Raw genomic sequence first — 576,716 nt, 5'->3', positions numbered from 1 at the left:
ATTTCATTACTTTATATTAATTATTTGAGAGTTCGCAGCCATTCCTCTCACGATTTGGACCCTTTCAGCCTGTCTTGCTTTGTCGAACACATTCTCCACGAGTACTGAAAAAACTCATTCAGTAATGTTTCCACTGATTTCTTAAGCACCTTTTTACAATTCATATGTCTGTAACATTTTCGATGCCGCTGGAGTTCACGCACAAACAAACGAAAAAGGAGAATACGACATGACGCGGATCTCTTCTGTTGCACGGAAGTAGGGTATGTCTAATCTTGTAATCACTTTCACGTCTACAGGAATAGACGCAGGGAACTACACGATCGGCCGCGACGCCATTCACCTGTCAGGCACACCTGAAGCCGTTCCCAGGCACACGAGCGTTGCGTAGCAGCAAAGCTGATGTCGATCCCTGTCCGATCTGTGCCACACTTTTGAATGGAGTGCGATCCGCAGGACGCTTGTCATAATGTGTTTGTCGTTTCTCGCCTCCCAGTTTTTGTTTCACACCTGCTTTACCTTGTTTTCAGTTGCAGTATTAGTGGCAGACATGATGGATTAGTAGTGATGCTGCTAACAACTTATAAAACCATCTTCGTCGTTACTTAAAGAATCATTAAAAGTATGTAGAAAAATTGTAAAGCAGAGATTAGTTTCCGTGTTATAAGATGATGTTTGCAGGTGTTTGTACACTGCTGGCCATTAAAATTGCTACACCAAGAAGAAATGCAGATGATTAACGGGTATTCATTGGACAAATATATTATACTAGAACTGACATGTGATTACATTAGCACGCAATTTGAGTGCACAGATCCTGAGAAATCAGTACCCAGGACAATCATCTCTGGCCGTAATAACGGACTTGATATGCCTGGGCGTTGAGTCAAACAGAGCTTGGATGGCGTGTACAGGTACAGCTGCCCATGCAGCTTCAACACGATACCACAGTTCATCAAGAGTAATGAATGGCGTATTGTGACGAGCCAGTTGCTCGGTCACCACTGACCAGACGTTTTCAATTGGTGAGAGATCTGGAGAATGTGCTGGCCAGGGCTGCAGTCGATACGAGTTTTCCCATATGTTACAGTGGCGGAAGAGATCGTAATTACCTCACTGGGATGCAAGTTATTAATTTTAAGGGCTACACACACCCAGTCTTTTATGAATGTTGCATGTCACAGTAATTAGTATTATTTATTCTGGTTGGATATTAATTAATGCGTGCGAGGACTGTAGTACATTGGTATGGATGTGGAGAGATGTGAGTTTGTGACTGCAGGGGCGGCCAGGCATTCGGCTTGTGAGCTGTGCCCTGGCACGAGTGCTATAGCGCTCAGCCTCACTGCTCATTTCCCCCACCACCACGGCACGCTGTCTGAGCAAGAGGAGGGAGAAGAGGGGCAAATTGCGTACGCACCACAATTAAATGGCAGTGCAGTCGTAGTGCATATGATCTGGTTTTATATCCATACTACTCAGCAACATACATCACAAAACAAATTTTCAGCATCATTTAATTACTTTTGGCACACTGAAGCTGTTATATAATGTTTATCTGATACAAACTGTCGGCATAAGAACAGTCGAAAAGAATTTAACATTTTTGTACTCAGTTTGCCACATCCTTGATTTATTTAGTTTCATAATCGAAAAAGGGTCTTTCACAAACATATGTTGATGGAAATATGATAGCCCTTTTCCAGTCTCATTATGGATACAAGGAAACTCTACCTGAGGAGAGCAACTTAGATGTCTTGGACAGTTTAAACTTAGAAGGATTTGCTTTTAAACTGGGAATTACCTTGCAGATGAATCAATTGCATTGTAACATGCACAGGGGCGCTTTCTACTGAAACGGTAAATGGTCTCGTAAACAGCTCGTTAACAGATGTAGGATTGTCAGTGTCCTCAAATAGGTTAGAAAACTATCTTTGTAAATCTTTCAGGGCCACAATGAACTATTCTGGCCTGACATTTTATTTAACACCAGTGAAGTTAGAGAACTGGACTGCGTTTGTCAGAATGTGTCCCTTCTACAGCGATTTTCTTTTTCAGTGTGTCTCTATGAGGTCAGAAAGACGTTGTTTCTCACCCTGCAATGTCTTACTTTGGGCAGTGGGCAGTCAAGTCCACTCAAAATGCGGTGTCTGCAATCCATTTTGGATGTTCTCATTTTCGTTCCTGCACTCCTTCGTCTTACATAAATTCAAAAATAGCGAGTTTTATATCGAAAAATCGTTCCAGGCATGCTCCTTGACTCAACTAACGTACTTTGCAGTCTGCATACTCGTCATTCAGTACTATCAGTAAGTGTTGCAACTGCCAGTGAAGCACTGTGTAAGACTTCAGAAATTTTGCTATTCATACCACCAATTTCTTCATGTGGCGCAGGTTTGCAAATTTAGCACAAAGTGCTTCTCAATGTACAGAACAATGTATCCGGTCTGTTGAGCATAGTATTTTTTTGCTCTTTCATTGTCAACTTTAGTTGACAGCTCAGGCAGCCCTGGTTGTAATATTTTTCTCTTTCATTGTGGACTTAAGTTTAGTCTTTAGTTTCCTTTTGCGTGGTACTGTAATGTCGTTTGATAGCAAATTTAGAGAGCCTATTACTGATGCGACTGTATAATATAGACTGAGAATTCTCATCCCTCTCCTCTGCTCTTCTCGTTAATTTTATAAAGCGTGCGACAATTGATCGCTAGACTGTCTCTTTTCGTGCAACCAGCTACTGGACCTTTGAATGTAATTCATACCACGAACAAATACCGAAGGATAAAGAGCGCTGACACGACGATTCTGGCAAACTGAAGAGAAATGAGATAGTTGAAAAATGCCGCACCACAATACTAAATGGAATGTCGCACTGTGCCGCGTATTTCCGAGAAGGACCGAGCAAAGCCGAGGCTGGCCGAGCGTTGGCCCGCACGCCTTCCCACGCGGCCCGCACACTCGGCCCGCTTGAAATTTGGTACGCTGTGGCCGGCCCTAGTGTAAGGTCTGGGTGGTGACGCGCCACGCAATTCCTTGTTGAGAGAAGCCGTCGGCGTCATCGAGTCTAAAAGATCCCGCTGAGCGAGACTGAAAGGCACACCACGCTAATCCATTATCATTTAGTTTACCTTATTTCTCTATTTACGCACAATTCTTCGACTTGTTATTTTACTACCATGTCATGTGTAGAGTTGGATGATAAAAGCATGAAAGATGAATACCATCCACGAATAATACTCTACTGGCTATTAAAATTGCTACACCAAGAAGAAATGCAAATGATAAACGGGTATTCATTGGACGAATATATTACACTAGAACTGACATGTGATTACGTTTTCACGCAGTTTGGGTTCATAGATCCTGAGAAATCAGTGTCCAGAACAACCACCTATGGCCGTAATAACGGCCTTGATACGCCTGCGCATTGAGTCAAACAGAACTTGGATGGCGTGTACAGGTACAGCTGCCCATTCAGCTTCAACACGATACCACAGTTCATCGAGAGTAGTGACTGGCGTATTGCGACGAGCCAGATACTGGGCCACCATTGACCAGACGGTTTCAATTGGTGAGAGATCTGGCGAATGTGCTGGCCAGGGCAGCAGTCGAACATTTTTGTATCCAGAAAGGCCCGTACAGGACCTGCAACATGGGATCGTGCATTATCCTGCTGAAATGTAGGGTTTCGCAGTGATCGAATGAAGGGTAGAGCCACGGGTCGTAACACATCGGAAATGTAACGTCCGCTGTTCAGAGTGCCGTCAATGCGAACAAGAGGTGACCGAGATGTGTAACCAATGGCACCCCATACCATCACGCCGGGTGATACGCCAGTATGGCGAAGACGAATACACGCTTCCAATGTGCGTTCACCGCGATGTCGCCAAACACGGATGCGACCATCATGATGCTGTAAACAGAACCTGGATTAATTCGGAAAAAAGACGTTTTGCCATTCGTGCACCCAGATTCGTCGTTGAGTACACCATCGCAAGCGCTCCTGTCTGTGATGCAGTGTCAAGGGTATCCGCAGCCACGGTCTCCGAGCTGATAGTCCATGCTGCTGCAAACGTCGTCGAACGTTTCGTGCAGATGGTTGTTGTCTTGCTAACGTCCCCATCTGTTGACTCAGGGATCGAGACGTGGCTGCACGATCCGTTACAGCCATCCGGATAAGATGCCTGTCATCTCGATTGCTAGTGATACGAGGCCGTTGGGACACGAGGCCGTTGGGATCCAGCACGGCGTTCCGTATTACCCTCCTGAACCCACCAATTGCATATTCTGTTAACAATCATTGGATCTCGACCATCGCGAGCAGCAATGTCGCGATACGATAAACCGCAATCGCGCTCGGCTACGATCCGATCTTTATCAAAGTCGGAAACGTAATGATACGCATTTCTCCTCCTTACACGAGGCATCACAACAACGTTTCACCAGGCAACGCCGGTCAACTGCTGTTTGTGTATGAGAAATCGGTTGGAAACTTTCCTCATGTCAGCACGTTGTAGCCACCGGCGCCAACCTTGTGTGAATGCTCTGATAAGCTAATCATTTGCATATCACAGCATCTTCTTCCTGTCGATTAAATTTCGCGTCTGTAGCACGTCATCTTCGTGGTGTAGCAATTTTAATGGCCAGTAGTGTAAGACAGCAAGCTTCATGTTGCAGTTTACTAGGACGCGCCAGTGCGCCACGCATTAGGCGAAGAAGCAATTTTCTTGTAAAGTAGTGCATGAAAGTAAAATACGCATCTTAAGATTAGTTCGCATCTTAGAAGTTAAACTTAGGTTACAATCGCTAATATACACTGAAGAGCCAAAGAAACTAGTACACCTACCTAGTACCGTGTAGGGGTGGAGATCTCTTCTGAACAACACCTTGCGATGCATCCCAAATATGCTCAACAATGTTCATGTCTGGGGAGTTTGGTGGCCAGCGGAAGTGTTTAAACCCAGAAGAGTATTCCTGGAGCCACTCTGTAGCAATTCTGGACGTGTGGGGTACCGCATGGTTCTGCTGGAATTGCTCAAGTCCGTCGGAATGCACAATGTATATTAATGGATGCAGGTGATCAGACAGGATGCTTACATACGTGTCACCTGTCAAATTCGTATCTAGACGTATCAGGGGTCCCATATCATTCCAACTGCACACTTCCCACACCATTACAGAGCCTCCACCTGCTTGAACTGTTCCCTGCTGATATGACGGAGGGTCCATGGATTCATGAGGTTGTCTCCGTACCCGTACACGTCCATCCGCTCGATACAATTTGATGCTACGGTCGCAGGTTCGAATCCTGCCTCGGGCATGGATGTGTGTGGTGTCCTTAGGTTAGTTAGGTTTAAGTAGTTCTAAGTTCTAGGGGACTGATGACCACAGATGTTACGTCCCACAGTGCTCAGAGCCATTTGAACCATTTTTTATACAATTTGAAACGAGACTCGTCCGACCAGGCAACATGTTTCCAGTCATCAGTAGTCCAATGTCAGTGTTGACGAGGTCAGGTGCGGCGTAGAGCTTTGTGTCGTGCAGTCATCAAGGGTACACGAGTGGGGCTTCGACTCCGAAAGCCCATATCGATGATGTTTCGTAGAATGGTTCGCATGCTGACACATGTTGATGCTCAGCATTGAAATCTGTAACAATTTGCAGAAGGGTTGCACTTCTGTCACGTAGAACGATTCTCTTTAGTCGCAGTTAGTACCGTTCGTGCAGGATCTTCTTCCGGCCGCAGCGACGTCTGAGATCTGATGTTTTACCGGATTCCTGATATTCACTGAACACCGTGAAATGGCCGTACGGGAAGATTCCCACTTCAACGCTGCCTCGGAGATGCTGTGCCCCATCGCTCGTGCGCCGACTGTAACACCACGTTCAAGCTCACTTAAATCTTGATAATCTGCCATTGTAGCAGCAGTAACTGATCTAACAACTGCGCCAGACGTTTGTTATCTTATATAGGCGCTGCCGACCGCAGCGCCGTATTCTGCCTGTATTTGAACACGCATATTTATACGTGTTTCTTTGGCTCTCGTACATTTTTTTGCTTATTGAGGTTACGAGTCGTTTCGTGTGGCTCACGCAGCAAACACAGTGTCACTTGGTGGAGGGAAAGGAGGCCTACAAATATGAGACATGCCCATATTCCGTCTGATGATCACTGGTGGCGATGTACAACAGAAAGCACTGACTTTTCCAGTATTTATTGCTATTGTGGAAATCAAATCAACTGACGAAGAATTTTGAACACATTGTTTATGATATCGAGTTATTACCCATCCCATCCAATCCGACGTCGCATATATGTAATGATCTGTATCATGAATATTCGCCGATTTTCATTGCCAGTTGTTTGGATTGGTACTTAACTCATGTCTTTACATTTCTTCGATGAATATTTTCGCTACAGGCCTACGATGTCACATCCCCACGAAATCCACCAAACTTGTCTGAGAAGTGTAATACATTTTTTTCGTGAAGCGAATATTTTTTTATGAATAGAAATTGTCCGCGATGGGCCTTGTGAGCATAGAAAAGCATATTAGCATGACCCTCAGCCTTCTGTACCAAAACCTTGAGAGTCACGCCAAAGAGCAATGTAATACTATGCTGCCAGTTCCTCTGCACAAAAGAGATTTACTTCAGCCGCAATTGAAGAAATAAGACTTTCCCGAAAACCAGGTATGATTTAAATGAAGAGCTTCTTCTACTCTGAAAGGGTTATTTCCCTGGAAGACTGGAGCACAGCAGAGAGCCCCCGTCGAGCCCCACACGCCTGGGAACACCTGAGTGAAAGCGTCCCGGCATACCCATTAGACACAAGCAGATTTGTTGTTAGCTAGCAGCCTTCCTGGAATGCAGATCAACGCTTGAAGTTATTCCTTGGGGCATTCACGAGAAAATGTGACACGGAGGACGGCAGGGAACCCGCAGCCTACAGTGTGAAGTGCCGTGACGTGAAACAGCATTATAACAACTTGTGAGTTTTTCGTGTCGCTCACCAGGCACCGCTAACAGACTTTTCGACTCACGAGGACAGGACAGAAATTTCGTCTTCTGTGTGAAAGCTCGGAGGGCTGGTTGCGCAGTGTGGATCACTGATTGAGTGAGATTGAGCCCACTAGTATCAAAGGCGATACGATGGAGAATTCATTGCGTGGAGGACAGACTGTGGGACAGTTAAAAATTCTACTGAGCAAGGGCAGCCTCGGAAAGAGAATTCAGATACACAGGGAGTGGTCTGTCAGTGGCAGGAGGCCCCAGAGGTGCCTGAGAAGAAGTGAATGTCGTGTTACTCCGCTCAAAGCGTTCTAACTTTGCTTCTGGAAGCATATCACCCTATTGTCAGCAGTCACATGTCACGGGAGGAAATCGGTATGTAGTGCTGACTTGTCCACAGCAGCCACCCTTTCACGTAACGCCGCCTACACCGAGAGCTTAGGTGAAGAACTTCATCCCCGCCTCTTTTACTTGCACAGTTGCCTGAGTCGTATCGATACCCAGTCCGCAGTTCGCGGTCTAGTGGCAAGCGTTGTTACTCTAGATCACGAGTCCTGGGTTGGATTCCCGGCCGAGTTGGGGATTTTCTCTGCCCGGGGACTGGGTGTTTGTGTTGTCATCGTCATATCGTCCTCATCATTCCTGACAGTGACTAGATTGGAGGGTGAAAAAAAATGGACTGTGAAATAATTGGGACTTTGTACGGGCGCTGATGACTGCGCAGTTGAGCGGCCATAAACCAAACATCATCATCAACAGCATCATGCCCAAACTGACTCTAATATTATATTTGTATTGTTGATCTGTGAATAATAATAAGTGTAAATGTTTCCATGTGTTTATTAATGGTTCAAATGGCTCTGAGCACTATGGAACTTAACATCTGAGGTCATCAGTCCCCTAGAACTTAGAACTACTTAAACCTAACTAACCTTAGGACACACATCCATGCCCGAGGCAGGATTCGAACCTGCGACCGTAGCAGTCGCGCGGTTCCGGACTGAAGCGCCTAGAACCACTCGGCCACCCCGGCCGGCTGTGTTTATTATTTTTTAATTATTTTACTACATTTTTTCTCTTGGCCTGGGGCACTCACACACGCAATTTCAATTTATGAATCAATTTACCATAGGCTGAAGCAGTATGAAATAATGTGTCCATCATTCAAGTCCAGTTCGATAATATTCACCTGGGTTAGAACCCATGTTGCTGCCAGAGCTGGGAGCTCTGTGTACAAAATTTCGCTCCATGTATACCTAAATAACGTTCCATATGGATTCGAACCCGATGCCTACAAACCACCCAAAAATTTAATTGTATATTTTTCCTATTGTACTATTTGCTATCAATCCTGGTGTTGCATTGTCAATGATCAGAAGTGTGCTTGTTCCTCTCTGATTTGTTCTCTGAATCATCCTTTTTTCCCCGAATTTTCCTAGTACTTTCGAAAATGCATCTCTTTATTGCTCGCTGACAAACCTTCAGTTTTAGAATAGTTTTGCACCAAAAATCGATGTATCTTTGCCGTAAGTGAAATCTGGTAATAAACATCGATTGTATACTCTCCTTTCCAGACACTTATGACACTTAGTTTTTAAAACATAGAGTAAATAAACAAAAATACTTCGGGGTATTTTTAATCTTCTATTTATTCCTTTCCCTGTACAGCCAGTCATTTTCTTCAATTGCTCAAATTAAAAATGAAAACTCTGTTATGTTCCTACGGCTTAATCCTTAATTTGTACTCTTTCTTTTCCACTATGTTGGTTACAACTGCTTTTCATCTTTTTGAAATTGATTCTCCAGCCAACTTTGAAATTCTTCTCTTAAGCACTTTGAAATTTACCTAATCTTTTAGTTCTGAACTTCGCACTACCCCTACAGAAAGGAAGTAGTAGCACTGACTTTTATATCCTTCAATACGACAGCAAAGATTGAATCAGAACATTGTTCCTCAAGCGCCGATAGCACTGATTACGCTGAAGTTAAGTTAAACGTTTTCTCAAAAGCTATGAGTTAAGCTGATGCGGCAACTGAGGCTCATTGCTTCGTTCTATAATTTCGGTCATAACGTGGCAAATGGTCCACTGTAAATGTACGAACCTCAAAAACCAACTTGTTCGTTTGAATGATTGTAATCTGATTTTCTTCTGTAAGATTGGTGACACTATTAGTGATTATACAGTGCGTTATAGAGAGAAGGAAGACAGTATATAGTTTATTACGTCTAGCATAATGAAAGCATTGTTTCAGTTTCAGGAAAGTGTTTTATTTTCCCAGGCAGAAGCTTAGAGATAAACCGCCGCATAAGGAATAGTTGTTGTTGTTGTGGTCTTCAGTCCTGAGACTGGTTTGATGCAGCTCTCCATGCTACTCTATCCTGTGCAAGCTTCTTCATCTCCAAGTACTTACTGCAACCTACATCCTTCTGAATCTGCTTAGTGTATTCATCTCTTGGTCTCCCTCTACGATTTTTACCCTCCACGCTGCCCTCCAATGCTAAATTTGTGATCCCTTGATGCCTCAGAACATGTCCTACCAACCGGTCCCTTCTTCTCGTCAAGTTGGGCCACAAACTCCTCTTCTCCCCAATTCTGTTCAATACCTCCTCATTAGTTATGTGATCTACCCATCTAATCTTCAGCATTCTTCTGTAGCACCACATTTCGAAAGCTTCTATTCTCTTCTTGTCCAAACTACTTATCGTCCATGTTTCACTTCCATACATGGCTACACTCCATACAAATACTTTCAAAAACGACTTCCTGACACTTAAACCTATACTTGATGTTAACAAATTTCTCTTCTTCAGAAACGCTTTCCTTGCCATTGCCTGTCTACATTTTATACCCTCTCTACTGCGACCATCATCAGTTATTTTGCTCCCCAAATAGTAAAACTCATTTACTACTTTAAGTGTCTTATTTCCGAATCTAATTCCCGCAGCATCACCCGACTTAATTCGACTACATTCCACTATCCTCGTTTTGCTTTTGTTGATGTTCATCTTATACCCTCCTTTCAAGACACTGTCAATTCCGTTCAGCTGCTCTTGCAAGTCCTTTGCTGTCTCTGACAGAATTACAATGTCATCGGCGAACCTCAAAGTTTTTATTTTTTCTCCATGGATTTTAATACCTACTCCGAACTTTTCTTTCGTTTCCTTTTCTGCTTGCTCAATATACAGATTGAATAGCATCGGCGAGAGGCTACAACCCTGTCTCACTTCCTTCCCTGAAGTTTATTATTGGGTCACTATTTGTTAATTTCAGAAAAGGCCACAAACGCCGTTTTTATCTGCAGCACCCAACAACGCAGACAGAAAACAAGTGGCAGACACAGGGCAATGATGAGAACTCGCATTACTGAGTTTCGTCGAACTTTATGAAAGTCACCTCTCTCACAATCAGCTTATAACGACAAAAAATAAAAGCGCCTAGAGCTAATAAGCCGAGTGCACTGGTCCGCTGCAGGGGTGTCAAGCAGGCAGCACGCGTGTGGCTCAGCTCCGAGAAATTATTGATCACCATAATCCGAGCCGCGGGAAAGGCCAAGTTCGTGGAGGTGCGGCCAGGCGGAACGCTTCCACGTACTGCAGACGAGTGTTCCAGTATGTGAGCCAATTTCGAGGAATCGCCTAATCCTTCTGACCTGGAAAATACGAGGCGGTCCCAGAATTGTGAAACGTCTGTGCGAGACGAATTCTGTCAAAAATGGCTCTGAGCACTATGGCACTTAACGTCTGAGGTCATCAGTCCCCTAGAACTTAGAACTAATTAAACCTAACTAACCTAAGGACATCACACACATCCATGCCCGAGGCAGGATTCGAACCTGCGACCGTAGCGGTCGCGCGGTTCCAGACTGTAGAGCCTAGAACCGCTCGGCCACGAATTCTGTCGTTTCACTATTTTTTCCAACGTAACTTACGCCCTTAGGTGTTTAATAACTGCTTATTTATTTATTCAGTTAACTATTAACTTTAAAATTGCATAAACCAGAAACAAGTGAAATATTTATAAACATGCAACTGCCAGTCACTTTGCTAGAAGCACTCCACACAGCAGAGACATTGCCATTAACCATGAATGTCTACCCCGTAGAGAAAACGTTTGGGCCAAAGATCCAAGACGATATCCGCACAGGTAGAAGTTCAGAAAAATTATCTTTCTGATGGAACGGCTTAATTTCTTTGCACGCAAAAGACTTCTGAAATTTTGTGGACATTTAACCCAAACGGACGACTCGAGATTAACGAGTAAAATTTTCTACAGCATGAACGGCAGCTGGAAAACGGAAGTACGATGTTTACTATTAAAAGCAGTATTAATCATGATTTATTTATTAAGGTGGCCGGTTTCGACCACTACTGTGGTCATCTTCAGACCATTGAGTAGGAACCTCTTTTTGCTGGAGAATCACTACTTTGAGTAGTAGTGATTCTCCAGCAGAAAGAGGTTCCTACTCAATGGTCAGATGATGACCACAGTTGTGGTCGAAACCGGTCACCTTAATAAATAAATCGTGATCAAGACTGCTTTTAATAGAAAATATTTGTAACACATTGATCACTGTCACTCCCATGCTGTATTCAAATGGAAGTACGATGGATTATTGACATCCTAAAGGGAATAAAGGAACTCGCCGTTGCGCCAGTGGCAACTACACAGACGACATACACACGTGAGATCGACTCTCAAACGTTCACGTCCGAACAACGAAAGAAAGAAGTCTTAAACCGACACTGGACTGGCGACAGACCTATAGAGACAGGCTGGAGAAACTTCCTGATAGACTAAAACTGTTTGCCGGACGGCGACTCGAACTCGGAACCTTGCCTTGAGCGGGCAAGTGCTCTGCCAACTGAGATAGCCAACCACGACCCTTCCTCAGAATTTTACTTCCACGAGTACCTAACCTCCTACCTTCCAGACTTCACAGAAACACTCCTGCGAAACTTGCGGGATCAGCATTCGTGTAAGAAAGCTTATTGCAGAGACATGGCTTAGCCACGGCCTGGAGGATGTTTCCCGTATTAAATTTTCACTCTCTAGTGGAGTGAGCGCAGACATGAAACTTCCTGGGAGATTATAACTGTGTGCCGGACCGAGAGTCGAACTCGGGATCTTTGTCTTTCCTGGGCATGTTATCTAACAACCGAGCTACCCAAGCTCGACTTACGATCCGCCCTCACGGGGCTCGAGTTCGAGTCTCGGTCCGACACACAGTTTTAATCTGTGCACACTCCGCTGCACAGTGAAAATTTCACTGTGGAAAAGGGTGGAGAATTTTTTGGCAAAATAAGAAAAACTAGAAGACTAAAGGCAACTAGCGGTTCTACGTGCTTTTTAAAGGGCCAAACGGAATAGTTACAACGTTTATATTTGTACTTTTCTATCTTGTTGACGCGGCCTTTTCCTCTCAGAGGAACACTGCATCAAACGCAAATGTAACCCCGTCCACAGGACCCAGCAGCTCAACGGTACCGACCGACAGCCGTGTCATCCTCTACCAATGGCGTCATTGTATGCGGTATAAAGATGCGCGGCCCCAGCACACCGCTCTCCCGGCCGTTGGCAGTTTCCGTAACCTGGAGCCGCTACTGTTCGGTCAAGTAGCTCCTCATCTGGTATCACGAGGCTGAGTGCACGCGTTCTACTCTCCCCGCCAAAGAAACATCCCTAGCAGTACCGGGAATCGAAACCAGTTCTCCTTCGCATGTCAGTCAGCTGTAATGACCATTAAGCTACGGAGACCGACACATAACGCAACGTCGTACAATGTTTGTTGTATAAATTCCAGTCTCTGTTTTCCCCTAGAATTTTACCCCTTCACAACTCCCTCTAGTACCATTGAAGTTATTTCCTGATATACTAGCATCTTTTCCGTACTCTTAGTCACTATTTGCTATATACTGTACTTCTGTCCTCGCCGATTCGACAGTCATGTCTTCTGTTATCATTCTGCTTAATTTTCACTATCCCTATACAGGGCGTCTACAAAGTCTGGGTACATAGCGAATTGTAATAGATATTTTATATTCTATAAGTATTAATAAATAAATAAATATAATAAAATAGATTCTACTAATTCTAACAAATTTTCTTTTTTTTCGAAATTGAATGATGGCTCTGTCTGAAGAAGAACGAGTGGAGTTGATATTCTTAAGTGGACGCGAAGGGTGGTCGTACCGCAGAATTGCAGAAGAATTTAACCTTCGACACCCTCACCGTCAAACTACTTGTTTTACTGTCACCAGGAAATTAATTACCAAGTTTAAAGAAACAGGCAGTGTGTTGGACAAACCCCTTTCCGGACGGTCAAAGACTTCAAACGAAACGAAAGAGGCCGTGTTAGTCAATGTTTATACTAGCCCAAATATCGCTTTGTTGGACATCCAGGGAGTTCGGTGTTCCAAGGTCAACCATCCACCAAATCCTGGCACAGGAGAGATTTCATCCGTTCATGTTACAGATATTGCATCAATTAAATGAAAATGCCCCCTATAGAGGAATGCAGATGTGTGAATAGTTTGCAGGTAAATTGGATGAAAATGTTAATTTTACTAAAGAGTGTGTTGTTTAGTGATGAAGCTGTGCTTTCGTCAATGGTGAAGTGAACAGACAAAATCTTCGATACTGGTGTCAGGGCAGTCCACATTGGATGAGTCTATCTAAACTGCAGGGCTGCCAAAAGGAGACGGTGAGGTATGGTTTGTAGAACGCTCATGTGCCAAGAAGAACATGTAGCAGGTGAGACTTATCCGAACATGCTGAGAGACAAATTGATGCCTCAAATTGAGCGTTTGGATGAGGGACTTCCAGACAGGTTGCTGCAGCTGTTAGAGATTGGTTGAATAACAATTTTCATCATTGGTTTGGGAGAAGAGGACATGTGGAGTAGCACCCTCATTCGCCTGACCTTTCTCATCTTGATTTCTGTTTCTGGGGCGTGCAGAAACAGAAGGTTTACTCGATGATGATTACAAATGTAAGTCGCCTGGCAGAACGCATTGGCAGTCAGTGTGCTAAAATTGATGGCAATTCAGATCTATTCCATCGAGTTCATATTAATCTTGCAAAGCGCATCAAATTATGCTCAAAAAATGGTTCAAATGGCTCTGAACACTATGGGACTTAACATCTGGTTTTTACACCTTTCTTCGTCCATCATGCGTCAATGTGCTTCGTAATAAACGAATTTAAGGAAGTCTGCTACCTTAGCATAATTCCTTCATCTCTGCTATTACGTGGTCCCCCATTTTGATGTTTACTTTATCGCTATTCGCATATCCGCTACTCCTCATTACTTTCATCTTTCTTTGTTTTGCTCTCAGTTCATATTCAGTGCTGAGTAGACTATTCATTCCATTCAGCACTTCCTGTAAGAAGTCCTCATATTCACAGAGGACAGTAATGTCATCATCAAAACTGATCATTGATTACGTACAGCCCCATATAGCACCACCCACTCTGTACAAACAGGAAGCGCTCCTGAATATATGCAAGAAAATCATGAACAATTCTGAGTTGCCCATCCACCAGGCCATGCCACAGCTGGCAACAAATCGGCTACGATCCCGAAACCCACTCAGACGAGTTGTTCAGGATCTCGCAAGTGACAGCTTCAATCTCAATGGCCAATGGTTGGAGCTGTGGAATGAAAAAGTTCCGTACCATCTAAGTGACATAATAAATCTATCGAAAATGACCCGTGGTTTTGGACGTCTCATCAAACGTGAAAAGTTGAAACAGATTTCTCACGGGACACGATACTGGAGCAGAAAATCTATACAACTGGGGAAATCTCTCGACACCAATCTGCCAGTATCGAGCTCCAAGACAGTTCATCCGTCACGTTGTCGAAGAATGTGAGCTGAGAGCATACTCTCGTGATCAAACGGAGTTCTTTGTTCTGAAATCCATTTGCCCATAGCAGCAATTAATCTTAGTAAATAAAATTAAAAATAAAGTGTTTTTCTTCCTTGAAATATCTTGTGGTACGAAGTGCGCCATATGCTAAATAAATAAATCATTGATAGCCCTTCAGTTTTAAATTTAATGATGCTTGTCGACCTTCTACATCTACATGGTTACTTTGCAATTCACACTTAAGTGCCTGGCAGAGGGTTCATCGAACCATTTTCATACTACTTCTCTATAATTCCACTCTCGAATGGCGCGTGGGAAAAAGGAACACCTAAATCTTTCCGTTCGAGCTCTGATTTCTCTTATGTTATTATGATGATCATTTCTCGCTACGTAGATGGGTGTCAACAAAATATTTTCGCATTCGGAAGAGAAAGTTGGTGATTGAAATTTCGTAAATAGATCTCGCAGTAAAGAAAACCGCCTTTGTTTCAGTGTCTGCAACTCCAACTTGCGTATCATATCAGAGACACTCTCACCCCTATTGCTCGAAAACACGAAACGAGCTGCGCTTCTTTGCACTTTTTCGATGTCCTCCGTCAATCCTACCTGGTAAGGATCCCACACCGCGCAGCAGTATTCCAGCAGAGGACGGACAAGTGTAATGTAGGCTGTCTCTTTAGTGGTTTTGTCGCATCTTCTAAGTGTTCTGCTAACAAAGCGAAGTCTTTGTTGCGCCTTCCGCACAATATTATCTATGTGGTCTTTCCAATTTAAGTTGCTCGTAATTCTAATTCCTAGGTGTTTAGTCGAACTGACAGCCCTTAGATTTGTGCGATTTATCGTATACCCAAAATTTATCGGATTTCTTTTAGTACCCATGTGGATGACCTCCAACTTTTCTTTGTTTAGTGCTAATTGCCACTTTTCGCACCATTCAGAAATTCTCTCTAGATCATTTTGTAATTGGAATTGATCGTCTGATGATTTTATTGGACGGTAAATTACGGCATCATCTGCGAACAATCTATGGGGGCTCCTCAGATTATCACCTAGATCATTTATATAAATCAGGAACAGCAGAAGGCCTATGACACTACCTTGCAGAACGCCAGATATCACTTCTGTTCTACTCGATGATTTACTATCTATCACTACGAACTGTAACCTCTCTGAGAGGAAATCACGAATCCAGTCACACAACTGAGACGATACTACATATGCACCAAATTTGATTAATAGTCGCTTGTGAGGAACGGTATCAAAAGCCTTCTGGAAATCTAGGAATATGGAATCGATGTGAGATCCCTTGTCGACAGCACTCATTACTTCCTTTCTTTTACATTCTTCGTTGCTTCTTAAATGCATTATGTACACTTATGTGCAAGACTTAAGGACGAAAGTAACCCTCACATGAAGTGTTACTGACAAGTATCATAGCACGATGAAACTCTGATCTTGGACTATACACAGAAAGAGCTGCTACAGTACAGTATAGTGGGAAGAAAACTGGAAGAAAGACGCAATGAGACGAACAGAATTGACAGTTACATTCAAAGACAATAATCACACTCAAGTCACCCGATTCATGATGATCCCCTGGACATTACAAACGGCGGACTATAGTTCTTAACAAGGTCTGAGACCACTATGGAAGGCAACCGTGCTCCCGCCCTGGCCGCAAGGTTAGAAAGAAGTTCCTGTTGTAGGGTGTTGCATTACTCCAACAGTGCGGTTGACAACTGGTGCATGCTCGTTGGTGCATGCGGACGTGCAGAAGTACGTCTTCCCAACACTCCCCACATGTGCTCGATGGGGTTTAGGTATGGGGAACAGGCAGGTCAGTCGGTTCGCCTAATGGTGGTGAAATGGAGGGTGGAGCTTTGATAACGCCAGCTACGCACTGGCGAAACGTAGGAAAAATAGTCAAACAAACACCGGCCAAAGAACCCGAGACAGTAGCCAACAGGTAATTTGTCAGCAAGTGGCCACGGAAACCTTAACAATTTTCTATTAAATACTAACTCAAACTTTGAAAAATGTGTTTTTCTTTGTAGCTATCATGTTTCTCCAAGTATCAATAGAAATGACGTGCCCTTAGCGCCAGGATTTCACCCGGAACAAGTCCCGCCCATTCACCCCCCTCCACGCCTATCCATAGTGTGAGGCCCTCCCCTAAACAGCCGCCAGTTCCACAAACTGGAAGCTACATCAAGGTTGTTATCGTCACAGTCCAACACATGTTACACTGTGATGAGATACAGTGATGATAAGAAATTTAAGTTTTCCTGTATAGTAATATAATATGAATGTGCGTTATTAAAGAAATAAAAATATTTATAGAGAATTGAAAGCATCGCCAGCAATAGAAAACAAAAAACAACGTGGTGTTATTTAAGGGCAATAATGACAAATTTTCATTAACTAATTCACTTATTATAATACGTTTATTTGAGGGAAACAGCAGAGCAAACATACAGTGCGAAAACAGTGGTCTTGAATCTGTCATGTCGGTAATAAAGCCACGGATGCAGTCGACTAACTCAGTTGTCTAAAATCAACATTATATAGAAATAAGTGGAAATCGTTTTGTTTACGGTATGTAGGCCCTCATAGTAGCTCACGAAAATTAAAGAATATAAGAATGCCATAAAGTAGAAATGCCTAATGAAAGCAGTAAGATATTTGCTTATATGCCATATTTCGTTAGTATTTGCATGGGTAATGGGTGAATTTTAACTTGTAAATTATTCCAATGCCATACCTGCTCATTATAAACGAGGTTACAAAGAATTGTGGGTGTTTCTGTGTGATTAGTGACCTATATGCTGTTGCAAACGTCTCAGGAAAATAATGTGTCGTTATTCATTGTCCTGTCTGTTTTTAACCAAGAGATTTATTAATTTCGTAAATATCATTCAAACACATTTTAAAAAAATAATAATGTGATGTGTATGTTTGTCACAGAGTAGTTATGGAGGAAATAAATGATGCGGTATTTTACGGCTAAAACTTTTCAGCAAAACTATTCAGTGAATAGCACGCAAAAATAGCTTGGATCGATTTAGCAAGAACAAAGTAATTTCGATGCCCTCTGGAAGTGTAGTGAACATTGGTGCTTGTTTCACATATACTGTCTAAGTTCTGAAACTTAAGTGTCAAGTATACTGTGGTTCCTCTTTCTCCAAGCAAATTATTCTTTGAGGGTAAGTTTATCCTGTTTTAGATTTGGGTGCTTTTTCTCACATATAAGTATGTTTCCTCATAGGCTGTTCATCTGAATACTGTGTTCCCGTGTTTAAAGAATTCAGCGCTAAATTGTTTTCTCTTATGTTTGCTGTGGAAGTACCTGGCACAGCTGAGGCCAATTGTGCACGTTTTTTTGTAACGTAACCTGGCAAAATTTAAGACCTAGCAAGATATTAATTTGACATTCACTCCAAGTGCAGCCGAACGCAGCAAACCACGTGGGTCAACTGAAACGATGCCCAGGCGCCGAACAAAGACCGCGGAAACCGGGAGTGAGTGGGGCAGGACTTGTTCCGGGTGAAATCCTAGCGCTAACGATTCCTATAGAAATGTAGGGCGCTTAACAGTAAACCACTCTCCGTAATTTGTGGACTATGGAAAGTTCTTCCAGTCTTTTGGTGTCTTGTGTCTTCAGTGAGAAGATGTACAATGTGAGGTAGCGGGCGAGTTGTGGCGCCCTGGAAATATTCTAAGTTCGGAGTTGGCGTGGCCGCGCGTTGGCCTCTCAGCGGGATGGGGCCCGGCAGCAACCACGTGGCGCCGAACCTTAGCTGAGCACGAGGGGCAGGCCCCAGCGCGTGGACCAGCCGCGTGGCTGGGAATTCCATGGTGACGCTGTGTCGATGAAGGAGACACGCTGGGAGTGCCAAAGATGGCGGACTTTGTGAAACATTAATGGCACACATTTCACAGTTTGTAAAGAAATTAATAGTAGCCACATGAATCATGATACATCAAAGAGAAACGTGTACATTACAATTATTTGCACGACGATTCGGATGGCGTAATCCGATTTTCAATATCTTCATTAGTTTTAGAGTTTAGTATCTGACTGTAAATTATACAAGTAACACCCAGCAACGAATTTCCAAAATCGAAACATTTCATCCGATTGCGTCGATCGACGTGTCTTTAGAAAGCTGTTAGTGCAAACCTAAATTGGTATAAATTACAGGCATGTAACTTGAATAGCACATGAGTCATTGGAGGTCAAAGTGGCCGATTACTATCGATCGTGTCAGGCTATAAGTACAGTGGCAGCATGCTTATAAATATATTTATTCGTCTATGTCTTTGTTTATATCCGATATATCCTATTCATGAAGAAATTGGTTAAATATTTACTGTGTTTTAGAAAGCACAGAGGCATTAGGCTTCAGTCATACCTTTTGTTTCTATTCTTTTGATATATGTTTATTTGATTTGTTTATGTATTTAATAATGTGTGTTAGAGCGTGTTTATGGTCCAGCCGTAGGAATATTTATTTAATTTCAAGTTACTTAAATGTATATCCAGTTTTTCGAAGGTGTTGCAATATATTGGTGAGTGTGCGTTGGCTTGGAGACAGGGGGCGAGCGCTCTAGCCAATCACAGCGCTCGTGAATGGGGAGTTCGGAGCAGTGCGGCGCGAGGGAGAGTCGCACAGGACACGGGGAGTGCTGGACAGGACGCGACGGACGCACAGTCGCGGGAGACACTTTGAGAGTGAGGAGCGATTTGCATGTGGTCGCAGTAGATAGAAATATTTCGGAGTGCCGACTTGTGCTCTTGTGTGATTTCCGTGGCTTCTGCAGTGAAGATGTAGTATGCGTTTAGAAGTGAATATCTCGTGAGCTATGTTGTTGCTCATAACTAATTACGTGAAGTAGCAATCTGTTGTTTCCCTGTTATTCAACTTATATTTTATTTAATTGTTGGACCATCAACACCAGTAAGTGTTTTGCGGAAATATACCACATTCTCAAAAGTACTTCTACTATCGAACTCATCATTTAAAGTCGTTAAAAATAGTACCTGCAGATTTTATTTAATTGCAATATTTTATTTATAAATTTCTACGTTACACTCACAATTGCTGTGTATGTGTATATTCATATTGTATACTGTAGACTCAACAGTATTTGGCTTTTAATGCGGCAACTACGTATCCCAGCCCCTAGACAACGAAACCAGCCTAAACTTTTAATATTTCAACTCTGAGTCTGTGGGTGCGTAGTTGAGGGCCACCAACACCACCACATCATTCTATTTTCTGGAAAGCCCACAACAAGTAATTATCGCTGTAACGTTTTCGTTTATCATTAGCGTACAATGCAGAGTGATAATAAACCAGGAATTTGCTCAAACGAGTGACAAAACTATCCTAAGACCACATAAAGGATAGATACAAAAGCTATTTATTTATCAATTTTTTTTTTTTTTTTTTTTTTTTTTTTTTTTTTTTATGTCCGATCTGACGCGAAAAGGAATCCAAATGGCTCTGAGCACTATGCGACTTAACTTCTGAGGTCATCAGTCGCCTAGAACTTAGAACTAATTAAACCCAACTAACTTAAGGACATCACACACATCCATGCCCGAGGCAGGATTCGAACCTGCGACCGTAGCGGTCGCTCGGTTCCAGACTGCAGCGCGTAGAACCGCACGGCCACTCCGGCCGGACGAAAAGGAATCCACAGCGAAAATAAAGATATTTTATTTGCAACATTCCAGTTATTTCTGTACATAGTCACCACTCCGACTTAGAAATTTCTCTAGCGTGCCACCAACTTTCCGATGCCCTCGTCACAGCTTTCCGCTAATTCTCTACACTGGCCTGCAGCTCGTTATCTGTGTCAAAATTCTGCCCTCATAACCAGCGGTTCATCTGAACAAAGAGATGAAAATCAGAGGTAGCCAAGTCCGGGCTGTATATTGGCTGACAAAACACTCCCCATCGCCGGCCGCGGTGGTCTAGCGGTTCTAGGCGCTCAGTCCGGAGCCGCGCGACTGCTACGGTCGCAGGTTCGAATCCTGCCTCGGGCATGGATGTGTGTGATGTCCTTAGGTTAGTTAGGTTTAAGTAGTTCTAAGTTCTAGGGGACTGATGACCATAGATGTTAAGTCCCAGAGTGCTCAGAGCCATTTGAACCATTTTGAACTCCCCATCGAAAACTCTGCAGGAGCCTCTTTGTTTCAGCTGGAGTGTGCTGCCGAGCATTGGTTAGATAGTTAGTTACTTAGTTACATGTTCCATGGGTTATTTCGCACGATAGACGGTAATTATATGGAATGAGTCATTTTACATTCACAACGCAAATTAATTTGTACATAGGGTTACATTCTGAACATTTCTAGGGGTTTTTTTTAACTGGAAAAAGAAAAAAGTTATACAGATGTGAATTAGTAATTCCTACCAACCATCTTTTACACATTACAGTAATAGAAATTATCTACGATAGAGAAGGAGTTGTCAAGGAGAAACTTTCTCAGTTGGTTTTCAAATTTTACTTTACTATCTGTCAGACATTTTATATCACTGAGTAAGCGATCAGAAATTTTTGTTGCAGCATTGTGCACCGCTTTTTGTGCTAAAGGCAACCTTAACGTGGAGAAACGAATGTCATTTTCCCCTCTGGTATTGTAATTATGTACGTCATTGTTCCTTTTGAATCGCAGTGGATTATCTACAACAAATTGCATGAGGAAATAAACGTACAGTGAAGTAGCAGTCATAATGCCCAACTCTTTAAACAGAGGCCTACAATGAAGCCTTTCTTTCTTAAAGATGAATTACGCCGGAACATTATTGAATGAAAATATGCAAAATATGTCAACTAACTGATTTGTCTCTCCCCAAGATTTTCAATGATTTTAATCGCAAATGTGGCTAAACTAAATTGTTTTAGGAGTTCCAAAATGCGTTTTTCCCGAATTTTAATTTTCATCAATATGGACCCCTAAGAATTTTGAAGTTCCTACTCTGTTTATTATTTCCTCCCCATGTGTTACATTTATCATTCGTACAGAATCCCTAGATGTGCAGGACTGAATATTTTGTGGCTTTTTAAAACTGAGGGTGAGACCATTCGTAGAAAATCGGTCAATGGCACTTTTAAGAACTTCCTTTACCATTTCTTCTGTTACTGTATGTGTGCTTCGACTGATGACAATACTAGTGCTATCTGCAAAAAGAACAAATTCTATTTATTGTATATTAGACGGAAAATCGTTTACATATAAGAGGAACTGTTGTGGACTTAAGATTGAACATTGAGGAACCCCTATATGATTTCTCTCCAGCCAGAATTATGTCCCCGCACTACATTACTAGAAATACTAAGTACAACTTTCTGCATTGTTTTGTTTATGATATGACATTATCCAATGTAAACTAAAGAAGGAGGAGGGGGGGGGGGGAGGAGGAAGGAAAGGAATTATTGATATCAGCTGCATCAGGACTTTGTTCGGCATCAGCGGCGACGAGCGAAAAGTATTTGGCGGACCGGGATTGTAACCCGGGATATACTGCTTACTAGATAGCTACGTTAACCACTCCGCCACCAGTCATATAAATTAGGTGCGTCGGTAAGAGATTCCTATCACATGACACATGTATTGTGACTAATGCGTCGTATGACACATCAGATATGTTTTCCGGTGGAGGGTTCGGCTGACTTGCCGGTTTACCAACAAATTTTTGCGGTTCCCATTCTGAAGTCACTTCCTTTCAGTTACTAATAGAGTAGTTGTGCAGAATCAGCTGTGATTATGTAAGGGGTCCATGACTAAGGAATTTATTGTTAGTGCAGTCGAGCAGATGTAAATTCGATGGATAGCTCACGCGCTGCCTGCGATATGTGTGCTACAATAGAATCGCAGACCAGAGAGCAGTGTCGGGAACAGTAGGAGTAGTAGCTCGCAGTCGGGCGGTTGAGTCAGGTCGCTCTTAGAGAGCAGTTGTCTACTTGTATAGCTCACAGAGAGCACTTGTTTCCTGTATGGAGTTCCCGGGGCCGGTCGTAGAGAGCGATGGCGGTGCCTGAGCGACGTATTATAAGGCAAAACAAAAACAAAAAATATTTATTGCCGCGTGAATATGTAATTTGCAACAAGTCATTTTGAACTGTTGTTATATCAAAGTCACATGTAAATAATTTTTCGATAATAATCTTTCTTATAAAGATAACTTTTGACAGTCATTCATCTGAATTTAAAGTTTTTACTAATTTCTCCTATCCATAGTCATGCCAATTATCGTAAATAAAATCAATGGTTTTTCATAATAACAAAATCTAGTGGTCAGCATTGCACTGGGGTGTGCCAGAAAAATTTCTTATAGCAGCAGATATATACGCGTTATCCGGCGACTAAACTGAGATAAGAATTTTCAGTTTATTCAGAATGACTTTTCAGGGTAATGACGCAGCATTGTTGACGTACAGATTTACCAGTTTAGATTCACAGTCACTTAATTATTGAAAGGTTATATATGAGTCACAATTTATTTATTTATTTTTTTTTTTTGAGAGGTTAGTCACATTGTTATTGCGAGGTTACGGAGATAATTTAACTGTTGGGAGGTTACAATTATAGGTCCCTTCCCTTACACCTCGCGGTTGCAAACGGACGTTACACCACGACACAGACACAAATCTGAATGCAGCGAACAGTGAAAGGAAAGAAAGAAAGAAAGCTGTGGGCACGAGGGAGGTTTGAACATTGCTCTTCAGAGCTCCTGTATAGTGGACTTTCTATCCTTGTTACGTTCACTGTTTCTACGAGGGCAGTTCAATAAGTAATGCAACACATTTTTTTCCTCGGCCAATTTTGGTTGAAAAAACTGGAAATTTCTTGTGGAATACTTTCAAACATTCCCGCTTCGTCTCGTATAGTTTCATTGACTTCCGACAGGTGGCAGCGCTGTACGGAGCTGTTAAAATGGTGTCTGTAACGGATGTGCGTTGCAAACAACGGGCAGTGATCGAGTTTCTTTTGGCGGAAAACCAGGGCATCTCAGATATTCATAGGCGCTTGCAGAATGTCTACGGTGATCTGGCAGTGGACAAAAGCACGGTGAGTCGTTGGGCAAAGCGTGTGTCATCATCGCCGCAAGGTCAAGCAAGACTGTCTGATCTCCCGCGTGCGGGCCGGCCGTGCACAGCTGTGACTCCTGCAATGGCGGAGCGTGCGAACACACTCGTTCAAGATGATCGACGGATCACCATCAAACAACTCAGTGCTCAACTTGACATCTCTGTTGGTAGTGCTGTCACAATTGTTCACCAGTTGGGATATTCAAAGGTTTGTTCCCACTGGGTCCCTCGTTGTCTAACCGAACACCATAAAGAGCAAAGGAGAACCATCTGTGCGGAATTGCTTGCTCGTCATGTGGCTGAGTGTGACAATTTCTTGTCAAAGATTGTTACAGGCGATGAAACATGGGTTCATCACTTTGAACCTGAAACAAAACGGCAATCAATGGAGTGGCGCCACACCCACTCCCCTACCCAGAAAAAGTTTAAAGCCATACCCTCAGCCGGTAAAGTCATGGTTACAGTCTTCTGGGACGCTGAAGGGGTTATTCTGTTCGATGTCCTTCCCCATGGTCAAACGATCAACCCTGAAGTGTATTTTGCTACTCTTCAGAAATTGAAGAAACGACTTCAGCGTGTTCGTAGGCACAAAAATCTGAACGAACTTCTCCTTCTTCATGACAACGCAAGACCTCACACAAGTCTTCGCACCCGAGAGGAGCTCACAAAACTTCAGTGGACTGTTCTTCCTCATGCACCCTACAGTCCCGATCTCGCACCGTCGGATTTCCATATGTTTGGCCCAATGAAGGACGCAATCCGTGGGAGGCACTACGCGGATGATGAAGAAGTTATTGATGCAGTACGACGTTGGCTCCGACATCGACCAGTGGAATGGTACCGTGCAGGCATACAGGTCCTCATTCCATGGTGGCGTAAGGCCCTAGCATTGAATGGAGATTACGTTGAAAAATAGTGTTGTGTAGCTAAAAGATTGGAGAATAACCTGGTGTATTTCAATGCTGAATAAAACAACCCCTGTTTCAGAAAAAAATGTGTTGCATTACTTATTGAACTGCCCTCGTATATTCTTTGAAAGAAAAAAAGAACTTCACAGTTCAGTACACCTTCTTCCTGTTTTCACGCTTGATCTGTGTTAAGTTTTTGACGGTGTGTCCACTGGACCTTCTTACCACTAAATCTCGGTGCGATGGGGAGTTTCTGTCGTTAGAGATTCCCGCAGGAGGTCGGACGTAAGTGTGTACCCGCACTGATTGTGTGATTATGGTGGATCCATTGCCCAACTAGGCGAATGATTTAAATAAATGCACGGTATCTGTTGTTTCTGACATATCCGAAAGAATAGACACCACACAAAATCCGCAGCTGTGAAACATATTATGTAAACGGAAGCAGGGGGAGGGGGCGAGAAGGAAAGGAAAGGGAGGGGATGACTGATATTGCTGGATCAGGACTTACTGCAGCATCAAAGGCGTAGAGTGGAAAAGTGTGACGTGGACCAGGATTCGAACCTGGCATCTCCTGCTTAATATAATTGATTCACATGGATGGGAAATGGTTCCACCACATTAAGTGCGGATACAAACTTACGCCAAACCTCGTACGGGAATTTAGAAGTAGCGAGCGTGGAGGACATGGGCAGCGACTGCGGATCGGTGGCTCTAGGAGGAAATGTGGGTCGGCCAAGAGTGACGCTGAACATTTGTGTCTGGGTCGTGCAGCGGTTAACGCAACCGCCTAGTAAGCAAGAGATCCCGGGTTCGAACCCATTTTCACTCTTCGCCGCTGGTGCGGCACGAAGTCCTGATGCAGCTGATATCAATAATCCCTTCCCTTTCCTTTACTTTCTCCCCCCCCCCCTCTCCATCAATATACATAACATGTTTCACAGCTGCATATTCCGCGTGGTGTCTGTTCAAAAAAAAATGGTTCAAATAGCTCTGAGCACTATGGGACTTAACATCGGAGGTCATCACTCCCCCAGAACTTAGAACTACTTAAATCTAACTAACCTAAGGACATCACACACATCCATACCCGAGGCAGGATTCTAACCTGCGACCTTAGCAGTGGCGCGGTTCCAGACTGAAGCGCCTAGAACCGCTCGGCTACTCCGGCCGGCGGTGTCTATTCTTTCGGACGTGTTCGAAAAATCTGATACCACGCAGTCATATAAGTGACATTATCCATTGATTGGCTATACCATCAGTCCCATAAAACGTCAATTTATCTAGGAGATTACTTTGATTCACACAGTCGCAGAAAATTCCTTGTATATGTAAGCAAAAGTTTCGGCTAATGATCGCGCTGCTTAGAGACTGCTAAAAGAACTAAAAAAAAGTCAATAACGCTCATGTTTGCTAACAATGATAGTCGCAGAGATGGACACTGGTACTGTTTCCGCAACTCGTTTGATTATAATTTTCGGGCCACTGATCTTTTGAAAAATGCGCCAGTTTCACCTGTTATTGTTTTGGCTGGTAGTGGTGCATTATGAGACGACATATTACATACTGCATACACGTAAGAAATTGAGGTTTCATATGTGCTTTATGGCTGTCTTTTGAAAATACAGCTTTCAGCGTATTCATGACACGCAGCATATTTTACAGGATCTAGAACTACATGCATCTTCTGCAAACCACATTGAATTGCGTCGCGGAGGGTTGTTTATTTCTTGGAAAATTCGCGTATGGACCCCGAGAAGAGTAATTTTTAAAACGTGTCTGCGTGTGGTGTCGTTAGTCTAACATAGTGTTCGAGTTCTCTATTGGAGGAATAGTCAGATGCTGTTCAGAAGGCTCTGAGCACTATGGGACTTGACATCTGAGGTCATCAGTCCCCTAGAACTTAGAACTACTTAATCCTAAATAACCTAAGGACATCACACACATCCATGCTCGAGGCAGGATTCGAACCTGCTACCGTAGCAGTCGCGCGGTTCCGGACTGAAGTGCCTAGAACCGCTCGGCCACCGAGGCCGGCTCAGATGCTGTTGTACATTCGTATATTCCTCACTTATTAATGATTCCTGATACCTTGTAGGTAAGCTTTCGCAGATTAGTAGCCTTCTATCTGCAACTATCTGTCGTCCACAATTTTCAGCATTTCAACGACTCACTCCCGTGAGTTTAGCCAACCTGTGGCTATTCGTGCTGCCCTTCTTGTATCCGGTCAGTATCCCCTGAGTATGGTAAGAGTCCCCCCGGCCTGTGTCACTCGACTGTTTTGTAAGCAATGTCTTCTGTAAAGTGACTGCATGTCAGCAGTATACTACCAACTGAGAGGCATCTGTCTCAGCTACATTTCATTTCATTTCCTCAGTCGAGAAATCTAGCGCAGCTGACCACTGCAATGGAGTCGGCTTGGCTCCACATCCCTGTCGGTACTTTCCAGAACTACATTTACTCTCTTCCTACATCTCTCCCTTTTCAAAAAGGTGGTTTATTCAGGCTTGTAACAGGTCGTCACATTAATGTGACAGGACCGTATAATAGATTTCTTGTCTGAGAGCATAAGGAAGTCGCCTTATTTATGTAACAGCTGAGGTTATACGGAAGAGCAATGTGTAAATGTCTGCTTCAGGATGGATAAAAGTGTTCATATGGTTAAACGAATACAGCAAAAACCTAACAACTTGATGTCTACCGACTATTAGATAGTTATCGCAAGTGCTGCGACGGTCATTTGGATAGCAGCTTCCCGCGGTTAGAAATAACCTCTAGAACTAATGCCAGGATGATTTGCCGATCTCTGTTGAATTCGAGCTGCCTCTCCATCTCTAACGATCTCTTTTTTCTTTTCATTTCACAAGGACACGCCTCGGGTTAAATGGAATACTTGAAGAAGGTGGCACACCGCTGAATCTACAAAACTGCAGGAGCCGAGTAGTGATCCAACAACAGCATTCAGTGATTAAGGTAGACGATTAAAAGAAAAGTTTATCCGAATTTTTTCCAAAGTAGGAAAAAAATCAATGGCACAAATGAACCATCGTGTACCATTTTTGCGTGGTCTAGTTAGAATCCATAAACACACACTACTGGCCATTAAAATTGCTACACCAAGAAGAAATGCATATGATACACGGGTATTCATTGGACAAATATATTATACTAGAACTGACATGTGATTACATTTTCACGCAGTTTGGGTGCATACATCCTGAGAAATAGGTACCCAGAACAACCACCTCTGGTCGCAATAACGGCCTTGACACGCCTGGGCATTGAGTCAAACAGAGCTTGGATGGCGTGTACCGGTACAGCTGCCCATGCAGCTTCAACACGATACCACAGTCCATCAAGATTAGTGACTGGCGTATTGTGACGAGCCAGTTGCTCGGGCACCATTGACCAGACGTTTTCAATTGGTGAGAGATCTGGAGAACGTGCTGACCAGGACAGCAGTCGAACATTTTCTGTATCCAGAAAGGCCCGTACAGGACCTGCAACATGCGGTCGTGCATTATCCTGCTGAATTGTAGGGTTTCGAAGGGATCGAATGAAGGGTAGAGCCATTGGTCGTAACACATCTGAAATGTAACGTCCACTGTTCAAAGTGCCGTCAATGTGAACAAGAGGTGACCGAGACCGCCAAACCTGGATTCATCCGAAAAAATGACATTTTGCCATTCGTGCACCCAGGTTCGTCATTGAGTACACCATCGCAGGCGCTCCTGTCTGTGATGCAGCGTCAAGGGTAACCGCAGCCATGGTCTCCGAGCTGATAGTCCATGTTGCTGCAAACGTCGCCGAACTGTTCGTGAGGATGGTTGTTGTCTTGCAAACGTCCCCATCTGTTGACTCAGGGATCGAGACGTGGCTGCACGATCCGTTACAGCCATGCGGATAAGATGCCTGTCATCGCGACTGCTAGTGATACGAGGCCGTTGGGATCCAGCACGGCGTTCCGTGTTACCCTCCTGAACGCACCGATTCGATATTCTGCTAACAGTCATTGGATCTCGACCAACGCGAGCAGCAATGTCGCGATACGGTTAACCGCAATAGCGATAGGCTACAATTCGACCTTTATCAAAATCGGACGTGATGGTACGCATTTCTCCTCCTTACACGAGGCATCATAGCAACGTTTCACCAGGCAACGCCGGTCAACTGCTGTTTGTGTATGAGAAATCGGTTAAAAACTTTCCTCATGTCAGCACGTTGTAGGCGTCGCCACCGGCGCCAACCTTGTGTGAATGCTCTGAAAAGCAATCATTTGCATATCACAGCATCTTCTTCCTGTCGGTTAAATGTCGCGTCTGTAGCACGTCATCTTCGTGGTGTAGCAATTCTAATGGCCAGTAGTGTAGATAAGTTATTATAACTACTTATCTGTTTCAGATAACATAGAGCATTTTTGTATTTATATTACACTGAACGTCACATTGATGTGACCACCTGTTAAAAACCTGAATAACCACCTATTGTAGCGCGGACCGTTGCGGAGTTTGATGGACAGGGGAGTACAGTAAACTCACCCTGTTACTCTTCGAACCACGCTCGTATACTGCGAGCTGTGTGACGTGTTGCATTTTCCTGCTGTCAGATGCCATCGTGCCGAGGAAAAACAAACTGCATGCAGAGGTTGATATAGTTCCCGAAAGTAGATGAATACTTGTGTTGATCCATTGTGCCTTCCAGAACGACGAGATCAGACAGAGAGTACCACGAAAACATTCCCCAGACCATAACGCTCTCTGCTCCGGCCAGGATCCAGTCGACAATTGTTGCAGGGTGTTTGCTTTCAGACGTTTCACGTCGAACGCGCCAAAGTTCGATGGTACATGAAACGTGATTCGTCTGGAAGGTCACCGGTAGCCACTCAGTGTGCGTCCAGTTGGGGTACTGGCGTGCAAATTCCAGCCTTCGACGACAATGAGCTGCAGTTAGCGTGGGTGGTGTTCCAGGCGCCTGCTGTGGAGGCCCATACGCAGGAACGTTCGCTGACCGATCGTTGAGGAGACACTGTTGGTAGCCCCTTGGTTCATCTGAAGCGTCAATCGCTCCATTGTCGCACGTCTATTCGCCTGTACGTATCTCCGTAGCTGTCGGTCACCTCAGTCGTCTATGGCCCTCGGTGCACCACAGTTACCTCAGCGCTGGCTTTGGATATCCGCATTTTTCTATTTTGTGTTGTGTATTTAACCGGGGACGTAGAAACGACGGAGAGGCTTCTTCCCGCCCTAGCCCCCTCATTGGTTCACAAATCGACAACAGGCCACAGCAGTCCACCCACCTCACCGCCGCCCCGCACCGAACCCAGGGTTATTATGCGGTTCGGCTCAGTGTCCCCCCCTCCCCCGGGAACGTCTCATGCCAGACAAGTGTAACCCCAATGTTTGCGTGATGGAGTAATTATGGTGTACGCGTACGTGGAGACAGTGTTTGCGTAGCAATCGCCGACATAGTGTAACTGAGGGGGAATAAGGGGAACCAGTCCGCATTCGCCGAGGCAGATGGAAAACCCTCCACAGGCTGGCCGGCACACCGGACCACGACACTAATCCGCCGGGCGGATTCGTGCCGGGGCCCGGCACACCTTCCCGCTCGGGAAGCAGCGCGTAAAGCCCGCCTCACACGGAGCAAGATTCGCCGTAAGTTTCCTTGCTGGCTCGCGCGACGGCTACCTTGCGGGCTCCGTCGTCTGCTAGCGGGCTACCTTGCTGGGGAACCTTGTAAGATTTCCAGGATAGGTCCGGTGCTATTTTTCTTGAAGGTTCCCTGCGTGCTACCTGCGTTGGCCAATCACGAGACGTTTCGTCTGTGACGTCAGACGCGGAAAGCTTGGGCGGGAAGCCTTTGTTGATAGTCGGTTTCCTGCTGTTGTGAGGTGCGGTAGGAAGTTCTTATAACTATTAAATAATGGCGCCACAGTGGTCCAAGGAAGCGATTGAAGCATTGATATGTACTTACAGGGAAGAACAGTGTCTGTACGTCGTGGAAAGCGCAAACTATTATAATAAACACTTGCGTGCAGAAGCACTCGAAAGAGTTGCCAAGTGCCGTGCGTCTTGTTCGACCATATACGACGAGCAAGGAGTGCTATAGCAAAATGCACAATTTACGTACTCAATTTAAAGTGGAGTACGCCGTAATTGCCTGACGCATCACCGTGTCTTTCTTCTGAATCAGAGGCGCAATCATACAAAGCAGTTCTTCAAATACCAATACATCCATTCCTATAAAATTTGCAAAAGATGTACGATCTTCTATCCTATAAAATAAAGTCGTATATAACAGTCATTATTGGTATATTTATAAAGTCAAACAGTAATGAAATAGTGATACTTTTCAAACAAAAGTAGGTGTTATGCGAACTAAACTCAACTCTTTATGAAGCATGGAGAGCACACCTTTTCCAGCGTTTCTCCTCTTAATCCAATTTTTCATCCATTCTTTCTTTCTTCCTCTCTCATTAGCATGCATTTCTGCATCGTTTAGCACCAAAACAGCTAATAACACCAGTTTGCTCTGAACATTTGTACCTGAAGCAGCCATCTCCGTTCGATACAACATGCAGCCCATCACAACACAACTAGCTGCCGATCTTGCACCGTGGGAGCGAACAGTTTACAAATGTAGGCGTTTCAGAAATACTTCCACCCTTGGCCTGGAAGCCAATGATCTCATCTTTTAGGACGTTACCGCTTTACGACAACGACTGCTCTGTTTTCCGCGTGCCCCAACACGCTTTATGAAGTATTACTCTTCACTGCCAGTGCTATCTCCTGCCGCCTGTGAGTGATTATTGCGCTGACGCCGATCACGGGCGGCCGTCACATTAATGTGACGGGACGGTGTAAATCTCTACCCTGCACACCCCAAATCAGCTACGAATTTAGTCATGTAATCTATCTAATACGCTGTATGTGCATGATAAAGTTTTGTTATTTGCTATTTTTACTGGTGTTGCAATTTAAAAGGTTAGCAGTGTAAAACTTAGTTGTATTTGCTTCTTTTCCCGCGTCGAGGTACAGTGTCCGTGCATATTGGTAATTTGCACGTCGTGGATTTGTCACTGATATCTGACAAGGGGACTAGCTGACGTGTTAATCACGGATTTTGATGAGTGTTGAGTTAAGTACGTTGCAGGGGGACCTGTCCTGAGTATCTGGCTACCGGCTTTCCATGTGACGGCCCCCAGTTTCCGAGAAAATCGATACTGAAGGTTTGCACGTGCGACCTATAACCGTACTGTTAGTCACCTTCCGACAGAACCAATTCTGTGACGTGGATATTACGAAACTAAGTAAACTGTAATTTAACGTACTGATGTAATATTTATTGATCTATTGTGTATTGTACACGTAATGTATGAAAAAAGCGAGCTTTTTTTCAGTTTCATCGTATAGAATTTCATTAATAGAACATGTCATGCAAAATTATTCAAAAATAGTCTTTTACGCCGTAGTAATTTCATTACTAAATCAATCATCACAGCAAGTTTTCTTCAAATGTGTATTCAGTTCGTGGTTCGTAGTTAAAATTCCAAACATTTGGACACCTGCAAAGAGTTCCCACAAATGGGCGATGAATGATTCCAGATACAGATGAAAGTACTCATTCCTAGTTTTCACCACGATTGTGTAATTAATGCCGATCAATCGGCTGCCGATACGAATCGACGTACAACAGATCCCTTGCGGAAATTAGAGGGGAAACCGATTTGAACAAGACCAATCATTCCTTCACACCACAGTACACTATAACTGCGACACGGGAGATATTCCCGTACGATTTCGCAAGTGTGCAAGAATCATCCGGAAAATTTTGTCGATTTGTTCAAAAAAGCGTTGACGACTTGCTTCATAAATTTAAAACTGTGATTGTGACCTGTACGAAATAAAGAAACTTCACAAAAGTTCTGCAGGAAGACTTTTTAAAATCTGTCAGTTTTCCTTACAAGGGACAAGAAAGATTTCGTTGCATATTACGAGGGCGTGCTGAAAAGTATTGCTGCTAGAATTGTAGCGTCTGACATGGCAGTGTGTAACATTAACTATGTCGGTGCGTGAGTAACACCGGGCTGAATAGAGTTTCGAATTTGAAGACTTCGTCCACACACCTAGCATCCTCTCCTTCAGCTTCACAATACACACACGAACGCTGCGACATCAGCAGCAAACCGACGCCTTGGGTTGACTGCCATCGATTCAGTCCCGACTTCGCCCCATCCGATTTTCATCTGATGGGAAACTCGAGGACTTCATCTTGACAGTGATGAAGCGTTGCAAGTAGAGGTGACGTTGTGGCTTCGTCATGAAAGTCAAGCATTCTACAGTCACGATATCAACGAACTGGTCTCTCGTTGGAAGAAATGTGTTCGTAGCCAGCGTGAGTTATTAAGAAATAAATACACTACTGGCCATTAAAATTGCTACACCAAGAAGAAATGTAGATGATAAACGGGTATTCATTGGACACATATATTATACTAGAACTGACATGTGATTACATTTTCACGCAATTTGGGTGTATAGATTCTGAGAAATCAGTACCCAGAACAACCACTTCTGGCCGTAATATCGGCTTTGATACGCCTAGGCATTGAGTCAAACAGAGCTTGGATGGCGTGTACAGCTACAGCTGCCCAAGCAGCTTCAACACGATACCACAGTTCATCACGAGTAGTGACTGGCGTATTGTGACGAGCCAGTTGATCGGCCACCATTGACCAGACGTTGTGAATTGGTGAGAGATCTGGAGAATGTGCTGACCAGGGCAGCAGTCGAACGTTTTCTGTATCTAGAAAGGCCCGTACAGGACCTGCAACATGCGGTCGTGCATTATCCTGCTGAAATGTAGGGTTTCGCAGGGATCAAATGAAGGGTAGAGCCACGGGTCGTAAGACATCTGAAATGTAACGTCCACTGTTCAAAGTGCCGTCAATGCGAACAAGAGGTGACCGAGACGTGTAACCAATGGCACCCCATACCATCACACCGGGTGATACGCCAGAATGGCGATGACGAACACACGCTTCCAATGTGCGTTCACCGCGGTGTAGCCAAACACTGATGCGACCATCATGATGCTGTAAACAGAACCTGGATTCATCCGAAAAAATGACGTTTTGCCATTCGTGCACCCAGGTTCGTCGTTGAGTACACCATCGCAGGCGCTCCTGTCTGTGATGCAGCGTCAAGGGTAACCGCAGCCATGGTCTCCGAGCTGATAGTCCACGCTGATGCAAACGCCGTCGAAATGTTCGTGGAGATGGTTGTTGTCTTGCAAACGTCCCCATATGTTGACTCAGGGATCGAGACGTGGCTGCACGATTCGTTAGAGCCATGCGGATAAGATACCTGTCATCGCGACTGCTAGTGATACGAGACCGTTGGGATCCAGCACGGCATTCCGTATTACCCTCCTGAACCCACCGATTCCATATTCTTGTAACAGTCATTGGAGTTCGATCAACGCGAGCAGCCATGTCGCGATACGATGAACAGCAATCGCGATGGGCTAAAATCCGACCTTTATCAAAGTCGAAAACGTGATGGTACGCATTTCTCCTCCTTACACGAAGCATCACAACAACATTTCACCAGGGAACGCTGGTAACTGCTGTTTGTGTATGAGAAATCGGTTGGAAACTTTCCTGATGTCAGCACGTTGTAGGTGTCGCCACCGGCGCCAACCTCGTGTGAATGGTCTGAAAAGCTAATCACTTGCATATCACAGCATCTTCTTCCTGTCGGTTAAATTCGCGTCTGTAGCACGTCATCTTCGTGGTGTAGCAATTTTAATGGCCAGTAGTGTACATAGACATGAAGAATAAAGATATAAAATGTTAATATTTTTTAAAAAGCTTAGAGTTTTCACACAAAAAATTCAGGGGTATTACTTTTCAGCTCGCAGACTGAATAGACACTACGATCAAATAAACTACATTGTATCCCAGTGCCTATAGGACTGTGAATATGAAAAACAGAATTTATGGATTATATTCACAGAATCACTGTATTTATTCAAAATAATCTCGCCATGATTCAAAAAAGTGTTTTTAAACAGAACTATAGACCTTTTTGGGAGTTGCATTTAGTACTGCAGTATATTATTTTAGATGCCCTTAACTGAATCATAACGGCGTCCTTTCATTGCCAACTTCAATTTGAGGAACTATCAGAAGTCGGCTGAGGTCAATCCGGCGAATACAGTGCGTGATCCAGGACTGTGAGCCATTTACTGGCCGCAGCCCCGTGCACAGTCTTCGGTTTGTGGGCTTAGGTGTCGTCATTGAGAAGCTTTCAGAACCCGCCTCTCGGTATTCGGGTCGAATTCGACGAACTGCCGCCCAAAAACCCTGGTAACTCAAAAAACTTGATGTTGCCTCCCTTCTCTACTGCCGTTTTCCAACGAGTGTCAGACAAGGGCTGCTACATTCGCGACCAAGATGTCTGCAGCTTTGACTGTCTACAGAGCTGTTTTTGCAACTTCAAGAATCGCAATGCCGCAACTCGCACAAGAGATAGCATTGTAGTTTGGAATTTCACACAAGAAGTTTACACGGAACTGGGATGAACTGTGTATGAAAGAAAAGCACGCAACGAAAAAATTATCCCACACGGAATTCTGTTCAAGAGCAGCAAAAGATGCAAGTGATATTGAGTAAGACGAGTCTTAAATCTATTCTGCAACAAACGGAATATGCATTTGAAGGAAGTGTACTGTATTAATTGGTTCAAATGGCTCTGAGCACTATGGGACTTAACTGCTGAGGGCCGGCCGAATTGGCCGTGCGGTTAAAGGCGCTGCAGTCTGGAACCGAAAGACCGCTACGGTCGCAGGTTCGAATCCTGCCTCGGGCATGGATGTTTGTGATGTCCTTAGGTTAGTTAGGTTTAACTAGTTCTAAGTTCTAGGGGACTAATGACCTCAGCAGTTGAGTCCCATAGTGCTCAGAGCCATTTGAACCATTTGAACTGCTGAGGTCATCAGTTCCCTAGAACTTAGAACTACTTAAACCTAACTAACCTAACAAGGGAACCTCCCCATCGCACCCCCCTCAGATTTAGTTACAAGTTGGCACAGTGGATAGACCTTGAAAAACTGAACACAGATCAATCGAGAAAGCAGGAAGAAGTTGTGTGGAACTATGAAAAAAATAAGCAAAATATACAAACTGAGTAGTCCATGTGCAACATATGCAACATCAAGGACAGTGAGAAGGCAGGAGCGCCGTGGTCCCGTGGTTAGCGTGAGCTGCTGCGGTACGCGAGGTCTTTGGTTCAAGTCTTCCCTCGAGTGAAAAGTTAATTTTTTTATTTTCAGGACATGTTCAGATTTGCTTGGACATATGCTGGATTTGACGGTCTACACATGGAAAAATTTGAAAACGTTAAAAACATATGTTTTGACAGAGCACAGGGAAAACTATGCGACTGTGAAACTTGCATTCATTTGTTACCGTTTATGTGACAAACTCTTATGTTTTCATCACTTTTTTGGGAGTGATTTTCACATCCACAAGAAAATCTAAATCGGCAAGGTAGAAGAATCTTTTTACCCATTCGCCAAGTGTACAAGTTAGGTGGGTCGACAACATACTCCTGTCATGTGACGCACATGCCGTCACCAGTGTCGTGTAGAAAATATCAGACGTGTTTTCCTGTGGAGGAATCAGTTGACCTATGACCTTACGATCAAATGTTTTCGGTTCCGATTGGAGAGCCACGTCCTTACGTCTACTAATCGCACGGTTTTGCGGTGCGGTCGCAAAACACAGACACTAAGCTTAATACAGTGAACAGAGACGTCAATGAACGAACGGACAAATCATAACTTTGCGAAAATAAAGAATGTAAACTTCTCACTCGAGGGAAGACTTGAACGAAGGACCTCTCGTTCCGCAGCTGCTCACGCTAACCACAGGACCACGGCACTCCTGAGCTCACATTATCTTTCATGTTGCCTATCTACTACACTCGCTTTTTTATATACTGAGAATAACTTTATTGACAAAAACTTGTATCGTTACAATCCATGAAGATTTACAGTTATTGTTTCACATACATTATGTGTACAATACACAGCACGTCAATCAATATAACGTCAGTACGTTACATTATCGTTTATTTAGTTCCGAGCATCCACATCACAGTTTTGGGTCGGTCGGAAGACAACTAACGTTCAGGTATAGGAGGTACGCATAAAACTTCGTCATAGATTTTCTAGGGAAACTAAGGGTCGTCACACGAAAAGGTACTTAGGACAGGTCTCTCTATGACATACCAAAGACTCATAAAAATCCGTGATCAAGAGGTCTAATCGTCCCCTTCTGAGAGGAGGTCCATAGACAGAGAGAGCTGCCTGTGATGATATCGTCCCTCATTGGCTCAGGGCGAGAGGTTTTTATGTCTTATGTTTGCAAGGCCCCGGAATAGACAACATTCCATTAGAACTACTGACAGCCTTGGGAGAGCCAGCCATGACAAAAAAACTACCATCTGGTGAGCAAGATGTATGAGACTGATGAAATACCCTCAGACTTCAAGAAGAAAAAATTCCAATCCCAAAGAAAGCAGGTGTTTACAGATGTGAAAAATACCGAACTATCAGTTTAATAAGTCACGGCTGCGACATACTAACGCGGATTCCTTACAGGCGAATGGAAAAACTGGTATAAGCCGACCTCGGGGAAGATCAGTTTGGATTCCGTAGAAATGTTGGAACACGTGAGGCAATACTGACCCTACGACTCATCTTAGATTAAGGAAAGGCAAACCTACGTTTCTAGCATTTTTAGACTTAGAGAAAGCTTTTTACAATGTTGACTGGAATACTCTCTTTCAAATTCTGAAGGTGGCAGGGGTAAAATACAGCGAGCGAAAGGCTATTTACAATATATACAGAAACCATAAGGCAGTTATAAGAGTGGAGGGGCACGAAAGGGAAGCAGTGGTTGGGAAGGGAGTGAGACAGCTTTGTAGCCTATCCCCGACGTTATTCAGTCTGTACGTTGAGCAAGCAGTAAAGGAAACAAAAGAAAGAATTAAAATCCATGGAGAAAAAAATAAAAACTTTGAGGTTCGTCGATGGCATTTTAATTCTGTCAGAGACAGCAAAGGACCTGGAAGAGCAGTTGAACTGAATGGACAGTGTCCTGAAAGGAGGATATAAGATGAACATCAACAAAAGCAAAACGAGAACAATGGAATGTAGTCGAATTAAGTCGGGTGATGCTGAAGGAATTCGATTAGGAAATGAGACATTTAAAGTAGTAGATGAGGTTTGCTATTTGGGGAGCAAAATAACTGATGATGGTCGAAATAGAGAGGATGTAAAATATTCCCTGGCAATGGCAAGAAAGCGTTTCTGAAGAAGAAAAATTTGTTAATATCAAGTATAGAGTGTCAAGAAGTCGTTTCTGAAAGTATTTGTATGAAGTGTAGCCATGTATGGAAGTGAAACATGGACGATAAATAGTTTGGACAAGAGGAGACTAGAAGCTTTCGGAATGTGGTGCTACAGAAGAATGCTGAAGATTAGATTGGTAGATCACTTAACTAATGAGGAGGTATTGAACAGAATTGGGGATAAGAGAAATTTGTGATACAGCTTGACTAGAAGAAGGGATCACCAATTTACTACTGGAGGGCATCGTGGAGGGTAAAAATCGCAGAGGGAAACCAAGAGATGAATACACTAAGAAGATTCAGAAGGATGTGGATTGCAGTAGGTACTGGGAGATGAAGAAGCTTGCACAGGATAAAGTAGCATGGAGAGCTGCATCAAGCCAGTCTCTGGGCTGAAGACCACAACAACATGTTTACTTTGGCTTGGTTGGTGTGAGCAGTACTACTATGCGCGTTCCCAGTACGGCTTCCGGTTATAATTACAGTACCTGCAAGAAGGAAATACGATAAGCGATCTTCTCTGTAGCCACATTTTACTCAATTTACCTCCGATAAAAAATCACGCCATAATTCAGATCTGTGGGGTAATTTCCAAACTGGATTTTCACAGCAATTATTCCTGTTCCCTACTTACAACTGCAGGTGATTTACTGAATGTAACTAATATGTCTCAAGTAACCATGAAAGACAATCATGAGGAATGTCAGGCTTTTTTTTCCGCTGTTGATTGTAAAAACTAAAGTGGAGATAATTCATAACGCCAATGTCTCCAAGAAACAGAAAGGGAAACTGTGGACAGCAAAATTTTGTGTGGAAGACTCGAGTCGTAAAGGCGAACTGTGGAAACCGGCAAATTATTACTTTCTGTTTTGAGTACGTATTTTATGCTCCTATAGCCTAAAGTCACTAACTTCATTTGTGAGTACTCCAGCATGAAAGTCTGAAATCGCTTCAGTTGTGCTAACGTAAAAGAAACGAAATTTACTTTTCTGGTCCATACCTATTATTTCCAGAACATTAAGAACGTCATAAAAGAGAGCTACTCTTGCACTGCTTTTGATATTCACTAGGTAATCTTCCACAATTCTTGAATTTCGTCTGACATATACTCTAGTTAATAATACACTTCCATTTACTGCCATAGAAAGAGTAGACAGTGGAAATTCGTATATGGCTACATATCTAGCCACACACGAATTAGCTTTAACAACTTACCAAATAGTAAGCTTTGATTCCATGTCCAGTTGTAGTTGGTAAGTGGTTGCAGTTCACAACTGGGCACTACCTAACTGCACGTCACGAGCACAGTCTCGTAAAAGTACACCACAGTCTGTCCCGTTACTAACCAACATTAGAAAATGGCCCTATCTACAAAATTTTCTACATGTGGCGTCCTTGGGATACATACGCTGTGTAGGTACGAGGGTGAGTCAAATGAAAACCTTAAATTGTAATAACAAATCGAAACTTCGTGCCGTTATCCTGTAAGTTGGTAAGCGTGCTACAAACAGCGTGCAGAATGGCCTATAGTTGGCAGGATAGTGCAGATGCACACATGCCGTCGCAGTATCAGAACAAAGATGCCCCCCCCCCCCCCCCCCACTTGCGACTTGCATCAGGGAATAACAGCGTTCTGTTATTCGGTTTTTGCGCAGTGAAGGTGTGAAACCTATTGAAATTCATCGACGAAAGATGGTTTAGTACGGTGATGCATGTTTGCCACAGAAGCAAGTCTACGAATGGAGTGACGTCAGTGGAAGATGCTCCCCGTCCAGGTCAGGCACAACGAGTTGTGACTCCACAGAACATTGCAACTGTTGAAGCCATAGTGAAGGAAAACCGCCGAGTGACACTGAATGACATTGCAGTATGTTTACAGTTTAGTCATGGGGCAGCACACCACTCTGTGCATGATGTGCTCCAGTTTCACAAAGTGTCTGCAAAATGGCTGCCACGGCAGCTGACTCCTGAAATGAGAGAACGACGTGTTGATGCCTGTGAAGAACTTCTTCGGCGCTTTGAACGAGAAGGTGATGGCTTCCTTGCAAGAATCGTTACTGGGGACGAAACGTGGGTTCACTTCCGCCAACCGGAAACGAAGAGAGCGAGCAAGGAATGGTGCCATTCCTCATCACCAAAACCAAAGAAGTTTCGAACAGAACCATCAGCAGAGAAGGTTATGCTGACTCTCTTTTGGGACGAAAAAGGAATCATTTTGGAGCATTACATGCCTAGAGGGACCACTGTTACCAGTGCATTACACACAGATCCCTTAAAAAATCATCTGCGGCCTACAATCAAAGCAAAGCGACGTGGATTGCTGTCAGCAGCGGTCCTTTTGCAACATGACAATGCAAGGCCCCACACTGCCCGTAAAACAGTTGCAACAATCACAGACCTGCATTTTGAGTGTCTTCCTCATCCACCATACTCACCAGACCTTTCCCCAAGTGATTTCCATGTGTCTGGACCACTCAAAGACTCAATGGGAGGAAAGAAGTTCCGTTCTGATGAAGAGGTGCGCCACGCGGTGCATGGATGGTTGCGCGGACTACCAAAAGAATTTTTTTCTAAAGGAATTTATGCACTTTGTAAGCTCTGAAGGACATGCATTGAGCGTGGGGGAGATTATGTTGAAAAGTGATACAGCTTTGTACCACTTCTGCACAATAAATAATATTTAAAAAATATTTAAGGTTTTCATTTGACTCACCCTCGTATAAGACCGAAGAAATCATCATTTTCTTCTTGCACAATACCGGCGACAGATTGTTAAACTCGCGAGAACCTGGCCGCGAAATGAAATACACATATGGCAAACGTACACTGCGCAAAACATGATTAAAATACAATCAACATTTCACGATTTAAAGCGAGTAGCAGTCGGTTCGCTCACTGCAGTGCACGAGTTAAAAAGTTTACAGTGAAACACACGAGAATACCGACTTCAGGTTGTGAGCTCTCCCGTTACCCAGTCCTCTCCTTGGCGATTGCTGACTGTTTCTTGATTACCGTGACACTGTCTCATCAAGGGTATCCTACACATCCTTACCTGTATGTAGTGCGGAGCTGGGCACTAGATGACCTGAGAGGCGGACCCAGCAGTATAAAAGGAGACGGGGAATGCTGTGCTGACGGAGGAGAAGCCGAAACAGCAGAGTAAGGCGGTCAGCAGAGATCAGTGACTTTGAACGTCGACCGGTAGTTTGATGTGACCTGAGTAACAAATCCGTCAGATATTTCAATGCTTCTAAAGCCACCCACGTCGTCTGTTGGTCATGCGATTGTGAAGCGGTAACGCGAAGGATAACCACACTTAAACCAAGACCAGCCACACTTCATATATTGACCTCATAGAGCCCGCCAAATATGCGATTTTAAAACGAATTATATCTAGGATTCTACCGGACAGAGATATAACGGGCCAAGTGTTTTGGACAGCCCTTAGCCAGCAACCCCTTACACACCTATCTGAAAAACGGACATGCTATAGCTATCCTGCAATGCAGCGTCAAAATTTAAACACTATACACTTCCTCCAGCCCAGATAAACTGAGCAAATAGGTTGGTTCTTTTGCATTAGACGTGAGCTAGGGTCGACCTTACGCAGTTTATAAAAGCCTCATTTGTTCACGAGCGATTCTTGAGAAAATCTGGAAAAATCATGATTTTTAGGTAAGAACAGTAGCAATTTTGGGGGTGGTCAGTTCTGTAATTTCTATCATGGCACATCGCCGAAATTTTTATCACATGTTCTTAAGATGATATTCTCCCAGGAATGCGAAACTTTTTTTAGGTGATATAACCTGTTACCGAGATCCAGACGTTCAGAATTACCGTATTAGTGCAGAAAACTGTAAAAAACTGTTTTTAGCCGCGTTTGCATCGTGGGCCGCAATTATCTAAATAACCAACTTCAGCCAGTGACTCAAATTTTAACTGTATATTCTTTATACATTCATCCAGAAACGCCATTTTCACATTTTCCAAAAATTTGTATTCGTTATCAAGCACTCCGTCTTCAGGCCCCAAGTGGCCCATCGGGACCATCCGACCGCCGTGTCATACTCAGTTGAGCATGCGGATAGGAGGGGCGTGTGGTCAGCACATCGCTCTCCCGTCGTTATGATGGTTTTCTTTGACCGGAGCCGCTACTATTCGGTCGAGTAGCTCCTCAATTGGCATCACGAGGCTGAGTGCACCCCGAAAAATGGCAACAGCACCTGGCGGCTGGATGGTCACCCATCCAAGTGCCGGCCACGTCCGACAGCGCTTAACTTCGGTGATCTCACGGGAACCGGTGTATCCACTGCGGCAAGGCCGTTGCCATTCGTTATCAAGGTACACCCGAATAACCATGATTTTTGTCTATCAAGAGTATCAGCTGTGTTGATGGCCACATCTATAATTTCTGTTCGCGTCCTCCCTTGGGCATGGGTGTGATGTTCTTAGCATAGGTTAGTTTAAGTAGTGTGTAAGTCTAGGGACCGATGACCTAAGCAGTTTGGTCCCTTAGGAATTCACACACACATAATTTCTATTCATGGCAAATTGTCGAAATTTTTACTTTACTTTCTTAAGAGGATGTTCTCGGGGAACCTTGAAACTTTGTTCGATGTCATAATCCGTTAAGGAGATACAAAGGTTCAAAGTTACCATACGTATGCATGTAAAATATGCAAGTAATATCAGGTCTGAGGCGTAAATGTTGTTTTGATTGAAGTACCGAACATGTGCCAAGGGCTCGACAGTCACCGCAAGGATTCTGAGGACAACAAATTATGTTTTTAATGAGCATGTTTTCAGCAATAAAACTATATGAAGCGATGTCTCTGTTTAACTTCACGTCTACATAAAATGCCCAAATATATACTGCAGCGACAAAAGAAGGGCTAAAAAGAGTCTTACTATGCCTGAAAATAACTTAAAAAGACTGCCCAAAATTATGTAAAACTGGAAAGACTGTGAGTTCACTAAAATATTTCTAATAAAATGGTTCAAATGGCTCTGAGCACTATGGGACTTAACATCTATGGTCATCAGTCCCCTAGAACTTAGAACTACTTAAACCTAACTAACCTAAGGACATCACACAACACCCAGTCATCACGAGGCAGAGAAAATCCCTGACCCCGCCGGGAATCGAACCCGGGAACCCGGGCGTGGGAAGCGAGAACGCTACCGCACGACCCGGGAACCCGGGTATTTCTAATACAATTTTTACTCTTTTAGGATACAATTCATAGCCCGGGAGTTTTGAATGAATTGTGATCGACGAGCAAAGTACCCAGAAAAAATGTAAAGCAAACGATTTTGTGTTAATCTTATATTATGCGTACTTATTTGTTGTTCATATGTATGAAAGTGCCTAAATATGCCAAAGTATACAAATACACTGTCAAAACGTTACATACCTATAGAATTCATTTTATTTAAGCATCACACCCTGTTGTAGCAGTAAAGTAACAGAACTGTAAGGGAAAATACTCGTGTGAGAGCACAAAAAAGCGAATGTGCTCCTCTTTATTAGAATCTGATAGAAAATCTGTATTTACACAATGTCAGGTATCGGGGGTAGTAAATCAACTGATCCGGACAGTACGTATGATGTATTTATGCTCAGTTGCATTGTTTAAATTATGTTGCTTGATGTTCGATGAAAGAAATAATAGTACATATACGTTACCCCCGAACGTTTGATGTTTTCCGAGCTGATATGCTATGAACACGCATGTGGATAGGAGGAAATGTAGTTACATTATGGGAGATACGCTGTGCAATTTGGTATGGAATTTTTAATCCAGGAAGAAAGTTTTCGTTTGTGTTTCCAGCCTGCCAATTGCTCTTCACAGTTCATCTCAGCTGAGCAAGCTTCAAATGTTACGTCTAAACCATGCCCTCCATATCCATCATCTGATCCCGTAGCAGGATCAGGTGTTTGTTTCATGCCTGCAGCAAAACCATATGATCACCAGAATGATATTCCATCAACTTTTGTTCATTCAGATGAACAACCTATTGTTCAAGAAACTTCAAGTTATGAAGGAACAGAAAATTTCGATTTTTCAGATAAAACAATACGTCATGGATTCGTCAGGAAGGTGTACTCCATACTAATTTGCCAGCTTATGGTCACAGCTAGTTTTATTGCTACATTTGTGTATGTGGAAGAAATCAAGGGATTTTTCCAACAAAATCCTGTCTTTTTCCCAGTGACATTCGTCATAATGTTCGAAATGCTGATACTTACGAGCTGCTGTACTGAACTAAGGCGTAGAACACCAGTGAACTACATTTTACTGGCTCTATTCACTGTAGATTTAGATGTAGAAAAGTGGGGAACCAGCTGCCTCAATCCTCATTCTGCATTGCTCATTAAATAGCTTGGCATGCTAACATATTGGCGCTTTTTTTGTGCTGAAAGAGACGAGCAGGTAGACGGTGACCATGGGAGAGAGAGAAGGCATTGACGATGGGAGAGAAAGAGAGAGGGGACAAGGAAGGTGGGAGACTGAAAGTGTCAGTGAAAGAGAAGTAGAGATGAATGAATCGAATAGAGCTACCTTTAAATATTTACTAGTGTAATATACCAGTATTGCTAATTCCCATCAAATTATGATTTTATCGCATTAGAAATAAATGTGGAAGTATTCAGGTGGGCATTGTCACATTACACCTCCCGCAGCTGTGACCCAAACTGATCCGTTTCGATTCGTGATCCACAGTAACGATTTTTTATTTCTCATTTTTCTACCGACTAGGAGCTCGCTTAAGCAGTTACACCTCTGCTGTCCCCCCATAGAATATGAATACCTGCGGTGTGACCATAGCGTAATGCGTATGTTGCCAACATGAAACCGGAATAGTCAGGTGACAGTGGCCCGACGCTGGCACACGTATTTAGCATGATTTCACATATTTATACGAGGGCTGTCCAGAAAGTAAGTTACGATCGGTCGCGAAATGGAAACGACTATGAAAATCCGATAAAGCTTTGCAAAAATGTGTCGGGCAGTGTCTCTAATATGACTCTAGGTAGAATTATGTCGCTCTTTTCATTCCTGAGCTCTTAGTGAGCGCGTAAAGATGTTATAGAAAATAGTGTCTCCCGCCAAGTACGAGGGCCTGGTGAGAATTTTCCCCTGAAGCTATGCAACCAACATTACGTAACTGTCGTGCGGTTTCTTCTTCAAGACAATTCTCAGCCTCATTCTGCAGGGGCAATGAAGATGTTCCTGCATCGTTTCAATTGGAGATGTTTGGTTACCCACGATACAGCCCGTAATTGTCTCCCACTAAGTTTCATCTCTGCTCAAACGAACCACTGTCTATAAGGACAACATTTTGGCACAGACAACGAGCTTTAGGCCAGCGTAGAGAATTGGCGGAAAGCACTGGCGGCTGCCTTCTAAGATGAGGGCATTGGAAAGTTGGTACAAAGCTACGACGAATGTCTGAGTCAGAACGGCGACTACGTAGAGAAGTAGCTGAAAGGTGTAGCTAACTGTTACAAATGAAACATTTCTGATTTTCACTGTGATTTTCATTTCGCGATCAATCGTAACTTACTTTCTGGACAGCCCTCGTATATTAGTATTAGCAGTGGCGCGAAGCTGTTGCTGCTACGTATGTAAACCGAAACTGGTCAAAGGGGGAAAGTTACTTTTCATTAGAAAATACCACAAGAGTCTAATTACAATTATCGCACTAGTAAGAGGCGCTTTGTGTGTCGATTAATGTCCAGACACAGTACAGTGAATGCATAAACTGGTAGACTAATTCATATGGTTGTACGGCCATATATTTACGACAGAGATACTGACCAAATTGGGGAGCATAGGCGGTGTGGTGCTACTCAGTACGTTGAATCTATAAACACTTCGAGCAGCGCTGAACTCCAGATAAGATTTATACGTAATAATCTGAATCACTGGCGTTAGCCAGCCAGTCAGGTAGCAGCGACTGGCAGAGAGAGAAGCAGCAACAGGGAAGTAACCGATTTTGTGACTTTTACGAGTTCCCAACCGGGAGAGAAATGTATAATTGCATCTGTGTGCTTTGATAGTTTAGTTTCTTGATTTTCTCTGTGTTAATTTAATATCTAATAGACACAGTTCTCGTGTTTTCGTTTGCGTCGGAAAGCGAACCGATTTTGTGACATATTACAAGTTTCAAATCAGGAGCGAATTATTTAGTCTCACCTAAATGCTTCGGTAGTTCGGTTCTTGAATCTCTACATATTACCCTAATTTGTTAGACATAGTTCTTGCGTTTTCGTCAGCGTCTACAGTAGAGTTCCGCAGCAAGGGAGAACCGATAGAGGTACTCAAGGTACCATCCGCCACACACCGTCAGGTGGCTTGCGGAGTATGGATGTAGATGTAGATGTAGATGCCGATAGTCCGCTTATTTGGGTAGTTTAGTTTTCCATGGTTTTTAGTGTGGATAGGGACTGTGATTGTTGTGTGCAGATTTGAGCCAAATTGGTGACACGTCGCTCTCAGCTCCAGGTTGTGATGGCTTCAGTTACACAGCTTGAGGCTGCAGTGGATGGGCACCACTGTAGTGGGCCGGCGGTGGGGATCCAACGGACGTCCAGCACATCTGAGTCCTCCAATTGGTCTTTACCGGTGATCAGCCCAGTTAATGCTCGCACTGAGGTTGATCCCTCACCCATGGTCCAGTGGGAGGTCGCCTCGGGCCGTGGCAGGTAGCGAAAAACTTCCCAGGGACCACATGTGAGGCCTCCCTGTTTAGTCTGACAGATAGGTTCCAGGCGCCGTCTGTGGCTGACGTTGTCGCCCATCCAGATGCAGTCGCCTTTGCTGTTTCAGGAGAAACCTCTGACTGCAAGATCCAGGCTATCACAGAGGGTGTGATTACTGGTAGTTGGGAGCTTCACTGTTAGGCACATTATGGGACCCTTAGGGACATGACTGCCAAGGAGGGGAAGAAAGCCAATGTGCACTTCGTGTGCATACTGGGTGGAGTCATTCCAGACGTGGAGCGGGTGCTTTCGGATGCCATGAAGAGCACAGGGTGCAGCCAACTGCACATGGTGGCTCACGTCGGTACCAATGATGTGTGTCACTTTAGACCAGAAGAGATTCTCTCTGGTTTCGAGCGGCTAACAGAAGTGGTAAAGGCGGCCGTCTTGCATACCAGATGAAAGCAGAGCTGGCTATTTGCAGCACAGTCGACAGGACAGATAGCGGACCTTTGGTACAGAGCCGAGTGGAGGGTCTGAATCAGAGGCTCAGACTGTTTTGCGACCGTGTAGGCTGCAGATTTCTCGACTTGCGCCGTAGGGTGGTTGGGTATCGGGTTCCGATGAATAGGTCAGAAGTCTCCTACACGCAGGAGGCGGCTACATGGGTAACAGGGGCTCTGTGGCGTGGACTGGGTTTTTTTTTCGGTTAGAGGGTCTCAGGAAAACCTGAAAAGGGCTTCAGTCACAAAGGGTGCAGGTCAACACAGGAAGAACGTACATACAGGAACCATCGGTATAACAGTTGTAAATTGTCATAGCTATGTTGGGGAAAGTACCTGAGCTCCAAGCGCTAATACAGAACACTGATGCTCAAATCGTTATAGGCGCTGAAAGCTGGCTAAAACCGGAGATAAGGTCAGCTGAAATTTTGGCGAAGAACCTAATGGTGTTCCGAAAGGATAGGCTACAAATAGTTGGCGGTGGCGTGTTTTTTGGTGTTATAATTAGATTTTCTTGTCGCGAAATGCAAATAGATAGCTCCTGTGCGTTAGTATGGGCGGAGCTCATTCTTGGCAACCGGAATAAATTAATAATTGGATCCTTTTACCGACCACCCAGTTCAGACGATACAATTGCTGAAAGGCTCAAAGAAAACTTCAGTTTGGATTCAAACAAATACTCGACTCATACAATTATAGTTGATGGTGACTTGAATTTACCCTCGATATGTTGGCGTAAATACATGTTTAATTCCGGAGGTACACATAAAACATCATCCGAAATTGTGCTAAACGCATTCTCTGAAAATTATTTCGAGGAATTACTTCATGAGTCCACGTGAATAGTAAACGGTTGTGAAAACACATTTGACCTCTTAGCGACAATTAATCCTGACCTAATAATGAGCATCAGAACGGATACATGGATTAGTGAGCACAGGATCGTCGTAGCGAGACTGAATATTGTAACTCCCAAATCCTTCAAAAGTAAACGAAAAGTATACCTATTCAAAATAGTAGATAAAAATTTACTTGACGCCTTCCGGAGAGACAATCTGCACTCCTTCCAAATTAACAATGAAAGTGTACACCAGATATGGCTTAAATTCAAAGAAATAATATAGGTAGCAATTGAGAGATTTATACCAAATAAACTAATAAATGACGGAGTTGATCCTTCTTGGTACACAAAAGTGGTGAGAAAACTGTTGCAAAAACAACAAAAAAACATGACCAATTTGAAAAGGACGCAAAATCTCCATCTTTGGCGATCTTTTACAGAAGCTCAAAATTTAGCGCGCACTTCAATGCGAGATGCTTATACGTAATAGGTTCCACAGTGAAACGTTGTCTCGAAACCTGGCAGAAAATCCAAAGATATTCTGGTCGTATGTGAAGTATAGGCAAGACACAATCAATGCCTTCTCTACGCGATAGTAATGAAAATACTATCGAAGACAGTGCTGCCACAGCGGAGTAACTAAACACAGCCTACCGAAATTCTTTCACCAAACAAGACGAAGTAAATGTTCCAGAATTCCAATCAAGAACATCAGCCAACATGAGTAACTTAGAAGCAGATCTCTTCCGATCAGTAAAGCAACTTCAATCACTTAACAAATGCTAGTCTTCCCACCCAGATTGTATACCAGTTAGGTTCGGGCCAGCCGGTATGACCGAGCAGTTCTAGGCGCTTCAGTCTGGAACCGCGCGACCGCTACGGTCGCGGGTTCGAATCCTGCCTCGGCCATGGATGTGTGTGATGTCCTTAGGTTAGTTAGGTTTAAGTCGTTCTAAGTTCTAGGGGACTGATGACCTCAAATGTTAAGTCCCATAGTGCTCAGAGCCATTTGAGCCAGTTAGGTTCCTTTCAGAGTATGCTAATACAATGGCTCCATACTTAAGAATCAAATACAACCGTCCGCTCGACGAAAGATCCGTACCCAAAGACTGGAAAGTTGCGAAGGTCACACCAATATTCGAGAAGGGTAGTAGGAGTAATCCACTAAATTACAGCCCACTAGCATTAACATTGATACGCAGCAGGATTTTTGAGCATATATTGTGTTCGAACATTACGAATTACATCGAAGAAAGCGGTCTAGTGACATACAGCCAACACGGTTTTAGAAAACATCGTTCTTGTAAAACACAACTAGCTTTTTACTCACACGAAGTGTTGAGTGCCACTGACAAGGGATTTCAAATTTATTCCGTATTTCTGGCTTTCCGGAAGGCTCGTGACACTGTACCACAGCGGCTTGTAGTGAAATCGTGTGCTTATGGAATTTCGTTTGAGTTATGTGATTGGATTCGTGAGTTCCCGTCAGAGAGGTCACAGTTCGTAGTAATTGACGGGAAGTCATCGAGTAAAACAGAAGTGATTTCTGACGTTCCCCAAGGTGGTGTTATACGGCCTTTGCTGTTACGTATCTACGAGGGTTGACTGAAAAGTAATGCCTCCACCTTCGTAACTCATCAACAGTTGGCAACATTGGTATGCGGCAGGTACTGGCTTGTTCCGTAGCCTCTTCTCTACAGCTCCAGTTGGCGGGAAGCCTTAGCATTGAACGGTTGTGTTGTTACGGTCGGTCAATGCTATTTAAGCAACGTGCATTCGTTGAATTCTTGACAGCAGAAGGTGTCACCCCAAACGAGATTCATCACAGAATGAAAGCAGTTTATGGTGATTGTGTTGATGTGAGTACTGTGCGTCGTTGGGTGAGTAAGTTTAAGCCGACCGCTGTCACCGAGTGACTCTAGGCGCTTCAGTCCGGAACCGCCCTGCTGCTACGGTCGCAGGTTCGAATCCTGCCTCGGGCATGGATGTGTGTGATGTCCTTAGGTTAGTTAGGTTTAAGTAGTTCTAAGTCTAGCGGACTGATGACCTCAGATGTTAAGTCCCATAGCGCTTAGAGCCATTTGAACCATTTGAGTAAGTTTAAAGATGTTGAGACGGAAAAATCTGACCTGCGTGACAAACAAAGAGTTGGGCATCCTGTGACAGCACCACCGAATTTCACAAGCAAAATGTTGACTTCCTTGATCGTGGAACAACAGTAAATTCAGAGTGTTACATCACAACGCTGCGAACTCTGAAACGACGGCTAATAAGGGTCCGAAAGGAAAAGAGAAATGTTTTCCTGCAGCATGACAATGCTAAACCACCCACTTCACGTGCCAGCACATCAGAACTTCAGAGACTGAATCTCACCACCGTACGGCATCCTCCATACAGTCCAGATTTAGCACCGCCTGACTTCCATCTGTTCGCGATAATGAAAGACGATCTGCGGGGACATCATTATGCTTCTGATGAAGACGTTGAGAGAACTGTGAGACTGTGATTGCAGAAACAAGAGTGTTGACTTCTTCCGTGACGGCTTCAGAAAATGTGTTCATCGTTGGCAGAAATGTATCCAATTGGCTGGTGATTATGAGGCAAAGTGAATATTGGTATTTATTAAAATATTCCCATCCAAACCCAATTAAAGAAGGCGGAGGCATTACTTTTCATTCAACCCTCATATATAAACGATTTGGGAGACAATCTGAGCAGCCATCTTAGGTTTTTTGCTGGTGACGCTGTCGTTTATCGACTATAAAGTCATCAGAAGGCCAAAAAACAAATTGCAAAACTATTTAGAAAAGATATCTGTATGGGGCCAAAATTGGCAATTGACCCTAAATAACTAAAAGTGTGAGGTCATCCACATGAGTGCTAAACGCAATCCGTTAAACTTCGGTTACACGATAAATCAGTCAAATTTAAAGGCTGTAAATTCAACTAAATACCTAGGAATTACAATTATGAACAACCTAAATTGCAAGGAACTCATAGAAAATGTTGTGGGGAAGGCTAACCAAAGACTGCGTTTTATTGGCAGGACAAATGGTTCAAATGGCTCTGAGCACTATGGGACTTAACATCTGAGGACCCCGAGACAGGATTCTAACCTGCGACCGTAGCGGTCGCGCGGTTTCAGACTGAAGCGCCTAGAACCGCCCTGCCACATGGCCGGACATTAGCAGGACATTTAGAAAATGTAACGTATCTACTAAAGACACTGCCTACACTACGCTTGTCCGTCCTCTTTTAGAATGCTGCGCGATGTGGTATCCTTACCAGATAGGACTGACGGAGTATATCGAAAAAGTTCAAAGAAGGGCAGCAAGTTTTGTATTATCGCGAAGTAAGGGAGAGGAAACAAAAGAAAAATTCCTAGTAGGTATTAAAATACATGGAGAAGAAATAAAAACTTTGAAGTTCACCGATGACATTGTAATTCTGTCAGATACAGCAAAGAACTTGGAAGAGCAATTGAACTGAATGGACAGTGTCTTGAAAGGAGGGTATAAGATGAATATCAACAAAAGTAAAACGAGGATAATGGAATGTAGTCGAATTAAGTCGGGTGATGCTGAGGGAATTAGATTAGGAAATGAGACACTTAAAGTAGTAAAGGAGTTCTGCTATTTGGGGAGCAAAATAACTAATGATGGTCGAAGTAGAGAGGATATAAATTGCAATAGCAAGGAAAGCGTTTCTGAAGAAGAAAAATTTGTTAACATCGAGTATAGATTTAAGTGCAAGGAAGTCGTTTCTGAAAGTATTTGTATGGAGTGTAGCTGTGCATGGAAGTGAAACATGGACGATAAATAGTTTAGACAAGAAGAGAATAGAAGCTTTCGAAATGTGGTGCTACAGAAGAATGCTGAAGATTAGATGGGTAGATCACATAACTAATGAGGAGGTAGAGAATAGAATTGGGGAGAAGAGGAGTTTGTGGCACAACTTGACTAGAAGAAGGGATCGGTTGGTAGGACCAAGAGATAAATACACTAAGCAGATTCAGAAGGATGTAGGCTGCAGCAGGTACTGGGAGATGAAGAAGCTTGCACAGGATAGATTAGCATGGAGCGCTGCATCAAACCAGTCTCAGGACTGAAGACCACAACAACAACAAGGGAGAGAGTGCCACTGAAATGATTCAGGGTTTGGGGTGGACATCATTAAGACAAAGGCGTTTTACGTTGAGCCGGACTCGTCTCACGAAATTTCAATCACCAACTTTCTTCTCCGAAAATATTTTGTTGACGCCGACCCACACAGGGAGAAACGATCACCATAATGAAATAAGGGAAATCAGAGCTCGCACGGAAATATATAGGTGTTCGTTTCTTCCGCGCGGTGTACGAGATTGGAATAATAGAAAAATATTGTGAAGGTGGTTCGATGAACCCTCTGCCACGCACCTAAATTTTAGAGTATCCATGTAGATGTTGACGTAGATTTCCTTCGCATTATTCAGTTTTCGAAGCTACTATGCCTATTTTCCAGAATTCACAAAGCTCTTATGACGTGTTGAATGATTATGTGCCATTAATATTTCCGTTTCTCTAAAGACGAAAAAACATTAAGAATATTGTCCTAGAAAGCATTAGGTAGTCATTTCGCAATGCCACCGCAGCGTAATTTATCGAAACAGATATCAGAAATACGATAAAGTTCAGCGCAAAACCTAAAATACAATCGGTCTTCACGGGAGGTTCCTTACAAAAAACACTGCTGCGACCTATCCTAGAATATTTTTCATGTGTGGGGATCCGTACAAAATAGGAATAACAGAAGAGGACTGCACAAGTGTTCCGAGGCTTGTTTGACTGATGAGAGTGTCACGGAGATGCTACAAACTGAAATGGCAGTCTCTTTGAAACAGACGAGAACTTTCGCGAGAAAGCCTACGAATAAAGCCTCAAAAATCAGCTTTAAATGTATCTAGGAATATATGAGAACCCCCTTTTTATTGCTCCTGTAGGGGCCGCAAGGATAATATCAGATTAACTGCAGCACGCACCATCATTTCTACCGCTCGCCATACGTCAGTGGAACGGGAAGAAGCCGCAATAACTGGAACAGTGGCAACTACTCCCTACCATATACTTCGACGGTTTCCAGGGTATTCGTGAAGATGTAGTAAAATAGCGGCGCCTATCTTTTGTTTTCTACGGCAAAACAAAAAACTAGTGGCGTGTGAACTGTGACACTTGTCGAAACAAGTCAATTGCCATTGCATCGATCTCTTCAAAGCTTTAATTTAAGGTCATTACAGATATCGAATACAAATTATTAGGAGGCCTACGAAAATCGTGTACAAAACACATGCTACTTTTTAACAGGATCTCTCTATGCTAGCAATATAATGACGTCCAAAATCAACAGAGCACTTGAGACAACCTTTCGCGGCATCATAATCAAGCGAAGGAGTTGATTATGCTGACGAAAAATACTGTTCTGCGCATCTTTATGTTCATTCTATGGATATTCCTACTCTGTGCTGTCGCCTCAGTTTTATTTTTTATCAGAAGAGGAATAAAAAGACATCTAAAGGCGACGTAAAAATCTGAAACATTTTCTCTATGGTTAGAAATGAGACAGCAAGACTGACGCTACAGTAGCAGTCAAGATTTTCTGCACAACATTGAAATGAAAAATTGACAATAAGCAAATAAAAAGATGAGTTAACTAATGCTTTCGAGTTTGATTCCGTTATTTCGTGATAATATTCAATATTTCATGACAGTTTAACTAGATACAGAGTCGCAGTGTAACAGCGCAGGTTTATTATGCCTTCCTAACGAAACTAAGAATCCATAAAAAAAGACAAACGTCATTTATGTTAATAAGGGCTATGGTGTGCAAGAGAAGAACACTGGTCCGAAGTATATACAATATATAATACAGTTGGAAAAGTGAATGTCGTTTATGTCGAATGTCGCCGTACTGTTGGAGCAGCAGTGCGCTTGTACGCTAAAGGGTATCCAGATCGTGCACGGACTCACTACCTGTCTTTTCAAACATCATAAAAGTTCTACAAACTGAAATTGTGGATAGTAAAACACCCCAAGGAAAAGGAAGAACAGCTGATGAAAGAAGTGAAACTAATATTTTAGCAGCAGTAACAACACACAATGCAAATTTCACTAAGAGGTATCTCGGGAGTACGAGAAGGATCAAGCAAACGGAGTATTCTGTGAACAGTACCTTCCATCGCACTTCATCCTGTTCTCATTTAGCTGTATATATATCTTTATGGTAATGACTTTCAAAACTGGTTACATTTTTCTGAATATTATCTCGAAAAGTACAAAGTGATGCGGCATATTCCATGGAAAATTTTGTTTAAAGAAGAAACATCGTCTGCAAATCATGAGTAAGTCCATCTTCGCAGTTGGAAAACCACGCTGACTCAAAGAAATGGACAAAAACAACCCTCTTGGCCTACCAACGTTTGGCGGAGTTTTTCAAGTTCCTGAGGTACACTGTTGCCGCCTCCCACTGAACATAAGGTAGTCAATGTGGTAGCAACATGATGGATGCCCTCTCATTCCACACGTGCGACGACAGACCTTCTTTAAGAGAACATTTGGAGAGCATCGGGCAGGCGCTTGTGGAACCTCTTTTCCTAACAGCGAACAGCGGATTCGGCGCTGTTATCTCGACACTATTCGGTCAAGTCCTACACATATCGTGTCGTTGAACTTCTCTTAGAAGCTTGTTTCAGATTCTACAGAAAAAATGTGTAGTACCTTAGAAACAAAAGAAAGTCGGTGTCTAATTCGGCGACTATAAACGATACAAATTACTTGCGAACATCAGGGAATAGGAAATTCTCCATATTGTCCGCTAAAGCTTGACGAAAACCACACCTCGACATATTTATTCCTGGATGTATTTAAGGCGGCCTGCCTTACCTGCCACACACACACACACACACATATATATATATATATATATATATATATATATATATATATATATATATATATATATATATATATGAAGGGCTTATTTCATAGTGGTACAAGTCCATTTTTGTTCATTCTGAGAATACAGAGTCCTAAAGATAATAGAACGCTGAAAAATATGCAGTTTAGGTACCAGAAATATTCAAGTATATATACCTGAATATTTCTGGTATCTCAACTGCAGATTTTTCAGCGCTCTTTTAACTTCAGTATATATACTTGAATATTTCTGGTATGTTAACTGCAGATTTTTCAGCACTCTTTTAACTTTAGGACTCTGTATCTCAAAATGAACAAAAATTGACTTATATGGAATGGACTTGTACCACTATTGAAATAAGCCCTTCATACATACATGTATTTGAAATCCCCTAGTGCGTCTCTACTGAGTAATTTCCAGAACTATGAGCAGTAGAAATTTGTTAACATCGAGTAGAGATTTAAGTGTGAGGAAGTCGTTTCTGAAAGTATTTGTATGGAGTGTAGCTGTGTATGGAAGTGAAACATGGACGATAAATAGTTTAGAGAAGAAGAAAATAGAAGCTTTCGAAATGTGGTCCTACAGAAGAATGCTGAAGATTAGGTGGGTAGATCTGATAACTAATGAGGAGGTATTGAATAGAATTGGGGAGAAGAGAAATTTGTGACACAACTTGACTAGAAGAAGGTATCGGTTGGTAGGGCATATTCTGAGGCATCAAGGGATCACCAGTTTAGTATTGGAGTGCAGCGTGGAGGGTAAAAATCGCAGAGGGAGACTAGCATGGAGAGCTGCATCATACCAGTCTCTGGACTGAAGACCACAACAACAACACTGAGCAGTGACAACCCGCCTCCGTAGCCTTGACTATGTATGCAGACTTACTTGACGAAGCAATACTTACTAGCTGAATACGTTTCCTAACTGCAAAAGATTTATACTGGTTAATTATTTCGTAACTGATTCGTTTCACTGGTGTAGTCTCCTAGCTTTCATGCCAACAATTACTAAAACTAGTTTCCCTGTGTAATTTATTCCTTTAACACCGTGGTGATTTATGCCTGTACATTAATGAGTGCAGAAACATACCGAGGCTGTCCGTACAAGAGCATCCAGTGTTAACTACGAGCAGACCTTTCCGATACTGTTGTGCAGCGCTAGTGTGTACCTGTCCGTGTCCCGGCCCCCTGCGACCTTGACCGTGGAGTGTCCCGGCGCCGTGTGGAGCTGCGCCGCCCGAGACTGCTGCGGCGCCGCTGGACGAGAGCCGACTGCCGCTGCCGGCCGCCGGTCAGCGGACGCCGTGTTTGGCCGCCCGTCGCCTGGCAACGCGCGGCGTCGCACGCCGTGCCATTGTTGCTGCCCTGGCCACGCGCGGCCTGTTTCTTTCTTCTTCACCCCCTCTTCCCCACCTCTCTCACGCTTCTAACAACTCCAACAGCGGGCTTCTACCCCCGTTCGGCAGACAATCAACTTGTTTTTGGTTGTCTAGCTATATCCATCAGCTCGCAGTGTCACACGCCGACAGAAACAGTAAGTGCTGGCCTTAACCTCTATTTTATTGACCTACATCCGCTCGTCGATCGCTTAGAAAGAGCGCTTAAACGTAGGAACTTCAGAAAGTACACTACTGGCCATTAAAATTGCTACACCACGAAGATGACGTGCTACAGACGCGAAATTTAACCAACAGGAAGAAGATGCTGTGATATGTAAATGATTAGCTTTTCAGAGCATTCACACGAGGTTGGCGCCGGTGGCGACACCTACAACGTGCTGACATGAGGAAAGTTTCCAACCGATTTCTCATACACAAACAGCAGTTGACCGGCGTTGCCTGGTGAAACGTTGTCGTGATGCCTCGCGTAAGGTGGAGAAATGCGTACCATCACGTTTCCGACTTTGATAAAGGTCGGATTGTAGCCTATCGCGATTGCGGTTTATCCTATCGCAACATTGCTCCTCGCGTTGGTCGAGATCCAATGACTGTTCGCAGAATGTGGAATCGGTGGGTTCAGGAGGGTAATACGGAACGCCGTGCTGGATCCCAACGGCCTCGTATCATTAGCAGTCGAGATGACAGGCATCTCATCCGCATGGCTGTAACGGATCGTGCATCCACGTATCGATCCCTGAGTCAACAGATGGGGACGTTTGCAAGACAACAACCGTCTGCACGAACAGTTCGACGACGTTTGCAGCAGCATGGACTATCAGCTCGGAGACCATGGCTGCGGTTACCCTTGACGCTGCATCACAGACAGGAGCGCCTGCGATGGTGTACTCAACGGCGAACCTGGCAGCACGAATGGCAAAACGTCATTTTTCGGATGAATCCAGGTTCTGTTCACAGCATCATGATGGTCGCATCCGTGTTTGGCGACTTCGTGGTGAACGCACGATGGAAGTGTATATTCGTCATCGCCATACTGGCGTATCACCCGGCGTGATAGTATGGGGTGCCATTGGTTACACGTCTCGGTCACCTCTTGTTCGCATTGACGGCACTTTGAACAGCGGACGTTACATTTCAGATGTCTTACGACCCGTGGCTCTACCCTTATTCGATCCCTGCGAAACCCTACATTTCAGTAGGATAATGCACGACCGCATGTTGCAGGTCCTGTATGGGCCTTTCTGGATACAGAAAATGTTCGACTGCTGCCCTGACCAGCACATTCTCCAGATGTCTCACCGATTGAAAACGTCTGGTCAATGGTGGCCGAGCAACTGGCTCGTCACAATACGCCAGTCACTACTCTTGATGAACTGTGGTATTATGTTGAAGCTGCATGGGCAGCTGTATCTGTACACGCCATTCAAGCTCTGTTTGACTCAATGCCCAGGCGTGTCAAGGCCGTTATTGCGACCAGAGGTGGTTGTTCTGGGTACCTATTTCTCAGGATGTATGCACCCAAACTGCGTGAAAATGTAATCACATGTCAGTTCTAGTATAATATATTTGTCCAATGTATACCCGTTTATCATCTGCATTTCTTCTTGGTGTAGCAACTTTAATGGCCAGTAGTGTAAGTTATATGCGTCGCTCCCGCTAAGACCATTGCGCAGTAAGAGTGGCGTGTTGTCAGGAGAGTGAACATTTTTCAGGGTTTCTCGCTGACATAGCGCATCACAGTATGGGACTGAAATGGTGCTGTAACTGGAAACCTGTATGGTACCTGCCGACAACCGGAGATAAGGTAGGAGCAGATGTTCATGTTCATATTCCAGGCTTACACACACGTACGCAGTTGGCGTTAGTTCAGTGCGAGTCTTGTGCGCAAAACGGCCAAATGGCACACAGATTCGGCATGATACTCTGGCGGTAAACCGTCTAAATGAAATGTCGCGTCCAGCAGTGACGACATGGTTCTAACAATTCGGTCAAGGCCACACGAGCGTCGGGCGTGGGTGATAGTGATCGGGAAGTCCAGATCTTTTACCAAGCGATTCATACATTTTCTGCAAGCTGAATGGACATTTGAGGGGATTGGTGGTGGGGGGGGCTGAGGTTTTCCAACGAAGAGAGCGTCCACACAGTAGTTTTTGAATTTATCCGTGAGCAAGGAACGGGTTCCTATCGTCGAGGAACTGGACGATAGGTTGAGCGTTTCGACCGTTCTCTACAGAGACTTGGTGACTATATTGAAAAATAGTCATACAGCAGTGACACTTCAAATTGATGCAGGCTGCAGTAGTTATTCAGAGATGAAGGGGCTTGCAGAAGATAAGGTGGCGTGGAGAGCTGCATCAAACCAGTCTGAAGACCACAAGTATCATATCTGTGTCACTTTGGCGTGTAGTGCAGCATTCAGTAAGTTTCTTGGTACGCCATAACAGTGTGTAAGTCATTTTTTGAAATCCCATCTCGCGTCTGTACTGAGCAATTTCCGGAACTATGAGCAGTGACAACCAGCCTCCGTAGCCTTGGCTGTGTAGCTAGACACGATAAAAATGTAGCAGTACTGTGTGATGCTACATCTACACCTACATCACTCCGCAGGACACCATACGGTGTGTGGGAGAAAGTACTTCTGGTATTGCCGTCATTTCTGCCTTCTCCTGCTCCTCTCGCGAATGGTGCGAGGGAGAAACGACTGAGACAGAACTTCCCTATCAGTTGTAATATCTCAAGTTTTCTCGTCGCGGTCACTTCACGAAACTGCAGTGGGAGGATGTAATATGTTGCTCGGCTCTTCCCGGAAAGTGCTCTCGCGGAATTTCAACTGAAAACCTCTTCGTGTTGTACACCGCTTCTCTTTAGCGTCTGTCACTGGATTTTGTCGCGCGTCTCCGAAACTGTCTCATGCATAATCCAATACCGGTGAATTTCTTTGTCTATCTATGCACAGAAGGTTTAGAGTCAACTGCCAGTTCCTACACCTGTCATCGATAACTAGCAAGCCTTACTGCATTTGTCTTTAAACAGAAAACAAGAAAGTATTTAGATGACGTAGAACTGAAACTAAGTTCGCACGAATGTTAAAGGCAAGATGTTATGTGTTAGTGGTACCTGTTTCACAACTGAAAGTCGTATCCGTACAGAATCCACTATGAACCTCTCAGACGTTCGTACGAGAACAAATATCTTGGATCGGCCACGTAATGGACGACAGGGTGAAGTTAATCGTAGCTGTTATGCTTTCTCATTCTTAGAAATATCTAGTAACTGAGTGTACTCCGTTCCAGACAAAATTGACGAAATGGGATTGGGTGTTCTATCACACTATTTGATGTTGTTTGTCCTTCAAATAAAATGCAGACATGCACGAAAAATATTAAATATTCTTTTATTCGTCAGATTAACTCTTGCAGTCATCTCTGAATAAGAAGCGGATACACTGGAGCATGTTCATGGTGATGAGAGAATACACTAGATCACTGAGAATGAATCACTTGTCAATAATTTCCCATCTGTTCCAAAGGACAAAGGACGTGTAGACTACAGAGTCTTTGTTTCGAGTATCGTTGAAGATATTGTTAATGGATGTGGACTTTCAAATGAGTGGACATTGACATAACGTCACAATATACGTGGTTAAGTTCGGAGATTACGCCAATGCCAGGAACAAACGATTAGAAGAGAAATAATTTTCTTTGAGCTCCTGAATTTACAGAGAAAGTTTTTTTTAAAAAATTGTTGGAACAAACATCGATCTGGTTAGATAACTTGAAATAATAATCAGTCTTGATCGCAAATTTTTAGTAAAAATTAAAAATTACTTGTCAACAGTTGTCGAAGGCGTCTTCCGTCTCTTGTCAGTGCTCCACTCGTCGTCTCTGCTCGCCACTTGATGAGACATGGTCTGATCATGATCTACATATGGTCGATTCCAGTAACCATTGATATGTGACTTTCAATTTTAGTAAAAATTTGCGATAAAAAGCGATTATTATTTCAAATTATCGAAAGATTCTTTTTTAAAAAAAATAATTTAAGCAGGAATTCTTTAGTGATTACACTTTTAGTAAGTTTTGATGTGATCTCCCTGTCCTCACTCACGTTTCTCTGTCCGATTCGTTATAGTTAACAGAGATCACATTTGTTGTTGAGTAACGAACATAATTTGACATGTCTTTACTTTGATTTGCTATTTATTCAATGACTATTCCTATCAATGGATAGATGGATTTGCAGTGAGCAGCCCTTTGTCACCTATTATTGATAATCTATTTATGGAGAATTTCAAGAAACGTGCCCAAGAGTCGGCGGCATTGACACTTCCGCGTTTTTTTTTTTTTTTTAGATATGCTATGTGATCAAAAGTATCTGGACACCACCAAAAGCATATGTTTTTCATATTACGTGAATTGTGCTGCCGCTTACTGTCAGGTATTCCATATCAGCGACCTCAGTAGTCATTAGACATCGTGAGAGAGCAGAATGAGGTGCTCCGTGGAACTCATGGACTTTCAACGTGGTCAGGTGCTTGGGTGCCAATTGTGTCATACGTCTGTATATGAAATTTCCACACTCCCAAACATCCCTAAGTCCACTGTTTCCGATGTGATAGTGAAGTGGAAAGATGAAGGGACACGTACAGCACAAAAGCGTACAGGCCGACCTCGTCTATTGACTGACAGAGACCACCGACAGTTGTAGGGGGTCGTATGTTAATAGGCAGATATCTGCCCAGACCATCACACAGGAATTCCAAACTGCATCAGGATGCACTGTAAGTACTATGACAGTTAGGCGGGAGGTGAGAAAACTTGGATTTCATGGTCGCGCCGCTGCTCATAAGCCAAACAACACGCCTCTAAATGCCAAACGACGCCTCGCTTGGTGTAAGGAACGTAAACATTGGACGACTGGACAATGGAAAAACGTTGTGTGGAGTGACGAATCACGGTACATAATGTGGCGATCCGATGGCAGGGTGTGGGTACGGCGAATGCCCAGTGAACGTCACCTGCCAGCTTGTGTAGTGCCAACAGTAAAACTCGGAGGCGGTATGGTGTGGTCGTGTTTTTCATGGAGGGGGCTTGCACCCCTTGTTGTTTTGGAGAGCACTATCACAGCACAGGCCTACATTGATGTTTTAAGCACCTTCTTGCTTCCCACTGTTGAAGAGCATTTCGGGGATGGCGATTGCATCTTTCAACACGATCGAGCATCTATTCTTAATGCACGGCCTGTGGCGGAGTGCTTACACGACAATAACATCCCTGTAACGCCCGCAGCTCGTGGTCGTGCGGTAGCGTTCTCGCTTCCCACGCCCGGGTTTCCGGGTTCGATTCCCGGCGGGGTCAGGGATTTTCTCTGCCTCGTGATGGCTGGGTGTTGTGTGATGTCCTTAGGTTAGTTAGGTTTAAGTAGTTCTAAGTTCTAGGGGACTGATGACCATAGATGTTAAGTCCCATAGTGCTCAGAGCCAGCCCTGTAATGGACTAACCTGTACAGAGTCCTGACCTGAATCTTATAGAACACCATTGGGATGTTTTCGGACGCCGACTTCTTGCCATGACTCACCGACCGACATCGATACCTCTCCTCAGTGCAGCACTCCGTGAACAATGGGCTCCAGTTCCCCAAGGAACCTTCCAGCATCTGATTGAACGTATGCCTGCGAGAATGGAAGCTGTCATCAGCGCTAAGGGTAGTCCAACACCATATTGAATTCCAGCGGTACCGATGGAGGGCGCCGCGAACTTGTAAGTGATTTTCAGCCAGGTGTCCGGATACTTTTGATCACATAGTGTATGCAGTTGCGGCATGGCATACGTTGATCAGGCTACCAGGACCGTGAAGGACTGGTTTACTAAGCACAAGAATCACACGCACTTACAACAGACGAGCAAACACGTTACTGCGAACATAACAAAACGAGGGTTCTGGTACACACTTTCAGCTATAGTTATAGTGTTATTCAGGAATCCGGTGAAATTAACCTGACAAGAGGTCTTGTAGATAGAAACTGAGTTTTTTTGTTTAAATTCTGCTTGGAGTCCAGCTCTCTCCTTGGTCAAATAACAAGGGGACAGAGTTCATGCTACCTTACTCGCTGGTAATTAATATTTACTATCGATAACATTTGACATCTGTTATGTTTAGTTGTGCGCTGGGCCATAGTTCCTCGTGTGTGTGTTTTGTCTTTCGACATATGCATCGCGCAGTGAGGTTTTAAATTTCCCTCCACATCGCTGTCTGCCTTGAACATTACCAGGTGTGCGCCTGTCGAAACTTTGGAGGTTGTCGAAGACGTCACCTAGCTGTCTACCCTAAGTTGTTTGGCAGGAGGTAGGGCAGCTACGTCTGAGACAAAACTACTTTTCTGCGTTTCCCAATAGCAGAAGCACGCCACACACGAAAATAAAAATACCCGCTGCATCACGGTGACCACACTCCTACTGCAAGGCGATAACGGCGCCCCTTATAGCTTTAGCGTAGGCCGCCTGCCCAACGTACTGCCGTCGCGTGCAGCCTATCTTGCCGCAGCAGGGCGCTATGCAGCCAAGGGCGATCTCAGGGTTAAAGACCTACTCCACTACCCTCACACAGCTCAGACAGCAGATATGATTTTAAGGGGATGTCCGCTCATTAAGGCGTAGAAACCGTTCCATCCCGTGTAAATTTTCTTTTCTAGGAAAAGGGGACATGCGAAGAAATCAACATGCATGGAGAACACTAAACAACAGTCTCCAGCATTAGTCTCAGCTACTTTAAACAACATTTTCGATGTCACATTTGACGTAGTTCACAGGTGCAGGACAAAGCATGCTTGCATATTCCGACCATCAATTGCTTTGTCTACTAAATGTTTGAAAGAACGTAAAAATGTCCTTAGTGGTATATGCAACTGCTTCACTGGCACAGGGATTTTTTTCAGATAGGTTAAAACATGCAATTATTAAACCACTTCATAAGAAAGGTGACAAGGCAGGCTAAAACAATGTCCAGTTTCTTTACCGACATCTTTTTCCAAAATATTTGCAAAAGTATTGGACCCATGTGTAGTCGCACACTTACGTGGAAACATATTTATTTAGCATATCACAGCTTAGATTCCAGAAGGTTGCCCGACTTTAAATCCTATTTGTACAGTTACTCATCAAATAGTACAGGCCATAAATAATAATATATCGCCAGTTGGTATTTTTGTGAATTCTCCAAGGTCTTCGATTGAGTAGATCATGATACTCAGAAAAACTCGAGTTCTATGGAACTGATGGTTTTTCACACAGCTGGTCTGAATCACAATTGACAAACAGAATGCAAAAGATTGTGCTGAATAATTCAGACAATATCGAAAACATAGAAAAGTTTACTGACTGGAGTAAAAATGATAAATGGAGTCCCGCAGGTTTCAATTTTGCATCTGTTCCTATTCCTCATATATGTGAATGACCTTCCACTTAGTATTCAACAAACGAAATTGTTACTTTTCGCAAACGATACTAGTGTTATAATAAATCTCATTAGACAGAAAGCCACAGAAGAGTTAGTAAATGATATTTTGCAAAGAATTATTAAGTGGTTCTCTGAAAAATTTGAAAGAACACACTACATTCTCTTCTGTAGAACAAATAGACGCATACCAACAATTGATGTAGGATATGAACAATTCAGTAGAAAGGGTAGAATGTTTCAAATATTTGGGAGTACATTCAGATGAAAACTTCAGCAGGAAGAAGCATATTGCTGAGCTCCTCAAACAATTAATTTCAGCTACTTTTGTTCTTCGTATAATTGGGAATCTTGGATACAGATGTACTAAACTCCTGACGTATTGTGCGTATTTCCATACAGTAATGTCATGTGGAGTAATTTTCTGGTGTAACGTGTCACTTAGAAAGAATGTATTGATAGCACAAAAGCGGGCAGCAGGAATAAGACTTGGTGTTCATCCACGCACATCACATATGTAACTTTTCAAGAAGCTATGCATTGTCACGGCGCCGTCACAGTACATATTTTCGGTAGTGAAATTTGTCGTAAATAATCCACCACAGTTTGAAAAGAACAGTGATGTATATACCTACAACACTAAAGGTAAAAATGCCCTTTGTTACCCATTGTTAAAGTTGTCTGTGGCTCAGATAAGAGTTAAATACGCAGAAATAAAAAAATTTTTATTATTTGTCCAATGACATAAAATGTCTGACCGGTAGTGAAACGACTTCTAAATCTGATTTAAACTTATGAATAGGATTAGGAATAAAATGAGAGGGTGCTCATTGACATTGACACTACTCATGTCTACATAGCTTGTAAACTGCACACAGAACACAGGCCTTCTTTTATACTGGCGGGTCTTGCTACTGTGACATTTCACATTACGTAGGGGTGGCTGGATACTTCTGATCAGGTAGTGTATTCTTGCCTCCACAATTCCAATTTCTTCCCCAGTGCAGGTCCTTCAACTTTCAATGAAAGTGCAGTCCTCCTTCACAAAAGAACGGTGCGATTTCTGCAACGTGTTTTAAATACATATTTTACTTTTGATCTTTATCTTTTAGTCCTTCGATTTTAATTTAGATACCAAAGAAAATTATCATGTTTATTGTCATGTAAACGCCAACAATTCTCAGCTATTAATGAGTTTTATAAAAGTATGTAGAATTTTCACCTTTTAGTAATATTTGTACCGTCGTTATTTATATCTTATAATCGTTTGGCTGAAGAGTGGCATATTATACCGCTGCCAGTCCCTTCGCCCGTGTGGGGTGAGGGGGATGAAATAATAAGGGGAAAGAAGGATCAGATCTGGGGGACAACTTCTGCTGGATAGCGCTGCGATCGCAAATTACGTTGAGGAGCACGTTTCGTGTGGAGTAGCAGCTTGTTTCTGAACGTATACCAACTACTTGGACAATATATTTGAGATTTATTGCTTTAAGAAGCACGTCTCGTGAGAGAACGACTTTACTCAACATGTTGTTTGGCCTTTGTACAAGCATCCACTCCGTCTTCAGGCCACGAGTAGCCTACCGGGACCATCCGACCGCCGTGTCATCCTCAGAGGAGGATGCGGATAAGAGGGGCGTGGGGTCAGCACACCGCTCTCCCGGTCATGATGATGGTATTCTTGACTGACCGAAGCCGCTACTATTCGGTCGAGTAGCTCCTCAATTGGCATCACGAGGCTGAGTGCTCCCCGAAAAATGGCAACAGCGCATGGTGGCTGGATGGTCACCCATCCAAGTGCCGGCCACGCCCAACAGCGCTTAACTTCGGTGATCTCACGTGAGCCGGTGTATCCACTGCGCCAATGCCGTTGCCCTTTGTACAAGCATCCGCACAACTTTTTCCTACATTATTACAATAGCACAAAATTTACAATGACATAATATTTCAACAAAGTCTCCCTACTCTTGAGTGCACTTGGTCAGTCGTTGCACAAAATTTCAAATACCATCACTGCTTCTTTCATCTATTCATTGGAGGTGAATCGACGTCCTTTAAACCAACTTTAAGTGGAGCAAACAAATGGAAAACCGACGGGGCGATATCGGAACTGATTCAGAGAGCAAATGCGTGATGATCTTATCTCCAGTGATTATTCGTTTGAGAAACATTTCAATTTCATTATCGTGACCGCTGAGTAGCTGCTGGCAGATTCTCACACTACTGCGCTCGTTCTCTCGAGTCGCTTTGGGACCCTTCTTTTACAAACTTTACAAGAGCGAGTCGGTTATGTATAGTGTCATTTGAAGGATGAAGCCTGAAGTGCATTTTGCTCGCCGTAGTGAATGAGGCTGAATGTCCTGCTCTTTCCTCGTCCTTCGCAATTGTCCAGTCCAAACACATCGCAGGAGTAAAACATAGCCCCCTATAGCGCTAAAGTTTCTCGTCTTCACAAAAAGGGTAACAGTCTGGATTACAGAATTACAGACCAATACCGTTGCAGTCCGTCTGTTTGAAAATCCTAAAGCATATTCTAAGCTATTTTCCTGTAGGAAAACAAGCTTTTTGTCACAGGAACAGAAAACACAACACGCTAGAGGAATATTTGAGTAATGGAAACGAAAGTAATATCTGCTGTGTCACAAGGAAGCCTAATAGGACCTCTGAAGGGACAACCATATAAATTAGTATTAGGAAAGGCGAGAGGAATACGTAGATTTGTTGGAAGGACCCTGGGAAAGTTGGGTGCATCTGTAAAGGAAATCGCATATATGACGCTAGCGTGACAAATTCTTGAATGATGTTCCATTGTTCGGTGTCCTCTACATAACGGGCGTCGAACGAATTCATAGACGAGCTGCTAGGATTACTTACAGAGGTTGAAGAAAAAGATGGAAACACCAGATAACTGCATTGTTGAACAGATGCTAGTCAAACCTGCAGGTGTGCTGTTGTTCCTGACACCTGTCCTATATCCCCAATAGGTTGCAAGTGTCAGTTGTGGTCACAAGAGTTTTCTGTGTAGATGTGAGAGCATTATGTAGGAATTAAGTGAATTCGAGCGTGGGAAAACTGTTGTAAGACGTCGTGGTCTCCTGACATTCATTACTTATATATTCCGCCCTCACAATCATATTCCGCTCATCAAGACGCTTCATTCGAACCCGAACTCTATAAGATAAAGTCAATGTTGTATGAATTCATGTAAACGATATGCAAATAACAAGTGCACTCCGGGGTTGAAATACTCGAGACTGGCGTACACACATACATTCCAGACACGACGGTCACAGGAGCTTTTTGTTCGAGAGAGGCAGACCACACACTGGGAGGCCGGTCCCTTCAGAGAACGAGTCAGCCTCGGCCGCCCGTGGAGCAGACAGCGTGTGCCCGAGTGAAAGGGGGAATGACCCCGTGTTCGGCTTAAAAGCAAATTCCGCTACATTGCGTGGGAGCGTCCAAAATCCGCATTCTTTACACATAGCACTCAGTTTAAGAGATTTTCACAGGGAGACAGCAAACGCCATATGCTGATACTACAGATTTCCGGATTGGTCGCCTTAAACGAAACGCCATCCGCCCGTTTTAGAAGAGCAATGCTGATTGGCAAACGATATTTCTGATGCCTTGGGCTGAAGGAGTAATGGAAGAGACCCTTCACGTCTGGCGTGGAGAGGCGCCGTTCCGTTGTCGCTCTTGGAGCGAGGAACAAGTCTCTCCTCAGTAATTCACTGGGAGAGCACCTCTGTCGAGAGCGAATCGAAGTGCGACTCTATATTGAGTCCTTGTGATTAAGCATTGTTCACTGTGTTGGCCGACACACTTATTGTGAGGTGTGAACGGACAGCGTTATAGTTAAACGCCTGTGAGCGAATTTTTGAGTGGCATCCCAGTGGACTGATTGTCTGACCGGTGTACCACGCCAATAGTTAGACTAGGGGCGAATAGGAATCCTTGACTTCATCAAGGCGTAGAGAGAGTTTGATTGGCGAAGGTCACTCTAGATAGAACCAGAGTTATTAGGCAAGGAAGGGGAAGGAAGTCGGCCATGCCCTTAAAAGTTATTGTTGTCTTAAAAATTGTAAATTTATGAAAGTTCGAAAGCTAATATCTCGGCAATGCTTTGGCCGATTAATATGAACAAAGTGTTTACGGATGCGGCTGGTAGAGCTGTATCGAGCAATCGTAGCCGATTTAGCATAGTATGTACCATTTTTGAATGAGAGGCCGGAATATGGGCTTAGACTAAGAGAAACTGTGTTTCTGGTAACAAATAAATTTAAAGAAACGAAACTAGCGACAGCATGCTAAAGTTTAAAAAGGTAGATGAGTAATTAAGTATGTATATTTATTTGTTTATTTATGTTTGGTATCAAAAATCAGGAAAAGCAAAATCACGCCACAAGAACACTATTTGTGAAGAAAAAATACAGAAAATTGGACCTTAAATTCTTATTACCCAGAAATTTTCCATATTTTTCAATGTATCATATGTGTTTAGTTTCAGAATATACGTAATTCTTTTTGTCAAACATTGTTTTGAGTTAGGCAGTCTTTATGAGGGTGCATAGGGCGGCCATCTTTGATGACAGGGGGTTGGTTTTGAGCGACGCTAAGAGATGGACATGCTGCGCATCTAGGGGTAGTAGTGAGTTGGTAGCCACATTCGGGAACAAGTACGTATGTAGCACAATACAGTGGTTTATGACACTGTAATTCTGTCAGAGACAGCAAAGGACTTGGAAGAGCAGTTGAACGGAATGGACTGTCTCTTGAAAGGAGGGTATAAGATGAACATCAAAAAAAGCAAAACGAGGATAATGGATTGTAGTCGAATTAACTCGGGTGATGCTGAGGGAATTAGATTTGGAAATGAGACACTTAAAGTAGTAAAGGAGTTTTGCTATTTGGGGAGCAAAATAACTGATGATGGTTGAATTATAGAGGATATAAAAATGTAGACTGGCAACGGCAAGGAAAGCGTTTCTGAAGGAGAAAAATTTAACATCGAGTATAGATTTAAATGTCAGGAAGTCGTTTCTGAAAGTATTTGTATGGCGTGTAGCCATGTATGGAAGTGAAACATGCACGATAAATACACTCGTGGAAATTGAAATAAGAACACCGTGAATTCATTGTCCCAGGAAGGGGAAACTTTATTGACACATTCCCGGGGTCAGATACATCACATGATCACACTGACAGAACCACAGGCACATAGACACAGGCAACAGAGCATGCACAATGTCGGCACTAGTACAGTGTATATCCACCTTTCGCAGCAATGCAGGCTGCTATTCTCCCATGGAGACGATCGTAGAGATGCTGGATGTAGTCCTGTGGAACGGCTTGCCATGCCATTTCCACCTGGCGCCTCAGTTGGACCAGCGTTCGTGCTGGACGTGCAGACCGCGTGAGACGACGCTTCATCCAGTCCCAAACATGCTCAATGGGGGACAGATCCGGAGATCATGCTGGCCAGGGTAGTTGACTTACACCTTCTAGAGCACGTTGGGTGGCACGGGATACATGCGGACGTGCATTGTCCTGTTGGAACAGCAAGTTCCCTTGCCGGTCTAGGAATGGTAGAACGATGGGTTCGATGACGGTTTGGATGTACCGTGCTCTATTCAGTGTCCCCTCGACGATCACCAGTGGTGTACGGCCAGTGTAGGAGATCGCTCCCCACACCATGATGCCGGGCGTTGGCCCTGTGTGCCTCGGTCGTATGCAGTCCTGATTGTGGCGCTCACCTGCACGGCGCCAAACACGCATACGACCATCATTGGCACCAAGGCAGAAGCGACTCTCATCGCTGAAGACGACACGTCTCCATTCGTCCCTCCATTCACGCCTGTCGCGACACCACTGGAGGCGGGCTGCACGATGTTGGGGCGTGAGCGGAAGACGGCCTAACGGTGTGCGGGACCGTAGCCCAGCTTCATGGAGACGGTTGCGAATGGTCCTCGCCGATACCCCAGGAGCAACAGTGTCCCTAATTTGCTGGGAAGTGGCGGTGCGGTCCCCTACGGCACTGCGTAGGATCCTACGGTCTTGGCGTGCATCCGTGCGTCGCTGCGGTCCGGTCCCAGGTCGACGGGCACGTGCACCTTCCGCCGACCACTGGCGACAACATCGATGTGCTGTGGAGACCTCACGCCCCACGTGTTGAGCAATGCGGCGGTACGTCCACCCGGCCTCCCGCATGCCCACTATACGCCCTCGCTCAAAGTCCGTCAACTGCACATACGGTTCACGTCCACGCTGTCGCGGCATGCTACCAGTGTTAAAGACTGCGATGGAGCTCCGTATGCCACGGCAAACTGGCTGACACTGACGGCGGCGGTGCACAAATGCTGCGCAGCTAGCGCCATTCGACGGCCAACACCGCGGTTCCTGTTGTGTCCGCTGTGTCGTGCGTGTGATCATTGCTTGTACAGCCCTCTCGCAGTGTCCGGAGCAAGTATGGTGGGTCTGACACACCGGTGTCAATGTGTTCTTTTTTCCATTTCCAGGAGTGTAGTTTAGACAAGAAGAGAATAGCTTTCGAAACGTGGTGTTACAGAAGAATGTTGAAGATTAGATGGGTAGATCACATAACTAATGAGGAGGTATTGAATAAAATTGGGGAGAAGAGGAGTTTGTGGCACAACTTGACTTGAAGAAGGGGTCGGTTGGTAAGACATGTTCTGAGGCATCAAGGGATCACAAAGTTAGTATTGGAGGGCAGCGTGGAGGGTAAACATCGCAGAGGGAGACCAAGAGATGAATACACTAAGCAGATTCAGAAGGATGTAGGCTGCAGTGGGTACTGGGAGATGAAGAGGCTTGCACAGGATAGAGTAGCATTGAGAGCTGCATCAAACCAGTCTCAGGACTGAAGACCACAACAACAACATAGTGGTTTAGGACACCAGACAATAGTGTATTTTGTGATTTGTGAACAGACTGTCGAGTGCCGTGATCGCGACATATGAATTTCATAGTGAAGTGTTGTAGCATCAGTTATTAACGCCCGCCTTTACGTAGGAGCCCCTCAGACTGCATTATAAGTGTTTAGTGAATATACTGAAGAAAAATAAACTATTTGTTCAAATTATAAATCAACGTGACTGACTGAATATTTTAAATTTCACTGCAATACCTGCCTGAATTGTTTTTTATATTTTATTTCAGCTTAAAAATTGAGTTTACGATAAGTGTGAGCTGGCACCCTATGACGAAAAACGTATCCAAACATTGAGACCAGCCACATCTCTGGGCCCCCCAATTAAGCTGAGTGTAACAAATATATATTTTTTTCGTGCCATAGCACATGGGGGCTCGAGCTAAACTATTCAAACTTCGATGTGTAGTCCCCAGTACCGTCGTAATTGTGACCAACAATAAGAGGACGGCAATTGCAAAAGTCGCTGCAAGACTAAATGTAGAATTCCCGAACCCTGTCACCACAAAACAACACGTAGGGAGCTCCAAAGGTGGGAACTGCAGGGCGAGCTGAGATTCCAAAACCACTCATCATTGATGAAAATGCCCGTAATGGGAAAACGTCGTGCCAAAGCCATGAGACCTGCACAATGGAGCACTGTAAAAAAGTCATTTGGTGTGATTGGTCTTGTTTCACACTGTTTACAGTTTCTGGCCGAGGCTGCATCCCAAGAATGAAAAATAGCGGGAGTTTGGTGATGCCCATGGTCCCCATGAAGTCTGCAAGGTAACATTACTGCCAAGAATCATGGGACCATTTTGGCTGAACAGGTCCATCCCATGGTACAATGTTTGTTTTCCAAAGGTGATGCTGTGTTCCAATACGATAGGGCACCTGTTCACACACCTCGCATCGTTCAGGACTGGTTTTGTGAGCACAAAGATGAATTTTCGCATCTCCCCAACCTCCACAGTCACCAGATCTCAGTATTATCCAGACTTTGTGATCTACTTCCGAGAGAAGGATATGTGATCACCGTACACCTCCATGTTCGACACCTGAACTTGCCAAAATTTTGCAGGAAGACTGGTATCGCCTTGCAAACCATAAACGACCTGCACTTATTCATTCCGAGACGACTGGAAGCTGTCTGGGATGACAACAGCTTTCCTACACCGTACTGGGTATGGCAACGTGCTGTTTTTGTAGTGTTTCAAAAAATTTTGTCCAAGCCCTGCATGACAGTGTGAGTGGATTTCAGCTTCTAATACATGTCACAAAAAACGGGTTACACGCAACTGTTCTTCATCGGTGCAAACGGAAAGTGGCGCAGACATGTTTATTTCTGCAAGAGCGTAAACGCAATGACATGAGAACGCTGTAATCTGGCACAAGCGAAGAAAAGGGAGCCATCTAGAGGTTGGTGAGCTAACTTACCTAACCTAAAGACGATTAGAACGAGAGTGCAGATGCTTATTGGCTTACCCTCGTATACGCTAGGGGTAAGGCCCGCTCGTTATTTTCTCGACAGTGGGAAAATATTTGGACGGGGCAGTCTGACGGGTGTTGCGTGACGCCACGGCAGCAGCGGCAGCGTCCACGCGACGTCCGCAGGCCGTCCTATCAGCTGCCCAGTTCACATCACATGACATGATTTTCATGTCCATGCGTGACGCGCTAATCGCTCCGCAGCTAGTAAATATTTCATTCTCCGTACCCTCCTCCGCATACCCATAAACCCAAAACGTCTTTTTGTATCAGTTTGTTGTTGTTGCGTTTTTCAGTCCAAAGACTGGTTTGATACAGCTCTCTGCAGTACATCATTTCTTCATAGTAATCCAGTTGAACCTGCTTACTATATAGAGGCCTTTGCCTCTCTTTACAATTTTAATCTCCCCCCCCCCCCCCCCCACATTTACCTCAGTTACCAAATTACGTAATGCTTGATACTGGAGGATGTGTCTTACAAATCTAGCCCTTCTTTTCGTCAAGTTGTACCATAAAGCTCTTATCTCTCCAATTAAATTCAGTATCTCCTCATTACCGTCGATAGCTTCTTCTCTCTTCTTGTCTGCACTGCGTATCTTCCAGGTTTCATTTTCAATCTAAGACTATACCCCAAACAAACACTGTCAGAAAAGACATCCGAGCACGTAAATTTATACTGATTTTTAAGAAATTTCTTTTCTCACTTTTACCCGACTGCATTTTATCTGACGAGGTGAACACGGCAAGTGCCATAAGCAGATTACCCAGAAACTTCGCTCAATGGAAGAGGAGGCAAAAGAAGCGAACACGTGTATTGGCTTGTCCACAGATACCTGACCCTTTCTGAGAAAACGACTGTAAAAGTTCTCGACGTAATTTAGATGCCTTTTAGAGCGCGATAAGCTCAGACAACTCGTGGTAAAGTGGCTACCGCCGTGGCCTCCAACTTTTGCATCACGTGTTCGAAACTCGATTATTGTATTTACTTTATTTTCATTTATCTGCTCATGTACGAACAAGGCTACTACACGAATGTTTCCTATCAAGTTAGGGGATGCAAGGGCGTTACATTAGCAGTAAAATCACAACTGGGCTTCGCAATAAGTCGTACGTTTATTATATAATAAAAAATGTAAATGTCGTGTGACTAGGACCTCCCGTCTGGTATACCGTTCGCCGGGTACAAGTCTTTCGATTAGACGCCACTTCGGCGACTTGCGCATTGGTGGGGATGATATGATGATGATTAGAACAGCACAAAACCCAGCCCCTGAGCGGAGAAAATCTCCGACCCAGCCGGGAATCGAACCCGGGCCCATAGGATTATATAGTAGAAGTGTGTAATGTATTTTCATTCTTATATCAATTCTTAATTCTTGTATTTTATTCTTAATGTTTATTCTTCGGGAAGGCCTGGTGCTCCCTGCCGCCGTTGGATAAGCAGCTGCAGCAGCAAGTCGTATACTCCTAGCTCACTCATTTGTTACATAGTTTAATTCTTAATTTCTTTGCGTGTTTTTGGTACTTGCATTGTTTAATTCATAAATTTCGGGCGTATTATGGTATTTGAGAGTTGTAGCATCGCGTTTTAGTACCTGAATAGTGTAAATTCGCGTAGTCTCCTTCCGCCGCCTAGCAGTGTCAGCAGTGCGCAAGTAGCAGCATTACTGCATTTATTAGGCAATCTTGTATTTTAATAACCGTTTAAATTTTGTCGATTTGTTTGCGCTCTCTGTAGATTACTTCAGACGTTCTTTGCAAAACAGTTTTTAGCATGGATAGGGACCGCAACTGCTGTGTTCGGATGCAGGCTGAGTTGACATCCCTTCGCTCCCAGCTTCAGGCAGTGTTGGCTTCGGTCACACAGCTTGAGGCTGTTGCCAATGGGCATCACTGTGGGGGTCCGGATGGGAGTTTGTCGGGGACGGCCAGCTCGTCCCACGCATCCCCTGATCGGACTACGACTGTGGTTGCCCGGGTTACTGCCCGCATTGAGGCTGATCCCTCACCTGTGGTAGAGTGGGAGGTCGTCTCAAGTTGTGGCAGGGGGCGAAAGACATTCCGGAGGGCTGAACGGAAAGCCTCTCCAGTTTGTCTGACGAACCGGTTTCAGGCGCTGTCTCAGGCTGATACTGATCTTCGGCCTGACATGGCTGCTTGTCCTGTTCCAGATGTTGCCCCCCAGTCTGCAAGATCCGGGCAGTCGCAGAGGGTGGGCTTGCTGGTAGTTGGGAGCTCCAACGTCAGGCGCGTAATGGGGCCCCTTAGGGAAATGGCAGCAAGAGAGGGGAAGAAAACCAATGTGCACTCCGTGTGCATACCGGGGGGAGTCATTCCAGATGTGGAAAGGGTCCTTCCGGATGCCATGAAGGGTACAGGGTGCACCCATCTGCAGGTGGTCGCTCATGTCGGCACCAATGATGTGTGTCGCTATGGATCGGAGGAAATCCTCTCTGGCTTCCGGCGGCTATCTGATTTGGTGAAGACTGCCAGTCTCGCTAGCGGGATGAAAGCAGAGCTCACCATCTACAGCATCGTCGACAGGACTGACTGCGGACCTTTGGTACAGAGCCGAGTGGAGGGTCTCAATCAGAGGCTGAGATGGTTCTGCGACCGTGTGGGCTGCAGATTCCTCGACTTGCGCCATAGGGTGGTGGGGTTTCGGGTTCCGCTGGATAGGTCAGGAGTCCACTACACGCAACAAGCGGCTACACGGGTAGCAGGGGTTGTGTGGCGTGGACTGGGCGGTTTTTTAGGTTAGATGGCCTTGGGCAAGTACAGAAAGGGCAACAGCCTCAACGGGTGCGGGGCAAAGTCAGGACATGCGGGGACCAAGCAGCAATCGGTATTGTAATTGTCAACTGTCGAAGCTGCGTTGGTAAAGTACCAGAACTTCAAGCGCTGATAGAAAGCACCGAAGCTGAAATCGTTATAGGTACAGAAAGCTGGCTTAAGCCAGAGATAAATTCTGCCGAAATTTTTACAAAGGTACAGACGGTGTTTAGAAAGGATAGATTGCATGCAACCGGTGGTGGGGTATTCGTCGCTGTTAGTAGTAGTTTATACTGTAGTGAAGTAGAAGTGGATAGTTCCTGTGAATTATTATGGGTGGAGGTTACACTCAACAACCGAACTAGGTTAATAATTGGCTCCTTTTACCGACCTCCCGACTCAGCAGCATTAGTGGCAGAACAACTGAGAGAAAATTTGGAATACATTTCACATAAATTTTCTCAGCATGTTATAGTCTTAGGTGGAGATTTCAATTTACCAGATATAGACTGGGACACTCAGATGTTTAGGACAGGTGGTAGGGACAGAGCATCGAGTGACATTATACTGAGTGCACTATCCGAAAATTACCTCGAGCAATTAAACAGAGAACCGACTCGTGGAGATAACATCTTGGACCTACTGATAACAAACAGACCCGAACTTTTCGACTCTGTATGTACAGAACAGGGAATCAGTGACCATAAGGCCGTTGCAGCATCCCTGAATATGGAAGTTAATAGGAATATAAAAAAGGAGGGAAGGTTTATATGTTTAGCAAGAGTAATAGAAGGCAGATTTCAGACTACCTAACAGATCAAAACGAAAATTTCTGTTCCGACACTGACAATGTTGAGTGTTTATGGAAAAAGTTCAAGGCAATTGTAAAATGCGTTGTAGACAGGTACGTGCCGAGTAAAACTGTGAGGGACGGGAAAAACCCACCGTGGTACAACAACAAAGTTAGGAAACTACTGCGAAAGCAAAGAGAGCTGCACTCCAAGTTTAAACGCAGCCAAAACCTCTCAGACAAACAGAAGCTAAACGATGTCAAAGTTAGCGTAAGGAGGGCTATGCGTGAAGCGTTCAGTGAACTCGAAAGTAAAATTCTATGTACCGACTTGACAGAAAATCCTAGGAAGTTCTGGTCTTACGTTAAATCAGTAAGTGGCTCGAAACAGCATATCCAGACACTACGGGATGATGATGGAATTGAAACAGAGGATGGCACGCGTAAAGCTGAAATACTAAACACCTTTTTCCAAAGCTGTTTCACAGAGGAAGACCGCACTGCAGTTCCTTCTCTAAATCCTCGCACAAACGAAAAAATGGCTGACATCGAAATAAGTGTCCAAGGACTAGAAAAGCAACTGGAATCACTCAATAGAGGAAAGTCCACTGGACCTGACGGGATACCAATTCGCTTCTACACAGAGTACGCGAAAGAACTTGCCCCCCTTCTAACAGCCGTGTACCGCAAGTCTCTAGAGGAACGGAGGGTTCAAAAGAGCACAGATAGTCCCAGTCTTCAAGAAGGGTCGTCGAGCAGATGCGCAAAACTGTAGACCTATATCTCTGACGTCGCTCTGTTGTAGAATTTTAGAACATGGTTTTTGCTCGAGTATCATGTCGTTTTTGAAAACCCAGAATCTACTATGTAGGAATCAACATGGATTCCGGAAACAGCGATCGTGTGAGACACAACTCGCTTTATTTGTTCATGAGACCCAGAAAATATTAGATACAAGCTCCCAGGTAGATGCTATTTTTCTTGACTTCCGGAAGGCGTTCGATACAGTTCCGCACTGTCGCCTGATAAACAAAGTAAGAGCCGACGGAATATCAGACCAGCTGTGTGGCTGGATTGAAGAGTTTTTAGCAAACAGAACACAGCATGTTGTTATCAATGGAGAGACGTCTACAGACGTTAAAGTAACCTCTGGCGTGCCACAGGGGAGTGTTATGGGACCATTGCTTTTCACAATATATATAAATGACCTAGTAGATAGTGTCGGAAGTTCCATGCGGCTTTTCGCGGATGATGCTGTAGTATACAGAGAAGTTGCAGCATTAGAAAATTGTAGCGAAATGCAGGAAGAACTGCAGCGGATAGGCACTTGGTGCAGGGAGTGGCAACTGACCCTTAACATAGACAAATGTAATGTATTGCGAATACATAGAAAGAAGGATCCTTTATTGTATGATTATATGATAGCAGAACAAACACTGGTAGCAGTTACTTCTGTAAAATATCTGGGAGTATGATTGCGGAACGATTTGAAGTGGAATGATCATATAAAATTAATTGTTGGTAAGTCGGGTACCAGGTTGAGATACATTGGGAGAGTCCTTAGAAAATGTAGTCCATCAACAAAGGAGGTGGCTTCAAAACACTCGTTCGACCTATACTTGAGTATTGCTCATCAGTGTGGGATCCGTACCAGATCGGTCTGACGGAGGAGATAGAGAAGATCCAAAGAAGAGCGGCGCGTTTCGTCACAGGGTTATTTGGTAACCGTGATAGCGTTACGGAGATGTTTAATAAACTCAAGTGGCAGACTCTGCAAGAGAGGCACTCTGCATCGCGGTGTAGCTTGCTCGCCAGGTTTCGAGAGGGTGCGTTTCTGGATGAGGTATCGAATATATTGCTTCCCCCTACTTATACCTCCCGAGGAGATCGTGAATGTAAAATTAGAGAGATTAGAGCGCGCACGGAGGCTTTCAGACAGTCGTTCTTCCCGCGAACCATACGCGACTGGAACAGGAAAGGGAGGTAATGACAGTGGCACGTAAAGTGCCCTCCGCCACACACCGTTGGGTGGCTTGCGGAGTATAAATGTAGATGTAGAATGTAGATGTAGATGTAGATTCCCTTGGATGATACCGGTCGTAGAAACATTCTAAACATAGAAACTTCGAACACCACGAACATCATACGAAGGCACTTTTCGTATTAATCTCACTCAGGAAGGAAACATTGTTAACATTGCTGAAGATTTCAGGCGTTGGCAATAATTTCGCTGCAAATTACGCATTACGGTTCACTTTTCCGGAAACTGGCGCCTGCAGTGGACTGTGAATCAAGATACACTACAGGAATTTCAGCGAAAAAAAATGAAATAACTTTTCCATTTTTTTAATTCAGTCATCAGACATACAATTAGTAGACGTATAAAGACAACGTTATTGCAATATACAATGAAAGACATTCGTGTAGTAATCTTCTACGGACGTAGATTAGATAAATGAAAAACAAAAAAATAACAGTGTTTGAACACGGGGCGCGAAAGTGTGAATCTGCTCATGTACGAACAAGGCTACTACGCGAATGTTTCACCGCTTCGGTTGAACCCACTCGCTAAAAGGTATACAAAGTATCTCGAAACCTTTGACTTTACTCAGAAACGTTCGAATATCTACGGATAATCCGAAACACTCTTATTTTGACCCCTCTTCCACTGAGTGAAGTTTCTGGGAAATCGGGATATGGCACTTGGCACGTTCGGATCATCGGCATGACAAGCAGTAAACTGCCAATATACGCGCAGTTGCTAGTGTGACTTTTTACGTTTCACAAAGTGCACAAATATGCATTTCGTGTTTCTCATAGTCCTCCCACAAGACAACTGCTACTTTTATCTGATAACCCGTACTCATTAACGCCCTCTCTTTTTGTAAACGACCCTCTGAGTGCCTTGATGGGAAAGTTTCAGAAAACAAATCAGACTTTCCGTGGTGCAATTCTCAGTTGGCACTGGCATCTTTTTCCTGTCACCTATTGCCTCTTTCGCCTATATCAATGATTTTGATGTGAAAAATTCCCAGTTTTACCAAGGTCCAGAGTTCACGTTGAAATGTAGATCTCCCATAAATGTCTAGGTAAGTCGTTTCACAAGTTGGAAGAAGGCAAGGGGATATCATCTACAGCAGGATCATGCCAATTAAATCGTTACAGTGTTCAGACAATACTGGTTATGCGTACGTGGCACCAACACAAAACAATGTACATGACGACGTCCATTAGCTGACACAGATAGAAAGCTGCCATGTCATAGTATAGGCACCACTATTATGATATTAACAAAGATGATAAGAATGCTATCTGTGGATGGTCGACACGTACTTAACGTTATCGATAATCCACTGATAAGATTCCAAATATCTTTGGTCATACCATAACAGCTGTGCCTATATTTTGCATGGCAGTTCTATGACTGTGTCGGCTAATGATCGTAATCATACATACTATTTCACCGTTTCTGTACCACATAGGCACAGAAATACAATGTATACCAGTCCATATGTACCAGCGATGCATTAGAGTGTGAAATAAAGCGTGAAGAGTAAAATGTAATTAATTTGGGTTACGAAGTATATGTATATGCGAGAGGTTGTAGACATTTGATATATAAGCCAATGTCACTATTTTTGAAGGTATTACAGCTTAAAAATGGCAGACTGCGCGGGTAATAAATAGATTACAGCGTACTTCATTCTCAAAACGTCTTCTCACGTAGCTTTAACATAGTGATTATTGGTGTTTAGTAGAGCAATAACGTACCATGTAACTATTAAATACAGTGTTGATACGATTTGCTCGAGTGCAAGTTTATAACACTTTTAAATGTGAATAGAATGTTTGTCCCCAACTACATGACCATGTTGTACCATGGCACAGCTTTATGCATTTGCAAAAATCTTAATTTTCCAGAGTAATTTTTGTAATTTCAAAACAAGACTTCAGCACAGATAAAGTTAATGCTATCATTTGAAAAGGGAATAAGAAAAATATATTAAACTTCTGTTACAGGCCTGGCTGGAGGAGAAGGTGTTTCAAGGTACAACATTGTCCTCTAGATATGAGACAACCGGATTAAATTAATAACTGGTTCCTTTTACGTATCCCAGACACAAATGAATCAGCTGCTCAACAGTTAAAAAAGAAACTTCAATATCATCTAACGTGGGTACTCCGCTCGTAGAGTTATAATGGGGGTGACTTCAATCTACACCCAATATGTTGGCGGAAATGCCTACCTTTAAAATGCAAATGTTCATAGCTGGCGGTTGGTATAAAACATCATCAGAAATGGTACTAAATACTTTCTTCGAAAATAATTTTGAGAAACTAGTTCAGGAGCCGACCGGAAGTGTAAATGGATGCGGAAATATACTTGACCTCTTAACGACAAATAATCCTGAGCAAACAGTGAGCACAATGACAGATACATGGCTTTCTGAACACAAGATCGTTGCAGCGAGACCGACCAGCGCAACATCCAAATCCGCCCAAAATAAACGCAAAATATGTTCATTTAAAAAAAGTAGGTAAAAATTCGCTTGACACCTTCCTAAGAGGCAGTCTCCAGTCCTTCCCAACTAACAATGCAAGTATAAACCAGATGTGACTTAAACTGAGAGAAATAATGTCTGAGGCAATTGAGAGAGTTACACCGATTAAATTAGTAAAAGATGGTACCGACCCCCACGGTACACAAAACAGGTAAGAACAGAACACTGGCGATGTTTTAGTGAAGCTCGAAACATAACACTGGCTTCAATGCGAGAAGTTTTTAATAGGTTCCACAACGAAACTCTGTCTCGAAATCTGACAGAAAATAGGAAGAGTTTGTGGTCGTATGTAATTTACACCAGTGGCAAGACACAATCAATACATTCACTGCGCAGTACCAATGGAAATATTACCGATGACAGTCATTAAAGCCGAGCTATTAAACTTAGTTTTCCGAAATTCAATTATCAAAAAAGAGGAAGTAAATATTCCAGAATTCGAGTCAAGAACAGCTGTCAAAATGAGTAACTTAGAAGTAGATATCCTCGATTTTGCGAAGCAGTTTAAATTACTGCAGATGACGCTGTCATTTAACGTCTGTCATCAGAAGATCAAAACCAATTGCAAAATGACTTACACAGGATATCTGTATAATGTGAAAAGTGGAAATGTCTCTGAATAAGGAAAAGTGTGAGGTAATTTACATGAGCACGAAGAGAAGTCCATTAAATTTCGGTTACAAGATAAATCACTCAAATTCAAGAAAACACCTAGGAATTACAGCTACGAACAACTTAAGTTGGAACGATCACATGGATTACGTTGGGGGGAAGGCAAACCATAGCCTGCGTTTTATTGGCAGAACACTTAGAAGATGCAACAGGTCTGCTGAAGAGACTGCCGAAACTACGCTTGTCCGTCCTCTGCTACACGACCGCTGTGCAATATGAGATCCTTACTAGATAGGTTTGACGCAGGACATCAAAAGTTCAAAGAAAGGCAGCTCGATCTGTATTACCGCGAAAAAGGGGACAGAGTATCACGGATATGATAAGCGAGTTGGTGTGGCAATCACAAAGGCTTTTTCTGTTGCGGCGAAGTTCTTTTCACGAAATTTGAGTCACCAACTTTCTTCTCTGAAAGTAAGAATATTTTACTGTCGTAAACCTACACAGGGTGAAACGATCATCGTAATAAAATGAGAAATTAGAGATCGTACAGAAAGATTTAAGCGTTCATTTTTCCCCACACGCTCTTAGTAAGTGGAATGGTAGGTGTAGTAACCAAAACCAACCGCGGGGAACGCCTTGGGCTGCGGATCGGAGCCGCCAGGCGGGGAAGCTGCCAGCGGTGGAGCACGCACCACCGGGTAAACACAGGACGAGTCGGACGACAACGACCGACAACGACCGACAACGACCGAAACGACCGACAACGACCGACAACGACCGACAACGACCGACAAAACAAGGAAGAGATAAACAACGGAGGCTTGTAGAAACCACAACACCAAACACCAACAGTAAGTCCACTCAGAACCAGGGCCAGGCAAATGTCAACAACGCAACGACCAGAACGCAGTACCGCCGAGATAGAGACGCAATCCAGACCGAGTACCAGACTGGCTGGACTAGGTTTTTTTTCTTTATTGTTATTTTAATCACCTTACACTAAGGTGGGCTGCTCTTCAGCCGCGAGTGGTACAATAAATATGACATATAGGTGGTACAGATAATACAATAAAAACGGCGGGCAAAAACTGTAGACACGAAAAACAATAAACATGAAGCCGTTCACGCTGGACGAGAAAAAACACTAACACCTGTTGACACGGCGCACAAAACACGGACGACTGCGACGGCACAGGTGAACAGTGGTGGAGTGACGGCGAAAGAACACTAAACACAAAACTAAGGCACACACACGAGACACTGATGGCGATGATCTCCAGCGCGCGAATGTCCACTGAGTGTGTACGAGTCCAGGGACCTGCCAAGAGAGGTGGAGAGGGGGTGGGAGAGGGAGAGGGGAGAGCAGAGATGCCACGGGAAGGTGAGATAGGGGGAAGGGAGGAAGGGGGAGGGGAAGCTGGGGGAACAGGGGTGGAGGAATGGGGATGGGGGGAAAAGGAGAGATAGCGGAGGGAGGGTGCCCAAAGGAAAAGACACAGGAAGTGGGAGGGGAGGATCAAAGTTCATAGGAGGGGTAGATGGAGGGGGAGCTGGTGGAAGCCACCTTGGGAGAGGGTAAGGAGGGTGGAGAGATGGAGACCGGGTGGGACGTGGGAATACAGGTGCGGCAGCGGGCGGGAGTGGGAGAGGATGGGTGAGACAAGCGGGTGAGGAGGATCGAGTTTATGGGAGGTGTACAGGATCCGTATCCTCTCAAGGAAAAGGAGGAGGTGGGGGAACATAATGAGGTCGTACAGGATCCACATGGGGGAGGGGAGACGGATGCGATAGGCGAGGCGGAGAGTATGGCATTCACAAAGTACATTACGTTTTGGAATTAAAAATAAATGAAGTATTGGAAATTTTTTTATTATATACAGATGAAAGCCACACATAAATACTACTTTTCTCCATAGTTGCCACTTAAATTAAGGCACTTATCGTAGCGATGGACGAGCTTGGAAATTCCTTCGTCGTAAAATTCGGCCGCCTGCGCCTTCAACCACGTGGTTACCTCTTCTTGAAACTGTGCATCGTCATCAAAACGCTGCATAGCCAACCACTTCTTCATTGCTGGGAGTAAGTGGAAGTCACTCGGTACCAGGTCAGAACTGTACGGCGGATGAGGAAACAACTCCCACTTAAGATTCAAGAACTTCACGAGTGGCATTTGCCGTGTGGGGCCGGGCATTGTCGAGAATCAGCAAGATCTTTGAGCCCAACTTTCCCCTGTGCTTGGTTTGTATTGCTCTTCTGAGGTTGTGCAGACTCGGGCCTTACATTTCTGGGAGTAAGTAGGATGAGGGAGGTTACAGGTATTACAGGAGGGGGGGAACTGGAGATTGGGGCACTGCCGTAAGAAGTGGGCTTGCTTACAGTGCGGGTAGGTGGGGGCCTCTCGGCACTCAGATGTCGGGTTTGCATTATACCGCAAGCACCTCTGGCAGTGGAGGGATTGAGGAGGGGAACCGGAAGGGTTAACTTGGCAGTGTTGGTGAAAGAGAAGGGCACCCTCCTTCCGGAGATGGTCTATGGAGGGGGCGTGTTCAGAAAAGACCCACTTAAGGCGCGTGGAGCTGGCTGAGTTGTGGATGCGGCGAACTGCATGCACCTCCAGATGGGGATGCGCCTTGAGCTCCGCCAACACCTCCTCCACCGTGATCGTCGGACTAAGCCGAGTGATCACGGCGGTGAGGGTTAGTGGGCGACGCAGGGGTTGGGGTTGGCGGGAGGGAGGTGGGGAGGGGGCAGGGGGGAGGGAGGCATTAGGGCCAAAGCGGGTGACAGGGATGCGGGAAAGGAGATCTGTGTGAAGGGTAGGGCTGGTGGAGGAGATGAGGACCGAATCACAGCGAGGAGTGAGGAGGGAGATGGGGGCACCGGGAAAATGCTGGCGAAGGAAGAGGGTAAGGTTCCTGGCCTTAAGAAGGGAGGGATCAAGACGGGAGAGGAGGTAGCGGTAGGAGGCGGGGGAGGAGGAGGAGGAGGAGGAGGAGGAGGAGGAGGAGGAGGAGGAGGAGGAGAAGGGGGCAGGGACAGGCGGCGAGACATCCATGGCATCCTGGGCAGGGGAAGGGGGACGAGGTGGAGCCTTTTTAGATGCAGAGGAGGCAGGGGTGGCACTGGGGCGTTTGACGGCGGCGGAGGAGGTGTGGGGGATGGAAGCAACTGGAAGGTGGCTTGGAGTGGCAGGTCCCAGTGCTGGAGTCGGCGCCGGCGCCGGAGATGGTGTGGGCGAAGGCGATGGCGATGGCGATGATGAAGACGACGAAGAGGGCGAAGGGGAAAGTTGAGCGTGGGCCGTGGCCCTCCGGGTCACCACCCTAGCGAGGGCCGCGGAAACGGAAGAAGCGGAGGTAGGGAGTGGAGGGAAGGGATCAGAGGAGGAGCCAGGGATGGGGCAACAAAAAGTGAGGGAGATGGGAGAGTGAGGAGGGGGGGGATGGACTGAGGGGGGGGGGTGATTGGGCACACCACGTGTTAGTGGTGGCGGCGGCAGAGGGAGATGTGTATATGATGGCAGTGGTGGTGGCTGTAGTAGTAGTGGTGGTGGGGGTTGACATGGTGATAATGGGAAAAACACAGGACAGGACAAAGAAGCAAACAAGGGACGGGCAAGGCGACGAGAAACACAGAGTAAAAGGGACAGAGAACGATGAAGGAGACTGGGGCCGAAGCCCCACTCTGCTGCTGCTGGCGGGCGGCGGGGGGGGGGGGGGGGTGACCCAACTGGCTGGCCAGTGGGGACGCCGCTGCTGCTGCTGCTGCTGCTGTTGTTGTTGGTGGTGGCTGGCTGGCTGGGACCGCTGCAGGGTGGCTGGCACCTGCAAATACCTATAGCTTCGATTAGAGCCGGAAAGGCACAATCGAAGGGCGGTATCCTTTCGGATTACCGCCGGAGATCCTGGACTAGGGCAGAGCGGGTCCCTATATACGAAACCGGAGGGAGCGGCTATTGTCCGCAGACTGCACGTGGTGTAGCGGTGGCGCCCTCGCTGTGTGAGAGCCGCTCTGCGGAAGAGCCGCCGCGGACGCAGAGCCCTCTATGGGCTGACCACGTCCATTTGTTCTGGAGCGTGTTCGACTTCTGCGGCGGGAGGTACTAGAGTAGGGAATTATTCTCAAGGTGATTCGAAGAACCCTCCGCCAGGCACTTACGTGTGAACTGCAGAGTAGTCATATAGATATAGCTGTGAATGTAGATTTGAAATTTATCTGTAAAAAAACTCGAATGGTGGTCATTTTGCAGGTAGTTATCTCAAGCAGAGTAATGGTCAGGTGACCACGTGTATGAAGAAGCTTGCAGAATTGAGTTCATGATCTTTTGTTTGATGTGCGGCAGTGTGATAAGGTCTTTTGTCGGTGAGCATTCAAGATAAGAGGGTGGTTAGTGTACTTGGACAGCTAGGACATTTCTGAGATATAGAACAATTTTATTGGCGCGACATTGAGCATTTGGAAGTATTTCTAAGTGAGTTGTGGAATTTGAATTTTGTCAGAATTAAGAAATTCTAGTGTGGCTTTCGGCGACTGTTTACAGTTTACTTTGCGACCACACTAACTTTATCGTTATTTAACTCTTCAAGCAGCTGTGAACGTAAATAATTTTCTGCACTTTGATTTCAGATTCGGTGACGAATTTGTTCTGTCATTAGTTAAAACTTCTGGGTCGAGAGGCCATTGTCGATCTGTAAAACTTCTTCCTGGCGTTTCGTTGCTTACGGCGGGCGAAATCTTCCGAGGTGAGTCAACGACTGGCTGCCAGGCCTTTTTTTTTTCTTTATTGTGATTTTAAACACCTTATACAAAGGCGGGCTGTCAGCAGCACAATACGCCGCACTTCAGCCTCGAGTTTGACAACAAGTAGTACATAAAGGTGGCACAGAGAAGACAGTCAAAACGGTGGGCAAAAAATGTAGACACTAAAAATCGAAAAAACATGGAGCCGTTCACGCTGGACGAGAAACAGCACTAACACTAGGCGACACGGTGCACAGAGCATGGATGATGGCGACGGCATGTGAACGGTGGTGGCGTGATGGCGAACAACACTACACACAAACGAAGGCACACACACGAAACACTGACGGCGACGATCTCCGGCGCGCGTTTGGTCACTGAGCGTGTACGAGTCCGGGGACCTGCCAAGAGTGGTGGTGGAGGAGGAGGAGGAGGGGAATGGGAGAGGGGAGAGCAGAGATGCCATGGGCAGAGGAGAGAGGGGGAGGGAGGAAGGGGGAGGGGAAGCCCGGGGAAAGAGTGGAGGAGGAAGGGGGGAAAGGAAAGAGAAGGGAAGGGAAGGGAAGGGAGGGAGGGAGGGAGGGAGGGTGCCTAAAGGAAAGGACACAGGAAGGGGGGGGAAGATCAAAGTTGATAGGAGGGGTAGATGGAGGGAAGGAGGACATCATCAGGGAGGGGGAGCTGGCGGAAGCCACCTTGGGAGAGGGTAAGGAGGGTGGAGAGATGTAGACCGGGTGGGATATGGGAATACAGGCGCGGCAGTGGGCGGGGGTGGGAGAGGATCGGGGAGACTAGCGGGTGAGGAGGATCGAGTTTACGGGAGGTTTACAGAATCCGTATCCTTTCAAGGAAAAGGAGGAGGAGGTGGGGGAGGGGGATGAGATCGTACAGGATCCGCGTGGGGGGAGGGGAGATGGATGCGATAGGCGAGGTGGAGAGCATAGCGTTCAAGGATTTGGAGGGATTTGTAAAAGGTAGGGGGGCGGAGATCCAACCTGGATGGGCATAACAAAGGATAGGGCGGATGAGGGATTTATAGGTGAGGAGGATGGTGGAGGGGTCCAAACCCCACATATGGCCGGAGAGGAGCTTGAGGAGACTGAGTCGGGAGCGTGCCTTGGCTTGGATTGACCGGAGGTGGGGAGTCCAGGAGAGGCGATGGTCGAGGGTGACGCCAAGGTACTTAAGGGTGGGAGTGAGGGCGGTAGGACGGCCATAGATGGTGAGATAGAAATCAAGGAGGCGGAAGGAAGGGGTTGGTTTTGCCTACAATGATCGCCTGGGTTTTGGAGGGATTGACCATGAGCAACCACTGGTTGCACCAAGCGGTGAACCGGTCAAGATGGGATTGGAGAAGGTGTTGGGAGCGCTGCAGGGTGGGGGCAAGGGCAAGGAAGGCGGTGTCATCGGCAAACTGGAGAAAGTGGACGGGGGGTGAGGGCGGCGGCATGTCCGCCGTGTACAAAAGGTACAGAAGGGGGGAGAGGACGGAGCCTTGGGGCACACCGGCGGGAGGAAAATGTAGGAATCTGTGTTATGGATGGTGACATAGGAAGGACGGCGGGAGAGAAAGGAGCCGATCAGACGGACATAGTTAATGGGAAGGGCGAAGGTTTGGAGCTTGAAGAGGAGACCAGAATGCCATATGCGGTCATAAGCACGTTCGAGGTCCAGGGAGAGGAAGATTGCGGAGCGACGGGAATTAAGCTGGTCGGAAAGGAGATGAGTGAGGTGAAGGAGGAGGTCGTCGGAAGAGAAGGACAGTCGAAAGCCACACTGGGTAACGGGAAGGAGGCGGTGCTGGCGGAGATGCTGGTGGATGCGTCGGGTGAGGATAGCTGCCAGGCTGTGGAGGTCACGTTTATATAGAGCACATAGAGGGTACCACCATACGTCACCTGGGGTCGAATGTAAGTCTATCTCTGACTAACGTCATTATTCTCGAATGAAGGTAATCGATTGTCACATCGTTGGTGCAAAGACGATCGCCATATCTTGTCTAACTTTAAGCCTTCCTCTTTTCTACTAAAATTATTGTGGTGTTTCTTAATCTCTACAGCTTCCCTATACATATGTGCATAATAATGCGAAATCCTCGCTAGCATGCTCGTCTCACTAAATTTTATTTCATGATCGCCACCTTTAAAACCATGTTCCGCTACAGCTGATTTGTCGGTATGTCCTAGTCGACAGTTCCTTTTGTGTTCGTTTAGGCAATAGAGATTCAAAAACACCACAATAATTTTAATAGAAAAGAGGAAAGCTTAAAGTTAGACAAGATATGGCTGTCGACTTTGCACCAACGATGTGACAATCGATTACCTTGAATCGAGAATAATGACGTTAGCCAGAGATAGACTTAGTTAGCCCCACGTGATGTATGGTGGTGCCCTGCATGCGCTCTATATAAACGGGACTCCACAGCCTGGCAGCCAGTCGTTGACTCATCTCGGAAGATATTGCCCGCAGTTGGCAACGAAACGTCAGGAAGGAGAAGTTTTACAGATCGACCACGGCCTCACAGCCCGGAAGTTTTAACTTATGAAGACGCTGGCCGTGAAAGGCTACACGTTATGAATTTGTTCTGTGTTAGTCGTGATAGCATTGGTGATTAATGAGCTTCAAATGGTTCAAATGGCTCTGAGCACTATGGGACTTAACTTCTGAGGTCATCAGTCCCCTAGAACTTAGAACTACTTAAACCTAAGTAACCTAAGGACATCACAAACATCCATGTCCGAAGCAGGATTCGAACCTGCGACCGTAGCTGTCGAGCGGTTCCAGACTGTAGCGCCTAGAACCGCTCGGCCACACCGCCCGGCAATGACCTTCACATTTCGCTGTAAAAGATAGTGAAGTTTCGCGCTAACAGACTTTAAAATTTGCTATTCGTTTCGCAAACTTACATGCAGCTTTATGCAGTCAGTTTGCATAAGTTACGGTCTGTAAATGCTCTGCTTGTACTCGTAACTACATCCGCACTGGTGATTTAGCTATTGTTCAGCTGATAAATTAAATTGTATCTATGCAAAGCAACCATTCACATACGTATTTGAAATAAACATTTGGTTTGAATTCCAAGCAACCTGGTTTAGGCAACATTATTATCCTACGGGATCTCGTTCAGATATTTCAAACTTATTTCAGTTCATTATTTATTTATTATACGATTAATTTAAATTGCGCTAATTTTACCATTCTGCTAATAAGAGATTTCAAGATTAATTTTGTGTTAGGATTTCGGTTAGAAAGCATTGGTGCACGGCCACCAACTATTGGGTCTTAGCGGTAGTGGGCAGGAGAAAAGAAGGCTAAAAGTAGTTGACTGAGTTGAGCTACCAATTACAAATCTTGAACATTTATTCAAATACCAACACAACTTCACGAATATAATTTTAATTCCAGTAACTATCATAAAACGCATCAGTAAAAACAGAGAATTCTCAAAAGACAGCTTTATTGTAGTAGAATATATAAGATAAGACAAGTATCTTCACCTTTCTAGTGCACTTCAGTGGTTCTCGGTTTGGACTGCAGTCAATACTGTTCAGAATGAGGGTGCTCTTAAAAATCCACCTGGTTTCATCATAATTTTGGCAGGACAAGCAATTATCCTGGTTTACTTCAAAACTACCTGTAACAGTTCAGTATTATACACAGCACATGCTGTAACTACATGTTACCAACATTAATTTAACGTTCACCTCTCTTTCGCTCTTCCAAAGTTACCAGTAGCAAATTCAAAGTGGTAGCCATCGGCCACCAGGAAGACTTTCATGAATAATATAAAACAGTTTAAAGACTCTAACAGAAACGTTACCAAAGCTCCAGCGAAGCAAACAGATTGATATAGGACAGAATTAGCAAAGGCCAGCTTTGAGAGCCTGGTCGAAAGTCTATCCTCCTAGGCACATGAGAATCACTTTACTTGCTGGCCATATCGTCTCCCAAAACGACTGTCCTCAAGTGCCTTTCTCCACGCTCTGACACGCGAACCAGGAGCTCCAACACGCAATCGGTGTAGTCTGCCCGTCGGGACACGGAACTGTCTGTGCTGCTACGACCGTCGCCTACAGCACTCCACTCTCAGCAGCCCACTCCTCCCAACACCTCTTCGGTGCCGTGATACCCACATGTTTCGCAACAGAGCGCAAACACCATCTGCGGCAGTGACTCATCGACCCGTTAGTAGTCCCAAACTTCTTATATAAAGGAAAAATAGTGCCACCCTGTAACAACAACAACGCTGTTCTATTATACAAATAATATTTTTTTCTGATTTTTCGATAAATTAGTGTAATCGATGTTCTGATTTCATTTCTTTTTTTTCATGTCGTTGTGTTAAGAAAACTGTAAACAAATTTCGATGTGAATATTAATGTTTATGTCAAATTTCAAGCAATATTATAATAGAATTGAAGTGTAACAAATGTTGAAACCGTTGTAACATGTTTGAAATTGTAACTGTGCGTCTGGTCCATACGTAGGCAATGTGTTAGGATATGTAGAATGCAAAACCTCTGGTGAATACCCTGTCTGTAGGGGAGCGGTAAAAGGTGGATGGCAGGCGAGCGCGGGAAAATGCACGCGGGCACTGTACGGCATAACGGGCGCAGCAGTAGTAGTCGGAGTTGAGCATTGGTCTGAGCAACACGTTCTGGATCGAGGAGGCTCCCCTGGAAGACGTAGTGTCATTGAGCCCGGATATGCCGTTCCGACGCCTATACAGCATGGCAAAATTCCATAGGCACTAAATGGAAAAGTATTGCAACGCTAAGAAGAAGTAAAGTGCCGATACATCAAGAGCCATTGCTGTGATTGTATGCGTGCTCTGTGCCTCGCCATCTCGCCGCCCGCCAACCGCCACATCGATACAAACAGGTTGAAACTTTTAGTACTGTATTCGTGTGGACCAGTGTTACTTTTGTTCCATACTGTTCAACAAACAACTTAAATTTTACCAGAACTGTCCTATCATTTAATTATCCTCACAACTAACCTAGCCAGGGTCCTTTCCAAATGTTGTGCAATCCGAGTGTCCCGAAATGAAGAATTAAAGTTTATGTTAATAATAATTACCTGCAGACCTAGCTATGTTAGAATGATGTTTAAAGAACTTTGTTGTTAATGAATTAATAGACGAATAACAAAGGTCTGACAAAGTTGGAAGATAATTTTGAAATTGTGATTTTTGAGTTTCTCCCGGCGTATTTGATAATCAAAATAACCACGGGTGTGCTGCCGGTCTATAGTGTGTCCGTTGGACACTATAGACCGGCAGCACACCCGTGGATATTTTGATAATTTTGAAATGGGTTTAGTAATGAAGTTTGATTACTTCGAGACAGGTACAATGGTATTTGAATGAGTAGGAAATAAGATAAAAAGAGTAGTAACTCATATAGTGGAAATTTTGAGCACGCAATGATTTCAGTAATTAAATTTTTTTTTACAGTCATCATAACAGTTTCAGGGTCCCCCCCCCCCTTTTTTATTCATTTGAATTCTGAAGTGTTCTAAACTGATTAGACCAGCAAAGTTAAAGCCAATATAAGAACCAAAATTTATCAGTGTTTTACCTTTATCAAAATTGACATTGTGTGTGTGTTTCGAAAGTACTATTTCTAGGACAACCTATGCCCGATTTTAATCAGATCAATAGACAGTACGAAGTTTTGTAGTAAACATTGTAGTGTAATGTTATGTATTTATGGTTTATCCATATTAGTACAGAAAGTGAAATTATCAGTTCAGTAGATTTTCCGGTTCTAAAATTTACCATATTATGCAGTGTTATTATGTGTTGTTTTGCATGCACGTACATCAACTTGTACAGGGAAGAAACTCAGTTAATGCCTAATTAGGCTGGCGACCGTATTATTAACAAATTGGTAGCATCTTCTGTGTTGTTTCTTGTCCGTCCTGAAGTGTAGTTGCATTTCGGACTTGCTTGTCGTACCATTGTTATTACAGAGTGGGTGTAAGTCTGATTTGCCTCCATTCAGGTACACGCGGTCAATATCTATACAAAAATCCTTTCTCACAAGGTGAAGCCCGTCAACTTACCATAGTACAGGCTTTATAGAGTATCGTGTGTGCACAAAGCGCAGCGTTACAACCCGAAGCACAGAAGTTAGTGAGCCATTCTAAAATATTGGATCGTGGATCGTAATCGAGTTGTGATACGCATCCGCAAATGTTGTAACTATTCCATATCCCACATACACTATCAAATCTAATGTCCACTTGCGAAGATGAGCATATTGAGCATATTCAAACAAAGTATGCTCAGGTATGCCTACGAGTTCACAGTTGCATGTCTGTGTCCTAATCTTGTTGACTGTTAAGAGTCAATTCTGTTGTAAAGGTCCACTTTCCTGCTTTCAGGCTGCGGCTCGTGTGTTCCACACCTTTGTGGTGCTTGGTGACGTCACTGTACCACTGTCAACGAAGAACTGTTGATCAGCGGGCCCAGATCATCTTCCTACTCTGCTATACAACTGAAATGGTTTCTGATAAGGGTGCATAGCTTCGCTTTGGCCCACGAGACCATATTAAAATGTCACATTTTTACCACGTTCTTATTAAGTTGCTTTCTTTCTGACTGATTGTTCGGTGCAAGTTTTGCAAGTGATTTTAAACAAATTTCACGATGAGCTAGAGACTTGGCATTTCAAACAATGCTCAGAACTGGCTGGCATGCAATATTGCTCCACTTCCATGACGGTCTGTTCGGCAGGTGTGGAGTTTAGCGTGAAAATGGTTGGCAATACCTGACGTCTAGGCTGCTCTGCACAACTGTTGCATTCTGCAGGTGATGTCGGGATGCGTCTCAGAAGGCTTCTGTATGGATGTGCAGAGCTGAGTGGAGAGACAGTAGAGGAGGAGATCGCCAGCGAAAGGGGAGATGATAAAATGGACAGATATAGGAGGGCGAAAAAGTTAGACAGATGGAGGCTAGAGGAGAAGATGGACAGAGAGAGGGGGGAGAGGAGGAAAGTTGACAGGGACAAGCGGAGGAGATGGCAGAGATGGTGGAGAAGGAGACAGGCAGAGAGAGGGGTAGAAAGAAAGGGAAAGGGAGGCGGAGCAGATAGCCAGAGAGAGGGGCGAGGAGTAGGTAGATAGAGAGTCAAGCAGCAGATGGACACAGAGGGGGGAAAAGGAGGATGTGGAGAGAGAGAGAGAGAGAGAGAGAGAGAGAGAGAGAGAGAGAGAGAGGAAGGAGGAGATAGACAGAGAAAGGGGGAAAGAAGAAATATGTTCAGTATATGTTACTTACTGGTAAAAGGCTAAAGTCATGGAATAAAGTTACTATTGAAATAAAAATCTTATAAAAAATTACCTAAAATTAATTTTTCTTGCTTTTTTATTTTATTTTTTGCTAATATAACAATTAAATATATTTTGTTTTTAGTAGTTATGCATAACACTATTCTGTTCAAGAATAAATCAGACATTCAACACGTCTTTCTTATAATGTCATGAAGATGTTTAAAATCTGTTGAAAAGCACAGGACTAGAAAGCAGAAAATAATTCTTTACATAAAAATGAAATTTTAATGTGTCACTTTTTAAATTGGATTAAATGTTTTTTTTCCTCGTCCCATGTAGATGCTTAAACCCATACAGACAGTTCTAAAAAAATTGTGATTATTAATTTTTAATAGCTATAAAATTACTTGTATGGATTTAAAACGAAAAACGTGAGGCGCATGTCATTAGTGACTGATGTATGCATACTTCACGTCCTTATTGTTTTTTATTGTATGCGTCCACGTTTTTCATTTTAAATCTTACAAATATATTCATAGCCATTACAAATTCGCAGTCACAAATTTTAAGGGCTACTTGAATGAGGGTGAGAACCTGTGTGGGGCTAGGTAAATTTATTTTATACTTTTTAGTTCGATTTAAAAACGTGGTATAATAAAATTTATTTTTATTTAAGTATATTCCTTACACTACTGCCTTTTAGCAGTCCGAGTGCTTCCAGAAAAAAATCCAAATTCCGATCTTAGACTAGAAACATTGTACCAGTAACCTCTCTTCAACAACTCAGTGACTCGCTGCAGTGTCCTCGGCCATCTCAGCAAACTAAAAGTCACAAACTCATACTTTGTACCCGGCGGAGGTTCGAGTCCTCCCTCGGGCATGGGTGTGTGTGTGTTTGTTCTTAGGTTAATTTAGGTTGAGTAGTGTGTAAGCTTAGGGACTGATTACCTTCGCAGTTAAGTCCCATAAGATTTCACACACATTTGAACATACACTCCTCGCCATTAAAATTGCTACACCAAGAAGAAAGACAGATGATAAACGGGTATTCATTGGACAAATATATTATACTAGAACTGACATGTTCAGGGCATTGAGTCAAACAGAGCTCGGACGGCGTGTACAAGTACAGCTGCCCATACAGCTTCAACACCATACCACAGTTCATCAAGAGTAGTGACTGGCGTATTGTGACGTGCCAGTTGCTCGGCCAATATCAACCAGACGTTTTCAATTGGTAAAGGGATCTGGAGGATGTGCTGGCCAGGGCAACAGTCGAACATTTTCTGTATCCGGAAAGGCCCGTACAGGATCTGCAACATGCGGTCGTACATTATCCTGCTGAAATGTAGGGATTCGCAGGGATCGAATGAAGGGTAGAGCCACGGGTCGTAACACATCTGAAATGTAACGTCCACTGTTCAAAGTGCAGTCAATGCGAACAAGAAGTGACCGAGACGTGTAACCAATGGCACCCCATACCATCATGCCGGGTGATATGCCAGTATGGCGATGACGAATACACGATTCCAATATGCGTTCACCGCGATGTCGCCAAACACGGATGCGACCATCATGATGCTGTAAGCAGAACCTGGATTCATCCGAAAAAATGACGTTTTGCCATTCGTGCACCCAGGTTCGTCGTTGAGTACGCCATCGCAGGCGCTCCTATCTGTGATGCAGCGTCAAGGGTAAACTCAGCCGTGGTCTCCGAGCTGATAGTCAATGCTGCTGCAAACGTCGTCCAACTGTTCGTGCATATGGTTGTCGTCTTGCAAACGTCTCCATCTGTTGACTCAGGGATCGAGACGTGGCTGCACGACCCGTTACAGCCGTGCGGATAAGATGCCTGTCATCTCGACTGCTAGTGATACGAGGCCGTTGGGATCCAGCACGGCGTTCCGTATTACCCTCCTGAACCCACCGATTCCATATTCTGCTAACAGTCATTGGATCTCGAATAACGCGAGCAGCAATGTCGCGATACGATAAACCGCAATCGCGATAGGCTACAATCCGACCTTTATCAATGTCGGAAATGTGATGGTACGCATTTCTCCTCCTTACACGAGGCATCACAACAACGTTTCACCAGGCAACGCCGGTCAACTGCTGTTTGTGTATGAGAAATCGGTTGGAAACTTTCCTCATTTCAGCACGTTGTAGGTGTCGCCACCGGCGCCAGCCTTGTGTGAATGCTCTGAAAAGCTAATCATTTACATATCATAGTATCTTCTTCCTGTCGGTTGAATTTCGCATCTGTAGCACGTCATCTTCGTGGTGTAGCAATTTTAATGGCCAGTAGCGTAGTTTGTAGAACATGAGAGTCGGAGAGCAGCGTTAAAATCAAATGCTTCAGTTAGCACGGAAACAACACTATTAATATCGCTATTACAAATTTTAGCAAGTCGTCTCTTCCAGCGGCACTTACTCCAGCTTGTCCAGTACAATGCTGTTACCTGCCTGTATTCAGAAGACGAGCATATGACTTTGAAAATCGAAACTGCCGATTAGCAATAAAACCGCATCTCCTTGTGCTAAAAAGTCTGCAATTATCTACGAAAGTCGAAGTGCCATATACCTCCCGTGGTCAGGTCGAAACGAACCTGGCCTTTTCCCTTCATGAGGATCCACGACCGACTCAACAGTTTGGAACTTCCCCTTTGTATGTAAAGAATGACAGTGCTGGAAAAACTCTTACGTTATTTGATTTTCAAACAGCTGAGCAAAACTGAACGTACTCAGACAGTTCTCTCTTTACCTGTTCTGAAGCCGGCCGGGGTGGCCGAGCGGTTCCAGGCGCTACAGGCTGGATCGCGCGACCGCTACGGCCGCAGGTTCGAATCCTGCCTCGGGCATGGATGTGTGTAATGTCCTTAGGTTAGTTAGGTTTAATTAGTTCTAAGTTCTAGGCGACTGACGACCTCAGAAGTTAAGTCGCATAGTGCTCAGAGCCATTTGAACCATTTTTGAACTGCCTCCTACTCAGAAAGACGGCGGTTCAAATCCCGTCCTCCTGTCAAGATTTACGAGACTGCAGTGCCTGTGTAGTGACGAAGTACGATGCAATGCTCCTTCGGACACGCAAGCGTGCACTGCAGTTTCGTATTTATCAGGCCATAACGGGCCTCCTACTAACAAATAAAATTTTTCCCTTGTACGCGAACAACATTAATAGAACGTTCGAGTACAGGTGTGCTACATGGACGACGGCGTGTCGTAATTTAGGTCTGGTCTCGAGTCGTGCAGCCAAAGCGGTCATTTTTTGAGATACACTGCGAGGAAAAAAAAACCACTGTTAAGAAGACCTCTCGCGTAAAGTGGGAAATCCGGGTCCGGCACATATTTTCATTCCGTTATACAGCTGGAGGTGGTTCATATTCGCAACAGCGAATACGTTTCATGTCTATCAAGATTTAGGTTATCAACGCTTTCCCTAAATCACTTACGGCATATGCTGGGGTGGTTCCTTGCAGAAGGACAGGCGACTGGTGTAACTATAAGGACTGCTATTTTACTTTCTTTCTTTGTCTGAGCCTTGTCTCGCAGGGTCGGCCATGGTTAATCGGATGTGGCATGGTAAGTTTAACAGGTGACCAGATGCCCTTCCTGCCACCACCCCGTACCCCCAGTAAGGAATTAGTGTACCCCAGCTGTTTGTGTCTAATGTAATCCATGGAATAGTGTGAATGTGTTGCAAATGTCTGCGAGTCGTGTAACTGAAGCGGATCATGGGGACCAGCCCGGTATTCACCTAGGGGGATGTGGAAAACCGCCTAGAAACCACATCCAGGCTGGCCGGCACATCGGCCCTTTGTCGTTAATCCGCCGGGTGGATTCGATCCGAAAGCCGGCGCGCCTACTCGAGTCCAGGAAGCAGCGCGTTAGCGCTCTCGGCTACCCTGGCGGGTCGGTGTAAACAGAGCTTATAGTTTGCAATATCATAACCAGAGTCGATCGGGGTTGTTTGGTTCGGAATGGAGTGGAGGGCTTTGCCCAGAGGCTCCGACGATTCTGTGACAGTCTTTGCTGCAGGTTCGGGACCTCCATTATGAAGTGGAAAATTATAGGATTCCGCTAGATATGACATAATGCGATAGGCAGTGGAAGGAGCTACTCGGGTAGCAGAGTACTTTTGGAGTGCACATTTTGTGTTTTCTTTTAGGTTAGGCCATAGTTTAAGCTCATCTGATGAACACTCGCCATTCATTACGCAGAGACAGAAACCTTATCGCGTACAAAGCAGATACACTTTCAATGTAAGCTTGGTAACATCCATCCTGGATAGCTCACATTATGCTCAAAACCGAGAGCTCGAAGAAATCCGAAGCAGAAAGCTCCGGAATATTTAACGAGGTGTGGAACGTACGAGTATATCGAAAATACAGGTTACACATCACACGAGGGGGAGTGTCCACTGCGATCTATAAATATCGCGTCTAGTGGGGGCGAAACTGGGTCTGCTTGCTACGTTATCTGGACTTGAATAACCACAATTTTGAGTCAGCAATCCTATGATTGGTTCGATCCAACCCTTACGAATCCCTCTCGTGTGTCAACGTCATTATCTCAGAGAAGCAACTACACCTCAATTATTAGATGGATGTATTCCAAGCTTCTGTCTTTACCTACAGTTTTCACACCCTACAACTCCCTCTAGTACCGTGAAAGATATTCCCTAATACCTGAACAGCTCTCCTATCATCCTGTGCCTTCTTCTTGTCAGTGCTTTCAGTGCTTTTCATATGTTCCTTTCCCGGCCGTTTCTGCGGAGAACCTCTTCGTGCCTTATTTTATCAATCCATCTACTTTTCAACTCTCAAACGTTCTGATTCTCTTCTTTTCCTTTTTTCCCCATGGTCCACGATTCACTACCATACAACGCTTGTGCCCCAGACGTGGAATCTCCGATATTTCTTCCAAGAATTGAGGCCCATCTTTGATGCTAGGAGACTTCTCTCGCCCAAGAGCGTCCTCTTTGCCTGTGCTTTTTATGTGCTCCTTGTTTCGTCTGTCGCGTATTATTTTTCTTTCGAGGTTGCAGAACTCCTTACCTTCGCATACTTTGTGGTCCCAAATTTTGATATTAAGTTTATCGCTAATCCTACTTCTGCTAGTCCTCAATACTTTTATCTTTCTTCGCTTTACTCTCAATCCTTGTTTTGTTCTTTACAGACTATTTAATCCATTCAGCAGGTACTGTAATTCTATTTTACTTTCACAGAGGATAGCTCTGTCATCCGATAATCTTATCATTGATATCCTTCCACCCTGAATTTTAATACCACTCATAAGCGTTTCTTTTGTTTCCGTCAGTGTTTCTACAAGGTAGAGACTGTACTGTGGGGGCGAAAGACTGCATCTTGTCTTACACTGCTTCGAAACAGAGCGCTTAGCTATTGGTCTTCCACTCTTTTTCCTTCTTGATTCCTGTATATACTAGGCACTGCCCGTGTTTCCTTATAGTTTAAATTTATTTGCCTGAGAATATCGAACATCTTGCACCATTTACGTTGTCGAATGCTTTATCCGGATCGACAAATTTGATGGAGGTGTCTTGATTTTCCATAAGTCTTGACTTCACTGTAAAACGCAATATCAGAACTGCCTCTCTGGTTTCTTTACCTTTCCTAAAGCCAACGTGATCTCATCTAATAGATTCTCAATGTTCTTTTCAAATCTTCTGTGTGTTACATCAGTCGATAACATGAATGTATGAACAGTTAAGCTGATTGTGTGTTATTTCTTACACTTATGTGTCCTTGCTATCTTCAGGATTGTGTGGGTGATATTTTCTCAAAAGGGTGAAGTCACGTCTCCAACTTGAATAGTCGCACGGTTGTCACTTCGCCCTATGACTTCAGGAATTCCGAAGCGATATTTTCTATCCCCTCTGCCTTATTTGAGTGCAAGTCCTCCAAACCTCTGTTAAACTCTGACTCTAAAACTGGATCCCCTATGTCTTCCATATCAGCTGTCATTTCCTCCTCTATCGCGTCATCAGACAGCTCTTCCCAGATATTGCCACAGACTGGTATTAAAGCTAAGACACTGTCTTGTGACTGTTAACATCACACTTGTTTCGAAACCAGGAATAAATTTTTGATCGCAAAAATAACCTTCAGTTTTATTTTTATTTTGTCGTTCTCCATTTTAGGATGACCAGTCCCAACCTCAGGTACGTCTTTTATAAGTGCTTATAATCGAGATAAGGCATTTTCCGCAGGACGGCAGCTCGCAGTCATTGCCTTTGAGCAGCAGTGTACACTGTAAAATCTGAGTCCACAGCACCATCGGGAACTGAACCCCCCGTCTTCACCAGAGATCGGCAGCATCTGCAGCTCCGAAATCGATCAAGACACATTCAAAAGAAAATGGGGATCATTTTTGCAATCACAGGCCGATTTATTCTCTTGTTCCATCAGCGATGGAAAGCTTAAACTTACGTCTTTTACTTGGAAACCACTATCACTATCTTGTACTTCTGCGTTTTCATTACTCTGATTTTCGCTCCAACATTCCTTTCCAAAAAAACACTGAGTTCAAGAAAAAATTCTTCGCAAATACGAGAGCTTCTGTTGTCAACTGAAGGAAATATTCTTGAACCAAGGTAATGAAAAATCATTTCTGCAGCTCCGTATAATAGCAACAATGACGATGGGGAAGAAGCAGCAAGATAGCACGAAACGAGCAGAATGCCTGGTGCCAATTTAGCCCGAGTTCTGCTTTGACGGATGAGGCCAGTGCACCGTAGTCGACTACAAAAGACCATCGATTTATATGTATCGACAGCAGCGAGTCCATTGCCCTACTGTTGTCAACACGACCTATTTCAAACGTGAAGAACTCTAATGCAGGCAAGCAGATTACTGCGCCAGGCCATGGCGAAATTCTAGCTAGATCTTACACTGACGGAATTAGCTCGTGATTATCGAGAGTCGCATCGGAAGCGAACAGTTCCGCGTGACTGGAAAAGAGCGCATTGCTGTTTACACTAAGAGTAATGATATCGGATGCACAGAATTAAAGACCGTTATCATACGTCCGCACGTTGCGGCATACTAGAGCGAATTCAAAGCTACAAAATTATGATCTCCAGGGAAAAAAACTAGTTTCTCTCGAATAATCATCACAGATTTAAAAAAAATATATTTTGCAAACGATTTTTGTAAGTGAAATGTATATTTCGTCATCCCAGAGTTACGCAAAGCTACACTCTGTGCCACATCCTCGTCGACAAACCGAGGAACGATCATGCGGAGCTGTTGTTGTTGTGGTCTTCAGTTCGAAGATTGGTTCGATGCAGCACCCCATGCTAGTCTATCCTCTGCAGATCTCTTCAGTTCTGCGTAACTGCTGCAACATGCACTCAACTGAACCTGCTTACTGCAGTCAAGTAATGGTCCTCCTCTACAAATTTTACTGTTCATACTTCCCTCCATTACCAAATTCACTGTTCCTTGACACATCAGGATGTGTCCTATCAACTGATCTCTTCTTCCACTCATGTTTTTAGAACCACATGTCAAAAGATATTCCCTTGTTGTTTGAACTGTGTACCATCCACGTTCCACTTCCGTAAAAGGCTACAGTCCAAATACCACCAGAAATATATGTCTTAACGCTTACATTTATATTAGTTGTTAACTAAATCCTCTTGTTTTGTTTCTGATGCCAGTCTACATTTTTATATCGTCTCTACTTCAGCTATCATCCGCTATTTTGCTGCCCAAATGCAACGCTGATCTACCACTTTTAATGCTTCTTTTCCTAACGTAATTTCCTCAGTATCACCAAACTTATTTCTGCTACATTCTATTACATTCATATTCGTTTTATTGGTGTTCATTTTATAATTACCTTTTCATGACATTATACAGCCCACTCAACTGCTCTTCCAATTCCTTTGCCGTCTTTGACAGAATTGCAATGACTTCAGCAAACCTCAAAGTTTTTAATTTTTTTCCCTGAAGCTCAATTGCCTTTGCTACTTAACAAAGACAATACAGAAAATTCTGCGGATGAATTCAAACAATGTTGAATGGAGAGAAAATTTTAGTGACGCGAGAAATCACGAAGAGAGTCCCAAAAGGTTCAATTTTGGGCCCACATCTGTTTCTTGTATATGTACATTTCCTTCAACTTAACATATAACAAACACAATTGCTGCTTTTTGCAGACAATACTAGTGTTATAATACACATTAGAGAGAAAGCAACAGAACAGACTGTTAAATATATTTTCCCTTCTGTACAACAATATCATATCAGCGTACACTCCGCTTCAGAGTGAAAATCTCATTCTGTTCAACAGTCTTACCAACAACTGATGTACCATAGGGACAGGAGTCAGTTAACAAGGTACAACGCTGCAAATTTTTGGATGTACATGTTGATGAAAACTTCAAGTGGAACTACTCATACAGTTAGGTTCAGCTACTGTCGCTCTTCATATAATTGCTAGTCTTGGAAACAAACAAATCAACCTCCTGGCATATTTTGTATACTGATTTTCTAAGCTAATTCATCATTAGTTAGTAAGAAGGTACTGACTGTACGAAAGCGAGCATTAAGAATAACACTTGCTGTTCGTCCGCGGTCGCTGTGTAGGCATCTCTTCAAGTAGTTAGGCATTTTAACTGCACCATCACAATACATATATTCGCTGATGAAATTCCTCATAAATTATCCATCACAATTTGAGAAGAATAATGATGTCACACCTACAACACTAGAGGAAGAAAAGACCTTTATTACCCATGATTAAGGCTATCAGTCGCTCAGAAGGGATATCCAACAACAAAAATTTTTGATCATTGGCCCTATATCATAAAATGTCTGACAGTTAGCAAAGCAACTTTTAAATCCAACCTCAAGTCTTTTCTCCTGGACAACTCCTTCTATCCCCTGTATTCCATGGATCAATTTTTATTTAAAACATTGTAGCCTGTTTAAAAGCAAAAACAAACTAGTTTTTAGTGTAATTGCATGTTTAGGACTAAAACATAATAAATATGTTAGTATTAATACCAATGACATATACACATACTGTAACTGACTTGTTCCACGTCACTTCGGTAAAAGAATCGTTCATGTTATCTATGGAACATGTAAGTAACTGACTAACTTTCCAGACTTGTCCATGGTTTCCTTTGCTGCTTACTCGATGTACAGACACTCCCTTCTCTACATCTACATACATACTCCGAAAGCCACCATACGGTGCGTGGCGGAAGATACTCTGTATCACAACTAGTCGTTTCCTTTCCTGTACCACTCGTAGATAGAACGAGGGAAAGAAAACTGTCTATATGCCTCCGATAAGCCCTGATTTCTCGTATCTCATCTTCGTGGTCTCTACGCGAAATTTATGTTGGTGGCAGTAGTACTGTTCTCTAAACATTCTCAGTAGTGTTCTTAGAAATGAATGTCTTCTTCCCGCCATGGCTTCCGACTCTAGCTCCCGAAGCATATCCGTAACACTTGCATGCTGATCGAACCTACCGGAAACAAATCTAGGAGCTCGCCTCTGAATTGCTTCGATGTCTTCTTTCAATCCGACCTGGTACGGATCCCAAACACTCGAGCAGTACTCAACAATAGGTATCACCAGCGTCCTATATGTGGTCTCCTTTACAGATGAACCACACTTTCCTAAAATTCTCCCAATAAACCGAAGTCGACCATTCGCCTTCCCTACCACAATCCTCACACGCTCGTTCCATTTCACATAGCTTCGCAACGTTACGACCAGACATTCAAACGACGTGATTGTGTGAAGCAGCACACCGCTAATGCTATATCCGAAATTACGAGTTTGTTTTTCCTACTCATCCGCATTAACCTGTATTTTTCTACATTAAGAGGCAGCTGCCATTCATCACACAAACCAGAAGTTTTGTCCAGTTCATCTTGTATCAACCTACAGTCACCTTCCTGTACACCACAGCATCATGAACGAACAACCGCAAATTGCTGCCCACTCTAACTACCAGATCATTTATGTATACAGAAAATAGCAAAGGTCCTATCACACTTCCCTGGGACACTCCTAATAATACCCCTGCCTCCGATGAACACTCTCAGTGGAGGACAATATACTGGGTTCCATTACTTAAGAAGTCTTCGAGCCGGTCACATATCTGGAAGCCTATTCCGTAGGCAGGTTCCTTCGTTAACAGTTTGCAGTGGGGTACCGTGTCGCATGCTTTACGGAAATCTAGAAATATGGAATCTGCCTGTTGTCCTTCATCCATAGTTCGCAGTATATCATGTGAGAAGAGAGCAAGCTGGGTTTCGCTCGAGCGGTGTTTTCTAAAGCCGTGCTGATGCGTGGACATGAGCTTCTCGGTCTCTAGGGAATTTATTATATTCGTACAAAAAATATGATCTGGAATTCTGCAGCAAACTGATGTTAAGGATATTGGTCTCTAATCTTGTGGGTCCGTTCCTTTATCCTTCTTGTATACAGGCATCACCTGCGGTTTTTTCCAGTCGATTGGCACTTTGCGCTAATCGGGAGATTCGCGATAAATGGAAATTAAGCAAGGGGCCCATTATAAAACCGAATTAGGATTCCAAACGGACCTGGCGACTTATTTGTTTTCGACTCTTTCAGTTAGTTCTCTGCGTGAGGGATGCTTATTACTATGTCATCCATACGGGACTGCGCGATGGTCAAACAACGGTAGGTTTGTTTGGTTCTCCTACGTGAACGATTTCTTAAACGTGGAATTTAAAACTCCGACCTTCCTTTTGCTATCTTTTACTGGCAAACCAGACAGATCAACGAGTGACTGGATGGAATTCGCTTAGAGATTTTACACAGGACCAGAATTTTCTCGGGTTTCAGCCATATCTTTAGCCAAGATATGACGGTCGTAGCTGTTGTATGCTTCGCGCATCTATCTTTTCACAGACGCACGAATCTCTATTAATCTTTGCCTGTCATCATTTCGTCATTTGCGCATCCCCTTTTGAACCGAGAGAGCAATAGCCTTTGCTTCCTCGGCATTTTCCGAATTACGTTGTTAAACCACGGTGAGACATTCCGTCCTTCACCACTTTCTGAACACATACTTGTCAAGAGCACGATTAACAATCTGTTTAAACTTTGTCCATAATTTCTCTACGGCCTTCATTCTGGAACTAAATGATTGCACTTCACTGTCTAAGTGAGATGCTAACAACTGCTTATCTACTCTTTCTAGCAGAAACACTCTCCTAGCCCTCTTGACTGATTTATTAACATTCGTAACATAATCGCTATGATGACGTCATGATCACTAATCCCCGTCTCTACACTGACACCATCGATAAGGTCCGGCGATCCGGCCTGTTTCTAGCTACAAGGTCTAAGATACTTCCACTGCATGTGGGCTGCCGAACTAGCTGCCCAAGACAGTTTTCGGAAAACGTGTTCGAAAGTACTTCACAAGATTGTTTGCCTGTACGTCCGCAGCTCGTGGTCTCGCGGTCGCGTTCTCGCTTCCCGAGCACGGGGTCCCGGGTTCGATTCCTGGCGGGGTCAGGGATTTTCACCTGCCTCGAGATGACTGGGTGTTTGTGTTGTCCTCATCATTCATGAAAGTGGCAGATTGGACTGAGCAACGGTTGGAAATTTGTACGGGCGCTGATAACCGCGCAGTTGAGCGCCCTACAAACTACACATCATTATCATCATCATCATTTCTTCCTGTACCTACTGCATCGAACCCATACACGTCCCAGTACATACTCCGTAGATTAAAGTTACCACAACTCACTATAGCCCTTCTTTGAATGACTCTAGAACTGTCGCAGCGGAGACTGGTGGTCGGTAAAGACATCCAACAATTAATTTGGTTTCACCTAGACCTATTATGCGCGACCAGATAAAGTCACTATCGCACTCAATTTCAACAGCAGAGACAATATTTTTGTCGACTTCAATGAACACTTCCCCTCCTACGGCGTCTAATCTGGCTTTCCATGAATACCAAGATTCGCTAAGTATCTCAGAGGTTTTGAAACTGCAATTTACCACATCCCTGCCGCCAACAGTGGTTCATATAAATTATGATTCCCTAAAATGCGAAAATAATTTTTCCACTCTATTTGCCCGTGTTAGACATACACACTAACTCACTAATTTTACCTTTACGGTGATTCTAAAAATCGTGAACAATAGTTCTGTAGCATAAGACGTACATACATTTCTTAAATGTAACATTCCCTATTTTTAGCTGGAAACTCGTAGTGCAGAAGAGATAACGGCATTACACACTAGAAGCGTTATCCATGTTACTAACAGGGTCTCTGTGCCTAACTCAGGCGTATGTGTATCCAACATGATGATCTCAAACAAGTACTTGAGCAGTAAAATAGGAAATACGGGAATAACGATAGTTTATTGTAAAATATCAGACGATTTACCTCAGACCACCACAGGGAATATTTCTCCTGACCCATCTGTAGCGCACCTTGCACAGCACAGACAGGCCCAAATTTCTCACTCTTAGTCAGTTTGTTGCTTAGTCAACTCACCGTAATCTGCCTCTTCCAGTGATACCAACATCAGAATGGAGAGTAACGTAACGCATGAAAGATTTAACTCGCCGAAAAATTCGTCCACCCTCTTTGGCTGTATTAATCTCAAGCTGCCATTCACAATGAAACCATTCGTCTTACTACAACCGTAAAGAAAATGGCCAGTAAATAATGCACCCAAAAGATCCCATATGAATTGTGAAACTAACTAAAATTGCAACAAACTGAGCGCGTGAAAGTAGCCAAAATTCCGAAATTAATTGATCCCTATGAATGTCTTTTCTGCCCCATTGTAACCATTGCTAACCTTGCATATAGCTCCGTTCCTCACAAATATTGTAAATCGTTGAAGTGCTCTACAGACACAAACTGCAATTTTACGTCCACACACATCTACACTCTCTACCATTCTTGCAACATCTCTGAATCTGCTGTACAGAGGACAAACTCCTTTTCCATTCCTCTATGTCTTTTTAATTCATTCAGATGGTAAATTCAGTCGTCGCACACTTCCAAACAATGAAATGTATGTTGATATACAGGGTGTTACGAAACGACATGGACAAATTTCGAGGGGTTGTAGAGGGTGTCACGAGAAACTAATTGACGATGGGGCCCATGTCTGGAAACATGACCTAATGACGTTCCAGATCGTCCAAGTCGTAAGCGCTGGCTCCTGCGTCTAGGCCACCCCTTAGGCAGCAGATGTGTCTGCATGCTGACGGAGCACAGGTGGAACGTCTTGCAATGTTGTTTCTTGTTCAGTGATAGCGACTGATTACAATGGTCAGAAGTGGAGAAGATGCAGCTAGCTGCTGCGTAGACTTGCCTGGCCTCCTGTCTTTGTGATGCTCTGTCGCCTCGCTGGATGATTGTTTTGAACACTAGTTTCCATCTGCAGTTTTTTTTGCTCCTGGAAGCCTCTAAAATATCCAGTGTTTTTTGATTTTTTGGGTAAAAATTAACAGTGGATGGAAATCCATATCAGAAACCGTCACCCACCAAAGCAAAAGGAAATCACAGGAGGAAAGGCCTGTCTAAATAGCAGCTATCTCCATCTTCTCCCACTGCCGATCGTGGCAATCAGTCCGGATCAATGAAAAACAAACTACGAGGGTGAGTAAAATGAAAAATTTAAATATATTTTATATCTTATTTATTGTTCAGAAGTAGTACAAAGCCATGTCACTTTTCAACATAATCTCCCCCACGCTCAATGCAAGTCCTCCAGCGCTTACAAAGTGCATAAACTCCTTTAGAAAAAAAATCTTTTGGTAGTCCGCGCAACCACTCATACACTGCGTGGCTTACCTCTTCATCAGAACGGGACTTCTATCCTCCCATTGCGTCTTTGAGTGGTCCAGACATATGGAAATCACTTGGGGCAAGATCTGGTGAGTATAGTGGATGAGGAAGACACTCAAACTGCAGGTCTGTGATTGTTGCAACTGTTGTACGGGCAGTGTGGGGCCTTGCATTGTCATGTTGGAAAAGGACACCTGCTGACAGCAATCCACGTCGCTTTGATTTGATTGCAGGCCGCAGATGATTTTTTAGGAGATCTGTGTATGATGCACTGGTGACAGTGGTCCCTCTAGGCATGTAATGCTCCAAAATGACGCCTTTTTCGTCCCAAAAGAGTGTCAGCATAACCTTCCCTGCTGATGGTTCTGATCGAAACTTCTTTGGTTTTGGCGATGAGGAATGGCGCCATTCCTTGCTCGCTCTCTTCGTTTCCGGTTGGCGGAAGTGAACCCACGTTTCGTCCCCAGTAACGACTCTTGCAAGGAAGCCATCACCTTCTCGTTCAAAGCGCTGAAGAAGTTCTTCACAAGCATCAACACGTCGTTCTCTCATTTCAGGGGTCAGCTGCCGTGGCACCCATCTTGCAGACACTTTGTGAAACTGAAGCACATCATGCACAGTGTGGTGTGCTGACCCATGACTAATCTGTAAACATGCTGCAATGTCATTCAGTGTCACTCGGTGGCTTTCTTTCACTACGGCTTCACCTGCTACAATGTTCTGTGGAGTCAAAACTCGTTGTGCCTGACCAGAACGAGGAGCACCTTCCACCGAAGTCACACCATTTGCGAACTTCCTACTCCATTCGTAGACTTGCTACTGTGACAAACATGCATCATCGTACTGAACCTTCATTCGTCAATTAATTTCAATAGGTTTCACACCTTCACTACGCAAAAATCGAATAACAGAACGCTGTTCTTCCATGTTGCAAGTCGCAAGTAGGGCGGCCATCTTTATACTGATACTGCGACGGTATGTGTGCATCTGCACTATGCTGCCAACTACAGGCCATTCTGCAGGCTGTTTGTAGCACGCTTACTAAGTTACAGGATAACGGCGCGAAATTTCGATTTGTTGTTACAAATTTAAGGTTTTCATTTGACTCACCCTCGTATGTTGCGTGATGTTCCACCTGTGGTCCGTCAGCTTAGAAAGTCATATTTGTTGCCAAAAGGTGGCCTAGCTTCAGGCGCCGGCTCCAGTGACTTCGACGCTCTGTAGCGTCGTTGAATGACCATCGCGGGCACGAGTTCCTATCCTCAATTTGTTCCTCACGAGACCCTCTGCTGCCCCTCAGACTTTCTCGGTATCGTTTTGTAACACCCTGTAGAGTAATCGTAGAACTGACAGCCTCACTTGAGCCTTCCACCAGTTCCCATTTCCATATCTCAGTGCTGAACTACACGATACGCCGGAATTTTTCAGTTATCTTCATTCTGACAGTCCCTTTCTCAGCATCGTTAACAGACATGACTCATTGTCTGCTATAGTGCTTGGTCCCCAACTATATTGATGCTCACAGAACTTTAACCGTGAGATTTACCTACGTTTAGGTTTTGGCATATACTTCGAACCCCCAATCAGTATCTCCTTCATCCATAACTCCCATTGATACACTTATCTTTTTATAGTCGTTTTGTGCAGGGTCTGATGTGATTAAATGGTTTCGATGACAGGTAAACTTTGCGTAGCTTTTGATTATTTTTGTTATTCTCCACTACACAATAAAAACGTGTGTGTTGCAGTTCAGTGCAGCCGTCAGCAGTCTCGTCCCCACACTGTGGGGCCACTGGAAGGTTTCAGATTAATTATATAACGGTAATTTATTGGCTATGAACTGCAGACTAAAACTGAATGAATCGCAGAAAGGTAGGAAACTAAGGACATGGGACCTGGCTAAGTTGAAAGAGCCAGCAGTTGTGGATAGTTTCTAAGGGATTATTATGCAGCGATTGACTGATACAGGGGAAAGTAATACAGTGAAGACGAATGGATAGCTTTGAGAGATGAAATAGATCAAATAGTTAAAAAGACGATGCCTGTAAGAAACCCTTGGATATCACATTAGATACTGAATTTCATTGATGACAGGAGAGAATATAAAAGTATAAAATGCAGCAAAGGACAGAGTCAAAAGGGTATACAAACTTCTAAAAAAATAGGTTGACAGTAAGAGCAAAATGACCAACCAGGAATAGCTAGAGGACAAATATAAAGATGCAGAAGCATATATACTGTAACTAGGGAAGAGATAGATACTGCCTACAGGAAAATTAAAGAGACTTTTGGGGAAAAGAGAAGCAGCCGTATGAATATCAAGAGATCAGACGAAAAACCAATACTAAGCAAAGAAAGGAGAGCTGGAAGATGGAAAGAGTATATAGACGGTCCACACAAGGGAGATGAGGTTCAATGTAATTTTATAGAAATGGAAGAGGACGCAGGTGAAGATGAGATGGAAGATAAAATACTGTGAGAAGAATTTGACAGAGCACTGAAAGATCTAGTCGAAACAAGACCCCGGGAGCAGATCACATTCTGTCAGACCTACTGATACCCTTGGGAATGTCAGCCATGACAAAATTATTCCACCTGGTGCACAAGATGCGTGAGTCAGGTGAAATATCCTCATACGTCAAGAACAACGTAACAATTCCACTTCTAAAGAAAGCAGGTGCTGACGGATGTGAATATACCGAACTATCAGTTTAATAAGCTACGCTTGCAAATTACTAACACAGAACTTACTGAAGAATGAGTAGTTGGTAGAGGCAGACCTTCGGAAGATCAGTTTGCATTCTGAAGAAATGTAGGAACACGCGAGGCAATACTGAGCATACAGCTTCTCTTAGAAGATAGATTAAGGAAAGCAAACCTCCGTTTATTGTATTCGTGGACTTGGAGAAAGCTTTTGACAATGTTGACTGGAATACTCTGAAAGTCTGAAGGCAGCAGGAGTAAAATACACAGAGCGAATGGATATTTACAACTCGTACAGAAATCAGACAGCAGTTATAAGAGTCGACGACATGAAAGGGAAGCAGTGATTGACAATGGAGTGGGACAGGGTTGTAGTCGAACATCGATGTCGTTCAATCAATACACTGAGCAAGCAGTAAAGAAACCAAGGAAAAATTTCGAGAAGTAATTAAAGTTCACGGAAAAGAAAAAAATACTGAGATTTGCCGATTACACTGTAATTCTGTTAAGAGACAGCAAAGGACTTGGAATAGAGTCTGAAGGGAATGGACAGTCTCTTGAAAGGAGCAATAAGCTGAAAATCAACAGAAGCAAAAAAAGGGTAATGGAATGTAGTCGAATTACATAAGGCGATGCTGAGGGAATTATATTAGGAAATGAAATACTAAAAATAGTGGATGAGCTTTGCTGTTTGGGCAGTAAAATGTTTGACGATGGCCGAAGCAGAGAGGGTATAAAGCGTATAATGGCAATGGCAATGGCAATAAAAGCGTTTCTAAAGAAGAGAAATTTGTTAACATGAATTATAGATTTAAGTGTTAGGAAATCTTTTCTGAAGGTATTTGTCTGGAAACATGTACGATAAGGAATTAAGACTAAAAGAGAATAGAAGCTTTTGAAATGTGATGCTACAGAAGAATCCTCAAGATTAGATAAGTAGAACATGTAAATAATGAGGAGAAACAGACTTGGGGAGAAAAGAAACCTGTAACACAACTTGACTAAAAGAAGGGATCGGTTGATAGGGAACATTATGAGACATCAACGAATCACCAGTTTAATGTTGGAGGGGAGTGCTGGGGACACAAATCGTAGAGGGGGACCAAGAGATGAATGCAGGAAGCAGATTCAGAAGTATGTAAGCTTGCACAGGTTAGACTAGTGTAGAGACCTCCATCAAACCAAGCTTTGGACCGAAGACTACAACAACAACACGTTCCTTGAAGAGTCAATAAATATATTACTTCCTTCTACGTTTATCTCGTGAAAGAAGATGAAGACAAAGTCGAGCTCACACGGGCCTATCAAAAGTCTTGCCGCCAGCGTAGCACATGCGCCTGGAACTGTCAAGGGCGGAAGTAATAAGGATACACGAAGTACCCTCCGCTACAAAATTCAACGTGTCATGCTGAGTGTAAATATACAGAGTGCTTAAAAAAAGTGTCACATACTCCTACACGAGACAGTATTGGTCAAAATTAGATCAAAAGAAATTATATTTCCGAAAACCAACACCTGCTGAGATACAGAGTGACGAGTAGTATACCGGATGAGTCACTAACCACTGCTACCAAGAAAAACTCCGAAAATATGATAGGAGCTGAAAAGTTCGTGGGAAAAATGTCGCGTCGGACAACGGGGGCCATAATATGACATTGATTTTTTGTTGCTAGGCGCGGTCGCTTCAGAGATATGAAGGTCAACTTTGTTTTTTAGATGGGAGTCTATAGTTTGGTACTTATTTTCTGATAGCGGCTATCGAGACGAATCGAATGATGTGTAACAGTAAGGTCTTTGAAGGTCAACCAAGGTCAAAAAGTTGGTATGAACGTCCATTTACAAAAGGTGTTCGAAGTGATGACCATTGGTATCAATGCAGTGCTGCAATCTTCTTATCTTGGACTGAGTGGTATTCCTTATCACATCGGCACTTATCAAAGCACATGCTTTACAATTCTCTCTCGCATACCTTCAAGTGTAGTTGGAACGTCTTTATAAACAATGTCTTTTACGAATCCCAACAAGAAAAAATCCAGAGGCGTCAAGTCTGGCGAACGAGCCGCCACGAGACATCTCCTCCGTGTCCAATCGAACGATTTGGGAATTGTCTCTGCAACTCATTACTATCCATCAGCAAAAAATGTGCCGGACATCCATCGTCTTGATAGCACATTCTGTTCCTTGTTCCTAAAGGTATTTCTTCCAATAACAGACCTAATGTTTCTTGCAGGAATGTGGTGTACTTCAGTAAGATTTCCTTTGATGGAATAGGAGCCTATAATTCTGTCCTCCAGAATCCCATCACATACATTCACCGACCAAGGTTTTTGGCGTGCAACCATCCGCAGCCAACATGGATTTTCAGTTGCCCAATAATGCATGTTATGCAAATTAACATTTCCAAGGTTCGTGAATGTGGCCTCGTCAGTAAATAAAATCAAATTAATAAATGTGTCACCGCTCTGAATCTGAAGTTGAGTCGGTCGGCAGAATTCAGTGCGACACATACAATCCGTACCAGATAATTCTTGGTGGAGACTGAGATGGTAAAGATGATATTTATGGAGATGCCGATCACGAACAACACTACTCTGGCTCATGCCAGATTCCCTTGCGATCTGACGCGAACTAACACAAGGATCTCGAACCACAGTGGCAAGATTACCAATTTCCGTTTCCTTTGTCGGATATGTTTCCGATGCGTTACAGACCCAGTTGTTCTCAATTTATCACACACATATTTAAATGTACGACGTGTAGGGTGACTACGTTGAGGACATCTTTCAGCGTGTAAGTCTCTAGCTCACAATGAATGTCGTTGGCATTCTCCGTAAATGAGAAGCATACCGACTTGTTCTTCGAAGGAATACATCATTCATATTCGCTTGATTCGACGGTACTAGTCTTAGTGTTCCTATTAGTGTTGCAATGCGAAACCGTCGGATGGTGTTTACATGTCAATGGCACGTCAGATGGATACGCCGTATTCGGCGAATATTTACTATTTGCACGATATACGAGAGAGAATCGTCAGAGCATATGCTTCGATAAGTGCCGAAGTGATAAGGAATGCCACTCAATCCATGATAAGAAGATCGCAGCACTGCATTGATACCAATGGTCATCACTTCGAACACCTTTTGTAAAAGTACGTTCATGCCACCATTTTGACCTCCGTTGACCTTCAAAGACCTTACTGTTACACAGCATTGTATTCGTCTCGGGCGGCCGCGGTAGTCGTGCGGTTCTAGGTGCTGCAATCCGGAACGGCGGGACTGCTACGGTCGCAGGTTCGAATACTGCCTCGGGTATGGATGTGTGTGATGTCCTTAGGTTAGTTAGGTTTAAGTAGTTCTAAGTTCTAGCAGACTGATGACCTAAGATGTTACGTCCCATAGTGCTCAGAGCCATTTGAACCATTTGATTGTCTCGTTAGCCGCTATAAGAAAATAAGTGCAAACTATAGCATCCCATTTAAAAAAAAAAAAAAAAAAAAGTTGACCTTCATGTCTCTGAGGCGACCCCACCTAGCAACAAACAAACAACGTCATATTATGGCTCCCGCTGTCCCATGGAACTTTTGTCCCACAACATTTTCAGCTACAATCATACTTTCGGAGTTATTATAGATGGCAATAGTGACTCACACTGTATAGTAGTCGCTGGTGTAGGCTGTCTTACTGTTGCAATTCATTGCGCGTGTCTGAATGGTTGTAGTTTAAAGGACACCGACGATGGCACAGAAAGACCACTGCCGTTTGTGCACGACAGGCTACCACTCCACTGTCTACGGATCATGCGACAGACAGTACCTCATCGCAATATTTCGAATACGATGGACTGGTCAAGGAGGTCCGGTAACATGGCCTCCCCGTTACCGTATCTAATCCGTTGGATTTCTGGCTGTGGGGACGTCTAAACGTGTCGGTATACGCCCAACCCGTCGACAATGTGCTGACATTACAGAATCGTGTGACCGATACACGTGACACAATACAAACAGAGCTATGTTAATCTACAAAAGTGCGTGATTCACCGCGAAGGAAGGCCTAAGGTTGGGTCAGGAATGCGTAGTGACCCCATGCAGCACTGCCTGTAGTGTCTACTTCTTCGTAACAGAGAGATAGGAATGAGAGGTCACTTAGTGGTTTACGGACATGTTACAGGAACTTTGCTTCTAGTTTTGAACAGTACTAGGTCTGTAGAAATATATGACTCTTCTTATTTAACGGCCTACATATGAAGCTGAAAGCAAAGAGTTATCCCCTGAGTGTTTGTTATTGATCTTTGGATGTTAGTAACGGTGGAATCGTGAGAATATATCACAAGAGGGAGACCAGAGAAATGAGGAGCGTGAGTGAGCTGGTGAACAAACGTGCAGGACGCGCCGCGGCGGCGGCGGCAGCAGCGGCCGGCCCTGCGCCTGCCCGCTTTGCGGCGGTCCTCCCACGCGCCACCATCGACCGAGACCAAGTCGAGGGGTCGACACTCCCCCCAAGGTCGCCACTGCACCTCGTTCAGTCGTCAATTTTAACCGTCGGCTCAAAACGGGGCTACTGGTCTCGTCCTCAGCACATACAGCTGATACACAGCTGCTGATCACTGTCCGGCCGACTGCACCACTGATCGAAGTGAAATATACACACCTAACTCTTGTTTCCACATTTCTAGGTACAGGCGTAACCTGGTTCAGCCTACTGAAATTGCTACTCTGTGGCTCTCAGCTTGTAATGTTATTATGAAGTTTGTGTAGTATCCTCTCCCCATGTGCACTACTGGCCATTAAAATTGCAACACCAAGAAGAAATGCAGATGATAAACGGGTATTCATTGGAAAAATATATTATCCTAGAACTGACATGTGATTACATTTTCACGGAGTTTGAGTGCATAGATCCTGAGAAATCAGTACCCAGAACAACCACCTCTGGTCGTAATAACGGTGTTGATACGCCTGAGCATTGAGTCAAACAGAGCTTGGATGGCGTGTACAGGTACAGCTGCCCATGCAGCTTCAACACGATACCACAGTTCATCAAGAGTAGTGACTAGCGTATTGTGACGAGCCAGTTGCTCGACCACCATTGATCAGATGTTTTCAATTGGTGAGAGATCTGGAGAATGTGCTGGCCAGGGCAGCAGTCGAACATTTTCTGTATCCAGAAAGGCCCGTACAGGACCTGCAACATGCGGTCGTGCATTCTCCTGCTGAAATGTAGGGTTTCGCAGGGATCGAATGAAGGGTAGAGCCACGGGTCGTAACACATCTGAAATGTAACGTCCACTGTTCAAAGTGCCGTCAATGCGAACAAGAGGTGACCGAAACGTGTAACCAATGGCACCCATACCATCACGCAGGGTGATACGCAAGTATGGCGATGACGAATACACGCTTCCAATGTGCATTCACCGCGATGTCGCCAAACGACGGATGCGACCATAATGATGCTGTAAATAGAACCTGGATTCATCCGAAAAAATGACGTTTTGCCATTCGTGCACCCAGGTTCGTCGCTGAGTACACCATCGTAGGCGCTCCTGTCTGTGATGCAGCGTCAAGGGTAACCGCAGCCATGGTCTCCGAGCTGATAGTCCATGCTGCTCCAAACGTCGTCGAACTGTTCGTGCAGATGGTTGTTGTCTTGCAAACGTCCCCATCTGTTGACTCAGGGATCGAGACGTGGCTGCACGATCCGTTACAGCCATGCGGATAAGCTGCCTGTCATCTCGACTGCTAGTGATACGAGGCCACGGGGATCCAGCACGGCGTTCCGTATTACCCTCCTGAACCCAACGATTCCATATTCTGCTAGCAGTCATTGGATCTCGACCAACTTAGCAATGTCGCGATACGATAAACCGCAATCGCGATAGGCTACAATCCGACCTTCATCAAAGTCGGAAACGTGATGGTACGCATTTCTCCTCCTTACACGAGGCATCACAACAATGTTTCACCAGGCAACGCCGGTCAACTGCTGTTTGTGTATGAGAAATCGATTGGAAACTTTCCTCATTTCAGCACGTTGTAGGTGTCGTCACCGCCGCCAACCTTGTATGAATGCTCTGAAAAGCTAATCATTTGCATATCACAGCATCTTTTTCCTGTCGGTTAAATTTCGCGTCTGTTGCTCGTCATCTTCGTGGTGTAACAATTTTAATGGCCAATAGTGTATGTCTCAATGATTTTTCTACTGGAGCAGAGATTAATCTTTTTATACGCAGTGATCTCAACTTTTCTATCTATGATTGTAATCGCTGCCTCCCTCTCACTCTTCATTTTTGATGGAGTGTCGCCGCTTATCATTTATTTCCGCTGCGTTCCGCGAATCTCTCTGTTGGCAGTTAGCTCTTGTATAAATTAGACGAGTTAGTCCAGCGCTCCTTTTGTTGAATGTTAAAGAATATAAGGAGAGTGATATTATACCAGACAGTGGACGGTAATGTACACTGAGGTGAGAAAAATCATGGGATAGCGGTATGCTAATATACAGATGTCATTAGTATCGCGTACACGAGGTTTAACAGGCTAGTGCTTTGGCAGAGAAGTCATCTGTACTCAGGTGATTCATGTGGAAAGGTTTCCGAAGTGATTATGGTCGCAGACTTTGAACGCGGAATGGTAGTTGGAACTAGACGCATGGGACATTCCATTTCTGAAATCGTTAGAGAATTCAATATTCCAACACCTACAGTGTCAAGAGTGTGCGGAGAATACCAAATTTCAGCTCATTATGTCTCGCAACGGACAACGGGCTTCACTTAACGACCGAGAGCAGCAGCGTCTGCGTAGAGCTGGCAGTGCTAACAGAGAAGTAGCAATGCATGAAATAAGAGCAGAAATTAATGTGGGACGTACAACAAACTTATCCGTTAGGACAGTGCGGCGAAATGTGGCGTTGATGGGCTATGGCAGTAGATGACCGACGCGAGTGCCTTAGCTAGCAGGAAGACGTCGCGTGCAGCGCCTCTCCTGGACTTGTCACCATGGCGGCTGGACGACTGGAAAACCGTGTCCTGATCAGTTAGTAAGAGCTGATGGTAGGTTTCGAGTATGGTGGAGAGCCCACGAATCTCTGGACCCACGGACCCAAGTTATCAATAAAGCATGTACAAGCTGGTGGTGCCTCCATAATGGTGCAGGCTCTGTTTACATCGAGTGTACTGGGACCTGTGGTCCAACTGAACCGATCACTGACTGGAAATGGTTATGTTCGGCTCCTAGGAGACCAACTGGAGCCATTCATGGACTTCACATTCCCAAACAAGGATGGAATTGTTCCATTAAGTTTCGGGTGTGCAGCCGCAAGAAATCTCCTTCTTCTTCTAATATTTCGGCTGTAAAACGTTCAGCCATCTTCAGAGTGAGCCGCAAGACTGCCGCTCCAGTGCTTGCTTCGTGCCTTTATACTGTTGTACCGCGCGACTGCGCATGCGGCCACAGATGCAAATGCGCCAGAGACGTTGGTCGGCGGCAGAGACGTGCATAATGCGCGAGTTGTATCTATGACTCCGCAGTTGATCTTTGTTGGCATATCGATATAGCATTGTGAGCTGCACTGTGACGACGTCTTTGCGAGTTTATTACAGCAAGTGCCGGATTCAAGGATTTATCAAGATTGAAACCACTATCTCTATTAATTAAGTTCGTCGTCAAGCGAATTTCAATTGCCTCCTTTACTATCGAGTCCCAAAATAACGATGTAGTTGCCAAAATTTCGACGTTGTCATACAACATACTGTGACCATTATCAATACAGTGCTCTGCCACGGCCGACTTGTTAGGTTGTAAAAGTCGTATGTACCTCTGGTGTTCTGTACATCTTTCTTGGACAGTACGAGTTGTTTGTCCGATGTAAGAGAGGCCACATTCGCATGGAATTTTGTAAACTCCAGATTTTCGGAGCAGCAAATCATCTTTGACGGAGCACACGAGTGCAGCTGTCTTTATACAACTGTCTTTATACAACAGTATAAAGGGACGAAGCAAGCACTGGAGCGGCAGTCTTGCGGCTCACTTCGAAGATAGCTGAACGTTTTACAGCCGAAATATTAGAAGAAGAAGGAGATTTCTTGCGGCCGCACACCCGAAACTTAATGGAGCAGTCTTTGCGCCGCCAAAACCTGAAGATTCACATCAAGGATGGAATTTTTTGTAGATGACAATGCGCCATTGGTTTGACGTACATTCTGGACAATCTACATTTACATCTACATGATAACTCTGCAATTCACATTTAAGTGCTTGGCAGAGGGTTCATCGAACCACAATCATACTATCTCTCTACCATTCCACTCCCGAACAGCGCGCGGGAAAAACGAACACCTAAACCTTTCTGTTCGAGCTCTGATTTCTCTTAGTTTATTTTGATGATCATTCCTACCTATGTAGGTTGGGCTCAACAAAATATTTTCGCATTCGGAAGAGAAAGTTGGTGACTGAAATTTCGTAAATAGATCTCGCCGCGACGAAAAACGTCTTTGCTTTATGACTTCCATCCCAACTCGCGTATCATATCTGCCACACTCTCTCCCCTATTACGTGATAATACAAAACGAGCTTTCCTTTTTTGCACCCTTTCGATGTCTTCCGTCAATCCCACCTGGTAAGGATCCCACACCGCGCAGCAATATTCTAACAGAGGACGAACGAGTGTAGTGTAAGCTGTCTCTTTAGTGGGCTTGTTGCATCTTCTAAGTGTCCTGCCATGAAACGCAACGTTTGGCTCGCCTTCCCCACAATATTATCTATGTGGTCTTTCCAACTGAAGTTGTTCGTAATTTTAACACCTAGGTACTTAGTTGAATTGACAGCCTCGAGAATTGTACTATTTATTGAGTAATCGAATTCCAATGGATTTCTTTTGGAACTCATGTGGATCACCTCACACTTTTCGTTATTTAGCGTCAACTGCCACCTGCGACACCATACAGCAATCTTTTCTAAATCGCTTTGCAACTGATACTGGTCTTCGGATGACCTTAATAGACGGTAAATTACAGCATCATCTGCGAACAACCAAATGTTTTGGCTACCTAGATTGCCCACATGTATCCCATCGAACATTTATGAGACACAATCGAGAGGTCAGTTTGTGTTCAAAATCCTGCATAGGCAGCACTTTCGCTATAATGGACGCCTATAGGGGCAGCATGGCTCAATACTCCTGCAGGGAACTTTCATTGACTTGTTCAGTCCCTGCCATGTTGAGTTTCTGCACTGCGCCAGGAAAAAAGAGTCCGACACGATATTATGAGATAAGCCAACGGCCTCTTGTCACATCAGTGTATATTAAAATAATTTTTAAGCGTACTAGCACGATATTTTATTGTACATTGGAAAAGCTAAATCACAGTCTTCACTCAGGTATTTGTAACATGACAAACTGCTATTATTATTACTAAATTTTAGTTTTGTTTTAGAGAATTTTTGCCAAGTATCTCTCAGGAGCCCAACGAACAGACCGAGAGTCCGAAACGTAGTGACACCACAGTCCATTTAATGTAACTGTGTTCCTTGTGAGTAGGAAAACTGTAAAAAGTCTGATGACCTCTCCTACTATCTTCTTCCACTCACCACCAAATACTTTTTTCGTCGACTTATCTTTCACGGATTCATAAAGAAACATTTCAGCTTCTAAATCTACACACCGCACAAAGAAATTGTCATTATCGGTATCAAATTTCTAAAATCGGGGTGAGACAACCAAATCGGTATTCATGTTTGTGGCATCAGACTTTTATAAAATAGGTTTTTTGTGGTACTGCTTGTATTCCATGGAAGCCCTTAACTGAATATAGGTATACAACATTGGGTCAGCGTCTGTTATGGTACTTCTTCAATCTTCTGCGGAACCGTACCTGTATACAGGCAGCCAATGCTTGGTCGGACTTGTTATGACATTTCTCGAATTTCATGGAGACCCTTACCTGTATGTAAGCACCCAAACTGGGGCAGCCCAGTTATAGTACTTCTCATATTCTGCAAAGAACCATACCGGTATATAGGCGGACAAAACTATTTTGGTCCTGTTACGGTACTTACTGAAAACTGTGGAGACCCTAGCCTGTATATAGGCAGCCAATCTGGTGTTGGGCCTGTAATGGCACTTTCCCAATTTCGCAGAGCTTCATAGCTGTATACAGGTATCCAACGTTGGGTTGGGTTTGTTCCGGTTCTTCACCAATTTCGTGGAGACCCTTACCTGTATATAGGCAGCCATCACTTGGTCGGGCATGCTATGCTGCATCTCCAATTATGTGAAGAACCATACCTGTGTACAGCAGCCAAAGCTGCATTCAGCCTGTTCTGCTACTTCTCCAGTCTCCTGGAGACACTTGCCTTTACATAGGCAGCCAATGCTAGGTCAGATTGTTATGGTACTTATTCAGTTTCGTGGAGAACTATGCCTGTATATAGGCACCCAACACTTTATCAGGCCAGTTATGGTAAATCTCGAATTGAATTAGAAGCCATTTTGACTATTTTTCGACCGCGACTGTCTCAAAAGTATGTAAAGGTTTTTAACTACCGCTACCAGTCACAAAATTTGTTAACCAGTGTATTATTTATTTATAGTGAGACATGTTTCGAGGGTATACCTCATCATCAGGCTATATGGCATTACAAAAACAATTTCACAATAGGATTATACAGATGTTAAACAGTCTTTTCATAAATGATGTGGTTATGCTGTGGAAGAAGAGGAGGGCTAATAAGAGGCGCTGTCACTTTGTAAACTGGACTGATGTTTGCTTGAAAATGTTTTGTAAGAGTCACTCACGTTGATCTTATGGCGTGGCAGTCTCGTAGTGATGAGCTGAAGTGTTTACATTTGAGTGGCTCTCTTGGCTTTCTTGATCACTGTTCACAAATTTTCACAAACATGCCAATAACTTGGAAATACGATCACAAAAACAAATCTGTAGTGTAGCGGACAAGACAGCGATCAAAATACTGCTGGTTTCGATTTGACTATCGATCTGTCGATCTATGGGGTGTCAGATGTTTACAATGTCTTCTGCGCGTCTGCACATAATTTACGTCCATACAACGTTAACAGGGCCCTGCAGTCATTAAATTTATTTTTTAAATTTGCGTCCTTAGTAATAAAATAAATATACACTACTGGCCATTAAAATTGCTTCACCAAGAAGAAATGCAGATGATAATCGGGTATTCATTAGACAAATATATTATACTAGAACTGACATGTGACTACGTTTTCACGCAATTTGGGTGCATAGATCCTGAGAAATCAGTACCTAGAAAACCACCTCTGGCCGTAATAACGGCCTTGATACGCCTGGGCATTGAGTGAAACAGAGCTTACATGGAGTGTACAGGTACAGCTCCCCATGCACCACAGTTCATCAAGAGTAGTGACTGGCGTGTTGTGACGAGCCAGTTGCTCGGCCACCATTGATCAAACGTTTTCCATTGGTGAGAGATCTGGAGAATTTGCTGGCCAGGGCAGCAGTCGAACATTTTCTCTATCCAGAAAGGCACGTACAGGACCTGCAACATGCGGTCGTGCATTATCCTGCTGAAATGTAGGGTTTTGCAGAGATCGAATGAAGGGTAGAGCCACATCTGAAATGTAACGTTCACCGTTCAAAGTGCCGTCAATGCGAACAAGAGGTGACCGAGACGTTTAACCAATGGCACCCCATACCATCACGCCAGGTGATACGCCAGTATGGCGACGACGAATATACGCTTCCAACGTGCGTTCACCGCGATGTCGTCAAACACGGATGCGACCAGCATGATGCTGTAAACAGAACCTCGATTCATCCGAAAAAATGACGTTTTGCCATTCGTGCACCCAGGTTCGTCTTTGAGTACACCATCGCAGGCGCTCTTGTCTGTGATGCAGCGTCAAGGGTAACAGCAACCATGGTCTCCGAGCTGATAGTCCACGCTGCTGCAAACGTCGTCGAACTGTTCGTGTATATGGTTGTTGTCTTGCAAACGTCCCCATCTGTTGACTCAGGAATCGAGACGTGGCTGCACGATCCGTCACAGGCATGCGGATAAGATGCCTGTCATCTCGACTGCTAGTGATGAGAGGCCGTTGGGATCCAGCACGGCATTCCGTATTACCCTCCAGAACCCACCGATTCCATATCCTGCTAACAGGCATTGGATCTCGACCAATGCGAGCAGCAATGTAGCGATACGATAAACCGCAATCGCGAAAGGCTACACTCCGACCTTTATCAAAGTCGAAAACGTGATGGTACGCATTTCTCCTCCTTACACGAGGCATCCCAACAACGTTTCACCAGGCAATGCGGTCAACTGCTGTTTGTGTATGAGAAATAAGTTGGAAACTTTCCTCGTGTCAGTACGTTGTAGGTGTCTACACCGGCGCCAACCTTGTGTGAATGCTCTGAAAAGCTAATCATTTCCATATCAAAGCATCTTCTTCCTGTTGGTTAAATTTCGCGTCTGTAGCACGTCATCTTCGTGGTGTAGCAATTTTAATGGCCAGTAGTGTATTAAGTAAAGATAACAATTTCGGATTCATCAGTATTTTTTCTGTAAATTTATTATATCGATGTAATGACATTTGTGAGAGAATATGGCACTTAACCAGTCTTGTTGAGGATCGTGCTGAATCCGGATCCAAGGGAACCAACATGGCAGACTGGACTTCACGGCCCAAGCCAGCCAGTGAGGGCAAACGGAGTGAGCAACCGTAATGACTCTGAGCTATGGCAGCCCATGTGTGCCCCCCCCCCCGACCCCCACCCCCACCCCCTCTGTGACAGAACCGGGCCGCTGCCTGCTGACGCGTCTACGTCACGCAGCCCGGCCATCTACCTGTGCAGACAGTGGGACGTCACAAGCCAGCGCAGGCAGCGGGACGCCACCATGAGCAGGCAGCCACCCCCTAGCGCCAAAGACTCGCCAGACCACTATTCGAGGGACAAGCAAGTCGCATGGCACCACAGTCGACACGCGCGCCGCGCCTAGCCGACTCAGTGGGGCACCAAGAGGGATGTGTCCCGTCGACAAAAGGTGGGCTAATCCAACGTCCCGCATTGGCAGGTGCGTTCCGATGTAGAGGTGAATGGGAAGAGCTGGGCTGCCCCACATCGTGCTAATGCTGAATGGATTTCTACGTCAGGGGGCGGGTTGCACGTCAAACGCAACACTGTCATGCCAGTCACTGACGGCTAACTGCTGCCCTGCCCAAAGATGCCAGTTGCTGCCCACACACCAGATGCTGTGAGATGACAGGAAACACCAGAGAAGTCTGTTGCCACTTCTGCCACGTCATGTGCTGAGTGAGAGGCCATTCCACTCTGGCACAAATTGCTGTTCTTCAGTCCTACCAGTCACAGTTTGTGTGAGTGCGTAAGTGCCATGTTTTCATTTCGTGAGACATTTTCAATTGCAAATTTTGTCTCCCCAGGGACTCTTCTGGAGGGAGCAATAAGATACCTTTCTAGAATGAGGATTTCACTCTGCAGCGGAGTGTGCGCTGATATGAAACTTCCTGGCAGATTAAAACTGTGTGCCGGACCAAGACTCGAACTCGGGACCTTTGCCTTTCGCGGGCAAGTGCTCTACCAACTGAGCTACCCAAGCACGACTCACGCCCCGTCCTCACAGCTTTATTATTATTAAGATATCTTTCTCTAATATCATTCTGTAATACCATTTTGTGTTTTTGTATGTCTTGATTGTGATGTATATGTTGTTCTGCACACTTATTAATGCTCTTATTATGTGCCTGTATTTGTTTTCATGTCGTAGAAAGTAAAACACAAATTGCACAACTTAGGTAATAAGACAAACAGATTACACATGTGATTTCCTTGTTCACTGAGAATTTGAGAATGTATGTGTTTGATGAATGTGACCAAATGAGTGATAGAGCAGGGGTAAATCAATGAGCAGAGAACAGTTCATACTCAAGGACTTTGTAAATGATTAGGGACGTTAGTCATCTCTGACCTCAGGATATAGTGTGAATGGGTATGTTTCTTTGCTGCAAGGCCTTTTAACTGCCTATCAAATGTTTATCGGAAGTCTGTGATCTAAAAATGGTTCAAATGGCTCTGAGCACTATGGGACTCAACTGCTGAGGTCATTAGTCCCCTAGAACTTAGAACTAGTTAAACCTAACTAACCTAAGGACATCACAAACATCCATGCCCGCGGCAGGATTCGAACCTGCGACCGTAGCGGTCTTGCGGTTCCAGACTGCAGCGCCTTTAACCGCACGGCCACTTCGGCCGGCTCTGTGATGTAGCAATGACCCCTGTGTCTAACATAATTCATACTACTCACAGCAAAGTTTGTATGTAGTCTTGCTGGCTTGCTGCTTCATGTGAGTAAATGACCCCTGGAATGAATGAAGTCGAGTTAGAATGTCTTAGCCACGGGCAGTCCTGATTGATAAAGTTACCATTTTCCACTCATATAGCTATTTCTTTTTTAATATGTGTGAAATCTTATGGGACTTAACTGCTGCGGTCATCAGTCCCAAAGTTTACACACTACTTAACCTAAATTATCCTAAGGACAAACACACACACCCATGCCCGAGGGAGGACTCGAACCTCCGCCGGGACCAGCCGCGCAGTCTGACTGCAGCGCCGTAGACCGCTTGGCTAATCCCGCGCGGCCACTCATATATCTGTTATCAGGATGAGATCCTCCTCCTATTTTCAATGATTTCCTCTGGTTCGTGTCACATAAAATTCTGTTGCATGCTACATAATTAGCAATCTGCGGAGAGATTGGACTATCTATGTGTGTGCTCACGGCAAAACTATTGGAAACAATAAATTGACCAGTCTGGAATTTGACGTCTTGATTGGATGCGGTGCTGTATAAAATGATAGTTGGAATTTCAAATTTCAGTGTGAATTTATACCGTCAAGGTAGTGGAATTCCCGACTACTACAGGTCTGCTAAGTGCATTTTATAAAGCACTGTGGACCTCCTAAGTTTGTTCTCTCAACTGCACGAGGACGAAGAGGAAGGAGGAAAGGGTCTACCACCCGATAGGATAGTAACAACGACAACCACCACTGCAAGACAGTGCTCTGCAATGTGCTGAGTAGCACTAAACCACGATCCCAGTAGTTACCACAGCCAGATGCCTGAGATCGCTGAAAACTCTCGTACATACAGTCCACTCACCTCCCAGATGTCCAAGCAGACCGCCCCTATCCCCTAGTACACCGCGAGCGCCAACGCTTAGAGACGGCAGAAAACTGTCGCCATGACCGCAGCCATAGTCATGGACACGCTTGTCCGCCAGAGTGCACCATCCCGGCCCTGGAGGGCATCTGGGGATGACTTGATTGGTAGGAATTCGAATGCTGTAATACCTCCAACACCAACTCTTGTCAGTGGTCGATACCGAATCGCTCAATTTTCCATAGAGAACACAGACAACACTTGCGATCACGAAGCGCGCACCGTCCGCCGACCACCGGGAAGCCACGCCGGTACCGGCCGGGAGAGCTCCGCCCCGCAATGGCCATGCCGACAGCTGCACGTGCATCTACATCTAAATCTACATCTACATCCATACTACGCAAGCCACCTGACGGTGTGTGGCGGAGGGTACCTTGAGTACCTCTACCGGTTCTCCCTTCTATTCCAGTCTCGTATGGGCGGGGACTACTCAAGAGGATGTCGTTATCAGGAGAAAGAAAACTGGCGTTCTACGGATCGGAGCGTGGAATGTCAGATCCCTTAATCGGGCAGGTAGGTTAGAAAATTTAAAAAGGGAAATGGATAGGTTGAAGTTAGATATAGTGGGAATTAGTGAAGTTCGGTGGCAGGAGGAACAAGACTTCTGGTCAGGTGACTACAGGGTTATAAACACAAAATCAAATAGGGGTAATGCAGGAGTAGGTTTAATAATGAATAGGAAAATAGGAATGCGGGTAAGCTACTACAAACAGCATAGTGAACGCATTATTGTGGCCAAGATAGATACGAAGCCCACACCTACTACAGTAGTACAAGTTTATATGCCAACTAGCTCTGCAGATGACGAAGAAATTGAAGAAATGTATGATGAAATAAAAGAAATTATTCAGATTGTGAAGGGAGACGAAAATTTAATAGTCATGGGTGACTGGAATTCGAGTGTAGGAAAAGGGAGAGAAGGAAACATAGTAGGTGAATATGGATTGGGGGACAGAAATGAAAGAGGAAGCCGCCTGGTAGAATTTTGCACAGAGCACAACATAATCATAACTAACACTTGGTTTAAGAATCATGAAAGAAGGTTGTATACATGGAAGAACCCTGGAGATACTAAAAGGTATCAGATAGATTATATAATGGTAAGACAGAGATTTAGGAACCAGGTTTTAAATTGTAAGACATTTCCAGGGGCAGATGTGGACTCTGACCACAATCTATTGGTTATGACCTGTAGATTAAAATTGAAGAAACTGCAAAAAGGTGGGAATTTAAGGAGATGGGACCTGGATAAACTGAAAGAACCAGAGGTTGTACAGAGTTTCAGGGAGAGCATAAGGGAACAATTGACAGGAATGGGGGAAAGAAATACAGTAGAAGAAGAATGGGTAGCTTTGAGGGATGAAGTAGCGAAGGCAGCAGAGGATCAAGTAGGTAAAAAGACGAGGGCTAGTAGAAATCCTTGGGTAACAGAACAAATATTGAATTTGATTGATGAAAGGAGAAAATATAAAAATGCAGTAAATGAAGCAGGCAAAAAGGAATACAAACGTCTCAAAAATGAGATCGACAGGAAGTGCAAACTGGCTAAGCAGGGATGGCTAGAGGACAAATGTAAGGATGTAGAGGCCTATCTCACTAGGGGTAAGATGGATACTGCCTACAGCAAAATTAAAGAGACCTTTGGAGATAAGAGAACGACTTGTATGAATATCAAGAGCTCAGATGGAAACCCAGTTCTAAGCAAAGAAGGGAAAGCGGAAAGGTGGAAGGAGTATATAGAGGGTCTATACAAGGGCGATGTACTTGAGGACAATATTATGGAAATGGAAGAGGATGTAGATGAAGATGAAATGGGAGATACGATACTGCGTGAAGAGTTTGACAGAGCACTGAAAGACCTGAGTCGAAACAAGGCCCCCGGAGTAGACAACATTCCATTGGAACTACTGACGGCCTTGGGAGAGCCAGTCCTGACAAAACTCTACCATATGGTGAGCAAGATGTATGAAACAGGCGAAATACCCTCAGACTTCAAGAAGAATATAATAATTCCAATCCCAAAGAAAGCAGGTGTTGACAGATGTGAAAATTACCGAACTATCAGTTTAATAAGTCACAGCTGCAAAATACTAACACGAATTCTTTACAGGCGAATGGAAAAACTAGTAGAAGCCAACCTCGGGGAAAATCAGTTTTGATTCCGTAGAAACACTGGAACACGTGAGGCAATACTGACCTTACGACTTATCTTAGAAGAAAGATTAAGGAAAGGCAAACCTACGTTTCTAGCATTTGTAGACTTAGAGAAAGCTTTTGACAATGTTGACTGGAATACTCTCTTTCAAATTCTAAAGGTGGCAGGGGTAAAATACAGGGAGCGAAAGGCTATTTACAATTTGTACAGAAACCAGATGGCAGTTATAAGAGTCGAGGGACATGAAAGGGAAGCGGTGGTTGGGAAGGGAGTAAGACAGGGTTGTAGCCTCTCCCCGATGTTGTTCAATCTGTATATTGAGCAAGCAGTAAAGGAAACAGAAGAAAAATTCGGCGTAGGTATTAAAATTCATGGAGAAGAAATAAAAACTTTGAGGTTCGCCGATGACATTGTAATTCTGTCAGAGACAGCAAAGGACTTGAAACAGCAGTTGAATGGAATGGACAGTGTCTTGAAAGGAGGATATAAGATGAACATCAACAAAAGCAAAACAAGGATAATGGAATGTAGTCTAATTAAGTCGGGTGATGCTGAGGGAATTAGATTAGGAAATGAGACACTTAAAGTAGTAAAGGAGTTTTGCTATTTGGGGAGCAAAATAACTGATGATGGTCGAAGTAGAGAGGATATAAAATGTAGGCTGGCAATGGCAAGGAAAGCATTTCTGAAGAAGAGAAATTTGTTAACATCCAGTATTGATTTAAGTGTCAGGAAGTCATTTCTGAAAGTATTCGTATGGAGTGTAGCCATGTATGGAAGTGAAACATGGACGATAAATAGTTTGGACAAGAAGAGAATAGAAGCTTTCGAAATGTGGTGCTACAGAAGAATGCTGAAGATTAGATGGGTAGATCACATAACTAATGAGGAAGTATTGAATAGGATTGGGGAGAAGAGAAGTTTGTGGCACAACTTGACCAGAAGAAGGGATCGGTTGGTAGGACATGTTCTGAGGCATCAAGGGATCACAAATTTAGTATTGGAGGGCAGCGTGGAGGGTAAAAATCGTAGAGGGAGACCAAGAGATGAATACACTAAGCAAATTCAGAAGGATGTAGGTTGCAGTAGGTACTGGGAGATGAAAAAGCTTGCACAGGATAGAGTAGCATGGAGAGCTGCATCAAACCAGTCTCAGGACTGAAGACCACAACAACAACAACAATTAAATATTACAACTGTAGCCCAAATGTGGTGACATGCTACAATAAGCGAATTATCGGGAATACCTACCCCTGACAACTGTGGTTCAAGAAATATCAATTGTCCACGTAAATCTGTATCCTTCTCGTGACTGAAAAAAAATTTTCCCCGTCCGGCGGCACGTCATTGATATCAAATTGATAGGCTAATTAATTAAACTGATCATAAGAGTCACTTTTCATGGTGAGTAATTTTTTAGACTCGCCAGATAGCGCAAATGGAAATCCCTGGAGGGAAGACAATGTTCTTTTTGAGGAACACTATTGAGAACCGACATTTGAAGCAGGCTGCAGGATTCTACCACTGCCAACATACAGTTCACACAAGGACCACGAAATAAGATACGAGAAACTAGCACTCCTAAAGAGACGTATAGGCAGTATTTTTCCCTCGCTATGTTTGCGAGCTGAATAGAAAAGGGAATGACTAATATCGGTACTTCTTCTGCTGATTGTCTCTCGGTCAAAATCTTCGTATGAGCTCCTAATTTTCTCACTGCAGTCACTTTACGAGACGTATGTGAGAGGTTATACAACGTTCACCCAAAACACTTAGAAGAAGCGATACAGAGCTCACCTCTCTATACCTCTTTCGTCAGAACATCGCCTGCCTACCGCATTCTCACGAATCTTCCAGTCTTCGATATATGGCATTTGAATCCACATGATTTCCATGCTGTAGAGATGTCCCCCACCAAGTCACAGACCGCTCCTAACTCTCCCGAGATCCGATCACCTTCCGACAGCACTGTTCCCTTAGTTAGAAGGCTGACCGGTAGAGAGCAATCACAATGAGAAAAATAGTACACTAATATACAGGAGCAAATTCACAACCATGCTGAGTACACGCTTACTTTACAAAGAAATTCAGAAGCAAAACACCTACAGTTCATCTGTACCGAGTTACGACCTGTAAATATCACGCTGTACATGTTGTGACCTCCTTAATCATATCCCTATGATTACTACTGTAACCTCCCCCTGCCTAATCGGCCTACTAGACTGCAATATAACAGACCGTGATCGCATATGCCTAATGAAATTTTACAGTGAGTACGGCTATCGTTACCGAAGGAAAATAACACCGGTTTGTTGGAGGAAAGTGTACAACAGACTCTTCTGAAGGAAGAATCTACTCTAAACTTAAGCTAAATACTGATGACAATTTTTAAATGGGTGGAATATACTGCAATCGGTCACGAACCACACACGGGGGGAAAAACTTCACCACATAATATTTACTATAAAAATCACTGATAATACAAAGAATACACTGATTAGCCGAAAAAGGGGATAATTAAACGGTTGCCAGCCCGCTAAGGCAATGAATTTCCAGAATCTTAAGAAAGGTAATGGCGAAGAAATTCGAGCAAATAGTGACTGGCGTGTCAACAGAAAGTTGTCACGCTTTTCCACAACACAACAGTTCACGAGAAAATAAATGAATCAGAAAGCACTGAGTTTTCAGTTACTTGTTCTGAAATATTAAATTTTGAAATTAAAGTTAAATGGAGTTACTGGTTAAATAAATAACTGGCTTAACTTAAACTTCGTTATGTAAAAAAGTGGCTTTCAGTAACCTCAGAGTAACGTAATGCAAAATTTAAGAAAAGGCAACCAATTTACTTTTGATTCTTGAAAGATTGAAGTGAATTTACTTTGAGCAAATGAGCAACTGATTTTACTTTTAATATAACAATAAGATGCATACCAAGCCAGCAGAAGTCTCTCGCTAAGATAATACAAGTAAATGAAGTTGCGCACACTTAATTTGTGCTGTATCTGTAGTTATTAGTTTTTCCATTGAAATTTTACGTGCCATTGAAATTTTACGTTACTTTAAGTAAGTGAAGTTAATACTAAAATCTGCAAATTAGTTTAGCCTCCGTTATGCAATACAAGAACGCACAGGTACTGAGCCAGAAAATTTAGACTCAACTGGTCATTAGCAAACGCACCAAACTGGAAGTAAATAGTTAATCAATTTCCATATTCTGACGACACTCGGTGATTGCATGGAAAAGAAAAGGGACCCTGCCTGGTAATAATGTCTGAGGACAATAACAACACACGTGCCCTACAAGTTTTAACTACTGTGAGCTATTATTCAAGTTAGTCATACGTTGTGAAAGAAATGTAACTGGGTAAAGCATCTACATTCCTCTGTTTATCAGTTAACAGTCTTACGATGTTGTAGCTCTTCGGACGACGAAGAATACAGCCGGCGACAATGCTGAGCTGCCGTTGTTGCTGCTGCTGCTGTTTGATGAGGACCCTGAGTCGTCTCCAGAGCCACGGATAATTATGGAACAGGCAATAGTTGGGACTGCAGCTTCCTCCGCCTGTCCACTCCTACCGTGCTCTCAATACTTGTGGCTTAACGAATCAGGCGCGCCTACATTGGCGCGGGCATAGCTGCACACCGCGGCGGGAGCGCCCAGCAAACACTTCCGCACTCTCAGCACTCAAGCTCCTCTGCTTCCTCGCTGCTCGTAACGCGACAGAAAGTCTCCATGCGCAAAGACAGACAACGGCTACTGCCATATTGTCGTTGCTACCGATACATTAAAGTTCCCTTGGCTATCACCCAACAATTTTCAGTGTTTTCATTACAATTACAATCAATTATATACAGTCAGAAATAAATACACTATTACATCAATTACTTACTAAATATAGTTTCCGTAGTACAACTTACAGCTTCAGAATCAGAAGTACAGTACAAGTTATCAACGGATACCAAACGCCGAAAATTTTTGATGGTGCAGAAAGTGTTTTATCTGCATTTTCGGTGTTACACTACGTTAGAAATACAACAGAGTAATAGTTCAAATGGCTCTGAGCACTATGGGACTTAACAGCTGTGGTCATCAGTCCCCTAGAACTTAGAACTACTTAAACCTAACTAACCTAAGGACAGCACACAACACCCAGTCATCACGAGGCAGAGAAAATCCCTGACCGCGCCGGGAATCGAAGAGTAATGGTGTTAGAGACTTCGTTGACAGCACACTCACTCTCTCTCTCTCACTACGAACTACAAAAAGTTCGCTAACGCCACCCGGAAGGGAACTCGATAAGATATTACCGCATCCCTTTCTTACGATATATCGAAATCATATACCCTCTGCATGTTGATATCGAGCATATGTAATGATCCTATTAAATACGAGTATACACGTATTGGACCATTGAACAATACTTGTACTGATCTGCGCTAGTGATACAGACCGGTATTCTCACTCCCATACTGTAAGTGTCATTCTTCGATGAGTGTTCCAGTATTTACTCACGTCACCCGTCCAATTAGACACGATCTCTCGTGTGCTTGCATGCTGTGGAGCTTAGCACCCCTTAGATACGAGTCTGATACATCTGAGTGTGTTGTGAATTGTTGTAGCTGTATAGGGAAAATACCAGAGCTGGAAGCGCTAATAGCACTTAAGCTCAAATCTCTATAGGCACTGAAAACTGCCGAAAACAAGCGATAAGTTCGGCTGAAATTTTTGCGAAGGACCTAGCGGTGTTGAGAAACGATATGCTAAATACAATTGGCGCTGGCGCGTTTTATACTGTCAAAAATAGTTTATCTTGTAGTGAAATTGAAGTAGATAGTTCCTGTGAATTAGTATGGGGAGAGGTCATTTTTGGCAACCAGAATAAAATAATAATTGGATCCTTTTACCGATCTCCCAACTCAGATGACAGCATTGCTAAAAGATGGAAAGAAAACTTGAATATAATGTCGAATACCTACCTGACTCATACAACTGTAGTTGGTGGTGACTTTAACTGACCCCCGATATGTTGGCGAAAATACATGTTTAAATTCGGAGGTGCTCATAAAACATCATCCGAAATTGTGCTAAACGCATTCTCTGGAAATGATTTTGAACAATTACTTCATGAGCCCACGCGAATAGTAAACGGTTGTGAAAGCACACCTGACCTCTTAGCAACAATTAATCCTGAGATAATAACGAGCATCAAAACGGATACAGGGATTAGTGTACACAGGATTGTTGTAGTGATAATGACACTGCAACCCCCAAATCCTTCAAAAATAAACGAAAAATATACCTATCAAAAAAAAAAAACAGATAAAAATTCACTTGATGCGTTCCTGAGAGACAATCTCCTCTCATTCCAAATTAATGATACAGGTGCAGACCAGATGTGGCTTGGATTCAGAGAAATAATATCGGCGGCAATTGAGAGATTTATATCAAATAAATAAACAAACGATGGATCTGATCCTCCTTGGTACACAAAACAGGTCAGAACACTGTTGCAGAAACAACGAAACAAACATGCCAAATTTAAACAGACGCAAAATCCTCAAGATCGGCGGTCTTTTACAGAAGCTCGAAATTTAGGGCGGGCTACAATGCGAAATGCTTATAACAGTTTCCACAACGAAACTTTGTCTCGAAGCCTGGCAGAAAATCCAAAGAGATTCTGGTCGTATGGGAAATATGCTAGCGGCAAGACACAATCGACGCTTTCTTTGCGCGGTAGTAATTCAAATCCTATCGACGACAGTGCTGCTAAGGCAGAGTTACTAAACACAGCCTTCCGAAATTCCTTGACCAAAGAATGTAAAGTACATATTCCAGAATTCGAATCAAGAACAGCTTCCACCATGAGTAACTTAGAAGTAGATATCCTCAGAGTAGTGAAGCAACGTAAATCACTTAACAAAAGCAAGTCTTCCGGTACAGACTGTATACCAATTAGGTTCCTTCTGAGTATGCTGATGCAATAGCTCCATAGTTAACAATCATAAGCAGCCGCTCGCTAGACGAAAGATCCGTACCCAAAGATTGGAAATTTGCGCAGGTCACACCAATATTCAAGAAAGGTAGTAGGAGTAATCCACTAACTTACAGGCCCGTATCATTAACGTCGATATACAGTCGGTTTTGGAACATATATTGCGTTCGAACATTATGAATTGCCTAGAAGAGAACAGTCTGTTGACACGTAGTCAACACGGATTTAGAAAACATCGTTCTTGTGAAACACAACTATGCCTTTACACAAACGAAGTGTTGAGTACTATGGACAAGGGATTTCAAATTGATCCAGTATTTCTACATTTCCAGAACGCTTTTGACACTGTACAACACAAACGGCTTGTAGTTAAATTGCGTGCTTATGGAGTATCGCCTCAGTTATGTGACTGGATTCGTCATTTCCTGTCAGAGAGGTCACAGTTCGTAGTAACTGACGGAAAGTGTTGAAGTAAAACAGAAGTGATTTCTGACGTTCCCCAGGTAGTGTTATAGGCCCTCTGCTGTTCCTTATCCATATAAACGATTTAGAAGACGGTCTGACCAGCTGTCTTAGGCTGTCTGCAGATGATGCTGTCGTTTATCGTCTAGTAAAATCATCAGAAGATCAAAGAAAATTGCAAAATCATTTAGAAAATATATTTGTATGGTGCGAAAATCGGCAATTGACATCCACTTGAGTGCTAAAAGGAATCCATTAAACTTTGGTTACACGATAAATCAGTCAAAACTACAGGCCATAAAAACATTTTAAAAGCTAGGAATTACAATTACAAACGATTTAAATTAGAAATAACACATAGAAAATGTGGTGGGGAAGGCTAATCAAAGACTGAGCTTTTTTGGCACAACACTTATAAAATATAACAGATCTACTAAAGAGACTGCCTACACTACACTTGTCCGTCAACTTTTGGAGTACTGCTGCGCGGCCTGGGATCCTTACCAGATAGGATTAACAGAGTTCATCGAGAAAACTCAAAGAAGAGCAGCACGTTTTGTATTATTGCGAAATAGGGGAGGGAGTGCCACTGACATGATACAGGATTTAAGGTGGACATCGTTAAAATAAAGGCTTTCGCGTTGCGGCGGGATGTTCTCAAGAAGTTTTAATCACCAACTTTCTCCTCCGAATACGAAAATATTTTGTTGACGCCGACCTACACAGGGAAAAACGATCACCATAATGAAATAAGGGAAATCTGAGCTTGCACTGGAGGACATAGGTGTTTGTTTTTTTCCGCGCACTGTTCGAGATCGGATAGAGAATTATTGTGAAGGTGGTTCGATGAACCCTCTGCCAAGCACTTAAGTGTGATTTGCAGAATATCCATGTAGATGTAGACGTAGATGTAGATATAGTAGACGATTAAGAAGAAAAGAGACGTTTCACTTATGCACGTTGGAGCTCAGACAAAACGACTGTAAAATTGTTGTAGTATTTGGATTGCATACCAAGAAGGTACTGGGAAGAGAAAAATGATCGTAGAACATAAACACAAACGCAAAGCAACGGTATTTGGCATGTGAAGTTACACGCCACACTGCACTAACTCCGTGAACAAAACACTATCTCTCTCTCTCGCTTTCTCTCTCTCTCTCTCTCTCTCTCTCTCTCTCTCACACACACACACACACACACACACACACACTACATCACTACATCTGTCAGGCAAATGTATACACAGGGATTACAGCATGTCACAAACCGCTGTCACTAATTTAATAATCATTGCAGTTATGAATCTGAAGGCTTGATTTATGTCCACGATGTGACACAGAAATGGAGTACCTCGGATACATATTCATTCATCTAGAGGTGAAATAGATTTTCCATCGTTGGACATGATTCATTACACATATTTTGGAAGTCCTCGGCTTACTGTGGTAAGGAGAGGTTTGCTGTTAAAGATTGCAGGTAGACAGCGCTCTAAGTCACACACAGGACACGCAGTTGTATACAAGTCGGTCGAAAGTCATACCACACAACTGATGCACCCAACGAGAACGATGGAAAAATTGTTAAATACAATCTAGAATACATCAGCCTACCACTAAATCATACCTCGTTGCTATCAATCCGTGTCAACCGATCAGTTCATCTACTTTCTATCATCCATATCAATTTAGAGGCAGATGATTCTCTTTTCCAGGAAAACATCAAATACAGCAGTCAACTTGTATGTATCCCTATTACTCCAACAGACATACAGCAGAATGTTGTTAAAAACCATGCAGTAACTATTCTGTAAGATATTTGTTAGCTGACTCCTCATGGTTATGATTGGTAGAGAGCACAGAGAAGCATACTGTAAATACTGATTGTTAGGATTTAAAACACCTACACGGTCTTGCACAGGGTCAAACACGTGATCCATTCTGTAGTTGTACATCGCAGTTCCCCAGCTGGTAATACAACGCTCGTTAGCTAAGGACAGTTTATAAAAATCTATAAGGTGGTTGCCATTAACTTTGGGATCACATTTGGGCTTGTGATCCGACATATATATAAATTTATTACTCAACTTTTGGTGGTCACCCACGTTGTATCTACATACCTCGGCAAGATGACGGATTTACTGCAGGAGTGAGCTTACCCTAGTCACCGGAAGGATCCAACTGGTGCAGTACAATGGGAGATATCCAGGCTCATCAGATCCAGCCAGTTTCCTGAACATCTTAAAAAGAGCTTAAAAGTACAAGCACCAGTTCCACCACGACTTTCTGGGGTGCCTAAGATCCATAAGGAAGGGGCTCTGCTTCGCCCGATCGTGAGGAATATAGGAGCCCCAACATATTACCTAGCAAAACATCTAGCTTGTCTTGCGAGCCCTTTGGTAGGAAAATGTAAACATCACATTCGAAACTCAGAAGTTTTTGTGCCACTACTGAAGACTTTGCGTTTCGAACTAGCTGGTGTATTAGTGAGTTTCGATGTGGTCTCTTTGTTGGCCCGAGTACCTCTGGTGGATTCATTACAACTTATAGGAATTAAGTTTGAAGAGAACATCTTACATTTATCCAAACACGTGCTTACCTCGGCTTATTTTTTATTTAATGAGCAATATTTTGAGCAAATTGACGATGTTGTTATGGGTAACCCTTCGTCTCTCACAGTAGCTAACCATTTTATGGAAGACTTCGAGGAAAAAGCACTTCAGTTAGCGATGTTGATACCTAACTGTTTCTTGAGGTATGTGTGACGACACCTTTGCAGTTTAGCCACATGGAGCAGCAACGCTTCCTGCATTTCTGGAACAGCTTACCTCCCTCCATCCGAGCATTTGCTTCACTATGGAAGTGGAGAAAAATGGAGACCTCCCGTTCTTAGATGTCTTGGTCTGCAGAAAAGAGGACGGTTCCTTGGATCACAGTTTGTTTTGTAAACCAACTCGCACTGACCTACATCTACAAGCTACGAGCTGACATCATCCATCTCAACGCAGTGGCGTTATGGACTCTCGTTCACAGGGCTAGAGTTGTCTCAGAGTTTAGCCATCTGCGGTCTGTGATTGTACAAATCGGATACTCTGACAAACAGATCCACGATGCATTTCAACCTGCACGCACTAAAGCTTAAGAACATCCAGAAGAAAAGGAGGACTCCATAAGGATGGTTTTTCTACCCTACGTTGGTGGTGTGTCCTTTACGATTGGCAGGCTGTTCAAGAATTATCAAATAAAATGTGTCTTCCACCCACCAGCGCGATTGCAAACTGTGCTGGGTTCCGTTAAAGACAACCTGGGTCTAAGGAGACCAGGGATAAATAAAATCCCGTGACAGTGTGGGAAATCATACACTGGCCAGGCGTGTCACACTGTTGGGGATAGATGTGGTGAACATAAACGTCACACCAGATTGGGTCAGCCAGAAAAGTCTGCTGTGGCTGAACACTGTCACGACACGGGACACAACATGTATTACAGAAAGACAAAAATCCTTTTGTCCGCTTCCACGTACTGGGACTTGTATTGAATCATATTGTTTTCCTTTCTTTTCTTATATATCAGCTATAAGTAAACTGAATGAGCTATAAACCAAAGACACCGTCAAAGGCAAATTAACGAGTTGTTTTGTGGCAAGGATAATGTTTTGATACATTGTTAACTATCTATATGCAACAAAGTAAGAAATACCTCTTCAATTTATTAATTCATTTCTCTTCATGCTCTTCGTTTCTAGTAGTGATAGCATATGGACGTATGCTTGGATTCGTCGTACAAGCATTGTTAAAAATGTGTATTTTAACCGTTCATTAAAAGTATTATAAAAATTTATTCGAAAAGGAATATTTATTCGCACGGCTATAAGTTCAACTCCTATGTGTTCATCACTTCACTCACTGCCGAGATCCTGGCATCAAGAGGTTCGGTGCAGACAAGAATAATTAACGTCTTACCTGGAGGAGCGTTACTGCATCGACATTGTCACACTCAAGACTAAACTCAATGGAATTAATGTAAAGGTAATAACTCAACATGATAGGCACGTATTGAACTTGGTTTACTCACACTAAAAATGTTGTGCTTCGTGTGTTTGAGAACTTAGAGACAGATTGACAATTTCAATGGCGGCGGTGATTATTTGGTACTGCTCACTACTGGAAGCAGCAGTACGTAATGCAAATTATGTTTTTGACCTTGAATGTAATAATATACAAGGTCTGTTGATATTAGTATCAGGTAAAGTTCACCCAAAATTCTGCACAGATTCGTAAATTACCATCAACATATTCTCAACTATTCTTTCCAATTAATTTTTCCAATTATTCTGGTAATTATTAATCCATTTCCATTTACACATACCTATTAAATGGCGATCGTTTAAAGGACGGCGCCGAGCGATATATGAACAGACCTTTCAATTGTTGAGAGCAAAATTTTTGAGATGAATGATTCATATTATTGTTACATGGAGCTAATGAAACTTTCATTGTATTTGTTGCATGTCCACGAGATTGGAAATGATAAAACTATTGAAGGACAAATTAAAATTAAATTCAGCCTTCAAACGAGACAAGCCGGGAACGTTGGTTTCAGCCGTAAAGGTAGGAAGATGCTACGCTGTATGTACGAGTATATACAGTACATATAGCTGCGCTTGACGCTGTCTCTCCAGCAGTAGGTAATCTCTCTTCCTTCCAATTAATATCCTTTACGGAAAGTACGTTTCTACAGAAAAGACGAAAATTTGTACAAAGGCATCCTTAAATTGTAATGTAAGTCATTTAAATTCTATAAGACTGTCAGATAATAACCAGGTTCATTAGTGAATACGCAGCTGAGCCTACTTTAACTGAAAAGTACCGATACCGACAAAATTTCATTTTTGAAAAATTTTATTCATAATTTTGTTAAAAACTATTTACAATGGAGTCAAAGGAAATGGGCATTGATGAAAATTTATTGCAAAATGCAATTTGAAATGAAATGTCGTGTGGCTAGGGTCTCCCGTCGAGTAGACCGGTCGCCTGGTGTCGATGGGGACGATATGATGACGAAGACAACACAACACCCAGTCCCTGAGCGGAGAAAATCTCCAACCTAGCCGGAAATCGAACCCGGGCCCCTTTGGCTGACATTATGTCGCGCTGGCCACTCAGCTAACGAGGCGGACACAAAATGCAACATGCCAAGGTGTCGGAAATCGAAGACCATACACCGGAGATGCTGAATCGCGATAGGCACAATAAAAAGATTCACACCCTCATAGCTTTCGGCCATTAAGCCTTTGTCAACAGTAGACACACATACACACACGCACACAAACGAGTTTCCTTTTTATTGTGCCTATTGCGACACAGCATGTCCGCTATGTGGTCAGTGGCAACTTTCCTTCTCTGGTATTGTCACATTCCATCCTGGATTTTCCATTGCTTGAAGCTTGGCAACAGTTGGAGATAACGCGCCAACTCGTGAACTGGCTGATGGCAACCTAAACAACGAGGCTGGCGTCCCCTTATCAATAAATGATGACACTGGTAGTATAACTAATCATGATGTCACTTTTATGACGCTCGATGAGACAATGTCTCAGGTCTCAAAAACATTTTTTCAAACAGTGAAACTGAAGGGCGCGACAGAAAATTCCTTTGATTACCTGCTCACGACTTCGTGAACGCTAGGACTGGTAAAAAGTTCGTAAAAAATGTAAATCTAGTGATATACACAATTTGACACAACTCGTGCAGCGAATAACACAACAGTTTACAAAATAACAGGAATTTCAGGAAACTGAAACACAACAACTGAAGGGTATGGCACAGCAGTTCACAAAACATCAGCAAAATATAGGACAACAGATTACACATCAAAACAGGTATTTAACGATTTCAAAAATAGTATTAGTCGACAGTTCAGTGAGGTGAGCAAAACTATACGCGCTGTATTATCTGACGAACTATCCAGGAAGATGACAGAGCTAGGTAAACAACTAAAACAAGAAATAATTACCGACATATCCCGCAATATAAATACGTTAACGGAAAGAGTATGGTCCGTAGACACTGAACAGGTGAGTTACAAAACCTTAGTGAAGCATATTCTCAAATTCAGGAGACGTAATCCCAAGTGGATGCGTCGGTAAAAAATGTGACGGACGCAGTAAGCGAGCTGCAAGACGTGTGCAAAAACTTACCTACAGCAGTACAAACGTTAAGTCTAAGAGAGGACCTGTTAAGTTTAGAGTCAAAATTTGCCAAAAAAAAAAAAAAAAACAGAGAGATAAGATGTAAAGGAAATAACTGAAAAAGCTGAAGCCGGGATGCTGGATAAGGGCAAAACCCTTGCTGGAAAGGTAATATAAGAGTGCAAGATTTACGTAGATACAGTAGAAGAAGCTCTAAAAGAGAAAGAAAGTCAATTTCTAACTAAAATAGATTCAGTTTTAAAGAAAGCAGAAGAAAGGTTACGAGGTAGTATTGCTGCTAAAACTACTGACATTCCAAAACAACATTTGGCAGAAAACAAACCCATGCTTTTAGAGAAGTTAGATCCTTTCACTGGTTACCCACAATACGTGGCTAGACCGTCGAAGGAAAATAGCGAAGGCTGAAGAATGCAGCAACACTTGCCGGCAGCTGTACCTGTCGAGCAAGCGCAGTTGCCATGCGCTACGCCACAAACGAACATAAACACGCCTCTCATTGACAGCGAGGCGTGTTTGTCAACATTACTTGCAGATGAAGGAGCACTACTATGAACAGTCTGAGAGAGCCTTTCTGGATAAAGAAGAGATAAGAGATTCAGACGTGAAGTATTCAACCCAGCTCCATTCAATAGCAAACATGGAAGCTTAAGGGGCTATTCTGAAAAATATTTGAATAAAACCAGATACTGTACGAACCCGGTATCTCAAGTAGACGTCCTGAAAATTTTAAAGACTTCATGCTCACATTAGGGAAAAACTCATTACCATTCCGGAACACGACACCTAATATTTTTTATCTGTAGTGGACTCAATAGATTTGATATACGAAGAGAGACTGGTCCCAAGCCTGTCAATACGCAGTTAGTGCCACAGAGATTTACGGACCAACAAGTGAACAACGTATTCGTAGTACAACACGGATGGCAACATTACTCCACGCAGACCTATGGTAACGGCAACGGTAAACACAACGGCAATGGCAAAAGCCGTAAATTCAAGGGCGGACATAAAAGAAATGGACAAAAATTTAACAAAAGCAACTACAACGGGCAACTAGCGTATGGCTAGCCTGTACAACTGATACAGACACAAGCTACCAGCAATAGTAATACGATCGCTTGGCAAACACAAAACAATACCAGACAGGCAAATAATCCACAGACTGTGGAATTCGGCCACCAAAGTAATGCACATATTCCAAATAACACGCAAAGGCAAAGAGAATTTGAGTCGAGAGCCTCACGGGGTATTAACTGGCGTAATCAAATGTTCAAATATGTGTGAGATCTTATGGGACTTAACTGCTAAGCTCATCAGTCCCTAAGCTTACACACTACTTAACCTAAATTATCCTAAGGACAAGCACACACACCCATGCCCGAGGGAGGACTCGAACCTCCGCCGGGACCAGCCACACAGTCCATGACTGCAGCGCCTGAGACCGCTCGGCTAATCCCGCGCGGCTGGCGTAATCAAACACCAACAGTCCTAACCTAGAGACTGAAGCCACCGTGACGCCGGAAAACTTGAACCGGTCACGGTATGCCCCGTTCTGTGACGTGGGAGGAGAGTATGGGCACGAGATTGATCTACACTTGCTTCATCTGATACTGTCAAGGGAGCGATGTGAAAGACGATCTGTATCAAAGTAATGCGGATACACAAGAAAACTTGACAAGGTTGAGGTACAAGCTACTATTACAGCGAAAATATTTGACCTTGATGTAACCATTGTGCTTGACACAGGTGCTACGACTAATTTGACGTCACAGGGATTCGTTCAAGAACTGAAGAAGCGTGGGAGTATACCTACACTCCCAGTGCGAAATTGCAAGGTACAAACTGCGACTGGTCAGAAATCGAAAGGAGTCAAAATACAGGCTTTAATTCCCGTCCAATTAGAACAGTTTTCTGTATGATGCAATTTTTTGATGGTAGAGAAATTAATAGTTGACTGTTTAATCTGTATGGTTACATTTAGGACATACCAAATACAAAATTGATATAGGCAAGGGCCAATGTCATTTCACAGTAAATAGCCAATTATTTGCAATAGACTTAATCAGGGGAAGTACTGATAGACGTAAAACTGAAGCTACTCACGAGTTTGAGGTTCATTTGGTAAATCCCACAGTCATGTTTTTCAACACATATAACAACGGTTGGCAGCAGAAGAGGTAAACGTAGACACATTAAACATGAAGGAAAGTGAATAGTAGAAGTTACATCTAACTCAGAGACTGTCTCAAGAACAGCAAGTGGAATTTAGGGAAGTGATACTTGCGTAAATACATGTATTTGAAAAAATACCAGGTATCATTAAGGTTTTTGTGTACAAAACGGAAATTGATCCTCACGAAACTTTTTGCTCTACTCCATACCCTATATCATGGACAAAGAGGGAAGCAGTAAGAAAAGAGATTAACAGGATACTTGAATGGGGCATAATACAACCACCATCTTCCCCTTATTGTAGTCCTATTTTGGCCATGAGTAACATTAATAAGATCATTGTACCAGTACGAACCGTCCAGACAATTGAGAGGAACAGCTTATGAAATTCCATGATGCTAAATTTCTTACTATAATCGATTTCCGGTCCTCTTATTGGCAAATAAAACTACATGAAGAAAGTCGAAAGTATACAGCCTTCGTATGTGGGGCAGGAGCTTTGAATTTCAAGTATTACCGTTTGGATTGAACATAAGTACAGGTGTATTTATCTCTGCTCTAGACAAAGTGCTTGGTCCCAAACTTTTGAGTAAGGTATTCACAGTATTCACAGTCGCCACGCCCACTTTGGTAGAACACTTAAGATTAATTGAACAAGTATTGAACCACTTTTCTGAACATAGAGTAACAGCACATCTCAAGAAATCTACTTTCGGACAAGAAAAGGTAAAATTTCTAGGACACATAATCTCTTCGGAAGGCATGCTGCCAGACCCTAAAAAAGATTGGTGCCATTAGGAACTGTCCTGATGAAGGTTTCTCCAGTCTCCAGCCGTGTGGTAACGTTGATGTATCCCGACGTTTTGGGAAGTGTCATACTACCCATCTTCTGGCGAAGTGTCGAAATGCTGCTGCTCTCCTTTTGAGACTTCCTCGCTGTGAGGATGTTCGATTGGAAGTTTGTGGCCGTTTGGCCTTTACTCCCCTGGGAATCTTGTCGAAACTTCTTTCTGTACTGGTAGGTATTTCTGGACTGGCAAGGAGTGCCGATGACCTATTTCCTGTAGTTGTCGGTGTGACGATTTTTCTTCTTCTTCTTGGCTGTTGCTGAGGGCTCTTCCTCGGTTGGGAAACTGGGCATAGAGTATCCTGCTTTTTCGTATTCTCCGTTGACCAGAGCGAAGATGATGTATCGCATTTGCCACTCTGTAAAAATAGGGTAGGAATTAATCAGAATGTAATCCTCCCTAGAAAGACCGACAAGGCCTTCTGGATACTCAATTGGTTGATGTGGGGGTGGAGGTTTAGGATGGTTAAAAAAATGGTTCAAATGGCTCTGAGCACTATGGGACTTAACTACTGTGGTCATCAGTCCCCTAGAACTTAGAACTACTTAAACCTAACTAACCTAAGGACATCACACACACCCATGCCCGAGGCAGGATTCGAACCTGCGACCGTAGCAGTCGCGCGGTTCCGGACTGCGCGCCTAGAACCGCTAGACCACCGCGGCCGGCGTAGGATGGTTAGGTGGAACGAAAGTATAAGGGTTGTCGTGGTGGGGGTAAGTACCATCGCGAAGCGAGTCAGCGATCTTCTTCGTTACAGCGCTTGCGCTGTACACGTCTGGAAGCAGGAGGAATGGGACTTCTTCCCACTCTTCTTCTTGCGCTGCTGCCTCGGTGTCCGTCTTGTGCTGTGTTGCCTCCCCTTCGGCAGACACGTCGGTCTGCGTGGCCACCGTCGCGAACTCCTGACGTGGAGGAGTCGTCTGGGTGGCGGTGTCGTCTGTTGTGGCGGTAGCTGCTTTGGCTGAGCGAAGCTCCCGCGTCAGCACAGCAATCAGACGCCGAGCCTCGCCCAGTTCCGCCAGCATGGCCGCCCTCTCTTCCGCCATGGCGGATTTGAAGGCGGACATGGCTTCTTGGACGGCGTCGTTAAGGCGCCTGGTGACGACGTCTTCGGTGCAAGTGACCACCTCTTCGTGTGTGGTGGTCACTTGCTTCTGCGTCTTCTTCTCCGGTCCGCGCCAATTTCTTCTGTAGGCGCAGGAACGGGCGTTGGCCGCGTGTGCGCCGCCGCAGTTGGCGCAGGTACAGGGGGCGTCCTTCTGCTTCTTGCAGTCACGTGCGTCGTGTGCTTGCGCACACTTCAAGCACGCAACTGCTCCGCTGCAGTGCTTGGCGACGTGGCCAAGCTTTTGGCAGCGAAAGCACTGCGATGTAGTCTTCCTCTTCTTCTTGCCGGATGTTCCTGCTAGCGTGAGCAGCAACTCCGCCAAGGCAGCAGCTTTGCGTCCCCTTCCGCGTCCCGACATCTCAAGTAGCAACAGCGACAATCTGCTTATGCGTAACTCTCCGCGGCGTGAGCGTGTCGAAATTGTTGGAGAGCACAGTACTTATACGCGCGGTCTGCCCGCTCCACTGCTCCTTGGGAGGCTGCGTTGGATTGGCCGCGGGCGCGTGGTGGTGGGGGTAACGACCGACCCCGGCGGCCGGCTCGGCTCTCGGTGTGGACATTCCGTCTGCGTCTGCAGCGGAGGATGTTGGCGGGCGCGCTCCCCACGGATTGCCGCTATCGTAGGGTTCCATGCTGCGCTTAGTTCGTATCCTTCATACCAATTGACAAGCTTGCCGTGAATCCTTATTTCTAGGTATTCTTTGATAATACCTTCCCAGAAGCCAGATGCTCAGCACAGCACCTTAGCGTTTTCGAAGTTGAACGTGTGTTCTTCTTTTATGCTGTTTTCTGCCATGGCTGATTTTTCTGTGCATCCTAGTCGCACACATCTGATAACGTTCTTCACAGCTTTTAGATATATAGAACTGTGTTTTTCCAATGCCTCGTTTTCCGCATTTACATGCGATGCTGTATATTCCTTGCGTGTTAAGCTTCAGCGGGCCTTTGGCGGAACCTAGGAACTCCCTGGTCTTCGGCGGCGGGCGGAAAACGGTTTTGATATTGTGTTTTCCCAGAAGTTGTGCAATTTTGGCCGAGAGCGAACCCACGTACGGAAGGAACGCGAGTCATTTGCCTTTTTCTTCTTCTTCTTCTTCTTCTTCTTCTTCTTCTGGGGTGGTCACTACTTCCTTCTTCCTTTTTAGCGCCTTGTTGATCACTGTAGCCATTTTGGCGGAAGATCTCCCTCAGGTGTTGCAGCTCGGATGGTAGGATGTCTTTGTCGCAGACGGCGCGCGCTCTATGTACCAGGGTGGTCAGCACTGTCTGTCTTTGTGCTGGACCGTGGCAGCTTGTTGCATGAAGGTATAGGTCCGTGTGTGTCTTCTTCCTACGCACAGTATGGCCTAGTGAACCATCTACCTTCCTCTTAATTAGTATGTCAACGAAGGGGAGGCATCGGTTTTCCTCCATTTCCATCGAAAATTTGATATTCGAATGGATGCTTTTGAGGTGCTCCAGAAACTCATCTAGAGTCTGTCTGCCATGCCCCCACACGACAAAAGTGTCATCAACATAGAGGAAGAAGTACTTTGGTTTCTGTCTAGCGGTTTGAAGAGCCACCTCCTCGAAATGTTCCATATAGAGGTTTTCAATCGCTGGAGCCAGTGGGGAACCCATGGCCACACCGTCGATCTGCTCGAAGAATTCCCCGTTGCTCTGAAAGTAGGTGGTTGTCATTGCGTGTTCGAAAAGGCTGACTATTCGTGGTTCAAAGTGCTGAGCTAAAGGTGCCAAGGAGTCTTGAAGGTGTACTTTCGTGAAGAGCGACGTCACGTCGAGGCTCACGAGTAGATCTTCCCTTTGTAGTCGCATGTCCCTGAGTACCTTAACGAATTCGGTTGAGTTTCTCACATGGTGGCTGCAGTGTCCCACAAAGGGGTTTGAGTAGCGTTGTTAGGTATTTTGCTAGTCCGTACCTGTGAGAGTTGATGGTGTCCAAAATCCTTATGGATCTTGGGGAGTCCATAAAGGCATGGGATCGCTGCCGCTCTGGGGTGCAGCCGCTTCGTCATTGGCTCAGGCAAGTCAAATTTCTTCAGCAGGGCTATCGCCCTTCTAGTCATTATCAGGGTTGCGTCCTTCTTCGGCCTCTTGTAAGCCTCGTCTTGGAGCAGCAGCTTTATATTCTGCCGGTACTCGTCGGTGCTTCATAGCACTTTTGCGTTCCCTTTGTCCGCTGGTAGAATCGTTAACTTAGGGTCGCCTCTAAGGGACTGGAGAGCTGCTCGTTCTTCCGCAGTTATGTTATTTTTAGGTAATCGAGATCGGTCGATTATTCTACAGGTTTCCCGTCTGACTTCCTCTGTTTCCTCCTTTGGAAGCCCTCTTATTGCTTCTCCCACGTCGCTGATAATGTCGCGTCTCGGGATCGTTTTGGGGATGAAGGCGGTCCTTTTTTTAGGACCGCGATTGTGGCAGCGTCCAGTCCTTTTTCCGTCCAATTAACCGTGACTCTGGTGTCATTCATCTCCTTGTCCGTCATCTGAGTACCGGCTAGTCTGCCGAATTTGCCGAGCTGTTTAGTTTCACAGCCCCGTTTCTCCACCTCGCTGTTGGAATACGTGCTGCAGTCGGCCCGTTTCGGTAGATAGGCTGGTAATGTCCTTGCCAGTTGTAGGAGGCATGTGAGGAAGGTGCGCGCATTCCTGTCAGGCTCCTTCCGAGTGAAATGATTGCGCTCCCTTACCGAGACCATGCCTTCTCCTCGTAATATCCAGTCGGTCTTCTTCGATTTTACTGGGTGTCGGATCACTGCAAACTTTGGTGAGATGTTCTCGTCTCGAGAGCGTTGTAGGAAAGCCAGAGTCCTGAGAAGTTTCGCTTTCCTGGTGTGTTCCTTCTGCAGCCGCTTGAAGCTGCAGACTTCTTCTCCTCGTAGAGGTGTCGTATATGTGACTGTAGGCTTAATCAGCAGTATATGCCGGGAAAGCTTACAGTCATACACAGGAACTGTCCTGCTCCTCAAAACAAGAGGCAATTCAAGACATCCCTAACCAACTTATGTACAGTGATGCTTTACTCAATCCTCTCCGGAAAAACAGACCTTGATTATGGGACAAGGAGAACATTCATATTCAGTTATAGAGTTGGAGGGTTTGGCTGTAATTTGGTCCTTTAAAAAGTTTGAATATTTCCTTTGTGGTAAACACACAAAAGTATACTGTGACCATCAGTCCCTATCGTTTTGTTAACTTGCAAATTGCTACACCAACCTATAGCCAGGTTCTTCAAGAATCAGATTTTGAAATAGCTTATATAAAAGGAAACCAGAACATAATAGCCGATGCTCTTTATCGATTACACAAGGCTTATAGGAATTTAACGATCTTTTAGAGCAGGAGGGTGAAATAGGAGATATGTTGATGAAAGACAAAACACTCTGACCATACTGTGTCCACATGTGTAAACACATGGAGCAATTACAGCAGAAAGACACAAGCTGTAGTAAGGTAAGAACGAAACTTGTGCAAAACGGTGACGAAAAGTTAAAAAGGTTTTTCACTATTCACAAAGGTGTTCTGTTCCATAGGAACCATCCTGAACAAGAAGAATGGCGTGTGTTTGCCAGAGGAATATGTGGATGATTTTATCTTGTACACACACAATACTTAGGGCCACTACGGCACTACAAAGTGCACTGACAAAATAGGTAAATTTTATTATTTCCCCAACCTTAGACGTAGAGTAGTACAGGTGGTAAGAAAGTGTAATGACTGCCAGAAAACCAAACATTTTAACATCTCCAAACAAATTCAACTACATCCCACTGTGGCTAAAAAACCTCTAGAAAAGTTATCTTCAGATGTGGCTGGACCCATCCCATAGATAAGGATGGCGTAAAGCATATTGTAGGTCTGTATGATATTTTCACCACCCGTAAAATTGTATGCTGCACAGAACATTACAGTCAGTTCAACTACAAGACAAATCGAAGAGGATTATTTTGTAAGAGTAGGAAAACCAGAAGTCATATTAACAGATAACGCCTCCCATTTTCCTGGATGTAAATGGAAAGAGTTTGTAGATTCTAACCAAATCAAACACATTTTAGTATCCAAATTTTATCCCAAAGTATCCCCCATAGAAAGGGTGTTTAAGAAAATCAACAGGTTTGTAAGAACCTATATACTTCATAAACATACCAAGAGGATTTCTAACATTCAGCGTGGTGTCTGATTGTTCTAAGTCGTGTCTCCCTACCACTTTCGCGCAACGACGCTCTGAGCGTGTTAGGGAATTGACTAGTTTGAACCTGGGACCTGTTGCTGGTAAGGAGACGCCAGAAAACACATGACATGTAGAATTCAGAAGAGTTCAGTGAGACTAGCGATGATATAATCAAATACTTAATGATTTCAGCGTCAGATTCACTGCACTCCCTGTAAAAGAATCTTAATACTAACTAAATTTAGTGGAAGGGGTTCAAGGATTTCCTATTTTTAGTTAGCTGGTAAAATAACGTCGAAAAATCAGTTAAGTTTACCACTGGAATTTTTATTCTACTCACAAAACATTGTTTATAAATTGCGCTATTAAAAGAAAAGGAAATATTTTAATACAGGATGATAAAAACCAACTGCATTCAACAAAAATGTGAACGAATATTCCCTGAATGGGTTTCCAAGTTCTATAATGGATCGAAGGATGACCTATGCCATATCACATCTATAATCTAGGTTTAAGTAAAGTTTCATAAAAGAGAAAACTATCAAAATGGTCTACAGTGACCCACAATTATCTTTAATTACTTATTTAACTTGTCGTAAATTACAGTGGCTGATGTGGCTTCTCAATAATTATATAACAGAAAAATCATCGCGTTTCAGATTTTAACTTCAAGTAGCAAATGTGAATACCACGAAGTTTAATTGACGATCGACACTAGTATTACGTAAAAAGGGGATGTAACAGATGAGACTTCTGCAGTTCTGAGTGAAGTCTTATGCGCTCTTATGCGGCATCGCGTGCGTTCATTACCTTGTCGGTGGTTAGACAGCGTCAGGGTCGGCGGGCGGCGCAGCTCCACACACCTCGCTGTCTCGGTAGCCACACTGTCAAACTTCTCTTTACGAGGTGCATTCAAGTTCTAAGGCCTCCGATTTTTTTTCTCCGGACTGGAAAGAGATAGAAACATGCGCATTGTTTTAAAATGAGGCCGCGTTAATTGTCAATACGTCCCAGAGATGGCAGCACCGTACGGCAGATGGAATTTTACCGCCAGCGGCGAGAATGAAAACTGTTTTAAATACCTAAAATGGCGACGTTTTCCTTACTTGAACAGCGTGCAATCATTCGTTTTCTGAATTTGCGTGGTGTGAAACCAACTGAAATTCATCGACAGTTGAAGGAGACATGTGGTGATGGAGTTATGGATGTGTCAAAAGTGCGTTCGTGGGTGCGACAGTTTAATGAAGGCAGAACATCGTGTGACAACAAACCGAAACAACCTTGGGCTCGCACAAGCCGGTCTGACGACATGATCGAGAAAGTGGAGAGAATTGTTTTGGGGGATCGCCGAATGACTGTTGAACAGAGTTGGCATTTCTGTGGGTTCTGTGCACACAATCCTGCATGGCGACCTGAAAATGCGAAAAGTGTCATCCAGTCGGGTGCCACGAATGCTGACGGACGACCACATGGCTGCCCGTGTGGCGTGTTGCCAAGCAATGTTGACGCGCAACAACAGCATGAATGGGACTTTCTTTTCGTCGGTTGTGACAATGGATGAGACGTGGATGCCATTTTTCAATCCAGAAACAAATCGCCAGTCAGCTCAATGGAAGCACACAGATTCACCGCCACCAAAAAAATTTCGGGTAACCGCCGGTGCTGAAAAAATGATGGTGTCCATGTTCTGGGACAGCGAGGGTGTAATCCTTACTCATTGCGTTCCAAAGAGCACTACGGTAACAGGTGCATCCTACGAAAATGTTTTGAAGAACAAATTCCTTCCTGCACTGCAACAAAAGCGTCCGGGGAGGGCTGCGCGTGTGCTGTTTCACCAAGACAACCACCCGCACATCGAGCTAACGTTACGCAACAGTTTCTTCATGATAACAACTTTGAAGTGATTCCTCATGCTCCCTACTAATCTGACCTGGCTCCTAGTGACATTTGGTTTTTTCCAACAATGAAAGACACTCTCCGTGGCCGCACATTCACCAGCAGTGCTGCTATTGCCTCAGCGATTTTCCAGTGGTCAAAACAGACTCCTAAAGAAGCCTTCGCCGCTGCCATGGAATCATGGCGTCAGCGTTGTGAAAAATGTGTACGTCTGCAGGGCGATTACGTCGAGAAGTAACGCCAGTTTCATCGATTTCGGGTGAGTAGTTAATTAGAAAAAAAATCGAAGGCCTTAGAACTTGAATGCACCTCGTACTACAATTTATCGAAGTTGGTTTAAGAAAAAGGTATCTAGCTGTGTTTTCAACTGACCAATCAGGGTCTCGATGTTAACTGCCTACAAAAATTCTGTCTATCCAATGAGAAACGTTATACTATTCGTGGTGGGGCAATGTTTTTAATGTTTGCTACATAACAGCGATGCGTATAGTCTCACGCTAAAACTTGCAGCTGGTGTGCCCCTTTTAGTGTTATCATAAGATCTATACTGTTCTTCTGGAGGGCTCTATCTTTTGACTGTGGGCTGGGGGCTCCTCTTGGCGATCGGCTGGCGATGTAGGTGTCCGTCCCTTATCGTAGGGCCTCCTAGCCTACATGGCTCTGCTCTCGGCTTCTGTTCTCGTTTCTCCCCTAGGAACTGCATCTGTTTCACTGTGGGAGGGTATAACATGCATTTAGGCGTTCTTGTGTTAGTCCGTGGTATTCCATTTGCTCACTCGTTGATCGTATTACTTTGGTTAATTTAATGTCAGGATTTATTTGGAGCTACGTGACATACTGCCGGATTTGCTATCATGTCAAGGTTTTCATGGAAGGTGTTGGATTTGCCTGACACCTTACAGATTAAATATGTCACTCCCTTTTTACAAGTTGTTAACAACCTTCCCCATTCACCAGCGGATTTACACCAAATGAGCAGATGTTCAGTTGCAAACAGGTAGACGAGTGGGAGAAACCTTTGCCCAAGATACCGAAACCGGAATTATCATTAGATGATAAAGTACAACAAGCAGTAATCAACCTTGAAGCCTGGGCTAAATACAGGAAAGGAATTTATGACAGAAAGCCGATACATACAATACAGTTTTATATAGGACAAAAAGTGTTACTTAGAACACATCGTAAATCCACAAAAATGGGAAAAGTGAATCGTAAGTGTGTAAGAGGTATGCGTTGCCTCCAACAGGCAAGACTTAGGAGAGTCTCTGACCAGAGAGCAGTATGTAGTTAGTTGTTGCTTGTCGCTAGTCGGCAGTAGTCTGCAGTAGTCTGCGTGAGTCGGCAGTAGTCGGTGGTAGTCTGCGCGTGTCTGCGCGTGTCGGCAGTCTGTTCTGGTCGGGACTCTGGAGGATGAGTATTATTGTAGAAGGTAAAGAAGCAGCCTTGCGCATATCTAGTAATGTATGTTAACTGTCATCAATTTCCTTTAAAAAATGCCCCAATAGTAATTTTTATAATATAAAGTAATTTTTTTTAAAAAAAAGCATTCATTTCAATTTAAAGATTTTATCCAATGCATAATTATTCCTTTCACGAGTCACAAAGCATAGGCCAGCATTGCACGAAGCTGTGCCGAAAATTTTTATGTAAGAGCAGATATATTCGCAGGTTTTATTGAGGTAAGAATTTTTGCTTTTTTTATTCAGAGCACAGGGCCGTGGCGCAGCGCTGCTGTCGCCATAAAATTTACCAGGTTACTGAATTTTTTATTATTTTTGGGTTTAGGAATTTTTCTGTTTCGAACTTAACATTAAAAGAGATAAGAATTTTGTGGGTACATTAAATGTGAATTCATTTCTGCACAGAGATTATAAATGGGAGCCAATTTTATTCAGAGGTTACAATATTTAAAATTCATTTAATTCTTATTATTGTGCGGAGGTTACACTTGGTTCATGGTTCATTTTAATTAATATTTTTGTGGGGAGGTTACACTTGGCGAACCTGCCAGTATCGTATTTCTTTGTGAATCTTCTGATAAGTAGTCATATATCTGCTCTTATTTACATAAATGTAGTTTGCATCTGGCGCAACGCATTTACTAATTTGTCACCCTTTTTTCACAGATCATCGGCAATTTATTGCTCTTTGTTGTAATTGTGTTTGTTGCATTTTTGCATTGTCCTTGTTTCATTTTGATTTGTGAAACATGCCGCGAGAAACTGTTAACAGTACATCGCGATGTGCAATGAGTGAAATAGCCGACTCGAATAGTTTGACCGATAATACTTGCGACACTCAGTGTCTTAATGATAGTCCTCCATTTACAGACAATCAGTGTGTACCGACCACTAGTAATGATTTTGATCCTAATGATGAACAAATAAATTCAATTGTGTCCTCTTTCAATTTAACGACAATTGATGACGCGGCACGTTCTGTTACAATGAACGCTGCCCAGTTTAACACACCCGATTTGCAAAATTTGAATTGTGAACAGATAAATTTTTCTAACGAAAATGAACAGTGTACCCAAAGTACGACAGATTTATTTGATTCCGATTTAGTGACCAACAGTGCACATTCGATTGGCAAACCTTTTCAAGAATTACATAAAAAGAATTACAGAAAAAGCGACAAAAGCAGATAGACCATCAAACAGCACAGAGAATAGCGTAGGTGATATTGGGTTGGATCAAGTTATGGCATTATTACTACAATTCAAGAAAGAACAAAATGACCATTTCAGACAACTTAATGAAAATCTCAGACAGTGGAATGAAAAACTAAACAACAATTTCAAACAGTTGAATGAAAGTTTCAAACAGTCGAATGAAAAACACGACAACCTTAACGAACAGAACAAACAACTTAGTGAACAGATTACAGCCGTTACCGTGCAACGTCATGATACTAAATAACAATTACGTGACGAAATTAAGGCTTGTGCTAGTAACAGTAGTGAAGAAATTAGATCTATTGCACAAGAATTAGGTAATAGACATGCAGGCACAACAGAATCACTTAGAGATGAAATTAATGCAGTCACTGAACAATGTTCAGAAAACGCAACACAGATACGCGACGAGTTTAATTTAAAGTCACCAGAACTTTCACACACTCTGGATACGGAAGTCGATAAGAAATTTGAACAACAGATCAGCCAAATTGACGAACGTATTAAAGCGACAGAAATGAAAAATGTTTCAGTCAATAACACGTCACAGCATACGGCACATTCCGAACATTTCTCACAGTCACACAGCCAATATAACTTAGGCAATTTACAGAGACTACGTGACTTAGAATACGAAGTGTCACAGACAAACAGATTCTCACACAAACCTAAACCTATTCACAAATTCAGTGACGATAACGTTGATTATAAGCAATTTTTATCCGTAAGAAAATCTAAGGTCTTTCAAAATGACAGAGCACAGGTACACGTTTTGAACTGGATTCGTCAATTTATTTTTGTACTTTCACCGCCATTGCCTGTAATGCAGAAACTAGAATTGGCATGGATACAGCAATTTGCTTTTGAATTTTCACCGGCATTGCCTGTAATGCAGAAACTAAAATTTATTTGCAGCGCGTAATTGACCTCAGGGGATTCATTACGCTTCGATGAATATGTGCCGTAGCGTGCACAGGGCCCCGAGCTGTAGTAGTGCTATTTCATCTTTAGTTTTCTGCACTGCTGCCTTCTCTTCTACTATCCTTTATATCTATCAAAACAGCTCTTCAACTATCGATCTATCTAGGATTAAGAATGAGTGAGGAAAACCCGATAAGACAAGTTTTACCGAAAGTGACAGTTTTCATTAGACGCTCCAGAAATGACAACCACGAGAACTTTAATACCAGACAAAAAAAAATTTAATCATCAGCATGTGTAAAATAATCAACAACAGGTACCACATTTTGGTAACAATAGAGGTTTTTCACAACAACAGCAACAAAACCAACCGGTTAGCATACCTAACCAACAATGTAGTCTACAAGGTAAACCAAGCTTTAATGTTTCGCCGCCTACACGTATAGCGTCAGCTCCAACAAATAGTAACGCACAGCAACAAGGGAATCAGTACGTACAGAAAACACACTATTTCAGCTCATATCGCAATGCACCGTATAGAAATGACTATCATGACAGACATAAAAGTAATGAGCACAATTTTCAGCGTACGTTTAATAACAGTCGGTCTTATCAGCAGCAGACTCATCCACAACAACATATTATCATGAATGAACCAGACAGTAGATATCATCCCGAACGTAATACGTCAGGAAGAAATAACAGAACAGTACAAATAGTTGAAATGCCACAGCATCCTCCCGAAAATAATAGCACATCAGATAGAATTTGACTAGATACAGTACAGGTTGCATCTTCCAGCAACGTAAGCAATACTTCAGATACACAGAATCTTGTTCACGAAAATGTTATTTGAAACATGCCTTGTTGAATGCACCTCATTTATCACATCCAGATCTTACTAGTAATTTTTCCATTGCCACCGACAGTTCTAACACCGCTTTAGGCGTACATATTTTTCAGGAAATTGAAGAAGATGGCACTACAGTAATTAAAAACATAGCCTTTGCGAGTCGCATTCTGTCACCTGCTGAACGCATTTATTCTGTTACAGAACTTGAAACACTATGTGTTGTATGGGCATTTACGAGATTTCGGCATTTTCTTTATGGAAGACATACGACCGTTTACACAGATCATAGAGCTATACAGTTTTTACTTTCCGCTAAATTTACACACAACAGATTAAGCAGATGGAATCTTTATTTACAGGAATTTAATTTTACAATTGTCCACATTCCCGGTACACAAAATATTGTAGCAGACGCACTATCCTGTTCTCTCAGCAACAATCAGCAAGACATCGCAACCAACTTCTGCAAAGCAAATTTCAGCGTCATGTACATTCAACAAGTTGCATTTGAAAATTTCATTTCGTCGTCATTACAAGACATAACACAAGAGCAGAGTAAAGACAACGTATGGAAAGAAATTAAACACCTTTGGCAAGATAGGAATAATGTTACCATTAGAAACCATTACACTGTACGCAATAATATTCTGTTTCGCCGCTCTCACCCTGACAGCAACAACTGGTTACTATGCATTCCTGACGAACTTGTTAACAAATTAATCTGGTATACTCATTTAAGTTACGCACATTACGGAGCCAGAAAATGTTTTCTTATACTGAGACAGAACTGTTATTTTACCAACATGGAGAAACGTATTCGACGAGTTTTAGCGTCATGTAAAATCTGCCAGAAAGCTAAGTCAGATACGACTTCACATATTCCTCCATTACATCCCATTGTACATGTTAAATTGAGACACAAGGCCGCTGTAGACATTTTTGGTCCGATTCCCGGAACTAATAGAGGTTTTTGCTACATCTTTGTCGCTGTTGAACTGACTTCAAAATTTTTTACCTTCACTCCGTTACGCAAAGCTACTGCTAAAACTGTTTCGAAAGCATTTGTAAAACATTTTCTATTTCATGTAGGGCATGTGTTGAAAGTAATTTCCGACAATGGACCACAGTTTCGATCTGCTATATGGACACGTATGTTACGAGCTAGAAACATTTCTCCGATCTATATATCCAGGTACCATGCTTCTTCGAACCCTTGTGAACGATTAATGAAAGAAATTGGTAAACTGTGTAGAATATACTGCCATAAAAAACATATTGATTGGGATACACACATACTCGCATTCCAGGATGTAATTAATTCCATACCAAATGAATCTACTATGCTATCTCCAACTGTTATACTGAAAAATGTTGAACCACCTAACAAAATTAAAGAATTAGTAACCTTTCCTACATCTCGTCGACTACGACACCATGAAATGATTGACATTGCGCTGAACAACATCAAACGTGCCGCAGAGCGCCGGAGAAGACAGCAAAAACAGGTTTTTACACGCCGTGACTTTCACATGGGACAGAAGATATTAGTACGCACACATTATTTATCTAATAGAGGAAAAAGTAGATGTAGTAAATTTGAGCTTCTATACGCAGGTCCATATCGAATTCGCAGCATTCCTCACCCCAATGTAGTATGTATGATTGTTTTACTGTTTTGTTTGTATGCACTATGAAATATTTAAGATGTAACAAACACCAGTTGATTTTGACATTTTGCCTTATGATATCTCAACATCGTAACTATTTTACATTTTTTTTGCTGCTACATTGTGATACTCTGCGTACATTTATTGCATCTGAACACTATCTATGTTTTTGACATATTGCGTTTTCTGTCATGCTATGCTGTATGCTCAATTATATTACTATAAACCAGTTTTATTTAATGGGTATATGATTTAAATGCAAGACATTAATCATTGTTTATCATTTTCAGAAAGAAATAAAGTGTAAAAAGAAATAAATTATGGGAATTTCACCTTCGCAATGAATGAAAGAAGATACAATACCTCGTCACGAAGAGTAAATGGATCAGAATTAACAAGCATTAACAAGAATATACTATACACATCGTATGATAGCAGTCTTCACTAATTTTTTTCTTTCAGAATAAGAGGCGATTGATGCAGGCTGTCAGACAGAACTGCACATCTTAGTTTTAGTGATGAAATATGCTAGAAATAAGGAACTCTATACTATGAATAGTTGTATAATGAATAATGAAGTGACTTTTTTGCAGATGATAATGAATGATGATGAATAGTGATGAAGAATATGCTACTATGGATAATGAAGTTTTTCTTTACAGGTGATGATAATAATGGAGTTATGGTGATATGAATAATGAAGTTTTTCTTTTCAGATGATGATAGTAATGATAATTAAGTTTTTCTTTACAGATGAAGTTTATATATTTACTGTTAGTCAAGAAATGATATGTAGTTACTTAAGTATTTGTTGCAGTTCGTTTTGACAGTATGTCTTATGTTGCATGGTATGATGACTGAAGGTTTTGGAAAGGACAGCTAGAGAACATATATATTTAATACACATTTCATTACCTGTTAATTCGAAGTTCACTACTTTTCAGCATAATATGCGTTTCTTCTTTCAGCTTAATAATCCATTTTGTATTTTTTGCAGGAGAAATTATTCATGAAATTAATGTGCTATAGGTAGTTGGTCATTAAATCTGTGTCATTCATGAATGTGATCACATATACTCTATTTGTTTCATAACCTTGCTACAGCTGACTCATGACGAATAGCGTTACCCATCTTCCTTTGCAGCAATAAGTCAAAAGCAAATATTGTTATGCCCCAGCAATGCCCAACGCAATGCATTGTTAGCACAAAAAAAAGTATTACCAGTCCCAAATAATGCTACCAATTTAAGAGAGTTATGAGTAATACTGAATGATGTTTTCTAATCACAGACTTTGAGTAATAGTTACAGAGTGTTACATTTTTTTAAATATGTCATATGTAACTTGAATGATGAGTTCTGAGTAATAGTGAATGATATTTTGTAATAATGCATGCATGCTACACTCATTAGCTCCTGTTTTGACTAATGACTTATGATGATTTGTAACTGATCACTGAGTGCCAATAATTATTTTTAAGTATGTCATATGTCACTTGAATGATGAAAAATGTTTTGTAATATTCAATATTGGCTGGCCAATGAATGCCACTGTTTCTTATACTTTAAATTTGTATTATGTCACTTTCATGCTATATATATGAATACCAGTAGCTTGATGCTACACTCATTAACTCCTGTTTTGACTGATGACTTCTGGCCAATGAGTGCCAATAATTGTTTTTAAATATGTCATATGCCACTTGAATTATGAAAAATGTGTTGTAATATTCAATACTTGCTAGCCAATGAATGCCACTATTTCTTATATTTTAAATTTATATTATGTCACTTACATGCTATATATATGAATACCAGTAGCTTGATGCTACATTCATTAGCTCCTGTTTTGAATGATGACTTCTGATGGTTTGTAACTGGTCAATGAGTGCCAATGTTCTCTGTAAACAGATTACTTATGAACATTATTCTGTAATACTTCATACATGGGACAGAAATGTTCAGTAACTGGGCGATGAGTGTCACGAATTACTCAAACCAGTTGTTAGACTAGTGTAATTCTGAATGAAGACTAGCATGTGACTTAATGTCCTTCACCTTCTGACCTAATTACCAGAAATTACTGCAATATCCGTTTGTCCTGTCTATCCTCATGCTCATGGAGCACTATATTTGGTTTTTGCACCAATTCTACGTTGGTGTACCTTACAAGAACGTGGTGTTGACACGACATGCTGTCCACCACCTTTAGCGATGGAGATGTTGTTATGGTCCCACTGTTTGGTGTTCCTAATGTATTACCAAAATGATAACATGGAATATTACTACGACATTTTAGTGTCTTGGCTATACTGATTAATACCTCAGGGAAAAGAACTTCAGATTGTCTCACTTGGTGTTGTGCTTCTGTAGAAAGATATGGACTTTCAGTGCAGCTGCGTGCAACCTAATGTGCTACAACCATGATGCAGTCCTTCCCTTTCCTATCCCAATTCTTGTAAAACAGTAAAAAAAAACTACAGTGCGTGTGCGCTTTATGTCATTAGTTCTTATGATTTGTATTCATTGCGTATACATTTTGTGATTTCCTGATATGTTCTGTACTACAGTGCGTGTGCACTTTTGTCATTTGTTAATATGTTTTGTACTCATTGCGTATACATTTTGTGATTTCCTGATATATTCTGTACTACAGTGCGTGTGCACTTTTGTCATCATTTGTTAATATGTTTTGTACTCATTGCATATACATTTTGTCATTGCTTGATATGTTCTGTACTCAGTGCATGTGCACTATATTTTATTCATGTTCTGCACTTATATATATGTATATATTCTGTGATTGTAAACTTAGTTAACTAAGAAAAATTTGTTGCTCATGGCAAGTCCAATTGACTCACCATCGCTGCCAAATTTTAGCCCCCCCCCCCAGTGGAGGGTTATGTAAGAGGTATGCGCTGCCTGCAACAGGCAAGACTTAGAAGAGTCTCTGACCAGAGAGCAGTATGTAGTTAGTTGTTGCTTGTCGCTAGTCGGCAGTAGTCTTCAGTAGTCTGCGTGAGTCGGCAGTAGTCGGTGGTAGTCTGCGCGTGTCTGCGCGTGTCGGCAGTCTGCTCTGGTCGGGACTCTGGAGGATGAGTATTATTGTAGAAGGTAAAGAAGCAGCCTTGCGCATATCTAGTAATGTATGTTAACTGTCATCAATTTCTTTTAAAAAATGCCCCAATAATAATTTTTATAATATAAAGTAATTTTTTTTAAAAAAAAGCATTCATTTCAATTTAAAGATTTTATCCAATGCATAATTATTCCTTTCACGAATCACAAAGCATAGGCCAGCATTGCACGAAGCTGTGCCGAAAATTTTTATGTAAGAGCAGATATATTCGCAGTTTTTATTGAGGTAAGAATTTTTGCTTTTTTTATTCAGAGCACAGGGCCGTGCCGCAGCGCTGCTGTCGTCATAAAATTTACCAGGTTACTGAATATTTTTATTATTTTTGGGTTTAGGAATTTTTCTGTTTCGAACTTAACATTAAAAGAGAAAAGAATTTTGGTGGGGCCATTAAATGTGAATGCATTTCTGCACAGACATTATAAATGGGACCCAATTTTATTCAGAGGTTACAATATTTAAAATTCATTTAATTATTATTAATGTGCGGAGGTTACACTTGGTTCATGGTTCATTTTAATATTTCCGTGGGGAGGTTACACTTGGTTCATTTTTAATATTTTTGTGGGGAGGTTACAAGTGGCAACTACTATACAGCGGACCATACATAATTACTATAATCCCCTACCCGGGAGCATATAGATTGGTACACAGGAACACAGGTAAAGACAAGGACCTATACCCACACAAAGACTTGAGAATATTTGTATATTGAAGAAGAGCTGTATACCCCCTAAGTTGTATATACGTATAATAATATTAGATTTAGGTTGCTGGAAAGTCGCACTCCAGAATTTATGTTGTTAGTTGTTAAGGAAACTTTATGTTTGTATTTTTTCTTATATGTCAAATGTGTGCACGATAAGATGAGCTGTTGTAACAAGGAAAAATTTTACTTTTATGTGTATCGAGACAACGATACTCTAAATACAGCGCTTCGCCTTGCGCGTAGCTCAATTGTAAACAAATACATGAACTTGTGAAACGCACGGTAGCGTGCATTGCAGTACACGACTCGCCGTGACGCAAATGGTATCAGTAAGGCTCCTATAATTTATAGGAGCTCTAGGTATCAGAGCGATGCAGCGTATGCGCATTGGGGAGCAAGCTAGTCAACGAACCACAAGAGCGTGCTCGCCAGAAAGGCACAGCTGGAAGTGTTGGAGCGCCCAAAACAAACAAACCTGATGAGCTACAGCCCGCACTACCATTTGTAGAGCCTATCGAATAAATAGAAACATAGAAAATTAAGAGAGAGTCTATCCTACAACTACGACTATCTACGGTACACACACACACACACACACAAAGGTCAGCTAAGGGATTATACACACAGGAAAGGGACGCTAAACTACGAGATATTTACTTAAGCTACACAAATATATATATATATATACACTCAAGTATTGAAAGTACACGCGCTAATGATAATTGATAGACGAGAAAAGTCTTGCTGAAGGTAAAAAAGCATGTACATGTAAATGGCAAACTGTATAAGAGGTCGCATCAAGCCTCTAATACGCCTTATCTTTCAGATTTATAAGGTAAATAGAGATGCACAAGGTAAATAGAGATGCACACATGACATGAAATAAGTTTTGTGGTAACACGACTGCACACTGAAGTGAATGAATACATGATTGAATATATGAAGAAAGTATTAGTAGCCATAGAGCCACTACATACTTATCTATGAAGCTTTAGTTTTAAGTTAGTATTAAGTTTTTTTCTTCCAGGAGACGATGCATCGACACGTCCTAAAGTAAGGAAAGATAAGCGCTATAAATGCTTTTAGAGTGTTAGGTACCATATAAACATAAGAGAGGACCGCACCATAAGTAAATGTAGTTATAAGTCTATGACGCGTATGAATGAGATACTGTGAAAGTATGTGAAGAAGAAAACAGTTGCAGTACGTCACATATCACGATGCTGAACTAAGGTTGAGTACTACCAAATAATGAAGGGGTCGAAACCTAACTACTATAAGCATCGAATTCTCATGAAAGCATCAAGCAACTGAATTATAGTGAAATTTTTATGCACGTTAGCTACTTATATAAACATTGTTTTACACTCATTATAAATAACACATAGTATTGATGATACAACTCTGTAAACCTCAACACATCAAATTTGGTTATCCTTTATACAATGAACATAACAAGTAAATACTGAGCTGCACTTTTAAACACTGAATAAGTATTTGATACGATTGGTATCGTCAGATTTTAGTTGTGCTTAGAAACAATAAACTATTTTGTTCTTGGGATCACAGTTAAGTCTATTAACGAGACGTAACTGAGCTCATAAACGCCTTTCCGTGGAATTTCCAAAACCTTGTAGTGTGTAGGTCCTTCCTAGAGAATGCTAGAGGGGCGGGGCCATGCGTAGATATCTGAGTGGTGCGTAGTATCTGTTGTAGTAACTATTGTTTACTTCTTTGATTCTTTTTGAATTGATAAATATGCTCCGACAACAAGTCACTGTAAATAGATATGTCAATATAAGCCATAAATCAAAACAGAATCTATTACCGAATCAATGTTATATGAACCTTGTGTAACCAAACGAGAGTAAAATGTGTACTCATATAATTCGAATCGAATAATGTAACGAACACGAAATCTGACAAAATGTGCTAAAACCAAATGACAGGTAATGACCCTGTATATAAAAAGGAGAGAGAATATGTTACAGACTTTATGTATATGAGCGACGATAATGGAATGGCAGCAAATGAATAGGATAAGTGTATTTTGTAATTGTATTTGTATTTTATTATGTTATGTGTGCAGTATGTGGAAAGGACACTACAGAAAGTTTGTGTACTGTTACTGTATGAGAGATGCTCAAAAAAAAAGCGCAAAAACATACGAAACCTAGCTGCAAGTAGAAAATACCAGAGCTCCAAGCACTAATAGAAAGCACTGATGCTCAAATGGTTACAGGCACTGAAAGTTGGCTAAAGCCAGGGATAAACTCAGCCGACATTTTTGGGAAGAATGTAACTGTGTTCCGAAAGGATAGGCTAAACACGGTTGACGATGGCGTGTTTGTTGCTGTTAGAAGTAGTATATTCTTGTCACGAAATTGAAGTAGATAGTTCCTGTGAGTTAGTATGGGCAGAGGTCATTGTTGGCAACCGGAATAAAATAATAATTGGATCCTTTTACCGACCTCCCAATTAAGACAATACAGTTGCTGATAGGTTCAAAGAAATCTTGAGTTTCATTCCAAACATGTACCCGACTCTTACGATTATAGTTGGTGGTGACTTTAATTTACCCTCGATATGCTGGCGGAAATACATGTTTAATTCCGGAGGTACGCATAAAACATCATCCGAAATTGTGCTAAACGCATTCTCCGAAAATTATTTCGAGCAGTTAGTTCATGAGCCCACGAGAATAGTAAACGGTTTTGAATACACACTAGACCTCTTAGAAACAAATAATCCTGAGTTAATAACGAGCATCAAAACGGATACAGGGATTAGTAAACACAGGGTTGTCCTAGCGAGATTGAATATTATAGCCCCCAAATCCTCCAAAAAAAAACCGAAAAATATACCTATTCAAAAAAGCAGATAAAAATTCACTTGGAGCCTTCCTGGAGACAATCTCCACTCCTTCCAAATTAATAAGTGTAGACCAGACGTGGCTTGAATTCAGAGAAATGGTATCGGTAGCAATTGAGAGATTTATATAAAATAAATTAACAAACGACGGAGGTACACAAAACGGGTCAGAACACTAACAAGCCAAATTTAAACAGACACAAAATCCCCAAGACTGGAGATCTTTTACAGAAGCTCAAAATTTGGGGCGGACTTCAATGCGAGATGCTTATAACAGCTTCCACAACGAAACTTTGTCTCGAAACCTGGCAGAAAATCCAAAGAGATTCTGGTCGTTTGTGAAGTATGTTAGCGACAAGAAACAATCAAAGCCTTCTCTGCGCGATAGCAATGGAGATACTACCGAAGACAGTGCTGCCAAAGCAAAGTTAACCAAACACAACCTTCCGAAATGCCTTCACAAAAGAGCACGAAGTAAATATTCCATAATTCGAGTGAAGAACAGCTGCCAACATGAGTAACGGAGAAGTAAATATCCTCGGAATAGTGAAGCAACTTAAATCACTTAATAAAAGCGAGTCTTCTGGCCCACACTGTATACCAATTAGGATCCTTCCAGAGTATGCTGATGAATTAGCTCCATACTTAACAATCATATACAACCGTTCGCTCGACGAAAGAACCGTACCCAAAGACTAGAAAGTTGCACAGGTCACACCAATATTTAAAAAAAAAAAACGTAGTGGGAACAATCCACTTAATGACAGGCCCATGTCCTTAACGTCGATATGCAGCAGGATTCTGGAACATATATTGTGTTCGAACATTATGAATTACCTCGAAGAAAACGGTCTATTGACACACAGTCAACACGTTCTTGTGAAACACAAGTAGCTCATTATTCGCATGATGTGTTGTATATACGATTCCGTATATACAAATTTCCAGAAGGCTTTTGACACTATACCGCACAAGCGGCTTATAGTGAAACTGCGTGCTTATGGAATATCGTCTCAGTTATGTGACTGGATTTATGACGTCCTGTCAGAGAGGTCACAGTTCGTAGTAATTGACGGAAAGCCATCATGTAAAACAGAAGTGATTTCTGGCGTGCCCCAGGATAGTATTATAGGCCCTTTGCTGCTCCTTATCTACATAAACGATTTGGGGGACAATCTGAGCAGCCGTCTAAGGTTGTTTGCAGATGACGCTGTCGTTTATCGACTAATAAAGTCATCAGAAGATCAAAATAAACTGCAAATCGATTTAGAAAAGATAGCTGAATGGTGCGAAAATTGGCAGTTGACCCTAAATAACGAAAAGTGTGAGATCTTCCACATGAGTGCTAAAAGGAATCCTTTAAACTTCGGTTACACGATAAATCAGTCAAATATAAAGGCCGTAAATTCAGGAAGGAACACACAGAAAATGTTGTGGGGAAGGCTAACCAAAGATTGCGTTTTATTGGCAAGTTACTTAGGAAATGTAACAGATCTACTAAGGAGACTCCCTATACTACGCTTGTCCGTCCTCTTTTAGAATATTGCTTCGCGGTGTGGGATCCTTACCAGATAGGACTGACGGAGTACATTAAAAAAGTTCAAAGAAGGGCAGCACGTTTTGTATTATCGCGAAATATAGGAGAGAGTGTCGCTGAAATGATACAGGATTTGGGCTCGACATCATTAAAAGAAAGGCGCTTTTCGTTTCGACGGAATCTTCTCACGAAATTCCAATCACCGACTTTCTCATGCGAATACGAAAATATTTTGTTGACACGATCTCCACGACAAAATAAGGGAAGTCAGAGCACGTACGGAAATATATAGACGTTCGCTCCTTCCGCGTGCTATATGAAATTGGAATAATACACTCCTGGAAATGGAAAAAAGAACACATTGACACCGGTGTGTCAGACCCACCATACTTGCTCCGGACACTGCGAGAGGGCTGTACAAGCAATGATCACACGCACTGCACAGCGGACACACCAGGAACCGCGGTGTTGGCCGTGGAATGGCGCTAGCTGCGCAGCATTTGTGCACCGCCGCCGTCAGTGTCAGCCAGTTTGCCGTGGCATACGGAGCTCCATCGCAGTCTTTAACACTGGTAGCATGCCGCGACAGCGTGGACGTGAACCGTATGTGCAGTTGACGGACTTTGAGCGAGGGCGTGTAGTGGGCATGCGGGAGGCCGGGTGGACGTACCGCCGAATTGCTCAACACGTGGGGCGTGAGGTCTCCACAGTACATCGATGTTGTCGCCAGTGGTCGGCGGAAGGTGCACGTGCCCGTCGACCTGGGACCGGACCGCAGCGATGCACGGATGCACGCCAAGACCGTAGGATCCTACGCAGTGCCGTAGGGGACCGCACCGCCACTTCCCAGCAAATTAGGGACACTGTTGCTCCTGGGGTATCGGCGAGGACCATTCGCAACCGTCTCCATGAAGCTGGGCTACGGTCCCGCACACCGTTAGGCCGTCTTCCGCTCACGCCCCAACATCGTGCAGCCCGCCTCCAGTGGTGTCGCGACAGGCGTGAATGGAGGGACGAATGGAGACGTGTCGTCTTCAGCGATGAGAGTCGCTTCTGCCTTGGTGCCAATGATGGTCGTATGCGTGTTTGGCGCCGTGCAGGTGAGCGCCACAATCAGGACTGCATACGACCGAGGCACACAGGGCCAACACCCGGCATCATGGTGTGGGGAGCGATCTCCTACACTGGCCGTACACCACTGGTGATCGTCGAGGGGACACTGAATAGTGCACGGTACATCCAAACCGTCATCGAACCCATCGTTCTACCATTCCTAGACCGGCAAGGGAACTTGCTGTTCCAACAGGACAATGCACGTCCGCATGTATCCCGTGCCACCCAACGTGCTCTAGAAGGTGTAAGTCAACTACCCTGGCCAGCAAGATCTCCGGATCTGTCCCCCATTGAGCATGTTTGGGACTGGATGAAGCGTCGTCTCACGCGGTCTGCACGTCCAGCACGAACGCTGGTCCAACTGAGGCGCCAGGTGGAAATGGCATGGCAAGCCGTTCCACAGGACTACATCCAGCATCTCTACGATCGTCTCCATGGGAGAATAGCAGCCTGCATTGCTGCGAAAGGTGGATATACACTGTACTAGTGCCGACATTGTGCATGCTCTGTTGCCTGTGTCTATGTGCCTGTGGTTCTGTCAGTGTGATCATGTGATGTATCTGACTCCAGGAATGTGTCAATAAAGTTTCCCCTTCCTGGGACAATGAATTCACGGTGTTCTTATTTCAATTTCCAGGAGTGTAGATAATTGTGAAGGTGGTTCGATGAACCCTCTGCCAGGCACTTAAATGTGATTTGCAGAGTATCTATGTAGATGTAGATGTAAATTCAAAGTGTTAAGAGTACGAATGTTAAAATAATACGTGGGTGTGCATGAGGTAAACTAAAAATGGCAATACTTCATGTAACGTGAATTTTCTGTACTCGACAACGGCGTGAAAGCAGCAAAGAACTTACCTTGTCAACGGAAGTGTGTCTAAGGCGTTCAGCCTGACCGACGTTTGCCTAGTTGAAAGCATATGCGACACTCTTCGGTGAAGAGAACGTGATGCCATTCCTGAGGGGTCCATTCGGCTTGTTGTTGGGCTCATGTGTACCGCGCTGCATGGTGTCGTGGTTGCAAAGATGGACCTCGCCATGGGCGTCGGGAGTAAAGCTGCGCATCATGCAGCCTATTGCGCACAGTTTGAGTCGTAACACGACGTCCTGGCCGGACGGAGTGGCCGTGAGGTTCTAGGCGCTACAGTCTGGAACCGAGCGACCGCTACGGTCGCAGGTTAGAATCCTGCCTCGGGCATGGATGTGTGTGATGTCCTTAGGTTAGTGAGGTTTAATTAGTTCTAAGTTCTAGGCGACTGATGACCTCAGAAGTTAAGTCCCATAGTGCTCAGAGCCATTTGAACCACAACGTCCTATGGCTGCACGAAAAGCATTATTCAATATGGTGACGTTGCTGTCGGAGTTCCTCCGAGCCATAATCCGTAGGTAGTGGTCATCCACTGCAATAGTAGCCCTTGGGCGGCCTGAGAGAGGCATGTCATCAACAGTTCTGTCTCTCTGTATCTCCTCCATGTCCGAACAACATCGCTTTTGTTCACTCGGAGATGCCTGGACACTGCCCTTGTTGAGAGCCCTTCCTGGCACAAAGTAACCGCGGTACGAATCGTCTAGGCATGTTTGCACTGCAGACAACACGGACCTGTTTCCTGGTGGAATGACTGGAACTGATCGTAGGCGCTGCTCATGCTTGTTTGTTTAGATCTTTGGGCGTGTTTAGTGATATCTCTGAACTGTCAAAGAGATTGTGTCTGTAATATAATATCCACAGTCAATGTCTATTTTCAGGAGTTCTGGGAACCGAGGTGATGCCAAACTTTTTTTGATGTGTGTATTTTCCTTTTCTTTTCTTATGTATAACCTATATGTAAAGTGAATGAACTACAAACCGAAGATACCGCCGAAAGTAAATTAACGAGTTGTTTTGAGGCAAGGATAATGTTTTAATACGTCGTTAAATATCTTTGTTGTTGTGGTCTTCAGTCCTGAGACTGGTTTGATGCAGCTCTCCATGCTACTTTATCCTGTGCAAGCTTCTTCATCTTCCAGTACTTACTGCAACCTACATCCTTCTGAATCTGCTTAGTGTATTCATCTCTTGGTCTCCCTCTATGATTTTTACCCTCCACGCTGCCCTCTCCAGTGCTAAATTTGTGATCCCTTGATGCCTCAGAACATGTCCTACCAACCGGTCCCTTCTTCTTGTCAAGTTGTGCCGCAAACTCCTCTTCTCCCCAATTATATTCAGTATCTTCTCATTAGTTATGTGATCTACCCATCTAATCTTCAGCATTCTTCTGTAGCACCACATTTCGAAAGCTTCTATTCTCTTCTTGTCCAAACTATTTATCGTCCATGTTTCACTTCCATACATGGCTACACTCCATACAGATACTTCCTGAAACGACTTCCTGACACCAGTAAAGCTGCATGCCCTCGGGAAAAATTATGGCTGTAGTTTCCCCTTGCTTTCAGCCGTTCGCAGTACCAGCACAGCAAGGCCGTTTTGGTTAGTGTTACAAGGCCAGATCAGTCAATCATCCAGACTGTTGCCCCTGCAACTACCGAAAAGGCTGCTGCCCCCTTCAGGAACCACACGTTTGTCTGGCCTCTCAACAGATACCCCTCCGTTGTGGTTGCACCTACGGTACGGCTACAAAATATCTTTATGAAACAAAATAAGAAATACGCTCTTCAATTATTCACACTTTTTGTTTCGGCAAGTGGTAGCGTACGGATGAATGCTTATATCTGTCGTACCAGCATTGTTGAAATGTGTATTTTAACCGTTCATTAAAAGTATTATAAAATTTATTAGAAAAGGAATATTTATTCGCACGCCTATAAGTTTAGCCCCTATCTGTTCATCATTTCACTCTCTGCCGAGATCCTGGCATCAAGAGGTTCGGCGCAGACAAGAATAATTAACGTCTTACCTGGAGGAGCGTTACTGAATCTACATTTTCACACTCAGACTGAAGACGATGGAATTAATGTGAAGGTAATAAGTCAGACATGATAGACACCTACTGAACTTGGTTTACTTATACTAAAAATATTATGCTTCATGTGTTTAAGAACTTATAGACAGATCGATAGTTTTAATGGTTGCGGTGATTATTTGGTACCGCACACTACTGAAAGCAGCAGTACATAATGCAAATTATGTTTATTGACCTTGAGTGTAATGATATACAAGGTCTGTTGATATTGGTGTCAGTTAAAATTCACCTAAGACTGTGCACAGATTCATAAATTAGCTTCACAAATTTCTCAACTATTCTTTCCAATCAATTTTTCTAATTATTCAAGCGATTATTAATCCATTTCTACATCCATATTCAGACTCCACCATTAAAGAAGCAATTAGAATTGTAGTAATACCTTCAGCTGCTAACAGGCGTTAATATATATCAACGGAGATAGGGTTAAAATGTGTGCCCCGACCGGGACTCGAAACTGGGATCTCCTGCTTACATGGCAGACGCTCTATCCATCTCAGCCACCAAGCGCACAGACGATAGCGCGACTGCAAGCACTATCTCGCCCACGCCTCCCGCGCACCCACATTCTCACCTTGTATATATCAACGCCCGTTAGCAGCTGAAGGTATTAATACAATTCTAATTTCGTTCTAAACTGCTGCAGGTCATGTCCGAAAGAACAGACACCATATCCATAGAAGTATATTAAGGAAGCAGTCCAGATATGTGTTAGGAACGATCTGATCAATAGAGACATGGGATTTCGACTCAGCAAAGCATGGGAACCGGCATTGTCGGTACTAAGGCATCATCGGCCGCAGATGAATGAAACCGAGTCAACACAGATGGAGAATCGGAGCCCGCCCTCTTAAACTGGGCGCCAATACACTGCCCGCGTGCGCGCTGGGCCGCGATTTGCCACCACGCTTTTGCCGCGTCGCATGTGGGAAGACTAGCTCGTTTCTCTGGCAGGAGACACAGGTTGTCGCCATGCTCATAAATTAAGGATAATTGCAGAATGTGGTGCCACACAACGTGGCACTACACAAAACTGGCGTTAATAGCATAGGCACATAGGGAATACACAGCACACAGATCTGTAAGTCCACGGTATTGCTGAAAAGTTGAGAAAATCGTCCCGAAACACACGTGCTACAAAACGCCACTGTTTCCCGTGCATGTACCCCGACATAAATATGGGATATGATCACCATGCACACGTACACAGGCTGCACAATTGGTTGGCATGCTCTGGATCAGGTGGTCGAACCGCTGCTGGGGTATAGCCTCCCATTCTTGCACCAGTGCCTGTTGGAGTACCTGAAGTGTCCTAGGGGTTTGAAGACGTGCAGCGATACGTCGACCGAGAGCATCCCAGACGTGCTCAATGGGCAGACCACTCCATTCGCCTGATATCTTCTGTTTCATGGCAGCTCGGTGGGGCCGTGCGTTATCATTCATCAGGAGAAAGGTGGGGCCAACTGCACCCCTGAAAAGGCGGACATACTGTTGCAAAATGACATCCCGATACACATGACCTGTTACTGCTCCTTTGTCAAAGACATGCACGGGAATACGTGCACCAATCGTAATCCCACACCACACCATCAAACCACGACCTCCATACAGGTCCCTATCAAGGACATTAAGGGGTTGGTATCTGGTTTCTGGTTCACGCCAGACGAAAACCCGGCGAGAATCACTGTTCAGACTATACCTGGACTCGTCCATGAACATAACCTGGGACCACTGTTCCAATGACCATGTACTGTGTTCTTGACACCAGGCTTTACGGGCTCTCCTGTGACCAGGAGTCAGTGGAATGCACCTTGCAGGTCACTGGGCGAATAATAAACCATGTCTGTTCAGTCGTCTGTAGACTGTGTGTCTGGAGACAAATGTCCCATTGGCTGCGGTAAGTTCCCGAGCAAAGCTACCTGCAGTACTCCGTGGCCGTCTGTGGGCACTGATGGTGAGATATCGGTCTTCTTGTGATTTTGCACACTGTGGACGTCCCGTACTGTAGCCTAGACACAATCGTGAGAGCGCACTTAGTGGCGCACGGAGGGCCCGTGCTACTACTTGCTGTGTTTGACCAGCCTCCAGTCGCCCTAGTATTCTACCCCTCATAACGTCATCAATATGCTTTCTTTGAACCATTTTCAACACACTGTCACCATTAGCACGTCTCAAAACGTCTGCACACTTACTCGCTGCACTGTACTCTGACATGTACCAGCACACCTCTGCGTATGTGGACTGCTGCCAGTGCCACCGTGCGACGACTGCAGGTCAAATGCACTGCATGGTCATACACCCAGGTGATTTAAACCCGCAAACAGCCCTCCAGAGCGTTGTTTCACCATGTATCAGTATTATTTTCACAACTAGATATGGCCCTTGATATTGCATAATCTTTGTTTTATCAATCGATGTAGAAGGGTTAGTTAACAATTCCTATTGGTTTACTCTATATTCTGCCAATTTGACAGTACGCCATATCATTTTCTCTTGCCGTTCCAGTGCGTTGGTATTTACTTTTTGCACCTGCCTCCGTATTTCTTTTGATATTTTAACAAAATTTTGTATCGGCTCTCTGTTTTCCCTTATCTTAGGTTTAATAACCTCAAAAGGGGATGACATCATTCTTCCATACTCCATCCCATATGTTCTAGAGCCCAACGCTATCATGCATCTTTGAATTCAAAATGGTTCAAATGGCTCTGAGCACTATGGGACTTAACATCTGTGGTCATCAGTCCCCTAGAACTTAGAACTACTTAAACCTAACTAGCCTAAGGACATCACACACATCCATGCCCGAGGCAGTATCCGAACCTGCGACCGTAGCGGTCGCGCGGTTCCAGACTGAAGCGCCTAGAACCGCTCGGCCACCAGCGGCCGGCGCATCTTTGAATTATATGCGCCAACAACATCAGGTACTGACGGCCTTGGGAGAGCCAGTCCTGACAAAACTCTACCATCTGGTGAACAAGATGTATGAGACAGGGGAAATACCCTCAGACTTCAAGAAGAATATAATAATTCCAATCCCAAAGAAATCAGGTGTTGACAAATGTGAAAATTACCGAACTATCAGTTTAATAAGTCACAGCTGCAAAATACTAACGCGAATTCTTTACAGACGAATGGAAAAACTGATAGAAGCCGACCTCGGGGAAGATCAGTTTGGATTCCGTAGAAATGTTGGAACACGTGAGGCAATACTGACCCTATGACTTATCTTAGAAGAAAGATTAAGGAAAGGCAAACCTACGTTTCTAGCATTTGTAGACTTAGAGAAAGCTTTTGACAATGTTGATTGGAATACTCTCTTTCAAATTCTGAAGGTGGCAGGGGTAAAATACAGGGAACGAAAGGCTATTTACAGTTTGTACAGAAAGCAGATGGCAGTTATAATAGTCGAGGGGCATGAAAGGGAAGCGGTGGTTGGGAAGGGAGTGAGACAGGGTTGTAGCCTATCCCCGATGTTATTCAATCTGTATATTGAGCAAGCAATAAAGGAAACAAAAGAAAAGTTCGGAGTAGGAATTAAAATCCATGGAGAAGAAATAAAAACTTTGAGGTTCGCCGATGACATTGTAATTGTGTCAGAGACAGCAAAGGACTTGGAAGAGCAATTGAACGGAATGGACAGTGTCTTGAAAGGAGGGTATAAGATGAACATCAACAAAAGCAAAACGAGGATAATGGAATGTAATCGAATTAAGTCGGGTGATGCTGAGGGAATTAGATTAGGAAATGAGACACTTAAAGTAGTGAAGGAGTTTTGCTATTTGGGGAGCAAAATAACTGATTATGGTCGAAGTACAGAGGATATAAAATGTAGACTGGCAATGGCAAGGAAAGCGTTTCTGAAGAAGAAAAATTTGTTAACATCGAGTGTAGATTAAAATGTCAGGAAGTCGTTTCTGAAAGTATTTGTATGGAGTGTCGCCATGTATGGAAGTGAAATATGGACGATAAATAGTTTAGACAAGAAGAGAATAGAAGCTTTCGAAATGTGGTGCTACAGAAGAATGCTGAAGATTAGATGGGTAGATCACATAACTAATGAGGAGGTATTGAATAGAATTGGGGAGAAGAGGAGTCTGTGGCACAACGTGACTAGAAGAAGGGATCGGTTGGTAGGACATGTTCTGAGGCATCAAGGGATCACCAATTTAGTACTGGAGGGCAGCGTGGAGGGTAAAAATCGTAGAGGGAGACCAAGAGATTAATACACTAAGCAGAATCAGAAGGATGTAGGCTGCAGTAGGTACTGAGAGATGAAGAAGCTTGCACAGGATAGAGTAGCATGGAGAGCTGCATCAAACCAGTCTCAGGACTGAAGACCACAACAACAGCATCAGGTAGGTACATATCCTAGTTGTTATAATGACTATTGACATAATAGCTCAGCATCTTACCTAAAGTTTGGTGAATGCATTCAGTCCTCTCATTAGCTTATGATTGCAATTGACTGGTTGTTAGTTTCTGGATTCATAACAGGCGACACGGCTATTTCTGTAATTGTTGTGTCAATGACACCAAACTTCAACAAACAGTTATTCATCATAGCTTATTCTACTACAAGCACTTTCTGACTTGAAATAGCACTCCTCATAAAATAATGTGGAGTGGTTTATGATAGTCAAAGGTGGTACATAGATACCAGCTCGGTATTCAACTAATGAAATGTGGGAAACTGCCTAAAAGCCAGAAATCCAAATCCAGGCAGGCCAGCACATGAGCCTTCATCGTTAATCCACTGGGTGGATGTGAACTAGGACTGTCCCATCTCTGCATCCCAGAAGTGGGTGCATTACCACGTTAAATGAACCCAAGATGTCCATACCATTCATCTCAAGTGGCTTGTATGCTTCCAGTAATTTTTGAATCTGTACTTGCTGATGAATTAAGTCCACACATTCTGCATGTGGCACACAATTTCTCACATGCTGGTCGACTTCCTGTCTTCGCATTCTCAGCCAATTCCGTTCAGTTACCCCACAATCTCTTGTTCTTCATCTTCTGTGTCCAGACAGGAAATGGTCATGAGTTTCTTTCAGCATTTCTTCTGATAGCATAGCAGGTACCATGCTATGTGGCCTACACTTTGTTTCCTACAATGCAGAACTACAGCTGTGTTTTGAATAGTTCACAATCTGCGTCTGTGGTTTGTGCCTCCTGCCATTTTGTAAGGCTATTTCCAAGCACTTAGTAAGACACCCATCTTTTTGCTTAGCCCATCCTCATTTCCATACTTTCTGATCAGCTTGTGAATAGCCTCAAAGTTGAATTTGCTGAATTTCAATACCCACCAAGTCTGCCCACCCTCTTGAGGGATCTTTTAACCACAATAACCATTTTAAAGCTGCATGGTCAGTTAACACTTTGAGTTCCCTGCCATATAGATAACTCCTGAAGTATGTGACACTGTGTATCAAATTCAACATTTCCTTTTTCATAGTTGAGTATTTTTTTCAGCTTTATTTGACTGTATTGACTCATAAGCCACAGAGTGCTCTTTCCCATTCACTTCCTAGCTTAGAACACACCCTACTGCCTGGTTTGCTTGCAACACAGCATGGAATAAATTCCTTGTTCTAATATGGAAATATTTACACAGGGTTAATTGCTAGTGCCTCCTTTAACTACTCAAATGCAGCTTGACATTCAGTCATCCACTGAAATTTTACTCTGTTACTTAATAACTTTGTGAATAGTCTGGCAACATCAGCAAATCCCATGACAAACTTCCTAAATAATAGGCTAATGCTAAAAATGAATGTAGCGTTCAGTCGTTTGTGATGGCAGGAAATACACACTGCACATATAACCCTTGAGTTGGTTTTTACTCTATCTTGGTTAATCACATGGCCTAGGTGATGTGCGCCGGCCTTAGTGGCCGTGCGGTTCTAGGCGCTGCAGTCTGGAACCGCGAGACCGCTACGGTCGCAGGTTCGAATCCTGCCTCGGGCATGGATGTGTGTGATGTCCTTAGGTTACTTAGGTTTAACTAGTTCTAATTTCTAGGGGATTAACGACGTTAGAAATTGAGTCCCATAGTGCTTAGAGCCATTTCAACAGCCTAGGTGATGTGACATGGCACTTCTCAACATTTAGTGTTAAGCACATAGAATGCAAACTTTTAAAAACTACTTCTAGCCATCGTGTATGTTCCATTCGATAATGTCATCTAAGTAAACCATGCACTGACATGGCTTTAAACTTCATAATGCTCCTTCTAGCAATTAATGCCCAGGGGACAATTAACGTAGCATTTGGCCAGTCCCAGCCCACCCCTTCCAATTGAAGGCAACCACTCGTCAGGTCTATTGCGGGAAAGTATTTGTATTGACCCAAGTTATCAAGTGCCTCTGTATTATTTGGTATCCGACATGCATCGTCCACCATTCTAGCATTTGAATAGTGATAACTAAAATAAAGCTGCACTTTTCGTATCATCTGGTGACTTTTTGGGCACAATAACAGCCACATTCCCCAGGGATTATTACACCCTTCCAACTTCTCCATAGCCATCCTGTGTTCTCTCTTCAAATGCCACAATATTTGCAAGTAACGCTGCTACATTGATGGTTTGCTGATTACTGTTGTTCATACTTGATCTGTTTATATCAACCTCATTCAGAACTACTATATTGGCCATTAATAATACTTCTCTTTAGTAATGTCCCTACGTAATGTAATACGATTGTAATATTTCGGCTACGAGTACCAGCGATGATGCTCTACCGTAATTTGATACAACGCTCTTTGCTGGGAAAAAAGAAAATCGATGTCTTCTGGTAATTTTTGGAGAGAAGTTTGCATATACACTCCTGGAAATGGAAAAAAGAACACATTGACACCGGTGTGTCAGACCCACCATACTTGCTCCGGACACTGCGAGAGGGCTGTACAAGCAATGATCACACGCACGGCAAAGCGGACACACCAGGAACCGCGGTGTTGGCCGTCGAATGGCGCTAGCTGCGCAGCATTTGTGCACCGCCGCCGTCAGTGTCAGCCAGTTTGCCGTGGCATACGGAGCTCCATCGCAGTCTTTAACACTGGTAGCATGCCGCGACAGCGTGGACGTGAACCGTATGTGCAGTTGACGGACTTTGAGCGAGGGCGTATAGTGGGCATGCGAGAGGCCGGGTGGACGTACCGCCGAATTGCTCAACACGTGGGGCGTGAGGTCTCCACAGTACATCGATGTTGTCGCCAGTGGTCGGCGGAAGGTGCACGTGCCCGTCGACCTGGGACCGGACCGCAGCGACGCACGGATGCACGCCAAGACCGTAGGATCCTACGCAGTGCCGTAGGGGACCGCACCGCCACTTCCCAGCTAATTAGGGACACTGTTGCTCCTGGGGTATCGGCGAGGACCATTCGCAACCGTCTCCATGAAGCTAGGCTACGGTCCCGCACACCGTTAGGCCGTCTTCCGCTCACGCCCCAACATCGTGCAGCCCGCCTCCAGTGGTGTCGCGACAGGCGTGAATGGAGGGACGAATGGAGACGTGTCGTCTTCAGCGATGAGAGTCGCTTCTGCCTTGGTGCCAATGATGGTCGTATGCGTGTTTGGCGCCGTGCAGGTGAGCGCCACAATCAGGACTGCATACGACCGAGGCACACAGGGCCATCACCCGGCATCATGGTGTGGGGAGCGATCTCCTACACTGGCCGTACACCACTGGTGATCGTCGACGGGACACTGAATAGTGCACGGTACATCCAAACCGTCATCGAACCCATCGTTCTACCATTCCTAGACCGGCAAGGGAACTTGCTGTTCCAACAGGACAATGCACGTCCGCATGTATCCCGTGCCACCCAACGTGCTCTAGAACGTGTAAGTCAACTACCCTGGCCAGCAAGATCTCCGGATCTGTCCCCCATTGAGCATGTTTGGGACTGGATGAAGCGTCGTCTCACGCGGTCTGCACGTCCAGCACGAACGCTGGTCCAACTGAGGCGCCAGGTGGAAATGGCATGGCAAGCCGTTCCACAGGACTACATCCAGCATCTCTACGATGGTCTCCATGGGAGAATAGTAGCCTGCATTGCTGCGAAAGGTGGATATACACTGTACTAGTGCCGACATTGTGCATGCTCTGTTGCCTGTGTCTATGTGCCTGTGGTTCTGTCAGTGTGATCATGTGATGTATCTGACCCCAGGAATGTGTCAATAAAGTTTCCCCTTCCTGGGACAATGAATTCACGGTGTTCTTATTTCAATTTCCAGGAGTGTAGAAGTAATTGGAAGTGCATTTAATCGCTATTATCAAGAATAAAAGTTGAATTTGTGGAAGAAACAAGGGAAATATCGTTTACGAGCCTTTATTCGATGTTGGATCCTTGGGCCTTCATAAAAACTATTAGTTTGTTTAGCAATACAGTGCATAGTGATTTCTTCGCGAATTAACAATACTGGGCGAATCTGCTACTATCGCGGTCCGAACGACGCGCAGTATTTCCCCGTTAGCTTGTATGTTCAAGACGTTCCCTAAGTGACCAATTTGTTAGTCAGAAGATATCATACTGCCACTGTCGTTCAACTGAAAGTGTTTCCAGAAAAGAAAATCTTAAGGCGTCTGTGAATATTGTAGTTGCTAAGGGAGATGATATCTTCATCGCGAGTTGTAGCAGTTTCTCTGAGAACCGGAGACGCAAAAACCTCCGACCGCCAACTCATCGTGTGCCTAACTCGTTCTCTCCTTGCAGCAGCCACGAAGAAAACACATTCATCTATAGTCAAGTTTTTTCACAGATTATTTGTATTAGACAGGTAAAAATTTTATAGTGTATGCATCTAGGCAAAAAATTTAAAAGAGAGTTTTTTTAATGCAGTACCTGTTGTATCTTTGTCAAAGACAAAATTCAAAGAGCAAGTTCATTAATTAATAATTTTTGTTTCTTTTTCGTAGCAGTTTCATTTTAGAGTGACGACCAACTGACAGGACTGCTTGCAAAGTTAGGGAACTTGTTAGTATGTATGTTAGTATGATTGTATGCTATTGGTAAGAAATGTACTGTAACGTGTGTTTATGTGTTCCATACCCTGTACTTGTTCAAGACCACAACGTGGACAGAGGAGCCGGCAGACTGATGCTGTTTGGTTCATCTCAACAGATCAACTGAATGTCCCGGCTACAGGCAAACAACAGCAAGTTTACCCGTCTGGAATCTAAGACTGTCCTTTTCTCTAGAGTCTTCCTATTTCTATTAATTTTAGATGTATGTTTTAATAAATCATGTATAGATTTCTACTCATTTTATGTGTGTATTTTGAAACTTCTTGGGTCATGTGAAGATTTTTTGTTTAGTGCTTTATGGTTAGGACACGCACCCAGTCGAGAATGGAACAGGAACAGAACACAACGGACAATATTCAATCAGTTGAGGATGTCCCTTCCACTGATAGTTCAGTACCTGTATTGACCACAGCTAGAAGTGAGGAGTTTAACATTCAAGATCTGTTACTTAGTATATCCCAAGCTGTACAGTTGTTAACTGCAAATCAGTAATCGATGTCTGCTAAAGTGCGATCTATAGGAACTGAACAGTCTAGGACAGCTTCCGTACAAGAATCAATGGCAGCAGAACAAGACAAAAGTTCTACTATAGTTCATACTGTAGCAGTAGAACAGGCAAGTCTCTCTGCTAAATAAGACGGCCTCGTTAAGAAGCAGGAGGCACTAGTAACTGAACAAGCAAATATCAGTCTAACTATGGAGGATATTATTGCTAGGGTTGAGTCATTGCCAAACAAACAGGATTTTGAGAGTTTGAAATGCGAAGCGGATCATTTAAGCACTCAGCAAAGTGATCTTGCCACGGAAGTGGCACATCTTAAGCTGTCCCAGAAGAAAGTTCCTGAGGAAATCTCCAAAATTCAAACCGAAGTAAAAGATGTTACCACAACCGTAGATTCTCTTGTGTCCAAATTGGAACTTGTTAAATCAGATTGTGTCGCAGTTATAGAATAGAGGGTGACATAATGTGTTAATGAACAACTGCAGCAAGCTGTGCAGAACGTACAACTGGCTAATGTATCAGATTCCACAACGAACCAGATAGATAGTGATGTGATAAGCCAACAATTTGGTCAAGAGTTCTCGAAGCAGAAAGACAATATAACCAAATCGGTTGAAGAATATTCCAAGTCGCTAAAGGAAATAAGAGCGAGTGGTTCTGACACACATGTTACATTTTCCGACGAACCGAAGCAAAATCTAATAAATTCGGCGTCAGTGACGAGTTGCCTGACTCGTACGACAAAATGTGACATGTGATGTCTGACTCTATTCATGGCAGTATACCACCCAACAATGTATTGGTCTAAGGGAATCAAGAACGACTGGAAAAAGAGGTTTATAATCCAGAATCATTTACAATCAAGAGTGGGAACTTGCGTCGGTACTTTGAGAAGTACCTGAATAAAAGTAGCTTTTGTGATACTCCAGTCACACAGGTAGATATTTTGAAGATTATTAAGGAAAAGCTACCGGTCAAGATACGTGAAAAACTCATGTATGCTCCCGAAGACAATGTCGAAGACTTTCTCTCTTCGTCGACACCATAGACCGGTTAAACGAAGACTTAAGAGCTACAAATCATGGGATTATGTCGTCGACTAGTGTAAACAAGAACTTTGCATACCACCCAAGACCGAGCGGCAATAATAATAGTACAGATCAGCAGAACTCAGGCTTCCAAGTTCAGCATAACAAACAACAGCTGAACGGTGGCCAAAGATTGAATGCCAATGCAGAGCATATCCAACCTCGCTGGGCGAAAAATAAAGCTAAAGAGCGAAGATTCAACCCGATACAAACTACGAATCAAAATAACCACAACCTACATAGTCAGAATAATCTGCAATTACACATGAATAATACGAAATGGCAACCACAAAATATTAACCAGCAATCTTCAAATATAAATGACTGGAGAGAACAACCGCCAATGATTACGGGTGTCACTGACGAACCCAGAACCGATTCGTCAAACTAAAGATGACCGGGTCGTGCCCTGGAGAATCGATCGGGTGTGATGTATAGGGCCCTGGCAAGAGAGTTGTTATGTTCCAGGGCAATGACTGACAGAGACTAGTAGATGAACAGGCACGACGTTCAGCATTGTACACCCAAGTGTATGACCGTTCCTATACCGGCGATATATGCAGAAGTCCATGGCCACACCATTAAAGTACAGGTGCAAATGTGAATGCAATCTTCGTAGCATTATTTGAGAGGCTGACACGACGCCGGAAACTACCAGTCTCTCCTGTGAATAATTGTGAAGTTATAGGTGCAATCGGTACCAGGGCACAGAAGGTAAAGATACAGACTCTTATTGAATTAAAAATAGGAAATGTAGCGACTTTATGCACGTTCCTAGTAATAAATAAATTAATAGAGGACTGTATTTTGGGTACTGAGAGTATTCGGGAGAAGGACGTAAAATTCGACTTCTCTGCGGGTTGTCCTCTTTTAAGACTGATGAAGAGAATGTCTGTGTGGAGCTGATCAGAGAAGACTGTAGCCACGGAAGATATTGTCGGGGCTCAACAATTAAGTTTGTAACGTGTTTCAAGAAGAATCGGAGATCAAATACAAAAGAGGTAATAATAATAATGTCGTGTGACTAGGGCCTCCCGTCGGGTAGACCGCTCGCCTGGTGCAAGTCTTCCGACTTGACGCCACTTCGGCGACTTGCGCGTCGATGGGGATGAAATGATGATGATTAGGACAACACAACACCCAGTCCCTGAGCGGAGGAGATCTCCGACCCAGCCGGGAATCGAACCCGGGCCCTTAGGATTGACAGTCTGCCGCGCTGACCACTCAGCTACCGGGGGCGGACTACAAAAGAGGTTTATCAACTATACACAATAACTGATGTTATATCTCAAAAGACATCTGAATCTGTTTGGATGATCGGCAGCGAAAACAATTGGCAGACTTATTCCACAATATCGATGTCTTCAGTGAAAAAACGGGTGTAGTGAAAGGCAATGTGCGTAATTTAGAAGCGTACCCACATTGTACATATTGCCAAAGTTTCTATCCTGTACCTTGGAGACTTCGACGATCTGTCGATGAATAATTGCAACGAATGTTGGAGTGGGAGCTGAAGGTGGTTCGATGAACCCTCTGCCAGGCACTTGAATGTGATTTGCAGAGTATCCATGTAGATGCAGATGATAGAGCCATCCACAAGACCACACTGTAGTCCTTTGTTGGTTGTCCCTAAACCAGAGGGCAAAGTTCGACTAGTTTTGGACGCAAGACTGATTGGCCATTAAAATTGCTACACCAAGAAGAAATGCAGATGATAAACGGGTATTCTTTGGACAGATATATTATACTAGAACTGACATGTCATTACATTTTCACGCAGTTTGGGTGCATAGATCCTGAGAAATCAGTACCCAGAACAACCACCTCTGTCCGTAATAAAGACCCTGATACGCCTGGGCATTGAGTCAAACAGAGCTTGGATGGCGCGTACAGGTACAGCTGCCCATGCAGCTTAAACACGATACCACAGGTCATCAAGAGTAGTGACTGGCGTATTGTGACGAGCCAGTTGCTCGGCCACCATCGACCAGACGTTTTCAGTTGGTGAGAGATCTGGAGAATGTGCTGGCCGAGGCAGCAGTCGAACATTTTCTGTATCCAGAAAGGCCGTACAGGACCTGCAACATGCGGTCGTTCATTATCCTGCTGAAACGTAGGGTTTCGCAGGGATCGAATGAAGGGTGGAGCCACGGGTCGTAACACATCTGAAATGTAACGTGCACTGTTCAAAGTGCCGTCAATGCGAACAAGAGGTAACCGAGACGTGTAACCAATGGCACCCCCTACCATCACGCCGGTATGGCGATGACGAATACACGCTTCCAATGTGCGTTCACCGCGATGTCGCCAAACACGGATGCGACCAACAGGATGCTGTAAACAGAACCTGGGTTCATCCGAAAAAATGGCTTTTGCCATTCGTGCACCCAGGTTCGTCGTTGAGTGCACCATCGCAGGCGCCCCTGTCTGTGATGCAGCGTCAAGGGTAACCGCAGCCATGGTCTCCGAGCTGATAGTCCATGCTGCTGCAAACGTCGTCTAACTGTTCGTGCAGATGGTTATTGTCTTACAAACGTCCCCATCTGTTGACTTAGGGATCGAGACGTGGCTACACGATCCGTCACAGCCATGCGGATAAGATACCTGTCATCTCGACTGTTAGTGATACGAGGCCATTGGGATCCAGCACGGCGTTCCGTATTACCCTCCTAAACCCACCGATTCCATTTTCTGCTAACAGTCACTAGATCTCGACCATCGCGAGCAGCAATGTCGCGAAACGACAAACCGCAATCGCGATAGGCTACAATCCGACCGTTACCAAGGCGGAACGGTGATGGTACGCATTTCTCCTCCTTACACGAGGCATCACAACAACGTTTCACCAGGCAACTCCGGTCAACTGCTGTTTGTGTATGAGAAATCGGTTGGAAACTTTTCTCATGTCAGCATGTTGTAGGTGTCGCCACCGGCGCCAACGATGTGTGAATGCTCTGAAAAACTAATCATTTGCATATCACAGCATCTTCTTCCTGTCGGTTACACTTCGCGTCTGTAGCACGTCATCTTCGTGGTGTAGCAGTTTTAATGGCCAGCAGTGTAGTTCCTGTCCGCACTTAACCAGAAAATAACGATGAGCTTATACAGAAGTTTCATGGCAAGAAATTCTTTTCAACTTGTAACCTCAGAAGTTCTTACTGGCAGATAACGCTAAGCCCTGAATCGAGGAAGTACACAGCATTTGTTTATGCACGGAAAAGCTATCAAATGGCACTGAGCACTATGGGATTTAACATATGAGGTCATCAGTCCCCTAGACTTAGAACTAACCTAATTACATCACACACATCCATGCCCGAGGGAGGATTCGAACCTGCGATCGTAGCACCAGCGCGATTCCACACTGAAGAGCCCAGAACCGCTCGGCCACAGCGGGGAGAAGCTATCATTTTGAGGTTCTTCCATTTTGCCTAAATGTTAGCTCTGGTGTGTTTATGCAAGCATTGGATGCTGTTTTAGGACCTGAACTGCGTAGTCAACTTACGCTTTTTGTCGACGATATTCACAATGCTACATCTTCTTGGGAAGAACACATTAACCTCTTAGCCAGAGTCATAAATGCATGTAGTAAAGCAGGCGGACAGCTAACGTGCAAAATTCTCATTTTTCACTCGAATGGATCCGTTTGATCGGGCATTAATAGACAATAAGGGAATAATGCCGGATTCAGCAAAGGTGAGCGCAAGCAAGAATTTTCCCACACCATCGAACAAGAAGCAGTTAAAATCTTTCATAGGAATTACGTCCTTCTATAGGCGATTTTTAAACCAATAGGTGATGAATGCAGAGACCTTACACCAGCTTCTACGAAAAAACGTACCGTGGAGGTGGACAAATGACTGTGAAGTTGCATTCCAGCTTATCAAAGATACTCTTGCGGATGCAAATTGTCACACCACCCAGATATGACTTTGGAGTTTGGTTTGATGACTGATTCGTCGAGCGTTGGTTTAGGTTGCTGTTTGTTTCAAATCAAGTAAATCAACAATCAGTCAAGATTCTGTCCCATAGCTTACTCAAGTCGCGTGTTATCATCTTGCGAGCGCTCCTACACAACCATTGAATTGGGAGCTTTGGCGGTTGTGTGGACGTTTCGAAAATTCCACTATTACTTGTTTGGAGCACGCACTACCGTGCACTGCGATCATCAAACTCTCGCAATCTTGCAACAACGCAAACTACTTCACGCTCGTCTAGGGACAACATAACCAGATCGCAGATGCTTTATCTAGACTACCCGAAAGTTTGGAGAATATTAGCACTGTGGAAGATGAGAAGAAGCAACATAGGGTCTTGCTGATGAAAGATTTGGAATCCAGGGGATATTATTTATATATGTGCAGTAACCTACCTGTCCTCCAGCAACGAGATGGTCATTGGTCTATAGTACTGATAAACTGGGTCAGCCAGACCAAGGACAGCTCTGAAGATTTTTAAAAGTAGTTGATAATGTTTTGTTCTACAGAAGATCTGACACTTCAGATAAGTGGTGTGTATGCATACCAGAAGATTACGTGGAAAAGCTCATACTGCACACTCACTATGTTTTGAGATATTTTGGCGTACTTCAATGTGCAAGCAAAATACATAGTTACTGTTACTTCCCGAATATCAGGAGAACACTTCAGCAGGTTTTGTAGAAATGCAAAGTTTGTCAGCTAACTAAGCCTTGTAAGAAAGGAACCCGAGCGGTCTAAGGTGCTGCAGTCATTGACTGTGCGGCTGGTCCCGGCGGAGGTTCGAGTCCTCCCTCGGGCATGGGTGTGTGTGTTTGTCCTTAGGATAATTTAGGTTAAGTAGTGTGTAAGCTTAGGGACTGATGACGCAGTTAAGTCCCATAAGATTCCACACACATTTGAACATTTTTGAAGAAAGGTACACAAGATGAGGTGTACTCAATCATTCCACATAAGCCATTAGAACTGATCGCTGTGGACATCTGTGGGCCGGTTCCGAGGGTAAGAGGAGGTGGTAAATACATAGTTGGATTTTTGGATACTTTTCTAAGTATGTAATGTTGTACCCAATTCGATCAGCCACCAGCAAATCCGTTATCAAGGAATTGTTTTCGGATTTTATTCCATCTGTTGGGAAGACAAGAACGACTCTGACAGACAATGCAACGATTTTCACGTGTTATGCTTGGAAGAAGGCGTTACGGGAAGCAAATATGTCAAAACGTCATGTTACAATCCCGGAGCAAGTCCCATCGAACGAGTATTTAGAGAATTAAATCGTTTTATGAGAACCTACTGCTCAACTAAGCAAAGCAAGTGGATTTATGTGTCGCAAGACTTCACTACAATCGTAGATAACCTACGGCATACAACTACTGGTTGTACTCCGGAAGAATTACTCCTAAATACCGAAGAAAATAATGACTGGGTGCAAACATTACCAAAGATACCCCGAAATAGGATCTTGTGGGAAGAAACAATTCGTGATGCTTACGTCAACATGAAAGAGAAAGCTCTTATGGGAAAGAACAGACACAACGAGGGATTAAAGTGAAGGCAATATTATAATGTTGGAGATTTGGTACTATTGAGATCTCATTAAAGATCTTCACTTCTGGAGAAGAGGACCAAGAAGTGGCAAATAATGTATCATAGACCATATGTTATAAAACTGACACATCGAGGTGCATATCTGTTGGCATATCCAAAGACATTGAATATAAAGGGTGTGTACCCTCATGTTGTTGTTGTGGTCTTCAGTCCTGAGACTGGTTTGATGCAGCTCTCCATGCTACTCTATCCTGTGCAAGCTTTTTCATCTCCCAGTACCTACTGCAACCTACATCCTTCTGAATCTGCTTAGTGTATTCATCTCTTGGTCTCCCTCTACGATTTTTACCCTCCACGCTGCCCTCCAATACTAAATTGGTGATCCCTTGATGCCTCAGAACATGTCCTACCAACCGATCCCTTCTTCTGGTCAAGTTGTGCCACAAACTTCTCTTCTCCCCAATCCTATTCAATACTTCCTCATTAGTTATGTGATCTACCCATCTAATCTTCAGCATTCTTCTGTAGCACCACATTTCGAAAGCTTCTATTCTCTTCTTGTCCAAACTATTTATCGTCCATGTTTCACTTCCATACATGGCTACACTCCATACAAATACTTTCAGAAATGACTTCCTGACACTTAAATCAATACTGGATGTTAACAAATTTCTCTTCTTCAGAAACGCTTTCCTTGCCATTGCCAGCCTACATTTTACATCCTCTCTACTTCGGCCATCATCAGTTATTTTGCTCCCCAAATAGCAGAACTCCTTTACTACTTTAAGTGCCTCATTTCCTAATCTAATTCCCTCAGCATCACCCGACTTAATTAGACTACATTCCATTATCCTTGTTTTGCTTTTGTTGATGTTCATCTTATATCCTCCTTTCAAGACACTGTCCATTCCATTCAACTGCTCTTCCAAGTCCTTTGCTGTCTCTGACAGAATTACAATGTCATCGGCGAACCTCAAAGTTTTTATTTCTTCTCCATGAATTTTAATACCTACCCCGAATTTTTCTTTTGTTTCCTTTACTGCTTGCTCAATATACAGATTGAACAACATCGGGGAGAGGCTACAACCCTGTCTTACTCCCTTCCCAACCACTGCTTCCCTTTCATGTCCCTCGACTCTTATAACTGCCATCTGGTTTCTGTACAAATTGTAAATAGCCTTTCGCTCCCTGTATTTTACCCCTGCCACCTTCAGAATTTGAAAGAGAGTATTCCAGTCAACATTGTCAAAAGCTTTCTCTAAGTCTACAAATGCTAGAAACGTAGGTTTGCCTTTCCTTAATCTTTCTTCTAAGATAAGTCGTAAGGTCAGTATTGCCTCACGTGTTCCAGTGTTTCTACGGAATCCAAACTGATCTTCCCCGAGGTTGGCTTCTACTAGTTTTTCCATTCGTCTGTAAAGAATTCGCGTTAGTATTTTGCAGCTGTGACTTATTAAGCTGATAGTTCGGTAATTTTCACATCTGTCAACACCTGCTTTCTTCGGGATTGGAATTATTATATTCTTCTTGAAGTCTGAGGGTATTTCGCCTGTTTCATACATCTTGCTCACCAGATGGTAGAGTTTTGTCAGGACTGGCTCTCCCACGGCCGTCAGTAGTTCCAATGGAATATTGTCTACTCCGGGGGCCTTGTTTCGACTCAGGTCTTTCAGTGCTCTGTCAAACTCTTCACGCAGTATCGTATCTCCCATTTCATCTTCATCTACATCCTCTTCCATTTCCATAATATTGTCCTCAAGTACATCGCCCTTGTATAGACCCTCTATATACTCCTTCCACCTTTCTGCTTTCCCTTCTTTGCTTAGAACTGGGTTTCCATCTGAGCTCTTGATATTCATGCAAGTCGTTCTCTTATCTCCAAAGGTCTCTTTAATTTTCCTGTAGGCGGTATCTATCTTACCCCTAGTGAGATAGGCCTCTACATCCTTACATTTGTCCTCTAGCCATCCCTGTTTAGCCATTTTGCACTTCCTGTACCCTCATAAGGATTTAAAAATGTTCTGTAAATGATTCTGTGTATTTTTTTATACGTATGTCATGATTTGTGTAACTATTTGAGCTGTAAATAGTAGCTATTTAAGTTATGTAATTTGTTTCTTATGATATGTGTTGATAACATGCCACCATTGTGTGCCATGAACTGGTGTTCTAAAATGACTGAACTTTCAGTCCAGACGTAGGGATATAACTATGTGGTTTGGTTATGGTTTCTTTCACCATGCTTGATTTTCTTGTCGGTTGTTAGTACTTGTAGGGTAATCTGCATATTGTTATTTTGATTCTGTACGTTATGTCATTTTCTGCAAGTTTCTGATTTGTGTCTTAGCGTTAAGTGAGTTTCGTGGCCTCTTTCGTCTGAATAGGGTATCCTATCCCTTTTCCTGTTCTTTTGTTCTTTATTAGTCTATTGTTTTTTGAACCTTCAAATCGTTAGACAATTTTCGGCCACCATTCCATCCCGATGTCTTGCAGCTTCTCACCATCCTGCTGTACCATCGGCATCGCACCTCGACATCGTACCTTTAGCACAGCATCGTCGACGTAATGTCAATAATCTTGTGTCGTATGAGTGACTCCGTTTTCAAAGACTTTAAACAACTCTGCAATCATTTAAACGATTTTCTGTATTTTTTTTTTTTTTGGTTCCTTAATAACCATGTAACATTTTTCATTCGTGCTGAAAACCGACATGTTTGATTCAGTATTCCACCATTTTGCTAAATATGATAAATACAGCCGGTCAGGCGAGGCCCATTGGGGAGTTTGGATCTCGGGGATAGTGTGATTATAGACGACAACCGGTAATGAGATTTGCCAGGAGACTCATTGATTTAATCTCTATGTGAACACATAAAATATATTTGAAAATTAAAAAAACCTTATGTGACCAGGAAGAGCCATCTGATGTCCCTTCTAAATGTGAAGTGCTTATTTCTAAAATAGTTTAAATCCATTACCTCTACTTTTCTTCCTACAATGCTTCTGAAATTAATGATGCAAACTTACAGTATTAAAGATTTATCTTTAACAGGAAGCCATATGCCCATATGCTTGAGTATTTCTGGTATTACCACTGCAGACTTATCATCGTTTATTAAACTTGGGAACCCTATATTTCACAATAAGCCCTTCATGTAATACAGTTGTAATATTTCGGCTGCGAGTACCAGCGATGATTCGCTACCGTAACTTGATACGACAACGCTCTTTGCTGTGACGGCAACGCTCTTTGCTGTGAAAAAAAAGCATCGATGTTTTCTGGTAATTGTTGGAGAGAACTTTACATATAGAAGTAACTGGTAATGCATGTAATCGTGATTATCAAGAATAAAAGTTGAATTTGTGAAAAAAAGAAGGGAAATATCGTTTACGAACCTTTATTCGATGTTGGATCCGGGACCTTCATAAAAACTATTAGTGTCTTTAGCAACACAGTGCATAGTGATTTCTTCGTGAATTAACAATACTGGGCGAATCTGTTACTATCACGGTCCGAACGACGCACAATATTTCCCCTACAGTTTGTACGTTCAAGACGTTCCCTAAGTGACTAATTCGTAAGTCAGAAGATATACTGCCATTGTTGTTCAACCTTATCATTCTGAAAGTGTTTCCACAAATGAAAATGTTACGCCGACTCTGAACATTATAATTGCTAAGGGTGATGGTGTCTTCATCGCGAGTTGTAGCAGCTTCTCTGAGAACCGGATAAGCAGAAACCTCCGACCGCCAACTCATCCTGTGCGTAACCCGTTCTCTCCTTGCAGCAGCCACGAAGAAAACACATTCATCTATAGTTAGATTTTTTCACAGATTGTTTGTATTAGACAGGTAGAAATTTTATAATGTATGCATCTAGGCCAAATATTCAAAAGAGACCTTTTTTACTGCAGCACTTGTCTTATCTTTGTCAAAGACAAAAGTCAAAGAGCAAGTTAATTAATTAATAATTTTTGTTTTCTGCGTAGCAGTTTCATTTTACTCAAAACCACTTCATCAGTGCCAAACTCATCCACACTGATACGAACCATATGCTCCCCATCTTCTTCCTGCACATGTACAGTCACACTCAAAAGTATCCGAACGACCTGAATTGCATTTCTCCTGATTCGCTTGCAACCGGCATAACGCGGCTGTCTAGCAGGTACTATAATAGCTCCTTAGTACAGTCGTTTGACTATTGAAAATGGTTCCAACAAGTCACCACTAGAAAAAAAATGGTTCAAATGGCTCTGAGCACTATGGGACTTAACAGCTGTGGTCATCAGTCCCCTAGAACTTAGAACTACTTAACCTAACTAACCTAAGGACATCACACACATCCATGCCCGAGGCAGGATTCGAACCTGCGACCGTAGCAGTCGCGCGGTTCCGGACTGCGCGCCTAGAACCGCGAGACCACCGCGGCCAGCTCACCACTAGAAAACACTGCTCTGTATCGCAGTAACTCAAGATGTAAAGTAATACCACGATGCCACAAATATCAGGGAACACCTTATCACAGATAAGACTATCCTTAAGACTTGTAAACTCACATTTATTACAATGAATGACATACTTGAAATGTTACCACTCTCATTATTACGTCAGAGAGGTAATGCACATAGGTGCTACAGAAGAATATACTGAAGATTAGATGGGTAGATCACGTAACTAATGAGGAAGTATTGAACAGGATTGGGGAGAAGAGAAGTTTGTGGCACAACTTGACCAGAAGACGGGATCGGTTGGTAGGACATGTTCTGAGGCATCAAGGGATCACCAATTTAGTATTGGAGGGCAGCGTGGAGGGTAAAAATCGTAGAGGGAGACCAAGAGATGAATACACTAAGCAGATTCAGAAGGATGTAGATTGCAGTAGGTACTGGGAGATGAAGAAGCTTGCACAGGATAGAGTAGCATGGAGAGCTGCATCAAACCAGTCTCAGGACTGAAGACCACAACAACAACAACAGGTAATGCACGTAGTAAGTTCGTCGTATTCATGATTTCCTCTTCAAAGTAACATACAGTACTTATTATTTAACACAAAATGACATTAAAAATTTAAGTTATCCACGAGCAGCTAGTTGAGAATATGTATGAACTTCAAATGACACGACGAACCGTCTCTTCTGCATATGGATTCAAACCCAGGTCAGGCAGACTAAGCAAAGATTTCGTGACTGACGCAAACTAACAGTCATTCCTGATTAGGCATAGAGAGTGATATGCTTCGATTTTAGACAGTATCAGTTAGCAAATATCAACTTTAAATTACATAATGTAATCATTTTTAAGGGACGCGAATTACTACCCAGCATCTATTGTCCCTGTTAACGAACTACGAGATATGTTAAATATTGCTTCTTCACAAGTAACTTACTTGAAAGGCCGTGAGGCAAAGCTTTGTGTTGGACAGGGATTCGAACCCAGAACCTAATCGGATTGATATCGAAGCACAACCAACTGTGACATATCGGATTTTCTCGGCAGTAGCTAGATGTTTTAACTGAAATGACGAGACGAGACATTAATTTTTTCCTTCTCAGGACTCCAACCCGGCACCTATCGCTGTTATATTCTAGAGAAAACGAACGTTAAATATGGGTTTGTTGCACCAGCAGTGACATGTGAGCATGTTTGAACTAGAAATAATATGACGAAGAGTTCAGTGCTCACTGGGAATAGAGCCCCACACATATCGTTGTTCACTACACACAGAGACGTCAGATACCGAATTTTTCTCCACCAGCAGCTCGGAATAACATCTTGAACTTACAGTGGTCTCACAAATAGTTCTGTGTCCAACTGAGAATCAAAAACGTCAGATATCGTTAGTGTTGACAACGAATGAAAAAACATTAAAAATCAAAATTGTTATCCGCCAGCAGATAGGTGTTCTCATGCTAGAGCTTGATAACACATAATGAAATCTTTAGTGCCGGGCCAGGATTCGAATCCATTCACGCGTAATATGTGGAGACGTTGAGGAATCTGCAGTTTTGAGCAAACAACAAATTGTAGCCGAGCTATATTGTCACGAAGGGATCAAATTCCGTGTTAAGGGCGGTCTGAGTTGCATTCTCAGTTCAGAACCAATTTTATCGACATACAGAAGCTCAGATAAAAGATGGAATAAGTGTCCTGTGACCCTACATAGCGTTTGTTTCGTCACTAGAAATAACTAGTATAAGAAAGGTTACTGGTGATAGAGTTTCTACATGTCGCCACTCCAGACTTTATTGTGGTTCAATCTGACGTCTACTTGGCAGAGAAGGAATATCATCTTTAACCTGAATTTCCGATCACACTTCCATTATATCTTCTTCACTTGGTGTAGCCAGAAGAGAATGGAATCTTTCTTTCTCTATCTAAAATTATTAACAGGAGTGGGAATCGAACCCAGACCATAGGTACAAGAACCTATCTTCAGTCCAACAGATCACCAAATCCTCTTTTCTGTGACTCATTTTTCTATCGTAACACCGTTGCACCACACTGAATGAGAATTCTGACACACAGGCTCCCTGTAGTAAATTGCAGCATGTTCAGTAAATTCATTTACTTGGTTGACCGAATCACTATGAACTAGCTGCTTCGGCTACCCAGTGCATACATTCGACTCTATTTTGTAATCACCGAAACAAAATCACGTAACTGCCACCTACACAGAACTGCCAACAGTGTAGGATGCAGAAATTTAAATATGAAGTGTTTCTTTCCACTTGAGCTATTCTATCTGTTTGTAAAAAACGTCGTGCAGCGCAAAAGAAAAGCTGTAACTGTTTCTCTCAGAAGTCTACACCCGGCCATTTGCATTATCTCGCAGCGCAGTGGTATGCAGGAGTTCTGGAGGATTTGTTGTTACGCTCTGGAGCTATTGTATCTATGTATCAGCTAGTAGCGTAACGGTAAGTGTCGTGTACTATTGATGAGAGGTCGCGAGCTCGAATGCGTTTACTGCTAAATTTTTTGAAAACTCAATTCTGCTGGCTGCTTAAGTTACCAATCTACTGGAACTTTGAACATAATTGTCTTCATGTCTCAACCCAAAATAATCGCATATGGAAAAAGGGCTAACTTCTGCGATATTTTGCTCTTTTCAGGTTTAATAGACAGCCAGGCAGCAGATGCATCTCAAAGTTTTTGTATTATGTATGGGGAGAGCGCATCGTGCCCAAATACGTCAGAAAAGTGTTTTCTACATTAGCTGTCGTGTGGTAGTAGCTTTTTATTCTTCTTCAAACATTGTTTGACAGCTTTAACTCAGAACAAATTTTCTGCATGCATGTAATCAATAAACTGCATGTGCAAAGTCAGACTGTTATAGATAACATCAGAGAATTTGCATACATCGTTGATGATTAATTTCGCTCTCATGTTTACTATTGTTTCAACAACACTAAAGGAAACCTTACGAAAATTGTGTACTGTATTATAAGAACTGAAATAAAACTACCCACGATAACCTTACGACGAAAGCTTGTTTTAATAAAACTGAGTATCTGTACACAAGCATGCCTCTATCGACACGAATTAGTAAAATACTACTCACTTAGAATTTGATTGGGTCTGTGTTCCATTGGTATGCTGTGTCATACTCGAGAGGTATGCAAATGTGGCATTTCATAAACATAGCTATGTATTTCTAGAAACCCAAAATTTGCTTGTCAGCAGCATTGTGCAGCATTGTAAGTTTTTCACCATTGCACTATGAGCCGAAAGTATTTTCTTGCGATTTCCATATTGATGTTTGATCTGACTGCTTGTAGCTCTTTCACAGAAGGGGTAAAAACATTGAAGCCAGTGAGACTGGAACTGCGAACCAGAACAGACCCTTTCCCACAGGTCAGCACATTACCACAGAGCTGGCGAAGAGGTATGTGTCTTAGTTTCCTCTTACGAGGCCAATAGTCGCTGGAACTCATAAACCGCTATTTAAAGGACGAGATTAGTTGCAATTTCCACCCGCAATGACTTTCCTGGGCTGAAAACCGTAAGTTTACAATCTTTTGTTACACCTCAAGCGATAATAACTGAGATTACTCAATGGAAATGACAGGTAAAATCAAGTGAACCTTGAGGCTTAATTCCGTGCACACAAGGAAGTAACTCGTCGATCACAGAGTTGCCAAACATACGTTGCCTTGTTGCCAAATCTCAGTTACAGTTCCAGTAGGAAGAAGACGAACCGATGTGATCCGAAAGCGGGCTGGGAAGTGACCATAGCTGGTGTCTCCAAGTCGCAGCTGCTACGGCCTGGAATACGTAATGCGTATGATTCACATTCCTGTAACTAGGTTTAGGGACTGGAGCGTAGTTACTAATATTACTCAGAATTGACTGCAAACAAAGCATCATAAATCAGTAACTGTCATACTTGTTTTTATATTTCTTTCGTAAATGTACTCTAAACTAAGAAACTCATTCACAGGCGTTTTCGTGCCTCGCCGATAGTCGAATACAACAAAAAAATAAAAATAAAAAAAGAATGCGTGTGTGTGTGTGTGTGTGTGTGTGTGTGTGTGTGTGTGTGTGTGTGACACACACACACACACAGAGAGAGAGGGGGGGGGGTGAGGGAGAGAGAGGGAGAGAGAGAGAAATAAAAAAGAATGAGAGAGAGTGTGTAAAACATTGTCGCAAAGAAATTGAATCATGGTATGTAAAAAAATCTTTCATTTAAAATGACACGTTCCACATCATTACGAAATGTCGTATTCATCATCTATGGAACAAGAATTAATCTAATCTACTAACATCATATTGATGACTAGCCATGAAGAGTCATGAATTACCGAAATTTTTGCCAATACCAATAACCAAATCTACTCTTGAAAATAAACGACGATAATTTTTGTAATAAACCGGGACTCCTATCAAGATCCTTTCGTCCCTGTTAGCTAACCAAGAAAGACGTCTGATATACTTCCATTCTGAAGTAACAAAGTGTGCATGCATTTAAAGATGAAGTGCATGATGTGAAGTTCTGTGACAGAGATACGAACCCAACACGTAATCGGATTGTTAACTAAGAAAAATCAAATGTTACGTATCGATTTTTCTTACGAGCTGCTAGGTGTTAGAATCTAAAATAAGGATACAAACTTTTGTGCCTAAGCGACAATCGAACTGCTCACCTACCGTGCATCCACGACTATAGCTTAAGTATCAGTTGCTTACTCACCAACAGTAAGATGTGTGCGTGTTCGACCAGAAATAACGACACCTATAGCGATTGTTGGCAACACATGAACAGACATTAAAAATGCACGTTAATTTTTACTAGGTGGGTGTGCACTTGATAGGGCTTGAAATGAAATTACGAATATTTTTGTACTGGATCCTTTGGAGGAGACCTAGAGAAGATTGCAGTCTTGGAAAGGAACGAAATGATTGAACTATACTGTTCCGAGAGATTCAGATCCTCGAAAGAAGAGATACGAATTCGAATCTCATTCCAGCACCAAATATTTCAACGTCTCTAGTTCAATCAAGTACAAGTAAAATAAGAGACCTGTTCCTTTAAATGGCTATCGGTTCATCAAATAAAATAAAATTTTCTAATGTAAGTAAGTTTACTGGCGACTGTATTTCTGTTTGCCATGACTTCCGCTATGTCATTTCCCAAAGTAAACCGGCTCTGCCCAGTTGGTAATGAAGGAACGTGATGTTTAATGCGGATTATGGATTATAACGTCTTTCTCTTGAGGTTACCAGAGGTATAATAAATCTGTTTCTGCCTCTTAAAAGTAAATTCCTGAACCCACGCAGTGCACCTGTGATAATTCGTTCCGCCAGACCATTGTGGCCACATTTCCCAGCCTCAAAAGTGTGCTGAAACCGATGATGTGCTTAGTTTACAAAATCAGTCACGGTGGAAAAAATGCAAGTCTATTAAATGCTTAAGTAGAAGCAAGCTCATGACGCGGAGATCATGCTCTTCTCGTGTCAGCAGGATGTAAAGACTCTTCTAGGCATCATAGGCTCGAAGTAGAGCCATTTTGAATTTTCACAAATTGAGCAAATTTATTAGTTCTAGAAAATCCACTGTGAAGTGTGAAGTTACCGGATAATTCGATTATTACCGTCATTATTACTATCATTTTATTCATACCGCTGCTGGAACACACGTGCTTGAAGATCATTTAATGCCATTTGGTCACTACAGAAGTAGTTTCCCAAGAACAGGTTCTTTACCTGTCTACGGAATCCTTTTCATGTTAATATCAAACATCAGCAGTTACTCGTAAATTACATTAAAACTAAAGTAATTGATGAAGACGTTGCTTGATAACAAAAACGCGCTGCCTTTCTGCATTTACTTGCGCCTAGAAATGGCTATCGAGTACTGCCAAACCAAACGGTAAGAGATTTTACTGCTTTCCGATATACGTCGCTGTCAGTTCTTCCATATGATTTGGTCGACATGACCTGTTTCAAGTTGTGTATGACAGACAATGTTTCAGAAAATCAATTGTTTTCCTTTGAAATAAACAGAAAGATTTTCATTCTAAGCTATCCAAGTAAAAAATTTTCGCAGTATTAGTTCAAATTTAATATTCGCTTCTATAATTTAGGAAAGTATTTCACAGTCGCAAAATTCGCATCCGACTCATTGACCTTACACTTAGTCGCTGACCATAAGTTCTAGCTTTACTGAATATATAACTGCTGAGGAGTCGTATGCGTTGGAGAATGTTAACGGACCGCCAATTGTTATCATAGATGGTACCTTGCATTTCATTGGTGACCTGATTCCAATTTTTTGCATTCATTTTTAGCGGGCATTTGTCGATAATCATCCCCAGAGTGGTGTGGGTTTCGACACGCTTCGCCCAAGGTATAATAACTGCGCCGAATCCTCGAATGTTGACAAAGGTGCATTTACCGGCGTTGATTTTAGCACCGGAAGCACGACAGTACTCGTCTACCGCGGTCTTGAGGGTTGATACGTCTCCGTCGTTGCGCAATAACACTCCGACGTCGTCGGCTTAAACACGAACCACGAAGGACGTCCCGGCGATCGAAAGGCCTGCAAGTTTGTCATGAATTGAACGTAAGAGCGGCTCGAGCGATAAAGCAAATAACATCATGGAGAGAGGGCTCCCCTGCGGCACTCCTCTTTGGACCTCGATGGGTTGAGTAAGCTGTCCATTTACGCTGATTCTGGTTGTAATGCCCGTGACGAAATGTTGCACGACATTTATAACCCGTTGCTCAAAACCACAACGCTGCAGTAGCTGTAGGAGGTACTGGTGGCACACGCGATCAAAAGCCTTGCAAAAGTCGATAAACAGCAATGCGAGATTCACGTTAGTGACTGACGCTATGGCTATTACATCTCTATATTCCGAAAGGGGCGTCATAATAGTGCGACCAGGGATGCATGATTGATGGTTGTGAATCACCTGCTTCATTAACGGAGACAATCTGCTGTTGAGTGCTCTGGCGAAGGTTTTGTAATCAAAATTGAGTAAAGTAATAGGTCGGAAGTTATCTACGGTTTTTCGGTGTTTGCTTTTTGTTATCAATACAATTCGGCCTTCCTTCATTTCGGCCGGCACGTCACTCCCCCGCATCACTTCATTGAAAACATCTGTAAATGCGTGTCCGATTATGGGCCAGAAGCGCACATAAAATTCCCGTGGCAAACCATCAGGGCCAGGGGATTTATTTGATGGCGAGCCAGAAATCAGTTCAAGGACTTCGTCTGGAGCAAAATCGTGTACGACCGCCGAGTTGTCCGCAGGCGTGACTACGGTGGGCAGAGCACTTACGATATCGCCGCCGTCATCACCATATGTATCGCATTGCGAGTACAGATCCGTGAAGTACCGGTAAAGTGCAGTAAGAATATCATCACTCTGTCCAGTCAAACGGAGTCCATCATCTGCGTCCAGCTCCCCGATAAAAGCTCGCTTGCGATGGGCACGATGTTTTATGAGGTGACACAGCGACGCAAGTTCGTCCTCTTGAAGCGATTTTGCTTTAGATCTGATCTTCAGTCCTTCAAGCTGCGTTCGCTTTATGCCTATAAACTTCGCCTTTATTTGTTTGATGGTCGTCAGCTGTGTGTTGGTTGGTGTCGTAGTCGCATACAACTCTCGCAGAACTGTTTGGTAAAAATCAATCGTGCGTTTGACATCTTGCGCCCGTTGCCAACTGTAGTTTCTTAAAGATAATCGCATTTTCCGTTTGACCACAGCATTCCACCAGGCTATCTTGCTCGGATATCTGCAGCATTGCTTGAGACAATCCGCCCATGTCGTGGAGATGACATCTTGTAGCAAGGCATCGGCGAGAATAGAAACATTTAGGCTCCACGGAATCCTATGCCATTTAGTATGCTGTTTGGACAGATTTATCGTGACACAGAGGGCGCAGTGGTCGGAGAAGCTAACCGGAATGACATCGGCGTCCAGAACATGTTGGCAAATGTTCTCAGAGATGTACAAACGGTCTAGACGGCGACTTGCGGTGGTGGTCAGGTACTTGTACTTTACCAGGGTAGGAAATTTTAGTTCCCACGCATCCTTCAGCTGCAGGTGACGCACCAGATCATGTAGTTCCCTACAGTAATTAAAGTTTGGCGATTAGTCTTTCCTGTGGATCATACAGTTGAAATCACCACTAATTATCAACTGGGTTGGGTTGCGGCGTAGCAAGTATATGACGTCTTGTTTAAAGAAGTTAGCTCTTTCTGATTTTAAGGTCGTTCCAGATGGAGCATAGATATTGAGGAGGGTGACGTCAAAAATTTGGCAAGCTATGCCTCTACCGGAGTCCAACATTTCGATATTGCTCACTGGGATTCGATCTCCTGATAGAATGGCCGTACCTGTACCCCCGTCCGCCACGGTGTTTACGATTGTTGCAAATCCTGATACATGACAACTTAAGATAGACACTTCCTGTAACAGAACTATATCAGCTTCGGACTCATAGATAAACTGCCGTAGCATTGCTAATTTTAAATCTGTCCTAACTCTGTTAATGTTCAGGGACAAAAACTTATAAGCTTGACTCATGATCGTCCGAGACTTGTGGGTGATGGGAAGCGTAGGAAGCCCAGTCCATCTCACCGTCTGACTTCGAACCTACATCCACAGGTTTTGTACCAGTTTGTGTGTAGTCAACAACGATACGTGTGGGGCTCTATTCCCAGTGAGCACTGAACTCTTCGTCATATTATTTCTAGTTTAAACATGATCATATGTCGCTGCTGGTGCGACAAACCCATATTTAACGTTCGTTTTCTCTAGAATATAACAGCGATAGGTGCCGGGTTGGAGTCCTGGGAAGGAAATAATTAATGTCTCGTCTTGTCATTTCAGTTAAAACATCTAGCCACTGCCGCGAAAATCAGATATGTCACAGTTGGTAGTGCTTCGATATCAATCCGATTAGGTCCTTCCAGTAAGTTACTTGTGAAGAAGCAATATTTAACATCTCTCGTAGTTCGTTAACAGGGACAATATATGCTTGGTAGTAATTCGCGTCTGTTGAAAATGTTTGTGTTATGTAATTTAAAGTTGATATTTGCTAACTGATACTGTCTAAAATCGAGGTATATCACTCTCTGTATGCCTTATCAGGAATGACTGTTAGTTTGTGTCAGTCACGAAATCCTTGCTTAGTCTGCCTGACCTGGGTTTGAATCCACATGCAGAAGAGACGGTGCGTCGTGTCATTTGAAGTTCATACATATTCTCAACTAGCTGCTCGTGGATAACTTAAATTATTAATGCAGTTTTGTGTTAAATGATAAATACTGTATGTTACTTTGAAGAGGAAATCATGAATACGACGAACTTACTACGTGCATTACCTATCTGACGTAATAATGAGAGTGGTAACATTTCAGGTATGTCATTTATTGTAATAAATGTGAGCTTACAAGCCTTAAGGACAGTCTTATCTGTGATAAAGTGTTCCCTGATATTTGTAGCATCGTGGTATTACTTTACATCTTGAGTTACTGCGATACAGAGCAGTGTTTTCTAGTGGTGACATGTTGGAACCATTTTCAATAGTCAAACGACTGTACCAAGGAGCGATTAGAGGACCAGCTAGACAGCCGCGTCATGCCGGTTGCATGCGAATCAGGCGAAATGCAGTTCAGGTCGTTCGGATACTTTTGAGCACGACTGTACAATGCTGCTACCTATAAAATATTGCTAAGTATCCAGTTCATCGTTATCTACCAACAGCCCTACCACACAAAAAATATTAATCAGTATGGCTATACCTACACTTACCCAGAGTAATTTTCGTGTGTCTTGCAGCACTTTTATCACTTGAGCTGAGTCTTAATGGTTGTGTATGCAATTTACCTGACCCTACACTTTTGACAGGAGAACCTTGTAACAGTGTATCATTGGCAGCAGTCTCCTCCAGACAGAATAACATTCCACTGGGTTCAACCTTGCACTGTAAATATCAATTTTTGTATGTTTATTTAAGAAATCCAACCTCAAGATTGCACAGTACCTCTCACATGCATGGGGCAAAACTTCTGTAATTTCTCGTAAATTCTTTGCTCCAATTTGAAAACTGAACGTCGTCAAACCAGTGGTGCTACATCATTGTTTCCTATTCCAAATAATCTATAGCAGCGAGACACCAGTCTCTTCCTACCTAAGAGGTCCAGACTCACCACAGACATGCAAGCTCCCGTGTTTAATAAAAACTTATGTTCTTTATTATCTGTCACTCCAGTTAAGTTGGACTCCACCTCTGCATATGTCTTCACATCACTGAGATTTATTGTAAACGCTGTCCAGCAGATATGGTGTTTCTGTAGGTTTTTAACAACCACCTACACTAATCAGCCAGAACATTTTGGCCACCTACCTAATAGCTGATATGTCCACCTTTTGCATAGATAACAGCGGCGACGTCTCATGGCATGGAAGCACTGAGGCCTTGGTAGGTCGCTGGAGGGAGCTGACACCACATCTGCACACACAAGTCACCTTATTCCTGTAAATTCCGGAGAGGGGGGCGGTGAGCTCTGATGGCACATCCTAGATGTGTTCAGCTGGATTCAGATCTGGAGAGTTGGAGGAAGGGGGGGGGGGGGGCAACACATCAGTTGGAACTCGCCACTGCGTCCTCCATCATACTTGTGGCCTTGTGACATGACATATTATCTTGCTGAAAAATGCCACTGCCATTGGGAAACATGATTGTCGTGAAGAGGTGTACATGATCTGTAAGCGTGTATGATACTCCTTGGCCGCCATGGTCTGTGCACAAGCTCACATGGATGCCCATGTGAATGTTCCCTAGAGCATAATAGAGCCATCGCTATCTTGTCTCCATACTGCAATACAGATGTCAAGCAGATAGATTATGCACCTTCCCCATTCTACACACAGATAGCATGCTCACTGATACGACATGCACTGTGTATGTGTCTGACTAGCAGTCATTCCTCGCCAGGTGACACTTCTATCACCTGGATGGATTTATATCTATAGCAGGTCGGTGGTCATAATGTCCTTGCTGATTGGAGTAATATGTCTTTGTCCATTTTGTTTCTCATTCCTACGGTCTTGCACTGTGCCAAACCACTTTGCATCTGCTTCTTCTAGCTGCATAGCTACCCTGATGGTGGCCACCACATTCTTTGGATTTTCCATATGCACTCTCCTGGACATGTTGGGTGGATGCACCCTCAAAAAAGCATCCAGTGTTCTATGCTCAGCCTCCTACAGAATAAACTTGTTTGTCTTCTCGTTTTCTGATAGGTTTGAACATTTATTTTTACAATCCTGTCAACAAAACTTTCCTTCGGTTCATTTTGCATTTGGGATACTCCGCTTGTCTTTCCTAGAAAAGGGGGAATCAGACTGGCAGCAGTTGAATCTAATAAATGCGTGACTATACTGGATGAATCTTCTCTTTCTTCACTTCGGCTGCCTCCTTGAAAACTCATTCATTGTCTTATCCCAAAATCTTTACTTGCTGTCTCAAAGTTTGAAAGGCCTCCTGAGGGGAAACACACTGTACGCACGACTCTGCTATTGCGAAACCTTCACCCACAAAAAAATAAATCAGAACATAACACATACAATAAGAAAACAAACGGAGCCACTAGCCACTACAGGCATTCCAAAATAGCAATAAAATGTTCCTAATCTTTGCATCGAATCATCATCTACCTGGACCCGAACACTCCTCAGTATAAAGATCATAGCACCAACAAGTTATACATGTAACAGGTGCTGCCTGTGCACAAGGCACTTTGTGGCCTATAGACTGCATTCCATGTGCATCTCACTGGCTGCGTGCCAGTGTAATCTCCCCTTGTATTACCCCTGAACTGAGAAAGATTGGCATGTCCCTCAAGCTTCACAAACTTCATCTTTAAATTTCTGTGGCAATTCGTTTTCCCAGCCAGCCATCTCCTTGTGCATGAACAGTGAGGGGGGGGGGGGAGGGGGGCAACAAAACAATAAGTACACTCTCGACTGTCCAATTGAAGTTGCAAACTGAAGCAGGAAATGAAGCCCTTGAACCAATTGTCCATAGCAGTTGAACTGTCTTCTCTACATAGCCACTGACATCATAGTGGCCAATGTTGTCACCACAATATCCTGACACCAAAATGTAGGGATTGAGTGCACTTACCCTACAATGAAAAAAATTTCTCCCGAGGGCATGCAGCTTTACTGTATGGCTAAATGATGATGGCGTCCTCTTGGGTAAAATATTCCAGAGGTAAAATAGTCCCCCATTCGGATCTCCGGGCGGGGACTACTCAAGAGGACGTCATTATCAGGAGAAAGAAAACTGGCGTTCTATGGATCGGAGAGTGGAATGTCAGATCCCTTAATCGGGCAGGTAGGCTAGAAAATTTAAAAAGTGAAATGGATAGGTTAAAGTTAGATATAGTGAGAATTAGTGAAGTTCGGTGGCAGGAGGAACAGGACTTTTGGTCAGGCGAATACAGCATTATAAATACAAAATCAAATATGGGTAATGCAGGAGTAGGTTTAATAATAAATAAAAAAATAGGAGTTCAGGTAAGCTACTAGAAACAGCATAGTGAACGCATTATTGTGACCGAGATAGACACGAAGCCCATGCCTACTACAGTAGTACAAGTTTATATGCCAACTGGCTCTGCAGATGACGAAGAAATTGAAGAAATGTGTGATGAAATAAAAGAAATTATTCAGATTGTGAAGGGAGACGAAAATTTAATAGTCATGGGTGACTGGAATTCGAGTGTAGGAAAAGGGAGAGAAGGAAACATAGTAGGTGAATATGGATTGGGGCTAAGAAATGAAAGAGGAAGCCGCCTGGTAGAATTTTGCACAGAGCACAACATAATCATAACTAACACTTGGTTTAATAATCATGAAAGAAGGTTGTATGCATGGAGATACTAAAAGGTATCAGATAGATTATATAATGTTAAGACAGAGATTTAGGAACCAGGTTTTAAATTGTAAGACATTTCCAGGGACAGATGTGGACTCTGACCACAATCTATTGGTTATGAACTGTAGATTAAAACTGAAGAAAATGCAAATAGGTGGGAATTTAAGGAAATGGGACCTGGATAAAATGAATAAACCAGAGATTGTACAGAGTTTCAAGGAGAGCATAAGGGAACAATTGACAGGAATTGGGGAAAGAAATACAGTAGAAGGAGAATGGATAGCTTAGAGGGATGAAATAGTGAAGGCAGCAGAGGATCAAGTAGGTAAAAAGGAGAGGGCTAGTATAAATCCTTGGGTAACAGAAGATATATTGATTTAATTGATGAACGGTGAAAATATAAAAATGCACTAAATGAAGCAGGCAAAAAGGAATACAAACGTCTCAAAAATGAGATCGACAGGAAGTGCAAAATGGCTAAGCAGGAATGGCTAGAGGACAAATGTAAGGATGTAGAGGCTTATGTCACTAGGGGAAAGATAGATACTGCTTACAGGAAAATTAAAGAGACCTTTGGAGATAAGAGAACCACTTGTATGAATATCAAGACCTCAGATGGAATCTCAGTTCTAAGCAAAGAAGGGAAAGCACAAAGGTGGAAGGAGTATATAGAGGGTCTATACAAGGGCGATGTACTTGAGGACAATATTATGGAAATGGAAGAGGAGGTAGATGAAGATGAAATGGGACGTATGATACTGCGTGAAGAGTCTGACAGAGCACTGAAAGGCTTGAGTCGAACCAAGGCCCCGGGAGTAGACAACATTTCATTAGAACTACTGATGGCGTTGGGGGAGCCAGTCCTGACAAAACTCTACCATCTGGTGGGCAAGATGTTTGAGACAGGCGAAATACCCTCAGACTTCAAGAAGAATATAATAGTTCCAATCCCAAAGAAAGCAGGTGTTGACAGATGTGAAAATTACCGAACTATCAGTTTAATAAGTCAAGGCTGCAAAATACTAACGTGAATTCTTTACAGACGAATGGAAAAACAAGTAGAAGCCGACCTGGGGGAAGATCAGTTTGGATTCCGTAGAAATATTGGAACACGTGAGGCAATACTGACCCTATGACTTATCTTAGAAGGTAGATTAAGTAAAGGCAAACCTACGTTTCTAGCATTTGTAGACTTAGAGAAAGCTTTTGACAATGGTGACTGGAATAATCTCTTTCAAATTTTGAAGGTGGCAGGGGTAAAATACAGGGAGCGAAACGCTATTTACAATTTGTGCAGAAAGCAGATGGCAGTTATAATTGTCGAGGGACATGAAAGGGAAGCAGTGGTTGGGAAGGGAGTGAGACAGGGTTGTAGCCTCTCCCCAATGTTATTCAATCTGTATATTAATCAAGCAGTGAAGGAAACAAATCAAAAAAATCGGAGTAGGAATTAAAATCCATGGAGAAGAAATAAAAACTTTGAGGTTCGCCGATGACTTTGTAATTCTGTCAGAGACAGCAAAGGACTTGGAAGAGCAGTTGAACGGAATGTATAATGTCTTGAAAGGAGGATATAAGACGAACATCGACAAAAGCAAAACGAGGATAATGGAATGTAGTTAATTAAATTGGGTGATGCTGAGGGAATTAGATTAGAAAATGAGACACTTAAAGTAGTGAAGGAGTTTTGCTATTTGGGGAGCAAAATAACTGATGATGGTCGAGGTAGAGAAGATATAAAATGTAGAGTGGCAATGGCAAGGAAAGCATTTCTGAAGAAGAGAAATTTGTTAACATCGAGTATAGACATAAGTGTCAGGAAGTCCTTTCTGAAAGTGTTTGTATGGAATGTAGTCATGTGTGGAAGTGAAACATGGACGATAAATAGTTTAGACAAGAAGAGAATAGAAGCTTTCGAAATGTGGTGCTACAGAAGAATGCTGAAGATTAGATGGGTAGATCACATAACTAATGAGGAGGTTTTGAATAGGATTGGGGAGAAGAGAAGTTTGTGGCACAACTTGACTAGAAGAAGGGATCGGTTGGTAAGACAAATTCTGAGGCATCAAGGGATCACCAATTTAGTATTGGAGGGCAGTGTGGAGGTTAAAAATCGCAGAGGGAGACCAAGAGATGAATACACTAAACAGATTCAGAAGGATGTAGATTGCAGTAGGTACTGGGAGATGAAGAAGTTTGCACAGGATAGAGTAGCATGGAGAGCTGCATCAAACCAGTCTCAGGACTGAAGACCACAACAACAACAACAACAACCCTACAATGGTAGGTGAATTGGGCTGCTGGTATGTCAGTTTGTCGTGCAGTTAATCCAATGGGGTGTGTCTGCAGTAGTAGTGGTGGTGGCAGTGGTGGTGGCAGGTGTTGAGGTAGTCTTGTAGCGTCACAAGTTGTTCCGAGTGAACGTCTCTTTTAGGGCAGCTTCTTGTATGTAATTTCGGGGGCTGACATCTAGCGGCCTACCCGGGAGACACACGTGCACCTGGCGCTGCCTGCCGTGGGAAAGTTATTCAAGGTCTCTTACTGAATGCGTACATTCGCCACCTATAAGAATCTAAATAAACGATATTAAATGTTATTCAATCATTTTCAAAATTGGTACACTACCTTTTGTTATTCAGGAGAAGATTGTACAGAAATTTCAACATTGTAACTATCATAGTTTCGGAGAATTCGGAGAGTTAAATTCAGTTAGGAACTATAATAGTTTATCTTTTGGTATCAATTAAAAAACATAAACAGAACTCTCAGTGTGCAGAATTAATTAATTGAGATTTTCATATTAAAACTTTATTTTTCGTTTTCGTCATATAAAAATCAGACAAAATTATTGTGTCTAAAATTGTAATGTGAGCCTGTGAGTAAATGAGAGTGTGTATGTGGGACATTCGTGAAATTTTAATGTTGCATTATATACCGTCTTAAGTGACCTGCAAGAGTTACACAAGCGTAATATTTTCATAATTATTGTCTTTTCGTTTCCATTTATTAAACATGATTTTTGTATTTGCATGTTGGAATGACGAAAATGCGTCTGTGGGTAAGGATTGGTGCACGCCAGTTTTGGCGCGAGTATGATCTTGAGCGAGCATTCTGGCTGGCAGTGAGTATGGTCAGCCAATCAGAATTGAGACGGTTCCCGCTCGTTGCCTGATAGTTATACTGGGAATAAGGCTGGAATAAAGGAGTCGCACGTTAGCTTTGGATGCAGACGGTCATTTTACTAGTGCCAGTCAAAATAATGTGTAAGGTGAAGAATTACTTAGTGTTTGAGTTATTGGTGAGCTAAGTCGATAGCAGTTGTTGTTGAGGACTGGTTGGCAAAATTTCAAAGGTGTTGACTAAATCTGTTGGACAGATATTCGCGTTTGAAAATTTGGCCTTCATAGTATTTGCGTTGCATGTTTCAGTATTCAACCACTGAGTATTTTTGGTGAGCAGTTTCTGTTTTAGAAAGGACCGAATGTATTAACTCATATTAGTGGTTAGAATTAATGACTGTGAAAACGTTGTTTAATTCGGGTCGGGTTAGGACGGATTTCTGGCTGCTGTGTGTGTGAAATGTGTGTATGAATCATGAACTGGAAGGTAATAGCCAATAGTTTAAATGTGGACTCAATAGTACCTTTTCTTTGGTTATCAAGGACAAAATAAACATTTTTGCGTAGCATTTTCTTACCGACCAGTAAAATTTTTAATACTGTACTTCTACAGAAATTTCATAACTAGAGTTGCGCGGCCTCAGTGCTGTTTTTCATCAACACTGTTTCACATCATCTTGTAAGTATCTACACTACTGGCCATTAAAATTGCTACACCACGAAGATGACGTGCTACAGACGCGAAATTTAACCGACAGGAAGAAGATGCTGTGATATGCAAATGATTAGCTTTTCAGAACATTCACACAAGGTTGGTGCCGGGGCGACACCTACAACGTGCTGACATGAGGAAAGTTTCCAACCGATTTCTCTTACACAAACAGCAGTTGACCGGCGTTGCCTGGTGAAACGTTGTTGTGATGCCTCGTGTAAGGAGGAGAAATGCGTACCATCACGTTTCCGTCTTTGATAGAGGTCGGATTGTAAAAAAAATGGTTCAAATGGCTCTGAGCACTATGGGACTTAACTACTGTGGTCATCAGTCCCCTAGAACTTAGAACTAATTAAACCTAACTAACCTAAGGACATCACACACATCCATGCCCGAGGCAGGATTCGAACCTGCGACCGTAGCAGTCGCGCGGTTCCGGACTGCGCGCCTAGAACCGCTAGACCACCGCGGCCGGCGGTCGGATTGTAGCCTACCGCGATTGCGGTTTAATGTATCGCGACACTGCTGCTCGCGTTGGTCTAGATCCAATGACTGTTAGCAGAATATGGAATCGGTGGGTTCAGGAGGGTAATACGGAACGCCGTGTTGGATCCCAACGGCCTCGTATCACTAGCAGTCGAGATGACAGGTATCTTATCCGCATGGCTGTAACGGATCGTGCAGCCACGTCTCGATCCCTATGTCAACAGATGGGGGCGTTTGCGAGACAACAACCATCTGCACGAACAGTTCGACGACGTTTGCAGCAGCATGGACTATCAGCTCGGAGACCATGGCTGCGGTTACCCTTGGCGCTGCATCACAGACAGGGGCACCTGCGATGGTGTACTCAACGACGAACCTGGGTGTACGAATGGCAAAACGTCATTTTTTTCGGATGAATCCAGGTTCTGTTTACAGCATCATCATGGTCGCATCCGTGTTTGGCGACATCGCGGTGAAAGCTCATTGGAAGCGTGTATTCATCATCGCCATACTGGCGTATCACCTGGTGTGATGGTATGGGGTGCCATTGGTTACACGTCTCAGTCACCTCTTGTTCGCTTTGACGGCACTTTGAACAGTGGACGTTGCATTTGAGATGTGTTACGACCTGTGGCTCTACCTTTCATTCGATCCCTGCGAAAGCCTACATTTCAGCAGGATAATGCACGACCACGTGTTGCAGGGCCTGTACGGGCCTTTCTGGATACAGAAAATGTTCGACTGCTGCCCTGGCCAGCACATTCTCCAGATCTCTCACCAACTGAAAACGTGCGGTTAATGGTGGCCAAGCAACTGGCTCGTCACAATACGCCAGTCGCTACTCTTGATGAACTGTGGCATCGAGTAGAATCTGCATGGGCAGCTGTACCTGTATACGCCATCCAAGCTCTGTTTGACTCAATGCCCAGGCGTATCAAGGCTGTTATTATGGCCAGAGGTGGTTGTTCTGGGTACTGATTTCTCAGGATCTATGCACCCAAATTGCGTGAAAATGTAATCACATCTCAGTTCTAGTATAATATATTTGTCCAATGAATACCCGTTTATCATCTGCATTTCTTCTTGGTGTAGCAATTTTAATGGTCATTAGTGTATGTTGCCGAGTAAAGGGACATTGAGCAGATGCCGTACGGATGTAGGTGGACTTTAGATTTGAACAGTACGACGAACAGTTGCAATCTAAACCCCGACACACTGCAGTCTGTCAGATTCCTGGTTGAGAAAATCTTTTAATCATAATGGTCACACCGATGGAATCAGACTAGGAGAGGTGGCCATTGGCCTGTGTGATGTAGATGGCCACAGCTGTTGAAGCATGCCAGCATCAGCAGTTTCCATGAGGAAGATGACACGCAGCACAGTGGTAGCTAATGGTATCACACTGCAATCAGAACAGCAGCATATCGCTGATGCAAGGTGGGGTGGCTGCCAGAGATGGACAGCAGGAATCAGTCTCGATTGCTGGCATGCTTCTGTAACTCAGCTGAAAATGCAGTGCAACAGGTAGGGTTAAATAGTGGCCATCAGCTGCTGATGGTGGTGTTCGCTCATTTTGGGCGATGAACAGCAATGACACATGTCCACGTAAGGTAGTGGTGGCTGGGCAGTTGGATGGTTAGTCACACAGTGGGTGACACAGTAGTGCAAAGACGCCAACTATTCTGCATACAGACTCAGCTCAGGCAATGGTCTGCAACTATTGGCAGCAAAGTGTTACAGCAGCAGCTGACTACTTCGTCTCAGACTGCAAACAGGCTTTTTCTCATGACTAGCAGCCGGCTGGCCATGCTCGAACAGCTTTATTAATGATGTAAAGTAAATGGTCTCTGTCTACAATATTGTGATGCAATTTCGTAGTAACACATAGCAGAGTGTAATAGACCACAGAAAAACAGTGTAACAGAACAAGTAAAAAAAATCAAGCAAATTTACGCTAATATTTGTAAAAAGTGAAACACTCAGAAGCAGTTATCTGCAACAAGCCACGGTAAGAGGGCTGAACCATCATAAGTGATTTAAATGGCAGAGATGTGGCGTGTACTTATGGCCAACAGCATTCTCTTTTGTCTGACTGGACAAGTCAGTGGCATGCAATACTCATTCAGTGTGGAGCTCTCACACGAAGTGGAAATGTGGAATCAAGTGCCACTATGACTCGCTGACATCAGGGGGTGGAATACCGGCATGTGAGTGCATTCGAACAGCGCAGAATGACTGGTCTCTGAGAGGCAGGTGTCTTGCTCCTTGGCACTGTGGACTATACAGGGCACGCTGCTTCAACAGTGAGGTGTATGTAGAACCAGTGGAGAGAACAGGGCCATACACAGCGCCTACAGGGTGCTGTGCGAGATAACCACCATCTTGTCCACTTGGCCATAATGAACAGAACAGCTTCATCCACAGTGATGGTGCACTGGAAGACTGCTGCAGTTGAGCACATGTCTGCGTTGATAGTTCGATGCCATCTGTTGCAGGCTAGACTGGTGGCGTGGATGCCACTGTGTCAACTTTCGTTGACCAGAACTCACCAACGCTTGAGACTGCAAGGGCACGTGAAGCACCAACCACTTCAACTTTTCCTACAGTGATGGCCACATACACGTTCAATACTGCCATGGTGAATGCAGTCGTGCAGACTGTATTGTTGTGTGGCACAGTGGAAAAATGCCAAGTGTGTCAGTCTGCGCATAACACACTATCTCACATCCTATGTCTTGAGGGCAGTCTGAACAGTTGAATCATGGAGTTTGTACAGCCCTAGGCACTGACCCTCCCAAATTTCACATACGACATTTCAACAGGCCAACACCCAGTCTAATGTAGTAAGAAATGTGCAAGGCTTCTTCGAAGAACGACACGTACCACTGCTTCCCTGGCCTGCCTGTTCGCCTGACATTTCCCCCATCGAACATGTCTGGTATATAGTCAGCAACTTGTTCATTCCAGTCCTCCTGCAGCCACAGTTGATGTCTTGTTGGAATGATTATCAACCACGTGTCAGAGTATTTCTCAACAGCATATGCAGGGGCTCTTTTGGTTCTGTGCCATGACGTCTAGTGGTTATGATTCCAGGATGTGTGGTGCCACTCCAAACTGAATTTCCACTTGGCATGTACAGCTCTATAATGCTTATTATTTGTGTAGTGTCAAGTACCTAAGTGGTGGATTAAATTTCATTGTGATCGCATATCTCAGTCCTGGTGTTTCACTTTTTCCAAATCGTAGTGCATAAAACGTAAAGTATGGTTTAATAAGTAGAATTAGACAAGTTTATTCATTTGACAATCAAAAATACTTGCAATTTCACATCAAAGATTTATTATTTCCAGTTGTTTAAAAATACTGCACAATCATGCATACTGAATCATAATTAGCGTTATTATTTTAAGTTAAAACCTGCTAATGCTTAATTCATCCTGAAAAATTGGGCAGTGCAGTTGGTGGTGGCTCTGCAAAGCCCATGGTATTTTATGTACAGGTGGTGTATGGACAAACCTCCTCTGTATGTGACTGTAGGTTTTGCCGGCGTAAACTATTGATGAAGGTTTCTCGGGTCTCCAGCCGCGTGATAGCGTTGATATCTCGCGACGCTTCGGGAAGTGTCATACTACCCATCTTCTGGCGAAGTGTCGAGATTCGTGGAGAGCGGGCTATTTATATGCGCGGTCGCCCCCCTCCACTGGACCTCCATAAATAGTGCGCTCTCCACGAATCTCCACACTTTGCCAGAAGATGGGTAGTATGACACTCCCCGAAACGTCGCGAGATATCAACGCTATCACCCGGCTGGAGACCCGAGAAACCTTCATCAAAACCTCCTCTGGTTTCATCTGGCCACTGATATGTTTTGAAGATCATCATTTAGAAAGGAGTTAATCATGATATTGTCATGTTGCAATCACAGTTGAATCCAAATCTGGAAGCAGGATTGTCAATGACGTATAACACTTTGTTGTCAAGGCATGTTTGTTATGAAGACCAGTGTACAGTCAAGGCAGGACGGGAAGTACTGCTATTTATACAAACACCGAATAGTCCAGAATATACAAATATAACAAATACAAAACATTTCGAGCACTTTCTAAAAAACTGAATACTAAGTAACAAACAATTGCCGGTGGTTGGGTTTGAACTGCCAACCTACAGCATGCCAGCGGATGTGGACTGCAGGGAGAACACCTAGAGCTGCACCAGACCAAAAACGGAACGCTAGCGCGCCGGAAGGCGAACCAGAAAAGATACAACTCCTAAGAACGCGTCCAGCAGGTGCAGACTGCAGAGGGACTGCCAGGAGCCGACCACGGAGGAGTTAGGTCGTACATATAAATACTGGACCCAGTCCACTCAAAGAGCAGTGCAGCACGAGCAGCAAAAGCGAACGCATCGCTGTTGTTGCATTCTCTGGTAATTGGGCTGACAAAGAGCTGAGTAGGTGTGCTTGTGCTGTGGCGAGGACAGAAAGCAAGTTGTCATGCATGTAGTTCTTATGATAAAATGCAAATTGTCGTGTTTCTCGTGCCACAGAATGGGCGAACAAAGCAGACAGAAGAATGCAAACACTTTGAAGAGGTCTTCAGTCATGCATCTCAGACGACCGATGACAACCATACACCTGTCCCCCTCTGTACGTCAAATGCAGAGGTGCAGAATGGACAGAGATGTACGAGAAGATAACCAGCTGCTGCAAGCACGAAGTCGGCATTGAGTCTGTTGACTCTGATGCCACAGTTGAGCTGTAAGCGCTCGCTTGGCCGACCACTGGGCACTCAATGGCGCTGTGGTCGCCCACATCGTTGAGACGCCGGGGAATATGACGCCACTAAAATAGCGTGACAAGGCTACCGAGGCGCTCCTCCGAGGGCTGCCTTGGATTTGTGATGAAGCAACAGCAAGGGAAGGGCTGTTGCATGCTGTATTCCGAGACACGGCAGTCAAGTTGTACAGCCGGACAAACTGGAAGAAGCTGCCACTGTTTGTTGTAGCCGAGTTAACAGCCTTCATGTAGAGGAAGCTCCTAGGCTTCCCAGTTCAAGCAGAAGCTCTCCCTCCAGGCTTGGATGCTAAGCCACAGTTGTTCTGATGCCAGGAAGAGGGCATGTGGCTTATTTTTGCGACAGTGCCCTGAGATGAGTCAAATTCTCAGAAGAGCATGACTGCCACGCATGTGACAGAAGAAGAGATGAGGCGTCAACATAGTCAACCATGGGGGGCCTCTTGTTGTAAACTGGCGCTACTTCCCAGACTTCAATGGACACAGTCAGGCTGCAGTGATCACAGCCAAGAAGAAACGCAGCTGAAGAGGATGGCGCCATAAGACACCAGCACCCAAGACAGCTTAACCTAGTGGCGAGCAGATGACAGGAGCTTCTGCTGACTGCAAACAAACAGAATATTCCGCCAGCGGTAGTGCCGGGGGGAGGGGTGGGGTGGGGGGGGGGGGCACCGGTTGCCAGCCATGGAGAGGAGGGAGCCACCAGTCACTGACGTGCACGCCCTGCTGGCTGTTGCAGCCGAGGAGGCGACTGTCGCCTTCAAAACTGCCGCAGAGCCAGAGAGGACTGCTTTCACAGCTGCCCTGAAAGTGGAGTCGGAGGAAACATGTCACCAGCTACTGTAACCATGTGAGGCACCCGCACATGACTTCCACACTACAAGAAAAGAAGAGGAGCCTAACCTCACCACCGTCCCATGCTGAGGGCGAAAAGCTGGACCAACCACATTGAGCACCCAACCACCCCGCTAGCAGCCACAGAGATGTGACAAGCCATTAGGGATGCTATAGAGAAGAATACTCCTGCCGCTATTGCCTATGCCAGGGGTTCCCAACGAAATTTTCTCGAGGACCCTCTCATCGAACATGATTGGTACCTTGTCACATCACAGTATCAAGTACCTAAAAAAGCCAAATTAAGAGTCTTTTTATACGTTTTCTATTTTTGGTACTTAGAAAAAACATTGACATACTCATTACTGAAAAAATATTGAGCTTAAAACTTTTTCGATTTAGCCATCATTGTTATTGTCAAATTTTTGATTATTGCTCAAAATCTTTGTCTTCAAATCTGGGTGTTTTAATATAACGAACTCCTCAAAAAAATTAAAAATTGATTATAAACTGAAAATGACAGGAAAAAATTAAAACTGAGTGTATTGGTCTACTACACTTGAGATTGCATTGAGTAGACATGTGTGAAAAATAAGAAAACACTAATTTCGTACAAGGTATTATATACTTGAAAAAATACAGTTACCACAGAGTACTCCATCAGTATACAGTTAGTTTTAATTTTCAGTTCATAATGAGATGAGTTCAATCTGACCTTTGAGTCCATTATTTCTGAAATATTAGGTTCCAAAATTGAAACTTTCACTCTGAAATCCGACCGCATGTCGAGCCGATTCCTATATTTGTTTTTCATGAGACACTTGGAAGAAAATGCTTGCTCACACCGATATGTGGCTGCAAATGGAAGGATCTTCTTCATTGCCTTATCTCCAAGTTTCTTGTAGTCCTTGCGTGCTGATGCCCAGAAGTCTGTAATTTTATCAGCGATGAAAATGTTTACCATCGTACCACAGCTGGACAGATCCACAAGTTGATCTTGCTCCTCTTCAGTAAGGCCTTGGATTTTGTCTATTTCTTCACAGATGAAGGAATTTCGAATCCATCTGTCGTCAGGGTCAAGTTCAGGGAAATACTCTCTAAACGTGGTGGCTAGGCTGCGTAGATGCTCGGCTACATTGATCTTGTTTTGGTCAGGCGTACTCTCCTCTGGTGACTCCAAGAATTGTTTTAAAGTAGAAAAGTTAGTTAGTGACTCGTTTTCTATCCTTGACGCCCACATCTGACACTTTTTGACCACAGCACTAATCTTATCCTCAACTTTGAACATGTCTACATTTTTTCCTTGTAAACTCAGGTTTAACACATTCAAGTGTTCAAACGCATCAGCTAAGTACGCAACTGAACAAAGCAAAGACAAGTTAGTAAGAAAATCCGCGTACTTTGTGTCAAGAAGGAAGACACGAACCTCGTCTCTAAGTTCAAAAAATCTTGACAAGATCCTACCTCGAGAAAGCTATCTTACTTCCGTATGAATAAGAAGTTGCTCATGCTCACTGCCGATCTCTTTACACTCTGCTGATGCAGGAAGCGGCCAAAACAAAAAATCTGTTATCATACGAAATACATTGAATACATTTTTTATTCTAATACCATCTTACGGACCCCTCTGGCATAGCTTGCGGACCCCTGGGGGTCCGCGGACCACCCTTAGGGGAACCATTGGTCTATGCAGTAAAGTATGGGTTATTACTGCAGCGGGCTACTGTCATAGATCTCAAAGAGATGGTGAGGGTAACAGGAGTACTTTCCAGGATCACAGGACAACCCACACTTCGCACCTTCCAACAGTCTGCACGGACACCTGCAGCACCTTAACAGCTGCCTCCTGTGCCTGATCGACAGCTACAGCAAATTCGTTCCAGAAAGAAGTGATGCAACAAATGAAGCTGCAGCAAAACCGGGCCTGCCGCTCAACCAGTCACCACTGGCTGAGCATAGCAGAGGGCCACCCACAGCAACGCCTGGCGCTGCAGCAATGATTCTCACTGACTACTTCATGACGATCATATGGTTATGACACTGGTATCGAGCTGCATGATATCCATTTCTAACGTAACCCACCCTCACATGATCTGTCACAGACAGCAAGACATCCGCTGCTGCTGTTATTACCCATCCACACTATCGTGGAGGCTTTTTCTTATGGCGCTTGGCATTGCACTCTTTTATCTCTACCCTTAAACCTGTTACTCTTCGATTACTTTAATCCACTTTCTATCTCTCAATGGAACCATATTAATGGATGATCATGCCCAGGAATAGGGGAAACATCACAGTCCTGCATTCTGTGCACCTGCATTAAATAACTAATGAACACAGAGGTGTCAGTAGCACTTTTATGATGGTTCCCATGCTGGTGGCAATGTGTAGGGGCTCCACTCTCTGTAACTCGAAGAGCAGTCTCAGGTAACACCTAATGAAGATAATGAGTTACTTCATCGAAATAGCATGCGACTGATGCTGATATCTGGCAGAGCACGTGAAACCTCGAAGAAGTCAACAGATCACTGGGAAAGTCTGAAGAACTACATCAAGAGACTCTGCAGGGAGGAGATGTACCAAAATATCAAGAGGCCATATAAACTTCAACAGAAGAAAGGGAGGATGTTAAGTTCACTCAGTTTTCTGCAGAGATGTCAAGATGGTGATGTAGTACCAGATATCTCCAGCATTAAACACCACAAGAACTCCAGAGTTGCAAGCAAGATAAAACGACAGGCAAGCATGGAATCTGTGAAGAGACGATCCAACACATCCACCACAGCATAGATATGGTAGCTATGAGCTTTTACACTTCACCTGCACATGGCAGCCTCCTTAGAAGATGAAGATTGGGACTGGGTAGGCAGTGCCTCTTGGTCTCTGTCGGAGTGTGACACAAAGAACGCCTGAACGAGCAAGACTGAAATTTGGTGCATGAGTGACAAAGCACAGCAGATGGAGGACATTTAAGTAGGAGAACAAAGCGGTTATGGCCCCACATTCCATTGTTGCCAGATGTATCCAAGATGGCGGCGATGACGTCATTCAAGATGGTGGATTTTGGTGGGAAGATAGGTCAATTGGGCTACCTCCACTAACCTAACCCTCCAGAAAAAATGGCAGGAAGTTCAAATTCCAACAGGACAATGCGTCACTCCTAAGAAAATCACTAGAAGATAAGTCACTTCAGGTTTCGCTGCTAATCTAAGGAAATCACAGGAAGAAGGTCAATTGGCCTACCTCCACTAACCTAGCCCCCTCCCCAAGAAAAATGGTGGGAAGTTCAAATTCCAACAGGATAATGCACCAGTTTAGGAGCAGTTTGCAGGACTGTACTGAAATTATTTGGGAAAATTGAGAGTTGTTTGCGTGTCTGCAGACTGTGTATCGTGGCGCCAAGCACAATAGCCTGAATGTTTTGTATCAGTGTGGTAGATATACTCTATCATTAAATAAGTTGTTTGAAAATAAATAGAGTGCACTCCAACCTTACTCTCCCCAGCAACCCAGAGCAGGCTGAGTCGTTTTCCCACCATTTTCCCTCACCATCTTGGATTACGTCATGAAAAGGACGACAGCATTCTCTGCTGGTGGTACTGACTACTAGACGTCGTGGAGAACACACTGTTTGCCGCCATCAGTGATAACTGTACTTGCGTCATCAGCTGGTGTCATGGAGGTGTCCTCAGTCCGGAACCGCACGACTGCTACGGTCGCAGCTTCAAATCCTGCCTCGGGCATGGATGTATGTGATGTCCTTACGTTAGTTAGGTTTAAGTAGTTATAAGTTCTAGGGGACTGATGACCTCAGATGTTAAGTCCCATAGTGCTCAGAGCCATTTGAACCATTTTTTTTTTACCCACTAGCTGGCGCCATCTTAGATTATGGTACTTGCATCATCACCTGACGTCACTACAGCGTCCTCTAGTGGCATCAATATGAACTAAGTCAGTTGGGCTATGGACGCAGTGGTCAATACAGGTGGTGGTGGTGCTGCCTCTAATTATTTAAATAAAGAATGGTGTATGATTTCGAAAGTTGACGGTTAGTAAGCATGTTTGCAGGGTCTTTTAGATGGATTATTATTTTTATTATTATTTAAGAGTTGTTTGGCTCTCTCGACGTAAATGTATTGCATTATTTACAATTGGGTCGCATGTCTGTAGACTGTGCAATGGGTTATTTTTGACGGTTTACAATTAGCAAGCCTGTGTGTAGAGCCTTATACATGAGTTATGTAGGAGCATTTGCAGGTCTGTATGCTGTGGGACATGTCAGAGCGTGTGTTCTGTGATAAATATATTCCATCGCTAAATAAACTGCCCCAAAATAAATAAAGTACAATGCTTCCTCTCTCCATCAGCCTCGTGCAGGCTGAGTCCTTTTACCACCTGCCCCTAGGCAGAGGTGGCAGCCTGGTGACTTAGGTTAGTGGTGGTGGTGAGCTTGGTATGCAACAATTCTCTTACATTGGTAGCGAAAGCACAAGTGACCTTTCTTTACTGCCAGAATTCAAACTTGGCACCAGTTCCTAGGAGGAGTTGACAGCCGGGTAGCTGAGGTTTAGTACAAGTGTCCTTTCTTTCCCACAATTTTCTCACTTAGTCACGTGGGTATTGGTGCAGCATTCTAGGGGTGGGGGGTGCTAGGTCATGAATGAACACCGCACTGATAGTGGGAAAATGTGGAACTTCTCATTTGATCATTGAATATTGAAATTGTAAATTGAATTATTGAATATGATTAAAATTGAAGTGGAATTAAGTACTTGGGTAATTGATAGGTTAGATGGGCAATGTAGCTGTTACTTTAGTTAGCATATTTACAGAAGACTATGTCCGGCGCATGTATGGATGTGGCAGCCGAGGGTGTGTGACGTAAGCAGTTGGACGCCCGCGGGCCGGTGGCGCAACACATGTCCGGTTATAACGCGTACACGTGAGAGAGAGAGAGCAGACAATCTTGCACCATCACCCGACATTGCGGTTGTGTCCTCTGGTGTTGACGATATGAACTAAACCACTTGAGCTCTGGAGCTCATGGTGGATACATCAGGTGCAGCCACCTTGAATAACGGTGCTTGCATCATGATCTGACAACAGGAGAGTGCCCTCTGGTGGTATCGATATGAACTAAGCCATTTGGAGTCCAGACCCAGTGGAGAACACACCTGCTTGAAATTGGTTAAATAATAAAGACAAAACCGCTTTTCCCGCCATTATCGTAGGTGTGCCGCATTATCATGTTGGAATTTGAACTTCGCCCGATTTTTATTGGGGAGGGGGTCAGATTAGTGGAGGTAGGCCAAGTGTAAAATCTTACACCACGTGGTGGATACATTGGGTGCAGCCATCTTGAATAACAGTACATGCGTCATGATCTGACGTCACAGTGGCGCTCTCTAGTGGTAGCAATATGAAGTACACTCTAGACCTTGTGGTGGACACACTGTTTGCCGCCATGTTGGATAACGGTACTTTCGTCATCATCTGACGTAGCTGTAGCGTCATCTGGTGGTGGCACTGTGTACTAAGTCAGCTGGAGTCCAGACCTCGTGGTGAATACACTGGGTGTCACACATCTTGGATTACGTCACAGATGAGAGTGCCTCCTGTTGGTGGCGCTGTGTACTAAGTCAGTTGGAGTCCGGACCTCGTGGCGATCACACTTGCATGAAATTGTTTAAATAAAGACTTATGCCCAAGTCCCTTTCCCATGAATCCTTAGGAGGAGGTGGCAGTCGGGTGACTTAGGTTAGTGGGGGTAAGTCAAGTGAGCTATCTTCCCGTGATTTTCTTTGCTTAGTAGAGATAAATGGGTTGTGGTGTATTATCCTGTTGGAATTTGAACTTCCCGCCATTTTTCTTGGGGAGGGGGTTAGGTTAGTGGAGGTAGCCCAACTGACCTTCTTCCCGTGATTTTCTTAGATTAGCAGCGAAACCTCAAGTGACTTATCTTCTAGCGATTTTCTTAGGAGTGACACATAGTCCTGTTGGGATTTGAACTTCCCGCAATATTTTCTGGAGGGTTAGGTTAGTGGGTAGCCCAATTGACCTATCTTCCCACCAAAATCCGCCATCTTGAATGACGTCATGCACTGTTGCTAAGTCTACATGACGCCATCTTGGATGACGTCATCGCCGCTATCTTGGATACATCTGGCAACAATGGAATGTGAGGCCATAACCACTTTTTCCCCCTACTCATTTACACTATGATTAACCAAAGCGGCAAGTCGTTTGACAACATCACTTTCAAAATTCTTAGCAGGGGTCTCAACTTCGCAGTGACTCCTATAAATGTGCCTATTTCATGTTTTGTAAGTGCAGTGGAGCAAGTAGCCAACACACTTGCGCCAAATGTGACAGAAGAAATTCGCTGGGAGATCTGTAGGGCGCTCACCAAGATGAAGTCTCCAAAACTGAACATCTCAAGCAATGAGAGGCTTGCAATCAAGAATATCTGGGAAGAGAGCAGCATTGTGGCATTGTCAGCAGACAAAGAGAACTCGACAGTCATTTTGCAGCAGGCTGATATGATGAGGAAGTTCGTCAACTTCTGGAGGATGCTGCATACAGACTTTTGGAGTGTGACCCTATGGACAAGAAGACCAGGGTTCTCTTGAAGGAAACCGGTACGCCTGACAAACCCCTCAAACAACTATGACTGACAATTCCAGTTACATCTAGACTGTATGGGCTGCCAAAAATACACAAAGAGGGCATGTCAGCATTAACATATACAACAGCAAAGTATTTTAAGAAACTGCTGTTCTTATATGTGGGGAAATGTACTCGCTACATCCACAACTTGGAAGACTTCTTTCAATGTCTCGAGCAACTAAATATCACAGAATCTGTTATTATGGTCAGTTTTGATGCGGTATCCCTGTTCACCAGGGTTCCACTGAAAGACTCAGTGGAACTGATTTCTGAGAAATTTGACGATGCTCTGTTGGATCCGTTTAGGCATATACTGACCTCTACTTATTTTCTGTGTGGGAGCCAATATTACGAGCAAATAGAAGGTGTAGCCATGGGAAGCTGTCTGTCTCCAGTGGTTGACAATATGTTAATCGAGAGACTTGAGGAGGAAGCATTAGAGGCAGCTACATACTTCTTCGGGTATGTGGATGATGTATTTGTGTTCTGGCCACTTGGTAGGGAGGGGATTAACGAGTTTCTTGAACATCTCAAGTCATGCCACCCAAGTATTAATTTCACCACGGAACTGGAAACTGATGGCCAGCTGCGGTTTCTGGATATACTCAACAAAATGAGAGTTTGGCAATAGTGTGTACCACAAACCCACATACACTGGTATATACCTGCAAGCCAGCAGCCATCACCACTCAGCACAGGAGACGGAGTTTTGAAGACACTGGCCCATGAGACTCAGGCCTTGTCAGAACTGGATAGTTTAGCAGCAGAAATAGAACATCTACAGTCAGAGTTCTGCAAGAATGGATAAACAGTTTCAGGAGGTACTTCATGCAGCCACATGATACAAAAGAAGACCAAGATGAAGCAAAGACTGTGGTACATCTGCTCTATTTGGGATCTATTTCTACCAAAACCACCAGGATTCTGAGGAAGCACATCATCAAATATGTGCTCTGTCCATCTAGCAAGATCAAGGGACTGTTGGGAAATATGAATGATGGCGTATGACTACGAAAATCAGAAATTTGAAATACACCTTGCCAATATGGCATGTCATACACTCGCCAAACAACCAAGACAGTGGGAATCATATGCAAATAATGCGAGAGCCACACACGCCCATGGCAGCCAAATAAATCAGTCATTGCTGAGCGCTGTCTGGTACTCAATCATTCCTTGAACTATGATCAAACCAGGGTTCTGGCACAGATCCCTAGATACAGGCACAGTGTTAGAAGAGAATCGACAGAGATACAGATGACAGAAAACCTCATGAAGCGTAACATTGGGTACCAACTCAGTAGAGCCAAGGATCCAGCATTGGAATCGCTGAAAACGCATCAGTGGCAGAACAACTCCACAAAAACAAGAACTGAGAATGTGGACAGGGCAAATGAACATGGGACACAGAACCACGTGCACTGGACCTAAGATGGAACCCCTAAGTTCACGTCCAGTGGATGCAAACTTCAGGGGGAACACCCGGAACTGCACCAGACCAAAAACAGAACTCCAGTGCAACAGATTTGCAATGAAAGCATCTAATGGGTACAGACGACAGAGGGAACGCATGGAACCAACCATGAAGGTGGGGGGGGGGGGGGGCTGCAGATATAAATACTAGACATGGTCCATTCGAAGAGCACTCTCTGGTAGCACCTGGTGAAGATAATGATCTATGTTATCAGAATATTGTGCAAGAATGCTGCTGATATCTGACAGAATACCAAACACCTCAACGATTTCAACAGATCACCGGGTAAACCTGACGAATTAGTGCCTCATTACTTTTCTGACAGTCCCACTTCCAGCAGTCATAGAAATCCCTATTAAGTCTTGTGGGCCATATCTCATTAGCCAGTACTTGTAGTTGTAGTGCTTACAGTCTTTCTCCTGTGAGTGTGGGATCTGTTCGTGAGATAGCTATCTTGCTTCTTTGGTTCCGGTGGCACGGTGTTTCACATAGTCATCTTGCATACTGTCCAGTTGAAATATGAATGGTGTTTCCACTGTCATTTTGGCCTCATAACCATGGAGCAGAAAGAGTGGTGTGAAGCCTGTAGCGACCTCCTTTCCTAGGTTGTATGCAACTGTCATGATGGGCAGTTTGTATCATATCACTCTGTTTGATATCAATGTACATGGAGAGCATATTTGCCAAAGTCCTATTGAAACATTTTGTGAGGATATTCATCTATGGATGATAGGTAGTTGTCATTCTGTGAGTGATGTCACAATGTGAAATTACCTCTTACACTAGTGTAGAATGGAAAGGTTTTCCATGATGAGGGGTCGTCACATGGGGTGCTCTGTGCTTCAATATGATGTCTACTACAAGGTCCCTTGCAGTTTCCTGAGCTTGGCAGTCGGCATAGCTTCGGTGACAGTGGACTGGTTCAGATAGTTAGTACAGACTATTATCTATCAATTCCTCCTTGTTGACTTAGGGGTAATTTCATTTCAATGGAATAACACTGCTGAAGGCAGAATTGATAACAGATACCTGGAGGTGATTGCAGAACTCAATTCCATCACTGCCATTCTGTACAGAGGCCCACATAATGTCTAACAGATGAATACAAAGCTGGCCAGTGATATATGCATTTGATTCGTTCTAGAGCGTTCATGAATCCCAGGTGACTAAATCTTGAAGCAACATGGAAAAATTTCAAGGCCATAGATGGGCTGGAATGACAAGCAACATTTACACCTCATTGGATCATAGTTCCACTGTTCCATTTATTAATTGAAATTCTCCTTTGGTTGGTTACTCATTCTCCATGGCTTATATTGTTTTCAGCAATGCTGCATCTTCGCTCTTTTTTTCAGCAACAATGTAATAAAAATGCATTGGCAACTGAAATTTCATCCATGCTGCTGTGTTCCATTAAAGGATTTTTTGAAAGGCAGTCAGCATGCTTATGTTTGTGTATGTTTTTGTACACCATTGTGATGTCATACTCCTAAAGCATGAGCACCCACATCACTAGTCAACCCAGTGGGTCCCTTGGGCTAGTCAGCCAGGGAATAGCAGTCCATCACAATAGTGAATGGATTACTATATATACAAAGTTGAAACTTTTTGATGGCCTAAGCAACTGCAAGACACCCATTCTCAGTTGTAGAGTAGTGCCTGTCAGGCTTGGAGAGAACTTTCCAGCATCTTCCTGGATTTATATTACAACTGCACCTATCTTATAACCACTACCACGGGTGTGAAGTTCTGTCTTTGCATTCTCATAGTGCAATGCTAGGACATGAGAGGATGTATGTGCCTCCTTCAGGACAAGAAAAGACTTTTCTTGCACATTGTTCTCGGACAATTTGGCATATCCCTGCAGTTGTTCTTGGCAAGGGACATGGCTTGACACTGAAGTCCTTCATTTATCACCAATTATATAAGCACATTCTGAGAAAACTTCTCACTTCACAAATATACATTGAGCTGTTGGAAAATCTGAGACTGTTCTAATTTTTTCTGTACTGGGACAGACTGTATCGCCATTCACAGGTACCCTTAGATTTTTAATTCTTGGGCAGCAAAATCTTTCAGTTTCAGGCAGAGGCCTGCAGCCTGAACAGACTTCCGCATGGTTGCCAGACAGCTTAGATGTTCTTAAATGTCTTCGAATAAAAGGCAGTGTCATACAGAAAGCAGAGAGACTTTGTCCAATAACAGTGTCAAAACAGGTTGTCCCTCATGAGTTTGAAGGTAGCTCTAGCACAGCATAGTCTAAATGACATAACTTTGAACTCATAGAGGCCATCAGGAGTTATAAAGGCAGTCTTTTCCTGGTCAGCCACAATTTGCCAAACCCCAGTTTGCCAGCTGCCAGTCTTTATGTCCATCGTTGAGAAATACTTTGCTCCTTTCAAGCAGTCTTGGTTGTCATCAATGGATAGTAATTTTGTTCAGTCATTGGAAGCCAATGCAGAAAAGCCATTTGCCACACTTCTTCTATGTAAGGACCACAGGAGAGATACAAGAACTTTCCGAGTCTTGCAGCATCTTTTACACTTCTCTGAGATCATCCACCTTTCACCCAGTGACACACTACAAAAGTGCTGGCTAAGTCCCAGTTTTGACGTAGTGTTTTACCATGGGCCATTTTGACTGTGAAACATTTATTTTATTGTGTGTAGAGAGGAAGAGATGGCTTTCTTCAGAGTGAAGGTTAATATTTCCCATGTAGCATAGCCAGTATTAAACTGCTGTCCATAAATATTACCTTTTCAAAGTTTTCGTTTTCCCTGGATTTGGTAGATTTTGTCATTCTTCTAATAGTGATTTTATGCTGTGTCCAATTCTAATGGAAGGAGATCAGACTTCTTAACTGTACTTTCATTTCCTCTGTTTCTGATTAATATTTGCATACTGGTTTTTAAATAACTCAGAGAAAATAATTCATACTTTCTTGAAGTGTATTTCAATAAAATATACAAATTCTTTTATGAATTAATCAGACAGGCACTACTTAAGGTGCATCTCTTGCAAGAATACGAAACAGCTAATGTTGAAAATTGTCATCTCATTTTTCTCAGACATATGTTACATCACACATGCCTTTTTTCCACTCCGCATTTGAAAGCATCCTAAAATTGGCACAGAACGGCTAACAATCACTGATGATGTTCCTCAGTGAGGCAAGATCCTATTGGCAGTTTGATAGTAGCTTCCTCCTCCGCATTGTCTGTAGTGGTAATGGAACACTATTCTTCTTTGATGATACTAAGCAATTTCTGGACGGCATTGGCTGCTGCTATGTCCATAACTTTTTGGGAACTCGTCTCATTCATGACGGTAGAATGACAGCATCTTCAACGGCAAACAATCACCCAGAGCAATCTTTATTATGTGTGCTTGTTGGAAGAGTTTCATGTGTCTGGGTCTCTGATCTTCTGATCTACGGCTGCTTGTGACGTCTGTAACTAGTCCCAACTGTCAAGAACATTATGGCTAAATCTTGATAAATGACAAATTCGAAGGGCTGTGTTCCCTCATTGCCAGTTATTCTTGCAATAAATGTTACTGCCAGCTGGACATATTGCCCTTTCACAACCTTCAGCACAATCACTTTCACATAACAGAACGTAGTCTCCTTTATATGGTGACAGTAAGCATTTGGCATTATGGAAAAAGAAGCCCTGAATTGACTAGCACCTGGACGGATTGGCCATCAATCATAAGTTAGACAACTTGGTAACTGCCGACCATGGAAGTCTTTCACCTGTGTTGGCCACATCTCCCTAGTTTTCCTGAAGACGATGGCTAGGCAAGTACCTGGTACCTCTGTACGAAATTGGAAAACTGCTATGGCATGTTGGGCAATGACCTCATCCAGGGTAGCCAATGAGCTTTGTCCCACAGTTTGACTATCATCATCTGTAGTTGACTGGCATGAGTGAACTGTTGTTATGATTAACATCTGGCAGTTATCAAACACTTATCTTATTGTCTGGTTAGTACAATTTATAAAATCAACTTCCATGAATAAAATTTTTTGAATGGCTGGTTCTGCTGTTGTCTTCTCTTCTTTCTATGCAGTAGCATACAATGAGCCCATGGTAACCATAGTGGAAACATAGTGATGTATTGACTATGCTCCAAATATCTGTTCTTCTGTGGGGCAATCTACTTAGTGGAGGAGTTGCTGGTACCTGCATTGGTCAGACGCTAGGTTGTTGTTTGATAGCTGTGGCATAAGTCCAAGTTGGCCAACTCCTTTCTTCCTACTATGTTCAACTGATGACAGAGATTTGTGCTAAAGATTGATACAACTCTTCTTCAACATTCTCTATTAACTCTTGACATATGGGGGTCAACAGGGAGCATGGCTGCTATCTCTTCCTTACTCAGTCTGACAGTTGTGGCTGCAATAAACTGTTGTATCTCTTCTCCTAAAACTTGGTGCATGAGAAGGTATGGTCATGGTGGTCTTCCACAACTACCACAGGGGCTATATTCGGGAGACTGTTATACTTCTTTCAACCAACTCTTTTTCTGTTGCATTCAAGTGGTGTTGCGCCAACACCACTTGATGAATTCCTCTGTCATTATAACATCCTCTATGAGACAAGCTTAGGAATATCTTTTGTGACTCCTTTCATCAAGCATGAGATTTTATGGTCTTCTGTGATATTCAGATTAATAACATGGCATTGTATGTATGACTGTATCATTTCACCATGATGTTTGGCTTTGTTCTTCAATTGTTCGATCAGCATCTCCAGGGGACACTGATGAATGCCTGATGTGTAGCAGGCTTATTATTGTTTTGGAACCCATTGGTCTTTTAAATATACAGTCCTTTGGAATGATATATTGTTTGTACTCTGCCCTGTCTGTGTAGGTGGTGGCATTTATATGTTGTCTACTTGAAGCCATGGTGAGAGAGATTTTGAAGTATCTGACATCACCACCAAACAATGTCACACTGTAATGACAATCAAGTGCCAAACCCAAGAGCATGGTCGTCAATGAAATACATCACTTGGCACTGAAAGCACATTATTACTAGCAACAGTGTACAGTAAGGACAGAAATGAATTCCTGAATGGAGAGTGTTACTGATTATACATCAAATATTCCAGAACGTACCATTACAAACATAAAAAATTTTGAGAACCTTCCACGCATGATAAATACCAAATAATAAATAACTGTTGGTGGTGAGGTTTGAACCAGCACAGTTCAAGACAATATACACACATCTTTATTAATTACTCCAAGTGAGAGTGTAAGCTTTTTCTACTAATTCATTGTTGGAAGTTACACTGGCATCTCGAAGTAAAATTTTGATAAGCTTCCTACTTGTAATCTTCAGATGGAGAGCAGATCCTAAGCATCTTTAAAATTATGAAGGTACAAGGACAAAACTTGTAATATTGCTGCAATCTTAGGCTGTAGCTCTACTGATGAATTTAGAAAATCAAACAATGGAAAATCCGGGATGGAATGTAACAATATTATGAGAAGGAAAGTTGCTACTCACCATAAAGCGGGGATGCTGAGCTGCACATAGGCACAACAAAAAGACTCTCAGAATTCTAGCTTTCAGCAACTGGCCTTCGCCAACACATCCTCCCTCCCCCCCCCCCCCCCCCCCCCCCAATTTAATTTCAATTTACTTGCTCTGTTATGTTTATGGGTATTACTGGTAATGATGACCCTGATTATCTTACTTTTCCCCTACTAATTTGTATCTCATTTTTTGTCTGTGTTTGTTTATTCCATGATTCCCAGGTGAGGTGGCAAAATTGTTAACACATCTGTAATTACCATTACAACAAACAAATATTAAATTCTATCTTTCGTTTGTTCTTCATTTGCAATCCTTCAGTTTCTTGACGGAGATATGATTTCTCTGCAGGAGGAGACTGACTCAATAAAAACTCATGACTACAATTTTCATAACGAGATACCACGGGTTTAGTGCATGTACACAATTGGCTAATTCAATCTAATAGACCATACTCAAGTGTGATTGGCATCAGCATGAGTACATTTAAGCCAAAATTGGCCAGCTTTAAATATCCCATGAATAACATTTTTCAAATAAAGTAATAAACATCCATGGTGGAAAGAACAGTTTTAACACGTAACTAAAGAAACCAGCCAAAAAATCAGTCATCCCAGGAGACATCACACTTATATCGCATAGCACTGCCTCTAGCCTTGACAATAGCCTCAATTCAGCAAGGAAAAGAGTCCACAAGTTTCTTCAGGTATGCTGTGTATAGCTGAAGCTACTCATTGATGATATGAGTTATCAGATCTTGGACTGGTTTGTAAATCTCATCCGGTATTCCAGTTAGTTCCACACATTTTTATGGGATTAGATCTCATGATTTTTGAGGTCAGTCAAGGTGCAATTTCTTGTTAGCCAAACAAGGAATGTATGTGTGCTGCCCTTTTGGTCACAGCTGTTGTCATTTGGAAGACAAGAGTACGGTACCCTGAGCATATTCATCATGACGATGTACAAGGAAGTGCTGCATTTGATTATGAACAATGTTGAAATAAATATTCTGGTTCATGTTCATGGCACTGTAGATATGTGGTGCCATGTCATGGTACAAAAAATACCCCCCAAAAATTACAGAACCGCCTCCAGCCAGCACTATGTCATCCACACACTCCTGCTTAAATGCTCATTGGGGTGATCCATGCACCTGATACCTTTCATACTTTAAAGAAACAAAATCACAACTCAATGGACTGTGTTACATGCCTGGTGTTTGTGTTGTTTGGCACACTGCAGATGAGCTGCTTCAGGTGCTGCAGTGAGCAATGATCCTTCGTGACGTTCTCAACTTTGAATGTCCAATTGCATGTGGCTGCCTTGGCAATGTTCTCTCAGAAACTGATTGAGATGGACCTGCATTCACTGACAATTCCTGTTTGATTTGAAACCAGTTGTCAATCAGGATCTTTATTCAACCACTGTTCTTACACCATGTCATGTGGTTGCCAGTAGTGAATCACTCCTTGTGTGCACACTGATAATGACAAATCGGGCAACTTCACTCATAGTGTTCTTAAATTTACAGCCAAAATATCAGTTGAAGAACTAGAGTTTCTGTGTCTACTCGCCCAAAATCCAATGGATTAGTCAAGGTGCTGTTAAAACTTGAAGACATATATCAAGTACCCCCTAGGGAGCCATAGATTAGATAATTTAGGATGCTTGAGAGTGTAATTACTTAATTCTTCATGCTTTTTATTAAGGTCCCAGGATCACAGCATTATTCCAAAATTGGCAGGTTAATACATTTTATAAAATCAACTTCCATGTTATGAAAGGTTGGTTCTGTTGATGTTTGAGAGGATCTAGGTTATCCAATGAAAATTGGGCTTGGTTTCTGAACAATAATATCAACTGCATCTCAAAATGTCTATGGATAGCTGTTAAATGTGCCAGATCTTACTGGGTGTGAGAGGTGACCACAGCCAGACATACTGCAACATTTTACCAACTTGAGATGTCTTTGCAGCAAGAAACTATTATTCCTTGCACTGTCATTAACACGGTGAGTGCGCACCTGAACAATGCTATGATGATTCTTTCAGGTAAAGGATTGAACTTCGCAACTGCACCAAAAATCTTGCCAGTACAATAACTGTTAAAGAAGCTGTTTGGCCACTTTCCTCAGACTCAGCAAATTAAATAAGACATGAAAACTACTGGGTTGTTTTGAAAGCTCATCTGCAGGTGAGTAATATATCACCAGGATACTCAAACAGTGATTCTTCCCACTGACAAAGGCAATGCCAAGCCACAGTGGTGGCAGAGTGGTAAAGAACAAGACTACGAATACAAAGGTCTCAGGTTCGATCACTGGTCACTGCCACGCTCAGCGTGTTCGGTCAGAGAGCTGGTTGGCCTCTGTAATAAAAAAACTGAGATATAGGATCAACAATGAACTTGAATGGATGTCATGTGATGTCCGCAAAAACCAAACACAAAAAAAAAGTGTCAACTGAAATAAGACTTGCACTCGGTGGCCGAACTTCCCCAGATGGGGCCTCCCAGCCAACAATGCCACATGATCATTTCATCTTATCATCATTTGTCACCAATGGAAGAACAAAAATAAGAAAACAGTATTTTTCTTCTTGTTCTACCGTATTTACTCGAATCTAAGCCACACTCGAATCTAAGCCACACTCAAATCTAAGCCACACTCAAATCTAAGCCACACCTGAAAAATGAGACTTGAAATCAAGGAAAAAAAATTTTCCCAAATCTAAGCCGCACCTGAAATTTGAGACTCGAAATTCAAGGGGAGAGAAAAGTTTTAGACTGCACCTCCAAATCGAAAAAAGTTGGTCCATTGTAACATGAGACACAATTTAGGTTGAATGGATGAAGATACAGCTACAGTAGTTTGGTTTGAGTCATAAGCTTAACAGTTACGCTATACCAAGTAGCCATTGCTATGTGTCAGATGCTCTGTCCTTATTTGTACAGTTACCCTTCCTTTTTCACGTGCTTTGTCTGGTTTGAATCAATTGCTTATTTTGCTTTGATCTGATAAGTGCCGTTCTCTTTGTTATAGGTGTTTACGTCACTAAGCTGAAACTGCATTATTTTTATGTGTCGTGCATTGGTTGTCGCTTTCTGATAATGAGTGTTTACGACCTGTCACCGCTCGCAGCATGGCTTGTTTTTGTGCACGCTACTGCGGCTTACAATAAAAAAAAAGAGAGAGGAATTGTCGCATAAGAGAAACAATGGCAATAGAATGCTATTTGTTGTTACTTACACTGCTGCTTTCTTTGTCAATGATCAACAAGAACCAAATAATAGACTGCGTATGATAGATTATGTTCTGAACAAGAGTTAAGCAAAAATTTTTCTCCGTTTGAAAATCTTTGCTGACGCCTCTTTAGTACATTACATTCTGCACAGAAATTAGAGTCATCTTAGATTTAAAAATCTAGTCAGTTGCCATGCTTCATTTCTGACTGTATCACTATTCAATATAGGAATAATACAAATATAAACATGACACGATATGTATATTCTTCTGCATTTACTGTTGTCTCACTCTAGTTTCATAGTTTATTAGGCAGACAGGATTTAAATGAGATAGCAGCAAACATGAAAAAATACATGGCATAATGTTTACATTCTTCTACCTTTTCTTTAATTTATTTACTGACGCCAGCATTTATCTTTGCACCTGCAAAGCATGCCTGTGTAGCGCTACATATATTCGATGGCAGAAGTCATTGTGGCGGCACCTACCAACATTTTTCAGAACTGCCATTTACTTTGTACTCGATTCTAAGCCGCAAGCGGTTTTTTGGATTACAGAAACCGGGAAAAAAGTGCGGCTTGGATTAGAGTAAATACAGTAGTAGCAATCATATCAACTGGAAACAAGCTAGAAGCGCATTCACATTTTATATAAAATTTTTCTTGATATAGTGGTTGATTGACAAAAACTGATGTTACCTAGAGTATTTCAAATATTACCTAAAACTTTATACTGTTGTAAGTTCAAGAGGATTAACGGCAACCAGAAAGCGCAAAATTAAGTAGAGAGCAAACTCACCATCCACACCCTTTTATTGCTTCGCCATTTGACTGGAAGCTCACTGATGTCTATGTTTTTGAAACAATGCGGCTTTGCCACCTTTCCAATCACCAGTGACTTCTCTATTTCACCTAACATGTTTCCACACAGCAGTACAGTGAGTCTTTCCTTGGATATTTTTCAGCCGGTGCACTTTTAACCTCGAATTGCTAGTGATTTTGAAGGCAGTGCACAATAAACAGTCCCATTTCATCATCATTGAACACGGGTCATAATTCACAATTAAGTTGGACAGTATTTTCTTCCATTCTGTTGCTACAGTTTCCGGCATATCCTTTGATTCCCCGCGCACTTCATTCCACACGATGTTGTGCCTAGCTTTGAAATTGTCCAGCCATCCTGTGGATGCCTTGAACTCCTTAATTTCAAGCTCTTTAGTGATTTTCAGTGCCTCACCCTGCAACATGGGTCCAGATAAAGGTAAGTTTATTTGCCCGCACACTTACGAAACATTCCCACACTATTTTATTAATTTCTTCATTTCAGGTCTTCTTCGCCTTTCTTTTCATCTGCCAGTTTTCTTTCACCCATTTGTCCCAAATCTTATCCTTGTTTCTTAAAGTCTCATAAATTTGTGTTTTACCACATTTAAAATGCAATATAATTCCAGGACAAAGTGTTTGTCTTTCTCACTCACCTCAATTATATTAATCTTTTTTCGTTAGGTTTTAGCAACACATACCGTTTGTCCAACATCGTGTTACTCTCTCTCTTAAAGTGCTACTAGTTAACTGAAACTGGCAGAAAATAATGAACTTGCTGGGTAAAACCATTGTTTAACAGAATAATAGCCACATCTTTCACTGCGCACTTTGCAGCACTGTGTTGGTAGATGTGCAACAATGTTCCTGTATGCACCGGCGTGCTTCAGTAATGTTGAAAACAAGAAAGCTGACAAACAGAGCGCTGATGAAAAAACCATTTCCTTTGAATATACTGTACCGACAGTGAGTGTAACTTATTCGTTGTTGCACAGAGTGGCAAGGTTTTAGATCCACACCAGCCGCGCCACGCTGTGCTGGACCTCTTTTCTTGGTTTTGCACCACTTAACAGAGGTGTTAAAAGTAAAGTCCTTGTAGAGTCATCAATAATTAATGAACTGTAATACAATAGTACTGTTTGGCTCTTTTCCTCATTATGCAATGAATTGTTAAGGATGTTCTGAGATTTGCTTTCCGTTTCTGCGTTAGGCACATTCCACTGTATACAAAAAATCAGCATATAAAACTGCACTCAATGTGTCTGGACTGAAATAATTGTACGGTTTGGGCAGATTTCCTAATTATATACGTGCCAATTTGAGCAAGCTTTACTGTAATATGAGATCTGCCAAAGTGCAAAGAGAACTATGTGAACCAGTCCGTAGCACCACCGCAGTGGTTTTCACTGTACATTATTGAGAGAATTATGCATCGAGAATTGAAGGGACCTTGCTTTCATGTTTATGCTATTGCCACTGAAAAAAGAGTAAATGAACACTGTCCTGTAGAATTGTACTCCTTTATGAAGTTCATCAATAATGAATGATAGTTTGGAAAAAATGCAACATTCATAAACATAATACTAGGTAGATAAATGACTTTCAGTATCCTTGTGGGTCAGGAAGTACTGAGGTATGCACCCACAAAAATATTTGCCCACCTACTGAGTGATATAAAGAATTTAATAGATAGTAGAATTATTTTCAAAAATGTGATTCATTAGATTTTCTTCACCAAATAATTTGGCCATATATCTTTCAGGCACCATCTGACTAAGCTGACAAACTAAAGAAATACCACACTAATCCACTCCTGTAAAGCTGAGGGCCACATTGATACACGAAGACCAGAAATGTTGTTCAGCATCAAAGAACTATGATGAACCGTCTCTGTGGTTAGACACTTGATCATGATGGGTATCAATGCATCTACAGAAGCTGCACCATAGTGACATTTTTCTAGTTGTTGGAAGAAAGTGCTAGATTTCATTATATGTCCAGACTGAAACCACTATCTTTATTAATTAAATCCTTTGCCAAATGATTATACACTGACCTTTCCACAGTGTCCCAGAATGGTGAAGTCAGCCCTAAAATGTTCACATTATTGTACTGTATAGAATGGCGAGTGTCAGTGTAGCGCTGTGCCATAGTCAATTCATTGGACTGTATGAGCCAAGTTGCCTTCAGTGTTCTGTGCAGTTCTCATGCGCTCGCACATGTCATCTGCCCAATGTATGAAAGGGCAGTGGATCTTGCGATCCCCAGTCTTGTGGAGCATCAAGTCAGAGTTCTGTTGTTTTCAGTGGAGGGTCAGAGGTCACTTTAACTTTGTGTTTGGTGAGGATCCAACCTATTTTTGACAATGATACTTTCCACATATGGTATGAAAACTGTGGATCATGAATTTAATTCTTTCTACTTCACCTTTCTCATTCCTCAAGCCCTCCATTGGATTTATCCAGAACACCTTGCCTATCAGTTATGGAGTGCACCCATTTGCTTCAAAAACTCCTTTTAAGCATAGAAACTCACCTTCTTGCAAACTTCACTCACCAGCAATGCTACACGCCCTCTGAACAAAATTTCAAAAAAATCCCATTGTCTGGGAAGTTTTGTGGTAGCCATTTGCATGTAAAAAGTAGTCTGTACGAGTCAGCTTGTGATAAACTGCGTGTCCCTGGGGGCCATCATCTTTGCGACAAACCAGAACATCCAGAAATGAAAAGTAGCCCTTCTTTCTGATTTCAGTAGTAAATTGAAGAGTTCCCTGGATAGAAATTAGATGATTTGAAATTCATGTAATTCATCCTTACCATGAGACCACACGACGAAAGTGTCATGAACATATCTCCAAATAACTGTAGATTTTAAACCAACAAATTCAACTGCCCTTTCATCAAAGTCATCCAGATCCAAACTGGCTACCAAGGATGATAAGGGTCAGCCCACAATGATACCACCAGTCCTTTCAAAAAATTCATTGCCAAATAAAGAACGAGTCTAGGTCGGATCAAGTTTGAACAAAGATGTAAGTTCATTATCAAAACATCTGGCTATAAGAGGTAAAGAAATCTGAAAGAAGAACCTTGCTGATTAAGGTAGCCACACCAGATCTGACTAATAAATCAGAACTGTTCTCCCCAAGAGATTTTCAATTTTGCAGAGATGTATATATGACGGGCACCCACAGGAGGTCTTAATAATGAGGCTAAGTGTTTGGCAATGTCATAATTTGGAGAACCAAATTTACTCATTATTAGTCACAAAAGAACACATTTCTTACAGATTTTTTGGGAGCCAGTTAAACCTCAGAGGGACTGCACCCCTAGGTTTCAATCTCCTCACAACCCCCAGAAGGGAAGGAGAGGCGATCAGAAGGGCAGCAGTCTTCCTTATCGTTTGCATAGTGGGGTCTTTACTGATATTCCTGTATGTGTCATCACTCAGTAAACTATACATCAATTCTTACTAGCTCTTTGAAAATCTTTTACTTCACTCTTATTGAGTTTCATGATCAAAAAATGGTTTTTCAAACAAATACATAAATATCGTAGCACTTTGCAACTTCATCACAGAGATTTGGAAACTCTACCCGAGGAAAGCAATGTAGACATCCTGGACAGTGGTACATCACTATCACTATCACTATCACTACCATTACCACCAATGAAACTGCAAACAGCGCACACAAATTTTTTTGACGTGTTACACAGAACATCACAGCAAATCTACATCTTACCAAAATATTTGAAGTGAGGGAGAGAGATATGTAAGTGTAGCTCAGAAATTTAATTGAAAAGTGTTCAGTATCTCACATACCTGTAACAACAAAATAATATCATATATTTTCTTCAGCATTGTTACTGGACCATTATCCAATAATTATGGTCAGGTGCCATTCCTTCAATGCAAACCTTTGTTGTGAAAACAATGGAGGGGAACTTGTATGTCATATTCAAAATAAACTGTGCAATACACAGAAGAAAGTTTCCAATACAACTTGGATAATATATTTCATCTGAAAATTTTAATGTACATTAATTTATCTTTTCTCCTTCATACAACTGATTATCACAAGCTAAAAGTGCATCAATTTATCACAACATACAATGACTTTCACCCCAAAAGGAAACAAAAAGTTATTGTTAGAAAAATAAAATATAAACTGAGTGAGATTTCCCACGTAACTTTTAAATTCCTTGTCAACATTTGCTTAGAATATACCATACAATCCTTCGTGTTTGTTTTTGCTTGCCTGATCTGAAATTTTTAGTCAAGACTGATTCACATAATCACAATAGCCTTTGAATAGGTTCACAACAATGGAATGACACATCCTACATAACAAGACAATGGACTCTGCCTATTGATTCAAGCTGAGAGAAAAGAAGCCACTCAGCTTAGTGCACAAATTTCAACATTAACATTAATATCCTGGACGACCTTATCGTGTTTCATATCATTCCCTTTTGGGGTGAATGCCATGTAATGCACAAATGTTAAAATTGTGCTGTAAACAAAATCTTATTTGTATTTATGTTGCAAAGCATAACAAAAGAATACTGATGTTTTCTTCAATTACAGCTTCACTCAACATTATGGAAGCCTAAACAAAAATATTATTTTACAGCACTAATAATTGTCATTCAATATGCTATTCACTTTACAGTGAAATGATAATCACAGTTTCTACTTTCGCATATAACGCAATTTGTTTTTACAATTGACAATTACACAATAGAGAACGATGGCAGTGGATGCCGGACATTGTGTTTGTGATGTCAATAAAAGCATTTTGATTATCTGTGCTTCTAGCAAAGAAGCAACATCACTGATACAAAATGAAGCACTCTATATACAAAGTACTTTATACAAAACTTGTACAAAATGCCACAGTCTGACATACAAAATTCTTCTTTTTAATTGGACTTCTGAAATATTGGAGGAACTTTTCATTTTGCAAAATATTCACACACCTGGGTATTAGGGGTAGCTCATCTACATAAATGTTAAGCCAGAAAATATCTGAAAAGCCATATGATTCTTTGTGTATTTCCCAAAATCTCAAGAAATAACTGAAGTAGGAAAGAACTAGTCATTCAGTATTTTTTATAAAAAAAGTGTTAACGCACAAAGAATACAAGAAAAGTATTCTAAGAAAATATCACACTCAGTCTTTAAAACTTTTCCTCCACCATTAATTTAGCCATCTAACAAAGGCAGGAGACTGTAACATAATGAATAAAATTTGAAACATCAGTAGGCATGTTCATTATTACATGTATGCTGTAAGTATTAACTTTACAATTTCTGGCCCACTTTTATTGAAGCACTTAAGTATTTTTTTGAAACATAAACAAATAAACAAAAAGTTATAATGTAGAAATTAAGTCTAAGTGTCTGGATCTTTCATTTCTGTCAAAATTACAAAACAATTAGTTACATAGCAGAGGAGCCATTAAGGGTTATTTTTATGACTGGTTCTTTCCACTCATTATGAAGTGTCACTGAACATAACATTACTTCTTTGCATTATGATTTTATATGAGGAAAATGTAAATGAATTTTAGTATTCCCTCCCCCTAATATTTCAAGTAATTATTTAGCACATTTTAGTTTAATTACAGATGCACACAATCATCATACAAATTAATTACACATTCAAACAAACAACAGGTAAGTTCACGTTACATTCATCCATCACGTTAAAACACAACCACACCCAAATAAATATCACACTTTTTTTTCAATGATACTTGCGATTTATGGAGTGTTTACAATAACATGGAGTGACTCTCCACAAAAGCCATGAGCATTGCAATTATTCTAAAACTTTTTGTTAGGATATAATCAGCACAGTTAATTTCAATGTAAACTGAAAATGTAACAAAATTATATGCACCCTGTGGACTGAGTGACAGAAAAAATGTTACGATTCTAAAATCAATAGTAATGGAAATGAAATGTATAACAAAATGTTACAGCAAATCAAACACACAGATTACATAATGGATGCCACTGGCACACACACGAAAGTTAGAAAAATTTCCTTTAACAGACATTACTAGTTACTGAGATTATCTTATGTAATCCAATCAATCTCTGCCATGAGATCATATATGAAATGTGTCTTGTAGAGAAATGGCTGCGCTGCAATGTAACAATAAAAGAAACTAATAGGGATTAACAAACACATTAACTGCTGTTCAACAAAAATATGTACCTGCCAGTTGCCATATTTATAACAGTATATTTCTTATGCACACCACAGTGAAATATAATTATGCAATAGTAACATACAGCTCATTATGTTCTAAAGCTTTTTCCACAACTTCACAAAAAAATCTTGCAAATACCAGCCATGACATAAAAATTATTTGTACCACAAAATATTATTCTACAGGTAAAAAAACTGCCGACTAAATTATTGCCCATTTACTTTAGGGTGATATCAGTAAAAACAAATCAAACTGTGATGTACGTGAAACCAACTGCATTAAATGACCTAAGAGGGTACACTGCTTCAATATGAAAATTTACTTGTCAGCTAACAGTCCTCACAAAGAATATGGTATTTCTTAATGCACAATACCTCAAAGTCAAAGAAACAGCAGAGTTTCAGTCTTACTAAATATGAACTGTATACTAACAGTTAACTAGATGAGAACCAAAATCTTTTATCTTTCAACTGCTGTGTAAAGACTTCTCCAATTTTCATTATAAAATAAAGCACAATGAAGCGGGTTAATAAATTCAGAAAGTTTTAAAATGTTTAGAATGATAAGCACAAATGTTTTAAAAGTAGCACGGTTTTAGAGTTTTGCAGTACAACTAGATCAAAATGGACACAATTTTGAAGGTTGCGAGTAAAGCAGGTCATCAGATTTTCCACTTGATTTTGTTATGACTGTTAATCACACTTCAACTTCTGTGTCAAGCTGACAAATAAATAGTAACATTGTGTGGCTTGGGGGGGGGGGGGGGGGGGGGCGCAAGTAGCAAAGTAATACCCCTCTTTTATAAACACAGTTACACAACAGGCAGCACATGCTCAATGTTGCGGACAAATGTATTTTAATGTAACAACAGATGAACTGAATTATCTTGGACTTTGTTGTACGTGGTTTATGCAAATGAAACCACAGGCTGTCCATGCACTTTTCTCAACACATATTATGAGGCCGGATAACATCTGACACATGAGATAAAAAATTAAAATGTCAGGAGGGTGCACACAAATTTAACTCTCTAGAGCAGATGAGGAGATTTGCTTTTATCAGCTTTCTTGCTATGGTAAACTGTCCTGATATTAATTTCAGTACATTGCAAATGGCACGGATATTGCCAATTACACAGTGGAGACAGCCAAAGCGAGAACAAATGCTGCAGGTAGTTAGAGCTACAGCATGTAAGGTTGCAAATGAGCCTCACAGCTCTTTCAGCAGGGCAGACTTGGCACTCTTCAGCTTATCAAGGCGTCGTTGGAGGTGTGTGTTGGTCGTCTCCAGTTCTTCAATCCGTGCCTGGGCTTCACGTAACTGAAAATACATTTATGAGGTTCACAGCAAGATACTAACAAATTTATACATTTATCAATGACAAACAATTCTGGGAGGGGGAAAGGGGGGGGGGGGGGGGGGGGGGTGATGAACAGAATTTCAAGTTATGACAACCTCTAACTTGGTCTGTGACACATATGCGATTATGTTTGTTTCTTCCATAAATGGGACTACAGACATTTAACTCTACAAACTGGCAAAAGGCAATGATGAAAACAAACTCTTTATCACTTCCATACAGCATCAGTACTCTTCCAACATGACAGTGGCGCATTTATTTGAAGAATTAACATCTAGTGAACTGACACAAAGCATATCCACTAAATGGGTAGTATCTTGACAAGGAACAAGTCCCTGAAAGGACTATTTTCATATACAATTTACGAGAATCTTTTTTACATGAATAGTTTGATGTATTTTTGAAGGATTAATTGAAAATTATACGTAAAAAATGTGTCATACAAATTTATATGAGAAGAGGGATGTGATATTGCATAATGGGTCACTGACACAATGGTACTTCATAAGCACTTAGTCAACTTACAGTAATATTGTTCCAGCATAAGATTTTTAAAACCTCACAGAAAAAAGACATAACAGTGATAAAAAACTTGACTGTAAATTTCACTACGTTATTCACCAATGATGAAACATAACACATGCATTAAGGACATGACCAAAGACAGTGCCACTTTCGAGGGAGATACTACATTTGTTTTCATTTACAGTTAGTAGCTGACCTACAAAATTTTCATGCTGAAGTCACAGTAATATAAAAGAATCATATGAAATTTCAACATAAATAAGTATGTTCCTCTTTCTGTGAGTAGCCTGTAAATAAAATACATTGGGAATCTAATAATATCGTAGTAAATTTTAATCCTGAGACCTTCACAAAATTAGAACAACGATGAAATTACTACAACAGTAGCAGTATGTAAATTTAAAAAGATAATCCAAATAATTTCTCATGTGACTAACTTTATATTGACATAAAACAATCTCAACAAATTTCACATGAAAAGGCACATGTTATGCACAAAAATGAAGACATGAAAGCTACAGCAGAAGAAAGAAATATTTTAAAATCCTGATTGTTAACATGCAATGAACATCAGTAGTGGCAAATTCAAAACACAAACATTAAAAACCTTCAAAAAGTATGTATATTAAGAAGTCTCATAAGTGTCACAAACACAAAAATGTGAGTATTAGTGACAAGCACAAAAATCCGAATATTAGTAATGAAACCTAATTTTCTGAGTTTTATGCTGCACCATTGTCACACCACTTATTTGCACTACAACTTTAGAAAAAATATAAAAAACCTAATTTTGCAAGTAATCACAACATGAGATGTTACGTTACACAAACAAATGACTGTCATTTGGCATTCATGCATAATATCTCAGTTCAAATAATGTTATGTAGACCTTTTTTAAAACTCTCTCTCTGCCCCAGATTCCCTTACATTAATAACAACAGATTCATTCAGTTATTTTAACGTAAAATTGGACTGACAAACAAAAATACACTGACAACTGCTAAAACGTATTGTGTGTAGACGTCAATCAGGAAGATGGACATTAACAATTAAAGGAGGAAAAGAAAGAACTTTAAAGATAATTAAGCGTTTACATTAGGTAGCCAAGATTCATTCACATATGAAAATCTTATGTAGTTATTTACAAAGATGGATTATTTTCACAAGCAATGTATGCAGCTGGAAATATTGTAACAGCTGACTAGATATTTATTACCTGAAAGCCGGAGGGGTCTGAAGTTACAAACAACTTGTCAGTGTTATCTACTGAACCAGAAAGGCACTTTAATGCAGCAAGTACATTCAAATGTTCATTCTTTCCTGACTAACAAGAAATAGGAAAAAGGAAACATAAGAAAGACTGACTAATACCTTCAGTCCCTTAGGCACAAAAAATTGAACAAAATTCTTTAAAGCTCTAAGATTTCAAGGCTTGAAGACCAATATTATTTTAGTAACAGTCATGCCACTACAAACAACTGACTCCAAAGGTATATGCAGAAGAGTAAAAGAATTGAAAGCTAAGTTTCTTTGTGAATCCCAGACCAGGGATTTCCGTGTAAGGAGTTATGTTCAGGAAAAAAAAAAAAAAAAAAATTGACATTAATCTGATCATGGTAACATTGTGGACACACTGAAGTCCTTCTTACATCAGTTAACAAAATACAAATGATGTTAAACGTATTTCCACCAGAACTGTATAACAGAGCATGTATCCTTGAAAACAAGACGACCTGTTTTCACAATTGAAAGAAGACACTCAGAAGTGCTTTAGCCTAACTCTTCCCTGATCTAATCAAGTTCCAGTCCACTCAGCAGTGACATAATGAAAAAGAATATACACAACAACATTGCAAAGTATAACACTATAAGGTACTGGAAGCCACAGAGAATGTGACTTATAAGGTCGTCATGTGCTGCAATATGATGTTCAATATTCTGACCTGCATTCATGGAAACCAGAAATGTATGTGAATAGGTTCTTGCCTGTGCCCACTGGATTTGGTTTAGCGTGATTTACCCTGCATTAACAATCAGCGAATTTTAAAACCATTGACATACAAGAAACAAAGAAATAATTAATGTAGTAAATGACACATACAGGAAACTGAGACAAATACACAGTAAAATGCGAATCACATGCCAGAAGGAATTGATATCAGACCTTCAATGGAAAATGGTTAATGACTGAAAATGAAGAAAAATATTTCAATAATGGAAGCACTGGGAGGTTTATCTTGCTACTTCCTTTTTCAAGAATATTAAAACATCTTGTTCTGGAACAACAAACAAAAAATCCGAGTTTTTAATGAAGAATGGTCTTCCTAAAGAACAACATATTTTTAACATACAAGCTTTCAGATAAAATATTAACACAATTTTACAATTAAATGAACCATAAACTGGAACCATCACTACTTAACATATTTTCAAATTGAAGTTTTACACTAAATATTCAACATTACAACACCTTGTCACATAGCTGCATTGCACTGAGAGGAGAAAAATGTTATTGCACAGCTCTACACAATTCATCTACCATTTGTTCACTTGTTTGAGTGAGTCATCTCAATGTTATAGAACACATTTTAGTAATCAATAACGAATGTCAACTATTCCTACTAGCAGACTTGACATGGTTAAAAAGGCACAAAAATATTAAGTAAAACTGGGGATTTGTACAACAAAGCAATAAAATGAACACTGTAAGTCTCGATTAGTTTGTTTATGTTTACAAAACCACTAATGACTACAGATCTGTAACCACTATAAAATGAATGACACCACAGGTTGGCGATTCTTGGAAAATTAATTGGTGAAGTAAATAGTTATTTTCCATTCAACCAAGTCTGAAGAATCCTTAAACTCTAGTCACTAAATCTGAATAACAATTCAGTCTCTTTGGCTCATCTGTCAGTATTGTGTAACTGGTTTTTAAATACACGAGGAAAAGTCATGTATTGACTCCCTTTTTATTTATTTGGTCCTGAGCTGCACTTTATCAAGGAGTAACTATAAACTTGTTTGCAAGTGAATGGTGAAGGTCAGCAGGAGTGAGGTGGTTCAACCAGTTAGCTCTGATTAAATTTTCAACATAAAATAAACTAACTACATAAAGAAAACCATATGGTCCACCATGGAACTTGAATTAAAAAAAAACCATGCTGCAAATGTAGCAGGCATGTACCGTTATCTGAGTGTAGTCTTTAATTGGTCAATCTCACTGGTCAAGGCTTTATTCACTTCTTCTGTCTCCATCAAGCGCTGGGTCAACTGATGAACCTGACAGAAAATGTGGTAAAAACTTCAAGTGTCACCAAAACAAAAAAATCCACGGCCAGTTTCCTTCCTATTACAGCACACTAGCAAGAACAAATGTAAAATAACATATGTGTAACTAATATTTCATCTATATAAAACCAGCTGAAACAAGCAGGCAGTACCACCAGGTCTTGATGGTTAATTTTCAAATAATTCAGAAATCTGGATTAACAAATGCAATATATATAGCAATTCATCATTTGCGTGTATGAATGTTTTCGGCACAAAAGGAAATTGCATACACTACACTTCCATTTCTCATAGAGAACTGATATAAAATGTAAAATCCTACTACCACACGGATATCAGCCAATGAATTTATGACAAGCTCCATATGTGACTAAAAACTACATAAAGTGTCAACATTCCTCACTTATAGATTAAGCACTTTACTCATCAACCACTCCCTGGTAACAATTTCATTGCCTCAGCTTCATTACATCAGTTTTCTCTCAGTACCTCCTTGATAACTCACTCTATTCTCTTCCTTGGAACAATTCTTCACATATAAGTTACCACTTAACTGATGAGGTAACAGTCCAACCACATATCTTGCGTAACAGTGCCTCAAATCAACCAACAATTGTCTTGTGTCACATACTACTTACTTTTGAGTAATGTAGCAACTTCACAACTACACACTTCCAGCCTGCGCATTACACACGAGCTAGCAAATATGCCTGACATAACAGTATATAGCAAAACACCTTACGTACATGCTGTTGCTATTGTTTACCATATTTCAGCAAATGTCTTTCCCCCCAATGTTTCTGTGTGTACAAACAGCCACCAATACTTCTGAGTAGCTGGATTTTTCATGGACTACTATACTGTAATGATTAAGATACATCAACAACCCTGGAATTTTCTAAAGAAACATCTGCAGAGAGTAAACACAAACTGTTGCTAATGTAAACTCACTGTTTGCATTGGGTAAAAAAAGATATATTGTAAGGGACTTTTTCTGTCATTCTTACTGAAGATTCTACAAAGTGACAACAGTTTATACAAAGTGACAACAATTTTTATATTTGCTCTTTCAGCAAACTCAAAGAAAGGTGATGTTGCATCATATGCAGTAACATCATTTATGCACAAAAAAAGGTAGTAAAATGACTTTGCTAACAACACATCACTAGTTAGAGGTTCCAATAACAACCAGAAGTTGGCATGTTATTCAAGAACTTGAGACCAGAGTTTTCAATTATATCTTATATAATTGTAGCATCTACATAATCCATTGTAACCAAACCATTCCTTTCTGAATTTGTCAATAAATATTCCACCTAATGCACAAATTAATTTTAAAGGAAGAATGTTCCTCTCACTTGTGTCAAAGCTAATACTGGTCCTATACAGTTAGGTTCTATATGTTCTATAAAACAATATGTATAACAAATCAGTCATTCGTGTGATTCTAAATTAAAATAACTTGACAAACTCTGTGCATTTTATATTGAAGAATGACACCATACAGCATTTACACAGAAAATTTATCTGTTACACGTTTTTTAATCATACTTTGATAAACACAGGGCAACAGGAATTCTGCTCTACTGTAAATATCATACTTTTCTTTATAAAAAGTCTATTTTGTGACTCATGACTATCAAGTTCTATAAAAACTGATAATGCAGATGTATTCATACGTAACACCACCACTCAAATCATAAAAAACCGCCTCCTACCTGAAATACAAATAGATGATGAAAACCAAAGAATCACATATCACCACTACTTCAGTGAGTAAAAGCATTATTACTGTAATAATTACGAACAATATACTGGCACTGTGAGGATTAAAAGAATGACAAAGACAGTGCTGTAAACATACTCAAGCCACACAAAAAGATGAAGAACCCAGCCAAGTCCCAGATAATAAATTTCATGTGAGACTACAACTGAACAATAAGGTATTTTCAGAACCCTAAAATTAAGTCAATGTGATACTTCTTTCAACTAAACTTATATTTGATGATAACAGTATTACAAACAGAAAAGTAGTTAACTCTGACACTACCAGGTTAGAGAGAGATCAAACTAATTCCTCACTAGTAAAGCACAATCGCCAAATGTTTTCGTGTGCTATAGTTTTGACTTGGGCACGTATGACCCCAGTTGTTTTTTAACCCTAAAGCAAAACAAAACAAAAACAAACAACTGAGTGTCAAAAATTCCAGTTTTGAGTAAGGTGTGTGAAAATATTGAACATGATGTGATATGAAATTGACATTAATTGCTAAGTTGAAGCATCTGATTTTTCAAGGAATATTGTTAAAACTTATAGGTTTATGGTACAAGCTGTAATTAAAATGTCTTTTATGAGTTCACTGCAGTGCCCCCAAAAAAATGAGGAGGAAGTAGATGAACTATCCCAACTGGATTTTGTGCTCTTGCAGGATTGTAAAGGGAATGGTTAAGTTTACAGATCACTTGGCCAATTTAAATGCTAACAAAATTTAAAACTTTGTATCAAGTACTTTTGTTAAAGGGGTATAGTTCATTACAGGCTACATAAACAACAAATAGAAAGAAAATTGATTCTTCCAGAATCAGTTCTTGCAGAATTGACATGAGTGCAGTTTTGCACTTAATTTAGCAGAGTAGCAGGTTTAATCAGCACTGTTATACCAAGAATATCTAAAGAACTCAGTAACCAACTGTGCTATCTAATTCCTGAGGCTGCATACATTAAACCACAACTAACCAAGTGCAAAGATAGTGTTGTGAAATGCACTGTGTGAATGCCAAAACTAAATCCACTCTTTTCATCATGAGAGACTTAGACAGCTGCACATAATTATTTACCAAAGACCTGAATGATGTGGTGTATACATTTCATAGTAGAAATTTTAAGAGTGTAAAGCATGTGAGTGTTACTCTGTTTTGTGATGTATGTCATAATAAGACAAAATCACAGTACATCCTCCTGATGGGCCGATTGCAACCGTAATAGTCAGAAGGATGGTCAGTTCATAAGGATGTTTGCGGTCACCATGGAATGAATGACCACAGAGAAGTTAACCAACAAATCACAAAAGCCACTATTTTTCTTTTGTTTTGACAGTTTTTCTAGCTTGAACTTATACATCAAAGTTAATTAGTTTCAATACTCCACATGCAAAGGGATGTAAGTTAATGTTTGCTGAGAAAAAACACTTTACTGACAAAGATTTCATCCATGGAGGTGGTTATTATTTACTGAAAAGCTTTCTTTTTGTTCATACATGTGCTTTTTCCATATTATTTAAAGATTTGTGTGAAGCTGTTATTATGACCATGTTCATATGTTTTTAAACAGCAGTAGCAGACAAGCACATAATATTCTACGTATATTGATTCACTTTAAATATTCAATGAGTTCTACAACAATGATAATTCAAAAGAGGCTAGAACCCACGGATGTAGTAAACAAAAAAGATCTCTGTCACAAGTACTAAGTGAATTACTGAAACACTCATATAACTGAACTTAATCTTTGTAAGAATCTATTACCAAGATGAATCTATATAAAGAAGTGCTACAAGATTTTAAAAGTTATTAGAGTAATAATTGGTACCATTCAACTTTTTGTCCTGCACATGACTTAACAACGCATTTCAAGAGACAATGCTCTCATCATGATGTAAAATTTATCTCACGAGGTTAAAATGCTGAAAAGTCTACCACCTTAATTGCAGAAATCATAAAATAAAATTTAATAAAAACATACTGGACTGTGGATCCTCACCTTACACTAAAATTGAAACTTCTGTCTGTATCCGTTTCGCCCCACACTGGACACTGCACCAGGTCACATCCAGCTCATCTGCTGTGGGACCCAGAGTTGACGCTTATGCATAAGGACAAGGAAAATGTAGCATCTGTTTTTGGCAAAATATGCATCTTCAGAATGAGATTTTCACTATGCAGCGGAGTGTGTGCTGATACAAATCTTCCTGGCAGATCAAAACTGTGTGCTGGACCGAGACTCTAAATCGGGACCTTTGCCTTTCGTAGGCAAGTGCTCCACCAACTGAGCTACCCAAGCATGACTCACACCCCGTCCTCGCAGCTTCACTTCTGCCAGTACCTCGTCTCCTACCTTCCAAACTTTACAGAAGCTCTCCTGCAAACCTGCAGAACTAGCGCTCCTGAAAGAAAGGACATTGCGGAGACATGGCTTAGCCACAGCCTGGGGGATGTTTCCAGAATGAGATTTTCACTCTGCAGCGGAGTGTGCGCTGATATGAAACTTCCTGGCAGATTAAAACTGTGTGCCGGACCGAGACTCGAACTCAGGACCTTTGCCTTTCGCGGGCAAGTGCTCTACCAACTGAGCTACCCAAGCACGACCCACGTGTGAGTCGTGCTTGGGTAGCTCAGTTGGTAGAGCACTTGCCCGCGAAAGGCAAAGGTCCTGAGTTCGAGTCTCGGTCCGGCACAGTTTTAATCTGCGAGGAAGTTTCAAAATAAGCATCTATTAGTGGCAAAATTCGCATCTATGTTCTGCGTTTTTTGATGATTACATGCACTAATATAAAAGATTATCATGCTACATAAGTGAAGATGAACAAAGCCTTAGTTCTTTGAAATTGACTGTTAAAAAAGTTCCGATTGGGAACTTTTTCACTGGATTGTTTGCTCCTGCATAAACTTTAACACCTTTTTGTTCTGAAATGGACTTTGTTTTCTTGGTTTAGCAGTATTTAAGCTTTCAGGAATGATTGTCCTGTTGAAGAGCAGCAGCATTTTCCCACCCGTGAACTTAATGCATTGTCGAATTAAGCTGTTTCTGGACATTAATTGCCTTTGCCTGCCCCTTTTGTGGGCATTCTTAGCTGTGTGACCAATGCTACAAATTGAACTGACCAGGTATTTAGCATAGAAGTAGAACTGAACATATAGTAGTTCTATATTTATGTTAGGGGAAGGATTTTGCCGCAGTCCAAAAAAGTTACAGATTTCATTTTCCGATCGCTATAATGCAGAGTGCGGCCATTATTGGCTATAGTGTCATATAGCAGCAAGTGTACACAAACTAGAATTTTGAGCGCCAGGTGGGAGAGGAGAGGTGCAGGGAAATAAGCCCCGTCTCCCTGTAGCAGGGCAGCAGCCTACAGCAGAACTGACGCATTGTTACAGGGATTGCAGATCTCTTTTGGTGTTGTAGATAGACCACAATAAGTCACTTCAATTTTTTCAAAATGCAGAAAATAAATCTATTTCAAACTATCTCTCATAAAATTTTCATATGGATACAATTTGCTATGAAATAGTGTCTATTAATTAATTTCACGTTTTTGCATTTTTGAGGCATAATTTGCATCTATTTCGCATTTATTGCACAATGTGAATTTTTCCGCTTCCTACTTATGTACGACTCCGAGGGTGGTTGTGAACTGAGCTGTCCGCAGAATTACTGCATAAGCGCAGCTACTGGTTCAACCATAATGTTGCCGCCTACATTCTCCTCATTTCCTAAATCTACAATTGTCAGCTTCTAGCTATTTGTTGAAAAGGTATTGCAAATTCATAATTATGTATCTGCGTTAAAATAATTCTACAAAGGCATTAAAGAGTCTCACTCCATTGTCATTATCTTGCACATTCAGAACATTTTCATATTTCTTCCAGAAAGTCGAGCTCCCTCACTTTCTTTTCTATGTGCAAGACTTGCAAGTTGTCTTCTATTCCCTTAAGGGAACAGCCTGTTTTGTATACATGATATGCAAAAACATTGGTAGAAAGATAAATAAGTCTGAAAGGTCAAGAGTTCATAAAATTCAGTGCATATCCCCCCCCCATGAACCATGGACCTTGCCATTGGTGGGGAGGCTTGCGTGCCTCAGCGATACAGATAGCCGTACCGTAGGTGCAACCACAACGGAGGGGTATCTGTTGAGAGGCCAGACAAATGTGTGGTTCCTGAAGAGGGGCAGCAGCCTTTTCAGTAGTTGCAAGGGCAACAGTCTGGATGATTGACTGATCTGGCCTTGTAACAATAACCAAAACGGCCTTGCTGTGCTGGTACTGCGAACGGCTGAAAGCAAGGGGAAACTACAGCCGTAATTTTTCCCGAGGGCATGCAGCTTTACTGTATGATTAAATGATGATGGCGTCCTCTTGGGTAAAATATTCCGGAGGTAAAATAGTCCCCCATTCGGATCTCCGGGCGGGGACTACTCAAGAGGATGTCGTTATCAGGAGAAAGAAAACTGGCGTTCTATGGATCGGAGCGTGGAATGTCAGATCCCTTAATCGGGCAGGTAGGTTAGAAAATTTAAAAAGGGAAATGGACAGGTTGAAGTTAGATATAGTGGGAATTAGTGAAGTTTGGTGGCAGGAGGAACAAGACTTCTGGTCAGGTGACTACAGGGTTATAAACACAAAATCAAATAGGGGTAATGCAGGAGTAGGTTTAATAATGAATAGGAAAATAGGAATGCGGGTAAGCTACTACAAACAACATAGTGAACGCATTATTGTGGCCAAGATAGATACGAAGCCCACACCTACTACAGTAGTACAAGTTTATATGCCAACTGGCTCTGCAGATGACGAAGAAATTGAAGAAATGTGTGATGAAATAAAAGAAATTATTCAGATTGTGAAGGGAGACGAAAATTTAATAGTCATGGGTGACTGGAATTCAAGTGTAGGAAAAGGGAGAGAAGGAAACATAGTAGGTGAATATGGATTGGGGCTAAGAAATGAAAGAGGAAGCCGCCTGGTAGAATTTTGCACAGAGCACAACATAATCATAACTAACACTTGGTTTAAGAATCATGAAAGAAGGTTGTATACATGGAAGAACCCTGGAGATACTAAAAGGTATCAGATAGATTATATAATGGTAAGACAGAGATTTAGGAACCAGGTTTTAAATTGTAAACATTTCCAGGGGCAGATGTGGACTCTGACCACAATCTATTGGTTATGAACTGTAGATTAAAACTGAAGAAACTGCAAAAAGGTGGGAATTTAAGGAAATGGGACCTGGATAAACTGAAAGAACCAGAGGTTGTACAGAGTTTCAGGGAGAGCATAAGGGAACAATTGACAGGAATGGGGGAAAGAAATACAGTAGAAGAAGAATGGGTAGCTTTGAGGGATGAAGTAGCGAAGGCAGCTGAGGATCAAGTAGGTAAAAAGACAAGGGCTAGTAGAAATCCTTGGGTAACAGAAGAAATATTGAATTTAATTGATGAATGGAGAAAATATAAAAATGCAGTAAATGCAGCAGGCAAAAAGGAATACAAACGTCTCAAAAATGAGATCGACAGGAAGTGCAAAATGGCTAAGCAGGGATGGCTAGAGGACAAATGTAAGGATGTAGAGGCCTATCTCACTAGGGGTAAGATAGATACTGCCTACAGGAAAATTAAAGAGACCTTTGGAGATAAGAGAACGACTTGTATGAATATCAAGAGCTCAGATGGAAACCCAGTTCTAAGCAAAGAAGGGAAAGCAGAAAGGTGGAAGGAGTATATTGAGGGTCTAGACAAGGGCAATGTACTTGAGGACAATATTATGGAAATGGAAGAGGATGTAGATGAAGATGAAATGGGAGATATGATACTGTGTGAAGAGTTTGACAGAGCACTGAAAGACCTGAGTCGAAACAAGGCCCCAGGAGTAGACAACATTCCATTGGAAATACTGACGGCCTTGGGAGAGCCAGTCCTGACAAAACTCTACCATCTGGTGAGCAAGATGTATGAAACAGGCGAAATACCCTCAGACTTCATTTGAATATAATATTTCCAATCCCAAAGAAAGCAGGTGTTGACAGATGTGAAAATTACCGAACTATCAGTTTAATAAGTCACAGCCGCAAAATACTAACACGAATTCTTTACAGACGAATGGAAAAACTAGTAGAAGCCAACCTCGGGGAAGATCAGTTTGGATTCCGTAGAAACACTGGAACATGTGAGGCAATATTGACCTTACGACTTATCTTAGAAGAAAGATTAAGGAAAGGCAAACCTACGTTTCTAGCATTTGTAGACTTAGAGAAAGCTTTTGACAATGTTGACTGGAATACTCTCTTTCAAATTCTAAAGGTGGCAGGGGTAAAATACAGGGAGCGAAAGGCTATTTACAATTTGTACAGAAACCAGATGGCAGTTATAAGAGTCGAGGGACATGAAAGGGAAGCAGTGGTTGGGAAGGGATAGAGACAGGGTTGTAGCCTCTCCCCGATGTTGTTCAATCTGTATATTGAGCAAGCAGTAAAGGACACAAAAGAAAAGTTCTGAGTAGGTATTAAAATCCATGAGAAGAAATAAAAACTTTGAGGTTCGCCGATGACATTGTAATTCTGTCAGAGACAGCAAAGGACTTGGAAGAGCAGTTGAATGGAATGGACAGTGTCTTGAAAGGAGGATATAAGATGAACATCAACAAAAGCAAAACAAGGATAATGGAATGTAGTCTAATTAAGTCGGGTGATGCTGCGGGAATTAGATTAGGAAATGAGGCACTTAAAGTAGTAAAGGAGTTTTGCTATTTGGGGGGCAAAATAACTGATGATGGTCGAAGTAGAGAGGATATAAAATGTAGGCTGGCAATGGCAAGGAAAGCGTTGCTGAAGAAGAGAAATTTGTTAACATCCAGTATTGATTTAAGTGTCAGGAAGTCATTTCTGAAAGTATTCGTATGGAGTATAGCCATGTACGGAAGTGAAACATGGACAATAAACAGTTTGGACAAGAAGAGAATAGAAGCTTTCGAAATGTGGTGCTACAGAAGAATGCTGAAGATTAGATGGGTAGATCACATAACTAATGAGGAAGTATTGAATAGGATTGGGGAGAAGAGAAGTTTGTGGAACAACTTGACCAGAAGAAGGGATCGGTTGGTAGGACATGTTCTGAGGCATCAAGGGATCACCAATTTAGTATTGGAGGGCAGCGTGGAGGGTAAAAATTGTAGAGGGAGACCAAGAGATGAATACACTAAGCAGATTCAGTAGGATGTAGGTTGCAGTAGGTACTGGGAGATGAAAAAGCTTGCACAGGATAGAGTAGGATGGAGAGCTGCATCAAACCAGTCTCAGGACTGAAGACCACAACAACAACAACATCCTGTGATACAAAATATATTGAACAGACAGGAAGAACACTTTCGTTCAGATACAAGGAACAAAAAGATGCATTCAGAGTGGGTAACCATGACAAATTAACTGACGCAAATCATTTATGTGAAACAGGCCATTCCCTTAAGTTAATAGAAGAAGACTTGGAAATCTTGCACACAGAAAAGAAATGGAAGAAACTCTACTCACTGGAAGAATTGGAGAGCGCTATCTATGGAAAGAAAAATGGCAACACTGTGAATGCACAAGGTAATGGCAATTGAATGAGATTTCTTAACACCTTTTAAAATTATTTTAAGACACATACATAATTATAAATACGCAAGCCTCTTTCACTGATTAGCTAGAAGCCAATGGTCGTAGACTTAGGAAATGAGGAAAACGTATGCAATCATTAGAAGAGCACTATGACTGAGCTAATAGCTGTGCTTACACAGTGATATCGTGGACATATCATTTCACAACCCCTGGAATTCTGCATAAGCATCAGCTTGACACTCCTGGAGCCCACAACAGGTCAGCAGGATGTGACATGATTTTATGAATGTAGCAATTTTGTTGGTAGCACTTTAACCTCATGAGCTAAGTTTTAAAGCCTGATGATAAGAGCATTATCTTTTAAAACACATCGTTGAGTTGTGTGTAGTAGGACAAAAACTTCAGTTGAATGCTAAAAATTAATACTGTATAAACAGACCAACCATTACCTCGTATCCGAAATAGATAATATTACATTTTAAAAGTTTATTCAAGCTTATTTCTACCTGCACATTCATTTATTCATACTTGACAAACCAGACAAGCTCAACCACAATATTTTGTTATTTATGGGGTGAAAATAAAGAAGTGCTAACAGAGGAATAAACATTCAGGTCCAAACACAGAATGTTATTGCAATAGTAAAGCAAAACTGAAGAGATCATCATACCCTATCCAGTGATGGAGCATAAGAAATAAAAGTGGAAAATCTGTCAACTTACTGTACAAACAACTTGACAAAAAGCAACTGTTTTGAACAAGAAAACTACCTGTGTGTGTGTGTGTGTGTGTGTGTGTGTCAGAGAGCGAACGAGAGAGAAAGAGAGAGTGTTCTGTCAAGTTCTATTTCATTAAATTCATGACATTACACTTCAGTACTGGTGGTGTAGCCATTATCTTTGCTCTTGCTTGCCTGTGTTAAGATAAACTGTATGTCAGAAAGTGTTCTCCATTGAGCATTCCTGTTAAAATGATGTGAGTTTGTCTGAAGGGAATCAGTTAAGATACTGTGAATATTTTAACCATCTGAACAAGTCTACAACATAAAATGATACTGAAATATATTAAGACTCTTACGGCCCACAGAGCAATTAAACCGTTAATATATGCAATGGTAAGTTACATAAAGGAGACTAACCTAATGTGTCAACCTTTCATAGTCTTTCCAGGCTACAGTCAAATAAATAAGTCCATGAGAGAAAGCTTTCCAATTTCAGTCCCCTCTGAACAACCATTTCATTTAACAATTTCCTTCATGTGGGGTATCACATCTGAATATATGTTGAATGTAACTGTAATGGCTCCACCTCGGCTGTTGCTTGCATGTATTTACTTCATTTGGTTTTGCAAGATTGGCTAATTTCGGCCTTACAGACCACTCGCAAGTGCTGTAGGTGCCAACATGTCGTAACATATATGACTACTTGACAAAACTACCATGTCCGCTGTTGAATACTACAGCATGTTGGCACCTACTGCACCTGACAATGACCCGTTAACATCGAAACTAGCCATTTCTGTGAAAGAAAATTAAGTAAATACATGCAAGCAATTATTGAGATGAAACCATTACAACGTCCTTCAATCATGTCAATGTTTTCATTAGCATAAAGCATACAAATGTATTAAGAAATAACATGTGATTATATGTTTGTTCATGCACGAGGTCTGTTAGAAAAGTATCTGAAACCCTCACACACTTTTGTGTGTGTGTGTGTGTGTGTGTGTGTGTGTGTGTCAGTTGATGGATTTGAATCTAGCACACTTGCATGAGCTGACCTTGAACCTTCATGCGTGTGTAAGAATTTTTTCCCGCATGTCGATAACGTCAGTTGCTGGCAAGCAGCAGATGAGTGAGGTACTGTGTAGTGGTCGTGTCAGTTTTTCCTTGCACAGGAAATGCCAAACAACTGGAGCAGTGTTACTGCATCAAATTTTGCCAGAAACTAGGTGGCAGCCACATGGAAACCATTCAGAAGATTCAGAAGGCTTTTAGCAACAATGCTATGGGCATCATACAAATTAAGGAATGGTACAATTGCTTTAAAGACAGCTGCACTTCGGTGGAGAGTGAGCCATGCTTTAGTCAGCCATCAACACGCTGATATGATCAAGTCGTTGCCAAAGGAACACTGCAGCGATGCGGGACCATCATGTGTCTATCAGAGGAATTGTGGAAGAGGTGGGCATCCGCATTTTTCTGTGACCAATGATTTGGCCATTCAGAGAGTGTCAGCGAAAATCGTGCCCAAGCTTATGACAGTGGAGCAAAAGCAACTTCGTGTTTAAGTCTCACAGGGCACGCTTGATTCCACAGCGACCCCAACTTTGTGAACACCATAATGACTGGTGAAGAGTCCTGGGTGTACAGGTATGACCCCGAAACCAAATCCCAGTTGCTACTGTAGAAGCATTCCTCACCACCAAGACCAAAGAAGGCCTGCCAACTATGCAGCGATGTTAAAGTTACACTGACTGCTTTCTTTGACTCCCATGGTGTGATACACCACTAGCATATACCTCAGTGTCAAACTATCACCAAAGAATACTACAGGGACATCTTCCATCGCCAACATGATACTGTGCAGCATGAGACCGGACTTGCGGTAAACAGAAAATTGGCACCTCTATCACGACAATGCTCCAGCACATTCCTCGCACTTGATTCAGACTCTTTTAGCAAAAAACCAGATTCCTGTGCTTCAACAGGCTCCTTTCTCTGTTGATGTGGACCCCTGCAACTTCTGGATGTTCCCCAAACTCAAGAGGCCATTGAAAGGAACATCATTTCAGACAAGAGAAGACATTATGGCAGCACTGACAGCCGAACTAAACTCCACTCCGAAAGAGGCTCTTTCGCCATACTTACAACAATGGTAGCACTGCTGGGAGAAGTATGTGGAGTCCCATATGAACTATTTTCAGGGTGATCAGGTGTCTAATGCCCCAGGTAAGCCAGTTCTTTTTTTTCTCACCAGCCAAAGGTTGGATACTTTTCTAGTAGACCTCGTATGTGCATTATTTTCAAGGAAACAGCTGTACAAGAAAAATGTATACTTATTACTAGAATGGAAATCACAAAAAGCAGTGTAAAGTTTATTTACCTCTCTCTGCAATTTCCGCTTTTCCACTTTCAGCTCATCTTCAACTTTCTCAGCAGACTCCGATGCTGCTTTGTAACGAATAACTTGGCTTTCCAGTCGCGCCACCTAAACACATATTTAATCCATTTTTAAGTAATTTTTATTTTCTCTGCTCCACATTACATTGGCTGTTATTACCAGCGGTAAGCAAGTCAAATTAAACTTCCAAAAATTTCCCCATCAACACCACCACACAAGCCAGAAGAAAATTACAGAACTGTGACACACTTCCAAATTCCCTACTTCATCCCTCTCAGTATTAAAAATAGTCAAAGTAATGCACAGCATCTTAATTTAAATGAAGCAGTAAATTATTAATAACTTTTATAGCCTTAATTACAGCCTTCTGAAGTATAAAACTGAATTCAGTTCCACTCATTTTGAACAGGGACTTCATTAGGAAGAGCACAATTATTGAATATTAAATGTGTCTATATAAATATTAATCTAGAAACAAGAAGTGACATACATGTCCACGATTTCACTGTACACACAATGTTAGTCAAGGACCAATATGATTAGGAATTTAACATTACAGTTACTTTTTTTTTTTTTTTTTTGCTTAGTCTACCCCTTTTCACCAATCTTTTACCAATTTCCAATTCTCTCTCTCATCTGTACCTTAATTCAGCGTATCCCTCAACTCACTGATAGCCAATGGTCCATTATTAGTGCCCTAGAAGTTGAACCTCAGCTATTGGTCCAATAAAATCTCAGTCTTTCTCCACACCTTCCTTGTCTCTTTAATCTTGGTTTGCAAAGGCTTCCCCTCTGCTCCACCTAAACTTCCTTTTTCTGCTGAGTGCTATTGACAGGCAGGGTGCACTGAGCCCTTATGAGGCCAATTGAGGAGCTACTTGATTGAGAAGTAGTGACACTGGTCACAAAAACTAACAATGGCTGGGAGAGTGGTGTGCTGACCACATGTCCCTCCGTATCCATTTCCGGTGATGCCTAAGGGCTCTCCGCCATCTAAACTTTCTTTTCTGCTGAGTGCTATTGGCAAGCAGGGTGCACTCAGCCCGTGTGAGGCCAACTGAGGAGCTAATTGATTGAGAAGTAGTGATACCAGCCACAAAAACTAACAACGAGTGGGAGAACAGTGTGCTGACCATATGGCCCTCCGTATCTGCATCCGGCGGTGCCTCAGGGATGAAGATGACACAGCAGCCAATCGGTAGGCATTGGGCCTTCAAGGCCTGTTCAGATTGTAAGTCTTCTCTCTCTCTCTCTCTCTCTCTCTCTCTCTCCCCCCCCCCCCCCCCTTTACGTCTCCCCTCTTCCCTATGAACCGTTTTCCTTTTAACTTCAAAAATCTGACTTCCGGCTACTGTCCCTCAACCCTTCACGGCCTCCCTCATTCATTTTTATGGTTACATCTGAATCTGAGGATTTTATAAGCTACACAGATATGCAGGAAGGGCACTGGCTTAAATGAAAACGATAAATACAACAACTCACTGTCTCTTGCAGCTGCATGGGAGGTGGGCTATGCAAAACATATGTAATTTTCCATGTCAGAATGTAGCACACATACTTTCACTCTTGCATATGAAAGTTGCAACCTAACCTCAAGGGCACCATGCAAGCTGTTGCAATGGAGTGACAGTTCTTGCCATTAAAATTAAATATTTAAAATATACCTTAGGCATGGTGGGGTGGTGGTGATGATGATGATGATTTAAATTTCGAAATGCATAGTGAATTAAATGAAATCATGCAGAGCATGGTGCTGCTATGCTGAGTATGAATGTTACTCTGCACACTTCACACCCTGTAAGCAATAACTGAAGGCAGATACTTTTACCATACATGTTGTATGAATATGTATCAGAACAACATTTATCAACAGCTATCTACTCACATTTGCCTGCAGTGTTGACACATCTTGCTCAGCCTTTTGCAGCTTGAACTTGTAGTCTCCCAGCTGTTTATTTGCTTCTCCTGCAAAGAACACATGCTAGCTGTTTAATGTGTACTAAACAACTTTAAGATTGTTTTCACATAAAAACATATGCAACGCATACCTTATTTTGTGTTTATATGTTACAGTCTGTCCTTCTGGCAAAAACGTATACATGATAGGCCTTCTCCAGTTTGAAAGAAATGTATATATTGTTTTAGGAGCAAAATCACACAGCAGATCAAGTCCTCAGGAGGAAGGCTTTTAACCATTTCCTCGTTTTCATCAAAGCTTTCGAAGCTCTAAGGGTTTCTGTTGTATCTCTAATGCAATAACAAAGTCATAAAAAACTGAAGCTATGGCCGAGAACTTCCAACGTACAACTCATCGGCGTGACAAAAATTAGCGTTCTTCTTCTTGATCATACAATGCAGGGTTTCACGGCCAGTATTGTCTTCACTTAAAACTTCTGGGCTGATAGGCCACGGTCGATGCATAAAACTCTCCCCTGACATTTCATCTCTGACGGCGGGAGACATCCTCCGAGGTAAAGCAGCGAACTGCGAAGAGAACTCGAGGAAGTGCTGATTGTATAGGCAGTACAGAGGGCGCCACTATCCATCACATGACGTCAGCTATGAGACTGTCTCTGGTAATGCCAAAATTCTCAACTGAAAGTAATCGATCGTTATGCTTCCAGTGCAACGCCAACATCCAATTTCATCCAGTTTAACACTTTCGTCTTTACTGTTAAAATTATTACGATGTTTATCAATCTTGATAGCCTCTCTAAACACACGTGCATAATAATGCGAGCTTTTAAATATGACGCTCATCTCGTTGAATTTTATTTCGTGGTTACCTTCCTGGTAAACATGTTCTGCTAAGGCCGATTTATCCCTGTGACCCAGGTGGCAATTCCTCTTATGATCAACAAGATAAGTGTTCACACTTCTCTTTGTGGTACCGATATAAACCTGTTCACAACTACAAGGAGTTTCATATACCCCCAGTGTAGCCAAAGGGTTTTGTGCATCTTTTGCCAATCTTAAATATTCTTTTATTTTCCTGGTGGGTCTGAAAATAGCTCCCCCCCCCCCCCCCCCATACTTGCTTAACAGTTTCCCAATGCGATCTGTGACCTTACTAATGAATGGAACTGTTGTTTGTCCTTTCTTCTGATTCTCTGCTTAGATCAAAGTGCTCTACCTATATCTTTGCTAGAATAGCCATTCTTCACGAAAGTTGACAGTAGTCAACTTCACTTTTGTGAAGAATGGCTATTCCAGCAAGGATATAGATTGAGCACTTTGCTCTAAGCAGAGAATCAGAAGCAACAACGAACAACAAATCGCCCAAGGGCAAGCTTTTTCTTCCGTTCAGTAGTTAGGTCACAGATCGCATTGGGAAATCGTTAAGCGAGTATGGGGTGGACACTATTTTCAGACCCACCAGGAAACTAAAAGAAAATTTAAGATGTGCAAAAGATACACGACACCCTTTGGCTCCACCAGGGGTATATAAAATTCCTTGTAGTTGTGATCAGGTTTATATCAGCACCACAAAGAGAAGTGTGAACACCCGTCTTGTTGAACATAAGAGGAATTACCGCCTCTGTCACACAGATAAACTGGTCATAGCAGAACACCTTTATCAGGAAGGTAATCCTGAAATAAAATTCCTTGAGACAAGAGTCATATCTAAAACCTCGAATTATTATGCACATGTGTATAGAGAGGCTATCAAGATTGACACCGTAATTTTAACAGGAATGACAAAGGTGTTAAATTGGATAAAATTGGATTCAGCGTTGCACTGGAAGCATGACGATCGGTTACTTTCAATCGAGAATGTTGGCATTACCAGAGACAGTCTCATAGCCGATGCCATATGATGGACAGTGGTGCCGTCTGTACTGCCTATATAATCAGCACTCCCTTGAGTTCTCCTTGCAGTTCGCTGCTTTACCTTGGAGGATGTCTCCTGCAGTCGGAGACGAAACGTCGGGAGACTTTTATGCATCGATCACAGCCTATTAGGCTGGAAATTTTAAGCGAAGATTCTTCTTCTTGTTCTTCTTCTTCATTGTTGGATGTTTTTACCAGCCACCCAATTCTGCTGTGACAGTTCTAGAGTCATTCATTCAAAGAATGTCTATGGTCAATAAACACCCAAATCGTCCATTACTAACTCGAGGCAATTTTAACCTCCCAAGTACAGACTGAGATGTCTATAGATTCGTAATAGGGGGTATAGGCAGACACTCGTGTAAAGTACTTCTGAACAAGTTTTTTGAAAACTTGTCTTGAGCAGCTAGTTCGGCAACCCACACACAATGGAAACATCTTACACCCTGTAGCTAAAATAATAAATCAGTCAGGAAGGCTAGGAAAGTGTTCAGCAGACAAGCATTGTTAGTATCTCATCAGATAGTGAACTGACATCACTTACTTCCATTAAGATGGACATATGGGAATTGTGTGCAAAGTTTAAGCAGGTTGTAAATCACGGTCCAGAAAATTATGTGCCTAGAAAGTTGATTAAGGACAGAAAAGATCCACCATAGTTTAATAACAAGAGTAGAAAAACGCTGAGGGATCAGAGGCTGTTGCACTCTCAATTCAAAAGGGAACACACAAATGATGAGAAGCAAAGGTTAGCAGGCTGTATGTCTGTGAAAAGATCTATGCGTAAAACATACAACTACAATTACCATCATAGCTCAACAAAAAATCCGGCAGAGAATCTGAGAAAATTCTGATCCTACGTAAAACCACTAAGGGGTCTAAGTGTTCCACCCAGTCACTTGTTGAAAGTCTGGTGTGGCAGTCGAAGATAGCATGGCCAAAGCCGAAGTTTGAAATTTTACATTCAAGAAATCGTTCGTGCAGGAGAATCATACAAACATACAGTCGTTTGACCATCAAACAGACTCCCGTATGCATGACATAGTAATAAGCATTCCTGGCATAGAAAAACAACTGAAGGAGTTGAAAACAAATAAGCCATGAGGTCCAGAAGCATTCCCAACTGGTTTTTCAAAGAGTACTCTACAGCATTGGTCCCTTACTTAGCTAGCATTTATCATGACTCTCTCACCCAGTACAAAGAACAAAGCAACTGGAAAAGCACAGGTGACTCCTGTGTATAAGAAGGGGAAAAGAACGGCCCCTGAAAATTACAGGCCAATATCCATAATGTCAGTTTGCTGCAGAATCCTTTAACATAGTCTCAGTTCGATAAATAATAAATTCTTGAGACTGAGAATATTATGTCCACAAATCGGCATGGTTTTAGAAAGAATCAGTTGTGCGAAACTCAGCTTGCCCTTTCCTCCCATGATAATACTGTGAGCTATAGATGAAGTGCAAAGGCAGGTTCCATATTTCTAAATTTCTCAAAAGCGTCTGACACAGTGTCCCATCCCATAGTAGGCTGTTAAAGAAGGCATGAGTATATAGAATAGGTTCACAGATCTGTAAGTGGCTCCAAGACTTCTTAAGTTATAGAACCCATTATGTTGCCCTCGACAGCAAATTTTCATCAAAGACAAGAGTAATATCAGGAGTGCCCCATGGAAGTGTGAAATGACTGCTGTTATTATCTATATACATAAATGATATGGTGGACAGGGCAGGGTAGTAATCTACAATTGTTTGCTGATGATGCTGTGGTGTACAATATGGTGTCTAAGTTGAGTGACTGTAAGAGGATACAAAATGACTTAGACAAAATTTCTAGTTTGTGTGATGAATAGCAGCTAGGCTACATGTAGAAAAATTTAAGTGAATGGGGAAGAATAAACCCATAATGTTCGTAACAGCATTAGTTGGTTTCTTCTTGACACAGTCACACCATTTAAACACCTGGGTGTGAAGCTGCAAAGCGATATGAAATGGAACAAGCATGTGAGGATTGTGGTAGGAAGGTGAATGGTCGACTTCGGTTTACTGGGAGAATTCCAGGAAACTATGGTTCATATATAAATGAGACAACATATAAATGGATGGTAGTGCAACCCATTTTTGAGTATCGCTCAAGTGTTTGGGTTCCATATCAGATCAGATTAAAGAAAGACAAAGATGAAATTCAGAGGTGGGCTGCTAGATTTGTTACTAGTAGGTTCGAACAACATGCAAGTGTTAGAGAGATACTTCAGGAACTCAAATAGGCATCCCTGGAGGGAAGGAGATGTTCTTTTCGAGGAATAGTATCAGAAAAAATTAGAGAACTGGCATTTGATGTTGCCTCCAACCTACATTGCACATAAGGACCACAGAAATAAGATATGAGAAGTTACGGTTCATACGGAGGTACATAGATAGTTGTTTTTCTCTTGTTCTATTTGCGAGTGGAACAGGAAAGGGATTGACTAGTAGTGTTATGGGGTACCCTCTACCATGCCTTGTAAGGTGGATTGAAGAACACTGATGTAGAAGTAGATGAACAGAGCGAAGTTAAATTTTGGAAAGAATGAGGAAGGAGAAAGTCTGTTACGTTATCAAATGAATAAAACTGGCATTCTTAATAAGTTATAAGACGAAATCACAGAAAATGGCAATCAGAACATATGACTTGAGATTTCGGTTTGGTTCAACAAACACCACCAACTGATTATAACAGCCAGTTTGAAATGGTAAAATGGAGGGAATTGCAAAGGCACACTTTTTACAAAAAATTATAAAATATTAAGAATAAAACAGTAACAATACCAGAGAAGGAAAGTTGCTACTCGCCATATAGAGGAGATGCTGAGTCGCAATAGGCACAACAAAAAGATTCACACAATTATAGCTTTCAGCCATTAAGGCCTTTGTCAGCAGTACACACACACACACACACACACACACACACACACACACACACACACACAAATGCAACTTGCACACACGTTGCAGTCACAGAGAGCTGATGAAACCACACTGCGAGCAGCAACACCAGTGCACGATGGGAGTGACTACTGGCTGGGGGTAACGAGGAGGCTGGGGCGGGGAGGGGGAGGGATATTATGGTGGGAGTGGCAGACAGTGAAGTGTTGCAGTTTAGATGGAGGGCAGGAGAGAAGGTGCAGAGGGGCGAGGGGGTAAGTAGCGGAAAGGAGGGAAATAAAAAGAAATTAAAAGATTGGGTGTGGCGGTGAAATGACGGCTGTGCAGTGCTGGAATGGGAACAGGGATGGGGCTGGATGGGTGAGGACAGTGACTAATGAAGGCTGAGGCCAGGAGGGTTACGGGAAGGTAGGATGTATTACAGGGAAAGTTCCCACCTGTGCAATTCAGAAAAGCTGGTGTTGGTGGGAAGGATCCATATGGCACAGGCTGTGAAGCAGTCATTGAGATGAGGGATATCATGTTTGGCAGAGTGTTCAGCTACAGGGTGGTCCACTTGTTTTTTGGCCACAGTTTGTCGATGGCCGTTCATGCGGACAGACAGCTTGTTGGAGAAAAAACAGCATGGTAAATGAAGATATTCTCCACATTTTTTGCATTAGCACGCCGTTTCAACTAATTCTCAGCTGTGTACTTCTATGTTTGTGGCGTATGTATTGGAAAATGAGCCAAGGTTTTTGCTTATAGTCACAAAGATGTATAACCTAAGGCAGGTCGTCCGCTTGTTATATATCCCGTAGCCTTTGCTGACAGCAGTAGCACACTCAAAATGTTCACAAACAAATCTGGGATAATCCGTTTTCATATGGTCTGTGAATTAGTGATACACAGCGCAGACATTCAACATAAACATGTACAGTACTCAGAAAAAGATTTTTCTATGTGTGTCACAGAGCACAGCATCAGTGGAAACAAGAGGAGTGATTTGATCTTGCAAACATGTACTTCACATACTGCTATGATAGTGTAGAGCTCTCTTTGGATTTTTTACATCTTTGTGTTTGACTTTGCTTCCTTCTGAATTTCCTTGTGCCTAAGGCGTCAGCTGTTTTGTGCTGAAGCACAAAATGTGATATACAGACCAAATTTCAAAGAAAGCTTGTCAAGCTTTTTCTTCAAGATGTTAGTAGGGACATCCTACCATTAGGGCACAAAGATTCAACCACATTCACTGAGTTGCTTGTTATTCTTCTGCGTATTTAAAAACAGTTCCATAAAATTTCAGGCAACATGCTTGATGTCAGTAACTTGCTGTCACAATATTTTGTGTAGAGTATTATGGCAAGGCTCTGCACTGAACTATCGCGGCAGCATGTTACCAACATCAAGCAGGTTGCCCAAAATTTTATGGAAGTCTATATGTCAGGAGAGTTTTATATGTGTCAAAACAGTTTATTTCCTTTCTAAAAAAAAATAGTTCACACATGTTTATCACTGAGACCGATATTTGCTGGAAGGCCCCTACATAGAATTTGTAACATTTTATATCAAACCCTGCACATTTCAACCTGTTGCACTGCATATAATTGAATTGCTTTCTAAATTTCAACAGGCTTTTCCCAATGCAGTATCCCAGACTAGTAAATAAATCTATGAAAATTTTGCTGGATAGTGCATAATAATGGACCAGGTCTTCTTCTGTGCATCATTTGGCTCACTGTTTGTGTCATCAGTGAAATTTTAAAACCATGCAATTAATGTAAATTTCCCTGCTCATTGCTTCACAGAATATAGCAAGTTTGCACAGCTATTCTCGTTTAAGTACAGTTTTATCTTATTTTTTCACACATTTGTCTTTTCTGTAATTTTGCAGAACACAGGCCCCATGTATTTTAGAAATCTGGTCCACTCACATGGTGTTTCTATCTTTTACTTTTCTAATATTGTTCATGATTAGTACATTCTCTGCAGTTCATGGCACATCATCTTCACTTCTTGCACTTTCCATGCTATTTTCATTCATACAGTCATAGTATGCTGGATACACCTTTGAAGAACTATCACCATCATCAGCATCAGCATCAGCAGCATTAGCAGCAGAAAAGTCACTAAATTCAGAAGCACTGTCCAAAACAGAGTTTCTATGTTTCTAATTGCTTCCATCTTCACAAAAGCAAAACAGCTTCAGAACCAACAGAAGCACAAAATTTTTCATAAACTACACTGATGCTACATAACTGAAACAAGTTGACTGCGATAACGGCATGTGCTTCTATGACACACTAATGTGCACAGAACAGCCATTGTGGTTATATATGTATAAAGGTCACCCATGATGTGAACTACGATCGTCAAATGCTGGTGAGCCTTGTGGCAGCAAGACAGCCTCAGCTTGTCAAACAAAGAGAATTGGTAAAGAGTTTCCATATACACTCCTAGAGCACTTGCTCACTCGTCTACATCCTGGATTGACAATATTCGGTTGTATTTGTGAAATTGCAGAATCATGGAGAATTTACAGAAAAAAATGAAACATTCAAAAGACATGAAATGCAGAACTAATGCACATTTTTAGTTTCAATGATGTACATTGAACATCCAAGTGTAACATAAAAATACACAGTTATGACAGAGGTGCCTATGAATTCATGAGTTTACAATCACATTATAAAGTGTGTAGTTGTAGCTAAAATTACCCCAAACTTTAAAAACAATTACCTAAAGCATAACCCACTGCTCCAAGACCAACAATTTAAGATCCAAGGATTTCATAACAAATTTATACTCAACCTTACAATATGACACGATATCTTATTCATTCTCAAAATCAGTGACAAAAGTTCAAAACATGTTGGGTATGCTTTGCCATACAATCTTTCTAATAGTAAATACCTGGTGTGTGTGTGTGTGTGTGTGTGTGTGTGTGTGTGTGTGTGTGAGCGCGCGCGCATCTATTTCCTAGTAACCCTTCCGCTGCTACAGACGTGTTCTCAGAATTCTGTTTTGAGCAAGGATTTGTTTAGCTATACTGGTTGCCAAATGTTGCAACCTGTGCTGAGAGATGGCATTCCGACCACTATGAAACACTTATCATCCAATTTAAAAAAAAAAAAATGAGCTGAAAAAATCTGGTTTTGGACATCTTACAGTCTGATATATCTTTGCTTAGTAAAGGACCAAATTTCTTTTCATTATTCATCAAAGTTACTGCACAGTATCAAAGTAAGAAAGAGATTGCACAAAATTTTGAAGTGTGTACAGAGGTAAAAACACATTGTGTAAACTTTGTTTATGGTTCATTTTATGATGTAAATTGCAATATATATGAAATGTAGGCAGATACTGAAATTTCATTTAAAATTCAAAGCAGAATGATATCTTATTCCATTCTAAAGTTACTGATTATCGTATCCAGATGGATGGTCGCCCCCCCCCCCCTTTTTTTTAACCTATATGTTTTCAAATTGTTTACAAAAAACCTCCAAAATACTCTTCATCACAACTAATACATTTCTCACATTGGTGCTTCCACCATTCGAAACATTTTTTATAGTCATCATCAGAAATGGCTGACAGCTGTTCCCACATTTTTTCCTTGACTTTTTCAATGTTGTCAGATTGGTGTCCTTTCATGCCTCTTTTCATGAGTGAAAATAAGGAAAAGTTGCACAGAACCAGGTCAGGCAAGTAAGGGGAGTGGGACAGTGAAAGTACACTATTTTTAGCCAAAAAATGTTTAATTGAGATGATTGTGTGTGCATGTGCACTGTCATGGTGGAAGAACCAGTCTCCTGTCTGGCACAAATCAGGTCTTTTTTGATGAACACTATTGCGCAATCTTTTTAACACTTCCAAATAAAAGGTTTGATTGATGGTCTGACATGGGGGAACAAAATCTGAATGAACTATGCCCTTGGCTTCAAAAAAGAAAAATCAACATTGTTTTGATATTTGATTTGACATGACATTTTTTTTAATGGTGTGACAATGACATCTTCCATTGGCTTGACTGTTGCTTTATTTCTGGGTCATAACCATAGCACCATGACTCGTCACCAGTAAATGACCTTTGACAGAAAATCTGTATCAGTTTCAAGCTTTCGTTTCAAAGCACGACAGGTTTCAACTCGATGTTTCTTTTGATTGTCAGTCAGAACATGAGGAACAAACTTGGCAACAACCCTTTTCATTCCCAAATCTTCCTATAAAATTCACTGAACCAAGCTCCAAGATACCCCAATAATCTCTCACAGTTGATCAGTCCTCTGTCAACGGTCTGTGAGCACAAGCTCTCGAATTTTTCCAATATTTTCATCGATTGGGCAGTTGATGGACATCCAGAATGAGGTTTGTCATCAATCAACGTGTCGCCATTTTTAAAATGGGCGAACCACTCATAAACTTGAGTTTTCCCCATAGCGTCATCTTGGTAAGCTGTTTTCGACATTAAAACACTTTCAGCAGTATTTTTACCGAGTAGAAAACAAAATTTCACAATTGCTCTTTGTTCACTTAAACTTGCAGTCATAATAAACGAAACAAGAACAAAACAGCACTAGCAAAAACAATCACTGCAGATGAACAAAATAAGCCAGGTCGACAACACAGGCGGCACTGAACTGGCAATGACTTGCGCTATACATGCCTAGTGGCAGACATGAGTACAACATAAGCTCCGCTCATGTCAATGTCATTCCAGTGTTTAATTAATCCCCCCCCGTACCCCCTCATATTCGAGATACCGAAACAACGTTTTTTGAAAGTGATAGCACACAAAGAGGCACATATATTGTGCGATAAATACTCGAAACCTTTTTCTTCATTGAGATATAGAAGTAACTCATCCGCAGCAGTGAGAGATCGGCAGCTTCTTCTTCTTCTTCTTCTTATTATTATTATTATTACAGTAAAACTTGCTCAAATCAGCACATGTATAATTCAGAAATGTGCCCGAATCATACAAGTATTTCAGTTCCATCACTTCAGTGCAGTTTTATACACAGACTTTTTGTGTAAAGCAGAATGTGCCTAACGCAGAAACGGAAAGCAAATCTTAGAACATCCTTCATAATTCATTGTATAATGCGGAAAAGAGCCTATGCAGTACTACTTTATTACAGTTCATTAATTATTCATGAGTCTACAAGGATGTTACTTTTAACACATCTGTTAAGCGGTGCAAAACCAAGAAAAGAGGTCCAGCGCAACGCAGTGCTGCTGGTGTGGACCTAAAACCGTGCCGTTCCGTACAACAACGAATAAGTTACGCTCACCGTCTGTACAGTACATCAAAGGAAATGGTTCATTCATCAGCACTCTGCCAGTTTTCTCGTTTTCCTCATTATCGACGCATGCCAGTGCATAAAGGAACACTGTTGCACATCTATCAACACACTGCTGCAATGTGTGAAAGGGAAGAGGCAGAAAAAATAAAGGCAAAGAAGACCAGAAATGAAGAAATTAACGAAATAGTGTGGGAATGTTCCGTAAGCGGGCTAGCAAAAAAACTTATCTTTATCTGGACCCATTGTCCAGTGAGGCACTGAAAGTCCCTAAAGAGCTTGGAATTATGGAATTTAAGGCATCTACAGGATGGCCAAACAGTTTCAAAGCTAGGCACAACATCGTGTGGAATGAAGTGTGTGGGGAAGCTAAGGATGTGCAGGAAATTGTAGCAACAGAATGGAAGCCAATACTGTCCAATTTAATTGTGAATTATGACCCGAAAGACATGTTCAGTGCCGATGAAATGGGACTGTTTTATTGTGCACTGCCTTCAAAATCACAAGCAATTCGAGGTGAAAAGTGCACCGGCCGAAAAATTTCCAACAAAAGACTCACTGTACTGCTGTGTGGAAACACGTTAAGTGAAATGGATAAACCACTGGTGACGAGAAGGGCGGCAAAGCTGTGTTATTTCAAAAACACAGACATCAGTAAGCTTCCAGTGACACGGCGAAGCAATAAAAAGGTGTGGATAGTGAGTGGCTTTATGGAAGAATGGCTGGTCTCTTTCAATACCAAAATGAAAGAAGGAAATCGCCAAGTTCTCCTTTTCCTAGACAATGCAACCTGCCACCCCAAAGAAACATTATCAAACATAAAATTGGCTTGGTTCCCACCAGGTTCAACCAGCCTCCCACAATCCATGGACCAGGGGGTTATTTACACATTCAAGTGTCGTTATAGGCAATTACTGATGCAGTCTCTTATTCTTTGTGTTGAAGAAGCCGAAAGTGCGTATGCTCTTGCACGATCAGTTTCCGTCCTCAATGCAGTTAATTGGATTGGCTTGGCAGTAAAGGAAATAAAACCCGAAACCGTCACCAAGTGCTTCAGGGTTTGAGGGTCAAGAACAAGATGCTTCTGTGGCCATCAAAGTTCAAGAAAATGCAGCACCAATTGCTGAATTAATGGAAATACGAAACATTTCACGCAGTGCAGATGATTACATTCGAAGTGATGACTTTCTGTCAACTCACTCCACTTTCGCTTCAGCAACAGATTTAATAGAAATCTGCAACACAGATGATGAGGAAGAAGATGAGCAAAATGATGTTCCTAGAAAAATTAATACGCCTGAAGGAGCGATTCCATGCATAATCGATGTTACGCAATTTGCAGCACACGTGAATTCTCCCAACTTGTTGGAACTATTGTATGGTGCAAAAAATTGCCTAGAGAAAACAATTTTGAACAGGAAATTAAAACAAGTTTCCCTCCATGATATATGGTGAAAAAAGAGAAATGTAAATAAAATAAACATGTGAATAATATGTGCATACATGCATAATAAATGAACTTAAAGTTAGAGTAAACATATAGAAATGCCATGTTAATTACCAATTAGTGTAATAGTTCAGTGTTCTATTGTCCAACAGAGTAAATGAGCATCTACTGTGCTGGAGTGAAGGTACACAAATACAGTATATGCATTATTAAAAATTTTTACTGTATTTTTGTGCATGATACCTGACAAATTTCATGTAGCCCAGTGAGTTTTGTGTAATCCGGAAACTTGTCCAATTTGGGAAATTATTTTAGTCCCAGGTGATTCCATTTTGAGCAAGCTTTAATGTATTACGAGCAAATGGAGAAATAATTCTCTACATCAGGGCTGGGTAAGTATAATAATGTGGGATTGCGTGCCTGCAGAGGTTCACACAACCTGCCTCTGGCTCCCCACCACTCTCTCAGCCAGGAGTTCTATCACAGTTTGTTTCAAAGTGACGCATCACAGCAATATGGCCTATTAATCTTACGTTGTCAGCATTGTCTACATTAAGCTTTTGTATGCAGTAACAAGACAGAACTAGAGAGAGCAAAATGACTGAGGAGTAGCTAAGATCCTCAAAACGAAAATATAATTAATCATCCTGCACCAACCCACAGTGGGAAATACACAACTTTTTTTATTGAAACACAGAAACTCTCCTCAACTTTCATATTGTAATATAAAATTATTATGACACAAAGTATAATTTGAAGCAAAATTTCCAACTGCTTCATGATAAATTAGTCATCAGTTTGATTACTCAAGAAATGAAAGCCGAACCTCTTGAACTAAGACATAACGGGGAGAAAGGTGATTATAATACATCTCTTTCAGGGAGAACAGTTTATAGATGTATTGATGAAATAGCAAATGACATGGAAAAATACGAATAGAGATTTTTTTTTCCTTTGCCTTTGGATGAAAGTACTGTCATTCAACTTGACATATTTGAGAGATGTATTGATGCTAACATTAACATGATGTAGGAACTCCTCAACTGACCCAGTGTGTGGCACAACTATAGCCAATCACATATGTTCTTCCTTATTAAATGGGCCTGGTGGTCTGATGGTAAAGCGCATGCCAGGGAACTGAGAGTAGGTGGTATCAAATCTTGGACAAGCCACCAGATTTTTCAGTCTTCGTCTTAATCTAGTCCTGATCACTCAACAATGGAAGGAGTTGCCAGAAACAACACAAGGTTTGGATTCCACATTAAACAATGTCCCTTCTCCTCAGTTGGATAACTGAGGTAGGTTAGGAACATGTAACTCACCAAAATGGCATCAAGTTGAAAGACTTGCATCAGGCCGTTTAGCAAAATGATTATCATCATCAAACATGGTTTTCTCTGAGAAAAACTTTCAACACTTACAACAGGTGGAGCTATTGCATTTATTGGTCACAGGTCTAGTGTTGTTGCTTTGGCAAGAAAATGAAAAGTTTGAAAGAAGTTGGTATCCAGCAAAGTTTGAAAGAAGTTGGTATCCAGCAAGAAGAAACAAGAACAGTGTTCTGTAGCACATCAACCTGCTGACAAAATATGATAAAATAAACGTCAAAGTTTTAAAGCCAATTAATATGCTCAGGTCATATTGTTTACGGCACGACCAACTGCAATGGATAAGAGGCGACTGTATTGTGCAAAACATATAAAGGTGCCATGCCACACATTATTTTCCCAACCTGCATCACCGATTGTTTGAAACCAGCTCTTTCCACGTGCACAAGCCGGGTGCTGGTCGCCAACAAACAACATAGACAGTTGCTAAAGAAGAAAGTTTTCTCAAAAGGGTAGAACATATGCTCTCAACAATTACATGAGGTGTATCCCAAGCCACCGATGTCCCCCCAACCTCCGTCTGGCAGATTATACACAATGAAGGACTGCATCAGCACGTCCAGAAATTGCAAGGTGGGACTACAACAAACACATGAGATTTGCACAGTGGTATCTGTGGAATATGCTCCAGTCCGAAGCTTCACAGTGAGTGTCCCCTTCACCAATGAGGCTGAATTCCCACTTGAGGGTGTGATGAACGTTCACAACCTGCAGTTGTACACCCCCATGCTATATGTATGCATACCTGACAATGCAAATTTATCCTTAACATGTGGCTGCCATCATTGGAGTCGATTTAATTCGACTATACATTCCCCCCAGTTTGACTTGATGGTCACGCATATCTCGTATTCCTACGAGAGGTTCTGCCGGACATGCTGAATGATGTCCCCATGCCTATTAGCTGTCACATTCAATTTCAGCACAACAAAGCCCCCATGCATTTCAAATGAGGGAACATACGCAGTCAACCTTTCTTTGGCGCTGGATTGGTCCCGATGGGCCAGTCGCATGACCACCACGATCACCCAATCAGTCCCCAACAGACTTTTTCCTGTGGGGATATCTGAAGGGCCTTGTGTATGAAACAGCTGTTACATCACTGGAAAACCTAGTGGGCAGGATTGTTGTGGCAGCAGGGTGTCTTTGAGATACACCACCAGGTATCTTTGACAGGGTGCGCCATTCAATGTAGTATTGATGTTAGGCGTATCTCGATGCATCTGGACAAAACTTTGAGCATCTCCTGTAGTTGGTGTCCATTTGAGGTATGTGACTAAATCACTTCAACACCATTTAGTAGCCCCGGGTGGCCTTTGTGTACCCCAGTTCCTACGCAGTTACTGATTATTGTAGTATGCCCCAAGTGCCATGTCAGTTTGTAAATGTATCTTTGAATCACCTTCTATATCATATATATTTAAAAAAGGCATATAAAAACTCATGTAACTGAGTGCAGCATTGTGTTAAAATTTCAGTTCTGAAATTGTTGAAGAACTTAAGGAGGTACACAATTTTGCACAAACATACATTTGCATTTTTATGCATATAGATTTTTGAAACACTTTTTGCAGCATACACTGAAAATACACCTTCAGAAATTCAGTTGAAGTTCTTGATGTACAGTATAATAGTATGGTGACAAACAGGTTTCACACTGCAGAAAATTCAGAAATCATCTACAACAATTTTCCTCATGAACAGTTCCTGTCATTGTTCAAAATAGCTGCTTGAGTCTGCAGTGTATTCAGAACCCCATTCTTGGGTGAAAGTGTTTTTACAATAATTAAATTGAAGGAATCAAGCTTGGGAGTAATGTCCACATTTTCTTTTTATTGTGACTACAAAATTAGAAATGTACAACATTTTGAAATTAAGTGAACAGCCGCAGTCACTACTGGATGCTTTCCCCTAATCAAGTGGTTTGTGCATTGTGCCCCCAGAGTGGGAGATCAGCCAATAGTACTTGTGAGCTGTTGGGTGGGCTCCTCTTGTGCCCAGCCCTCTCCTAAATGTTAAGCACTTCTCTAGAATGTTCTCTCAAATTGCTCATTTTTCTCTGATAAGAGCTTTTTCCCTGAACAAATAAATTGTCCCAAACAATTATTAGCCTTGGAAGTAATGAATTGAAATATAGAAGATCACATACCTTCTTAGAAAGTAATGAGTGCCTAACCTTTCATATGTACTACCAGCAGATGTTCTGAAAACTGAATTATACAAGATTTGCCAAATTTTGTTGGACGCTACAACGCAAACAACATTATCAACATACTGTGAGCCAAAGACATTATATTTTCATAAGTATAGTAATGAAAATTCTTGCACAACGTAAATTATTTAGGAGTAAAGAGGAGACCACTCACTTAATAGCAGAGACACTGAGATGCCAACAGCACGCACACAAAAGAGAAATAAAGTGTGTGTGTGTGTGTGTGTTTATACTTTAGCTCATCAAAAGATTTATTCCGAAAGCTAGCCCGTTTTGTTTCTCTTTTGTGTCTGCCTACATCAGTGACTTGAAGCTTCGGCTATTCAGTGAGTGGTCTCCTTCATTCCTACATTTTTATAGTATGTTTTCAGAGCATTTTAAGCTTACTCTGCAGATCTGCAGCTATACCCGAAGTGTCTGGCCCATTCAGGCTGGCAACAGAATTTGTCAATCCTGTACCCAACCCCGACACTTTATGCTGACGGCTGCGTGACTCCTCGAGCTCCAACTTGAGATGACGCACCTCATCCAGCAGCTCATTGCGTTCCTCTGCTATCCGACGCAGTCGTACATCTGAAAACATTTTATAAACACTGTCTGAGCCACACACACTAATACATTTGTAGTTACGGCTACAAAAAAAAAACTGATATTGCTTACACAGTAGATAGGTAAGTACTCTTCTTACTCTTCCCATGTTTAGCTACTGTCCTTATAGAACCAATAATAAGATTAACCTAGGCACAGTGTTAACTCCAGTTGATTGGACATAAATCTACGTTGATATATTTTCAACTTCTTTCAGTATATAATCTTTAACTTTAAAATACAGCAGCAAATGCCAATATTGGATATACAGGGTGGTCAGAAAATGTCTGAAACGCTTGTCATGATGTTGTAGGGCAGAATGTATTGAGACATAAATGTTAAGAAAAAAATGCGATACGTTGCGCCATTTCCGAGATATGTAGCTTAGAAGCTAGCCAATCAGGTCGTTTCGCGCTCAGATTCAAATGGCCTGCGAGCGGCGGTGTTGCCAAATGTATGTTTCATGTTGTAAGCATACGGCTATAATGCTATGTATTAAAGGCTGTTGCCTTATTGGGCGGCATGGTCTGAGGGTAGAAGGCTAGACATGAGAAATGCAAGGTCCTGGGTTCGACCCCCAGCAGGATCATTATTTTATTTTTATTTAACCAATTTGTTGTTGTTTGAACGTTTATGTACAAATTTCATGTTAGTAAAGGATTTGTACAACTTTTTTTTACATAAAACCCATTGGCGATGGGCACAAGTGCATACATTTATTCCAACAGCTACAGCATCCGTAACGTTCAATAATTGCTTATGATTGCATTGGACAAAGGTCTAACAATATGTAACTGTTTGGACATAATTATAGAAAAGCAGTTAAACTTATACATAGTCAATAGCCATACATGTAACAAATACAGGGAAAATAATGATGAACAAGAAAGAATACAACTGATGTTTTGTCAGGTCTTTAATGTAACAACATAATTAACAGGAGCAAAATGTAACAATAAATCTTCAGAGTAGCTGCTCAAAGTGTCCTCCTCCAACCTGACGGCACACATTGCAACGCTGTGTCATGGAGTCTGCAAGCTTTCCGAAATCAAAGGTTTCCCTGATTTCATCAAAGGCTAAAATTATCCTTGCAAGAAGCTCTTCAATTGTGACTACTGGGATCGCGTAGACGATTTGTTTCACATGCCCCGACAGATAAAAATCTAACGGAGTCAGATCTGGTGAACGAGCTGGCCAGGGAACTGGACCACCTCGGCCAATCCACTTTCGGGGATGCAATGCATCTAAATGCACACGTACCATAGCAGCGAAGTGCGGCGGTGTGCCGTCGTGTTGGAACCACATTCCTTGCCAGACCCAGTGGAACGTCTTCTACATACAGCAGAAGGACATTTTTATGGAATGCTAAATAAGTCTGTCCATTTAAATGGGGGGGAGGGGGGGGAAGAAGGACGGGACCCACCAAACAGTCGCCCACGATACCTGCCCAAATGTTTACTCTAAACCTCTGCTGATATGATTTAACGTAAGTACCATGAAGGTTTGCATCCGTCCAAATGTGGTTGTTTTGGGAGTTGAATGGTCCTTCTCTGGTGAAACATGCCTCGTCTGTCCACAACACCATCCTTTCGAAATGCGGATATTCGTTACATTTATTTAAATACCACACGGAATATTGGTAGCGAGAGGGATAGTCCCCTTCCACCACATCGTGCATCTTCTGTAGGTGGTACGGAAATAGGTCTTCGTCATGTAGGATGTCCAATACTACAGCGTGCGAAACCTGTAGCGACAAACAAACGGATAAATTTTACCATGTGTGGTTTGCAGGCATACATTAAGAACATCGGATTAACTTTACTTACCCCCAAAGCATTACAAATGGCCCTCGAGCTGGTACTAGGTGTTCCAGCAACCGTATCGAGAACGTTTTCTTCTAATTGAGCGTTCCGTACATAGCGCTCTCGTCCAGCATCAACATTTGTTACAGCAAAACTTCTGGTCTCCCTTAACCATCTATCAACCGCTACGAAGGTATTCGCACACGGAATAATGCGGTCGGGAAATCTTGCGTTGTAAATGTTGCGGGCCTCCGGTCCATTTTGACCTGCAGCGCCATAGGCTAAATGCATATCGGCGTATTCCTCGAAGGAGTACCGGTGTCGCGCCATGTTACCACTACGTGTGTGTCAAGCCTACCTCCATTGTTGTTCTGTCACACCTGCTTCCGTGTACCTTCGCAGCTAAGTCTTCCGACAAAGATCGACTGCATACATACAATTCCCGACGGTGATCGAATGACAAGCAGATAAAGGTTCACTACACAGGCCGAGACAATTGGAGTCTGATGTTGTCATAGCATAGATGGTACTGCACGCAATTGCTGACCCGTTGGTCCTGGGTTCAATCCCTGCTACAGGTGAATATTTTCCCGTATTTGTATTTGTATTGCTCTCTTGTTCGGTTTGAGCAAACCACATGGAGAGTACGTTTGGCAACGCCGCCCCTTCCATGCTGTTTGAATCTGAGTGTGAAACGACCTGATTGGCTAGCTTCTAAGCTACACAACGGAAACGGCGCAACATTTCGAATTTTTTTCTTAACATTTATGTCTCAGTACAACTTTTCCCACAACATCACTACAAGCATTTCAGACATTTTCTGACCACCCTGTAGATGTGTCATTCAAATGGTTTATTATAAAATTAAACATTAAATAGCATTAAAAAATCTGGTTTAAATTAAATGAACACATAAGTACTGTCATTACAAAACTGTACCATTGCTTGAATCATAAAAGGCAAACTACAGCTGAATCGTCGCACATGGTAACACATCAGCTTTGCTCCTAAATCTAGGTCCTTGTTCTGAATTTTACAAGCCTGACCACTTGTGTAAATTGAAGTCACTGACACTGCACAGTATAATCCACATCATATCAGAAACTGAGAAGATGCGCTATTACTATATTCAATAGCAATTAATGGCGGGAAACAAAATTTCATCAAAACGCCCACAATTACACTTGGAATAAGTGCAAATCATGGTGCAAATTACACAAATAAGGTTTTATTCATGTAAGAGGACACAGAATGCAAACTAGAGCTGAATCGTCACATATGGTAACACGTCAGCTTTGCTCCGAAATCTAGGGCCTTGTTCAGAATTTTATAAGACTGACCACTTGTGTAAATTCAAGTCAATCTTTCCTGTAACAATATATGTATATTAACTAAAAACAAAGATGATGAGACTTACCAAACAAAAGTGCTGGCAGGTCGATAGACACACAAACAAACACAAACATACACACAAAATTCTAGCTTTCGCAACCAACGGTTGCTTCGTCAGGAAAGAGGGAAGGAGAGGGAAAGACGAAAGGATGTGGGTTTTAAGGGAGAGGGAAGGAGTCATTCCAATCCCGGGAGCGGAAAGACTTACCTTAGGGGGAAAAAAGGACGGGTATACACTAGCACACACACGTATCCATCCGCACATACACAGACAAAAGCAGACATTTGTAAATGCAAAGAGTTTGGGCAGAGATGTCAGTCGAGGCGGAAGTAAAGAGGCAAAGATGTTGTTGAAAGACAGGTGAGGTATGAGCGGCGGCACCTTGAAATTAGCGGAGGTTGAGGCCTGGCGGATAACGAGAAGAGAGGATATACTGAAGGGCAAGTTCCCATCTCCGGAGTTCTGACAGGTTGGTGTTAATGGGAAGTATCCAGATAACCCGGACGGTGGATCTCATTTCAGGGCAGGATTTGAGGAAGTCGTATCCCTGCTGAAGAGCCACATTCAGAGTCTGATCCAGTCCCGGAAAGTATCCTGTCACAAGTGGGGCACTTTTGTGGTTCTTCTGTGGGAGGTTCTGGGTTTGAGGGGATGAGGAAGTGGCTCTGGTTATTTGCTTCTGTACCAGGTCGGGAGGGTAGTTGCGGGATGCGAAAGCTGTTTTCAGGTTGTTGGTGTAATGGTTCAGGGATTCCGGACTGGAGCAGATTTGTTTGCCACGAAGACCTCGGCTGTAGGGAAGGGACCGTTTGATGTGGAATGGGTGGCAGCTGTCATAATGGAGGTACTGTTGCTTGTTGGTGGGTTTGATGTGGACGGACGTGTGAAGCTGGCCATTGGACAGATGGAGGTCAACGTCAAGGAAAGTGGCATGGGATTTGCAGTAGGACCAGGTGAATCTGATGGAACCAAAGGAGTTGAGGTTGGAGAGGAAATCTGGAGTTCTTCTTCATTGTGAGTCCAGATCATGAAGATGTCATCAATAAATCTGTACCAAACTTTGGGTTGGCAGGCCTGGGTAACTAAGAAGGCTTCCTCTACGCGACCCATGAATAGGTTGGTGTACGAGGGGGCCATCCTGGTACCCACGGCTGTTCTCCTCTCTTCTCGTTATCCGCCAGGCCTCAACCTCCACTAATTTCAAGTTGCCGCCGCTCATACCTCACCTGTCTTTCAACAACATCTTTGCCTCTTTACTTCCGCCTTGACTGACATCTCTGCCCAAACTCTTTGCCTTTACAAATGTCTGCTTGTGTCTGTGTATGTGCGGATGGATATGTGTGCGTGTGTGCAAGTGTATACCCGTCCTCTTTTCCTCCTAAGGTAAGTCTTTCCGCTCCCGGGATTGGAACGACTCCTTACCCTCTCCCTTAAAACCCACATCCTTTCGTCTTTCCCTCTCCTTCCCTCTTTCCTGACGAAGCAACCATTGGTTGCAAAAGCTAGAATTTTGTGTGTATGTTTGTGTGTCTATCGACCTGCCAGCGCTTTTGTTTGGTAAGTCTCATCATCTTTGTTTTTAGATATATTTTTCCCACGTGGAATGTTTCCCTCTATTATATGTATACCGTATTTACTCGAATCTACACCATACTTTTTTTCCGGTTTTTGTAATCCAAAAAACCGCCTGCGGCTTAGAATCGAGTGCAAAGTAAGCGGAAGTTCTGAAATATGTTGGTAGGTGCCACCACAACCAACTTCTGCCGTCGAATATATGTAGCGCTACACAGGCATGCTTTGCAGGCACAAAGGTAAATACTGGCGCCAAAACCTCTGCGTCCATAAATAAATTTAAAAAAAAGGTGGAAGGCGAGCTTTTTTCTCCACCCCGAATTTCGACCACTGCATTTTCATACACTATCCAACAAAGTAAATACAAATTCTGTATTGTTCATCTTCGAATGTAGCAGCTTTTCAATGTACTACGAAAATCCGACTGGCAAGACTGTTTGCGATGTTTGTCAAATGGCCAATTCTACGTTTTGAATTTTTTCCTACCTATGAGAAGAGGTGGTTGCTAATGGGAACTTTTATGAATTGTGAATCACATGCAGTATTCTCTTCACCGTAGGAATAATACGAATATAAACATTTTGCCATGTATTCTTTCATGTTTGCTGCTATCTCATTTAAATCCTGTCTGCCTAATAAACTATGAAACTAGGGTGAGACAACAGCGAACGCAGGAGTATACACATATCCTGTCATGTTTATATTTGTATTATTCTTATGCCTAATAGTGATACAGTCAGAAATGAAGCACGGCAATTGACTAGATTTTTAAATCGAAGATGACTCTAATTTCTGTGCAGAAAGTAATGTACTAAAGAGGCGCCTGCAAAGATTTTTAAACGGAGAAAAATTTTCGCTAAACTCTCGTTCAGAACATCTTCTATCATACACAGTTTATTATTTGGTTCTTGTTGCTCATTATCAAAGAAAGCAGCAGTGTAAATAACAACAAATAGCAGTCTCTTGCCATTGTTTCGCAACTGAGACAATTCCTCTTTTCTTTTTATTGTAAGCGGCGGTAGCACGCACAAAAGCAAACCATGCCGCGAGCGGCGACAGGTCGTAAACACTCATCATCAGAATGCGATAAACAATGCATGACACAATACAGTAATGCATTTTCAGCTTAGAGTGACGGAAACACCTATAACAAAGAGAATGGCACTAATCACATCAAAGAAAAATAAGCAATCAATTAAAACCAGACGAAGCGCGTGAAAAACGGAAGGGTACCCGTATAAATACGGACGGAGCGCCTGACGCATAGCAATGGCTACCTGGTAAAGCTTAACTGCTAAGCTTACGGCTCGAACCAAACTACTGTAGCTGTTTCGTCATTCATTCGACCTAAATTGAGTCTCATATTGCACTGGATCAACTTTGTTTCGATTTGGAGGTGCGGCCTAAGACTTTTCTCTCCCCTTGAATTTCGAGTCTCAAATTTCAGGTGCGGCTTAGATTCGAGTAAATACAGTATTAACTGCTTGAAGTAAACTGGTTGTACTATTTTCTTATTTAGTCCTGATACACACTCCAAGCTTCTCTGTCTTGACTTTTCATTTACAGATAAAGTTTTAGAAATTTCAATTCAGAATTTGGAATACTATTACGCACACTGTTAATGAATCTCAAATATATATCATTCCAATCCCGGGAGCGGAAAGACTTACCTTAGGGGGAAAAAAGGACAGGTATACACTCGCACACACGCACATATCCATCCACACATACAGACACAAGCAGACATATTTAAAGACAAAGAGTTTGGGCAGAGATGTCAGTCGAGGCAGAAGTGTAGAGGCAAAGAAGTTGTTGAAAGACAGGTGAGGTATGAGTGGCGGCAACTTGAAATTAGCAGAGATTGAGGCCTGGCGGATGACGAGAAGAGAGGATATACTGAAGGGCAAGTTCCCATCTCCGGAGTTCGGATAGGTTGGTGTTGGTGGGAAGTATCCAGATAACCCGGACGGTGTAACACTGTGCCAAGATGTGCTGGCCGTGCACCAAGGCATGTTTAGCCACAGGGTGATCCTAATTACCAACAAACACTGTCTGCCTGTGTCCATTCATGCGAATGGACAGTTTGTTGCTGGTCATTCCCACATAGAATGCGTCACAGTGTAGGCAGGTCAGTTGGTAAATCACGTGGGTGCTTTCACACGTGGCTCTGCCTTTGATCGTGTACACCTTCCGGGTTACAGGACTGGAGTAGGTGGCGGTGGGAGGGTGCATGGGACAGGTTTTGCATCGGGGGCGGTTACAAGGATAGGAGCCAGAGGGTAGGGAAGGTGGTTTGGGGATTTCATAGGGATGAACTAACAGGTTACGAAGGTTAGGTGGACGGCGGAAAGACACTCTTGGCGGAGTGGGGAGGATTTCATGAAGGATGGATCTCATTTCAGGGCAGGATTTGAGGAAGTCGTATCCCTGCTGGAGAGCCACATTCAGAGTCTGGTCCAGTCCCGGAAAGTATCCTGTCACAAGTGGGGCACTTTTGTGGTTCTTCTGTGGGGGATTCTGAGTTTGAGGGGACGAGGAAGTGGCTCTGGTTATTTGCTTCTGTACCAGGTCGGGAGGGTAGTTGCGGGATGCGAAAGCTGTTTTCAGGTTGTTGGTGTAATGATTCAGGGATTCCGGACTGGAGCAGATTCGTTTGCCACGAAGACCTAGGCTGTAGACCGTTTGATGTGGAATGGGTGGCAGCTGTCATAATGGAGGTACTGTTGCTTGTTGGTGGGTTTGATGTGGACGGACGTGTGAAGTTGGCCATTGGACAGGTGGAGGTCAACGTCAAGGAAAGTGGCATGGGATTTGGAGTAGGACCAGGTGAAACTGATGGAACCAAAGGAGTTGAGGTTGGAGAGGAAATTCTGGAGTTGTTCTTCACTGTGAGTCCAGATCATGAAGATGTCATCAATAAATCTGTACCAAACTTTGGGTTGGCAGACTTGGGTAACCAAGAAGGCTTCCTCTAAGCGACCCATGAATAGGTTGGCGTACGAGGGGGCCATCCTGGTACCCATGGCTGTTCCCTTTAATTGTTGGTATGTCTGGCCTTCAAAAGTGAAGAAGTTGTGGGTCAGGATGAAGCTGGCTAAGGTGATGAGGAAAGAGGTTTTAGGTAGTGTGGCAGGTGATCGGCGTGAAAGGAAATGCTCCATCGCAGCGAGGCCCACGCCTACAGCCTAGGTCTTCGTGGCAAACGAATCTGCTCCAGTCCGGAATCCCTGAATCATTACACCAACAACCTGAAAACAGCTTTCGCATCCCGCAACTACCCTCCCGACCTGGTACAGAAGCAAATAACCAGAGCCACTTCCTCGTCCCCTCAAACCCAGAATCCCCCACAGAAGAACCACTAAAGTGCCCCACTTGTGACAGGATACTTTCCGGGACTGGACCAGACTCTGAATGTGGCTCTCCAGCAGGGATACGACTTCCTCAAATCCTGCCCTGAAATGAGATCCATCCTTCATGAAATCCTCCCCACTCCGCCAAGAGTGTCTTTCCGCCGTCCACCTAACCTTCGTAACCTGTTAGTTCATCCCTATGAAATCCCCAAACCACCTTCCCTACCCTCTGGCTCCTATCCTTGTAACCGCCCCCGATGCAAAACCTGTCCCATGCACCCTCCCACCGCCACCTACTCCAGTCCTGTAACCCGGAAGGTGTACACGATCAAAGGCAGAGCCACGTGTGAAAGCACCCACGTGATTTACCAACTGACCTGCCTACACTGTGACGCATTCTATGTGGGAATGACCAGCAACAAACTGTCCATTCGCATGAATGGACACAGGCAGACAGTGTTTGTTGGTAATGAGGATCACCCTGTGGCTAAACATGCCTTGGTGCACGGCCAGCACATCTTGGCACAGTGTTACACCGTCCGGGTTATCTGGATACTTCCCACCAACACCAACCTATCCGAACTCCGGAGATGGGAACTTGCCCTTCAGTATATCCTCTCTTCTCGTCATCCGCCAGGCCTCAATCTCCGCTAATTTCAAGTTGCCGCCACTCATACCTCACCTGTCTTTCAACAACTTCTTTGCCTCTACACTTCTGCCTCGACTGACATCTCTGCCCAAACTCTTTGTCTTTAAATATGTCTGCTTGTGTCTGTATGTGTGGATGGATATGTGCGTGTGTGCGAGTGTATACCTGTCCTTTTTTCCCCCTAAGGTAAGTCTTTCCGCTCCCGGGATTGGAATGACTCCTTACCCTCTCCTTTAAAACCCACTTCCTTTCGTCTTCCCCTCTCCTTCCCTCTTTCCTGATGAGGCAACAGTTTGTTGCGAAAGCTTGAATTTTGTGTGTATGTTTGTGTGTCTATCGACCTGCCAGCGCTTTTGTTCGGTAAGTCACCTCATCTTTGTTTTTTATATATATATATATATATATATATATATATATATATATATATATATATATATATATATATATAAAAAAAGAAAGATGATGAAACTTACCAAACAAAAGCGCTGGCAGGTCGATAGACACACAAACAAACACAAACATACACACAAAATTCTAGCTTTCGCAACCAATGGTTGCCTCGTCAGGAAAGAGGGAAGGAGAAGGAAAGACAAAAGGATATGGGTTTTAAGGGAGAGGGTAAGGAGTCATTCCAATCCAAATATATATATATATTCCAATCCAAATATATATATATATACACACACACACACACACACACACACACACACACACACACACACACCCCCCTCAAACTGTCTTGTGTTACACTGCTCAGGGCAGTTCTTTTTGCATTTACATAAAAACTTCACTGCATTATAGTAGTCAGGATTGATTGTCTCTGTGCAACAGTAATTAACATAGTGTGTGTGCATGTGGGTGTGTGAGGGTGTAAATGTAATTCTGTTTTCCTGACTACTTCCTGGAATGTGATCAGTGAGTTTAGATATGACAGTGTTGTGATATAGCATTGTATTTGCCACATTCTATCATTTTCTCTGTTATTATTTTGTTTCTTTGATAATATACAGAATTCTTAAAGTATTCATTCTGTTTTGCATGCAATTTTGTGGGAGAGTAATTCATCTTTATGAGTTGATCAATTACGAGGTGTGACCGAAATGTAACAATATTTTTTTTTTTTTTTTTTAATTTTGCAGGCTTTATACATTCAGTTCTAAGTTTTTTTATCTTGATAGTAAACAGGTTCTCGATGTATGTTTATTTGCATTTTCAGTTGTTTTGAATATTTAGTTTGTTGTTGACAGTCAAAAAGCTTTTTTGAGTATTCAGGTAATATTTACTTTCGAAAAAGATGGATCAAAGAATTTACATTAAATTTTGCTTGGAGAAAATGGAATATAGTACAGCACCGCATTTGGACTGTTCACTGTGACTTTTGGTAAATCTACTATGATTAAGACAAGTGTTTATGAGTGGTATAAATGTTTCAAAGAGGGTCGAGAAGATGCTGAAAAAGACAGCTGACCTAGATGCCCAGCACATCAATTACTGATGACAATGTGAACATGTAAAGAAAATGGTTCTGGATAATTGCCGAATCATCATCAGAAAGGTTGCCAGTGATCTTGGCATACCCTTTGGCTCATGCCAAGCAAATTTTTGAAATTTTATGCGCATCTAATGTGTGGCAGAGAAGTTTGCTCCGAAACTTTTGAAATTTCGACCAAAAACAAGATCATGTCAACATTGCTCAGAAATTGCTGCATGAAGTGAAACCAGTGCCTAATCATCCCAACAGAAACTGCCTGAAGAGCCAAGACTGAAAAAAATTCGGCAAGTTCGATCGCATATTTATGCTCTTCTCAAAAAATGGTTCAAATGGCTCTGAGCACTATGGGACTCAACTGCTGAGGTCATTAGTCCCCTAGAACTTAGAACTAGTTAAACCTAACTAACCTAAGGACATCACAAACATCCATGCCCGAGGCAGGATTCGAACCTGCGACCGTAGCGGTCTTGCGGTTCCAGACTGCAGCGCCTTTAACCGCACGGCCACTTCGGCCGGCCTGCTCTTCTCAGTGTTCCCTTTGATTACTATGGGATAGTGAACATATGGTCAATAAGGAACACTTCCAGGAAGTTATGCACTGTTTGCACGAAGCAATCCAAAGAAAAGACCAGGACTGTAGCAAAACCACTTGAGGTAATTGCACCACAATAATGCTCCCACTCATACTTTAATGCCTGTTCATAATTTTTTGGCAAAAAAAACATTACATTGTCTCAGCCACCGCATTCATTGGACATGGCATCCTGTGACTTCTTTCTCTTTCAGATGCTGAAGAGAACCAGGAAACACCACTGTTTTCCACTGTTGATGAGATAAAAACAGAACCATTGAAGGACATGAACACTGTACCAAAATGCGAGTTCCAGAAATGCTTCAAAGATTGGTAAAAGTGCTGGCACAAGTGTGTGATATCTGAGGATGATTATTTTAAAAGTGAACAAGATGTTGATGTTGAATTAATAAAGATTCTTTAAGAAAAACAAAAACTCCCATTACCTTTTGACCACAGCTTGCAGGTAAGTAATATCATCCCATGAAGTAGCACAGTAATATTAGACCCGTCCAGTCCAATATCCATATATTAATAAGCATAATAAGTGGTAAAGTTGTACAAAATGGCATATTTTATACTATTCAAATTAAAGCTGTCAAAATCACAACGAACTAACAAAAGACATTAATTAGGATTAAAATTTCACTGCGTAAATGTTCATTTGCACTATGTCGTGTGTGTGGAAAAAAATTACGTCAACATATAAAAAAACAAAAACAAAGATTTTCTGATTATGTACACATACCAGCTGCATGTACATTACACAGGTGTCACCTGTTACATACAAAGCTGAGTTACATAACTTACACTTCAATCTGTCCAATCCTTCAAACTGGATTCATGTCTCTAGCTCTGGCCTATATGATCATGCATATTACCTAGAGCGCAATTTAGTATCAAATCATGTGTGAGACTGGGGATTCTTTCTATAAACAGGCAGGAAATCAAGATATTCACATTCTACATTCAGATAACTTTTTTACTGTTCTATACTGTAAATAAGGAGTAAGACAGACTGTCTTACACTACAACAGCATGTGGAGAAAGGTGTTCCACACTATGTGCATACTGCAAATTCTGAAAACAGTACTCACCAAGCGAGCCTTCGCCAGCTGTTCCAAGGAGTTCCGCGGATTCAATGGACACCAGTGCTCTTCGAGGTTTGGAAGGTGGTTGTCGTGTTGGGGTCCCACCACTTTCCCCTCCACTATCATCTTCACTTGACACCTGGTCATCGCCAACTATTGTCATGCCTGCTTCCTGCAAATTTCAGGAAAATGGTACTGTAGGAAGATAGAAACTTAACTCATTTTCAATAGTTGTACATATGAAAATACAGCTCCTGCTACACAATTTAAAATCTTCAAAAGTACAATTTTATCTCAGACTGACATATCTTAAATTTAGTCAAATCTTCAGTCACAAGGTATCCAGTGTATCTCTCAAAATTACTCTCTCTCTCTCTCTCTCTCTCTCTCTCTCACCCCCCCCCCCCCCCCCCTCTAATTACTCCCCATTTCAGCCAGTATAGTTATGAGCCTTTTTGGAAGATTTAAACTGTTGTATGCTCCCCTAAATTCAAATCTGTGCATTTCTATGGCAGTGTGGTCCCATGTGTGCCAATTCAGTTTTAAGACAATATAATTAATTTATAGTTCTACCCACACAAGTGTGATTTGTTATTTAAGGCTGAATAACAAGTACACTGTTTTTGTTCTATTGATATCTGTTTATTTCAGACTAGTTTTTGGATTATTGGATCATCTTCAGGAAACAACTTACTACCATCTGAAAGGTACACTAGTTCTCAGGTAACCAAACATTATACGCGAAGATACAAGAGTTGTGAATCAAATTTGTTTCTCAATGTTGAATTTACACTTTAGACAATGGCCAATATTAAGCACAATACATAATTAAGCTACCCCATATTACAGGTTAAATGGTTACGATGTTAAAGCTTGTGAGGTCTTGGCATTGGTTGAGAAACTTAAACTGAGCACTCTTCATTTATATTGTGCAACAAACATGTTTTACATTGTAAATTACATTTTATGCAATTGACAATATTAATCACACAAAACATAATATTGCTATAATATTGTGTATTTTAACCATGTACTGTAATTAATGCTGCCCATTGCATAAAATGTAATTTACCATATAAAATATGTTTGTTGTACAACATAAATGAACAGTACTCAGTTCAACAGTTTCTCAGTTAATGTCAAGACCTCACAAATTTTACCAGTATAACAATTTAACCTGTAATAGTGTGCAGTTTAATTATTTATTGCATTTAATATTGCCCAGTGCGTAAAGTGTAATCTGAACATTAAGAAACAAGTCTGCTGCACAACACTCTTATGTAAGTGGATTGTATCTGTGGTGTCACCGCCAGACACCACACTTGCTAGGTGGTAGCCTTTAAATCGGCCGCGGTCCGCTAGTATACGTCGGACCCGCGTGTCGCCACTGTCAGTGATTGCAGACCGAGCGCCACCACACGGCAGGTCTAGAGAGACGTCCTGGCACTCGCCAGTTGTACAGCCAACTTTGCTAGGAAAGGTTCACTGACAATTACGCTCTCATTTGCCGAGACAATAGTTAGCATAGCCTTCAGCTATATCATTTGCTACGACCTAGCAAGGCGCCATAGCATTTTATAATTAATATTGTGAAGCTTGTACAGTAACGAGAGATGTACACCAATTGTGGATTAAAGTTAAGTATTATATCAACTACGAACTTTATTTGCTACTATTAATTCCCTTAACTGTTCCAGACCTCGCACCAGTCAGCGTGTAATTAAACGCGTGCATTTCGGCCTCCTCCAGCAACACAGTGTTGGCTCTTCTGCCAACACTACAGTATCTTTGCTTATAATGTATCAATACCTAAGAACTAGTTTCCCTTTCAGACACTAGTCAGGTGTTTCCTGACAAGGGCTCAATAAGCCATAAACTAGTATGAAACAAATAAAAATCAGTAGAAAAAAAAACAGTGTACTTGTTATTCAACCTTAAACAGGGAATTTTTCTACCAAGAAGTAATGGAAGAATCTATAAATAAGAGTAATTTGCTATTATTAGTCTTGTTCATCACAAATTTTGTACAAGAATTAAATCTAAGCATGTCAACAAAAATAAACATTTTTCGGAAACATAATCTAATTGGGTAGATGAAAAAGGCAGTCTTTTCTTCTCATCCCATCTGGTAAGTCTCCCCTGACCTGCTGTTCTGGCCGACTTTATCGAACTCTACCACATTTTCTAAATCTCAGCAGTCCCTTTCCTTCACTCCTCTTCCTTCCCCTTCAACCCTCCTGCCAGAACAAGGAGCCTCTGACTCTGAAAGATTGCAAACTTTGATACCTTTTATATGTGTGTTCTTCTGCTACTGTTTAGTGAGTAGATTTCTTTTTTAACTATTCAGTTATATTAAATTTAAACATGTGGTATTCTAAACATTGTAATAAGGCACATTGCAAAAACAAATAATTAAGAAATAAATAAATAAAACTAGAAAGAGAGGCATCTCTGCTAGTCATAATCAAACTACACAGAAATTTCATGAAACCACGACAGTATGTCATGTTTCTCTAGAATCGAAAATAAAAGTTAAGACACAATTGAATTGTGTAAAGAAATTCTCAGTTATAGTGGATGCTACCTTGATTAGGAGATCTCTTTCCTCAAGTTGAATTCGAAACCACTCTACTTCCTCCTTCAACTTCGTTGCTGCTCTCTTAAGCTGGTCATGCTCCCTGCATTTATCACGGTGTTCTCTCTGTAGAAAAAAACCATCAATTACTTCAGTGATGCAGAAAAGTGAAAAAGACTTGATTTTCAACGAGAATGAACAACCTTTCAAATTGGAAGGAAGAAGATAAAACTGAAAACTAATAATAACTGGAGGGATGGGGAGAATGCTACTTCCATCATGATTTTTCAATAAAAATCTGAATAGAAGGAGAAACAGAACAAACAGTAAAGGATAAATCTGGTGCAAGTCTGAGTAACAATCCTTAATATTACAATAAAATCATTACATTCAAATCTCCATGTGCTAACATTTTCAGCTAAGAAAAAATAGTGATATTATCAAACATGTTGCATGCCCCATTTCAAAGAGCGACAAGTAATCAAGTATAAGAATATGAGTAATATGCGTAAAAATTGTGTTATTAACAATAAGCTATCCACTAAATGCACAAATTATAACTTTAAAATAATTAGACATAAAAATGTAATTTTAATACTATACCTGCAGCTGTGCATGCTGTTCCTCCAGGTCTTCGAGTCTATCCTTTAACAGCTCCACTTGATATGTCAATGAAGCTTTCTCATTGTCCAACTGGGCATTCTGGACCATAGCTTTCCGGAACTTCTCCTCTACCTCCTTCAGCTCCAGCTGCAATTGTGTGCAAATGTATTTAATTTCTCTATTAATGAAAAAGTGCCTTTAATTCATAGCTATAGCTACATGATTAAATCATACTTTAATTAGATTATACTCACGTTCAACTTCTATTTTAGATGATTACTAGATGAATAATAAAATAAGATGTGATGAACAGGGAACACCAAAGAAAATTTTTTAATGAAAATGCCACTGTCCTTTCTTTAGGCAAAGGTTTAACCCTTTGACTGCTGGGGACTTGTTAACTTGTCATTCCCCACCATTCCCCTGGCACACCTGACATTTATAAGTGTGGCCCTTAGGTCTTCCCTACAGCACCAAGGCTGTGTTCACAGGTACCGTGCAACCTGCCTTTCCACTGCTAGGGACGAGCTCAGGCGCACTGAGTCAGAGCTACCTAAGCGCTACAGATGCGTAAACACGCAGAGCTGTCTTTCTGCCCTGCTCTTCCAGTAGCTGTTCAGAGGACTGACTGTATAGTTCAAGAGTGCATATATGTTTGTTGTTATGTTCCCTCTTTTCAGAATTCAAGTTCAATTCCTGTATTTTCATCAGTTTTCTTGTTTTCTACGTGAGAAATGTCACGTCGCCATGGTTGCACAGATAAAGAAATACTGGATATGCTCACTAAGTGCGACAGTGAGTGTGAATTATCTGACGTTGCTAGCAGTTATGAGTCTTCAACAGATTTCAAAGCTGTAGTCCTCAGCCCTTTATATCAGAGGGGAGAGCAAGAATTACAGTCAGCAGTTCTTCTGAATCCAAGGAATCAGAAAGTGACAGTGAAACGGATCAGAAAACAACGCGCTCAAGTGACTCATTTGACTGGAAAGAAACCAATTTCCACCCGTAAAACCATTACTTCGATGATTTGAGTTCAGGACACATATGTCAATTAGATACTGACCCAAGCACTCTTCCATTTTTTGTGATATTTATGTCTCAAAAACTGTTGCAATTTACTGCAGACGAAACAAATCGTTTTTATGTTCACACCAGAGAAAATACTGCAGAATCTGTAAATTCTCGACTGTCAAACTGTGAGGAAACGTATTGTTTTGCTGCTCTTTGCCTCCTAATGGCACAAATTAAGAAGTTAAATTAAGTGATTATTGGTCAAGGGATACACTTTTTAACACACCAGTTTCGTCCACTTCTGAGAATGTTACACTTCAGTGATAACTCTGCGAGTACTGGAGACGACAGTCTATTAAAAATTAGGACGATTGTTGACAAAGTTCATAAGACATTTCGTAATTCATTTCGCCCATATCACAAGCTCTGTATAGATGGAAGTCTCTTGCTGTTCAAAGGACTATTATATTTTAAGGAATTTATTCCAACCAAGTAAAGTAGATTGGGAATAAAGAAATTTGTACTGTGTGACTGTCAGAGTGGGCATATTTTGGATTTTATTGTATATACAGGTGCAACAATACCAATTGGGTTCCACAATTTGGGAAAAAGTGGCGACACAGTGGCAACTCTCATGGGATCGTATTTCGAACAGAGTCATATTCTGTATGTCGATAATTGGTACTCCAGCCTGGACCTGTTCCTCTGGCTTCACAACCACGGAACAGACACAACATACCAAAACTGCAGAAGAAATTAAAATGAGGAGAAACTGAGCTTAAGTCCACTGACAAGGTCTGTTGAAACAGAGAAGACTGACAGAAATAATGGTGAGAAAATAAAGAAACCATATTGTATTGTAGATTACAATTCGAGCATGGATGCAGCTGACCGTTGCGACATGTTACTGAGCTCTGTGGGATCAGTGCGTACGAGTGTGAAATGGTATAAGCAATTTCTTTTTCACATTCTGAATTTGTGCATTCTAAATGGTCGTGCTCTCCATCGGTCAGTAACTGGGCAAAAAATGGCACTCGCAGAGTTTCACCTTTCTCTCGTAAGGGAGATTGTAGAAAAATATGCTACAGGATGGAGAAAAGCTGGTAGGGGAGGGCACTACAATGACGAGAATCGTCTGCGATTCACAGGGAGACATTTTCTGGCTGTTATCGTGAGTGAACATCCGCAGAAAAGTACGCTAATGTACAGATGTGTGGTTTGCACGAAACAGAAAGTGCACCAGGAAACTAGATACCAATGCAAAACTTGCAATGTTCCATTATGTGTTGTACCCTGCTTTGAGACTTATCATACAAAGAAGCATTACTAATCACTGGGAACTAAATCCTGAAAAATTTATTGACACTTCTGAATGAATTACTTAAAAAAAAAAAAGAGGCAAAAATAAAAAATATATATCGCCAGTGCCGGTCCAAAGCCTGGATTGAAAAGAAGGATGGGAAATAAGCGCAACAGGTGTAAAATTATAAAACAAAGCCTGACGTCTTCATATGCAGCATTTTAGTGGCAAATTAACGGACTTGGTGACTGAGATGGTGCAATATCCATTCATCTGTCCAACTGTTGAGAACACTTTTTCTACAGAACATGTTGGCATATCATGTTCAAATTTATGTCACATACTTAAGTCTGTAGTTCCCTGCCAGTGTAAAAACATTAAACTTCCAAATCAATTCAATGGAAAGATTCGGCCATTTATGTCACACATTTTGAAACTCCCAAATTCACTCATCAAAACCTATAGCATACTTCCCGTTGATGTATAATCATGGAATGAAGCAAGCAGCAAGGGTTCACAGTACAAGTAAAATAAAAAATTAGGAACTTGTTAAATTGTACCTGTACCACATAAAAATATAATTTTGCCACTGGACCATACACTGCGTTCATTCATCATCCCTCAAAAGCATAAAGGATAAACATTACTGCATGCTAACATAAAATTGTAGTCAGGTTTTAGTAAATAAATAAAAATGTTTTATTACAGTTTTCTATCTACATACATAAACTGAAATTCCCCGCTCACTTCTTTTTGTATGTCCGGGCTAGTCTGAGGAAGTACCGTACAGATTTTGATATGGTCTTGGAATTCCCGGCATCAATATCTTGCCAGTATCAACTTCGATAACAGTCATCATTCAGCAGTTGTCAGTTGTGCTACTGGAGGAATGGAGTGCCCTACCACAAGAACTCCTTACAACCTTGTGGCCAGCATTGTAGCACACTGAAGACCAAGCACTGCCACCCATGGTGATCACAAGCCCTATTAAGAATCATGTTTACCTTTTGTAATGTCCAGGGGACCATCCTGAACCACAGTGATTTCAGTGTATTTATTGTCATTACACAAAAGTGTCACTTCTGGATGTCCCATTGCGTATTTCTTTCAGTTACCTTCTGTACTACACTGTAGCTGTTGTTTCTACGTACAGTCCAAGTGTCATCACACTGTGTTACTTGGCAATGTCACATCATTCGAAAGTTACCTTTGGCCTTAAGCTTTGCACATCAGTGTAGCTGGAGTGGGTGGGGCACATAATGGGGGTGAGAAAGAGACATTGTGCAGGAAGGGTGAGGGATAGCAGTATAATGGTGGAAGAGGATGCTGGTGCTGTCTGTGAAAGCAGTTGGGAATGTGGTGGGGACAGGATAAAGCTGCTAAGTACGGCATTGAGAGGCTGTGGCTAGTGGGCAGGTGGGGTGGGGTGGGGGGGGGTGGGGGGGGGGGAGGGAGGGGGTTGTGGGGTGGGGGGGTGGGGGGGGGGGGAGGGAGGGGGTTGTGGGGGGGGGGGGGAATTAGAGAAGAAGAAAGAAGTACGTAGGTGTGATAGAAAGCATGTGTAGTACTGGAGTGGGTGCACGGGTGCGAGGAAGGCGGCAACTAGCAAACACTGAGGCCAGGGATGTTAACAGGAATGAAGGATACATTGTAGACTGAAATCCCACCTGCCCATCTGAGAGGTGGTTGTGGTGGTGGTGGGACGAATCCAGATGGCACAGGCTGTAAGGCAGTTGAAGTGAAGCACTATATGTTGACACATATGCTCGGCAAATGGATGGTCCAGGTGTCTCTTGACCACAGTGTCTACAGCCCCTCATGCAGACAGCCAGCATGTTAGTTGTCATGCCCACGTAGAATGTGGTACAGTGGTTGCTGCTGAGTTGGTAAATCGCTTGGCTGTCTTCGTATGCTGCCCCACATTTGATGTGTTACGGGTGCCTGCAAAAGGACTGACAAAGTGATAGTGGGAGGACATATGGGACAGGTCTTGAATCTGCATAGTCCTTTTCTGTCTTCACATCTCTCCCTCCTCCCTCACCCAAACTAGCACAGATTTCACAGGCTGCACATAGTAGCCCTGTGCTGTCCTTACCACATCCCTACATGCACTCACTGGCAGCACTATCATCTTCCTCCTCCCCCACACTGCTATTCTGCTCCCTACCCCACACCTCTTCTGTATCTCCACTACCCACTCCAGTTAAACTGCTGCTCACCTTAGGCACAGTCACAGTCAGGCCTAAGCCCAGAGATGACAATGGCCAAGAGTGTGCAAGTTGTGTCTGTGTGTGAGACCTGTACATCTGACAAAGGACTTAGCCTGAATGCTTAATATTTTTCTGGCATTCTTTTCCAGTGTACCTTTCTGTGATCTAACACCTCTTCTACAGGCTGAGTAGCTGTCTACCCTTTCCATATTGTTGTTATTCCACTCCCAATTTTCCACTGTTAGAAACGAATGAGTAGTAACTGAGATACAGATCTAGTGATACCATGAATACAGAAGTATTCTTGTGGCTGTGCTTAACAGCTGCTCATTTTTTTCCTAAACTTAGTTTTTTTATGTTCTGCTGGTGCAGTTCTAACCATTTAGTCATCAACATTTTACATGGATCATGAAAGTAACCTTATGTTTACCACCACAGGCAACGATACCAACTGGTCAGCAGAAATGTTGGCAAATGGTTGTAGTGAAGGATTGTACAGATCGAATTCTCACAAATTCGAGTTTGAGAGAATTCGCCTGACGACGATAAGGAAGTTGGCTGCACGAAATGGTTCACAATCTAGTTAAATTGCTAATCAGATGTCCTGCCAGGGGAAGTATTGTTTCCAAAAATGGAAGGGCGACAGAAGACGTTGAAAGTAGAATCAAAAAGGCAAAAGGGGCCTTTGCGACCAGTCTGGACACCTCGTGACAAATTGTTGAAGGTAAAGCTTAAAATCTTTGACTCAAATGTAAAATCTGTTCCCTTTTATGGGCGTGAGACATGGAAGGTGACAGCAAAAATTAAAACAAGAGTACAAACTTTCAGCAATAAATGTTTGAGGACTATACTGGGAGTATGCTGGCCAAATGTTATCTCAAACCAAGAATTACGGCAATGCACCCAACAATGGAAAGCCGAGATAACTGTAACAGGAAGGAAATGGAGATGGATTGGATACACCCTGAGAAGGGCCCCGCAACATATTCCAAAGCAGACTTTAGAATGGAACCCACAAGGAGCAAGGAGGAAGGAGGAGAGGCAGACCGAGGTCGACCTGGCAGAGGACTGTTGAAGCTGAGGTGGCAGCCATTGGCCGCTCCTGGAGTAACATCAAGAAGATGGCAACAAACAGGGTCAGATGGAAAGCTCTAACATGTGCCCTAAGCTCCACAACAGAGTAAAGGAATTAACACAACACTAACACACTATTCAGATGACTGAATTAAGGACACTGGCACATGGTATTCAGTGAAGTCTGGTCCAGTAAACAAATCTGGTCCAGTAAACAAATTAACAGCAACAACAAACAGTTATAATCAAATGAAACTTCATGTAAGAAAATTACATCATTTTCCTGATTTGTACCATATCCCGCTTTACAACAGGAGAAAAGAGAGCGATCTACAAGAAGGAATGCAATGAAACTATAATGGCAGGGATATTATACTATACATTATGAAAAGGTGACAATCTGCCTACGCAGGAGCTTAGAGCCTGCCGTTTTCAGACATTTTCATCAATTGCTGCGTGGTGGGCACTCGGGCATCCATAAGACAGATGAAAACTTGCGAGCATGTAATGTGGAAGGGCATGGAAGCAAAGTTCAGAAGTGAGTAACTAGATGTGAAGAGTGTAAGTGAGGGAAATCCAGCGTCAGTAACAGATGGGCCTCTTACAGTCTACTCATGAGTTCCAGCCCTTCAACAATTTATTTACAAATTATCTTGGCCCATTCTTACACACAAAGGACTGTAATCATTGTGTGTTCGTGGTGGCAGTTCATGTGGCTTAGTCCAAGTAAGGAGACCACAACAGTAACAAAACACTCAGTATCTATCAACCATTTTTCTGAGCTTCGGCCCACCCAACAAAGAACTAGGGACAGAGCACCGAAGTGGCTTAACACAGCTTGCCATGAATCGCACAGAACAAACACAGCAAAGTTGATCTTTGCATTCAAGATCAACACCTCATTGAGCAACCTCTAGTCCTTCAACAACCTACGACCAGAATGTTCCGAGCTCGAAAATCAGAGGATTAAGTGGGAGGCTGCGAGGATGAACACTACTCTCACCCATCAGAGGGAAGTCTGCACTTATAACCGGGAGAGGCATGTGGCATCAGTGGCAGTGGGTGACAAGGTATACACGAAGAATGTGTGGGGCAGAGTAAAGGGGAAAAAGGGACAAGGGGGAAGATGCTCCTGCGATATGTAGGCCCATGTGATGTCATTAAGATTCTGTCTTGGTTGAGGACCTGCAGACCCACAGAAAGATCCGTGCCCTTATAAGGCAGCTCAAGTTGGGTGGCACGGAAAGAGAGAACTGTTTGAAGGTGTTGTGCAGCTGGAGTGTATCCCCCACCCCCAAGATTCACTTAGGGGAATGAGGTCGAGAGTTTGATGTGTACCTATTGATTTCTCTCCACAGTACAATCCAAGTGCATTGCCTACTCTGGACTAGAGCGTACATGTCGCAGCTAAAGGAAGGCTGTTAAGCAGGGTACAAGTGCGGAACATAGTGACAGTGTTACGCTCTCAACATGTCAGGCTGTAAGCTGAAGTTCCCTCTTGTCGGGGTCAAGGCAGTGTCCACGCCCGATACAACTAGGCAGTGCTAGTGGAGTCTTGGACCGACTGCAGCGTACGCCAGAGAGAGAGACATCAGCCAGCGAATGTGTCAGCCTATTGGTTACGTATGAGTTATCGATGATGTGCTGTGCAGAGGCTGTACTCTTAGTTTTCATCATGCTGTTTAATGGTTAGCATTCACCAGTTCCACCTAGGAGCATATTTTCCTGCGACTCAGTGAAATAGTGTTTTATTGGTGCTGGTTGTGTACGAATTAATGGGCCGCGGGTTTAACCTATAGTGGGGGCAAAAGGGTGCTTTTGTTGGAAGTGTTAATCCACCCTATGTTCTGCTTACCATTAATCTGTGAAACTGTTGCCCAATGTGTTTCTGTATATCTTAATTCACGATCTTATCATGGGCACTAGCTTACACCTATTTTGAAAAATGATTGGAGACTCATGTGTCTGGTTCTCTTAATGTACAAACTGATTGAGTTTTTCTGCCTGTTTTAGAAGTCCTCTAATTATTGTGTAAACTAGATATTATTTGGTGCAGAGTGCAAGCTCACTGGCGGCTGGGACCAACACTAACCTGAAAATATTGATGCTAGCCCACGTGGAATTAAGTACATGCTGGTTTAAGGAATATACCTTGTGCTCTGTGTAAGCATGTATGGGTAAAGGTTATTGGCTGAACTCATGTTCCCTTCAGCTGTATTGATTGGAGGTATTATTTCTTTGCACATTCTGTCTAATTATCTCTGGTTTTCTTTAAAGGACTGAAGTTTTAAGCCTCTGATGAAGGTTCACTGCCTTGCTATCAGGGACTTCAATAAGTAAATCTCGATAAAGAAGGACTGTTAGTATGTCTGGATCTTCTGGGCCCATTACAAAAGGTGAAGGGCATGTTTCCAAGTACTGGTTGTGCTGAACATTGTACCAAAGTGGGTTAGATACTATCCCTTGCAAAATACCATGCCAAAATTATCAGCAAAATTCTAAAAGATGATTATTTTTTGAATGCAGTGAAGCCCCTCTGCCTGTTGTAAGATATTGAATTCAGTTTACATTGTGGTAATGAAAGAACGTTTTGGAGGAGAATATTATAAAAGCAGATTTTGAAGTCCACATACTGACCAGGACCAATCCCAACAGAACATGCCCAGACAATCGGTGGAACTCTGTGAAGCGCAATGTGTAAAGGCATATAAGAACTGGGCCAAGAAATAGCGAGAAATTGAGGGTACGACTAATAATGTGTGTTGTCTACTGTCTTGTTTTGAAAGAAGTCAAGCAGCATTTTCAAGTAATGTTTTCAATTCCCTCCACTGGCTGATACGACAGGAGGAAATACAGAAGATCGCACTGACAATGATGCAGCAAAAAGCTGCTGAATACAGAAAGACCTATGACAAGTGTGGGTTCATCAAGTATGAGATGGTGATTTAATTCTGGTACACTCACACACACAAAATCATCAAAATTTAAGGACAGAATCCAGAAGTTTCACCACTACTACATAGGACCCATTTGGAATAATGAGATAATATATCCAAATGTCATCGCTGTTGAATAGATCAAGATTGGTAAATACTGAGATGTGCAAAAAGTTGAGAATATCAAACTGTATTACTATTATTATATATAAAAACAAAGATGAGGTGACTTACCGAACGAAAGCGCTGGCAGGTCGATACACACACAAACAAACACAAACATACACACAAAATTCAAGCTTTCGCAACAAACTGTTGCCTCATCAGGAAAGAGGGAAGGAGAGGGGAAGACGAAAGGAAGTGGGTTTTAAGGGAGAGGGTAAGGAGTCATTCCAATCCCGGGAGCGGAAAGACTTACCTTAGGGGAAAAAAAGGAAAGGTATACACTCGCACACACGCACATATCCATCCACACATACAGACACAAGCAGACATAAATATGCATTTGTGACAGCAGAGAAAAAGACAGGTCTCCACACTTATGGAAAAAGTCAGTCATAGCCTTTCTGAATAAGCACTTGTAAAATAAAGTAATAGTCACTGATTCTCATTATTACATCTTTAAGTTATCAAACAGCTCTTACACATGCAATGCAATAGCAAAATGCACTTCCTAGCATAAATACGTACCCTAACATCCCGAAGGTTGATACCTTCCTCCAAAGAGTCCTCGGAAGATCTGCGGCTGGACGTATAACTCCCACTACTGCCACCTGCACCGGCAGACAGTCTTCCTGATGTAACAGTGGCTGCCACACGCGCTGCTCGTGATGTTGGATCTGACGAAATGAGAATGCCTCTATAAGGAAATAGTTTATATGCCGTAATTAAATTTCTTACCACAACTTTAGACTATGAGAAGTAAGTGAAACTTATTGATAGATTGAAACTGTGTGCCCAACCAGGACTTGAAACCAGAAACTACTTCTCATGAACAATGGTAGTGCACAAATCACAATCCGTCCTCACAGTTCCACATCTGCCAATATCTCTCCTACTTTACAAACCTTACAGAACCTCTCCTGTATAGCTTGCTGAACTAGCCCAAACGGGTAAAGGTTATCACAAAGAAATGGATTCCCGCAAAACCTAAGGGTTGTTATGGGGGTTGTTACCCGATTTAGGACTCATTGCAGTGCTCATATCGAATGGGCTTGCTGTGTAGGCAAGAAAGGCATGGCTCTAGGCTCGAGTCCTGCTCTGGCACACAGGTTTCATCTGTCAAGAAGTTTCAAAACATGACACACTCCATTGCTGAGTGAAAGATTGCTTTGCAAACAATCCCGAGCAAAGGCTAAGCCATTTCTTCATACCTTTTCTTTGGAGAGTGCTAGTTCAGCAAAGTATGCAGAAGAACTACTGTGAAGTTCAGAGAGTCTGAGAGAAGTACTGACAAAATCGAAGCTGTCAGGACAGATCTTAAGCTGTGGCTGGGTAGATCAGTCAGAGAGTTTATCGACTGCAAAGAGCATCATTCCCGGTTCGAGTCCCACTAAGCAGTTCGAATCAGTCAGTATCAATCCACTCCACTGCAGAGCGAAATATTAATTCTGGAGTACTGAGTAATTTAATTTTCACACAGCATATTTAATTTTGCAAACTAGATTATTTCATTCCTTCAAGTGCAGGTGGACAATTGAAGAAGGTGGAAAGTGTCAAGTACTTGGGAAGTGTGATACAGAAAAATGGAGGAAATTAGAAATATCAGTGCACTTGGCAGAAAGGCAGAATTATTTCTGTGAAGTGTTCTTTTCCTGTGCTCAAGTCACTACACAAAAAAGCAAAGAAGTGATATATAGAAGTCATTAATCCCAATACTTACCTATGCATCTGAAACATGGGTAATGAAGAAAAAGAGATGCAAGCAGATAACAGGCAAATGAAACAAAGTTCCTCAGAATTAATATAGTAGTAATAAGGAGGGATACAATGAGGAATGAAAGGGCAAGAGAAATAGCGAAAGGGGCACCCTTGCAGAGCAGGACAGAAGCAACAAGGCTATGATGGTATGAGCACTTAAAGAGAATGGAAAACAAGAGGATTCTCATGGCGAAATCCTGGCATTAATGGGCTATGGAAGCAGATGGCCAACACGAGAGCCTTTGTTAACAGTATGACATTGCCTGCAGCGCCTCTTCTGGGCTCATGTCCATATTGGTTGAACCCTATATGACTGGAAAACTGTGGCCTCGTCAGATGAGTCTCAATTTTAGTTGGTAAGAACTGATGGTAGGGTTTGAGTGTGGTGCAGACCCCACTAGGCCATGGACCCAAGTTGTCAGCAATACACTGTGAATACAATGATGTTGACTCCATAATGGTGTGGCTTGTGTTTACATGGAGTGGACAGGGTCCTCTGGTCAAACAAACTATTATTGACTGTAAACGATTATGTTCAGCTGCTTGAAACCATCTACAGCCATTCAGAGGACTTCAGGTTCCCAAACAATGATGGAATTTTTATGGATTACAATGTGCCATGTCACCAGGGCACAACTGTTTGTGGTTGGTTTGAAGAACATTCACGACACAATGAGTGAATGATTTGGCCACCCAAATCACCCAACGTGAATCTCGTTGGACATTTAGGGGACACAATCGAGATGTCAATTTGTGCAAAAACACCCACATTGGCAACACTTTCACAATTACGGGTGGCTATAGAGGCAGCATGGCCAACTATTTCTGCAGTGGACTTCCAATGACTTGTTGAATCCATGCCACATCCAGATGCTGCACTACACAGAGAAAATGGATCTCCAATACAATATTAAGAGGTATCCAATGGCTTTTGCCATCGCAGTGTATTATTGTGCCAAAAACCAACCTATAAGCAGACTTCAGTAGTGTAACATTGTTACAGAAAGGAGTTAGGTACATGGATACATGTATTCAATCTGCCAGAGCATATTAAATGTCTCACAGGTTTTGTGGGGAAGTTTAAGATTGTATTCAAAAACTTTCTGTTGGACAATTCCTTCTCCACTCAAAAGTCTATTCACAGTAAATCTTAAAATTTAACTGTAATATGAAACTCTTTCATAAAGTCAGGTCATTTCATAGTACTTCTATTGAAGAAATAGATTTAAACAAATAGGTGCTACCTTTAATAAATATACAACTAACAAGCACAACTTCAAAGATTTAATTCATGGGTGAGTTTTCTGAACCAGCTGAAGTGACAAAAGACAAGGGAATGGTATATTCCCATAACTTCATACTATGTCCTGGACAAACCCAAAGAACAGGAAAAAGCATTTGATATTGACAAAATTAAGAATCAAATTGTAGTGGGCTACAGGCAAGAAGATATTACTATCAACTGTTAAGTATTTTCTGATGTTATGCTATTACCAAAGAACACTGCATAAGAAGGAGCAAATTTCATGGGCCAAGAAAAGGTGGCAATAATTACTGATTGTACAGCAACCATGAACTACACAAGACACATGGCAGAATATTAGACACTACAGAAAAGTAAAGCATAAAAATCTTTGTGCAGGTCACAAAAAATGGGCAACACTAGTTTCACAACAAGAACCTTTAACAAGCCAGCAGAAAAGACAACTTATCATAAACAAAAATCTGCAACAAATTAACATTATAAAAAAGGACATAAATGCCAAAAACATATTTAGAATGAATATATATATGTAAAGTTGAGGAACTAGAAGCTATATGCAGGAAGAAACAGCTTTGGACAGAAGAAAAGAAACTAATCTAGGAAAAGTGATATCACTGGAGTCTTAACACATGCTCCACCATATATGAAAGATGGTCCAAGAAGAAAGTAAATAGAACATTAAAAAATCATTTGCAATCAAAAAAATCATAATCAGGAAAGTAAAGGCCTAATAGAAATTACTCTGTTAGTTGATACGTGTTAGACAGATCACAAATTTGATATATTGTTATGAGGTGTAAGATTATACTTAAAAAAACTATTTATTGATACCAAGCAAAGAACAATCAGATTTGATCATTTCATTGACAATGAGATCATCAGAAATGAACCACTAGCTCAGTTCAAGAAGACTGGGGAAGGAATTTTGCTGTAAGTTATTTAAATACCTGAACTGACTTAGGGAGACCATAAACAACCTAAATTAGGATTGCCAGCCAAACTGAAGGTCAGATCCTTAACAACAGTGTCATTTCATAACAAAATACAGGATTCAATTTGCCTACAGAATAAAACTGTCAGCTTATAGTGCCTTAAATGCAAAAAATAAGAATGCTAGTATTCAGTACAACAAGTGATAGTCCTAAAGTTTTTATTATCCCCTCATAAAAAAATAAGTAATTCATTTTTTGATTGTTTGCAGTTACATGTGTGCATTGCTGGTACACATTGAAAACCCAGTGCCACAGTACCGTAGCAGGTCAATGATGGCCCACAAAAATATGGTGCAGCCCATCTCCACTTGATCAGTAAGTTGTACTATTTTCTTTTGCCTCATCTGGAGATATGCTGTAGTGCTGTGGCACAAAGGTTCCAATGTGTTCCAGGACTGCAGCCATGTACCTGCAAACAAAAAAGTAACTACGTAACTACTTTTTTTTTTTCACAGTGACAGTTAAAACTTTATGACTGTCCTTCACAAACTGATTACAAATCAGGGCCAGTAAATAAGAAAGTAAAGCGTCTGAATGTGGAGTCAGAAACTCTGGACCTGGTTATCATTATGCTAAAATATTGCACCCAGGCAGCACTAATGAAGGGTGGTACTTCTGTCAGTAAGGTGTCCTCAATGCACGGTTGAGTAACAAGGTACTTGAATGTTAAGTATCTAGAGAAAATGGGAAATAATATGTCATATCCTGACAATGGATACTGAACCAGAATGACACTGATATGTCGCCACCTCAGTGTCTGTTACAGACAAAATTGACCACCAATTATCAATAATTCTACATCTCCATCTACAACCACATGGGTACACTGCAAATCACATTTAAGTGCCTGGCAGGGGGCTCACAGAATCACCTTCACAATAATTCTCTATTATTCCTAACTCGTACAGTGTGAGCTCTGATTTCCCTTACTTTATTGTGATGATTGTTTCTCCCTGTGTAGGTTGGCATCAAAAAAATATTTTCGCATTTGGAGAGAAAGTTGGTGATTGAAATTTTGTGAGAATATTCTGCCACTATGAAAAACGCCTTTGTTTTAATTATATCCATCCCAAGTCCTGTATAGCTTCAGTGACATCTCCCCTATTTTGAGATAATACAAGCCCTTCTCTGAACTTTCTTGATTTACTCCATTAATCCTATCCAGTAAGGATCCCACCCATGCAGCAGTATCCTAAAAATGGACGGACAAGTGCAGGCGGTCTCTTTAGTAGATCTCTGTGCCTTCCAATTTAAGTTATTTGTGACTGTAATTCCTAGGTATTTACTTGAATTTACAGCTTTTAGATTTGACTGATTTATCGTGAAATTGAAGTTTAACGGATTCCTTTTAGCACTTGTGGATGACCTCACACTTTCTGTTATTTATGGTCAATTGCCAATTTTTGCACCATACAGATATCTTTTCTAAATCATTTTTTCATTTGCTTTGATCTTCTGATGACTTTACCAGTCGATAAATGACAGCATCACCTGCAAAACAACCTAGGACGGCTTCTCAGGTTGTCTCCTAAATCATTTATGTAAATGAGGAACTACAAAGCACCTATAACATTACCTTGAGAAACGCCAGATATCACTCTGTTTTTACTCGATAACTTTCTGTCAATTGCTGTGAACTGTCACCTCTCTGACAAGAAATCAGGAATCTAGTCACGTAAGCACAAAGCCATTTGTGTAGTACAATGTCAAAAGCCTTCTGGAAATCTAGAAATATGGAATCAATTTGAAATCACTTCTCAATAGCACTCAACACTCCGTGTAAGTAAACAGCTAGTTGTGCTTCACAAGAATGATGTTTTCTAAATCCATGTTGACTATATGTCAATGACTTATGTTGAGATAATGTATAATGTTCAAACACAATACATATCCCAAAATTCTGCTGCATATCGACATTAATGGTATGGGCCTGTAATTTAGTGGATTACTCCTACTACCTTTCTTGACTATTGGTGTGACCTGTGCAACTTTCCAGTCTTTGGGTAGAGATCGTTTGTCGAGCAAACAGCTGCATATGAGTGTTAAGTATGGAGCTATTGTATCAGTATACTCTGAAAGGAATCTAACTGGTATACAGTCTGGACCAGAAGACTTGCTTTCGTTAAGTGATTAAAGTTGCTTCACTACTCCAAGGATATATGTTTCTATGTTCCTTATGTGTGCAGCTGTTCTTGATTCAAATTCTGGAATATTTACTTTATCTTTTTTTTTTTTGTTAAGGCATTTCAGAAGGCTGTGTTTAGTAACTCTGCTTTGGCAGCACTGCCGTCGATAGTATTTCCATTGTTATTGCACAGAAAAGGCATTGATTGTGTCTTGCCACCAGCACATTTCACAAACGATCAGAAGCTCTTTGAATTTTCTGCCAGGTTTTGACACAAAATTATGTTGTGGAAACTATGATAAGCAATTCGCATTTACGTCTTGGAGATTTTACGTCCGTTCAAATTTGGCATTTTTTTCCCCCTCCATTCTCTCCGCAACAGTGTTCTGACCCGTATTGTGTACCAAGGAGGATCAGCTCCATCGTTTGTTAATTTATTCGGTGTAAGTCTCTCAATTGCTGCTGATAATATTTCTTTGAATTCAAGGCACATCTGACATACACTAACACTGTCAATTAGGAAGGAGTGGAGACTGCCTCTCAGCTACCTGCTATTTTTGAATAAGCAGTATTTTTCATTTATTTTTGGAGGTTTTTGAGGTTACTCTATTCAATTTCACTATGACAACCCTGCGTTCAATACTCCCCGCATCTGTTCTGATGCTTGTTATTAGCTCAGGATTATTTGTTGCTAAGAGGTCAAGTATGTTTTCACAACATTTACTATTCACATGGGCTCATGAATTAACTGCTCAAAATAATCTTCAGAGACTGCATTTAATACTATTACGGATGATCAAGTGTACCTCCGGATTTAAACATGTATTTTTGCCAACATACAGAGGGTAAGTTAAAATCACCACCAACTATAATTGTACAAGTCAGGTATGTGTTTAAAATTAAATTCAACTTTTCTTTGAACCTTTCAGCAATTGTATCATCTAAATTGTGAGGTCAGTAAACGGATCCAATTATTGTTTTACTCCGGTTGCCAACAATGACCTCTGCTAATACCAACTCATGGGAACTATCTAATTCAATTTCACGACAAGATAAACTACTTCCAACAGCAACAAATACGCCACCACAAACTGTTTTTAGTTATTCTTTCGAAACACTGTTAGATTCTTTGCAAACATTTTGGCTGAACTTATCTGCAGCTGTAGCTAGCTTTCAGTGTTTATAACAATTTGAGCATCAATACTTTCTATTAGTGCTTGGAGCTTTGGTACTTTCCCAACACAGTTATGACAATTTACAACTGTTATACCAATTGTTCCTGTATCTATGTTCTTCCTAATTTCGGCCTGCACTCTTTGAGAAATGCAGTTCACTGGAAAAGGTGATCTTTGGTCAACCATGAAATCACAGTCTGAACTAAAAGCCCCCAAAAAGTCAGAGTTGTCAGCTGTAGAGGACCAGTGGTGGCAACAGTACAAAGCAACAAATAGAAAGCCTCATCTGAGGCAATGGCTCTGAAAACTTGTGATAACAGGGCGTACACGCGGACAAGGAAAAAAAAGATCCCAGATTTCTCGGTTAAAAATACACTTTCTCCCGGGTGAAAACATACTTTTTCTGTGTTAAGTGACAGTATATTTTCCCTCGGAACTGCAAAACTTATAAATCCTTTGAATGGTTATGGTTTTGTACACAGGCATAGAATTTTCTGGCACTTTAGAAAACAAAACTCAGGGGGAAAAAAAACACATTTTGGAAATATCTTTGATGTGCAGCAACATGTACGCTGCGTATTTTTGTATTACAAAAGTATACATTGGAATTCCACCAAACACCGCATGTTACTTTCCGAATAATTGAAATCGAGATTGCGGTGCGCTTTTGTAAGCGTCATAGCTCATGTCACGTGGTCTCACCAGCCAATGACAACAGATATTCAGAGCACTGAACCAGCCAAAAGTAACATCACTGTTAAGTAGCACGAACACACAAACAGGGAAAGTTAATAGTTTAAATTAATATACATAGTGGTGTTACAAGAAAAGAAAAGCTTTCACATATTATATTGGTCTCTAAGGTTAATAAGCTGCAAGAGAAGCTAAGCTTTCACATATAATGTTGATCTTTTTTGAACGTGTTACACTTTAAGATATATCACACAAATGTGCCAGTAAAATTTTTAACAATGACATAAATGTCTGATCTTCAGGGTCCGAAATTCTTCTAAAATGGCTCATCATCAAAGAGTTGATTTTCAAATGAGAATCAAATGCTCTGTGATTTAAGAAAGCCATGGTACATTCTCACACGTAGTTCAACTTACGTAAAAGAATATTTACTTTGAAAGTAACGCTTTTCAAACCACCATTCGCAATATTTTCCCGCGACCTGTTAGAAATAGGTTCGTTTCAGAAGTTGCCAGAGAGTGCAGATAACAGGTGACATGGCACTTGCACAGCTAGCATGACGTAGGGATCCCGTATGTACATATGTGTAAGACATTGAAAGATCATACATTATGTCATAAAAGAAACAATACATCAGAGGATACCCGATGAGCATCGGAATTTCGTGAACCATACTAAAATGTGCACATTTAAAGTGCATACTTAAAGTGCACATTCATATGTCCAGATTCCCAATGAAGTAGACCTCGACCTGATACTAAGCTTTTCAGTGTGGCTTTCGGGATGTAAACTTTCTTGGAGCACCAGTACTGTATTGTATCATGTTTGGATCTTTATTATGGCATAATGCCATACATGCTAGAAGATGAAAACGTGCACTTGAAATGCAGCGAACAGCTGAAGCCAGCCAGTACTGTGGAGTTAAAAATTTCGTTCAAATACATTGACTGCCTCTGCTGAAAAGGTTAATAAAAGTCAAATTTCTTTAGCAAACAGACTAAAATAACTTCATTGTTCTGCAGGGCGATTAATGTTTGACTGTCAGAAAGGTGGAAATAAAATAAAATCTAAAACTAATCACATATTTCAGCCTTCCATAATTATGTGAATGTATTTTAATGCACTTGATAGCTCCCGGCCACGGATATCCATTTTGTTTTCATTTGACGTGAGAGTAAGCGAAGGGGAAACAGCAAAATCACTAAATGTAAACACGGGTCACATGGAGACTACCCACTATAACTCAAGACTGCTTTGTGTATCAGCCCCGGATCTACGATATTTGCTAACAAGGTCAATACTAAAAAAAAAAAAAAAAAATCAAACTTTCAAAAATATGTTCATCTTGTAGTGCACACCTTTCTGGAAAGTCTGAAACATAAAACATATGTGTTCGAGGAAATTTAACACATGTTATTTGGTCTTAAGTGTGCCAAAGTGCAGTGCCACACCTCTTCGTACAGCATTCTTCTATCGCACGTCACTGTATTTCGCACTCTGGAATTGAAACGTGTACATTTTGTAATGGATGCCATCAAACTATATTCAGGACAGTGGAAACTGAAATGTCCTGTGGGTCCTCTCCTGCTCCCAGTCGGCCAATTTGACAGTCTGCACCCCTCCCCCCCCCCCCCCCCCCCTTTAAAAAAAAAAAAAAAAAATCGCACAGTTAATAGCAGATGGGATTATTTATAATCGGGAGAACAAGAAGTTTTCAGAAAATTTGCACTCTATATTGCCTATTAGCTAATAACTTGCTGTTTTGTGTGACATAAAATTAAATACAGGATGCATAAAACCAATAAAGACAAGAGACAAGCAAGAAAATACACATTTCTTCAATCCTTAGCTCCTAAAATTTTTTTCTCTCTAATCTCACTACAGCTTTACATGGCGTGCTTTCCTTTCTGCGAAAGAATCTACACTCCTGGAAATTGAAATAAGAACACCGTGAATTCATTGTCCCAGGAAGGGGAAACTTTATTGACACATTCCTGGGATCAGATACATCACATGATCACACTGACAGGACCACAGGCACATGGACACAGGCAACAGAGCATGCACAATGTCGGCACTAGTACAGTGTATATCCACCTTTCGCAGCAATGCAGGCTGCTATTCTCCCATGGAGACGATCGTAGAGATGCTGGATGTAGTCCTGTGGAACGGCTTGCCATGCCATTTCTACCTGGCGCCTCAGTTGTACCAGCGTTCGTGCTGGACGTGCAGACCGCGTGAGACGACGCTTCATCCAGTCCCAAACATGCTCAATGGGGGACAGATCCGGAGATCTTGCTGGCCAGGGTAGTTGACTTACACCATCTAGAGCACGTTGGGTGGCACGGGATACATGCGGACGTGCATTGTCCTGTTGGAACAGCAAGTTCCCTTGCTGGTCGAGGAGTGGTAGAACGATGGGCTCGATGACGGTTTGGATGTACCGTGCACTATTCAGTGTCCCCTCGACGATCACCAGTGGTGTACGGCCAGTGTAGGAGATCGCTCCCCACACCATGATGCCGGGTGTTGGCCCTATGTGCCTCAGTCATATGCAGTCCTGATTGTGGCGCTCACCTGCACGGCGCCAAACACGCAAACGACCATCATTGGCACCAAGGCAGAAGCGACTCTCATCGCTGAAGACGACACGTCTCCATTCGTCCCTCCATTCACGCCTGTCGCGACACCACTGGAGGCGGGCTGCACGATGTTGGGGCGTTAGCGGAAGACGGCCTAACGGTATGCGGGACCGTAGCCCAGCTTCATGGAGACGGTTGCGAATGGTCCTCGCCGATACCCCAGGAGCAACAGTGTCCCTAATTTGCTGGGAAGTGGCGGTGCGGTCCCCTACGGCACTGCGTAGGATCCTACGGTCTTGGCGTGCATCCGTGCGTCGCTGCGGTCCGGTCCCAGGTCGACGGGCACGTGCACCTTCCGCCGACCACTGGTGACAACATCGATGTACTGTGGAGACCTCACGCCCCACGTGTTGAGCAATTCGCCGGTACGTCCACCCGGCCTCCCGCATGCCCACTATACGCCCTCGCTCAAAGTCCGTCAACTGCACATACGGTTCACGTCCACGCTGTCGCGGCATGCTACCAGTGTTAAAGACTGCGATGGAGCTCCGTATGCCACGGCAAACTGGCTGACACTGACGGCGGCGGTGCACAAATGCTGCGCAGCTAGCGCCATTCGACGGCCAACACCGCGGTTCCTGGTGTGTCCGCTGTGCCGTGCGTGTGATCATTGCTTGTACAGCCCTCTCGCAGTGTCCGGAGCAAGTATGGTGGGTCTGACACACCGGTGTCAATGTGTTCTGTTTTCCATTTCCAGGAGTGTATTATCTCATCAAAGTTCGTCAACCGTTTTTCTACATGAAAAATCGATATGTCATTATCTAAAACTGCAAAAGCTGTTAATACAAATAATACCCAAGACTGTTGTGGTTTCTCGATCTAATTACGTCTATTTTGTCACTGTCTTCTAGATAAAACAAAATAGGCCTTTCTAATATTGCAGCACTTTTGTAACACACACACAAAATAAATGAGACTGTTTTGGCACAAATGGTTATTTTTATAACACGACAGAATATAATTCAGGAAGTACCAATATCAAATGTGTATTAGGTCTATTACAAGCAAAAAGCTTTATATTAGGAAATAGTTTCACATTTCATTCATATGCGCCAGTTTCTCAAGTATGAGATCGAAAAGTAGTATTACGATATTTTTATATAAATTTGGAATCGTCTAATTCTTCCATAATTTGTGTGACGTCCCCATTTCTTCTCCTTCCTCGTTCTAACAAACAATCTTGTATCACCAATTCTGTAGCTATTCCTGCCGCTGTCAAAATTTGTTTGCCGATTAACTTCAGTGAATCACAGGTTTAGTTATCTCGCTATTATTCTCCGGTTAGGCGTTGCTACATGTTCGTACAACATGTTTTCTGCATTACTTCCAGAATAGAACTTAAGCGGCTGCTAGCCAGGGCCTGTACAACTGGTCTTTTCTGGTGTAGCGATCTAGCCAAAACTTTTCTGTCAAAATTTGATTTTCTTGGATACACTGAGAAGATAATACGTAATTTTTGTCATCTGTTCTTCCTGTTATTCGTTTATTTCCATTCTGGTAGTCTGAAGCTATGGATTTCGGTTGTAATTATAACAACACTGATCATTCGCAAACCCAATCAACCACATGATCAGACAGCGATTGGCATTCATCCGTTCGGCTTTACTCCGCTCAGCTCATATAGCCCCGTCCCCTTTTTTCTGGGGAAAGTTTATTATTTCTAGATGTGATGAGGATTCTCCTGACAGAGACATCATGTACACTACACACGCATTCAAAAATCAACTTATTATTCATTCAGAAATCAACTTAAAATGTGTTCAAAAACCAACAGGGATGCTTTTCAGAACCATATGAATAATCGATAGACCAACGTGCACTGGATGCTAGGGTCTTTGTGAAACAAGTCCCCCCCCCAAGAATATGAATTTAGCGCCCCCTTTTCCCGATAACATATAGCTGCTTGCTGCGACTGCTTGCAAAGCCAACAGCCACATTCCTGTAGCCAGAAGCGGGAGAATCTACTACTCAAACGAGACTCAACTGCGCATGCGCATGAACCCACTTGTAGCTGCTGAAACAAATCTAATGTAAACAGTTGTGACTTCACACTCATCAGACACACTTTGTTGTTGGTAGACGCTTGCATGAGCACTGTGTGTGCATATGGCGCATTTCCTTTGCAATTTAAGGTATTTTATTTTTGTTTTTTTTCTCTTGTTTATGTTTTATTGTTGAAGTATTATTCTGCAGTAGCGGGACACAGTAATATCCTTGTTAGAGTATTGGTTCTTACCAGTCAAAATTACAAAAATTTAACAGAAAACTAAAACAAAATCTGTGCATTTCACAATGTCGGGAGCCATAGTAGTATCCTCTGATACGGATTTTGGAAGAAGTCCCCCCTCCCCCCACGTTTTTTTTTACAGGTTGATGAAATATTTGGAGACAATCAGATCCCTCCATGATTCCACGAAGGGCCACTCAAGATGACCAGCCTGAATTGTAAATCTGGAGAATGTGGAAGGAGAAAGAACCCTACTGAGGAGACCACTACATCAACAATGCAAGCAGCATAGCAACTCAAGTAGTCATTATGATCTCTGCAGGGAATAATGAGAGAGAAACTTAACCTTTTCCCTAACAAAATTACAACTGTGCCAACCTCTGAAGGACAGCGATGTGAAACAGTGATATTCTTTTGCAAATGAGATGACTGAGGCCTCTAAAAATGGAACAGTCAGTAAGGAGGTGAAGATTACTACATCTAACTACACAGAGTGAGGTGTTTATGCCCCATCTCTGGCTACATGTTACGATATTTTGTTGTTATTCTTTAACATACAGTATATAAAGATTCACATCACTGTAAGCTAGCACCCATTGTGTGACACAACAGGTGGTCTTGGAGCATAAGAATGGTGCAGTGAGTAGAAGCCATATCATGCTGGAACATCTAGAGACAGCAGGGTTTCACCTACGATGCTTGGAGCCAAGAAGCATAGCTTTCATTACTTATATTTACTGTCTGAATGTTAAAATACATCTCCAACTAAGCTTCTGATGTTACCTGCATGATAATTTTTTAATAACAATTTCAACACCTCTCAATTCATACTCAGAAACTAACTGCCAATTTCAGTTAACATTGATATTCACTGGTGGAAAAGACAAACTAATCACAAATGTGCCCAGAGTAGGTATGTGTCAAACTGTTAAGATAGCTCAGTAAGAGCCTACAATCAAGAGAGACAACATGGGAATCCACTTGTGAAGTGTGATCTCGTGTAAATGGGAGCAATTTCTAGGAAATTTTCCTGGATGATGTACATGTGCAACCTTATGCTAACCTTAAATCATGTGTATGAGCCTACAATCAGTCCTCTGAAGAGGCAATATGTGAATCCACATACAGATGGAACAATTTGTTGAAAGTTGCCTCGGAAAACGTAAAAGTGGTATCTCGTGCTGATCCTAAGATCATGCGTAGTAATCTATGACTTCTTATGAGTAATCTATGACTTCTTATGGTACTTGGGAAATGATGGTTAGTATCCAGAAATATTGCTGTGAACATTAATAGTAGACTGGTTTTTGGAATCATTTTCTTGATTTTTTGATTCTATGAATAAAGAAAAAATCAAGTGGTATCCCATTATTTTGCAATTCTCATTTTAGTTGCATTGACATTTTCCCATTCTGTTATGCTCTGTTTACTGTATGCATGTTAGGAGTTTGCAGCTGATGAGTCCAAATCATCCTTACAAGGTAAAAATTAAGCGAGTAGCCTCCAGTTGTACTAGGAGAAGTAGATGAAGATGTTACATTCAAAAATCCACTTTGGTATTCCTTTTTGGCAGAAAGCGTCACATTTAGGAACCCACTATCTAATGTACAAGGGTTACAATTTGCATCGTTTGGGAAAACAGCTCTAATAGACATTTGCCTCCCCTTGTGTGAGGAAATAGTCTGAACACGTGCATGGATGTTCATGAATATTACACTTGGCACATCCTCACAAATATTGCACTTAGCATTTACTGCGGAAAATGTTGCTAAACAATGGTTAATTTTAACATGATGTATTACAATTGAAATCCCTAACTGGGGAAACAGCCAGTAATTGGTGTATAATCAATGTGGCAGGAAATTTGCTGGGACAATAAACATTACCTAGTGGAAATTACGGCTGAACTTTGATAGTTATTAGTTGAAGTCAGAGGAATCCTGAACAGTGCATATTTGGTAATAACTGTGAATCTGAATTTTGCTGTGGATTATGATATAAACAATTGTTTATAAGGATTCCCCTGTGACTATTGATCAGATGTGATGCCATTTGTTATGAACAGTGAACATTAGAAGAGAATTTCACTTCTGAACTGTGGTTACACACCAATTTTTATGAAGAGTGATCGTACGGAATCATTTTAAACGATGGAGATAATTTTTTAGCAAATAGGGGACACTTAATGCATAATATTTTCAAACAACTGAAATGACTGTATTAAATATTCAATGAAACAATGTGTTAGGACTATGAGCAATATATGTGCTCAAATAACATCCATTAAACACCAAGTTATTTTACGAACTGCATGTGGCACAGGGCGAGCTGCATGTGAAACTTTAAATGCAGAGGTCAACAGAGGTGCTCTAGCAGCTGACAGTGCCCAGCCAGTCATATAATTTGGAGTGGGTGACCAACTCCACGACAGTGCAAGGGCAGTGCCTGACTTTGCAGTTAAAGTAAGTGCTGCTTACATTATTCTTAAAGAAAGGAGCATTTGTCACAGTTTCAGAAGTCATCTTGCTATTTCAGCACTTGTAATTCTGTGTTTTGTCAATTACTGCCACATAAGGCAAGGTGAATTCTATTAATGACAATATCAGTGACAAGATCACCACTTGAGCAGGCGCTGCTAGTAATTTAGACAATATTAATGAGCGACTCTGACAAAGTATCCTTTAATAAAACTACTGCGGTAAATGGGGAGTATGATGTTAATGATAGCATAAAGCATTTTGATAATGTCTTATACAATCACAATACTGAAGTAAATGGGGAGCAAGAAGCAAACAATTATGCAAGCCATGCTGAATTGCCAGAATTGTCAAGTAGTTGTGATGATTGGTGTTGTCCCATTATTTTTGAAGAGTCAAGGTATGATGGAGACAGTGGCAGTGGGAAAGAAAGACAAAAGGAGACAGTGTACATGAGAGAGGAGACACTTGCAGAGGGATGTACTGTAAATCAATGGGAGAAAAAGGAGACACCAGGAGAGAGACATATACAGACAGTGGCAGTGAGAGGGAGATGCTGAGTATGAAGACTGGACTACAAAGAGAGACATGAGACTGGGTAAAAGGATTTAGAATGTTCTCTGTTAAAAGAGCACGAACATTCTTGCACGCCAAAATTTTTGGTGGAGAAGGCAGGAGGAGGATTGAGGCAGCTTGTTCACCACTTTTCTGTCACGAGTCTTTTAAAGAGGAACATATTTACTTTTTTGTGCTCAATGGTCAAGATTTATAGTCATACGTTGACTAACAAAAACTTATGTACACTTTTATATGAAGAAAAAAACATTTGTATATTATTTCTTATGGCTCTCTGACTACTTAGAATAAATTTACCATTTTAAAAATTGTACACAATTATACAAATCTAAAATTATGAATTAATGTGATTAATATGCAATATTTCAGTTTTCCGACATAGCTCAATTTATCCTTTTAATTTAGCTCTTCATAATTCTGCATTTGTTTCCATCAAAATTAAGAATATACTAAAAATTAGTTTTGTTGCAATATTCTTGACTGATTTCCACAGTGAAAATGCAGCGCCCAGCTGCAATTCAAAATATTTACTTATAGATCTGGGAACAGATGGGAGGTGTCCTGTCAACCCAGCCGAAAAGTCATAGCCCCTCTATCAGAGCCTGTCAGTGGTTATGGTAGAGCAGTGACATCATGCAAGCTCTATAATTCACCAGGCCGTTCTGACTGAACAAATTTTCGGTCATTTCTGACTCATTAAGTATTATATAGCTTTTCAACACCCCCAAAGGGGCAGTAAGAGCCATCTTATGCAGACGAGGCAGGGTGGTATAGCACAGCACTGTGGAGATTTGGTGAACTTTGTCTGGATACCAATTCACCAAAGCACTCAGCATAATTAGTACATGGAACTCCTCACAAAAGATCAATGGCATTTAAGAAATCAGTTTCAAAAAATGCAAGAATATATATGAGCTTCAAGCACAGAGGGCATTTAACATGCAGAGAATAGAGTGGCAGGAAACATGAAGGCATGAGGTTCACCAATATTATAACCTGTATCATCCTCCTCTCACTAAAATCATCATTTATAAATTGGACATAGAGTAGAAATTTTTAATAATAAAAACAACAACAATAATAATAATACCAGTTCCCAATCGTGGAGATGCCCTAGAAGGATAAACCACAAAGACAATTGTTTCAGACTAACAATTTGATCTTATATTAAGAGTTCAATTCCTACCCTTCTATTGTAGAATGGAATGTCCACTAAAAGAAAAATATCTCTAAAGAGGAATCCATCACTGTATTATGCATGCAACCGACCCACAATGGAAACATTTTAGATCTCAAAGCTACAAATAGGCCTGACCTTGTGGACAGTGTCAGTAGAGAGACAGGGTTTAGTTATCACAATATCCTAGCCACAATGATTACTGCAGTCATTAAATCCACAATGGACACTATGAAAATTGTTCTGCTCAAGAGAGCAGATAATTAGCTGTTAGCATTCACACAGGCAATGAATAGATGTCATTTGGTTAAAATATGATGGATGTGGATAAATTATGGGCAAAGTTTAAAATGATTATAAATCATGGTCTCAAGAAGAATATGCAGAATACGTGGATTAAGGACAGTAAGGACCCATCGTAATTTGGTAATAAAATTCTGAAAATGATGAAAATATAAATATTGTTGCAGTCTTAGTTCAAAGAAGAACGCACAAATGGTAACAAGCTAAAGTTAGATGAAACTCATTCGTCTATAAAAAGATCAATGCGTGATGCATACATCAACAACCAACATCATATCTCAGCGAAACATCTGGATGAGAATCATAGAGAATTCAAGTCCTATGTAAAATTGCTAAGTGATTCGAAAGCTTCTACTGACACTCGTCAACCTGTCTGGTGTGGCAACTGAAGACAGCAGAACGAAAGCTAAAGTTTTAAATTTCACATTTAAAAAAAAAACATTCACACAGAGAATCATACAGACATATCTTTTTTTGACAGTTAAACAAACTTCCACACGGAGAAAATACAAATTTGTAAAGCTTTTAAATTTGAGGTCTATAAGCCACTAAAATGTTCAGAGGCCTTTTCGTGGTGTACCTGTACACTTTCCCGCCTTGCTGCTTCATACACTGATGGAGTTTATAAACAATGCCTGTAAGTACAGCTCCATCTAAGTGCAAGTGTTTCGAACATCAAATACCAAATGAAAGGCTGCTCACCTGCAGATGAATGATGAGTGACAGATAGCCCCAGGCACACTTGAAAGCTTAGAAAGTCAAACTAGTTTTTGGGTTGGTGTTCTTTTTCCTAGTATTACAACAGACTCTAAACATGCACTCCCACAACTGAGAGAATACTGTCTCCTTACGAGTGGTTGTTGAAGAGGAGGGCAGTGGGGAAAGAGAAAATTGGAGATTGGAGCAGCTGGCAAGGGGGAAGATGTGTGTGACAAGAAGGGGGGGGGGGGGGGGGGGAAATTTGTTGGCTCCCAGTTCCTCCACATCCTGTCAACCCTGACACTACTCATAAACAGTTAACACTGTTGCAGCCCGTGTGTGTGTGTGTGTGTGTGTGTGTGTGTGTGTGTGTGTGTGTGTGTGTGTGTGTGTGTGTGTGTGTATGTAACTGTAAATGTGACAGGATCATAAAGCTGAAGTATGGTGAACTTAGTTCAACATACTATTCTCAAAGCTATGTTATAAGTTAGTATTGTCAAACAATTAATGAAGGCTATGCAGCAGTCATATGGTTGACTGTGATGAATCTCAGGTGACAATTGACTGTTCATCTAGCTGCTACAATGGGACAATGAAGACCAGTGGGACAATGAAGAGTTTTGGTATAACTTCTGCAATCACAGTTAATTTCTGACTAATTATAGTGATTCCAGATGTGTGTTATTTATATCTGAGTTCCAGTAGGCCAGACGTTACTCCTAGCAACCACAAAAAAGATTACACTGCTAACATTATCAAGTTGGTATCTCATTGCCACATTCTTATCCTTTGAATTCTACACTGGAAATTCTACATCTATAGGAATTTAGAATTTTCACTTTCTGTATTGTTTTGAAATATCCCTACCTACCACAAAGTTTATAACAGATAAATAAGACATATATTTCAATCTCACAGCTATCAGTGCAACATTACTTTAGAAACACAGCCAGCATAAACATTTCATGGTATATAACAATTTAGCAAAATTAAAATTATTTTGAAGAAACGTCTTCAAAAATCACAAAACTGGTATGTATTTACTGAATGTCCTTACAGCATTATGGATGTAATCCAAAGAAATAGTGTGTCTAAAAGTGTGTGTCCATTTCCACAAGTAACTGTTTAGTTGTTCAGTTTCAACACTGACTTATTGACGACATAAGCAATAAAAACATGTAAATTAATTTATGACAGCTGAATTAACAATTTCTGACTTATACTAATCAAGGAGAACAATCAGTATGGATTCTTTAGGTATTTCAAAAGCAGGAAAGCAAAGCACACTTTATAAGAGTTACCCACTTACCCGTGTACATATCGTAGACTTTGTCAGCATTTTCTTCAAGTTCCTTCTGCTGTCGTTCAAGCTCCCGCATGCGGATCTCACGGGCCTCTGCTCTTGCTTGCCTCCGTGCTGCAAGGCGTGCCTCTGCCTGTAACAAACAAAAGGACATGATCAATAGTGAGCATGCATTTAAGTTCTCCTGTCAGTGTTAGTTCAGTCCATATCCTGTTGAACCTGCAATGAAAGACAGAATCCAAATCAAACTCAATTATTTTTACAATGTGACTTTACTGAAACACGTTGCCAAAAAATGTACTTTTTGATATTTTTGGATGTTGCTTTTATATTAATTACTTGTTGAATTCCAGTGTCTCCTTGGCAAAAATTTTCAGTAATACTTCTCACCATCATTCTGGAGACAAGTCACTATACACTTATGTACCTTAAATTGTGTTAATACTACAATTAATTAACATTTGATTTCAGAAACAAGCTATTATAATCTGTCTTTGGTGACTGTGTAAAATATCCAGTTATCAAGCAAGGCATTAAAAAGTACTTCTTCATTCATGAAAAACTATTAACCACCAACAGATGTGATAGATGTAAAATATACTCAAGTCAGATAATAATTAAACATTACAAAAGTGAATATCAGTTTGACAACTACTAATGGAACAAATCTGTATGTGATGATTATACAATCACAACTGATGAGCAGTCTCTTGTGTACTTTTGTACTTCATTATACAGAAGATCTGCTACTAAACTTCCTATGAGTATAGAGTGAGTGACTACACCACAATCCTCAAATAGCATTATACACTGAAACATTTTAGAAATTCTTATATGTTGCACAACACAGCTTTCATTACAATGTAACAGAGCATATGCTGAAAATAATGATCTGGATAAAAAATTACTTGACAACAGTTACTAAGCTTACAGGTGGTGCAGAAACAGAAGTAGTTTTATGAACTTGCATCCACATGAAGGCAAAAGTTATAGTGAAATTGCTCTAATTATAGCAGCAGTACGTGATCAGTAACAACAGATTTGTTTGGGGTCCCAAAGCCACAGAGACAAACAAACAAAGTGCAAGGAAATAAATAAAAATGCTTTAAATTCTTCATCACTTAATTCCAAAGCCCAAATCATGACACTAAAATAAAAGAGCACATGGAATTTTCTATGTTCAATGCTTACTTTAAATCCTGCTGAAAGATAGTGTGTAGCAGTTAGTAAATTTTAGCTTACTCAAGGTCCCAAGCTAGCTAGAGCCCAGCCAAGAGAACAGATAGACAGAGAGGAGGGGAGTGGGGATGCGGAGGAGCCGGAGGGGCAGAGAAAATAAGAGAGGCAGCCCTGCTGCATACATTCTGACCAACTTGGCAGCAAAACCAGACTGAACTCTAAAGTTAGGTGATAGGCCCCCTCCACGCTATTTGTAGTGAATGTTGTCCTCTGCTCTCAGTGCATTCTACACATTATATAGTATAGTGAGGAACTGCAGTGCACAAGCAACTACAAAGAATAATGTTTTCACACATACAGGACAGCTGCACTACTACATGAAGGTTTGGCAGTGAATCACAGTGCTTATCATAATCACTGCATGTTAATTATGTCTGTGACTAACATTAGTAAAAACTTTACCTCTGCACAATATTTAACTGCCATTATTTACAATTCTTTAACTAGAAGAATTGTCAAGGTCATAACTTGGGTGGCTACTGCTCATCTGCCTATGAAGTATTTTATGGTAATCTAAGATATATCCTTTATTGATTTGTGTGAGCATATGTGACACATGTTGATAGCTTATATCTTCCCCTTCCCAACAAAGCATCCACATTAAATGTAATATCAGTGATAAAAAGAGTCCTGAGAACTTCAAAAGCTCACAGAGCAGTTAACTCATTTGCACATCACATCATTAGTTGCATTACAGTATTAAATGCCTTTTTCTAGCGGGCTGCATGGATGTAATTACTGTAATTAACATCCTGCCTTGTTTGAAAGCTAATTAAAATCCTGCCTTGTTTGAAAGCCACGGGGATAGTCACCAAAATGGAAAGGATACATAAATGTTCAGGGCAAAGGAATGTCAGTAACTTTAAAATCATTATTCAGGTCTTTACCTGGTAAGTACCATACAACACACACATTTCATGGACCGTAATGTAGCAACATATAAACAATTAAAATAGGAAAATGCCAATGTTATAAGAAAATCTGAACAACCAATTTGGATAACATTATGATATGTCTTTACCTAATGAAGTACTGGTATATATATATATATATAAGAACAGTGTTTGTACCTACTTGATTGTTACTCTTGCCAAGGAAGTCCATGACCCCATCTTCCTCACCACTCTCCTCTGTTACAGTGCTTCCCTTTGTAGTAGACTGGTTTTCCTCTGTCCTTATAGAATCCTTTTCCCCAACAACTTGTAACTGTGTTACTTGTGGTAAATCCTTAACAGGTGTGCAATCCATACTGGGTTGGTGTTTTTTCTCATCACCACTACCACAGCATTCACTAATAACCTCATCAATTACGTCTTTAACATTTTCTGACTGTTCTTCAGAGTTTCCTTTCAGACTACGTTCATTTGATGTTTCTACTCCCTCTTCCACTAACATACCTTGCTGATCTTGTATGCACCTATTCTCATCACATTCTTGAGTACTTTCACTCATTGTACTGCTCTCACTGCCATTTAAAGTACTATCTTCAGCACTGAATTCAGAGTCAGCAACATTTTTAGAGTTGTTGTTATGTTGGCTGTACTGTTGTATATCACATTTAGTGTTCACAGATTTAACTTCTGAAACTGTCACATTATCAATATTATCTATACTATGAAATGAATCAAATGCATCTTGAAACTGGTCGGCTTCACTGTCCACAGGCGATACAGGCTCATTCCATACATGAACCGGACTTTTATCTATGTCACCCATATCACTATCACCATCTTTATCTTCATTTGGTGATAAATCTATCTGGCCGTTAGCTTTAATAGCACTATCAGCCGTAACAGAACCGTCAGTATTTTTCGTACTGTCCGCCGCACCTTCACATTTTTGCATGTCTTCCATTTTACATTCATAAGGACTATCACTAATTGAGGTTTCTCGACTGCCTGCGCCTTCACCTGACATTTTCTTGTTCAGCTGTTGGTGCTACCCAGGTATCACGTATTTTTTTCACATTTTGTGCTACGCTGAAAAATTCAGTTATTAATGAGAAAGCTACGACAAAATAAGTGGTGGAAATAAAAAAAAAAAAAACGGGCAATCACGGTGGAATGGTGCTGGCGAGGTACGCTCCATTTCCTAAACCAACGTGTTAATCCTATTACTCTCGATGGGAGTTCCAGTACAAACGATATCCCCCTTCTATTTACAAGCATATCTTAGAAAGAATCTCGCCTTATGGAACAACAGATATAATAGAACAGAAAGACTGCTGACGTGACATTTTTCTCGCGTCGCTGTTGGCGGATGGAGGTGTAACCGCACACCGAGATATGGACCCAATTTGGTGTCGCGTAAATAAGAAAATGGAGTTCTTGGACTGCAGACTCAACGACACGATCGTGAAAGAGGCGCGAAAGGCACTAACGCTGCATCGAGGACACTCCACTCCACACAATTCGCGTATACTGATCAGCCGAGGTGTACGACTACTTGCGTAGTTTTATAAATCGCCTACAATTGCTCCTACATGAAATCGTTCTGCAATGTGAAACCTCAACATGATTACGTTTCTCCTGCGCAAGGGAAGATGACACGCGAAAATATTTATCCTTAGCTTCCATTCAAGAGATTTTATGCAACACGTTTTCAGGACGTGGACATAAGTTCTTTAGAGAGCATCTTCACGTTGTAGGTTCATAATACACGTATCGCCCTTTAATTTAGTTCAGTCGAAGTTTTTTCCGGTGTCTACGTAGCTTTCGCACATGCCTAATTAACGGCCCTTTGCATTTTCTCGACAATGGTACCACTTTACGTATAACTACCATTTTCCGGCCCAATATACGTATTTCTGCTACGGTTTTAGGACATTTATGCAAACCTTGGCATTATTCAACAATACGTCGTATGATGTGTTTGCTCACACTTTCGTTGGTGATGATGATACTACTACTACTACTACTACTACTACTACTACTACTAGTCTACTCATTCGGTTGTAGTTTTACGTATCGGATGAATTATTCATTCGTCCTTTTACGTGAAACCAGCTCATGGGAGCAACCGAATGAAAAAATATCGATTCCGTCGATTGCAGCTTTACATATCGGTTGGACTACTACTAGTCTTTTGAGTAAAAACCGGTCTGTGGCAGCAACCGAATGAAAACAGTCAACGCAGACGACTCGTTCGATTCTGAGCGGAAACATTCGCTCGTTATGCCATTGTTTAATCATTACTGTTGACTGCATTCTGTTATCGCCTTTCCGATATTTCCTTTTCTTGAGTGTCAATGAGTGGCTGTTCACTTTCCCGTCCATGTTTATAAATAGGCGTTCAAGAAGAGTTGACTTAGCGTCTGGATCAGAATGCCTAAACGCTCAGTGGCGCGGGAATGGGAGATATATGACTGGATAAAAAGTGATTAAGATAAATTCAACGCGATTTGCAGTATCTGAAAGAATGATTCATGTTATGGGACTGTATTAACTATAGCCTAACAAGTTCAAAGAAAACTAATAAATATATATCCCAAAAAATACTTGCGATAAGTGACAGCACATTCTTAAAAAAACAAACAAGTGATTAAGTCACCAAACAATTAAAAAATTATCTGATATTCCTTCTGTTCTCATCACCTCAACATTTACCGAAATACCGGTCAAGGGTGCAAACCAGCGGGAAGAGAGAGACAAGTTCAATAAATTTAAATAAAAAAGTTACTAATCATCTATTCAAACCCAAATATGTAATTTAGCGCTTGTTATTAACATCACGACCCGTCCTCACAGCTTGTGTTAATCTTTTACTGCACAGGTTTCATCAGATTCCGATACATACTTGCCATTCAGTCTATCTAGGAATACGTTACACTCCAGTCCGAATGACGTAAGGCTCCCAATAAGAGACCACTCGCCTTCGCAACCTACAAGTATTAAAAAAAATGTACCTTAGTGGTGCAGCGTTCGATACGGGAGTATCTGGTTCCAGTCCTGGCATAAGCAAGGATTTCAATCGTCGGTATAATAGAAACATCTGGGAGGGTAAATGGTGACAAAAACTGGGAAACTTGAACTGTAAAACGTACACTCGTCGAAGTGGTCACAAACTAAGCACTACCAAGTTTGGATTTTGATGGCAGAGGAATTCGGACGTGGATAGCTTTACGGAACCATTATGCCTTTAAGTTTATGTTATAGTGAAAAACCACTGCGAAGTAAGCCTGGGTGGTTGAATAAAAAGTCGAACTCAGCTCCTCCCGGATAGCAGACAGCGTCTTAACCACTGCGGCATGTCACTTTGTAGAGGTGACGATGTACACGGTAATTGAGTGTAATGTCCCGTCGACGGCGAGGCCATTGGAGACGGAGCACAAGGTCGGATTAGGGGAGGAAATCGATCATGTCTTTTAAGAGGAACTAACTAGGCATCTGACTTATGCAATTTAGTGGAATCACGCCAAAATGTTAAAATGTGTGTGAAACCTTATGGGACTTAACTGCTAAGGTCATCAGTCCCTAAATTAGTCTAAGGACAAACACACACATCCATGCCCGAGGGAGGACTCGAACCTCCGCCGAGACCAGCTGCACAGTCCATGACTGCAGCGCCCCAAACCGCTCGGCTAATCACGCGCGACAATCACGCCAAACCTAATACAGTTTGGTAACGTACCGTTTCTGATCAGCAGACTGTGTGCTATCGGCCTGTGTTACATCTCAAACTGTCTTAAGGAATGAGGGTGTGTGTGTGAGAGATTGCATCAGAGATTTGACAGTCCCTAGGGGCTACAAGAAAGTACCCAGTACCCAGATATTGCAGCTTAGGACGTAACAACGAAAAAATTCCAGTCGGATGACGGAACACCAAGATATTTTATTGCAACTTTCATGTTGGCTGACAAAACCATACGCGTCATTTTTTTAAATTATGCTATTGCGATATGGTACCCAGCATGTTATTTATTATACAAAATACATGTTAAAATGCTTTCTATTTCTGGGAAAGAAACAGTATGCACAACATGGGACAAGGAAATCTTTATGAAAGAAATTTCAGTTACACAACAAATAATTGTAGACAAAATGTAGATGGAAATGCAACGATTGACCATCAAAGCTTATCTTAAAACAGTCCATGTCCCTTTTTATTTATGCTAGACTTTGATTAAATTATTTAGTAAGCACAGTCGTGTATAAGTTGTTACTTTTCATTTGTGGATGACCGGTTTCAATCTACTCTAGAGATCATCATCAGATACACATTTGTTGGCGGTAGTAGGAAATTAGGAATCCCTGGCGTGGAGCAGGCCCGTCCGTGCTGGAGTTGAGAACACTTCAGTGTGGTTGTAACCGTTCACATTCAAATCCCTGAAAATCGAAAACTGATTCTCCGAAACTAGTAGCACGTAATAAAATTCATTGTAGCACATGTGCAATATTATTTACTGTAACTAATAACTGTCATGGACATGTCACAAATGGATCGCTTTAATTGGGCCTCGCCACGAGATCGGAAGCTCCTGCTCATGCCAGCTCACAGAAGCCTTTCACTGCCCAGGAAACGCCAGTCTCTCATTACAACAGCGGATCAAGGCGGGTTGGTGCTGGGAGAACGGAAAGTTAGCCAACGAAAGAGAAACTAAAGAAAGACGTGACGAAACAGCCAACCTGCGACGCACGAACTTTTTTTTTTTTTTTTTTTTTAACAATGGTGCAATTTGTAGTGTCAATCGGGCGTCTGTCCGTCTGGTGTATACTAGGGAACGGTGAAAGATCCGTGCTTTAGTTCAAAAACTGGCTTATAGGGTGGTTGTAACTCGACTTTCGCTACTCGATGCTGCCCCTGTAGAACAATGAAACCTTGTGGAAACATTTGTAAGGACATGTGAAAGGCAAATAACAAGTAAACCACTGAAAGAAACACATCTTAATTTCAACTTGACAGGGTAACGTTTGTTAACTGCGTGCTATGTTTACAACCGTTATCAATGTGACGACTACCTGCATCAAAGAAAGACTGAAACCGCACTAGAGACACCATTTCGCAATTGTTCGCAGTATTTTTCAAACGGTGTATCATTGACTGTTCAGCTGTCGTCACACTGTGGCGCAAGTGGCCATCGGCCTCTCCCAGGAGAAATTCCCAAATCGCCAGTTAATTCGAACTTCCGAAATCGTGTTCTTCCATCCCGTTGTGGATAGGCGACGTCCCCGTATTCCTTTACTACATCGATACTAGTGAAGAGCAGCAGTACTATTGCTGTTGTTTTGATACATAAAGTAAAAATAAAAAACAGCTTTCCGAATGCTGCCCTGCTCACGTTGTCTAGACCCATGTTGCCACTCTACAACTGCAGTGCACAGCGATGCTTGTGTTTCAGCCCTTCGTCGCCGTATCACTACCGGTGCCTAAGGCAAATTTTGCAGCGCCCAATCTGATCATCATTCCTATGAAGTTTGGTACTCATACGGCAAACAGTTTTCCGTCTACTCTGGCTCAAGTAACGAAAGATTAATTACAACCTCCCTGTGTTTTTCAATTTCAGCTTTGCAGTGCAAGTCCGAAAGGTTTACAAAATCCACAGTTGCTATAAGCCTTCACTGACCTCAAAAATTTCTCCCCGCGACAACAGTCTTTATCTAAAGGAATACGTTGCCAGAGTCGCCAAATACGATAAATAGCGTGGATATTACAATTTTTTTCTACAATACTTATTTTTATGGGAAAGGGCACCGTCTAGCTGATGATGCATAAGACTTGCGTAATATTTTTCAATCACAGTTTTACCTTTGCACGGTAATCAAAGAGTAGAACTTATTTTGCAACGTAGCGAATACTGGCGTCTACCTTTCCGGGAGATGACAGCGATTTCATCACTATTAGTTTCTTGTCCATCTGCGTGCACACAATATTCTGTTTAGTGTTTCGCTTCTGGTCTCACAGAAACACAGCAAGCTTACTTTTACAAGAGCGTTGATGGCGGCCTCCATATGGATCACAACAGAGTTTATCGGTCTCCAGAAAGATCATAATACGCGAGGATAAAACATATCTTTAAATTCAACAAGACTGTCTGCTATATAGATGTATAGTTTTGTGTGCGTTTATTCGTTATTCATCATCGGTTGCACGCAGGGCATGTGTAACATGTGCAACTGCTCGGAGAAGCACAATTTTGGGGGCGACAAATTGTTGTCATCGAAAAATTATTTTTTTGTGTGTAATTTTAACGTACATTGCATCACCGTTTAGCCATTCGATAATGTATCGGCAAATATTTCTACCTGCGATTAAACTCTTATTTTACTACTAGTCCACCTGAATAACGTCTTCTGTGTACGAGCGCATTAATCTCATAGGTACGGTACAAGATAGCTCTCCAAGTAATCGCGTAGCCTATTAGATGTCGCGTTTGCGTGTTGTTCAGTTCTTCAACCATTTATGGTTATTTAGCGTCATAAGCAACACAACACTGTTCCACGTGCTTCTCAGCTTAAAATTAAGGTATGTAATTCGAGTACTAACTGGTCACAGTGAAGTTGGTTCTACTGTATTTGATAAAATCAAAGTATGATTAGTCTAGCTTCCAACACTGTACATCATAGTTTTTTTTCCCTTCATTTCACGGTGGTGGTTTCGTCAGACGATCTAGATTAGGTAGTGTCTAATATCAAAAGAAAGCTGAAAAAAAAAGACAGAGGTATATTAAACTTTTACATAAAATACCGCAACTTGACTCATTTTTTAGAGGTCAAAGTAAAAATGAACCATGTGCATCTGAATATTCAGGTGAAACTGGGCTCAAAACAGTAACAATTAACAGTGTAGCTGTGGAAGTGTAGGCGAAATTAGTGTTCTAAACGGTAAACAGAATGCAGAAATTGTAACCTTCGGAGTTCCGGAAAGATGTCAGGAATCTACACGCTCTAAGACAGACGATTTTCCTATTACCAGTAATCAGACATTTTATTGGGAAAACACTGGTCATACATTGGATTATTTGTTAAAAATTGTATTAATCAAAACAAAAAGGCTAATTTTTCTAAATCCTCGCATTTACGTGAAGAAGTTATTAAACTGTACTGATTTTCTTTTTATTTTTACCATATACTATGTCCAGCTTTGATGTTTCTGTGATGATTTTTTTCAGTAAAAGAAGCTATTCGAACTGTACTATTTATTTTATTATTTTTGAATACTTAACTTGCACATGCGCTTTGAAAATTGAAGTTAACGATAACGCAGCTTCATTGTTCGTAGTCCATAACAGCGTAGCAATACTGAAGTTTAGGAAGGGGGCCCTAAAATAAAGTACTGGCGTCACACACCCCAAGTACGGCACAGGTTGTACGAGGGATATTCATAGTTTTAATCACGACCTCGAAAAAGTAGTTACGTAATATTTTTCCTTTGAGATACATTTCAGCAGTCCTACCAGTACCACAGCGCGCCGATGGATGAACAACAACAAAATGGTGGTGGCCACCTTCACTTGATCAATGGGCGGCGCTATTTTGTTTTGGCTCGTCTAGTGGCATGCTATGGTACTGTGGCGAGGACAAGTACTTATCTATTTTTTCGATGTGATAATTACAACATTAGGAGCACCTCTCGCTCTCTCGGTCCGTGCCCTGTGCCCTGGCACGAGGAGAATAGGGCAGGGCTGCCGCCAGGAATCTGCCGGCGCCACGGGCGCGCAGCGGGGCAGGTATTTACAACGGCGCGGCCGGTGACGCAATGCCGCGTCCTCACGGCGTGACGACACGCAGCCCGCCGCGAGGCTGCCGCGCCCCGCCGGCGACGCGTTCTGCGTTCTCGGGAAACGCGGACGGAGCCAGAGCGGAAACTTCCAGCGGCCTCGTCAGTTCCTACGGCTGCCACCACACATTTGTAGAAAAATGTACCGCCTTCTCAACAGGTACTCGAAGTGCCACTCACGTCTAAGCTGGTTCGCACAGGCGATCTCATCGCCCAAGATACAGGGCGGCACAGTTCAAAGAAAGCCGCCTTCCATTTGAATGCGAATGCAATATTTCGACTTCTGAAAAAACGAACTACGACAATGGGAGGTTTTATGCAATAATCGAGTGTCAGCATTCTTCTGTCAGCACTTCAGTTTACTTCATCAGCAAAGTTTGTCGTTTCTCTTTGCGGTCTGAAAAATGACATTCTCGATAGAAGAAACAATTGAAATGGTGGAAGTGTAGGTCAAAACAGGTTCGAGTAACGAAACTCGCGAAATTTTCGGGGTCAAGTTCAAATGGTTCTGAGCACTATGGGACTTAACTTCTAAGGTCATCAGTTCCCTAGAACTTAGAACTACTTAAACCTAACTAACCTAAGGACATCACACACATCCATGCCCGAGGCAGGATTCGAACCTGCGACCGTAGCGGTCGCGCGGTTCCAGACTGTAGCACCTAGAACCGCTCGGCCACCCAGGCTGGCTCGGCGTCAAGTGTCCGGATAGAAGACTACCAGCAAAGGGAGCAATACAGGGTCTGTATATCAATTGGCGCAGTTACTGATCTGTGCAAAATCTAAAACGACAGAGAATTCCTTCAGTTCGCACACCAGAAGTAACTGCAGGCATTCGCCGAAGAATTATTCAGAGCCCAAAGAAGTCTACGCTTAAATTGGCCCTAACAGGCGCGTGTAAGTAGGAGTTGCCAGCGGATACTGAGAAGCGTTAATTTGAAGTCTTATCGTGTGACGGTTGTGCAGCAATGACGGGAGGATGACAGAAACGTGTAGATTACTGCACGTGGCTTTTGAATAACATCAACGATGGTCTGTTAGAAAAAGAAAATGTTCAAATGTGTCTCAAATCTTATGGGACTTAACTGCTAAGGTCATCAGTCCCTAAGCTTACGGCCGGCCGAGGTGGCCGAGCGGTTCTAGGCGCTATAGTCTGGAACCGCGCTACCGCTACGGTCGCAGGTTCGAATCCTGCCTCGGGCATGGATGTGTGTGATGTCCCTAGGTTAGTTAGGTTAAGTAGTTCTAAGTTCTAGGGGACTGATGACCTTAGAAGTTAAGTCCCATAGAGCTCAGAACCATTTGAACCATTTTTTGAACCTAAGCTTACACACTACTTAAGCTAATTATCCTAAGGACAAACACACACATCCATGCCCGAGGGAGGACTCGAACCTCCGCTGGGATCAGGACTGTTAGACTCTTTCCATTACATCGCAAGTGATGCAGCATGATTTCATATTTCCGGTATGTGGATTCACAGAACCAAGGTACTGGGCAACGAAGAACCCTAAGATTGAGTGACGGCAATCACTCCATGATGAAAAAATCGGAATTTGGTGTAATAGGACCGATATTTTGTCACAATAGTCTCAATACGGTTGCACGTATGGAAATATTTAATAAACTGCGCCACCTTGTATTTTACGACAAGCATTAACAGAAATACTGCGCTGACGAAGTCTTTCTGTGTTGTCCAAATTGTGATGAAGTTGCCGCCTTTGCTCCGCTATATGTGGCGCTATTCTATGTCATATGCTGTAGCGTCCGTTTATAATACCAACAGTGTTTCCGCAAACAACGACCCCACGAAATCCAGCTCGCTCCGTTCGTCCACGAGACCCAGGGGCAGTAGATACTGGGGACCAGGTCGATGCCGTGTTCCTTTACTTCGGCGATCGATACCGTTCCGTAAGTACGTACAGGAGCGTACGGATTATCGGACCAACTTTGTAACTGCATTGCAGAGGTCCTAGCAAATACAACATAGCATCCCATTTTAACGAAGAGAAGTCTTCCCAAATATAATAAATGTTGAGCTTACCCCAAGAGATTACTGATCACAATACTGTATATGTAAATAGCCTAGTGGAGAACGTCAAAAGTTTCATGAGGTTCCAAAATGAATTTTCACTTTGCCGCGGGGAGCTTTGCCTTTCGCGGGCAAGTGTTCTACCAATTGAGCTAACGACCACGGCTCACGACCGGAGTGCTGCTCCCGGACGTTACGCAGGAGAAGGTCTGTGAAGTTTGGAACGTAGGAGATGAGATACCGGCGGAATTAGACCTGCAAGGACGACTCGCGAGTCGCACTCCGGTAGGTCAGTTGGTTGAGCACTTATCCGCGTAAGGCATGGGTCCCGGGTTCGAGTCCCGGTCCGGCACACAGTTTTAATCTGCCAGGAAACTCAATGAGGCTGTTCGCGGAGGATGCTGTTGTACACAGAGAAGTTTTAACGCTAGGAATTTGTAGCAAAATGCATAAAGACCCGCAGAGAATCGATGCTTTGTGCACGGAATGTCAAATGACCGTGAACACAAATGAATTTAACGTATTACACTTAAACGTGCGGAAACTCCCGCTATTGTATTATTACACGATTGCCGGTTAATCACTGGAAGGACATTTAATCTTTAGTTCGGGACCTCAGCTGTCTCTACGGCGTATTTTGTGGACCTTTCTCCAAGCACTCTTTCCTTCCGTCGATTGGGCTTAACATGTTATCGCTTTTAACTTGTTTCTCTTATTAGTGTTCTAAGGTTATCACATAGGCGCTTATAACCTCGGTTGTTTCTACGTCCTAAAATAAAACAAGTAATCGCAACAAACTGAGATGGCAGCCTGCGATTCACTGGTAGAATCTTAGGTAGTGCAGCCCTCCCACTACAGACGTACGTTAGAAACCCCTCGCTAGACCCACAATGGGGCACTGCTCTTCAGTCTGGAACCCTTACCAGGTAGCATTGATGGAGGAAATATAGAAGATACAGAGAAGAGTAGCGCAGTTCGTCAATGGTTCGTTCAGTGGCAGGCACTAAACGAGAGGTTTACTGTTAAAATTCTAGGAGCTTAAGTTCCTAGATGACTCAGCCAATACAGGGTGTCCCAGAAATGTTGCGACAAACTTCGACGGGTTGTAGAGGTGTTTTGAGGAACAAATCGAGGATGGGAAATGTCATCCAACGACGGTACAGAGCGCCGAAGCTGCGGGCGCCGGTGTCTGCCACTAGGCCACCCATTCGGCAGCAAACGTGACTTTGTAACAGACCGCTATGTTGTTTATTATTCAGCAATCGTCACTGATTGCCATTATCGCCAGTGGAGAAGATGGAGCTAACTGCTGTGTGTAGAAAGGCCGTGTCTCTTATGAATGCCATACTCTGTTGCCTACGATGCACTGCCTTAGGGCTGGTCTATTCTGTTGCTCAATACTGTGTCCCAGTGTGGCTCAGTAGCACACATGTGAGAAAAACTGACGTGGAGATAAATGCAGCAACGAGGACAATAACAGGCTGCATCAAATCTACTCCTGTATACTGGTCACCACCTCTAAGCAACATTGCGCCACCAGACCTCCGAAGACAGAACGCCCTCCTCAACGAATACCAAAAATTACTTAAAATCCCCTAGCTTCCAATGCACTCTGACGTTCCTGCATTCCGAATGAACCGATTAAAATCAAGGCAGCCATCTGTCCTACTGGCAGAACCGTTACAGGCGGCTACTTTCAGTATCAAGAAAAAGTGGGCAGAAATGTTGAACACTATTGCCCACGAGGAACACCAGACTCTCCAAAGACCTGACAAGACTAGCCGGCATGGAACTAACGCGATGTACCTGGAAAACAATTAATCGAATACGCACAGGCCACAGCATCTGTGCTGAAAACCTCTACCGATGGGGAAGGGCTTCATCTTCTCAATGTGACTATGGAAATGAACATCAGAAGATCCACCACATTCTAATAAGCTGTAGATTTCTTTGAAGTGACAGAGTCAGCCCTTGAATGGATCGACAAATTAGACATTACTTTATAGACTTACTTTTTTAAATTATAAATTATGAAATAAATATATTTTTGTAAAATTATGTAATCCACAATTGCCAGTCGCTGTTCATATGTAATGCCATAAGCTAAATAAATAAATAAATCTGTTGCCTCAGTGGATGATGGTCTGGGACACCGGTTTCCATCCGCAGTTGATTTTTCGGCCGAAACCCTCTAAAATCTCCAACATGTTTCGGTATACAGAAGCGGTAGTCTCACTCCACTTGATACGTTTTTTCATACACTGTCTACATCCCTAGGCGAATAACCCTGACTGAGACGCTGAATACTGGGGTTCGATTTCACATAACGCGAAAGACTTACTTTCGCGGAGAGGAATGGTGCGGCGTGCACTTAGCATAGTGGGCGCAAATGTGGAGCTACCTGAATGAGAACTAGCGGCTCCGGTTTGAAAACACAGACATAAACGGCCGTGAAAGTGGACCTGCTTGCCACATGCCATCCCAAGCCCGCCCACCTCACAGATTAAATCCAAGTAAGGTCTCAGACAAATGGTCGAGAGAGCGGCTCGGTAGAAGTAAAATGAATACATCAACCACGCTCCATTTGAAGAGACTGGTGACAGAGCAATGTGAATTCATGAAATAAATGACTGTAGAGCTGCCTAAAACTGTGTGTACCGAACCAGAAGATTGAGGGAGTCTCACAGTTCATTTGCATTATAATCCAGGAGTTTCGCGCCATGGATCTCATGTTTCTCAAACACTGCCAGAAATTAAACAATTTCGTCGCTAACCTAGTGCTACTTCCACGAATTGCATCATATATTTTACTGCGCTAGGAGTACATAGAGGACCTTGGCAATTTTTATCCTGCAGGTTGATCTGCATTCTTCAATTAACAGAACAATGATTGGTGCTGTGACTGATTCCCAATGCTAACAAATGCAATATGATTCTACCAAGTTAACGAAATGTTACTATTATGCACGGATGCAATATCATTATCCTAATACCTACGGTTGATGATACGTGACTGAGTAACTACGTGAATCATACTGTGGGCGGTCCGTCAGATCAGTTCTGACGAGGCGGCTTATGCCGCACCCAACTATTGCTTATCTGCTGATGAAAGATATAAAGCTTGAACGAAAAGTTGAACGCCGTGTGGCGGATTTGTTTAATCAACACCATGATGTTACAGATACGTCAAATAAACTCAACTGGCAAGATTCCACGAAAGGTGCCGCATAAACTGGTACTGTTATACTTAGGTTTCCGCGAAACTATCATAAAATAATCGAGGCAGAGAACACAGTAGCACCACCGCCGTCCTTTTTTTCTTCCATTTTTCCGATTCCAGTATAAAAATGTTAAATAAAAAAACTAAATTAGGTTAACCGGTCGAGCATATCACTTCTCAAAATACATTCCCCTGCCTTATTACTGTGAAATTGTCTAGTTCTACTACACATTAAAGAGGACTACACAATCCGAGGCACAAGGAAGTAATTGGTCACACTAAGTCAATTCTCAGAACTGCTCCGTGGTATTCATATGTTTCAAAAGCAGATTCTAAGATTCCGGAACATTTATCTACTTTGTGAAGAGGCTGATGTTTATTTGCGGACTGAATCCGTGAAATTCATTGTAGATTTTTGGTTGTTTTCGAGTTCATCCTAGTAAATACTTGGCCCTACATATTCTCAGAGCTACGCAACTCTACTCAACTAAATTTACACGTTTCGGAAATAAACCTAGTTCGCTAGGTACACAAGGGTAAATTTGTTTGTAGAGTCATTGCTCCGGCTAGGAAAAACACATACAATACTATTTTAACAGGATGAATTTAAAAAAATTGTTCAAATGGCTCTGAGCACTATGCGACTTAACTGCTGAGGTCATCAGTCCCCTAGAACTTAGAACTACTTAAACCTAACTAACCTAAGGACATCATACACATCCATGCCCGAGGCAGGATTCGAGCCTGCGACGGTAGCGGTCGCGCGGTTCCAGACTAGCGCCTAGAACCGCTCGGCCACCCCGGCCGGCGGTTGAATTCAAACCACCACGGTTGGGTTTGCGTTTATTTGATAAAACGTTTAAAAATAACACTCCCTTCTCCAAGTTTTAATTAATCACACATGATGTGGTATAAACAGCTGCTGGTTGAAGCTTCAATGTCATTTACGATAATCTGTAGTGAAATTTGCTTCAACGGTATTCACCATTTCTGCAGGGGCGTATCTACGCGTTAATTATAAATAATGCCTGTAAGCTGTGCTATGTCTACATTAGACGTAAGAAATAGTCGTAACAAAGCACAAACTGAGCAAATGCCTACTCTGTCAGCATTTATTTTCCAATGAAAACAACCCTTATGCATGAGTCAAGAAAAGAAAAAAAGAGCAGGAATGCTTTCCATACAGTTTAATAGTTCAAAAAGGTGCCAAGATAACGTTCCAAACACCGTAAAGCTGTCGTAAATAATGATTGCGAAGTGTTTGTTACAAAGACTTCTCGCCAGATACACTTACGTCCATTCTCTCCACAAAGCAAAAATGGTGAGTCATTAAACAAGGCTCATGATATAGATAGTGCAGAGCAAACAGACGTATTTTCGCTACGGACGGTCGTCGTCATGGTGCAGACACAATTGGTTAATTGTAAGCATACACTTGCAAGATATTATGAACAGCTGCTGTAGACATGAGTCTGGTTGCCACCTGTTTTACTTCGACGGACAGATGTTCAACGGTAGATTGTCGGTTGGCACGAATCGTCGACGTTCACCTCCAACATTAACGGATCATGGAAGTTCCACACTACACGACCGTTAGCCACAGTAATTCCAGTTGGCAACCCATGATACACTTTCGCTAGCGAGTCATGCGAATTGTTCACACGCTTGCTGCTTCAGAGACGAGTCGATGGTTACCGTGTTCCAAATTCATAACTTTTCCGTTTCCGATTGGAAACATTTTAACGGAGACCAAGCCTAGTTCCTATAACATTCAATGGCGCGCGGTTTTTCTCCTCCTCATCCCTCTACGCCCCCGAATACCCCCCCCCCCCCCCCACACACACAAGGCACACAAGGAGAGAGAGAGAGAGAGAGAGAGAGAGACCACTCTGTATCCAACTGCGCACAGCGGCCGACAGGCGAACGAAACCTCACCTTTACGAGTCGTAAAATAACGAACAATAAAAATGAGGAATGGTTTGAAGGTCAACATTGTGTAGTTGCCTGCAGTTATGTCTGGTGGCTTTCACAGTGAACGTAGCTTTCAACGTTAGTCTATACAACCTGGTGGTGAATCACCTACCGCACTTCGGTAACGCCTTTCCGCGCATCAATGACGGCCAAGGGCATACGTAAGTCAAACCCCGACGTGTCACTGAGATATCAGTTTCCATTGAATCATCTAAACTTAGGATTTCAGCACTTCCAATCCAAGCAAAAAAAAAAAAAAAAAAAAAAAAAAAAAATCCTAATACTCTTCTTTGCCAACGTCCAAGGTCAATTATTCCTCCATCTCCCTATAATCCCGGAAGTACCACATGTATAAGAAGAGTGCAGACCGATCTATGTCTTTTTTACCTCATTCCATTCCATTTCTGCTAAGGAAACTGAAAACATAAAACAGGCTTTCGTCCGTTTGATCATCACCTCATCGCTTTAGAATCCTCTGTTCCTCGCAGTTTCTTCTGCTGCACCAAGCTGATCCTCCCCCCCCCCCCCCCTCCCCTCCCGTTTTCCCTTTCCCATTCTCGAACGGCGCGTGGGAAGAATGATTCTCGTTAAGCCTCTACCATAACCTGTTTACATGTTAGCAGTTCAAAGATTCGGGCGAAACTCAGTACCAAACCTAATTGCGCTGTGGAACAAGAAAAGCAGGATTCAAATTCCTATCCTGTCATCCACATTTTGATATCTTTGATTTCCCTAAATCGCTTAAGGCAAATGCTGGGACGTTCATACGAAAGAACAGGTCAATTTCCTTCTCTGCTATCCAAACGGAAACTTTTATTCCGTTTCTAATGACCTACTCGTCGAGGGCACGTTAGACCCTAATCCTTCTTCCTTTCCAGTGTCTAATTTAGTACCATATTCTATATCCGCTACACCATGCCGTAGCTCAGGGATGTGGATACTAGAACAAGTGAGAACGCTGCAGTCCAGGCATTGCCACTGAAATTACACTTATTAGACTGAAAACCGTTAAGTTCAGATAAAAGTATTTCTCGCTTGTGTATGTCAACAGGACACGCTAGTATCAGATGATCATTACCATTCGTGGCCAATAATATTACGGAGGAGCCCAGGTGTATAAGTTTCCACATTTGCACTTGCCAGCATTCAATAATTCATTTATCTCGCCGACGTTTTCTCAAAGTTTATTCTCCATGCACAAAGCATCGTATCCTTTCTTCCGGTATGCTTATGAGGCAGTTTCCTCACATTCAGTCGCCCGCCTTCTAATATACACTCTGCACATTCTCATTTTTTCATCCGCGGTTCAAGTTTATCAATTTCCTTCAAGTAGACAGAATTTAAGTAAAGTACGGCCACACTGAATTCAGCTACCCATTTTCTAACATGCGGAATGGAGAAGACGGATTCCTCTAAAACTTCGCCATATTTGCACGAACTGCGACCAAATGCCCACAGCAAAGAATTTCATGACAGCATGACATTCCTGCTTACCAATTTGAACACCCCCAAATACGATACCTTAAGGACGACATATGAACAATAATACTCCACCTATCTAAATAACACCCGAGTTACGTTATTACGCAAGGCATGCCACCATAAGGAAAACAAAACCTGTGAAGAAAGAATTATCACCTTGTCCCCATAACATGACTAGAACCCAGCACCAGAAGTAAAAAAATATATACTAAAATTAGAAGTGCGTGTCCGTCAGCGAGCATTACATAAAGCGAAGAACAAGATCTGGAAGAACTGGAAGCTAGCGTATTTGCAATATGCCTAAAGTCGATGCAAGGCGCGCTATCGATGTTGATCTGATTTTTAGTCCGAAGACTGGTTTGTTGCAGCTCTGTGCACTCGTCAATTTGTACCGGCATCTTCATCCCTGCAAAGCTACTGCAACCTAAATCCATTTGAAAATGCTCATTGTATTTAAGCCTTTGTCTCTATCTACAGCTCTTCCTCCTCACACTTGACTATTACGTAAGTGACGAACCTTGATGTCTCAGAATATGGCCTATCACTCTATCCCTTCTTTTAATCAAGTTAGCATTAACTTATTTTTCTCCCCGATTCCATTCAGTACCTCCTCAATATTTATTCGATCTATCCAATTAAACTTAAGCTTTCTTCTATAGCACCACACCTCAAAAGCGAATATTCTCTTCTTGGGACTTAACATCTGAGGTCATCAGTCCACTAGAACTTAGAACTACTTAAACCTAACTAACCTAAGGACATCACACACATCCATGCCCCAGGTAGGATTCGAACCTGCGACCGTAGCGGTCGCGCGGTTCCAGACTGTAGCGCATAGAAGCTTCTCTTCTTGTTTGACATCCTCTCTCCTTCGGCCATCGTCAGTTATTTTGCTCCCCCGAACGCCAAAACCCATCTACTATCTTCAGTGTCTCAGCATCACCCCACTTATAAGTGGCGATAGAGTTTGCATTCGAAGGTCGCGCAACCAGAACCGGCGTGCCAATCAGGCAAAATCGCCGAAAGTTCTGAGGCGATCTTTCCACCGAAGCACCAGGCTGAAGATACCCGTTTCGTGATACATCAAGTCTTGCTGCCTGTAGACGTTCGTAACTGCCTGCTGCACACCCTCGTCCGACGGCTGTCGTCGACCTTTCAAGGCCTTTTTTGAAGGGACCGAATACGTTATAGTCGCATGGGAAGAGTTCAGGACTGTAGGACAGATGCTAAGTGTCTCCCATTTGAGTTGGCGTAAACTTCTGCGTTATATTTACTATATGGGAACGTGTGTTATCATGAAACAGCAGAACCCCTTGGCGCACCATTCCGTAGCGGTGGTTTTCGACAGACGTGCTGCCCCCATACATATTCTTCATCCTCCGATTGATGTCTGCCGGTGTTTGATATTCGGAAGCCAAGAAAAGAATAACAGCACGTTGGTCCTGTTTGCACGCATTTGATAATAACGTCGCCATAATTCACGTTTCCCCATTTACCGCAAGCACGTCGAAAAGACACGAGTGTCACATTAATTCTCTGCCTATATGTCGGTGCTTATATCCCCGAATCGTGGTCGCACTACGTTGCACATAGGCTGCAGCAAAGTGCTCCTACGTGCACTAATTAATCGCACCCTAACAATACGGCAACAAATCATTATTCTAGTTTTATATTTCTTGATGTTGACATTATAAACTATTTTCGAGACGCTATCCATTCCGTTCCAAGTCCTTTGCCGTCTATGATGGAACTGAACTTCAATTCCTTCTCCAAATTTCAAATTTCTCATTTTTTCTCTCTCTTTACTGCTTGCTCGATATACAGACTGAATAACTGCCGGGATAAGTTACAAACCTGTCTCACTCCCTTGTCAACCATTGTTTCCGTTTCGTGTTCTTCGACTCTTTATTACTGTAATCTTGTGTACAAGTTGTTACTAACCTTTCGCTCCCTGCGTTTGATCTCTGTTACCTTCAAAACTTCAGGGTATAGTCCTGGAAACAAGATGCATCCTAATTCGATGCTAGACGTCCTGAACTCTGCTCTAAGCATCTTGAGCCCGGGGGCAAAAGCTAGCTTCAACTTCCGCCCTTGCTACATGGCGAATCTGATTTTGCGCCACCCTACCGATCAGTACAGAGACCCGAGAGAGCTGCGCAAGCGAGCATCCGGAAGCAAAGAGCCACCAGGCGATAAACAAAAACCCGAACGCTGCCGCATGGCGCCTCCCGGCGCGTGTTAATGGCCGGCAATTACGTGCCATCACCGCAGAGTCCCACGCGGGAGCCTTCCCACATTGGGGCAGAGGACTTGTAGGCACATGTCGTCACTGGGCTGCAGTCGCTCTCTTGGCATTGACATCAGAGGGCACGCCACTCGCGCCGAAAATTGACCGCTGCTGTGCACATCGTCAACGTTGCTGGAAACGATGTGGCATCTGCCATCAGTGTCTGGCGTTCGCAAACTATATGATAATAATGCGATTATCAAGTATCGGACGATTTCATAAAGCAAAATTTTCAATAAAAATTAAAACAAATACATTATTTTACACCACATCAAGCAGAGATGTTCTAATTTACGAAGCTGACATTGCAGTGCATACGATATCTACGAGTGGAAGGTAATAGGTACAAGCTTTATTATTATTATTATTCTGCTCTATGGGCTGACAGCAGATTCATTAATGACATGCCTTAAACTCGCCGTATTCTTCTGCGTTGCGCTGTGTTGGTTCATCTACTCGTAGTGATTTCAGAGCATTTAGTTCTAAGTGACCTATTGTCCGTATACGTCAACGAAGAAATGGTGTGGGGGGGGGGGAGATTAGTTTTTTACTCTCCTTGTTTTTAAAGCTGTGTAGATGGTTCGCAGTACACAACTGCGGTAATGGTGATAGTGACTCAGACAAAACCTAAACTGAAAGACTAATGTATTTTGGCTCAAAAACCCTCCGTTTTTGAGAAACCCACTCCCAAATTTCACGACGCGCAATTAATTCAAAATTGACGGGATCGACAGAAACTGAAAATTTAACGTTTTTCATCTTCGTATATCGGATCTGCTAACGCATGTTTTCCTATAAATCGAGGAAAAAACTGCAAGGACTGCTCCTTACGTACCCATTTACCGGCGTGTATCTTATGGATAAATAAGGTGCAATCGTTACAATCTTTTTCCTCCATTTGTAGGGAAATTTGCGTTTGCAGATCCCATATACGATGATGAAAAATGCTAAATTTTCAATTATCTATTGATCCCGTCAATTCTGTGTCGACTGCGCCTCATGAAATTTAGGGATGGCTTTCTCGAAAACGGAGGGGGTATTGACCCAAAATATGTTACCTCTTCCAGCTTATGCTGTACGCAAGCGACCTGTCACGAGTGAGCCGAATCGGTTGGCTGTGCCTGAGGCCTACTGCTTGTTAGTGAAAGAAAAATTTTCGAGTCGATAAATCGCTTAAAAGTGTCTGCAACGAAGGACCAGTGGGTACGCCATCCCCTTCGAAAACGGACAGGAACATTGAGACAGTTGAGCGAATGATTTGTAATTATTTTTGTGGCAGAACTGAGTCAAGCTTCTGCACGAAAGTGAATGCTGACAGTGTTTTGGGGTATGAAACGTCCACTGCTGATGCATTATACTACTTAAAGTTAAATAATGAATAGTGACAGCTGCTGTGACCTACTGCAAGGTGTGAAACCCAGAGTCAAACTCAAGAGGAGAGGGAAGGAAGCTTTGAGAAGGTGCGATTTTGCTTCAGCATGATGCCCGCCGTCATACAGCTGCAAAACAATCCAATACATTCAAAATCTTGGTTTCGAACTTCTGGAACACCCAGCGTCTAGTCTGGTCTACCTCCAATCGATTTTCACCCTTTGGGTGTGATGAAGGAGATCCTGCGTGAATCCAAATACTCATCGGATGACGACGTTGTGAAGACAGCACAGCAGTGGATGTGCGTGATGCCATAAAAACTTCTTCCAGGACGGAATTGGGAAGCTTGCGAAGAGAGAAAACAAGTGCGTAGACACCGAGATATTGAGTGATGGTGATGTTTGCTATGTAGTATCCCCAACAAAAAATTTCGTTTTAAAAAATCGCCTGAACTTTTTAACAACCCCGTGTAGCATTGAAGGCATAGGTTACTGTCGTTACTGATGAGAAACATGGAAACGTTGCCCACTGGAAGTGTCTGCATGTACTTAAACTCACCAAGTAACGTCGTTACACTTCTCGTCGAAGTCTACTTAATAGGTGATTTGGACGTCGTATCTCAATTACGACGTTAGCTGAATGTGACATCAGTATCGATGACACGTTTCCACTCTTTAATGGACTATTCTTTGCGAGGAGCATTAGAGGCAAGTTATAGTCGTGTGCCAGACTGGGAATCCAATCCGGAACCTTGGGCACGATCCTCTGTGATGTGTGTTAGAGTTTCCGTTTGCCTCACAAGTTTAACTTCGCGCATTTTCTTCATGGTATGAATAGCTTTTATATAAGGTGCATGTTACATAGATGAGAATGACGCACTCTATAACTGTGTAAGAGCAAAACTGAATGGGTAGTGAGGTAGGAGGAAGGGGGGGAGAGAAATGTTACAGCTTAACGTCCCGTCGATGGCGAGTTACAATGGAGGGCTAGCTCCGATTGGGCAAGAATGGGAAAGGAAATCAGTCATGTCCTTTTCAAACGAATCATCCGACCATTTGTCTTAGGTGCCTGCGTGGCCTTACATGGCTTTGAACATCAGTCCTCCCGAAACCGAACCAGCTCGCTTAGTACATGTAAAATCAGATACTGTCAACAAAATGTCTGGTTCTTCCGGTTACATTAGTGGGGAGCGCCAAGTAACAACACAAACAGAGAAGAATTGTATGGAAGCGATTGCAGTGGACTGCAATCAAACTACAACTGGCACTAATACTTCAACTCCACTCAAAACATGGCATAAAGGTGTAGCCAATTTGAGAGAATCATGTAGTAATTACTACACAGGCCGGTGATTTGCTGGAACAAATCACATATCGAGAACAGTCAGTCAGAACAATCCCGATATGCGGGTCCGAGAGGCCTTACGCTTTTATTGCATAAAGAGTGCGACAGCCCAAAAGAAAACTTTAAAGAGACTGCGATTTATCATCCATCTCATGTACGAGAACAGTCTGGGATAATACTTTAGTCTGTATCTTTTATATGGCATCCACTTCGCTGTGATTTTCCCTCAGTTCCTGCAAACTTACTTACATTCAAAAAGTAACTTGCTAATTTTATTAGTGAGATATATCACTAATAAATGATCACCTACTAACTGCAGTGAGATCACGATAGTATTCGAAATGAGCAATAACGCATTATGGGTAACAGCGGCCAGCATACAGAGAGCATTTGGACACTAGCGCTTTAGCTAAAAGTAAAGAACTCTCATTTAACTCATAAAGGGTATCACTTAACACTGATGGGCAATTACAGACACACACGTAACCTCTAGAGAACGATATTGAGCACTGCACTCAAGCTATTTTCAGGATGACGGCCGCCCGGGATTAGCCGAGCGGGCTAGGGCGCTGCAGTCATGGACTGTGCGACTAGTCCCGGCGGAGGTTCGAATCCTCCCTCGGGCATGATGACCTTAGCAGTTTAAAGTCCGATAAGATTTCACTCACATTTGAACTTATTTTTTCAGGATGACGAACTGAGCAGGAAAAAGTGATGCGAGTAAGAGGGGTAGGTGAAATTAGCGGGTTTGCCAGCACACTGACCATACAGTACCAGAGCTACCCTGATGAGGTAAACTAATTCTTGAAACTAGAATAAATAAGCAAGAGCACTTCCATTTCCTGTACGTTGCTGTCGTTAAGGTTCTGAGCTAGTTTCACATATCGAGGTTGCACGATGGTTAAGACACTGACCTGTAATCCGGAAGTGGCACTGTTCACATTCTTTTTCGAATTTGGTAATTTTAAGTTTTCTGCGGTTTCCATTAATTGCTCCACAGAAATACCGAAAAGTTCTTTCAAGAACGCTACGCCCAACTCCCATGCTTTACTGGACACATTGCCCTGCCACCATTGATGTGAGCTCAATTAATAACTTCTCAAACCGCACTACTGAACCAGAAGTCAAACGCCACTTGCTGTCTCTACTTAGCTGACTACTGACATGTAAATGTCCATGAATCCGTGAGGAGAAAGTCGCAAATTCTAGCTGAAAAGAACCGCAGCCTACACTCGTAAAATATGAAAAATTAATTTCTACATCAGCGCTTAATCGCTTTAAACTGTATCTCCCAACGTTAAATGGCTGGGTCAGTCAGTTCAAAGGTCGGAGATACGTAAGGATAAATCACCCGCAATAGGACCGTCGTAGTAAAGTACCTTCAGATTGAGGGCAGCAGCTTTAGTTTCATCAAACCAAGCATGGCTCTTTGTTCAATCATAGCGGCCTTCTAGCTACACCATGGCCAAAATAAAACTAGTAGGCAACGGCGAACCAAACGTCAATCTCAATGCGGTACAACCGCTGTTTAACGTACTGACGAGGCATTTCTGTACATAACGGCGCGTAGGTCTCTCGTTACAAATACTGTACTTGAGATTTTCTGATGATATAGAAGTGTTAGCAATAAAAAGTTCTACGTAAGCGAATTTAAAGGCTACAGGACAATACCTTTATCAGTCGTTTTACAAAGGCTGTAATTAGAGTCATACTAAGCAGAACTGAAAATAAAACTGACGAATATACTGGAGAAGATAATTTTGGATTCAGAAAAGGTGAATAAACGAGATGTGTTATAGGCTGTCTGGGGATGCTTGCCGGCCTGGGTGGCCGAGCGGTTCTAGGCGCTACAGTCTGGAACCACGCCACCGCTTCGGTCGCAGGTTCGAATCCTGCCTCGGGCATGGATGTGTGTGATGTCCTTAGGTTAGTTAGGTTTAAGTAGTTCTAAGTTCTAGGGGACTGATGACCTCAGCAGTTAAGTCCCATAGTGCTCAGAGCCATTTTTTGGGGATGCTTGGAGAAAGAATGATACAAATTAACAAGGAAGTGTATATTTGTTTTATCGATTGGAAGAAGGCATTTGATAGAGTCAACTAAAATATACTGGGGAAAGCTTTAAAATATGTTGGAGTAGACCGGAAAGGTTAATAAAGGAGATGTACGCCAAGCAAAAAGTGACAGAGATGAGCACTGGAATGAGTGTAAAAGAAGGAAACTCACTGTCACCGAAGTTTTTCAACATATATGGAGAAGCATTGGTAGGTAGGGCCATAAAAGACGGAACAGATATTGCAGTTACAGGAGAAATAATGCAGACTATAAAATACGTACATGATCAAGCAGTACTGGCAGAATCAGAAGGGGAACTACAGAAGAAGTTGAGTGTCGCAAGAAGGGAGCGAGGAGTATGGAATGAAGAAAAATACAGTAATAACAAAAATGATGAGAATAAACAACAAGGAAGCGCCAGTTAACATATTATTCGACGGAAAAAGGATAGAATAAGTAAAATTCTTTCTCTACCTAGGAAGACTAATGACATGGAACGGAAGCCGTACAGAAGAAACATAGAGGAAATATTTACAGGAATTACAGCATTTGAAAAGGTGAAGCAATTACTAGAAACAGGCTACAAGAATTCCAGTGGAGTTGAGGAAAAGAATTGCTGTATGTTATGTTTGGAGTGTGGTGTTGTACAGCACTGAAAAGTGGACAGTTAAAAAAAGAAAGAAGAAAGATACGAGTAGAAAGGTTTGAAAAGTGGCTATGAAGAAGAATACTTAAGGTGGAATGGACTGACAGACTTGAATGAGGAAGTAATTTCGAAAAGAGAGGAAGAAATAAGTTTTTTGGAAGCGACCAGGAAGAGGATAAGAATCGTGGCTGGGACATATATTGCACGGACATTGTCTGCAACAAAGGATTATAGAGGGAAAAAGTTGAAGGAATGAGAGGAAGATATAGAAAGAAAATTTCAGAAATGGATATTACAAGAGGACGAACATACAAACAGCTGAAGGATAAGGTCCAAAAGAGGACACGATGAGACCTGTCACAAGCCAAATACAATAAAGAAAAAGAGGGAGGGGGACAGTATTAGCCTCATCTGAACAGTCTCCATAAGGCCGCAGGAGGCATGAACAAGATATTTTCAGAAAGATATAATATGAAAATTAATGAGAAGAAAACCGTAGGTAAGACTCAACAGTAGCAAACCTACGCCTCGATGGGAGAGAATCTGAAGCAGGTCGCTATTTTTAATACCTAGGTAGCAAAATAACAGAGGTTGGTACTGCATGCAAAGAGATTAAATGCAGAATTGTGCAAGGTAAAAAATAACATTCAACAAAAACAGGACGCTCTCAACATCAAAAAAATTAGTCTGAACACGAGGAAACAGCATGTACAAATTATTGTTTGGAACTTTGTTCTATATCGGTCGGAGACATGGACGGTAGGGAGACAAAAAGGAAAGGACACAGGCTTTTGAGGCACGGTGTTGCAGAAGAATTCTAAAAGCCATCATGAAGAGAGAGGGGGAAAAAAGGGAGTGTGGGCACCTATACAGTATAGACATTGCCTCTTCTTTCAGAAATTAAAAGAAGGGAACATGTGTGGTAATGATGCTCGTGAATGACAAGGTCTGAAATTGACAACATACTCTGAACTGAAGGGAATTGTAAGAGATAAGGAAGCGCGGAGAACAAGAGTTGCTGTTCGCCAGTCTATTGATTGAGAACAAAACAATGGTGCTTGTTCTGTGAGTTAACACACCAGCGCAGGCAGAAGCATGCCTGAACTGAAGAACGCCAATACTGTGGCGAACGGAAATCCAGACCAGAATATATAGGTGCTCAAAAAAGTTTGAAAAGCTTGCAGGGTTGATTGCAGGCTATACTTGGTATATAAAAAAAAATCAATACGATGTGCATTTCCCGAGTTATTTAGAATTGAAGTTAGCCAGTCAGGTCGCTGTGTGCGCAAATTCAAGCTCTTACATGCGCTAAAATGCGGCAATGCGGAAACATCCGTGGGCCCGTGAATTACCACTTGTTGAAATGCTGTTACCAGTTAAAATGTGCCTTTTTTCGGACGTGATAAATTTAATATAGGTGACCAAAATCTATCTTCGTTCAGTTTGAGGAAAACATGGAAGAACATGTTTGGTGACACCGCCACTGGCAGGCTGCTTCAATTTGCGCGGTTCTAGGCGCTTCAGTCTAGAACCACGCGACTGCTACGATCGCACGTTCGAATCCCGCCTCGGGCATGGATGTGTGTGATGTCCTTCGGTTAGTTAGGTTTAAGTAGTTCTAAGTTCTAGGGGACTAATGACCTCAGATGTTAAGTCCCATAGTGCTCAGAGCCATTCTGAATTTGAGCGAGGCGACCTGACGGGCTTACTTCAGTGTTAATTAACTCGGAAATGTATCGGATGTTTATCTTTACAATTATTTCTCAGCACAACCTCCCGTGCAACACCTCTCCAAGCTTACATGGCAGACGCTCTATCCATCTGAGCCACCAAGGACACAGAGGATAGTGCGACTGCAGGGACTTATCTCTGGCACGCCTCCCGTGAGACCCACATTTCCAACTTAACGTCCCGCACTATATTCATAGTTCCCCGGCCCATTATACTCATTACTCGCGGCTTTTTGCCGATTCCCGTAAGAGTTCGGGCACTGTTTGTGCATCCGCACAGAATAAGATGGTCAAATGGCCGGTGAGCCTTAGCTATATGAAGATGGTATCTGTTCTTTCGGAGGTGTCCTTGCAGTCGCAGTCCTCTGTGTCCTCGGTGGCTCAGATGGACAGAGCGTCTGCCATGTAAGCAGGAGATCCCGGTTTCGAGTCCCGGTCGGGATACACATATTCAACTGTCCCTGTTGACGTACATCAACGCCTGTATGCAACTAGGCATATTCATTTCATTGCAATTTCATTCTAACGAGACATGGTCACCGATGGTATCTGTTCCTTCGGACATGTCAGAAAGAACAGATACCATCTTCATATATATACGGAATTGTTTTGAATAACACTTCCTTAACTATTGTATACAAAAGTGTGCACTATTCTGAAGTGTTCATTATCAAAAGACTTACAGCAGAACCGATTTATTTGAGTGCTACATGTCACATTTTCAAATTTACGTGGAGAGCCTTTCTTCCAGCAAACTCCTATTGCAGCACTGCACAATAACGGATTATTTATAGTATATACCAGGGGTCGGCAGCCTCTTAGCTCCCTCTGTTTAGGTCGTCAAAACGTGAATATCTTCTGAGCTACTTATGTTTGCAACTTAACATTTCAAAGGACTAAGAATAAATTAGAAACTAACAACTTTTTTGTTTTGCTATTAACATTGACAGAAATTAATTTGAAGCTTAACATATGTAGCAAATTGCAAAAAAGGAACAAACTGAATTTTTTATACGCACAAATTTATTTTAGAAGAAAAAAATTTCGAACCATATACATATTTCTAGCTATCCAGAAGAGATAATTTACATGATCACGCCATAATTATTGAAACTTAGGATAAAGAAAACGACTGCAAAACTAAAGCTTGGAGGGAACGTTTCTTCGGTTTGCACATCACATTGCTTCGCGATCGCGTAACTCTGTAGATATTCTTTCGATCTGGTATTACCTGAGCACTGTCTAACATATAATACGATTCTGAGTTGAAACACATAAACAATTCAGTATATATTAAAATTTGATAAAAAAGAGGATGAAAGCTATTTACATGACAACGTAAACGATTCGTGTCGTTTTTTTAGCATGATGCTATATCAATACATGGGGCACATAGCTCTTTGAAGTGTTTTCTTCCTGGAAATATTAATGCCAATGATGCAGCAAAATCTTCTATACATAACAAGATAAAGTCACAGAAAAGTTAGGCAAAACGACCAAATTAAGAGCCACGACACGTGTTAGAATCACGCTATATTAACAGCTCATTTGCGCATGATCTCGCAATGCGCCTTAATTATGTCTTCGAAAAACAGCTGAAGCAGAACGAATTATGAAAATAATTGAAATAGCCCATTAAGAGAGGGAAAATATTTGAAATAGCTCATTAGGAGCGGCAAAATCTAGCCACGCGTGACTATAATCTGAGCCAAAGCGCGGTTTGGGGTCCAAGTAAAGTGCCGCTCCTGAATGAGGTGTATATTTCTAAAAATGTATTTTCTTGTGCGAAAAACGCACAAAATATGTGCTCGTTCGCTCGACGTATCACGAAAAATCCAGTGATGGCTCTGCTGGCCGCACGAAATGGTGCCGCTTGCCGCTTGTGGACTGCGGGTTGCCGACCACTGAACGAAAGTATGGAAGCACCACAGGCACGAAACATTACCACGCCTAATGTGGCGCAGGAAAATTTTCTGTACTCAAAACAGCTGCCTATTGTCTCAGAATGGTATGGTCCTGTACGGTTTCCAAGGGAATCTTGTACCATGCTTCCTGCAAAATTCTGTCAAATTCAGGTAACGATGATGCAGCTGGATAGCAATCATGCACCCTTCTCTCCAATGTAGACAACAAAGGCTCAATAATAAAGAGATGATGGCCAGGGGAGATGCCACAGTCTTTCGTCGTGCTCACAAAACCACTTCTGGACAATACTAGCTATGCGAACAGGGACTCTGTCGTCTGTGAACACGGCATCACCACACCATCGGGGAACAAACACTGTACCTTAGGATGGACTTCATCGGCCAAAATGATTACATAATTGTAGGCAGTAATCCGACCTTGCAGGGTAACCATCGGTTCGATGGAAATACTGATATGGTTGCTGAAATCATAACCGAACCCTGGTAATTTTTCGCTGACAGATTGGAAACAGTGTTAAAGAAGACTCATCCAATCCAACGGCTTTCTTCCATTGCTGCATAGTCCAGGTTTTATGGCTTGCATCACTGATGAGTGGTTTTGGAATTCCAGCTCGTCTTGCAGTTCTCAGCTTATGGAGCTCCCTTCGTGTTGTTTTGGTGTTGACACTGTTAGCGAGTGCGACATTAGTTCTGCAACTACTTTTTGTAACTGTCGTCCTTTTTTTCTTTTTTTGGTTAATCCAACTGGATCACTCAATAGACACTTTCGTCCGGGTTGTGACTTAGCACACGATGTTTTTCCTCTTTCCCTGAATGCGGTATAAATCTTTGATACGAAGCGTCTTGATGTATCATAACACTTCAGCTACCATGCAGTACCTTGGTTACACAAGCACCCACCACGTGGGCACCAACAATTTGTTCACGTCCGAAATGACTTAGATCCAACATAACGCGCTCACAACTACACAGAACACCGTTCTGATCACGACTGACATTTCCAACGTACGAGCACATTGCAATACTGTCGTTCGTGGCCAAATAAAAAGCGCCACCTGCAGGCTTGGCTAGCATCTGCATTAATGTTCAAGCACGCATTTCCCGCGGTGTTTCCATATTTTCATCCTACCCCCGTAAGGCCATTGGTCCAAATATCAGTCAATGCCTTAAAAGGTAAGACAGGCCGCTTTGAAATGATGTCCATGACGTAGAACTGTTAGCGAGTGCGACATTAGTTCAACTACTTTTGGCAACTGTCGTCTTTTTTTTTTCTTTTTTTGGTTAATCCAACTGGGTCACTCAATAGACACTTTCGTCCAGGTTGTGACTTAGCACATGATGGTCTGAGCCTCTACTGCTGAACCAAGTTATAGCAGTGAAGTTGTCTGTATGTGCCAATCGGTTGTATGGAATCGGCTCAGTGAGATGGGTCGACAAGGTGACGCGACAGAAAGTTATTAACTTGTTTCTCTCCGTGGTCGTTACCACGCCATGAACAAAACTGGCCGATTTATTGTTGTATGAACGTAGACTGTCCAACGTGTCTATACGGAACGGTGTACCATCCGCAGCCATGTAACACCGCCTGGGAACAGTGGTCGTAAAAATATCCTACCCGTCAGGCACCGGAGACGTGTCACACCTTGTCAATGACACTTGGTTTCAAAACTGACAGAACCAGTTATTGAGCAAACATTGCGACAGGAAATGAATGCAATGGATGCTTGGAGTCGGGCATCTCGCAAAGAGCCGTTGCTCACAGTAGCAAAAAGTTACACATCTCCAGTCGTTCGAACAACACAAACTGGGCAGTAGCTGCTGGAGTAGCTATTTTGCCTCTTTCCAAATGATGCTAGGTGTCGAGTGCAGAGACGGCCAGTACTCGGTGTATGGACGGTGAAGTACAAGTCGGATGTGGTTCTGTGATGTTCTTCGGCGTGTTTCTCGTAACATAACTTGGTCACACTTACTCAACAGGAATCAGGATGTTTATTTAAACATTTTCTGTAACCAAGAGTTGCCTTTTCTTCTACATATTCATGAAGAATTTGCTGCAGACCCTCCCGTCTTCCACGATGACAACAGCCAACCGCGTTCAACGGGCTGCAAGCATACATTTCTAGTTTGAAGAATACACCGTCATCCTATCGGACCTCACTGCTGCTAAATCATCCGATCTTATTCCCACAGAAAATGTCTGGGGCTATTTGGAACAGCGAGGTACGTAGGAACAAATAATCCCGCAATTTGATAGCTCTGTGGGATCTAATCATTCTTGAGCGGCTTCATCTGGATATGCCGTACATCAAGAAACTTGTGGGCTCTTCCTCGCCGAATTGTGGCCATTATCAAGGCTAGGGACGGTGTTACAGGGCAATAGCTATATGACGCCTTGGGAGACCACTATTTTTTTCTCCGGTGTGCTCACTACTATACATGTGTGTGCTTTTATTTTCATGCTCTTTTTTTAATTCAAATTCTCTTCATTCACATCAATAAGGTGTGACGACCAACGATCCGTTCTTTCAGTGCGGATGCACACCAAGCCCTATTTCTTGCAAGGATCTGAAATGGCGAGTGAGGAGTTCACGGGTAGGCGACGCTATACTAGTAGTGTGCAACAGGCTGGGAATTTGAGTCGGATGGGAAGCGCGCTCGGGTGGCCGAGGTGGTTAAGGCAGCTACCCTTGTATGTATACGTTCAATACCTTCTGTTAGTCCTATATGGTACGGATTATACGTTCAATATCTTCTGTTAGTCCTACCTGGTACGGATTCCACACACTTGAGCAATATTCTAGAACCGGTCGCATGAGTGATTTGTAAGCAATCTCCTTTGTACACTGATTGCACTTCCCAAATATTCTACCAATAAACCGAAGTCCACTGTCTGCTTTACCCGCGACTGAACCTATGTGATCATTCCATTTCATATCCCTACGGAGTGTTACACCCAGGTATTTACACGAGCTGGAGGATTCCAACAATAACTTCTTGCAATTATACCTGTAGACATAGGATACTACGTTTTTTCGTTTTGTGAAGTCGTGGTAGGCTACAAAATTCCACCTACTACTATCGATACAAACATACATACATTAATCCTTGTTCCATAGATCATGAATACGGCATTTCGTAATGATGTGGAAAGTATCACTTTAAAATGAGTTTTCTTTACACAAAATAATTAATTAATCAATATATTTATTTACAGTTACTACTTCATATCTAAGAATTCATCTATTGAGTAGAAGGAGTTGTCATTCAGAAATTCTTTTAAATTGCTTTTAAATGTTGGTTGGCTATCTGTCAGACTTTTAATACTGTTTGGCAAATGATCAAAGATTTTTGTGGCAGCATAATTCACCCCTTTCTGTGCCAAAGTAAGATTTAATCCAGAATAGTGAATATCATCCTTTCTTCTAGTGTTGTAGCTATGCACTTCGCTGTTATTTTTGAATTGGGATGGGTTATTCATGACAAATTTCATAAGTGAATATATGTATTGCGAAGGTACTGTGAGTATCCCGAGTTCCTAAAATAAAAGTCTGCAAGGTGATCTTGGGTGTGCTCCAGCTATTATTCTGATTACACGCTTTTGTGCAGTGAATACTTTCTCTCTTAATGACGAATTGTCCCAAAATATGAAAGCAGTGAATGAAAATAGGCATAATAGGCTAATTTACTGATTGTTTATCACCAAAATTTGCAATAACCCTAATAGCATAAGTAGCTGAACATAACCCATTTCAACAGATCATCAATGTACACACCCACAAATTTTGAGTATTCTACCTTAGCAACAGACTTCCGTTCACAGTCTATACTTATCAATGGTGTTATGCCATCAACTGTACAGAATTATATAAACTGTGTTTTCTCAGAATTTAGTGACAGTCCATTTGCAGAGAACCACTTAATAATTTTCTGAAAGACATTTGCAATTTTCTCAGCTGACTCTTACTTCTTCGGTGTGATTACTATACTTGTAGCATCAGCAAAAAGAACTAGCTTTGCATCTTCATGAATCCAGATTGGCAAGTCGTTAATATATATTAAGAACAATAAGGGACCCAAGACTGAACCCTGTGGGACACCATTCTTGATACCTCCACAGCTAGAGGACACTGCTGGTTTTTGCAGGCTATCTGTACTGTTAATTTCGACCTTCTGCATTCTTCCATTTAAGTATAAATTAAACCATTTGTGCACTGTCCCATTCATACCACTATACTTAGGCTTATCTAGAAGAATTTCATGATTCACACAATCCAAAGCCTTTAGAGATAACAAAATATCCCAATGGGTGATGTTCGGTTATTCAATACATATAATATTTGATCAGTGAAGGCATATATAGCATTTTCTGTTGAATAGACTTTCTGAAAACGAAATTGACATTTTGTTAGTACTTCATTTTTACAGATACGTGATGCTACTCTTGAGCACATTACTTTTTCAAGAATTTTGAATAAAGCAGTCAGAAGTGAGATTGGGCGGTAGTTGTTAGCAACAGACCTATTCCCTTTTTTATGTAATGGTTTAACAATAGCGTATTTCAGTCTATCTGGATAAATGCCCTGTCTCAGTGAGCTACTACATATGTGGCCGAGAATCCTCTTATTTGTTGGGTACAAGCTTTCAGTACTCTGTTGGAAATGCCATCACTTCATTTCGATGCCCAAATGCGGCTAATGCCACTAAAAACCTCTAAATCAAATTTTCTTATCGCGTTTCTGTTAATTCGTTCCATGACCAAGTGGCTGTTGTTCACACTGTCAAATGGAACCTGGTAATTTTACAGAAATGTGACATACGAGCGGGTGGTGACAGTTGCCGTACTTAGGGAAACACCCGAGGACTGTGGGTACGCGGCGCGTTAGAACGGCGGCCAGTGCACGGCACTCATTGCGGCGCGTCGGTACATTAGCGGGCCGGCGAGGCGTGCCAGTAGCGGCCGTGATGCGTGGGTGGCCGGCGCAGGTGTGAGGGGGGGAGGGGCGTGTAAGGGCTGGGTGCTGCCGTCATATCCGCGTGAATCACCCGCACACGCCTCGGCTGGTTTACACCAGCCGCGAAGGAAGACACACGCGTTTCGATTCACACCTGTCCTGCTGTTCACTAACTCTCCCCCACGTTACACTCACCTAAACCACCAATTTCAAACTTCTTTATCGTCAACATTCTGACTTTTCAGATGCTGCCCATCACGGTTTCGTCGCTTATGCCAACTCTCCATCTCAGGGTAACACCTCCGCGGAACGTCTTGAATTATTTGTTGTATACAGTCCAATCTCCGTCTTTCGTACAATTCTTGCCCTCTATGGCTCCTTACAGTACCATGCAATTAGCCTTCTATCACCCTATCTCTCGGTCTAGTTAATGGTTTCCACACATTCTTTTTCTCGCAGATTCTGCGCACGATCTCTTCGTTTTTTATCAGTACTGAAAATCCTTATAAGTTACGCTCCGCAGATTTTATAAAAAGTATTTTTATGTATAAACACTGTAAACCTACACACACACACACACACACACACACACACACACACACACCACTGGGTATTTCGAACTATTTGTATCAGGCGTCTAGGGGCGATAGATCACATCACGATGAACAACTTTTTTAGAGAGACAAAAGCTTCGTATGAGCAGTTGCCAGCGGGCTCGTGCGCATGCGCAGAGCCGAATTCGTGTATGAGCAGTGCCTTCCTCCCGCTTCTGGCTACTTGGAGCGTGGCTGTTTGGTGTATGAGCAGTAGCAGCAAGTAGCCAGAAGCTACCCGGAAAAATTTTCCTGGCGCGCCCAAGCTGCCAGATTCGCGCATGCGCAGAGCAAGCTGAGTTATAGTGGGGGGTCCTTCCCCACGTGACTCGTACCCGTGTATATGTTTCGTGTCTTCGTTTACAGCTCCCACGTCAAATGAAAACAAAACAGATTTCTGTGGCCGGTAGCCATCAAGTGAATTAATATACATTCTCATAACCATGAAAGACCAAAATAAATTAGAAGTTTCAATTTTCTGATTTTATATTGTTTCCACGTTATTAGCAATCAACCATTAATGTCTTAATGAAGCTATTTCTGTCTGTTTTATAGAGAAATTTGCTTCAGTTAATTTTTTTTGCGCTGAGGCAGTTAGTTTATTTGAAACGAAGTGTTTCATTCCGCGCTATTGGCTACTTTCAACCTCGTTCAGTTTAAAGTGCAAATTTTCGTTTTCTGGGACGAATGACGTTATACCATAATAAAGAACCAAACATGAGAATACAGTACGGGACCTCCAAGAAAATTGGTATCACGAGAACCACATGAAAAGCTGAATATCAGGTACTTCAGAGTCCATCTGGACATAGAAACGTGCAATTAGAGCGGAATGAAGTATTTTAGAATGGTTTATGAAATTCCGATGCTACTGGAGTAGTCTCTGATGTCCTGTTCCTTTTATGACACTGTAAGATCTCTTAATGCTATATACGTACGAACATACGTAAACATTGACTTGAAGCTAAGTAGGCAAATTTGGTCAGTATTTTTGAACTAAATATTTTGTTTCAAATATAACGACAGCTGTAGCAGAATTTTATAGATCTGCCTTCTGTGAAAGTGTTTTTCGATCACAAGGCACTTGTCTAGTACTTCCTCTGGGCCTGAAGTTATTTCTTAATTTGTGTTTACGTCTTAAATTGGTAGAATGCCATTCTATGCTAAATTTTAGACTGGCAGCATACCATGTTTTATCGTTCTAACTCCCCACATGGCTTCATATTTATTCCTAGGGTAGAATATAAACTGTCAGTTGTACAGTTTCTTTGCCTCACAGACAACCATGTTAATTTTTTCACATTTTGAAATAGTCATGAAATTTATTGTCCTTTATTCCGGTATAAGCTACACAAGAAACTGTCTCTTTTTTTGTTGCAAGTAACTTGTATTCCATACTAGTAGCTTTTTGCAGTGCTGTGTAGATGTAAACCTGTTGGAAATGCTGCATAACAATATTGGAGAGTACGAATTAAAAAAAAAAAATATCTGTCAGTCACCCCTTAGCAAAATATTATGGTGCTTCGAGCTGTGGAGTCTAATTTTGAAATGATATTTTGCCAATAACTGCTTCCTTATTTGCACCCTTTATCTGTGTGAGATATGATAAAACAATTGCTCTAAGTACAACTCAGTTGTCCTCTCAACAACATGCCACCCGGGCGGCACGGCTACACATGGTCACGTGATGCCCCACCAGAAATGCGACGAAAAGCGTATGAGCTGAGCAAGCACCAAGCACGGGCTGCCTACGTCATCGTAGCTGCGCATGCGCACTACAGCCTGTTGTCTGGCGCTTTCTGGTAACTGCTCAAACGAACCTAAAATATCCGCTGATGCTTGCCGGCGACGATAAGCCCCTTGACGACTGCAGGGGTAGGCATTCTGCACAGTACATGTGCAAGGTGTGTTGCCTATAATCCACTCAACTGCTCTGCTTGAAGGACAGTAGGCCAAGTTTCTGATCCACTTCTAAAGTACTTTCCTCCACTTAGAGATACTCATTCCTATGGTTTTCTATTTGAAAATGACTACCAGATGCAGCACACCTTGTTAGTAGACTCTGCCAGTTCTGTGAAATCTCGTCGACCAATAGTCGGCATTTCAATAGAGAGATTTGTCTCAAACAGAAGTTGTTTCCCGTGGCGCGATCTATCCCCTCCCCCGATACTTGATGCAAAGACTTTGAAACAAGGTGTCCTCCTCCTTTCATGTACCAAACTTTCAGTTCTCTCCATTTGCACTTTTCCCTTACTCCATGGTTCCTTCCATACAATCCTGTGCTCCAGAGGTACCTTCTCAGAAATTTCATATCTCGTTCGATACTAGTAGCCTTCGTTCAGCGAGGAACGAACAGCACCCTGACCGCCCAGTTTAAGCAAACCCAATGGCGACCCCTGGAAACAGCAGTGATAGTAATAAGAGACCATGACCGTAGAGTTTAAATACCGAAGATACCTAGGATTGAACGCGTCTTTAACAGGACAATATGTTGCAAGAGATAGGCCTATTGAAAAAAAATAGTTTGTGTGCGCCATGGGTGCCACGATTACTGACTGTTGAACATGTGAGTCACTAAAAGACTGTTCATCGAAGTATTTGGCAATCGGGAAGACTATTCGAGTCGACTGTGGATGAAACCTGAATCAGTCACTACGAAGCAGAGCTGGAACTACAGTCAAAGTATTTGTCAAAAAAATTGGTGAGAGTGCGCCGCAGGAGACAAATACCGTTTAGTCATAATATAATCCTTACAAATCAGTTGCAATACACAGCTGCTATTACGCTTAACTGTAGGACAATTTTAAGAATTGGCCGAAACAAGGGAGTAATAAGGTACTGCGTACCCAGTAGAACGCATCGTCCCACGCAGGTTTTTACACGGATAAAAGTGGACGAATTAGGTTTCCAAATTATTTCTGATCCAGCCTATTCAAATATTAACACTTAAAACACACCCTGGTTCGCTTGCGATGATAATCTTTGACAGTACTTCAGCAGTCCATAAAACAAATAAAAACTTGTCTATCTGAATGTCTACTGTAGCTTCAAAGTGGTTGGTTATTTCAAAGAAAGAAAAATACATATGCGTCTATAAGCAGATTAATGTACCGCCCGTTAGCGTCGCGGTCTATTTCTGTTGAATTCAGTCGCTAGTTTCAAGACTTCCGGTCGGTCCAGCCTCTTGGTTCTCTTTTTTCTGTCTACATGCTTGTACACAATCAGCGAGAGAGAATTTTGTCAGATAATTTGGTTAAAATCACTCTGTATGATATAATGCAAACTAGACGAAATATTGTGCGAATGCACAGTTCCTTCAGACTTTATCCCATAGAATCTTTGCGCTGGTTCAGTTAAACCCACTACCCTCCAAAAAATGTCTTCCGTTCTCCAGATCAAATTCTGGTTTCTTCTTGTACACATAAAACGACTACAATCGATGCTATCTATCGCAGACAAGAAAAAGTACGTCTTTTCCTCAGCTTTGCAATCCTCCCTTTACTTTGCAACGCACTCTTTTTTGCTGCAAGCGCCCTCAATTTAGTTGAATGAAAAAATTGGCACCAAAAAAGTTGTTCTCTCACCAGGCCGTAATATTATCCCACACTGCAGCCTTCAGGAACGGCAAAAGTGCATGAATCGGAATTAGAATTTGTTTCTCCAGAATTAGCTCCAAATGACTTCTTCCCATTTATAAGCTGAAAGTTCAACGGACTATGATGACCTATGCACCACACGAGAAAGTAATCACAGCCCGCAATGAGTATTTTGCAGAATTTGATAAAATCGAATGCACTGAAGAAATTGCAAACTCACAGGAACGAAAGTATAGCCATGGACGGAGACTATAAGAGTCACGTCTCGTGTTGCAAAGTGTATGTTTGGAAAGTCCACGACACCATTAAAACGATCGTTGTAATCAGGCTTTTGCTTAACGGTTACTCGCCCCACATTGCTCTAATGCGTCCGTTCATAAATCGACTGGTCTCACAGATCAGTCGGTACAAACGATCTGTGAGTAGAGAAAATCTGTGGTTAGGTCTGCGTCCTGGATTTACACGTTCTACCTGCAGATCTACTGCCGACTCGTGTTCCATTGTCTACGGATTTTGTATCTGTTCGCTGTAGCGAGTTGTGGCCTCAAACATCGAAGATGCGACACGGTAACAAGTACTGTTCACAGGCCTGCCCAGGAGACCAAGTGCTAACGATGCGTTGCGACGTCTGGAGGCAAAGCCTCCCGGCGAAAGAAGTTCTTTACAGTATATCCATACTGATCTCGCATAAATCTGTGGCCTTCCCTTTGCGTTTCTAAATGCGATAATTAAAATGTAGTGTACAACACGATGAAGTTTCCATATCTAACGCAGCTCTGTTGCGCACACCGCCACAACTGCCACCTTTCTGCAAGAACATGCCTTCAGTCCCACAGAAACGATGCGAACATAAGAGTAAACGTGGATACGGCATTTTTTCGGCAAGCTGACTCAAAGCACGCGCGCGCAGGCGCACGCACGCACGAACGCGCGCACACACACACACACACACAAACACACACACACACACACACACACACACACACAGAAGTGCGGGCGCACTGCTTAATAGCATTAAATATTACACTTGCAGTGCTTTGTTTTCAGTCACCAGTCTTCAGACTGCTTTGATGCGACACACCATGATTTTCTCTCTCTTGTCAACATCTTGATCTCAAGAGTAGCACTTTGTGTGGGAGTATATGAAAGCCTCAGACATTACTCCGATACTTTGTATTTGGGCGATGACACACACAGCTCCGCTATTGTAACGAAGGTGTGTTTCCAACGGGAAAAACCTCATTTGCACAACATGGTTCAGTGCGAATTCCACTGAAACATGGAACTTTAGCTATTTTTATTTGTGCAACAGCTACGTGCATTCAGATACTAGAAGATTTGGTCACTTCGGGTATGAATTCTAGCTTATGCTCCAACAAGAACATCCCAAGAAAAAGAGGTCGGGCCATATGTGTGCGAGTGTAGTGGTTTGAAGAAAATCGAAGCTTTTAATGGAACACATGCAAGAAATTCACAGTGTCTTTGAACGTTTACAGGCATCATGACTGTGCCCCTTTAATGTAATAATCTTTTCCGAGCAAATGACAGCCCGTCATATGTATAATTTACTATTAAATTCCTATTCATTTTCAACACCATTCGCTCGGTGTTCTTGGCGTAATGCGATTGACCCGTAGAAATGGACGTTTGATTCAAAAATTGTTGTTCACTTTCACTGATGTCAATGAGCCTTTAATCTCCCAGAACAAACGAGCAGTCTGCGTCTAATACGGCAAGTGTTACCCTTCGATGGTTTCTTATCCTCTTTGTCGTAAAGGATCGTGACTTGGTCGCAGAAAACATTACACCACTGTATTTGTTTGGGCGACAGAGAAAATGCAGGGTTAAAGAAATAAACAGAAAAATCTAGAACATGTTGGTCGGATAAGAACACGAACGATGCTCGCCACAAGTAGCACACATCCCTCGAAAAGTACCGAAATGGGGAAAAAAATTCGTAACTGCTTAAACAGTCTTTACGATAATGAAATTCCCAACTACTTTCACACGAAAAAAGAAATACTTTGCTTGAGTGAAAGTATATAATCGTTCAAAGGTCTCATCGTCACATCATTTAGAAACAAGCTATAGGCAACAAAATTTGTATGCTCTTTGGCACTTCATCGTTTATTCTTACACACAGTGTGCTCCAGAATTAAGTCCAAACAGAGTAATACAGTGTCGTCATCGTCGTTGTTGGTTTCGGGGACGGACCCCATGACAAACAGATCGTTATAGCACTTGCGTACAGTAAGGTTATGCAAGGAACGACTTACGACCACGTGGCGACATGTAAATTGATTCCTCCGTCTACACCTACATACATACTCAGATACCCCTGTATGGTGCATGGCGGACGGCACCTGATACCGCTATTAGTCCTTTCCGTCGCAGCTTGGTAGGACATCTTCATATCTATAAATGAAAAGCACACAAGTTTGGAGGACGAAAACAGGTTAATGCCGTAGAACATCCACTTGTTTTATGATTTCGTTTGTAAACATACTACAAACAAGCAACAGAAAAAAATGCTGAGATAGGGTGGCCGACCAGCACATAGACGTAAACATTTCACAACTCTCATGAATAACAATTGCCGAACGGCCTGTGTATTTTGGGCCATACAACTGCGTATCTTTAAATTTGTCCTTATATTTCATTTCACTTTCGGTAAAAATTAGTGCCACTTTTCCAGTCATGCAATCGATCACGAGGACGGCAACGCACTTACGCGGTAAACACGATGGAGTTCACGCCCGGACGCGAAGTGTGTCGCAAGGTGTTGCGAGAGGCGCTTGCACAAGCAGTTCGTTCCTGTTGCCCTCCTAACTTAGGGGCCCACATGCTCAACTTCCAGCTCTTCCGCCAGCGACGGAGAGAAGTGCAATCTGTGGCACAGTGGAGTCTCGCAAGGCGCTGCTATATTAATACGGTCCTCTAGACATCGCCGCTACGCGTTAGGTTCGCTATCGATTCTACGCTTGGTTTAGCGCTGTGGTCCCGGCGGTAACTTCCCGACTTCCCGGGGAGGGGGGGGGGGGCGGCGGCGGCAAGAGGAGCGTAAAATTAAATTTTCTGAAGGGGAAAAACAAAAAGGTTCCTTGTGCTTCGGTCACGAAACCAAATTATTTTTAAAATGGTTCAAATGGCTCTGAGCACTATGGGACTCAACTGCTGAGGTCATTAGTCCCCTAGAACTTAGAACTAGTTAAACCTAACTAACCTAAGAACATCACAAACATCCATGCCCGAGGCAGGATTCGAACCTGCGACCGTAGCGGTCTTGCGGTTCCAGACTGCCGCGCCTTTAACCGCACGGCCACTTCGGCCGGCTAAATTATTTTTAAAGGACCAAAAGACCATTACTATTATCATTCTCTCATAAGACAGTAAAACTGATTATGTAAGTTATCAACAATTAAATTTTTATATAATGGCAACAAACACTGCTCTTGCTGTAGAAAATTTATTAAAACTACTGCCAGTTTCACGCCAATTTAGGCGCCTAAACTGGCGTGAAACCGGTGGCGGTTTTAATAAAATTTCTACAGTCGGAGTGGTGACTGTTGTCTTTATACAAAAATGTGAATATTTGGTTGCGGTCCCCCGCAATTCAAGATAATATGTACAAATATAATTTTCTTAATACTGTCATTAACACGTGACAGCTTATGAAACAGAAGTGTGAACATCGTCACAAAGTCTACCCACTGCACACATACTTTGTGCTCTGACCATGAATCTATGACACTAAAATTGAAATATATACCTCACATATGCTTAAATATCTCATAAAAACGCCTTCTTTCAGTTGTCTACACATTACAGGGTGTCCGAAAAGTCTTTCCCTGATTACATAAATTGATAACTCAGGCTAGAAGTAAGATACAAATATGAAGCTGGTGTCTAATTGTTTACAAACTATCAAAGTTTTTTTTTTCACACATCAGAAAACTTCCACATGAGCACCTTTGGTAGCACGTAGTACATACGTCCGTGCCTATCTGGATATGACCTTTCCTGGGCGATGGATTGGTCGTGATGGGCCAACGGTTTGGACTCCACGCTCTCTTAACATAAGCCCATTAGACTTCTTTTCATGGGGTTATGTCAAGGACGAGGTCTACCGAACACGTGTACCAGATCTCGAACCCTGCGGCAACGGATAACCACAGTTTAGATGTGCTATGTGCAACCAAGGGTGCTCATGTGGAAGTTTACTGATGTGTGAAAAAAACTTTGATAGTTTGTAAACAATTAGACACCAGTTTCATATTTGTATCTTACTTCTAGCCTGAGTTATCAATTTATGTAATCAGGGAAAGACTTTTCGGACACCCCGTATTATTATTATTATTATTATTATTATTATTATTATTAGTAGTAGTAGTAGTAGTAGTAGTAGTAGTAGTAGTAGTAGTTTGTAACAAGTGTCTAACCTCAATGTGTACAGTTAGATTTCTTCTCTGAGGAGGAGTTAACGAAGTGATGTCAGTTGCATTGGGAATTCATGCGGAATCAGCGGCGACGAGTGAAAATGTTTGCCGGACCGGGATTCGAGCCTGGGATCTTTCGCTTACTACGCAGCTGAGTTAACCACTGCGCCATCCGGACACAGTACTATCGCATGCAATTGCACGGATTATCTCGGCACGCCTATTTGCCGACCCATATTCCCACACAGCGGCTCCTGTACGCAGTCCCCGTCCATGCACGCCATGCTCGCTGCTTTGGATTCCCGCAGGAGGTCGAACGTTATTGTGCATCGACACTGAAGCTTGTGAATTCATTGCCCATCGCCGCTGATTCCGCACGACGTCCCGATGCAGCTGATATTATCAGTTCTTTCCCTTTCCTTCCGCTACTCCCCCCTCCACCAATTACACAATATGTATCAGAGCTGAGGATTCCGCACGGTGTGTGTTCTTCCAGACATCCGAAAGAACGGACACCACGCATTCATATAGGTACCAATTGTCTCACTGACTCATTAGGACGGGGTTTCATAAAACACCTACAAAAACTAAATATAATTCATCTTTCGACAATTTAAACATAAAAGTGTTCAAAGACAATTATTATTCATTTTAAAGTTTAGTTAGGCACTAATGTTGTCGATGGTGGGGGACGGGGCTACAACTTAACATGGGATTAATAGTCTCAAAACGATGGGAACCACTGGTCTATGGTGAATTCTCTATCGCCACCTACTTCTGTGAAAGATGCGTTGGTTGATGTAGCCTTTCATCGTCGCTCAATAGAACAAACACTTTTTTCCACCATGTACTACCAAGTCTGTGTGTGATCTATATTTGGTAAAACTGACCTTTGGCGTCAAAAGCCTGAACTGCAGCAAAACATTACAACTCACTGAAGTAATATTACGAACGATGTACCCTACAACAAAATAAATAAATCTAACGTCAGTAGTATAAAAACATTATTATTATTATTATTATTATTATTATTATTGGCGTCTCTGACGTGCGGTAACAGCATTTCTTTTTCAAAAATGATACGTTCTTGTTTCTACGAGTATAATGGGGTTCACGCAAACAACTGAGGCACCCGTCGAATAATGAAACTTCCACTGTCTTGATTCCGCTAGAAACAGGAGAAAAACAGGTCAACTTTAAAATTTCAAACCGGAGGATTTTATAAAAAAATGTATCATTGAACAGAACAGTGAAAACCGGACATTTTTTCTTTGCCATGCAAAAAAAAAAAAAAATTCTTTTTATAACTTCTGCTCTAAAGAGGCACAGCTATTTCCGTGTTAATGTCGAAGTAATTTATTATTACTAAATTCGAAACAATCTTTTTATTTGAAATAGATTTCCTGATTTGACTTCAACATACCAGTGTCATTTTGAACACACATACCATTAAACTCAGTTACCCTGATCGATGAGTTTGGAAGGACAGGCCAAACTGGATTATTCTTTATGTTGTTGCATGAAAGATATCGTGTATCAACAGCATCTTATGGCAAGATACGAACATGTGAACAAGTAAGGTTCCCTTTCATAATAATTTATAAACAATAAGGTTTTAAATTTTATGATCTGCATTACCAACATGACAAAAATGTGAGCTTACTTAAAATAGCTTCTGTATGAAAAGGCTTTTCCCTCAGTCATACATTAAGAAGTTCATTTTAAGAACATTCAATTCGCTACATAATTTCTGGTTTTTCCTTAAATGTTGTTAAAGTCGTCAGCAACAGAAAAAAATTTTACAAACCAAAACGTTCAGCCGCACGTGGCCGAAATATCGTGGTGTGTAAAGCTCTACACTACTTCTGTGTCCAATGTTTGTAAAAGTATTCAATCTTGCGAATTTTTGCGCAGAATATGAAGAACTTCAAAAACAGTCACCAATGTCATAGAAATGGCACAGGAATTTCGAATACTTCAGATCCTTAAAAAAGGATCACTACAACCCCAAAAGGCAGACATCTTGTGTGCAGCGTAATTTAGATAACAAAATATGTGAACAGGTATCTGAAGACGTACCTGCTGGTTCTAAACCCGTAAAGGTGCTGTTTTTCATAAACTCCTTTACTGACAGCGAAATAACTTGTATCTCTGCACAGACATGACCTCAGTTTCGACTAAATAACGAATATGTTCACTGTTGAGAAGTCTATTCTATATCTGTAATTTTAATTAAAACATTTTTTCATTCGAAATACTGAATCCAACCTCGTTTCCGTCAGAGTCATGGCTGTCTAAGGCTCACCACTGAACTCACCCTACATGGTTTGCCGAATACGCTATTTACACAGGAAAGCCCGGATGCACCAGTTTGGAGGAGGAGGATGTCTGCGATAGGTAAGGGACAATCCCTACTGATGCGCATACTGAGGGTATACGTAAGTCAAACGGTACAACGTAATGTGATACGTCCAACATTTAACATTCAATAAGTTTTTTTTTCCAAGAAGCATGACGGCAAACTCAAACAAAACCTTATTTATTACTGAAAGAATAAGTACAATGTCAAACAAACTGTTTACGGCGACGAATGGTGGGCAAACGTGCGGTCAAGTTTCACATCGAAACGATAACCTTCCAACTATCAAATAAGTTTTGTTTTACTCTTGTTCGTGATTTCTCACACTGTGCGTGTCGGCAAATGAAGTTTATGCTTTCTCACATTTATTTTGCAAACAATTATATGGTCGTAAACAAATAAAAATGCGGAATATCTCGCCCTAAGAAAAAGCACACTTGTTTTCTGGGAGAATCTTCTACTGCTTCCTACGTACTTCCGCAAAGACTGTGAAAATAAAATGTGACTAGTACCAGTACGCAGGTGGGTTACAAACACTCACTCATCACGCGTTCCATCTGTGAACGCGTGAGAAAAAAAATTCCAGAATACCTTAAGTATCCCCCATCATACACTCATTGTGATTCAGAGAGTATAGATGCGGAAGAGGTAACACGAAATTAATTATTATTGTCATGTGCTAAAATCATTGTAGTTTCATCGTGCTTTGGTCCAGAAACGGTAATTCATCAGTTCACTACTGCGTCCCAAAGCGGATGTTGCTCTGTAATATGTCACACAACAGTTTTACGATCCTAAACAAATTCATCGGCGAACAGTTACACGACGGCATTGTAATCTAAGGCCAACTTGCACGCTCTTCATCAAGCAAACCAGACGACTTCCTCGCTGATAAATTCATGCAGACAGCAGACGGAATTTAGCTGAGCGGTCACTACCAGAAAATTTTGAAATAAAACTCGTTAAAATCTACAAAATCAAATCGTTTAAATGTTGCAAATTCCTCTACTTTTCTTCGCAGACATACATATTCCTGTACCTTTCCACAAATATTCCTCGTAGCTGATACTGAACATATTATCAGATAATTATAGTTTGCTTATAAATAACTAATAAATAACCATCATCTGAATGAGCAGATTTCCGGTCAAGTATCTTATATATTGCATCTCCAGTGTACACATCCTGTTTCATTCTATATATTATGCAGCAGTCTTCCTATTCTCTGAAATCCGAACACATGCAGATGTTTGGTTCTTTGGTTCTTTACACGTAAATTGTTAGCCGAAAATGTATACGGCTAGCAGCAGTGCCGAAAGCAACCACGCGAAAGTAAAAAGGAGCTTATTGCGAAATATTTGTTTTAGCAGTTACAAGCGTTTCCAAACAAAAGAGCTACTGAGCGATTAAAGTTGGAATTTCAGCACAGGAAACTAATCATTTTCTCTCCCTCTCTCCCCTTCACCCAGCCCAGTAGTTTTGTATTTCGCTATATTTTACAAGTGGATATGAACGAAGTCGCACCTCCATTATTAATAACATTATCAGAGCTGTATGCACAATGCGTCGTCTCTCTAAGTATTGAACATTTCCTAGTCCAACAATACAATCTTCCTGCTCCACAGCTGTATCTTCGTCTCTTGACAATATTCAGAATCAAGAAATGATTGGTACAGGAGTTCTTTGTTATGCCGGAACAAAAATAAATTAATCTCAGTGCGCGTAAAATGACGAAGGGGTCCATTACTGTTCGATTACGCTATCGTCGATTAATCGGTGGGCGTAGTTCACAACCGTCAAATACCCAGGAGAAGCCATTCGGAGCGACGTAAAGTTGAACGAGTACATAAAAATAAGAGTAGAAAAAGCGGATGCCAGACTAAGAATCATTGTAAGAATCTTACGGAGCGCTTCTCCGGGCCTCTTCAGTTGACGAGTAACTATGTACTCTAACTGGAGCAGTCATCTCCAGCATATCAAGCCTTCCGCTGACTTGTAGAATGCCGGCCGGAGTGGCCGAGCGGTTCTAGGCGCTACAGTCTGGAACCGCGCGACCGCTACGGTCGCAGGTTCGAATCCTGCCTCGGGCACGGATATGTATGATGTCGTTAGGTTAGTTAGGTTTAAGTAGTTCTAAGTTCTAGGGGACTGATGACCTCAGAAGTTAAGTCCCATAGTGCTCAGAGCCATTTGAACCATTTGACTCTTAGAATGGAGTCAATTAAGAAGTAAATGATAATTAAATGGACACCCTAACTGCCAACAGGCGTTGATATACTTCATGGGGACATGTTGAAAATGTGTGCGCCGACTGGGACTCGAACCCGGGATCTCCTGCTTACATGGCAGACGCTCTATCCATCTGAGCCACCGAGGGCACGCCTGCAGGGACTTATCCCTTGCACGCTCCCCGTGAGACCCACATTCCCAACATGTCCATTGATGGGCAAACATCTATTAGACGCACTACGAATGTAGTGGTGTGGACATTAAGCTGGGAATGTGGGTCTCACGGGGAGCGTGCAAGGGATAAGTCCCAGCAGGCGCACTACCCTCTGTGCCCTCGGTGGCTCAGATGGATAGAACGTCTGCCATGTAAGCAGGAGATCCCGGGTTCGAGTCCCAGTCGGGGAACACGTTTTCAACATGTCCCCAATGAAGTATATCAACGCCTGTTTGCAGCTAGGGCGTCCATTTAATTGTGATTTCATTCTAGCAAAGCTGCATGGTAATCAACGCTAACTGTTCTTTCGAGAACAGATACTATCCTCATATACAGTCAATTAAGAAGATGAAAGTTAAATTGCTGACAATGATGACGAGTAGCCAAACCAGCGGCTCCAGTGCTAATAAGCAATGAAATGAGAATAGTTACATAAATATTTGGGTATGCTTCAAAAATTCTTGCAGTGAAAATTTATAACGTGGACATGGCGCAGCTTCCCCGAAAATCCCCGTTAGTATATGGTACGGGTCACAACAAGTTTTCTGCCAAAACAACTACTGGCAAGCAAATTTCATCGCAGCTGTAATTTTCTAATGTCAATAATATCCTAACGAAAATAACAATTTAATGTTGCTATTTGTTCAAATGTTCATATGTGTGTGAAATCTTATGGGACTTAACTGCTAAGGTCATCAGTCCCTAAGCTTACACACTACTTAACCTAAATTATCCTAAGGACAAACACACACGCCGATGCCCGAGGGAGGACTCGAACCTCCGCCAGGACCAGCTGCACAGTCCATGACTGCAGCGCCTTAGACCGCTCGGTTGCTACTTTTTCTCGAAAATCGGAATACGAACGTGACTTTTTTTTTTTTTTTTTTTTAAAATCCAGCGTCCAAACACTACTGTTCTCCCCTTCGTAAACGCTTCACGCCTTATCGCAACTCAGGGCGTTTGCAGTTGTCAGCCTCCTTTTACTCGTATTTTCGGCTCCTGCGGCACGTAGCAGCAGGTGGCCACGCTCGCAGCTGCGCCCCGCCCCAGCGTGCGCTGACGTCAGCTGTTTGCCGTCGCCACATGCTGCTTGCCGCCTGCCGCTGCGGGCTTTATCGTCCGTTGTTTCCGGCGACGGCACTGATAACACTGCGAACCACGATCTGCTCTCGTTCGTGTGTTACAAGCCTCCGCAAGGAGCACTGAACGTCTGTCGCGCTCAGAAAACCTCACTGTGACCGATTCGTATTCTTTCTAACTTTTTTGATTTCGGTATGACTAAAAAAAATGGCTCTGAGCACTATGGGACTCAACTGCTGTGGTCATAAGTCCCCTAGAACTTAGAACTACTTAAACCTAACTAACCTAAGGGCAGCACACAACACCCAGCCATCACGAGGTAGAGAAAATCCCTGACCCTGCCGGGAATCGAACCCGGGAACCCGGGCGTGGGAAGCGAGAATGCTACCGCACGACCACGAGATGCGGGCTCGGTATGACTATTTGCCCGAAGTTATGAACTCTTTTTTCAAAACGTTACATGTGTTCAGTCTCAGTTTCCTTGTAAAGCAATGGTATCACTTGAAGTGTGTGCCAGGCGATGCATATAGCGTAGTATGGTGTGGTTATAGTTAAAAAGTGCAGCTAATCACAGAGGTCCAATGTGCGCTGTAATTACTGCATGTCAACGAAGGGTTGATGGGCAAATGCGTTAATACGGAACCAATTAACGCTGGCAAAACATTGGTTCCAATTTTGGCAACCAGTTGTAAATACAGTCTGGCGCTATACAGCATCTCCGGTGACGTCTTTGGTATTCGTACTGAACAAACTGTGTAAGCGGTGGTTAATAATAACATCCCAACATTATGTCTTTTTCACTTGTTTGACCATTTCAACCCACGTCCCGTACCTAGCCAAATACACGCAAACATTTCTGTATGTCTTGCATCCACAGCGCCAGATTTGCACCTAGTGGCCAAAGTTGGAACTAATTATTCCCACTGTAAATCGGTTCAACATTAGGACATCTACCAAGTTTCGTTCCCACACGATAATTACAGGCCACACCAGACTTCTGTCAGTAGCTGCACTTTAATTACAATCACTAGGTACTTTCTTGTGCTTTGGCGCGAAACATAGTAAGCTGATTATTGACTCAAATCAAATAACAAAATGGGACAAAAAGGTGACGATTACCGAAGTCTCACTCCAATGAACATACGACGGGTAAATTTGCGTTCCTTGTCCATCATCAGATACATCTGGTAAACTAGGAGCAAAAATGGAAAGCTGCTGTTCTGAAAAACGAGACGTTTCAATAGGCAACAATGGCTGGTTTCCCTGCCGTCATAACTTGTCTCTCTTCTCATCTCAATTACTGGCTCGCTAAATCCGAACAACCATTTTCATTATTAAGATTATTGTGGGCATAACCCTCCTGGAGCGCCGTGTGTGTTAAAGAGGGGTGCGCCGGCCCCGGATCGAACCCGCCCGGGGTTTAACGCAAGGGCTGGTGTGTCGCCCAGCCTGGATATGGTGTTTATGCCATTTCCCACATCCCACTAAATAAATACCGGGCTGGTACCGAAGCGCCGATTCGGTAACACAATTTGCAAACATTTAGAAAACTTTCGCTCGCTTTCACACCTATAACACTATACTACGCTGACACTTGGAGTAAACATATTCCGAACCGGTAAAGGTGCGGGAGGTGGGGGGGGGGGGGGGGGGGGGCGTAACGGAATGGCCGTAGGAAGATCATCCGGCCACCTTTCAAATTAACCACGCTAAATATCTTCATAACCATGCGACACTGCGCCGATGCGGGACAAAGACACAAAATTATGCGAGCAAGCAGCACAAGCAATGCGGGATACGCCAGTGCGAGTACTTTTTTTGATCCACCGAAGCAAATATTTGACTGAACAGCATACACTGATGGACAACGATTTTCCCGCGCAAGGTTTCATTGTTACTTGTGCGAGTCAAGTGTTACGAATATTCTTTATTGAAATCCTGTCAAACTTCTGGTTTTTGTCTTCTAGCAAGTGTTGCCGCATGTCGTTTCCCTTGCAAGTTCTACCATGTTAAATTGTGTACCTGAGGCTTTGTGCACACTGCTACCGATTTGAAATTTAAAATAGTGATAAATGCTGTACGCTGTATCGATTTCATGATGGCTGAAACCACGAAAAATTTTAAATTATTTTATAATTTATTTGGTTTGTAATTTCAAGGAACGTAAGTTTAGAACATAAGCCACTTACGATTGTAAGTTAATCATTACCCACAATTTAGTTATTTTTTGTTTTCCTTTTGTACTATTGTCGTTTTACGTTGATGACGGATGCTTTGTTTATTTGTTGTTATATCTTTGCAAATTCAAGCTGTTAGGTTAGTTTCGTCTTCGCAGCCGTGCTCCGCTGTTTATTTGCACCAAAGAAGAGCAACGTTCAGTGGTCCGTTTGTTGTGGTCAGAAGGCGTATCAGGGGCCGAAATTCATCGAAGACTTTCGGCACAGTACGGAAACAGTGTTTTGCCACAACGGAGTGTCTACGAGTGGACTGAAAAATTCCGAAATGGTCGCACAAATGTTACGCACAATGAAGGAGCCGGACGACCGTTTACCGCCACAAATGAAGAAACCACTGAGCGTTCATGTGAAATGATTCTCTTAGACAGACATTTAACTATTGACGAAGAGGCACATTGTCTGCGAATTAGTCACGGTTCTGCCTCCGAAATCATCCACAACATATTTGGGTTTCATAAAGTTTGTTCAAGATGGGCCCCAAAACAACTCACACAGTTGCATAAACAAACGCGCATGGACATCTGCAAAAAACATTTGGATCGCTATGGTAACGAAGGGGACAACTTCTTAGACAGGATCATTACTCGTGACGAAACATGGATCCATCATTACGAGCCGGAGAGTAAACGGCAGAGTATGGAATGGAAACATCCAAATTCGCCGTGCAAGAAAAAGTTCAAGGCCCAACCGTCCTCAGGAAAACTGATGCTTACTATTCTGTTGGGACGGACAAGGTCCAGTACTGGAACATTTTGGGGAAAGGGACACAACAATAAACAAAAAAAATGGTTCAAATGGCTCTGAGCACTATGGGACTCAACTGCTGTGGTCATAAGTCCCCTAGAACTTAGAACTACTTAAACCTAACTAACCTAAGGACATCACACACATCCATGCCCGAGGCAGAATTCGAACCTGCGACCGTAGTGGTCGTGCGGTTCCAGACTGTAGCGCCTTTAACCGCTCGGCCACCCCGGCCGGCCAATGCAACAATAAACAGTATACGTTACAGTGAGATGCTTACTGTCAGGCTAAAGCCTGCAATTCGAAGCAAACGCCGAGGATTGCTGTCAAAAGGTGTTGTGTTGTTGCACGACAATGCCCGTTCGGATACTGCTGCCCACACTGATGAAACGTTCCAGAAACTCAAAATTGAACTACGAGATAATCCTCCATATAGTCCCGATCTTGCCCCTTCTGACTATCACTTGTTTAGTCCACTCAAACAGGCATTAAAGAGCCGTCGATTTGCGTCGGGCGAAGTAGTGAAAGAAGCGGTGCATTCCTGGCTCGCAGCTCAACCGAGAACCTTCTATTATGAGGGCATCAAGAAGATTGTACGATAGACCAAGTGTGTGGAAACGCAAGGAGACTATGTCGAAAAATGATGTTCTTGCAAGTTTCCTATTTGATTATAATAAAATTTTATAACTACTTTGCGGATAATAATTGACTTACCCTCGTATATCCGAGACTGGTTATCGATGAATGCAACTTCGAGAGGAGCCCATATGTTATTCCCACTTGCGACTTGTTTATCGTAGATGTGTTTTCGCTTTCGTACCGGAGCGCGCACGTTGGACAAGTCGTCGTCACTTCATTTGCAGACGACGTCTGTTGGCTGGAGGTTGACGGCCTGAATGACGTTGTTTCATCTACGCTACTGCTCTGCTGACAATTCGGTCGTCTTTGCTGAACCCTTGATTAATGTTAGTTAATAGTACCTTTGTCAAGACTGTATCACTCTTGCTTTGTACTCTCATTACGAGGACCTGCTGAAAAGTAATGACTCCGAATTTTTATGCGAAACTCTGAAGATATTTTAAATAAAACAACCGTTATTAACATTCTACATTTTCACTCTTCAAGTCTATATATTTATTTCTCAACAAAGTCACTCCAACCGGCGACGAACAAGTTTCTCCTAACGAGGGACTTGGCTGCAGCATTACTGTGGAATGTCTGACTTCGTTGACGGAGCCACAACCTCACCTCTGCCTGCACCGATTCATCACTAACAAAGTGAAGTCACGAAGGCGTTATTTAAGTTTTGGAAACATATGAAAATCGGACGGGACCACGTTGGAACTGTGTGAAGGATGACCGATAAAGGTGAACCACAGGCGTAGGATTGCGGAAGAAGACTGCAAATATGTAAAAATGAAGATTAAAGATGTAGAATGTCAATGACATTTGTTTTACTTAAAAAGCTTTAAGAGTTTTACTCAAAAAATTCGGAGGCATTACTTTTCAGCACGCCTTCATATTATCCTTATACCTCGACAAATTTTCAATTTTTAAACAATACGGTACCAACATGAAACAAATTGGATAGCTCGTTCATTCGTTTTGAAGCATTAGCAAGAATTAATCGCGCTTCTTTATGTTATTTACCCACAGATGAAGTTTCATTCTTCTCAGGGACAGGGGTATTGAGACTACGTTGATCTTATAGCTGGGATTAAGCTGCTTAGAAGTTATGCAGCAAAATTATAAGACTATCGCACGTATAATTCTATCACTGATTTGTTAATGTGAAAAAGTCAAGTTGCACTGTGGCTCGGAGTCTACGTGAAATTGAAAATCCTAGTATAAATCAGACGAGCACAAAGACAAATTATTGCTGTTCATCAGAGAATTCATCTGAAAATCAAATTCCGAAATTGTGGAACCAGACCTGAATGACACTTCTGACGAAAGTTAGCGCCCCTATGTTAACCACAGGAAAGGTGATGCGATGCTTGCAAGATGCCTCCTCCTTCCAGTGAGGGGGTAACGCCCCGCTGACATTGAGAACGTTACGGAATGGACGGACAACACTGGACCATCTGACAAGGATCGCAGAAGTAGCCGACTGTGTCCTGACTAAGGAACCGTTCCGGCACTTGGCTGGCGTAATTCAGGAAGCAGCGCAAAAAAAGCTGAATTCCGGTCTCCTGCTTGCGAGGCTTCTGGCGTGCAATTTGCAAGACGTTACATTCCTCGCACTAACTCTACATCTGCTGGAGGAGCTGTTTAGAAAAACAACGTGAGGCGCATGAAGCACTAGGATAATGAAGTATTTAATTTTGCTGACGATGAGCATGTACATCCGTTCGCCATTGAGTCATTCAGTTCATTTCTAGCATTTCCAGAGTAAGATTTCGATACTGCTAACGACAGCCCACTATCACGATTACTCTTTCTTAAACACCTGTCAAAGAGTTAACATAGTAGCAACTCAAGGAGTAATTACAGATGGGACAACGTGCAGAAATTGGACAGCCGGTAGTTTCTGCAAAGATGATATGACCACAAATCTCCGATATCATAGCAGCAACAATAATCAAAACGATTAAAATTGGACATCCCTCCAACCTTTCGCACAAACTTAATAAGTGGAGGGTCATTAATGTCGCTTGAAGATAGTGCGTTTGTCAATACTTGTCCACTTTTAACAGTGAAATTGTACAAACCGAATAACTGCTAGTAATAACAATCTTGTTTCGGTACCCACATGTGTAACTGTATTTTTTTTCTAAACATAAAAAAAATTCTCTGCCGCAGATAGCAAAGACTTATTCTTCGTGGACGGGCTTCCGTGTGTTTCTCAAAACTGTAACTAAAATGTCATTTCCTGCCACATATTCTCTGGACTGCTACAATATCCATCTGCAAACTTGGTGATAAGGAATCACGCCATGGAAGCAACATGCTCGGTGCAAATTTCAGAAACATGACCCTGCTACTAAGCGATGTACAAAGTTAATGATCTGAAACTGGTCTATTTCGGTAAGAATCCAGAAATCTACGATTCTAGTGCTTTTTCCACACACATGATTTCAAAGTATCTGTTCCAAGTGCACTCGGCTCATTCCGAAACTCGCCAGTAACAACTATGTAGCAACTGCCTTACTCTAATCAGTGAAGACATTCCGTATCTTAAACGGATCGACTAAGTCTATGTGGTTCATCATCACGACGACGTCCATTAGAGACGGAGCAAGGATGAAAAAGGATACAGGCCGTGCCGTTTACAAACTAACCGTCCCTACAATTGCTGTAATTCACTTAGAGAACACACAGGAAACTTAACCAGGATGTCCTGATGGGGATTTGAGCCTCGGTCCTCCTGAGTGCTGGTGCAGTGCCTTCAGAACCGCGCCACATCGTTTCGCATGACCTGAACACTTCGCAGTCTCGCGGTATTTCCGAATGTTACAAACTGACTATAGTTCATGTTTCTGTTGTCGGTATACAACACCATTCATTCTGCCACAGGATGGCAAACCCAATGATCAAACTGCATACGTCAATGTAACCGCAAAAAGCCTGTGGAAATGTTCGATTGCACATACATGCTTAACATACTGGAAGTTCGCTGGATTTATCTCCAGGTATGATGGAGCACCGACCATTTTCTGCTTATTGTATGAACACCCCAAGAGGGCTTTGGTGGGTTTGCAGCATATTCTCGTTAGCGTCTTCCCGAAGGATTTATCGTTATTTATGTTTCACTTCGCGTAACTACACAAAGACTAGCTGATTCACACACAGGAAAAAAAAAAAGTAGTTCAGCGACTCTCAGGTCACTTTGCAATGTTCGCAAACTTGTGGCTACTAAAGCTCGCCCGCATCCCGTGGTCGTGCGGTAGCGTTCTCGCTTCCCACACCCGGGTTCCCGGGTTCGATTCCCGGCGGGGTCAGGGATTTTCTCTGCCTCGTGATGGCTGGGTGTTATGTGCTGTCCTTAGGTTAGTTAGGTTTAAGTAGTTCTAAGTTCTAGGGGACTTATGACCACAGCAGTTGAGTCCCATAGTGCTCAGAGCCATTTGAACCAGCCAACTAAAGCTCAGACTTGGAATTAGAAGATAACGAAATAAGCCTTGTGACGAGAACGGTGCCTCAAGTGATTGAAATCACAAACATCCCGCACCCTCAATGGAAGTTCTTTCCAAAGCAAAACACAATACCTATGCAAGAGTTCCTAGAATGTCTTCTTCTGCGGCACTGGATACTGAAGCACCAAATGGCAGACAAGCATGGACGCCCGCAGAAATTAATGCTGGGGGGAGGTGAGTGAGGGTGGGGGGCGTGGACGACGACATGCTTTAAAGTTACCATGTACTCTAGATTACAGATGGGCGGGGTGTCTCATCTCCCCCCCCCCCCCCCCCCCACACACACACACGATTTCTACGGAAACAAACTAGAGACAGCTCTAACACCAGAATACGGGTAACTGTTTATTAGTTTTCAAGAAAACCTCTACATTGAAGAAAATTTACGGTTGGAAAAACATCTTTTAACATCCGAGAAGACTTAGATCCCCAGACTAATTATCAGTATTCAAGAAAAATCTTGTATTCAAGAGGATTTCAGGTCTGAAAGAGAAGTTTCAGCTCTCAAGAATGTTCTCTAAACTTTATGAAGATGAAATTTATTTATTATTTTTTACTGTCATTCCTTGTATACGGTCGCAGGTTCGAATCCTGCCTCGGGCATGGATGTGAGTGATGTCCTTAGGTTAGTTAGGTTTAAGTAGTTCTAAGTTCTAGGGGACTGATGAGCACAGATGTTAAGTCCCATAGTGCTCAGAGCCATTTGAACCAATTCCTTGTGAAAAAAATCGTTTTATTTCACTTAACAGAGAAAGCGGTGCCAAAAAGAGGTGGGACAGCGGTAAAGCGCCAGACAAATAACACTTCTAGCAATGTAGGTAATGTAAAAAAGTGCCATGAATGCCGAGCTGGACAGTGGTTCGGAGTAGGTTCCCTTTTAACAGGCAATTCAAAGGTCAGAGAGAGGCGACAGCATCCAGCTACGGTAGTATAATGCCTAGTAAAGCACCATGTTTTTTAAACCACCTCTGGGTTGGTAACAGTTTTGCCTTTACTAACAACAAATATGGGGAGTCAGTTCACTAATAATTGCGACTGACGAGTAGTAGTGCTATTTTCTCTTCCCGAAAAAGAGCATGCGCCTCCTCGAAAACGCTTGCCTGAAGTGCTTAATTTCTGCGAGGAAACCACAAAAACGAACTCACGGAACGAAATCAACATATTATATCAAGTAAAACTATTGTAGCAAAATTAACACAATCCGAAGATTACTGAGTGAAGAGTCCAACGAAGCATTTTTTTTTTAACTACCGACCTCGAACTACTGACCTCGAAAATAATCCAGAACACACACTTAGACAATAAATTATTTTAAAGATTTGCGAAGCAGTCCGAGTACGTCATATCGTTGTGAAACCGGTACTCTGCTTGCCGAACCCACGTCTGCTATCTGACGACTTTCGTGAATTCAGTGGAGACAGCTAGCCAGCGTGAGCGTGCAGAGCGGGAACCGCCGTGGCACAACTGCTCAACCCCGCATGTGTTCCCCAGAGGGAGTTCGCTGCGAAGGACCCGCGCCAAGGACTTTTTTGCAGCCCGCGCACGTTTTTCATGCGTAATGACGCGCTCGGCACACCAACGTCCCTCGAGAGATGCGGCGTGTGCTGCGAGACTCGTCCGAGCCAATGGCTGATATTCTTGGGGCTACAGATACTAATCTCTCCTTGCATATTCGTCATACTTTGTATACGATACTATCACTTCGCCCACAGTACGCTCTACCGGGTACCGCCAACCTCCGCTGATTTACAGCTTGGAAAATACCAAGTATGTAGCCCCATTGTCACCCTTTACTTCCTTAGCGTTGCAGGAATCCTGACTCTGTGTGTAATTTTGCTGACACAACCTCTCCTCACCAGATTTTGTCCGTCACCTTATGTTAGAGCGGATCAGCAAAATGGGAGATAGCAAACTATCATTATTCCACGAAAATTAACGTAAACATAACATTTACATGTTCCTGCAGCAGTTCTGGCGACAAGGACATTGTTAGCACTATATCACTGCACTATAAGATAACGTTCCCTTTCAGTTTTTACATTTGAGCGTATACAAATACAAAATGCCTTCCAACTTGAACCGTTTTATGAGCACTGACCGAACAGTAATGGCGTACAATAACGAGAAATAATAATCACTAAACCGAGCCACTCATGTTCTTCAATCACCTCGTACTACAGGTAGCAAGCGTGCCGCCAACTGCTGAAAATGTTAATGTCAATTTACTTGCTCGTATCCCTTTAGGAAAGCCCCAAATGAAAAGAACATTACATGTGCGCCACTTGTTTTGATTCTGCACGGTGCATAATTTCGATCAAAACTGGTAGAAAGCGATCATCCGAAGCACTGGCGTATAATGAACACCTGTTCTTCAGAATCTTAAGATCTCAGTCACGGTTTTTGTCAGCTTCCGAAACACGACGAAGGCACCCTGCACGCTTCAGTCAGTCAAATCGTTTGTCCTTGCAGTACTAAGGCCTAACGCGACAGTTTCGCCAGCATTTCTGCAACGATTTGCTTAACCACTTTCCAAATCATTTTCAGTTGTAAAGTGGTTAATTCTAGAAGTGTTTTTCCTACAATTCTCTCAGTAGAGATGATATCTTTCAGATGCTGCTTATTGTTAGATGGAGGAATCAACTTTACAAGACATGTTACCTGCACGTGTGCTCTCAAATGAAACATAAAATAGTCGTCATCGCGCAACATCCTCCATTCACAACAGTCACTGAATCATATTAATAAACGTGTGTATCTTACTCTCCCGTCGATTCGATAATATGGAAAAGTATAATTTCTTTTCCAAATTAAGCACAATGACAACAATTAAGTGAGAGGGCAAAGAAAAATAGGATGACTGGAAACTGCGGAACGCATTTCTAGTTACGCGTGAACTTCATAAATGATGCTACACGTGTATAAAAAACTGTCATAAAAATTTTATTTACTTATATACAACAATATTTTTGTACTCTGATGTCAGTGTGTGCACATTAAAAATTTATTGATTAAATGAGATTTTTTATGCACGTATATCCTCACACCACTACGGTTAGGGTAGGTGATTTTCACCTACAATTATCCCTAAATCTTCCACGATATTCAGGACCGTTTCCGTTCCAAATTTCAACCGACTATTTACCTAGTAAGCTAGTATTATACATGGAAAAAAAAACCTTCATGTTACAGACGATCACTGATACTTTCGAATGTACGTTAACGATTCACTTTATGAAGAAAGTAAGCACGCATTTTCCTGTACTCGTGCTGGCAACACCTTGTCTCAAAACCCACAGAAGTGTTGAAGCCACGATTTTCAGACGACGATCCCGTTACCTTGTTGCATCAAACGCTGGAAAACTGAGCTAGAAGATACGGCCTCACCCCGAGCATCGGTGAGTCAACGGAACTACCGCAACGTGCAGGGGGAAGTTCCTGCCAACAGCGCGCCATGGTAACGCGGTCTCCATCACGCAGCTAGCACGGCTGGATGGTCCGCGTGTTGATCCCTGACCAGCACCACTACCACGGCGCGCCTGCTCCTGGCAACAGCACTCACCGCACCGCCTGGGCACACCTGTTGCCACACGCACTTCACTTCACCGCTCACAACTCACTCACAGCATATGCACCACTCGCGACTCTGACGCACTGCACCGAACGCACGCGCACACCACCAGCAGCGAGCCGACTGACTTGCGGCGCGGCAGCTGAGCGCCACGCTACGCAGCAGTGGGGGTACGCAGGTCGCTGGAGAAGAGGGGGGGGGGGGGGGGGGAGGAGGGTCGCTGGCAGCACCTGGCCCTCCAGCTGCCGCACGGAGCCAGCTAGCCAATGCCTTTCCCTGCGCCCACCGCGACTTCCTCCAGATCCACAATATAGTTTACTTTCTACAATGTTCGTCATAACGCGTCACCACATCCCAAATAGTTTGTGAGGGCTTAACCTGGAGGCGTATTTGAGGAAAAACCGGTTATCTGCACTTAAGCGTATAACATAGTGAAGAGTAACCGTGAACGGGGAATTTTCTTATCCTAGCCATAATGGGACAGAAGTACGGTTGCCATTTAACGTATGCGGCGTTGCAAATATTAGCAACAGTCAGCTGTGTGACAGAATGTCGACAATGAAAATTTGTGCTGGACCGAAACCCGAACCCGGATTTCCCGCTAGTCGCGAGGGAATACATTTCATCTATTTCATAACTGCTGGAGTTGCCGCAGTACCTGTTCCTCCGGACATACGTGCATGTTCAAAGCAATACTGTGCCGTGTTTCTGAATAACACAGGCATTTAAATATCGTAAATATATATAACTCCGGCCTGTTGTCCAGTGTTCGTTAGGCTTTTTGTCGACGAAGCGGAGAATACAGAACTAAGGTCAGTTCCATGCTCACGATATAAGTATAAAGAGGAATAAGGAGATATATCATAAGAAAATACACTGATCAGCCAGAACATTATATCAGCTGCCTACTATCGATACAAACCCGTCCAGGCGATAGAAGGGGCACTTTGCGAGGAATGACTGCTAGTGAAGACACACGCACAGTGCATATAGTATCAGTGAGCGTGCTGCCCGTGTGTAGAATGCGCAAGGCGCGCGACCGATCAGAGTTCGACCGAGGGCAGACAGTGAAGGCGCGGTTACTCGGCACGAACATTTCGAAAACAAAACAACTTGTTGGGTGTTTGCGAAGTGCTTTTGTGAGCGTCTTCGACAAGTGGCGAAAACATGGCCAAACCACATCCAGACGTCGGGGAATTGGGCGGCCACCCCTCATTACAGATGTCAGACGCCGTAGGCTGGGCAAACTGGTGAAACAAGTTAGGCAGCGAAATGTGGCGGAACTAACATCAAACTTTAACGCTGGGCAGAGTACAAGTGTGCCTGAACACACAGTGCTCTATCTTCGTCGTCATTGTTGTGATGACGGTGACTTCCAGTTCAAACTTTTTTTAATACAGCTCTTCACACCAGCCTGTCATGTGCAAGCCCCTTCATCTGTCCGTAACTACTGCAACGTACACCCATGTGAACCTGCGTGCTGTAGTCAATCAAGCCTTTGTCTCCCTGAACAATTTTTACCCGCCCCACTTCCTTCCATTACCAAATTGACAATTCCTTGATACGTCAGTGTGTGACCTATCAAGTTGTCTTATCTTCCACATAATTTTCAACGTCCTTCTGTAGCACCATTTTTCAAAAGATTGGCTTTCCTCCTTGTGTGTACCGTTTGTCGTCCACATTTCACGTCCATACGAAGCTACGCTTCTTTTATACCCTCAGCTGTGATCCCACCGAATACTCCTAACGGTGGGCCTTCTTACCCCGACGACCCACCACGACGTCGCAAACTACGACTGAAATGGGCACGTCACCGTTGGCACTGGACATTGGAGCAGTGGCAGGGCGTTTAATGCTCTGATGAATCCCGATACCTCCTTCATCAAGCCGACGCGAGGGAGTAAATCCGTCGTCTTTCAAAGAATAGCTCCTTCATACCTGTACTGCGGGACGGAGACAGGCTGGCGTCGGCTCCATTATGCTCTGGAGAATCTTCACGTGGGCATCCATGGGTCCATCGGAGTTCGTCCAAGGCACCATGACGGCTATGGAGTATCGTACACTGGTTGCAGACCACGTACACCTCTTCATGGGGATCATGTTTCCCGACGGCAGTGGTATTTTTCAACAAGATAACGTGCCATATCACAAGGCCAAGAGTGTGATGGAGTGGTTCGAGGAACACAGTGGTGAGTTCCAATTTATGTGCTGCCCCCCCCCCTCCCCCAACTTGCCAGATTTGAGCCCAATCGAATACATCTGGGATATGATTGAACGTTGCGTTAGAACCCATCGCCTTCCTCCCCGGAATGTACGAGAATTAGGTAGCGCGCGCGCGCGCGCGCGCGCGCGCGCGTGTGCGTGTGTGTGTGTGTGTGTGTGTGTGTGTGTGTGTGTGTGTGTGTGTGCGCGCGCGCGCGCGCGCAGATATGGTGCCATTTCCCTCCAGCGACTTACCATGGCCTCACTGTTGCCATGCCACGACGCGTCGCCGCTGTTATCGGTGCCGATGATGGGCATACCGACTATTAGGTAGGTTGTCGTAAAGTTCTGGCTGATCTGTGTATAGCTACACCAGCCAATGGTACTCATATCTGTGTCTATGTTTTTATTCGTAGACAATGATGTGAGACTTAAAATTGTCCTGTCAAGAGTCCCACGAAATGATCTTCAGGAAAATAACCTTGTTTATAAACTTGATTCCAGTGGGAAATATTAATAATTAACTACAAATTATTTTATTGCTTTGTAACTCCAATTGATATGACCACAGTTATTGAATGTCTTTTCGCTTGCCATCTCACTCCCAAAAAAATAGATAATTGTTTATTTTGTTTTATGAATAGCTTTTAGTTTATTTTAACATAAGATTATCCTAGGAAGGGTACTGAGCAATTAAGAAGACTGAGCAATTAGTTATTATCATAACTACAACATTATATGGCTGTCTACTGATTTTCATTTTTTTAGTTTAAGCACGTTTAGGGTTAATCTAACTGCAACTGGTTACTAATAAACGACTGAAAATATCACACTGACTCTACTTCTAATCAAAATAGGTAGCCCGGCTTATAGGGAAAAATGTATGGTTGAATATTAAGACGAATCCCGATTTCTGTTTTTGGATCTGGCAGCTCTAGGCAGAGGAGATGCATGTAGGAAGGCGCAATGTTGCTATTATCCTGAACAGCTCCTTTCAGTGCATGGAGATATCTTCATTTTTGCATGTTTGATGTACCTGGTGAATAAATAAAGTTAGGAGTAGATATTGAAAAGTGCTAATATTAAAGATCCATCAGTATAATAAGTCATGGCTGCAAAATACCAAAACGGATTATCTACATAAGAATGGAAAAAGTGTCAGATGCCGACCTCGATGCCCTACAGCTTTAGCAGAAACCGGACTGCACTATTAAGAGTCGAAGGACATCAAAAGGAGGCAGTGTTTGAGAAGCGATCCACCCCCAATGTTATTCAATCTGTACACACTGCGCAATCTGTGCTTGAAACCAAGGAGAAATTTGGGAAAGAGAATTAAAATTCAGGGCGAAGAAATTAAAATTTTCAGATTTGCCGTGACATCGTCATTTTGACAGACACAGCAAAGGAATTCGGAAAAGTTGAACGGAATCGTTATCGTCTTAAGAAGATTTCATGATATGAAAACCAACGGCAGTACAGGGGGGGGGAAGTGATGTGGCATTAAAGTAGGAGCTAGGAGCTACTGACGAAATTAGATCATGAAATGATCCACTGTAAGTAACAGACGAGCCTCATTATCAGGGCAGCAAAAAAAAAAAAGGGGGTCACAGCTGAGGGTATAAAAGAAGCGTAGCTTCGTACGGACGTGAAATGTGAAGGACACACGGTACACACAAGGAGGAAAGCCAATCTTTTGAAAAATGGTGCTACAGAAGGACGTTGAAGATTATCTGGAAGATAAGACAGCTTGATAGGTCACACACTGACGTATCAAGGAATTGTCAATTTGGTAGTGGAAGGAAGTGGGGCGGGTAAAAATTGTTCAGGGACACAAAGGCTTGATTGACTACAGCACGCAGGTTCACATGGGTGTACGTTGCAGTAGCTATGGACAGATGAAGGGGCTTGCACATGACAGGCTAGTGTGAAGAGCTGTATTAAAAAAAGTTTGAACTGGAAGTCACTGTCATCACAACAATGACGACGAAGATAGAGAACTGAGTTTCTCCCGACACATAGAATGTTCAAATAACTTACGGGAACGAAGCCGGGTGACGTCGACGGCTGTCAACGTCGTCATACTTGGTTCAACAACAAAAACAACGACAGGAAATTTCCGAGCAACGCGCATGAACTGTCTCAAATGGAAGAGACATACGTGTACTATGATGTAATTACGTGGAACGTGTCTTTATCAAGCTATTAAATCAATTTAGTTATCGGTGTTTTGTCCAAAACTGACATTTTGAGACCCTGGCTGTGTATGAAATACAGGCTGATTCTTAAAAAAGAAGAAAAAGGCCGCCAACCACTACTGACAAGACTATTTATTTACACAAATACCGCCGTAACCCCCCCCCCCCCCCCCCCATGAACCATGGACCTTGCCGTTGGTGGGGAGGCTTGCGTGCCTCAACGATACAGAGGGCCGTACCGTAGGTGCAACCACAACGGAGGGGTATCTGTTGAGAGGCCAGACAAACGTGTGGTTCCTGAAGAGGGGCAGCAGCCTTTTCAGTAGTTGCAGGGGCAATAGTCTGGATGATTGACTGATCTGGCCCTGTAACACTAACCAAAACGGCCTTGCTGTGCTGGTACTGCGAACGGCTGAAAGCAAGGGGAAACTACAGCCGTAATTTTTCCCGAGGGCGTGCAGCTTTACTGTATGGTTAAATGACGATGGCGTCCTCTTGGGTAAAATAATACGGAGGTAAAATAGTCCCCCATTCGGATCTCCGGGCAGGGACTACTCAGTAGGACGTCGTTATCAGGAGAAAGAAAACTGGCATTCTACGGATTGGAGCGTGGAATGTCACGATCCCTTAATCGGGCAGGTAGGTTAGAAAATTTAAAAAGGGAAATGGATAGGTTAAAGTTAGATATAGTAGGAATTAGTTACGTTCGGTGGCAGGAGGAACAAGACTTCTGGTCAGGTGAATACAGGGTTATAAATACAAAATCAAATAGGGGTAATGCGGGAGTAGGTTTAATAATGAATAAAAAAAATAGGAGTGCGGGTAAGCTACTACAAACAGCATAGTGAACGTATTATAGTGGCCAAGATAGACACGAAGCCCATGCCTACTACAGTAGTACAAGTTTATATGCCAACTAGCTCTGCAGGTGACGAAGAAATTGAAGAAATGTATGATGAGATAAAAGAAATTATTCAGGTAGTGAAGGGAGACGAAAATTGTATATTGTCTATACAAGGGCGATGTACTTGAGGACAATATTATGGAAATGGAAGAGGATGTAGATGAAGATGAAATGGGAGATACGATACTGTGTGAAGAGTATGACAGAGCACTGAAAGACCTGAGTCGAAACAAGCCCCCAGGAGTAGACAACATTCCATTGGAACTACTGACGGCCTTGGGACAGCCAGTCCTGACAAAACTCTACCATCTGGTGAGCAAGATGTATGAGACAGCCGAAATACCCTCAGACTTCAAGAAGAATATAATAATTCCAATCCCAAAGAAAACAGGTGTTGACAGATTTGAAAATTACCGAACTACCAGTTTAATAAGTCACAGCTGCAAAATACTAATACGAATTCTTTACAGACGAATGGAAAAACTGGTAGAAGCCGACCTCGGCGAAGATCAGTTTGGATTCCGTAGAAATGTTGGAACACGTGAGACAATACTGACCCTACGACTAATCTTAGAAAATAGATTAAGGAAAGGCAAACCTACACTTCTACCATTTGTAGACTTAGAGAAAGCTTTTGACAATGTTGACTGGAATACTCTCTTTCAAATTTTAAAGGTGGCAGGGGTAAAATATAGGGAGCGAAACGCTATTTACAATTTGTACAGAAACCAGATGGCAGTTATAAGAGACGAGGGACATGAAAGGGAAGCAGTGGTTGGGAAGGGAATGAGACAGGGTTGTAGCCTATCCCCGATGTTATTCAATCTGAATATTGAGCAAGCAGTAAACGACACAAAAGAAAAGTTCTGAGTAGGTATTAAAATCCATGAGAAGAAATAAAAACTTTGAGGTTCGCCGATGACATTGTAATTCTGTCCGAGACAGCAAAGGACTTGGAACAGCAGTTGAACGGAATGGCCAGTGTCTTGAAAGGAGGGTATAAGATGAACATCAACAAAAGCAAAACGAGGATAATGGAATGTAGTCGAATTAAATCGGGTGATGCTGCGGGAATTAGATTCGGATTTGAGACACTTAAAGTAGTAAAGTGGTTTTGCTATTTGGGGAGCAAAATAACTGATGATGGCCGAAGTAGAGAGGATATAAAATGTAGACTGGCAATGGCAAGGAAATCGTTTCTGAAGAAGAGAGATTTGTTAACATCGAGTATAGATTTAAATGCCAGGAAGTCGTTTCTGAAAGTATTTGTATGGAGTATAGACATGTATGGAAGTGAAACATGGATGATAAATAGTTTAGACAAGAAGAGAATAGAAGCTTTCGAAATGTGGTGCTACAGAAGAAAGCTGAAGATTAGATGGGTAGATCACATAACTAATGAGGAGGTATTGAATAGGATTGGGGAGAAGAGAACTTTGTCGCACAACTTGACTAGAAGAAGGGATCGGTTGGTAGGACATGTCCTGAGGCATCAAGGGATCACAAATTTAGCATTGGAGGGCAGCGTGGAGGGTAAAAATCGTAGAGGGAGACCAAGAGATGAATACACTAAGCAGATTCAGAAGGATATAGGTTGCAGTAGGTACTGGGAGATGAAGGAGCTTGCACAGGATAGATTAGCATAGAGAGCTGCATCAAACCAGTCTCAGGACTGAAGACCACAACAACCGCCGTAACACGTTTAGAAACGAAAGGTTCATCTTCAGACGGCTGTTCACGTCGAGATAAACGTCTGTTGAAATGTACTGTACTTTTCGGCTCTTTGTTCCCCTTTGTGGTGAAAGATTCTTGGGACGATACTGCCGTACAGAAAAATTTATCAGAAACGACATGTTTAAACGCAAGTATTTCTTGTAACAATCGGACACAATGTAAACAAATCTTTTTAAGACTGAGCTGCTATATATTTACGTCGAAAATCCCGCGTCATTTTGTTTCAATTTTATCTGTGTTCACGAAATACTGTAGAGCATATGAAGCACTTACTTGATTGCTTCGTTTCGCATCACATGTCTTATGCATCAACAGTGATATCAACTTACACGATACTTACAGAGATATCTCGTTAGTTATTTTTAATCATTACTGTGGGTTTTATAACGACTGGTTAATTTGTGCGGATGATTTTATGAGTAATAAAATTTTCACCGAACGTCGACATTTTTTACTACTTTAGAAATCTGCTTTTGTTTTACAGAAATAAGGACAATATTTTTCCTCATAAAGTTCTCCACAAAATTAATGTACCAGGCCAATCCTCTCATCTGTCAAATAGCAAAGCTAGCGTCTCCTATCTTGCCCCTGAGATGCCTTCCTCTTCATCTATCTCTATTAGCCAGGCAATCTTCTTTTCCTTTATATTTCCTTAATTATGTTTCATCATGTCTATTCTTCTCCTCCCTTCACCATGAGTCTCCCTCATACTCCCTGCTGCCAGCACTCCTATCTAAAATTTGTCTCTTGAATAATGTCCAATTATAACAGTACTTATGATCTACGAATATAAACTCTATATGTATGTATTTTTCCAAGTGTACCTTTCTAATTGTTTATTTCACTCTTTGTACTAGATGTAGTTTAACAGGCCTACTAAAACGTATGAATGTAAAATAAGTAGAATGCCTGGTTAGATGTAAGAGAGGGCCTGATGGCCCTAATCTTACCAGGTTAAATAAATAAATAAATAAATATTTTCGAGTAGTACAGCTGCACACGGAGTCCACATTCATGTGCCCGAAATTCGGCTGAGATTTTTGTGGGCCGCAGTACTGTTTTTCCTTTTGTTACAAACTGTGAGACGTAACTGATTTGATTATGGAGCGTCTGATCATTAATGGCGATCTGTGATACAACGACTTCAGTACATTTCAAAGTAGGTTTGTTTCCTACCATTCTCGTTGAAATTTTTATTAGAGTACGAGTAACAAGACTCTGAGACAAAAGATCACTTTTGTGTAAGTACTGGCAGACATTTTTCTGTCCTACATGTGTACTTACGAACATTTACTACACATTCCAAATCTGATTACTCAGATGACAGCTAAAATCATAGGAGAATGAAGGTACTGCTATTAGCATGTTTAACTGGTGAGCTGCCACCATGACGATTGATGGACAACACAATTAATTCTCACCAAAAATTGTGTGTATCAGAAGACATAAACCCCAAGGACAGAGCTACACCAGAAGGACAAATTTTAAAATGGAAATATTGTAACGGAGTTGTGTAAACGATAAATACGTAGATTGAAATACAACCTACGTTCATTACCAGACTAGTAGCCGTTACTCAGCAAAGAGCTGCGAAAAACGGCCCCTTGGCCAAACCAACTATTCGTAACACCGTTGAAAGCTTCCGCTGCAGCAGACTTGGGAAGCAAATATGACGTCAACACAAACATCTCAGGCTGCGCAAGCAATTCACTGACGCAACTTCATGGTAACATCTGGCGAAAATAGCTGAAAGAGAACACTATCACAGCTTGGCACTTGGTGGTAGCAACTACATGAAAAATGCGTTTCACGTATAAAATTTCTACCAATATTACTTTCTCGTTAGTTCACCGTTTCTTTAGTGACAGCAGTGCCAATAAGGACGTACTTGGCCTGCGGAGCAGTCGGATGAGAAGGAATGTTTATCGTCCTGTCGATGGCAAGATCACTGGAGACGGAGCACAGGCGCGCAAGGGTGTCTCCCCACCGCATACCCCTCAGATTTAATGGTAAGACGGTGTAGTGGATAGCCCGTCGAAACCTGGACACAGATCAAGCATGAAAACAGGAAGAAGGTGTACTGAAACAGTGAACGGTCTAAGTTGAACAAGTGGAATATTGAGCGACTTCCAATAGCTGCGGCGTCGTTAAGTGGTTACGGTATTGGACTGTAAACCAGACGAGCCGTCTTCAAGACTCCCTCGTGTCATTTATTCTTTTTCGCAATATTATGAACCGTCCGTCCGGTCATTAACATGTTTGATCTCTTTCTGTAGTCTTGGCATTTGTCGTACTATACAGTGGTTATAGAATATGAATCACGTGGTAAGAATACGTTAGCGTCGCAAGTAAATGTGATGAATAGTCAGAGCAGGCGGGGTACCACATAGACGCCTCACAGAAACGTACAGAACAAATAAACGGGTGTGTACTACGTTACAACAAAGGAATTCAAGAGTCAAAACTTTCAAAACGTAATCCAACTTCAAAAACGTGAAAAGCATATGTTTTGACAGAGCACAAAGAGATTGTGTGATTATGAAACTGTTGCGCTCATTTGTTGCAGCTCATGTGTCAAACTACTATGTTTTCATCATTTCCTTGCGAGTGAACACATTCACATTTATACGAGCACCTAAATTGGGCAAGGACGCACATCTCACTCACTTACCACGCGTACAAATTAGGTGTGTCTATAAGAGATTCCTATCATAAGACACACGTACTGTCTCTAATGCAGCGTATGACACGCCAGACATGTTTTATAATGGAGGATTCGGTTGAATTGTCGCCTTGCCATCAAACGTTTGCGGTTCCCATTCGAAAGCCTTTTCCTTTCGGGTGTTAATAGAGTAGTTTTGCCGAATCAACTGTCACTGTAGGTCCCTTCCTTACTCCTCGCTATTTCAAGCGGACGTTACGCAACGTTACAGACACAAATTTGAACACAGCGAACTGCGAAACAGAAAAAAAATAGCAGGAAGGAGATTTGAACACGACTTGCCCGGTTGGCAGTCCAACACCGAGACCAGTTAACCACGACGCCATTGCAGTTCCAGGCTGCTCTATATTGCACTTCTTGTCCTTGGGCCGTTCACTGTTTCTGTTTAGCTTTTTATTCACAATCCAGTACACCTTGTTCCTGTTTTCACGCTTGACCTGCGTTCTGACGGGCCATCCACTGGGCCCTCTTACCACCTAATCTGAAGGAGGTGCGACTAGGTGTTCCCTTGTCAGACTGGAGGCAAGGGGAGGAAGGAATTTGGCAGTGCCCTTCCCAGGCGATCGATCCTGGCATTTGCCTTACCCGATTTAGGATACACTAAATCGGCGTGGCCAAAAAGAGTTTTGAGTCGCTGTCCCCCCGAAAGAGGTTTCAGGGATTGGTGAGTCACGCTCGGTACACGATGTGGCACTTAGACGCTCTATGTGGACCCAGCGGACGCACAGAGGATGACGACATCGAAATACAGTGTACGTTGTGTGCTTTCCCCTCGAATCATTACTTTTGTCAACTGTAAAATGAACGCTGTTGCATTTTATATGCATTACAGCAATGGTTTGGAAGTTCTATTGGCATGATAATCGACCTACCAACAAAGCAATAACAGGGCACAATGAACGGAGGAAAAGTCAGGTATGAAAATCTCTCCAACAAGTATTCACAGGACTTCAGGAAGAATGGTAGCAAATTCCGTCTTCAGCCTATCAGATCTTGGTGGAAATACATATCCACAGATAGAATGCTATAAGAGATTCAAAGGGAAGTCTTACACCCATATACTCTATTTGTTAAATGAGGAATGGCTACAGTATATATTCAGCTCCATTTCAGGTTTTAGGCCGTACTCATCTCTTTTTTTAAAAAAAGCCAAAAACAACTAAAAAACTAGTTGCAGAAGCAGAAAGCGTAATTTTTTTATTGGGTTCCCCGAGGAAAAACGAAGGTGGCCTATCATAAATTGCCGCATTAGATGTATTAACACGGAGCATTAATAACTGCTCTGAATCTGAAGGGAATGTTTGAAATAGGCTTACGTTTAAGTCGTCATTTTCTTGTAAATCTTCCGTTGTATATGCAGCGCAAATGTCTGTGATTGATAGGTTCCTTGGTCCTTGTCTGATCTGAAGATTCGTTACGCCTTTTGTCACTGTGTGAACCCTGGTAATCGAGTCAGGAGTACAACCACGGACAGAAAAATACTTAATAATACTTTTTTGGTCACTCTCGATCGCTACAGACATGGCCAAAATACAAATTTCAATTAATCACCACCACTCTCGGAACCAATGTGAAGACTTAGGCCAGTTGCACAGCGTAAACTTTCACAATACACTCATGTTAAGTCATGAGATGTTTCAGTGTCTCGCCAGTGAAGAACCATAAAGTCCTAACAGAAACAAATAGCTAAGTAACGAGCTATATGAGTCGGATCAGGGCGAGTCGATATTTAGGATACACACCGCAAAGTACCAGATCGCGGTAATCTCAATTACGATAATGTTTATTGTAAGCTTCAAGTCAATAATAAACACACACAAGCGTTATCACGCTTAATCCACTTGTCAGTTCGGCACACAAAGACACGGTCGTGATAAACTTATACCACGATCGAGGAAAATTCAGCCCTTGGACTTTTGTAAGCTGAGATAGTAAACGCTTATAAAATTCGTCGTATATTAGAAACTGCTTGAAGTTCTTAGTTGTAAAAACTTTGTGAGGTAGAGGTTGAACGGCACTTCATTACCTTGCCGAACAGAACAGGGGGTGGGGGGTGGGGGAGGGGAGGGAGAGAGCGCGATAGAGCGGGGAGGGGGAGAGAAACATCTTTCATGCTCTAAAGGTTGTGTCTGAGGGTTTGATAACTGAATTTCGCAGAATCTACGTCTCTGAAATCACCTCTCCTCCTAATCTCCGATGTGAGTCTCCTCCCTGTTCTTTCGCAATTTACTACCGAACGAAACGAGAACTCGGAAATCAGTGCCATACTTCGAAATACAATAACAAAATGCTACAGTGTGAAAGCTTTATGAAACGCAATGAGATCTTTATTTACGTAGTAACTTTAGTAACAAGCCTGACGAGGTAGCATGGAAACAATCTAGACCGTCATAAACACATGTAAAGTTGAAACGTACAATGAACGAGCATTCATGTTCGTACATCGATTTCTCCTTTTAAAAACAATCACAGACAATGGTTAATGTTGCTGCTGTGGCAGGCCAATCGTGACGGCATCTTTAGCCGCTTACTTTGGACGAGCGCTGGATGCATCACTATGACCCCGAATGAATGAGGAAAGCAAACAGTGGAAACATATCAAGACGCCCTGCCGTAAAAGGCGAACACGGGGAATGCCGAGTATTTTTTAGGACTACCACGGTGTGGTGACAACAAGTGAGGAGCAACCATCACAAGAAACATACTACCGAGTCTCCTGCCGATGTTACGGGAGGCTGTCAAGACGACGCGAAGCCGCGGCAAGCTGTCCACGGAGGCGTTTTAGCTCCACGACAGCGTCCCAGCTCATTCCGCAAAGGAGAGGGTCACATATGCTGCTTCTTTGGGATACAAATTTTGCTTCCTCCCCCCGTCCCGTATACTCGTGACATGCCACTCGGTGGCTTCTTACTCTTTTCACGGACGAAGAAACCATTGCGTGCCAGGCATTTCCAGAATGCCGGCGAGGTGGTTTTTGAGGATGGAACAGACGATATGGAGAGTTCTGCATCCACGACCTCCGGCAGATCATTGATCCTTGGGAATAATGATTAGAGATTAAGAGTGAATCTGTAGAGAGGAACTAACACCACAGAAATGTTGACTCTTTTTTTTTTTTTTTTTTTTTTAAGCGACAATTAAAACTTTATGACCATACCATAAGTGGAAGTTAAAAACCAAAATACTGTATTGATCGCGCACGTTTCTGGTTTTGCTGACGCAACAGGACAGTGCACCTGAAATGCCAAAGGACACGCGCAGGTGACGGACAGCGCACAGAGCTCGAACACAGGAGTTAGCGGCGCGACCGCGGCAGATCGTGGTCCGACTGGCTGGCAGTTGGCAGGGTGTCCGCCCGGTAACGGCACAGCGCCTCGGCTCACGCCTCGCGCCCGTTAGGCGATCACATTTCGATGTTGCGGCCCAAATTCTGTGCCAGCTACCGGGCCGCGGGCATAGGCGGAAACCGGCCATACAGCGTGCCGCTCTAGACACCTCATTGCCACCCAGAGGGGTTGGATAACACCATACGCACACTCACCTAATAGGTACGGTGACTTCAACAGAGACTGATACTTCCTGTAAATCTAACCACTTACGTCCTAAATTGTCGTCGTGGGACATTTACATCACTTTTCAAACGTAACCTGCACAGATTCATAGGAGGTTGCAACAGAATGATAATGGGCTCTTCAATTTCTTTTATACACACTAAACTATTTCCATAATATTCAAATACCACGACTCTAACTACTAAGGAATACGTATTATATCATCTTCTTCAACATCTAAGCTATTTTAATGTACGCATTGCCATTCTGAAAGAAAGATGAATCGCAGTCTGGGTACAATGCCTCCGTCAAAGAATGAACGTGGTCACTTAAAGTAGGATCTTAAACCTCGCTAGTTAATATTTCTACCCTGAATGACCAAAAGACTACCTGAATCGTATATAACATGCCGTACAAACCACCAAAGCATCTCCATCAAGCTTCACAAATGGGATAAAATTGTACTCTTCTCCACCGCCTCTTTTTAATGTAAACACGTTCCACGGTAGGCAACAGTGCAAAAGATGATTCCCTGGACAATGTTATACGTTGTTGTTGTTGTTGTGGTGGTCTTCAGTCCTGAGACTGGTTTGATGCAGCTCTCCATGTTACTCTATCCTGTGCAAGCTTCATCATCTCCCAGTACCTAGTGCAGCCTAAATCCTTCTGAATCTGCTTAGTGTATCCATCTCTTGGTCTCCCTCTACAATTTTTACCCTCCACGCTGCCCTCCAGTACTAAATTGGTGATCCCTTTATACCTCCGAACATGTCCTACCAACCGATCCCTTCTTCTAGTCAAGTTGCGCCACAAACTCCTCTTCTCCCTAATTCTATTCAATACCTCCTCATTAGTTATGTGATCTCCCATATAATCAAATGGTTCAAATGGCTCTGAGCACTATGGGACTTAACATCTGTGGTCATCAGTCCCCTAGAACTTAGAACTACTTAAACCTAACTAACCTAAGGACATCACACACATCCATGCCCGAGGCAGGATTCGAACCTGCGACCGTAGCAGTCGCGCGGTTCCGGACTGCGCGCCTAGAACCGCTAGACCACCGCGGCCGGCCCCATCTAATCTTCAGCATTCTTCTGTAGCACCACATTTCGAAAGCTTCTATTCTCTTCTTGTCTAAACTATTTATCGTCCATGTTTCACTTCCATACATGGCTACACTCCATACAAATACTTTCAGAAACGACTTCCTGACACTTAAATCAATACTCGATGTTAACAAATTTCTCTGCTTCAGAAACGCTTTCCTTGCCATTGCCAGTCTACATTTTATATCCTCTCTACTTCGACCATCATCGGTTATTTTGCTCCCCAAATAGCAAAACCCCTTTACTACTTTAAGTGTCTCATTTCCTAATCTAATTCCCGCAGCATCACCCGATTTAATTCGACTACATTCCATTATCCTCGTTTTGCTTTTGTTGATGTTCATCTTACACCCTCCCTTCAAGACACTGTCCATTCCGTTCAACTGCTCTTCCAAGTCCTTTGCTGTCTCGGACAGAATTACAATGTCATCGGCGAACCTCAAAGTTTTTATTTCTTCTCATGGATTTTAATACCTACTCAGAACTTTTCTTTTGTGTCCTTTACTGCTTGCTCAATATACAGATTGAATAACATCGGGGATAGGCTACAACCCTGTCTCACTCCCTTCCCAACCACTGCTTCCCTTTCATGTCCCTTGACTCTTATAACTGCCATCTGGTTTCTGTACAAATTGTAAATAGCGTTTCGCTCCCTGTATTTTACCCCTGCCACCTTTAGAATTTGGAAGAGAGTATTCCAATCAACATTGTCAAAAGCTTTCTCTAAGTCTATAAATGCTAGAAACGTAGGTTTGCCTTTTCTTAATCTTTCTTCTAAGATAAGTCGTAAGGTTAGTATTGCCTCATGTGTTCCAACATTTCTGCGGAATCCAAACTGATCTTCCCCGAGGTCCGCTTCTACCAGTTTTTCCATTCGTCTGTAAAGAATTCGCGTTAGTATTTTGCAGCTGCGACTTATTAAACTGATAGTTCAGTAATTTTCACATCTGTCAACATCTGCTTTCTTTGGGATTGGAATTATTATATTCTTCTTCAAGTCTGAGGGTATTTCGCCTGTCTCATCCATCTCGCTCATCAGACGGTAGAGTTTTGTCAGGACTGGCTCTCCCAAGGCCGTCAGTAGTTCTAATGGAATGTTGTCTACTCCCGGGGCCTTGTTTCGACTCATGTCTTTCAGTGCTCTGTCAAACTCTTCACGCAGTATCGTCTCTCCCATTTCATCTTCATCTATCTCCTCTTCCATTTCCATAATATTGTTCTCAAGAACATCGCCCCTGTATAGACCCTCTGTATACTCCTTCCACCTTTCTGCTTTCTCTTCTTTGCTTAGAACTGTGTTTCCATCTGAGCTCTTGATATTCATGCAAGTGGTTCTCTTTTCTCCAAAGGTCTCTTTAATTTTCCTGTAGGCAGTATCTATCTTACCCCTTGTGACATAAGCCTCTACATCCTTACATTTGTCCTCTAGCCATCCCTGCTTAGCCATTTTGCACTTCCTGTCGATCTCATTTTTGAGACGTTTGCATTCCTTTTTGCCTGCTTCACTTACTGCATTTTTGTATGTTCTCCTTTCATCAATTAAATTCAGTATCTCTCCTGTTACCCCAGGATTTCTACTAGCCCTTGTCTTTTTACCTACTTGATCCTCTGCTGCCTTCACTATTTTATTCCTCAACGCTACCCATTCTTCTTCTACTGTATTTCTTTCCCCCCTTTCCTGCCACTTGTTCCCATATGCTCTCCCTGAAACTCTGTACAACCTCTGGTTCTTTCAGTTTGTATGTCCCATAATTCAAACAACGAGGTACTGTGTTCACTGTGCCAATGAACCCTCTGTTTAACGTGCTCTAGATAGTTAACCCGCTTGGGGTGAAGCAAAAGTTGGAATTCGACAAGGATGGTACAGGAAACGGGCTACTGCCTGCTCAAAGAAACCATGTCGACGTTCACCTCACGCTATCAGATAAACACGGAAAAAGTTACTCTGCATGGACGAACGGTGATTTTAGGACCGTTCCTCCCGAGTGAGAACCCAGAGCCCACTACATTAGCCACTGCGCCAACTAGCACAGTCACGTTTGGAAATTGAATCTCTAGCACGGCTGTTTCGGTTACTAACTTAGCACTGTTCTCGCTCACACTGTGGTGGTGGTGGTGGTGGTGGTGGTGGTGGTAAGTCCTTATGGGACCGAACTGCTGAGGTCATCGGTCCCCAGGCTTACACTATACTTAATCTAACTTAACTTCCGCTAAGGACAACAAACACCACACTAAACTCCGACGGGGCGATACGCGCGAACCGTGGTAAGGCGACTCAGACCGAGTGGCTATTCACACTGTTTTCCATAGACCCTATTAAATTGTACAATCAATTTAGTGGGAATCCGGTTTCTTATAAGAGGTAATAATATTTGCTAATTTCCTCCGTCCTGACAATAAGATCAGTTTCTTTACACTAATATGCTCAACAGTTAAGTTTACCTGTGATATCTGTAAGGCTGTAGATGCCTCTAATACATCTCAAACATTTTCAATGGATGCAGCTGCTAAATGGGTAAGACGGTTCACTATTGCGGAAATCTGTGAAGGCCAGTACGATGATAAAAGATCACATTACAACGATTATGCGTGTTCTGGAAGCTCGAAGCATCCCCAGTAGAGCCATAGAAGAAAATGTAAACATCAGATTGCGTCAATTCATTAAGGTTAATAAGCCATAAACATGTCTTAAAAGTGGTGCGTTTACTTGCAGCAACACCCAAAAATTTTACAAGAAACGATTCACTGAAAATTTTAAGATGTAGCTTAGTCAACCAAGACCAAAAAAGTTCGCAAAGGGCGAAAAAATGGGGCAGACGCCAATTTTTGTACAGTGGTATGGGATAGTGCCACGTGAAAAGCATACGAAAAATCATGATCGGTGAAATGTGAGCTTGGGTGTCGGGAGGGAGGGAAGGGTAGCGAGGAGTTTAACAGGTAATTTTTTTTTTAAAAAAAAAAGCTTGGAAACCACCGCTTTTAGCAATTGTTTCCCTGCACAAAATAAAACTGCATTAAATTTCCTGCGAAGTCATGAGACAAAAAAAAAAGAGCCAATTTATATTTTTTCTAGGATTAATAGATTTTGCATTGATGGGTATGGAAAGATCGCGATTACTAAAAACAGTGTATCAATGGCATAAAATCAATGTTTATTATTAAATGAAATGGGTTAAGAAAAAATACTAAATATGTGTACCGCTTATAAGTGCAGCAGAACCGTGTTATGGGATAAAACTGTACTCTGGGAGGTGTGAATGGCTGGGTGAAGGGGCGGGAGGGGGGGGGGGGCAGAAGCGTGAAGGAAGGCAGGGCGCCGGATTGTGCCCATGCACGCCCCCCCTCCATACGTCTGCAAACTGAAGAGCACTCTTTCTACCCCATTACCCCACAAAATGATACTACACGGTATTTCACAAAGTTATACCGACACTTTCACAGCTCGCCTTATGGATCACCGGCAACGGAATGCGCAGACACGCCCGCGGGATATTCATTTTTCACAATGTGCGTTAACACTGCGTGGGATACAGATGTGAGTCACAACAATACTAACGCAAGAAACGCATGGGCAGAATCTACGAAAAATTCCTGCACACTGTTCTACTCTGTTAGAGAGGAAATTGGTTCTTAGTCATCCTGTAAGGCAGCTGACGCACTCTTAGGGGAAAGACAACTTTCCTCAGCACGAGTACTGCTCGTTTCTCAGTTTACAGACAAACTATATCTCCCCAGCATCTCCCGTCCAATTCTCTTATGTCAGTACGCAAAATAACTTCACTGAGCTCATGTTCATACAGTGGATAAACAATGGCTAAGAAGCATTTGTAACTGTGTTCACCACTAATCTTGTTATCGGTTTCTTTTTCTTTGATACACGCATTATGATGCTTATCCACCTTTAAGGAGAGCTGCCAGTCATTAGAACAAGCGGAAATATGCCCCAGTCTCTCTGAATTTTCTTACGATCGTCCGACGACGACACTTTCCTGTATAAAACTTCATAGCATCTAACAACCATACAGTGCCGCTGATCCAGCTTCATAAGCATATCGAGAACATAAAAGGCCACGTTGCACTTACTTGGGTCACACCCGATGTTAGTTTGGTTGCTGTGTAACATTCGCCGTCGAGTATAGCCTGCAGGTTTAATTAGTCAAAGATTCATCGAGCGAATCAGATATTTAAGGAGACACTCCGTATGATCGCATCTTGGACAGTGGAAGACGATGTGGCACAGTGTCTAACGCGTTTCGGAAATCTAGGAAGACGGCACTACCCAACCACATCCATTGTTTGTAAGATGTCGTGTATGAACAGTGAGAGTTGTGTTACAAGCGAGTGGTTTTTCTTGAATGCGCACGGATTAATTCCGTGCTGACTCACTGTGACATTTATCCGCGCTCTACAATAATTATTATTCTTGTTTTTCTTTTTTAATTCACAATAAGCAACTATAAATCTGGCACCTAATTTCGTCTTCACCTTTACTAGATTCTAGTATCGTAGTGATTTTGGGTGCCATCGTAGGAAATAATCAAGGCGTACGGCATATTACAGGACATCCTTTTTCACAGAACAGTTTCGTGTTGTTGTTGTTGTGGTCTTCACTCCTGAGACTGGTTTGATGCAGCTCTCCATGCTACTCTATCCTGTGCAAGCTTCATCTCCCAGTACCTACTGCAACCTACATCCTTCTGAATCTGCTTAGTGTATTCATCTCTTGGTCTCCCTTTACGATTTTTACCCTCCACGCTGCCCTCCAATGCTAAATTGGTGATCCCTTGATGCCTCAAAACATGTCCTACCAACCGATCCCTTCTTCTAGTCAAGTTGTCCCACAAACTTCTCTTCTCCCCAATCCTATTCAATACCTCCTCATTAGTTACGTGATCTACCCACCTTATCTTCAGCATTCTTCTGTGGCACCACATTTCGAAAGCTTCTATTCTCTTCTTGTCCAAACTGGTTATCGTCCATGTTTCACTTCCATACATGGCTACACTCCATACCAATACTTTCAGAAACGACTTCCTGACACAAATCTATACTCGATGTTAACAAATTTCTCTTCTTCAGAAACGATTTCCTTGCCATTGCCAGTCTACATTTTATATCCTCTCTACTTCGACCATCATCAGTTATTTTACTCCCTAAATAGCAAAACTCCTTTACTACTTTAAGTGCCTCATTTCCTAATCTAATTCCCTCAGCATCACCCGACTTAATTAGACTACATTCCATTATCCTTGTTTTGCTTTTGTTGATGTTCATCTTATATCCTCCTTTCAAGACACTGTCCATTCCGTTCAACTGCTCTTCCAAGTCCTTTGCTGTCTCTGACAGAATTACAATGTCATCGGCAAACCTCAAAGTTTTTACTTCTTCTCCATGAATTCTAATACTTACTCCGAATTTTTCTTTTGTTTCCTTTACTTCTTGCTCAATATACAGATTGAATAACATCGGGGAGAGGCTATAACCCTGTCTCACTCCATTCCCAACCACTGCATCCCTTTCATGCCCCTCGACTCTTGTAACTGCCATCTAGTTTCTGTACAAATCGTAAATAGCCTTTCGCTCCCTGTATTTTACCCCTGCCACCTTCAGAATTTGAAAGAGAGTATTCCAGTTAACGTTGTCAAAAGCTTTCTCTATGTCTACAAATGCTAGAAACGTAGGTTTGCCTTTTCTTAATCTTTCTTCTAAGATAAGTCGTAAGGTTAGTATTGCCTCACGTGTTCCAACATTTCTACGGAATCCAAACTGATCCTCCCCGAGGTCCGCTTCTACCAGTTTTTCCATTCGTCTGTAAAGAATTCGCGTTAGTATTTTGCAGCTGTGACTTATTAAACTGATAGTTCTGTAATTTTCACATCTGTCAACACCTGCTTTCTTTGGGATTGGAATTATTATATTCTTCTTGAAGTCTGTGGATATTTCGCCTGTCTCATACATCTTGCTCACCAGATGGTAGAGTTTTGTCATGACTGGCTCTCCCAAGGCCATCAGTAGTTCTAATGGAATGTTGTCTACTCCCGGGGCCTTGTTTCGACTCATGTCTTTCACTGCTCTGTCAAACTCTTCACGCAGTATCTTATCTCCCATTTCATCTTCATCTACACCCTCTTCCATTTCCATAATATTGTCCTCAAATACATCGCATTTTTATATTTTCTCCTTTCATCAATTAAATTCAATATTTCTTCTGCTACCCAAGGATTTCTATTAGCCCTCGTCTTTTTACCTACTTGATCCTCTGCTGCCTTCACTACTTCATCCCTCAGAGCTACCCATTCTTCTTCTACTGTATTTCTTTCCCCCATTCTTGTCAATTGTTCCCTTGTGCTCTCCCTGAAACTCTCTACAACCTCTGGTTCTTTCAGTTTATCCAGGTCCCATCTCCTTAAATTCCCGCCTTTTTGCAGTTTCTTCAGTTTCAATCTGCAGTTCATAACCAATAGATTGTGGTCAGAATCCACATCTGCCCCTGGAAATGTCTTACAATTTAAAACCTGATTCCTAAATCTATGTCTTACCATTATGTAATCTATCTGATACCTTTTAGTATCTCCAGGATTCTTCCAGGTATACAACCTTCTTTCATGATTTTTGAACCAAGTGTTAGCTATGATTAAGTTATGCTCTGTGCAAAATTCTACAAGGCGGCTTCCTCTTTCATTTCTCCCCCCCAATCCATATTCACCTACTATGTTTCCTTCTCTCCCTTCTCCTACTGACGAATTCCAGTCACCCATGACTATTAAATTTTCGTCTCCCTTCACTACCTGAATAATTTCTTTTATCTCGTCATACATTTCATCAATTTCTTCATCATCTGCAGAGCTAGTTGGCATATAAACTTGTACTACTGTAGTAGGCATGGGCATTGTGTCTATCTTGGCCACAATAATGCGTTCACTATGCTGTTTGTAGTAGCTAAATTGTATAAACTCATAATGTTAATGACGGGCTTACTAAATATGAGAGATTGTTCAAATGGCTCTGAGCACTATGGGACTCAACTTCCGAGGTCATTAGTCCGCTAGAACGTAGAACTAGTTAAACCTAACTAACCTAAGGACATCACACACATCCATGCCCGAGGCAGGATTCGAACCTGCGACGGTAGCAGCAGCGCGGTTCCAAACTGAAGCGCCTAGAACCGCTCTGCCACAGCGGCCGGCTATGAGAGATGGCTCCACCTATTACGAATACCTTATTCCGTGGAGCACTGGCAATTTACAATTTTTTTTCAACACTTCGCCCTTTCCGGCACCAGAGAAGACATGTATAATATGGAATCATAATGCTCATTTTAGGACCTTAGTACACCAAAACAGCTACAGTTTGAAGAGACTGCAGCTCTCATTTAATGAAACGTTTGTAAAAAGGAAGGAAGAAAGATTAGGAATTTAACACGCCGTCGGAAACGAAGCATTAGAGAAGGAAACTAAGACTGTTAGGACAAGGAAGGGGAAGAGTATCTGTCGTGTCCGCTTAAAATAAACCATCAAGGCATTCATCGAATGATTTGTAAAACCGTTGGAAACATAAGGCAGCATTAACAGACATGAAATTGAATGTAGTCACATCTTAATGCAACTTTAGTAGTTTTTAACAATAGCACCAGATAGTTTGGTATGCTTGTAGAAACTCACGGCTTAATAACATCTACTAATAATGATTTTTTCACGCACCTCCCTTACAACACAACAGAGGTACATGCAAATTATGTAAGAAATGGAACAGCAAGATATGGAACTGAGTATTCGTTATCTTCTAACAAGCGAAAAGTACTCTTTAACTGCCATCGGAATGTTGCATGAACTCCGACAAGGTGTATGTGTAGCTGCGATTGGTCCTTTCAACGCGGACACAGTTGCCGTGGGAGAGACGTTCAGAACAGGCCTCAGCGGATCATATCGCGGCCGAGCCGACATGGCAACAGAAACCTAAGCCCACTTGCTCTATGACAAGCAGCACTAAGGTTCTCAGGTAGCGTACAGAACAGCACGATACTGAAGCTGGTGTCTGAAAAAGCCGCTAGCGAGTTTTACATGATCTCATCTGCGGGCCTTGACACACTTATCCTTTCTCATTTGCCGCTGTAGTGTTGTGCAGAAGTACCTGTCTCAATCCAGAGCGTTACAGTCCGCCATCGTCGTCTATTCGTTGTGCTAAGTGCTTGTTTTTTTAGCTACCTATTCATTTTCTAGGATTGTAAGTTTCAAATCATGTTTTTCGCTATGGCCCATTGAAGAAGTCACACTTCAATTTTGCGAGAATCTGCTTCGCTATTGGTCCATGGTGAAATTTCTTTTACTGTTTGACTTCGTTAAACACATGTGCCACAACACACTTGTGTATAATTTGAGGGTGTCAAATCCAGATGCAATTGCTTCAACAGGCCACGGCGAAAGGCCTCGATTGCAACTTGTAAAGACTGCTGCTAGACCTTTCAGTAGTACGTACTGGTAAACAAAAATTCGATCTGCAAACAGCTGATGGAATCAAATTCGATTTCCAACCTAAGCTTCAGCATTCAGAAGGTACGCTCATCGGCTACTACGAGCACAATTGGTCGATACTTGCAGTTAGACATAGGACTGCAATCTCGGCCCAGTATATCAGGGGTTGCCAGTGCAGTGATATCATGGGTGGTTGTGCGCAGAAACATTCGTATTGGCAACACTTGTGTAATAATATCAGTCCTCTCATAAACATCACGCAGGGAAGGGTTTCCATTTGTGTGGACTAACATGTACTCTGGATTGCAGACCAACAGACGACTGTCTTCTTCAAAAGAAAGGCCCGAATCAGCTTGCGAAGTGACAGCAAGCGGCCTTTTTACTTCACTGATGAGCCAGGAAGTTGGCACTGGAACGTTTGCTACATATGTAAACATTAAGCATCAATGGAACGATCTGCCATTTGACAACTGTCAAAAATAACACGAAATTTCTACAGAAGGTAAATACGTGGCCCATATTGAAAACGTAGTAAATAAAAGAAATTACGTTCCAGGGTGTTCTCTTGGACGTCATTCCATATATAAAAATGGCATGAATGCCGAAACAAATTTGTCGTGAACCTATGTAATTACAACAAGAAAAACTATATTTGCAGCTAATTTTGTACAAATATAAAGAAGTTTTCCAACATTCCATAAGATTACCCATGGAATACGTATGTAGTGTTCACGTACATGAAGCCAATGAAAGAAGACCCACGCTTAATTTCAAAGGGGATGCACATTTTCTAAAATGAAAAGCGCAAAAAAATTTTTTTAATAAAAGTACAAGAGCAGACGACTGAATGGCCTGAACCTAAAAAAAAAAAGGAAGTAACAAACTGTAAAACCCTTGGAAAACTGCAAAATGAAATTGTCGGTGTGGGTATGAGTGACAGCAGCAAGTTCTCACAGAATATAGATGAAGGATTTCGTTGCTCGTTTAGGTGGTTCCATTTGGCATCATAATGTGAATAGTTGGACAGATTTCAGCCTTATGTAAGACACAAATAATAAATATTTTTTCCACCCACATGTTTCAGCATTTGATGGGCTTACTTTAGTGGTATTATTATTACTATTATTATTGCCTCATATAACGCTAACAGTTTATATAGTGCTGATAATGTTATACGTAACAAACTCCACATACCTTGTCATAGTTTCCCTTTACAGTAGGCCATGTTCACTACTTCTGTTTTTAGCTTCTAAACATGCATTTTATTTTATTTCACCGACACAAACTCTTTGTTGCCAATTTTTCTACAACTCTGAAACCTTATCAAGATCTTATTGGTTACTGTGCAGTTTTTTTTCCATATGTATCGTCTCAGGTAACTAAATCATCTGCAAAAAGTTTGAGGTTACTGTTAATATTGTCTGCTTGATCATTAAAGTACAACAAGGAAGGGTCCCAACACACTTCCCTGGGGCACATGTGAAGTTATTTCTAATCTGTCGATGATTTCATACTGAAGATTACATGTTGCGTCTCGTCTACCATGAAATCCTCAATATAGTCATAAATTCTGTTCGATACCCCATGTAATCGTAATTCTGTGACCAGGGGGTAGAGAAAATAGTTCAAGGGCAAAGAGCGTTGACGACTGTAGGCAGAGTAGGCACTGCGCAAATACGGTCCCCAGGCCCGAATGCGGGAGAAAGTGTCTGCTCAACGAGTTAGCTGGCTGCACTCGTTAGCCCCGCCTCCTGCACACGCCGCACAGAGTCCGGCTCTCCATCACGGGCTCCACGCGATAGTCAGCGTGTCGCAGTCACGACTACGAAAGACCCACAGTACCCTACGGTACCTGTGTTAAGAATTTAAACTATTTTCTAACTGGTAGTTAGGTTATTTATAAGTTAGTTTCGTGTTATATAGATCAAACCTTCAATTCAAAGGTTGAGAAATATTAACAAATCTAATAACAGTCGGGAAAATTTGGCCAGGTGCGAATAAGACTCACGCACTGAGGGTTTCGTACAAGCTTAATTATAAGACGGGAGGGGGGGGGGGGTGAAAAGTTTACTGCCGAACAAATAAAGAATGACAAATTTCATAACACCATTTTATTTTTCAATATAATACCCGTGTACACTAATACACCAGCGGGCATGCTCAGAAAGTTCTGCAAACCATTCAAATAAAAGAACTTCGATTTCGAGTCCAACCAAGCGTTCACAGCATCAATCACTGCATCATCGTTGTCAAATCGTCGTCCTTTGACGTCTTTTTTTAGATTTGCAAAAAGAAAAACGTCTGATGGAGCCAATCTGGAGAATATGGCAGATGACGCAACAATTCGAAGCCGCAGTCACGCAGAGTTTCCAGTGTCACGAGGGCTTTGTGCGCCTGTGCGTTGTTCTGATGCAAAAGACATCCGCGTGAGAATTTTCCGCCCCTTTTTTTTCCTTTCTCTCTTCTCTCAAACGGCACTGGAGACTGCAATAGTATGATGCATTTCCGGCCGAAGTGGCCGTGCTGTTCTAGGCGCTGCAGTCTGGAACTGCGAGACCGCTACGGTCGCAGGTTCGAATCCTGCCTCGGGCATGGATGTGTGTGATGTCCTTAGGTTAGTTAGCTTTAACTAGTTCTAAGTTCTAGGGGACTAATGACCTCAGAAGTTGAGTCCCATAGTGCTCAGAGCAATTTATGATGCATTGGTGGTTACGCCCATTTGCAAGTAATTCAATTAATTACCCCTTCTGCATTCCAGGAGACCGATGCCATCACCTTACCGGCTAATTTTTGCACCCGGATTTTTTTTCTTTACGGTATGAAGGATGTTTTCATTGTCGTGACTGTTGTTTTGTCTCAAGATCAAAGTGGTGAACCAATGTTTCGTCCATAGTCACACAGCTTGCACGAAAGCCGTCTTCATCCGCTTCAAATTGGCGGTCGATTCCTTCACAGCACAACGCTTCCGTCTCTGATGGGCATTCACGCCTTTCGGAACCCACCGAGATGAAACTTTCCCCATTCTCAAAATATCCACAACGCCATAAGCACGCCCATGTGAGATACCGAATGCGGTTTCAATGTGCTGCAGCGCTGTTCGACGATCCTGCAAAATCGTATCTTGAATTGTAGTCACTGCTTCATCAGTGGCAACAGTGACAGGCCTTCCGCTCCTTGGCGCATCTTCCACACTTGTTCTTCCACGTATGACGACGGACATCCAGTTTTTCACTGTTGCATAAGACGGACCACCACCCTTATGTGTATTCCGAATGCCCTCCGCAATTTACTTGGGCGTCATACCCTTCAAATGAAGATAATCAATCACAGTGCGGTTCTGGTTACTCTCAACATTCGCCATTTCGCTTGCACTACAGTATACAATGCATGCTAGCGGCAAAACTAACGAAGCTGGATCCGCGAAATTTGACTTGCAAACCCATAAAGGCTCACCATAAAAATAGGTGGTAGTGGTGTTCATCCACTCCAGGAATCTCTACCAGTTTTGCCTGTTATCGACATTGATATTGACAAGCCATCGGTCTCACGCGTTTCAAGATTTTCGAGAATGTTTTGATTTCAATAATTTAATGTGAAAGTCATGCAGCAGACAGGCGACCATTATTATAATAATGAGTAGCTCTCCACTCGTCCTGACTGGATCGCAATTGTACATGTCAGATATCAGGCAAGAATGACTACTGCACGTAGATATAGCGTTTCACGTTGTGAGTGAAACGAACGTCCGCAGTCTAGTCTTTGCAGGTTTATTTCCCATACAACTAGATATGTCGTGTCTAAGAGCTGTAGTCGCTCCTGGATATCTGAAGATGGATAAATTCCGAAACGCATCGTATGAGCAATAAAGTCATTCCTTGCCTGATGTCTGACTTCTACCACTGCGACCCAATTAGCCAGAATGCAGAACTACTGACTCTTTTAATTTCAAGTTTAACGTCGAGTAACAAATGACAAAAGAATTTTTTCTCGTATGACAAAATTACAAATTAACAATTTCGGGTGTTTTTTTCATGTGTGCTGAAAATCTTGATTCTTGGCAAATTTCACGATTCTAGGTCAGCGGGAAGTACCCCATAGGTTTCGATGAGTGGTTTTTGGAGTATCAAAATATATATATCTTATCACTCCATTCACTTACAAGCTTGAATTTTTTACACCGCCAAGGGAGCATGGGCCTCAGTACGTGACCTATATTACAGCTAGATGTGTCTTTCCGTCCCTGAGAAAGAAGTGTTTTTTAACAGTCAGAGAAACTGGGGACAGGCAGACGGACAAAAAAGCGATCCTATGAAGGTTCCGTTATTACACATTGAGGCACGTGTCTAAGAAGGCTCATTATTGCACAGCTTTTCTTTCTAGTTCTGCAACTGAAAATATCAGTATTTCCCTCAAAGCCTAGTAATATTGTCGTTAGTCAAATCTTTACATACTGATGCTACCTAAAACAAGCTCGCCGAATAGTCCTAATACCATGCGTATCTGGTCCAACTTCAAGCCCAAAGAAAAACGTATTTATTAATCTAATACGTGGATTCTGAAACGTGGTGTTACAGAAAAATATTGAAAATTGAATGGATAAATCGAATAACTAATGAATAGGTACTGAGCCGAACTGAGGGAAAAAATATGTGGCACAACTTGACTGACAGAAAGGATAGTTTGATAGGGCAAACCCTAAGATATGAAGGATTCGTCAATTTGGTAATGCAAGGAGAGGTGGGGTAGAAATTTGACCACGGGATGAACACAGTAAGCAGGTCCAAATGAAACATGTAGGCTGCAGTAGTTATGCGGAAATGAAGAGGTTTGCTCAGGATAGACTAGCGTGGAGAGCTTCACCACCACCACCAACAACAACAACAACAACCATGTCTTCCGTGCAGTTATATATCTCGGTCCTTCCATCTAATCCTAAGGGAAACGAAACATGCGGATAATGACAACATCAAAACGAGGAAGGCCACAGAAAAACAGCACGGATTTAAAAGAATGGCTACTGTGAAAGACAGGGACTCAGCAGATCCATGCTAATGTTGACGAAACTTTACATGGCTAATATTCAAGGAAGGAAAATCAGCCCTTCGGACGCAATCAATGAAACAACAGCTCAACACAAAGTTGGATTTTTCCGTTTTATTAAGTCAATTGCCCTTTTCTTGCTCTAGTATAACATTTTAATTCCAGACGCGTTCCGTCTTTCACATTCAAGGCATCTTCAGTGGATCTTTTCCGGAATATGACTACATGAGAGGAAATGCAGGTCTTGGCAAAAGAGAAACATAATTTTAACCTTTCTGTTACATAAAAATCGTGGTGTGAATTGTTTCAAATCTGTAAGATTACATCTAACAATAAATACCAGGAAACAAAAACTACTGAAGGTAATTTTAATCTAAAAGCGATACGTTCCTATATGTAAAATAGTGAACAGCAGTAATAAAATAAAATTAAAAAAATAATCTGGATTTACAAAACGAATATTTATATAATTCCCGCGGAAAAATGCCACAACAACAAATCTTTAAAGTTGCATTTATATGAGATACAGCTATCACGAATAATACGACCGAAAAATGAGAAACATTGTTACGAGATGGTGTACATGTGCCACCATTAACACGAGTTAACAAGTCCCTTCCGACGTTCAGCGAGCGCACGGAACAAGATGGCCACAACTTACGGAAAAACGGCAACGTGGCACACCACAAACAAGTTGGCGGAAAGGAGAGGGGAGGCCGGGGGTAACTACCTGAGTTTTGCGAGGAAGCACTGACAAAGATATACTCCGTGAAGGAAATAACCGGAGGAATCGCACGATGGGCGAAAACTAAGAGACATTCAGCAGAAGTAACTTCATGCACACGATTGCGTGAACAACTTTGTGGAAAGGGTAACGTTAACACCTCATTCAAGAGATTTGTTACCACACTCCCGCTAGAATTTGCTGTGGTGTGGTGTATAGCGACAACACGTGGCCGAGGGTACCAGAAATAAACGATCAACGGTCAGTTAAAACGCTAGTCATTTTACTTCAGATACGCTTGTCGGAACAATACAGCCCATAAAAATAGGCGTGACATGACGTAGCTACGAGAACCTCCATCTGCAGCAGACCTACGTACATAAACGACGTGCCAATTGCAACGACGAGTTTAGCAAACGACTTCTATGGGTGTCAAACGCCCTGTAAAACTGTTTCGTTATAGGAACCCAAAAATCTGAGAATCACGAGGCAATTGCAGCAAGTCCGCGCCACAGTACCTCAGCCCCTCCCTCCTTCATCAATGGGTTTCAAATGGTTCAAATGGCTCTGAGCACTATGGGACTTAACATCTGTGGTCATCAGTCCCCTAGAACTTAGAACTACTTAAACCTAACTAACCTAAGGACATCACACACATCCAATCCCGAGGCAGGATTCGAACCTGCGACCGTAGCAGTCGCGCGGTTCCGGACTGAGCGCCTAGAACCGCTAGACCACCGCGGCCGGCTCAATGGGTTTCTCTGGCGGCAGTGCAAAGCGTACTCTGGCGCGGTGATCTCAATGTGTAGCAGGACTACACAAAACCATCTACAAGCAAACAAAATATTATAATTATGTAACTTTGTGTGGTGATAATTAAAAGTTTATGACCACGAGTCATATCTACATGCAACGTGAACTATCCCCGCACCAGGAAAAGTCACAGCATTGTAGGCATGTCAACTTGTCCGGGAGCTACAGATCGAACTGCCAACACTGGCCCACACAGAAAACCATCAACGAGACGGCTGACGTTTGCCGCTAGTGATTCGAAACATGTCTTGCGCATGTGCTCTGGGCACTTCCCTCAAACCGAGCCCCCTCACCCCCTCCGAAGAAAGACGTCTCGTGCCGCGACCGAAGAACGTGGTGACATCTGTAGGACACCCAGTACACAAATGTCAGCCAGTCGGGATGATCAGCGACGGCGGCCGCTGCTGCTGGGAAAGCGCCAAGCAAAGCAAATGTACGCACGTGCAGCAGGAGGGCGGCGGCAGCGGCCACCGCGGTCAGCATGGCCGCCTGCGGATGGATACGTGCGTGCGTGCGCGCGCGTGCGTGCAGGACCCCTGGCAGGTACTACTAGGCAGGCACTGGCGCTGCATCGCTGACGCCTCACCTTGGAGCGCCAATTATAGGGGGACCGCGAGCTTCGACGCGGATCGGTGAAGAGTCTCCCCTTCTACCTGCGTGCACCGCACTGCAACGGCTCACCACAGCGCTCAGCTTTTGCAACAGCGCGCTCTTTCTGCGCCTGTGCGCTAGTAATCACGGTAAAATCGCGGCGGAATACATTTTTTACTGTGTTGTACACTGAGCAATGGGGGTCGAAGACTTCCGGGATACCAACGGAGGATGCTAAGTTCACCGGACTTGGATACGATGTGACGTCATTATGACGTATACACGCTACATCGAAAACGATAGAAACCGTGTATCGACTATTCGACTTTTGTGAACTTTCGAGAGGTTGTGACAGGGTAGCGCTGTGCTCTGCGCCATTCGTTTAAATGTGTTTGTGTCCTGTGCGTTGTTTTTCGTTTGCTCGTCTCTAATTATGTGTTCAGCATTCGAGAGACTAATGAGAGAAAAGCTGAAAGAGTTCAGCATCGATGACGACGGGCAATTGCGTGGTTATTGTGAATCTCAAGCAGAAATTGATGTACTTCTGATCCAGCTGAAGTGCGTCGGTTGTTGTTGTTGTTGGTGGTTGTTGGGATGTTTAAGGGGGACTAAACAGCTAAGGTCATCAGTCCCGCGTCGGTTATTCGTAATCGGTGAGAAGAAGCACTCAGCAGCCAAAATCTGCAGATGCGTCAAGACACTAACCTTTGGTTAAGAATACATTGAGAAATCCACTTCCCCTCGTATTTCATCTCCGGTCTACGATTTTTCTTCAACAATGCCTCATATTTTTCTTTTTAAGTTCGAAATTCAATCATTCTACACACCAGTCATTACTGGACACTAAGGTACCTGTCTCTGCGGTCCGAGTGTAAAATTACTTGGAATTATGGTTGATAAAAGACTATCTTGGGATGGACATATAAATTACTTAGCTAACAAACTTGCACGAGTTCTCTTTCAGCTATATAAATTAAGAAAAAAAAGGCAGCAAGAGTATGTTGCTACAATCTAATATGTACTGACAAGACCAATTGTATAAACCATACTAAAATATTGATAATAAATAAATATTATTTTCGGCGTAAGCATTCAATACAACACTCACACACTCTAATCTGGTCGGGACATAAGAAGACTTCACTTTTTTTACGAAACGTGCTGTCCGTGGTGTTTTCAAGGCCACGGTCAGGAATATTTCTATTAATATCCAGCTCTTTTACCTTTATTTTGGCGAAATACATATACGCCGCCACACTGAGCTGTTATCGGAATCGCACGTGTAGAAACAAACCACTAGCTGACGACAGTTTAGAATCTCGAACGTTCGTAAAAGTCGATAGGTGTGTTAATCGACTAAAGCGTATATACGACAAAGACGTCACATCATATCCAGGTTGGGTGAACTTAGCATCCTCCGATACCAACAGCCTTGTCAAAGAGGACGGAGGAGCGGACAGAGATCCGGGGCACACTCTTGCCCTCGAGGTGGCAAACTGCCCCTAAAGGAGGAAGAATCAACAATGATCAACGGCATGAAGATGCAGAAGACAATGTAAAGCACTGCATTGAAGACACATACTGTGTATCCACAGGACATGCGGCCTGCAATGAAAAAGTGTCACGATGATCTTTCCTTTGGCAAAAGATTCCGGAACATTCCCCCGTTCAGATTTCCGGACGGGACTACCAAGGAGGAGACCCAAGAGAAGAAGATTAAATAACCAACGACAGGGTAATGTTTTAAGAATCGAGGCGTGGAATGTCAGAAATTTGAACGTGGTAGGCAAACAATACAGTCTGAAAAGGGAAATGCTAAGGCTCAATCTAGACATAGTGGGGTCAGTAATGAAATGAAATGATCGTATGGCATTGTTGGCCGGGAGGCCCCATGCGGGGAAGTTCGGCCGCCCAGTGAAGCGAAAATGAAAGAAGACGATGATTTCTGGTCATCTCAGTGGCAGCAGAAAATGGTATAACCAGAGTAGGATTCGTTATGAAAAGGAATGTAGCGCAGAGAGTGAGATACTGTGAACTAATCAGTGAAAGGATTGTTTGCACAAGAATCGACAGCAAATCGACGCCGACAACAATATTTCAGGTTTACGAGTACATCCTGACTTCGCAAGCTGAACATGAAGAGGTAGAGAAAGTATAAGAGGATAATGAACACGTAATTCAGGACGCAAAGGTAGATGAAAATCTAATAGTCATGCGGGACTGGACTGCGGTTGTGGGGGAAGGAATAGAAGAAAGACTTACGAGAGAATATGGGCTTTCGTAGTGGGAATGAAAGAGGAGAAAGACTAATTGCTATATGTAGTAAATTTCAGCACGAAATAGCGAATATTCCGTTCAATACTTGCTGGAGGTGGTGTCGTTGGAAATGATGGGAGATACAGGAAGATTTCAGTTGGATTACATGATGATGGTTAGGCAGAGACTCCGAAATCAGATAGTGGCTCAAATGGCTCTGAGCACTATGGGACTTAACATCTATGGTCACCAGTCCCCAAGAACTTAGAACTACTTAAGCCTAACTAACCTAGGGACAGCACACAACACCCAGCCATCACGAGGCAGAGAAAATCCCTGACCCCGCCGGGAATCGAACCCGGGAACCCGGGCGTGGGAAGCGAAAACGCTACCGCACGACCACGAGATGCGGGCTTCAGATAGTGGATTGTAAGCCGCATCCAAGAGCAGATACAGACTCAGATCACAATTTAGTAGTGATAAAGAGTAGGCTGAAGTTTAAGAGATTAATCACGAAAAATCAGTGTACAAAGAAGTGGGATACGACTGTATCAAGGAATGATGTGATACGCCTGAAGTTCTTTAAAGCTATAGGTACTGCGATAATAGCTCAGTAGGCAGTTGAAGAGGAATGGACACCTCTAGAAAGGGCAACACAGAAGTTGGAGTGAAAAACATAGGTACAAAGAAGGTAACTGCGAATAAGCCATGGGTAACAGATGAAATACTTCAGATGATCGATGAAAGAAGGAAATAAAAAAATGTTCAAGTAAATGTTCAAATGTGTGTGAAATCTTATGGGACTTAACTGCTAAGGTCATCAGTCCCTAAGCTTACACACTACATAACCTAAATCATCCTAAGAACAAACACACACACCCATGCCCGAGGGAGGACTCGAACCTCCGCCGGGACCAGCCGCACAGTCCATGACTGCAGCGCCAAAGACCGCTCGGCTAATCCCGCGCAGCGTTCAAGTAAATTCAGGAATACAGAAATACAAGTCACTCAGAAATGAAATACACAGAAAGTGCATGAAAGCTAAGGCGAAATGGCTGCAAGAAAAATGTGAAGAAATCTAAAATCAAATTACTGTCGGAAGGACTGAGTCAGCATACAGAAAAGTCAAACTAACCTTCGGTTGAAATTAAAAGCAAGGGAAGTAACATTAAGAGTGCAGTGAGCACCCCACTGTTAAACGCAGAATAGAGAGCAGATAGGCGGAAGGAATACACTGAAGGCCTCAATGAGGGGCAAGACTTGTCTGACGACGTGATAGGAGAAGAAAGAGAAGTCGATATAAAAGAGATGGGGAACCCAGAATTGAAATCAGAATTTAAAAGACCTTTTGAAGACTTACGATCGATATCAGAATTTCTAAAATATTGGGGGAAATGGCAACAAAACAACTATTCACGTTGGTGTGATGAATGCATGAGTCTGCCGATATATCATCTGACTTCGGGAAAAACATCATCCATACAATTCAGAAGATAGCAAGAGTAACAGTAAAAAAATGGCCCACAGTCGGCTTAACAGCTCATGCACCCAAGTTGCTGACGAGAATAATATACAGAAGAATGGAAAAGAGAATTGAGAATGTGTTTGCTGACGATCAGGCTGGCTTTAGGAAAGGTAAAGGCACAAAAAGGCAATTCTGACGCTGCGGTCGATAGTGGAAGCAAACGTGAAGAAAAAATTTTGACACGTTCATAGGATTTGTCGACCTGGAAAAAGTGTTCGACAGTGAAAGTAGTGCAAGATGTTCTGCATTCCCAAAAAAATAGGGGTAAGCCACAGAGAAAGACGGGTAATATGCAATCTGTACAAAAACCAATTGGGAATCCTGTTCAATTTGTACAACGAAGAAGCAATTACGGAAATAAAAGAAACGTTCAAGACTGGATTCAACGTGAAAGGATATCAATGATAAGATTCGCTGATGATATTGGTACCTCAGTGGAAATGAAGACGAATTACAGGATCTGCTGAATAGAATGAACAGTCTAATGAGTACAGAATAAGTATCTTCTTGATGATCACGAAGAAGATGAAGTTAAGGAATTGCACTACCGAGGCAGCAAAATAACCCATGACAGTCGGAGCAGGAAGGACATAAAAAGCAGACTAGCACTGGCAAAAAGGGCTTTCCTGGTCAAGAGAAGTCTACTAGTATCGAACGTAGGCCTTAATTTGAGGAAGAAATATCTGACAATATAGGTTTAATGCACAGCTTTTCTATGGTAGTGAAACATGGACTGTGGGAAAACCAGAAAAGAAGAGTATCAGCGTTTGAGATAAGATGTTACATAAGAATGTAGAAAATTAGGTAGATTGATAAGGTACGGAATGAGGTGGTTCTCCAGAGAATCAGGGGAAAGGGGGGGGGGGGGGAACACTACGTGGAAAACAACAACAAGAATAAGGGGCAGAATGTTAAGACATCACGGAAAAACTGTCATGGTACTGGAGGGAGCTGCAGAAGGTAAAAGCTGTAGAGGAAAACAGAGACTGGAATAACCCAGTAAATCACTGAGGATGTAGTTGCAACTGCTACTCTGAGATGATGAGACTGGCGCAGGAGAGGGATTCGTGGCAGGCCGCATCAAACCAGTCAGAAGACTGATCATTCAAAACACACTGACGTGACGAAAGTCATGGACACCACCCAGAACCGTGTCGGACCTACTTTTGCCCAGCGTGGTGCAGCAACTCGGCATGGCATGGATTCAACAAGTCGTTGGAAGTCCCCTGCAGAAATGCTGAGTCATGCTGCCTCTGTAGACGTCCAGACTTACGAAAGTGCTGCCGCTGCAGGATTTCGTTGGACGAACTGACCTCTCGATTACGTCCCATGAATGTGCGATGGGATTCATGTAGGACGATGTGGGAGGCCAATCATTCGCTCGAATGATCCAGAATGTTCAGACATGGCGCATTGTCATCCGTAAAAATTCCAACGATTTTTGGGAACGCGAGATCTATGAATGGTTGCAAATGGTCTCCAACTAGCCGAACACAACCATTTCCAGTGAATTATCGGTTCGGTTGAACCAGAGGACCCAATACATTCCGTGTAAAACAGTACACACCATTATGGAGCCACCACCAGCTTGAACACTGCCTTGTTGACAACTCGAATCCATCGCTTGGTAGGGTCTGCGCCACACTCGAACCCTATCGTCAGCTCTTACCAACTGAAATCTGGACTTTTCTGACCAGGCCACGGTTTGCCAATCATCGTGGGTTCAACCAATATGCTCTCGAGCCCAGGAGAGACGTTGTAGGTGATGTGCTGTTAACAAAGGCACTCGCGTCGGTCGCCTGTTGCCATTGCCCATTAACCCCAAATTTCGCCGCACTGTCCTAACGGATACGTTCGTGGTACGGCCCACATTGATTTCTGCTATTATTTCACACAGTGTTGTTTGTCTGTTAGCACTGAGAACTCTACCCAAACACCGCTGCTCTGAGTCGTTAAGTGAGGGCTGCCGCGCACTGCACTGTCCTTGGTCACAGGTAACACCTGAAATTTTGTATTCTCGGCACACTCCTGGCGCTGTGGATCTCGGAAAATTGAATTCCGTAACGATTACCGAAATGGAATGGCCCATACGTATAGCTCCAACTACCAACCAACGTTCAACGTTTTATTTCCCGTCGTGCTGCAATAAGCATCGGAAACTTTTTCACATGAATCACCTGAGTACAAATGGCAGCTCCACCAATGCACTGCCCTTTTATACCTTGTGAAAGCGATATTACCACCATCTGTATATCTGCATATCACTATCTCATGACTTTTGTGACCTGTTATACCCTGAGGTCTTTCAGTTCCATTTGCTGATGGAGCATGGGAAAATATGAGCGGACTTTACCTTCACACAAGGTCCAAAAGAAATTTCACCTTACCACTGAACTCAGGATTTATGGTAAGGAGGGCGCAGCATTTTATCTTGGATAGAGTGTCACCGACAGACGTAGAAACAACTTCAGACGTGCCCCTAGGAAATATTTGCGACCCTCGCTCTTCATGTTTTATATTAATGACCTGCGACACAATATCACTACCATCTTCAGACATTTTGCAGATGATGCAGTTATCTACGAGGGCGTGATGAAAATTAATGCCTACGAGTTTTTTTATTCTGTTCTCAATATCGATTGAGCTATTACATGCCAGCACAATACTCGGTCGACTTTGCCACTTCGCTGACGCAAGTTGCATGTATAATGGAATAGCGACAGTTAAATTTTGTGCCGGACCGGGACTCGAACCCGGATTTCTCGCTTATCGCGTGTTATCGCCTTTGGTTTAGGCTGTCCGAGCACGATTAACGGCCAGGCCCAAGCTTCCATATGTCGTCAACTATGTGTCTACAACCTGTACTCGTACATTCATTACTTATATTTCCCGTACAGGGGAAACGTTTTGATTGAATGCTGCTTACCCAGTGTCAGCCGATAAATAAGATATTGCAGCGCCTGTGTTGTTCAGAAATACGATGCAATGTTCCTAGCAACTTCGCACCGTATTTCTGAATTCACATACTGCAATATGGTATCGTAACTTAACTATGGAATTATTGTGAAAGAAACAGCGTGCTGCAATCGAGTTCATAACTGCAGAAATAGTGCCTCCACACATGGAGCACCCTCTCAATCAACATGACAATACAAGACCACATTCGACCGCTGTGACATCTACAACAATCCGACGCCCTGGGTTCACCGTCATCGATTGTCCCTCATATAGTCCCGAGGTGCTGCCAATCGATTTTCATCTGTTCTAGAAGTTAAACTTCAAGGACTTCATTCTGATAGTTACGAAGCGGTACAAGCAGAGATGATATTGTTGCTCTGTCAACAAAGTCACACATTCTACAGTGACTGTATCAACACACTGGTCTCTCTTTGACAGAAATGTGTCTGTCGCCAGGGTGACTACTTAGAGAAATAAATATGTAGAAATGAAGAACAAAGATGCCGAATGTTAAAGTCTGTTTTATTAAAAAGCATTAAGAGCTTTCACATAAAAAATTCGGACACATTTCTTTTCAGCACGACCTCGTATAATGAAGGTCTGTATACAAAAGCTGCACAAATATTCAGTCAGATGTCGATACGATTCAAGGTGTTACAAAAATTGGCAACTAGGTTAAATATTCAGAAATGTTAAATTGTGCATTCCACAAAAGTATCCTATGACTTCAATATTAATGAGTTCACGACTGGAACCAGTCAACTCGTTCAAATACCCGAGTGTAAAAACTTGTAGAGATATGAAAAGGAATAATCACGCAGGATCAGTCTGGGGTAAAGGAGCTGGAGGACCTCGGTTCATTCGTAGGGTATCAGGGAAACGCAGTAAGTCTAGAAAGGAGGTTGCTTGCGAAACAGTTGTGCGAGCCATCCTATAATATTACCCAGGTGTGTGGGACCCATATCAAAAAGGACTAACGGGGAATATCGAATGTGTACAAAGAAGGGCAACACATATGGTCACTCGTTGTCTGACTCATGATGGATTATCACGGAAATGTCGTGCATGGTGATCTAGTGGTGAAGCGCGTGGCTGGAGACCTTGACGTCACGGGATGAGATCGAATACCGGACGTACCATGAATTTTGAAGTCTGGGTTTTAATCTAGTCTGAACCTCTCAACGAGATGAGCAGTCTCCAGAAATAAGACGTGATTCGGATTCTTTGTTAAACTGTAGGTTCCGTTTCCCCGATTGGGTAGGTCGGTTAGGTTAGGCATTCGCAGGTCGTCGAAGTGGCGTCCAACTGAGGGACTTGCACCAGGCCATTGAGTGTCACGAAACAATTATTATTACGGAAATGCTGAAAATTTTTTATTGGCAGACACTTGAAGATAGGCACAGACTATCGCGTAAACGCCTATTTACAAAGTGTCAAGAACCAGCTTTAAGTCACGAATCTAGAAATGTACTACAACCCTCTACGTATCGCTCACATAAGCTCTGCGAAGATGATATACTGTAAGACTAATTACAGCGTGCATCGGGCCTTCAATCAATCTTTTTCTCACGCTCCAAACGCGAATGGGAAAGAAAGAAGTTGTACTAAGAGGAATGGGAAGCACCGCCTGCTATGCGCTTTACAGTAGATTGTAGAATTCTGTTTGGCTCGGCCTATGTGCTGACGTTCCATTTCCCATCCCCCAGACGGATGCTCCGACGAGTTTGTGTTACATGATCGATTACGGGTGTCGTTTATTAATCTCGCAGTCAAAATTATATAATATTTTTATTTTGTGGACTGGGCATTTACCCTTCCTAAGTGTCTGGTATGGTACTGAAATTCAACGAGATCGCAAAAAAAAAAAAATCAAAACTTTATCATCCACTATAGAGTGTTGGAATACCGAACGTTTAGTGCCGATGTCAAGTATAACTCTTCATAGATTGCTAGACCACAACAGTACCCCTTTACTTCACCTTCTTGAACATCAGTATGTTCCTAGGCAACGAACACTTATTTCGGAAATTACAGTTGTATGAAACTCTTGTTGTTTTCGTCAGATATGGGCCGAAACCAGTGGAGCCGAAGCTGCATTAAGAGAAAATGAAACTTTTTTTCCTATACTGTATCTCGCCTTTGGGAACAGATATAGAAAGATTGAATAATGCTCTAATGCGTATGCATGTAGCTAATAGGTATACTGGCAGAAATTTAACTTTGCCTTAGTTATCGCAGACACTTTAGGGAATAAAAAAATTAACGGAAAACTGCCCAATATAATTACACTGGCAGAAGACATTTCCCTCATTGCTGACACGGAAGAAGAACTATGTAACTGACAGAAATTACTGAATTACAACATAGACGTCAAATGAAAATAAACGAGTCCAAAACAAAAATTGCTAGTCGCTTTTGAGATTAACTTGTGAAAGAGGAAGTGATCCGAAAGATATAAAACTCACCCACGTAAAGGATTTCTACTGATGGAAGATCCAAACGAGAAGTAACACCAAGAATTGCTCAGGAAAAGAAGCATGCAACAAGAAGAAGACATGAGTAACATCTAAACTGACGTCTACTGAAGTAAATAAGCACTTTATAAAAACCTTCCTGTGGGATGTAGCAACCTACTGCCCAGATATTAGAGCCCTCCAGAGAAATAAAATGAAGTTAAAAGCTTTTTAAATGTGGTGTTGGAGGCGAGCATCACGAATGCCATGTACAGACAAGGTGACACGTTTTGGAAAGAATGAAGGAAAGAAACAAACTGTTTGGAAACAACAAATAAAGAAAACTTAGCTTTCGCTAGTCATCTTTTGTGCCAGTATAACTGCTGCACCGATACCACTAACAGCAAATGTGGTGGTAGTTAGTGTTTAACGTCCCGTCGACAACGAGGTCATTAGAGACGGAGCGCAAGCTCGGGTTAGGGAAGGAAATCGGCCGTGCCCTTTCAAAGGGACCATCCCGGCATTTGCCTGAAACGATTTAGGGAAATCACGGAAAACCTAAATCAGGATGGCCGGAGACGGGATTGAACCGTCGTCCTCCCGAATGCGAGTCCAGTGTGCTAACCACTGCGCCACCTCGCTCGGTACTAAAAGCAGCAAAGTTGAAGGAAAAAAGGACAATACGAAGGGATGGCGACCCTACCACCAAATCAAGAAAATGGCATTACAGAGGAAGTGTTTGATAATCATCATGATGCCCAACAACTTTGTGGTGGAGAGAGGGAGTGAGGACGGAATGGAGGTAAGGCGTTAGCGTCCCGTCAAGGACGAGGTCAGTAGAGACGGAACGGAAGAGGAGGAGGAGGAGTGCGAGCACATACAATGAGTAACATTTTTTTCCCCCCCCCCGAGATAACCTATCGTAACTGGCGACTACCATTCATAACACAATGCTGGAATTATTCGCGAAAGAAAGTTTTGATGACTTTGGAATCACAGCGGGCGGAAATACTACGATGTCTTCCTCTACTGCTTCTTTCAACAGAATAATAATTCCAGAGAGATCTGTGCACTCCAAACAAGTAGTTTCGAAAAAAAGAGCTTCTGAAAGATTTATATTCGAACTGTAAAGTTTGGAAGGTAGGAGAGAACTACTGTGGTGGGGGGAGGGGGGGAGGGGCAAAGCTGTGACAGCGGGTTGTGAATCATAGCTGGATACGTCAGTTGGTAAGAACATAGCATGAAAAAGGCAGGGTTACGGGTTTGAGTCCTACTTCTCTTTTTACATTATACATTTTAGATCCTCTTTATTTCAACCGTCGTCAGTTATCAGCAAAAACTCGTCTACTTGCCTCCTATAGTGCCGTACGCGTGTCTCATGTCTCCATCTCAGTACACCTACGGAGTCCGACTGTAGCTTGCCTCAGTACACCTACGGAGTCCGATTATAGCTTGCCAGTTTGGTCGTACCGTCGGTCTGTATCGCTGGTAAATATTAACAACCTGTCACCTACCCCGCCCGCCCACACACACACACACACACACACACACACACACACACCAATGCAGTCGTTAAACCGAAAGTCAAATGCGACTCAACTGGATACTGTACGTCAATAAGTTCCTTGAGCTCAGAACTATACCTCCCAGCCAGTTACACGGTGAACTTCATTCTGAAGTGGAATCGGAAGCAAAGAGTAATTCTGTGCTTCCCTCAAATACATGAAGTGGTGTCAGGTGTAAAGGGAATGCTTAGGCCAGCCGAGTATCGCACCCAAGGCCTTGGCCGTCCTTCCAGATAATCGAGCCAACTCTTTTAACGATGGAGGGAACGAGTACTGAGGAAACGCACAGAGACTTGCGTGGTCAGTCCCGGCCAGGTTCCTCGGCTCGGCATGCCTCCGAAATAACGGGCGAGCCTCCCGATTCGTTCGTGTCTGGGCCAAGTCCAAGGCTCGTCCGCCGCGCCGCCAAGACAACAGCCGGTTCAGGCGCGGGACACCCTCTCTCGCTTCCACTACAAACTTTTCTCGGTTACCTTACAGCACACGCACACGCGCATCATCTTCACAGTCCCTTTGTCTTACGAGTTATGTTCAACAACACTCGCCGTATTCCTGAGCACACTTATTTATATACCCCATTCTTTCATCACAGGGCACTGAGCAACAGGAATGTAACGGGTCATATCCTTCCCCTTATTCTCCGTAATCCACTGCACTTATAGATACTGGGTAAACCCGATCTCTAATGATGAAATTTCGGACGTTTTTCGGGGATTTTTATGGGTACAAGGTAACCGTGGTATCCGTTGGATCGCTACAGACTGCCGCCATTGCGTTTCATTTCTTACCTCCATTTATCTTAGAATATGTATTGCACTGAAAATATCTGGACACCACTGCAAATGCCCACGATAATCATTGTGGGTGTGTCTTGTTTGAAAATAAAATATGTTCCAGTCAACACGGTACATGCTGTCGACAATAATAATTACAACGTCACTCTTCGTTCTTAAGCATGCATTCACTTTTGCTCAGTCGTGACTCGGGTTTCTTTTTCCGGCATTGTTAGTTGTTTAATTAACCGGTAACAGGGATATTGTGCGGACACATAAAGCGACAGTTTTATGTGTGAGTTAACGGGTATAGCGAGCTATGCTTGTGCAAAATGCCGGTAGATGTCGGTACTACCTCGCTTACGACAATGCCAACAAGAAACTGCGGTAGTCATTACCGAAAGCTTTCTATACTCCGCTTTTCTTTGTGTTGCATGTCTTTTCTTACCATAATCTGAAATGAATGAAAAGGCTGTTCCAGGTCGATCAAAGAGTTCCAGTACGACTACTCCGACCTCATACAGAATCTGTGATCGCTATCACTGTGTCTCAGCAGAAGCAACGAAGGTACAGGATGGTAGCCATGCCATGGGAAGGTAGAGCTCCACCCCCGCGAACCCTCTTCTTCCTGCGGCGGTCGAAATCCGTTTGTTTACGCTCACAGCCAACTACCTCGTTAAAATGGACGGCAGTATGGATAGGCTTCCTGACGCAGCGTTGGTCATCATGCATCTCGTATATGGATTCACTGAATAAAACGGAGGAGCTGTACCATTACTAGTCATATTGCTTCCAATTCCATTCACAAAGAGAGTGACGCAAAAATGATTGCTTGTATGCCTCTATAGGGGCCCTAATCTCCTTCACAATGTCGTTACAATTCTTACGCGAAATGCACGTAGAACCGTTCCACATCTCCGCGAATGCTAGTTATCTTTCTCAACGGCCTTTCGCGGAAAAAAAAATGTATCCTGGAAAGATTCCCTTCTCAGCCCGCGGAGCGTGTCCGCAACTGATGGAACCGACTGGCAACAAATCTAGCTATCTTCCTCTAATAAGACCTAAGAGGATCCTGAACTACGGCAGTGTAGGAAAACAGATTCTGCCTGCACATATGCATTCATAGTTCTCAGGTTATCGTGTTTGAAAAAGGCGATTTGAATTTCATATCCGTGGTGCTTTCTAAATCCACGTTGATTTATGGACAGAAACGTCTCTTTCTCTAGGAAATTCACTTTGTCGTCGTCGTCGTCGTCGTCGTTGTTCTTCTTCTTCTTCTTCTTCTTCTTCTTCTTCTTCTCAGTCCGAAGGCAAGTTTTCCGAAGCTCTTGAAGCTAGTAACCTGCTTCAACTCTGCGTATCTGCTGCAACCTACATCAATTTCATCCCTTGGTCTCCCTCTTCAATTTTTATACTCCTCTCCCACACCTCGCCCCATTACCAAATTGACGAATCCTTGATGCCTGAAGATGTCTTATTAATTGATCCCTTCATCTAGTGCCATCAACGTTGTCTTTGAATTAAAGCTCAGAATAAAAACAAAACTTAGTGATTTTTTCCATGACTTCTTGGTGGTATACTTTAACATATAGATTGATTCTTTCCAAGAAGAAAGCAGCAACAAGTCACTATTGGTAATCCCAATTTATTTGCACAAATAGCGCCATAAGCGATTTCGAACCGACAGGTTCAACTTCAAAAAATGGTTCAAATGGCTCTGAGCACTATGGGACTTAACATCTATGGTCATCAGTCCCCTAGAACTTAGAACTACTTAAACCTAACTAACCTAAGGACATCACACACATCCATGCCCGAGGCAGGATTCGAACCTGCGACCGTAGCAGTCGCGCGGCTCCGGACTGAGCGCCTAGAACCGCTAGACCACCGCGGCCGGCTTCAACTTCAGACAGCTGTTCACATAAAGATGCATCGTTGTTGAAGTTAACTTAAGTTTTTCGTTCTTAATTCCCCATTGTGGTGAAAGATTCTTGGGATGGTTGTGTGGTCGAGAATTCCGCGTAATTTTTTTTTTTTTTTTTTTTGAATGTTGTTGGCTTGTATTCACGAATACTATAGAGTATATGCAGCACTTATTTGATTTGTCTGTAACCACATTCCGTAGAGCAAAACACACACACACACACACACACACACACACACACACACACACACACACACACACACACACCAAAATGCTTTGTCACATGGAAAAACGAACACAAAGATGACGATATTTCAAATTGTAACAATCTTCAGCATTTTGCCTTATGGTGTTACAGCATTGTTTCCCCTCGTGATTTCATAATCAACATTCATATTTTAATGAGCTATTAAACTTCTCCTGCCTTCATTATATCTGTTATGCTAAAAACGTAAATCAATTACGTGTGTTATGAGATTCTCAACGCAGCCCAACGAAAGTCTAAAATAATTTGTTTGTTACAATCTGATCGCACAAATCAATCAAAAAAAGAGCGAGACAGTCCTCTTGAAAGTACTTATTAATACTTCTACTCATCTCTCCCGTTTCCGTCGACTTGAAGAACAGCGTAGATATCACACAGCATATTCGCTTAGGATAGGATTGGGGAGAAGAGAAGTTTGTGGCACAACTTGACTAGAAGAAGGGATCGGTTGGTAGGACATGTTTTGAGGCATCAAGGGATCACAAATTTAGCATTGGAGGGCAGCGTGGAGGGTAAAAATCGTAGAGGGAGACCAAGAGATGAATACACTAAGCAGATTCAGGAGGATGTAGGTTGCAGTAGGTACTGGGAGATGAAGAAGCTTGCACAGGATAGAGTAGCATGGAGAGCTGCATCAAACCAGTCTCAGGACTGAAGACCACAACAACAACAATTCGCTTAGTATTCGACAAGACCCAAGACAAGTGGGCGTGTGACCAGATCGCAGTTCGCTTGCCAGCAAGTGAAATATGGCCTATTAAAATCTGACGAATTGCAAGCCACAATTGTAATGCATAGTGATGAGTTGCTGCTTTGTTGGCATGCACGTCGTAACTCGTTCTCAATAGACACGCACGCCTTTCCTTGCCAACAGTAACGACCACAGGTGCAAAAGCATCATTATGAACTGCGCTGGCTCTTGTGCAAAAATAAGCTACCCAGACAAGGCGCAATTTGTCAGCATATTTAGTCCATTGATGAAGGCTCCATTATTCAGTCAGTTCCACTGAGTGCCCCAGTCTTCCGACTTCCATCGGTTCGTGCATTACTGCTGAGCATGCTAACTTACTGCTCTGAGACACGGTTCTAACTGGAACAGCCAAGTAAGCTTCACAAATAAATAGCAAATGTATAGCGTCACTTGGTACGCAGCGAGCACATCTCTGCTTCTGCTATAAACTGTGGCATCTTTTAAAATGTCGCGTACTTCCCAAATCCAGTGTATCGAAAGAGGGTAAGTGCAAACGGGAGCCATCACAACACAAAACGATCACTCTCTGCAACCATATCCTCCCGCCTTTACAGCCATCAAGCCACAAGAACGTACATTTCACTTTACTCCGTTGATAAATATCTTGACAGACAAGCTCAAGGCTGGACGGTTCCTGGCACGAGGCCTTGTCCGGCACACAGTTTTAAATTTGTCAGAACGTTTCACAAATCACACACTGCCGTAACTGAAAAGATTCGTTCTGAAAACAACCCCCAGCCTAGGTTGTAGTTAAGCAACTGATTCGTCATGTCCTTATGAGTGGAGGTGCCGGTCCATCAGGGTATGTACGAGAAAATGATGATTAAGAATGAAGTTTCTAAGGGATTCAGCAGCTTGGTAATAATAGGGGCGATCAAAAAGTTTTCGTTCGAAGGTCATACAATCCAGAATCGGTATGCCGAACAGATATGATCGCCGTGGATATTGAGGCAATAATCCCATAGACGGACCGGGTCGAAGATATCCGTTTGGTAAAACACCTGTCCTGCTGCGTGAAGAAGACCGTATCCGCCTGCTGCACATCCTCGTCTAACAGGAACCGTCGACCCTTCAAGGCCTTTTGTAAGGGACTGAAGGCGTGCTGCACGGGGAGAGATCAGGACTATAGGGTCGTTGCTCGAATGTCTCCCACTTCAATTGGCGTAACTTCTGCGTTCTGCCATTTGTCATATGGGGACGTGCGATATCAAGCAGCAGCAGAAGCAGCACCGAACTTGTCACAAAATTCCACAGCGACGGTTTTCGAAATGCCTGATGGCTCAAACACTTTCTTCAGTCTCCGATGGATGTCTACCTGTGTTTATCCTTCGGCAGCCAAGAAAATAGCAGCACGATAGTGATGTTTGGACGCATATGGTAATAACATCGCCATAGTTCATGTTTCCAAATCCACTAATGCCTTGCCTACATATCGGTGGTTATATATCAACAGCGGAGTCGCGCTACGTTGTATTTACGCTGCAGGAACGGCCTCAAACGGTAACTTATTTCCCCCTTATAACTACAAACTTCATCCTCACAATCAACGAGCGCAGTTTTTCGAATCGAAGATAGCGTCGGATCACGAGCTGTGGCGCGATCATACGAAATGAATTACGGAACACAGAGAATAGAGTATCGGTAAAAGACTTGCCGAGGTGTAAGTACAGCAGCGAGAGGAAATGCGCGGGTAAAAGCTTCCGCGGAACAAGAAATGTGGTGGAAGATGTACCCCGCTGCTGCTTCTTCTTCTCCCCCTCTCCACCGAGACCCGGAGGAAATACTACAGAAAAAGAGTAAGACATTGATGAATTACGACAATGGCGGGAAATGAAGCATAGATGGATTTCAAGTATAGGGAGAGAAGATTTAGAATTATAACTGGTTTAGGATGGAGGTGAGTGTGGCTCCCACTGGGCAAAACAAGCGGCAGGAGATGTCCAATTCTCACACCGATTCCATACGTCGTCTACTAAAATAGGTGTTTTAAATGACGTGGTAATAACCATTTTCCATTAGGAAGGTCAAAATGCAGGTTGCAATCGTTGCCTCGCCAGCTACATCTGGTAATGACTGGTCGCCAGTAATATACGCCGCAGGTAAAATGTGTCTGGACATGTCTCAAATATATGGCGGGCTGTCAAGAGTTGCTCAGCAGATGTACTGTCTGCGGTTCTCTTGCCGCAGAATGTCGTCCTGTCTGAGAAAGGGCTTCTCGATCAGAGACAAGGGTACCGTCAGGAGCGTCCAGCCCAGTGAGAGACGACTGCTCCTATTCTCTATACACACAAACGATCTTACGTGTAGGGTGTGCAGCAATCTGCAACCGTTTGCTGATGTCATTGTAGCGTATTGGAAAGTATTATCTTCGAGTGACTGTAGGATACAGAACGATTTAGACAGAATTTCTATTTGGTGTGATGAATCGATGTTTGCTCCAAATGTGGCAAAATTTAAGATAATGCAGGTGAGTAGGGGAAAAAAATCCTGTGATGTTTGAATGCAGTATCAGTGGTGTGCTCTTGTCACAGTCACGTCGTTAAATATGTAGGAGTGACGTTGCAAAGGGACTTAAAATGGTACGAGTACGTCAGCTCAGTTGTAGGAAAGTCGAACAGTCTACTTTGGTTTGTTGGGAGAATTCTAGGAAAATGTAGCTCATCGAAACAATTACGAGGGGTGCTGTTATATTTCTTACAGGTAGGTACGATTAACAAGTCAGTATTACGAAACGCTCCATGAACTCCAATGGGAATCCCAGGGACATCATTGAAATAAAAAAACACTGGCAAAAATCCGTAAAAGAGACGGCGGCCTGCAGCTCAGTGCGGTGAGGGAGCCAGCGGTTCAAGTGGGTACCGCGAGCACCAGTGACGTCACAGCGGGTAGCTAGAGCAAAACAGCAGCCCATCAGTAGTCACTCCACTTGAGTGGTGGAAGACTTGATCATAAGCTCGTGGCTAACCACTTGACGCGGCTGGAAGCACGAGAACATTTCAGTCTTTGGAGCTGTCAGTAAAGATAGGAGTAAAGATATGCAGGAAAACTTCTGGAGAAACTGGAAACTGGGACAGAGGTACAGGCAGGCTAAGGTTGTTAAGCTAAGAATAGCTCATAAGGTAAGCGCATTGCTCGTGGAAGGCAAAGACCCAGGACAGAGTTCCGCCCCGGCACAGAAGCTGTCAGTCAAGCAGACGGTGCATCCTACCTTTACCGGCTGCTAAGAAACGGTATTAAGAAACTGTTGGCGCAGTGAATACATTCTTCATCAGGATCAAATGTGTTCGCCTGCGTAGCACAGCGATAGCTTTACCGCCACCACGCAAGGCGGCCGGGCTCGATTCCCGGCAGGGGACTGGGTGTTGTGTGTCCATCATCATTGACACGCAAGTCGTCGAAGTGGCGTCAACTAAAAAAAAGAAAAGAAGACTCGCAATACGGCGGCCGAACCCCGAAGGGGATGTCCCGGCCAATAAATGCCATATGATCATTTCATTTTCATTGCATGAAATTAAACGTATACAGAAACCCTTAAGCAGCCGACGATTTCTGATGAGTGCACGTCAGAAGATGTGTCTAAAAATGGCTTCGCGCACTATGTTTCCGAACTGCCTGCGTTCTCATAGGTATTCTATCAACTAACGGTCACCGTCGCTAAGAGCTGCAATGGGAACAGACACAGGAAAGACTTATGTCATTGTGACCAACTGGATTTCTCAAGCGGACTATTCTGCATTGGTACCGGGGAATCATTCGCGCTCCTCCATGAATCGATACGCGACAGTAATTCTCAAAGAAAAGAAAAACATTGCGAATCTCGGTCTTTAGTCTTACTGTCTTATAGCGACCAATTCCAATTCACTACCTGCAACTGTCACAGTAGAAACTAACGCTTCAGCTCACTTTCTCAAATACCGCAGGCTCCCATCGTAGAACGTGGCATTCCATGCTTCATCACTGCAGAAATTGTCTTCTCACTGCTCCGCGGTCCTACGGCGCACAGATCGGCGCCAAACATTTGTCAAGTGTGATTTGTGGCAAGTGAGCAACTGCTCAGCCGTGGCATCTTCGTTTAAAACAGTCGCGCCGAGCAGGAACGATACTAGGAATACATACTAGTACAATGTGGAATTCTTACAGTAGCATGGCCACTGACAAAAACCACCAAAGAGTGCAAGGAATTTATTTCCAGGGCATTAATCTTCGGAGATAGAGGGACGTGGGGTCATAATAGTCGCGAGGATAAGGCTCTGTCACGTAGTTTCCTTCGACTATAAGAATGTTGACATCTTTTATAGCCCAAAATAAATTTTTTTATTAATATTCACCACAAACAGGACTCCATACTGTGACAACAAAATAGGTCGAATTTGCAACAAATTAACTCAAGAGTTTCTAACGACACGATTGCCCGTGGTGCTTGATGATATGGTCTAGAAAATCGGACGACTCATGAACTGTTCCATTTACAAATTGCGCCTTGTCTGGGTGGCTTATTTTCGCACAAGAGCCAGCGCAGTTATTTAAATCGTATTATACGCCCAAAATCTTCTGATGGTCCGGTGCATCTCGACTTGAGTCTAGAAGGAAGGAGGATTAGGGCTTAATGTTTAGATGACGACGAAGTTACTACACTGAGTACAATTAAGACTGGGGAACGATGGGCAAAGTAATCAACAATGTCCTTCTCAACGTAAACAACCAAGCTTGAGCGATTTAAGGCGGCCTCGTAAAAACAACCTAAACCCTTGCGAGCGATAGTCGTTTTCATAAATGTCCAGGGCGCTGTCTTAAACAATGCTCAACTGACCTCGGTTTTATTCGAAGGGTAACGAATGTCTCCCACCAACAACGAATATTTCCACTTCTTGGATGTTGAACGTCGTTATGGACTCTGCTAAACTGCCAAAACATCCTATGTATAACTGTTTTCCAAATCAGGCGAAGGTAGACAGGATATAGTGCAGCTAGATGACAAAAGTTGGGTGCTTATGAAAAGGAGTTGCTGGAAGGACCAGGTATCACCACCTGGCAGCGAATACGTACGTAATGTGACGGTCTTTTCCCAGTGGTTGGTGGACTCGAGTTAGATGAATTGGTGTTGGCTTAAGGTAAGAGGGAGCGCGTAATGTTTTTGGAGTTGGCCTGAAGTAAGTGTTGGAATGAGGCAGATGCAAGAGACATGTGAAGTGAAGGTGGTCGTGGTCAAGTGTTAACGTGAGGAGCGCGCACACGCCTTCTAGGAGAAAGCGGCGTATGTCGAGTCACAGAGCGTTGGAGAATTACAAACAGCAAACGAAGAACGACTGGCTACATGTTAAGGAAAGTGAAGAAACGTAGGAAATTAACAAAGTGGTTTCCCGTATTTTCTCCCGGTTAAAGCAACATTTAGTTGCTGGTGGATTTCCCAGTTTATACGGTTGTGAACTGTCAAACTTACTTTTTTTGGCGTTTCGTACAAAGGTATGTCGGAGATTTTCAGTGGTGCCCTCGAAAGCACCTTTGAAGATGTCTGAACAGTTTTGGACGAAACGTCAGGAAGAAGAAAGTTTCATGGACCACGACCCTACAAACCGCAAAATTCACCAGCAGCAAAGAAAACTGGCAGTGGAAGCCTTCACTGTATAAAGCTATACTGTTTTATTATATGCAAGCTGAATGATTATTGGCCGTGTTTCCGCCGCAGAAGGCGTGTGCTTTTCCGGGAACTCGCACTACAAAGTGGCTAATTCTTTTTGAGAGTCAAATATACAATATTAATCACATTTATTGGTTGAACTGACGGTCGCCGATAACTGCTGAGGAAAAATAAAAATCACGGGAGCACGCAGCCCCGCAACAGCTCAGCGCCTGGTTAGTGAGATAAAGCTGCAGCCCACGTATCGAGCATCACGTAGACACGAGTGGGAAGCGTCACAACTTTGCAGGGTAACAACTTTCGCCTTTACGCCTATAAAAATAACAATAAAACCTTACTCTGGATGATATACCAATACGATATTGCCGAGCAGACTTGGCACGTAATCGCAGGCTGCTCAACCGTAATACTCATCGAGGGCAATCCAGAACAAATAACAAACACGAGAGCGAATTTTTTTTTCCTTCTTCGGAAAATGTTTATTTGCTCATTAGCTAGCCATGAAACCTAAGTGGTTGCTTGATCCTGTAGTGACATTTACAACAGACTACAGTGCAAAAAAGTGCACATCAAGAAGAAAGAGACAGAGTCACGTCGACGGAATTTGTTGGCAAACTGATTACGAAAATTTTTTGTCATAATTATTAATTTCACTGAAGTATTTATTACCTATACAGGAATTACATCTTGGATAGAAAACGGTACTCTATTTACGCTGCACTCCACAGCAAATATTGCTAAATATAACTAGAGAACGATGAGCTCGCTGACGACTGGCTTAGTACTGGCGGGCGCGCATCCAAGGTTCTGTTATGAGGATAACTTGCATTCAACACTTTTTAATCTGATGCGCGTGCCTACGATTTTAACTACAATGAGAGTAAAATGGTTTACTGTATAAGTTTCAGATTGGAGAAATAGATTATTTGGAAAGCATTATTCCGCAAACCTGAAGGAGTATGTGCCACGCTGTTGATTTAAAAACAGTAACGATTACAAAATGTCAATATTCTGACAACTACATAATTTCCACGATATAAAATCTAAGTGTGCACTCACCATTATTAGTACTACGCTAGCATTACGACTGTAAACACATGTCTGAAGATTATGGGCTATGGCTATGCTGGCGTGTAGCGTGTAAATAACAGGAGCCATTTCCTTCAGCCTACGTTTGAGAAAGTCAGTCTTTGGTTCTCCCCCCCCCCCCCCCCTAGTGGAGGGTCTTTCCTTTCTGCCTTGCTTTACTCCGTGTGGTTTGCCGATTCTACTTGTGGACCCACGAACCGTGTGGGGGTTTGTTGTTGGTAGCAGGTAAGGTCACAACATGTAAATGGAACCCTTTCCCCAGGATGGAACCTTTCCTGCAGCCGGTCAGGCAGCAAACCCTTCTACGTGGGCTAGCATCCGTTAAAGCTGTCGGCACACGTACCGTGCTGCCGAAGGTCAACTTACTGGTGCTGGTGAACGCTCAGAAACTATGCGATTTGTGCATACTGTACATGTGCCTTAAACGTGCAGCGCACTCCAGGGGCAGTTCTCGGCTGTGTGTGGTTCGCAAATCATACCGTCTAAAATGGAAATGCTTGTCTTATCCGTCTGCCTGTCTGCAGCATATATAAGCAAAAACTTCCGTGTTATAAGGCAAAAAGGAAAGCACTATGTTCAGTCAATAAGGGCATCAGCTTATAAAAGTTCCACCACAAATAGCGCGATAAAAATTTACAATAGTTTTACACATGAGACAAAAATTATTTCTTCATTCTCACTTTTTAGCAAAATCCTAAGGTCATTCTTACTTGATCAACGTCCCTATTCAGTAGCAGGATCTTTACAACATGTGAAATACAAAAGTTAAACCAAGAACGTGCAAAATATCTTACTACAAGTAGCGGAAGCTGTATATAGATCAAGCCGATCTATCACTCAATCTCGCTTCTCAGAAAGAGCGCATTTACATTTACATAACATTCAATATTATACAATATGTTTTCATTAAACTAATAAAGTATCAGAACGTATCAGAAAACGTGAAGGATAGTAAAAAAATTGTGGATGCAGTGAGACGCGAACAAGCAATAAATCAGCAGACACCTTACAATTCTACGGCTCTACTCTGTGCGCTGTACGAATCATGACAATTTTGCGACTGTACTTTGCATCTTTCCGGCTCCTAAATGCTTTAACTGTAGATTTGCTATTTACTGAAAGCTTTAATCGTAGATATGTTGCTGACAGTTACGTGTAACAAAGTGTACCAAGAACATTACATTTCTAATGGATCCTCAGTGTGCCGTTGCCATTAAATGTCGAACTTTCATAATACGCAAGTTACAATAATTCTTTAACCATCAATATGACAGTTCTCGTCATTATATTACAAATCATACGATTAACGACAGATTTTCGAGCGATCCAGAGTTTGCTGATGCTTAGAAATGGCATATATACGTATGGGCTTTAACTGGATGCCAGTATGGCATTCCAGCGTTCTTCCATCTCATTGGCCAACATTCAAACGCACTTTTAGAATATGTCACGCTGGATACTGTTCTGCACGTTCCGGAACACCGCCCAACGTGCTTTTTCCACGCAATGACGTCAGAAACTCGGCATGCTCAAAGCTCAAGGTTCGAATGCACGGTTCGTGTGCCGGCTGTTTAAGTACACTGTGTTAAATATGGTCTGTAATTTACTAGAGTTTCTTGCCATTTTCGTGAAACTTCGGTATCATGCAGCTTTACTCTCCGAACGTTAGCTGAAAAATTTCGAATTAATACAACTAAAAATATTAATGCTTTCAGAAAAAACATTCTTGGACTGGGAGGCGTCATGACCGCCATGATCTCCCTTGGGTACACACCTGTTTACATGTCAAATAAAGCAAGAAAAAGCATTATTGTTGGTTGGCATTTCTTCTAGTATTATTGATTTGAACCACTGTCTCGGCATTCCATCAACATCTGCAATGAAGAAAACGAATCATATCCATATTCCTGGTAAGACTTCTCAATAGAACCATTCCACGAGTTGGTCTAGGGGTTTAACATAGTACAACGCCATGATACTGGCGGTGCGTAAATGGCAGCCGGCATACGACGTGTCACGACGACAGCTGCCGCATTTTCGAGGAAGGAGGCGTGGAGCCTGTTGGGTCCCAATGGGACAGAGTGGCAAGGTCTCGCCGAACGGGACAGCAGGCAGCGCGCTCGACACACGCTGTCACTTCAGGAAACGGAAGCCGCGCTATCGGCAACGGCAACTTCCACGGCGGTTTACTTGTTGCCTCGCTCAGGCAACGTCCGTATCCTTCTCAGATCCTCTCTGTACTGAACATGTACAGTTTTTTCCCGCCAGTGGGTTCAAAAAGTTGTCCATTGTCAAAATAATAATAATAATAATAATAATAATAATAATAATAATATTGTTGTTGTTGTTGTGTCAACACATAGATGTGTGTCTCATCATGTGGTTGGCTGGTTGGATTAAAGATTAAAGATACCAAACTACGAGCTCATCAATCCCTCCTACATGGAGCGGACAAGTCAACAAAACTTCACACCAAAGAACGGCCTAGTGCGCGAAACCTAAGGAGAAAAACATCAAGGTCTCCCTAATGTCAATATAGCCTAGAGAAAGGAAGAAGAAAAGTGGGAGAAACAAAGAAAGGCGAGCGAGGTGCACCGTTCAAGGAGCAGCCGGTAGTCCGCGAAGGCAGAAAGTGCGATGGGGGATACACTTCAGCCACTTACCAGGGGCACCACACCGAACAATTCCCAGAAAACACTAATAGCGACACGAACAGGGCGAGAGAAGCACAGCAAAACAGATAAAGAACACCTAGTCAAATAAAACATGCGAGGAGGAGGAATAAGACAAAACAGCGGGTACGGCGAGGTTGGGGTGGGACCACCAAGCCCAGAGAGCCGCTGTTCTTTCGTAGCAGAGGAGGCAAGAGGGCGTTCTGCCACACCCTCTATGCGCCGACTGGGCCGAGGCGCCCTCACAACCCCCCCCCCCCCCCACCCTTCTCCCGCCCCATGATGTGCAGAAGCGATAGTAGCTATACAGAGTCAACTCGAAACCCACCTGAAAAATTTGAGGGGTTGCTCAAAGATCCTTTCTGAGCGTTTTGGCATCAGCGAGCAGTGGTCTCCAGTGGCTCCTAAGAGTAACTGCATTTCGTTTGATTTCTTACCCCCAATTATCTTTATATCTGTACTGCATCGAAAATAAATGCACAACAGTGACGAGTGTGTGCGTTGTCTCTCTTGTTTTGAAACAACTTGTTCTATTCACTCATTGTGTTCGCTGTTCACATCAGTCATTCCCTCTTTAATCATTTCCACCACCACATTCGACACACAGCAGTTTGGATAGGTTTACTGACGAAGGTTTCGTCAGTGTGCATTTCGCTTATGGGTTCACTGAATACAATGGGAAAAGGGAACAATTATGCAATGCAGAGCTGTTACTATAGCGACGCCAACCAAATCATAGAAATTGGTTGTTACATTACTCTGTGTTTTAGCGACTGCATTTTTCAAGTTTTTTGCAGTTGAGAAGCATTATGACAAAAACAAAAGTATGAGTATTATTACTCTTACGAACCATTAGAGACATGAATACCTTAAACCGAAATAATCAGAAAGTATCACTTAACAACGTCCGAAACATTTTCAGTGTAGTTGAGGTTCTGCCAGAACAAGAATATGATGATCTGTTCACCATTGTAAACTCGCACGACACTGGTAGTACGTCCTCAAAGATACCAAAATACTTCTTTGTGTCCAAACCGTGGGCTCGACAGATGAAGTCTGGTGTCGAGGTCCTACATTAGACGAAAATCTTTCATGGGAGCAACGTACGAATGACATCATCACGTAAGAAAATAACATGCTCAAATTAGCCCGTGACACAAACAACAGCGTGAACACTGACACGATCATCTACACTTATCTGTCCTATTTTGGAATATTGTGCATACAGTACGGATGACGGGCAAAACCAACTCGAAAATTAATGGGGCAGCAGAAAGATCAATAGTAATTACAGCCACGCGAATAAATCCTGGAATAACTAACCAAATTGTTTACGGAGAAACTAACATTAAACCACTGAAAACATGCTGGCCACAACTCACTGCTACAACAAGATGTAACAGACATAAGCACACAACGATCACCACTGAGTTGTTTGACGAACCTCCCTGCAAATCCCGCTACCCGATCACTAAATAACCGTATGCACCAAAAAAATCATTGACATACACTTGATAAAACGCAGATGCAACGTTCGCCACAACAGATATTAACGAAGCACAACTATTTCGCTCAACAGACATCTCAATACACGAAAAAGCGGAAAACCCAAATGAGAACAGTACGCAGCAAACAACGCAGAAACAAAGACACGAGCATCAAAACTCGCCTGCTGAGGTTTTGGAGATGATCCCCCCCCCCCCAAACAGCACGGCAAATATCCGAGTCTATAATGACCTTCCACCAAAAGATAAATAGAAAACCTAAGTGATATTAGAAAATCTGAAACATTCTATCAAACACTCTGACAAAATTAAAAAGAGCCGCTACTGCACTACGTACTTCTACATTTAGGCACCACATAGTATTATGCTCTGCCGACTATGAGGGGTGAATGAATTGTGAGAAGCAAACATTCATCTCATGGTTTGCAAGTTTTTACGTTTGCAGCTATGTGTTGTTTTCTTTTCACGTGGTATCTGAACCACTTCGCCAGTTGCCAGGCGCCGAGCGCATCTTTCGTTTCCCGGTGTTCGAACTCCAACCAAACCGTGAGCGGTAGGTCCAAACCCTTGTCGCCGCCCTGAGGATTCTTTAAACGACGAAAGTCAACAAAAATCCAATGCCAACAAAATGTCCATCTCAAAAAGAACAAGTTTAATCAAAGAGAAAGCCGCAGGACAAAACCCTTAACTAAAAAGCCCTTTTATCTACTCCCTCCTTCTCACTTGCAGCTATTGTCCACATTAATCTTTTATGAAGATTTGAAAGGAGCGAAGATTACAATAAACTTTCTAGTTTAAAAAGTTTGCTTATCTTTTCACGCGGACTTGACTCCAGTTTTTCTAGCTTAGGGATCTGATTCTTGAAGCTGAAATTCTCACATTTTAGGTCCTCATGGTTGAACTGATCTAAATAAATTTGAAGATTGTTGTTGCAGAATTTTTGTTGTTGCGTTAATACATTTTGTCACATTTTAGTATATGATATTCTTTTGATTTTTCACATTAACAAAGCCGGAATTACATCGTTCGCACAAAATACAAAAATATGTCCGATCATTTCACAGACATGCTTATAACTGTCTCTCTCACCGGAAATAACAGTACTCCAAAAGGTTTACAAGTTTTCTTGACAAATGAATTTCTATTAGTTTCGATTATTATTTCATAATGAATCCAGAAATAAACATAATAAACAGGACTAGATTGCGTAATTAATAACAGAAATTTTAAGTGTGCCAAATAATTCGTAATTTCAAATGTTTATAAAAAAATAATTTTAATTGTACATTCAGAGCTAGTACATATCGATAATAACATTCAAAATAAGTTAATACCTTTTCATAAATTTTAAACTGAAATATAACATGCTGTGTATAAAATTATATGACAGTTTTCAGAAAAGCAGCTGAGATAATATTGACCTGTCCAAAATTCGAAAGATACTACTGGTATCGACAACTACTGTTGTGGAAAAGTCTTGCTAGAGGAAGATGTCCCGTTACACCTCTCAATATGAATTTACTATGAGAAGAGATTCAGCTTTGAGAGGTTTTCCATCATGATTTAGGCAAACAGAGTGAGCGGTCGCACGTAATCTAAAGCATCTCTGTCCCTGGTAATTGAATTACTTTTCAGTCCTTTAACACACAGTCCCAGAAATTAGTCGCTTGCACCACGACGTTGGTATCTTCGCGGTTCATTTTATGCTCACAAGTCTTCGCTGCCGATACCAAATTGTACAAAAGAGAACAGCAGCGAAAGCAACCGCTGGCCTAAGGTCTGACCAGCACAAAGTAAAACGTTATCAAAGTGTTTAGCAATATGCAACGGAAAACGTCCCGTGTAAAACGCTGGTTATCTCGAGGAAAACAATAGATTTACGGAGAAGAATCTAAGGACTCTTGCAGCCCCCTACACACAGCTCAGCTCTCGTACAGGACGAAGATAAGATTAGATACGAACAGCACGCACATAACTATTTGAGTTGTTCTCGTCACGCTCAATGACTGCGTAACGGTGGAAATAGTTGTTTCTATGGCACAATGGGAAGTACATGTACTACTTACTTGACAGTGGCAGGCTCGGAGTACGGTATATTTACAAATATGGCGACCACGAAGTCGACAACACCAGTACAACGCTTAAAGTACTTCGCAAGTTTCCCTTTGCTGTTGTGCTTTAACACAAGCGCAATGTACGGTACATAAAAATACTCGAGCTAGCATCAGTCCACATTTGGAAAGTGGTCAGCCGCGCGCGTTGTCTGATAGTGCTTACGAGGAAGTTTTCACTGTGCCCCTGCATTATTAGATTATATGAAGAGTTAATCAGTGCGTGTGTGTGTGTGTGTGTGTGTGTGTGTGTGTGTGTGTGTGTAAGTATGTGTGGGGGGGGGGGGAGGGGGGAGATCTACGAAAAGGGAATTTATGATAACTGCGGTTTTAAAGAAATGCGATGAATTTGTTGCTAGATCTCAGGTGCCAAATACCAATCATAAAAACAAAAATACAGTAACACAGATTACAGGCCAGCTTTTACAAGCGCAAATTCCGTTCTAGAAGTCTAAAGAGTACGAGACTATCTCATCTCCATCCTGTCGACTTTAATAATAGGATAAATGGGCGTAGAGCTATTAAATATGATAAACTCCCTCTCACCGATACGATACCCGTGCTCAGAAAGCGGCTAAAATCAGAGGCAGTCACTACACACAAGTTCATCCCCAAGAGTAACATCGTATAATAATCTAAAAACATCAACGAGCTTCACAACAATTATAGCACGGCTGAAATTTAATCACTGGAAGTTCATCAGACACCTCTATCGACTGACCAACTTAAGTGCCACCTCTGTGTGTTTGCAGAGAGGAAGATCACATGCACGTCCTTACACGTAGTCTTCGGGCTTTTGGTCATCATTTCCCAAGCAGCCTCCAAACCCTGTTTGCATCCAACGATGTAGCAACGTATAAACTACTGTACGAGTTCGTCAACAGTGCCGACATCAACATATACGTAGCTTCCTGCGCTGCCAATCTACTGCTCCTGCTGCTTAGAATGCCGCAGTCAGACCAAAGCTTAATCAACTGCCTATATCCCCACAGAATATGGAACGCTCAACCTCTAAATGCGTGTCACTATGTACCTCCTATGTATGCGCGTTTGAATACTGGTGCATCTAAATGTGTGGTTGTAATACAGAACTCTGGTTCTTGTAAACTGTTCTCCTGTTCTGTCTAGATGGTACTTTTAGGCCTGCACACATATTCAGATCTCTACCCGTAGCTTTTGAAACAATTCTCACAGGACATACAAAGAACATTTCATTGTTAATTTAGATAGACAGTCATTAATGTGGATTGAATTGGGAATATCCAGAATGTGCACCAACTGCCATTTATCATTTCTTATTGTGTTACCAGTAGGATTTTTGTATTATACTACCACTGTGTATCCTGTGTTCCATATTCGTCTTGTTTACTCGTTTTTGTATACTTAAATCGATCAGCGCTTTATTAATCGTATATTACATCTTACCAGAGTAAAACTTAAAATAGTGTTTACCACGAATTGTCAAACCCAATTGTAATATAATATTTCCTGCGTTGAGATGGCCGTATGGGTACGTTCCGAAAGATAAATTTGGAATAAAACTCTGTATGCGTCTTCACAAAATTGTATTTACCTTTACAACTGAAACGCTTTCTTGGGGAACACCACTAGATAACTAATCATCAATTACTACGATCTGTGACCTTCCTGACAGGAAAGCACAAATCCAGTCGCAAGTCTGCGGCGATACTCCATTAATTGGGCCTCTCGTGAGAAACTGTGTCAGAAGACTGACAACCTGCAGGTATTCAGAAGCTGGATCCATTTTACAGCCAAAGAAGAGTTTCTTTTGCCCTAAAGACAGTCGCGTTCGGAAACAGTGTAGAGTGCCACCAGATATCCCTGAAGACAATATGGGCGCATTATCGACATATTTATAGATATTACAAGGACCACCGCATTGTGGTCGCAACGCTCGTCCTACGCTTATAAACGAGAGCAATACTCATTCTTAGCAACATTGACTTTAAAGACATGTTTCCTAAGACTCAACTTTGCTTATCGATGAATGCAGCACTTGGTAAAAACCACCTCGCATCATTTACGTGGAATCTGAACGACGAATCAACGCACTTCGTAAAGAAAAAAAAAAAAAAAAAAAAAAAAGTTGACGGTGGATCCAATGCGATATTTGGATTTGTAATGCGATATTTATGTCCTGAACTAACACAATATGAATAATAATGCCACATGAACATCCTTATCATGAGATTAAAGAGTCCTTATCGAATTGAACAAGTTTCAAATCGTTCAAATGGCTCTGAGCACTATGGGACTTAACATCTATGGTCATCCGTCCCCTAGAACTTAGAACTACTTAAACCTAACTAACCTAAGGACAGCACACAACACCCAGCCATCACGAGGCAGAGAAAATCCCTGACCCCGCCGGGAATCGAACCCGGGAACCCGGGCGCGGGAAGCGAGAACGCTACCGCACGACCACGAGATGCGGGCAACAAGTTTCAGGAACGGTGTATGGGATCTTCGTTAATATTTGCTTTCCTACCCATGCGTAATCTGCCGTTAAACCACAATACAATCGGCTGCATTTAGAGTAGTATCGTGACCGGAATGCACAGTTTGCTGATGAACACCATCGCACTATGCCCAGCGATTAATCGCGGTTCTTCACTACCCCGGACGACTGAAGTCGGCGTCATGGGAAAAGGTCCCATTCTTACAATGGTATGGAGAGGTTTTACTTCTAGCGTCATGGTGTGGGGAACCGTCGGGTCTGACTTCAAGTCACGGTTGGTAGTCATGACTGTGTGTGCGATGCTGAGGTATTCCCATACACTGCAAGAACCCCAGATCTGTCCACAATACGACATGTGAGAGACCAGCTCGAACGCCAACTCCGTCCCAGTAGTAGTAATCGGGACATCGAAGACCAGTTGCAAAACTTTTAGGTCAGCTAGCCTCACGACAGGGTACAATGGTTTTTATGACACCCTTCCCAACCAAATCAGTACATGCATACAGATCAGAAAAGGTACAACGCCATATTGATAAGTGGGCCCACATACTGCCATACCCCCTGGGTACTTCACTTTTCGTCAGGCAGTTTAAATCGAATGCCTTCCAGAAGTCGAAGAGCTTGGTATCAGTCTATGTGCCTGCCTTTCACACGGATAAACAAAACGAGCCAAGCTTCATAAGATCTCTATTTGCGGAATCGACGTTGATTATCAAAGATACTGCTTTGAATGACAGTCACATCCCAGGGCTTATTTCAAGAATTATCCTCTCTGTAGCGGAGTGTAAATCATTTCTCCCAATATTTCTTGTCCTGCGCTGTTTGCAGAAGACCAACTGAGGTGTTCAAAAAAGCAAGGAAGAAAAACGGGCTGAGTGACGTAATGGGGACGGGTGGAGAGTCGCGTCTGCATGGTCAGTTAGTAAGAACATAGCCTGAGAAAGGGGCTGGAGGTTTAACGAACAATCGACGACAAGATGCTTCCAGGCCAAGCAAAAGTTCGGATAACCAAGCGGTAGGGAAAGAAATCAGCTGCGTCCTTTTCAAAGGAATCGTCATACGCCTCAATCGAATTAAGGAAATCTTGTAAAAACTAAATGTGGGTCACTAGAAAAGTCCTCGGATATCTCTCTTCCCGAATGCAATGCCTTAACCACTGAGTCACCTGGCTCGGTACGAAGACATAGCTCCGGGTTCTAGGCCTTGCCCTGTATTATTTTAACGACACAGAGTTTCCAACTTCTAAGTTCCAAAACCCTCCAAAGTTTTAGTCTTACGAAAAGTCAGTAGGCCAAGCGAATCGAAGTCGTATTCAGTCGCTCAGTGATCGTACTGCTCCCAAAGTTGAAGATGCTGAGTTCGATTTTCCAAAATTCTTTCACCGCGGAAGACCGCAAAACCGGTTCTTGTTTCAATCGTTGCACGAACACCGAAACGGCAGATACTGAAATAAGAAATATCAGAATAGAAAACCAGCTGTGGAAATGCAACTGGACGGAAAAGATACATGTGAAGTTCTGCTGATATTATGAGAAAGAGCTCGTTCCCCTTCGAGCAGCATTTTATAATCGGTCGTTGGAGCATCAAAGGGCACACAGCAACTGGGAAAGAGCGCAGGTCATTCCCGTTTCCAAGAACGGTCGTTGGACGGACGCAGATATTATAGGCCTATGTCGCTAACGCCCATACTTGTAGCAGTATGGAACATATTTTATGCTGACATATTACGACGGTTTTTGAAGAACCAAAGTCTACTCTGCATAAATCAACATGGATTTCAAAACAGAGGTCTTGCGAAACTCAGCTCGCCCTGTTCGTTCACGAGATACGGTTGACGCCGTATTCCTTGACTTCCGGAAGGCATTCGACATAGTTTCGCACTGTAGTTTAATGAACGAAATACGCTCTTGTCGAGTATCGGATGAAATACATGGCTGGATTCAGGGCTTCCTAACAGATAGAACTCTAAACGTCGATCTTAACTGAATAAAATCGACAGATCTGTGGATAACTTCATCAGTACGCTAAGAGAGTGTTTAGCGCCTTACTGTTTACGATATATACAAATGGTCTTGTGGATAAAGTCAGAAGCTCCACGAGGCTGTTCACAGACGATGAAATTGTCTATAGGAAGGTGATAACGCCAGAAGAACGCAGCAAGTACAGGTAGAGCTGTAGAGGATCGACGGATGGTTCAGAGGGTGGCAGCTGAACCTGAACGTAAATAAACGTAGCTTATTGCATATACCGGGTGATCAAAAAGTCAGTATAAATTTGAAAACTTAATAAACCACGAAATAATGTAGATAGAGAGGTAAAAATTGACACACATGCTTGGAATGACATGGTGTTTTGTTAGAACCAAAAAAACACCCCATATTGCTAGACGCGTGAAAGATCTCTTGCGCGCGTCGTTTGGTGATGATCGTGTGCTCAGCCGCCACTTTCGTCGTGCTTGGCCTCCCAAGACCTCAGTTCGTGCGATTATTGGCTTTGGGGTTACCTCAAGTCGCAAGTGTATCGTGATCGACCGACATCTCTAGGGATGCTGAGAGACAACATCCGACGCCAATGCCTCACCATAACTCCGGACATGCTTTACAGTGCTGTTCACAACATTATTCCTCAACTACAGCTATTGCTGAGGAATGATGGTGGACATATTGAGCATGTCCTGTAAAGAACATTATATTTGCTTTGTCTTACTTTGTTATGGTAATTATTGCCATTCTGATCAGATGAAGCGCCATCTGTCGTACATTTTTTTAACGTTTGTATTTTTTTGGTTCTAATAAAACCCCATGTCATTCCAAGCATGTGTGTCAATTTGTACCTCTCTATCTACATTTTTCCGTGATTTATTCAGTTTTCAAATTTATACTGACTTTTTGATCACCCGGTAAATAGGCGAAGAGACGCATTACTGTTCGATTACGCTATAGGCGACGAACGAAAGGAAACACTGCCTACCGTAAGACACCTCCGAGTAAGAATCAGAAAGTGGAATTAATTCTTAAAACGAAATGCAGGGAAAGCGGATGCCAGGCTAGGTTCATTGGGAGAACATTAAAAAAATTAATTCATTCACGAAAGAAGTGGCTTTAAAATACATGACCGACCGATTCTTGAGTGCTGTTCATCAGTCTGCGAAACTAATCAGGCTGGATTAACAGAACAGATACAGAAGATCCAAGGAAGAGCGTCGCTTTTCGTCACGGGATCGTTCAGTCGGCGCAACAGTCTTACGGAAATGCTAAAAAGATATTAGTGGCAGACGCCCACAAGAGAGGCACTGTGCATAACGGAGAGATTTAATGCTGAAGCTCCGAGAGAGCACGTTTTGGGAAGACACTAGCAACATATTACTTCCACACACGTCTCGGCTAATGGCCACGACAAGAAAGGCAGAGCTCACACCAACAGTTAACGATAATCATTCCTCTCACAAGCCACTGCGATTGGAACTGGTAAGGGAGGAGAGGGGAAACATAGTAGAACCAGAGTACCTAAGGTGGATTGCCGAGTGTGGATACAGATGTAGCTTTTTACACACACACACACACACACACACACACACACACACACACACACACACACACTATATATATATACACTAGGGCCCATATCGAAAGACCCGGCTGATGGTAGAGCGCTTGATGGTGGGTGAAACGTTAAAACTGTGTGCCAGTCCACACACTGGCTTTTCGTGGACACTGATCTAACAACTGAGCTCGAACAGCAGGTGGTCTTGTTAGAACGATACTTGGGCGCATAGTTGAAACTTACCAAATACAACCGCCCTATACGAGGTGGGGGGAGTAGCACACAGTACTCACCCGGGAGGCGAGGCGGCGCTTCCAGCAGGTGACGACCAGGTGCAGCAGCGTGCCCCCGCACATGGCGCTGCCGGCTCCGCTGAACAGAAACTGCGACTGCCCCGGGCCCTGCCGCGCCGCTCCCTCTATACTTAGACACCCCCACAAACCCGGCCCGCTGGAGGAATTCTGGACCGGCTGGAGAACGCCCCAAATATACCGCTAGCCAGGCACTGGCCGGACTAGGCGCCTATACCAACTGTCCAGTGCGTGCTGGATCCTGTTTCTTGATCCAACACACGCAAGGATACTGATATCATTTGACTGTTCTTTATACTTTGTCCCATTCCATCAGGGAAACATCACCTGCGTTCTAACAATACCCTGAAAACAATTGGGGCCTTTGTTGGAGTGACACATACTGTATCCTGCCAGGACTTTCTGAAGTATACTTCCAACAGGTGTTTGAAAATACTAGCCTTCATGGGAAACTCACTAGCGCTTACGTCCTCGTAGTAAGCCGCACCCACAACCCATTTAAAAGGAGAAAGGAAGTAAAGTACCGACCCATCACCTCCAGACTATCGAAGCCCCTCACCCCCCTCCCCAATACCGGAAACCTGCTATGGCGTCCACAAAACCAAGAGGATAACCACACGTGAGCGGGCAGGAATGAATGTTACAACATGTCACCCAGTTTTCAATGTTGTCTCTAACGACCTCGTCGACGACAGAACTTTAAACCCTATTAAATTTCCCATTGAAGCTCTTTCTGACAAGGAACGTAAAAACAATATTCAGTGCACGCAAAACTTCTGAAACAGCAACAGGCTCTACCGACGTATTAAAATATGAAACTGGGTGCAGTCTTATGAATTGGCTCTAACAATTCTCCATGACGAAACCTTTGATATTTGGGGTACGTGAACTCTTACAGGCCAAAGGAGAGTAGCACCACGTCAAAGGAGAGTAGCACGAGTACAGTTTAATTGAGATAACCAGCTGAGTTACAATGGTTTTGTCCAACATGCTGGTACATAATCTCGATTTCATACAACTCTATCCAAAAAATAGGAAAATGATGGTTATAGCTATGCAGTGTTAAATGTTGTCGAAAGCATCTGTTAAGTTCATTGCTGAGATAAATTAAGTTTACTGGTGTTAAGTATGGATATTTTCTCCTTCTCTGGTAAATCTAAAGTGATTTGTTGTGGCGTGTGGTTGCGGCAGGGGGGAGGGGTGTAGGGGTGTGTGCGCGGGGGGGGGGGGGGGGGGGAGTGAGTGGGCAAGACGCACTCTTAACAACTTCGACGACAATGGTGTCTGCATAAAAACATTACGCAAATTATGGAATCTTCTTTTTCTACTGTGTTCTGAATTTGTTCCTGTTTTTGCAGACTCCGAATGCGGTGTGCCACTTCTCTGCACTTTTTCTTTCTTTTTTGGATTGCCGGCCGCGGTGGTCTAGCGGTTCTAGGCGCTCAGTCCGGAACCGCGCGACCGTTACGGTCGCAGGTTCGAATCCTGCCTCGGGCATGGATGTGTGTGATGTCCTTAGGTTAGTTAGGTTTAAGTAGTTCTAAGTTCTAGGGGACTGATGACCACAGTAGTTAAGTCCCATAGTGCTCAGAGCCATTTGAACCATTTTTTTGGATCAACAGAATCTCTTGTCAAAGTAACTACATACTAGATTAAATCAAATGATAAGTAAACAATTATTGAAAATCACAAATACACAAAAATATTACGCAAAAAGAATAGGCAAATCTGAAACATTTACCGTTTGTATGATTTTAAGATAAAATTTCACTGTATTTGACACTTTTAGATGCTATCACCACAAATAGAGAGCAAGTCCCCTGCAGAACTATGAACTGACCTCTCATGAAGAGGGAAAACTGACTGTACTCTTCCAAAACTTGACGTACAGGACGACTTACATTTTTGTATTTAACTGTTTGCATATTGGTATCAGTGGAGGCAATGAGTATTTGCACATATGTGAAAACACGAGCAACCTTACCTGGTTAACAGATGAATGCTTGTTAGAGCGGTACATGCGCACGACTGTAGGTCACTTGCTTGCTTCTATGCATGGCATTACTCGAAGACACAAGTGAGGAAATGAATGTTCATTAGATCCTGAGAAATCAGTACCCAGAACAACCTCCTCTGGCCGTAATAACGGCCTTCATACGCCTGCGCATTGAATCAAATAGAGCTTGGATGGCGTGTACAGGTACAGCTGCCCATGAGGCTTCAACACGATACCACAGTTCATCAAGAGTAGTGACTGGCGGATTGTGACGAGCCAGTTGGTCGGCCACCATTGACCCGACTTTTCAGTTGGTGAGAGATCTGGAGAATGTGCTGGCTAGGGCAGCAGTCCAACATTTTCTGTATCCAGAAAGGCCCATACAGGACCTGCAACATGCGGTCGTGCATTATCCTGCTGAAATGTAGGGTTTCGCAGGGATCGAATGAAGGATAGAGCCACGGATCGTAACACATCTCAAATGCAACGTCCACTGTTCAAAGTGCCGTCAATGCGAACAAGAGATGACCGAGACGTGTAACCAATGGCACCTCATACCAATACGCCGGGTGATACGCCAGTATGGCGATGACGAATACACGCTTCCAATGTGTGTTCATCACGATGTCGACAAACACGGATGCGACCATGACGATGCTGTAAACAGAACCTGGATTCATCCGAAAAAATGACGTTTTGCCATTCGTGCACCCAGGTTCGTCGTTGAGTACACCATCGCAGGCGCTCCAGTCTGTGATGTAGCGTCACGGGTAACTGCAACCATGGTCTCCGAGTTGATAATTCATGCTGCTGCAAACGTCGTCGAACTGTTCGTGCAGATGGTTGTTGTCTTGCAAACGTACCCAACTGTTGACTCAGGGATCAAGACGTGGCTGCACGATCCGTTACAGCCATGAGGATAAGATGCCTGTCATCTCGACTGCTAGTGATACGAGGCCGTTGGGATCCAGCAGGGCGTTCCGTATTACCCTCCTGAACCCACTGATTCCATATACTGCTAACAGTCATTGGATCTCCACCAATGCGAGCAGCAATGTCGCAATACGATAAACCGCAATCGCGATAGGCTACAATCCGACCTTTATCAAAGTCGGAAACATGATGGTACGCATTTCTCCTCCTTACACGAGGCATCACAACAACGTTTCACCAGGCAACGCCGGTCAGCTGCTCTTTGTGTATGAGAAATCGGTTGGAAACTTTCCTCAAGTCAGCACGTTGTAGGTGTCGCCACCGGCGCCAACCTTGTGTGAATGCTCTGAAAAGCTAATCATTTGCATATCACAGCATCTTCTTCCTGTCGGTTAAATTTCGCGTCTGTAGCACGTCATCTTCGTTGTGTAGCAATTTTAATGGCCAGTAGTGTATTTTCATGCAAGATGGGGCAACACCAAATGAGGCTTGTCAGATGAAAGATTTGCTTCGAAAAACATTCGGTAATGATCACACCATCTAGGTAATTTCAAAAAGTGTGGACTTCCAGATCCTCCGACTTAAATCCATGTGACTTGGTTGTGGGGTTACCTGAAAGACCGTGTCTATCAGGGATGTATCCGGACTCTTCTGATCTGAAGGATAGCATACGACGACCTATTGCTCTGATTACACCCGGTATACTGCCTGTGAGCAACTGTCAACCATGACATGATACGCATGCAGCATGTTGCTGAGTGGGAGACAATGCTGAACACATCTTGTAATTTGTGACCATATCCTAATAAACATGCTAGAATCACCATTATGGTGTGCTTGGTCGTTCATTCCTTTTCCTGCACCCACACCGCAGCCACATTCTGATTGCTTCAGCCACCATATTTTCTCCTAGTGGCAGAAAGTTGAAACTATTATTTTTTTCAGCATATTCCGCGAGCACACTGATTAACGAAAATACATACGATATTTCAGCGTCATGTGATGTATATAGCCCGCACTCCAGCATTCGGAACAGTGTCAGAGCCGGCCGCGGTGGTCTAGCGGTTCTAGGCGCTCAGTCCGGATCTGCGCGACTGCTACGGTCGCAGGTTCGAATCCTGCCTCGGGCATGGATGTGTGTGATGTCCTTAGGTTAGTTAGGTTTAAGTAGTTCTAAGTTCTAGGGGACTGATGACCACAGATGTTAAGTCCCATAGTGCTCAGAGCCATTTGAACAGTGTCAGATATTTGAGAACTACAATATCCTCATGCTGAATAATATCTTTGTAAGGGCTGGCGACAGAAGGGTTTTCAGCCACCCATCAAAACTAACCATGCCAATCCATAATTAACCACGCCGACCCTGCATAGATGCGGGATAAAAGCGAAAGAAAAAGAAGGCATTGCTTTCCAGAGAGCCCTTCAATAGGAAACGAATATGAGAATAAAGATGAGGGTCTGAAAATGAACACGAGAAGAAAGATGAGGGTCTGAAATTCCATTGACAACGAAGTTATTAGAGACAGAATTGGACGATTTGGAATATATCATTCTTCGTCACGCCCATCACTTCCTCTCGACTACTGTAGCACCAAAGACAGTGTCTGGTATCTGGAAAGTTTAATAAACAGCACATTTTTACAGAAGTTAAGTTACCCGTTTTCACTAAAAGCTTTTGAAGCTCTCAGTAATTGTCTGAGATTCAAATGAATAGTTTCTTCTCTCAATATTTTTCATTAGAATAAACATGAAAAATTTATTTCTTTTACAGAGGAGTATCTATTTTACAGGGAAAAAACTAGATTACGATTCCTTTTATTTTTAAAGGCCTTGCAAAGAGCTCAATCAAAGACAATGAAATTATATGTCACTTGTGTGAAAAAATGTCAAACGCATCATGGTAGCAATAGTGTATTTTCGAAATCAGTGCTGTTGTGGTAAATATTTAGAATTCAATGTCCTCAACAGAAGGGGCAAGCAAAAACTGTTACTGGATTGAGAAATTCTTGATAGGAAGGATGCTGCATGTTATCTCGGATGAGAGAGTCATCGTCGAATAGAGAAGTAGTTTCAGACATGCTCCAGGAAATTGTGTTGGGACTCTTCGCTGTTCATGTTGTATGTTAATGACCTAGTAGAAAATACTACTAGTAACTCTCACTTTCTGCAGATGTGTTACTTAGAGTGAAGTATGCTACTGTCTGGATAAAGCTGCACAAATATACAGTAAGATCTTGATAAGGTTTCAAAGTGGTGCAAAGATTGGCAACATGTTTTTAATGTTCAGAAATGTGCAGTTGGGGACTTCACAAAATGAAAAACTGTGGTAGCTGATAACTACAGTATCAATGAGTCGCAACTGAAATCGTTCAACTCATATCAATACCCAATTATAATAATTTGTAAGAATATGAAATGGAACAAACACACAAGCTCAGTCGTAGGTAACACATGTGGCAGACTTTGGTTCGGTGGTGCGAATATAGGAAAATTGTTCAACAGTTCCTTGTGAAGCGGGGGAATGGCCATGTACGCAAACAATGGTACTCCCTTTGAGTCCATAGACGTATCACGGCACTGCATTGAACAGATATTTGAATGTTGTGCAGGGGCAGTTGAATTTAGTTAAACTATACCTCTAATTGTAGTTGTTCATAGGTCCCCTAACTCTGATTTCACAGCATTTCTGCTCAAGCTAGAGAGGGTTCTTGATTCACTTTATGGGATGTACCAGAAATTAGCTGTATGTGGTGACTTCAATGTTAATTTTGCATATGAGCGTTTCTGCTCAAGCTAGAGAGGGTTCTTGATTCACTTTATGGGAAGTACCAGAAATTAGCTGTATGTGGTGACTTCAATGTTAATTTTGCATATGAGCATTTCTGCTCAAGCTAGAGAGGGTTCTTGATTCACTTTATGGGAAGTACCAGAAATTAGCTGTATGTGGTGACTTCAATGTTAATTTTGCATATGAGCATTTCTGCTCAAGCTAGAGAGGGTTCTTGATTCACTTTATGGGAAGTACCAGAAATTAGCTGTATGTGGTGACTTCAATGTTAATTTTGCATATGATTGTGCAAGGAAAAGAATGTTAATAGATCTCCTAAATTTATATGATCTGATGCAGACTGTGTTTTTCCAACTCGGATGCAGGGGAACAGTAGCACAGCCATACACAGTATTTTTTATTCATTCTTCATTACTAGATGGGCATTCTGTTAGCAAAAGGGTGAATGGCATTTGAGACCATGATGCACAAATTTTAACACTAAAAGGCTTTTGTGCTTAAACAAAAGTCACATATAATTACAAATTATGTAGGAAAGCTAATCCAATGACAATAGAGAGTTTTTCAAACCTCGTCAAGGAACAAAAGTGACAAGGTGTTTATAGTGCCAACAACATAGATGGCAAATATAATGCTTTCCTTGACACAAAACTCATGCTCTTTAAGAATTGCTTTCCATGAGAACATTCTAAATGGGGTACTAACAGTGAAAGGCAGCCTGGGTGACTGACTAGTGGGATAAGGATATCATGTAGAAGAAAGTGGAAATTATATCAAATTGTTACAAGTAGTCACAATCAAGTTACAGTAGACCATTGCAAACAGTGTTGTAAGGTGCTTAAAAATGTTATTAGGAAGGCAAAGAGTATGTGGTATGCAAACAGAATAGCTAATTCACAGGATAAAATTAAAACCATATGGTCAGTTGTGAAGGAAGTGTCTGGTCAGCAGCACAAGGTCGACGATATAAAGTCAGTTCTTAATAAAAAATAAAAAAATTCTGTTACTGATAAGTCAGATATATGTACAGTATTTAACAATCATTTTCTGAGCATTGCTGGTGAATTAAATATAAGTTTAGTTTCTACAGAGGATCATGTAACCCTCTTGGCAAATGCCTTTCCGAGATTGATGTCTTAAATACTCCTCTGTGATACAGACAAGGGGGAAACTGAATCAATAACTAAATCACTAAAGACTAAGGACTCTCATGGTTATGATGGAGTACCTAGACGAATATTAAAGTATTGTGCTGCACATGTTAGAACCCTATACTTAGCCATATTTGTAATTTTTCCTTTAGGAATGCTCAGTTTACTGAGTGATTAAAGTATTCAGTAGTAAAGCTTCTTCATAAAAAGGGAGAAAGGGATAATGTAGACAATTTTAGACCTATTTCTATGCCATTAGTGTTTGCTAAAGTTATTGAAAAGGCTGTGTATGTAAGGATAATTGATCATTTTATATCACAATTTGCTATCAGATGTACAGCTCGACTTTAGTTGTTTAACAACTGAAAATGCTATATTCTCTTCTCTCTGTGAGATACTGGATGGGTTAAACAAAAGGTTTCGAATACTACGCGTAAATTTTTTTTTTTTTTATTTAACTCAGGCATTTGATCAAGTTGATCACAAAATATTGCTCCAGAAGTTGGACCATTATAGAATACGGGGAGTAGCTCATAACTGATTCATCTCTTTCTTTAACGACACACAGCAAAAGGTCATTTATTCAAAGTGTTGAGAATTGCTGTGATGTGGGGTCTGCATGGGGCACAGTCAAATGGGGTCAGGTGCCCCAAGGATCAGTGTTGGGGCCACTCTTGTTCCCAATTTACATAAATGATATGCCCTCTAGTATTACCAGTAATTCCAAAATATTTTTGTTTGCCAATGACACTAGCTTGGTAGTAAAGGATGTTGTGTGCAAATTGTGCAGTTCAAGACATAAGTTCATGACTTGTAGAAAATAAACTAATGCTAAATCACAGTAAGACTCTGTTTTTACAGTTTCTAACACGCAATTCAACAAAACCTGACACTTTAATTTTACAGAATGGGCATATTATTCATGAAACTGAACAGTTCAAATTTCTAGGTCTTCAGATAGATAGTAAACTGTCGTAGAAAGCCCACATTCAGGATCATGTTCAGAGACTTAATGCTGCCATTTTTACAATTTGAACAGTATCTGAAGTGAGTGATTGTTCCACACGAAAATTAGTCTACTTCGCTTATTTTCATTCGCTTAAGTCGTATGGTATTATATTTTGGAATAACTCTTCCTATTCTAAAAGGATATTTTTGGCTCAGAAACAGGTGGTTCGGGCAATAAGTGGTGTAAGTTCATGAACCTCTCGTCGACCCCTGTTCACTAGTCTGGATATTTTGCATGTGCCTCTTAATATATACATTCTTTACTGTCATTCCTTGTTAAAAATATCAGCTTATTTCCAGGAATAAGCAGCTTTCACTCAAGTCGTGCTTCGGTAGCTCAGTTGGTAGAGCACTTGCCCGCGAAAGGCAAAGGTCCCGAGTTCGAGTCTCGGTCGGGCACACAGTTTTAATCTGCCAGGATGTTTCATATCAGCGCACACTCCGCTGCAGAGTGAAAATCTCTTTCTGGAAACATCCCCCAGGCTGTGGCTAAGCCATGTCTCCGCAATATCCTTTCTTTCAGGAGTGCTAGTTCTGCAGGTTCGCAGGAGAGCTTCTGTAAAGTTTGGAAGGTAGGAGACGAGGTACTGGCAGAAGTAAAGCTGTGAGTACCGGGCGTGAGTCGTGCTTCGGTAGCTCAGTTGGTAGAGCACTTGCCCGCGAAAGGCAAAGGTCCCGAGTTCGAGTCTCGGTCGGGCACACAGTTTTAATTTGCCCGGAAGTTTCATATCAGCGCACATTCCGCTGCAGAGTGAAAATCTCATTCTGGAAGCTTTCACTCAGTTAATACTTGGCAGAAATCCAACCCGCATTTGGATCGAACTTCTGTAACTCTTGTGCAGTATACTGCTGCATCCATTTTCAATAGGCTACAACAAGAATTCAAAAATCTTAGCAGTAACCCATGTGCTTTCAAATCAAAACTGAAGAGTTTCCTCATGGATCACTCCTCCTATTCTGTTGAGGAGTTCCTTGAAATCTTAAGCTGATTCTTACGATATATTGTTGATTGCATTTACTTAAACTTATGGCTTGACTTTTTTTGGGTTCATGAAAATTTCATTTTTATCTGTTATTAGTTTTATGTTTTAACTTCATTAAATAGAATACTAGGAAAATGCAATCAGTCTACACAGAGCTTACAAAACACTCATGGGACACAACCCAGAATCTTGCTCAAGTCTGTACCCAATCAGGCTAACAGAGAACTTTGAACACATACAAAGAGAAGTGCTACGAAATGGTAACAGATTTGTTTACGCTATGGGAGAGCATCATGGAGATGCTGTAAAAACTGAAATCACTTTAAGACATGACTCAATCTATTCCCCAAAAGCATACTCACAATGTTCCAGGAACCAGCTTTAAGTGATGAATCTAAGAATATACTACAACTTCCTACATATCACTCCTGTAGGGAGTGCGAAGAAAGACTGGAGTTATTACAGTGTGCACAGACATCTTCAATTATAAACCTTCATAAGCTTTGGATGACATTGTGTTGGTAAAAAACTCTTCACAACCAGGAATTTTATGGTGGCTTAGTATTGCAGTTCATTTCAACAAAGTAGTAGTAGTAGTAGTAGTAGTAGTAGTAGTAGTAGTCGTCGTCGTCGTCGTCGTCGTCCCCACTGCCATCGCGCCACCGTCACCACCACCACCACCACCCCTTATGAACATTTTTGGGTCAGACATGTTTGCCTGTTACAAGACCAAGCAATTTAAAGTTGTTTGCACCATCTTCCTTGCGTTCTTCCTTTTCTTCTTCTACCACTGGATCTGCACTCATACTCTGCACTCATCCCTTGGTATCCAACATTGACCCACGCAAACATGACTATTTTAAAAATTAATATAAATAAAACTGTTCTGCAGATCATGTTCCCACTTAGTGCATAGCATGTACCAACAAAGAAAAACTACATTTCATTGACATATCACTATGCCCAGGTAGGGATTTTTCATTTTGTCTTAAGCACAAGTACTGTGTTTAAGTGACTGATTTTGCAGATCATGGATGAGGGTACACAGGTTTCAAGTGCCGTTTTTTAATTTTAATTTTATTTTATTTTAGTTACAGTTGAGAAGGAAGACTGCAACAGCTGGTGTTGTCTCCAAAAGCTCAAACATACTTGCAAGTATTATGTCTTTTTTCAGATATGTGAATTAGCATCAACAGTGCCATACCCAAGCATCACGACAAAAGCCTAACGAAAGTTCGCATTGCGCTGCTAACACATGATGGGAAATGCACTGAATCATCTCTCCTGTCCTTGCCACTTCAATTATAGGATTAAACATTACTTGTACCACCAGGATTATGAATCACTACTCAGGATTTCTTGCCAGTTTATTTGGTGACGTCAACAACAGATGTTTTCAACAGCAGCATTGCTGATTACCACAACCCTTATAATTGTGTAAGCCTCCATGGACAGAATCAGCTGACAAAGTTTTCTGAGTATGGTACAATGTCATGATCTAAAAAAAAAACGTACTGAAGAAACCAACATTTCGGTCACGCTTATGGTGGCCTTCTTCTGACTGCCTAGAAGACCCAGAAGTAGGCCACTTTAACTGTGGGCGAAACGCTGGTTATTCCAGTATGTTTTTTTAACATTATGATACAGTACCACACTCAGAAAACTTTTACGTCAAGCACAATTCTTGTTATAAACTGTATGAATGAGAGTTAGATTACACGAAATGCCATGTGGCTTGAGTATAGCTGCATAACAGTTCTGCCCTGAAACTTTAAATTAAAATTGCCACTTATGATATGTCATTCTGTTCTTTCAGACACACATAACTAAATAACGCCTGTAATTGTCTCATAAATAACTCAATCACCAGTTGGAGCCTACTATATCATGACTATTACTATGAATTTCCCTTGAATTCTACTACTACAGCACAAGCTCCAAAATGCTAATCACTGCAATATCTGAGGATGTCAATGTTTTTATATTTATATAACTATTTAACATAAATGGCCAATATGGCTTCAACTTCACTTTTCACAGTGGTTTGTGCTCCCTTCATAAGTATAAATTCTAATGTAAAGTGCTCACTTAGTGTGAGCAAAGCAAAGATTGACCAAGTGAGATGGTGTGCACAGTCGATTTCCTTCTCCATCCTTGAAACAATCTGAGCTTGTGATCCATTGCTTATGATCTCGATGTCGATGGGACTTTAAACCCTAATGTTCCTTCCTTATTTTGCGAAGCAAAATGAAACTACACAGTCATTCTTAAGACCTAGACAAACAATTCAACCAGGCAGCCATACTGTCAAATGTCACATTCGGTTCATCAGATTACATGGGAATTATGAGCAATTGGCAATCAACTATTAGGAACTGCCCACTCCTGTGTGATCTGTAGACAGTCTGCACAACCTAACGACGGCTCACTGCAATCCATCACTCATGTTGGACCCCTATCTCACGTGCAACAGCAGCAAACTGTGTTTCACTTGACAGGTGTTTGCTGAACACACACACACTTTATTTATGATGTTCTTTGTCCATTTCTTACACTTGTATGTGAAACAGCCAAAAACGTTTGTAGCACCAGAAAAAAATCTTTCTTGGCACATTTACAGGAACCAGGAGCAGATAAAAGCAGACAGTAGAATGGTAGTGGGCATTACTTAAGAATAAAGTACATATGAAAGTGACAACTACCAAGATCATCTTTCTCTCTATCTGTTTAGCTGGTCCTTGTGTGAGCAGCGGTTATGTCTAGAGTATTTGCCACCAGCCATCTGAAAAGCCAAAGCCAGACGCAACACTCCTCCACAAGCATTTCCTCGATTAGCTCTTTCACAGTCTCTTAGATATTAGAGCAGTGTCTCAAGTCTAACTAGCTATAATCCTGCTTTACAATGTGACTGCCATAGGCATTTGTCAAATTACAAACTAAGCTGAAACTGTATTCTTTTTGGAAATAGAAATCTAGTTATATTACAGAAAAAGGCCCACCAAAAATTTCCACGCCGTTCCTATACGCTCAGCATGGATGTTCCTCCAATGTGATGACTACTGTTTAGTATCTAAGTGCAGCTCATATTGAAGGAATGGAGACTACAGTTTAACATCCCACTGACAACAAGATCATTAGAAACAGACAAGCTCAGATAGGGCAATGACAGGGAAAGAAATTGATTTAATCTAAACCCAAACCTGAATCTGAAGTACGCTCCTACTGAATGACAGTTCTGTTTGCTAACACCTGTGTCATTTTTCTTTGTGAAGTGTAAAAACACAGCAAGGCATGGTGAAGAGTACAAGGTACATCACATGAATAAAAGCAGCATACCAGTCACATATATGTGTCTCCAATGAAATGACAGCATATTAATAGTCAGCTAAAACCCTGAACCTGAAACTGTGTTTGAAAATATGTAATGGCACATAAAAATATGCTATTATAAAACTGTTTATGAAATTTCCCATTTATTTCATAGTATAAGATTGTCAGTAAACACAACTACTGCTACAATAAAAAAATTAGTGTACGATATCACTTTAGATACTGCCTTTAGGTACACTGTCATGGAGACAGAACACTGGTAAATTTTAGAAGCGCTCATTCTAGTATCTGAATAGCACACAAATCATGTTATATTGAAGTAATTAAGATAGTGAAGTTCTCTGGAGTATTTCCATTAGTACTGTACTAATTATGTCGTTTACAATACCTAGTTCTAATGTACAATAATTATTGTGGTGTTCTTCGCTCTCAAAGTTTCATTTCCAATTAGTCTATAACATCTTAAAGCCACAGAAATTCGCTTATTTGACATGCATAATTCAGAATTAGGTATATCTTTTTCCATAAATAATGAGTAAAAGGTGCAAAATAGTAAAGATATTGCAAAGTTGCTACACGAAGATAATGTGACAGGTAGCTGTAAGGTGGGAAACTTGTCCGAACAGGTTATACCTACTGCAATAAGTATTCTTTCTGCCACGCAATTGTATAAATATTGTAGCACTAAAAACAGTATAGTTGGGCTGGTTTTATGGGACGGCTGTCATTTTATATACTGTAATAATAATAATAATAATAATAATAGCAGAAAGAAGAATATGGATATAAAGAGAGAGAATTTGTTTTGTAACTTCAGATAAATAATGTACATGAGGGCAAGACAGGAATGTAACAGGGTTCCTTCAAACATAAACAACCAGTGTCTCAACGTGGGGCACTTACTTAAACAAACAGCATGATAGACAAAATACTGAGAGATGTCTTTATTTAAAGACATGACTGTTCTCTCCATTATTGATATGTGAACAAGTGCCCTTGTCTCTTCAAACAAACTCTAATGAAAGGATGAAGCACTAATAATAATAATAATAATAATAATAATAATAATAATAATCTCTGCCACTGCCGGTCCCAAGCCTGGAGCCTCATCTCGCAAGTGATGAGGAAGAGGGGGGGAGTAACACCTCGTAACAAAAAAAAAAAAAAACCTGCATCCGTATGGCTCTGGATGGTAGCAACATGTGAGGACCACTGCACAGCATTACATATGAAACCTGGTGAGTGGTCACAAACGCAGAAGAGGAATCCCAATGGCAGAGAAAAACATGAAAAATAATCATTTCGGACTAACAATCCAATCTTATCTTGGAACTTATTTCCTACCATGTACAATGCACAGTGCACACTGTCCATCGCAGAATGGAAAGTCCACTAAACGTAAGCACTATCTGAGGTGGTAATTCAAAAGAGCAACACACCATTGCTTTATGCAATGCGTCAGGACCAAGCATTCAGGGAGTCCCAACTTCTGCAGGAAGTTTGAGTCAGACCATCCTTGATATCCTTCCAAATTCAAATGGAAATTCTTTGCAGGCACCTTGACTGTAAACTCATTACTAAAAGTTGGTAAAGAGAAAGAACTTTAAATTTGCCTTAGATAAGCATGAAGTGTCAATTTTAGCAATAAAGGAAACTAAGATTTTTGGACAAAATGCTACATAAATGAAAAACCACAGAATTTTTAAGGGTAAACCAGCAATAAAAATCATGAAAGGCATGCCAATACTTTATACTGCCTTCTATATCCATAAAAATTTCGTAGATAACGTTACAGAATTAAAATTCAGTTCAGGAAGACTCTCTCTTCCCACAGTGAAATGCAAAAATAAATAGTATAATTTTCTAAATTACCATGCTCCAATTAATGATGACAATAAGAATAATCCAAGTAAAGTAGAAGCATTCTGGGAACTTCAGGAAGATGAAATATCAAAAATTCCAAAATCCAATGTTGTGATACTATTGTGGGATTTTAACGCACAAATATTTACGAAAAAAGCTTTTCAAAAAATAGTGCAAGAATATCCAGTCTATAAAGGAAAGAAAAAAAATGGCACAAGACTACTTAATCTTTGTAAAACTTTCAGTTGATTAATGTCAACTTCCTTCAAAAAATTGTCGAGAAAAACAAAATCATGGACATCTCTAAATAGAGTGAAAATTCTCCCTAATAAAACCCAAAGGAGATAGCAAAAATTTATTAAATATAACACGGACAGACTCAACATCTCAAAAGAGGCCATAAAATATTTTCAAGACGAAACTGAAATAGTTAAATCAGGAAAATGGAAATAATTATCCAAAGAAATCAACAGGGCAGCAAAGAACGCATTTGGATCAACAAAAATGAAGAAGAAAGTATAATGGAATGAAACCTGTGAAAAAGCAATTGCAGAAAGAATAAAACAGTGGAAAAAATTGAAATGTTCTGGAAAGATTGAGCACCCTGATGAATTTAAAATGCAAAGGAAAGAAATTAGCAAGAATACCAAAGAGTACTGAACAGTCTTTCATGAAGTCAATTTGTTGGCATACAAAACAGTTTTGTTAAAAATAATTCCTGGAATTTCTTTCAGATGTTTAAAAATCATCTAAGGGGGCTACCAAGCTCCAAATATTTGTTTCAGAGATGAAAATGGTAAAATAGACCTAAGCAATACCTAGAGCTCTGAAATACTATGAAACTGATTTAAACAACTCTTGAACTGTGAAGAACCAAACTGTAAGTTAGAATTTACAGATCTTCATGAAAACACAGAAGCAGATCCACCACCTACAGCTAAAGGAATTAAATAAGCAATAAAGAGTCTCAAAAACAACAAAGCCAGCGGAGAAAACTGTACTACAGCTCAACTTAAAAAATGGTCTCAACCAATATGGAAACTTGAAGAGATTCCAGAATACTGGAAAGTGGCTCTTATCCAGTCTTTGCACAAGAAAGGTGATAAGCATGAACAACTACAGTCATACATCTGTGTCGCCAATGGGTTATACAATATTTTCAACACTATTACTAAACACCGCCCCCCCATGAACCATGGACCTTGCCATTGGTGGGGAGGCTTGCGTGCCTCAGTGATACAGATAGCCGTACCGTAGGTGCAACCACAACGGAGGGGTATCTGTTGAGAGGCCAGACAAACGTGTGGTTCCTGAAGAGGGGCAGCAGCCTTCTCAGTAGTTGCAAGGGCAACAGTCTGGATGATTGACTGATCTGGCCTTGTAACAATAACCAAAACGGCCTTGCTGTGCTGGTACTGCGAACGGCTGAAGGCAAGGGGAAACTACAGCCGTAATTTTTCCCGAGGGCATGCAGCTTTACTGTATGATTAAATGATGATGGCGTCCTCTTGGGTAAAATATTCCGGAGGTAAAATAGTCCCCCATTCGGATCTCCGGGCGGGGACTACTCAAGAGGATGTCGTTATCAGGAGAAAGAAAACTGGCGTTCTACGGATCGGAGCGTGGAATGTCAGATCCCTTAATCGGGCAGGTAGGTTAGAAAATTTAAAAAGGGAAATGGATAGGTTGAAGTTAGATATAGTGGGAATTAGTGAAGTTCGGTGGCAGGAGGAACAAGACTTCTGGTCAGGTGACTACAGGGTTATAAACACAAAATCAAATAGGGGTAATGCAGGAGTAGGTTTAATAATGAATAGGAAAATAGGAATGCGGGTAAGCTACTACAAACAGCATAGTGAACGCATTATTATGGCCAAGATAGATACGAAGCCCACACCTACTACAGTAGTACAAGTTTATATGCCAACTGGCTCTGCAGATGACGAAGAAATTGATGAAATGTATGATGAGATAAAAGAAATTATTCAGGTAGTGAAGGGAGACGAAAATTTAATAGTCATGGGTGACTGGAATTCGAGTGTAGGAAAAGGGAGAGAAGGAAACATAGTAGGTGAATATGGATTGGGGCTAAGAAATGAAAGAGGAAGCCGCCTGGTAGAATTTTGCACAGAGCACAACATAATCATAACTAACACTTGGTTTAAGAATCATGAAAGAAGGTTGTATACATGGAAGAACCCTGGAGATACTAAAAGGTATCAGATAGATTATATAATGGTAAGACAGAGATTTAGGAACCAGGTCTTAAATTGTAAGACATTTCCAGGGGCAGATGTGGATTCTGACCACAATCTATTGGTTATGACCTGTAGATCAAAACTGAAGAAACTGCAAAAAGGTGGGAATTTAAGGAGATCGGACCTGGATAAACTGAAAGAACCAGAGGTTGTACAGAGTTTCAGGGAGAGCATAAGGGAACAATTGACAAGAATGGGGGAAAGAAATACAGTAGAAGAAGAATGGGTAGCTTTGAGGGATGAAGTAGTGAAGACAGCAGAGGATCAAGTAGGTAAAAAGACGAGGGCTAGTAGAAATCCTTGGGTAACAGAAGAAATATTGAATTTAATTGATGAAAGGAGAAAATATAAAAATGCAGTAAATGCAGCAGGCAAAAAGGAATACAAACGTCTCAAAAATGAGATCGACAGGAAGTGCTAAATGGCTAAGCAGGGATGGCTAGAGGACAAATGTAAGGATGTAGAGGCCTATCTCACTAGGGGTAAGATAGATACTGCCTACAGGAAAATTAAAGAGACCTTTGGAGATAAGAGAACGACTTGTATGAATATCAAGAGCTCAGATGGAAACCCAGTTCTAAGCAAAGAAGGGAAAGCAGAAAGCTGGAAGGAGTATATAGAGGGTCTATACAAGGGCGATGTACTTGAGGACAATATTATGGAAATGGAAGAGGATGTAGATGAAGATGAAATGGGAGATACAATACTGCGTGAAGAGTTTGACAGAGCACTGAAAGACCTGAGCCGAAACAAGGCCCCAGGAGTAGACAACATTCCATTGGAACTACTGACGGCCTTGGGAGAGCCAGTCCTAACAAAACTCTACCATCTGGTGAGCAAGATGTATGAAACAGGAGAAATACCCTCAGACTTCATTTGAATATAATATTTCCAATCCCAAAGAAAGCAGGTGTTGACAGATGTGAAAATTACCGAACTATCAGTTTAATAAGTCACTGCTGCAAAATACTAACACGAATTCTTTACAGACGAATGGAAAAACTAGTAGAAGCCAACCTCGGGGAAGATCAGTTTGGATTCCGTAGAAACACTGCAACACGTGAGGCAATACTGACCTTACGACTTATCTTAGAAGAAAGATTAAGGAAAGGCAAACCTACATTTCTAGCATTTGTAGACTTAGAGAAAGCTTTTGACAATGTTGACTGGAATACTCTCTTTCAAATTCTAAAGGTGGCAGGGGTAAAATACAGGGAGCGAAAGGCTATTTACAATTTGTACAGAAACCAGATGGCAGTTATAAGAGTCAAGGGACATGAAAGGGAAGCAGTGGTTGGGAAGGGAGTAAGACAGGGTTGTAGCCTCTCCCCGATGTTGTTCAATCTGTATATTGAGCAAGCAGTAAAGGAAACAAAAGAAAAATTCGGAGTAGGTATTAAAATTCATGGAGAAGAAATAAAAACTTTGAGGTTCGCCGATGACATTGTAATTCTGTCAGAGACAGCAAAGGACTTGGAAGAGCAGTTGAATGGAATGGACAGTGTCTTGAAAGGAGGATATAAGATGAACATCAACAAAAGCAAAACAAGGATAATGGAATGTAGTCTAATTAAGTCGGGTGATGCTGAGGGAATTAGATTAGGAAATGAGGCGCTTAAAGTAGTAAAGGAGTTTTGCTATTTGGGGAGCAAAATAACTGATGATGGTCGAAGTAGAGAGGATATAAAATGTAGACTGGCAATGGCAAGGAAAGCGTTTCTGAAGAAGAGAAATTTGTTAACATCCAGTATTGATTTAAGTGTCAGGAAGTCATTTCTGAAAGTATTCGTATGGAGTGTAGCCATGTATGGAAGTGAAACATGGACAATAAATAGTTTGGACAAGGAGAGAATAGAAGCTTTCGAAATGTGGTGCTACAGAAGAATGCTGAAGATTAGATGGGTAGATCACATAACTAATGAGGAAGTATTGAATAGGATTGGGGAGAAGAGAAGTTTGTGGCACAACTTGACCAGAAGAAGGGATCGGTTGGTAGGACATGTTCTGAGGCATCAAGGGATCACCAATTTAGTATTGGAGGGCAGCGTGGAGGGTAAAAATCGTAGAGGGAAACCAAGAGATGAATACATTAAGCAGATTCAGAAGGATGTAGGTTGCAGTAGGTACTGGGAGATGAAAAAGCTTGCACAGGATAGAGTAGCATGGAGAGCTGCATCAAACCAGTCTCAGGACTGAAGACCACAACAAACAACAAACAACATTACTAAACAAGATAGAGGCAAAACCTGATGGCCATTTGGGAGAATATCAGAGTGGATTTAGAAAGGGCAGATCTTTCTCAGAACAGATTTTCAACCTATAGCCCATAATCTATCACAGACTTACAAACTATAAAGACATAGCTGTAACATTTACAGAGTTTAAAAAGCATTTGATTTAGTTGATAGGGAAACACTAGATAAATGATCTGAAAATTTGGCATTAAATCTAAACTCGCAAACCATGTTCATGAAACACCAAATGAAAAGTAAAGTTTTGGGGCAAAATATCTAAGGTATTCAAAACAAAAATATATGAAAGGCAAAATGACAGCCTGTCTCCACTCCTCTTCAACTGCGTCCTAGAGAAAAGAGTAAGAGAATGGAAATGAAAACTAAAGGAATATAAGTTATCACCAATAAGACTGGGAACTACAAACAAAGATATTGCAATTCACTGTCTAGCATTTGCAAATGATTTCACCATTCTTTCTGAAAACCTAACAAATGCAGAAATACAAATCAATCTATTAGAAAAAATAGCTATCAAAGTAGCTACTGGAGAAGTAGCGTTTATCACAGATATTGGGCAGATAAAGAGAGTTAATAAATTTAAATACTTGGGAGAAATGGTTCAAGAAATGGCTTAGAAAAAATCACTGTAGAAGAAAGAGTATGTAAAATGGAGGGAGCATATGCTATAACCAGGAACATTTACAACAGAAGTCTGTCTAAAAATTTGAAAATGCAGCACTACAACACTGTAGTAAAACCAGATTATTTTTATGCAAGTAAATGTTTAATACTGAATTACAAATTACACAAACTTTAAGTCGTGGAAAGGAGAATCATTCAAAAAATACTCTGTCCGCTAAGAAATACAGAGGTATGGATATTAAGAAGTAATAAAGAAGTATATCACAACACAGAAAACATAACTGGAATGCTGTGGAAGAGGTAACTGCTATTTTTTGGACATCTACGCGGAACGAACAGCAATAGGTTAACCAAATAGATTTTTAAATATCTGTGGAACAAGAAGTCAACAATAGCCTGGATTCAAGAAATTAGGAAAGATTTGGGAAGAAACAATATAAGTGAAAAAGATGTTACAGAAAGAGAGATTTTTCAGAAGAAAGTGGTCAAAGTGACCTGAGGAGAGAAAAAGGATACACAGAGAGGAGATGAAAGAAGAATAAAGGAGGAAGCACTGAAATCGGCATGTGGTCCTTAGATGACCCAAACAGAAAAAGAAAAGAAGAAGAATAATAAGACTTCAAAAAGAATTTAACAATTCAAATTCCAAAGAGAGCAGGTGGTAATACCTGTGAATATTACTGAACTGTCAGTTTCACAAGTCACAGTTACAAATACTAACATGAGTTACTTACAGAAGAATGGAAAAACCGCTAGAAGCCAACCTCGGGGAAGATCAGTTTGGATGACAGAGAGATGTAGCTGAATGAGAGGCAATAATGACTCTAAGACTTCTCTGAGAAGGTAGGTAATAGCTTTTGGTTGGTTTGGGGGAGTGGGCCAAACAGCGAGGTCATCAGTCCCATCAGATTAAGGAAGGACAGGGAAGGAAGTTGGCCATGCCCTTCCGACATTGGAATGAAGCGATTTGGGGAAATCCCAGGAAACATATGTCTGGAAGGCTGGATGCAGGTTTGACCCACCAGATGGCAATTATTTGAGTTGAGGGATACGAAAGGGACGCAGTGGCTAAGCAGCGAGTTATTCAATCTGTACAGCAGTGAAGAAAGCCTAAGCGGAATTCAGAGAATGAATTAAAGTCCAAGGAGAAGAAATAAAAGCTTTGAGGTTTGCTGATGACATTACAATTGTCAAAGACAGCAAAGGACTTGTAAGAGCAGTTGAATGGCATGGGCAGGGTCTTGAAAGGAGGATATTGGATAAAAAAAAACAAGGTTACTATAGTTGAATTAAATCAGGCGATGCTAAGGGAGCTAGTTTAGGAAACAAGACAAAGAAAGTAGTCAACCAGTTTTCCTATTTGGAAAATAAAATAACTGACGATGGCTGAAGCAGAGAGGATACAAAGTGCAGACTGGCACTGGCAAGAAAAATGTTCCTGGCGAAGATAAATTTGTTAACACTGAATATAGATTTGACTGTTAGGAAGTCTTTTGTAAAGGTATTTGTCTGGAGTGTAGCCCCATATGGAAGTGAAACTTGGACGATAAACAGTTCAGACAAGAAGAGAATTGAAGCTTTTGAAATCTGGTGCTACAGGAAAATGCTGACGATTAGATGGGTATATCACGTGACCAATGAGGAACCACTGAATACAAATGAGGAGAAAAGAAATCTGTGACATGACTTGACTAAAAGAAGGGATCGGTTGATAGGACACATTCTGACACATCAAGGGATCATCAATTTAGTACAGATGGGAAGCTTTTGAAATGTGGGCATATAGAAGAATACTTAGAATTAGTTGGGTGTCGAGGATTACTAATCAAGATGTCCTAAGAAGAATGGGAAAGGAAAAAGAATTAATTAAAACTATTAAAGTAAGGAAGCTACAATATTTAGGCCATGTTATTAGGGGAGTAAATTACAAAATATTGCAAATAATACTAGAAGGGAAAATTTGTGGGAAGAGAACGAGGGGTAGAAGACGGACATCCTGGATTGACAATTTAAAAAATTGGTACAACTGTTCAACGTCAGAACTCCTTAGATCAGCCAAATCAAGATCAGAAATTGCCATGATGACAGCCAACCTTCTTAGAGGAGACGGCACATGAAGAAGAAGGGAAGTGTCAGAGTACAAATTGCAGAGGGACACGAAAAGATCAATATAGTAAGCAGGTTCAAAAGAATGTAGGTTGGAGTATTTATTCAGAGGTGAAGAGACTTGCACATAGTATGGAAAGCTGCATCAAACCAATCTTTCGACTAAAGATGACCACCACCACCAGCAGCAGCACCACCACCGCAACAACATTTTAGAAGACTTGTCTATTTGTATGTTATGGTATAGAAAATGGCCACAGACTAGTTTTAAACTGTAAGCGAATAAGGTAAAAACTGAAAAGGCAAACAGACCACAGCAGCCAAATACTAACTGTCAAACTCAAGAAGAGGAAAAATGTTAATATTTCAAGTATAGAAGAAGAAAATGAGTATTATGAAGTAGTGAATGTAAAGACAGTTCTGTATATTAACACTAGAGAAATTGTTGCTGTTTCTTTATTCGTATTTTTAATTTCTATTCCACGTCATCCATTACCACACTTTGCACAAATCGTGTTGATGAAGTGGGTCTATATTTCCTCACTGAAGCACAGAAAAATATCCATAGCAACATAGGAGGAGATGCAATCTCAAATTAAAACTAAATGTTACTTGGCTCCCTGACAGGTGCAAGTATCACAATTTTGCAAATATTAGTGAACTTTCTGTCAATTTCTTGACTGAACTGCTTTACAGAATGCAGGAGTTGTTTCACTCACCAATTTCCTTCACGGTGAGAATTATAAATACTATGGAAAGGTACTGCTCAGCATATAAGCTACTTCACACACCAAAAAATATGTGTGATCAATTGTATCATGTGGTTATAACTAAACTTTCCCTATTTAACACATTATAACATGGAAACTAATTACACCTAAGAGTACCAAACTCCACATTAATATCGCGGACATGGTGAAGAAAAATAATCCAGAATCAGTTCAACTGAAACACTTTTGATGTTCTGCTATGGTACATCATATCATTACATTCCGGTACCATTACTACAACAAAAGCAGCTCAATATGGTGCCCATCAGTGTCCAGAAGTGTCTGAAAGTGCAGGGTTCCATTCTGCACAGCATAACGAAGCATGTTCTGGCTACCTCTCTTGATATGCTGTGCTTCAGATCAGCACATGTGAATGTCCCACTGGTAAACCCTGTCCTTCAGGTAGGCCCACAACCAGAAATCACAAGGAGCATTTGGAAACGATCAACTGATAATTTGAGCGTGCAGTGGGGCACCATCTTGCATGAAAACTGTTGAGTTCAATGCATCTCTCTCCCTTAAGGCGGGTATGACGTGCTGGTGAAACATATCACAGTGACGCTGATCACTCACACTGCACGTCTTTGGTCCTTGAGCGCCAACCTATTCAAAAAAGAACAGCTCAATGATGAACGTAGCTGTGAAGCCACAGCATACGGTGACACGTTCACCATACGGAGGAACTTCATGCACGGTGACTGGAGGTGGAGATCCCCACACTCGGCAATTCTACGTGTTCACCTCACCAGTCAGGGAAAACAGCTTCACCTGTCCATTGGATGGTCCAGGGACAGCCCTTGTCAACTTCAATCCTTGCGAGAAAGTGGAGATCAAAGTCAACACATCGTTGTGCGTCCTGTGGTGCACGCTGCTGTATGATATGGATCTTGTACACATACCATTTGAGAATGTTTTGAAGCACCTTCTGTACAGTTGGACAACAGAATGTTCAACTGTCATGACACAGCACATGCACTGCCTGACGATTGGGAATTGCATGCCGCATTGTCTGCCATAGCAACAGCGATTTCATAAACCACCTGTGGTGCAACCGGTCATCAGCCTCTTCCCGCAGCGACGCCCAGTTCTCCAGTTGATTCGAACTTCTTCATCATGCTCCGCACAGCAGGTGGAGAAAGAGGACCCTTCCGTAATCCTTTCAGCTAGCGATATTCTCGAAGTGCAGCTGCAGCATTACTGTTGTTATGATAATAGAGCTTCACCAATAATGCCTTCCTCCTTTTCTCCACGCTCATGTTCACACGTCAACAAGTGCACTCTGTGAGACTACAAATCACGATGACTGATCACAGCACCTAGTGGCCATAGCTGGAACTGGACGGCAGCACTGTGACATTAGGGAATCATGCACCCCATACTCGGGGCATCAAAGCTACCAAGTCTGGTACTCGTACCATAATTAGTTTCTGTGTTATAACATTTTAAATAAAGAAAGATTAATTATAACCACCCAGTACTTCTCCACAGTAATGGATGGTCACACACAACAGCTTTTAACCTTCAAGGAGTTCAACTAAGTTCACTGCATTCTTCTTTAAAAGCTCCCATATAATCTCCACACACACTACAGTGAATCGCAATACAGTGTGTCCAGAGTGTCACTATTATTATTTTATATATAAGTGAATCACAAAGTCAGTGAAAATAAACTTTTAGTGACAGAAACTATGGAGAACACTATATATTGCTGTTGTAATAATATCGAATGATAATCAATTTGGAGAAATAAAATAAAACCAGTATTTTCTGAGGATAGATGTTTTTCCCCTCCCACCTCACAAATGTAAATCAGTCACTGTCACTACAATAATCAAAACGGATAAAATTAAAATTTAGGAAAATCTAATCCTACCCATACTTTCAATATGTTCATAGCTTGCATTACTCAACCGACTTTTGCTAGCAAAATATAAATTAATTAGCTTTTTACTGGTGGCTTTGCCCCAGGTATACGTATGGCATGTATATTTCTCACATCTCCTCCTTCCCCCTCTCCCTGTCCATTTTCTCATTCCTCTTCTCCCTTCTCTGTCCACCTAAACCACCTCCTTCTAGCTCTCTCTCTCTATCCATCTCCTCATCCCCTCTCTCACTTTCATCTCTTTCTACCTCTCCTCTCTCTGCCCACCTCCTCCTCCTCTCTGTCTGCCCTTCACCACCTCCTCCCCTCCCTCTCTGTTCAGCCATGCCCATCTGCATACATAGTTCTTGGAGTGCATTCCAACACAACACTACACACACACACACACACACACACACACACACACACACACAAAACACACACACACATTTTATATATAGACAGTAGGCAATCAATAGCTCATGACTTCATCTGTCTTGAAAACTGCTAATTCCAGAAACCAGTAACTCCACAATCAAAGAGAGATTTGAAAGCGCATTGATTTCTCTGATCTGTCAATCACTAGCCTCCTACTATACAGTTACACAGGTAGCAACTTTCTGTTTCACATTACATTATTTTTTAAGAAATTGTTTTTGTTTCACCTACAAAATTTAACAATATGATGCTACTAAGTTTTCATTGCCTACCATCAATATGTACACGATTAAATGTGAAACACATCTAGAAACATGTAGAACAATGCTTTTTCCAAGTTCAATAACTTGCATAATGTTTGGAATACCTACAAATATACTTGCAGGAAGACTGGCAGGGTAATTCTCCTTGAAAACAAGAATAGTTTTCAAACTTTATAAGCTGTAGGTACAACCGAACGTAAGACCTTATACCACAGACTAAATCTATATTTAGTGGTTCTTTGTTCCTGAGGAAAACCTAGCCTCCAGTTTTCAATGTACTGTTTCCACATCTAGCAATGTACAAATTTAAATGCATCTCAACCATACAAAGTAAATTTTAAGAAAGTGCACAGCAACACCCAAACCTAAAACACTGGATACAAAAAAAAAAAAAATGGAGGGCATTTGTACAGCAACTGAGATTTCTTTTTTTATACCACTCATCAATTTGAAGTCCATAGTACTTAAGTTTCTTTACACATGAGTGAAAGATAAATAATACATAGGAAAGAATAAAACCTTAAAACACTCTGCACTAAATGGTTTCGACCCACAGCATATTTCTTCTCTATTAACAAGATTACAATTAACAGGGCACCTATGTTGCTTGCATCAAACTACTACTTTCATGATGTGGTCATGGGTACATCCAAACACAATGACTCCTTCCCGGGATTCTATGTGGTCACCATGTCGGTACCTCTTGTGGTGCTGAATGCATGCAACCATTATGTTGTAGTCGCCATGTTTTTTGTAGGTTTCCTACATTACTGCTCAAAGCCAACAACTCATATAAAATATTCCTCTTTGCACCATAGGTACACAAACTATAAGATGTCACAGAAAATAAAAGAGCAGACCTTTTTAAGTTATAAGGCACCTGACGACTCACTTGGATACGGAAAAGAAATATTTAAGCATTGAATAAGCACGTGATTTATTTAGATCTATTCTTATATCAGACTTTTTAATTTAAAAGCTCATTTTTCATTTCAGTAGTACAGTAGTGCAAAATCACTAGGTGACAAAATAATTTCATTCCTGCAGCATTTGAACACAGGTGTGTAACAATTTAAGGATGAAAAAGAGTCTTCTGTAAGCTATTATGTACTCGTATTTAAAATTGTAATGTGTGTGAACAGACGCAAAATGCTCTCAATTTAATTCTCTTTTTCCTTCTTTAGGTGAATAAGTAAACAGAAGCAAAGTTCTGTCATTATCAGGTTTGCCAGAAATGTGTGTAAAAGTGAAATTAAACGGCACAGAGCTTGTCAACACACTGCACGTTTCACATACTTTTCAATTGTCTTCACGTGAAATTGCGGTTGAAGAAATACTTGCTATACACAGTGTTACACATACGCAGACATCAACGTCAATGTACATGTTGAAACATTTGAAATCAGACGACACACGCGACTCTTGCGTGACCAGATAAGCTGAAGCTGCAAAACTGATAAGGAAGAACAGAAATCTTAAAACGACAATCATAACAGTGAACTATTGGCGCACAAAGCGCGCAGGTGTGGCTGATTCATGTAAATACCTCTTTCGCGATCTGATCTAGTGCTTGATCTTCTGCAGAATGTTTTGTTGTTACTCTTCGCCGCCCGCCACCAGCTGATGGATTATCCATGGTACAGAGAACCCGATAATATCTGAAACATTCAAGAAACAGCGTGACATGAATCTCACAAGAAATAAGGTTACCGAATTATGCACTCAGTTTATAGCCGAGTAGGCTTACTATATAGCTATAATCCCTTGCATGGAAGATGCATCCTATTTTGTGCCGTATAATATACAGGCAAAACGCTTAACTTTCACTTATATTTCGTGTTAACTTGTCATCTGATACGGAACACTGCGGGACAATACTTTAAATGCATTACACTAACTGCTCACTTGCGTGTATAGATGGTACTCACTTCACAACAACAACAGTGATCTTCTTCTTGTGTAAAACTTCATTGTTACAACGTCAAATACGATAAAATACATAATTTGCTATAAATAATCAATCATTTCGCGACCTTCATGTCATTTGGCTAGGTTTACTAGTTCAGTGATTATATCCACGGAGAACACTTTCACATTGAGTTAGCACACAGAAGGGCATTTTAAACACTGTTTTGCCTCACACACATTTCTGACAGAGTTGTCTAAACCTTTTACAATTGAAGAGTTCAATTAATTTGCAGTTATTCATCACATGTGGGCCATTATTCTCACTTTTTTCTCCTCCACTTACACAACAGTACATCTTTCGGCCGCCAGATAGCACCACCAGGTTGAAGGAAGGTCTTTAATTTTGCTACTCACGTATACAAAAAAAATAAAAGGACGGAGAACACAAACATGTACAAAGTGTTTGAGTTGGCGATTATTCGTACCTCCTTAGAGTTCGCCGGAACCACAAAAAGCGAAACAAGCAAAAGAAAATCATTTCCGTTACTAGTGCAGATTGTAGACTTAGACGCTGATGCTACAATATAGGTCTGCTGTATCAATTTGTGCTGATCAGTACTTAATTAAAGAGTAATACAGTTGCGAAGAATATTGAATGTTTTCTTCATACAGTGAACTGAGGTAATGCGTTACGCGTCGTTTCAAACGCTGACAAACAAATATACAACATTTTCGATGTGTTGACACATTTAATAGTGTACGTGTGGCTGTGTTTATTGAGGAACATAGTTCCATACAAGAGTGCGGCCGTCTTAACAGCCAACGTCCTGATGCCATTTGGCATGTCCAGTAAAATTAACAAGCCAACACTTTTATCAAGAAAAATGAAAATAATCAGACTCAATCTTTTATACGAGTCAATAGCGCAAAACATTATAAAAACTTCAAATAATGCGGAGAGTATTCCTCTACATTCTCAATGTTAATTGAGTTCATCTTTGTTAGCTATTCTGAGATTATTATCGTAACATGATTTTAGACACACTACTCACAGAGAATTTGCAGATGAATAATGAGAAGAAGGTTATAAAGGTTGAGAAATTCAACTAGTTTCAAAAAATATTCATACAACATTATGAATCCAGTTTTTTTTTCTTCCTTCTTCCATAATAGGCTAGGAATAATTACAGTAGAAGCCAGGAAAACGTGGCTAACATCTGGTATCAAAGAATCTTGTGTCGGGAAGAGAGGGCTTTATGTAATGCATCCATACTCTGCAAACCACTGTCAAATGGAAGGCAGACAGTACATCACATGATACCATGTATTTCTATTTACTTTCATTCCATTACTGTATGTAGTGTAGGTAGAATGACTGAATGCCTCTGTGCTTGCAGTAATTAGTCTCATCTTATCTTTGCAGCCCTTCAGGAGTTGTACATAGAAGGCAGCAGTATATTTCTAGATTTCACACTTTAATATTGGTTCGTGAAACATTATAAGTAGACTTTTGCAGGATAGCTGGTGGTGTCATCTAGCATTTTCCAATTCAGGTTTTTCTGTACCTCAATGATGCATCATTCATGCTTCCCCCCTTTTTATGTATGTTCAATATAAGCTGTTAGCTCTGTTTGGAACTTTGGAAAAATAGAATGTCATCAACACTCTAATTACAAAAACTCAGATGCAGTGAGAGTGTTGTACAAATAAGAGATTGAAGGTCAAAGTAGTTTAAAACAGAATAGGGTGAGCAGCATGGCAGCCCCTTTCTGCATTACTTATCATACTCATGGATACCATAATGTAAGATATCAAGGAAATGGGAAAGTAAGACCAAAACTGCTCTTGCATTTGCAGTTGATGTTTCCATTTGGGATGAAACCAACAAGGTGGTACAGAAGAAACCGAAACAATGGAATTTCAAGTTCAAAGAGTTTATATTAATTGCCAGTAAAAACAAGATAGTTGCAATGTGAATGACTAGAACACCCACTCTGTGTAAACTGTTGTTGGAGGGGAAGGAGATTGAGAATGTGGATACTTTCACATAACATATTAGTGCTGCAGCAAGTAACAGAAGTGTTGACGTTGAATTTCTGGACCGGGTAACCAAAGAATCAAAATATTTTAGTCTAGTATGAAGACATATTTGGGATAAGGATGTTCAATTAAGAGCTAAACAGACCTTCTGCCCATTATGTCCTATAATCTGGAGAGCATCTTTGAAACTAAAACACGATGATAACAAGCTTTTGAAAAGAAATTCATTAGGACTGCCCTACAAAAGATAAGGAGAGACAAGATCGAAAATGAACACATAAGGAGAGACCTGCAACTGGAAGTGACGGTGGAGGGAATGCCACAAGCAGTGAAATTGAAGTGATTTGGTCATGTAAAACAGATCCAGTGTACACTAACTCTCTGTCAGTACCTGGAAATTAATATGTTAGAATGAAGACCATTGGATGTCCAAGAAAGAGATGGTCGACCCAAATTAAAGATGACCTCAAAAGGGAAAGAACAGCTACACAAGATGATGATGTGAAGGAGAAAATCTATCAAGATCAAAACAGAAGTAGGCAGGACGTTCAAAAACACCTCCTACAGTGGATTTGAAAGGCTTCCAGATGTTCATGGTGGCTTCCTTTGGCATGGGTCTCGCACACAAGAGCAATATTATAGGATGGGTCACACCAGCATTTTTTTTTTTAACGTGTTGACTGCCATGTGGTCGCTGGCAGCCGCATTAGAACCAAATGCCTGACACCATGCAGCCTTGGTGGCCACATCACATCCCCACCCTAATTACGTGTGTCTGGCCTGACAGTAAAACATCCATCACTGTGAGGCAGTCAACATGTTAAGCAATCTTGTTTGAGAGCTAACTGCATTTTCCCAGTATCCTACCAATGAATCAAAGTCTACCACCTACTTTACACCCGATTAAGTCATTGTGGTCACTCTATGCATATTCCCACAAATTGTTACACTCACTCAGTTATTTGTATGAGTTGACTGGTTCCAACTGAAACTCACTGATATTGAAGTCATAAGATGCTTTGTTTCTACATTTTGTGAAGTGTACATATTCACATTCCTGAACATTTAAAGCAAGTTCCAATCTGTGCATCATTTTGAAAAATGTATCAGGGTCTCTGGATATTTGCCCAACTTTTTACTGCTACTGCCCTGTGGCATAATCTTCTGTCACAATGCGGCTAATGCCCAAAAAGTATTTATTCTACAGAAGTGTGGAGGAAGGATATTGTGAGAATCTGATAAACATCTTGCAGAATGCTCTTCAGCAAACTAGTTATTCTTAGACTTCACCAACATATATACTCGCTAATGGTATTTCGAGACAATAACAAGGTAAGAGAAAAGCTGTATTTCAAGTATACTTTATTCTTCAAGGCAGTCCAATTCTTGGTAAAACTTACCTGCACTTCGCATTATTAATACTATTGTATTTTCGTAAAGGCATTGTTTTATTGTCTGGCTTCTGCATTATGGGTCCTGTGTGTAGGCAGCAAACAAAAATGCAAAGAAAAAATGTTTCATACCTTGTCTTTTATGGGAATAAAATGACATTATCATTGACCTCATCTGCATCACAAATTCCATTACTATTGCCTTGTTTGTATGGGTAGTTTGACTTGCAAAATTCAGATATCTTATACCAGTCACGATGGTAATTTTATAAGCAGTCTTATATAGATAACAGACATTTGTTACCACTTATCATTCCAGGCTGAATTATTCATCCTGCAGTGGAGTGTGCACTGATATGAAACTTCTTAGCAGATTAAAACTGTTTGCTGACCGAGACTAACTCAGGATCTTCTCTACTAACTGAGCTACCCAAGCTTGCCTCATCACCCATCCTTACAGCTTTACTTTTGTTATTACCTCATCTCCTGCCTAACATTGTTCCACATTGTACCCCTGGAGACAGTTGCGAAATAAAATAAATGGGCTATGAAGTATTGTCCTTGATCACATAATGACAGTGTTTTATCTTATGTAGGCCTATATTGATAGCGGGTATCACTTACTTCGATGGTCATTGTCTGTTGTTATACTAGATTAGAGCTGCTCCTCATCCACTGGGCTTCCACAATCATTTGGGCTTTATTGTGTGTGTCAATGAGGGATAAATGCTTCCTCTAGGTATTTCCATACACTACAGTCCTCAAATATGACAGTCTAGTTTGCATGTTTTCCGACATCTGACCAACTTTCATAAGGTCTTGTTCTGTCTTTCTTATCTGTTTGAATTCAGCAAGAAACTACTTTGGTCCATCTAATGTCTAAACATCTCCTACTCACCTCCATTACATTTTAATTATGGTCATATTTATGTCTCGCATTCCAATCTCTTCCCCAGCCCATATGTTTGTTTTCCTATCTCACCTAGATAATTCCACCATGTACCACATCTCTCCGGTTCTCAGTGAGCAACCTTAATACCTATTTTTATTTCTTTGCATTAAAAAACCATGTCTCACTGCTGAATGTAAAAACTGTCAAACACACTTTTTTATCTTTTCTTTCATACAAGACAAGTTTTGTTTCTAAAACCGCCATGTAATTTACCAGAATCACTCCAGGCAATTTTTAGTCATCTGAGACTATTTCTTTTGTCTATGGGGAAACATGAGTCAATGAGGTACTGTAGCAACATTGATTTATGAGGTAATTTTAAGATAAACTTGATTAACTTTGACTTGTGTGCCTGGTAATGACAACAAACATGAACACTGATGCACACTCATGGGCATTCTACCTGTCATACGGAATTGCAACTCTAATAATTTATATCTGTTGTGGTGTGTATGTGAAAAAAGTTACATTGACATCCAAGCGTGTCTTCTGAGTGCTTCACTTTGTCTGTCAGGCAATATGTAATCTAGTGTGGCTTGAAGTAATTGCATCAGAGTTATTTCGAGTAATTAATGTGGGAGTATTTTATGATACAACAGGTATTGCTGGTAGTTAGTTTGGATGATGTACCAGAGGTCCCAGGTTCTCGAAGAAGCTATGGTGTGCAGCCAAGCTGGCAATGACATACTATGTTGATACATCACCCATATTTGAAGGCCTGCAAACTAGGAATCAGAGATGTGTACCCTTATGTAGCTGCTATCCACTATTATGTTGATTGATGTATTAGTCCCTTGACAACAACTTCCAATCATTCATCATTTACCTCTGTATCCTTGTTTAATATTTCCTCACCATCAAATCATCTTAGTCTGAATATTATATTGACTGTAATGTCATCAGTTAACAGAGAGTGTGGCTTCCGAGACCAAAATCCCGAGTCTTCAGTAATGATTGACCTCCAATTGGAATTAGGTTTGTTATAGTCCCCCTCTTTTCTCTGTCTATGCTTTCAAATTATGTATATGTCTCAATGTTGTCCATCCACTGTTTTGAACCGCTAGGATTACCTGGCAGAAGGACTTCTCCAGCTGTCAGATACATCCACCTACAAACCTTGCCACAATGACTCCATTCCAGAAATTCAGTGAGATCTCCAGGCACTCTTCAGATCCTTACACCGATTCCCAGAACCTCTCCCTGGAGTCATCCCTCTGCTCACCCCCACCACTCCCTGCACTCCTATCTTCTACATGCTTCCTAAAGTCCATCAATCCAACCACCCAGGATGGCCCATTGTGGCCAGTTACTGTGCCTCCACTGAGAGAATCTCTGCTCTCGTAGACCAACACCTTCAACCTATTACCCGGGATCTACCCTCCTATATAAAAGATACCAACCGTTTCCTTCACCAACTCCCCACACATCCTGTCCCGTTACCACACGGTGCCCTGCTAGTCACTATTGATGCCACCTCCCTTTACACTAACATCCCTAATGCCCATGGCCTTACTGCTATTGAACACTCCGAATGCCTGACAGAGTCCAAACCAACAACCTCCTTCCTGAAACTTCCTGGCAGATTAAAACTGTGTGCCCGACCAAGACTCGAACTCGGGACCTTTGCCTCAGATGGTAGAGCACTTGCCCGCGAAAGGCAAAGGTCCCGAGTTCGAGTCTCGGTCGGGCACACAGTTTTAATCTGCCAGGAAGTTTCATATAAGCGCACACTCCGCTGCAGAGTGAAAATATCATTCTGGAAACCTCCTTCCTAATCGCCATGGCCAACTATATCCTCACTGCAGTTACCTCTTCTTTGAAGGCGCTAACTACAAACAAATCCGGGGTATGGCTATGAGCAACTGTGTGGCACAATCTTATGCCAACCTATTCATGGGCGATCTAGGACTCCTTCCTAAACACCCAGAATCCTAAACCCCTCACCTGGTTCAGATCACATTCCTCCAGAACCTCAACAGCTTCTCCCCATTTGCTTCACCTTGTCCTACTCAACCCAACAAGCCTCCTTCCACCTCAAAGATGACTACATCAGTACCTCTGTCCATGTCAAACCTACTAACCACCAGCAATATCTCCACTTCAACAGCTGCCACCTTTTCCATACCAAGGAGTTCCTTCCATACAGCATAGTCACCCGTGGTTGTCACATCTGCAGTGACAAGCGGTCCCTCTCGAAATATACCCAGGGTCTGACTGAAGCCATCACAGACCGTGATCATCCTCCCAACCTTGTACAAAAACAAATCTCTCTTGCCTTATCTTTCCAGTCTCCCACCACCTCCCAAAGTCTCACCGCCTGGCCACAGAGGCACATCCCCTCTTAACTCAGTACCACTCAGGGCTGGAGCAATTGAATTACCTTCCCTGCCATGGTTTCGACTTTCTCTCGTCGTGCCCTGAAATGAGGAATGTCCTGCCCACTATCGTTTTCATCCCTCCCACTGTGGTACTCCACCGCCCACTGATCCTACACAACATACTCGTCCATACCTACACAACCCCTGCTCTCAACCCCTTACCTCATGGCTTATGTTCCTGTAATAGACCTAGATGCAAGACCTGTCCCATACATCCTTCCACCAGCACCTGCAACCAATGTGTTGCATTTTATGTAGGCATGACAACCATCAAACTGTTTGTCCACATGAATGGTCACCTACAAACTGTGGCCAAGAAACAAGTGGACCATCTGGTTGCTGAGCTCGCTGCCAAACATGACATCCTTCATTTCAATAACTGCTTCACAGCCTGTGCAATATGGTTACTTCCCACTAACACCAGCTTTTCTTAAGGCCTCAACCTTTGTTAGCCATTGTCCTCACCCATCCACTCCTCTGTTCCCATTCCAGCTCTCCTTTTCCACTGCCCCCCCCCCCCCCTCCCACTTCTACCCTGCCTTCCATCCAACCTCCCAATTGCACATAGCTGCCCCACCCTCTCCCCAGCTCATCCCTGCATGCTCCCCAGCAGCACTTCACTGTCCACCACCCCTTCCCCTCCCTGCCCCAGCCTCCTCCTTACCCCCACTCAGTTGCCACTCCCATCACAGGTGCTGCTCTTCACAGTGTGGCTTCAGTTGCCAGAGACTGGAGTCGCACGTGTGCGTGGGGGGGGGGGGGGGGGGTCTGTTTTTGATGAAGGCCTTGCTGGCCGAAAGTTTGTGACAGTCATTTGGTGTGCTGATCCGCGACTCAGCTTCTCCGCTATATGAATCTAATTTCATAATAATGTAATGAGAAAACTACGAAATTAATTGTTTGTTCTACATATCTGATGTAAACCTGAGTAATAATATTGTTATTTGGCTGATTTGTTTGTGTAAAACTTTTAAGTGTATTTGTAAATATTTTGTACATATGTCGAATCAATCTGCTGCAAGAATTTTTAATTGCAATATCGAAGAACTGTAACATTAACAATGAAGGAATTGTTTAAAAAGCTGTATAACAATGAGATTTGGCTCACTGGGCACACTGTTGGTCAGTTGTTCTGTGAAGCACCACCTGTCATTCCATGCAATAGAACTAATCCACATTGCTTGCTGAATAAACCTAAGATGTGAATCAAGTGCTCAGGATGAACTCTAAGGCAACAAGCAGATATCAAGTTTTCCAATGTGCATCACCCACATAGACTGTTCACATTTTGTCGAGTTTAAAGCTGAAGCAAATTTAAATGATATAAATTGCAGTAAGTTTACATAAATTCATTCTCATTTAAAGACAATGACATTATGTTGCAAACTGGTTGAAATATCTGGAATTAAGTGTAGGATCTCAGTCAGGCCCCAGCCGTGCAAGCCTGGGGAGACCTCAGTTCAACATGAGAAAGCAGCTGGATCCTGGCAAATAGACTTACGGTGACAGCAGGTTGCAAGGCTGCCAATGGTCTCGGCTGTCAGGCAGGGATATGAGGCCTGGTGATAGTGATGGCAGCTGCGTCACAGGTACATCCGACAGAGAGGGCATCATGACAGAGCTCAGCTGTCAGATGGTGACTGGCTGGCCCCAGTGAGTTATAAATACCGCTGGGTGGAAGCTGACCAAGCAGAAGAAGTAGCACTGCTGCATTCTTCCATCACATCAAAGCTTCTTGCTTTCAAAAAAACAATTAGATGCAATTTTTCCACTACTTTTGAATTGTATTTGTATTACGTACTCCTCATAGTTAAGCCATGTGACTTTTTAAAACTAAATTCATTATAACAATTTTTATTACTATCATAATATTATTACTTTAAGTGCATTACACAACATCCGAAAAAATTAAAAATCAAAACATACTGCACCTAGACAAATGTACCTGTCACATTTTGTCATAATACTTTATCATCAGATTGCTAATGTTATGGACAGGATGAAGATATCTACGTACCAGAGGCCATCACCAGGTGTCATAGAAGAAATCAGCACATTACTTACCTCTACAAGCAGCATCCGAAGTTGACCTATGCACTGAAAAACCATGTCATCGTTGTTGCATGATTTTATTGATGAGGTAAGCTATAAAATGAGGTGAAAGGAGGGCATTGCAAAACTTCTTTTGTATAAAAAAAATTCAAATCATAAAACAATAACAGCTGGAATCACATTAATCACAACAGTAGTATTTGTTCCCACTTTATTTTGTTAACACAAACAACACATCTTACAAATTTTGTTGTCAATAACATAGTATAGTTCTTGATTAGCCCGTTCTGAAGTTGTAAGGGGTCTTTGTATTCAGGTCTTCTAATTTCCTTCAAATGAAATTTTCTGAATGAAAGTGGTGTTTGGGCACTTATATATTTTACATGAATGTACTAACAATGAAAATGAATTCTGAAGTGACACACATTCACATAATTTGATAGGCCTAGCTGGGCGATAAATCCACCTTCTTCAGTTTGTAATGGTTCTCTATTTACGTGACCATTACGGCACCCCAACCCCAATTCTGGATACCAGTAATATCGTACTACTCTTCTGCGAAGTAACAGATATATTTTTGTGACAATATTCACATTTGGTTTTATTAATATATAGGTACTCCGATGTATCGATATATTATAGTGATATGGTTCTTGTGTTTATTCATTTCTGTGAGACTGTCATAATCTTTGACTTATTTGTAACCGTTTTGGTGCAAATGTACACAGAGCAGTCTTTGTTTCACTTTGGCAGAGATTAAGTTGTTATTTCGCTTAGTAAAAGAACGGTCAAGTCTTGTGTTTGGTTAAAGTGGATATTAAATATATGAAGATTGATACAAAACTGTTTTCTTCATGATGTGACAATTAAGAAGTGGAATCAACAAGATGAGCCATAATGACTTCGACAAAACCTACGTGGGAATCCATTCAAGATAAGTGCCAAATTAATGACTTTTTTTATAGTGACCTCATTATTTCCATTCTGACGATACTATCCACAGTCAATTTTGTTGTTGCCTGATAAAAGCACACATATGCTGCGTGGGCAACATTATTAATCTGATTTCTAATCTACTTTGCAAGTAGTGGTATTGTTAGAAGTTCAAATGCACAAATATGTCCAACCACTTGTGGGAGTCTTGGACGAGCGAATATGGAGGAAATGGACAGGGGCTGCAGATAGGTGGTGCTCGATGGTAGTGTGGATCGGCCGTGAGGCGAGCCTAGACACGCTGTGCAGTTGCGATTAACACTGTGTCCCAGATGGCACAGTGGTTATCGCACCTGCTTAGTAAGTAGGAGATCGCAGGTTTGAATCCTGATCCAGTACACATTTTCACTCATCACTGCTGATTCTGTGTAATGTCCTAATGCAGCTGACGGCAGCAATTCCTCACCTTTCCTTTCTTCCCCTCTCCACCTTCAATTTACATACAACACCACAATTCACAGCAAAGTACAACTGACATGATACAAAATTCATTCAGAAAAAGGGCTATGAAATTAATATTTTTTCTCAGTACAAGTGTACCCCAGAAATGCAGGAAAGTTTCCCCACAAGATACATTACAAGGCAAAACAGGTAAAAGTATACTCTCAAAACTCCATCATCCTGTCTTTCAAGCACAGACAAAAGAGTACAGTATGTACCTTCAACACACAAACTGGGAATGAAAGTGAGGAGAAATTTTGGCAGGACCCGCATTGTACAGCTTAGGTTCATTCCACATATTGCAAAGAAAATAACTCAAAGGAAGGCAAATGATGAGTACATACCTTCTGCAACATATTGTAAGATACCTTGTAGATTCCTTATATGAATGTAGCAGGCCATGAGCACTGATGACAATTATGAAGAATGGGGAGAGGAAATGCAGAAGTAAATTTCCAAAGCCATTTAACATCAAATAATTTGTTTATTGATACACAAAAATCTGTACATTACAAGATGGCAATGTTTGGTAACGGAACTCCCCACACTTAAGATTATCATCAATCCAAGCATTTTTACATGAAAACCAAATTGCACTTTCCATTCTAGAAATTTAAGAGTTAGAATTAGGTCCCTTTCTACGACCAAATGTCTGTACAATATTGACAAATCGACGATTATATTGGATTCTTCTTTTGGCTCGGCCAGTCTTCTTCTTTTTCTTTTCTTGCTTCTCTACCTGAAACAAAAATTCACTTACTTAATCCCTCAATTGCTGAATTTTAGTACACTAAGTTTGCATCAATTGCCCAATTATGAGTCAAACAGTTGAACCAAGAATGGACAGTTGGTTGATTTAGGGGAGTGGATCAAACTGACTGACTGATTAGTTGAGAGGGTTTATGGGACCGAACAGCGAGGTCATCAGTCCTGCGATTCCGAAGTTAGTCACAGAAGAAAGAGGATCAAGTCAGGGGAGTCAAATTATAAAATAATAAAGTTAAAACACACACAGTTATAAGCATAAAAGGTAGGACCCAATCAAAGATCTGGAACAGAAGGGCAGTCTTAGCATGGGAGAGTGGTCATGCGGTCCCAGACCAAGAAGACATGGAGAGAGGTCCCAACCACAACCACCCTGCCCTTTCTCCAAGAGTACAGTAAAACCTTATACCCAGAAATAAAAACCCACTTTCACGAAGTAAACTGAGGACCAGTTCAACCATCCATGAATTGCCTGCTAATTTTAAATTTAAAGAATCAGAAAGACTATACTTAGCATAAAACAGTGGAATCTTTCCACGAGGAGCGGAAGGAAGAGAGCCAAACTGCAGTAGACTCCTTGATTGTGCGGAGTTTATTACTATGAGCAGTAGCACACCAGATGTCATTCCATTTTTGGGCAAAGAGGGATTTGACGTAGATCCACATATCCGCAGGTGAAATCATGTAAGGAAAAGGGGGTAAGTATCTGCTTTCTAGCCAAATAGTCAGCCAGTTCATCCCTGGGATGCCCACATGACTTGGAACCCAGAGAAAGACAACTGAGCAGGCAGCACGGCCAAGAGCAGAGAGGTGGTCATGGACAGCAGACACCTAAGGGTGACGAGAGTAACATCGGTCAATAGCCTGCAGGCTGCTCATTGAGTGTGAACAAATTAAAATAATGTGGAGGGAGGCCTGAGAAACAAAATGGAGGGCTCTGTGGATGGCGAGGAGCTCTACCATGAGCATCCCACCTTATTGATTGTCTTAGAACCATCAGTGTAGAAGACGGTGGCACCCTGGAACTCTGCAAGGATGGCATGTACAAGATTTTGGAAAACCATAAGGGCAACGGAGGTCTTAGGACCCTGGAATAGATCAGTCCTAATCCATGGTCTAGGCACCATCCAAGGGGGGATATCGGAGGAAAGACACAGGGTGCATTCTAGTGAGTGGAGATGGAGATCCCGACAGATGGCAGTGAGACGCATGCCATCCAGCAATCCCACTTGTGGGCAGGTGTCAGGAGGGAGACATCCCTCATTGGCAAAGAGGGCACAGTACACGGGATGGTCAGGTAACTGGTGAATGTAGATTGCGTAAGAAATCAGGAGTTGGTTCTGTCGTATTTGTAGAGGGGGAATCCCCACTTCTGTGAGGAGACTGTCAACAGGATTAGTGCAAAAGGCACCAACAGCCAGACATACCCATAATGGTGAACAGGGTCAAGCAGTTGCGAAGTGAAAGGAGCCACAGAGCCACAAACCTGACTACCATAATCTAGTCTGGACAAGACCAGAGCATAGTAAAGATGGACAAGGGCCATGACGGAGACAGCATTAAGCTTCCACATGCATGTAGTCTTTAGGTGGCGAATATGGGGCAGCCATGTCAGCTTTTTATCAAAAATAAGGCCCAAGAAACAGGACTGTGCTACAATGAGGAGTTGGTCGCCTAAACAAATTTAGAGATCGGGGTGTACTGTGGGTCCATGACAAAAATGCATAACTCGCATTAAAGAGGGAGAAAACTGGAAGCCATGGGAAGTGGCCCACGCAGAGGCCCGTCAGACGGTTCCTTTGAGCCGGCACTCAGCATAGGCTACCAAGTGGGAGCTGCACCAGATACAAAAATCTGTTGACATAATTTGCCGGGGTAACCACAGGTCCAACAGAGGTTACAAGCCCCATCAATGGCTATGAGGAAGAGTGTGACACTTAGCACAGAACTCTGTGTGATACCATTCTTCTGAATCCAAGGGCCACTGAGTAAAGTGCCAACTTGAACCCAGAAGAGCCGGTGAGATAAAAACTCACAGATAAAAATTGGAAGGGGACCACGAAAGACCCAGCCATGGAGGATAACTAAAATGTTATGGTGGCAAGCCACGTTGTGTGCCGGCAGTTAGTAAGGTAAAGAGCCTTAGTATGGAGACACTTAAAAGTGAGGAGATTGGTCTGTGAAGGGTATCATTTAAATCTCTGCAGCGCCTGCCGGCAGTCCTGGACAGCGACTGCGACATACTTGGTCCACCATGGTACTGGTCGACGACAAGGGGGACCTGTGGATACGGGGACAGCAGTGCCAGCAACATGAAGAATAGTGGCAGACACACGTTGCACGACCGCATCAGTGCAAATCGAGAGGGACGTGTTTAAGTGCACAGCAGACAGGCCAATTGGCCCAGTGGAATGCTCAATGTGGGGCCTGTCTGCCTGGAGGCAGTGCAGGGAGGGGGGTTGATAGAATCACCGGAAAGTGGTCACTGTCACAAAGGTCATCATGGGATAACCAATGCAGCGAAGCCACAAGGGAGGACATTATGAGATTCGATAGCACTAAAGATGCCATGAGCAGCTCTGAAGTGGGTAGGTGAACCATCATTGAGGGGAGACAAATCGAGATCCATAATAAGTTGGTCAATTAGGAGACCCCTACCCGTTGAAGTGGCACTCCCCCATGGTGGCATGCAAGATAGCTATGCTGCCTGAGGCACCTTGCCACAGTTTGCATGACCCTGGAAGAGAGCGAGTGACCTTGGGGGTGCGCAGATGGTTCGTCTCATGGCTGAGGGGTGGTAGGAGTCTTCCGGCCTGAGAGACGCCGGCAGAAAGAAAGGAGGCACTTCTTTGGCTGGGGAGTGGGAGCGGACGAGCGGCCATGGGAACTGCCGGAGAGGGGGAGGGGGACGGGGCTGGGGTAAGGAACAGGGAGGAGGGGGGGAAAGGATGTAACAGAGGCAAAAGTTACAGATAGTGACACTGGATGGAGCCTCCCATACTTTTGGCGAGCCTCAGCATAAGACAGACGATCCAGGGACTTGTAATCTTGGATCTTCTTTTCTCTCTTCTAAGCCGGGCAATCCGGCGAGCAAGGGGAGTGGTGGTCATGACAACTGACACACACAGGTGGCAGAACACAGGGGGCTTCCTTCATGGAGTGGGTGTCCACAGTCATAAAACAAAGGGTCCGCCATACAGTGGGAAGATTTATGCCCAAAACGAAAGCATCAAAAGCACCTCATGGATGGCGGTATGAACGGCTTCGCGTCACTCCTGCAGCACACAATCTTGACCTTGTCTGGGTGGGTATCCCCCTCGAAAGCCAGACTGAAGGCAGTTGTCACTGCGACCCTTCTGCACACGTTGAACAAAATGAATCCTGCATTGCTCCAGATTAGCCCAGAGTTACTTATCACTTTGCAGGACGAAGTCCCTATGAAAAATGACTGCTTGGATCATATTCAGAGAATGGTGAGGAGTAAAGTCACTAAGATATTGCCAAGACAATCACAAGCACGAAGAGCTGCAGACTGGGTGGCAGAAGAGGCTTTGATCAACAGGGAGACCCACCGCACCTTATTTTCCTTGATATTCTCCACAAAAAACACTGTCTTTGTGGCAGTGAATGTGTCCCAAATCCGTCCTACTACAGATGAGGTAGCAGGGAAAGTGTTTCATCCCAAGACAGCAAGACTATCCCTCTTCCCATGGTGTAGCCAAGGAAGGGAAGGCTGCCGGGTCATACAAAGCAGCATTCAATGATCCTTCACCATTCAAAGAGACTGCTGTTTGAGAATGGCCAGATTTTTGCAGCCTGATACTCTTCATGCACCAAGCATCTGCCCTGTTGCCATCCACTGAGACCAGGGGCACCACAGCAAGCGCCAGGCGGTCGTTGCTAGGAGTTCCGATGCTCCAAGAAGACAAGCAACCACTCCTTGTCATACATAGGGAGGGAACAGCTCAGGTATCAGTAGAGTGATTCCTGTGTTGTCAGGCAGCTTAGCCAGATGGGTACATAACGGTCCCACCACACTCACTGGCTACACATGCTGGTGACCTAGCAGAGTGGAAGGGGGCTACAGCAGGGAAGGGAGAGGGAAAGGAAGGGGGGGAGCGCAATCCACACTGTAGAAGCTACGGAGGGAGTTCTTCCCCATATGGCTCATATTAAAAACAGAAAATTTAGAAGTGAAGGTCAAATGTTGAGCAGGGATATAAATACCAAAAAGGTTGAAATAACAGGCAGAATGAAAAAAATTTCGAGCCAGGTGGATAGCCAGGTCAATATAAATCAGAACACCGAGAGAGGGGAAGGAGGGGCAACGGGGAAGGAGCGAGGATACAGAGGGAGGGCAAGATGAAGGAAATAGGAAATGCAGCCAGGAAAGGAAGAATTGGCTGCAATACCTCGAGGCCATGTGTGCGCCACACAAGAACTCATGAAAGAACTGTGAGTCCCTTGGGGGGGGGGGGGGGGGGGCAAACGGAGAGATAAGTGATCCCATGATCTAGGATGCCAGAAAGCAAGGTAGGAACAACACAAACAGCACAGTCCAGTCAACTTGCAAAGAGGAAATCCTATGCGCGATGGGCACCAGCATTGCCACCGACCTGTCCCGACACACCACACCACAATCATGATACAATGGTAACTACACCATGGGAAGAAGACACAAGAAAAGGAAAAACAAAACAGCACAACAGATGAGTCATGGTGGGAAGAACTTGAGTGGTGTGGAGGCAAGGTTAAAGACTCCATCCAACACCTTACGCTAACTAAGGGACTAATTTCAGAAGATTCAAGGACTTACACCTGAGAGTACAAACCACTTTCACGAAAGAAACCAAGAAAAGACGTAACCATGCAAGGGTCGTCCGCTAACACCCCAAGACAAGGAAAGTGGGAGGGCATATTTAGTGCAAAGGGCCAGGGGCAGTTTAAAAAAAAAAAAAAAAAAAAAAACTGATCACCTTCAGTGGAGCCCCACAACTACAAATGGGTGGTGATGGGTCAACATAACAAAACTCAGGTGAAGGAGGACTCTAATAAAACAGAGGGTCTGATAGAAGGCTATCAATTCCACAGTAAACACCCCACACATGGCAGGCAAGAGATGGTGTTCCGTGCAAACAGAAGACGTAAAGGCATATCCCACATCTTCAACAATTTAGAGCCATCAGTGTGTAAAACAGTGGCATCCTGAACTCCCGTAAGAGTGTTCATAACAAACAATGGAACACCAATGGAATGATGGAAGCTTTCAGTCACCAGAAAAAAGCCATCAAAACCCATGGCTGAAGAACTAAGCAAGGGGTGGGGGGAGGGGGGGAGAGCCGGGATAGAATGTGGGAAAGAGGACATGGAGGGGAAACTGAAATTATGTCAGAGAGAAGTGAGGCAGCGCCCAACCAGTAATCCCGCGAGTGGGAGGGCAACAGCCCAAAGCCGCAAAAAGAAAACAATAGGAATGGTAAGCCACCTAATTGAAAATGGAGGGATCCCAGCATCAACCAGAAGATTATAGACAGGGCTAGTGCAAGAGGCACCAGTGGCTAAATGAACACCACAATGGTTAATCAGGTCCAAATCAAGAGTGGAGGCCTCAACGTAATATGAAACACACATCTAGCATGTATCAAATCACGGTATAATCAAGACTAATTCTTGTTCAATCCCCAAAGCCATGAATTCTAAAACCATGAAACTTTTTCCTGAAAATTGACAGAAAAGTATGGGAGAAGCTAAATCAATATGGTCATTAGGTTATAGTACTCTCCTTGCATGCTTGTACCAAGGCACTATAAAAAACTAAGAAAATTAATTCATATTCCGGAAATAAAAATAACAAAAAAAGGGAGACTGGAGAGGGGAGAGTTAAATTACAAAACATATGTAATGACATGATGCTGAGGCAGATGTTGGGGAAATATGAGGGAATTAGTGCAACGAAGAGCAGCACAAATGATTTCAGAATTCCTGGGTCAGAACATGTAGGGCATTATTGCTATCCAAGATGTTTCACACACTGCAGAGCACTGGGATTCTATGGTATGTACTTTACATTCCTTCTCACCTCTCTCTCACTGCAGCCTACTGCCAGCTTCTGCAGTTCTATGATATTTCACCTTCACTTAAAACTATATTGTAACCCTGCTTCTGCTTTGTTGTTTCACTACTACACTCAGCATGTTAATATACCCAAATTTTCACATTATCTGCCCTTTTATTCTTACAAAAATGTCTTTCCTGTTGTGGTGGTGATCTTCAGTCCGAATGCTGGCTGCAGCTCTTCATGCTATCTGTTCTGTGCAAGCCTCTTTACCTCTGAATTACTACTGCAATCTACACCCATTTCAACATGCTTACTGTATTCATCTGTCTCCATACATTATTTTTACTCCCCCTCCCCCTCAAGCTTCCCTCTAATATTAAATTGAGGATTCCCTCATGTCTTAGAATGTGACCTATCAACCAATTCCCTTCTTTTAGTCAAGTTATGTCACACGTTATGTTCTCTCCAATTCTATTCAGTATCTCCTCATTGGGTACACGATCTATCCATCTAATCTTCAGCATTGTTCTGTAGCACCACATTTCGAAATATTTTATTCTCATCTTGTCTGAACTGCTTATTGAACACAATTCACTTCCGTATAAGGCTACATTCTAAACAAACACCTTCAGAAAATACTTCCCAACACTTAAATCTATATTCGATGTTAACGAATTTCCTTCTACAGGTTCTCTTTTTCTTGCAGTTGTCAGTCTATAGTTTATATCTTCTCTACTTCGGTTATCATCAGTTATTTTATTGCCCAAATAGCAAAACTAGTCTAATACTTTTAGTGTCTCATTTTTCTTTGGTTTGCTTTACTGCTTGCTCAATGTACATGCTGAACATCATTTGGGATAGGCTACAACACTGACATCACTCCCTTCTCAACCATTCACTCCCTTTCATACCCCCCACTGTAATAACTGCCATCTGGTGGTATAAAACCTTTTACACTCTGTATTTTATCCTTGCAATCTTCAAAATTTCAAAGAGTGTAGTCCTGAGAACATTGTCAAAAGCTTTCTCTAAATTTTCTGCTGTTATAAATGCAGATTTGCCTTTCTTCAATCTATCTTCAAAGGTAAGGTGTAGCATCTGTATTTCTTTGCGCATTCCGATGTCCCTCCGGAACCCAATCTGTTCTTCCCCGAGGTTGGCTTCCACCAGTTTTTTCATTCTTCTGCAAGTAATTCATGTTAATGCACTTCAGCCACGATTTACTGAACTGATGGTTCAGTATTATTCACAACTATCTTCTTTGTAATTGAAGTCTTAGCACATTTCACCATCTCATACACCTAGCACATCACGTGGAATAGTTCTGTCATGGGTATCAGTAGTTCTGGGAGAATGTTGTCCACTCTGAAGGCCTTGTTTCAACTCAGGTCTCTCAATGTTCAATCGAATTCTTCTCGCAGTATCATATCCTCCATTTCACCTTCGTCTACTTCCCCTTGCTTTCAGTCGTTTGCAAGTACTAGCACAGAATGGCTACGTTCAAGAACAGATGAATCAATAATTTCACATGGCTGTCCCTGAAACTACTAAAAAGGCTGCCGTCCCTCTCCAGAAATCGCATTTTGTCCGATCTCTCCACAGATACCCCTCCATTGTGGTAGCACCTACAGTACAGCTAACTGTATCGTTGAGGTGCACAAGCCATCACACCTCAGCAAGGTCCGTGGTTCATTGGGGGCATGGGAGATGTGGGTGACTCGTACCAGTATTACTGGAAAAACTTAACTGATAATTACAAGGAGACAGCTAACCAGTTCTTACATTCGTAATACTAGTGATTGTGGATAAAGATAATCCTTGCTTTCGGAGCTCATGCACTCCTCCTTTGGGAAAGGATAAAGGACTTCTTGGGGGAGGTTGGAAAGGCAGGACACATTACTCAGACTCTCAGCTGAGAGAAACCCACTGACCGACAGAGCACATACATGTTTATTGGCAGTACTAGGAATTTCACCACCTAAAAGTAAGTACTGGACAGCAATTTTGCCTTCTTGTAATTGGCAGTTATTACCCTACATTTGCATAAAATTATGTTACATCATTATTCAAATTTTTAGTTTCATTTCCTTAAAATCACCTACATTTGCATCTCTACCATTTTAGTCCTCCTTGTTCAGTCTCCTTGTCTTTTCTGACCCTCATTTCAGTTCACCAAATTATTTCATGTGGATTTCCACTGAACTCCACTTTTGTACACACGCCGCTGCCCCCCCCCCCCCCAACACACACACACACACACACACACACACACACACACACACTCTCTCTCTCTCTCTCTCTCTCTCTCTCTCTCTCTCTCTCTCTTTGGGGGACATTTACCTGTGTGGAGCAACACAACTGCAAAGTATCATTTATCTTACAATTCTTGTTCTCCTTTGTTACCTTGTTCTTGACAAAGACCCAAATAAGTCCAATGGCACTGAATTTGCAAAATGCCAGAGGCAACCACAGTAGTTTAATTTCCTTGTCCACTAAGTATGTACTTTTCACAAGGTATTCTTGTGACCTGAAGTGCAGTTGCACATGCTCCATTAGACCTAATTTTGTAAGTTCCTCATCTGATGATACAGACAGAGGCTCTACGCTATTGCTTTTCATCTGTTTAGTAATAGAATTCTTCCTCTGTTTCACAGATTGGATTTGTGATACTGATTTAGCATTGTGTGGTATGGAGCCTGATCTATAACAACTGGAGATCTGTTCTGCAGTTTTTGAGTCTGTACCTAAACCAATCTTCAATCTTCATAGTGTTTAGCATTCATCTCAGAATGATAATTTGCACCTCCTTTTTGCCCAACACGACGTAAACCGGTGTTTTGCATAAACCCATCTTCGCACCAAATGTGGCACAATATAATCTTTTTCTCGGCCTGGACATAGTTCAAATTCTTTCTTTCCAGCCATACCATTCCTGAAGACTTTCTCTGAGATAATCATACAGCGTACATGAGCACATGGAACATAAGGACACAAAAGCGAATAAATTAAACACATGCTATTAGTGTTTTAAGCAGAGTTACATTCATAAAAATATAACAGTTGTAAAAGACAACAACACAGAGCTGGTGTTTACACTTTCCATGCTGTTCATAAGTATCAGTGTTACACAAGTTTTGGCAGTCAAGGACTAATTGGAAACCAACAAAAATCAACCTTCAAATGGAGAATAGGTCTATCTTTAAACCAAGGAAAGGAAACAATTAACATAATTATGGTCTTGCTTCTGTGACTCTTCAAAGTTTACAGTCAGCAAAAAAGCTTGATAAGTACACTTTCTCTTAAATATCACCATGTACATCACCCCCCCCCCCCCCTCTCTGTTCAACTAAAATATAATATTCATACACCAAAAACAACCATACATTTCCACAATTCCAACAAGGTACAACACATCAATGTTTGTCATGCAATATAACAAGAATATGAGCTCAAAGTCTGGGGTTAATCATGAAATGGACAATATTGCGTGTCCTAATCCATGTGTTGTAAGCCTTCCTAGTTCTTAGCTTTCTGTCAATGCTCTTGAGAAACTTCTGATACTTGGAACTCTCATAACTGGTATGTAAAAGCTCATATTATAGCAAATATTGTTAATATTAATCTTTATTTTTATTGTGTATAGATTCTCTGCTTATTGCTCATTGTTGTTCGCTACCATGAAACTACACTACAATTTTCCTTTGCTGTCAGTTTCCTATTACAACGTACTGGAAACTAAAACCCAACAAATTGTAACTGAACAAACCGTTCACTCAGGTGAGAGTAAAAATATTTTAAGCACAACTTGGTAACAATGCTTTTAAATTATGAGTTTGTACGAAAGTATCACTGCTCTGTTCAAAAACTACCAACCAAAGAGCAAAGTGTAAAATGTCGCAGTAAAGAAGTACAAAAAGCAGTATCAAATACTCCGTATAAAGTTATGTAGGGTTGATGGTAGAACAGTAACACCAATTACAGCAGCTGAAGAAAAATGCTTAACATTAAGAGACTATGCAAAATGATTAACTACACATTACTAAAGCATACTGTACATAAGGAGAAACTACATGTAGCTGTTTTGAGGCAGACATGCAATACTTCTTTCAGTGATTCAACCCTTACCTTTGGCGTCTGACCCTTAACCTTCCCTGCTCGAGCTAAGGATCCATGGACCTTTCCTCCTTTTAAGCTAACAGTGAAATCTAATTCGAGGGATGGCAGTGCAGACACTGTAACATCATCTGCTAATGGAGATCCAGCACAGTACAAGAAAGTATCACCAACATTCTCTACACCTTCCAGGTGACAGATGTGATCCTGCAAAAAAGTAGACTAAATCAGTCTCCTGTAATACATAATCAAATAACAATACTTCAAGTTAATGTGAAATAAAATAAAACACCGAAACTTTCTATAGAACATAGACAATTAATATTTATAATTCAAAGTTGTGCTTGAGTTTCCATAACTAAATTTTTCAACTGAGAGTGTGATTTGTTGTGTGATACTACTGTATTGTTTAAGCATGCTGCATCTATTTACAAATGCTGATAATCCCGATGCGGTATTCGTATACAGGTTTTGAATGGAAATGCTGCTTCCGCTACTGCTTGAAGAGAATACGGTAGATGATTTGCTAACCACAGGGTACAAGATTCAAGAGTGTTTATCTGCATTTTGACTAAATTGTGTGACAAGGGTGCAGCATGCATGAACCAGCAGACATTATTAAGGTGGTAGCATGTGGTCCTTCGACAAGTCCATGTAGGATTTCTACATGTATTGGTGTTCCACATGGTGGAAGTTACCTCTAGGAAAATAATGGACCTGTAATATTCATGCCCAAAGCCACTTTTGCATGTGAAGAATTCTCTCCACTGAGAACGACACTCTATATTCCATTTGCTAGAAACCTCTCAATTCAATCACACAGTTGGTCTGATATTCTGTATTCACTTCTTTTGTTCATTAGGTGGCGGTGTGGAACTGTATTGACTGGTCTTATGTAAGTCAAAGAGCACAGCATCATTGATTTAAATTATGAAAAATTACACCAGTACCAAAAACATCAATTGTGACACACGAAGCTAAACACGGCATCTATCCCGGTGTCAGTATCTACCACCTTCTGGGTCTCATGAATGTACAGAGCGAGCTGTGTTTCACAAGATCATCATTTTCAGAATCCTTGTTGATTCCTACAGAACAGATTTTTGGTCACCGGAAATGTCATAACACACAAAGATAAAACATGTCTACAACTGACCAACATCAGAAATATAGGCTTATAGTTTTAGGAACACTTTGCTCCTCCAAAGACCTAGTGTACACTGCCATTAGAAGTTGGGCAAGTTCTTTTACATGCTTTGAGCAGAACCATACTGGTATCCCATCACATCCAGTGGCCTTCTCATGTTGAGGGATTTCAGCTGATTTTGTATCCCATGCTCACTTATTTCATTATCAGCCATTTTGTCATTTGTGTGGCGAATACAGGAGGCACTACAGTGCCAACATCCTCTGTGATTTGGTAAAAGGCATTCAGTATTTTGGCCTTTTCTGTGTCGTCCTTTGTTTCAATGCCATTATGGTCACAGCAGTCTGGACAGATGGCTTCTATCAATTTATCATATGACCAAAACTTCTTACGATTTTGTGTCAAGCAGCTAGAAAGAATTTTACTTTCTAATTTGCTGCACACATGGCTCTCCTTATGTAAATTTTCGCTTCATTCTTCACATTTGCTTCTCTGTGAGACTTCAGCTACATTTAAATTTTCAGTAAAGCTCTGAGCAGCTTTCTAACATGGGGGAATCAGGACAGGTCTTGTCCATCACTCACAACTTTTCTTGGAACATACCTGTCTAAAGCATATAGTACAATGCTCTTTAACTTTATCCATTGACACTCAACACGGTTAGTGCTGGAGATATTTTCATGCTGACCACTCAAGTAATCTGAAATTGCTTTTTGTTGCTCTTGCTATTTACTGCTGTGTATTCAATGATTTCCTGTTCTACGACAACTACATAGAAAAGTTCAGGTCTGTTTGTCAGGAGCAGGTATAAAATGTTACCTTCACGAATTAGTTCCCTAACTGATCAAGGAAATTTTTAGACAAGGCATTTCAAACAATTTCACAAGATTCCCTGTCCTGCCCTAATCACTTAAATTTCCCAATTTATAGGTGGGAAGTTGAACTCTGCACCAAATACTACAGCATTATCAGGAAATTTACATTAATTATGCTTAAAATTTCTCCTCAGATGTTCTGCCATTACTGCTCCTGAGGCAGGGGGTCCATTAGAGCATCCAATGATCTTGTTTGATCCACTTTTAATACTGGGTGTTTATCAGTGAAGTGCAGCTATTCACAGAGATCAAGTGTGGACTGCAATTATTGTATGGCAGTGAAACTTTGTAGATATGCTAATGCATTAACACATAACCAATATATGAAGGAAAACAAAATTTGTCCCATTTGTGGCCATGACTGTACGAGATCCACATTCTCATTTCGCACGCCATAACGTGAGTGAACAACACGGTTACTGAGAAGAGAGACCTCGTGCTATCAGTGAAACTGTCTTATGTGAACAGCAGCAATTACAGTGCTGCATTGAGAGAGTATTGCCGACAAAGATCTGAGGAGAGATCTGATGTCATTAAATGATTTAAGGGAGATGGTAATGAAATTCAGAAAGACGGGTGAGCTTATGTAGCACCTGAAAGAGGAATGTGTCCTATCCCGACAAATTACTGACTAGGTTGTTGCTGGGGTAATTGGCAACGCACCACCTGCCTTGGATAGTCCTGCTGCTCATTATAGTCTGATTTAAAGTAGTTGTCACTTGACAGGCAACGGGCTGCAGGGCTCCCGCCACCAATAAACCAATGGCAGCCAGCGCTGTCAGCTGCCACTGCGTTGCCACATCGCTCTGCTGAGCTGACTAAGGCATTGTGCCAGCCAGTCCTCAGCGAGCCGTTGTAGACGTGCGGGGGAGAGATTTGAGTGACTTGTAGCTTCACGTGTTTACGATGTCTGATTAAAGCAGTCGCAAGAGAGGGAGGCCGAGGCTGCACACTCCTCGGAAAGCTCCAAAAAGTGGCGGACATGGGGCCGTTATACGCAGTCAGGCGCGTGAATACGTGTGTTCCTTAAGGGAGTCTTTTGAGAGAGAGAGGGATGCAGGAGGGCGTCTCGTTCCTTTGGATGAGGTGGTGGAGTGAACTGCAGCTGCTCTGCAAGTTAGCGAACAATCAGTAATAAGAATCTGCAAGGAGAAATTCACGAAAGAAGGCTCAAGTGAATCATCTAAATTGGATACACCTGAGAAAAAGAGGCGACTAGAGAAGAGGGTCACAAAACTTGACTCTTTTCAGGAAGATGGCATTCGTCGTCAAATATACGCATTTTATTCGAGGAAGGAGTATCCAACACTCAAAAAACTACATGCTACCCTCACAGCGGCTGACCTGTTTCAGGGTAGTAAATCATCTTTGTTACGAGTCGTGAAGATAGGATTCCGCTATAAATCCATCTCTGGCAGAAAGTTACTAATGGAACGCCAAGATATTGCAGCCTGGCGATGCCGCTTTCTTAGAGAATTAGTGGGGACAAATTTTGATGATATCGTTTGGCTTGATGAAACGTGGGTGAATGCAGGACACAGTTTAAAAAAGGCTGGACAGACGGTATCATCAGCGAAAGTATGGCAGCTCCGATCGGCAGAGGAAAAAGGATAATTGTAGCACATGCCAGAAATTCAAAAGGTTTCATTCCAAATTGTTTCCTGCTATTCAGTTCAAATAAGACCTACGACTACCACGAAGAGATGAACCACAATACTTTTGTGAAATGGTTTGAAGACTGTGTGCTCCAGAACTTAACAAAAAACTCTATCATTGTTATGGATAACACTCCTTATCATTCAGTAATACAAGACAAAGCACCCACAAAGGCAGCGAGGAAAAACGACATTGTTAGCTGGTTACAGAAACATAAGGTGCAGTTCGACAGTAATTTTACAAGGGCAGAATTATTAGAACTTGTATCGCAACACAAGCCAAAGAACCTGATTTACATTGTGGATGAAGTAGCAAAAAAATACGGGCATTAAGTGCTCGGATTTCCTCCTTACCATTGCCATTTCAACGCAATAGAGCTGATTTGGGCTCAGGTTAAACGGCATATTGCTGCAGAAAATGAGAAATTCACATTAACTGAAGTGGAACGCCTTTTGAAAGAGGCAGTTGAAATTGTGACATCGAAAGACTGGCAGAAGGTAGTACATCACGTGAAAGGAGCGATACAGGACGCATGGAACAATGAAGGTATCTTACAACAAAGTGTCGAAGCCTTGATTATATCTGTCAATACGAGCAGCGAGACGGATAGTTCCACTGACTCTGACTCTGAATTAAGCGGTGTTTTCGCATTGTCTGATTAGTGTGTAGTGAACTTACTGCCATTAAATATTGTGTTTGTGAATTTATTTCGATTAATTCTTATTTCTGTTGTGAGACTAAAAAATACTGTTTGGCCAGCTCTCGTCATCTCCTCACGGTAAGTTAGACTGAATTTTAATTCTATTTCAATTTGTATATACACCAAGATGTTATTCAATGTGTGTAATAGTTTTCGAGATTTGCAATCTAAAGAAGAAAACGTTTCCGGACGCGAAAATTTCTCACACTTCAATAGTTAATGTAACAACGGCCCTAATTAAAATTAAGAAAAGATATTTGATTTGCTTACAGATACCACTGAGACCGATACTGTACGTAAATTTCAAAATATTTACATAATATTTCTAGGAGATAGAGATTTTAAACGTCATACTTGTTTCGAGTTCAGTACTGATAGGGTTGCTTAAAAATGCTGTTTTCAGAAATTTATATACAGGGAACGTGATGCACTACGAAAACTTTTAAGGATTCTTTGCCGAGTGCCTTATTTTGGTAATGAATGGAAAAAAATATTTTGCTGTGACACCAATAGTTTTTCAGTAATGACGTGATAAATTAGAAGCTGTTTGCAAAATCGAGAATTTAAATGGTTTCAAACAAATTAACATAACTCTCGTCCTAATTAAAATTAAGAATAGATATTTGACAGATTGACGGACATTGTAGAGATATACATCATATGTGGGTTTGAAATTTTTTACTTACTTTTTGTAGAAGATACAGGCTTTCAAACGATTTTCTATCGCCGGGGGTAGCGATGCGCTGAGGCAGCTGCCTCCAGCCAGTGCTTGACGTGACAACGCCGCAACTTCGCAGCGCAAACGTCAAGTGACAACTACTTTAAATCAGACTATAGTGCCACGAGAATTATCCATCCCGCGGTCAACAGTACAGAAAGTTTTGCAGTCTATTTTACAATGGTATGTGTAAAAGGTCCAGACAGCATAGCAACTGATTCCTTACGATCGGTATGAAAGTTCTGGATTTGTTCTTCCATTTCTGCTATTGACCGACTATAACGTGTGACCAGGCAGTATTCTATGGAGTGATGAGGCATATTTTATACTAAAGGGTGCAGTGAATACATGGAACTGCTGCATGTGGGGTACTGTTAAACCATGTGTTGTGTATGAAGAGCCACTGCAGTCAATTTATGTGTGGGTGGTATTGTTTCACAAGCACCTTTATTCTTAAGCCATTCTTCTTTGAAGAAAATACACCCAGAGGGCATGTCAGGTGTACTGTGACATATGCATATTATCAAAACCTCTGTGTACAGATTGTGGTCCCACTTTGGAAGAGCACTACTGTGTGGAAACAACTGCTTTCACGCAACATGAGGCAACACCTCAATGTTGCTCGTCCAGTGAAAGATTTTCTTAATGCAATCTTCCAGGAACGTGTTACATCCAGAGGTTTTATAGATGCATGGCCTAAAAGATTATTTGGTCTGAGACCATATGATTTTGGCTCTGCTTTATCTGAAAGAATGATGTTCAGATTCTGCCTGAATTGCTGCAAGCAACTATTGATCACATCATTTTACAAATGCTGCATCTCAACAACATCAAATTTTGTTAAGTGGCAGTTAATAGTAGAATCAACACTATGGCTTTCTCACTTGTTCGGGCTTTTCTGCCCATATCCTGTTCCTAACACAATACACATGGAAACATTTCTATGCCTTTCTTGCATTCACATGCCAGATTTGCACCAGGTGGTCAGAATTGGAACTAATTTATTGTTTCAATAGACTTTTTCAGCGTACACCAGTTCTGCATTAACACATTACAATATCTACCAAGTTTCGATGCCATACGATAATTAAGAGCCCAAGCTGGACCTCAGAGTGGCTGCACTTTAACAAGATCTCCATGTACAGATTTTGGTCCCACTTTGAAAGAGCATTACTGTTTGGGAACAACCGCTTTCACGCAATAGGAGGCAACATCTCAATGTTGCTCGCCCAGTGAAAGATTTTCTTAATGCAACCTTCCAGCTTGCTGTGTCACTACATTGTCTTACAGGGACCAATCACATGACTTTCTTGAAAATGAGCTTCCAGTATTATTGGAAGAGGTTCACTTGGTTCTAAGGATGGGCGTGTTCTACCAGCATGTTGAAGCCCCTGCACAATCTAGTCATCAACTGACACAGCATTTAAATCTAACATTTCCTGGATGACAGATCTGCAGAAATGGTCATGCTTCTCGGTCAACAAGTTATCTAGACCTTATACGTTCAGATTTTTGCCTGGGGGGATGGTTGAAAGGTGAAGTCTACACAAAAAAACGTATACAAAAGAAACAAAATGATAATTCAGATTCTGAATTGTGCTGCTCTCATAAAAGAACACCAAGGCGATCTCAGAGGAGCTACAAAAGATGTTGCCAAGAGAATTCAAAAGTGCACGGAAGTCGGAGGTGGAATTTATGAAAACTACTGACTAGTCATTTGCCTAACACCTTCTGGAAGCATGTAGGTTACATTCTTTCTGCAACCAATAAAATTGGACATTTTATGTGAAATGTTTCATTTGGCTTACTCTAGATCAGCATGTCCAAAAGTAGGATTAGTAACTGTTGCTTTTGAAATAATTAAGGCAACAACAAATTTTTAATCAGCTCACAAATATACTGAGCAAAATCAGTTACAAAATGCGAGTGTGGTTCTGAAATGTGTCCACCTATTGCATCTCAGTGGTGGATACCCCCCCTGCCCCCCCCTCGCGGGACTGCCCGCATTGCCACCTGCACCGCCCCTGCCAGTCAGTCCGCACGCTATTTGTTCGTTTCTTTTGTCAGTCGACTTGACTGAATCCAGTTACTGAATAGTTGTACTTTCCTATGTAGCACGTGTGTCTGCATCATCGTATTTGATGATGTAATTAACCAATTTGCCAGGAAGAGTAGGTGCATAATATTCACCCGCCAAGGTAGCCAAGAGCACTAACATTCAGCTTCCTGGACTCAGGTAGGCGCACCGGCCCCGGATTGAATCCGCCAAGCGGATTAACGATGAGGGCATGTGTGCCGGCCAGTCTGGATGTGGTTTTTAGGCAGTTTTCCACACCCAACTAGGTGAATACTGAGCTGGTTCCCATGTTCTGCCTCAGTTACACGGTTCACAGACATCTGAATACATTCACACTATTCCATGTATTACACTAGACGCAGACATTTGGGGTACACTAATTCCTTCTTGGGTGAGGGGGGGAGAGTTTATGGGATGGCGACAGGAAGGGCATCTGGCCACCCCTTAACATGCCACGTCCAATTAACCGGCAGACCCCGCAAGTCAGGATAAATGCTTGGGAAGAGAGAGAGAATAGGCGCATAGAATTCATTATTTAAGGAAGAAAACCACAATTGTAACTTTTTCATATCATAAGGTGGCATTGTCTTGTATATGTTTATAATCAGTTTAAATAAAATTCTTAAACTTTGCATGTGACTATTATATTTTATTACGGTAAAAGTAAAGGTAGTTTATGATATTTTTAGTGCCCTCTCCTTGAGGTTTTTCTGTATCCGCCACTGCTGTATCTGCTACCAAAACTAGAATATTCGGCAGCAGAGATACATTGGCTAAGTGAGCACCTAACTGATATAAAAAGGTATACATGAAAAATTAATAAAACAACTGCTATATCACAGACTGTGGGAGATGTGAGATATTAAATATTTTATTTTACAACTGGTGAAGTAGCTCCTTCTATATACAGAATGATTTATGAGGGGGCTTGCTTGTGATACCCATAATGCTGTAAGAGGTATAAGACAAAGGTACACTTATTACCATCCACATACATAACCAACTAAGCCAACACATCAAATTGGGTTTACTAAAAATGGAGACTCAGTTCACATCCAATTAAAATTAAGATGGAAGAAACTGAGCCTCTTAACTTTAATATTATTGACCTACAGAGGGGGTAACACTACTTGGGTGGGGACGCTCTCTTCAAGTAGTCTACATGTACAGTGAGCACTGGAAGTGGAGGCAGCAGTATCTGAATTGAGCAGTAATAAGGTAATTGATGAAGTCAGTGCACTCATGACCAAAGAATTGGATGAACTGGTCAGCAAAGGCTGAACAATACATGGAAAAAAATGTAATAACTAGCAACAGAAAACAAATGTATCCACAACGATGTGTAAAAAGTGACAAGAAGAAATTCACCTCTACTACAGACATCACACTAAATCTAATAAACAAGGAGCAAATCCACAGGAGCAAAGAGCAAGAAAATCTATGGTGAAGGAGAATACCTGCAACTTTGTCAAAAGACGTATGTTGGCCTTCATCTCAAATGATTTAGGGAAGCAACAAACAGCCTATAACATGATGGCCACATCGGGCACTGAATTCCTCTCCTTAAAAATAGAAGATCTGTGGCTTTAGAAAAGCACTGCCTCTTTGGATATAGAGCAGGAGGCAAGGATGAAAAAGGGAACTCACATCTTACAGCAACAGTTCAAAGTTACAACCACTAGTCTCAATGTTTGTATTATAATGGCACATAAAATTGTGCTTCAAATATCCAAAGACAGGAAGCTAGGACCCTAGCAATCAGTTCCTCTTCAGTTTCTGCTGGGGTTTGATACATCAATGATGTCACATAACCCTATAGGACAAGTTACTGGCGGTGGATCTTGTGAACATGGGACAGCATGAGGAATGACGAGTATCTGTTGTTCAGGTGATCACAGTCATTAATATTGAACAGGGACAGTGAAGTAATGTGTAAACCACACCCTTTCTATGACAACAAGAGATGCAATTTAGAAAAACTGCTGCCGAACATCTAATATATACCACAAGGACAATTTAAACAGGGTAGGAGCAAATAAACTATTGGTTCATCTAGTACCTTTCGAGGCCACAAGTTGTTGGTTGTTACGTGAGACAAGCGAGAGATTTGGGTTTTCATCACTGTGGTCATGGCTATTGCCAGAAATGAGAAGACCACCAAAGTTGAAAATGGCATCTTCATTGAACTATACATACTGTAGTAAGTCCTGTACTATGCTGACAGTCCACTGACAACTAAACTCTTTTGTCCAACATCATTTGGCCCCCATGCTTGCATGTGATGAACTTTATGATACAGGTATAATTATCAATAATTGGATACTACTGGATCAATCCAGTAGTATTCTCCACACTCTGATCTTTACCATAGGAGTCTCATGGGCAACTTAACATTTGCTTATTGATGAATTTTCACTCCTCAAATTCTGGCTCTGTGGCTTGCATGAGCATTTCTTATAAGTTTTTTTTTTTTTTTTTTATTAATGGCCATAAATTTATTGGTACTAGGATGAAGCCTGTAACAAAACTTCTCTCATTACATTCATTTATTTTTCTGGATCATACATCCTGCTGCATCACATATTAAATGCATGTCTGCAAGTATCTGCACTGGTTAACAACCCTCCGCTGAGAATCATGCAAACTGTTAACAGTGATGAACACATTAAACACATCACAAGTTATTGTCTACCGTTTTCCAAAGTATTGTCACCAAAGATGACACAGCAGGCACTTGTTTCTTATGAAACATAAGCAGCTTATGAACATGTGCGTCACACACGTAGCTCATTCACGATTTCATATCACCTACAAAATCAGTTTTTAAACATTGGTTCCTTATCTCAAAACACACTGTTTGGGATACTATTAGGTTGATTTGAACACTGCAGTGCTTCACTAGACATGGTTGTATTGTAGGTAGTATCAGGGTTGCCCCAAGTTTCCTTAAGTGAAATTCCCTGATATTTCCCTGTTTTCCAGACAATTTTTATCATTTATCCCTGAAAAATTTCGAGATCTCAAGGTTGAATAAAGACATGTTGACAAAAAATGTAGGGACTTCTGTGTTTCCAAACATGTGAGGAGAAAGCAAGCCAAATCGTATGTTTATTTCATTGAGACCTGATATTTTATTTCAATAAAACAAAGACATTTGGTGACAAAAACAGACATTTCCTTGGAGTCTGCAAGACAAATTTAAAATACCTTCACTGATATCAGAAGTAACCTCAGAAAAAAAGTAGGCCCCTTGAAAGAAGTATATAAGGTGGGGAAGAGTTGTGTAAATCAACACTATAGATGACCACCAACAAAATATGTGTTCTACTACGTTCATTATTGTCAATTATTACCCACTGTGTCATGTCGATTATTTTAGAGGAATTGTGTGTTTGTCTTCTTAACTGAGTGGTAACATGTTTGCCTACCATGCAGCGGGCCGAGGTTTGATTCCTGGCCTGGATGGAGATTTTCCTAACTCGTGGATTGGGTGTTGTGTTATTTCACGATCACTGACACACAAGTCACCCAATGTGGTGTCACCTGACCAAAGACTTGCAACCCGGCAGCGGTGGCCGAACTTCCACAGACGGAGCCTCCCGGCCATCAATGCCACATAATCATTTCATTTTACAGGTACTGTGTGATCTTTCTTTCAAGAAATATGTGCGTAAATAGTGTATGAACTGCCAGCAATTGCCACAATTTTCTTCCTCTTACTGCCCATACTTTCTGATATATGAACTCCTTTCAGAGTGCCAAAATAAGGCCTCTGGCCTACCGAGGAACACCGCAGTCCTGGGTCCATGGATAAACCATGAAAATCTGCCACATTATGTCACACACAAACAGACCTGGCCTGTGGGTAGATCGGTGAAAAGAGTCAAAGGGCAGGGCCTGCACATTAGTGGGAAACAATGGGCTTCTGATCGGTAAGCCCAACCCATTAGATACCCACAGAAATGGCCTGCAGTTTTTGCCCATCATGTAGGTCCACTTCTGGGGCCAGCTATTCACATGTCACAGACACCATGTTAATGAAATGAGACCGCGGTGATCAACCCATGCAATACATAACTTGCATGAATACTCTGAGAATCAGTACTAATCATGACAGGTAACAACTCACCATGTAGATGATCACTGAGCCACAGGCCAGCATGTGGAAACGACTATCACACTTTCACAACCAAATTTTTTGTCACAGCCTTTGTCAGTAAATGAGGGCATACACACTTTCACACGATCATTCAGAAAACTCATGCACACACGACTGCCATCTCCAGCCACTGCATCAACAATTTCTGAGAATCAAATCCAAACAAACCATTCCTCATGCCTTCCTGCCTCTCATTGGCAGCTGCTAGGCTAGCAGCAAAAAGTGGTAGCAGCACTGACTGCAAGCTGAGGGAAATGGTAGGAAGGGAAGAAGGAGTCAAAATGAGGGACTAGGGACGAAGTGCATGTACTCAGCTGCGTCCAGCCTGCGATGATGCACGACATCTCAGTAAACAAACCATTTTTCCAGTGCTTATTTTCTTCAAATTTTCCTCCTATTCTCCTGACACATTTGAAATTCCCTGATAGTCCCCGATTTCCAGAACTTGTGGCAACCATGAATATCCTCTTACTTTCTTTTGACCTTCCAAGTGACTTACCTTTTCAGTTACAGAGGGATCTAATGTTTAACATGGACTCTAAACAATCATGCAGCTTGGCAGGTTTTACATTAACGTATCATTGGCAGAGGTTAAAGAAGCAATACATGGACAGAAATAATCCTAGAGTCAATGGAATGACATTAATTTCGTGATTTTCTTTGAACCTGGGTTCTGGGTCCATAGTTGCTATAGATTTAATGATGTCCGCACCCATTAATTTTTATTTTATTTTCATACTCTTGTAAAATTTTGACCCATTTACAATTACTCCATTAACATGTTGTTTATCAAACAAAATCAGAATATAAATAGTTTCTAATTTAAGTTAAAAGCATTTAGCAAGCAGCACATAAGTTATACTTGCCAAATGAGAAATATATTTAGCACATTTTACAGAACAAAAACAAAATGTGATAGTAACCAATACAACTTTGCAGCATGTATAAAGGAATCAATGATTTGACACATGTTCTGCATAACATACAAAGGTAGGCCTACATTATGTGGAAATTTACAACTAATTTAGATACCAGCCCAACAGATTATTAAATGAGCAGAAAGAGGTATGAAGAAAAAAAATCTCATTAATTGTGTACTAGTTCCACGACAAATTTCTGTACTACCTTAGAGGTCACCACCATTGTCTTGATGACACGAGACAAATTTAGATGAAGTAGACCTATAGATGAGTATGAAGATACCTTAATCCTCAGTTCTTATGGTTTTAATATGTGCATGTGACACATGCATACTGAACTTTATTTCACTATAACTGGCAAATTGCAGTGAGGTATAGCTAAAACCTACAGGCTACAATTTGGGGCATACCAAGCTACTTCGGCACCAAAATTCTACTACATCTTGTTTAACTAAACAAACAATAATATGTACCTTAAAGCCTCAACTGGTTCTACTGGTTTTTATTTAGGGACAATAAATTGCACAGATACAAGATCTTCAGAGAGGTTAGAATTTTTTCAGAGGAGTAAATAACATCAAAATGCAATATGTTATGCTCATTTAAAGTGTGGCACAAAAAACTGAAGCCCAAATAGAAGAAAACCAGTGAGCTTTAGTGTAAAGGAACAGAGTATGGATGAAACCTAGGTGTAGGTTTCATTGTACATCAAAATATTAAAACCAATATTATGGATACTTAAGAAAAAGATTTGTTTTAAAAATATCAAAGTCTAAGTACCATTCGGGTTGTATTTTGATGAGTAAGTAGATGCACCCTATTAAAGTTTATAGAAACCAGTGAATGGCAGAAAATCCATTACAAGACGAGGATATTAATACAAAAGTAGGAATTAAACCTACAAAAATTACTCCACAGTGAGATAGAAACCAAACAGAAAAATGACTTGGCAAGCACCAAGTGGAAATTAAACTGGCAACCTATTAAACAGCAAAGAAATTGGAAAGCATGTAATGTTTCTAAAGTAAGCACAGATTTTTAAGATAAGAGGGTGAAACAATATACTCTGCAGGTTTGAGGAAAAAAAAGGAGGAAACATGTGAGTTTCAAGAAGACAGTAATAGTGAAATAATAGAATATTCTGAACTGAGCAACACTATTTGAAAATGTTTCTAAGACAATGTGAAAAGTTGAATGGTAATCTCATAAGAGAAATTTAAAAACAAGAAGGGGGGGGGGGGGGGGGCCGATTTTCAATTAGTCCCACTACTTCTTTGATTGCCTGTACAGGCTCAGATCAACCATTTGTTTCACGGACCTGTATCCCACTCAGCCTGCAGTCTACTTTCATACTGTGTCGTAGTCAATGCATGTTTCTTGAAACTGTGAAACACCACGAGTGCTAGAAGGAGCAAGGGTCTTTATATTAATAAGGGGGGGGGGGGGGGGGAGAGAAGATTGTTACCGAAGCTGTGGATAGGAGAAATTAAAAAAAGTTGTTACAAAACAGTTCACTATTTTACCAACTACATTGTTGGTGATTTTTAAAAAAATCAAGACATGTCATTGGAAGTATCTCTGGCACAAGAAGAAAAAGGTCATGCAAGGGCGAATTTCCCTATCTTGCGAAGTGCTTGCTCAAATGGATAAATCCATGTAGAGGACAACATGTTCCCATGAGTGGTTTCAGGCTGAAGGAAGAAGACAAATTTTTAGCTTGGTCTCTCATGATTGAAGGATTTATTGCAAGCGAGAGGTGACTCAAGTTCTAAAAAATGTCATGCTATCACATTTAAAAAAAATGGCTATGACCCATGCACCATAGTCCTAGCATTCAAAGATGGAAAGTGCCATGGAGGCAAACTGAATAAGGACAGAATAACTGTCCTAGGCTGTAATGGATGGACCTCACAAGCTGAAACCACTCATAGTAGGTAGATGTGCCAAACCATGCTGTCTGATGGGAAATCAAATCATTCCTCACACTTTGTTGCTCAAATAAAAAAATCATGTATGATAAGAATTGTTTAATGAATGGCTGACATTAGATAATGTTGGTACAAAAAAGGAGAAATGGAAATTTTTAATGTTTTTGGACCACTGCACTGTACATTCCAAATCATCACCACAAGATCAGACGAAATTGATGTTTTTCCCACCAAAGATGCAACTATTGGACCAGGGCATAATACAAAATTTTAAAACTCTATGACAGAGAAACTGTTTCACTTGAACTGGAAAGTATTGTAAGAGGTGAGAAGGCATATGCAACGGTTATGATCCCTATAAATGTGATTGATAAGGCCTGGAAAAATGTCAGTTCCACCATTCTTTACAACTGTTCCAGAAAGTGTGTGTTTGTAATATGAAGAGAAAACTCAGAACAGCAGTCAGAGTCACTAGAATTAACAAATGCAATCCCACCAGACTTAGGATCAGAACTAACCTTCGAAGATTTCATTCATGTTGATGATGACATCTGTGTCGACGGTGTTCCAACCCACGCTGAGCTGTTGGCCTGCCAGGAAGGTAACTAAGAAGAACTGCCACCTCCAATCACAATGAACAAGGCAATGTGGGTCAATGGAAGCGTCTGATTCCACCAGTCGGCTTTGACCCATGTCATAAGGCTGCTGTTGTGTATGATGTCACGACGGCGCAGAGTTTAGTTTGTGAGAGTGGCGTGTTTGTAGGTGTCGTTTTGATGTGATCGGTGGTGTTCTCTGGCGGTGTGTTTATGTATTGTGTGTTAGGTGATGTTTTCGGTTTAGTTCGAATGTGTGGCATGTTTACAGGTGGCGTATTATTGCGGTCGGTGGTTCTCTCTGGTGGTGTGTTTACGGGTAGTGTGTTATGTGGCACAAGGGGTTCATTTGCGTGGTAGCATTGCATGTGTGTGGTATCGGTGGTGACTGCTTTCAGTGGAATATTTTTCAGTGAGTTAACAATTTTGGTTTTGTTATGTCAACGTTATTGTAGTTTTTTTTTTCTGTTCGTCGTGTGTGAATTTTGGTAAATTGCATTGTTTATGGCTTTGGTTGGTATGGATATGATTGACAAGGTAAACAGTTTTTGGTTTTCGGCGATGATGGAGGACAGTGCGATGTCTCTAATAAAATTTCTTCAGCTATTTGGCCTGTTGGCTGAAGTCGTGAAGTGTTCAGTGTGTCGTGAAGAAATGAGGCTTACTAAAATTCCAACGTCTCGGAGCAGGGACGGCTATATGTGGAGATGTCATAAGTATAACAGGTCACGGGAAGTGTTTGATTCCAATTTTGATTTTCTAGGTGTTTTTTTTTTTTTTTTTTTTTTTTTTTTTTTTTTTTTTTTTTTTTTTTTTTTTTTTTTTTTTGGATTAGTGTGGTGGTGGTGGTGAAAGTTTTGAGATTTTTAGTGTGGTATCAGTAGTTGCTGTTGACCTATACAAGTCAAAGGCAGTGTTCGATTCCAATGGATATCATTTTTAGTTGATTTTGGGAAGGTTGCGGTCATTTTATTTTATTTATTTACAGTAGCGAGCCAGTGGGTGTGTTGGACCTTCCATCGAGCTACGGACCCCCTTGAAGATGTCTTCCGCAGTCGGAGACGAAATGTTGGGAATCGACACAGAATTCATCAACCGACCACGGCATAACAGCCCGGATAATTATAATGGACATGATATTTCCGGCCGTGAAAGTCTACATTTTAGTATAATGGGTTTCTGTGTCATAAAAACTATTCTCAGCAGTCTTGGAGGAATTTTTCAGGTTCTTAAACTAAGGAAATGAAGAAGGAATAATGGGTAAGCGAAACTCACTTGAGCCACCTTCCTTTAGCATATAACACACTATCACCTAGCTACAGTATAGCTGATTGACAACAAATGGAGAAGGATGAAGAGAAGATCCCGAATGTGCTGACCACTGTGTTACCTTGCACTGTCAACAAATGTTAGAAAAATCAGTATTTAGCTGTGTCAACAACGAGGTAAGTACAAAGTACAAGCTCACACTGAATGAGACAATCGGCTCAGCTCTTACAAACAAACCACTCAGGTCTTTGGCTTACGAAATTTTGGGAAATCATGGAAAACTTATACCACGATGACCGGACAGGGATTAGAACCGAAGCCCTCCCGAATGAGAATCCGGAACGTTAACAACTGCACCACCTAGCACAGTACCAACAAGTGGAAGATTGTAATAAACTTACTGTGAAATAGGGCTGAAACCAATTTAAACTGTGCCTCAAACTTATAACCAACACATCAAAAGGACCCAGTACACATTTATAATGATGGAAATCAGTCGACTTTTCTTATTTTTTAAGAAAGATTAAATACAGCGAGACTGTTTATAAACTTAATAGGCGCTTCAATACTTATCTTCCAATTGTTTTTAAAAATGGCAGATTACAATTTTGGGCATTACCACTTTTGACTTGTAACAGCAAAACATGGACTTTTAATGCTGAAATGCAAAACGAAGCCTCGAGAATACAGTTATTAAGCAGTACAAATCGACTGGTTGACGTGGGTCAAAGAAACTTCTACTGCTACTCAGAACTTAATTTTAAAACTCGACCTGAGTGTCAGATTAAAAATGTAACTATCAAATTGGAAAATAAACTGCTGAACTACCTGCCTTGATCTCTGCGATGGATTCACTTCCTTCACACTCAACAACGTGGTTAGACACACCGCGAACGTGAATTTGCATCATCTTTCTGGAAAATAAAAGGTATTATACTTAGCATAAAGAACTGACTATATGTAACTCGTACTACTGTGTACACCCTACAATTTTAGAATAATTCGTTATCATGTCTGCCATACGGCACGTAAACATTTCCTCAATGTTGATATAACAAACACCTTTTCTACAGAAATTCACTAAACTTACATTTACTGTAATGCTGATCGATTAGTTTCTTTTGAAAAGTAGCAAGAAGAGCAGAATAAATATACGCACTGGAAATTTACGACACGCGACACGATGTTTTACACACCAACAACCAAAGAACTTCAAATCATTCGCATAGTACCTCCTGCGGCCCACAAACATCCAACTCTGGATACCAGTGAGGTCCATATAAAGAAAGCACTAACTGAACGTCGGTGTTGCAGAACAACAGAAATTGAAATCACTCAGGCAGCAACTGATAGCCCATGCCCAGTGGACCATCCATTTTTGTGTGACGACTCACATTCAAATATGTTGCAGTGCCGCTGTAATCGTCACTGTTAGAGTATATTACTTAAATTAATATTTGAATACCCATTTCCAAAAGAGTAAGGACAATATGGCGCTGATGGAGAAAGATAAACTGAGGTAAACACTGACTATAATACTTTACAAGCTATCTTATCAGTGGTAATTGAAGAGAACGTAGCCCTGGCTAAAGAAAACGAACAACTGAAGAAGGAATACGCAGCAATTAATCAGGAACTTATTAAACAAATTTCCCAAGAAGAGGATAGCGTCCTGTACACAGAACCATGTAATCAATGTAGGCCAGTAGACCGTCTGCAAAGACAATGGCATGCTGTTCCTGTTACAAAACGCGGTAGAGACTGTGTAAATTTTCCGCCCTTGGAAAACAGATTTAGTGTCCTCGAGCATGTTAATGCTACAGGAAAAAACATTAAAGTAGACTCACAAGTCATGGTGCTTAACACAAGTAAGGTTAATGAAAGTGAAGTGAGTAATAGGTGTAGCAACAATATTACATCAACTGTTAATAGAAGCGAAGTGAATAATGGGTGCACTAAAAATATTACGCCAACGGTAAATAGAAGTAATGAAACCGAAAACCACAAGAAATGAAGCCGCAATTACAGACCTAAGCCTGTGAAAATACATTTATTTGCTGACAATCAAGGAAGGAAATTAAGGAATATAGCTGAAAAGAATTCAGGCCACCATATCTCAGCCACAATAAAACCTACAGCAAAATTTAAAGATGTTGTAGCAGTTTATTCACCAGCAGAAGCCATGGAAATAGCAGTTTTTCTGGCTGGATCAAATGACGTAGCGAGAAATGAAGGAAAAGACTTCTTGTTGTCATTAAAGAAGAAACTGCAGGAACTACAAAATACGAAAATCCTCATCATTTCAAGACCATTTCGGCATGATCTTCCATCCTGGTATTGTGTGAATGTTGAAGTGAGTAGAGTAAATGAAGAAATGAAGAAAATTCCTAAACACTTTAAAAATGTTTTTTAAACATAACTAACTGAGGTATAAGATTCCACACTGCTCATGGTCTAGATCTGAATCATCTCGTAAAGAAGTATGTGAGTAATGAAATCATAAAAGTAGCCAATGAGTTAGGCATAGCAAAAATCAATAGTTCTGAGTCAATACCACTTAGATTTAGGGAAAACTCTTTTTTAGAGGTAGCAAAGAAGGGCCGAGACTAATAGGTTTGCCCAGATTCACACTGGACGACCAGATCAAAGATAAGAATAATATCATAAATGTCGGTAACACTAGAGATATATAGCAGTAATGACGATTGCCCCCATAAAAAAATTACTCACCAACTTTGTCTTTCAAGATAGGTTATCTCAATATTGAAAGTATAAGTGGAAAACACGTAATTTTAAACGAATTTGCAAATGAGAACTTATTTGATGCATTATGTTTAAGTGGGCACTGGCGTAGAGGAAATGAAATATCTTTGTATGTACTATATGATTTCCACTTTGCAAACACTTTAGCAGAGAGCAGCATGTTCATGGGGGTGTATCAATTTACGTTAAGAAAGGATTAATAAATAGTAGTAATGAACTAGATCTAGCATTTCTGGGCAATTAGATACATTTTGAAGCCACAGATGTATATCTGGATCATTTAAAAATTGCTATTGTACCTCTTTATAGATCACCAGACGGAAGGCCACTAATATTCTAAGAAAAAATTGAGACTTTACTAAATTTCTTTCTTAGTCCTCAGTGGAAGAAATATAGTGTAGTGATTGGTGGTGATATCAATGCCGCATTTAATGTAAAAAATGATGTGCGCTCCGTAAATGAATTTAAAAACCTGTTACAACAATTCAACTTCATTTTTACGAACTGCGAACCCACAAGACAGTCCGCTTGTCTCAACAACATACTAGCAAATGTCAATAGAGAGTTACTGTCTTCAGATGCAGCTGTCTTCGATTTCTCGGACCATGAGTCAGTTTGGGAAACAATTGGTACAGATAGGCCTAATATGGACTATAAGGAGTTTAAAGAGCCTAAAATAGTCATCACAAGACCAATAATGCAAGGAAAATTGTCTAATTTCATGGTCACACTTAGTAATTATGACTGGTCACATATGTTTAACAATAATGCTCAGGGCTCTGCCAATAAATTGTTCGATAGATTTTTTCATTCTTTCTTAAATATATTTGAGACCAACTGCCCTCAATACAAATGTAAAGTTAAGCCTAAAAGTAACAGTAATAGACATAGGGATAAGAATCCAACGTTGTTGTTTTATATAGATTCTTATAGACTTCAGAAAACTGATATGGCTAATCAAAGGTACTCAAGCACACAAAAGGAATATAAGTATGCTTTAAATGAGACCAAAAAACCACATAACCTAGTTAGCATCAAGTCATCAAAAAATAAATGCAAAAAACCATGGACTATGATAAATTCAGTGGCCAAAAGCAAGCAGAAAGCTGAGGTAGAAATTTCAGCAGATGAATTTAATAACTACTGTACAAAATCTGTTAACCGAATTAGGGAAAGCATTGGGAGGCCGCAAGAAACTGTAACTGATCTCATTAAATATCATAATGTAGACTACACCCTGAAAGATAAATTCCTTTTAACAGAGGTCTCACCAGATGTTGTTTTAACTATTGTAAATAATTTTAGGCCCTCTGATAGTAAAGATATATATGGTATTTCTTGCAATATGTTAAAAAAGATAATTGGGTGCATAGTATATTCTCTTACTAAATGTATAAGCAGATGTCTAATTGGAGGAGTATTCCCAGATCAAAATTATCTAGGGTAGTGCCCATTTACAAGAAAGGATACAAAAATTGCCCATCTAGCTATCGCCCAATATCTCTGACACCTATTTTATCTAAAGTTTTGTAATCCATCATCAACTCCCTGTAGCGTGATTATCTGACACGTAATAAAATTATTACTACAGTACAATTTGGCTATAGGATGGGCAAATCCACAGTCCATGCCATTGACTCCCTGATTAAAAAAGAGCTTAATGATTATGAAGGAAAAAATTTTGCTCAGGCCACCTTTTGTGATCTTAGCAAAGTCTTCGATTGTGTGGAGCATATTTCACTCCTCAACAAACTAGTTTATTATGGAATCACAAACAGTGAAGTTGACTACATTTTCAAATCTTTCCTCAGCAACCGTAAAAAAAATGTTTGTATTGGTAAACAGAGATAACAGCTAGCTGAAGTTAAGTGCCACAAGGCTCAGTATTAGGACCTCTGCTATTTATCCTAATGACTAACGGTCTACCATTTTATGCAAATACTCATTCCATTCTCTATACAGATGATACCACTTTTTCAATACCAGCTCAGACATGGGTATGCTCCAAACTGTGGCAAATGACACAATATCACAGGCATCAGTCTGGATTCGAGCTAATGGGTTCCTGCTTAATGAGAGTAAAACTCAAAAGATTGTATTTAGTTTAAGAGATCTGCCAGTAGAAGACTTCATAGATAGTGTTAAGTTCTTAGGTATTGTTATAGATAGTAAATTGACTTGGGAGCCACATATTAAGTGCATTAGTGCAAGGCTGTCTGGAGTGGTGTATTTGTTAAGGAATTTAAAAAAACATGTACCTACGGCCTATGTAAGATCGGCCTACTATGCTTTTTATCAAAGCATCATATCTTATCGGCTTTTAATATGAGACAATAGCTCACTCTTTCAGGACATTTTGCTACTTCAGAAGAAAGTAATTCGAATTATCACAAACAGTGATAAACTGGCCCACTGCAAACCACTGTTTATCAACTTAAAAATATTAACTGTTATAAACATGTATATTTACACTGCCCCACTGCATATAAAGAGCAACTTATCAGAATACCAGCGTAGAAGAGATATACACTCTTACGGAACCAGAAATAGTAGCCATCTTGACATACCTTACTACAGATTATCCAAGTCACTGAACAGCTATGAAGTGGTGGGTACAAAGATGTTTAACAAACTGCCAATAGAATGGGTAGAAGATCCATTTGGTTTATTTAAAGACAAATTGTTCAATTTGTTAGCTGCAAATCCTTGCTACTCACTTCAGGAATTTTATGACTGTAAAATATCATAGTGGTACCGGTTTGGAGAATGCAGCATAATTTCTTTAACTGAGTAATTTATGATGCTATGATTTCATATTATTTCATTTTAAATATTGTATTTTATGGGTAACCAATAGTGACATATTGATCTTCAACCCATGTATTTATGCTGTATAACTTGTATATATGTAACTTGACCTTGTCAATTGCTGTAACAGCTAAACAACAAAAAAATTGCATTCAAATGAGTTCATTCAATTGAATTCAATTTTAAGCTCTATGTTTCACAAAACTAAATTCATAACAGCAGCTCCCTAACTTTCAAATACCTCAGTCAGAAAAAAAGAACCAAATTAAGCCTGAGTTCTTATATGTCTACCTAAGGTATAAAAGAACAGGTTTACCGAAGGGAAAGAAAAGTGATTTAGAAAATATTTCTGAAGACTAAAGCGGAATTGACCCTTGTGAATGAAAAGGAGAACTGCCCACCACAAAAAAATGTACAAACCGTGATTTCCATGCACCAGTCGGTTGCTATTATGTATCTGCACTTGCCTGTCTTCTGTATGCTCTATCCCGAATACTTCGTTGTGTCAGTATGTTTGAGTGAGGCAGCAGAATGTTTAGAAACCATTTGAATGCAACAAAAATGGTACTTACGATAAATCAGCACACATTCATTGTCGAGTGTTATGCAAAGCACAAAATTCGTGGAAAACGTGCAGAACTGTTTGTGCAAGAGTTTAAGACTGGAAATGTTTTTTTCAAACCCTCCAGCAAAGCTTGCAATTCAAAACTTAGTGGCAAAATGGGCTATGTAGCAAATAAAAATTGTAACTCTGCTAAAAGAGTTAGAACACGAAAAAATGTTGCTCTAATGAACGAACACCTGGAAAAGAATCCGATGAACTCTTAACACCATTTATCTGTGGGAATGGGAATTAAAGAAAATGCCATGTTAAAACACTGTCAAAAAGGAGCTGCATCTCTATCCTTACAAATTTACTGTTGTGTGTGAATTCAAGTGTCCAGATTCGTCTATTTAGTTACACTGGTGGTTTCTGGATGAAGTGGAAACAGGACTCTTGGCTCTTCAGTTTTTCTTTTCTTCAGATGAGGCCTGTTTCAGTCTGTCAGGATATGTAAATTCACAGAACACATGCCATCATGCATCAAAAAAGCCCCATCAGTATTTTGAAGGGTCATTGCTTAATCTCAAGATTGGTGTTTCGTGAACAATGTCTGGTGTCCACATCATAATACTATACCATATGTGGATCAAATAAAAGAAGATGAATGACTCTATGGATATTTTCAGCAAGTCCAAGCAATGCCAAACACAGTCTTGAGAACTTTGTCATAAGTGAATGGAGTGCTCAGTGAGGAGAGGATGATTAGCAGTGGCAGTGCATTCTCCTGGCCACCTCAATCGCCTGATCTCTCTCTCTCTCTCCTTGTGACTTTCACCTATGGGGCAAATTGAACTGTTAGGTGTTCTCAGTGTCAGACTAAGTCCATTGGATGCCTGTAGCGGCGAAACTAATTGAGGTATCAAGTCTGCTTAGAAATTGATGTATGTCTAGTGTGTTTTTTGTAAAAACCGAATATCATAGACGTAATGAATCAGCATTTAGCTCAGCAACCATCAGGCAGAGTGAGAAGAAATAATAATGAATAGAATAAGAAAGTTACCTTTTATTTCATATGTCTGACAACAAAGCTCATTTATTATGGTACATACGTTCATGCCTTTATTTTACTGAAACACTCAATAATGTCATCAAAATCTATTTTATATGAAACTTTTATTTCATTTGACAAAATGGACAGATTGGCTAGTCATTCTTTACTCACTGTAGGGCAATGATAATTTTTATTAGATTCAGTTTAGAAAAAATTCTCTTACGAGATGCATATGGTCAAGAAATATTGGATTATAAATGATGTCTAGGGAAATGATTCACTGAAATCCAATTTAGTTATAAACTGAAGTTGCTGGCCGGAGTGGCCGAATGGTTCTAGGCGCTACAGTCTGTAACCACATGACCGCTACGTTCGCAGGTTCGAATCCTGCCTCGGGCATGGATGTGTGTGATGTCCTTAGGTTAGTTAGGTTTAAGTAGTTCTAAGTTCTAGGAGACTGATGACCTCAGAAGTTAAGTCCCATAGTGCTCAGAGCCATCTTTCTTGAGTTGTCCATCTAGCAGCGACGTCCACTCTCATATCAGCTTCATATAGATGCCTAAGATACCTTTTTATTTCTTGTGGCATTTGCTCGTTATCAAATTCATCGTAAATTTCTAGAACATTCTCATGCACAATAGCCCGAGTGTTACTCAAAGCTTCAACTATAAATTTAGTTTCGACAGTTTGGAAAATTTTCTTGATTTTCTTAAATGGCCATGTTTCATTGCGACAATCTTTACATCAATCATTCTATGTATTCAAATATTGTTCGATCAATCAATAATTCAGTGTCATAAGGTACTGCATCTGACACTGTTTTATTTACCCTCCTTCTTCCTTGTTAGTCAATGTTACTGTCCATATCATTCCACTTTTTAGCGCCAAAAGTAACAACATTGCTGTGAATCTTCATATTTTTGCAACACAATGATTTTTCCATAAAATTTCGGGTGTGCAGTTGTACGCCCAAAAATTTATGAAACACACAGGCATAGACAGATTTGATGTTAAATACTGTAAATTACCAGTTTCCAAATGGAAAAGCAGTTTGGAGTAAGAAGAATCGTAATATATATGAAAACTAATCATAAATTCGAAACTATATATATAAGCAATTTTAGCACAAAACAACACATAGATGTACGTGCATGTGAAATCATAGTGTCCAAAAGTGTAATTACTAAGCTTTACAAATGTTTTTCAAATTTCAGGAAAGACTGCAGAGGATATGTCAATAGATATTCAACAGCTTCTGGGAAAAGATGGATTAGATACTGCGTTTTATAGGGCTCCGGATTAGACAATGCTGTGTCAATGTCAGGTATGCTACGTCTAGGAGTGGAACGAAATCGTAAAGCCAGTCCAAAAGCTCTGTTCAGTCTCTCTGGGCTAATCATTCCTTAAATCTTCATAGAGGTCATGCAGTCTCATGTATTCCCTCTAGTGTAGGAATCGTTAGCGCCAGGATTTCACCCGGAACAAGTCCCGCCCACTCACCCCCGGTTTTCCCGGTCTTTGTTCGGCGCCTGGGCTTGGTTTCAGTTGACCCACGTGGTTTACCGCGTTTGGCTGCACTTGGAGTGAATTTTAAATTAATATCTTGCTAGGTCCTAAATTTTGCCACATACTTAAAAGACACGTTGCAAAAAACGTGCACAATTGGCCTCAGCTGAGTCAGGTACTTCCACAGCAAACATAAGAGAAAACAATTTAGCACTGAATTCTTTAAATACGAGAACTCAGTATTCAGATGAATAGCCTATGAAGAAACATACTTCTATGTGAGAAAAAGCACCCAAAGCTAAAACAGGAAAAACCTACCCTCAAAGAATAATTTGCTTGGAGAAAGAGGAACCACGGTTTTTAGAACTCAGACAGTATATGCCAAACAAGCACCAGTGTTCACTATAATTCCAGAGGGCATCAAAATTACTTTGTTCTTGCTAGATCAATCCAGGCTGTTTTTGCGTGTTATTCACTGAATAGTTTTGCTGAAAAGTTTTAGGGGTGGAAGAAGCGCTGGCACAGCATGAAGGACGTTTTACAGCCGTGAAACACTGCAGCATTTATTTCCTTCTTAACCGCTCTGTGACAAACATACACATCATCATTATTATTTTTAAAAATGGTTTGAATGACATGAAATTAATTTATCTTTTGGTTAAAAATAGACAGAACAAAGAATAACGACAGATTATTGTCCTGAGACGTTTGCAACAGCGTATAGGACACTAATTACACAGGACCGCCACAATTCTTTATAACCTCGTTTATAATGCGCAAGTATGGCATTGGAAGAATTTAAAAGTTAAAATTCACCCATTACCCCTGCAAATACTAACGAAACATGTCATATAAAGCCCGCATCTCGTGGTCGTGCGGTAGCGTTCTCGCTTCCCACGCCCGGGTACCCGGGTTCGATTCCCGGCGGGGTCAGGGATTTTCTCTGCCTCGTGATGGCTGGGTGTTGTGTGCTGTCCTTAGATTAGTTAGGTTTAAGTAGTTCTAAGTTCTAGGGGACTGATGACCATAGATGTTAAGTCCCATAGTATTCAGAGCCATTTGAACCATTTGTCATATAAGCAAATATCTTACTGCTTTCATTAGGCAGTTCTACTTCATGGCATTCTTATATTCTTTAATTTTCGTGAGCTACTATGAGGGTCTACATAAACAAAACGACTTTCACTTATTTATGTATAACGTTGATTTTAGACAACAGAGTTAGTCGACTGCATCTGCGGCTTTACTACCGACATGAGAGATTCAAAACCATTGTTTTCGCATTGTATGTTTGCTCTGCTGTTTCTCTCAAATAAACATGCTATAATAAGTGAATTAGTTAATGAAAATTTGTCCGTATTGCCTTTCAATAACATCACGTTATTTTTTGTTTTCTACTGCTGGCGATGCTTTCAATCCTCTATAAATATTTTTATTTCTTTAATAATACGCATTCGTATTATATTACTATCCAGAAAGACTTAAATTTCTTATCATTGCTAAATTTCATCACAGTGTAACATGTGTTGGACTGTGACGATAACAACTTTGATGTAACTTCCAGTTTGCTCAACTGGCGGCTGTTTAGGGGAGGGCCTTCTACTTTGGATAGGCGTGGAGGGGGGTGAATGGGCGGGACTTGTTCCGGGTGAAATCCTAGCGCAAAGGGCACGTCTCTAGTGTTGGCTAGTTTCAGAACTGTTGAGAAGTTTTTATTCGTTCTTCTATTCTTTTATGTGTTAATAGGAATTACTTGTAGGGAAAAACAGGAAAAAGTTTACAATGATTGTCTGGTACTTGCTATAGAGCTTATTACAGTTCAATTTAAGTCATAAAAGAAAATGTGGGAACAAATATGAGCCCAATGGAAGACATGGAAGATCCATCCAAGGCAAACAATGATACTAGGTTTCTGCAAGCTTGCTTCTTCCATCTTTATGTGAAATACCTTTATGACCTACATCACAATACTGGAGGAAGTCCAACAATATCTACTGTCTCCAAAAATGACTTTGGACAAAGGCCTTGCCAAATTAAAAACCTTCAATGAACTTCTAGAGACGCAATGAAATCACAATTATAGACAACATTGTTACAGTTTTACAGAGTAATAACAGCATTGTCTATTATTGTTTCGAATGACACTGGTTTTGAAACTTTCATAGAAAATGGTATTCGTAAAAGAGGTGTAGACTATTGGACTATTGGACTATTGGACTATTGGAAAAGAGAGTGTGAATGAAAATTTTTAACAATTATGAACATCTGCTGTCTGCACTACATCATAAAAGAAAAGGTACAGCCAATTTGTTTGTTTCCCTAGCCTGCACATGGAGTGAATATGTGCATCATCTGTACTCATTCAAGGAAAAATTTGCTTTGTAGATTAAAATTGGAGATTTCTGTAGCAATCACTTCAAACAACATAGGGAATCTGTACAAGGCAGCTAACTTTGCATTGTAACCATATATAACTGGGCAGCAATGTCTTGCTATTTCATCTCAGTAATTTCATATTGCCAGAACATTCTTGCACAGCACTATTAATCATTTATGTGCTGCTATTAACTTAGAGTATGTGATTTCACTTACAAGATTTCAGTCTTTTTTGTAATATTGGGAAACTGTCCAAAATAGAGCCTGAAATGCTTCATGAAATAGAGTTTAATGCCAAATAGAGTGAATTTACTGATGAGGCCATAGATGGTGTACTTGCTTCAGAATGCGAAACATAATTGCATGCTGAAAGTTGAGCAGTTGGCCATATAGTTGGTAAAACACAAGACACAAATGCTGTACCGCAGCACAGTTTAGCGGATATTTCATCACAGTTCAGCGGATATGCTAAAAAATACGTCAGATCAGTTGTCATTTCAATTTTCATATGAAATGTAAATTCTACATAATGAAATGTCAACCAAATCTAAGTAAATAGCCATTAAATGTAATGAAATGAGCACTAAGTATACTGGAATGTCTTTTATGGTAAAGAAAATGTCGACTTAGTGCAGTGAAATGTTTTCCACATGCAAGGGATTGTTATCTAACATAAATCACTTGCTAACCAAGTCAGATATCATGCCATCCAAACCAGAGACAGTATCTGATGAAATATTTATTAACAGAAATAAAAAATTAGATTCAGAACTGACATAAGTAGTGCAGCCATCAGCTACTGAACTTTCAGAATGGCATTTTGTATAAAGTTAGGGTGCCTAAGTGAAACCATCTGAGAATACATTAGGTAAAAATTTATCAGAATCACAAGACAATGATAATGTTTGGACACAAAACAGAAATGTACCACAAGAGCAGTCTTACGTAAAATATACAGTACTTTGCCATTATTGCAGTTAGTGAAAGTATTTTTCCCACACTACATGATGAGCTCTTTACTAACAAAACAAATCAAGTAGGTCTGTCACCCAAGTGCATATCACATGGGATGGGGACAGTATTTTACTCACGATCAATTTTATTATGTGAATGCCTGTTTGAAGGTGAACAAATTCAGTTGTTCATAAATAACACAAGTAATATGTCTTATTTGTGAACAAGAATAACAGCAATAATTGTGGTGTGGCTTTCATCTTTCTGTTGTATGTGAAATTTTGGAGTCATGGCTTATCAAAAGATATCCTATGATACAGCTGATGATGCCACCACTATGCTATACTCAACATGTACAACAGAGTCCACCTAGTCTCATTAAATTCAGAAGAGATGGTAACCAATACCAAATCAGGCCTTGATTATGACACATCCACTAACTAGAAAATAAACAAGACACTTTTAATGAAATTTTAATACTGAACTGTACTAGTAATGGTGAATAAAGGAAGCCACTACAAACCTGTTCTGTTGATGAAACAGTCTTGCCCCATAACTTAAAAATAATAAATTGTGTCCATAAATAGTAACACATGGGGCAGACTGGGGGCAAAGTAAGAAATGCAGTAAATCTGTTATGTTACAACGAATGACACAGACATTAGGTAGGAACTAACTACAGAGCATTATAAATACAGTGTTCAGAGTGAAGAGATTGTCCATGCAGCAGTATGAAAGATACCAACTACAACTTTACATTATGTCGTCCAGTTTGGTTAATGAGATTCACAAGTTCACAAAAATACCCACATATCCAGTACAAAATTGTCTAATCATAGGAGCTATTGGTGTTAAACTGTGCAATATGAAGAGGGGAATGTGGGTGGGAGTTAGAATAGGAACTGGAGTGATAAAATACCACTTCCTAGTTACAAGTGGATTAATAGTAGAATGCATGTTAGGCATTGATTTTCTAAGAGAGGAGGACACTGTAATTAACTTCTCTTTAGGTCAATGCTTTTTAAATGTCAGTAAACATAGAACAGTGGTTAATGTAGTGAAAACAAGAACAGATCATGAGAAATACTGTCAGGGATTAAGGATAAAGTTACTTAAGACAGGGACAACACACACATTCACACAGTCAGGTAGAAAATACTGAAAATCAAGTAATAAATAAGATTGTAGAGTCTACTGATACTGACTCATTGTAACATGCAGAGTTAAAAGAATTTCTGTTAAAGAATGTACATGTATTTGGAAACAAGCCTATTATTATCAACACATACCAGTATCAAATGGAAGTTTGCCCCCATGAAATCTGTTGTCGTAATATGTTTTCCATTCTCTGGGCCAAAAGAGCAGCAGTGACAAATGAAATAAAGGAAATGCTTGAGTGGAGAAGAGCTCAACTTTTGGTGCCACTTTATTGTAGCCCACTATTATCTGTGACGAAGCCTGGTGGGAACATTTACCTAGTTTTAGATGTGAGGGCATTAATAAGACCATTATTCCCATAAGAACTCAACCTAAAAACTTGGATTCACATTTATAGAAGTACTATGATGTTAAATTTATTACCAGTATAGACCTATGAAGGTCATAGCAGCAGACAAGTCTCACTAAGAAATCGAGGAAATATACTACCTTTATCCTCAGAGGAAGAAATTGCCGATTTTGTACACTACGATTCAGTTTAAAAGTTCAGATGTATTCATTACTAACTTAGTACTGTCTTAGGGCCTGAATTACTAGACTGAGACACATTTATTAATAGCCACCCAACAAGGGACGAACATGTTGATTTTTTAGAAAAGACATTATACAAAATTTCCAAAACAGCATTACAGCAAATCTGCAGAAGTCAAAATTTCTGAGGGACGAAATTAAATTTATTGGCCACATAATTTCATCTACAGGAATAAGACAAACAGTGGCAGCTCTACCATGTGCCACATGCTTGGGCCAGTTTATAAAATGGATAAACGGTTGGACCTAACCTCGAGTTCATCTGTATAAATATGAAGGACAAAATATGGGTTAAAATATTAAGTTCTAGATTTGGCTTGTAATGCTGATTAAATTTACGTCTCTGTACTGCATCTTTGTAGTCACTGTATACTTTAGGTTAGTGCATCAGTATAATAAAAAGAATAGGTTGCTATTCATTATACAGGCGATATGTTTTGTTACAGACAGATACAATTGCAGTCTTTCCATTGTGCCTATCTGTGACTCAACGTCTCCTGTATATGGTGAGCAGCAATCTAACCTTTTAATAATACTGTCATTATTCCATCCTGGTTTTTCTACAGTTATTGTGTGCATTTATGCACCTTCATCGATGAGATAAAATTCCATAGAGAGGTTACATATCCACGATATTTACAATAAACTGAACTTCTGTGACTTTTCAAGCTATCCCGGTGGACATGTTGTAAATAGTCTTCACGGGTTATCGCCAGAAGATATTACATGAAGTGTGTTTTTCGACCATTTGCAAAACTGAGGAACCTGTTGGATTCTGTTAAGGATGATCTTGGCCTGAGGGAAAGTAGAGTGTACAATATTCCTTGTCAGTGTGGGGTGGCATATACAGGCTAGACATGTCGCACATAACAAGAACACTGTGATGAAAATCAGCGACATACATGCCTATGCCAACCCGAAAAGTCGGTAATTGCAGAACAGTGTCTGAATACAGGAAATTGGATGATTTATGAAAAGACGAAAGTTTTATCCCTGGCATCATCTTCCAGGGGTTTCGTTGTTGAGGAAGCAATACATATCCACACAGCTGATAATCTCATCAACAGGGATGCGGGATTTCAACTGAGCACAGCCTGGAACCCTGCATTCACTGCTATTAAATCACGTTGAGAACATCAAGGTTTTTTCGATAACAGATCCATCATATCATTGGTCTAGTACGGTTTTTTTTAGTGAGTCACGTCTGACCGCACTGCTAGTAAACATAGCGTACAGAGCACGCACAAGAGGGCTACTCTCGGAAGAGGGAGTTTGAGTATGGTGCCATTCATCTGCAAATCATTGGGCATGTTTGTTTTCCGCGCATGCGCATTCTTTGCGTGCGTGCTCTTTATACAGAGCATCGACGTTCGGATACCGTCGGTCATACCTAGCCACCATCAAGGTTCAACGAACTGAAGATGTCGAACAGTTGCTCTGAGGAAATATTTTGGACTTTGTACAACGTCGTCCAGCGACAAACCCGTAAAAGCTATTTACAACTGAACTTCTGTCTGGCATTTTTTTTAGTGAAGGTCATCATCTGGTTTGTCTCACCCCCTTCAAAATTATATCTTGTTGCCTTTAACTATCTTGAAATTGTTCATGCTAGCGTTACTTTTTCTCGAGAAATAGTTAACAATATTGATTTCTGTGAATTGTGGAAGCAACAAGTAAAGTTTTAGTAAAAATATGTTTAACCTTTTGATACAAACAAAACTGCAAGAAGATCGAAAACATCACAATGTCTTCGCTTGTTGCTGGCAAATGGAATGTAAACCAATGTAATTTGGGCTTGTACCACCTGAAAATTATGAACTAACCATCCAAATGGATTGTATTTCCTTCTCTTGACAGAGAAATGTTTCCATCTACAAGGAAGGCGACCATTCAGAGATGGCAAACAATGACCTGTGAAAGGTCTTGGTCACAAATTATTTTATTGATGCTTTTTGATACATCATCAGAATGCACTTCCAACATGTGACCAAGCCCTTCCACAACACACTATGTGCTGAAATGCATTGCATTTATACGTATAATAAAATTGGTATTCTCCAATATATAAGTGAGAACAGCAGCATCACTGACCAATGAGTGCTTTAAGGTAGACTCTCTCACTTGTATCTAGAGACAGCAAATCTTAGTGCCACACTCGCCTTGCATCTATAGGTCATAGAGCTTCCTGTGGTCACTGCAGCATCTTAGTGGAGGTATCTTGGGTACCTCGGCATTTAAGAAGTCTTTGCATTTCTGCATCTCTTTCTAACTTCATTACTAGGCAGAGAAATTCAGTGATAATGTGGTCTTGATGGGTTTATTTGCTGCTAATTTATTTCTGTGGATACCACAAGATGCAGTGATCTGTTTAAACTGCTTTATCTCTTTGACGATTTTTTTTAATAGAACGAGCAATCGGATTTTGTAGAAAGACGGAGTGGGATAGTCAGAAATTTTTTTATGGTTGTGAATGATTTAAATGAGGGTGAGCCTTAAAAACTAATGATGATGGTGGCGCTTTAACTAACGACAAAATTTGTACAATGTGGACACTGACAGCCTGGCGTTGATGGACACGAGTTGATTGTATCTCTACGGTTCATGTTGTCTTACAGAGTGTGTTGGGATGAGTGTGCTCGTAAACCTAGTTATGATGGGGATGAGTGAGTTGCCCTTGACAATTTTGCTTCTGTGGCAGACGTGTGGGCATGTTGAATGTCTGGTGTGTTGGGCATGGAGTATCCTATTGCTATGGTTTATATGGTACAAGCTTCCTTACGTACTATGTTGGTATGGGTGTGTCCTTAAATCTAGTGATAATAATGATTGGTGAGATAGTTATTTAATTACTAAGGCTGATAGGATTTATAGACTATTGGAGAGATAGATGATGGAAACATATTGCACTGGGGTGGACAGCTGGATTGTTTGAATGCCTGGTAACTAAGCCTAAGAGAGGGTTGTTGTTGACAGCTAATGGACTTCGGGGGCTCATAGACTAATGGAGGGATACATGGTTGAAACATATTACACTGGGGTTGTTTGACTGCCTGTTAACTACACCTGGGAGACGGGGGGGGGGCTTGTTGTTGAAGCTGATGGGTTTTTGGGGCTTATGGACCGATGGAGGGAGGGACGGTGGAAATGTGTTACACTGGGGTGGGCAGCTTGATTGACTGCCTAGTAACTAAGCCTAAAGGGGGAGGGGTTGCTGTTGGCAGTTTGTATGGTGTTTTCAGTGGTTGTTTTGACTGCCAGGGTTGACTGGTCTAACTAATGCTTATGTCCATAGTCCTGCATTCATTCTCACATTCATATGGTGATCTCATGCTTTCTCATTCACGGAGGAGACCCAGCCATCTGGTCGTGGGCAGTTAGTGAACCCGCTGTCCCAGCTGCTGTATGAGTGGGTTTGGCGAGTCCCTTGTCTTCTCATAGAAGACTGTTGCAGGCTGCCAAATCGCTATGGTGAGCATTTGTACGTTTGCCATCTGGTGTATCTCTGCTGTGGGAAAGCAGTGTGGGAGGTGCTGCACTCCCTTCAGGGTTCGGAGCTGCACTGTTTGGAGTTTCTTGAGGTGTGAGGGAGCAGCTTTACCCCACACAACTGTGGCATACTCCAGTATTGACCGCACCTGTGTGAGGTAGATGATGAGCCCCAGCCTTGGTGGTGGTGTTGAAGTCTCGTTCAGGATCGGGTAGAGGGCTTGTAGTCTTCCGTAGGCCTTCTTCCAAGTGTCCACTACGTGTGGTTTCCATGTTAGGTATTGGTCCAGCATTACCCCCAGATACTTTGCTGTGCTGAATCATGGTGCGGGGTGCCCCTTACCTCTACCTGTTGGTAGTTTCTGGAAATATGTCTGCGGCATGTGGGGATGCCCTGTGTTTTCGTCGCATTGAACTAGAGGCGCCATTTAGTGGCCCATGTCGTTAGCTCATCACAGCCTCTCTGCAGTCTTCTCTGAAGGTGTCCTTCATTGGTACTGCGTGAGTACAGGGCAGTGTCGTCTGCATAAAAGGCTAGGTGGACTCTTTCTATCGTTGGAGTTTTGTCTGTATACAGAATGTGGAGTAGAGGCCCCCCGTCACTGCCCTGTGGTACTCCAGCTTTGATGTGCCGTATAGTGAAGATCCCCTCCATCAAGGAATATCGCCCGAAATATACATGTCTCTCTCTGGCATCGAGGGCTTCTTCAACAAGTCATAGTAATTGTTGGGTGGTGTAGTGCCCACTTCTAAATCCAAACTGCACGTCTGAAAGGACTCTCTCATTATTTACGTGCCTTAGCGCTCTCTTGGGGTATATTCTTTCGAGTATTTTAGAGACTGCAGGCAGCAGGCTGATGGGCCTGTAGCACTCTGGTAATTTGTGGTTTTTCCGTGGCTTGGGGATTGCAATGATCTCAGCGTGTTTCCAGGCCTCAGGGTAGCTTCCTGTGCATATGATGTTGTTGAATGCCGCCATAAGTAGTGGGATGGCTAACAGCAGCATTTGCTGGATCAGAGTGTTGCTAGGAGATCTGGTCTGCCGGCCTTCTTTGTGTTGAGCCAGCGTATTTGCTCTGCCACTTCTTCTTCTGATATGCATTATATCCAGTCCCGTTCGTCTCGGTGGGTTAGGAAGACTGGCAGTCGTTGGGCTACTAGTTCTAAGTGTGCCTGGTCAACTGGTTGGTTGATGGGTCGGAATTTTCGCACAAACATGTCTGCTAGTGAGTTCGCCTTTGCGTCCGGTTCACAGACTGTGTTGTTCCCGACTGTGAGAGGTGGTATTCCGTTTGTGTGACTTAGGATGTGCTTCACCATTTTCCATGCCAACTAGTCCTGCAAGTTTCGCGTGGCAACCTTGTCCGCCCAATCCCTGTCTTGGTGCTGCTGTACTGCCGCCTTGATTTCCCACTGTAGTCTGTTGACTTCCTGCTTTGTGACAGAGAGTCTTGTGGCATACCATTCCCAGTTTAGCCTGTTTTTCCTTGTGATCATGACAAGCTCTTAATGGGTAGTTGTCTATGGTTATCCCTCGATCTCTGTTGTCTCTGTGGAGCTGCTGCTGCTGCTGCCTCCAGTGTTTTAATGTGCATTACCGTGGCCTCAGTTCCTGGCATTTTCGGGTCCAAGACTGTACTTAGTGTGTCTTCTAGGGTCTCTTTGTATGCTCGCCAGTTAATTCTGCTGATATTTATGCCTCTGTCCACTTTTCTGTTCTGTATAGGTCGATGTCGAATACGACGGGGACATGGTCAGAGGACAGTATACACTATGGTGTGGCTGTTGCGTACAGCTGTAGGCCCTTAATTACTGCAAAATCTATGACATCAGGCTGCCCTCTGTTTGTCGGATAGATAGTGGGCTCAAAAGGGGTGACACGCTGACATTGTTTCGGATCACAGCTCCGTGTGGCCTCCTACCGCTCATGTTTGTTAGGTGACTGTTCCAGCTTGTGTGCTTCACGTTGAAGTCTCCTGCAAGGAACACGTTTCCTGGTATCGTGAGCAGCGAATCGAGGTCTTGTGGTTCGAGATTTCCTGTGGGTGGTCTGTAGAGAGATATAAAGTTCATTGCCCCCGTGTTTTGATAGCTACTCCGGTGGCTTCTGTTGTTATCAGTTGAGGGAGGTTGATGGGGTGCTGCTGTAGTGTTGTTCTCATATACACTGTGGTTCCTCCTCCTGCAGTTGTCTTGGGTGTGGTGGAGTTGGAGGCAGTTGGGAAGTCAGACTTCTTATCCTTCCTCGACTCCTCCTCGAACGCCATTTGCTGCTGGGATGTCGAGGCATCTGGTGTCGGTGCTTCCCTCCCGGTTGCCCTGGAGGTAGCCTGAGCTGCCGCAGGTCTGTTGTCAGCTGCTGTGGTTTGTGGTAGGTCTTTTAGACTACCGCAGTTGGTGGAACTCTTGCTAGGGTCCCTGGCTGCTTTGGCTGTCAGCGCCACCTGGAATTCCGCCTGGTCCTCCATGTAGTCATGGGGGGGGGGGGGGGAGGGAGACGGTGGCTCCTGATGTGAACTGGGTGTCGGTGTTCGTTTACGTGGGTCCCTACTCAGTTTCCAGGAGTGTTAGAAGTGTGAAGAAAGATGACAGATTGTTAATCGAGTGAGTGCGGGCTTGTCCCACGTGAAGGAGCGCCTGACACGCAGCATGCCCTAACGGTCCCTAAGCGCCATACAAATTGATCCCGATCAATTTGTATTGCAACTGGAAGAGAGTTGTGTGCAGACACATGGGAGCTGCAAGTCTGCTGACTCTTGTACGACAATTGTGTTCTTTTTGCTATCGCTGTAGCGGGCGAGCGGTGTCTTATGCTCGCCTGTTCCCGAAGTTCTCGGCGATCTTCGGCTCTTCTGGCGGCGTGCGTCTCGAAGTCGATCTTCGGAAGTCTCGGTGAAAGATTCTTCTGCCTATCAGGCCTGGAAGCTGCTAGAGAGCAGCAGCCACCGAAGTGACCACTACTGCTGCTGACTTGCTTCTGGCTGACGCTAAAATGATGGGCCTTAGCCTTGGCCTGAGCCATAGGAGTTTAAGCTGTAGGAAGCTGTTCCTCCTCTATTCCTGACTGGTTGAAATGTTTTGACTCAGGTTCTAGAGGGGCCTCTGGGCTATCTGGAAGAAAAGAATTATCTGCCAGATGTCTCTGTTTCTTGTTGTTTCCTGGACTGTCCGAACTCTATTTTGGTCAGACGGGAGTAGTCCACTGACGGCGAGTTCTGTTTGATGTATAGGATGGCTTGCTCCGTCATGTACCTCCAGCCCACGTCTGTGAAGATCAGGTAGCAGTTGATTAGCTCCAGATCCGCACGCCGGACGAGTTCCCTCCCTTTAATCTTCTGGTTCAGGGGTTCACACCCCCCAGTGGAATGAATAGGGTTTGTGTGGGAGTGGAGGGATATCGGTTACTGTGAAAGGGTGAGTATTTCCATGGTGGGGATAGCTGCCATCTCGTAGGGAGTCTGCAATCTTGGTAAGTACCTCCTTCACACAATTCTTGTTGAGGAGGGGCAGGGACTCGAAGTACGGCTCGTCTTCGTCTCCCTCGGTCTCCACGGGCGTCTCTTCCACCGTCTGCATATCTGAATAGATAGAAAGGGCAGCCGTTTCCAAGGGGACGTCTTCTTGCAATCGGCGGGTGTCCCCGACTCCATGACCACCTCCCTAGCAACCTGCGTTTCTGCGTCGGCTAGGGAGACGGTCGTTTGCGTTTCTGCATCTACCACCATACTGGTGGGGTCGGCGCTTCTTCAGGTGTCGTGCGAGATGTGAGGTACAGGACTACCCTCAGTTGTGTCACCTCGCGACGCATCTCGTCCAGTTCCGCCCTCTCCTCCGCCACGGCGGATTTGTGCACCGGTAATGGCGTCATCGGTAGCTTTCCGCAATGTTTCGCGGAACACGCCGTCGACGTCTTCGCGGTGGCGCGGCCCGCTTCCCCTGCTTGAATATGAGAGCGGGGTGCCCACTTTGCCTTCTTGGGTCACCTCTTCATGTGTGGTGACCCCTTTCTGCCGCTTCCATGACGTCAGGTAGCCGCAGCAGCTCGAATTTGCGGCGTGCGCACAGCCGCAATTTACGCCCGCGCCCGCGGTGGCCCTTGGTTTGCCGTCGCAGGTCCTGGCTATGTGTCCCATCTTCTGACACTTATCACACTGAAATTACGCCATGTGCTTCCGCTTCTTCTTGTTGTTGCCGCTACAGTCGCTCCACACTGCCTTTAACAGGAGCTCGACGGTGGGCAGCAATCTTGCCTCATCCTACTTTTCTACGTCCAGCCATTTCGTTCAGCTAGTGATGCAGGCGAGCGACGATGGCGAAGTGAGCCGCAGCGAGTCGAGCAGCGGAGTGTGTGTGTGGCTTGCGGCCATCTGCTTCTTCTTTCTGAGGGGACGTTTTCTTCCCCTCGTTGTCTGGTGCAGATCAGACTACTTGAGCTACTCTTGCGAATCACTAAAACAGAACATGAATAAATTTATACACTACACTTTGATGCTTTTACTATTTGTCTTTGCTGTTGATACTTTTTTGTGGTAGCGGTTTTTTTCCACAACTCACATGCACACACACGTTCATTCATCAACACATACACATATCGCTATTTACAAGGAAATAGGTCTTCATGGGAAGGTATTTACAATCTTAATTAGATTACAATGCCGATTCTTCTGTCAGTTGGCTGAAGATCTGGCCGTCTTGTGCGCTCGTTGCTGTGTTGTTTGCCACCGAGGTCCTTGAAGAGTCCCCTGCGCCTTTTCGTAGAACTTGTTGGCTGGGGATGCCAGCCGACTCATGTAGCTCGTCTAGCGGCCATACTGGTTGGCGGTGGCTTCTTGGGTGTTGGGCATGAAGGCCACTTTGAGGGTGGGGGCGAGTTCCTGGACAGTTTCTCTCCTACTGCTTTGAGAGTGGCGATCGCTTCCTTCATCACAGCCATTATCGTCGCAAGTTCGGGGGATGTGGGTGTTTGTTGCATCTCTTCTTCTTGGTTTTCCATCTAGTGTGCCATACGTGTGTTGCGTGCTTGTCGGCAGGTGTCGGCCTGGGCTGGTTGGGCCTCTGTTCTTGTGCTTCTGAGCTGTAGATTTCTTCTGGGCGGTGGGCGAAGTCTGGGGTAGTCGGCGTTTACCGCTTCTTTCTGGATGCCACTCTCCTGCCTTGGTGTCTTCTGCCTGGGTAGTGTTGCAGGTGGCTCTTGGTCCCTAGGCAGCACGCTGGTGGGTTGTTCTGATCTTTCAGGCTGCTCGTGGGCGTTTCCTGGGGTCCTGGCTGGTGGTGGTGGTACTGGCTGGCAGGTCCTGGTGCTGCCCTCCAGGATTGCTGTCTTGTTGTTAGCACATTGGCGTATGTGACGCTCGGCGCCCTGTTGGGGTGGTTTCAGGTGTTAGCTTCTTTCAGTTTCTGGCAGCCACAGTAGCTGGCAGGGTGTTTTTCCTCACAGTTGTAGCACGTGGCTTTCTGGTCGTTTGGTAGCAGGCAGTCCTTGCTGGTATGTTCACTCCCATACTTGACACATCTCTGAGGTCTGGTGCAATATTTGGCGACGTGTCCACGTTGCTGACATCGAAAGCATTGCGCTAGTGGCTTCTTGTTCTTGGGATCTTCCACTGTGACATCTATGACCTTAATGCTTTTCAGGTGCCACAGTGCTCTATGTCGCGGGTCGTTCGTTGCCACTACCTGAAATAGTGACATTTCTTGCTTGGTCTTTGGAGACTTCATTTTCGTGACTGATCGCAGCGTGAATCCGAGGTCTGTGAGTGCCTTCCTCATGTTACTTGCTGTGAATGAGTATGGCATTCGACAGATGACTACTCTGATGGGGTTCTCCTTGCTGGAGGAGTGGGTATAGAAGGGTAAGCTCCTCTTCTTGAGCTCGTGGATGATGTTGACGTAATCTCCCGAATTTTTGGTAGTGATCTTCAGCATGTCGTTTCCAGCGGTCTTCACTTAGAACGTGTGCTGGGTTATTTGCTCCAGGGCTTCATGGAGCTCTAAGTACGAGTCTTGGTATGTGACGACAATAGTTGCGAGTCTGCTGTTTTAGCAGACTGTGCACCCAGTGCTGCTGCTTCCACAGTGTCTACAGGAGGGTTGGTGAACAGTGAGAAGAGGTTGTGGGTGCCTATAGGAGCAGCTGCGGTTATGGTAGCTGTGTGGGCAGTCTTCTTTGGGACTATGAAGTTCTGGTCATCTGGGCTAGCTGTGTTGCATCGTCTTTTGTTGGAAGCCTCGTCTTCTTTGGTGTCGGGTGTGTCGTCTGTCTTCCTCTTGAGATAGACACGTTCCTGGTCCGTCGGTTCAGGGATGAGGGCTGGCGTACTGTCTTGGGCAGTGTCCTCGTCCTCCTCGACAGTGGCAGGTTTGAGGTTTGGGATCAGCCCCTGCTTGCAACGGTGGTTGTTCGGCATCGACTCCCCTTCAGTGGCGTCGCTGAAGGCGATGAGTAGCTCTGTCTGGTCTCCTAAAAGATCTGAGGGAGAAGAAAGGGGAGGGAGTGGCGAACCAAGTTGGTTCATGCCGGTAATTGGGGTTCCTAGCCTCGTCCCTACGGAAGTGGGAGGTCCCTACGACCTAAACTGCGCTAGGTGCAGAGTGCGGAGCAAGAGAGTGCGGAAGGATGAGAAGTTGCCACAACACATAGGGTGCTCCGATGCAAACGGGCCCCTGGTGTTGATGTACCATATCAAACGATGAGTGATTCCCGCCAGGGAATGTGGAGAGAGATGCAGGAACTGCGAGCTGGAGCTCTTCATGACTTTTTGCTCAGTTTGGATGCACACATGTGCGTGTAGATCGTAGTTTCGAAGTTCTGACGATCTTCTTTGTCTTCATTTTCTTGGCAGTGATCTTCATGCGGAGAAGTTCTTCTCACTTGGAGTTTTCTTCCCCTGGTGTGGCTCTACCTTTCTCCTTGGCTAGCTCTATTAGCAACGCAAGCGTCCTCTGGGGAGCGACCCCTGGAGAAAGGTGAGAAGGGCGACGAGATTGCTGCAGCCACCAAAGTGGCTGCTGCAGCCTTCTTCTGGCTTTTTTTTTTTAGAGGTAGAGACCTTCCACGCCCACACCGGCATGATCCCCAACTCAAAAGGTGTACTGCCATCTCTGCATAAGGGTTAGTTTTCACTAAATTGATGTGTCGCAGTATGTGGGTACTGCGATATTTGCATATGTCTGGTTAAGGGTAACCATTAATATGCGCTCATCTGGAGATAGACTGAGACGGAAGTCGAATGATGGGTGGCGGTTTAAGGGGAAAAAAGTGCCAAGGGAAAAAAACCTCTGCAATAGGTTGTGTAGTAGGAGCAGTAGCAGATGTCTTGCTGACTGTGGTACTTCATGCACAGGTAGGTTATGTAAATAGCGGATATAATGCAAGAAGGTACCATGTAAGTGCCATTGGTCATTATAATACAAAGTGTCTGGTGTGGCAACAAAGTGCATTGCCTTGCGCTCTCTGGTGTGCCATGTCATCAGTACCTTGACACAGCAGAGGGCGCAAGGCAATGCACTGCATTACCGCACCGGACTCTTTTATTACAATGACTGCTCCTCGAGCAGCTCTACTTGCTCAGCGTACTGCACCGCAGTTTCATCGGAGAGCTGCAGGCCGTTCTCTTGCACATGTACGATGTAGACTGCCCTTTTGACTTCTTGATCCATTGCGGGGGCTGCTCCCACAACGGTCGGCTTCGCTGCCGATAACATTGGGGTGGCGGTTGTCTTCATGGTACCCTTCCCCTACGGCACTGCTGGGGCGACCTGCGAGGTTGCAAGAGCGTCCGCAGGGGCTCTAACCCCTTGTACTGGACGCAGGCCTTGGGCAAGGACTGCACGTAGCTGCCTCAAGGCCTCTTCCTTCCCTGCAGTCACGGCGGCCGTGAAGGCAGTCATCTCTGGCGCCATGACGGCTTTGAGGGCTGTTGTGGCTTCCTCCAAGGCAGTGCTGAAGTCGAAGCCACTACTCTTCTCAGGGGCGCGAGCTGCATCACAACTGTCCGCTTCCAGGCGCTCGTCCCCGCTCTTGGCGGGGGGGAACTGCCTCTGCGCGCGCTGTCTCTCAGCTGTGAGCCGGGATGGTCGGCGCCCGTCGTCATCGCCGACGTCGTCGTCTCTTCCGCTGTGTCGGTGCGGCCATGGCTCCTCCCCGCCTTCGTCACGATTGTGGATTGAAAAAGCCAAGCAGCCGCGCCAACTGGCGACGTGCGGGCCACCCCACCGGGCGCAAGTTGGCAATGCTTCTCTGCCGCGGTCGCAGGCGCTGCCGTCATGCTCGCCGGAGCACCTGATGCACCGAACCAAGTTGCGGCAGTACTTCGCGACATGGCCCTCGCCCTGGCACTTGAAATCCTGGGCTGGGTGTCCATGGCGGTCGGGAGAGCCTCTGTCGTAACCAGGAAGCCCAGCAGCTTCCACAAGCCAAAGATTTCACCCTCGTCGTCGGCTGTTTGCACGCTCATGGCATATAGTGGCCCCCTCTTCTTGTTCGTCCGTTTGTGCAGCCTTGCAGTTGCATTATCGAGCCTGGCTCGCAGCAGCCCTTCCCAAACCGCTGCATTATCACAGCACCAAGGTAACCCCTTTAGGAATGCCTTGGTCGCATGGAGGTAGAATAAGGGGAGATGGCGCTGCAGACTTATGCTGTACATTGTTTTGAAGCCAGTGGACGGGACCTGCCGCCATCTTGCATCCCCCAAAACATTAGCAGACGAGTGTTTACAATTCCTTCTTGTTCGTTATTTCTGTCGTGTGCACGCGATATTTATTTTATATAGTAAATGTTACACTGTTTTAGTGAACAACGCAGCATAAGGAACGCAACTTCAAACGTTTTTCTGGTCTTAAATGCGTATTCGATACAGTAATACGACACGAAAATATGACGCTTCTGGCCTCAGTATTGTAATTCCTTTTCGTTTATACACTTCGAATAACAGAGAAGAGAAGTATGTGCTTTGAAAACACACACATTTTACTGAAGATTTAATTAACTTCATGTAGTTACATTACTTTTATATTAAATTAGCGAATTTTAAAACATTAGTCCCCATTTCCAGGATATTTTTTGCCAGGACTTTTCAGTTACTTGGGAATAACCAAACAATGAAAAACAAGTGTATTGCTCACCTCCAGAGAGCTCTTCGCGTTGGATTGATAGGAAATCTCAAGTCAAATAACAGAAATAAAACCACACTGTAAAACTTCACAGTGCATCAGAATTTCAAGTATATATAAGAAAATAGCGCTTAAATAAGTCCACTTACGAATGAAATGTGATTTGTTTGGACTTTAGACTACAGTCAGAACGATTAGTACACCAGTAAGCGACGCAAGCCGGCATTTTTTATCTAAACACTTCACGACTACACGGAGTCAAACTACCAGAAGCGAATGTTTTGGGATAGCTAACATGGTGGCTCTTCTCTTGGGTCGGCTTCAAGTTTGTGACGTCATGACAACTCCTCTTATTTTTACCTCCATGCTTGGTCGTCTTCTTCTTCCCTGCGGAATGCGTCTTCTCACGCGATGGCGGCGCGTCAACGATGTGGGCGGCCACAGCGCTCTTGATCGCCCTGTGATCGGCCAGGTTTCCCACTAGACTGTAGATCAGCGAGTCTGTGTCGGCTGGGATGCTGCGTCATCTTATACCTGCAGCTACCACGCGATGGTGGCGCACATGGCGGTGGCCGGCGGAACTACTGCGAAGTCGGCAGCGCGCGGGATGTGCGGGCACGGACGTCCTCGGGAGCGTCCTGGCAGCAGTCGAGATGGAGGTGTCGGCCAATCCTAACACTGGTCGCAAGCGCGTCTTCACTGCTCGGGCTCTCCACTTCGAATGTGGCTTGCATCGCTGACGCTGAAAAGACGAGCCTATCCTTGGCTCGAGGTGGTGCAGTTTAGACAAAATTTGTCATTCCTGCGGTTCCTGTAAAAGAGAGAAAGATATATTACCACTCTTGTTGATTGGTCCTAGCTGGTGTAACCTGAAAAAGACACGCTCTGTTGAGGGATTAGTAAAACTTAATCTCTCTGCAGGTCAGGCCAACACGTGGTTGGCCTGTGATGAGGTTGTTGCCCCAGTCCACGGATGAGCCGGTTGCGGGAGCGTCTCGTCTTCTAGTAGAACTTATTGGCGATGGCGCGAAACCTGTCTCGGAGAGGCAGGATCCCGGTGTCCTCGTGGAGTCGGTGCGTCGAGAAGCACCTCGGAAGACGCATAGCAGTCTTCAGGGCGCGGTTCTGTATCTGCTGCAGAGTCACAATGTGGGCATCTGCGGCTTTCCCCCAGACCACGGCCACATACTCTAACAGTGGGTGAACCAATGTTAGGTAAAGTGTGATGCCGTGTTGCGGTGGCAATGACGATTGTGGGTTTAGCAGCAGATACAGGACGCGAAGGCGTCCTATTGCTCTCCCTTTCACATCAAGGATGTGATGCTTCCAGGTGAGCCTGCAGTCTAGGGTAGCCCCTAGGTATTTCGCCGTCCCATTCCATGGGATAGGTTCTCCCAGGATTTCGACTGGCGTAAGCCCTGGCGGCAGAAGTCTTCGGGTGAAGACGACTGACTGGCTCTTTGTGGCGTTGAATTTCAGCCGCCACTTTGTTGCCCATGAGCCCAAGGCATCGTACCCGCGTTGGAGGCGGTTTCTCAGCACTTGGGCGTTCATGCTGCGAGTGAACAGGGCTGTATCATCAGCGTACAGTGCCAGTTCGCCTCCTGCCACTTGCGGGGCGTCGGCCGTGTACAGGGAGTACAGCGAGGGGCCGAGAACCGACCCCAGCGGCACCCCTGCACGTATCTACCGGTCTGTGGACGTACCGTCGTCAGCCCTCACGGGGAAGGTTCGTTCAGACAGGTACGACCACAGCAGCATCATGTGGGACGTTGGTATCCCTTGTTCAAAAAGTTTGAACTCGACACCGTCGTGCCACACCGCGTCAAAAGCTGGGGAGACGTCGAGGAACACTGCCCCAAAGTATTCCCTTGTTTCCAGTGCCCTCATCGCCGGTTCTACCACCCGCAAGAGCTGGTGGGAAGTGGCACGTTCTTCTCGAAACTCGAACTGCTCGTCCGGGATGATGCCCTCCTGGGTGACGTGTCGCATCAGTCTTCTCGCGTACAGCCTCTCGAAAACTTTCGAGAGGGACGGGAGTAGGCTGATGGGTCGGTAGCTCGATGCCTGGCGTGGGTCCTTGTCGGATTTCAGAATGGCCACGACCTCCGCGTGTTTCCACGCAGGGGGGTAGACTACTGATCGGAGAATCTCGTTGAAAACATCGGCAAGTTGCCGGTGTAAGCCCGTCGGAAGGTTCTTCAGCAGCAGGTTTGTGACGCCATCGCTGCCTCCAGCCTTCTTGGGGTTCAGCGAGTGAAGCTGCACAGCAATTTCCTCCTCCGTTATCGGCTCGATAACGTCTCCTCCCTCCCTTGCGGCGCGGAAGGTTGGTAGTTGCTCGTGGACCCGCCGTATGTGGTCGTCGTCGATGACGTCGGCCACTGGAGTGAAGTTCGCTGCAAATGCGTCAGCCAGGACGCTGGCTTTTGCTTCGGGGTCGCTGGCGAAGTCGTTCCCGACCTGTAAAGGCGGTATTCGCTGTCGCCGGCGTAGGAAGGACTTTACCACCCTCCATCCACTGCCATCCTCAGGATTGAGGGTAGACATAAGGTCTTCCCATTTCTGGTTCCGGTGTTGCTCGACTGCTGCCTTAATTTCCCGCCTCATGCGGTTTAAGGGGCGCTTCGTGTCTAGATGGCGAGTGAGCTGCCATTCACGAAACAGTCGGTTCTTCTCGGTGATCGCGTCCACGATAGGGCGCGGTAGCTGTCGCGAGAAGTCTCGTGGCCCTTAGCGATGTCTCGGTGTTGCTTACTCTGCTGCTCAGAGTATACTTCGGGTGAAGAATGCTAGGCCGGCGTCTGCCCCTACCACAGCGGGGTTTGGCGCGACCTCGAGCAGTTCGAGGGATTTCGTCTGAAAGCGCTCGGCGTCGAGCCTGCGATAGCTCGGACGGCTCTCTGGAAGAGAAGCTCCGGCCACGTCGAGGCCAAAAATGAGCGGTACCTGGTCGGAGGCGAGGACGTTGCGCGTCTCGGCGGTCGCGAAATGCCCGATGCCCTTCAGAAGAGCAATATCGAGCACGTCCGGTTGTCCCCTTGCAGGGAAGATCGTGGGATCAAACGGCCCCACAGTGATCGCGCCGTTGCGGTGAACAACGCGGGAGAGGTGGCGCCCGCTGCTGCTAAGAGTTCGTGAGTTCCATTCGGTGTGTTTCGCATTTAAATCCCCGGCAATGAAAGCTCGCTCATCCAGCGACAGCACGACGTCGAGTCGGCTTCTTCTAGCGGTCTGCCAGGCTGCCGGTACACCGGCACGAAAAGAATCTTTCCGGCGGTGGTGTTGACGGCCACTCCTGTGGCCTCCAGCGCGTTGAGCGCCGGCAGTTGAACCCGGTGGTGACGCAGTGACTTCTTCACACAGATGGCAGTGCCGCCCCCGTGGGTGGCTCTGTCATCTCGGTAGCAGCAAAAATTTGCTGCTCACACGTCGACCCCGGGTCGACCGCCTCGTCCAGTAGGAATTGGCGAAATTCGCCCTGCTGGGGGTGGAGACTCCGAGCGTTGAATGTGCAAATGGTTAACCCATAAATATGGTCGTTATCCATTTTAAGGCTGGCTTCCCCCGGCGGTGGACTGGAGGGCTGCTCCCACGAGGACCGGTAGCTGAGTCATCAGCTGGTTGAGCGACCGCAGAAGCGCGGCCAGCTCGGTGTCTTTCTTCGCCGTTTCGGGAAGGTTTGACTCCTTCGCGACGTTTCCGTAGTCGGCAGCGGAGCGGAGCGCTTTGAACGCCCTGCGCGGGCGGCAACCCTCCCTGCAGCCGCGGGCGCGAAGCTGCGGCTCGGGTTTATGCGGCTGGCGCGCTTCCCGCTCTCGAATGCGGCGCATCCCCGGTAACAGGCGACGTGGTCCCCGTTACAGTTGCAGCACGTCGGTCGGTCTTCCTTCTTCTTGGGGCAGTCCTGCGACGGGTGCTCCTCCGCGCACTTGTAGCAGCGCACAGGCATCCTGCAAAACTTTGCCACATGGTCCATGCGCTGGCACTTTAAGCACTGGGCTCGTCTGCCTTTTGCGCGGAGTGACTCGACTTTCACGTCGAAGTCGGCAATGTTTTCAACCTGAAAAATTTTCCGGTTGTCGACATTGTCGACTAAAACCACAAGCAACAAGGGCATGTCCCTGTGGGTCATGGGCGACTTCATCAGGCCGACGTGGCGGGTCTGGAAGCCGAGTTCCTCCAGCTGCCGCTGTGGGAATGCCGATTCCATCTTCAGCAGCAGGTTACGAAAAATGACCTTCAGCTGCTTCAGCTGCTCCGTGCTCTGCGCGAAGCAGTTCCACTTCTCGGTCTCAATGAGCTGCACGAGTTTCGCATGGTGCTCTATGCACTCTGCTCTGACCTTGTAAGTGTCGGTCTCCGCGATCATCTTCCGCGGTTTTGCGACGGCGTAGAGCTTCTCTCTGAGCTCGCTATAGCCCTCACTCCACTGGATGGTAATCAGCGCCGGGCGGCGGGGCGGTTTCGTCGCTGTAGTCGGTGTGGTCCCGTCCCCGTCGGTCTCGGCTACTTACGGCAGATCTGCAAACCAGTTTGCAGCCTCGACCTGTTCTGGCGTCACCGGTCCGAACGACCTGGCTCTCACTGTGTGGCGCCGGGAGGGCGCGATAAAGCCTTCTTCGTCAGGCTTCCTCGGCGATGCGGTCGTCGTCCTGCGACGTACCCTCCTCTTCTTCCGGCTGGTGCGACCGGAACTTGCCTGGGGGGAGGGAGTGTCCTCTACGGCCGCGGCTGGGCGCTTCCGTGAAGTTTGCTCGACCACAGCAGGCTCGTCGGGTGTTGCCAGCCTGGACGTTGGTGAGGGCGGGGCGACTTCTGTAGCCACCACGGCTGGTGCGATTGCTGGCGCGGCAGCTGTCGAGAAACTGCGACAGGTAATTGCCTGTCGCGACCCACAGGTACCAGGGACTGGAGTCTCATCAGTACCTCCACCCTGTCTACATTGGTGCCTATGGCCAAGCGTTGCATGCAGATGCAACTCTCCTCGGAAGTCAGCATGGCGATGGCGGCGGTAAATTCCTCCTCTGTCAGGGGGATCGGCGGCTCGATTTGTCGTCCGGCACAGAGAGTGCGCGGGCGCGGCGGAAATTTCCGCATCCTTCCGGCGGCCGCGAGCAACACTCTCACTCGTCATCCTCGTCGGTGGTGGGGAGCCAGACGCTACCGTCGTCCAGGAAACTTCCCTTAGACCGCTATCTGCCACACCCTGCGTCGCACTGGAGCGATCGTCTCGTTCCGGCTCCTCCTCCATGTCGTAACACCAAACACGACAACTTTGCCTCTTTAGAAAGACACGACAGTTTTTGCTTTCCCAAATAGTGGGGTCACGCCACGTGGATTTTGCCACACGAGTCCCTAATGGCCCTAGCAGGCTGATGTCGACTCTGAAAGAAAGAGAGAAACGCTGGTTAGCGAGAACACTCAAGGCGAGTAGCCAAATGCGTGAACTCGCGCAACCGATAGCTACAAAATCACGAGCGAGAGGTTAGCCTCGGCAGCTTCAGCACAGCGCATCCGCACACTTCGGCAGCCACAGTGCGTGTGGCTTGCGGCTCACTCACTCACTCACTATATTGACAGGCCTGCCTTGGCCCGAGGTGTAGGAGTTTAAGCTAGGCTAAGCTGTTCCTCCTTAAATCCTCTCTGTTGGGAATGTTTTTCTTCTCGTTTTCGATTGGCCTCTGGTTTCTGTAGATGAAAGAATTTATCTGCCGCATGCTTCCGGCAGCTTCTTATTCTAGTTTTTCTTGCTGCTTCCTGGCTGCCCGAATTCTATCTGCTTCAGGTGGGAGAAGTCCACTGGCGGCGTCTGTTGCTGGATGTACAGTCACGCTCAAAAGTATCCGAACGACCTGAATTGCATTTCACCTGATTCGCATGCAACCCACATAACGCAGCTGCCTAGCAGGTCCTCTAATCGCTCCTTGGTACAGTCGTTTGATTATTGAAAATGGTTCCAACAAGTCACCACTAGAAAACACTGCTCTGTATCGCAATAACTCAAGATGTAAAGTAATACCACGATACTACAAGTTATCAGGGAATACTTTATCACAGATAAGACTGCCCTTAAGGCTTGTAAGCTCACATTTATTGCAATAAATGACATACCTGAAATGTTACCACTCTCATTATTACGACAGGTAGGTAATGCACGTAGTAAGTTCGTCGTATTCATGATTTCCTCTTCAAATCAACGTATCATACATGTTATTTAACACAAAATGACATTAAAATTTACGTTATTCACTAGTAGCCAGTTGAGAATATGTATGAACTTCAAATGACACGACGAACCGCCTCGTTCTGCATATGGATTCAAACCCGGGTCATGCAGACTAAGATTACGTGACTGACGGAAACTAACAGTCATTCCCGACTAGGCATACAGAGAGTGATATACCTCGATTTTAGGCAGAATCAGTTAGCAAATATCAACTTTAAATTACGTAACGTAAACATTTTTAACGGACGCGAATTCCTACCCAGCATCTATTGTCCCTGTTAACGAACTACGAGAGATGTTAAATATTGCTTCTTTACAAGTAACTTACTTGAAATGCCGTGAGGTAACGCTTTGTGTTGGACAGGGATTCGAACCCAGAACCTAATCGGATTGTTATCGAAGCACAATCAACTGTGACATATCGGATTTTCTTGGCAGTAGCTAGATGTTTTAACTGAAATGACGAGACGAAGCATTACTTTTTTTTCCCTCCCAGGACACCAACCGGGCACCTATCGCTGTTATATTCTAGAGAAAACGAACGTTTAGTTTAGGTTTGGTTACCGATATTGGCGAAAATTTCGGTAATTCATAACTCTTCACTGCTACTCAGCAGTATATGATTAGATTAGATTAATACTTGTTCCATAGATCGTGAATATGACATTTCGTAATGATGTGGAAAGATTTCTTTACATACCATTATTCAATTTCTTTACAACAATTTTTATCCCTCTCTCATTCTTTTTTATTTTTATCTCTCTCTCTCTCTCTCTCTCTCTCTCTCTCTCTCTCTCTCTCTCTCTCCCTCTTCTTTGTCTCTCTCTCACACACACACACATACACACATTTTTTTTTATTTTTTATTTGTATGGTGTGTTCGACTATCGGCGAGGCACGGAAACGCCCGTGAATGAGTTTCTTAGTTTTGAGTACAGTTACGAAAGAAATGTAAAAATAACTATGAGAGTTACTGATTTATGATGCCTAATTTCCAGTCAGTTCTGAGTATTATTAGTAACTAGGCTCCAGTCCTTAAACCTAGTTACAGAAATGCGAACCAGGCGCATTACGTATTCCAGGCTGTAGCAGCTGTGTCTCTGAAACGACAGCTATGGTCACTTCCCAGCCCACTGCAGGATCACATCGGTTCGTCTTCTTCCTGCTGGTACTGCACTGAGTTTTGGCAACAAGGCAAGGTATGTTTGGCAACTCTGTGATCGACGAATTACTTCCTGGTGTGCGCGGAATTAAGCCTCAAAGTTCACTTGAATTTTCATGTCATTTCCATTGAATAATCTGAGTTATTATCGCTTCATGTCTAACAAAAGATTGTAAATTTTCAGCCCAGGAAAACCGTTGCAGGTGGAAATCGCAGCTGATCTCGTCCTTTAAATTGGTGGTTTACAAGTTCTAGCAACTATTGGCCTCGTAAGAGGAAGCCGTAATACGCACCTGTTTGCTAGCTGTGTGGGGACATGCTGACCTGTGAAAAAGCGTCTGTTCTGGTTTGCGGTTGCAGTCCTGCAGACTGTAACGTTTTTATCCCTTCTGTGAAAGAGCTACAAGCAGTCAGATCAAACATCGATGAGAAAATCGCGAGAAAATATTTTCAGCTCATAGTGCAATGGTGAAAAACTTAACAATGCTGCACAACAGGTAACACCTCTTTCCGCTGCTAATAAGCAAATTTTGGGTTTCTAGGAATACATAACTTTATTTATGAAATGCCACATTTGCATACCTGTTGAGTTTGACACAGCATACCAATTAAACACAGACCCAATCGAAATCTAAGTGAGTAGTATTTTACTAATTGGTGCCGATAGAGGCACGCTTGTGTACAGATACTCGGTTTTATTAAAACAGACTTTCGTCGTAAGGTTATCGTGCGTACTTTTATTTCATTTCTTATACTACAGTGCACAAGTTTCGTAAGGTTTCTTTTAGTGTTGTTAAAACAGTACTAAACATGAGAGAGAACTTGATCATCAACGATATATGCGATTTCTCTGATGTTATCTGTAACAGTCTGACAATGCACATGCAGTTTATTGATTAGATGCGTGTAGCAAACTTGTTCTGAGTTAAAGCTGTCAAACAAGGTTTGAAGAAGAACAAAATGCCGCTACCAGACGACAGCTAATGTAGAAAATACTTTTCTGACTATTTTGGCACGATGCGCTCTCCCCATACATAATACAAAAGCTTCGAGATGCACCTGCTGCCTGGCCGTCTATTAAACCTGAAAAGAACAAAATGTCGCAGAACGTTAGTCCTTTGTCCACATGCGACTATTTTGAGTTGAGAAGTGAAGGGAATGATGTTCAAAGTTCCATTAAATTGATAACTTCAGCAGACAGCAGAATTGCGTTTTAAAAATTGCAGCAGCGAATGTAACAGAACTCGCGACGTCTTATTTACGGTACTCGACGCTTACCGTTACGCTACTAGCAGTCATGTAGCTACAGTGGCTCCAGAAGTTAACAACAGTTCCTCCAGAATGCAACAGAGTAGCTCAAATGGAAAGGAACACTTCCTATTTAAATTTCTGCAACCTACACTGTTGGCAGTTCTGTGTAGGTGGCAGTTACGTGATTTTATTTCGGTGATTACAAAATAGAGTCGAATGTATGCACTGTGTAGCCAAGGCAGCTAGTTCATGGCGATTCGGTCAATCAAGTAAATGAATGTACTGAAAATGCTGCAAACCACTACAGGAAGCCTGTGTGTCACAATTCTCGTCTAGTGTGCCGCAACAGTGTTATGATAGAAAAATGAATCACAGGGAAGCAGATTCGGTGGTCTGTTGGATTGATGCTAGGTGTCTATGATGATCGTCTGGGTTCAATTCCACTTTCTGCTGATGATTTTTAATAGGGAGAGACAGATTCTATTCTCTTGTGGCTACGCCAAGTGAAGATGGTATAATGGAATTGTGGTCTGAAATTCACATTAAACATGATATTCCTTCTCTACCAAGTAGACGTTAAGGTTGGTGGTGGTGGTGGTGGTTAGTGTTTAACGTCCCGTCGACAACGAGGTCATTAGAGACGGAGCGCAAGCTCGGGTTAGGGAAGGATTGGGAAGGAAATCGGCCGTGCCCTTTCAAAGGAACCATCCCGGCATTTGCCTGAAACGATTTAGGGAAATCACGGAAAACCTAAATCAGGATGGCCGGAGACGGGATTGAACCGTCGTCCTCCCGAATGCGAGTCCAGTGTGCTAACCACTGCGCCACCTCGCTCGGTGGACGTTAAGGTTGAACCACAATAAAGTCAGGAGTGGCGAAATGTGAGATTTCTACCACGAGTAACCTTTCTTATAGTAGTTATTTATTTCTAGCGACGAAACAGACGCTATATAGTGTCACAGGGCACTTATTCCATCTTTTATTTGAGCTTCTGTATGTCGATAAAATTGGCTCTGAACTGGGAATGCAACTCAGACCGCCTTTAACGCGGAATTTGATCCCTTCGTGACAGTAGAGCTCGACTACTATTTGTTGTTTGTTCAAAACTGCAGATTCCTCAACATCTCCACATACTGCGCGTGAATAGGTTCGAATCCCGGCCCGGCAATAAAGCTTTCATTATGTATTATCAAGCACTACCATGAGAACATCTATCTGTTGGTGAATAATAATTTTGATTTTTAATGCATTTTCATTCGTTGTCAACGCTAACGATATCTGACGTTTTTGACTCCCAGTGAGACACAGAATTATTTGAGAGATCACTGTAAGTTCAAGGATGTTATTCCGGGCTGCTGGTGGAGAAAAGTTCGGTAGCTGACGTCTCTTTGTGTGTAGTCAACAAAGACATGTGTGGGGTTCGATTCACAGTCAGCACTGAACTCTTCGTCATATTATTTCTAGTTCAAACATGCTCACATGTCGCTGCTGGTGTAACAAACCCATATTTAACGTTCGTTATCGCTAGAATATAACAGCGATAGGTGCCCGGTTGGAGTCCTGGGAGGGAAAAAAAAGTAATGTTTCGTCTCGTCATTTCAGTCATTGTGCCTGAGCGACAATCGAACCGCACTCCTATCGTTCTTCTTTATCGTCTACGAATGTAGCTTACGTAGCAATTGCTTACTCACTAACAGTAAGATGTGTGCATGCTTGACCAGAAATTGTTGGCAACACATGAACAGACATAAAAAAATGCACGTTAATTTTCACTAGGGCTTGAAATGAAATTGTGAATGCGAGTCTATTAAATGGTTAAGCAGAAGCTAGCTTCTGACGCGGAGGTTATGCTATTCTCATGTCAGCAGGACGTAAATACTCTTCTAGGCATCGTAGCCTCGATGTGAAGCCATTTTGAAATTTTCACTAATTCAGGAAATTTCTTAGTTCGAGAAAATCCACTGTGAAGTGTGAAGTTATCGGATAATTCGGTTGTTACCGTCACTATTACTATCATTTTCTTCATATCGCTGCTGGAACGCATGTGCTTGAAGATCATTTAAGGCCTTTTGGTCATTATGGAAGTAGTTGCCCAAGAATAAGTTCTTTCCCTGTCTAAGGAATCCTTTTCATATTAATATCAAACATCAGCAATTACTCGTAGATTACATTAAAAGTAAAGTAATTGATGAAGACGTTACTTGATAACAAAAACGCGCTGCCTTTTTTCATTTACTTGCGCCTAGAAATAGCTGTCGAATACCGCCAAACCGAAAGCCAAGCGGTCTTACTACCTTCCGATATACGTCGCTGTCAGTTCTTCCATATGATTTGGTCGACGTGATCTGTTTCAAGTTGTGTATGACAGAGAAAGTTCTAGAAAATCTATTGTTTTCCTTTGCAATAAACAGAAAGATTTTCATTCTAAGCTATCCAAGTTCAAAATTTTCGCAATATTAGTTCAAATTTAATATTCGTTTCTATAATGTAGAAAAGTATTTCACAGTTCCAAAACCCGCATCCGACTCATTGTCGTTACACTTAGTCGCTGACCGTAAATTCTAGCTCAGAGTGACACCACTTTAAGTAACCTAATGTAGCGAAGACTGTTTGCCAGTGCTCTTTCTCATCGGAAAATATGCAGTTCACTCATTGGGCTCCATAAGTACACTGTAACAGTAATTTCAGTGTGTATGCAATGCATACGGATTGTAGAATTTAGTGGTGCTCTCTCTTCGACTTCTGTATACAATGTGCCTGACCTAAACTGGCCGTTTATCATTACAGGCCCTGGGCGGTCCAACATCATACTGACAACAGTAATGTGCTTATACTGACAGTCTCACTGTTCGTTTTACCTGATTTTGTAATCATTTAAGTAAAACAACATGACCTTCCAGTGGGAGACATTTCGTCCCCCTTTTCCTTCTGTGAAATTTGTCAGTAAGCTTTTTGCCTTCCAACCAGCGAAATGCGGCAGAGTACGACCGGTAAACGATTCACAAACCACGATTTAGTGCCGTTAAGACGATTTCTTTAAATATTGGCGTAGATGAAGGAATTTAGTTTCTTCTTAACTCGTCTTATGCAGCAACGTTCACAGATATCTCAAATAGGAAAAGCTCTTTATCTGGGTGCGAAGGTTGTAAAACAAACTTCCCACAGTTTGTGTCAGGTTGATCTTTTCGTCTGATAGTAAATATTTTGTCTAAGAGGTATCACAAGTAGTGTTCCTGTAGCCATGGGAATGATTGGTTGAAAACGAGTTTAACACCAGTGGTTACAGCACTGCTAAATATTCAAAATGAATATCAACCTAAGTCTGAGTGCATCCACAAACTGAGGCGTGTTTATAATTTTGAAGCTAGACTGTGTATCCTTGTCTTCCTTGCGTGGGAATCGGAAGGCGTTTACACACACGTATACTAGGGTAATCTCAAATGTAAGGTGTCCTAAAGGACACGCAAGTGCCAACGCGGGCGCAAACGAGAGATCCTAATTTTAATGCCAAGCAGAAACCACAGTAGTAGCTGCATGGTGGCAAAGTGATAAAGAGCAAGACTACGCTTACGAAGATCTCAGTTTCAATCCCTCGTCAGACCCACGATTTTTATGTGCCATTTTACGCTTATTTCCTCTCGGGCAGTATTTGTTGATGTGAAAAATGCCGAGCTCTACTTTGTTCCGAAAGCCAGGTTTAACTGTAGGTTCCCCTGTTTAACTGGCTAGGGAAGTCAACTCAGAGGTCGGAGGAAAGCAACGGCATACCACCTCCAACAGACCGTGCCTATTAAAGCACTGTGGTGTTCATACCACTCTTCCGACTGATGACTGCTTTACTTTCTATGGGTTCCAAAGTTAGTGATCCTCGGGTTATTAACATTTTTGTGCTTTCATGCTGTAGCTTTGATACCAGTAAACGTAAGTAACCGGCCGAGCACTGTCACCGTTCGAGTTGCCAAGATGGTAGACGACATGCTGTCGACCCCATTTACAATCTTGGTCATGGCTATGTTTCAGTCGAATACCTCTATGTGACTTTCTGCGTATTTCGAGGTATACTTTTATACACTTGGTATGCATCCAAATTTATATCTGATAGAGCTGTATTTAGCAACATGAATCAGATATGTTTTCCGTGCAATATATCGGACAACACGCCAGTGCAGTGAGATTTCGTTTGTGTGTTGCACATGGTGCAAGAAATATTTTTGTTTTTCTTGCTTCTACGATAGGTTTCACCCCACTGAATGCGAGCAAGCTCACGAATAGACTGTCAATAACTGGAATTACGGAATAATACACTTAAAAGTTGTATTTTTGCATTATCCCTAAGATAAGGGAGATGATACAAATGGGCTTTTTTTCACCTTTCGAGTGGACCGATACATTACTTGAGCATACGCGGCGCATCTGTATAGTCAAAAGATAGATGAATGGTAGTTATCTCTTTGGCAGTGTGGGCAATCTGGAGCTCACGCTATGGGTTGTGGATCTGTGCGATCTACAAAGACACAGCTGATAATGGTCGTCAGACATTAACAATCTCGTATGACGAAGGAGGACTGAGGAACAAGTCAGCAACCACAGTATCCAGGAACACTTCACGAGGCATTCAACCACACATCTAGACATATACACTGATAAGCCAAAACTCTGTGACCACTGCCCACAGCGGACGCGGTGACCCAGCGGCTCTAGGCGTTTCAGTCTTGAACCGCGAGACTGCTACGGTAGCAGGTTCGAATCCTGCCTCGGGCATGGCTGTGTGTGATGTCCTTAGGTTAGTTAGGTTTAAGTAGTTCTAAGTCTTAGGGGACTGATGACCTCAGCAGTTAAGTCCCATAGTGCTCAGAGCCATTTGAAGCATTTTTCTACATTCTCGTGCAATTCGTGAAATTCTACATGTATGGTCACAAGACTGCACATAGATGCAATCGATTTCAAGGTGCAAAGTGTTTGTTATCTTACTTTTCTTGACGGGTGGGCAAAGCTGATTTCCAAAAACTTTTTATTGTACTGAAATTATCTTTTTCCACAAAGTAACAAGGTAAGTGTTTCATTCGTATATATTTTGTGGGAAATTGTAATCGTGATGGAAGATTATACACCTGAATGTTTGTCACAACTGGTTGGAGAAAACGCTGCATATTAACCAAACCCCGTGCCTCCTCTCTGTATCCACCTATGACATGGGCACGGGATTCTCCTCCCATAACGCTACAGAGCTGTTCCTAGCACAGCTGAGAATTGGCAACATCGTCACAAACATTTGGCAACACTGTGACAGTGCAATCACTTCCACGTATGGTACTGAAGTGACTCGCTAAATTTACTCGATATTCCCTTTCCATTTGAATGACTCGTGCTATATAATCCTCATGTAATCTAAGACCCTGAGACAGAAAATTCAATTTTTGGCTAAAGAAATGCTATTCTTCACATAAGTGACAACTTTTATTATCTTTCACGATCCATTATAAGGCTGTCGACCAACACCATGATGAGAGTGGCGTGTTGGCATAGTGTGTCTGTAGCCCCGTGGTACCGCCCCTGTCTCGTGTCGAACAGTTCAAGGAGTCGTCAGTTCTAACCATAGGAGGGGCGAGCGTGTGCGAGCTTTTTTCCTGATTTATTTTATGGGGCTATGAATTTCTAGAAATAATTCTGTAACGAAATTATGAGAAAACCTCTACACATCAAATCCTCTTGGTAGCTCGACACAGTAAGTTGTATTAATGGTCAAAGATCTCACTCAGCTTTCTGACTGCCAAGCTGCTTCACAATATAAGCGTCTCTGAAGAAATTTTGAATCGACCATCAACGATACGAAATTCAATATTGTCCTTCACTTAAGGCTCACATGCCAGGGTGATAAGTATGAAGAAAAGGAACCTCTTGGTTACTACAGGGCCTCTATGCTAAATTTCCACAGTAGCAATTAGGAACTCTCTGCAGACATGTGCTAACAGCAGCTCTAGCAACTTACTTTTTCTCTGGGTAGCTTCAAATACGGGCAATTTTGCCGCCTTAAATCCAATTGAGTATTTTAAATATCACTTTTGAACAACGTTCACTTCTCCAGTAATTAATGTATCGACCTCAAAACAAGCAATTTGCCTTAGTAGCTATAGAGCAAGTTCTGAAACGTATTGAATCAAAGAAAGAAGCCAAACACATTACATTGCATTTACTCTCTGTGCCTTGACTAACACATATGAAGGCCAGTTGGGAGAGCCAGTCCCGACAAAACTCTACCATCTGGTGAGCAAGATGTATGACACAGGCGAAATACCCTCAGACTTCAAGAAGAATATAATAATTCCAATCCCAAAGAAAGCAGGTGTTGACAGATGTGAAAATTACCGAACTATCAGTTTAATAAATCACAGCTGCAAAATACTAACGCGAATTCTTTACAGACGAATGAAAAAAATAGTAGAAGCCGACCTCGGGGAAGATCAGTTTGGATTCCGTAGAAATATTGGAACACGTGAGGCAATACTGACCTTACGACTTATCTTAGAAGCTAGTTTAAGGAAAGGCAAACCTACGTTTCTAGCATTTGTAGACTTAGAGAAAGTTTTTGACAATGTTGACTGAATACTCCCTTTCAAATTCTAAAGGTGGCAGGGGTAAAATACAGGGAGCGAAAGGCTATTTACAATTTGTACAGAAACCAGATGGCAGTTATAAGAGTCGAGGGGCATGAGAGGGAAGCAGTTGTTGGGAAGGGAGTGAGACAGGGTTGTAGCCTCTCCCCGATGTTATTCAATCTGTATATTGAGCAAGCAGTGAAGGAAACAAAAGAAAAATTCGGGGTAGGTATTAAAATCCATGGAGAAGAAATAAAAACTTTGAGGTTTGCCGATGACATCGTAATTCTGTCAGAGACAGCAAAGGACTTGGAAGAGCAGTTGAAAGGAATAGACGGTGGCTTGAAAGGAGGATATAAGATGAAGATCAACAAAAGCAAAACGAGGATAATGGAATATAGTCGAATTACAGAAATGCGAATCAGGCTCATTACGTATTCCAGGCCGTAGCAGCTGCGTCTCTGAAACGACAGCTATGGTCACTTCCCAGCCCACTGCAGGATCACATCGGTTCGTCTTCTTCCTGCTGGTACTGTACTGAGTTTTGGCAACAAGGCAAGGTATGTTTGGCAACTCTGTGATCGACGAGTTACTTCCTGGTGTGCACGGAATTAAGCCTCAAAGTTCACTTGAATTTTCATGTCATTTCCATTGAATAATCTGAGTTATTATCGCTTCATGTGTAACAAAAGATTGTAAATTTTCAGACCAGGAAAACCGTTGCACGTGGAAATCGCAGCTAATCTCGTCCTTTAAATTGGTGGTTTACAAGTTCTAGCAACAATTGGCCTCGTAAGAAGAAGCTGTAATACGCACCTGTTTGCTAGCTGTGTGGGGACATGCTGACCTGTGAAAAAGCGTGTGTTCTGGTTTGCGGTTCCAGTCTCGCAGACTGTGACGTTTTTATCCCTTCTGTGAAAGAGCTACAAGCAGTCAGATCAAACATCGATGAGAAAATCGCGAGGAAATATTTTCAGCTCATAGTGCAATGGTGAAAAACTTACAATGCTGCACAACAGGTAACTCCTCTTTCCGCTGCTAATAAGCAAATTTTGGGTTTCTAGGAATACATAACTTTATTTATGAAATGCCACATTTGCATACCTGTTGAGTTTGACACAGCATATCAATTAAACACAGACCCAATCGAAATCTAAGTGAGTAGTATTTTACTAATTGGTGCCGATAGAGGCACGCTTGTGTACAGATACTCGGTTTTATTAAAACAGACTTTCGTCGTAAGGTTATCGTGCGTACTTTTATTTCATTTCTTATACTACAGTGCACAAGTTTCGTAAGGTTTCTTTTAGTGTTGTTAAAACAGTACTAAACATGAGAGAGAACTTGATCATCAACGATATATGCGATTTCTCTGATGTTATCTGTAACAGTCTGACAATGCACATGCAGTTTATTGACTAGATGCGTGTAGCAAACTTGTTCTGAGTTAAAGCTGTCAAACAAGGTTTGAAGAAGAACAAAATGCCGCTACCAGACGACAGCTAATGTAGAAAATACTTTTCTGACTATTTTGGCACGATGCGCTCTCCCCATACATAATACAAAAGCTTCGAGATGCACCTGCTGCCTGACCGTCTATTAAACCTGAAAAGAACAAAATGTCGCAGAACGTTAGTCCTTTGTCCACATGCGACTATTTTGAGTTGAGAAGTGAAGGGAATGATGTTCAAAGTTCCATTAAATTGATAACTTCAGCAGACAGCAGAATTGCGTTTTAAAAATTGCAGCAGCGAATGTAACAGAACTCGCGACGTCTTATTTACGGTACTCGACGCTTACCGTTACGCTACTAGCAGTCATTTAGCTACAACGGCTCCAAAAGTTAACAACAGTTCCTCCAGAATGCAACAGAGTAGCTCAAAAGGAAAGGAACACTTCCTATTTAAATTTCTGCAACCTGCACTGTTGGCAGTTCTGTGTAGGTGGCAGTTACGTGATTTTATTTCGGTGATTACAAAATAGAGTCGAATGTATGCACTGTGTAGCCAAGGCAGCTAGTTCATGGCGATTCGGTCAATCAAGTAAATGAATGTACTGAAAATGCTGCAAACCACTACAGGAAGCCTGTGTGTCACAATTCTCATCTAGTGTGCCGCAACAGTGTTATGATAGAAAAATGAATCACAGTGAAGCGGATTCGGTGGTATGTTGGATTGATGCTAGGTGTCTATGATGATCGTCTGGGTTCAATTCCACTTTCTGCTGATGATTTTTAATAGGGAGAGACAGATTCTATTCTCTTGTGGCTACGCCAAGTGAAGAAGGTATAGTGGAATTGTGGTCTGAAATTCACATTAAACATGATATTCCTTCTCTACCAAGTAGACGTTAAGGTTGAACCACAATAAAGTCAGGAGTGGCGAAATGTGAGATTTCTACCACGAGTAACCTTTCTTATAGTAGTTATTTATTTCTAGCGACGAAACAGACGCTATATAGTGTCACAGGGCACTTATTCCATCTTTTATTTGAGCTTCTGTATGTCGATAAAATTGGCTCTGAACTGGGAATGCAACTCAGACCGCCTTTAACGCGGAATTTGATCCCTTCGTGACAGTAGAGCTCGACTACTATTTGTTGTTTGTTCAAAACTGCAGATTCCTCAACATTCCACATACTGCGCGTGAATAGGTTCGAATCCTGGCCCGGCAATAAAGCTTTCATTATGTATTATCAAGCACTACCATGAGAACATCTATCTGTTGGTGAAGTGGCTCTGAGCACTATGGGACTCAACGGCTGTGGTCATAAGTCCCCTAGAACTTAGAACTACTTAAACCTAACTAACCTAAGGACAGCGCACAACACTCAGCCATCACGAGGCAGAGAAAATCCCTGACCCCGCCGGGAATCGAACCCGGGAACCCGGGCGTGGGAAGCGAGAACGCTACCGCACGACCACGAGATGCGGGCTCTGTTGGTGAATAATAATTTTGATTTTTAATGCATTTTCATTCGTTGTCAACGCTAACGATATCTGACGTTTTTGACTCCCAGTGAGACACAGAACTATTTGAGAGATCACTGTAAGTTCAAGGATGTTATTCCGGGCTGCTGGTGGAGAAAAGTTCGGTAGCTGATGTCTCTTTGTGTGTAGTCAACAAAGATATGTGTGGGGTTCGATTCACAGTCAGCACTGAACTCTTCGTCATATTATTTCTAGTTCAAACATGCTCACATGTCGCTGCTGGTGTAACAAACCCATATTTAACGTTCGTTTTCTCTAGAATATAACAGCGATAGGTGCCCGGTTGGAGTCCTGGGGGGGAAAAAAAGTAATGTTTCGTCTCGTCATTTCAGTTAAAACATCTAGCGACTGCCGAGAAAATCCGATATGTCACAGTTGATTGTGCTTCGATAACAATCCGATTAGGTTCTGGGTTCGAATCCCTGTCCAACACAAAGCGTTACCTCACGGCATTTCAAGTAAGTTACTTGTAAAGAAGCAATATTTAACATCTCTCGTAGTTCGTTAACAGGGACAATAGATGCTGGATAGGAATTCGCGTCCGTTAAAAATGTTTACGTTACGTAATTTAAAGTTGATATTTGCTAACTGATTCTGCCTAAAATCGAGGTATATCACTCTCTGTATGCCTAGTCGGGAATGACTGTTAGTTTCCGTCAGTCACGTAATCTTAGTCTGAATGACCCGGGTTTGAATCCATATGCAGAACGAGGCGGTTCGTCGTGTCATTTGAAGTTCATACATATTCTCAACTAGCTACTAGTGAATAACGTAAATTTTTAATGTCATTTTGTGTTAAATAACAAGTATGATATGTTAATTTGAAGAGGAAATCATGAATACGACGAACTTACTACGTGCATTACCTATCTGTCGTAATAATGAGAGTGGTAACATTTCAGGTATGTCATTTATTGCAATAAATGTGAGCTTACAAGCCTTAAGGACAGTCTTATCTGTGATAAAGTGTTCCCTAATAACTTGTAGTATCGTGGTATTACTTTACATCTTGAGTTATTGCGATACAGAGCAGTGTTTTCTAGTGGTGACTTGTTGGAACCATTTTCAATAGTCAAACGACTGTACCAAGGAGCGATTAGAGGACCTGCTAGGCAGCTGCGTTATGTGGGTTGCATGCGAATCAGGTGAAATGCAATTCAGGTCGTTCGGATACTTTTGAGCACGACTGTACATGACTGCTTGGTCAGTTATGTACCGCCAATCCTCGTCGGTGAAGATCGGGTGCTTGTTTATCAGCTCCAGATCTGCGCGCTTGACGAGTTCCCTCCCATGGATCTTCTGGTTTAGGGGTTCGCACCCCCAGTGGAATGGATACGGTTTACGAGGTATGGGAGGGATGTTGTTTACCGTGAAAGGGTAGGGATTGCCATGATGTGGGTAGCTACCGTCGCGAGGGAATCTGCGATCTTGGTGAGCACCTCCCTCACACAGTTCTTGTTGGGGAGGGGGAGGCACTCGAACGGCTCGTCTACTTCTTCTCCCTCGGTTTCCATTGGCATTTCCTGTGTCGTCTGCGTTTCCGCAGAGGCATGAGTGACGATTGCTTCCGAGGGGGCCGTCTCCTTGTTGTCGGCGGTTTTCCCCGACTGCATGACCCCAGCAACCTGCGTTGTCGCGTCGGCCAGGGAGGCGATCGTTTGTGTTGCCGCGTCTGCCCCCGTACTGGTGGGGGTCGGTGCCACGTCCTGTGTCGTGCGTGACGTGAGGTACAGGGCGACCCTTAGTTGAATCACCTCCCGACGCGTCTAGAAGGTTCCGCTCTCAGGGCCGCACTCTCCTCCGCCATGGCGAATTTGAGCGCGGTGATTGCGTCCTCGTTGGCTTCCCGCAGTGCCTGGCGGAAGGCGTCCACGTCTTCTTGGTGGCGCAGCCCGCTCCCCCTACTAAGGTAGGAGGGCGGGGTGTCCACCTTTTCTTCTTGTTGGGCCACCTCTTCGTGTGTGGTGGCCAACTTCCGCTGCTTCCACGTCTTCAGATAGCCGCAGCTGCGCGCGTTTTCGGCGTGCGTGCCGCCGCAATTTACGCACACCGCTGCAGTACCCCTTGGTTTGGTGCAGTTGCGTGCGTCGTGCAGTTTCCCGCACTTAACACACGCAACCACGCCGTCGCATTCCCTGGCTGTGTGTCCAAGCTTTTGACACTTATAGCACTGTAATTGTGCCACAGGCTTCCGCTTCCGACTGCGTTTAGCAGGAGCTCAACAGCAGCAGCAGTCTTGCCTCTTCCTCCATTCCTGCTTCTCAGCATGGCGTTGGGCTAGTGGCGTTGGCGTGCGCGAGCGACGGTAACGATGTGAGCCGCAGCGAGTCGAGCAGTGGAGTGCGTAGCGTCGCGTGTGGCTTGCGGCGCTCCTGCTCTCATCTTTTACTTTCCCCTCTTTGGGGAAGTGTGAGGGAGAGTTTGTAGCCTTTCGGCTTTTACTCCCCTGTGTACGTGTGTGTATGTGATTTTTTCTGTAGTTTTTTGGTGTCTGTGAAATTTGATGATTATTTTCTTTCTGTCTGGTACTTGCCTGAGGGAGGCGAGATGATTGGTGTTATATAGGAAGGAACAGGATTAAGGGATTGGGTATTGGGATTTTCTCTTCGACTTAATCGTCGAAGATCGTCATAGGGACTTGCTGCACAACCTCACACAGTCTTCTAGATCACGGACTTCCTCTGTCTGGAGGTGATGGAGGCTAAGCAGCGATGCTGCTGTTCCTCCTTTGACTGCTCTGTTGTCGTCAATGTGGCCTCTCGATTGGATGGGCCTCTGGCTACTTTGCTAGTTTTAGACTGGCGAAGTAGGCGGTTGCTGGTAGGTCTTCTGGCATCATCGTATCCGTGGGAATTTTACGGATTGTCCAGATGGCATAATATGCGTATGAAGTCTGGATTCTGATCAATGAATCGGTTCATTCCCTCCACGGTGTAGTTCTTCTCGAGCTCCAGGAATTGCTGGTATGCTGGATGCTGTTTGATTTCCGGACGCACTTCCCCAGCCGCCGCGCCCCGGGCTGAGACCTCAAAGATGTGTTCCCAGTCTGTGGGCGTGAAGACAGGGTGTTGGTTGATGATGGTCAGGTCCTTCCTCGATACCAGTCCTCTAAGAGCCTTGTTGTTCCTCACTGGTCCGTAAGGCTGGTGAGGTAGGGCCGGTTTCGTCCTGTCGGGTGGAGTAAATGGGTAGGGGTTGTCCAGGTGCGGGTATGTCCCGTCACGAAGAGACGCGGCAACCTTCCGCAGCACAGGCTGAACGCTGTGCTCCGTAGGGAGTGGCAGGCATTCAGTCTCCGCCGCAGCGTGTGGGGGTGTCTCAGTGTGCGTCTCCTCGTCGTGTGCCCGCGGCTCGACCTCCCCGTCGGGAGGGAGAGCAGGCTGCTCCACTTCAATGTCCATGGGTGCCTCCGCTCCGCCCGTCACGTTGACTGGCGGCGCTGGTGGCTCCGTCTGGGTGGAGGCGTCAACCCCCGCTGGCCGACTCGCAGTGGAGCTGGCGGTGGGGGTAGCCGTCTTCCTGAGGACCCGCAGCTCCTCACGCAGCTGTTGCAGCTGGCGGTGAACAGCCACGAGTTCCTCCCTCATGGCGGCCCTCTCGGCCGCGAGGGCGGTGTGGAAGGCGGCCAGTGCGTCGTCCGTGGCAGCTTCGCGGCGGCACGATCCACCACCCTCGCGGGAACGGGGGGGTGGGGCGTCCGTCTCGACGCCACGTACCTTTGCAGGGCGTGGGGCGGCCATCTTGCTTCTGTAGCCCCGCACGTAGGCACAGCTGCGCGAGTTTGCGGCGTGGGCACCGCCGCAATTCACGCACTTGGCAGCCGCGTCGCGGGGCTTGGTGCAGTTGCGTGTGTCGTGCGCCTCAGCACACTTCAGACACGCTAATGTGCCCCTGCACACTTTTGCGATGTGCCCCATTCTTTGGCACTTGAAGCATTGCTGCTCGGTGCGCTGTTTCCTCTTGTGGCGCCGTCTGCGTCTGCTGTCGTTGCCGATAGCATCGACCAGGAGTTCCAGCGCGGCCGCAATCTTGCTCCACTTCCTGCGTCCGGCCATGTCTGAGTCGCGTGCGTCGCGTCGAGCAGAGGAGTGCGTGCGTGCGTGCGTCGCGTCGGAGCTTGCTGTCGCCGCTAGATCATCTTCTTCAGGGTGTTCGCTCTTCACCCCGGTTACTTGGAGTCCCTGCAGGATGTCCCTGCACTGCCTCCATTCATCTCTTTGACGATATGTTGGTAATGCTTCTCTTTTTTTCGTGTCTTCTCGTTGGCCCTTTTCAGGATATATATTGGCTTCTGGGTTGCCCGCATGTGCGGACAACGATGCTGGTCCGTGGACAAGCCGTCTTCAGTGCTCCCGGCGCGGACGGCGTTGGGAGCGTCTTATTTCGACGGCTGTTGAACAGCCGCCGGTGAGGCGAACATCACTGTTTCAGCCACTCTCTGCAGCGTGTCGGCAAGGTGTGTTACCTTGTCGATTGCCGCAGAGAGTGCTGAAATTGCTGCAGCCAGCCCTCCTTCAAGCGCTGATGTTGCGGCGCCTTGGCTGGTTGCTGCAGGGTGACGTGAGGCGGCTGGCGCGTTGCCGCGCCTTTCGCCTCCCGTCGTTTCGTGGTCTTCTTTGCGCGCCTTCCCGTGGACTTGGTAGGCGCGCTGGTCATCTGGCGTGCGCTCGCGCGCACGTTTTCTGACGCGGGTGCGCCAGCTTTTGTTGCCCCCTTCAGTGGGGACGGTGGTGGCAGCATTGGCTGCCGGCGTCTGTCTGGCGTGTGCCGGCCGCCTCGCCGGTTTTGCGCCTGGGCGCGGACCGCGGAGGGAGCGGTCGGCAGTCGTCTTCGCCTGCTGCCCGTTTTGGCGAGCTATTGCGCAGCCGCGGTAGCTCGCCACGTGTGGGCCGCTGCAGTTCGCACACTTGGGCGTGTGCGACCTCGGTAGCGGACAAAGTCTGCTGGCATGGGCCCCGGCACACTTCACGCACTTCTCGGGGAAGGAGCAGTGGCGAGCCACGTGCCCCATCCCCTGGCAGCGGAAGCATTGTACCAGGCCCCTCTTCTGTTTCAGGTTTTCGACGGTGACCTTAGTGTTGGCCACCCTCGTCACCTGGTAGAGCCGCCTGTTTTCTGGTGTATCGGTGGCGATAACCAGAAGTGACGGCGACTCCTTGTGGCTGACGTGCGACTTCACGCGCGTCACGTTGCGCACGCTGAAGTCGAGGTCTGTCAGCTCCTCTCGTAGCAGCTCCGGTTGAGCTGCCATCGATAGTCCCTTAAAGACAATCTTCAATAGTCGCTCGGGGACGGCGGCGTGTGTGAACCAGTGGAGGCCCTGGTTTGACGCCTCGCTCGTCACCTTGATGTAATCGTCTGTGTTGGCGACCTGTAGCCGCACCAGGTTCCCTGCTGCAGCTCGCAAGGTGAAGTCGGCAGTCGTCCACTGCCTTACGAGCTGCAGGAAACCTTTGTAGTCTTCGGCCACCTCGAAGACTATGGGCGGCGGCCTCCTGTGTGACCGTCCGGTGGTGGGGACGGCTTCTTCGTCATCATCATCATTTGAGCAGCCTGCTGTGGCGGCGGCCGTGGGCGCCGACCGCTCTGGAGTAGGCTGTTCAGTCGTAGTTTCGACCGCAAGGGCCCCAAAGCGGTTTGCGGTCGATGTGGGCGGCGGTGTAGGCGTCTTCCTGGGTCTGGCCGCACGTTTCGACGTAACAGTCGTCCAGGTCGCTCCCGCACCGCTGTCGTCGGGTAGGGCGCGTCTTCTTCCCCCGTTTGTGGAGACAGCAAGCTGCCTCCTCTTCTTTGGCGTCTTTTTGGTGCCGGGTGCTGCGGTAGTATACGACCGCTTGCGCCGCTCGCCCGCAGGGCGTTGCTGCGCGCTGGCCGTCATTCTCCGCGCCCTCTCGTCGGCCGGTAGTGCGCCGTGCACTACGATATCATCTTCACCAGATCCGTCGTCCAAGTCGTAGTCCGTGGACGGTGGCCGGGTCGTCCTAGGCGGCGGGTCAGACGGGGCCGCCGGGGGAGCAAGCTCCTCCGGACGGCGGTCTGCCACACCAACATCATCAGTCGTCTTAGTTGGGGGGCCGGATGGGGCCGTCGACCGAGCGGGCTCGGCCGAACGGCGATCCTCCACACCCATAGCTCTGCTGAGCGAACCTCGAAACTCCGGGCGTGCCCACGACATCTCTGCGCGCTGCCGGAGCGACGACCTCTGGTCTGGTCTGCGGTCTGTCTGGGAGCTTGCTGCGACGACGACGACGCACATGGTTGAGGGGTGAACCCTCAGCTGTGAGCGAAGTTCTAGCGCGTTTAAAGCGCTTCTCCTTCTTCATTGACGGGGTGAAAATGTGGGTGTGACATGACGGGTGGTATTTGACCTTGACTGTTGTGCTGGCTTTTTTTTTTTTTTTTTTTTTTTTTTTTTTTTAAATGACAGATTAAAGGACAGTGAGAGAGACAGTGAGAGAGGGGGAAAACGAAAGGCCAAAGTGACTGGCCGGTGGTCATGGTTAGTCTCCGCTACGCCTGATGATTGCCCGGTGTGTGATCATTTCTGGACTTGGGCCAGTGATTTCAATTTTTTCCTGACAAATATGTCAACTGGAAGCTTCTTCTCTCTCCTACCCGACCGGGCCTCTTCCCACACCCACGATTCTACGACGTCGACCAGCATGTCCCATTGGGGGGGCGTAAATATTGGGTGAGAGTTGATGATGTCTAACTCTTCGTCCGTGGCTGCTTCCGCTAGTATGGTACGCCATCTGTATGTCCGTAGGTCGATCGGTTGATGGGGGAGGGGAGGCTTAGACTGGCCGGGTGGGGTGTAGGGGTATGGGAGATATGATTGGGGGTACGACCCGCTCTTCAGTGACGAGGCAGTGTACTTGAGGATTTTCTGCACACCGTCCGCTCTTGGGAATGGTACCCGCACCTTCCTCTTCTTCTTTGGTTGCTCGGCTTGCGAGCAGTCAGGAGGCGCGGTAGTTCCCTTGCTTGTGGCTGCCACCTTGGAGGGGGGCAGCCTCGGCGGCACCTCCTCTGTCTCCATGGGCGCCACCTCCTGGACTGTTGCAGGAGGAGGAGCGGTGGTTTGCGTGGCCGCGTCTACCCCCATCGGACGACTCACGGCGGGGGTGGCGGCGCGGTCTGGCGGCTGCTTCTTGATGGCCCGCAGCTCGTCGCGTAGCTGCTGGAGCTGGCGATGCACAGCTGTGAGCTCGTCCATCAGCTTGGAAGCCGGCCATAGCTTTGTCGGTGGTGGCCTCAAGGTGGCGCGGCTCGCACCCCTCGCCGAAGCGGGGGGGCGGGGCAGCCGTCGAGGCGCCTGACGTCGCCGCAGGGCGTGGTGCGGCGGGTAAACGGCGTGACTCGCGGAGGTAGCCGCAGCTACGCGAGTTGGCGGCATGCGGTCCGCCGCAGTTCGCGCAGACGCAGGCTACCCCACGAGGCTTCGTGCAGCTGCGGGTGTCGTGTGCCGCCGCGCACTTCAAGCACGCGACGGCGTTCTTACACCCGCGCGCGGTGTGCCCCAGCCGCTGGCAGTTGTAGCACTGGAGCATCGTCCTGTCCCGCTGCGTTCGCTTGCGCCTTGGCTGCCATTGGCGGCCGCCGGTGAACCCCATCGCGTTAATGAGAGTAGCCAATGCGGCGGCAATCTGCTTCCCAGCCATGGCGATGCGTGAGCAGAGACGATCTGAGTCGCAGCGAGTCGAGCAGCGGAATGCTTGCTGCGACTGGCGGCGGAGTTCTTATACCCGCGCCTCGGGGCAGCGTCGGCGGTGGGGCGCAGCGTGCTGGAGCGGTGGGGGCAGCGGCAGCCAATTAGTGCGCGGCGCTGGACCCCTCCTGCAGCGTGTTGCGGAGCGTTGGCGATTCGGATGCTGCGACTGCCAGTTAGCAGCAGAGACGTCCTCGCTGCACCGATATATCACTCTTAATGTGTGCGTCATGGTGAGCTTCCTGTGGTAGACAGTGAAAGCTTATATTCGCCTTTAGGACAAGGAACTGTTCGATTCATTCCGCGCGAATTTCAAAATTGTTAATTAGTAGAGTTTTTAATCTTGTGTAAGATGTCACAATGTGTGTAAGTACCGAAGCAGCTTATGTAGTTTTTAGGACATACCAGTACAGTTTACTTTACGAAGAGTTCTCGAAAATACATGGCACAACTAAAAACGTGGTTAAGATTTTCTTCCCAGAATATAAGTACACTACTGGCCATTAAAATTGCTACACCACGAAGATGACGTGCTACAGACGCTAAATTTAACCGACAGGAAGCAGATGCTGTCATATGCAAATGATTAGCTTTTGAAGGCATTCACACAAAGTTGACGCCGGTGGCGGCCTGGGTGCACGAATGGCAAAACGTCATTTTTTGGATGAATCCAGGTTCTGTTTACAGCATCATGATGGTCGCATCCATGTTTGGCAGTGAATGCACATTGGATGCGTGTATTCGTCATCGCCATACTGGCGTATCACTTGGCGTGATGGTGTGGGGTGCCATTGTTTACACGTCTCAGTCACCTCTTATTAGCATTGACAGCACTTTGAACAGTGGACGTTACATTTCAGATGTATTACGACCCGTGGCTCTACCCTGCATTCGATCCCTGCGAAACCCTACATTTCATGAGGATAATGCATGACCGCATGTTACAGCTCCTGTACGGGCCTTTCTGAATACAGAAAATGTTCGACTGCTGCCCTGGCCAGCACATTCTCCAGATCTCTCACCAATTGAAAACGTCTGGTCAATGGTGGCCGAGCAACTGGCTCATCACAATACGCCAGTCACTACTCTTGATGAACTGTGGTATTGTATTGAAGTTACTTGGGCAGCTGTACCTGTACACGCCATCCAAGCTCTGTTTGACTCAATCCCCAGGAGTATCAAGACCGTTATTACGGCCAGAGGTGGTTGTTCTGGGTACTGATTTCTCAGGATCTATGCACCCAAATTGCGTAAAAATGTAATCACACGGTAGTTCTAGTATAATATATTTGTCCAATGAATACCCGTTTATCATCTGCATTTCTTCTTGGTGTAGCAATTTTAATGGCCAGTAGTGTAATTATTCACGAGAAAAGTGTTCCAGTCCTTCGTATCTTAACTGACTAATTATATGCGCTTTATGTACTTCTCCCGAGGAGTTTATATCCAGCTACTGCACTTTATAAGTAGTTACATGTTTTTATGTAAGATTCCTTTTAGTGAGTTGAATTTGCCGATAGCACAAAGTCTACCATAATTATATTTCACCATTCTGGAGATGGAGAATTATTTATTAATGTACTGGACTGGAATGGACATTAGGAAACCGCTTACAGGTTTTGTGATATATGAACCAAGAATTTTTATTCGCAATTGATCATTTTACAACGATATAGGCCTCGTCTTTGTTGTATAAAACAGTTTGTGGTAATACATACAGAAATATAATAATAAAATAAACTAATGTCAGTTAACTATAGTGTTCATATTAAGCTCCACAATGATAAAGTACGCTACAGGAGTATTTCTAAGAGCTAGTGTCCATAAGTTATACTATGATATAGTATGGTAGAAACACTGTCCAACAGTAACTGGATGGAATATACAGGACATAATTATACAAAACATAGAAGCATAACTATGCAAAACATAAACATCCACATAATGATACAGTAGACTATGGCAAAATCTGTTAAATGCTGGTATCCTCCTCATGTACCTCAAAGACTTTTTTAATGTGGTAAAATGGCTGACCTGATAGTCAGCTGTACCATTTAATTTTAAACTCTTTTAGATCCATAGACCATACGTAGATTGGTAATTTTTTGAAAATTTTAAGTGGTTTCACTTTGAGAATTTCCGGTTCTTGCTAACGTGTCCCGTGGAATATATAAATTAGCCTTAGCTCAGGTGTTGTGTTCATGAGTTTTTTTTTCCCTAGCACCAAATCCTGAGATACTACTTTTGACATAGAGCACACACATATAAGTGTAAATTTGTAAGTGTGAGTATTCTGCACCTGGAAAAAAGAGGGCGATAGTGCTCCATGTGTCCTGTTTTACACACTGTACACAGGACTCTTTTTTTAATTTCTAACATGGTAGTTAGCGCCATGAGTCTATTATTAGATCTATACAATACCAGCATTTACGTACTTTTTGTAAATGTTTGAAATATATGTCCACAGTCTCAGTAGTGTCACATAGAAACGTTTCTTGTTTAAGGTGTATCACATAACGAATTGCCTCTAAGGTACACTCTGTTGCAGGAATTCAGGATTATTGATATTAACTCTACTTTCATACAACTCCTGTGCTCTCAGATTGCTAGTTGTGTTTTGCCAATAAATAAAAAGTAAATAAAGATTGTCACTGGTAATGACAGCGAGTTAATAACGTAAAGGAAATTGTCAATGCACATTTTTTTCATGTTGGACACCCATAATAAAATATGTGACAGTATGTTACTTTGATACGATTTGTAACCTTATAAAGGTCTCAGAAATGAAATATTTAAATTACACATAGGGCAAATGAGACAGTCTGTATCAGATTCTTCATATAAATATTTTTTCATCAGTTTCGATTTGGATGAAGTTTTGTATAAATTACACACATGAGAAGCCTAATATCTTGTAAGTGGGAAAAAGAACGTTGTGGCAATATCTTTCTTTCCATTGTTTTCTGGCGTAGCAAGGTTTGAGAAATTAAAGATTACAAGCTGGGAGAAGGATCTTGAAATCTGTATTAACGTCATGCAGGTTAAAGGGAAACTTCTATTTCTCACTTCTCACGTGATTTTCACTCTACAAAAGGAAAAAGAAGTTTGGCAGTGTTAGTTTTTACGAAAATTTTGATTAGCCTGTCTATATTTTCGACATTTTGGCGATATAAACTTTTATTACTGCCCTATGTTGCAGTGCTCAAATTGCAACCATTTCTTCCATTTTTCAAATGAAAGCTATATTAACGTAAACAAACACACAGTAACAAAAATACATCACCAGTAAACAGCAGCCTACTGTTAAAGAGGCCTGCACACGTTAAGTATTTATGCACGATACTAGTTTGTTAAACCTTTAGTATATTGAAGCGACCTCACACCATCAATAATATTGACAAAAATCTTTAGTTTACGATGCAGTTCTACAACCAAAAGAAAGTGTGTGTTGTGATTATATTAACTATAGCTTGCAAGCAATAGAAGACAGTGAAAAAGAGGAAATGGGTCCAAGAATGGTTGGGGGAGGGGGGGAAAGGAGCGATTGGCCACATGTTAATTTACTGACATTCAGAGCCATGAAACCGAAAAATTCACACTTTTTTCCAAAGAGTGCTGCACCATAGAGATACAAGTTACTAATGTTGAAACGAGATAAACAGGGAAGCAGATGCGTTAGTGAGAGAGATAACCACAGTTGACAAGAGATTAGGAATTACTTTAAGGTTTCTGGCAACAGGCAGGTCATTCGAATGCTCGGAGTCTACTTCTGTTATTTCAGAAAACGTAGTCACTAAAATTCTATGGAAATCTGTGAAGCATTTATATTCACCTAGCAAGGACATGTCCAGGCAACTGGCATGAAACTTCTTTTTTTTTTACGTTGGTGAAACTGACATGTATTTCACAGACCTCTCACTAGTCGTTGCAGATATGTGATGTATTTTTCGAAGTGGAAGCGGTTTTCCAAACTGCTATATAATTCACCAACCTGTACTGTTCTAAAGTAAGCAGTGTCATAGTGAATCCTCTGTTGACCATCCTAACAATGAATACCCTCGCATAGGCCTATTAAAATTGTTTATGTTAAAAGACCACCTGAAAAATTAAATCTGAGATATGATGTGAACAAAGGCGAATTGAAAAGAAACAGTGCACACTATCGCCTGTGGCTGGTATGTGAAGCTGTTAACATCGGAATGGAGAATATTGTCAAACCATCAATACTTGACCTTTTACGTTCAGTATGTATTGACAATACTAAGAATATCTTGAAGGCCATCAGTACTGCCAGTCCATATTTCTAGTACTGACAACCCATCAATATCCGCCCTCAAACAGTCAATATATTGACGATTTGACAATATTATAGAATGTGTGGGGCCCCCTTTAGCTTTCGCTGTCTGCCACAGGAAAGCGCTAGGAGCTGCAAACACGAAACCAGCTGAGCACAACCATCTGCTCACACAAACGGCGTCAAGTTTTATTGTCCCTAGCCGCAAGTGATTCTCTCTGACTTGTCAGCAAGGTCTTGGACATTGTGTAGTGTGGACATGTGCTGATATGTATATCTTGCATTCCTCAATATAGTGGTCGCTATACTGCATACCTTCAGCATGACACAGGGTGTTACAAAAAGGTACGGCCAAACTTTCAGGAAACATTCCTCACACACAAATAAAGAAAATATGTTATGTGGACATCTTTCCGGAAACGCTTAATCTCCATATTAGAGCCCATTTTAGTTTCGTCAGTATGTACTGTACTTCCTCGATTCACCGCCAGTTGGCCCAATTGAAGGAAGGCAAGGCTTGTGTTGACATGCGACTCATTGCTCTACAGTACAAGCATCAAGCACATCAGTACGTAGCATCAACAGGTTAGTGTTCATCATGAACGTGGCTTTGCAGTCAGTGGAATGTTTACAAATGCGGAGTTGGCAGATGCCCATTTGATGTATGGATTAGCACGGGGCACTAGCCGTGGCGCGGTACGTTTGTATCGAGACAGATTTCCAGAACGAAGGTGTCCCGACAGGAAGACGTTCGAAGCAATTGATCGGCGTCTTAGGAAGCACGGAACATTCTATCCTATGACTCGCGACTGGGGAAGACCTAGAACGACGAGGACACCTACAATGGACGAGACAATTCTTCGTGCAGTTGACGATAACCCTAATGTCAGCGTCAGAGACGTTGCTGCTTGACAAGTTAACGTTGACCACGTTACTGTATTGAGAGTGCTAAGGGAGAACCAGGTGTTTCCGTACCATGTACAGCGTGTGCAGGCACTACCAGCAGCTGATTGGCCTCCACGGGTACACTTCTGCGAATGGTTCATCCAACAATGTGTCAATCCTCATTTCAATGCAGATGTTCTCTTTACGGATGAGGCTTCATTTCAACGTGATCAAATTGTGAATTTTCACAATCAACATGTGTGGGCTGACGAGAATCCGCACGCAATTGTACAATCACGTCATCAACACATATTTTCTGTGAACGTTTGGGCAGGCATTGTTGGTGATGTCTTAATTGGGCCCCATGTTCTTCCACCTACGCTCAATGGAGCATGTTATCATGATTTCATACGGGATACTCTACCTGTGCTGCTAGAACATGTGCCTTTACAAGTACGACACAACATGTGGTTCATGCACGATGGAGCTCCTGCACATTTCAGTCGAAGTGTTCGTACGCTTCTCAACAACAGATTCGGTGACCGATGGATTGGTAGAGGCGGACCAATTCCATGGCCTCCACGCTCTCCTGACCTCAACCCTCTTGACTTTCATTTATGGGGGCATTTGAAAGCTCTTGTCTACGCAACCCCGGTACCAAATGTAGACTCTTCGTGCTCGTATTGTGGGCGGCTGTGATACAATACGCCATTCTCCAGGGTTGCATCAGCGCATCAGCGATTCCATGCGATGGAGGGTGGATGCATGTATCCTCGCTAACAGAGGACATTTTGAACATTTCCTGTAACAAAGAGTTTGAAGTCACGCTGGTACATTCTGTTGCTGTGTGTTTCCATTCCATGATTAATGTGATTTGAAGAGAAGTAATAAAATGAGCTCTAACATGGAAAGTAAGCGTTTCCGGACACATGTCCACATAACATATTTTCTTTCTTTGTGTGTGAGGAATGTTTCCTGAAAGTTTGGCCGTACATTTTTGTAACACCCTGTATACTTCCTGTGAATCTTTTTTCCCCTTTAGATTCAAGTTCATTCCAAACAATTGGAAATAAGTTCTATTAAGTCTAAAGAATTGCCCTTATTTGCACTGTCTTTCGATTCATTATGACCTCTTTGAGCTGTTCCTAGAAGGGCTATGTATCGAAGCTCATTGCCAATCGTTTCTACGTGTCCTTAGTTTTCTTGAACTCACAGAGCATATGTTTCATCTAGCGGAGCTGCAGCTGTTGCATTCTCTCCGAACTTACTTTTTAAATTTTTGAGAGACTCCCAAGTAACTACAGAGTTGTTGTATTGGAAGCTGTTCTCATGCCGCTTAAAGCCAGATTTATAATCTGTTGCTCTTCCCCAATTAGTTTAACCTGCATTGAGAATACTAATAAATTAGCTTTCTGTGCCTTGAGTTTGGAGACGAAAAAATCGACAGTCAAATGAAAATGAAGCATCATTTATGATGCTATATTCCAGCCATGAATGAATTTTGTACCAATCTGGCTGGGAATTTATATTCCTATCTCCAAACAAGCAGAAAGGACAATGTCTTAAATGGCTTCAAAAGGCTCTGAGCACTATGGGACTTAACAGCTGAGGTCATCAGTCCCCTAGAACTTAGAACGACTTAAACCTAACCAACATAAGGACATCACAAACATCCATGCCCGAAGCAGGATTCGAACCTGGGACCGTAGCGGCCGCGCGGTTCCAGATTGAAGCGCCTAGAACCGCACGGCCACAACGGCCAGCGACAATGTCTCAATAGAGGTTATTTTGGCTCATCTGTAAGTTTCGTAGATATAACACAAACTGAAGCAGATAGATTAGTGGTGCTGGTAATACGGCTAGGAGTAGATAACAAATCTTAATCTTTATCTTCATGATGTTTTTCACTTCTGGTGCATTTTATTTCTTTTCCTACTTCCATTTCATCATTATCAAATCTAATTTTTTTACTTCACTTTCTGGATGGTAGAAACTAGCCTCTGCAGCTACAGACAATGACGTTGTAATGCCAAGATGTTGTAGTGTCTTCATTTCATTTAATAGCTTGTTGTTGTCAATTGCAGAAACCTAGTAGGTTATCTGGTTTTGCCATGTTACTTCGTTCACTTTCAGTAACAATACAGTTCACTACAAAACACGAAACACAGTCCACAATGACACCAAATATGCTTTTATTGTTTATGGTTAATGCAAACTATAAAACACATACACAAACACAAAACAGAAACTGGGGAAGAACAGTTTGTTCACTTTGTTCTATGGGGTTTCAGGATAGGCCATGAGATAAGGTCCCTCATGTGGAATTCTCACTCTTTTATAAGGATTCATGTACAAAAGTTTCTGTTTACAATTTCTTTTACTAAAAAATAGATTTTGGGTGATTTTTAAACAGAATATCTTCCTCAACCTGTAGTTTTTGCATTTGTCAAAATTTTTTATCATAATTGATCTTTCCGAATGGACCTGCTTGGTCAATGAGACTAAGATTCCCTTCTCTTCCCAAGAATATTCTTCTCTGCAAAGATGTGGAAGCGGATTTATCCATTCATATTTCTCCTTTGTCTCTTTTATGAGTTCAGTTGGAGTAACTTATGTGTTGGACAGTGGTAAATTGTTCACTAACTGTTCAAAAAGCTCTAAATACACTATTCAATTGTTTGGTTACTGTGTACATCGCTTCTGAGAAAACTGTCAAATTCCCGAAATATATGCACTGTGGGATTTCCCTCAGGATGAAAACATGTTATTAGTTTCTGTTTAACGTCATATTCATGTAAAAAATTTTTCCGTGTTTGACAAGTGAAATCTGATGCATTATATGACTGCAGGTTTGACAACTGTTGCTATGTTCTCTTAATGGTCTCACCTGCTGTAGTAGCCTTTGTAGCATATAGCTTAACATACTTTCTGAAAATATGTTACTACATACTTAACTCCACATCTAGCTGATGGCAATGATCCTGCAATATCTATTGAGATGTCAAATCGAAAGACCTGCGCCAGGCGAACGGTCTACCTGACGGGAGGCCCTAGTCACACAACATCATCTATTGAGACAATCTGTAAGGGCTTTGTTAATATGAGGATATGACTCTGTACGACAGAATTTGTTTGTGGGTTTTGCTTTTCGATATATAAGACATGTTTTAGGTAGCTATTGTTTGTGTCTTTCCATATTAGGAAAATAGCAATATAAACTGATCTTACTGATACCCTTAAGTATTACTATGCATGCACCAAGTTAATGTGGCTTCAGATATGACTAGAATACAAACACAGATCATGTATCGCCTGTTGGATAGAACATTATTGTGTATTTTATTGTGTTGTTTTATCTTGTCTGTAAGATTCTGTGAAAGCACTGTTTTAATTTTGTACCATTGCTGGTTAGCATTCTGAAATTAAGCCATATTTCTACGTGTATGTAAATAATGTTGGTGGTAATAACTATCTATCATGAGTAAGACACATTAGTCACACTTTGTTCTATAAGTTCTGTGTATGCGGGAAAACTTTGAGGTAGTCATGAAGAGCATTTGCCACTATGTTATCTTTTCCTGAAATGTGTATGACCTCAAATTTCTTGTAAAAACAGAGACCAATAACTAAGCAAGCATAGAGTATTTTGCATGACAGAGGAAAGCTTAATACCTTATGGCCACAGTTAACGTTAATTTTTCATAAACATAGTATCTGAAGTTTTTAAAGGCTCAAACTATTGCTAGAGTCTCCAACTCGATAGCAAAATAGGCATGATCACACTCTGACAATGTGTGGCTAGCAAAACTAATAATGTGGACATCTTCTATGTCATCTTTTTCATTTAAATGAAGTAGAGAGGCTTCTAAATTAGTAAATGAGGCACCAGTCACTAGGTAAAAATCTTTGGTCTTGCTGGAGGATGTAAAATGTCAGAATTAGCTAAAACATCTTTTATTGCATCAAAATAATTTTTTGGAGTCACTTGTCAACATCTACATGGCAGTTTTCTTCTGTAGACTTAATAGTACCACTTAAAAGCTTATTTGGCACAAATCATCAAAAAATGGACATAAACCAAAAAAATTCCTTAATCTGTTTCTTGGTGCTAGAGAAGGAAAATTCTATACATCATTCTTTTGTCTACGGATGGGGTTCAATGGCAGCCTGCCCTAATAAGATGGTTGAATTTCAGAATCAAAGACCAAAGTCAAACTTTACCTTACAAAATTAAAATAACTCATATACAGTTAAAGGCATATGGCAAATCATTCTATTAAATTTTCATAAACAGTTTTGTACTAATCTCACATTAAAGCTATAAAATAAAACAAATACATTCAAAGCGGATTTTATGATGACAAAGTTCACATTGACCTAACCATTGATTTGTACATGGGGATTAAGGGGTTATTTGCCCACCAGGACCTTAAGAAATACTTGTATAGATGATTGGTCTTATTTCTATTACAGGTGATGTTTCATACCTAAAGTGTGTAGACTGCAGCTATAACAAGAGTGAAGCCAGAAGACACTGTAGCATTAGTTTGAATACTGCAGGGACAGTACTCTGAAACACAGAATCTAAGTGCTGAGGTGACCAGTGAAGAAATACATTGACTTATGAACAGAATAAGAATATTTACTACTACAAATTGCCACATTGAAATGAGATCATGGGGGATTAGCTTATTTATGTTCAGAGAATAAAACGAAGACAGCAATATATTTATATGGGTTGACTCTGCACTGTGTGTGAACAATCTGTTGTGATATTTGCAGCACTGAGTAATTAGGTGCATAGCTTATAACTATACATATTTTTTCAGTGTTCGTGGAACCAAAAAGGGGAAAGCTTAGCTCATGAAGGAAGTGCTTTGATTGTCAACCTATGTCATGTTACTGTAAGGTAGCTTGACATACCGAAGGTTGTATGTGGTTTTGAACCTTGTTAGCTGCTTCAAAATTTTTGATTTTTAAATTATCAAAATAACTCTGATCAATATTTTTATTCAGTTAATTGGTTCAAATGTCATTTTTTATAATTTATAATCCTCTATCACATCATTTTAATAATAATATTAACTTTTTCATTTGATATTGTTTTTTCTTCCCATCATTCAGTTTTCATTTGAAACCTTTGTGCCTGTCATTTTAATTATATATATAATAAATAAAATAACATGAACAAAAATATAAGATTAGGAAGCAGAAGAAATTATGTTGAAATTAATACAGAAAATAATTATAATCACATGTACAAAGAGTCCAAATGAAAAAAGGAAAAAGTAAGAGTAAATGTGAAAATTAATATGATGATTAAAACGATGTGACACAGCGTGAGAAATATTAAAAAATTACATTTAAACCAATTACTTGAATAAAAATAATGACCAACGCCATTTTCATAAAAATTTAAAAATAAAAAAAATTGGAGCACCTGTTGAGATTTTTTAGGAACATAAACTTTTTTCTTTATAAATTATATCAATAACAAACAGAAATAGCATTTGGATTACAATTTTGTTAATATTCTTCCTTTTAAATTTTCAGTTCATATTTACTCACATTTGCTTCGTGTTAAAATTTCGTTTTGCTTGTATTCTGGTTGCTTAAATTTTATCATCCCTTGAGTCATATTATGAGAGTCCTCTACACTGGTTTGGTTGGGTCCTTTTTAAGAGCATTATTTGCTACAATCAATGTCAATGGTTCAAATGACTCTGAGCACTATGGGACTTAACTGCTGAGGTCAAAAACCTAAGGACATCACACACATTCATGCCCGAGGCAGGATTCGAACCTGCGACCATAGTGGTCGCGCGGCTCCAGACTGTAGCGCCTAGAACTGCTCGGCCACTCTGGTCGGCCACAATCAATGTCAATCAGAGTGTTATTACACTACTAAAAACTGCTAATCAGTTAAATATGAAAAGAAAGAGTTATTTTTTAGCTGCATAATTGAATGATTGGAGAAGAGAAAGTATGTATATTTTCCACATGCATAACATTAAAAACAGGAGGACCACATGACGTGATATTTACTAATGAGAAGTGGAAGACACAACACAGACATATAAAACAACAGAAGCAGTTTTAACTCAATATAAACAAGCATGGTGATGTTATATTAGAGATAACAGTATAGGAAATTGGTTTGAGAAACATAGGGTCAAACAGTATTACAATATATCTAATCTAAAAAATAACACAAAAAACAGAAAAGAACACAGTTTTATACTGGAAATATCATTGGAACACAAACACTTTACGAGACAGTGAGGAGGCAGATTTTACTCTGATTTGTTTTCCTATTTACTGGCACTAACATAATTTCGCTGCTAGAAATCTTTCCACACACTGTACTCGTACTGTAACATTATCTTCTTGAGGTGTGAGAAGGCATGCTTCATGGCTGCCTTGGGTGGGGCATGGCCATGGGTTGGAGCAGTGGCTGCAGACTGGCGCTGACTTCCCTCAGCTGGGACTCCATCCTTGGGGGCGATGACCTCATGTGGTCAGAACAGCTTTTCTGAGAGCTGTCTCCAGCGTTATTAGCAGGAATTTCGCGAAATCTGCTATGTAATATCTGGAAAGCAAAGCCTTTCTATGTTCCTCTCACACCTACAAGAGGTAATCTATGCTATCTTTGTGTTTTAGTTCTGCTACGAATTGCGCAATTTGCACTAGAATCGATGTGGTGGGTAGTCTCATTTGCTGTGGAAAAAGTTATATGTCAGGTAAGATCAGCAGCTCCGTGCTTATCTTCTCTGGTATGTTTCTGTTTACTTTGTAACCATTTCTCTAGATGTTTTCAATATTGTTGCTGTGCCTCTGCATTGGAATTGGTGCTCTATTGTGTTGGAGGTGTGACATTTTATGGATAGCCTCACTTCATGGATGGAAGTTTCTTGTTGATGACCTTCTATCGTGTCGCCTTCACCTGTGTAGTTTAGGTTCTGTCATACATGCTTTCATTCTCCACCTTGTTCCTTCACTTCTGTTCTGTTTGACGTGCTTCTGTTAATTCTATGTAGAGCTTCTTCATTATCCTTGTATGTGTGTTGGTGATTGTCTCTAACCCTGTCAGGCCTTGCATGCAGAGTTGTGGCCAGCACTGCACAATCGGGATTTGATGCGTGTGACGCCTTGTACTTCGATGGCTTATCACCAGAAGTCGGCAAACTTGTAGTTAGATTTATGATGATGGCCAGGAAGCACACGTTCAACTGTTGGTGTTTTCATAATATAAGTTGGGTTTAGATCATTTTCATGGCGAAAATATACTTTAAATAAATCGTCTTATGTATATACCACATAAATTGTTGTTTTCTTTGAAAATTAATGGAGGTATAAACTGAAACATTATCACACACACAATTGTTCGTATTGAGCCTAATGTCACATTTTTTCAGACAGTAGCATGTTGACAAAGTGTTGATATCCACACTTGTTTCAACATCTGTATCATGTCTGACAGCCAGTTGATATCATATGGTCATGTGATGCTGTTTTGTCATTACTTTGATAATATCACTTAGTTTAATCGATATTATTAATAGAACAAGAAAATTAAATTATTGGTGCTATTTCAACACCTGTGAGCAATACTACGATCGCTGCTTTGGTGAACCCATCAGATATACATGGTTCAAGCAACGATAATGATACTCTTGATTTTATTTGGCCCCTAACTACAAAAAGAAGTATTGGAAACTCGTGGAAAAGTTCGTCTAGGGCGTCCTTCTCAGATGAAGGTTTTGAAGCAGCACAATGCAATGAATAGGACATGCAACAACACTAAAACGGAAACTGGAGAATATAAACCAACAACAATAACATTATCAACAGTAAAATGAACAAAAGATACATGTTCTGGCTACAACTGTACCACCACATGGTGAAAAACATAGTTGACAACCATTTGGGGAAAGAAGCCTTTTCTCAGGTGGCACCACCTTTTGAATATCAGGTAGTGCACTACACTTTACCACTTAGGCCCTACATACACTAAAACAGAGGTTTTATGTTTGTAGAATATTGTTCAGGAAATGTTTCATATCATTTGTTTCAGGATGTTGTCAAAGTTACAAATCCAGTATTTTATTTGTTAAATCATTTCAGTGAACAACTGTCCTAAGAACCTACAGCCTGTAAAGACATTTACTACATGACTAAAACAGTACAACAAATTGCAGGATCTCGAAACATTGTTGTGTGTGCACATCAACTGTATGCAAGTGCAATCAATCAGTGGAAGGAATTGATGCATGAGATCCGTAGATGGAGGCATATCATACACATAAAAACTAAGAAGTGTATCCTGAAGATAAATTTACATCTGATGGATGTGACAACCATAATTTTGGTATAGGAATGACAATAAAGCAAATAAATTCATAACAAGAGACATATATGATGAGTGTGCATTCCAGATGGCCATGAGGGAATATCTCAGCACAGCATGAAGTGGAAGGCCATACAGAGACTGACGATCATGATGAAACAGAAGGAGAAGAACAACATTTAATTATAAGTGAAACCAAAAGATATAAACCATCATGTTCACCATGCATGGATCAGAGGTTGGACAAATTTGATCGATGGTCTGTTGTTGATGATTTAAAATTTGCAAGAAGTTTCCGCAAAACACGTTGAAGAAAGCATACAAGAGCAAAACGTGATAGTTCTGATGTGTACCCGTGTTTCTCAAAAGATGGCAACTGTTTTCGTTTGTATCAGATAAGTAATTAGAATGAAAACATGACACAGTTAGACTGTGTATATCATAAAACATTGTGGTAATGACCCAACACGCGCAATTGTGCCAAATTTCTAGAAATTTCTTAAAATAAATTTATTTTCAGTTTTCTAATGAACTATTGACTTGGTTTTTACGCTCTGAAAGTTCCTGTCTGTGGTGCTAGTGGGATTCTTCTCTGCTATGATGCTCATACGCTGAATCAGCAGCGCAGCACATTTTCACTGCAGGTTGACGAGACGCACTCCTTCTTCGTGTACACATAGTGTGCACATCATGCATTGCACTCTGACAATTTCATGCCGCCATAGAAGGTAGTGGACTGCCCCTTCTATGATATTTCCACTTTCTTTCGATGGGTGAGGAACCGCACTTTTGACAGCAGCTTTTCATTTATTAGCTTTGCCTCCTGGAACAAGTGCAGTTCTCTGATCACATTGGTTTTTGCTAGTCCTCTTGTCATGTGTAGTACTACTCTCCAATTGTGAGCTGCCATTTCGTGCTGCCACTCGTACTGTTGAAGTGTTAAACACTTGTATGTTTCCACTGCTGTGTACCACTTGATGTTTTTATTTAGTCTTTTATTTACGATCGTTATCAAAACAGGCTTCCTTGGATTTATTTTTGCTCTTGACGCCTGTCCAAATTTTTGCAGAGCTTCTATTATCCTGATTGGATTTGCCTTTTCTCGTACAAAGAAGCCCACGTCGTCTGTGCAGGCTTTATATTTTATAGGCGCACCGTGCAGGGTAATTCTATTGACGTTGCTGTGGATGTAAGGCAGAATTCGGTCCAGTGCGAGGGCGCACAGGGACGCTGAGAGCGGGTAGCCTTGTCTCACTGTTCTCCCAATGGATTTCGTCTTTGAACTCTCGCGATTTATCATTGCCTTTGACATGGCGCTTGTTAAAATATTGTTCATAATTCGCATGAAACGTTCCCCCGAGTCCAAATTTTTCCAGAGGAAAGTATAAATTACTTGATCTAACGTCTTCTGAAAGACTAACGACACGATTGCCGTTTCACTCCTGTTCTCTGCTGTTAGACTGATGAGCCTCTCTGTACTCACAACGATAGGTCACGATTTGCTGTCACGCGACTGATATTCATACACAGCGAAGTTAATAGAGCAACTACATATACATGCACCATAAAAATTGGAGCTGTTACGGACTATTAGAACAGGAAATACTAGTCGTCAAAGTTATGATGAGAATACTGTAAATATGAATGATTGATTACACGATGGATTATTTGAGATAAGCAATCAGTAATATGACATGAAACACTCTATAACAGAGTTTACTTATTTGTCTAACTATCGGAGGCAATAAATATGCAAGTCAGCAATAACAGCATTGAAAACACATAGACAATTCTCGCAGTGTGCACATTTGAAGAAGGTAGGTTGGTCAAAGTTCTCATGGAAACACTCTTTCGTTAATCCTTCTCTGAAGCAGTACTCCACGGGTGTTTGAAATACACCAGTGTTCGAAGCCGTTGGTGTAGCCACATTGAAAAAATGCAAATTTGCTTAAGTTGGTGAACCGCTGAGAACTGGACATACAAAGCGATTGTAGATGCAAGAAGTGGTCTGTATGCCATATATTAATATCATTGCCAGAAGATACCATAATTGGATCTGTGATAAATTTCACAAAATTTTTGTATGGGGAAAGATGAAAACGCCAGCTGTTTGCACACCGCTCGTGAACTTTGATGGAATCAGCTCCTTGATGTCCACCCCGGTAAGTGCGTCTGATTGTCATGCAATGTGCTGGGGTTCGATTTGTGGCTCGATTGGAGATCTTCTTCACTTGAGCGGTGGGTGTTGTGTAGTCCTCATAATGATTTCATCATCACTGACACGCAAGTCCCCCTGTGTGATATGAACTAAAACGATGTACAACCTGGCGGCCGAGCTTCCCTAGATGGGGACTCCCAGCTATCAATGTCATACGGTCATTTGATTTCATTCAAGCGTCTTGATGAATTTAATGCCTTTAGAAACTATGGAGTTGTGTAATTTGTCATCTCTATTGGCTGTCCAGGGGTCAACCGAAAGAAGAGTTTTAGTTTTTTCTTATATGTCTGGCCACATTACTTGTCCTAGGAAGATTTTTAAATCTCTCTTCGTCTTTTTAGCAGATTTGCTAGCAAACGCCTTGATGTTGGGTAAATTTATATTCATCTTTGTAGGAAAATGTTCGCTAGGCTCCGATACAACGACATACAAATGGCGTAGCAGCGTATCATCATTCACAATTCAAGGCACTATCATATAAAAGTGTATGGTTCCCGCTACGAATTCGACCGCACCAAAGACATGCTTGCTTCCCTTCACTGCGAGATTTTGCCTAGATTGTAACACTTTATCAAATCTTCATTAGTCATCTGATCTGGTGACAGATGTTTTCCCTCAATGACACATCTGATTTCTCTCACGAATTGAGGAGCTTTTTGTTGAATATTGGCATCACCTTCAACCAACTGCCTGCTAACTTTGTGGGTTATTTTGCGACAGATAATCTTATTCTTACATTTAAATTTCTTTATCCACGAGTTTGAAGCTTTGATCTGTAGTGACTTGTGAGGATCAATTCTCTGCTTCCTGTGAGTACCCAAAATCTCGATGTGCAGTCACATATTATTGAGTTTTTTATCTCTTTGCTACAAAATGATCAAATAGTTCATGATTTATCATGTGGTGCAGAATTTTTATATTTGACGAAGGACTTCTTTTAGCCTGTTTTCAAACTTTTCTAACGCAGTCTTGCTCTTTATTTTCCTTTTCTGTGCCAACAGAGTCGTAATTTTCAGGTGCAGTGTATTATCAGTTGCTAATCCAGGACGACACAGATGGGGAGGGTCAAAATTTCCATTTTTTCACTTGTTTCTTTCTTCCATATCTTGTACGCATCAGTCCCACCTCCTTCTGGGAACTTCGTTTTCTTGGATGATAAGAGGAACCGTTGATTCCCTGGAAATCCGCCACTAATGTCATTATGTCATTCCTGGCTGTCATGGCAGTATCATTCCCTTCATTTGATGCCTCTTCATCTGTTAAAAGTGCAGTAACCTCTGCTATTACAGCATCCTCTTCTGTCAACTATTGCTTTGTTTGTCTATAAATAACAATCTCTTGTCCTATAGTTATATCTTCTGCAATACCAAAGTACTCCACCAGCTGTTTCACAATTACTGCGTGTCTAAATGTCCAGGGTGAAACACTTTTTAACTCTGTCACAATAATCTAATCTATTCTACCACAAATATAAGCTCATCTGACGTATTGTGAACACTGCACTGCTTGCTGAGTGGTACATAAATAGAGGGCTTTAGTAGAAAGGGGAAATCTATTACTGCCCCATCTGTTCTTCCCTCTACTGTCAGTATCGTTCCAGCATAGCAGCTAAAACTTTACAATAGAGTTTTTCTTTCTAGCCAGTAACAAAACAAAAATAGGTTTGTTCTGTTTTCCATGACAATTACTGTGACCTTTCGTTGTCAGCTATGGCCTCAAAGATGGTCCTTCTGGGTATTGAGCATGTTTGGTGTGGACTTGCGATATTCTCCATCACTGGCTTCATTTTACTGGCACTACAATGCACTACTATTTTATAACCAGCGTTTAATAGCGCGATCGGTGTGTAGTGTTCTGCATTGCACAGCGTGCCTTTCTTGGGGATGAAAATTATATTCCCTCTGGTGAGCCCCTCTGGGAGCTCTGCACCGCTTATCACAACATTGACGACGTCTGTGATGGTGTGGCCGATCATATTACAGTATGTACAGTAAAATTCAGCGGGACGACAATCTGTTTCTGCCGCCTTTCCATCTCTGCTGGATTTGACGATGTTATAGATCTCATTCTTATCCATTTTCTCCGCCAGTTCTTTCTTATCCACGTCTGTCAGAATGTCTGCTATGTTATGGAGGAGGTCGTCTAGTGCGGCCTCGCTCATTTCTTCTTGTCTCTGTAGATGGCAGATGTATCCATGCACCTCCTCCAGAATCTTTGGGGCTGCTGTTGCCGTGTTTCTGTCTTCTCTCCAAAGTTTTCTTCTTCTGCTTCTGCTTCATTTTTCTAATGATTCTGCAGATGCGGTGGAGTACGACAGTTTCTTCTTCTACTGTTAAATTTAGCTGGCTTCTTGTTACAATTTTTTGTATTTCTTCCTTTCTCATATTGATATGCTCAGTTTTGATTAGCCATAATTAGGCATGAAATCAGATTCGCTGGTAACTAGAGAGTTTATTGTGTCCCTCTGCTGTGCACTTTCTGCGTTGTACCTTACGATCGTTTTTCTAATCATTGGTTTTGACTGTGACGTCTACCATTCAATTGTTGTTTCTTTTGTTCCTTTTATCTTGTGGCATTTTGCCCACATTTCGGTGATTTCTTTGCAGAGTCTTTCGTCCTTGAGGTTCTTAGTGTTCATTTTCCAGAAAACTTTCTCAAGTTCTTTCTTCTAGAGTAGCATGTTCAATTGGTGGATCTGGAAGCTGTGGTCGTAGGATGCTATAGGCTTGATTTCCACATTAATTAGTGCTGGCATTAGGTTCTGAGGGAGAAAAATTCTATCCAATCTACTCTTCCCGTTTTTACGGAAATTTGTATATTCAGTTATGTGTGGATATTTTTGTCTCCACACATCTTTGATCTGCATTCTTCTTATTACATCCTGCAATTCTAGGGACATGTTTGATGTTGGTAGTTTGACTTCCCTCAGAACTACACAGTTTAAGTCCCTCCAAACACTAAGTTGTTGTCGTTCTCTGTAATTAATCCGCAGATTTCACGCCTGAAGGACCTGGCTCTTGATGTCTTATTTTCGGTTCCCAAGGGGGCGTATATGTTGACGAGCAGTGTTTGTTGGATTTTTGTCTGTATGCGGCGTCCATTTGGAAGTCTACATACTGCATCAAAGACAATATTTTGTCTGATGAGTATGACTGTGCTATATTTTCCCTCCGGATCGATGTTGGTTATTGCATTATATAAATTGTGATCTCTTCCAGTTTTCATCACGGCAACTTATTGTAACAGTGCTAAGTCCATTGCATTGTGGCACAGGAAGCCCACTAGTAAAAAGATTTTGGCTGTTGACATAATCTTACTGACATTCATTGTAGCGTCGGTGTAATAGTGGTTAGCTCCTTTATTCATATGAATTGGTGTTCATAGCGTCATGTGGTCTGTCTAGCCAGTCGTGTGTGCTACTTCCGCCTCTTTCCTGTGAGTGTGGGGAACTGGTTCTGCTTCTCTCTTTTCTTTTCCCGTTTTCGGAAACCTTTATTTCTTCATTGCTATTTAGTGCAGTGTTCATTTTTGTTATCTGGGGACTGCATTTTGCATTCTCTCTTCTGTGGTCACATCGTCTTCCTGGCAGAGTTTCAATACGTTTTTAATTGATTGGTTCTCTCTTTTATGATCTGTTCCTGGGTCATGGCCGCTGTTGTATTTTTAATGATGTTTTCCATCACAGTTGCTTCAGTCTGCACAGGCTTCACGGTTTGTTTCTGCATTGCACATTGTGTCTGCATGGAGGCCAGTCTCAGTTATGCACTGGCCTCCTCCGAGGTGTCCTCACTAATCTGTCTTTTGTCAGCGCTGACTGGTGCCGGGACATAAACGAGGATCGCTTCTGTTACAGATAGTGAGGCAGCATTACTGACCGTTGCTGCCACCTCCCCCCCCCCCCCCCCCTCCTCACGGAGAGTATTGGCCACATGGCATTCTCCTGTCCCTGATTCAAACCCACAACCTTCAGCATGACAGGCTCATATGCTAACCACTACACTACAGTATGAGTATATCAGTCAATCCCACCTCTGGGCGCCTCTCCTTGTTAATATTAGTACTATTCAGAGCCATATAAATATTAGCCTTAGAAATGCAAGCCAGCTATGAATGAGTCTGTTTTCCTGGCTTCTCATGAATTGTAAGTACGTGTCTTCAGCTCAGCTTTGAGCATAGGTTTTTTGTTTTTTCACTTTTCCAAGTTGCATATATGAACTCTATACAAAGGTTGAATTTTGTCCTATAAATATGCAGTGTTGTCCTAGCCTACAAAACACGATTCTTACGCTGAGCAAGAGTACGTAAACTTAAACCACTGTCGTGACAGGAAGGATATGTAATGGTAGTAGGCCTCTTTCTGTTGTAAAATGTGGACTTGCTGCCTACAAATGTAATATACGAAATGTGGTTGGCATCCCTGCACATGCCTGTCTTTAATGTGTAACTGCTGGTAGTTTCATTGTTGCATGTCTGTTAGTTATTGTTCAGTGCTGTATTGAGTAGAATGTTGTTTCACACAGTTTGTGAATTTTGAGAGGTACAGTTAAAGGAGCAACGCGTCAGCATTGAATTTTGCATGGAACTATGGTGATGAGTGCTTAGGCCATACTAGATGTAACAAATTGTTTACATGGTTTAAAAATGGCTGGATGGAAATTAAAGATGATCCTTGTTCGGGACGCCCTTCAACATCTGCCAACAATGCTCATGTCAGGAACGTTAACGAAAATTGTGCATATCAATCGAAGACAATTGCAGAAGAATGTAACATTTCAGTTGTATCATGTCATGAAATACTGACACAGCATCTTGGAATGCAACATGTTGCTACCAAGTTCATCCCACGACTCATGAGTCAAGACCAGAAAGACCTCTGCCCCGCAAATTATGAAGAGCTTTTGGATCGCGCAAATGAGAACGAGGTGTTCCTTAAGAGAGCCATAACTGGTGATGAGACATGAGTCTACGGTTATGGTGTTGGAAACCAAGTTTCAATCCTCACAATGAGTCGGGCAAAGATTCTCCATGACCAAAAAAAGCTCATCAGGTGAGGTCAAATGTCAGAGCCACGCTGAAAATTTTCTTTGACTCTGAAAGATTAATTCATCATGAATTCGCGCCACAGGGACGAACTGTCAATCGATAGTATATCAGGACATGCTGCAACGCCTGTGAGAAAATGTTAGAAGGAAACGACCTGTATGTGGCGAGACAATTCGTGATCTTGCATTACAATAACACACTTGCACATTCATTCCTGTTGGTGTGTGTCTGTTGAACAAAAAACGAAATCACTGTGTTGACTCATCCTCTGTATTCTCCAGATCTCATCCCTGCAGACATTTTTTTATTTCCAAAGTTGAAAACATTGTTGAAAGCACGAAGATTTGCAATAGTAAACGAAATAAAAGGAAATTCGCAGGCAACAAGTGGGATATCAAGACTTATTCCAGAAGTGGAGACGGGTTTGGGAGCGATGTATCAATTATGGAGGGGAGTATTTCGAAGGAGACCATGCACAATAAGTATAAAGTAAGTGTAGAAAAATTTTGTGGACAAAGTTCCGGAATATTTTGGACGGACCTCGTACCTAGGCCAGGGCTGGCCACGGTGTGCCAAAGTTCAGGCATGCAGTGTGTGCGGGCCAAGGCTCAGCCTGTCACTTGGCTTTGCTCGGTCCTTCTTGGAAATACCAGGAACAGTGTGACATTTCCTTTAGTATGGCAGTTTTCATTTGGTACAGTTATCTGACTTCGGAAGAATCATGGTGTCAGGGGAGTTTACCTTTTACTGTTTGTTCATGTTATGAAGAACATTCACAGGTCCAGTGGCTGTTTGCATAAGAAGAGGCAGTCTAACAATATACCGTTGCAATCCTTTAAAATGAATGGGAATGACAGAAGAGAACGATGAGAATCCTCAGTTCGCATAAGTGACAATATTGCTTTTTTACTATGAAATGGCATTACATCATGCAGCCAGATGAGATTCATTGTTCTGTACATCAAAAAACATTTTGTGCTAAATTTACAGGTATGAAGCACTTGAAGAAACTGGTGGTACTAATAGTAAAATTTCTGAAGTCACACTCGTTATTCCATTGTAAGTTGCAACAGTTCTCATTGAAAATGAAAATGAGTATGGAAACTTCATACATTATTGTAAAGTACGATTTTTTGATTTAAAAGTCGTTATTGTTGGATATATGTAGTAAAAAGGAGTGCAGGAATGAAAATTAGAACATCTAGAATGGATTGGAAACTTAGCATTTTAAGTGGACCTGACTGTATACAGCTCACTGTAAGACACTGCACTGTAACTTCTTTCTCATTCCATGGGGATGCATTAACAAAAGAAAAT

The 576,716-nt window shown here is 42.4% G+C and overlaps 2 protein-coding genes across 6 annotated transcripts; both read right to left on the bottom strand.

Moving 5' to 3' along the window:
- Nucleotides 1-236,754: 236,754 nt before the first annotated feature.
- LOC124606969 (leucine-rich repeat flightless-interacting protein 2) lies at nt 236,755-465,472 on the bottom strand. 4 transcript variants are annotated; one of them, XM_047139108.1, is made up of 12 exons: nt 374,687-374,782; nt 316,851-317,755; nt 314,544-314,670; nt 295,655-295,803; nt 286,434-286,580; nt 285,840-285,956; nt 283,262-283,427; nt 271,135-271,320; nt 255,551-255,630; nt 253,648-253,752; nt 241,070-241,164; nt 236,755-237,317 (listed from the first exon to the last, which is right to left on the bottom strand). In XM_047139108.1, exons 2-11 carry the CDS (start codon nt 317,691-317,693, stop codon nt 241,072-241,074), a joined length of 2,013 nt encoding a protein of 670 aa, XP_046995064.1. In that variant the 5' UTR covers nt 317,694-317,755; nt 374,687-374,782; the 3' UTR covers nt 236,755-237,317; nt 241,070-241,071. The 4 variants fall into 4 exon arrangements, with proteins under 4 accessions (XP_046995064.1, XP_046995065.1, XP_046995063.1 ...); XM_047139109.1 differs by lacking the exons at nt 241,070-241,164; nt 316,851-317,755; nt 374,687-374,782 and adding exons at nt 464,740-464,851; nt 465,122-465,472; XM_047139107.1 differs by lacking the exon at nt 241,070-241,164.
- Nucleotides 465,473-475,812: 10,340 nt separating this feature from the next.
- On the bottom strand, nt 475,813-503,583 carry LOC124606970. Of its 2 annotated transcripts, none has more exons than XM_047139111.1 (4): nt 503,420-503,583; nt 503,162-503,243; nt 486,297-486,491; nt 475,813-476,087 (listed from the first exon to the last, which is right to left on the bottom strand). In XM_047139111.1, the coding sequence occupies exons 2-4, from the start codon at nt 503,237-503,239 to the stop codon at nt 475,962-475,964; spliced, it is 399 nt and encodes a 132-aa protein (XP_046995067.1). In that variant the 5' UTR covers nt 503,240-503,243; nt 503,420-503,583; the 3' UTR covers nt 475,813-475,961. The 2 variants fall into 2 exon arrangements, with proteins under 2 accessions (XP_046995067.1, XP_046995068.1); XM_047139112.1 differs by having other exon boundaries at nt 503,489-503,557.
- Between the last annotated feature and the right edge of the window lie 73,133 nt (nt 503,584-576,716).

Source organism: Schistocerca americana, chromosome 3 (genome assembly GCF_021461395.2).
Source record: "Schistocerca americana isolate TAMUIC-IGC-003095 chromosome 3, iqSchAmer2.1, whole genome shotgun sequence".
Taxonomy (NCBI): domain Eukaryota; kingdom Metazoa; phylum Arthropoda; class Insecta; order Orthoptera; family Acrididae; genus Schistocerca; species Schistocerca americana.
Note: the sequence above shows the minus strand (reverse complement) of the source record. Positions and strands in the feature narration are given on the sequence as shown.

Coding starts and splice junctions, on each gene's coding strand:
- LOC124606969 (XM_047139107.1), bottom strand. CDS start 317,693: ATGTCAGGTGAAGGCGCAGGCAGTCGAGAAACCTCAATTAGTGATAGT. Junction 271,321..283,261: donor AGCTGGCGAAGGCTCGCTTG/GTGAGTACTGTT, acceptor AAATGTTTTCAG/ATGTACGACTGCGTCGGATA. Junction 253,753..255,550: donor TGTCAACACTGCAGGCAAAT/GTGAGTAGATAG, acceptor ATATGTGTTTAG/GTGGCGCGACTGGAAAGCCA.
- LOC124606970 (XM_047139111.1), bottom strand. CDS start 503,239: ATGATGCAAATTCACGTTCGCGGTGTGTCTAACCACGTTGTTGAGTGT. Junction 486,492..503,161: donor AATCCATCGCAGAGATCAAG/GCAGGTAGTTCA, acceptor ACTTTTTTGCAG/GATCACATCTGTCACCTGGA. Junction 476,088..486,296: donor TTAAGGGTCAGACGCCAAAG/GTAAGGGTTGAA, acceptor TTTTTGTTTCAG/GTAGAGAAGCAAGAAAAGAA.